The following is a 576,716-nucleotide window of genomic DNA, read 5'->3' on the forward strand; positions in this document are numbered from 1 at the left end:
AGAAGATGAACAAGTTCATGGAATACAGGACACAGAGGTTACTGACGGTACCTCTAGACTTACTAAATACCACCCCTATTATTTAGCAAGCAAAGCATATCGGGGAGCAAACTATTGAAGAGATTTCCAGGGAAGGGGAAACAAGTGGAAATACCAGTGGACCCATTAGCACAGATGTTCATATTTACCCCATCTTGATAAAAAAATGGAAGCAATTTGATCAGCAGATCAAAAGCCAGAGCGACCCCCAAAACATTACCACATCAGCATCGCTCGTGACTCAACGACCCACCATTCCTGATAGTGCAATTGAAGTAACACCCAATAAATACATATCTCATAAAGAGATTGAAATAATTCCTAAAAACCCTTTAGGAGAAATTATATTGAATATTGAGGAAATACCACCATTGGATGTATTTTACAGTCCAAAACATAGGGTTGTAGTCAAAGAACAAAGAAAGAAGAGGAAAATAGACCAGACATCCTCCAAAATTCCTCAATCTGAATTTATGAATGTTTTATGGAAGGATTCAGAAGTCAATCTTTTGAGGATTTGACTAAGCTATCTCAATTTGCAGGGGCATACACAGTTGCCACAATTGATAAGGCAACTGAGTTAACCAATTATTCAAGGAAAAGGATCAAAGGATTAATCAGCTTGAGGAACAGGCAACAATACAACAACATAAAATTAATTGGCTTGAAGAACAGTTGGCAGAAGAAAAACAAAAGAACAAGCAGCTTGAGGAACAATTAAACCTGGAGAAACAGAAGATCGACCAGCATGCCATCCAAAAACAACAACAGTTGTCTCAAAAGCTCAAACAACTTCAATTGACACATCAACAAGAAATCAAGACTAAAGAGGAGCAAATCACACAGTTACAACTCTGTATAGAACAGTTCAGAGATTATCCAAAGGTTGAGGAATTTAAGAAGGAAGCCCTAGAAGCAAATAAAGCCTTATCTCAACAGCTCAATCTACTTTTCCATAAAATATCTCTTATCGACCCATTATGCATCATAACTACATCACTGATCGATCAAGCAGTTAATACCAGATTAGAATTTGAGGATGTAGATGAGAAGGTCACAAATTACGTCTCCTGGCAAAGCACAGTAGAAGGAATAACTGCTAATCTACCAAAAATTCAAGAGAGGCATAAAGAAATATTGTTTTTGGAGTGGGAAACACAGTTGATAAAGGCAGAAAGGGGTACCTCCAAGGCTACGTCTACAATGAATAATGTGATTGAAATGATAAATGATGGTTTATATGGAGCCAATTTAATTTATGATTGTTCCCCAGGTAAGCTTCCAAAAGCGAAAGTGTTAGAAAATCAATGGAAGCAAAATTTTGCTACCAAAGATGAACAACTCAACAGAATACAAAGCCTTAATTGGTATGCATATTGGTCCTTTTTGGTCAAGCCGCACAGCCAACAGATGACCATCAAATGCCTTGCCGATGTTGTTGATTGCATGATCCCTGAGCTTTCAGACGCCACATACACAGGACAACTACACTCCAGGATGAGTCACCCTCTGGAAATTTAAAACATTCTTTCGATTTTTCAGTTGCGAATACAGGACAAGGAATATATACAAAGAATCTTTTCAAATGCAATCGCATTACTATTTTTGCAATTCAAATCCGAGATTTTAATGAGTGGCAGTTCCAACAACTCTCAGGGATTTTTGTAGATAGTTTGTTTTAATTCCATTATATAAACTCTTTCATGCTATTGGAGAAAGGGTCCTCAATTTGTACAAAAACTAGACTTGAGAAGTTGTATTTCTACACTTCTTAACTTATTTTTTTATAAGCAGTGGATCAAGGTTTCAGATTTTTGTGAAAGAACTTTTTCAAGACCTGCATTTTTGTATCTCCTGGAAGTTTCTGGAATAAAAAGGTGGAATCAGAATGTTACTTACATATCAAGCCTCAAATGCATGTGGTATTTCTATCATTTTTCTTTTTGTTTTGTTCTTTATGTAATTAGCATTTCATTTAATTTTCTATTGTTGACGTATTAACATGCTTCAAGAAATTCTGTATTGAGTCACTTCTGAATGATTTAGAATTGTTATATTTTTTAGAGATATATGTCAGCAATAAATACCAGTAGGTCATGCGATATGTTTTCATAATTACTTTGTTTAATTTCTTAAACAAAGTAATCATTATTTAAATGCATCTTCCAATGGATAAGTAAACCATCTAGATGATTATTTGTCTGCTAGGAATTATCAAAAATTGCAGTGTTATAATATTACTCGGGTTATATAGATATATGTGTATATTTTTAGAGTTATAGATAAAATCACCTATCATCTTGGTTATACATTTAAAACACTCATTCATCAAACCATACATTATTGGGAAACTAGTCCCATAACATCCAGTTGGAGCCACCACTTCAAACGGAAAAGGAGCTATACTAAGGTCCGGACCGAGTGGTTATCCCTAATGTTGGTGCTACGATTTTAGAGGCATCAACATTTTTGGTGCTAGAAGGAGGGCCTAACTATGAATGGCGAGTAAATCTAAATCCACAGGCCATTCTAAGAGTAAAACTCCCTCACCATCTCCTCCAACTTCTCCTTCACATTCTAAATCTCCTATTCCTAAGCGAGAAGTTGAAAAGAATAATACAACACCCACTACTGAAATCCTAAACACACTAGATAATTCTTCTCCTGAACCCCTTGAAGTACAGTCTTTGATTCATAAACTCCAAGGGTTTTCAATATCCCAAGAAGAATCTGAGTTATCCCAAGGCAATGTGACTTCGCAATATATCCCATTGCAACCGCTTACTAGAGCAAAGAGTGAAAAACTTGGTATTCCACCAGTTGAATTCCCTCTACCAAGTCGAAAAAGGGCTAGGAAGACACCATCAGAATCTAACAGTGAGACTTTGTCCTCATCATCATCTATTCCATCCATACCATTGCAAGGTCATCCATCTGTTTCCCAACTTCAGATCATAGTCCAAACAGGAACAGAAACTTCAACATCCTCTACCCAATCGCTTTCAACTGCTTCTTCACCCTCTTCTACTGTTAGCTCAACGATGGCACATAATCAACCTCAACCAAGGCCATGGACCAACCCAGGAGCTGTCAGAATGCCTGCACCTTTGAGCCAATTACCAGCACATCCTGAGAAATGGTTACCAAAATTTAATCCTGACATTGGCCTGTTAGCAGAAGAACATATAAACAATTTCATGTTATCAATCAACTTGAATGGAGTAACGGAAGAAGATGTTGTAGTTAGGCTATTTCCATACCCTCTACAAGGAGTAGCAGGATCGTGGTACTTTTCATTGCCACCAGGGTCTATCAATAGCTAGGATTCTTTCCAGGAGCAATTTCTAACTAATTTTGGAGACGATAGGTCTACAGCAACTCTGATCAATGATCTCTCCAATCTTAAATCCGAATCAAGGGAACCCATCAGAGACTTCAACTCATGCTTCAATAAGCTGTTGAATAAAATTCCTGTGACATCCAAGCCTAGTGAAGAAGTCTGGAATGAATGGTATATTTCTGCCTTGCCTTCAAACATAGCCATTTTCGTTGATAGGGCTGCTAAACCAACATTAGCAGAAAATATGAAGGAAGCAATCGCTATTGAAAAACATATCCTAGCTTTGGAAAAGAAAAACACTATAGAAGAAAGGAAATCCAAAAAAGTTACCTTTAGAGATGATTCAAAGAAGAAAGCAGTCAAGGATCCATATGACATGGAAGGTTTACAAAAATTTCTTAAAATTATGTCTAATGAAATGGTTGAAATAAAAAAGCAGGTAGCTGAGACTTCTACAAAAAAACCTTTTAGGAACTTTAAAAGAAATCAGCCAACTGATCCTAAACCACCTAATGCTATATCTAATGCAGAATCTGATCTGGATGATGATGAAGATGAAGATAATGTTTTATCAGCTGAAGAAATGGATGAAGATGAAACAATTGAATGTCATGGAATGTGGGACTTTATCTTACCCAACTCTGATAATGAAAGTGAACAGGAAGCTCTCCCAGTAAATACCAGAAGCAAAAGTATAGCAGAGCCTAATCAAGCAAATTCTAAGAAGAAAAACTCAACTCCTGTTACTAAAGACAAAGCTCCTACAAAGAAAACTCCAGTTGTGTCTCCCCACAATCAACCATCATCCTCCAATCCTCCCCCATCTTCTAAAACGCTAGTAGTTTCAGATTCCATGGATTATAACATTGTGGAAGACATGAAGAAGACTCGAGAAAATATTTCTTTACATGAACTTAGCAAGCTCAAACATCAACAAAAGTTGCTGCTTAAAGAATTAAATGTAGTACCTTCTTCTCCTCTTCCAACTGGTGTATTATCCAAGGCTGCTAGAGGATCAGGTAAGCCACCATTTGATAAGGTAGATGCTACTGATGCTGTTTTAATTGGGGATAGGTAAAATTCTCATACTCCTCCTTTTCTCTTGACTTATGAGATCTACAATAGAAATTTTCACAACTATTTGATAGATTCAGGGGCTTCATCAAATATAATGCCAGCCTCGGTTTGCTCTAAGTTAAATATTGAGCCCCATAAGTCTGCAGTTCATATTGTTCAATTAGATCGAACTAAAGTACAAGTCTTAGGAGAAATAAATTCAGTTACTATTAGATTATCAGCTGATCCCAGGGTTGTCCAAAGAATTGATATATTAATTGCTGACATCCCTGAGTTTTATGGTTTGATCCTTAGCAGAGACTGGTCCGAAAAACTTCACGGTTATATTTCGACTGATTGGTCTCACATGTGGCTCCCCTATAATGGGAAACCAAATCAAATCAGAATAGATCGCGAAAAACATTTGACTCATACAGTAACCGAGTTTGAGGAAGAAAATCAACCTGTAGCCTTCAATAATAACATTCTTGGAAACTATTCAGTTGAATCATTTTTTGGGAATTTTAATGCTCAGCAATCCCCTTTTCCTGTTAATAGTGTCATGTCACAGATCGGAAATTTCTCCCATATTGATACCTCAAAGTGTGTCAATGTTGCAAATGAACTTGTAAATAAGCCTTTATTTTGGTCTTTGTATTTGATGGATCAAAATCTAATGATGGTGTAGGAGCAGGATGTATTTTAGTTAGTCTAGAAGGAGAAAAAATGATGTTATCATGTATGCTAGAATTTGAGTGTACCAATAACACAGTAGAATATGAGGCATTGATTCAAGCTCTCTATAAAATAGCATGCCTGAATATCCAATATTTGAAAGTATTTGGTGATTCCGAGATTGTCATAAAACAAGTGAGAAATACTATCCATTGTCTCCTGGGACATCTCAAACATTATCAATCACTTGTTCAAGATCTCATAACTCATTTTCTGGCATTCGACATTTCTCCTATTCCTAGATCACAAAATGCAACAGCCGATCTTTTGGCTAATGTTACTTCTAAGCTCCTTCCATTCGAGGATTATAGTCCAGATAGATTTTCTATTGAATTAATTTTTCGGCCATCTGTCCCAGATAGTTTCACCAATTGGCGAGTATTTAATCATGATGATGATATCTTAAATTTCTTGACTTCTAAAGGGTCTTATGACGAATAAACTATCTATGAAAGCGATCATGATCTTCAATTAAAACAAATACTCAATGAAAATCCTATTCCTAAATCTGTGGTCAAGCTAGAAGATATTTATGATATTAAAGATAGATTCAGAAAGGTCACTAATAGAAAACCTCAAAATTCTACTTTAAGGTTCGAATTAGTAAATCTTAGCACTGAGGCCAAACCACAAAATGTCAATCTAGGACTTGGACTTTCATCAGATGAAAGATTTGCTTTCATCAAATTATTAAAGAAATACAAAAATCTTTTTGCTTGGAACTATGAAGATCTGAAAACTTGTGATACTTATATCATTCAACACACAATTCCAATGAATTCTGATGAGAAACCTGTACAACAGAAGCTAAGGAAAATTCACCCAAATCTTGAAAAGTGGAGTTGAATAAACTCCTTAAAGCCAAAATAATCTTTCCTGTCAAACATTCTAAATGGGTCTCAAACTTAGTACCAGTAAGAAAGAAGAATGATGATATTAGGATTTGCAAAGATTTTAGAAATCTCAACAAAGCATGTCAGAAGGATAATTTCCCATTACCAACAATGGAGCAGATACTTCAATCAATAGCTAGCTTAGAGTTAATGTTTTTTCTTGATGTTTTTTCAGGATACAATAAGATACTGGTAAATCCAGATGATAGATTAAAGACTACATTTAGAACTAAATGGGGAACCTATGCTTATCAGAAAATGCCTTTTGGTTTGATAAATGCTAGAGCTACTTTCCAACGAGCCATGGATATAGCCTTCAAAGGTTTGATCAATAGGACATTCATTGTTTACTTAGATGACATAACTGTCTATTCTAAGAAAAGGAGAAATCATCTGCATGATTTAAAACAGATCTTTGAACGTTGCAAAAGATATGGGAATTCTTTAAATCCCAAGAAATCATTCTTTGCTCTTAATGAAGGTAAAATTTTAGGGTTCATTGTATCCAAAGATGGCATATACATTGATCCAGATAGGATAAAAGAGTTTTCTGATATCCCTTTGCCACATAATAAGAAATCTATGCAATCATTTTTAGACAGATAAATTTTGTAAAAAGATTTGTTCCTGATTTTTCTCATATAGTTTTGCCCTTGCAATCCATGATTAAGAAAAATTCAGTGTTCAAATGGGGACATAACAAAAAAGAGGCTTTTGACTCGTTAAAACAAGCAATCATTAATGCTCCTGCATTGAGCACTCAGAATTTTTCTAGTCATTTTTTTGTATACTTTGGCCATTGAAACATCTTACGCTGCTATTTTAACATAGATCAATGACCAACAAGTAGAAGCACCCATATATTTCTTTAATTCTAATTTGCAAGGTGCTAATCTCAATTATTCTAAAGTTGAAAAACAAGCTTTTGATGTATTTAAGTCTATCAAACACTTTAGACCATTCCTCCTAAAAACACACACTAAAGTAATAGTCCCATTCTCTGTAGTGAGACAATTGTTAGTTCAAAGGGAAGTAGGAGAGGAGAGCTAACTGGGTAACAACTTTACAAGAGTATGATATTGATATTAAACTAGCGAAAATTGTTAGAGGGCGGGGTTTTTGCAGGTTATTGGCAGGAGCTTCCAATATTCCAAACCCTGAAGATTCAGATAATACTACACAAGTAAATGAGATAAGTATCACTAATTCAGAATCTCAATATGCTGATCTGATCTTTTACTTAAAAAATGGATATGCTCCCCCTGAATTCAGTTACAAAAACAAATGTGCCTTAAGATTAAAAGCCAAACACTTTGAAATCATTGATAATGTGTTATTTAGGAGAAATTATGATTCAATTTTATTAAGATGCCTTGAAAAAACTGAAGCACAAACTGTTTTGCAGGAATTACATGATGGCCCAATAGGTGGAAATTTTGGAGGAGACACTACAGCTCACAAAATACTACATGTTGGATATTATTGGCCAACTTTGTTTAAAGATGCCCATGACTACGTAAGGAAATGCAAGATATGCCAAACTGCTAGCGGAAGACAAAGGAGACTAGCCTTTCCTTTACAACCAGTAAACATTGAGCAACCATTTGAACAATGGGGACTTGATATTATAGGAGAGATTGTTCCACATTCTTCCAATAAACACAGATACATCCTCACGGCAACAGACTACTTCACAAAGTGGGTAGAAGCAATTCCTCTAAAGGTAGCCAATTTTGATGCAATTATTGAATTTATTGATCAGTTCATCATTACAAGGTTTGGTTTACCTAACACACTTATTTTTGACAATGCATCTTATTTTTCTGGAAATAGTATAGTTGAATTTGCTCTTAAGAGAGGTTTTAAGTTAAAATACTCTGCAAATTACTATCCTCAAGGAAATGGCTTAGCAGAGTCAACTAACAAGAATCTCATCAAGATTATTAAATGAATTGTTGATCAAAACCAAAAGAATTGGCATATTTCTTTGATATGTGCACTATGGGCAGATCGCATAACTCAGAAGGCCTCAATAGGCACTTCTCCTTTTAACTTGTTGTATGGGAAAGAAGCTGTAATACCACCAAATTTAGCACTCCCATCTCTAGCCCTAGTACAATTCATTGAAGAAATTCCCTCTTCCTCTATTCAATTGAGGTTTGATCAAATCCTTAAATTGGATGAGAAAAGAGAAAAGGCCAAAATTACTCATGCTAAACATCAGCAAGTCATTAAATCTTCTTTTGATGCAAGTTCTGCCGGCTCAAAAACATTACAAATTAGAGATCTCATTTTGAAATGGGACAAAGCACATGAAGGCAAAGGTAAGCATACAAAATTTCAGAAGATGTGGCTTGGACCACTTTAGATTGTTGAAAAGAAAGGCTCATCAACATTTCTACTACAAGATTTATCAGGAAAGAGAGATTCTCTTCCTGTGAATGGGCTTATCTTAAAGAAATTATTTTCCTAAGGAGGTAACCCCTTCTTACCTGTACATATTTTTTATGCAAGCTAGTTTATTTTAGGAAATAATGTTGTAAATATTCTACCATTGGCTTTTCACTATTGAAAAGCTCTTTGAAAGAATATTGAGAATATTTGCTTTCAAAGAATAGAAACTTTCAAGGAAATGATTACAGTTTTGGAAATTAGATAAAGCGTGAAACTCTGAGATTCTCTTTAATTTGTGAAATCTTCCAAACCTTGAAAATATAGTAAATCATTTTGAGTTTTGCCGGTTGAGAAAGGTTATTTATAAAAAGGTAAAGACTTTTTTTAGCTAAGCATCCACAGCGCTAGAATTGCCATCCATAAACTCTTAAGGAGTAAGTCATTCACCCCATCCACTAGGTTTATGATTTTTCAGAGTGTAATTCTAAAATATATCTGATTTAAAAGATAAGAGGTCTCATGACGAGCCTACTTACCATGATCATAGGGAACTAATTAAATTGACTTCACCGATACTGCATACCAAAACAGGGTAATGGCTTATAATCATAAGACAAGGAGTCTCATTACGAGCCAGCTTGTTTAGTGCAATTACAACCGGTGAATGACATTGTCATCATCTGGCTCCCAAACCAGGACAATGGCTTTTTATCCAAAAAAATAAAAAGACAAACAAAAAAATAAAATAAAATAAAAAACATGTAGATATATCTTTCAAAAGTTATACTCTTAAATGGATGGGACAATGAATGATTGATGGTTAAAAGGTAACCCTGTCGAGACTATAGATGTTTGCTAGAAGTAGATGCACTAGCTGTGACAAAAGTGTAAATTTAAAAGCTAAGTTGGAAGAGCCCCCTACTTTACCTTTAACAACCAATCAAAGCTTGAAGAAACCAAAATATTTTTTATTTTATCATAAGGGTTTGTAAGAGAAATTGAAAAATTGATATTTTGTTTATTCAGAGTAAATTTTTTATCTAATTAATTCTTAGACAATTATTTTTTTTCCTCAATTGATTCTACTTAAGAAAGTTTTAGAAATTTCATTATTTTTCAGAGATAACAGGTTCTCCCAGTGAATCGCCAATTGTTGTGCCATACAACAACCCCCCCATTTTAATTTTTAAATCTTAGCCTTATAATGCCAAATAAGAAATGGGTCCCCTTTAGAATATGAATAAAAGAAATAAAACTTTTGAGTAAAATAAAATAAAAGTCATATAAAAAATTGCTTTATGAGTATTTAGGACCGCTCATCGCAAATCGCAATTCTTTAGAACCCGTGAACATCCATTTAGAAAAGTGCGATGCGATTAGAGTCATAATAAAACCCTCATCGCGAAGTTTTATCAAAGTAAGCCATTTATAAATATGACATGATAAAACCATCGTGTCACGCAAATCATATATCCCAAGGGATGACTTATAACGTTTCATTGAAATCTTGTGATGCGATAAGGCTATCACAATCGCATATCGCTGATTCATAGGGAAGCATCCGAAAAACTCCATTGAAATCTTCCGATGCGATTTAATTATCGCATATCGCGCTCTCGATAAAAGCGAGTTATAAAATACTATGAATACATGTGGTATAGGGATAAGTCGATTATAAAGAAATAATGTGATTTGCCAAGTTTGAAACCTGCTGTCTTCACATGCCAACTCAGCACTCATCGCAATCGCAACTATGAAAACATACCTTTTGAGCGTGGCGCTTGTAACTCCCGATTTGTGATATGCGATTATTACACAAATATTAAAATAATACAATCGCTAATTGCAAATCGCAGAGTCACGACACCTATTCTAAAAAGGACTATTACAAAACTTGCAATGCGACATATGGCTTCAGCATTAAATTTTCACGTTGGAAGTTACGGTAAAACATTAAGGAGCAGTTATGGTTAAGTCCTTTAAGGATTTCATCTATGACTGCTATGTACAATATAAGATCTTTGGCATATAATGCACGTGATTGCTTTCACCCAGTAATTTGTGTATTATCTCCTCTCAATTTTTCCGACTGTTACGCTCTTCTTCCTCATTTTACAGAGCTGATCTAGGATCACATAGTTGGGCAAGATGTCTACGAAATATTGAAAGGAAAAGGCCCCCATTACAGTGGAAGAAGGACCATCAAAATTGGTGTTAATTGCAGATACTACCTATCTAGGCCTTGGTAAAATCTTGTGGGAAGGCATATATGCTTTACTTGAAGCAGAAAATCCAACAGAGATAGAAGAAGAAGCAACAACTGATGGAGCTGATCGAAGAGAAAGCACGCTTAATGATTTGGCTAGCTCTTTTCTCCATAAAATAGCAGCCCGAGCCAAAGTTTTACCATATAATGATCTAGTGAGATGGGTAATTGAAAGTATTAATATCACAGACAAAGCTTTCTTCACAGTTGATGGGAGGATGTTCGGGACATTCAAACCTGAAGATGTCAAGAGAATGTATCACTTGTCATATCCCCAGTGGCACTACAACAAATCATTCCTGGAAGCTTTCGCTAAGGAGAATGACATAGATTCAGACCCTATCAAACAATGGAGACATTTTCCAAACAAGCATAAACATGAATCCTCTGGTATGTACTTTGTGGACTCCTTAGCATTTCCGTATTGTTATGCTACTGCTATGGTATGTAGGCTCTTTGGAAGCCTCGATTATGCTAGATTTTCTATATAAATGATTCCATTAATAGAAGCAACAATCAACTCCTTTATTATCGATTGGGCAACCATTCTATCAGATAAAATGGCTATTCAAATACTAGATTATAGAAGGAACAGATTTGTCTCCACTAGAATTGTGCCCCCATTCTATATGAGCGCTTACATAATGGACACAATCTGTTTCAATTCCGACTTTCCCATCCTAGGTTGGAAATGGACTGTTCACGATCCAATCCCCATTCATATTTATCATAAATATTTATGGAAATATGACTACAAGAATCATTTATACAATATTTTCCATGGTTTCATTTTACATGTCCATCAAGCCATCTTCAATAAACTTGCTCCTCGGTTGTCTGACAAAGCCAACATTGACTTAACTTCAATCGGCAGTTGGTTTGGGGAGGAGAATTTCACTTATATTAAGATTTTTGGCAGTATTACTGACCCTCATGTCCTTCCACTCTACATCCTTGATAAGCTATTAGCTAGGGAAATAGCTTACTAGATAGTGGAAAAAGGGATGTCTTGAGACCTTAAAGATTCTAAGAAACAAGTATGGCCTCCATTTCCCCTTCACTGTGGCACTTACTCATTGCATAATTTCAAACATGTTGAGAAAGAAGCAAAGAAAAAAAAGGATCCGGGTCTAGCAGTAATTCCTAAAAGACAATATGATCTAAACAAGGTCTCTTTCAATTTCACCAGTCAGGTGAAAATTAGTAAATTTATACATGAGAAGGATGAGTTTGATGACTTATTCGCTTCGGCGGAATTATTCTCATAAGTAAGTCATCTGGCAAGATTCAAATTGGGAGCTGAGAAGATGGACAAGTTCATGGAATATAGGACATAGAGGTTACTGACGGTACCTCTAGACTTACTAAATACTACCCCTATTGTTCAGCAAGCAGAGCACAACAGGGAGCAGACTATTGAAGAGATTTAAGGGGAAGGGGAAACGGGTGGAAAGGCCAGTGAACCCCTTAGCACAAATGTTCATATTGACCCCATCTTGATAAAAGAATGGAAGCAATTTGATCAGTAGATCAAAAACCAGAGCGACCCCCAAAACATTACCACATCAGCATCGCCCACAACTCAACGGCCCACCTTTCCTGATAGTGCGATTGAAGTAACACCCAATAAAGACATAACTCAGAAATAGATTGAAATAATTCCTGAAAACCCTTCACGAGAAATTATATTGAATATTGAGGAAATAACACCATTGGATGTATTTTACAATCCAAAACACAGGGTTGTAGTCAAAAGACAAAGAAAGAAGAGGAAAATAGACTAGACATCCTCCACAATTCCTCAATTTTAATTTATGAATGTTTTATGGAAGGATTCAGAAGTCAATCCTTCTAAGGATTTGACTAAGCTATCTCAATTTGCAGGGGCATACATAGCCGCCACAATTGATAAGGCAACTGAGGTTAACCAATTATTCAAGGAAAAGGATCAAAGGTGTAGGTTTTAACCCCGTATAGAAATTACCTGCATACGAATTCTAAAACACAGAAAATAAACAATGCGAGAGCATAACACATAAAACACATATACACAAAGATTTTCCCCTGGATCCCAAAACCGGGACTACCAGCTTGATTTTTCATTATGTTCCTTTCAATGTTACTATACATATTTATACATGCCGAAGCATCCAATACCATGGACCGAAAACCATCGTGTCCAATACCATGGACCGAAAACCATCGCATCCAATACCATGGACTGAAAACCATCGCGTCCAAAAAACATGTGTGAAAATCATGCACAAAACCATAGGTGGGTCCGCACAACCTAACATAGGGTCCAAAACCAAAATTTTTCAGGGCGCTGCCCCGGACCCCATAAAGTGGGGTTACGGGTGCCCTTCAAACCCCTTATTAACTACGTGGAAAGAATATAACACAATCCAACATTCTCCCACTTGTTGTTTTCTTTCCGCAGGGGGCCACAAGAGAGCTTATTCATTTTCCCAGCCTTGAAATGCCCATTGTCTCTCTACACCAAGAGAACTTCTCAGATCTCACAAATTTTGTCAATGCATTTGCAGTATTCTTCAAAGTGTCCACCTTTACTAGCAACACCTTTTTGTCTTCTATCATATCCCTCACAAAGTGATACTGAACATCAATGTGCTTTGTCTTTGAATGATATGCAGGGTTCTTTGCCAAGAAAATTGCACTTTGGCTGTCACAGTCTATCCTTATAGCTTCCTGTACTAACCCCATACTTGAACACAATCTCTGCAACCAAACTGCTTCCTCGCTTGTATGAGTGGCTGCCATGTATTCTGCCTCTGTAGTTGATAGTGCCACTACAGATTGTTTCTTACTCATCTAACTGACTGCTCCTCCAAATAGGTTAAACACATATCCACTTGTAGATCTTCTCTAATCCAGATCTCCAGCCTAGTCTGCATCAACAAAGCCACGAATATCTAACACTCTATCCAGTCCTGGCCTTCCTTGGTAGCGCAAACCATAATCACTAGTGCCACGCAGATACCTGAAAACCCGCTTCACTGTTGTCCAATGCTCCTTTCTTGGTTTTGGCACAAACCTGCTCAATACTCCCATTGCATGTGTAATGTCTGGTCTAGTACAGACCATTTCATACATCAGGCTACCGACTGCATTTGCATAAGGAACACGGGACATGTCCTCTTCCTCTTCTTGTGTCTTGGGACACTGTTTAGCAGATAACCTCACACCTACAGGAATAAGAACCTTCACCGGTTTACTATCCTGCATATTAAACCTCTGCAGTATTGTCTTGACATACTTCCTCTGGTTTAACCAAAGCTTCCTCTTTGCCTGAACTCTTTTAATTTCCATTCCCAAAATATAGTTTGCAGCACCAAGATCTTTCATGTCGAATTTGGAGGACAATTGGGTCTTCAAATCCTGGATAATTTCTTTGTCATTTCCAATCAGCAACATATCATCCACATACAAGACCAGATAAATAACACGGTCACCAATTAATTTAAAATACACACATTGATATGCTTTGCTTCTGGTGAAGCCAAATCCCCATATAAATGTATCAAATTTTTGATACCACATCCTTGGTGATTGTTTTAACCCATACAGAGACTTCTTTAACTTGCAGACCAGTTCTTTCTTACCCTTCACCGCAAAGCCTTCAGGTTGCTTCATGTAGATTTCCTCTTCCAGATCCCCGTGAAGAAATGTTGTCTTCACATCCATCTGTTCTACCTCAAAATCAAAAGCAGCAACAAGAGATAAAATTAATCTAATAGAAGTTACCTTGGAAACAGGAGAAAAAATATCACCAAAATCAATTCCCGACACCTGGGAATAACCTTTTGCTACCAACCGAGCTTTGTATTTCTCCACTTTTCCTTTTGCATTTGTATTCTTTTTGAACACCCATTTGCTGCCAATGGGTTTCCTTCCAGCCAGCAGCTCCACCAGATCCCAAGCCTCAATTTTGCGCAAAGATGCCATTTCATCAACCATGGCCTCTTTCTAGAGTTTTCCATCCTCTGAATCCACTGCTTCCTTCATAGTTCTGGGATCATCATCAGTAATAGACAAAGCAAAATTTGAACAAAAAGCAGATGGAATATACCTTTCTGGCTACCTTCTTTCTCAAACTGATCTTCTCACACCGGGAGTTTGTGGCTCTTCATCTTCTGATTCCTCCGCTGTTGTAGAGTCTGATTCTTCCTCCTTTAGCTCAAACTATATCTTCTCAGGTTCCTTTGGTTGGACTTCATGTTTAATAACATCTTTCACCTCTCTAAACACCACATCTCGATTGTACACAATCTTCCTTGTTACTGGGTTCCAAAGCTTATAACCCTTTAAACCATCCTTATACCCAATAAAGATGCACTTTTCAGATTTAGTATCCAACTTGGTTCATTTCTCCTTTGGAACATGTACATATGCATCACATCCAAATACCCTCAGATGTGAAAGAGAAGGTTTCTTACCAGTCCATACCTCTTGAGGAGTCTTATCCTCCAACGCTGATGAGGGTGACCTGTTGACCAAGTAACATGCAATATCCACCGCCTCTGCCCGGAATTTCTGTCCTAACCCGACACCACTAAGCATGCTTCTTGCCCTTTCCATCAACATCTTATTCATTCTTTCTGCAACTCCATTTTTCTGAGGTGTATATGGAGTAGTCTTCTGCCGTGCTATACCACACTTCTTACAGAATTCTTCAAATTCTTTACTGCAAAACTCTCCATCATTATCTATCCTCAACACCTTTATCTTCTTCTCTGTCTGGTTTTCCATCAGAGCCTTAAATTCTTTAAACCTGTCAAAGACTTCAGATTTCTTCTTAAAGAAATATATCCATGTATTCCTTGAGAAGTCATCTATAAATGATACATACTACACAGACTTACCCAGTGATGGAACCTTCACAAGTCCAAACACATCACTGTGCACAAGTTCTAATATTTGTTTCGCCCTCTTACTACCAGAGGGGAAACACACCCGATTCCGCTTCCCATATACACAATTTTCACAGAAATCAAAATCCAGAGAGCTATTACTCATACCTTCTACCATACCTTTACCATGAAGTATCCGAAGGCCCTTTTCTCCAATATGTCCAAGCCTCTGATGCCATAGAATGGTCTTCTCTCCAGAGACCACTAGATTTTTTGCTCCACTTTCAGGAACCACAAAACTATTGCACCCATCAATAACAGTGCTACCTTGAAGCTTGTACAGAGTTCCAATCCGAACTCCCCACATCAATACTAGTGCCCCTCGAACCATCTTGTAGGTATCCTTCTCGAACACTGTTTTTACACTTGCATCATCCAGCTTGCTAACAGAAATCATATTTCTGGCTAATGCAGTAATATGTAGAACACCTGGAAGCGTTCTAACCCTTCCACCTTGCAACTTCAACTTTACTTTTCTACGACCAGCGATTCTAGCCTTCTTGTCATCCCCCAAGAAGACATCACCACCATCATATTTCTCAGACTCGCAGAACCACTCTTTATGGGGAGTGAAGTGAAAGGATGCACCTGAGTCAATCAACCATGCCTCATGATCTACATGTGTACTTGAAGAAGCCAAGTACACATCCCCACCTTTATCTAAGGTGGTTTTCACCTCTGCAGAAGGAGCCTCATCAGATCCCTTTCCTTTTTCAGAAGCTTTAGATTTACAGTCCCTTTTGTAGTGCCCTTCCTTTCCACATTTCCAGCACACCACCTTTACAGGTTTTCCTGGAGATTTATATCTCCCTTTAGATTTAGATCTCCCACTCGATGACTTATTTTTGTTTCTGTTCTGGGTCCGCCCTCGTACAGACAAGGCATCACCATTTTGGCTCTCCATATTTTTCTGTCTCATCTCCTCCGTTAGCAAGGATGAGACTATTTCATCAAAATGCAAGGCAGTTGCATTGCTACCTATTGAAATAACCAGAATATCCCATGAATTTGGTAGAGAACACAACAAACTGATGCACTTATCTTTATCTGAAACTTTAATATCAACAGATGCTAACTGACTTACCACAGTATTAAATGCATTCAGATGCTCTGTCACCGAGTCTCCATCTTTCATCTTCATGTTATACAACTTTTTCCGCAGGAACAGTTTATTCACCAGAGACTTAAATTAGTACAAAGTCCCTAACTTGTCCCACAAAGCCTTCACTGTAGCTTCCCCTGATACATTAAAAAATACTGACTTTGAGACACACAATCGTATTGTGCTCTTTGCCTTCCGATCCAACTTCTTCTATTCTTCATCAGACATTCCCGTTGGTTTAGTACCCGGATCTACCGTGATCTACTGGTCTTTATCCACCAACAAATCCTCCATCTTGAGTTTCCACAACTCAAAACTCTGACCATTAAATTTCTCGATCTCTATCTTTCCACTGCTCGCCATATTCTTTCACCACCAGAATCGATCTTGCATATCTCCCACTGAACAGGGTCTACCACATGCCTGAGAGAAACCCCTCAGCAGCAAAGGCATCCCCTTGAAGCCAAAACTGCTCTGATACCAAATGTATGTTTTAACCCTATACAGAAATTACCTACATACAAATTCTAAAACACAGAAAATAAACAATGCGAGAGCATAACACATAAAACACATATACACAGAGATTTTCCCCTGGATCCCAAAACCGGGACTACCAACTTGATTTTTCATTATGTTCCTTTCAATGTTACAATACATATTTATACATGCCAAAGCATTCAATACCATGGACCGAAAACCCTTGTGTCCAATACCATGGACTGAAAACCATTGCATCCAATATCATGGACCGAAAACCATCACATCCAAAAAACATGTGCAAAAATCATGCACAAAACCATAGGTGGGTCCGCCCAACCTAACATAGGGTCCAAAACCAAAATTTTTTGGGGTGCTACCATGGACCCCATAAAGAGGGGTTACAGATGCCCTTCAAACCCCTATTAACTACGTGGAAAGAATATAACAGAATCCAACAAAAGGATTAATCAGTTTGAGGAACAGGCAACAATACAACAACAAAAAATTGATCGACTTGAAGAACAGTTGGCAGAAGAAAAACAAAAGAACGAGCAGCTTGAGGAACAATTAAACCTGGAGAAATAGAAGATCGACCAGCATGCCATCCAAAAACAACAATAGTTGTCTCAAAAGTTCGAACAGCTTTAATTGACACATCAACAAGAAATCAAGACTAAAGAGGAGCAAATCACACAGTTACAACTTTGTATAGAAAATTTCAGAGATTATCCCAAGGTTTAGGAATTTAATAAGGAAGCCCTAGAAGCAAATAAAGCCTTATCTCAACAACTCAATCTACTTTTCCATAAAATATCTCTTATCGACCCATTATGCATCATAACTACATCATTGATTGATCCAGAAGTTAATACCAGATTATAATTTGAGGGTGCAAATGAGAAGGTCACAATTACCTCTCCTGGCAAAGCACGGTAGAAGGAATAGCTGCTAACCTACCAAAAATTCAAGAGTCGCATAAAGAAATATTGTTTTTGGAGTGGGAAACACAGCTGATAAAGGCAGAAAGGGCTACCTCCAGGGATAGATCTACAATGAATAATGTGATTGAAATGATAAACGATGGTTTATATGGAGCCAATTTAATTTCTGATTGTTCCCCAGGTAATATTCCAAAAGTGAAAGTGTTAGAAAATCAATGGAAGTAGGATTTGGCTACCAAAGATGAACAACTCAACAAAATACAAAGCCTAATTGGGATGCGTACTGTTCCTTTTTGGTCAAGCCGCACAGCCAACAGATGACCATCAAATGCCTTGCTGATGTTGTTGATCACATGATCCCTGAGCTTGTAGACGCCACGTACACAAGACAACTACACTTCAAGATGAGTCACCCTCCAGAAATTCAAAACATGCTTTCAATTTCTCAGTTGCGAATATAGGAGAAGAAATATATACAAAGAATCTTTTCAGATGTAATCACATTACTATTTTTGCAATGTTCCAACAAATCTCAACGATTTTTATAGACAGTTTGTTTTAATTCCATTATATAAACTCTTTCATGTTATTGGAGAAAGGGTCCTCAATTTGTACAAAAACTTGACTTGAGAGGTTGTATTTCTACACTTCTTAACTTATTTTTTTATAAGCAGTGGATCGAGGTTTCAAATTTTTGTGAAAGAACTTTTTCAAGACCTGCATTTTTGTATCTCCTGGAAGTTTCTAGAATAAATAGGTGGAATCAGAATGTTACTTACATATCAAGACTCAAATGCATGTGGTATTTCTATCATTGTTCTTTTTGTTTTGTTCTTTATGTAATTAGCATTTCATTTAATTTGCTATTGTTGATGTATTAACATGCTTCAAGCAATTCTATATTGAGTCACTTCTGAACGATTTAGAATTGTTATATCAGAGATTTATGTCAGCAATAAATACCAGTAGGTCATGCGATATGTTTTCATAATTACTTTGTTTAATTTCTTAAACAAAGTAACCATTATTTAGAAGCATCTTCCTATGGATACGTAAACCATCTATATGATTATTTGTCTGCTAGGAATGATAAAAAATCACAGTGTTATAAGATTACCCGGGTTATATAGATATATGTGTATATTTTCAGAGTTATAGATAAAATCACATATCATCTTGATTATACATTTAAAACACTTATTCATCAAACCATACATTATTGGGAAATTGGTCCCATAACATCCAGTCAGAGCCACCACTTTAAACGGAAAAGGAGTTGTACTAAGGTCCGGACTGGGTGGAAATCCCCAATGTTGGTGCTACGATTTTAGAGGCATCAACACTACCAAAGGAAGTCTAGATGACCAAAAGAAAGATATTAGGTATGTATGCTTGTACTTGATAAAATAGAGTCATCTCATATGGTTGCAGATATCATGAATGCATGATATACCTCAAGAGCATGATCCAAAGAAAGGATCTACTCCTATGAAAGGATGCATGAAGGCATGGTTCACACATTAACTAGATGAAATCAACATAACATGTACTCATATGAAATATGAGGTGGTTGACAAAGTTGAAGGAACTATGATTGGAAGTTCCTGGGAGGAAATGTGTGAATAAAGAAAGGAAGAGATCATGAAAAATGAAATTAGGGAGAATGAAATCAACATCCAAGGACTAGAAGATTTGACTATGATATTTCCATGGAAGAGATATGAAGATCCTAATAAAGTCTGAAAAAGAAAGAGACCCTTGACGTTGTGTATATTTTTCGAGACGTGTCAATATATATGTAGGATGTTGATGCAAACAAGGAGATGTCATGATGAAAGACCATCACAAAGTTATTTTTTATTTAATGTTAATTTTCTATTTTTGAACAATATCCGCTAATGAAGGGATGCCAAAGGAAGAGTTGTAGATGTCATATACAACTAACACTCTTGTGGTAGGATGAAATATCTTGAAGGAAACATGATGCAAAGAAGGTAGCTAGCTATGAACGAAAGGCCATATATGGACTAATGGATCACTTTCAAATGAAAGAAAGGATGACATGAGTGACATGATTCATGAATGAAAGTGATGGATGGTCGATTCCCTACAAAGAAATCCCGAAAGTATGAAGACTCCTGAATAAAGAAAAAGAAGTTCATGAAATCGAAAGGAGGAGCTCTTCAAGCAGTTGGTTGTCCCATCATATCCACCTAAAGAGTTGATGGAATAAAGTCCCTAGTCAAGAGGGAGCTTTGTCAAGTCCCTGATTAAGAGGGAGCTTGGGTACATTCCTTTTATAGGAATGGGTACATTCCTTCACTAGAATGGGAATATCCTCCCTAATTGAGATAGATAGATAGACACATCATTTTTGTCTTCACCTGGGAAGATAAAATGGAGGATTGGGTAAGCATCTAGCATCCGATACTCTTTTAGGATGTGTTAGGGAATCCAAGATAAGAGTATCCATAAAGGCCCGATATTCTGTGAGGATTGGGAACCAAGATAGGAATAGTCCTGCTGGAACATACGTTTTATAAATCATTGGTCTCACTAGCATTGTGATATGATCTTGTGGAGAGATAGAATTGTTAGTCAAGGCCTTACTATGTGACAATGTCGGATGATATGATGCTATACATATGGGTTACCAATCTGACCCTTCTTATGAGAATTCTTCATATTGAGAATGTCCAAGTACCTTGTATGAATTATGAATATCTCCCTAGTTAAGAGGGAGTGTTGAAATATGTAACTAGGTTCGGTCTTCATAATGGCATATGTAATCGTGATTTTATGTATTTAATGAAAAGAGAAAAATAATTTTATTATTTATGTTATTGAGGCATGGGTTTCATGCTCAAAGAAAATCTATTTTTAGGTCAAGCACCCATTGAGTGCTTCTAGGTTTGTCATAAAGTCGATTGAGTCATTGTCATATATTGAAGACCCATTTGGACATGTTACATATTATATAGAAAAATTTATTGTGTCAAAATAGAGTCAAAAGACCCTCCAAGGCCTCATCATTGCATAAAGATAAAGTCGTCCTACATGAAGGGACAAGTTGGCCTCAAGATAACAATTTGTACCCCTATCAAGCCTATAAATAAGAAGGAATTCAACCTCATTTTCAAACTCACTCAAGAAAGTTCTATATTATCAAGATAGAAGCTGGAAAAGGAAGAAGAAGAAGAAGAATATAAAGATTGAACCTTTTGGGCCTCTCTCTCTCATTTGTTAGGGTTTATAAAATTTCTGGACTAGATGAAATTTTGAAGCGGCAAGGTTGAAGCTATGAAGTTGCAAGATAGAAGTTGTGAAGTCACATCTAGATCAAAGCTGTGAAGCTCCTAGGTCGAAGTCGTTGAAGCTACATCAAGGTTGAAGCTATGAAGTTACTAAGTCGAAGTTGCTAAAGATGCTAGGTCAAATTTGTAGAAATTGTTGTTGGGGTCAAAGTTCTTGGAAGGTCAAAGTTTGTTGCTAGAAGTTGTGTAAGGAGAGATCATCAAGAAGAAAGAATGACTTGGTCTTTGAGGGTATTGGTTAAGGATCATAGGTCTTGGAATTTGTCAATTTAAGTTATATAAGAAGAGAAGTATTCTGGTGGGTTTTCCTCTTAGTTGGAGAGGTTTTGAACCTGGATGATCGCCTATATCTTGCGTCCTATTATCTCATTGTTCTTTATGATTTGGTAGTTGTTTGATGATAGAGAAAACTAATAATAATAAATGAAAGAAGAAGTTAATCAAGTAAAGTAAAAATACATCAGAAGCAGATATCAAAGTAAGGGAAATCACCTACACTTGTTGCCCCCTAGATTTCTCAAGAAGCGGGTGTCTAAGATCCAAGAGTGTGACTTAGAAATAAACGAAATAAATTTGTTAAGGGTCAAGGTCTTCCTACATTTCTTATTGAGAGAAATGAAAATGCATTATTTGTTAACATGATAATTGATGTTTTGGATAACATATAAAAACTTGAGTGGCACATGGACAGCATTTGTTACTTGTAAAATTAACATATTAAAACCACCTTATTGACCAAAAGATAAGGAACTTGAGTCTAAGACATTATAAGTATTATAACATTCAATGAGGCCTTGGTTGGAGGAATCTTGATGGCCTTGTTGTAAGATGTATTAATAATGAAGACACCAAGAAGTTATGGAATATTTTCACAAGGGATTATGTGGTGGAAACCACGTTTCCTAAAACAAAATGAATAAGATATTGAGGGAAAAATACTATTGGCTTACTATTTCCCATGATATTCATAAATTTGTGACATTGTGCCAACAATGCCGATTATTCACTCGAAAACAATCTTGAGGATACCTTCCCTTACAAGAAATTGTAATAGAGGCACCATTTTAGTAGTGGGGCCTTAAGTTTTTAGGGAATTTGAAGAAAACCATAGTAATGGGTTTGAGTGTGTCCTCACAACCACTAACTACTTCACAAAATGGGTTGAATCTAGTCCAACGAATTGAGCAATGTGGTGTAGTGAAATAGTTTTTGGAAGGAATAATCATCACTAGATTTGATGTCTCAACCAATATCACTATTAACCATGCCAGGGCTTTAGTTCAACTAACTTGTATTCCTTCTCTTTCAATTATGGAATTATTTTTCCTAGGCATCAAACTATTACCCATAGGGGAATGTCCCCATTGAGTCAAGTAACAAAAAATTCATGGCCATCATTAAAAGATTATGGAAGGAAACAAGAAAAGATGAGATAGTAAAATTATATATGATCTTTGGATATATACAATCACAAAGAATTATTCATTAGGATTAAGCCTGTTGGACAGTCGACATTGTTTGGATGGCTAGTAGCTGCAAGTGTGTTAGAATTGACGTCAATAATCATGTTGGGAGATGTGATGGGAAATTTGCATTGTCTGAATGTTCGCAAGAGTGTTGGCATTGATGTAAACTAGACTAGCATGGATGTTTGTGGTAGCAGATGTTGGCTTTGATTTCCCCTAGCCTAGCTATGATGGTCATTGGGCCAGTTTGACATGCTTGATGTGTCAAGATCGGGAGGAATCCCATGGTTGTTGCAATCTCTAGTAGAGAATCACCATAGTAGCATGCTTACTGGAGAAGCCATAAATTGATGATTATGGTGATTAGGAGTCTCGGACTTTGGAGGAGGTTTTACCTCAAGAGATCAACTCAGATACTCTTGGAGATGGCACAATTGGTTAGTTCTCTGAAAGACCTCTCCAATGGTTTGGAACCTTGCAAAATTCCTCTAACGAGCAGGTTCTAGGCAGAGGAAGAAGAGCCAAGGTGAAAATAATGGCAGAGAGTTTGCAGCCATTTTTTAGGTAGAAAATGGGCTCAAAGCCTACATTGGACCTTCTCTAATAGAAAGTGCTTTGAAAGAGCTTTCCAATGGTATGTGGAAGTATACAAATGGAATTCGTGATTAAAAGTTATTGATTTCCGAAGTTAGGATCTTGAAGTCCTAAGCAGGCTGAAATATCAGAGCAAGCTGGCATTTCGGGACCTCGAGAGGAAAATATTTCGGAGGGTTGGAGTTTCGGGAGCTGATTCTTGGAACCTCATATCGGAAGGCTTAGAGCATCGAGACTCGATATTGAAAGGACTGGGAAACATATTGGGACCTCAAAGCCTAGAGATTTCGGAACCTCAGAACCTTGTAAGTTCTTAATTATTGAGTTCTTTTAAAAGCGTCGAGGTTCCAATGAGAATGGAATTACAAAGGAAATTTGTTGCAAACCAAAGAACCAGGAACCCCTTTCTCTCTCTTCCAATAGGGCACATGGAAGCAGATGATTGGCCTTGAGAAGCTGATGAGGCAGATGATGTTAGCATGACGTTGCATTATAGAGGACACGTGGAAGTTAGATTCAGAATTTTGGGTGGCCTAATAGAGAAAATTCGTGTGACACATGTCACCACTAAGGAGATACCACGTGGTGATGTTGACATCATCATGATGTCATCTTAGAAGTCGTATATCAGAGGTAGGAGACGTCATAACTTTGTTCTAATTCCTTTTTGAAAAATTTGCGATACAAGGAGCTTCTGATGTTGAGTGGCACTTGGTTGTGGGGACCCAAAAGAACCAAGGACACAGAGAAGGCTTAGCACCTATGTGCTATGAAGAATTTCGAGGGTTGGAGTTTTTGTAACTCCTTTGTAATTACTTTTTGTGAAAGACTCGATGCTTGGGATCTCTAATGTTGTTTTTCACTTGATCGTGGAGATGTAAGAAAACCAAGGGCGCAAAGAAATACACAGGGAGATAGGCCCCTGGAAGAAGCTTGAAGGCCTTAGCACCTAAGTTTTATGCTCCCAGTCACAACACCCATTCATATGGGAAAATCAAGAAGGGGCTAAGAAAAAGGGGGTCAAAACCTTTTGATCTCAGAACATCTTCTAATAAAAGTTACGATATGTGGGAGCTTCTGATGTTGTTGGAATTTGGACGAGAAGCTAAAGGAACTAAGGGCATAGATAAATAACATGAAGAAAGGCCCGTGGAAGGACTCTAAAAGCCTTAGCACCTAAGTGTTATATTGGCGGTCATAGGTAGCATTTTTATGGTGTGAAAAGGGATAAGGGCTAAGCATAAGAGGGGCTAAAGGCACTTCGGAGATTCAAATGTCTCTTAACTATAATTATCAATAGGCATTTTTTAAATGCTTCCCTTTAAAATACTACTACAAAAAATTATGATTGAGCATAAAAAGACGACGACTTACCATCCACCGTGCCATTAGCCTGTGGATGGTAAGTCGTCATCTTTTTATGCTCAATCATAATTTTTTGTAGTAGTATTTTAAAGGGAAGCATTAAAAAAATGCCTATTGATAATTATAGTTAAGAGACATTTGAATCTCCGAAGTGCCTTTAGCCCCTCTTATGCTTAGCCCTTATCCCTTTTCACACCATAAAAATGCTACCTATGATCGCCAATATAACACTTAGGTGCTAAAACTTTTAGAGTCCTTCCATGGGCCTTTCTTCATGTTATTTCTCTATGCCCTTAGTTCCTTTAGCTTCTCGTCCAAATTCCAACAACATCAGAAGCTCCCACATATCGTAACTTTTATTAGAAGATGTTACGAGATCAAAAGGTTTTGACCCCCTTTTTCTTATCCCCTTCTTGATTTTCCCATATGAATGGGTGTTGTGACCGGGGGCATAACACTTAGGTGCTAAGGCCTTCAAGCTTCTTCCAGGGGCCTATCTCCCTATGTATTTCTTTGCGCCATTGGTTTTCTTACATCTCCACGATCAAGTGAAAAACAAAATTAGAGATCCCAAGCATCGAGTCTTTCACAAAACGTAATTATGATAGGAAAGGCTTTGATACTGTAGCACAGTAAAGGATGAATGGGTCAACAACTGAGTAAATGCGTGCAGGAGGTTAGTGTCACATGAGTAATAACGACTGTAGAGATCGTTGGTTCAAGACAACAAGGACCACGATGTGCAGAGAAGCCATCCTAAAGTATAGTCCAACTCTGTGAGCGATGAATAAGAATGGAGAGACTCGTTGGAGTGTGTAGGTGGACAAAGAATTAATTCTCAGTATGGAGATCACTCAGATGCCCATTCTTAGTGGTTAATGAGGCAACAATGGCCAAGTCAGACGCAACAACAATATGGAGAGCCATGTAGGAGTACACACTCAAGCAACGTGAATGGGAGAGTGATGGGAAACAGAGGAAATGTCGACTGGTGTGCAACAAAGGAACAAAACAAAGGAGCACCGTTGAGAAATGTGGGGGAAAGAAGAATTTTCGTGAGAAAGATGTGTAGAGAGCTCAATGGGTGTAAGTGCGCTACTGTGTGAGGCCAAGTGAGCCTTTTTTGTAGGGAAAGGCTGAGGGTGCCTAAGCAGAAGAAAGAGACCTCATGAGAGGTTGAATTGTTGCTTGAGAAGATGTTGAAAGTGCCTGTGTAGAGGAAGAAGTTTGAGTGAGCCTGTGCTGCTATGTGAGAGGCTAAGAGAGCCTATGGAATAGAAGGGGCCGAGAGCTGAAGTGTATGTTGTTGCGTGGATTGTGATGAGTACACTAGGATGTTATAGAGTTAGTAGAGAACAATAGTGTTTAATGCATGTTGTTGAGAACAGAGGACAAAGAATATTGTGTGGGCCAAGAGCTAAAGAGAATAGAGTTGATATCAGGGAGAGTGGCTTCCATGGATAGTGAACATTAGTTCCTTTTTGAGTGTGGGTTGAAGTCTATAGACAGGAAGTTGGTGCTTCAATCTCTAGTGGGTTTATGAAGAAATATCAGGGGTTGGTTCCTCCTTCAAGTTAGTGCTTGCATAAATCCAAGGAGTTGCAAGTTGGTGCTTGCAACAAATCTATGAAGTTGGTGCTTCACATGGTGCTTCTGGTAAGTTGATCAAGTGTCTACAAAAGGAGGGAGTTGGTGCTTCCTGCTAGTGGGTGCTAGCAAACAATCAAAGGGAGTTGGTGCTTCCTGTGAGTGGTGGCTCACAAATAGATTGATGTAATAGAGTAGGTGCTCTTATTTTACATCAATAACAACAACAAGCATTGGTGGTTTTTTCCCGAAAGGGTTTCCACGTAAAACCTTGTTGTCTCATGTGTTTTTTTCTCATGATGTGTATGCTTGTATGGGTTGATATGGTTACTGTTATGGTTTGTTAATGGTTTCTCACATATAATGGATGCCAAGTTTGAATGAAGAAATATAAATTGGCATAAAAGTTAACATTAGCCCCCTCTCAGTATTAACATTGTTTCCAAAAATTGGTATGAGAGCCAATTTCCTTCAAGACTAGATTAATTGCTAGAAGTTAGATAAAAAGGAAACAATGGCTAATCGAGTTTGGCTAACAACAAAAGGAGTTCCTTTTTTAAATGGATTAGACTATGAGCTCTGGAGGATTAGAATGGAAACCTATTTAATGGTAATCAATGAAGACATTTGGTTGTCTGTGATGTATGGAGAAAGGAATGAGTTCAATACAAAATCCAAGGAGATTATCATGAAAGGGTTGTCTAAGACAAATGTTGAGAAAGTAAGGTACCGTGAGACAACAAAGGAAATGCTAAACAAATTGCAATGTTTGTGTGGAAAAATTGCAATGTGGCTCAAGAGGAGGTCAAAGAACCTTGTTGCTCAAGTAGTGAACCTGAATCTATGAAGGCTTCTAATAATGAGAAGAAGAGAAGGAAGAAGAAAAATAAGCCATCTAAAAGGAAAGATGCTCAAAATATTGAAGATATTTATTCCTGTGTAAAAACTGTTGATCTTCACTCCAAGGATGGTGAAGAAGAAGACCTGGATGAGAGGCCATACGACTCTAAAGGTAAGCTATTTATTTGTAATAATTGTAAAGAGATAGGTCATTTAGCCACTAGATGTACATATTCTTTGTTTGAAGATAAATATAGTCATATATCTAGTTATTGTGAAGAGAGACCTACATTTGTAGCAGTAGAAAATGAGAGTACCTCAGAGGAAGAAGAGAGATCCTTGTTGTGCTCATTCGTAGGAGAAAATAAGAGTCCTCCTAGTAGTGATAAAGAAGGGATATCCCTTAGACCCGTGGAAGACTCCATGGACACAGAGATGGTTTTAGATCTTTGTGGTGGCTCATCCAAAACCTCTAATAGAGAAGAAAAGGATTTGGATGAAAGGATCTATTTGAGGAAGAAGTTAATCTCTTTTATAAAATAGATCAAGAAGCTATTAGAAGCAAATCTCAAGCAAAAGGAGAAGTTGCACGAGTATGAGCTTGAGATTGAGGAGTTGAGAAAAACAATTGTTGATCTAAATGCTCAACAAGAAGAGGCTAAAATATTCAATGGAAGGCTAACCATTCAGCTGGATTAAAGAGAAGCTTATTGTGAGAGACTACAAACTGAAGTAGTCTCATTGAGACATGAATTAGAAAATTCTGGTAAAGAGTTGTCTCAATAGCTGAAGCTTGAGGAGAGCACAAAGGCCTTGGATGAGATGCTTGCTAAGAAAAGATCCCCTCTCATCAAGGTTAGTTTGGGTTTCAAAGAAGAAACAAGCTCTAAGAAGGCAAAGGTTGAAGGGTCAGCTATCCAAGTAAGGCTAGTTGAAGGTTCCAACAACAATAAGGGAAAAGAGGTTGTTGGATAGTAGCATCAACAACAAGAGAAGAAAAGACACGAAAAAAATTATAAGCAACAAAAGAGAGCTAAGCAGTTGAAAGAAAGAGTGCAAGGAAGAAATGAAAACTGTCATGGAAGGCACATGAAGAACTAGCAGAGGTCCTTTCCTCCTCAAGTAAAAATTCCTCAAAGAAAAGGTATCTTTAGCCCTCGGAAGCCTTTTCATGGTTATTGTTTTTCTTGCAACAATTTTGGAAATAGAGCCATAGAATGTAGATGGCATGCAATAAAACGAGATGTGTTGGGTAGTAGCAACCCAAGGATGCGTAAAGAGGCTAGGAGAAGGCATGTTCGCAGTGATAGGAGTCTTGAAAATATTGTTATCAGTGATAGTAATTACTTTGCCCCATTCTTAAGCCATATTGAATGCTACACTTGTGGAAAATTTCGACACAAGGAAACAAATTGCAGGCATGAGAAGTCAAAGTATGCATCCCAAATGATGCGACAAAAGGAAGTCAAGTATGTCTTCAGTGCTCTAAGTAAAGAGAGCATGCTGAACAATGGAAGGAGAAATCATCAAGGTGTTGACTTGTCTCTGAAGAAAAATCAGAGAAAAATTAAGAGGGATGATTCTCATATTCTTGTGAGAAAACCCTTTCTAAGTGCCAATTGTAGTGAGCGTAAGCTTCAGGTAAGGAAAGGGGGCAGAAATAATCCAATTACCATTCCATTTCAAACAAAGACAAATGGAATCAATTTGGTTTCGGTGAAGAAATAGGGCTTGAAAGAGAAGTGCCCTCCAACCATGCACAACCAAGATAAATTCCAAACATGGGCAAAGAAGAAGTTAGATGGTAATGATTCTGTCAGGGCTCGACCAAAGAAGGTTTGGGTGAAGAAGGAGGATGATCTACTCATGGGGAGTAGATCCTCTGTTTCTCTTCAATAAAATAAGAGAATGGCCTCAAAGGAGGCCAAATATATCATATGAGGACTGAACAATCAAGGTATATCTAAGCCCCTTGCTGATTACAATAATGTATTTTCTTATTTCAAGTATATTCGCATTAAAGAGAAAGGAGGAGTGCAACCAACATGAGTTCAGGGGGAGTACACAACAATATCTTATGTTGTGGGAAGAAGAAGATGGGTTGCAGCAGAAGTGTGGAATGGCTGAAATCCCACATTCAAATTAGGTCCACAGGATCAGACCCCACACAGAAGCGAGGAAGAAGATGGGTTGCAGCAGAAGTGTGGAATGACTGAAAACCCACATTCAATTCAGGTCCACAATATCGGACCCCATGCAGAAGCGAGGAAGAATATGGAAGAGATCAAAGAGCATTGGCTTAGGGGAATCTTCTTTGGTAGTTGTGGCAGACAACAATTGTTAGCCTCATAAAGGAAGATTATTGAGCAAATGAAAGGTTTACATCTTGGGTGAAGTACCCTTATTTCATTTAAGTTGTGAGTTTGATTATGCCCTACAGCCTTGAGTTCATGAAACACAATTGGTATAAGCTTTCAATGTCCTTTATTCTTTAGTTTGTGTCTCTATGTCAACTAATGGTCTAGGTTCATATGGAGTAGAATTTTTGTGTAAGTGGAAATTTCTTTTTGAGAAAGAGCTATAAATATTTTTCATGTTACATTATCCAATTTATATCTATTTCTTAGTGGAATTGGTATTATTTAAGAAGTAGTCCATATTTTGAGCTACTTGATCTCAGGGGAGAAGAAGTGATGTACATGATCAAGAGAAGTGAGCATAGAGAATGAAGCAATAGCAGTAGTGGAGAGCAAGCTCAATTCATCACTAATGGGTGGTAATTGCAACAACAACAATACCATTAGCAATTTTAATTGGTTTCAATTCCTTTTAATTGATACAAAAGATGAATTAGTGGAGAAAGTACTTACCAACAACCTAAGGCATTCAAAACTAGAGAAATTCAAAGAAGAGGTAGTATATGTTAAGGAGGATCATATCACATATGTCCAGTTTATAGAGCAACAAAAATGATCAACCCTTGAAGAGAAGTCTGCAGAGCAGAATGCACATGAGAAGTTGGATCCTTGATCAATGACAATTGATGATTTCATGGGGGAGAAGAAGAAGATTGTAAGCCATTTTCCATTGATGTCAAAGGGGGAGAGAACTATTGGATAAGTTGTGATGGACTATGCAGAGGAGAGAAATCCATTGGTGGTTCATGCTATGAGAAAGTGTGGAAGAAACATGAGGATTGGCCATCACAATGGTGATAAGGTTGAGGTGCTGCCATCAATGCCAAAGGAGGAGATTTTTGGATAGTTGGCATTATCTGGATGGCTAGTGGTGGAAAGTGTGTTGGCATTGATGTTAACAATCATGCTGGGAGATGTGTTGGGCAGTTGGCATTATTTGACTGTTGGCAAAAGTGTTGGCAATGATGTCAACCAGACTAGCATGGATGTTTATGGCAAAAAATGTTGGATTGGATGTCCCCTAACCTAGTTGTGATGGTCATTGGGATAGTTTGATGTTCTTGATGTGTCAAGATCAGGGGGAATCCCATGGTTGTTGCAGTCTTTGGTAAAGAATCACCATATTAGCAAGCTTATTGGAGAAGCCATAAAATGATGACTATGGTAGTTGGGAGTCCCAGACTTTGGAGGAGGTTTTTCCTCAAGAGATCATCTCAGATACTCTTGGATATGGCACAATTGGTTAGTGCTCTAAAATATCTCTCTAATGGTATGTGGAACCTTGTAAAATGCCTCTGAAGAGAAGGTTCTAGGCAGAAGAAGTAGAGCCAAGGTGGAAAGAATGATAGAGAGTTTGCAACCATTTTTTAGGTAGAAAATGGGCTCAATGCCTACATCATACCTTCTCCACTAGAAAGTGTTGTGAAAGAGATTTCCAACGGTAGGTGGAAGTCTGCAAATGGCCTTCTGGATCAAAAGTTATTGATTTCCAAAGTTAGGATCTTGAAGTCCTAAGTAGGCCGAAATATCAGAGCAAGCTAACATTTCAAGACCTCATGAGGAGAAAATTTCGGAGGGTTGGAGTTTAGGGAGATGATTCACGGAACCCGATATCAGAAGGCTCAGAGCATTGAGACCCAATACCAGAAGGAATGGGCGACATATCGGGACCTCAAAGCCTAGAGATTTCAAAACCTTGTAAGTTCTTAATTATTGAGTTCTTTTAAAAGTGTCAAGGTTGCATGGAGAAGGGAATTACAAAGGAAATTCGTTGTAAAACCAAAGAAATAGGAACCCATTTCTCTCTCTTCGAATAGGACACATGGAAACAAGTGTTTGGCTGTGAGAAGCTGATGAGGCAGATGTCATCAGCATGATGTGGCAATACGGAGGATAAATGGAAGTCAAATTCGACATTTTTGGTGGCCTAATAGGGAAAATTCATGTGACACGTGTCACCACTAAGGAGACACCATGTGGCGATGATGAAATCAACATGACATCATCTCATAGGTCATATATTGGAGGTAAGAGACATCATAACTCTGTTCTAATTCCTTTTTGAAAAAGTTACAATATAGGGAGCTTTTGATGTTGAATGGCACTTGGTCGTGGGGACCCAAAAGAACCAAAGGCACATAGCAGGCTTAGCACTTAAGTGCTATGAAGAATTTCTGGGGTTCGAGTTTTCCTAACTCCTTTGTAATTACTTTTTGTGAAAGAACCGATGCCTGGGAGCTCCAATGTTGTTTGGCACTTGGTTGTGGAGATCCAAGAAAACCAAAGGCGCAAAGCAATACATAGGGAGATAGGTCCCCGGCAAGAGCTTGAAGGCCTTAGTGCCTAAGTGTTTGCCCCTGGTTAAAACACCCAGTCATATGGGAAAATCAAGAAGGGTCTAAGAAAAATGGGCTCAGAACCTTTCGATCTTGTAACATCTTCTTAATAAAAGATACGATATGTGGGAGATTTCGATGTTGTTGGCGTTTGGAAGAGAAGGTAAAGGAACCAAGGGCACAAAGCAATAACACAAAGATAAGCCTCGGTAGGACTCTAAAAGGTTTAACACCTAAGTGTTATACTCACGGTCATAGGTAGTAGTTCTATGGTGTGAAAAGTGATAAGGGCTAAGCATTAGAGGGGCTAAAGGCACTTCATAATATTGTGATTTCGTAACATCTCTTTAATAAAAGTTATTATAGGAAATGCTCTGATATTGCAACACAAAGGTAATAAAGGATGAATGGGTCGACAACTGTGTAAATTGGTGCAAAATTTTGGTGTCGCGGAAGTAATGGCGACTGTAGAGATCATTGGGTCAAGGCAGCGAGGATGACGATGTGAAAAGAAGCCATCCTAAAGTACAATCCATCTCTATGAGCCATGAATAAGCATGGAGAGCCTCGTTGGAGTGTGCAAGTGGACCAAGAATTAATTCTCAGTATGGAGATCACTCATATGCCCATTCTCAGTGGTTAATGAGGCAACATTGGCTAAGTCAGATGCAACAACAGGATGGAGAGCCATGCAGGAGTACACACTCGGGCAATGTGAATGGCAGAGTGATGGGCAGTAGAGGCAACATCGACCAACGTGCAATAGAGGAACAAAACAAATGAGCATGGTTGAGCAATGTGGGGGAAAGCAACATTGTCGTAAGAAAGCTATGTAGAGAGCTCAGTGGGTGTAAATTCATTGTTGTGTGATGCCAAGTGATCTTGTTCTATAGGGAAAGGTTGAGAGTGCCTAGGTAGAAGAAAGAGACCTCGTGAGAGGTTGTGTTGATGTATGAGAAGATGTCGAAAGTGCCTGTGAAAAGGAAGAAGGTCGAGTGAGCCTATGCTGCAGTGTGAGAGGCCGAGAGAGCCTATGGAATAGAAGGGGCTGAGAGTTGAAGTGTATGCTGATGCTTGGGTTGTGATGAATATAATGGGTTGCTATAGAGTGAGTAGAGAACAATAGAGTGTTGAATTCATCTAGTTAAGAGCATAGGACAGATAATGTTACATGGCCCAAGAGTTGAAGAGAACAAAGTTGATATTAGGCAAAGTGGCTACCATGGACAGTGAACATTAGTTCCTTTTTTAGTGTGGGTTGGATCCTGCATATAAGAAGTTTTTGCTTCCATCTCTAGTGGGTGTCTGAAGAAAGCTCGGGGGTTAGTGCCTCCTGCAAGTTTGTTCTTGCATAAATCCAAGGAGCTACAAGTTGGTGCTTGCAACAAATCCATGAAGTTGGTGCTTCACATGGTGATCTTGGTAAAAAGATCAAGCGGTGTCTACAAAAGAAGGGATTTGGTGCTTCTTGTTAGTGGGTGCTAGCAAACAATCAAAGGGAGTTGGTGCTTCCTATTAGTGGTGGCTCACAAACAAATTTATGTAATAGAGTAGGTGATCTTATTTTACATCAATAACAACAATAAGCATTGATAGTTTTTTCCCAAAAGGGTTTCCACGTAAAACCTCATTGTCTCATGTGTTTGTTTCTCATGATGTGTATGCTTGTATGGGTTAATATGGATGCTTTTATGGTTTGTTAATGGTTTCTCACATATAATGGATGCCAAGTTTTAATGAAGAAATATAAATTGGCATAAAATTTAAAATTAGCCTTAATACTGATTCACCCCACCCCCCCACTCTCCTGGTAGCAACAATGTTTCCAACAAATCCCATCTAATTTGGTGTATGGGATGGAGATTACTTTTCCAATTCTCTTGAATATCCCTACATACCAATTACTTGAACACTTCACTCTTTGGAGAGAATCATTTCAAGTGAGGATACATAATTTCATAGAGCTATATGAGAATAAAAGGAGAACATTTGATCATATTGTGGAAAATGAAAGAAAAGTTAAGAAAGTGTTTTATAAGAAGGCCTATCAAAGAGAATTTTAGTCATGAGGTTGAGTATCAATGTGTGATATGCATAGAGAGAAAACCATAGGAAGCACAAGAATTTTAATTCATTGTGAAGTCGTCATTTTCAAGTAGAGAGTCAACTAGAAATAATTATTTTTGTCTTAGACACCTTGGTTGAGAAAGGTTGTCATAACCTATGAATGGGTAGATCTTAAAGCTCTATTGTCCAAATATCATATATTTCCAAGTTATCCTATAGGATTAGGAAAAAATGAACTCCTTTGAGTGGTAGTCTAGGATACTTGTGTGTTTCCTTTCCATGCTTCGATTTCCATAGACTAGTTCTTTGCCATTTTTTCATGCATTTACCTCATATTAATTGTGTTCTTAGAATTTAATAATTTTTATTCCTAAAAATCATGTTTTTGTTGTATATCATGGTTAGCCAACGTGGTGGAATCACCTTGCTTTTTTGTGCTGTTGATATTTGTGGCCAAGTATTAGACATGTGTTTAGATCACAAATTTGAATAAGTTTTTTTTTTTCAAATGCACCCTTATTCTAAGAGTATATGTCCTTGAATTGGACCCAAATGTTTCCCTCTCACATGATGTGATGAGACTACATGAGAAACTAGTGCCTAGGCCACCTTTCTAATTGTCTAGTGTTCCAATTCATATGAGCACTCTTGCTCATCTCATACAGACTCTAACTTATTCCTTAGACTAGTTATTTTCTCTTTTTTTTCATGAATTTACCTCATATTAATTGTGTGCATAAAGTAGAATAATTTTGATTCTTGCAAAGTCATGTTTTGTTTTATATCATGGTTAGAAAAGGTGGTGGAATCACCTTGCATTTTGTGTTTTTGATATTTGTGGCCAAGTATTAGACATGCATGTAGATCACAAATTTGAATAAGATTTTTGAGTCCAAATACAATCTTATTCTAAGAGAATATGTCCTTGAGTTGGACCCATATGTTTCCCTCTCACATAATGTGAGCAGACTACATGGGAAACTAGTACCTAGGCCACCCTTATAATGGTCTAGTGTTCCAATTCATATGAGCATTGTTGCATATCTCATATAGACTCTGACTTATTATTTTCTAGTTCTCCTTCAGCTATATGATGATCTCACCTCATAGTGGGTTTTACTTAGTTGACTTCAAATTCCTCATCCATGGTATATAAATTCTTATCTCATACACCACAAATGATATATACATTTTTGGATGGTACATTATACTTTCACACACATGATGATAATTTGTTGCTTTGGTTTATTCATTTCAATTTCTCTACTATGATTTCATGTATGTCTTTTCTTACTTAGGGAAGGTGTTAGTGTTTCTTATGCCAAACATAATGTGGTGGGCATCAGTGTACTCTAATAATGCATCATAACACTCTAAATTATTATATCTTTATTAGGGAATATCGTGGTGGCTCATGATTTTCCTCTAGATAAGTTTCATCACCTCTTGATCAAGTCATACTACTAGAGAACTAGGTGGATTGTACCATATTTCATATCCCAAACTATAGTTAAAACTCTCCATATTTACCATTCATTTCTACACCATTCATCATATTTCCCTACTTATGGTTAACTTGTCATAATTTATTCATCAAGGTCCTAATCAAAGCAATGAAGACCCATGTGTAAGAGCCTCAAAGTCAAAAGAACAAAAATGTTCAAAGTAGTTGTATACACAAAAAAGTTGAAATCCAAAAGATAATAATGTTTAAGCTATTCCACCTCCTATGATGCCAATTCCGATATTATTATGCTTAGCATTGAATATCCAAAAAACAGATAAGAAATAATAAAGAAAAAAAGGAAAATATAAATAAAAAGACAAAAAAAAGGGGTAATAAGGAAAAGTGTCAATGTGCTAACTCAAAGCCTAGTGCATCCTCGTGAGGGCCACCATGGAATAAATGAAGACATGTAGCTCTTGAAAGCTAGCAGAAGAATACTTACACATCATATATGACTATGAAGGTTGAATCATGAAGTTTCCCCTTTCCCTTTTGACATATTATCCATCATAATACCTACTTCTAACTTAGTAGTCTAGGACATACTCTTTGGTCTTAGGAGTTTCCACATGTAATAGATGTTAATATTGTCACCACCATGGTTGAACTTAGCTACAGTGTGAAAATGAAATGAGTTATTGAAATTTATGCCATGTCACTTGTATATTTATCCCTTAATGATACATATATAGAGGCATGAATCATCACTATAGGTAGGTTCCTTGCATTGGAATCCATGTACTCGCATCAAAATTTGTACCTAAGCCTTAGGATCCATGGAATTGACCCAAATTGGAAAAATATATCCCTTGAAAGTGATTAAGCAAATCATCAATACTTGGAAATGTTAGTTTACCTGGTTGCTCTGAGTTGTTTCTCCATTCACCTTCAAAAAGTTGGGTTTTGGATTGCTTTATTGAAGGTAGGGTGAACTTGCATTGGAAGAGATTTTAAAGTATGCCTCGAGATTTATGTACTTGCCTTGGGATCCATGATATTGCATTGGGATTTTTGATATTTCTTTGAGATCTATGTACCATCATATTGGCATGTATATTTTCATTATGATCTAATGACATTTTCTTGGGTTCTTTGAAATTAGATTGAAATATGTGTATATGCATTGGGATATATTTGCATTCAATGGGATCTCTGATAATGGATTGGATATTGTGGAAAAGACTCCACATCATCACATGTGCCACCTAGATCATCTATGGGGGTGCATTAGTTTTCTTTGAGAGATATTATTTCATGTGTGGCTTGTTGAGTTACTTACACCCCTTCAACCGCATGGTTGAGGTGGTTGGAGTTGGTTGGAGTCATTTACATTTGCATGGTTTAAATTTTGAGGTTGTTATGAGTTTTTATGAGTGCATGTAATGGAAGGATATTCTTCTTGTTCCACAAACACTAGGTTGCTAGAATTTCTTGTGGGGTGCACACCTCTTTGAGTAATCTTCTAGCATTAAAGTTGGCTGAGGTAGTTATGACATGATACATTATTTTATTTTCTACATTTTAGCTTGATGGGACATAATTTGGACGTTGCACTATTCTCATAAGGACATGTTTGCCCACATGTATGACTACTTGAGGTGGTTAGACTACTTTTTGAAGGGCACACTAGCTTTTGGACCATCTATACTTGTTTATGTTTTTTATCTTGGTTTTGGAGGGAACCCACTTGCTTGAGGAATTGTTTATGCTATCCCTTATTAATATATTGTAATTTGAATATATAATTTCTAGTTTCTTAGAGAGTTTATACTTTAGAGATAGGATATTAGAGATCTGTAATTTTTTATTCATGAGGTTGTTAGGTTGTATTCCTATCAAAAGAGCCTCTCACTTATTTTTAAATTTGTTGAAAAATAATTGGAAAGAAATATCGTTTCACTTTTTCTCAAGTTGTCTCACTATTTAGTATCTTTTCTTGAGGAAAACTGTATAGGGAAAAGTGGAGAGTTTGTTTATTGCATATTTTATGAGGACTGAGTTGATACAAGGCCAAAGGGGGATCACCATGCTACATTGGAGGATCATATTGAGGTATTGTTAACTCATATCTTATATTATTTATATATTTAACCTTTAGATGTATTACATTGAGCTTTCAACATCAATTGATTTCAACTTTTTTGTTTAGAATAGAGATAGGAGTTACTTTGTGTCATCCTATAAGTGGATTCATTTTAGGACCATTCTCACCAAGTGCTTGAAATATTGAAGTTTTTGGCTTGGAGGATTGCAACGCACACCTTGTGGTTGTTTGTGAACCCCAAAGTTGATATGAAGACATCACAAGCAAGACTAAGGGAGACCCCATAACTCAAGTGGAGGAAAGCATTGTTTCTTGCCCATTTTTCCAACCATTAAAATTCTATAACTTTTTTTTTTTATTTTGTTTTGTTTGATACAATCGAGGGTTTAAATGGCATAAATTTGTTTTGATTTAGATTGCATCTAAAAATTATAAGCCTAATTTTTAGATTTTGTCAAGTAAACTTGAGTATTTGTGCAAGTTGTTTTTTTTAGTGCTTAATCCTAAACAATTTGCAAAATTCCTCTTCATTTGGCTAGTATAACATCTTAAAAGAGGATTAACTTGGACCTAACACACTCAATTTACATATATTTAGTGGATCTAATTTTTAAACATTATTAAGGTCTAAATCAATGGTTAAAATGACTTAATGTATTGTAGATTGAAGCTCTTTCTTTAACCTCTTGTTCACTAATACAAAATATTGCATAAGGGGGTTTCATAACAAATATATAATATATTCTTAAATTTTCATATAATCATATTTGATTGTGCTAAAGAGAAATCCATGGCTCATTTCTTTAGTTTCAGTTGTTGTTGTTAAAATGCTTTTATTTTCTTGGTGGATTTTGATGCTACAATGGTTTAACTTTGTGCATTATTTAGGATGGTATCTAAATATACAAGCAATATCTCTTTAAGAAGAATTTATATTTTAAGCATCTAATCACACTTATTGTTATGTTCAATATTTCAATGATGGTTTATGGTTATTGACAAATTAGTAATATAAATAAAAAAACCCCAATCCTAAGGAATACATTGTACTCGTAATATTTTACATCTTTGAGAATTAAATTTGTCAGATTTACTGAACACATTTATATGGCATGAATGATATTCTTGTGCAATTATCTTGGAAAGTTACATTTCAATATTTTGAGAAAGAATTAGCTTGCTTAATTACATTCAAATTTGGTTCTTTTATTTCTCATATGGGTGCCTAAATTGGAATTTTCACAATTCCTCATGGTTCATCTTGCTAATACGATTACTAGTTTATGAGAATTTCATATTGATTTTTTGGGGTACATCATAAGCTAAATTTTGCACTCAAGAATTTATTTTATAGTGTTTTGAATGATTATCTCATTGCATTTCTAAATGGTCAACAACACTTGCTCACACTCTTGAATTGTAATCTAAAAACTATGGTGTTGAATCCTATCCAACAGATTGAATAAGATTGAACAAAGTGTTCATCCAATTTTCAGATCAATGATACCACATTTCACTTTACCTTTCCATTATACATAATGTTTTGATTAGATGTATTTGGAACAAATTCACTCTTCTTGTTATATCGTAAATACATACTTTCCTTCCTTATTTGTTCTACTAGTAACAATTCTTAATCTTGTTACTCTTTGTGATAATTTGTTATATCTAGTTTATATTCATACTTTGGGATTGATCTAATAATTAATTTGCACACAACATCAAATTCCACTCATACAACTTAGGGGAATTGATTGAATTAATCGCATAATAATCAACTAATCTAATTTCACCCTCTCAGGCTAATGTTTGGCAAAATTCATCATTTAAGCGAAATGCTAGGCAAGAACCTCATTTCCTTACTATAAAGTTAGAGGCAAGGCCATTGAGTTGATCATGGATGGATTTCCTAGTAGTTTCCTATAGGATTTTATGTTTATGGTTGTCAATTTTCCACTTATTGAGATTTGAGGAGTATTGGGGACGAGCATTGTCTGGAACGTTAAATGAGAACTCAAGAATCTCCATTGTACCTCCTAAAATTTCCATAAAGGGTGAAAACAATCATCATGATGGGTCCGAATTCACATCTCGTCCCCACTACAATTATCCAATATGTTCTTGTTCAAGCTACAAAAATATGGATTTGCAAATAAGGTATAAGCCAGAATGCCAAGGGAACATAGCAAAATGAAAATTATTGTTTGCAACATTGAGTTTATTATTCATATCCTACTCTAGCATGGGAAAAAGTGCATGTTAAGTGATATCATATAGTCAATGTAACCATTAAATCATCTCATCAAAACCATGATATTTTCTCTAATGTTTGGCTATGAATCAAAACGAGGTTACATAAGAAAATCAAGTTATCATCGGCCAAAATCTTCTCCACTGCTTGGCTGAAAATGATATTAGTGAAATTTTGAGGTCAAAAATGGACCTCAAAACAAAAATGTACAACCAAAATCAAGTTTAAAAGAACCAATAGGATTCAAGATGATACTGCCAACCATGGGGGATGATTCACCAATTTTGGAGTAAAAAGGTGAAAAGATAAAAAAAAAATTCCTTATTTTATAATATTCCTTACGAGGCCCATTTTAGACCTCAAAATTTCTCTAATGCTGAGCTCCATAAAATGGAAAAAAACTCCAAGATCATGCCAAGGTTGTCATGTACCACTATGAACTTTCTTTATCATAGGTTGGATGGGGATCATGTACATGTCATCAAGCAATGAAATATTATCAATCAACCCTCAAGAAACAATGTTTTAGGTGGTTCAAACACAAATAAGCAATAATCTTCTTCATTTCCATCAATTAAACTTGTATATGAAGGATATGGAAAAATATCATATCTTAAAAAAAATGCAAGCTCAAAAATTAGGGTTTGTTTCCCTATTCTAAGAGTTGAAAATTTCTATAAAAAGGCCAAACTTTTAGCATGTTTTTGCCCAAATATATTGCAACCCCAAAAATACTCCCTGTCTTGATTTTTCATAAATAAGTAGGGAAATAATTAGGAACATCGATAGTTGAAAAAAATGTGTTTTTATTTCCATGAAAATCCTCTTTGTATTACACTAAATCATGCCTAGTGATGAATACATATCTTGATTCATCAACCATGGAAAAAAAATTGCATACCTCAATCATGTTTGGCTATTCATGATACACAAAATATGAATATTTAGCCCTTGAGCTATCATTATTGGTATCATAGCTAGGATCTCCATCAAAATATAAGCAATTCATATATTATATACACTTTTCAATATGGGAGACAATTTCAATGTTTTCATACTCATTTTTATCATGATCTTCAACATGAGGAAATGATAACACTTGAAAATTGTGCATCCTCCAATGATTTCTCTACCACATCATATCCTCTTCTTATCATTTAGAGTTTCATCATTAAGTTCAAAAAATTAAAAAGTTAAATTATTTACCAAGTCCTCATGTTCATGCAAGTGTACCTTATCATTATAATGTGCTTCTTTTTGGACAAGATGACATACATAGTCTTCATCTCTTATCCATGAGGTGCTTTGACAATGTCTTCAATTACTTCATTGCACCTTGACTTCATCTGGCTCTAAAACATCTTCCCATTTATAATCAAGATCCTAATGCTTACAAAATGTTTGAATCGAGCCTACAAATAACTTCTCCTAGGCTACAAGAACTAAACCGCTCATATGCCTCATCTTCAAATGTACATGGAAACATTCCCATGCTAGCATCCTCATGAACCACATCACAATTTGCAATTATTCTCATGAAACATGAAATATGTAGTGTAGTTTAATCAGTGTACCCATGAATGGTGCAATAGGATGAACCTAATTTTAATCAAGAAATACATACATACCCAAGAATTTAATGAAGAATATCACTTGAATAACCATGCAAACAATGTCATGGTTCATAGCTTTTGAATATTCAAAATGCCAAACTAATATGAATTTTGAAAAATATACAACCATCGTGCCTCATATTTATGGAGTTGCCAAGTGTCTTAAAACTATGTTGGATGTGTACACCCCTACAAGTGGAAAGTTACTTCAAAATTTTGGAACAAGGCTTTGCTTTTCTTCATGGATTTTCCAAATGAGAATAATATATTCAAAGAAAAACCTCACTTCATCACTATAGGAAATCCACCAAGTAATAGGATCTAGACATCACCCTTGACAATGGTACCAAAATGTCACTGCAAAAAGTTGCACTTAACTTATAAAGCCCTAACAATAAGTGCAACTCTAGGGGAACCTAGGAGGGTTTTCCAATGTTACCACAACAACACCTCCTACCACTTTAGGCCTGCTCTCTTCCAATGCAAGGGTTGGTATCCTTAAGGCATGGATTACGATTTACTTTTGATCAAATGTATGGTGGACCAAGACTAATGCTTTGTTGAAGGTCAAAGTAGTAAAAACGTAAATTTTATAGGGTTTGAAATTATGAATACAACATGATAAAATCTATGTATGTGAATTTTGTTTCAAACTACAAAAAATTAATTAAATATCCCTTTCAAGAAGCTTTTTCCAAATAGGAAATTATTACAACAAAGATGTGTTTTACCAAGAGCATAATTTAACAACCACCTTTCAATTATATGACAATAGAAAATTGACTTAGTTTAATACTAAGATAGCAAAGGACAATGATATGTAAAACCTCAACATTTGACCTTTTTTAATGGACAAAATTGTCCCTCATATAAAGCTCCTTACAATAGATTTTGAAGTGTAATTTCCAACAATAGAAATCAAACATATGTAAATAAGGCAATGAACCTCAGATTAGAAAAGATGTCCTTAACTTCATATTTCTAGAGATCTTCAATTAGGTTTAAGAATTTTGTCATTAATAAAGCCACATTAAACAACAAATAGTTTCTCCTATATTGAGATATAACTCAATATCTCCTATGATAAAATATAATAAAGTGAGTTCTAGATCCACAAATAATAAAGTGAATGCAACAAGTCTCTTCTAGGATAGTTCTTCTCAACAAATAATAAAAACATCCATGGAACACGCTTGGAATTATTCTTGATGCTACTTGTTATCACTTTGTGCAAAACATCCCTTGAAATGCGCTCATTTGAACAAGTATTGAGGTTTTTGGGCCATGTATGCCTCTCCTCCTTGGAAAATTCTTCAAGATAATAAAATATATACCAACTACCTTTAAAATAACATTAAAGACTAGATTCAACGAAGCACTCCTCAAAATAATTTATTCATCCTAGGAATGACCAAAAAGAGATACCACACGTCAACTTATCAGGCAAAGCATTTTCTTTAATAATGCTTCTTTAACCAGATACTATGGCTTGTTATGCTTCATATCTTTATCCTCCGTGGAGTGCTCCTTAAGATGTTCACACAGTAACGACCTTAGTCACCTAAAGAAGGGAGCACTCCTCAAATGGGGCATTTTCATTTTTTGACCAAGCTTCCTCCTTGTACCATAAGCATTGAGGCATCCTAAGTGGTGTGCTCCTCATGGAAAGGCCTTATCTTTACTTGAAGCAACGAAATTATGTGAAGGATTCTCAAAGCTAGTGCACTCAATGAATCAAGACAATGTCCTAAGAAAAGTGGATCTCGTAAGTGAATGTGCAATGACAATTCATTGGTTATTAAAACAACCTCCTCATGGACGGGAAGCACTCAAAACACAAGTATTGACCTTGTCCCGTGTGCATTATAACCAACTTATCCTCCTAAAAACCCTTGACAATAGTGCTCACTTGGAATGTCTGTAAAGGTGGGAGCACCTTCATTATGAATCCAAAAAACCCTCCATTTTCATCCCTTTAACCATGCCTTCTTTGCTTTACAGCATACACTGGATGCTCAAAAAATGGAGTGTTCCTATTCCTAGGAAAGTGCCAAGTGACAAGTCATAAAGTCTCCTATGAAACCCTTAGTTGTATGCCCCTTCCAATAAAATATATGAGCTAAGAGTGAGTGTACTAAAGTATCCAATGTAATGTAACACACCCCCTTAGCATCCTAACTTAAAGGAGATAGTTAATGTGTTGACCTGACTTCCATTGTTTTATTGTGGAAATGGGGTCTAAAAATTCAATCCTTTTAAAACTCCTCCAAGCCCAAAACATATGACACCATCATGTTTGTCTCATTGAGATGATTCCAGTGATATAAAATTTTGCTTCAATTGAGTTCAGAAATCAAAATTTATGACTCCTTAAAGTTTTCAATCAGTGAACCCCAGAACCTCACCTTAACATGCCATGTGGCACCCACATTCTGCCACGTGGCATGCTGACCATAACCAGATTATCATAGTGGTACTTGATTATATATGACCTAGCCCCTCCATGTCCCTCCTCATCCACTGTGCTCATAGGTAATAGGAAAACAGGGCTTGCTATTGTTCGTGATGTTTATACAAAGTTCAATGGTCAACCCGATCCATCCAATGGTGATGGGCACACACAACACATTGATGGTCGGGATGAAAATGCCCCTACACCCCGACCAATATAATGGTGGTAATGGGCATGGTAGTTCAACGACCGACATGAAGTGTGGACACCCCCCCCCCCCCCACCCCACCTCCTCTGCCATGTCACAGGGGGTTTTTCATTCTTAGTTCTCGAGTGTGGTTTTACCCCATGCATCTAATGGACCTCGTTCCTTGAGACAATCCAATAATGACTATAAAATGCAGACTCTCCCCCCTAAGGAGGTTTGGTACACATTCTACCACAATTATTTGCTCAATAGGCCATCATAGTCATTGATCATTGCCCTGCCCAAGGTTCCAACCCATGGTCCGACGTCTAGCCATATGGTTTTAAAAAATCTAGGGGCAGAAGATTAGATTATTTATCTTACTTTTATAACTACTTGTGATGTATTTTTACTTAACTTGATTAGCTTCTTCTTTCACTTGATTATAATTAGTGTTATTATCATAAAAAAACTACCAAAACAATAAAGAACAATGAGACAAAAGGAAATAATATATAGGCGATCAACCAAGGCAAAAAACCTCTCTTGTTGAGAGGAAAACCCACAAGAACTCTTCTCTTCTTATATAACTTCAATTGATGGATTCCAATACCTATGACCGTTGACCAAGACACCTCCAAGACCAAGTCAAAATTTTTCCTTGAAGTACTTTCATAACGCAAGTCAAACTTTCCTTCCAGCAGCTTCCACTTCACCTTTGACCAAAATTTTGAACCTGCAATTTCGAACTGTAGTTTTCAGCCCCTGCTACAAAAACCCTAGGTGGCATGTGTGAGAGAATTATGGATATTTTCTTCTCTTCTCTCCTTCACTTGGATAGTAGCTTCTTCTCCACCAAGTCAGCTTGCAAAATAGTTCCGTTTTTACTTGTTCTTAGCCTTCTATTGTGTCTGCAATAACTCGATCTCTACTGCAACATGTAGCACCAAGACTTCTTCGCACACGTGAAGAATTTCAACCCAAAGTAGTCTTCACAAATTTAGATTCTTCCTTTCAAAGTCCTCTCTTCCTTCACTAACCTTTTAGGTCACTTCTCCTTGCTTTAATTGAGCTTCTTGATGCTTTTATGGTGCCCTTTGAATGAGGTCAAATGCTCTTATATATAGGCTTCCTTAAGTCCCCTAATAATTTGACTTGTCCTTCTAGGAAAGACAACTTGCTCCTTTTGAAGGCCAACTTGTTTGTAGCACTATGACAAGGTCTTGGAGGGTCTTTCACTCCATTTTGACTCACATACAATATTATTTACAATATGTAACATGCCCAAAAGTTTCTTTCATACATGATAATGACTCAATTTACTTTATGACAAACCTAGAAGCACTCAATGGGTTCTTGACCTATTAAGACAAATTTTCCTTGAGCATGAAACCCATGCCTCAAGATTGACAACAATAAATTTATTTTTTCTCTTTACATAAAATGCATAAATCATGATTGCATATGTCATTATGAAGACTGAACTTGGTTATATATTTAAAAGTATGGTCCCTCCATTTCTCATGGAGCATTTGAATTCTCAGCCTCACCCGAACACACACACACACACATAAATATTTCTAACACTGCCTATGATCTCATGGCGACACCACCCCTCTACGGGTCCACCTCGATGCAATGTCATTGTGGCTTATGCCACGTCACCGAATCCAAGGGCCTAAAACTGACAAAGATAGTTGGGGTCGACCTTCTTAGGTGAAACATAAGTGTGATTAACATCGGTGCCCCTGACTCTGACCTAACCAAATAGATCGACCTTCTGACCTATAGGTCTTGCACGACCATACCACTGGGATCGACTTGCCTCCAGTCTTGACAAGCTTGACCCCTTACCTTTAATTTGGCCTAGGCCTGAATTATAGTTCACCCATGGGTAATCGACCTTCGGGCCAACTCCAATTTCCAATTTTCCTTCTTTCGATCGACTTGCTGACCCCCAACCTAGTGGGTCCTACTATGAATTTTGGCCTACTAGCAAGCTTTTTCAAACTTAGAAATATTTCAAATTATTTTTTTTAGCACTCTGTGATTTCCCTGGGCTAAAAAAGGAATTCTAGAGGTAACCACAAACCTCTTTAGGCCATAATCTAGCCCTTCTAGCCTGGTGAGGGATCTCTTACTTAGGTTACTCAACAAATATGATATTAGGCTAGGTAATCAACTCAACAAAGTTTTTTTTTAGAGGTTTGTGATGAGAAAAGAGACGGATCCATTGGGCATGGAGTAATGTCAAATCAATTTTGTCCAGTGATATGATGGAAAAGAGAGTGTTTCTCCATAGGGGAAATGTAGGCATCTTTAATGGTGAAATTTAGGTCAAATTGTTGTAGGGGACGAATGTAGAAAAGGTGAAATACAACACATTAGAGCATCAAACCATGGATCAATTCTAAAATGCTGCTTTAAGCTGAAAACATTGATAACTTGGAAAACTAAAACAGAGCATCATTAAAGATGAATTATGAATCAAACATTTGGTTTTCCAAGAAAGAAGATACACATTAAAGGGATGCAAACACAAAGATAACTTACAAGATCAAAGGAGCAAAAACCACCAAAATTATGACACAAGAATCCTTGCAAATCACCTTCTGTTTCATTAATTCACTAGCAAAGATTTTAAAAATACAATGCACAAAAGTATTTTTATCTAATTTCAACCAGCAAAACCATTTAAAAATGTTTTTTATCTCTTTATACATCATGAAGGATTCGATCTCCTACCCTAGGTGGTCGAAATCATTGACCAAAACCAACTTTTAACTAGATACATCCAAAAACTAGTGCATATACTGAAAAATAGGAGCAGTTTTCCTTACAACCAATCCAAGCCTAAAACATCACTAACTTGGAATATTGACCAATAAACATTAAACACATCTCCTAAGATAATTTTCCACCTATTTACATGATCTAAACCACTTCTAGAAGTCAAAAATTCGAAATTTGGAATGGAAAGGGTCGATTGTACAGACTCACATTGCATTAGGCAGTTTCGCAGAAAAATGAAGTAGCTTCCATGCTTTGTACGGTTGCGGCCCCTATCTGTCAAAATGAAGCAAATGGGTATGCTTCAATACCCCTATGATGGTGCTGAACTTCTCAAGTAAGATTGAAAATGGCTACATACCTTCCTTTGACTTGTTCCCCACTTCCGCAGCAACACTGTCTGCTTTCGCAGTGCCTCCAAAAACTGAACATATAGTGACTCTTATCTTGATAAAAAGTGCTAGAAACATCAAAGTGGATGCTGGAACCTTCATATAAATCCCTCATGACAACAAAACTTCCAACTTCACTATCCCACCAAAATAAAAATTTATATAAAATGTGCAGCAAACCCCTTGCTGCGTTTTTGCAAATTTCATCAAAATTTACCTTTTCTGATCTCTTGAGCCAAAAACAAAGTTTCAGAGCTGAGTTGAACTTTCCTACTAGAGATTCACCTTTGTACTAGCCTCTACAAGTATGTCCAACTTACCTCTCTTCCTCTTCCTTCCAGCTTCCTTGACTTCAGTGAGCTTCTTCTTCACCAACTTGAGTCTTCTTTTTAGGACCAAGTTTTGTACATATAAATTTTTCACTTGCCTATGCAGAGGCAAGGTCCACTTCAATTTGTATTTAGCCTTGTCAAGGATAGGCTCAAAAACTTGCAATTGCTTAAACATATACAATTTATCCCTATGATCCTTCTCTACGCGTTGGTCCACCTGTTGTTGAACTCCTTCAAGTTGTTCCAATAGCTTCTCAAATTCCTTTTGCTCATCAAAAACCATCTTATGTTCAAGCTGGACAATCTCCTTTACTTGCATTTTCACCTTGGCAACAGAACTAGTTCTAGGTCTCCTTTAATGCTCAAATGGCGAGTCATCTCTTCAACATCAATGACCATTTTACCTTTTCCTTTGGAAACATGTGCTAATGTTTCCTTTTATGACTCTCCTTCACTAGGTTGAATAGTTTCTTGTGACAATTTATGCCTAAGTTCCCTATTTTCCTGTTGCAAGTATGATATTGTCACATGGGCCTTGTCCAACTGATCTTGTAACTCTCCAATGTTTTCGTCCCTTTCATCAATTTCCACTTCCTTCTATGTGCTCTCTGATTCCATAACTTGAATAGGTGAAGATGGAGGAACCACAGGTAATCTCTTGGCTGCCACTCTTATTCTTGGCACCCTTACCACCTTTTCTACCTCAGGTGAGAAATGTAGCTTCTTAGCATTTTTCTTATTAACCAATTTGTTTTTAGTCAAAGGCTTCTTGATTAAGCTTGCTATTGAAAGTGAATTTTATTTAATTTCAAATGAAGGAGTGTCTTTCTTAGTCTTTTTACTATTTAAAGATTGTGCTTCACATCCTAAAGAAACCAAAAACTCCTGCAATGTTTGATCTATCTTCTCAATCTCCTTCAATACAAACTTGACTTCCTTTTGTTTTAACACGGTCAACCATCTTACATAGACTCCTAAATAGAAAATAGGGAAGATTCAAAGATTTCTTTCCAGTAAAATGCAATAATATCCTAATGTGATAGTGATACACCTTACTGAACCTCCATTCATATGTGAAGTACCTTTGAATGACCTCCAATAATTTGCTATGATGATCTTGTAAACAACTCCTTGGAACAGTTGAACCATACTCTTTCCGGTGTTTTGGCTTGAGAAAGTCCTTGAAATCAACCAAATAAAAATCCATTCCTTTGAACGATTCCTCTCCACTAAAAGGGATCTCAGTGGCCTCAGCTATTGATTGAGCTGAGACTGGAAAAGTCAGACTTCCCACCTTTGCTTGCACACCATCAAAACCCCTAGCAAATTCCTTTGTCAACTGCAAATGATACCCCTGAATTTTCTCACAGAATCTCATACACCCTACTTGTTCAAAAGCCATTCTAATGGTTGGATCTGCATTGATGGTTGTGATATCTCGTGGTTCAAAATGTATAATGGCTCCCCCTTTGTGTTTTTTGTCTTCTGGAGTTGACATAGTTTCTCTTTTGTAGCAATGAATAGTTTAAGGTTATGAACAACTTGTTTTGGAAACAATGGAGGCGTTATGGTATTTAAATCTTGTGACAATGTCTTAAGATATAACCCAACAATTACACAAAGACTTGAAACTGCATAATTTCTCAGGAAAACCCTATAGAACTCAAAATTTCATAATTGTTGGCAAGAATCTAAACTAGGGACAGTTATAGCACACAAGTTAGAAACGCAACGCTAAATAAATTTGACTTTTAAATAACCTTTGGGCATAAATTTTAAGGGAAACAACTTTGTTACAGTCTTAAGACCGAGGCACCAATTGCATGCAAGGGATCACATAACGAAAAGGTGAATTGGCAGTGAGAAAGGAGGGATATGACGCACTGTGTGGAATCACAGTTGGTTGGGATAAAAATGCAGCGCAGGGGAAGAAAAAAATGCAATGAATTCCAAAAGAGCAGCGATGACAATTTTATCCTTTTTGCAGGGTTTAAATGGTTTATGTTGGATTTTAAATGCAATTTAGAATTATTTCAAGATTGAAGGATAAAGATATAGATAAATTTGCATATGTGAGGGAATTTTGATCATTGGCATGCGAGAATTTGAACACTGTGTGAACTTGCAGCGCCCCTACCTCCCTTTTGTAGTGAATGAAATGATCAACGCAAGATTTCTGCTAAAGATGATGAAGAGATGAGCGATAAGGGATACAAAGGCAGGTTCAAATGATCACCTGGAATGGCCTGGAGCGGGCTTAAAAGTGTTGATCATGATTTAGAAAGAACATCATGAATGCGCAACACTTTTCTGAAAACACAACGCATTGGGAAAAGAAAGGGTTGTCCTTCTGACTGTTATCCCTTGCTGAGATCATGAGTTGTCCTTTTGAAATGACATTGAAATAGATATCAAAGAGCCTCCAAATCTATGTCAAGATCATTTCATGATTTATTTTGATGTAGACATTATCTCTAGACTTAGGTGACCTACTAACTATGAATCAGAATGGGACCAATCAACTCACAATAACCAAGGGTTTGTAAAACATGAATTTTGTACCCTTTTCCAAGTGACCAAAGACTTTCCATGATTTCCCTTTGTAAGGAAAAACATGAATTTTGACATTGGACTCTTAACAAAATAAAAAGCTTTACATGATACCCAATCTAGACCTAGACCTCTTTGAACAATAATAGTCAAGTGATCATGACTAATATTTACAACTTTGACCTTAGATACATAGCAAGACTAACATGATCAAGATCCATAGACATAGGACACTAACATGTTTAACTTCTGCCTAGGTATGATCCTTGAACATTTTTTTTTCCGCATGCTAATGCTTGAGCCTTACGACTTCCTAAACTCTTCCTCGCTTCCATGGCCATGGAAGCCATGGTACGAAACACCCACGCAGTCAACGAAAGTTGTTGAAGCGCATAAGTAACCCCCAGAGTTTGTTGGGACGATATTAAACCTTGGTCAAGTAACGCATCTAGAAAAAACAAAAGCATACATCTAAGCTCACTTCACAAAACCATAGGGAACTTAACTGGTTCCCAAATCACATAATTTTAGATGTAATCCTTTTAATTTATTGCAGCTCATGTACCCAAAGCACATTCAAAAAATAACAATAATGCATGCCAACATCCATATTTAGTAAATTTCATAAACAAACACAAAGATTCATGTTATAGCAAGGATTCTTCCTATCCTTCATGCTCAAGTAAATAGATTAATTCTTGGCCCACAATAACACAGAGTTCATATAACCACTATATTTAAGATACAACCAACTTCAGGCACAAAAATAATCACAAGAATAAACCATTTCTTAAATTTAACACACCCAAGGTCAATCAGAATATCAAACCATAATAAACCTTCAATGGTAACAATGGAGTATTGAACAAGTTATCTAATAGTATTTAGGGGATTCAAGCCCAAAGTACAGACTCGAGAAGGAAATAAATCAACCCATTCCTGATACATTATGTCGAAACCCAACATTCTGTACTTTACAAGAAATAAACATCCCAGACATGTATAATAACATTTACACAATGCAACAAGGATCCATTTAGAAATATTTGGATCACATGGCATAGGACCCACTTATGATGGCACATAGATAGTTCAGTAAGTAGATATAAAATATATTCATGCATACAAAGTTATAGGAGTACTTATCTTGGTAATATAAAATCTCGGCAACTGATATTGAGACTCTAACTCTCCACCCAAGCTTACACAATCTGCATCCAATCTTAATTGTAGTTGTCACCCCCGACCAAGATTCCAAAGCTTGAGGAGGAGTGCTTAGGGGTAAAATCAATACCATAGCTGAAACAGGATCTCCAAAGGCTGAACAACCTTTACCCACCAGTTAATCAGAAATCAATACAATGAACATAAATTCACTTCCTGCAGCGTTTCTCAACAACTCCCAACTCCTACATAATAGAGATTGTTATCTGAGTTGGCCTCGATTTTGAGGTTATTTTTGGCATAGAGCCTTATTTCTCAATCTCAAGAGTGTATTTCCTTTAAAATATGGGAAGGTTCTTTAGAACTTGGGAAAAACACACACAGTGGTTTCATAAGCCCCAAGTCAAGCCATTGCTCTATAAATTCTTTTATCTCATTCAAAAAGCCACACATAGTGGTTTCATCAACTGCATTGTTATACAAAAGACTCACTCTATCCAAATGAATTTCCCCTCCAGTCCAGACAAGAAGCTAACCCCCCTTTTTTCCATCACCCATACCTTAAATAGTTATATTCTCATGCCTCCAATTTTGTATGCTCGCGCTTTCTAGGTGCATAGAAATGCTTGCCTCTTTGATAGTGCACACAGGCCATTATTTCTCTTAATCAATTCCTCCCACTAGATGTTATACCCACCATTTTTGGTTGCATGGGTGCTCTCTCTCTATTTCTGATGCAGGAGCATGTGACTTGGAGGGAAAAATCTTCAAACTTATTCCAAAAATCCAAAAAAATCTACAGGCAAAGGAGTGGGGTCCTTTAGCTATCAGTTTCCATGCTTTTCTATTTTAGAATAGGGATAATATCATTTTGTAATAATCGTTGTATGGATAAGCTGTAGTGGAGGTTCTCGAGGGGGATGTCTCGCAGAACTGTTAGTCATAATAACTAAGTTTCTGTTTTAGGAATTGGTTGCTAAAATGAACCAGTAGATATGTAATTGGCATGCTTTTGTAAAGGGATAAGGACCGAGTGGGCTTTATCTATTATTTTCTGAAGGAAAGAATGGGACTTCTCTGTATTGGTTGATCCCGGAGACATTGTGATCTTTGAAACTCTCTCTGTGCATCTGAACTTACGGTTCTCTGTTAACTGGTATTTGTATGTGTATTTGGTTGCGGTTCTTTTCTTCTGAACCTTGTTAATGGTGATTCGGCCTTGTTTTTCCTATTAATACTTGCTTTAAGCTTGTTGGTGTGGTTTTCCCTTATATCGGCACGCCCTGTTTCCCTTATAAACATTGTTGAGTTCCGCAAGCGGAAACTCTGTTTTGCACAGGAAAACTGTGAAAATACTTAGCCTGAATGAAGTTCTGGACCTGAAATCTTATTAAATCTGACTCATACCCATATCAGGTCTGAACCATTATTGCATCGCAGAACCACAGTGGAGTGGAAGGACCTTTGGAATCGCCGAAGTCTGAAACTCTGATAGCTTGGACCCGAAATACTATAGAGCAAGGTGGATAAGTTGTCGGGTCCGCGAGGCTTATCGCATCGCAAGACCAAAGCGGGAGGAGCCTAGCGTTTGGAATATTGGAATTGCTGATTTTGATTTCCGATAACACTATGTGTTATCACATCGGGGAAAGGAACATTGGAAGGCCAATAGTTAAAGTGCCGATGGTGTTAATGTGTATAGCACATTTCTTTGAAAACCTACGCCGATAGTGTATGTCTGGGTATTAATATTTCCCTTTGTAAACCCGCTGATAGTGTAATTCTTGGGAATTAGCACTATGACCATTTATAAATGCCAATAGTGTATTTTGTAATTCCTATGGAATTACGGTTCCGATAGTGGAAAAGAAGATTTGTTGTGAAATTTGTTCCCGCTAACAAGGGTTGGGGTGATTTAGAAGGAAAACGTGATGATTTTATGTACAAAAGGGAAACTTATGAAGCAATCAGTCTAACAATAGATCACTGATACACCAATTGAAGCAGAAGGAGAAATTCAGCTAGAGTTAGAAGAAATTATATCAGGTTTTGGTCATTTGTCTGTATTGCCTGCACCCAGGCCACCATTAGTAGTATTAGAAAAACTTGTTGACACTGAATTGAATCTCAGAAGTAAGAGAAGGAAAGTTAATATGGCTTTCAGAGTTGGAAGAGGACGAGGACGTGGTGGAAAAGGACAACCTGTTGCAAATGCTGAAGTGATGGAAGTTGTGCAACAGATACAAGCTAGATTGGATGCATTAACAACAGGGAGAAATATAGATGATGGAGATGTTGGTGAGCTTGAGGTTGAAGTTGAAGAGGAGGAAGCTGTAGCAGTTACTCTTGAGATGAGATTCTTCCAGTCAGTGTTGAGATCCACAACTAGGCCAAAGATTGAGGTTTCAATATATGACGGAGGACTGAATCCAGAAGAATTGATACACTGGAATAATGGCATGGAGAAATTCTTTGACTATGAAAAAACAGAAGATGAAAAGAAAGTAAAGTTTGTTGTCACCAAGCTAAAAGGCCATGCAGTGCTTTGGTGGGATGGTGTGCAGGCAGAAAGAAAGAGCCTTGGTAAGCAACCTATCCAGAATTGGAGCAGGATGGTAGCAAAGCTAAGAGGTAAATTTCTACCAAGTAATTATCAGCAAACCTTGTTCAGATAGATGCAAAATCTTAGATAGAGGTCTATGACAGTGAAAGAATACATAGAGGAATTCTATAAGGTAAGCATAAGAGCTGGAGAAACTCAGGATACAGAAGAGAAGGTGGTTAGATATGTGAATGGTCTTAGGATGGACATTCAAGATGAGATAAGCATACTGTCTCCTAAAACAATAGAAGAAGCTTATCAGATGGCACTGAGAGCTGAAGAAAAACTCATGAGGAAGCAGTCTACCAGAGGGAGAGGTACTTTTCGAGGAAGGGGAAGTCAAGGTGGTAGAGGAAGATCTACAACACCTAAAGATGGAGCTAGCAGCAGCTCAACCTAGCATGCACCCACAGGAGGTGATGCAAAAGGTACAGGAAGTTTTCTAGAGGAAGAGGAGGCAGAGGAAGAGGAAGAGAAGTAAGATGTTACAGATGTAACAAACTGGGACACAGAGCTTTTGAGTGCCCAGAGAAAGAAGAAACAAGTCAGAGGAATGCCATTGTTTCTCAAGTTGAGGGAGAAGCAACAACAACAATAATGACAAAAGAAAAAAATATACCAGAGAGAGGAGAATAATTGGTAGTTAATAAAGTTTTGCTCAAGCCAACAAAGGAGATAGTTGAACCATCACAAAGAAAGACTTTGTTCAGAACAATGTGTAAGGTTCAAGGGAAACGCTGTCAGATGATCATTGATAGTGGCAGCATTGATAATTTGGTCTCTACAGAAGTGGTGGAGAAATTGAAGCTAAAGATAATGAAACATCCAACACCTTACAAGGTGTCATGGTTACAAAAGGGACATCAACTGTTAGTAAATGAACAGTGTTAAGTGGAGTTTCAGTTGGGCAAGTATAAAGATAAAATTGTATGTGATGTGATGCAAATGGATGTGTGTCACATATTGCTTGGAAATATGATAGAGGAGCTATGCATGATGGGAAAAGAAACACCTACAAGTTTGAAAAGGATGGTGTCAATCATACGTTGTTGCCTCTGTAAGAAGAAGATGCATCAGGAAAGAAAACTGACCCAAAAACTCTGTTACTAGGAGGAAAGGAATACTTGAAGCAGATTGAAGAGAATGAGGTAAATTTTGCTGTAATTTGCAAGCCCAAGGTAATAATGACTTCTACTAAAGTTTCTGATTTACCCATTGAAATTCAAGAAATGTTGGAGAACTATTGTGATATTATTGTTGATGATTTGCCTAATGAGTTACCACCCATTAGAAGAATTAGACATCATATAGATTTGATTCCTAGAGTAAGTCTACCTAACAAAGCAGCTTACAAAATGACTCCTATAGAAAATGAGGAAGTTAGGAAGCAGGTGCAAGAATTGCTTGACAAAGGGTTGATCAAAGAAATCTTGAGTCCTTGTGCAGTACCAACAGTGTTGAGTCCAAAGAAAGATGGAGGCTAGAGAATGTGTACAGATTCAAGAGCCATCAATAAAATCACAATCAGGTACATATTTCCTTTACCTAGAATTGAAGATTTAATGGATTGCTTGAGTGGAGCAAAGTATTTTTCAAAACTAGATCTTAAAAGTGGGTATCATCAGATAAGGATAAGAGAAGGGGATGAGTGGAAAACTGCCTTTAAGACAAATGAGGGATTGTATGAGTGGAGAGTAATGCCTTTTGGGTTGTCAAATGCACCAAGTACGTTTATGAGACTCATGAATGAAGTTCTTAAAGATTTTATTGGTAAATTTGTAATAGTATATCTGGACGATATATTAGTTTACAACAGGTCTAAGGAGGAGCACATGAGACATCTGAATTATGTCTTACAAAGGCTATAGCAGGAGAAATTATTGCTGAATTTGAATAAGTGTTCATTCATGAAAGAAGAGTTAGTGTACTTGGGTTTTTTTATTTCTGCTGAAGGACTGAAGATGGATCTAGAGAAGATCAAGGAAATCATGGAGTGGCCTTCACCTAAAAGTGTTTTTGAGGTAAGAAGTTTTCATGGTCTTGCTAGTTTTTATAGGAAATTCATAAAGAATTTTAGTAAGATCAATGCTCCTATTATTGAGACCATAAAGAAAGATAAACAACCATTTAGATGGACTGTTGAAGCGGAAAAGAATTTCCAGCTATTGAAGAAGAAGATCATTGAAAAGCCTATTTTGGTTCTACCTGATTTTAGTGAGGCTTTCCAAGTGAAGTGTGATGCCAACGGAGAAGCTATTGGAGGTGTATTAAGTCAAGAAGACAAACCTATAGCTTATTTTAGTGAAAAGCTGAATGATTCAAAGAAGAAGTATTCTTCTTATGATAAGGAGTTATATGCAGTTGTGCAGTCATTGAAGAAATGGAGGCATTATTTAATGTCAAAGGAGGTCATACTTTATTCAGATAACCATGCACTACAGTATATTATGCAACATCCAAAGCTTAGCCAGAAACATGCTAAATGGGTAGATTATCTTCAAGGTTTTCATTTTTTTTTGAAACATATAAATGGCTAATCAAATAAAGTTGCAGATGCCTTAAGTAGGAGAAATATATTACTTCAAGAAAGTCAAATTCAAGTGTTGGGTTTTTATTTTCTTAAATAATTGTATGAGACAGATTCAGATTTTAAAGAGGCATTTGAAACTTGTAAAATTCTTGTTTTGGTGGATAGGAGTAAATGGTTGGATTATGTCTTACAAGATGGACTGTTGTTTAAGAGAAATCAGTTGTGCATACCAAATTGTTCTATGAGGGAGAACTTAATCAAAGAGAAATATAGTGGAGGACTTGCAAGACATTTTGGTGTAGAGAAGACTTATGAGTAGTTGAACAGATTTTATTTCTGGTCGAAAATTAAATCTAAAGTGGAGAAGTATGTGAAAACATGCAAAGTCTATCAATATGCAAAGGGAAGGAGCCAAAACACAGGTTTGTATGTTCCATTAGCAATTCCAGATAGGCCTTGGGATATGGTAAGTATGGATTTTGTTTTGGGCTTACCAAAGAATCAAAGGGATAATGATTCAATTTTTGTTGTAGTGGATAGATTTTAAAAAATGGAACACTTTATTCCATGTTATAAAACTAGTGATGCTTCTCACATTGCTAATTTGTTTTTTAAGGAGGTTGTAAGATTGCATGGGTTACCTAAGAGTATTGTCTCAGACAGGGATTCCAAATTTGTTGGACATTTTTGGAGGACATTATGGAAGAAGTTGGGAACTAAACTAAGTTTCAGCTCTGCCTATCATCCACAAACTGATGGACAGACTGAAGTTGTGAACAGGAGTTTGGGCAATCTTTTAAGGAGTCTTACTACAGAACATCCAAAGCAATGGGATCAAGTGTTGGCACAAGCTAAATATGCATATAATGACTCACCTAATAGGAGTACAGGACATAGTCCATTCCATATTGTTTATGGAATGCATCCAAGAGGAGTATCTGAGTTAAGAAACTTGGGAAAAGATGAGATGAGAAGTGCAGAGGGAGAAGATTTTGCTTCAGAAATGCAAGCAATACATGAACAAGTGAAACAACAACTTCAGGATAGTAACATCAAGTACAAAACCAGAGACATGAGAAGAAGAGAGGTGAATTTTGAAGTTGGAGATTTGGTTTTAGCACACCTCAAAAAAGAGAGGTTTCCAAAGAGGGAGTATAACAAATTGAATTTCAAGAAAATTGGACCGTGTAGAGTATTGAGGAAATTTTCTGCAAATGCCTATGAGATTGAGTTACCCCCTGATGTTGGAATATCACCAATTTTCAATGTTTCTGACCTATACAAGTATGAAGGTGAAACTGCAAATGATACAGAAAAGGATCAAGAGACCCAAGAGATTGACTGGGTAAAACAGTTACCCACAACAAAGGAATTGCAGCCAGAAATAATTCTGGACAAGAAAGTGTTTAAGAAAACAAGGGGACGAGAGTACTTCCAGTATTTGGTAAAATGGAAGGATCAACCAACCGCTGAAGCTACTTGGGTTACAGAAAACATGCTACAGAAACTAGGCAGTTCTGTAGATGAGCTCATGGACAGGAGCCCATGAAGAATTTTGTCCTCAGGAGTCTGATGCAGGAGCATGTGACTTGGAGGGAAAAATATTCAAACTTATTATCCAAAAAAATCTACAGAAAAAGGAGTGGGGTCCTTTAGCTATCAGTTTCCATGTTTTTTTGGTTTAGCATAGGGATAAGATCATGTTGTAATAATCATTGTATGGATAAGTTGTAGTAGAGGTTCTCGAGGGGGATGTCTCGCAGAACTTTTAATCATAATAACTGAGTTTCTGTTTTAGGAATTGACTGCTAAAATGAACCAGTAGATATGTAATTGGCATGCTTTTGTAAAGGGATAAGGACCAAGTGGGCTTTATCTATTATTTTCTGAAGGAAAGAATGGGACTTCTCTGTATTGGTTGATCCTAGAGACATTGTGATCTTTGAAACTCTCTCTGTGCATCTGAACTTATGGTTCTCTGTTAACTGGTATTTGTATGTGTATTTGGTTGCGGTTCTTTTCTTCTGAACCTTGTTAATGGTGATTTGGCCTTGTTTTTCCTATTAATACTTGCTTTAAGCTTGTTAGTGTGGTTTTCCCTTATATGGGCACACCCTGTTTCCCTTATAAACATTGTTGAGTTCTACAAGCGAAAACTCTGTTTTGCACAGGAAAACCGTGAAAATACTTAGGCTGAATGAAGTTCTAGAACTGAAATCTTATTAAATCTGGCTCATACCCGTATCAGGTCTGAACCATTATCGCATCGCAAAACCACAGTGGAGCGGAAGGACCTTTGGAATCGCCGAAGTCCGAAACTCCGATAGCTCAGACTCGAAATACTATAGAGCAGGGTGGATAAGTTGTCAGGTCCGCGAGGCTTATCGCATCGCAAGACCGGAGTGGGAGGAGCCTAGCGTTTGGAATATTGGAATTGTCGATTGCGATTTCCGATAACACTACGTGTTATCGCATCGGGGAAAGGAGCATTGGAAGGCCGATAGTTAAAGTGTCGATAGTGTTAATGCGTATAGCGCATTTCTTTGAAAACCTGCGCCGATAGTGTATGTCTGGGTATTAATATTTCCCTTTGTAAACTCGTCGATAGTGTAATTCTTGGGAATTAGCACTACGACCGTTTATAACTGTCGATAGTGTATTTTGTAATTCCTATGGAATTACGGTTCCGATAGTGGAAAAGAAGATTTGTTGTGAAATTTGTTCCCACTAACAAGGGTTGGGGTGATTTAGAAGGAAAACGTGATGATTTTATTTACAAAAGGGAAACTTATGAGGAAATCAGTCTAACAATAGATGACTGATACATCGATTGAAGCGGAAGGAGAAATTCAGCCATAGTTAGAAGAAATTTTATCAGGTTTCGACCATTTATCTATATCGCCTGCACCCAGGCCACCAATTTCCCCCGTTAGTCTAACACTACATCCATACTTCCATTTAATTATGATTCTCTCTCTTGCAAATTTTTCCATAGAGTTAGTATGGTTCCAAATCATTCCCCTTTTCGTCAAATTTATTATGCAGCTAGTTCATTAAATCACACAATATAACATTAATATCAACTAGGTCTCATCAAGCTCCTCAAACTCTAGAATTTGTCCCCCAATTTCTAAGTCATTTTAATTTATGGCTACATACTTACAAGGAATTATTTTTCAATGCTTACAAGGGGAATTAACCCATAGGGAATGTCACATGTAACCACCACATGTATGCCACCCTCCAACACCTAACATCTCTATAGCTGATGTGGCATCCCTCCATAGATGTTATTGTGCCTCGAGATATGTGAAATGCACACCCAATAACAAATACGCATAATGGGGTAGTAGGTGCAAGAGGGATTCTCGCTAACCAAAGAGAAACTATAGTTCATATGTATGCTTGGAGCCTAGGAATAGGTTATAATATTCAGGTCAAAATTTATGCCCTTCTACAATGACTAAATCTAACGACCATTCTTGTAATTCAAAAACTAACTATTGTGGGGAATTGTAACACCCTCAATATACTTTCCCTAATTTTTGAAATGTAATTGTACTTGATTATAAACTATTTTAAATTTATTTGAATGGATTGAAGAGTTGGACCACATACCCATGATTTGAGGATGAAAAGGAAGAAGAACCTGAGTGGTGTTAGTTGGCACCATTGTTAATCAAATGTGAAGATAGCAAGAAAGATCTTGAAAAATTAACATGAAGAGGCACACAAGAAAAAGAATAAAAGGGTATTCGAACAACAAGAGGGGTTGGATTTTTTTCAATGAAATAATTTTGAGGACATAAATGGATTTTTCAGCAAAGAGCCAAAATTGTGAGCATGATTTCCAGCTGAGTTTCCTTGAAAACCCCCCTTGGATCGTGGATTTGGCTTGGAGGTGACCGCTACAAGAAGTACATGCTACAACTAGTCTTTGGTTGGGTGGAAAATTGAAGCTCCACCTTCAGTTTCAGCCATTATTAGATCTAAGACAGTGTTATTAATTGTGAGTTGTGAATGTGATGACTAGTTCTTTATTGAATTGATGTATATGTTGAAAATTGGGGCAACTATCGAACACATTTCCCCATAAGAACCCAACTACCCCAAGAGAATCCTACCTTGCACCAAAGGTGAAGCCTACCTTGCCCTAAAGATGAATTCAAATTGGATAAAAAGGAAAATATTATTAATTGACGTGACAAAATCTAGTTGGGCAAATAATTATTAAAGAAACATCAAAGAATTTGGTAAATATATATTACGAGAATTTTTACTCATGTTGTGAGCAAAATGAGGTTTCTCATCAAGTCGGTTTTACAAATTAAAGGGTCATATTAACTCTTATGGCACCCATTCCTCCTCCATTGAATTGTATAATAAGAAATCATTGGAACTCATTAAAAGACAATTGATCATCATATTCTCCTATGATCTCTGAGTGGCTCACATTATTTTTATGAGGCTCGCATTGTATTCTACAATAGCTCGCTATATCTACTATGTGGCTCGCTCTCTATACAATGGCTCACTTTATCTACTTCGTGGCTCACTCTATACAATGGCTCACTATATCTACTATGTGGTTCATTCTCTATACAATGGCTCACTCTAATACTCCGTGGCTCATCACTTTATAGTGGTTCATTATATGGCTCTCATATAGTGGCTCGCTAATTCTCTGTGGCACACTAGTTAAGGCTATGACTCACATATGATTTCTATGTCTCGTTCTGTGGCTCACACTTTGTCCCTAGGACTTGCATATGATATCTGTAGCTCAATTATTTGTGGCTCACTTCTCTTGACAACGGATAACATTCTACCTAACTGTGCATCGCATATATTTCTATGACTTGATCATTATAACTCGTATTTATTGCTCGCATTGTATATTTATGGATCACACTAAATTTCTATGGCTCACATTCTCTTCTATGGATCACATATCTTATTGTGGCTTGTAATAATTTCTCTGTGTGACTCGCATTGTTATATCTGTGTGGCTCGCTATTTCATGAGGCTCACATTAGCACATCAGTAGCTCGCATATGTTCCTACGTATTTCATCTATCCTCTATGACTCGAAGATTTTATTTGTCTTTACATGGAAGCTCACACTTATATCAAGATGGCATATACTCTTTGTTGATCATATTACTTCTCTGTGCCACGTAAGTGACTCACATATGTGATTCACACTTATCCTTTGATATACAAACTCAAATCAGTAGCTTCTAGACAAATATACCCTTTGGATATGACAATTAGATATGCTAGATGTAATACATACATTTATGGAAAGGTCGACAGTACGATTATATGACATAAGCACTTGTTTCTTGATATATGATAGTGGACTTTAATATGGCAATAACCTTGTATGATTGTGCATGGTAGTAACCTTATGTATGCCAAAGTAACTTTGATATAGCATTGAATGGATGGCAATAATCTTGAAATGACAATAACCTTAATATATGCCAGTGGCCTTAAATCATGGCATCAATTTTTATATGAGTGTTCTTGACATGGAAGTAACCTCGAACGACAGAGTGATATGTCAATGACAATGACAGTGACGTTGATATGGAAGTGACACTCTGATGCATGGAGGTGTATTTGTTGTGTATGGCTTGTCTCTATGATAGTGATTTGACATAGAAATATGTTACTTGGAGATCCACCTCCCTTGTCTGCTTCCAAGTTTGGCCTAGGAGGCCTAATGTATTGGATGTTGGAAAGATATGTCTCATACTTAAGGTACTTTGTGTCACAATTGAACATTTGATAAATATCTAAAATTAAGAATAATTTGGTTGGGTTTTCCCCCATGTGGGGTTTATCCCTGGTCTCTCACCTAAATCTCGGTATCTCTATTTGCATGTTTTTCTTCTAGTGTTCCTTTTTGTTCTGTTGCATTGTTGATGTTATTGTTCTCTCAACATAATTGTTAATGATGATCTAATGTTATGGGGTGAATATAATATGAAAATGTTAAAAAAGTTTAAAATTTCAATTATCTACAACAGAGAACAATCTAGCCCTAAAAATTAATAGTATAGCTATGTAGTAATATTGCATGCCAGTAGGAAATTGTTGCATGAAATCAATAGGAAACAATGTCTTGATTATTTTGTGGATTATATTTAAATTCTACCTTGAGGCTACAAGAAATATGTCTTGATTTTTATGTGCAACTTAATATGTTGCATATGGACATGCAGGGCTTCGTTATTACAATTGTTCACTTTTTTGCTATAACTTTTATTCTGGGAGGTTCTAGAAGTTGAAACATGGACCATGGTGAGGGGAAAACCTGTTGATCCTCTGGTCCAGTTTCCAAATCTTGGGTCATGAAATTTTAGGAAATATGATTAGAGGAAGTTGGATTCCCTAAATGCATATTTAAACATGTCATGTTGTCTTGCTATACATTTTTTTCAGGCAGGTTCTAGAAGTTGAAACTTGGACCATAGTGAGGGGAAATCCTGTTAATCATCCGGTTCAATTTTCAAATCTTGGGTCACAAAATCTTAGGACATATGATTAGAGGAATTCAAGCTTCCTGAATGCTCCTAAAATCGGGCATCAAACATGTCATGTTGGAATTTCCACTAAAACTTTTATTTTAGGAGGTTCCAAAAGATAAAACTTGAACCATAGTGAGGGAAAATCCCTCTGATCAATTGGTCCAACTTTCATATCTTGGGTCATGATATTTTAGGAGATATGATCAAAGGAAATCAAGCTTCCTTAATTCTCCTAAAATCGTGCATCAAGCAGGTAATGTTGGCATTTATGTGATAAATTTTCTTCTATGAGGTTCCAAAAGCTAAAACTTGGAACATAGTGAGAGAACCATGTTTATCATCTATACCAAATTTCAAATCTTGGGTCATGACATTTTCGGACATATGATCACAGGAATTCAAGCTTCCTGAATGCTCCTAAAATCATGTATCAAACAGGTCATCTTAGAATTTTAGGAGATATTGTATGTCATGCATCAAACATGTCACGATATTTTTGGAGATATGGTAAGAGGAAGTCATCTTCCTGAATGCTCCTAAAATCATGCATCAAATAGGTCATGTTAGCAATTTTTCTATAACTTTTCATCTGGGAGGTTCTAGAGGTTGAAATATGAATCATAGTCAAGGGAACTCCCATTGATCATTTGGTTAAATTGTTAGAACTTGGACTACTATGATTTAGAATATATGCCCTGAAGAATTTCCTATATTAGTTTGCATGCAAAGTGTTTGAAAAATTGCCTGAATAGTATAATGATTCATTACATACAAATTATTTGATGAAATGCCCCACTGAAAATGTTGTTTGTGGATGGGGATAGTATTGTTGTATGATATTATCGATGTAGTTAACATAAGTCTATTTGCATGCAAAGAATTTGAATAAATGTGTTAAAGCTTATCTATTTCAATTTCCATACAAACTATTTGATAAAATACCTCAAAGACAAAAATCAAAAGTTGAATGATTGAAAGCTATATTTCAGTTGGTGTGTTACAAATGGAATTAGAGCAACGTTTTTGATTTTATTTCATACAAAATGTTTGAAAAAATATATGCAAGAAAAATACTATTTAATTGGTCGTATAAAAAGTATTTGAAGAAAGGTTTACATGTAAAGTGTTTGACAAAATTTATGCGAGATGAAAATCAGGTGTTTGTAAGTGTGGCTAGGATAAATTTAGTAGGGATATGTGACAAAGTGGTACCAAAGCTTAGTTTCAAGCTAGTAAAAGGAAAATGAAAATTTTGGATACCCTGTAACCTCTGTGAGTCATTAAGGGAACTAAGTATGTTACAAAGTGGTATAAGAGCTTCAGGTTCAACACTTATACTGGATGTGATCTATGACAAATGAAATGAAGAGCAAAGGTTCTACACTAGACCTTTGGAGACGAAAAATTTGGAACTCTATGTTATTTAAAGAATGATTATTTGTTGGGTGAAAGTGTTTGCTGTTTGTTGAATTTTGTTGGTGATTATTTTCTGCATGCATATGTGGTTATGTGAGATTATTTTGGAGTATATAAGAATGCACTGATGTTACTTAAAGATTGGTTGGAGTTGATGCAACAATATAAACATGTAGAATGTTGACTAGATTCCCTCAAGCAGCCCGATAGGATTGCAAAAGTTCATGATTGAATGATGCAATCAAAATTATGAGGGGGGATATCTTAATGTATCTCTTATTGGCTTATAATTTTATTTATGTTTTGAGAAATTTCCATAAGTTGATGAATAATTGTATAGCTTATACTTTTCTTTGATTTTTTGATAAGTTTTCATACGCTGATGAATAATAGTATAGGCATAACAAAATGCAAGGGATGGAATACCTAGAGAGGCATGTCCATCGAATAGATATTGGTAATGATATGCCAAGATGCATGAAGGTATGCTAGGTGCATACAGTAATGGATGTGCAGGCATAAAGACTTTGAGTAGTTTGTTGTCATAACTTGATTAATAGTGGTTAATGATAAACATGTAACAAAGAGCATATTGACAGCATAATTGGGAAGCCAACAAAAGTGTTGCATGTAGTTTTAGGGAACCAAGGCTATGGAAAATAAGGTGTTGATGAGAGCCTGGCAAAGGTGACAACTATGCATGTTGATATGCATGTTGTGACAATGGGGTGAGTACATTAATAAAAGAGTTGCTACCAATTAGTGGTCTTCTCCATATAAGTTTTCTATAAATTATTGATTATGATTCTTGAACCTTATGCACACTTAAATTCTTGTTGGAATGCTTGATTAAGTGCATGATATGAGTATGTGCTTATGATATTGCATGAAGAAATGATCATGTTTTAAGACAATGGCACTAATACAATGTGTGTTGAGACAACTAATATGCATAGGAGTGCAAGTGGGTGTTAGTTGTAGCACTATGGATAATGACTATGAGCTAATTGCAAACTATCTCATCATTGCTAGCCTTGGTAAAAGATAATTTTAAAATTTGATGATATAGTCTCGATAAAAGGTTGAATTCCAATATTGTGATAACAAAGTTATAAACATGTTGATATGTATTCCTGATTCTTGGAACATGTGACTGACATGAATTCTATATGTGTGAAAGGTTGCAAATCAACATGCTTGGTATTACCATGACAAGGTAACCACTAATTTGTTTATGTTGATATAAATAACAGTTGGGCATGTGCGAGAGCACATAAGAAGACTCATTTCAACAAGAAGTAAAAGCATGGACAGTGGTATGGTGCAACATAGCATGGACCAATTCCATCATGAACAAGAAGGGAAGTTCCCCTAAAAGAGCAAATCCCTCCAAGAGTTATTTCAAGCGATGTTAAAATTCTATAGTTGCCATAAAACCTTGGAAAAGACTCGGACACACACACACACACACACATGTTGAAGAAAATATAACAAGGTTCGGTCTTCATAAATGTACTTTTTATATTTGCATTTATTCAAGAAAAGAAATATTATTTTTGTTATATTTATCAATGAGTTTCTTGCTCATTGAAATAGGTCTAGCACATGTTAAAGTGCTATAGGTAAGTCAAAGAGTCAAAAGAAAGTTTGAAGACCCTTAAGGGCATGTTACACCATGTACATATTTGTATAAGAGTCAAAGAATATCCCTCCAAGCAAAGACAAGTCCTCTCCATGCAACAACATCATCAAAGGAGCAAAAATGATGAAGGAAACTCAAGTCGGCCTACAATCATCATGTCAGCCTCAAGTCAGCCTAAAGGAGGGAAAATCCTCTATATATAGAGGTTGTTGACTCCCTCAAACGACAAGCAATTCAGCTCTGAAATCAGTGAGCAAATAAGACCGAGAAAAGGGTGAAAAAGGACGAGTATAAGGAGCCTCTAGTGCAGTGAAGAAGGAGAAGTCATCACCGAAGGTCAAAAAAACAACAACAATGTAACAGTCTCATACTTCTCATTGTGTGGGCTTGAAACTTAGGCCTATAAGGCCTCCCACTAGAGCGAAGAAGAGACTCTCTCAATTGAAGAAGAAAGGAACCAAATAATAAACGAAACCTCCCACAAGTGCGAGAATTTAGGGCTGCATGACAGTCATATCAAGTCTGCAACTACACCTTGAATAAGGAGCTCAATTGGTCAAGAGGAAGGAAGGGATCATCACAAGTAAAGGGTCTCACTAAATATCAAGGATAAGTGTCTGTTCTAGAGCAAGTGCAACAAGGACTATCAACAGTTGTGAGAAGAACAAAGTGTCGAAAGAAGAAGGACGAAGTGTTGGGAAACGAAGTGCTTGAAGGAGGAAGGACTTGACTTGTGCTTGGAGGATATTCTTGTCAAGAGTATAGGGTTTGGCATTGATCAATAAGAAGCTTCAATAAGAGAATTTTACGAAAGCGTTTTCCTCTCTCATAAAGAGAAGTTTTTCCCTGGCAAAGAGCCAACATCTTGTGTTCTTGTTCTTATGTTTTTGGTAGCAGTTTGATGAAGTAAACACACATGCATTAATAAGAAGAGAAGAAAACTAAGCTAACAAGATAAATTGTAAAAGAGATTCACAAATTGTTATCAAGTCTAGAAGAATCCTACTATACATAATTTCCTTTGATTCTTCAACCACACACACACACACACACATGTGGTGGTAAACAACCTATTGAACATTGAATTGAACATCGAAACTCATGGAATTGGGTTGTCCTGGGTTAATGAAGGTTTTATATGTTTGTATTTTATTGATTGGCTTCATATTTTATTTTTTGTTTTGATTGTTGAGCTTGAGCATGCCCATGTTATTTGTGTTGTTATTATGCATTGTTGTTGTGAGTTTTTTTATTTATCTTTACTTATTCTTTATTTTTATCTTTGTTTTTTGGTCTTGGTGGCTATTGAGTGTGGGGAAAGGAAAGAAGAGGAGCTCTAGAGAAGAGTTGAAGTAGAACCCAACCATAAGTGCAAGATCTTTGTTAAACCATGTGCATAAGATAAATGTCAATCAATGGGAAAACGTAGATGATAGAACAACTAAGATGGGTCTGGTTGAGTCCACTTGAAATAAAATGGGCAACAATGTAACAACCATGGAAATGGAAAAAAAAAAAGAATTTTTCCTAAACTTTAATATAACATGGTTGAGATACGTAAGTCATAATGACATTGTGTGGCTTGATAGGTCATTAGTTGAAAACCATCATAATAGCATGATAAGTGATCAATATCTAAACATATGTTCACTATGTGAATGACATGGAAGCAAAGTTTGCATTTGCCACGATTGCTTAATGCAACAAGGTTATTTAATGGGTTCCAGGTTTCCTAGAACACCATTGGGCAAGTGGGAAGGAATAGCCCCTTTCCTAGAACACCATTGGTTAAGTGGGAAGGAATGGCCCATTGTTGATATTTATGTCATATTTATGCTCCTGACAATTGTGGTGGGCATGAATGAAAAAGGACAAAGGTTGAAGATTGATAGCTTATGAAAAACATGAGGACATGATGAGTTAAATAAACCGTTGAGTATTGCACCAACAAAAATATCAGTTGATAGTGTTGATGATGGAAATAATGTACAAAGTAAATGGAAAGGAATTGGGTGAGAATTCCTTTGGATGAGTTTGGAAACTATTGTTTGCAAATTAATGCATGTTCTACATGGATACCAGGGGGTTTTCAAACCTTATCACTATTCATGTGCTATATTTCATGAACATGTTAATGATGAAATGAATGTATGTAATTCCATTTCATTTGAAAAGTTATTGTCGAGAATCATTCTTGTGGAAGGATGATTGGTTAATGCTCATAAAAATCTGATGAATATATGAATGACATGTTTGGGATAACATAATGAGGTTATCCAATGAGATACCTTGTCATGTAAGGGATCCATTGAGCAAGTGGGAATTCTTATTGTTAATTGTTATTATGACCATGTTATTATGACATTAATATGACTATGTTTATATTATGTTCTGATTAGGAAATGTTTAAGGTTATATTAGCATGTATACTAAATATTGATTGGATTCCTTGGTCAAATCACGAGGCAGATATCCCACTGAGTGCTTTCTTCGACTGATAAACCACTTAGTGCATATGGTTTTTCTATTATCACCATAAAAGTGATATCTAGCCACTTATACACTTGTCAAACAAGAACACATTTCTTGTTGAAGGTGTGATGATCTTGGGACAAGCAGACTAGCTAGAATTGGGGTTGCCTAGGCCTGGGAGTTATGATGGGAGTTGTGACAATGTGGGAGTTGTGATGGGATTTGTTGTGGAAAATAATATTTATGTTGACAGAAGACTACCACCACACTAATTGGGAAAAGAGTGAGGGGAGGAGGGCCGGGGGGGCTTATTTGGACCTGTATGCAAATACTGCGTAAAGAAGTATAACCGCCACTGAGTGCTTACTTCGACTGAAAACCACTTAGTGAGTTGGAGTTGAAGACAAAGCTGACTAAAGACTGTAACACTCGGTGCTTACTTTGGTTGATAAACCATTCAATGTAAAAGCAAAGAGGAATCCACAAATATAAGTATTAATTATCAGTTTAAAGAAATTTATGTTAAAAATATGATTTAAATTTGTTTAAAGTTTTGATTTGTAATGATTTGAGTTATGTTTATGCTTTAATGATTATGTTATGTTCTAAATTGACTTAAAATTATATGATCATCTCTTATGACATGTATGTTTGTGGTATAGGTGAAATATCAAGTTGTCCAACATGAGCATATGAGGTTGATTGCAAGGAAAATAACAATAGATTGATGATATTAAAGTGCGCAGTAACACACTAGAATTGAAGACCTCAGGAACATGGCCATTATGGTGACAGTGGAAACCAGTGATACACAATGACTGCCATGAGATATGACATGATCGATATGCTATGTTATTGAAGACAAGCAGAGGGATACCTTGGCTGTGAAGACTCTTCCTTTGTGAGGAACCCTTGCCAAGGTATGGATCACCTTAGGGATTGGGAAGCACAAAACGGTATGCCTGAACTTGGAATGTGTGTGACTGCGCAGAAGAATAACTAGATAGCCTGAGGGACTGATAAAGTATAGATGGGGATGCCAAAATTGGAAAGTGAATTGGTTTCATAGAATCATGTACATATTGATTGGGATCAGGAACGCATTGGGGGTGTCCTAGAAAATAATGAGTTGAAATTGTTCCTGAAGGGGCATTTTGCATAGTGGATGTCATGGTTGGACATTGGAGGAAGATTTCGCTCTATAGTCAAGTGACCAAATAGGTCAAGGTACAATGGAAGCATGCTAGACCAAATGAAGCCAGATGGGAGATGGTTGATCAAATGAGGATGTCATACCCATTTTTATGTGTTGAGTATGCAGCCGTAAATATAATTCAATATATAAGAGTTGTTTATAAATCTTAGTTTTATTTTAGTGATTTTATGCTAAGAACACCAAGGACGGTGTTCCCCTTAAGGGGGTGGGGTTAGTAACACCCTTGGTATATTCCCCTTGATTTTTGTAATGTAATTGTACTTTGATTATAAATGATTATAAATTTATTGGAATGGATTGAAGAGTAGGACCAAAGATCCATTATCTGAGGTGGGGGGGAGAATAAGAACTTGTGTGGTGTTATCTAGCACCATTGATTAATCAAATGTGTAGCTAGAAAGAAATATATTGAAGAATTTTCCAAGAGGGACATGAAGAGACACACAAGAAAAAGGAGAAAAATGTATTCAAATCAAAAGAGGGGTTGGAATTTTGTTAAATGAAAAAATTTCCAAGGCGGAATTGGATTTTTGGGCAAGGAATCAAACTTGTGAGCATGATTTCTAGCTTATTTTGCTTGAAAAATCCCCTTGGATCGTGGATCTGGCTCCAAAATGACTATTGGAAGAAGTACAATTTGTAGCTAGTTTATGGTTGGGTGGAAAATCGAAGTCCCACATTCAATTTCAATCATTGTTGGATCTAAGATAGTGTTATTAATTGTGAGATGTGAATATGATTATTATTTCTTTAGTGAATTGATGTATAGCTCTGTGTTAATATTGCATGGCAGTGGGAAACCGTTACATGAAATCAATAGCCAAAAATGCCTTGGTTGTTCTATGCATTATATATAAATTCTCCCTTGAGGTTGTAAGAAAGATGTCTTGATTTTTATTTGCAAATTAATATGTTGCATGTGAATATGCATGGTTCTGTGATTACATTTGCTCACTTTTTTGTTATAACTTTTCTTTTGAGAGGTTTCAAAAGTTGAACCTTGGACCATGGTGAGGGGAAATCTCATTGATCCTCACGTCCAATTTGTTGAGAAATCAAGGGCAGCTAGATTAGGGTGATTTTTCTTCCTTTGATAACTTCTTGTGATGTTCTTTTACTTATTAACTTGATGTCCTTGTAGTTAGCTTCTTTACTTTATTATTGTAATGTTATTTTATCATCAAACAACTACCAAACTATGAAGATCAATTAGATAAGAGGACACAAAATAAGGTTTCTATCCAAGGCCAAAACCTCTCCTCTTGAGAGGAAAACCCACAAGAATTCTTCTCTTCTTATAGAATTTTCAAATGACGAATTCCAAGACCTAAGACCCTTTTCAAAGACACCAACAAGACCAAGTCAACTTCTCCTTTTGACGAGCTTTTCCTTCCCAAAGTCACCCCAAGTCAACCTGCTCCAAACCTTCAAATTTCGGCCTCTGCTTCATATTTCCATTCACTGCTTCAGGTCTGTGATTTTCAGCCTTCTGAAATTACTGCAATTTCGCACATGTGAGTTGTTTAGGGAAAAATGATGATCATTTTCTCCTTCGCTTGGCTTGATCCTCTTCCCTTGGTAACTTGGATTGCAAACTAACCTTCTTGATAACTTATTTCGTCTCCTTTGAAGACTGTAATTTTCTGCAATTGATGCCCTATACCTTTCGCACATGTGAGTATATGTAGCCCAAAACAATCCTGTAAACTTCACTTTCTCTTTCTTTATCTCTCCTTGTTAATTTTAGTTAACAGTGGTATGTTCTATGCTTAGCAAAATTACTTCAATGTCCTTTTAGCACCCCAATGACATTTTCCAATTTAGTTTCCCATAAGAAATCACATTAACCATAAATCACATTGACAGTAACTGTAGATAGAACATGAATAACAAAATGCAGAAGACAAGCCAATACAAGAGAACACTAGATTTGGCGAATGCCAATGTAAAACCCCAAGATGGGGAAAACCCTTTGATCAATTATTATTATTATTATATCAAATGTTTAGCAGAAAGAGAGTACAATAAAGTCAAAATTGACTTTCCAAATGATGATTAAAGCAACCCTGTCAAATATGAAATTTTCTGCAGCAGTTAACAACCCTAACCAAAAAGTCAACATTGGTCAAAGTAGCAACAAATTGTCCTCAAAGTAGGTCGGTCATACCCAGTGAAACTCGACCTTCTAAGTTGTTCAAAGTCATCCCAAAATAGTCATGATAACAACGACCAAATTTGGTCAAATTTTATGGTCATCCTGTGGTCAAATTTGCGGTCAGCCCTAGTCAATGTGCCCAGAATACCTCAGTTTCTATGCCAATAGGTGCAGCCTCTAAAGATAGAAATTATAGCAGAAAATCACAGTAAAATGTGGTCAAAACACCCTTGGTCAACAGTGGTCAAACCTACAATAGACTCTGAAATTTTGGCCCTGCAATTTGTCCTCCTTTCCACGTGTGAGAGAATTTGGCTTCCCAATAGTTGTACGAACTAATCAGATGAGGTGAGAGAAGAATGTGTGAGATGAGATGATGCCAAATGAGATTTGAGGTCTCTCATATTTATACAAGTCGTTGAGGGTGAAGTGACATGTCTCTTGGGCTTCGTGCACCTACATGATGATGTGGCCGACCTTGAAAATTTGCACATGTGTGGGGATAATTCAAAAACACATTTCTTCTTATCCAAATTTAATAATCTTTAGGTCAATTTTGTTCCTCTCGAAAATAGGAATTCAATGCAATAATCATATCCTTCAAATGAGTTTTCCAAAGTGGAATTTGACCCTAGTTGCCAATTTTAACACGCCCTCTCAATTAGGGAGAATTCTACTTGCCAATCCATCCATCATCATGCCATCTTATCATCACGTGTCGTCTTTGCATCTCATCTCAACTTTTTTTAACACTGATGTAATAACGAAGAAGAACCAGTCACAAAACCTTGTCGCTCCTCCATTAACCAAAGTTAGTCTAGGGGTAGAACCCCAATCAGATTTGATCCCAGATCAAGTTGTTGAACACTATGCATCTTAGACATAGGGAGTATGACCGTACACGATGCATCCATCTGTAGTGTTATGGTCCCTATCCACTTTTCCAAACTCATTGGCCAGATGAGAGGTACTTACCATGAGTCTCAGACTAAACGGGTAGGATGTATGTTGGGGTATCCACAGGAGAAGGTGAAACACTCATCCTGCTCATATTCCATAGGAGAAGGTGAACCACTCATCCAATGCATATATCATTAATTGTAGGGGAAGGTGAACCACTCACCCTACACACATGTCAACCATCATGGGGTATCACAGGGGAAGGTGAACCACTCACCCTATGGTCGCTCATATATCCAAGAAGTACCCCAAGCCCCTAGGAGCTCCTAAAGCTCAGTGTCCAACTCAAGTGGGACCCTCATGAGAGGGTCCTTCCACCACTCCAAGTCTCTCTCAGGATGATAAGAAGTTGACCTTCCCCAAGGGCTTCGTGAGAATGTCAACAAGATGCTCATCAGTCCTGATGTGTTGGAGCCTTATTGCTCCCTATTGTACCATATCTTGGATAAAGTGGTACCTGATGTCAATATCCTTGGAGTAGTCGTTGAACACAGGATTATTTGAAAGGTGAATCCCACTTAGGTTGTTGCAATAGATCACGGTGGTACCCAACATGTGCTCAAATAGCTCACTGAAGAGCTTCCTTAACCAGACAAATTCACAATAGGTCATACTAGCATGATATATTCAGCTTCAGTGATGCTTAAAGCAACCGATTTATGCTTCCTTCTCATCCATGAAATTGAAGAAGACACCAATGAGAAGCAACACCATGACATGCTCTTTCTATCTACCACATTTCCAGCCCAGTCAGCATCAAAATATCCATGTAGCCTCAAATTCTTGACAATGTATCTCAGCCCATAGTTGATTGTGCCACGGAGATATCTCAAGCGATTCTTAGCAGCAATCCAATGTATGTGATGAGGCTCAACCATAAATTGACTCTAAGTATTTACACCGAAGCATGTGTATGGTTGGGAGTTTACCAAGAACATCGGGACCCCCACAAGTTGTCGATACTCAGAAGGGTTTGCCAATTCGGGCCCAACAACAGTTCCACATAGCTTCTTGAAATTGAGTTCTATTAAAGTAGACACATACTTGCAATCCACTATCCCACATTTATCTAGCAGCTTCACAATGTATTTTCCTTGAGAAAGGAAAATCTCACCCAGCTTTTGCCAGACCTCTAGACCTAGGAAGTAGTGCATCAGTCCTAGGTCCTTCATCTTGAACTCAGAAGTGAACTCCCTCTTGCATTGGTAAACGAGAGGGTCTGCACTAGTCAAAAATAGATCATCAACATAAAGGACCAAAATGAGAGGCATGTCATTTTCAACCTTGAAGTATATGTTAAGATCAACATGGCTCCTTGTAAATCCCAGCTTCATGAGATAATTGCAAATCCTCTCATACCAAGCCCTAGGGGCTTGCTTCAACCCATAGAGAGCTTTCTTCAACCTGCATACATGTGTCCTTCAATCTTGAACCTTAAACCCTTGAGTTTTCTCCAAGTAGACTTCCTCCTTAAGCGAGCCATGCAAAAAGGAAATTTTGATGTCCATTTGATGTTTTCTCCATCCTTGGTTGGTGTTCGCACCCTGTAATTGACCTCTAAGCTGAAAAAAGAAGATCACGGGGGTAACCACAAAACTCTTGTAGGTTAAGGTACAACCCCCCTAGCCTTGGAGAGGGATCTCTCACTGTCTTGTGCTACCAATCACCTAGGGGAATGATAGGATCTGGGTTTTAGGCTGGCTATGATGATCAGAAAATGATTTTTGGTTTGATTTTTGAAGGTGGGTGCAGAGGGCAAGAACTACTTTGGATCAGAGTTACAGATCCAAATGAATAAGGGATATAATGCAATTTGCAACAAGGGCAAGATAGGCAGACTTATTGGCGATTAATCAAAGTTCATTGTAGTGGAAGGATGAGTGGGGTAGGAGAAAAAGTGACAAACTGAGCATCAAGCCACAAATGAATTCAAATTTTCCATAGAAGAAAAGTAACACATATGATCAGTTGAAATTAAACAGAGCAAATACATGAATTCTGAAATAAAACTTCTTTCAAGCTGAGCATGAAGAACTTATACAGTATGAAACTATATTTTAGAAATAGATCTGAAAAGAAAATACATATGATTCACAAAGGGAAAACAAACCAATAAGCATGACACAAGTATCCATGTCCAAATAACATTCACCTTCTTCTATTCATTTGGAAAAACAATACATGCATACAAAATAGCCTTAGCCTCTCACACTTTAGACCCAACATAAACATTTTTTCATGTCTTTTCCTCCTTAAATACAATAAGGAATTCGAAATTACCACTAGGTGGTCAAATTCACTGCATGGAAACTAAAAAGACTAGATACAATGTATTTGTAGAAAATTAGAAACCTACCATACAGAAGCTATCATAATTTGGAAACATCATTGTTTTAAAGCTTATAAAATTTAAGAACATCATGTTCAAGCTTATCAATTAAACTAACTTATCTATGCTTATCCACCCACAAAAGACACTTCTAGAATGTCCCAAAATAGAAGTTTGTAAAAATAGCCCTAACTAATAAACTTGTGCAAAAGTGTGAAATATGCCTTCAAGATTGACATGGTTGCAGATCATTCTAGACAAAACTGAGCTAATTGGTGCACTTGAAATGGTGTTGTGTTGGTGTATAACCCCTAGGATATTCCCTTTAGCCTTTGTAGACCTCTCAATTGACCGCTCACCACTTGTGAAACACTTGCGCAACAGATGTGAAATTTTGAACTTGTATTGACAGTTGTTGCTCCAAACTTATTGTAGTGATTAGCCAATCATCTGATCCAACCTTATAGCACCTAAAAAAATTCCAATCAACCAAAATATCCACATTTTCATCAAAATATGACATTATGTTACTACATAACAAGCCCTAAGTCATACAAATTTAGCCTTCAACAAAAAGAAAGAGAGCATATAACTTCAAAATTTACAAAAATGGCAACATGAACAGAACCTCCTTATGCCACCTCAGTTTTGGGCAGCCTCATCCAATATAGCAAGGCTACCTTCTTCTCTTCTTGTTGGATGATGGTTTGGATTCCTTGGATTGCTTTGTAACTGTGGCCTGCTTGCTAGATGACTGCTTGACTTGCTTGGATGACTGCTTGATTTTCTAGAGTTGTTTTCTAGTCATGGCTAGCTTTTGTCTCATCAGTCTTAACCTTCCTCTCATGATCATATTCCTTGTATAGTATCTCTTCACCTGTCTGTGTATAGGCAGAGTCCACTTCAAAACCACCTTGGCTTTGTCAAGTGCATCAAGAACTTCCAAGACTTTAGCATAAAGTTCCTCTTGGTACATTTCATTCCTTTCTAGCGCCTCATCAACCTGATGTTCGTAGTCCTCAATTTGCTCAAAGAGTTTCTGATACTCTTTCCATTCATCAAACTCTGGTTTTTCTATCATTGGAAGGGTCTCTTTCATCTTCTCTTTCCATTTGGTTGTTGACCTTGTCATAGGCTTCCTTAGTCGCACATTGGGTTCTCTTATCTCCTCTACATCAATCACCTGTTTTCCTTTATCTTGGATTGTAGGTCTAGGAGGCCTCCTGGACAGCTCACTTTCCTTATGTTGGGTTGCTTCTTCTACTGTGTGCCTAAGCTCTCGGTTCTCCTTCTATAAATAGGCAACCATAAGATGAGATTTATCAAGGTTGTCCTGCAACTCTGCAATTTTAAGGTCTTTGTCTTCCATTTGAACATCTTGCTCACCCCCTGCACCCTGTTCTGGCATATCCTCTGGTAGATCAATGGTATTTTGAGAAGTTGGCTCCTTAATCAACTTTTTGGTAGAAAATATGGTTCTCGGTCTATGGAGAAACTATGCTTCTTCATAGGCTACTTGTATCTTACCTTTCCCTTTACTTGCTTCTCTCCTATCCCTCATTGATTTCTTAACTGTCTCTTCAGCTTTAGGCATGCTAACTGCCTCTTCAACTTCAAGTACCTCTTCATCTGCTTCCATAGGAGAAGTGTTTGCATGAGCCAGCAAACTTGAGGTTGAAAAGAAACCATCCCAAGAACTTTTCTTCTTCTCTAACTCATTCAAAACTAATAGTTTGATTAGTGAAAAGTGGAACAAGTTGGGCAAGTGTTTCTCTCCCTTGGACTGAACTCTTTCTGCCATCTTGCCCAAGCTTTTGAACAGGTAATAAGGTAATTTTAGGCTCCTTTTTTCAGTGAAGTGCATGGGCAGCCTAATGTGATACTAGTACACTTTGTTGAAGCGGCTTTCACAGGTAAAATACCTTTGTATCACTTTAAACAGCTGGCTGTAGTGGTTCAACAGGTAGTTTCTTGGGAATGTAGGGCCATATTTTCCTTTGTACTGAGGTTTTACAAAGTATTTATAATGTGAGGCATCTAGCTCCATGCCTTTGAACCAACTTTCACCATGTAAGGGGATCTCTATGGCCTGGGAAATGGTTTCTTTAGAAACTATAAATTCTAAATCTCCAACCTTGACCTTGTCACCTTTAAAACTGAGGGCAAACAAACTAGAAAGCTGAAAGTGGTGGCCATGTGTTTGAATTTTCTCACAAAAGGCTATGCATCATGTCTATTTGAATGCTACTTGGATTGCAGGGTCAACATTTACCATCTCTAAACTTCTAGGCTCAAAACGAACTACCTCTCCTCCCTTTTCTTTCCTTTTTCTCCCTGGGCTTTCCATCTGATTATATAGACTGCAACACACCCTTTCAACTTTGATCTCGTGCACACACCAAGTTTGTGGAAAAGGGGTTAAATGAAAACGCAATGAAATGAATGACAACACAATGAATTGGGGTGACGATGCGATGAACAGAACCAACTGATAGTGTTTTCACAAAGTTTCAATGACTTTGGGTTTTGGGAAATATCTCATGCTTTGACAACCCTTTTACATGCCAAATCAGAAATGCTGGCGTATACAAAGGAAATTAGGCCAAATTAACAAAAAATTTGATTGATAGGATATGCTAGACACATATCAACGCATACAAACCTACATGCAAACCCTCGGCATTTCGAAATATCTCAAACATAGATCAACAACATGCATGCTTTTGCACAACAATTACGCACCAAACACACAATCATTTACTAATCAATGTTTGATCGATTTTCTAAGAAAAGTTATCGATGGAGAGAATATTTCCTACCTCAGACAATATGAAAGATTGAGTGAAACAAGTGGAAGGCTGACATCGATCTCTGTAGAGATTTTGAATCAGTTACGCAACATTTGCACAACGACTATGTGGCTTGGAGTTTGTGTAGCAGTTGCGCAACGACCTTCCACCTGAACAACACTTCCCTTTGACCTTCCTGCAACCTTACTTCAACCCTCTACTATGCTTTCGACCTTTTTCTCTGTAACCTATCGAAACCTCTCAGATTGCGGGCTGCAAATGGAGAGAGAATGAGGGCAGCTTAAAAAAAATTGAAATTTTGTGCCTCCCTATGTCTTGTTTTGTCATGAAGGTGAACTTTGAGTAAAGGGGGTTATGGTAACATGAATTATGAATTATGAATGAATTTAGGGGGTGTAATAGAATGATGATGAGATGTGAATTGAGGGGTGACATGATGATAAAATGTGAATGAAGGGAGTATATGATGGTAAATGGTGCATGGAAGGAGTACATAAAGGTGAATTATGAATTGTGAATGGTGACATGGGGATATGATGGACACCACTAACAGACCCATAGAACTTTAACTAATGGAACTTGATTGTCATGGTTTTGACTTGTGATAAATGAGACCCCATGAAATGACCCATTGAACCCTCAATGACTTATTTTCTCTACATGAATACAGATTTGGAAATATGACCTTATGACCCTCTCATGGAATTTAGACTCTCTCAAATTTAATTTTGTATTTAAAGACCCCTTTATGACATGAAAAACTTGCAATGACCTTAGACTATGACATCAATGATTCATAGGTTATTGACATAAAAACCCCCAAAATGAATAAAAATAGGAAAAGACACTTTGATCCCTAGACCCTAGGACCCTAACAATTGGCAACAAGAGAAATGATAGATCAGATAGTGGTATATCGGGCAACTGGTGCAAATATCTCATCATAGTCCACTCCTTCCTTTTCAAAGAAGCCTCGATCAATGAACCTAGCCTTATATTTTTCAGTACTCCCATCATCTCCTTGTTTAATTTTGTAAAGCCATTTAGAAGTGACCACAAAATTGTCCTTGGGTCTAGGCATCACATCCCAGACATCATTCTTCATGATTGAATCGCTCCTCATTCATCACATCTTTCCAAAACTTGGAGTTTTACGGCTTCCTCGAGCAATATGTCTTTCAGCATCTTCGAGAGTATCTTTGAGCCATAGTGGACATTTCCTTGAGGTAGAGGTATCACCAGGAGGTGGATCAATAGGATCCATCGGGCCTTCAACAGTGGGCATAAGCTCATTTGTCAAAAGTTCATCCTGTTTGTTGGCAGCATCATCATCTTCTTTCATTGGGATAGGGAGATCTATGGTTTTCCCAAGGGCAATGTTTTAATCAAAGGTGACATCACAACTTACTTCATCATCCCTTTGACCAGGCACATAGATTCTATATGCCTTTGAATTTTCACTGTAGCCAACAGATATTCCTTTCTTCCTAGAAGCTTCCAACTTATTTCTTTTCTCTTTAGGCATGTGAAAATACACGGGACACCCAAATATTCTAAAATGAGAAATATCAAGTTTCTTACTAGTGAAGACTTCCTCGGGTGTCTTGAGATCCAAGGCTTGATGTGGGCTCCTATTTTGAACATATACGACAATGTTGGTAGCTTCTCCCCATAATAACTTTGGTAGGCCTTGATCATGGAGCATGGCACGGATGGCTTCTATGATTGTTCGATTCTTCCTTTCAGCAATGCCATTCTGCTCAGAAGTGCATGTGACAGTTGTCTCCCTCTTAATGCCAACCTCTCTACAAAAGTCATTTAATTCATATTCAGTTCCATTGTCGGTCCTCAATATCTTGATCTTCTTCCATGTTTGATTCCACCAATGCTTTGAAAGAATGGAAACATTTGAACACTTCATCCTTCCTTTTCAAGAAATAGATCCATGATTTGCAGAGTAGTCACCCACAAAGATTGCATAATATGAGTATCCTCCTAATGATGTTACAGGTAACATACCAAACATGTCGGAATGGACCAATTGAAGAATATCAGTTGTGTTGCTCTCACTAGAAGGGAATGGTCCCTTTGTATGTTTCACAGCTGCACAACCCTGACAAACACATTCACGGTTCATGTTAAACTCAGGCATACCTCTGACCATATTCCTTACCTTGGTAAGGCTTTGTAATGTAAGTGGGCAAATCTCTGATGTCATAGCTCAGATTGAAGAGAAGTATTGCTTGTCAAAGCTCCAAAGGACTTCCTCCAATTTGATAGAGACCATCAACCCTAAATCTAAGGGTAAATTCATCTTTAGGGTTTCTTTGTCAAATATGTACCTTTCCATCAAAGAATGCTACCTTGAATCCTTTATCTTCATCGTTGAAATAGACACCAGGTTCTTTTTCAAATCAAGCACATAAAATACTTCTTGAAGATGAATTGTTTGACCTTGATTCAAGTGAAGAGTGACAATACCTATCCCTTTCACAGGGTAGGTGGCATTATCTCGAAGTATGATCTTTAAATTAGTCTTCTTTTCAACCAGATTTGGGAGGGCCTCCTTATACCCAGTGAAGTGCCTTGAGGCTCCACTATCAATCTACCAATGATCCAATGTATCCAAAGGAGAAGCAATAAATAGATCAGGAATAAGATAAAATTCATATTGTTTTTCTATAACATTATTTTCATCATACGTAGCATTTCTTGTCCTCTCGAGAGATGAACCATTTCCGGTTCAAGCAGTGGGAACATTCCTATTTTCTTTTTTGTTGAACATGGTGTTCCTTTGATTGTCATTGCTTTTGAAATTGTTGTGGTTGTTTTTATCATCATCCCTTAGAGAATTTTTCTTGTGAGGACACTCTCTAGCATAGTGGTAGAACCTGTTGCAGTTGTAGCACCCTTCATTTTCTTCCTTCTTTGAATCCCTTCTTAGATCCTTGACCCTATCTCCTTGGACCAACATTATTCTTCCTCTTTGCATGAGTGGAGAAAGCAGTAGGTTCATTCCCATTTGAGGGCTTATCTCTCTCCATCAACACAGTCTCCTCTTGAGTGCATCTAGCCAATAATTCATCGAAACCAAGTATCCTATCATTGTTGAGAATAGTGGTGACAAATACATTCCAAGGTCTTGAAAGACCTCCAAGTGCAATGAGAGTGAGTTGTTTGTCAACAATAACTTCTCCAATAAACAGTAGGTCATTCTTGATTTGAGTTATTCTCTTGGAGTAGGATTGGATAGACTCCCCTTTATCCATCTTGATATCCTTCAACTTGTTTTTGGGAAAGAGGATTTGACTTGCATTGTTCACTTTGAACATCCCAACCAACTTATCATACATCTCCGTAGATGTTCCCAAATAAAAAATATAGACAACCAAAAGCTTTTGAATGGAGAATGATAATTTTATTAGCTTTGACCTCACCTTTCTTATACTTTGTCATACCAACAGTCAGTGCATTTGAAGGAGGCTCCGCCACTTTCCCCTGCACATAGTCCATTGCATCATGCTCCTCCAAAGTCAAGTCCAAAGTCATCTACCATGAATGATAGTCAGATTTTTCATTAAGCTTATCCTCAGTCTTGAAGTAAGATGTAGAAGCCATTGAGGCTTGTTCTTGACCAACAAATATCTCTTGGTGATTTCTTTTCTCTCTCTTGCTTGGGCTTTGTCTTCACCTAGGCTTTGATTCCATGTTAATTTTAGTTAACAATGGTATGATCCATGCTTAGCACAATTACTTCAATGTCCTTTTAGCATCCCAATGGAAATTTCCAATTTAGTTTTCCATAAGCAATCACATTAACCATAAATCACATTGACAGTGATTGTAGATAGAACATGAATAACAAAATGCAGAAGAAAAGCTAAAATGAGAACACCAGAATTGGTGAATGCCAGGGAAAACCCCAACATGGGGAAAACCCTTTGATCAAATCTTCTTATTATTATATTAAATTTTCAGTAGAGAAAGACAGTACAATAAAGTCAAAATTGACTTTCCAAATGATGATTAAAGCAGCCCTATCAAATCTGAAATTTTCTACAACAATCAACAACCCTAACTAGAAAGCAACACTGGTCAAAGCAAAAGCAAATTTTCCTCAAAGTAGCTCAGTCATATCCATTGAAACTCGGCCTTCTAAGGTGGTCAAAGTCAAACCAAAACAGTCATGAGAACAACAGTCAAACTTGGTCAAATTCTGCGGTCAAAATTGGTCAAATTTTGTGGTTAGCCTTGTGGTCAACTCTATGGTCAACCCCGGGAAATGTGCCCAAAATAACTCGATTTCTGTGCCAATAGGTGTGGCCTCCAAAGATCGAAATTCTGGCAGAAAATCACAATCAAATGTGGTTAAAACACCCCTGATCAACGTTGGTCAAACTGCAATAGACTCTGAAATTTCGGCCCTACAATTTGTCATCCTTACCACACATGTGAGAGAATCTGGATGCCAAATAACTGTACTAACCAATCTGATGAGGACAGAGAAGAATGTGTGAGATGACCTGATGCCAAATGAGGTTTGAGTTCTCTCATATGTATACAAGTCGTTGAAGGTGAAGTGACATGTCCCTTGGGCTTCATGAGCATACATGATTATGGGGCTGACCTTAACAAATTGCAGATGTGTGGGCATAAATTCAAAAACACATTTATGCTTATCCAATAATGATATTTAGGTCAATTTTAGTCCTCTCGAAAAGAGGAATTCAATGCAATAATCATCTCCATCAAATGAGTTGTCCAAAGTACAGTTTGGCCCCAGTTGCCAATTTAACACCCCTGTTCTTCGTTCTCTTTTTAGGTTTCCTTCTTACCTTTGATCGAACTTTTTCTTGATTGACATGTCACAAATGAGGTTGAGTGCATCTTATATATAGGCTTCTTATGGGGGTCCAATAACCCTTCATGAGACCAACTTGTCTTTGCTAGGTCGACTAGTCTTCTTGTAGGTCGACTTGATCTTAGAGGAGGACTATGACACTATTTGACTTAGAATAAATTATTTTGACTTGATACAAAATGCCCAATAGGGTCTTTTACATATAAAAAATGACTCTGACTTTTTTGACTCGATGACAAAGCCCTAAAAGCACACAATGGGTGCTTGACCTAAAACAAATGACCTTGAGCATGAAACCCATGCTATAAAAACAATAATAATACATTTTCTCTTCTCTTTTATATCAAATACAAAAATCAAATTTACATACGACATTATGAAGATTGAACCTAGTTACATTTTCCAACACAATTTTCAAATCTTGGGTCTCAAAATTTTAGGAAATATAATCAGAGGAAGTTGGACTCCCTAAATGCATCTTTAAACAGATCATGTTGGCATTTCTACTATAACTTTTCTTCTAAGAGGTTCCAAAAGCCGAAACTTGGACCATAATGAAGAGGAATCATGTAGATGATTTGTTCCAACTTTGAGATCTTGGGTCACAATATTTTAGGAGATATGATCAAAGGAAGTTGAGCTTGTTGAATGCTCCTAAAAGCATGCATCAAATCATCCATGTTGGCATTTTTCTATAACATTTATTCTTGAAGGTTCCAAAAGTTGAAACTTGGACCATAGTGAGGGGGAATCTCGCTAATCATCTAGTCCAACTTTCACATCTTGGGTCACAATATTTTAGGAGATATGATCAAACGAAGTCCAACTTCCTGAATTCTCTTAAACTTGTGCATTAAACAGGCCATGTTGGCATTTCTGCTACGACTTTTTTCTAAGAGGTTCTATAACGTGAAACTTGGACCATAGTGAATGGAAATCTTGATCATCTAGTCCAACTTTTAGATCTCGAGTCAAGATATTTTAGGATATAAGATCATAGGAAGTCAAGTTTCTTAAATGCTCTTAAAATCATGCATCAAATAGGTAATGTTAGCATTTATGCTATAACATTTCATCTGGGGGGTTCCATAGGTAGAAATTAGAACCATAGTGAGGGGAAATCCCATTGATCATTTGGTTCAATTTTTAGAACTTAAATTGTTATAATTTAGGAGATATGCCCTGAATAATTTTCTATATTAGTTTGCACGCAAAATATTTGAAGAACTCACTGAATGTTTTAATGATTCATTGCATACAAATTGTTTGATGAAACACCCCAATGAAAATGTTGCTTTGTGGATGGGGAAAGTATTGTTGTAGCTGACATATGTCTATTTGCATATAAAGAATTTGAAGAAATGTGTTAACGGTTATTTATTACAATTTGTATACAAACTATTTGATAAAATACCTCAAAGACAAAAATCAAAAGTTGCATGATTGAGTGGTATATTTCAATTAGTATGTTACAAGTGGAATTAGAACAGTGTTTCTAATTTGATTTCATACAAAATGTTTGAAAAAATGTATACAAGGAAAATACTACTTAATTGGTTGTATACAAAGTATTTGAAGAAAGGTTTACATGTAAAGTGTTTGACAAAATGTATGAGAGATGAAAATCAAGTGTTTACAAGTGTGATTAGGATAAATTTACTAGGGTTATGTGATAAAGTGGTATAGGAGCTCATTGTTAAGTTAGTAAAGGGAAAAAAAAAGAGTATAAACTCTCCAAGTCATTAAGGGAACACCAGGCACATTTCTTGATTCAAAACTAGGCTCAATCCTTAACAAAAACAAATACATCTTGTGTTCCTTTCTCAATATTGAATTCTACATGTGCTAAGGGGGAACAATGTTAAGGAAAATTCTTGCAAATAGGCCAACTCAAGAAAAAGAGGGTGTCATCAACATTAACACCAAGGTGTATCAACAAGTTATATATCTGTCATTTACCAAACTCATGGAGCATTTACTCTCAGGGCATTTGGTCAGTGTTCATGATAGAAGGTCCAACAAAATGACACAACACCTCATGTGTCATATACTCATGGCACACTTCATCTCTTAGTATACAAAGTTCACTTGAATTTCACATGGAACAAGTGGGGTTAATTCCCACGCAATGCACTTCTCCATGTAGGGAATTTATCAATTTCCAAGATGGATTTGGATTAGGTGATTGTGATGCAATGGGATCCTAGTAAGCCATTTCCAATTGTGATTTACTTTAGGAAGGTAGTCTTCTCTATCAATTGGCTAGAGTCCATGAAAGTTGTTAGTCCTCCCTCTATTCAATGATTCAATCTTTCCATTGGTTCAACACCTCCTCTCCTATCACCGACATGATCTCTCTTAGCCTCTTTGCATCAATTCCTCTCAACTACTAGTTTTTTTCTCCATATCTTCCTAATGGAAAGTTGGGAACTTCAATAGCTACGCAAAATCCTCCAAAGGCACAAAGCATTGATTGAAGCCAATTCCAATGAAATTCAAGCTCTAATTCAATAATTCAAGTCAAAGACTCTAATTTCTCACTTTAATCAGAAATAGTTGTGGGGATTCTCATACAGTGGCAACAAATTCTAATGGTGGTATAACGCGAGTGTGCAATGCTGTGCAACAAAATTCATGGTTATTTAATGGGCATCCGCTAGAGCTCTAGAATTCCACATTATTTACAGTTTCTATCATTGGGCAAACTAATAATTTAGTACTTTAGCTTCCAAACATAAATTTGAAGGCACCTAAGATAGAATATGCAACAATCGATGCACTCGACGCCCAAATTAATCCTAGTTAATTATGATGTTTTTCAAAATTTATAGAATTCTAGGCATATATTATAGATTTTATTGTTTCTCTATATGTTTGTATTAGATACCTATAAGTCAATCCTTTATGTTTTAAGATCCTGCCAACATATTGCAGCTCTTCTTTATTGTATTTTTGTTGTGTACGTTTGTCGTGTGTGTGTGTGTGCGTGTGTGTGTGTGTGTGTGTGTATACAAGTGCTCCAAAAGGTGGAAATTTTCCACATGTGGCACCATGCCTCGAGAAGTAATCATGAAAGAAGGAATAGACATCAAAATATGCGATCACAACCTCCAAGCCAAAAAACACTCTAAACACAACCTACAAAGCAAGGTCTTCAATCCTAGAACAAGTCTTTATGCATCACCAATGGTTACACAACCATATTAATTAGCAACTCCTCCAAATTCACACAAGAGTAAAAGCCATGGATAGTATCTCTAGAATTAGCTAATCTAGGAGATCAAGCAACAATATTTAAATTAACTCTAGCCGATGAATATATGAGAGTAAAGCCTTGTTTCGTCAATTTAGTGTGTTCTAAATTGCTATTTAAAATGTCAATCCGAGGTTCGTAAACTGACGAAGTGAAGTGTACTATATGTACTAGATAACCATTTCCTTAGTCTTTTGTCGTTTTTGAGTTCTTTTTGGTTGTTTATGGATTTATCTTTCCCTAATGTGTGATGGCGAAAATGAAAGTTAAGTATGAAATATGGATGGATGGTGATGGTGATTTCTACAGTGATTTTTCAAAACTTAAAAAGTGCTCAAAAAGAAAGCTTTAAAACAACTGTAATGAAATCAATTCTTAAGAAAAACAGTGAACTAATGACAATGGCCCAGTATCCTTGCTGCTGAATGAAAAGAAAGTAAAAACTGAACTTAAAGCAACTCAAAGCAAAGAAACTAATTCACACTACTTTAACTCTTCTGATCCTTTACCCTTCAGCTCAATCTACCTTGTGGGAAGCAATCATGAACAAGTCAAGCAATATGATATCTAAATGGCAAGAAATTAAATTGCATAAAAGAAACTAGTCACACTACTTCAACTCTTCTGATCCTTTACCCTTCAGCTCAATCTACCTTGTGGAAAGCAATCATGAATAAGTTTAAGCCATATGATAACTAAATTGCAAGAAATTAGATTGCAGAAAGGAAACAAATCACATTACTTTAACTCTTCTGATCCTTTACCCTTCAGCTCAATCTACCTTGTGGGAAGCAATCATGAATAAGTTTAAGCAATATGATAACTAAATCACACTACAATAAGTAATATTCTGATTTCTTACTAATAGAGTCACTTGACTATGGAAAGAAACCATAAACTGATGAGTAATATGATGTCTAAATAACAGAAAAATAAATAAGCAAATCACAACTTGAAAAAGGACAGTGCTGGAATTAAACTTCAGAAAATGAAAATTAGCAGGAAGGACAAGATGATCTCATATGCCAATAGTTATAAAAAAGATGAAAATTTGCCCGAGCTGCCTAAGAAAACCTGCAGAAAAACATTGGTCAGTTGACAGCTACAAGAAAGCAGAAGTGAAAATATAAATAGCAGTGAATTAAGAAGCATCAAAACAACGTGTTATGTACAGGCTAATGATTATGAAAACATAAACGTAAGGAAATCAAATAACAACTATACAGGGCTTTAGTGCGCAGGGGCCCTCTGCCACCTCAGCCAGTCAATGAACAGTCACAAGAACGAGCTCAGCAAAGTAGTCTTCTCATGTATTAAAGCAGCAACATATATAAAGCAAAGTACAGTGGGGTGATAACAACAACAGTTCAGAAATTACATATCAAAAAGCTTCTACACAACGTTCATCAACGCGTTATTTATAATGAAAAAGTGCTGAAACTAACTAACTGAATCCTACGCTATTAACTGTGTTGCCAAAGACACGTAGATCTCCTCAGCCGAGATCTAGCGTAACTGTCATCATGTCTATTAAATCTTCGGAGTGGTAGCTGTTGGATTCAGGTTACGGGGATGATCTCCAGGTGTGCCGGTGTCTTCGTGGGCTAAGGACTGTGCCACGTAAACGTTCACGTGCTCAGAACAGAGACGTGCCACCGCTGAATTCCTTGGTTGGATTTGCCTTTGACCCTTGTTGACCGTGACCTTCCATGAATGATTTGGCTGATTTGAAGGGACACGTTCCATGTACCCGTCACCTGTAGCTTGCCCATGTGGCTCATTTCTTCATAGGACACCTGTAGCACAGCTTTTAACAAAATAGCTGCGGAAACCTGTGCTGGCTGCGGAAACCTGTGCTGGCCGCGGAAACTGACAAGTTTCCGCAGCTGCATGAACAAAAACTAAACCAAACAACAGTCATAAGCATAGTCAGAAAACCATGTTAAAAGCTCTTTTTAGACTATAATGCAATGATTTAACAGCTGGGTGGATGAAGTAAGTGGAAAAAGAAGGCTGAGAGGGTGTATAGGAAGGTGAAGGTTTGAGGCTCAACATACCCCCACTGTGAAGGTGGTGCATGTCCTCATGCAACCAAAATTTAGTTATTTCCCTCTAATCCACATGTTCTGAGGCTTCTGCAAGGACATCTAGCCCTCTTTTCTTCTTCTTTGATGCTAACATCATCATCCTTGGTTTCCTGACTAGACATTTGAACTTGAGGTTAATCAATGCTCTGCTTAACTTTTTGCACTTCTTCTTCAGTTTTCTGTTTTTCTTTTGCCACAGTCCTAAATGAAGCATAACGTTATCATGGACAATCTTGTCTACCTTACTATGCTCTTTGAGTGCTTCATTTTCCTGTTTGATATGCCTATTTAGGACTTCTAACTCAAATACCTCATGTTTCAAAGACTGAACTTGTGCATCAAGTGGCAGAGTGGTACTCGGTCCTGCAGCTGATTGTTCTAAGGATTCCAGGTAGTTATATGCCTTTTGCTGATTAGGATCTACCTCAGGTGTCTTTTTCGGACTAGGCTCAAAATCTGGTGGAGGAGGAAGACTGCTCTCTCTTTCCGGCCGAAAAGGGCTTTCTTCACGTGGAGGACTTGATTCAATGCTTGGCTGAGCTGGAGATTTCTCAAATGTCTCTTCACCTAAATCAATAAAGTGAGATTGTTTTTCTTTGGTTTTATTCTCCTTCCCTTTTAGCCTAGTGCTCCTTCTTAAGTATGAACTAGTACTCTTCTCTTGTGCACTCTGTTTTCCTTTTTGCTTTTTCTTGGCTATAGCAGCAGCCTGAAGATCTATTAATCTTTCTGACAGAGGCTGATAATCCTCTTCTATGGATTGCTCAGGGGATGGATAAACTTCTTGGATGGTTCTTTTGCATTTTTCTTTCCTCTGTTTCTTACTTTTAACTCTATCTTCTTCTTCTTTTTGGACAGTTTCTTGAATTTCTATTGTAGGGGAGTCTTGGACTGTAATTTTCTTTTGTTTCCTCCTACTTTTCCTTGGAATCTTTGGTGGACTGCTTCCAGAGGCCTCAGACGGCTCTTGGAAGTAGTTTCTTGTCAAGAATTGCTCCCAAGTATCCTTAGTTTTCTTTAACTGGTCCTCAATAAGAATTTTTATGAGCCCATGATGGTAGAGATGAGGTTCAATATTGCCTACGTGTTTTTGAACTGTAAAACTCATCTTTTTCAAACTTAATAGCAGAAAATGAGGCAAATTAAGAGTGTGACCGTCTATGAAATTCATCATCAGTCTAACATGATACATATACATAGAGCCAAAACGACCTTCACACGTGATAAATTTCTGGATGACTAACAGTAGACTAGACCATTCTTCTTTTAGTGCATGAACAGGGATGCCTCTTGTAAATACGGTGGTATCCATACCTTGGTTTTGTAGCATGATTCTCCATATTTAATCATCCACACTTCTATTTTTAAACCACCTTTCACTTTCTTGAGGTAGGCCCGTGGCAGCTGCTATAGTGGTCTCGGTCACTGTGAATTTCAAGTCTCCAATCTCCACTGTTTGTCCATTAAAAGATCTCGCAAAAGCTTTGGTCACTTCCTTGTTATGGCCTTTAAACTTCTGGATGAATCGTAGCCATCTGACTTTCTTAAGCAATTCCTTAGTTTGAGGATAACCCTCCAAGTATTTCGGTCCTTCCGGCTCAGCTCTCAGTAATTTTCCCATCCTCTGTTTTAAATTCCAACTGAGAGTTCTTCTGTGTGTGAGGGTTAAGGGAAAAAAAATAGCTCTGTTACAGGGTTTAGGATAGACTGTAGTGACTGCAAGCGGGGTTTAGGATGACTGTAGTGACTGTAGTCAGGGTTTAGGATAACTGTAGTGACTGCAGTCAGGGTTTAGAACGAACTGTAGTGGCTGCAGTTAGAAATGGAGAACGGGGAATGGAAGTATCCAAATTACCGGAGGAACAGAGGGTGAGCAGCAGTGAACAAGTTTAAAATAAAATGTGGATGCATGCGAGGAGTATGGTATAAGTGGAGTGATAAACGAGTGGAGTAACGGCGGGATTCTTCGAATCGGATGACTGTGTATGAAATTTTACACGTCTCAACAGACGGCTGCGGAAATTACGGCTAAGAAGAGTCGTAACACAATAAGTCACGTCTCAAGAGTACGGGTAATAAATGGAAGTGCAGTCAATCTTGAGTTTAAACTCGGAATGATCATGAGACCATTAGAGAAATGAATGCCAGGTGTGTGGAGTGATATCGCGGAATAGGAGTGGTAGTGGGGCTATCGTATAAAATCATTGCACACAGTAGAACTTGTTATGGTTTAATAACTATGCGTAATTATGACTTGAATTGTTATTTGATAAAGATTTTTGATCATACCTTTGTCATTTCTTGCTCAAGGCTTCTAACCAATTGTTCTTCTTTGTTGTCTTGGAGATGCCCCATGTCTTTAGCTCAATTACACTTGCATTTCATGATTATGGCACTAACAGTTGACTGTAAATTTTGAAAACAGAGTGATGCTGGCTGCAGAAATCGTTTCTTGCTGCGGAAACTGTTTTTGGCTGCGGAAACGGTCTCCAGCTGCGGAAACTGAGACAGCACTCCCTTAACTGCACAAAGATAGTTAGAGGAAAACCAACTGAATGAAAATAGTTCTGAAGGGGACTTTTATTGATGGAGTGAAATGGAATGAGTGGAGTGAAATGAAAGTGAAGTGGAGTGAAGTGAAATGGAAATGAGAATGAGATGGAGGTGAAGTGAAATGGTAAGTGAGATGAAGTGAAGATGGAAAGAGAAGGAGAGGAGATAATTTTTTTTTTGGAAAATATAGAGTGTCAGGTGTCCCTGATTTTCACTCTATATTTTCTGTATAAGACCGCCAATATATGATTGGTTTTCAGGCTTATACACATCTTTTTTTTTTTTTTCAACAAAAATTGAAAGAAACAAAGATTAGGCTGGTGGGGGAGAAGGATTCTTCTCCACCAGCCTGATTGCAGAATTCTCTTGGAACATTTTGACAAACTCCTCTTTTGAAAGTGGCTTATGATAAATTTTCAATCGTTGGCTATTCACAATAAGAGGAGTCTGAAATTCATCAATGGTCTTGATTCTTATCGCTCCATTGTTAAAGACTTTGTCAATCTCATATGGCCCAAGCCAATGAGTCTGAAATTTTCATTTGAAGTCTTTAAACTTGGAATCAAACAGTAAAGCCCAATCTCCCTCTTGAAACTTTCTCTCTTTGATATATCTATCATGCCACTTAGCTCTTTGATGTTGAACTAGATCAGTCCTTAAAATTGCATCTTGTCTGATCTCATCTAGCTCATTCAACTACTTCATTCTATGCTTTTGGGCTTCTGATAGATTCATCCCCAACTGAACTGTCATCTTGAAAGTCTTGACTTGAAACTCAATGGGGAGCAGGACTTCTTTCCCATAAACAAGTTCATCGGGAGAATGTCATGTTGTGTTCCTCCATGTAGTTCTGTAGGCCCATAAGGCTTCAGGGAGCCTTTCTGCCCAATCTCTTCTGTGTAGATGAACAGTTTTGGTGATGATGTTCTCAAGAACTTTGTTTGTAGATTCCACTTGGCCATTTGCTTGCGGATGGTAAGGAGTAGATTTTCTGTGCTTGATTTTGTATTCTTCCATCAGTTTCTCCATCAAGTTAGATGTAAATTGACTTCCCTGATCTGTCACAATTTCTCTTGGGACACCAAAACGAGTAAAAATATCCTCAAAAAGAAATTGAATAACTGAATTTTCAGTGGCAGAAGGCAATGCTTTAGCTTCTACCCATTTAGTGACATAATCAGTGCATACCAATATATACTTCTTTTGTCTAGATGGTGGATTAATGGGTCCAATGAAATCTAAAGCCCATTTTTCAAAAGGTTCGATGAGTACCTGTGGTTGTAATGGCATTTCATTTGAAAGGGTCGGTCTCCCAACTCTTTGGCAACTGTCACACCTTCTGAAATATTGTTTTGCATCTTTGAAAATGGAAGGCCAATAATATTCTAAAGAAAGGATTTTATAGGCCGTCCTTTTGTCAGCAAAGTGTCCACCGCATGGTTCATCATGACATGCCTTGAGGATGTCAGGCATTTCATCTTCCCGAACACATCTTCTGATTACACAATCTAGCCTTGTTTTAAACAATTCATTAGAAATCCATGAATAACTTGAACTCTCCTGAATAATTTTTCTCTTTTCATTAGGAAATAAATGTGGAGGTAGCTTCCCTGTAACCAAATAGTTAGCAATATCTGCATACCAAGGAGTCTTAGTAGTTACTGCAAACAAATATTCATCTGGAAACTTATTCTCTACAGGAGAATCTTCGTTAATATTTTGGATTCTAGACAAGAAATCAGCTACTGTATTTTGTTTCCCTGGCCTGTTCAACACAGTAATATTGAATTCTTGTAAAAGTAAAAGCCATCTTGTAACTCTGCCATTAGTAACAGGTTTGTTCATGAGATATCTAATCGCAGAATGATCAGTATGGGCAAAAGTTTCATAGCCTGTTATATAATGTCTAAACTTGTTGATTGCATGAACAATAGCTAAGAACCCTTTCTCAGTCACAGTATAGTTTAACTCAGTGGGAGTCAAATTTTTACTGGCGTAGTAAATGGCATAAGGAACTAAATCCTTTTGACCCAACACAGCTCCTAGAGCTGTATCTGAAGCATCTGTAGAAATATGGAAAGGAAGTTTCCAATTTGGCCCTCTTAAAATGGGTGCTTCAGATATTCTTGTTTTCAAAGTTTCAAATGCAGATTGACAATCAGGATCCCATTTGAATTCACAGTCTTTTGTAAGTAATTTGAAGAGTGGAGATGCTATTTTGGTGAAGTTTTCAATAAATCTTCTATGGTATCCAGTAAATCCAAGAAAACTTCTAACATCTTTTTGACAATTTGGAATAGGCAACTTGGAGATGACCTCAACTTTTGATCTATCAACTTTAATCCCATCTCCCGAAATATGATGTCCTAAAACAATCCCTTCAGTAAACATCATAAAGCATTTTTCATGACTTAATGATAGGTTTGTTTCTTTACATCTTATAAGGACTTTTTCCAAATTCTCTAATGCTTCTTCAAACGAATTACCATAAACTGTAAAATCATCCATATAAACCTCTAAACAATCATGGATTAGATCGGAAAAGATTCCTAGTACTGCCCTTTGAAATGTTGCGGGTGCATTACATAACCCAAAAGGAAGTACTCGGTAAGCAAAAATTCCCCAAGGACAAGTAAATGTGGTCTTGTCCTGATCTTCAGGTGCTACCTGAATCTGATTGTAACCACTAAAACCATCCAAAAATGAAAAATACTTTTTGCCTGCTAAAGTATCTAATACATGATCGATAAAGGGTAAAGGAAAGTGATCCTTCAAAGTTGCTTTGTTCAATTCCCTGTAATCAATGCAAACTCTCCATTTACCATTCTTTTTAGGTACTATAACCAAAGGAGAAACCCATCGGCTATCTAAAATTGGATAAATGAAGTTTACATTAAGTAACTTTTGTAGCTCTTCTTTCACTATCTCCCTAAGGTTTGGATTCATCCTTCTCTGAGGTTGTCTAATTGGTCTACTGTTTTCCTCAATGTAGATGTGGTGAATGCAAGTCTTAGGGTCAATACCTTTCATATCGGTATACTCCCATGCAAATGCAGTAGAATGTTTTTGCAAGATTTTGGTTAGCTCTTCCTGTTGTGATCTTTCCAAGTTTTTGTTGATATTCAATGTTTTACCTGGAAAGATCTCAATGGCGGAACTACCAAACTCTTCCATAGAGAAAAGTGACATTTGTCTAGATGATAGATACTCAATGTCAGAATCTAATTGAAATTGTGTGTGGTCATATTCTGAAGATGTTTCAAAATTTTCTAATGTGTTCAGAATTTGACTATCTTCACTAACTTCAGAAATGGTAAAGACAGGTTGTATAGTATCTTCATCATCAATCCACTCATTATCTCCTATTTCTGTAATTGCTTTTGCGGGAGGATACAGATTGAATTTCTTTGTCGAATTACCATTAGAAATATACATATCCCCAGACCTACAACTGATAAAAGCATCAGCTGTGGCTAGCCAAGGTCTTCCTAAGATGAGAGGATGTCCTCCTAAATTACTCTTGGGAGTTAAAATCATGAAATCCACTGGATATTCCCAAGAGTCTAAGGAGACTGAAATGTCTTCTAATACACCATCTGGTTTAATAATTGATCGATCTGCAAGTTGCAGTAAAGTAGGTGTAAAGAGAAGGTTAGGAAGTTTCAGCTGTTCCATAGTCTGTCTACTCATAATGTTGATAGCAGCCCCTAAATCAATCAAAGTATTTGGAATTTCTACCCCATTGATATGTGTTTTGACAATTGGACTACCGGGATCTACATACTTCTGCATAGTATTTTTTCCCATCATGATATCTGCAATTTTCCCTACCAGGTGGATTCTTCTTGTGTCTCTAGGTTTCCTTCCTGGTCTTTGAAAACTCAACTCCTTTATTGTTTTTGCTAGAATAGGAATCTCTTTAATGGCTTGTAACAAGGGAATCTTGATACAAACATTCTTCAATTCATCTAGAAAATCATAATCAGACAACAAGATTTGTTTTTCCACCCCTTTGTCAATTTGTAATCTTTCAGGAAAAGGAGGTGTAGATGAAGATGCAGGTTGCTCAACTATAGAAGTTGTGGGGGTTAGCTCTTTTTCTTTTTCTTTCTGAGTGTTTGGGTTTTGAAGAGATGCTTCAGAACCCTTATTGGCTTCAAGAGATTCTTCCTCAGAAATGCTTTGATTTTGGGCATCTATAGAAGGTTTATCTAGAACTCTACCAGATCTGAGTTGTACATCATTGAGAGGAACAATCATATAGGCAGGAAATTGTTGACCTTCTATCATGTAAGCATTTTGAGGGTTTTTATTATTGGGGTTTGGCAATGGCTGAGAAGGAAGTTGATTTGACTTCTGTTGGAATGGGAGCAAGAGTTGAGAATTTGGATTCTGTTGAGAAGGTTGTTGTTGTTGTGGAAATGGCAATGATAATTGTGGATTTTGATTTGGAAGTTGTGGAGCTTGTTGATTTTGAAAATATGGAGGATATTGATAAAATTGAGCAAATCTCCCATAAGGATTTTGCATACCTTGTACCCATGATTGAAAAGGATTTTGAGGTTGGGACCAAGGTTGTTGCCAAGGATTCCAACTTGGTGGGGGTTGAAAATTCATAGAGTTGTTAAACCCTTGATTTTGCTGCCCTTGCCAAGGTCTCCTTGCAACAAAACAGAGAGACTCAATTGTATTTGGATCTTCTTGAAAGACAGTTTTGAGCCCAGGAATTGAAGGACAATCCTTGATCTCATGATTCTCTGAACAAATTACACATGTTTCTACAACTTTTGCATCCAAGGGACATTCCCTTAGAGCATGTTTCTTTCTACACTTTGGGCAAAAGATGGCCAAAGCCTCAGCTTCTGCTTTCTGCTTGTTGTGTATCTTAAGAGTGTCTAGTTGCTCACTAAGACTCCCTAAGATATCAGTTTTGAATTCATTAAGCATGTTGCCAATCTCAGCCCTACTTACTGATCCAGTTGCAAATTTGTTTGCTCTGATGAGAGAAGGATCTCTAGGCCCTTTTTGAGTTTTGGATTTCCCCATTGAGAGATGGACACACAGTTCTGCTATATCATGAAGTGGAAGTTGAGATATGTCTCCTTTTCCCATCATGTTCAAAATATCTATCCATTCATCTCTAATGGCTTTTAATAAAAGGGCTTTCAAGGTTTCCTCATCTAAGTTACTCATTTTTGCTCTTTTCAGATTGTATTGAAATCTTTCAAGTAAATCCTCCAAGTTTTCATCTTCTTTTTGTACCATTTTGAATACCTCATCCTTGTGATTAGTGGGCATACAATAGTCCAGATACCTATCCAAAAATGTTTGTTTCATATCATTCCAAGTCCTAATGGATTGAGTGAGTAATCCCATGAACCATTTCAAAGCTGCTCCTTTCAATGTTGAAGGAAACAGTTTGAGTTTTTGAGAGTCTTCCAGATAATCATAGGTTCGACATACGACCTCAAATTCAAATAGAAATGTTTCAAGATCTTCATTTCTTAACCCATGAAAGTTTGGGAGGACAGATGGTGAAATATTTTTCATTGTTGCTCAAGAATCCTCATCGACTATAGGAAATCCAAATGAGTTATCTCCATCCCTATTTCCCCCATTGTTACCTCTACCTCCTCCATTATTTCTTCCTCCTCCTCTACCTCTACCTCTACCAAATCCGTTTACTCCCTCTTCTGTCATGGTAGTTTCCCTAGAGACTTCAGAGTCCTCTGGTTCCTCTACTAAGGGCGAACGAGGAGGAATTTCTCCCTCTTCTTCCTCAGGTGATTCTACTTCTTTAATTACAATTTGTCTCCGTGTAGAAGGAAAGAAAGGATCTATTCCTAATTCAGATTCGATGGATGGTGTGGGAGAGTCAACTACTGCCTCTTGAATTCCAGGAATCCTAGGGCTAGGAGTGTAGGTTGGAGATGATAGAGGTGTCTCTTGCCTATTCCTTGAAGTAGATGGAGTTGTAAAAATCGAACTCTTGGCTCTAGCTAAAAACCTTCCCCTAGAATCTCTTGCTCTATGCATGTCATTTTTTTTTTTCTTCAAGTTGGGCTAATAATTCTCTTTCTGATCTTCCAGGTCACTCTAGGTGCAAGAAGAGAGCATACTCAAGAAACTATTAAACCAATAACTTTCTCTTTTCTGATTGCAAGAAGAGAGCATACTTTGAGAGGTTATCAATTTCCCTTCCTTGAAATTTTCCGGTTTCTTTTTAGAAATTGTCTACCTAATTTCACTTCCTCGGCAACGGCGCCAAAATGTTTGGTCAATTTAGTGTGTTCTAAATTGCTATTTAAAATGTTAATTCGGGGTTCGTAAACTGACGAAGTGAAGTGTACTATATGTACTAGATAACCATTTCCTTAGTCTTTTGTCGTTTTTGAGTTCTTTTTGGTTGTTTATGGATTTATCTTTCCCTAATGTGTGATGGCAAAAATAAAAGTTAAGTATGAAATACGGATGGATGGTGATGGTGATTTCTACAGTGATTTTTCAAAACTTAAAAAGTGCTCAAAAAGAAAGCTTTAAAACAACTGTAATGAAATCAATTCTTAAGAAAAACAGTGAACTAATGACAATGGCCCAGTGTCCTTGCTGCTGAATGAAAAGAAAGTAAAAACTGAACTTAAAGCAACTCAAAGCAAAGCAACTAATTCACACTACTTTAACTCTTCTGATCCTTTACCCTTCAGCTCAATCTACCTTGTGGGAAGCAATCATGAACAAGTCAAGCAATATGATATCTAAATGGCAAGAAATTAAATTGCATAAAAGAAACTAGTCACACTACTTCAACTCTTCTGATCCTTTACCCTTCAGCTCAATCTACCTTGTGGGAAGCAATCATGAATAAGTTTAAGCAATATGATAACTAAATTTCAAGAAATTAAATTGCAGAAAGGAAACTAATCACACTACTTTAACTCTTCTGATCCTTTACCCTTCAACTCAATCTACCTTGTGGGAAACAATCATGAATAAGTTTAAGCAATATGATAACTAAATCACACTACAATAAGTAATATTCTGATTTCTTACTAACAGAGTCACTTGACTATAGAAAGAAACCATAAACTGATGAGTAGTATGATGTCTAAATAACAAAAAAATAAATAAGCAAATCACAACTTGAAAAAGGACAGTGCTGGAATTAAACTTCAGAAAATGAAAGTTAGCAGGAAGGACAAGATGATCTCATATGCCAATAGTTATCAAAAATATGAAAATTTGCCCGGGCTGCCTAAGAAAACCTACATAAAAACATTGATCAGCTAACAGCTACAAGAAAGCAGAAGTGAAAATATAAATAGCAGTGAATTAAGAAGCATCAAAACAATGTGTTATGTACAGGCTAATGATTATGAAAACAGAAACGTAAGGAAATCAAATAACAACTATACAGGGCTTTAGTGCGCAGGGGCCCTCTGCCACCTCAGCCAGTCAATGAACAGTCACAAGAACGAGCTCAACAAAGTAGTCTTTTCATGTATTAAAGCAACAACATATATAAAGCAAAGTACAGTGGGGTGATAACAACAACAGTTCAGAAATTACATATCAAAAAGCTTCTACACAGCGTTCATCAACGCGTTATTTATAATGAAAAAGTGATGAAACTAACTAACTGAATCCTACGCTATTAACTGTGTTGCCAAAGACACGTAGATCTCCTCAGCTGAGATCTAGTGTAACTGTCATCATGTCTATTAAATCTTCGGAGTGGTAGCTGTTGGATTCAGGTTACGGGGATGATCGCCAGGTGTGCCGGTGTCTTTGTGGGCTGAGGACTGTGCCACGTAAACGTTCACGTGCTCAGAACAGAGACGTGCCAACGCTGAATTCCTTGGTTGGCTTTGCCTTTGACCCTTGTTGACCGTGACCTTCCATGAATGATTTGGCTGATTTGAAGGGACACGTTCCATGTACCCGTCACCTGTAGCTTGCCCATGTGGCTCATTTCTTCATAGGACACCTGTAGCACAGCTTTTAACAAAATAGCTGCGGAATCCTGTGCTGGCTGCAGAAACCTGTGCTGGCTGCGGAAACTGACAAGTTTCCACGGCTGCATGAACAAAAACTAAACCAAACAACAGTCATAAGCATAGTCAGAAAACCATGTAAAAAGCTCTTTTTAGACTATAATGCAATGATTTAACAGCTGGGTGGATGAAGTAAGTGGAAAAAGAAGGCTGAGAGGGTGTATAGGAAGTTGCAGGTTTGAGGCTCAACAAGCCCATGGCACTTGGCAATAGTGTGAAAGTTTGGCGGTCTGGATTATGCAATGTGGTATATTTATGAGTGAAGGTGAAGTTTGAAGGAAATTTAACTTGTCTATACTCCTAAATCCTCGAGGGTACAATTTTCTCCATGGATCAATGCCTTCTTTACCACCATTAACATGATTGAGTTTCACTTAGAGTGTTGTCTTCTAGATTATAGAAGAAACTCGTCCATTTGTTATTTTGTACGAGTATTGATCCATCAATGCATCTATTGGCTATGTAATTGGAAGCTTGGAAGTTACAAAGTGTTGAGGGTTTGAGGGTTGGTGTATAATTGAAGTGTGCATATGGTAGGAAAATACATGTTGATATGTTATGCAACCACATGTTCTTGCATTTGTTGATAATTCTATCCCTATGATGAATTGATTTCAATTTTTGATACATGCTAATGAGGTTGAGTAGAGCACTTTTATATTCATGGTTATGAAGCTAGTGTTGAAAAGTGTAGAGAGGTATTCCACAAGCCCAAATGGGGTTTGTAAGAATTTTGGTCACAATAAGGGGTTTGTTAGCAAACGATCCAAGTGAAGGGATTTTAGACCCAGATGGGGTTTAAAATCTAAAAGTGAAATTAAAAGAGAAAAATTAAAAGCCCAAGTCTAAATGGATAATTCCTCTAAGATCTAGAGGGTTCCATAGAAAGGCTAAGGAAAGTTATTTAAGAGAAGCCTAAGCATACGGCTAGATATCAAGTGAAGAGGAGCCTGCTTGATCTAAACAAGTGTCGAAGATGTAGCCCTAAGGCAAGCCTTAGTTAAGGGCCAAGAGGGTTACTAAGAAGGTTGAGATCACCATGTGGAAGCAGCATAAGGATACCGCAGGCATTTAGGACAACCAAATCAGCTAGTAGAGGGAGACACCTTGTGGGTCTTATCTTAAGTGTTGGATCGCTGAGGTAGAGGTTTGCTCGTGGAGGAATTTTGGGTTTAAGATCTGAGCATAATCTCAATACTCTAGCCACACCAATTCAGATCAGGAAAGGTGGGTGTATATGCAATTGTGAGGCCTATATGAGAGAGTCTAGAAGCTCAACATATAGCCTAAGCAAAGCCACATTCCCTAAGGGTATTGTTCAAAGGTTATGAGGTAGTAAAATAGGAGACAACATGCTCAAGAGACTGATATAGGAGGCCGCAGTGACCTGTGTCAAGTCTAAGCCCAAATCCAGTGATTCTTGGAGTCGTGATGAAGGATCCAAGAACGCAGAGTTGCATTGCTTCAAGTTGGTGACAAATGGAGTTGTTTTGAAGCATTTACAACAAATATTTACAAGCCCTAGTTTTGGATAGACATGTCATAGAAAGAGACATCTAAGGAGATCTAACCGCAGCCCTTTGGTGCCAATATGAAGCAAGAGAAGGCATCTCTTGTGACTTGATTAGGCCAATATTGGGCAGAGTGTTGGACGTGTAAAGAAGGCAGTTTTATGTGTACATTTGAAGTGTCTAATCTCCATGAATAGGTCACACAAGGTTCTCTATTGTTGCAAGGGAGGTTGGGTGATATTTGGAGCCGATTTCAAGTTGGAGCAACAAAACAAGAGGTTGCTCTGTCCCAGAGTAATAGTGCATAACAATGGGCTATTAGAGGAGGCCAAGCACAGATATGAAAGAGTGTTTTGGGCATGGAAGGAGAAATTTTGTAGATGCAACAAGATGCCCTAACTAGAGTGCCTAACCCACAATACCGGGTACACAATCCGAGAGCTGGAAGAAGTATTCTTTTAGGGTATGGATGTATCTCTAAGTTGGTGGATGTGATGAAGAAGTCTGTCCAGATTTCAGTGGGAAGGACAACAACTTTCAGAGACCTAGGTGAGGGCAGACCTAGAGACCTATATCTGGGCATATCTAGGTATGTATGCAGTACAAAGAAGCCCTAGAAGAAGGAAGATTCAAGGATTCGAGCAACATTATAGTGGAGGCCCAGATCTGTGCAATAACTCCTCTATTGCAGAACAGAGGGTAGTTTACTCAAAGCCCTAAATCAGTGCAAATGGGATTATAAGTGGGTAGATCTGAGGGGTTCAAGTGGACAGATGCATTGGGTGCCTTAAGGTTATTGGAGGGTAATGAGTAGGTGACTCAAAGTAGCCCTAGATCATCTTGTCAAGGACTTTGACCGCTGCAAGATGGGTGAAGATTGGAGCCCTAATGCAATACATTGAAGGACTAATGCACTGCTAGCAGTGGCAGAATTGGTGAGCTCGGGATTAGTTATTGAAGGACAAAGAAAGGAGGTCAAGGAAGCATATCACATTATCCTGTGTTCATTGTGAGAGATGGGCATCTTGCAGTGATATGTGGCAGCCCTCAGTGCCCTATATTAGTCTTCATTGGAGCAACACATGAAGACTATAGTGGGTTGAAGTCCCTGAGTAGTTGGGGAGCAACAATGGGCAGTGGTGAGTTGTTCACAAACGGAGTCATGAACAACTCAACAAGAGTCTCATGTGTTGATGGACAAACGATCAATGAGAGTGCAGATTGTTGGGCCAAGATTCGGTGGCCAAATGGATTTGGAGCATCGATAGAGGTAGTTGTTGCAAATTGGGAGCTGAAGGACCGAGCAGGTACATGGTACGACCAAGAGGAGCTGTGATTGCATGCTATATCAACCAGATCGTCAGAGTATCTTGTTGAGGGTAGATTGGTTGTCGATGCACTCACACCAAGCCCTAGTTTTGTATCTGTGTATCAATGGACGTATGAGGGCCATTATCCCTGGTACGGGAGCCCTAGACTATTATATTATAGATTGTTAATATAACAAATATGGGTTGAAAATTTTAATAACTTTCACGTGTGTGAGTTGATTCACTAATGTGTCTTTTTCCGTTGTGCAAAGTAGGATAAGTTGAGACATTTGAGTTGGCTATGTCAAATATTTCAAGACACTAACCAAGAATCTCATATGCCATGGAATTTCAACAGCTAGGAGTGTGAAATTGAATGATATCACAACTTACAACTTCTTTAAGCTACATTGTCTTTCGTTGAAGTTTATAAGTTATGTATAATATCTACTTTCAATGAAATTCATTAATAATATGCTCACTGCAGTTATAAGGGATTCACCTTTTTAGATAATATCACACTTCCAAACATAGAAGAATCCCCAACAAATATTTGTTGACATTTCTCTTGTATATATTATGTTTTCATAAATTTTAAATACAAATCTTCTAAAAAAAACAATGTTTTCATAAATTTTAAATACAAATCTTCAAAAAAAACAAAATAAAGAGGAGAAAGAGAATCATACATGCAAATAAAAAGCTCATGTATATATTAAGTTCGCATGCATATATTAAATTTTCATAAATTATTAAATTATTCAAATAACAAATCAACCTTACATATTAAGCTAAAAAGCGAACTACAGAAGTTAAGAAGCTATGATGCAAAATCCATACAGAACGCTGCCCACTGAAGCTAATGAAGCCCACAAAAGTCTTCTGGCTGAAAATTGCTCTCAAAATTGTTCCCAGCTGTTACTGTAAGAAGGCTATGGTTGTGGAAGAAAGTGTGTAGTGAAAGACGGTTTTTTTAGGAGGGATTGGGAACGGGGGAGGGATGTAAGAAGGCTATGGTTGTGGAAGAAAGTGTGTAGAAAGACGGTTTCTTTTAGGAGGGATTGGGAACGGAGGATGGCTGATAGGGATTCTCTTAAATTACAATATTTTTTAATGCTGATAATGAATTTTTAATGGTGTTGTTTACCAAGGCCATAATTTTTCTGGACAGAGATAATGAATTTTTAATGGTGTTGTTTACCAAGGCCATAATTTTTCTGGACAGCGAATTTCTTGTCAGAATCTGGAAATAAAATTTTCAAAAATTCTCAGCGCTAGAGTGTTTGAATCACTTTTTTGAAGGTGGAAATGGATTCGGTGCCATCAAAACACCTAGGACACCCAAAATCCTGAAGCTTGACAGCGGTAACCCAGATTTCAAAAAATTTATGCAAGATTTTTGTCAAAATCTTGCCAGCATTTCCAATATTTTCTGGGCAAAATTAGAGCCTCGCTAGACTACTCTATTTTTAATCATTTAACTGAATTTATAATTATAGGGATCAGTTGGGACCCACATGACCGGAATTATGGTTTCTTCATCACAGAAACAAGCCCGTACAGGTTGAAATCGTGACAGAAAAATGAGGCAATTCTGGGGTCTACATCTCTGTTTTGAGAGACACAGACTCAAACGTTTCCCCAAGTTGCAGTGCATTCAGAATGTGCTTCGGTTTCCAAAACGTTTTTGTGCTTCAAAATATTGGAGGTCATTGTGGAAGGTCAAATCCTAGGGAAGCAATATGATAAATATATATTTCATTATCAATAGGTTTTATATATCAATTTAGTGTCTGAGTTGATGGTCACTTTAAAATTAAATTATTATTTTACACCTTGATTGCCCCTAATGATTAAGAGTATTTGTTCACATCCACAGTAAGGTAGAGTATGTCCACCTCCTTAAATTCTAACAGTCAAATCACTACATGGAAGTGGGTACCTTGTGATCTCATACACTGATTTGATATCTGACTTAGCAATGACCACCTCCTCCTCATTATTATTATATTCAATATTTATTATTTGATTTATTATTTTAATGCCATGTTTTGCCGCACTACAATTATAAAACCGTGGTAATTACAGTAAAACCACAAAAGTTTATCCCTGAGCATTTAACAAGGAAGACTATAAGTTCAAATCAGTGTACTTGAATGTTGCATATTTATTTGATGATAATACTTTATGTTCTAGTCTATTTTATTGCATCTATTGATATTCAAGCGAGCGCTAGTTAGCATAATATTCAATGGAAGGTAAAGAGTTCCCATTCAGGTAGCATATTGCACACTGAGGCAACATGATATAGTACATTTGGCAGATTTACATTCCCACACGCATGACTGTCATAACCAATTAGACAACATAATAGCCTACTAAATGGAGATTTAAACTACAATGCCTTAGATGGCATCACAATATGACCTGTGTCATTTTACAAATGCAAAATACATCTGAATTACCTAGGAATAATATACAAAATGGTTAGTCCAGCTGCTAGAGTTACAAAATAGTCCAGGCTCAGTCAAAATTACATAAATCATATTATCCAAGCATTATCATATGATGTTCACGAGGCAGATCTAGGCTCACTGAGGTGCAGTAGAGTTACAAAAGAGTCCAGGCTCAGTCAAAATTACATAAATCATATTATCCAAGCATTATCATATGATGTTCACGAGGCAGATCTAGGCTCACTGAGGTGCAGTAGCATAGCTGATGACTTTCTTCTCCAGCTCAGGTTTATTAGCTCCCACCAACTTATCAATTTGTTTCCCATCTTTTACGAAAAAAAATGTTGGCATTGCTTGAACATCCCATGTTGCACTCAATTCCTGGACAAAATATTAAGCCAAAATCATGCACAATACAAGAAAAAGTATGAATATCCATTTCCATTTTAAATGTTATCTTCTTTTAACAGATTTTCCGTTTGTTATTCTGCAGTTCCTTGAAGTTCTTCAAGGGGAATCCATCACGAGTGATATAATGGCAATGAGATGCAGCATAGAATTCTAGTTGGATCTATCTCCGTCACAGGACTTACTCAGAGAATGAAACCTCAGGTAAATCTCATGGGATCCTACCGGCAGATTTAGATATTGATTGGGTGTCGGTGTGGAATTGTTAGATTGGGATTGATCACAAGTCACACACAAGTGATGCGATATATCACAGAATACATTTTGGTTGTCTCCTCATAGGACTCTTTAAGGATGTCATAGAAGGTAGCAAAGGTCATGGTAACTAACAAAATTCTAGTTGTTATCATGCTCGGTTGGTGTTTTTGTTATCATGCTCGGTTCGGTCTTCATAAATGTAATTTTGATCTTTGTATTTATAAAAGAAAATAAATATTATTTTTGTTATTTATATCAATGAGTTTCTTGTTCATTTGATAGGTCTAACACATGTCTAAGTGCTATAGGAAAGTCAATGAGTCAAAAGAAATGTTGAAGACCCTTAAGGGCATGTTAAACCATGTATATATATGTATTAGAGTCAAAGATATTCCTCCAAGCAAAGTCACAAGTCTCCTCCATGCAACAGCATCATTAAAGGAAGCAATTCGAAGTTTAAATGTCAAGTCAGCCTCAAGTCTACTAGTTGGCCTAAAGGAGGGACAGACCTCTATATATAGAGGCTGTCCACTCCTCCAACGAAAAGTGAAATCATCTTTGAAATCAGCGAGGAAAGTCACAGAGTCAAAAGAAATGTTGAAGACCCTTAAGGGCATGTTACACCATGTTACACCATGTATATATATGTATTAGAGTCAAAGATATTCCTCCAAGCAAAGTCACAAGTCTCCTCCATGCAACGGCATCATTAAAGGAAGCAATTCGAAGTTTAAATGTCAAGTCAACCTCAAGTCTACTAGTCGGCCTAAAGGAGGGACAGACCTCTATATATAGAGGTTGTCCACTCCTCCAATGAAAAGTGAAATCATCTCTGAAATCAGCGAGGAAAGTCAAAGAGTCAAAAGAAATGTTGAAGACCCTTAAGGGCATGTTACACCATGTATATATATGTATTAGAGTCAAAGATATTCCTCCAAGCAAAGTCACAAGTCTCCTCCATGCAACGGCATCATTAAAGGAAGCAATTCGAAGTTTAAATGTCCAGTCAGCCTCGAGTCTACTAGTCGGCCTAAAGGAGGGACATACCTCTATATATAGAGGCTGTCCACTCCAACGAAAAGTGAAATCATCTCTGAAATCAGCGAGATAAGAAGATGAGTTAAGGGTGGAAAAGAAACATCGAAGGAGCCTCTAGTGCAGCAAAGGAAGAAGGAAATATACCGAGCCTTAGAGGACTGTCCTAAGGCCTACTACAGCCACACGTGCAAAGATATAGAGGGTCTCTCTGCTGTCATAGCAGCCCTCTACTGCAGTCATCCATATCTCGTTGTTTGGGCTAGATAATTAGGCCTATAAGGCCTCTCACTCAAGCGAAGAAGGAAGAGGACAATTACATAAGGAATCCTCTCACACATGCGAAGAAATAGGGCTGCACTGCTGTCATATCAAGTCTGCAACTATATCTCAAGAAAGAGCTTGGTTGGGCAAGAGATAAGGTCCTCCTCATATGTGAAAGAGTCCACTAAGGACCAAGGAGAAGTATCTCTTCTAGAGCTAGCATAACAAGGACTATCATCAGTTGTCGGAAGAAGAACGAAGTGCCGGAAGAAGGAGAACAAAAGGGCTTGACTTGTGCTTGGAGGATATTCTTGTCAAGGGTCTAGGGTTTGGCATTTTTCAATAGAAGCTTCAATAAAATAAATTTGAGAAAGGGATTTCCTCTCTAAGAGAGAGGTTTTGCCCTGGCAGAGAGCCAACATCTTGTGTTCTTGCCTTTTGTATTTTGGTAGCAGTTTGATGAAGTAAAAGAACATACACTAATAACAAGAAGAAGGTCAAGCTAACAAGAAAAATAAAAGTGCTTCACAAATTGTTATCATTCATAGAAGAATCCTATCATAACTACTTTGCCCTAGATTCTTCAACATGGTATCAGAGCTAAGGTGACACATCAAGGAAGGGCATCTCAAGAACACTCATAAGACATCAAGGAAAGACATCTCAAGAATACTCACAAGGTTGAAGCATCAAGCCAAAAGTCTCAAATACATCAAGGACAACGAGGTCTACTGTCTACTATCCACCAAGGAAGACTACAAAGAAAGAAGAGAAACCTTCAATATAAAGGCACCTACTAGAAGATCCAAAAAGGACCTACATCTTCAAAAGAAGAACATTCCAAGTCAAGCCTCATTCTTAAAGAAGTCTTCATCATCAAGCAAGTCTCTTTGAAGTAGGCAATTTGAAGATCATCAAGACCCAAGAAAGCAAGTCATCAAATCTTCAAGAAGCAAGCAAGACTACTGCATCACAAACACTATCAAGTAAGTATTTGTATGTCCCCTTCTAAACATATCTCAATGTCTTTTTGCAAGGAAAACAACGAATTGGTTGGGACTGTTGAGGAAAAGGGTAACTAGGTTCGATATTTGTCAATGTAATTCTGATCTTTGTACTAGTCAAGAAAAAAAATTATTATTTTTATAATTAATATGAATGATTTTCTTGCTCATTCTATAAGTCTATGAAAGTCAAAGAGTCAAGATTATATTGAAGAGCTCTACTTGAGCATGTATGTAATAAAAATTGGTCAACCTAGTGTCTAGCAGCCCTCCAAATGACAAGCACCATCCTCTCTATCATGTCGGCTTGGAAATCAAATTAAAACTCTGTCAAGTTGGCTCATAAAAGATGACACACCGGTTCAATGGTCATGTCAGCTTATTTATGGAACCTAACTACTATATATAGGCGTGGAAAGAATCCACATTACAGGTAGAAAACATTGCGGATGTCTCTGAAGTTTCGGTGGTGATTACAGTAGGTAATCACAGTCTCAAAGATCTCGCATACCTCTCAGATATCTCGGTCAAGTTCAGTATTACAAGAATCTCGAATGAAGGAATATTACAGTGTCTCGGTTGGAGTAAGATACCATGACTTTCGGATGGGTATGACAGGGGATACACTCTCTCACAGTCTCGGCATAACTGTGATCTCGGTGCAAGAAGAATATAGTTACAATCTCGGTGAAGACATTAGTAAGAGAGACTCAGTCATGTTCTTGACATAACCAGTATGATAAGAACTTCGGTGATCCTACAGTAATGTTCTCTGTCTTGGCATACATTCTAAGTAACAACTATACTCTCATGGAAGTAATCATGTAAACATTGTCATGATCTCGATGAAGACAAGGCCAGTATAAAGATCTAGTTGACATGGTGATGATCTTAGTACAAGTGCAACAATCATCTAGATGAAGGTGCAGCAATGGTACTACTGTAATGATGACCTCAGTGAAGTAGCAATGATGAAGATGATTTCAACAGTGACAAAGAAGAGGATTGGTGTCTTGGCCTTGGAGTGGCATAGATAGTCAAGGGTCATGGTCCCGGTGTTCATCAATTGGAATCTCTATAAGAAGAATTACGTGCGAGTTTTCCTCTGCAAGAGGGAGAGGTTTTGGCCTTGGCAGAATTCCAACTTCTTGTGTTCTTGTCTCTTTTCTTTTGGTAGCTATTTGATGAAATATGAAACACACACTCTAATAATGTAAAGAAGAAGATTGTGCTAACAAGAAAATGAAAATGTCTCAAAAATAGTTATCAAGACAAGAAGAATCACATTAATCCCACTTGCCCTAGATTCTTCAACATGGTATCAGAGCTAAGGTGTTGAAGTCAAATGAAGGGAAGCAAAAGAGACATACAAGGATCTGTCTTCAAGAATATCAAAGCAAGTTGAAAGGATTAAAGAAACTAGTATACAACAAGCAGGTCGACAACAGTCATGGAGTATCAACTTCAGTTATTACAATCATGCACTCAACTCATGCTCAATTTGATGGAGTATATCAGTGATCCTCACTTCTTGATCACTGAACTTTCTCCATGCCATTAAAGACAGTCTCAGGTATATATATATATAGATATATATATATATATATTGCAGAAGTAATCCAAGGAATACCTCTCACAATCCATGATTACATCACTGTCTCAATATAGTCATTACATCAAAGCAGTTTCGGTGATGAGACAGTCCATCTATACAGTGCCACCCACAGTTTAGTTATGTTATTCATTGACAAGTTCGGGCTCTAAATGCATTGCCTCTCTACACAACGCACATAGACATCACTGTGCAGTGCCATATCAATATACTTGTCATAGTCTCGAATTCTATCTATGATTATGATCTCAATAGCATGGTGCTCAAATCAGAACATAGTATCACTAACATGTCAACAATATGTTGAAGTCAAAAGTACCTTAAAATGAATTGGGAAGGTCGTGAAGCAGTCTTGGTGATGTCAAGACCACTGATGTCATGGTGCTAGAACGCCTCCAAGGAAGTGGTGATGAAAGGATACTAATGATGGGTAGCTCAAGCAAAAGAAGCATCAAGATGAAGATCTCCTCTTCACACACCAAGTATGTATCTTTCAATTTTATAATCAAATTTGGTTAAATGATTTCATGATTGCAAGGGGATTTATAAATCGGTTAGATAATCGAAAGTCCTTGCATAGAATAAAGAGGATTGTCATAATCCTCATAGAAAAGAGAAATCATTAATATATATGAAAAGGTCTATGAAGGTCAAGCATTGCTTGAATCCATCAAGAGATTCATAGGATTCATATGATATCACTCAAAAGTCCTCTCATAGCTAAATAGTAGAAGAGGAGACATAAAGAGAGATGTATGAAATGCTAGATATACGCTTGTAAATTAAAGTAAAGAAGGTCACCTAGACCTATGCAATAGTAAAGGTATCAAAGAATGAAAGAATAACGTCATGAAGATCTAGGAAATATGATAAGAAGGTAGTCATCATTGATGAGCAAGGTAACAAATATCAATGAACAAAGAAGGTTACCTCACCCGGCAATTTGTGGTCTCTATGCTAGATAGAGAAAGACAAGTTGCAGTCTATAGTATTAAAGGATAAAAGAATTCAACCTTGTGCAGAAAGGAAAGGCAAGGTTGGTCCTCAAGCAAGGACAAAAATAAGTATAGTTAAGATTCAATGCTATAGAGAGATTTTGGAAGCTCATATCACTGAAAGATGGAGGAAGCTGAAGAAAAGGGCCAAGAAAAAAGGGAGTAACAAATTTCTCCTGAGTAAGATAGTATCCCTCACAAAAGGGTCCTATAATAAGCTCCTAAATCTTGTGTTATAAGATATGACAATGATAATAAGATGCATCATGGCATCATGGAAGCCTTAGAAACAAGAGCTTGTAACATCTCCATAAGGATCATGAAGGACAAAAATCCATGGAAGACAACATGTAGGATATATAGCTCTTGGGAACCTCAGTGGACATTGAAGGAAAGAAAGGAGTCATCTAAGGCTCATCATACATCAAGTCAAAAAGGAAACATTTGCCATTTGGGGATATACAAGATCTTCAAAATTCTCTGATGGAATCCTCATCATAGGGTTCACTAATCTAGAGAGGAAGCAAATGTTTCAACAAGAACTCCAAAATATGGAATCCATGAGAGTATGATATGACATGAAGTAGATAAAAGGATTGAAGATCCTTTCAATCAAGGAAGCTGCTAGAAGAAGCCTCGATGACCTAAAGGAAAAATAAGGTATGTATGTTTGTGTTTAATACTATAATGTCATGTCGTATGGTTGCAGGTAATACAGATCTTTGCTTCTATCTTAAGAAGCACAGTCAAGAGAAAAAGGATCTCTTCCTCTCAAAAGATGCAGGAAGGCATAAGTCACACTAGATGAAATCAACATAATATGTCCTCATATGAAGTATGAGGTGATTGACTACAATAACAAAACTCTGATTGAAAGCTATGGAATGTGTGAGGAAGGAAGAGATCGTGAGATTTGCAACCATGATGAAGGCAATCAACATCCAAAAGACCAAGAAGATTTGACTACGAAATCTCCTAGAAAGATATGAAGGCTCTGATGAAAGTCTGAAAAGAATGAAGGCCCTTGATAATGGATATCTTTGGGAGATGTGACAATATGTGTGCAGGACGCTGATACCTACAAGATGTCATGATGAAAAGCTTGTTGATTTGTGGTAGCATCAGATGTGCTCTAGCCATGAAAATTGGTGGAGAGGCTAAAGCACATGAGATCTCCAAGACCCAGAAATGGTTTGGGGAAATTCCACCCAGTTAGAGAGATATTAAAATAATTAATATTTTTAATGGAGTTCCTAAGTCTATGTTGGAAATAATATTGAGAGGGGGGTGAATCAGTTTTATTAGATCAATAATTTTTCATTTCCCAAACAGATTTATATACGCTACTTTTGTGAAGTGAACTAGCGTGTACACGCTACTGTGATTAGTGAAACCAGTGTATACCTAGTGAACTTGTGATTTAGTTAATTTATCATGTGTTGATCTATAACCAGTGCATCAGTAACTTATTAAACAGTGTAGTAAAAATAGAATAAACCATCACACATAAGCAACACTCATGAACACCAAGATTTAAGGTGGAAATCCAATGTGGGTGAAAACCACTTGATGTTGTCGTCTTTGTCTTCTTTTAATAATAAGAAAATCTGTTTACAATCGTGTACTCGTGCAGACTCATACTAGTACATAGGCACCCACCTGCAGAAGGCTACAACCTTCTCTCGTTTTCCAGCTTCTACTGGAAGGGAGCTACAACCCCCTAACTCTTGTACTAGCCAATGTGTTTACTAGTACATAGGCATTGACCTACAGAAGGCTACGACCTTCTCTCTTCCCCTAGAGACCACGTTTCATAAATTTTCAGACTGGATGCTCCTGGTACACAACAATACACATGAAGGCCTCGTTTCATCAAATTTTCATATTGGACCCATCAAAAACTTTGAAGCTCAAACTGCATCAACCAACAATCAGTTAATCTGAACAATCAAATCACTGTCACCAAGACACTATGCTGAACCTAGGAACCTACATCATCATTCAGAACCAGCTGCAACCTCAAAAATCATGCATCAGAATGTATACACTACTTTACTAAACCCAACCTGTGTGTATACACTACTTTAATCAAACCTGCGTATACCTTCAAAACTGCTGAAACATAAAACTTCTAAATCAAGTCTTTACCAACCAGCAATATACTGAACATCTACTGTCAATTTACAGAGCCTTACACAGGCAGTAGTAGAGATCACCCTTCTCATTTATACAATCAATCAATCAATCAGATATCAAACTCCTTATGCATTTAGTTTTACATTCATATCTAAGAAGACTTCATTGACAGATAGCAGTAAAACAACAATACTGATCAAATAGATCAGACATCTTTGAACAACATACTTTTCTTTTGCATACACTACTTGGAAGAGCTGAACCAACATGTATACGCAACTTCACCAAAGCGAACCAGCGTACAGATCTACAAATATTAACTCATAACTTCGCTGCTATTCAGAACTTCAGACAAACCTAGATCATGACATTCAAAGAATAAAATAGGCGTACACAATTAGATCTGGCCCAACCAATATCAGATCATTCAATGATAAGTCATTTCAAGTCTCATGATCCTGATCCAACATTGAATTCAAGGTGCACAAAATATTTCAGATCAAATCACCAACATAGCCCCTACAACATAAAATATATTTCAGATAGAAGTATTCCTTAGAAACCCTTTTCACTTGCACACATGGCAGTATGATCTTCTCCTCCTTATATAGTTTTAGGCTTTTTCTCAATACCTCGGACCAAAACCACTTATGACCCGTGGTATTCTTGGGTTCCAACCTATACGTGCTTTTCCTCTTACGGGAGTGCATGAATATGTATACACGCTTTTTGTTCTGTGGACCTGCGTGTATACGTTGTTTTGACTAAGTGGACCTGCGTATACATCTTAAACTACTTTTCACCATCCTTTACCTTCAACTTCTTCATTCTGATTAGTAGACTTTAGTTCCATCTTCATGTTCTTCTGTACCAATGCCCTGTTACATCTAAATAGATCTATTACACTGTGGGTTGCCTTTCATCAAAACTGAATTGACCTGTGAGTGAGTTGCCATCAAGGACAACACTTGTATCATAATACCAACAATCTCCCCCGTTGGACTTGATGGCAACTATGCTAGTGTTGATTACTGCAAGCTGTAGAAACTGTTAGAGATAACAAGCAACACAAAAATACTCTCCCCCTTTGACATCAAGGGCAAAGGGCGGACCAAGTTATTCTCCCCCTTTGATATACATTATGTTGTCCATGCTCCCCCTGAGTACATACTGAGTCTGTAGAGATATGTTTCAAAAGAATAACATGACTCTATAACTCAACTAAGTGAGTATGACCTCCATATGACCAATGACTCATACATACATCAATCACTGAACCAAGTGGGGATACACCAATTGTTTATACATGACAGAAATACAACAATTATTACATCATCCATCCCATGCAAAGTGGGGATACAAATTACATCATATGTCCAATAGGACTTATTGAAATATAGACCATGACAGAAGAAGTCATATCACACCCTAGATCTTTACATGACTTATGCAACAAATGATATAAGTATCTGAAGCCCTAGCTGAACTCAGCAACCATGATGCCAACAATGCTGAATGTGTGCGAAGGCTAATGCTCCCCCTAAGCCTGTGCTATTTGTGCATTATCAACAAGTCATTCATCAAGTCATCTTTGTCAGCCAGATAAAAATCAATGAACAAAGCATATCGTCAGACTGTAATCATCAATATCAGACAGAGCACCCATATCAGAGTCTAACCCACTGTTTTTCTATTAGAAAAACATATATGCTTTTCAGCCACAGAAACCCGCGTGTATATGTGACTATACTTCATGAAACCTGCGTATAATAACCTTCGTCTGAAAACTGGATTTAACAGCAGGATGATGCAGTAACTACTCTTTGGGAAGTGGTTTAGTGAATATATCAGCACCCTGTTCTTTAGAGGGAACATACTCCAATTTAACCTTTTGTTCAAGCACTTGTTCTCGTAGAAAATGGTACTTAATGGGTATGTGCTTGGTCTTGGAGTGCATGATAGGATTTTTTGAAACACTGATGGCACTTGTACTATCACATAGAATGGAGATGGGTGGAGTACATGTGATCTGAATGTATTGCAATGTTTGCATCATCCAAAGTAGTTGTGTGCAGCAAGATGCAACAGCCACATATTTTGTTTCAGTTGTAAATAAGACAATCGAAATTTGTTTCCTGATGAACCATGACACTAACCGAGAACCCATATGGAATGCACCTCCACTAGTGTTCTTTCGATCATCAACATTTCCTGCCCAATCTGCATCTGTATATGCATGAAGAGTAAGGTTTGTATCTTTAGGATATCATAGTCCAAAGTCCTAAGTTCCTTGAAGATATTTGAAAATTCTTTTGACTGCTCCTAGAGATGTGATTCCTTTGGATTTGCTTGGAACCTTCCAACAATTCCTACTACATGCATGATATCAAGTCTGGTATCTGTTAGATAAAGCAAGCTTCCAATCATAGATCTGTAAGTTGGCTGGTTTACTGTTGGTGATTCATCGTTAGAACTGAGACTGCATCCTGTTACCATTGGAGTACATACTGGTTTAGAATTTTCCATTTCGTACTTCTTCAAAATCTGCTTGAGATATTTGGTTTGTGAAAGAAAGATACCATCTTTTGATGTACTTGTAGACCAAGAAAATAAGTTCGTTCACCAAGTAAGGACATTTCAAATTCTTGTTGCATTACTGAAGCAAAAGATTGACTCATGGATTCTTCATTGCTACCAAAGATGATATCATCAACATAAACAACAATAATTAGCAGTTTATCATTTTCAACCTTGTGTATAAATTGCTATTTGCAAAACCTTTTGTGAAACCTTCTTGTTGTAGGTATTTGTCAAGACGGTAATACCAAGCCCTTGGAGCCTGTTTCAGACCATAGAGGGCCTTTTTAATTTTGCATACGAGTTTTGCATCATTTCCAAGAATGAATCATTCTGGTTGTTCAATATAAACTTCTTCTTCTAAATCTCCATTAAGGAACGCTGATTTTACATCCATTTGATATACTTTGAATCTAGATAACCGGATTCGTCCTATAGGCCCCACGAATCCCGAATCCAGCGTGTCCGACATGATTCTGCCCTGATTCGTGTCCAAAAACCATGACACGTCGTGTCCTTCCTGACTCGTCGAATCCGAGGTCGTGTCACAATTTTCGCAACGTGTCCTGTTTTCCAGGATTCGTTAGGCGGCAAAAGTGACCTGCACGGGTATGAAAAGGCCGCATTTGGTCATTACATCCACGCATATTTTCATTTGGCAAGCATTTTGGTAGCTTAATGATCAAGTCTAGGCCCTAGTATTGATATGCTATTCATGGTAATGTTAAATTCTTAAAGTAAAAGTGACATTCTCCTTAATCTTCATTTTCATCCTTTTACTTAAATTTTTAACATTACCATGAAATGACTCAGGATGTTTGAGAGTGGTTCCGGCCTCATTGGATTTCATATGGAAAAAGTAGAATTTAGATTTCATTCAAAATCCAGCAGACTTATCAGTTTTTCAGGATTTTAGGATTGGGGGATTGCAATGTTTCCATTGAACTTTGTCATGTATTAGGGTATGGAAATCGTATTTAATCAAGAGCACCAATCCCTCTATGTACCTTGATGTTAGTGACATTGGTTGTTGAACTCTTGTATCATGACCCTCCTAAAAATGCACGCATCACTCAAACAAAATCTTGACTTGACATGTTATGCTTGTTCGATATTATGTTAATGCTTAAAGGGTGATATTAATGACAAAGATCCCTATACAGATACAGAGGTAATGACAAAGATACCTCTGGATATTAATGCTTAGAGGGTGATATTAATGAAAAAGATCCTGATTTTCCAACAAGACTAAAAAATTAGACATTTCTCGTGGTGGCAAGAGGGCCAAGCATAAGAAATAGATAATAGATTGACATGTATTTGAATTTTGTATGTACTATGCATGCTAATAGCTATAGATGAATATCTATATTTGAAATCAATAAATTTGTATCATTAATTAAAATTTGTGTAAGAAATATCTAATTTTTAAAATATATATATATATATATATATATATATATATATATTTTAATAAAATAAGATATAATGAATCCTACATGTCCTGTTTCGAGGGGTCAATGTGTCCGAATCCGACACCACGAATCTCGAATCCTACGTGTCCTGAATCCTCGTGTCAGGTGACTTAGCTTTGAATTTTCAAAACCTAAAAAGAGCAAGAAACATCCTTATGGCTTCAAGTCTGGCAACAGGTGCAAAAGTTTCTTCAAAATCTATACCTTCTTGTTGAGCATACCCTTTACAAACAAGTCTGGCCTTGTTTCTAATAACTTCTCCATTTTCATTCAGCTTGTTCTTAAATATCCATTTTGTTCCTATAACATTTTTATCATGAAGTCTAGGAACTAATTCCCAAGTATTATTCTTTTAAATTTGGTCAAGTTCTTCATCCATGGCCTTGACCCAACATTCATCTTTGCAGGCTTCATTTATATTCTGAGGTTCGGTGGAGGATAGTAATGCTAGATAGCTTGAGGTCCCTGTAAGAGTTCTTCTTGTCTGTACACCAGCCCCCTTTTCTCCTAGAATTTGAGATTCTGGATGATTCTTCTGAACATACCTGGATGGAGTCTTTTCCCTGTCTGTTGTATCTTCTTCTAGTGCTTCATTGGTTTCTTCTTCTATATCATTTTGATTTGATGCGGGAAAGCATTCCCCAACTTCCTCACTATCATATTCCTCTGTTGATTTCATTTGTTCCGGATTTCTGCATGCTTCATCAATTACAACATCAATGCTTTCAACAATTTTCCGAAGTCTTTTATTATAACATTTGTATCCTTTACTTCTGGATGAATAACTAAGAAGAATTCCTTCGTCTTCTCTGGGTTCGAACTTACCAAGTTTTTCATCAGTCCTTTTGATGAAACATTTGCTTCCAAACACTCTAAAGTGTTTTACAGTAGGAGGCTTACCATACCAAAGTTCATATGGAGTTTGATTGCTATTTATCCGAACATTTGCTTTGTTGAGAATAGTCACGGTAGCAAATGCAGCTTCACCCCAAAAGGTTGCAGGAGTTCCAGATTCATCAAGCATTGCTCGAGCCATTTGTTGAACTATTATGTTCATTCTTTCCACCACGCCATTTTGCTGAGGAGTTCTTGTGATGGAGAATTGCCTCTTTATTCCATGTTGTTCACAAAAGTCAAAGAATTTGTCTGATATGAATTCTCCCCCTCGATCAGATCTGAGACATTTTATTTTTCAATCTGATTCATTTTCAACTAAAGCTTTGAAGGCTTTAAACTTTTCAAATGCTTCATCTTTATGCTTTAGTAGACCTATCCAACACATCCTGGAAAAATCATCAATAAATAAAATAAAGTATTCTTCTCCACGAGGTGACTTTTTCCTTGTTGGTCCACATAAATCAGTATGGATGAGTTCAAGAGGCTTACTTGCTGATCCTTCTTTTTCATTGAAGTGAACTCTAGTTTTCTTACCGACTTGACATGGTTTGCATATGGTATTTTCTGGGATGCTGATATCTGGAAGATCATGAATTGCCTTGAGTCTGCATGCTTTTCTTATTTGATAAAAGCTTAGATGTCCTAATCTTCTATGACATAGCCAGTTTTCATCGGTTTTGCTTAGATAGCATTGTTGTTGTCCTCCTTTGAGTATGTATAAGTTGTTTGGAGTTCTTGTTCCTTTGATCATGGTCTTTCCTGTATCAAGCTCACGAACCACACATCTGTTTGATTGAAACACAACTTCATTTCCTTGATCACACATTTGATTGACACTCAACAGGTTATGCTTTAAACCATCTACATACATGACATTTCCAGCTTTAACCTTTTATTTCAAGAACATTGAACCTTTTCCTTTAATGACTGCAAGAATGTCATTTCCAAATGAGACATTTTTTTCCTTTTCTAAAGCATCATATGAATGAAGTTTATCTTTATCACCTGTCATGTGTTTGGAGCATCCGTTGTCGATGTACCACTGATTTTCTTGTTCTTCTACATACAGAGCTATGCCACATCTTTCTGATTGAGATTCCTTCTTTCTCCATATCTTGGGATTTAATGATGTTTTGAAGTGATGGCCAAAATTTGCTCCTGCATTCAAATTCTTCATGACCAAATTTGTTACAAATCGAACATTCTACTTCATTTTCAAGAGGAGAAAAGTTATTATAAGATTTTTCTTGATTCCTGTTACACTCCTTTGATTTCGTGCTTCTCTAGTCATGATGGTTTTGTAATCAACACATTGAGCAGCCTTATACCCAAAGTTATGACATGAAAAACATTGCCCATTAAAGAAGTTTCTGCGATCATAGAATCTTTTGGCATTGTTTACCTGTTGGTTGAAGCTTCTACTAATATTCATCCTTGGAGTAAATTGGGTATGATTTACCTGATGAGTAATTTTAGGCCTTTGCTGACGATTGACATACTATTCACTGGTCTTTGCTGCATCAAGATAGCTTCTGGTGGAGGCTAATGGCTTCTGTGATTGAGATGATTCTTCAGTATATCTAAGACCTGTCTTTATCAGAGGAGAACGCTGAACTTTGATGATTTCATTTAAAGTTTCAAATCCTTTAGCAAATCTAAGATTAAGAGATTTTGTCTTCTCAAGTTCTTTTCTTAGACCCACAATTTCACATTCTAGATTTTCATTGTGTTTTTCTCTTTCAGTGAGTTGGTGTGTCAACGTATCGATGATCATATTCTTTTCTTCTAAACAAATTTTGAGTTTAGTAATTTCTTCAAGAAAGTCTTCCTCTTCTAAGGCATCCAAAAAATCATCATTGTCATAAGCCATGAGTAGTCTATAATCTTGGTCAGTTTCATCTTCATCACTATTGGATAAGCCATCACTATCTTCATGCGTATAATAACTCCTCCTATTCACAACCTGTTTTCTATTTCCTTTTGCATATTCCTTTCCTTTTTCATATTAATCTTTAGGAGGACATTTGGCAACATAATGGCCGACTCTACCACAAGCAAAGCATTTGAAAGGTAGCTTACCTCTGAATCTTCTGAAACCCCGTTGAAGCTTCTTGACAAAATTTACCTCATCTTCTTCTTATGAAATGTGTTTTGATTCATTGTGCTCTTCCTTTTCTTTTCCCTTTGCTTACGTTTTAAAAGTGACTTCTCTCGTATCTGATGGACCTCCTTTTCTCATTTCAAAGGCAGTTAGGATTCCATGGAGTTGAGTCACAGTAATAGTTTGGAGACCTAGTTTTTCTTCTATGGCAGACACTTTTGACTCAAATTTAGAGGACAAAGATCTCAAAATTTTCTCAACTAAACTAGCTTCCTTTATCTCTTCACCTAGATTCTTCATACAATTAACAGTCTCATCTATATGTAAAAAGCAACTAGCAACACTCTCATCACTATGCATCTTAAGAGTTTCATACTGAATTCTGAGAGTTTGAAACTTAACACATTTTACCTGAGAGTCTCCTTCATAGCTTTGAATGATTTTGTCCCATATCGCTTTGGCTATCTTGAGCTGCATGACTTCGACAAATTCTGATTCTAACAGACTTCCCAATAACGTATTGACAACTTTGGCATTAGTTTCGTATAACTTCTTACCTGTAGATTCTGTAGGAATTGCAGTTGGAAATTGATATCCTCCTTCCACAATTTCCCAAACATCGGCTCCAAGCGATTGTAGATAGGCTCTTGTTCTTATTTTCCAAAATACTAAGTTACTCACATTGAAGATTGGTGGTCTGATGGATCCCATACCTTCGTGATTATTCATCTTGAAAGATCTTCCTTCAAGCGATCAAGCTTCTTCTGAAGGACCTACTCTGATACCAATTGTTGGAAATAATACTGAGAGGGGGGTGAATCAGTATTATCAGATCAATAATTTTTCATTTCCAAAACAGATTTATATACGCTACTTCTGTGAAGTGAACTAGTGTGTACCAGTGTTTTACAAACCGGCCGTTTCGAAACCGAAACGGCCGAGTCGAACCGAGTCGATCGCTGGAGGAGTGACCCGGCCAAGTAACCGGTCCGGTTGACCAAGTCACACATGACTCGGCCGAGTCATTCAATGACTCGGCCGAGTCATGTGTGACTCGGTCACCCGGCCAAGTAACCGGTCCGGTTGACCGAGTCACACATGACTCGGCCGAGTCATTCAATGACTCGGCCGAGTCATGTGTGACTCGGTCAACCCGGCCGGATCCAATTTGACTCGGCCGAGTCACAAGGGGACGGCTGGGCAGGTCAGCGAAGTCCATTCTCAAGCTAATAAGGACTGTTCTTGCAGACTTGCACAACTGTATGAGGCTTAAAACTCTGAATCATTTAGCTCTGTGATTGGCTTAGTCAATGAGATCCGTTTCGCATTTATTACCTACTTATTGCACTGAAGTATTGATCCTTTATATACATCATCATCTACAAAGTTCAAAACTTCAAACTTCAAACGTGGTCTTCTATTCACAATTGAATTTCCAAGGTGACTTGACAAGCAGATTGAGTAGGACTACATCATCAATCATTACTTCAACAGTGCCTCCAATAGTAGCAGTTAGAAATTAATGGTAGGCACCTTCTGACAGTGTAAGGTTCAGTGGCTTATATTGTAGCAGTGAGAGGTTCATGTTTCATTGGTTTGCAGTAAGGGTATTCACATTGCAGTTGTGAGTCTTGATGATTCTAAGTGAAAAGACAGAGGCACTGTATGTAGTAGCATTCCTCTTATTGACTGAAGTTGAAGATTTGTAGAAGAATATGTCTTTGTCTATAGTAAGGTTATCATCATCGGAATTGGTCTCATGAATCATGATCAGGAGTTCATTTACATATTCTGGCTTACTTCATCAACAGTCCTTCATTCTAAGATAGGGGGCAGTAAAGGTTTATGTTTCATCATTGTTGTAGCACTCTGGAAGGTGCTTCATTGCTATATTTGAGCAGCTATAAGACGCATGCCAGTAAGCCTCCTTGGGCAGAGGTTGAGATATTTTCAAGGTCATAGAGCTGACCTAAGACATCTAGCTCTGAGCCTCACTGCTCGCAACATATTTCGGCACCAGTGCAGCAGTGTAAGATTGAAAGCAGCTTGGCATAGTTGATTTAGCAACTGCGCCATGAGCTCCCTATTGCATATTCATTCGTGAGCATTGCAGTGTTTGTGTCGAGGGCAACAGTGGTTGTTGTATGGCGACAATGTCAAGATTGACAGTCAAGGTTTAATGTACAAATTGAATAGAAGCAAAGAGCCTACTTTGATCATATGTTGTCTTCCATCTATATTATAATGCTGTGTGTTTGGAAACATGAATGAAAATCTTTAAAATTATGTTTAAAATATTTAAAATTATGTTTTTTAATAAAAAAAATAAATATTTAATGTATTTTTTACAACGACCGAGTCATTGAAATCGAGTCGGCCGAGTCATTACCGTTTCGGAGTCGGAGTCGGAGTCGATCCTCGGCCGAGTCGAAGTCGGAGTCGGAGTCTTAAAACATTGGATATGATCATGCCGAGATTGTCATAATACATATCCCTTAAGACTGTGACAGTATCCTAGCTACTCACCCTTACGTTGATGCTGAGATAGAGATGAGTACGATATTATTATTATGCTCAGAACTGCAATTTCGATTTCTGAGATTGTACCCAAGAGCAATGTTCATCACTGCGGATGGTAGACGAGATAACAAGATCACAGATCTATAGATCCATCATCACTGTGCCTCTGTCCAAGATCCATAATCACTGTGCCTACGTCCGAGATCCATTACTGTGCCTTCGTCCGAGATTCATCATCACTGTGTTTTCGTTGAGATTCATTATCACTATGCTTTTGTTCAAGGTTCATCACAGGCATGTCGAGATCACTGTGGCTTACTATCTTATCTGAATCCTTGTCTGCGGTTATGTCACGTCCAAGGTTGCACCTGCCTGCACCCAAATGAGATCCTCGACCTGCAATCCATTCGAGACCCAAATCATGCGTGCCTGCACTCTATACCCATTGACATTTCAGAAGATCATGCGAGTTCTCTCTCTACCATTTGTGGATGATTCAATGGGGTATTTATAGTGGTTTGCATCATCTATTTGAGCCGACATGAACCATGAATCGTTATGTCTCTTACCCAAGCTGACATGACTTTCATTAGTGTAATTAATTCATAATTTGAGCCGACATGTAGACTTCTTCATTGCTTTTTCTTGCAGACTTCTAGTGAAGGATTATGCTTGGTCTTTGGAGGGTTTCTTCACATCTTTGTGGACTTGATTACATTTACATAAACTCATGAAGAGTTTCTATACCCATGACATGACTTTTTGACACATAAATAAATCCTAAAGACATCAAGAAGAAGTCTTTCAACTAGAGACACTTCTTGCTTATGAAACCCATGTAGCAAGATTACAAGAATAATTTATTACATCATTTACAAAGATCATGTCACTATGAAGACTGAACCTAGTTATACTTTCTTCAACAGTTTCAGGGGTCTTTCGAGGTGCAATTGCACGGAGAATTTTTGTAAAGGAGCTGCAGTGGGATACTGGCCTTTGGGATGAGTTTGGGAGTAGGAGATGGTTGCTTGAGAGTAGTACGAATTGCAGCATCTAGGACCAGCGCAAAAGCCTCTCACTAGGCACACGTGGGAGTTTGTGGGTCAAGTTGTGGGGCAAGAGTTTGCTGGGAGAAATAAGGAGAACCTTGGGGGAGTGTATCTCAACATTTTTGGAGTGATTTGGGAGGGCTTTTACTGGAGTTGCAGGCAAGCCATATTTTCTAGCAGCTGGAGGAGGACGTGGTACTTGGGGGCTGAATTTCCAGGGTCAAAACCAGGCCAAACCCTTTCTGGGTTTTGGTGGGTTTTGTTTGAGGAGCTTGGGGTTAATTTTGTGGAATTTTTTGAGCACCGGAGGTGGGGTTTCTAGTAGCATCTTTCCAGCAGATAGTGTAGTTTTATTGGGGCAATGCAGGGCATCATTGTAGCAGTTGATTCTACCATCTGGGCTTGTCATTTTATCACCTGGGCTTTGTCACGCTTGCCATTGAGGCAAGCCCAGGTGCACTTCTTCCACACTATTGTACTATTGCTCCCATTTCTTAATAAAATGGCTCAGCTGGTTATCATTTCTGGTCTTTACATGGGTGTGCACTGAATGTTTAAATTTTCTGGTGTTGTATTTATTGTTTGCTTTGCATGTCACTGTTTTTCCTAGTTTGGAACATTACAGTGGTATCGTAGCTCAGATCTTGGCTCAGTTGTGGGAGACTTTTCATATGAACGAGGAGGACAGGTTGAACATTACTTACCGAAGGAAGAGGTATAGGAGTAGGGAAAGAGATTTGGAGATTATACCTGATCCAGAGGTACGTGGGAAGATAGTAGTTGTAGCTGAGATGGGGGAGCCAAGGAGTAAGGAAAAAGCAACATTCGATAGCCTCTTGAAGGCCTTGAATGATTTGGCTAAGGGACAGAAAGAGATGTTGGAGGAAATCAAACAACAAAATAGGGACAAGAGCCTTCATCGTGAGTTCCTATTTGGAGAGACTTCAGGGGCCTCACAACAGTATGACCACCCTTCACCAACCACTCACCCACCAGCTTTTAGTGGGCCATCCAAAACTACGCTGCCTACTTTCCTACCATCAACACCCAATGAGCATGGAGGACCGGATGATCAGATGCCCATGGGGGATTTCTTCAGGGAATGGCAATCCATGGGGGAAGATTTCAAAGCAGCCTTGTCATTCAGAGACTATTGCCAGCTCAAATAGAATGAGAAGGGTAGGTATAGTGGGGGACCAAGTACACAGAACTCAGAGTTGCAGCGTACCATTGGGAGGATGTATTTCCCCACATATGATGGCTCTGCCAAGTGCACAACCTGAGCTTGGGTTGAGAAGTTGGATACTTATTTCTAGCTTAATCAAATGACAGAGGTGGAAGCCATCAAAATGACTACCTTGCATTTGGAGGGAGAAGCGCATGAGTGGTGGTTTCATGGCTTGTCCACACTAGGGCATGCCAGCGTGACCTCTTGTTAGGACTTCACATGGAGAGTGGTGGAAAGCTTTGATAGGAGGGACCCGGAGGCTCACTTCAAGGAGTTGACCCAACTTAGACAAACTGGCCACCCCGAGCATTACATATCAGAGTTTTTGAGAGTTTCTGTTATGGTGCCAGACTTATCCACTGCTAGGAGGGTGTACACGCTCATAGAGGGGTTACTTGAGCCATTGTGTGTCCTAGTGAAGTCACGCAGACCCTCTACCTTGTAGGAGGTGGTGACTTGTGCTAGAGATTTGTAGAGGGCAATCCCCAAGATTAGAGCACCCATTCCATCAGGGACTCCCTACCTACTGAAGAGAGGTGACACTAGACCCCCACCACAGCGAGCAACCCAGGGGCGTGAGCAGTTGGATGAGGAGACCAAGAGAGACCTTCGAAGGAGGAAACTATGTTTTACTTGTCAGGAGCCATGGGCACTAGGCCATTGGTGCGTAGCTGGCAAGGCCCACTATTTTGAGGTCTTCTCTGATAGTGACTAGGAGGATGATGTGGAGTTGGAGTTTGGTGGGGGAGATAGCGAGGGTCAGGCAGAGAGGGGACCACCACCACTCGAGGGAGCACCTTTCACACCAATTGGGGGAGTCCTTGCTTCTTTGCATGGTGTTCCCAAATTTTTGACTTTGAGGATCCGAGGCACAGTGCAGGGACAATGTGTCTCAGTTTTAGTAGACAGTGGGGCCACCCACAATTTCATTGATGCCCATATGGTCCAGAGGTGGGGCATCACTATAGAGGAGTTTGAGGGATACTCAGTTCTGGTGCCAAGGGACAAGACTCTGTAGTGCACCCGATACGTACCCGCATTGACAGTGACCATGGGGAACTATTTGGTGATGGATCATTTCTTTGTTGTGGATGTGTCAGACACCAATGTGGTGTTGGGTGTCCAGTGGCTCTACTCCCTTGGTTGGGTCACCACTTATAGGAGGAAACTGGAGATGGAGTTCACAAGGTCGAATGGCAAGCTAGTAGTTCTTCGGGGCATGCGTTCGTACTCTCCACAGACAATTTGAATGCACAAAATAGAGGCTGACTTGAGGCATGGGGACATAACATGGGCAGTGGAGTTGATGATTTCAGAGGTTGGGGGACAACCCAAGCCACCTCACCCAGAGATACAGACCATCTTGGATAGATACCCGGTAGTGTTTGGGGACATACTGCCATGGCAGCCACCTAACAAGGTTTTTGAGCACACCATTGAGTTGGAGCTTGGGGTGCAGGCAGTTATCGCCACTCCTTATAGGCATCCTAAGGCCTACAAGGATGAGATAGAGTGTGCCATCAAGGAGTTGTTGGCATTGGGACACATTAGGTCGAGTTCTAGCCCCTTCGCTTCATCAGTAGTTTTGGTGAAAAAGAAGGATGGGACTTTATGCATGTGCATTGATTACAGCTAAGTCAACAAGAAGACCTTGAAGAACAAATACCCCATCCCGCGCATTGATGAGTTGATGGATGAGCTTAGAAGAGCCAAGTACTTCTCTAAGATAGATTTGCATTTGGGGTACCACCAGATTGGGGTGAGGGATCAAGACATCCCCAAGATGACTTTCAAGTGCCACTATGGGCACTTTGAGTTCCTTGTCATGCCCTTTGGGCTAACCAACACACCTGCTACTTTTTAGTCATGTATGAACCATGTATTCCGTGGGAAGTTGTGCAAGTTTGTATTGGTGTTCTTCGATGATATCTTGATTTACAGTCGGACATGGGAGGAGCATTTGCAACACTTGGAGATGGTGTTGTGTATTTTAGAGGAGCAACAATTTTACGCCAAGTTGTCCAAGTGTGAGTTTGGGTTGACAGAGATGCTCTACTTGGGACATATCATTGTCGCCGATGGAGTGAGAGTGCACGAGGAGAAGATCGGGGCCATCCGGGATTGGCCTGAGCCCTAGAATGTGACCGAGCTGAGGGGATTCATAGGTATATGCACCTATTATAGGAATTTAGTAAAGGGCTTCTCACAACTAGCATCTCCCCTCACAAATTTGACAAAGAAGGGGGCTTTCACTTGGACAGACATGGCGTAGTCAGCATTTGATCACCTCAAGGAGGTGATGAGTAGCTGCCCAGTTTTGGCACTTCTGGATTTCACACAACCATTCACATTGGAGTGCGATGCATCAGGAGAGGGGGTTGGCGCAGTATTATCTCAGGATGGACACCCCATTGCTTTTGAGAGTCAGAAACTCCTTCCACATGAGAGGTCATATTCTATCTATGACAAGGAGATGTTGGCCATCATGCATGCATTGGCCAAATTCCGGCAGTACCTAGTGGGAAACATATTTCGGGGTAAGATTAACCACAATAGTCTTCGCCATTTTATGGGGCAACAGGGCCTAAGTGACAGGTAGTAGAGGTGGGTCGGCAAGGTGCAGGCCTACGATTTCGACATTGAGTATGTCAAGGGAAAGCACGACATAGTAGCAGATGCATTATCCAGGAGGCCTGCGACACTTTGAATGATAACAATTTGAGAAGCATTTTTGCTTTTCCTATTAGCTTGATCTTCTTCTTGTTATTACTGTATGTTCTTTTACTTCATCAAACTGCTACCAAAATACAAAAGGCAAGAACACAAGATGTTGGCTCTCTACCAAGGCAAAACCTCTCTCTCTTAGAGAGGAAAACCATTTCTCAAATTTCTCTTATTGAAGCTTCTATTGAACAATGCCAAACCCTAGACCCTTGACAAGAATATCCTCCAAGCACAAGTCAAACCATTTTGTTCTCCTTCTTCCGACACTTCATTCTTCTTCCGACAATTGATGATAGTCCTTGTTATGCTAGATCTAGAAGAGATACTTCTCCTTGGTCCTTAGTGGACTCTTTCACATATGAGGAGGACCTTATCTCTTGCCCAACCGAGCTCTTTCTTGAGATATAGTTGCAAACTTGATATGACAACAGTGCAACCCTATTTCTTCACATGTGTGAGAGGATTCCTTATGTGATTGTCCTCTTCCTTCTTCGCTTTAGTGAGCTCCTTCTTCGCTTGAGTGAGAGGCCTTATAGGCCTAGTTATCTAGCCCAAACAATGAGATATGGATGACTGCAGTAGAGGGCTGCTATGATAGTACAGAGACCCTCTATATCTTCGCACGTGTGGCTGTAGTAGGCCTTAGGACAGTCCTCTAAGGCTCGGTATATTTCCTTCTTCCTTTGTTGCACTAGAGGCTCCTTTCAATGCTTCTTTTCCACCCTTAACTCCTCTTCTTATCTCGTTGATTTCGGAGATGATTTCACTTTTCGTTGGAGGAGTGGACAACCTCTATATATAGAGGTTTGTCCCTCCTTTACGCCGACTTGACATTTAGACTTAGAATTTCTTCCTTTAATGATGTCATTGCATGGAGGAGACTTGTGACTTTGCTTGGAGGAATATCTTTGACTCTAATACATATATATACATGGTGTAACATGCCCTTAAGGGTCTTCAACATTTCTTTTGACTCTTTGACTTTCCTATAGCACTTAGACATGTGCTGGACCTATCCAATGAGCAAGAAACTCATTGATATAAATAACAAAAATAATATTTTTTTTCTTTTATAAATACAAAGCTCAAAATTACATTTATGAAGACCGAACCTAGTTACACTTTCTTCAACACTCCCTCTTAACTAGGGAGGTATTTGTAAGTCATTACAAGGTGTTTAGCATTTTCAATCTTGAAGAATTCACATAAGAGAAATCGGATTGGCAATCCATCTGTACTAGCATCATAGTAACCAACATTGTTTCCATAGCAAGGCTTTGACTAACAACTCTATCTCTTATTAGATTAGAGCACAATGTTGGCGAGACCAATGATTATAGACACTTTCATCATTGTCTCTCAAGGTACATACCCACTCGGGTGTTCACTAAGTAAGACCTTCTAGGACTATACTTATCTTAGGTTCCCAGCCCTCAAAGAATGTCGGTCCTCTTGCCTACTCTTATCTTGGATGCCCTACACATCCTCAAAGAGCATCAGATGCCAGATGATTACCCAATCCTCCATTCTTTCTTCCAAATAGAAGACAAGAATGTTGTGTCTATCTCTCCCTCTCAAATGGGGAAGATATGCCCAAGCTCCCTTTGACTAGGAAGTTGGAACTTGCCCAAGAACCTTTCTAATTAGGAACTTATTAGAACTCCCTCTTAGCTAGGGACTTGTTCATACATCAACAAATTCTTCTTCGTGGGTCATTCAACTGCTATATCTCCTTCTTTCCTTGATGTCATGAAGTTTTTGTTGAGCTTCTTCTTTGTAGGGCATCAACCGTCGATCACTTTCCTTCTTAGTTTGTCATGGCATTTATTCCTTTGTGGAAAGTGCCTTTCTTGATACATGTCTGGATCTTTTGTCATTTGGCTACTCCTTTGCCATCTTGTTTCATTTTCGGAATATTCACCATGTGAATGCTTTGTTGTGCTTTTCAATACTTCGTTCTAGTAGCCCTTCATGACTTCATCCCGATGTTACTTCAAACTTATAGTAATTTGCTAGATGGCTTTCCATCATGACATCTTGTCGACTTGAATCAGAAACCTGTATCTTCATATCTCGAAGGCCTTTATAAGAGTTAAGAGTCCTTTGATCTTAGTTAGAATTCTCGTGCCTTCTTCTGGGAGATGCCTTCAACAAATCTGTCGGATGCGAATCCTAGTATCCATGGTGTCATTTTTATCCTCGATCCCTTTATCCATATGCTTCTGTATAGGTTGCTTGGTCAACCACCTCATACTTCTTATGGGGACATTTCTCATGTTGACCTTTATCAATGAGTGAATCATGTCTTCGAGCATATTCTTAATGAAAGAGATCTTCCTTATTCTTGACCATGCTTTTAGAGCCATTCCCAAGATCATTAACACATATGATGACATGTCTTTTAAACTGAGAACATAGATACATGCATACCTCATCTTAGTTCTTTCCTTGATCATCTCAGCTTCCTTTGACAGCTTTCTAGATTGAGATTACCTCAACTCCCTTAGCTCAACTACATCCTTCCTTTCATGCATATCATCTTTTCTTGAATCCCCATAAGTGGAATTCCTATCGAGACACCTGCTTTTCCTGAAAGTCATGAACCTTCTATTGAATATTTTATCGGAGGATCCTAGTAGTCCTCATCCTGCAAATGCTCCTTTCTGCTGATGATAGTGGCCTTTCAAGATGATTCTTCTAGGTCATGATCATTCCTTTATGGCTTGATGAGGTCATCTAATGGCTTCATCCTTTCTACATGAATATCTTTATTTGAGCTATTTCTACATAATGCTCCTATATTCTTGAAGATGTCATTTTCATAAACCATGCATTCTATCCTATCGCTACATGTTCCTATGATACTCAAAACTATGAAAGAAGACTTTATGTAAAGAAGTTGACTTAGTCATAGTAGAGGTCTGGAGGGTCCTCCTTTTTCTGCTTCTTGTCTTCTTCTTTCACTTCTTGAGTCATGTGATCTTTTCTTTTTCTCTTATTGTTTTCCTTCTTAAGCTTGGGACAATCCCTTTTGTAGTGTCCATATTCTTGACAGCCAAAGTATTGGACTTTGGAAATATCTTTGTTGCTTGTTCTTCATGGACCAAATTTGCCAAAACTTCCCTCTCTTGGCCATAGTAGTGAATGCTTGCTCCTTTGATCCACATCATCTTTGGCTTTGAGTTTAGTCTCTTCAATTTTGCATTGAGACCAAAGTTCACTTAGTGGGGTAGCTTCTTTCTTGGCATATATGCCTGATGTGAATTTGCCCCAATCCTCAGGTAGAGCATTGAGTACCACAGTTATCATTTCTTTGTCAGACATGACTTCTCCTAGTTTTTGAAGTTGATCTCTCATCTCAGATATCTTCATGAAGTAGGGAGTTATTCCTTCCTTTGATATCTTCATCTTGTACAATTCATTGCATAGTCATATCACTTCTCCAACTATGCTAACCGAGAATAGCTCTATCAATTTATCATAGATTTCTTTTGACGTTTCAAATTTGGAAACATAAGGAATGAGAGAGTCCTTGATGGATTCCATTAGAATCCTTTGAGCTCTTGTTTCATCCTTATTGTACTTTGTTGAGGCTTGAGTTTGTTCCTTAGCAGGGATAGCGATATCCCCTTTGATGTGGTCTAGAGGTTCATCCTCCTTGAGAAGTAAATCAGTCCTCTTCTTCCATGCAAGGAAATTAGTAGTCCCTGTTGAAGAATCTAGGGCAAGTGGGATTAATGTGATTCTTCTTGTCTTGATAACTATTTGTGAGACATTTTCATTTTCGTGTTAGCACAATCTTCTTCTTTACATTATTAGAGTGTGTGTTTCATATTTCATCAAATAGCTACCAAAAGAAAAGAGACAAGAACACAAGAAGTTGGTACTCTGCTAGGGCCAAAACCTCTCCCACTTGGAGAGGAAAAGCCACGCGTAATTCTTCTTATAGAGATTCCAATTGACGAACACCAGGACCATGACCCTTGACTATCTATGCCACTCCAAGACCAAGACACCAATCCTCTTCTTTGTCACTGTTGAAATCATCTTCATCACTGCTACTTCACTGAGGTCATCATTACAGTAGTACCATTGTTGCACCTTCATCTAGATGATTGATGCACTTTTACTGAGATCATGACAATTTTTACATGATTACTTCCATGAGAGTATAGTTGTTACTTAGAATGTATGCCGAGACAAAGAACATTACTGTAGGATCACCGAAGTTCTTATCATACTGGTTATGTCAAGAACGTGACTAAGTCTCTCTTATTGATGTCTTCACCAAGATTGTAACTATATTCTTCTTGCAACAAGATCACATTTATGCCAAGACTGTGAGAGAGTGTATCCCCTGTCATACCCATCTGAAAGTCATGGTATCTTACTTCAACCGAGACACTGTAATATTCCTTTATTTGAGATTCTTGCAATACTGAACTTGACCGAGATATCTGAGAGGTATGCGAGATCTTTGAGACTGTGATTACATACTGTAATCACCACCGAAACTTCAGAGACATCCGCAATGTTTTCTACTTGTAATGTGGATTCTTTCCACACCTATATATAGTAGTTAGGTTCCATAAATAAGTCAACATGTCCACTGATCCGGTGTGTCATCTTTTATGAGCCGACTTGACAGTCTTTTAATTTGATTTCCAAGCCGACATGACAAAGAGGATGGTGCTTGCCATTTGGAGGGCTGCTAGACACTAGGTTCCATAAATAAGCCGACATGACCATTGAACCGGTGTGTCATCTTTTATGAGCCGACTTGACAGTCTTTTAATTTGATTTCCAAGCCGACGTGACAGAGAGGATGGTGCTTGTCATTTGGAGGGCTGCTAGACACTAGGTTGACCCATTTTTATTACATAGATGCTCAAGTAGAGCTCTTCAATATAATCTTGACTCTTTGACTTTCCTAGACCTATGGAATGAGCAAGAAACTCATTCATATTAATTATAAAAATAATAATTCTTTTTCTTGACAAGTACAAAGATCAAAATTACATTGACAAATACTGAACCTAGTTACCATTTTCTTCAACACTCCCTCTTAACTAGGGAGGTATTTACAATGGTACTTGGTTATTCTCAATCTGAAGAATTTTTCATAAGAAGAATCATATTGGTAATCCCATCTGTATAGCATCATATCAATCAACATTGTCATAGTGCAAGGCCTTGACTAACAACTCCATCTCTCCACGAGACCATGAGCTACAATGCTGGCGAGACCAATGATTTATAGACACCTTCATCATTGTCTCTCAAGGTACATACCCACCCGGGTGTTCACTGAGTATGACCTTCTAGGACTATTCTTATCTTGGGTTCCCAGCCCTCAAAGAATATCGATCCTCTTGCCTACTCTTATCTTGGATGCCCTACACATCCTCAAAGAGTATCGGATGCCAGATGATTACCCAATCCTCCCATTCTTTCTTCCCAAGTGAAGACAAGAATGTTGTGTCTCTCATGTGTCTACACTTCCATTCATGACCTTCATCTAGACTTACGGTTGTTAGTCCTGGTCTCATGCATGACACATGACATGGAAAAACACAATTGTCACTCCTTTGTAATCAGGGGTGATCATAATTCAAACTCCCTCTTGATCAGGTACTTGTCAAAGCTTCCTCTTAGCTAGGGACTCTTCTATATATCAACAAATTTTTCTTTGTGGATCCTTCAGCTGCTTGATCCTTGATGTCATGAAGTTTATTTAAGCTTCTTCCGTGTAGCGCAACAACCATTGATCACTCTCCTTATTTTGTCATGTCATTCCTTTCTTCATGGAAGGTGGCCTTCTTGGTACATGTCTGGAAACTTCTTCATATGACTACTTCTTTTTTCTCCATGCTTCTTTCAGGAGTTTCCATCCATCGCATGAATGTTGGTTGCACTTGTACTTACAAGTCTTGTTCTAGTAGCCCTGCATGAACTCATCCAGATATTGTTCAAGAAATTAAAACATTGTATTAAATTAAATCATACCTTACGAGATAGCTCTGTTGAAATTTCTAAGTCTGACACGTCAGAAATTCCCACTGCATTATCTGATTTATTTCACCTATTTGTTTATTCCTTAACAAGTTATTTATTCATATAATTACTGAAAATAAACACAAATGTAGCCTTAACTCATATACAGATCATCAACTGAAATAATAGACAAACGCATAAGGGACACCGTTATTTTTGGACAATCGTCCCCGGAAAAACCCAATGCGGGAAAATCGATCCAGCAATTCCTAGGGTTTTATTATTATGTAGATTTCTTGAGTACAACTAGGGTGCCAAACTGGCTCACCCAACATAGATTTTTACATGGCAGTAATACCTCTTCTCGGAAGCAGATATTCATCTTCTCAACACTAGTATACCCCACGAAAATCCTTCTGGCGCTTTTCCAAGGCTTTGTGTCAGCCCTGCTAGCCTCCGCGTAGCTCTGGAACCCTTTGCGTCAACATTCTACCTCTCTGCGTCAGCTCTTTGGCCTTCTGCATCACCCACGCAAGCCCCTCAGCCTCTGCACAGTCTCTGGCTGCCTCTGCGTGGCTCCTGCTGCCTTTGCGTAGCTCTGGCTGCCTCTGCATAGCTTCTCTGTCACTGTGATGACCCTCAGGCACTATCTTTGCCTCTCTGCTATGCACTCACTGCCCCTCGTTGTAACTTAGATCACTTGTTCGAATTTTCTCAGCAAACCCTTCTCTAGAAAATTGAACTGACTGATCAATCTTGGTGTATCTCCAACTAACCCTCAAGCCTCCTCTTATACTTTTCCTGTTGAGTCTTCAATGGCCGAGATTAAGTCTCTAATCAACGGTAAGATTAGATTTGGCTTGATCCATGTCATTTAGAACATTATCACCCAATTTTTGGACAATCGTCCCCAAAAAACACAATGCGGGAAAATCGGTGCAACAGTTCTGAGGGTTTTATTACTATGCAGATTTCTTGAGTACAACTAGGGTGCCAAACTGGGTCACCCAAAAAATATTTTTACATGGCAGTGATACCTCTTCTCGGAAGTAGATATTCAGCTTCTTAGCACTAGTCTACCCCACAAAAATCCTTCTGGCTTGCTAGCCTCCGCGTAGCTCTGTAACCCTTTGTGTCAGCCTTCTGCCTCTCTGTGTCATCTCTCTAGTCTTTTGCATCACCCACACAAGCCCCTCAACCTTTTCGCAGTCTCTCGCTACCTCTGCGTGGCTCCTGTTGCCTCTGCATAGCTTTGGTTGCCTCTGCATAGCCTCTCTGTCACTATGCTGACCCTCAAGCACTATCTCTGCCTCTCTGCTATGTACTCACTGCCCCTCGCTGCAATTCAGATCACTTGTTCGAATTTTCTCAGTAAACCCCGCTCCAAAAAATCGAACTGACTGATCAATTTTGGTGTATCTCCAACTGACCCTCAAGCCTCCTCTTATACTTTTCCTGTTGAGTCTTCAATGGCTGAGATTAAGTCTCTAATCAACGGCTAAGATTGGATTTGGTTTGATCCATGTCATTTAGAACATTCTAACCCAGTGTTATATTAATACCCATTAATATTTTAATTTTCCTAAGTTTAGACTTAGGAACTCCATTCAAAATATTAATTATTTTAATATCTCTCTAACCGGGTGGAATTTCCCCAAACCATATCTGGGCCTTGGAGATCTAATGTGATTTAGCCTCTCCACCAATTTTCCTGACTAGAGCACATCTGATGCTACCACAAATCAACACTCCCTCTTAGCGAGGAATGTGCTCTAGTAATGTTCCACCACTGAACATCACACTGATCCTTCCGCACCGGTACCTGAGCTGATGCTTGGCCTGTTGCCCAACATCCACTACACTGTTGCTTCCTGTACCGCTGCCCATGACCCTACCACTGCCACTACTACATCTGTACTGTAGCTCCCTCTCAACACGCTGCATCATGCTACCCATAGCACTACCACTGCTAACTGCTGCATTGCAATGCAGTTACTGAGAAGTAAGTAACTGATCTACCCAAATACTGACATCCTTGTCAGTCCAGAAGCCTCTTGATGCTGAAGCTACCTCTGCTATTATCTGGTGCTTCCTCTTCTGCCTCTGTGCTGCTACAAACACCTCTGTGCCTCTCGCACTGCTGCAACCTCCACTATGCTTCTCGCACTGCTGCAAACACCTTTGTGCCTCTCGCACTGCTGCAACTCCCACTGTGTTGCTACAAACCTCTACACTTAAAACTGCCTTGTTTCTCCATCGCATCTTGCTTCTACCGACATTCGTCATCCTGCTATTGCCATTCAGGGTTCCGTAGCCGGATATGATCCAAGAGTTTGGGTACCTCAAGGATCCTGCCCCTCATCTTTTGTAGTCCTCTTGACTACAGCTCGATGTCTCCCCACCTCTTCTCTACAGGTGCATGAGCATTCATGGTACAGTCGTCATCAGTCTTGACTCCTTTCTCCGCCTTAGCCGGAGCTGCCTTGGAGTTAGAAGCCTCTCCCCTATTCTTCTTCCTGGGAAACTAGGTTGCATAATGACCCAGCTCCCCATAATGGAAGCACTTCACCTTGGAGATGTCCTTCTTCTTTCTCTTCCCCTACTATCTCGCAGATGCCAGAGCTGCATCCTCCTCCTCCTCTTTCTTGATTCGACCCCCTTTGTTGCTACTTCCCGCCTTAGTCAACCATCTGATCTCTTCTTGGTGAAGAGCTACCCACATCTCTTCCCATCCTGGAAGATTAGCTCTGCCCAAAATGCTTTGGACAAATGTCTCCCAATCCTCAGAGATTGCATTTAGGGTGGTCCTTACCAGGAACTCCTGATCCGGCGTGGCCGCTATGGAAATAAGTTGGTCTCGAATCTCCTGCAATCTGAGGAGGTATTGATCTATCTACTCCCCCTTCTGCATTTGATACGACCGCAACTGATTCTCTAAAAGCATCTTCCACTGCATGGAAGTGCCCTGATATAATGTCGTCAAAGTATCCCACATCTCCTTTGCCGTGTTCTTCTCGGCAATATGTGGTACGACATAATCCTTGACCCCTTAAAGGATTATGCACTTTGCCTTCGCCATTGCATCCTCATACTTCTCATTATCAGCTAGGTTGACTGGGATAGCCATGGTTCTCAAGGCGAAGCCCTTAATGCGATGTCTATCCAGCACTGACAAGATCTTGGCCTTCGAGATGGCAAAGTTGGAAGTGCCATCCAACCTGTTTTGATCCCTTAGTGCGTTCACTGCCATCTTCGCTCCTTCTTCTGGACTCCCTTTGATATTCGACTTCCCTCCTGGAAATCTCCCTTTAAGTCCTCATTTCGCTGCTGGAAATCTTCCCACCAACTATCGATCCACTCCTCTCCGATCCTCTTTGCAACTGCAACTCGGATCTGGATTTCTTGGCTAGAAATCTAGCAAGGCAGCAACTCCCTTTACCTTGGTTCTGTCTTGTTAGGTATTGTTCTACTTCGACAACAACAACACCCCACCAACTTCCTAATCCACAATCTACCCACACCTCCCTATGCCTCAGCAACTGAAGAAACTAAGCTTCCAGCTCTGCGCAATCCCGTCAAAGGTTGAATCACTCCTCTGGCCAACTGCGTCAAGCCTACCTGACTGAGTAGGATGACGTGGCTCTTCGTGAGCTTCTTTTGCCTCTCTCTGCCTTTGCGATGGCCCTCTCTCTGGCTCGAAATGATGACACAGACCCTTTGCATCACTCCTTCTCTGCTGCTTTTTGCTTAGGAATAGCGCTATCTCTCGGGACAACTGCCACTGCTGCAAATACTTCTAATTATTCTGGTGCCTTCAATGCTTTTGTGATTTGCAATGCTTTGATACCATGTTGAAATTTCTAAGTCTGACACGTCAGAAATTCCTACTGCATTATCTGGTTTATTTCACCTACTTATTTATTCTTTAACAAGTTATTTATTCATATAAATACTGAAAATAAACACAAATGCAGCCTCAACTGATATGCAGATCATCAACTGAAATAATAGACAAACACACAAGGGACACCATTATTTTTGGATAATCGTCCCCAGAAAAACCCAATGAGGGAAAACTGGTGCAGTAATTCTGAGGGTTTTATTATTATGCATATTTCTTGAGTATGACTAGGGTGCCAAACTGGCTCACCCAACAAAGATTTTTATGCGGCAGTAATACCTCTTCTCGGAAGTAGATATTCAGTTTCTCAACATTAGTTTGCCCCATGAAAATCCTTCTGGCACTTCTCCAAGGCTCTACGTCAGCCCTGCTAGCCTCTGCGTAGCTCTGGAACCCTCTGTGTCAGCCTTCTACCTCTCTGCGTCAACTCTCTGGCCTTCTGCGTCACCCACATAGGCCCCTCAGCGTCTACGCAGTCTCGGGTTGCCTCTGCGTGGCTCCTGCTGCCTCTGTGTAGCCTCTTTGTCATTGCGCTGACCCTCAGACACTATCTCTGCCTCTATGCTATGTACTTGTTGCCCCTCGCTGCAACTTAGATCACTTGTTCGAATTTTCTCAACAAACCCCGCTCCAGAAAATCAAACTAACTGATCAATCTTGGTGTATCTCTAATTGACCCTCAAGCTTCCTCTTATACTTTTCTTGTTTAGTTTGCAATGACTGAGATTAAATCTCTAATCAACGACTAAGATTAGATTTGGCTTGATCCATGTCATTTAGAACATTCTCACCCAGCTTTATATTAATACCCATTAATATTTTAATTTTCCTAGGTTTAGACTGTTAGCATTATGATACAAGTGTTGTCCTTGATGGCAACTCACTCACATGTCAATTCAATTTTGATGAAAGGCAACCCACAGTATAACAGATCCATTCAGATGTAACAGGGCATTGGTACAGAAGAACAAGAAGATGGAACTAAAGTCTACTAATCAGAATGAACGCAGGTCCACTTAGTCAAAGCAGCGTATACACATAGGTCCACATAATATACGTATACAGTATATCCCGCAATACAGTTTGGAAAATCAAGGAATTTCAAGAGTAGAGAATACCAGGGGTGTACTTGTTGCCCCTCGCTGCAACTTAGATCACTTGTTCGAATTTTCTCAACAAACCCCGCTCCAGAAAATCAAACTAACTGATCAATCTTGGTGTATCTCTAATTGACCCTCAAGCTTCCTCTTATACTTTTCTTGTTTAGTTTGCAATGACTGAGATTAAATCTCTAATCAACGACTAAGATTAGATTTGGCTTGATCCATGTCATTTAGAACATTCTCACCCAGCTTTATATTAATACCCATTAATATTTTAATTTTCCTAGGTTTAGACTGTTAGCATTATGATACAAGTGTTGTCCTTGATGGCAACTCACTCACATGTCAATTCAATTTTGATGAAAGGCAACCCACAGTATAACAGATCCATTCAGATGTAACAGGGCATTGGTACAGAAGAACAAGAAGATGGAACTAAAGTCTACTAATCAGAATGAAGAAGTTGAAGGTAAAGGATGGTGAAAAGAAGTTTAAGATGTATACGCAGGTCCACTTAGTCAAAGCAGCGTATACACATAGGTCCACATAACAAAAAGCACGTATACGTATACAGTATACACGCACTCCCGCAAGAGGAAAAGCGCGTACAGTTTGGAAAATCAAGGAATTTCAAGAGTAGAGAATACCAGGGGTCAATACCATGGTATTAGCCCACAATATTGAGCGGAGTAACAACTATTTGATCCCACCCAAGAATACCACGGGTCCTAAGTGGTTTTGGTCTGAGGTATTGGGAAAAGCCTAAAACTATATAAGGAGGAGAATATCATAAGGCCATGTGTGCAAGTGAAAAGGGTTTCTAAGGAATACTTCTATTTGAAGTATATTTTATGTTGCAGGGGCTATGTTGGTGATCTGATTTGAAATATTTTGTGCACCTTGAATTCAATGTTGGATCAGGATCATGAGACCTAAAATGACTCATCATTGAATGATCTGATATTGGTTGGCCCAGATCTAATTGTGTACACCTATTTTATTCTTTGAATGTCATGATCTGGGTTTGTCTGAAGTTCAGAATAGCAGCGAAGTTATGAGTTAATATTTGCAGATCTTACATTGGTTCGCTTTGGTGAAGTTGTGTATACACGTTGGTTCGGCTTTTCCAAATAGCGTATGCAAAAGAAAAGTATGTTGTTCAGTGATGTCTGATCTATTTGATTAGTACTATTGTTTTACTGCTGTCTGTTAATGAAATCTTCTTAGATTTGAATGTAAAACTGAATGCATAAGGAGTTTGATATCTGATTGATTGATTGTATAAGTGAGAAGGGTGATCTCTGCTATTGCCTATGTAAGGCTCTATAAATTGACAGTAGATGTTCATTATATTGTTGGTTGGTACAGACTTGATTCAGAGGTTTTATGTTTCAGTAGTTTTGGAGGTATACGTAGGTTTGATTAAAGGAAGTAGCGTATACACGCGGGTTGGGTTCAATAAAGTAGCGTATAAGTTCTAATGCATGATTTTTGAGGTTGCAGCTGGTTCTGAATGATGATGCAGGTTTTTAGGTTCAACACAGTGTTTTGGCGACAGTGATCTGATTTTTCAGATTAACTGATTGTTGGTTGATGCAGTTTGAGTTTCAAAGTTTCTGATGGGTCTAGTATGAAAATTTGATGAAACGAGGCCTTCATGTGTATTGTTGTGTACCAGGAGCATCCAGCCTCAAAATTTATGAAACGTGGTCCCTGGAGGAAGAGAGAAGGTCATAGCCTTCTATAAGTCGATGCCTACATACTAGTAAACACATTGGCAAGTACAAGAGCTAGGGGGTTCTAGCTCCCTTTCAGTAGAAGCTGGAAAACGAGAGAAGGTTGTAGCCTTCTGTAAGTGGGTGCCTACGTATTGGTATGAGTCTGCACCAATACAAGATTGTAAATAGATTTTCTTATTATTAAAAGAAGATAGAGACGACAGCAGCAGGTGGTTTTCACCCACATTGGGTTTCCACCTTAAATCTTGGTGTTCATGAGTGTTGCTTATGTGTGATGGTTTATTCTGTTTTTACTACACTCTTTAATAAGTCATTGATGCACTGGTTATAGATCAACAAATGATAAAATTAACTAAATCACAAGTTCACTGGGTATACGCTGGTTTCACTAATCACAGTAGCGTGTACATTATATCCTTCTAGTAATCATTGTCCTTTTACATAGTAGGCAAGCTTAGTTCCATCGAGCAAGCCATGTGGCTTAAAAATTACTTTATGCAAAGTCATATCTCTTTGTCCCATCCTAGATTGCACATTGCGCCTTCCTTGTGCTTTTCTATCCAACACACTAGGAGAAAGCTTTGTCAACATCTTAACTCAACCACTTGGCTTCACTTGCACGTTATGATCCAGCATTTTAGGTCTTGCATCCATGTCGACTTTCTTATATAGCTTCAGCTGATTTTGTCCAGGTTTGTCTTCAACTTTGTCACAGCACCCCATAGACTCCAGAACACTTTCCTTATGTTGATTTGCGGTAGCATCGGATGTGTTCTAGACATGAAGATTGGTGGAGAGGCTAAAGCACATGAGATCTCTAGGACCCATAAATAGTTTGGATAGATTGTACCCGGTTTGGGAGATATTAAAATAATTAATATTTTTAATGGAGTTTCTAAGTCTAAACTTAGGACAAATAAAATATTAATGGGTATTAATATAAAACTGGGTTAGAAGGTTCCAAAAGTCATGGATGAAGCCAAATCTAATCTTAGTCGTTGATTAGAGATTTAATCTCGACCGTTGAAGGACCAACGAGAAAAGTATAAGAGGAGGCTTGAGGGTCAGTTGGAGAACACACCAAAGTGATCAGTTACTCGATTTGCTAGAGCGGAGTTGTTAAGCAAAGTCGAATCAATGATCAGTAGCGAGGGGCAATGACTACTGGACAAAGAGGCAGAGATAGTGCCAAGTGACCAGCACAGAGACAAAGAGCGAGAAGCAGCAGCCAAAGTAGGCCACGTAGAGACAGAGAGCGAGAAGCAGCAGCTAGAGCAGGCCACGCAGAGACAGCGCAGAGGCCAGAGGACCTACGTCATCCACGCAGAGGGTTGTAGGAGTGACACAGAGCGTCCCAAAGGCTACGCAGTGCCTCAAAGGGGCTGACACAGAGGGTTCTGAGGCTGACATAGAGGGTTTTGAGGCTGAGGGAGAGCAACAGGAGGCTGACGCAGTGCTTCAGAGTTGCTGGAGAGGGTTTCGTGGGACAGGTTTTTTGAATACCTGTTTCCGAATAGAGAGGTATTACTGCCGGTTGTTTTTCTCTGTTGGGTGAGCCAGTTTGGCACCCAGTTGTACTCAAGGAAATACTGCATAATAATAAACCCTCAAAATAGTTGCACCAGTTTTCCCGCATTGGGTTTTTCCGGGGACATTTGTCCAAAAATAACGGTGTCACTTGTGTGTTTGTTTTCTTTCAGCTGATGATCTATAGATGTTGAGACTGTATTGTGTTTATTTCGTTATTTATATGTTTTAAATAACTTGTTCAGAATTAACAAGTGGAAGAACTAAACCAGAAGAATACAGATTAAATTTCTAACGGTTAGACTTTGAAATTCACAGGAAAGCTGAAGGCATCAGCTAAGCAGAGCATTTGCAGCAGAATCAGCTGTCTCGAGTAACAGAAGTTGATCCTTGCAGAAGCGAGAGAAGAAGGGTTGACGCAGAGGCACTGCGCCATCAGTCCGGGCCAGAGAGAGGCTAAGGAGGGCAGAAAGAGGCTCACATAGAGCCACGCAGAGACCAGGAGGATTGATGCAGTGGTTGAGGGAGTTGTTTTTGCTAGTGTCAGGATTGCGCAAAGCCTAGAGGCTCAGTCCTTCAGTTGCTGGGGCATAGGAATCTGTGGGAAGTTTGCGGGAGTGAAGCTGGTGGGGTATTGTGGTCAAAACAGTACCTAATAGCGCAAAACCAATGTAGAGGGAGTTGCTCTGTGGATTTCTCGCCAAGGAATCCAAATCAGTGTTGCGGGTGCACAGACGATCGGAGAGGGGCGACTTGACAATTGGCAGAAGGAATTCCAGGAGGGAAATCGGGACTCAGAGGGTGTCCAGTAGAGAAATTCCAGGCGGGAAATAGAGAGACTCAACAAGAGTTGAAAGGAGAACTTCCAGAGGGAAGTAGAGAGACTTGGTGAAGTCGACAGAAGAGCAAAGAGATGGCCATGAATGGACTGAAGATCAGGACAGACTGGACCGGGCGTCCAACTTTGTGGCCTGGAAGGCCAGGATCTTGTCCATTCTAGACAGATATCGCATTAAGGGCTTCGCCTTGAGAACAATGGCTATCCCAGTTGACCCGGTAGCTAATGAGAAGTACGAGGAGGCAATGGCCAAGGCAAAATGCGTCATCCTTGATGGGGTCAAGGATCATGTGGTCCAACATATTGCCGAGAAGGAAACGGCAAAGGAGATGTGGGACACCTTGAAGACGTTGTACCAGCATACTTCCGTGCAGAGGAAGATGTTACTTGAGAATCAGCTAAGGTCATACCAGATGCAGAAGGGGGAGCAAATAGATCTATTCCTCGGTCGATTGAAGGAGATCCGGGACCAACTGACTTCCATAGGAGCCACACCGGATGAAGAGATGATGGTAAGGACCGCACTTAACGCAGTCTCCAAGGAGTGGGAGACATTTGTCCAGAGCATATTGGGCAGGGTGGATCTTCCAGATTGGGAAGAATTGTGGGCGGCTCTTCGTCAAGAGGAGATCAAGCAGTTGAGCAAGGCGGGAAGTAGCAGCAAAGGAGTCTGGATCAAGAAGGAAGAGGAAGAGGATGTAGCTCTAGCATCTGCGAGAAAGCAAGAGAAGAGGAAGAAGAAGGACCTCTCCAAGGTCAAGTGCCTCCACTATGGGGAGTTGGGTCATTATGCGAACTAGTGTCCGAGGAAGAAGAACAACGGAGAGGCGCCTGAGTCCTAACTCTAAGGCAGCGCCAATGAAGTCGGAGAAAGAAGTCAAGGAGGATGACGATTGTGCCATGAGTGCTCATGTACCTCTAGAGAAGAGGTGGGGAGACATCGAGTTGTAGTCAGCAGACTACATGCAATGAGGTGCAGGATCCTTGAGGTACCCAACCTCTTGGATTATACCTTGCTACGGGAGCCCGGAAAAGAGAGTAGCAGGATTGGCGGATGTCGGTAGAGACGGATGCGGATGATGCAGTAGAGAATGCTACAGTCCAGGAGTCCCCGGGCAGCACGAGGCTAGCAGGCTGCAATAGTGCAAGAGGCACGGGAGTGTTGCAACGATGCAGGATGGCATAGAGAAGTGTGCAACGATGCGAGATGCAGGGAGTTGTTGCAACAACGCAGAGGTCAGTAGAGGGAGCACTTGTTAGCGGCAGTGTTTTACAAACCGGCCGTTTCGGTTTAGCGGCAGTGTTTTACAAACCGGCCGTTTCGAAACCGAAACGGCCGAGTCGAACCGAGTCGATTGCTGGAGGAGTGACCCGGCCAAGTAACCGGTCCAGTTGACCGAGTCACACATGACTCGGTCAACCCGGCCGGATCCAATTTGACTCAGCCGAGTCACAAGGGGACGGCTGGGCAGGTCAGCGAAGTCCATTCTCAAGCTAATAAGGACTGTTCTTGCAGACTTGCACAACTGTATGAGGCTTAAAACTCTGAATCATTTAGCTCTGTGATTGGCTTAGTCAATGAGATCCGTTTCGCATTTATTACCTACTTATTGCACTGAAGTATTGATCCTTTATATACATCATCATCTACAAAGTTCAAAACTTCAAACTTCAAACGTGGTCTTCTATTCACAATTGAATTTCCAAGGTGACTTGACAAGCAGATTGAGTAGGACTACATCATCAATCATTACTTCAGCAGTGCCTCCAATAGTAGCAATTAGAAATTAATGGTAGGCACCTTCTGACAGTGTAAGGTTCAGTGGCTTATATTGCAGCAGTGAGAGGTTCATGTTTCATTGGTTTGCAGTAAGGGTATTCACATTGCAGTTGTGAGTCTTGATGATTCTAAGTGAAAAGACAGAGGCACTATATGTAGTAGCATTCCTCTTATTGACTGAAGTTGAAGATTTGTAGAAGAATATGTCTTTGTCTATAGTAAGGTTATCATCATCGGAATTGGTCTCATGAATCATGATCAGGAGTTCATTTACATATTCTGGCTTACTTCATCAACAGTCCTTCATTCTAAGATAGGGGGCAGTAAAGGTTTATGTTTCATCATTGTTGTAGCACTCTGGAAGGTGCTTCATTGCTATATCTGAGCAGCTATAAGACGCATGCCAGTAAGCCTCCTTGGGCAAAGGTTGAGATATTTTCAAGGTCATAGAGCTGACCTAAGACATCTAGCTCTGAGCCTCACTGCTCGCAGCATATTTGTTGATACATCCTTTCGGCACCAGTGCAGCAGTGTAAGATTGAAAGCAGCTTGGCATAGTTGATTTAGCAACTGCGCCATGAGCTCCCTATTGCATATTCATTCGTGAGCATTGCAGTGTTTGTGTCAAGGGCAACAGTGGTTGTTGTATAGTGACAATGTCAAGATTGACAGTCAAGGTTTAATGTACAAATTGAACAGAAGCAAAGAGCCTACTTTGATCATATGTTGTCTTCCATCTATATTATAATGTTGTGTGTTTGGAAACATGAATGAAAATCTTTAAAATTATGTTTAAAATATTTAAAATTATGTTTTTTAATAAAAAAAATAAATATTTAATGTATTTTTTACAACGACCGAGTCATTGAAATCGAGCCGGCCGAGTCATTACCGTTTCAGAGTCGGAGTCGGAGTCGATCCTCAGTCGAGTCGGAGTCGGAGTCGGAGTCTTAAAACATTGGTTAGCGGTAGAGGGAGCTTCAACATCGGGAGTGTTTGTAGCCTGACAGGGATATCAAAAATTGAGTGGATCAGTTAGTTACTTTTCAGTAACTGAGTTGCAGTGCAATAGCAGTAAGCAGTAGCACAATGCAGCATGATGAGAGGGGGTTGCAGTGCAGCTGCAATGTTGGGAGGATGGACCAACAGCAGCATAGATGCAGAGGAAGCTATCGTACGGATGCAGCAGTGGCAATGGCAAAGCCATGGGCAGTAGTATAGGATGCAGCAGTGCAAAGGAATTTGGCCCGGGAGGCCTAGCATCAGCGCAAGTACCGGTGCCGGATAATCAGAGTGATTCTCAGTGTAGAGTATTACCAGAGCACAATCCTTGCTAAGAGGGAGATTTGATTTGGGGTAGCATCGAATGTGCTCTAGCCATGAAAATTGGTGGAGAGGCTAAAGCACATGAGATCTCCAAGACCCAGAAATGGTTTGGACAGATTGTACCCAGTTTGTGAGATATTAAAATAATTATTATTTTTAATGGAATTCCTAAGTCTAAACTTAGGAAAAATAAAATATTAATGGGTATTAATATAAAATTAGGTTAGAAGGTTCCAAAAGTCATGGATCAAGCCAAATCTAATCTTAGCTATTGATTAGAGATATAATCTCGACCTTTGAAGGACCAACGAGAAAAGTATAAGAGGAGGCTTAAGGGTCAGTTGGGGAACACAGCAGAGTGATCAGTGATTCAATTTGCTAGGGCGGGGTTGCTAAGCAAAGTCTAATCAATGATCAGCAACAAGGGGCAGTGAGTACTGGACACAGAGGCAAAGATAGTGCCGAGAGACCAGCGCAGAGGCAGAGAGCGAGAAGCAACAGCCAGAGCAGGCCATGCAGAGCCCAACAGAGACAGTGCAGAGCCCAACAGAGACAGTGCAGAGGCCAAAGGGCCTGCGTCATCCACGCAGAGGGCTGCAGGAGTGACGCAGAGGGTCTCAAAGGCTGCACAGTGCCTCAGAGGGCTGACGTAGAGAGTTCTAAGGCTGACGCAGTGCTTCAGAGTTGCTGGAGAGGGTTTCGTGGGATAGGTTTTCTGAATACCTATTTCTGAATAGAGAGGTATTACTGCCGGTTGTTTTTCTCTGTCGGGTGAGCCAGTTTGGCACCCAGTTGAACTCAAGGAAATACTGCATAATAATAAACCCTCAGAATAGCTGCACTGATTTTCCAGCATTAGGTTTTTCCAAGGACATTTGTCCAAAAATAATGGTGTCACTTGTGTGTTTGTTTTCTTTCAGCTGATGATTTGTAGATGTTGAGACTATATTGTGTTTATTTCATTATTTATATGTTTTAAATAACTTGTTCAGAATTAACCAGTGGAAGAAATAAACCCGAAGAATATAGAAATTTCAACACCTTAGTGTTGTCTCCTTCTGATGTTGTATTGTCTCTATTTTCAGCACGACAATTTTCACTTACAATAAAATTTTCATAGGAAAATGTCTGAACCTCCCCAGTAGATGATGATAAACCAAAGGCTAAAGACTATCTACTTGCACTAAGATTCTTCACAGTCCATTTGATCACCACGATCTGACAATTCTATGGGTTTCTCTTTCTTGACCATTTTGGGGAGATCCCTAAAACTTTGGCTTCTCTAGACTAGCTTCTCACTGATACTCTGAAGAATTTGGTGAGTAGCTATCCAGTTTTCTGCAGTGATCCATTTCATTTTCCTTCTTCCATTCCTCTAATCTTGTAAGAGAAACTATGATCCAATATTGCAAATTCTTTATAGTTTCCTCTCATTGTTTTTCTAGCTTCCTCCAAGATTTAGCATACTCCTTACCAAAAATCACTTCCAGTTGGTCCATCTTCACACATTGTTCAAGCTAGCAAGATTCCATCTCTGATACCACTGTAATAGCATAAGGTGATTTTTCCCTAGGAATTCTAAGAGACTAGGGTTTCAAAACAGAATTTCTTTTCCAAACAATCAAAGCAATTATTGAATAGTACCAGCTTCTCAAATAATACAACAGATTGACCTGATCAAGCAAGTAGTATAAATTCAAACTCCAGTTAATAAATTCAATCGATTCAACAATTTCGATGCATTGTTCAATAAAACCATACAACAATTCTATCACAGTATTACAAATTCATACGTACTACAACTCATATTCAATGGTGGCAAAAAGAACCAAACTAGACAATTGAGAGTAATACCCTAACCAAGCTGCAACCAATTTCTAAACCCTACATGAAATCTCGTCTACTCAAGATATCTGAGCCTCTGCCTCAGATTTGCATTTTATTCCCACCTTAGTTCACTACAACAACTTGAACCTGCTCCATCATACTCTGTCGCAGGATTCGCGTCGCTTCAAGGTCACGGGCTACCTTTATCGATTCAACAAACTTGGGTCTGTTGCATTTCAGAACCCTAGCACCTCCTAAGAGACTTTGAATTCAATTGCATGACTCGAACTCCAATCGAGTGCTTCGTAAAACCTCCGTTTGATATTACAAGAGTCGTTGTTGGCGCTTATAATATATATCAACATAGAGTGTTCGCTTTGCTATAGTAAAACACGAACTGATCAGAGGAAGACTTGCTCGATCACAGTGAGACTCGTTCCAAACCAAGAAGATGGTCATATCGTCTCTAGGAGCTCAGATCACCAATGAGTTACTACAAGAATATCAGATGTATCGCACAACTTGTCACAACTTTGGATTGTCTGAATTTCTCCTGGTTTGATATCTCGTTCTACCTCAGGAGTTATTACAGAACTCGTCGAGCGCTTTAGTATTTGCCTGCCCAGACTTCATTTAATCTTCAAACAACTCGCACGACTCATGTTTGCTCTGTTATAGGAAAACACGAACTGATCATAGGGAGACTCGCTCGATCACAATAAGACTCGATCTAGACCGAGAGAGGCTCATGTCGTCTATAGGAGCTCAAATCACCAATGAGTTACTACAAGAATATCAGATGTATCGCACAACTTGTCACAACTTCGGATTGTCTAAATTTCTCCTTGTTTGATATCTCGTTCTACCTCAGGAGTTATTATAGAACTCGTCGGGCGCTTTAGTATTTGTCTACCCAGACTTCATTTAATCTTGAAACAACTCGCACGACCATAACTCTATGCGGTTGCTTCTTGCTTGATCTCAGTATCTCGTTCTATTTAAGCAGTTCGTCTACTTCCTATTTTTCCCAGGACTTTGATTCCTCTTCAAGTCAACTCACATGACTAGAAATGGACTTAGATTGCTTGCCACTGATAGGTTTGCCTTAGGATGAAATTTGCATGACTTGATGAATCCCTTCAAACCAGAACTTCCCACAACAATTCTTGTGCCAGAACAGGGTCAAGAGATAAAAAAAAATTAAAAAATTGATAAAAAGGGGTTTATCAACTAGGGTGGAATATTTCACGACTGAAATTGATAGGGGAAAAAAGGACTTAAAACCCTCAGAACCTTAGGCTCAAGAGAAACAGAGATAAAATGATCCAATCCAATGATGACCAAATGAATTCAATCCTCTTGTACTTATAGATTTCCTTGAGGGGATTCTATTCTTAATTAATTGACTAAAATTCACTCCAAACCCCAACTTGGGTTTCTTTTCCCAGATACCCCAAAACTTGCCCAAACATTGTGTATTTTGGGGTTTTCCCCTTTATCAATGACTATAGCCTATGGGGATCAATAGGTTATATTGTCTATAGGACAATTAATCTCTAGGGAACATTACAGAACAACAAAATCCACAATGGTTTCCATGTATCTTGTCTCAAAAAGGTACTTGGATAGTAAGTTGAGACAACGACAGAGCTACTACCATTGGACGAGGAAGGACAACTAGTTCTCATTCCTGAAGAGGTTTTGGGCAAAAGGGAGAAGAAGTTAGAAGCAGGGTCATCATAGAATACTTGATTCGTTGGAAAGGCTTTCCAATAGAAGATGCTATATGTGAAGGAGAGCAGGTCTTATAGTTGCTTGAGGACAAGAAAATTCGGGAAGGGAGCACTATGATGTCTCTTTCTAATCCTTAGAGGCAAAAGGGGGTTGAGTCATAGCCTATCTAAATCCCATGGGCTATTAATAGGAAAAAAACAAAGGGGTCACCATAATAAAATAAATAATAAATAAATAAAAGGGGTAAAAGTCACTTTTCGAAAATAAAGTGACCCATGGTTTTCAGTGAAGGAAAATATTATAAAGAAGGAGGAGATTGAGGAGGCATGCAAAGAATTATTAGAGAAATTGTTAAGGAGCTCTAGTAGCTTGTTGTGAGAGGTGAAACTCTAGGTTGATTCCCAGTTTTCGATGTTGAAATACACACCTTAGTTGATGGCATTTGTTTTAATGGTTGCAAGACCACCCTAGCCAATTATTATTTTGCAGGATTGATCTCGTGGCCAAGAAGACTTATTCAGGAGGATGATTTACACATTCCATTGTGCAAACCGAGTTCATTGAATTTTAAGGGCCGAGTTCATTGAATTTTAAGGACCGAGCTCATTTTCAAGGTATGAGATCATGGTTAGCAAGGGTTGAGCTTGTGGTTTTTGTTGGGCCAAATTCCATTGAATTGTTGGGCCGAATTACCATCTCACTTGAGATCGAATTGTTGACAAGGGACGAGTTAATCATCTTGTTTGGGTCAATTTTATTGTGAAGTATTTATTATACTTGCTAGAAGGGGCCAAATTTGTGAATGCCAAGTTCATGGGGTTGCACGAGTTGAAATCATCCTTTTTGCCGACGTCGAATTTCCTTGTTTATAAGTATTAAGGGTCGAATTCTTTAATTTGCTGAAGCTGACTTCGATGAAGAACCAAGTGTCGAGTTCTTGTGTATTAGGGGTCGTGTTTGTTGAATTTTGTTAAGACCGAATGCAATCAATTTGTTGGGCCAAATTGCCATTCCTGTGGCAAATCAATCAAGGCAAAAAGGGGTTGAGACAGAGTGTGAATTTGCTATTCAGGGATGTAATATTCCTAATGGAAATATTAAGTGAATAACAGAAACATGCACTATAACAACAGCTAGGAAATTCAACACATACACAAGAAATCAAAACACAAGAGGAAATGCACCAAAACTCTGAGCCATTTTATTTATTTTGAGAAGAATGGAGTACAATGAGTATGGAAATAGGAACCTAGGCTTGCTACAACAAGCTAGGCGAAACCCAGGTTGGAATTGTGATGCCCAAGTACTAGAATGACTCCACCAAAAACCTCTGCGCTGACCCAGAAAATTACTACCACTGCTATTATAGGTGAACTGAGATTTCGGCCCTCAAATCTACTCCAAAAATTCTGCAAAATTAAATGTAGTCTCTCCACACCAACTCCAACAAAACCCAGAAATATCTCACGGACCCAAGTGGTGGAAATGGTCCCAAGATAAACTGCGCCCTACTCCAGCAATTTATGTCACTGACCACTGAATGGAACTAGAAATTATGCCCACAGAAGTGCTCAGAAAATTTTGTAAAATTAATCCTAACCTCCTCTCACCAAACCCACAAAAACTCAGAAAGGGTTTGGGCTGAATCCACCAACCCTCGATGACCCCCAACAAGTGTGAATTACCCAATTTGGCCAGAAAACGCCCCACAAAATGGAACTGTTGTAGGATGCCCAAAATATGACACTGAAAGCCTCCCAAAGTCCCGCAAAGATCCCCTCTAGAAAATGCCTGATTTCTCCAACCCAAATTTCCTCAAAAAGAAGCCACCTCCTGCTCTTGCGCAGACTTGAGCCAGTGAGCTTTGCGCACTATCAAAATGAGGGGAAATTCGTCCCAAATTCTGACCTCACTCACTGCCCTGCAAAATGCTCCAAATCTCCAGCCTTAACTATGAAGAATGTCTCAGCAAAATCCTGGAGTCTCCAAGCAATTGCAGTTGCTCCAACCAATGCATAGCTGGGAAAACTCTTGCAATGAAGCTCAAGGAAAGCCCTGAATTGGACTCCCAAATTACCTCACTAGGGAGACACTCGAAGTTCTCCAAAATGAGGGTGGAATTCCGGTTGAAATTCCAGTGCTAAACAACACTTTTCTTCTTGTGTTAAAGAGCCCCAAGAGTAGATGAAAGGTGAAATCTAATAGTCAAAAGATGATTAGCAAATGAGTCCATCCTCCTTTTATAATTTCTCCCCATGCTTCCAGAGTCCTTTTTTAATTATTATTTTATTGGTGGGTGCTATTTTCCACTAAGTGACTTTTGCCTCCATTTTAATAAAATAATAATTGCTGCCAATCTCCAATAAAATAATACTTGCCACCTTTCTCCAAAATGCCCCTTCACTTAATATCACCAAAATTGGGCAAAATTCTCATTCTCACGAAATTGGAGATATTACACAGCAGCAGAATAAGTGAGATCAGATTTGCCAGAAGAAGTTAATTCGTGGGGATCGATTTGCCATAATTCAGAGGGACGAAATGCCTTGAAGAACAGACTGAATTATGTCTCAGTGAGTAACTCGAGTAGGAGGCCAAGTTCCATCTTCAGGGAGGTCAAGTTGGGGTTTTTACTTCTGGGCCACATTACCGGTTGTCAAAAGACCGAATTCTGCATTTTTGAGAGGCTGAATTAGCACTGCTTCAGGGGGAGATATTTGCATCCAAATTTATGTAAAATTTTCTCCAAGAATTCCATCAATAAAATATTATCAGAGTTGCAGTAGTGTAACTGATTTCTGGGCTTGCAATTTTATCTAGCTACTGGTAATTCCTACTGTATGAGCTTGCACAAATTTTATGGTAATATTTGGATGTAACTTTCATACCATAATTTTTTCAAGAAAAACCCTAATAATTAGTAAAATAATATAGAGGGAATATTACAATTGGCCAGTGATAAAAAATGGCATATAGCAATATTATCGTGATTTTCGCAACACTCCTTTAAAGTTTTAGGCCTGTTTACCCATGCATGTTGCTGAGGACATAAAACCAACATCAGCAGAACGACAAGGGCATGTGAATCAAAGGGAGATGTGTTGAGACTCTTTTACATCTTCGAGTAACTTCTTTATTTAACAATCAGTTTCTGCACCTTCTACTGGTGTTCCTGAAAGTTAGAAAATTGCACAACGGAAGAACTTGGGTCCAAATCAATTGAATGTTAAATGGCCCTGAACAGTGGAAACCCATTGGGTTCTTCAAATACATTATTTTAAGAATCCATGCGTGCTTAAATATCTGATGCAGGAAACTGATGCTTGTTATCTTCCTCATGTTTTATTTTACCACATGTAGTACAGTACTCTAATGGTCCTGCGGATGAGGAAGAGGAGCTTACGGATTCCAGAACATACAAAGAATTTTTTTGAGTGCGGGAAGAGGATGTTTGGGATGTATATTTTTATCATGATCATACACAAATTTAGGCACAGTTGGGGAAGCAGACACCAGTTATTTCTTTTTTTAATCAGCAAATGGCAGCAGTAAAAAGAGGTATGGTCAAGACTGAAAATTTGCTTACTTTGCCTGTCAAGGAGCCAGTTGCACCACTGCCCAAAACATATGTTAATTGGAAAAACCAGCATGTTCCAAAGAAAAATTAGCAAGCTGATAATTTACAGGAAAGGGTTCAAAGTTCAAACGAGGCAGCAGGTTGTTGATCCAGTTCAACAAACCACTCCTTCAGGATGAAGAACCAGGGTTGACTTGATTCAAGAATTGTTAAAGGTTTGCAGATTTGAAGAAAATTCCTGAAGAGAGGAGAGAAATTATATAGTTGCTTGATTTGCCAATTGATATGCCTGCAGAGTTGAATGTTAGTGAGAGTGATTTGGTGGAGGATCAGCCTTGTATTTATTTAGGTCAGAATTATACGGATCTACCTTTCTATGTTTCATTGTTGGTTAATATTTCTTCCTTGTGCAATTATATGTTGGATTCTGGAGGATCCAAGAACATTATGCCATATGAAGTTATGCAAGAGACGGGACTGCATGTGACTAGACCCTATCAAAGTGTGTATGCTATGGATAGCAGGAAAGAAGATGTTTGGGGATTGACCAAGGATTTGCAGGTATGGTTACAAACGTATCCAGAGAGGCTTATTTGCATGTAAACAGTAAACACCAGAAAACATTGGATTAACTACAAAAGTGCAGACCTTCAAGGTTGGGGAGCTTAAAGAAACATACAAAATTGTTTTAATATTTGTTACATTGAAACCTAGAGCAAACACCCATGTTCATTCATAATTTGTCTAAAGTGAGAAGTTGGAACAAACAAGCGGCAAACTGCTAAAAGCCATTATTAAAAGGAATCTTAAAAATGTATATTCTCTTACCGGCATTTCTTCAACATCCACTTTGAGGAAGACAAGCTGTGGATATTTCTCAGAAAGCTCACTATAGAAAGGAGTGATAATTTTGCAGGGACCACACCATGATGCAGTGAAATCTACAACCACCTGGAAATGATGATAATTTGTGTAAGAATAATTGAACTAACCAATACTGTATAAATAAAAAGCAAGCCCTATGGAAAGAGTCCACTTAAAGTTGCGCTTGCTATCACTAAAATTTTAACTCAATCATCTTCTTTTGAGGCTTACTTGATTGGAATAAAAAAATGAAAATAAAAACATCTAAGATGAGTAGGCATCAATTCAAGCAGATAGCCAGAAATAGTAAGATTGGACATCTTCGAGGCAATTTCAAAGATTTTTTTTAAAGAAAAACTGCATCCAACGAGAGAATTGCCAGAAAGAACCATCCACTCATTAGGCCATTCAAGCAAGAATTTGCATCAATATTTGGTAGCTTTTCCTTCTGCGCTAAATCTTTAATGTAGTAGATTAACTGCTTAATTCAGGCCCAGATAATGTGTAAATTGTAAATAATTCAGCCTAATAAATAGCTTCAAAAGAAAAGTAGATAATATAACTTGGAATTCAATTTGATTTTGGCCAGAATGGAACAAGATTAGAAATCGAAATAGAGTTTCTAAATACCAAGGAGAAAGATGCAAGGAACTTGCTCATGAAAACATGAGAAGGTATTTTAATTAACACTTGAAAAGAAAATTTCCACTTGCTTGTAAACATGGAATGCCTTTTTTAGGTGGAGGCCTTTATTAGATAAATGAAACGTTACATAGCCAACAAGAGCCTCTATGGGATTTAAAATTTACATGTGTGCCACCTGTTACCCACCATTTTGTGGGTAATATTTCTAGGAGAAATCTTTCTCCAAGGTGGTCCTCAGCTGGCAGCCAGCAGCCCTTTGCAGCCACCAGCTAGCTCAATGTGTCATTTCTCTGCCACCTAAGCCAGCCATGTAGTCCTTCGCCCATCTTCCATGATCGTATGTTTGAAGGTGGGCCTCCCGAACCTAAAGGTATACCTTGTCATTTGGAAATTGAATATTGTAGTTTTCTTCTCATGGACACTTCTGGGCATGGATTAATGAGGGGATTTAGGGGAAGGAATGGGCTAAGTCTGTGCTATTGTCCCCTAGATTCCTTTTGGGTATTAACCTTGGATTCTAGTCCCATGAGATCTCTTTTACTGACCATTTGGCTCTAGGGATGGTATTTAATGGGAAACCTTGATTTTGGTTGTGTGGTCCCGCTCCCTCATCCGCTTATATTACCCTCTTTCCGCTCATTATTACCCCATTCATCATTTCTCCCACGTGGGTCCACATTCCTCCATTGGTTCCACATAGGGTTAGTGTTATACAACAAAATGACCTCCTCATCAACTCAAAGGTGAAAGATAGCATGACTGAAACAAAGACCACAATTGTAGGCCTTGACTCCACACTAACGCTGGTTGCACACTATAAACCTGCTTTATAAAGCTTGCTACCAAGCCTAAGGGTGTGTTAATGACCCTGCTAACTCAAGTTGTTAGACCAGGGGCAGCGTTAGTGAAACTAAGGGAAGTTCAATGGGTCAAACCATGAATTGACTCACAAATATCTAGATATTTATCCCTAAATTTGCTCAAGAAAAGCAAGGAAACATCCAAAATCAAGATATTTGGAGGATTTCTAATCTAAGAAAAGAAGGCAAATGGGAAAGAGCTGAAAAGCAGAGCAAGTTCATTGCTTTTGCCCTAGTGAACTCTATGAGGAACTTGGCAACCCTAACTCAATTGCTATATAAGCAAGGTGAGGGTCATTGTGAAAGGGGTCAGAACATTTGAAAGGATAGCCTACTAAGTTGTTGTGAACTGTCACATACTTGAAGAAGTGAGCTAGAAGAGAGAGAGAGAGAGAAGCAGAAGGGGCAAAGGAAGACTGATACAACGGATGGTTGTAATCACTCTTTCGTTATTAATACAGAACTACAGTTGTGTTCCCTACTCCATGGTGTCAGTAACCTTTGTTCATTAAGTTGTTCATTCGATACTTGTTTAGATGAGTGGTTTAGTTGTATGCAAATAGATGTTCATTGTGCATTCTTATATTAGTTTTCAATATTGTATGTTGTGATTGTGTTTGCCTTTCCTTTGTGCAGGAATTGATTTGGAGTTGGCTTTGAGGGAGTTCTTCTTGGCTGCATTGCGATCTCCAAACAAATCTAGAAGGAGACTTGAGGTAATCCTCTTTCCATACTTTGTTAACTAATATTTGATAGATGAACATGTGTATAACTTGGTAGCTTCTGCAGATAATCTTACAGTCTGTCAAAGGTCCCGGGAAGGCCTTTGAGGGTAGTTTTCATTCTCCATACACCGTGCATTTTACCTCATAGCAATTAGCTTGCCCGTCCCCCTTGTCCACACCCTGGGTCATGGCCTGGAATGAAGCCCGGAGGTTGATGCAGCTGAAAAGAAAAATAAAAGCATATGCAGCCACATTCAACAGGAAAATGTACCACAAAATGCAAAAGATGGTAGACACATACACAATTAGCAAGTGGGCAAAAGCCAATACATGAGTTCTACCCCATCATCATGGCCATCACCCTGGTTCCTACACGGTCTATGAACCTCCTTCATCATATAGGAACCCATAATTGTCCCAAGTGCCAACCCCTAGTGGCCAATGAACTACCCTACCTTTAAAGGGGGTATTCACTGCTATATCTTATACATCATGCTCTTACCCCTTTGAACCCCGATGTAATGTTCCAAACTTAAATAAACAATGATATGCAAAACAAAATCGATTTGAGACATAGGAAATTAAAACAATCAGCAAATGCTCATTAAAACTCCAGAAATGAGAACCAGGTGAACCATTTTATTAATGAAATGGAGCAAGTACAATAATATGGAGAAATGCTCCTAGGGTTGCCTCATGGGCAATCTTGACAGGACCCAACTTCCAAGTGATAAAACAATAATCTCGAAGCTGGAAATGACTGCTCCTCTAATGCTTTGCGCTGCCCAGAAAACTGCACTGCTGGTTGGAAAGGGACTGCAAGAAACTCTACCTCCAATGCTCAGAAAATGCTACAAATTTAACCTCAAGCTCCTTGACCAAAACCCACAAAGACCTAGAAAGGGTTTGGCCTATCTCCAAGCCAAAGTTGAACCCCAAAATGGTGCAAATTCCCCAGCTAACTAGCAATTTGTCCTGTTATAAGAATTAGGATTTCAAGCCCGAATATCGTCTAGAAAATTCTGGAAAATCTGAAAATTTAACCACGCAATCCTCTCTGAAAACCCAAAAAAACCCAGAAATGGTTTGGCCAAATTTTGACTTTCCAAAATCGACCCCCAAGAGGCCATCCACCCTCCAAAACTGCTGAAGCACACAACCTGCAAATATACCAACAAAATCCTCCTCCAATGCTCCGGAAAAGCAACAATCACCTCCACTAGTGTTTCCCTTGTCTCTCTCGACAAGGATCAGCCTCAATAGTTGAGACTCCACCTCCCACGTGTGCACAATATTCTCCCTCTACGCTGGCCCATGAAGTGTGAAAACCCCACTAAATAGAAGCTCTCTCTCTCTCAGCTCAAAAAGCATCCAAAATGCAGCAAAACACCCAAGCCTCCCTTCCGAAATTTCTCCTGGCCAAAGCTCCTTTGAGAGATGTCGAAATCACAACTCGGCCTCTCCTCACTACGTCCTCCAAGAATATGCACCACCTGGAGACACTGGATACAACTGCTGGAAATCACAATGAAAACCTCCTCTGAAAGAATGTAGATGAACCTCTCTAGGGTGGCACTCGAAGTTCCCCAAAGAAAGGGTGATCTCTCCACTTGAAGAACTCTTGCTAAATAGAAAGTGACTAGGCTAAGCAGCTCGAGCAACCAAACAGAAATTCGATATGCCCAAGATGAATGAAATGAGAAGAGTTGCCTTCCTTATATAGATTTCTTGGAGCACTCTTCCCTCCAATTTTACCTCCATCGTGGGCCCTCACATTACTACCTCCATGCAAAACTTAACCACCTCCATGCAAACCGAACTAGGGAGTGTGTATTTCCCTAGTGTGGGTGGCCCCCTTCTGTAATTTAACCACAACAAAATATCTTCTCCTAAGTCTAATCTCCTAATAAAAATTGAATGGGCCCTACTATCTCCAAAATTGGCTCCAAAATGCAATAATTAGTCTTGTTCCAAATTAATTTAGGAAGGGACATGACAGCCCTCCCCTCCCAAATGTTGCTTGTCCCCAAGAAGCTTCAGTGCTGGATGCTCAAGACTCAAGTATGTGCTCGCCCTCCCAAGTAGCATCCTCATCAAGCAAGCTCCTCCAATGCACCAAAAATTGCTTGTCCTCAAGCAATGCCTGAACAAGTGCCCTCTCTAATGGTGGATCCCCACTATCGCTGCAAACTTCACCAGGGTCCCAAATATGCCATTGGATCGTCCCTGATCGTTTTACTATCCTATAGTGAAGGAGTCCCTTGATACCCGGATCCCAAGCCAACCTGATCAACGTGGAGCTCCCCTTGCTCCACTCACTATCCTGCCAGATAGGGGTGTTAGAACCTCTCTATGTACTGCCAATAAGTAGAGCATCCTGACGATGTAAAACTTCGTCCAAATCCTCATGAAGTTGCCCTACTGAATAGTCCACCCCATGCACTCTGATTGTGGGCCCCTGAAGATACAACTCAATCCCCATGTGAATGAAGCGTCTCCTGCATGAGCTCCTAAAATCCTCTTGCTAGCCATCCTGCCATGTTGATGAAGTCTCCCACGCCATCAGCGAATCACGGAAACCCAATGGGAAATCTAGATGATCGTCTCCTGTAGAGACCAGCTCACCCCTATGGGTAGTTGAACTACTAAGTACTGTGATGCTAGGTCCCCCTGCCCAGCGTAGCAAGAAACTATCATGTTGACCTCGTGACACTCTAGTCATCACTAATTGTCTAGCACGCTCATACCATAACCTCCTCTCGCATAACTCTCGGCCACAATCTATGCGATGATTGAGGTTAGGCCCAACCTGCCAAACCGCCTCCATAGGGCCAACTCCTATCGCCCCATGGTTGGCCCCAATCCTGAGCAACAATCTGCCTCGCCCTATCGTGAGGGCTTTGGTGACTCCCGAGTCCCCATGTGTATGCCTGTGAATGAATTAATGCGCCTGTTATTCTGACCTGGCTCACTAAGGAGTGGAGTATCCCACCAATCCACTAGATCCCTGGATCCCATAACCATACTAGAGGTCCACAACCCCAAATCCTCTATGTCTGTTGTTGTGTTATGCTGCTAGTTGTTAGGACCCCTTTGTGCCCCATCTCTGTCTCCTGTATGTATCCAATAGGTAGACACCAAGCATCAAGACCCTGTGCCGTGAATATCCAGCTGCTTTGTGCCTGCCAAATCACACAACGAGATCTGCTATCCTAGCTCTTGATGATGTGCTCGGGTATTGTCGAAAGCCTAGGCATCATCCTGCCAAGAAAGATTATCGTCCTCCACACCTCATGCTCACCTAATGCCTCGAGCTATCCAACTGAAAAAGGACCATGTAACTCCCTCTCGGTCACCTCCCCAAGTGTGAGCCTAGGAGTGGAACATATGCTACCTCAACAATCAATCATGCCATCCCTAAGCATGTAACCATCAACTTGTGCACCTACCAAGTGTCTCAACTGGAGAGTCTCCTCCTGGTTCATGACACGAGGTGTCTCATCCAACTACCTAGGGTGAGCCTCCCAAGCCCTGTTGCCTAAATGGAGAGTGTCAAGGGGCAACAAACAAACACTCTACAACTGTAAACAACACTGGAGGAGGATGGGTATGATCAAGAGTCTGTCGGAATGCTCAAGAGTAATCCTATGGACGACCCCCTCTCTGTGTCGGATCTGCTAATAACCCCCTCAAAGCCTTGTTTCCACTAAACATGGTGTCCCCAGATGCTCAACAGTGTCCTCATCGATCCTAGGTGGGCTGCATCCAATGGTACATGTAGTGCCCCTATCCATAAGTCTCTTGGGAGGCAATGCTCCAAGCAATCATTGCGTCGCATCATCTGCCACTACATACCACTCAGTATGGCTACACTCCTCGACATGCCACTGTACGCCGCAACCTGTCCCGATACACCAATGGATACTCCCAGCTACAACTATACAATCCTGTACCATCATGTGTCTCACCTGTGTCACTACACCTGTCACTACCTGCATGTACTCAATGCGAGGTAAGGCACTCTCACTCTACAATGCAGTCCAACATACTATGACACACCCCATACATCTCCATGCCCATCTACAAACCATTGCTCCACGTTAAATGCTCCTATCCATCCATGGGTGTGATGGCCTAAAGTTGTGTCCATGTGTCGGCATGCACCCGACCTGCATCATCACCTCCACCATCACATCATTATACCCTCCAATGAGGGGATCTCCCCTCCAAATCCTCTTTGAGGGACCCAAGAAGTGAATCTCCCTACGTACGAGTAATAATGCCACCACTGCTATGCTCCTCCATGTCCTCCATGCCCCACATAAATGTGAAGAATCCCTAACTCCATACAAGGCACTGGCAGGTGGCTTATTAATGCCACCTCCTCCAACATTCCCGCCAAAGTATGATGATCGTCATGTGATCCCATGCACAACTGTCATACCAAGACAACCCAAGGAGTCTGCCCACAAACTGGTTGGCCACTAGTACTGGCCAAAACTCCCCTAGCGAATGTGTGTGCTCAACCGCTAGGCCAACTACACCACCACGGTCGCAGTCAACCGGTATATCCGAGGAATGATAGGTAGTCCCACCTGGATCCCAATGTTTGAGCTTCCGGTATCCCCAATGCATTAAAGTTCCTGCTGATATTTGTGTCGGTCCACTACCATCTCCATAGCCTATTGCACCGGGTACCAACTTAGAATCTCTCGCCATCCAAACCCAAGAGAGGGATTGAATATGGGAACTCTCACACGTAGGACAAGCCCTCCATCCAGCGAATGTTGCACCCTGCACTACTCATGTCGCCTCATCTCATCGACCTGGTCAACAGATAAAATATGTCGAAGTGTCTTTGCCTCTCTCCCTTCAAGGTGCAAAGGAAAACTACTGACGCTACAAGCCCCATCTATGTATGTTTGAAGAGGGTTGCTTTGATGCTCTAAAGTGCACTCAAGTGGTACCATTAGAGAACCCAATTGTTCCCCAACACGAGTCAGTTTGGTCGTTGACTCGGCACAAACCACTCTCATGCCCTCCAACTCCTCATTTGTTGTAGATGGCCTCTCATACAGTGGTGACCTTCTCTCTCAATGCTAGAACGCCGGCCTGGAACTGATGAAATTTCCATGGGTATCTATCACCTGCAGACTCAGTCACAACTTTGGATACCTCAACAACTATATCTCATCCATGGGTGGCTCCTCCTCATGTGTGTAGGTTCTATCCTCTCCACCAAGGTGTCAACTGGGGCTAACAAAGAGGTCTTGAATAACGGTGACCCTTGTGCCACACCGAGTAGATCGATGTGCTCTTCACCATCTTGTGGGCTCTCAGCATCATGCTCAACCTCCTCCTCAGGCTCTTGATATCTAAAGCCAGGTCTCCACCAGCAAAAGCACCCCCTAGTCTCACCCTCTAACTGTCCCTGTCCTGCCTGCTCCTTTTCAGGAGATCTGGTGCCTAGATTTTGTCGGCTTTCCCCACATGGTGTAGATGGTTGTACTCCCACGACTTGTGCACCTCTAGTGTCTCTGTTGTAAGGACAAGGATGGATCTAGTCTGACACCTTCCTCAACTGAGCCAACCTCTCATCATTCCAGTGGATTCCACCCCAGAATTCCTGCATACTGAATCTCCCTTGAGCCATGGGTGGTGTATGGTGTAACCCGTCACTGTGCATACATGCCCAAATCTCCCATGATCTTACTGGTTACCCATAGCTGGGCCAAGATCATGCTTTGATACCACTATAATGTTCCAAACTTAAATAAACAGTGATGCAAAACAAAATCGATTTGTGACACAGGAAATTAAAACAATCAGCAAACGCTCATTAAAACTCTAGAAGCTATGTTGCACGAAACTTCTAGGAACCCGACATTTCGGGATGTACCCATACCGAAACTCCGAAACTCTATTGAAACTTGACCAAAACTCGACCATTATGTAATCATCTATCAGAGTTAATATGGATTCGGTTTTCCTTCTAAACTGTCATATATGGGTCTTATTCCCTTTTCTCTTGGCAAGATAATGTGTTATTCACTTATTTATAAATTTATATATATATATGACGTTTTGGACGACGTTTCAGCCAACGTTTCCATTTTTGGGAGGTGACGTTTCTAAATGTACTCGTTTCAAAAACTCCGAAACGTTTCGGCGCTTCATGCAACCTAGTCCAGAAGTGAGAACCAACTTTGCCATTTTATTAATGAAATGGAGCAAGTACAATAATATGGAGAAATGCACATGGGCTTGCCTCATAGGCTATTTTGACAAGACCCAAGTGATAAAACAATAATCTCGAAGTTGGAAATGACTGCTCCACTAATGCTCTGCCTGCCCAGAAAACTGCAGTGCTGGCTGGAAAGGGACTGCAAGAAACTCCACCTCCAATACTCAAAAAATGCTGCAAATTTAACCTCAAGCTCCTTGACCAAAACCCACAAAAACTCAGAAAGGGTTTGGCCTATCTCCAAGCCAAAGTCGAACCCACAAAATGGTGCAAATTCCCTAGCTAACTAGCAATTCGCCCTGTTATAAGAATTAGGATTTCAAGCTCGAATATCATCTAGAAAATTCTAAAATTTTAACCACAGACTCCTCTCAGAAACCCCAGAAAAAAACCCAAAAATGGTTTGGCCAGATTTTGACCTTCCAAAATCGACCCCCAAGAGGCCCTACGCCCTCCAAAACTGCTGAAGCACACAACCTGCAAATATACCAACAAAATCCTCCTCCAATGCTCCGGAAAAGCAGCAATCACCTCCACTAGTGTTTCCCTTGATCAACCTCAATAGCTAAGACTCCACCTCCAACGTGTGCACAATATTCTCCGCTACGCTGGCCCAAGAAGTGTGAAAACCCCATTGAATAGAAGCTCTATCTCTGAGCTTAAAAACTCATCCAAAATGCAGCGAAACACCCAAGCCCCCTTCCGCAATTTCTTCCGGCCAAAGCTCCTCTAAGAGCTATCGAAATCACAACTCAGCCTCTCCTCACTACGTCCTCCAGGAATACGCACCACGTGGAGACACTGGATACAACTGCTGGAAATCACAATGAAAACCTCCTCCGAAAAAATGTAGATGAACCTCTCTAGGGTGGCACTCGAAGTCCCCCGAAGAAAGGGTGAGCTTTCCTCTTAAAGAAATCTTGCTAAACAACAAGTGACTCAGCTAAGCAGCTCGAGCAACCAAAGAGAAATTTGATATGCCCAAGACAAATGAAATGAGAAGAGTTGCCTTCCTTATATAGATTTCGTGCAGCACTTTTCCCTCAAATTTTACCTCCATTGTGGGCCCTCACTTAACCACCTCCATGCAAACCGTACTAGGGAGTGTGTATTTCCCTAGTGTGGGTGGCCCCCCTGTGTAATTTAACCACAACAAAATATCTTCTCCTAAGTCTAATCTCCTAATAAAAATCAAATAGGCCCCACTATCTCCAAAATGGGCCCCAAAATGCAATAATTAGTCTTGTTCCAAATTAATTTAGGAAGGGACATGACACCCGAGCAGTTAATCAAAGCAAATCATAAAAAGTAAAGGCATATAAAGAAGGGTGAAAAAATCAAGGTCGGGGCACCTCATGTACCATGATTGCTCCCTCTTATACATTATAAACCCAAGTGTGGGCTTCCCTCTTATTAGCTACCCTTGTACCCTAGCAAGTGACCCAGGGCTACCCCTTCTCATCCCCTACTTCATTCACCTATATTTCACATGCCACGGTGAAGAATGTACCTTTACTATATTATCCCCTTTAGAAGTAGAAACCACCTAATAGGATTATTGGTTAACCCCATTTGGAGTTTAGGAGACATTGGCACATCCCGAAGCCCATTATTGAAAGGCGGGCCATTATGAAGTCCCCACCTGTGGTCCATGACTGGTAAGCGTATTTACTCTATTTCTAAAATGACCTTTTGTACTAAAAGGCTAAGGGACGCGTTGGATCTTATGCAGGATTACAGATGGTTTCCATCTTGGGATTTGGTTATAGGGGTCCTAATCCTCTAGAGTGCTACATTGGCACATGTAGGGTGTGCATTGAGAGTCATGGGCCTCCACAGCAGCAGATTGCACTCCATGGATCCCCACAGTCATTTAGAGATTGCTCGTGGTTCATTTATTGGACGAGGAAGATGCACCTGATCCATCATGCCCATCTAGCTGCAGATTTGCACCATACACTTGGCAGATGATCTAAGACTTGTATGATGTTGTGGCACCACCTACACCATCATCCTAGCCCTTGCAGGCGATCTACAAGAATCTTTGATTTGTTTGGAGACCCATGAGGACACTTGTGTGCCCCCATTGCTCATTTGGAGCACCACAAGTTATTACAAGGGGCCAAACCCTTGTCCACTGCTTTTGAGGGTCCTACTCTTCATTGTGGCACCTATGGACCTCATTAGGCCTCTTAGAGGGCCCTACAACATGCATGGATTATTATTTGACCTCTTGAGAGGCTGATTCTTTCATCTATGAGCTAGTTTGGTGGGTTTGTCACCAAAAGTTGAATTATTAGAACATTATTTTATTTTTGGGGCTTATGTAGGCCGAGGAGGCTAATTCGAACTCCTAATTTGTGTATAAATACAAGTGAGATGAGCTCATTTGCTCATCATCACTTTGGTTTGGATCTTTTTTCTCTCTTGAGAATTTCGCACTTTTTCTAGGGGATGAATTTGAGCTTTATGGATGAATTTTGATGTGTGGATATTGGTCTATCTTATCTTGGAGCTTCTCTTTTGTCAATTGTGGATGGTTGGATATACTTGGTTACATGTAAGTACATGTTTTTAATGTTATTCCTATTTTACTTTGTCATATACATTGGACTCAGATTTTCGCTATTTCTGGGGCTTATTGTTGCATGCATTTACTGCTTAAAGTTGTGGAATTTTGTCTCTATTATAACATCTCTCAATGTATGGGCCATGTAATATGAACAAAATCTCCTAGGGGTAATTCTATCAAAGAATTTAACCTTGATAAGCCATCTCCTTTGCACATCAAAGTATAAAAGTTGCAAGACTGCTTCTCCTTGACCTAGAAGGCTAGTGAAGTAGTCTTGAGGCCTCCTTAACTAGGAATCAAGAATCCTCACTCATATTCATCATAGACTCCATTCTTCCAAGACTAAGGCACTAATCTACCAAGAGGTGGTCACCAAAAATCATATCCTTTCACCTTCTCCCAGGTCTAGCCAAGTTGGGGCACCTAGGGCATCAATTTCCAGACAAGCTAGTCCTCCAAAAAGTTCGATCTCCTAGGGTCTCCTGTGTTGTTGTTTCCTCGAGGTCTCCTCCAATTTTAAGTCCATTCTGATGGTGGAGTTGTGAGAAAAGCCAAGCCCTAAATCCGAGATTGCTCTAGCATCCCCAAGGCTAGTACCTCATAGGATCAAATCAACACCTTCAAGTGAAAATTATTTCTTTGATCCTTTCCCCCACCTTGTCTAAGGTAAGAGCATCATTGGTTGCCATACTCTTTCCTCATAGCCTAGACTAGGTACACTTGGTCCCATATGGTCCCATTTCTTTGAAAAGACAATTCTCCAATAACCATCCGGGATATCAATTTCAATAAGAATTTTAGGATTGGGAAACACCTTCACAAGTCCTATCCCATAAGCCTAACCCTCAAATCCTCCCTTCCTTTCCCTAGAATACATTGTACCTTGCTTACAAAGCAAGCAAGCTCCATCCTTTAAGACCTTCTGGGATAGGGACTATTTGGGTCACTCATATCCATTCATTGATTTATCCTTCATCGGTGACTCCACAATATACCGGGTCTCCTCCCATCGGTGAAAGTCCATAAGTAGAAGGGAGCCTTAGCTGAGGTGACAGTGGGCTAAGTCTCCATTTGTTGCGCTTGGTCTAGCATTTGTCCTTTATGGATCCCCTTTAGGTCCCCTGCTAGTTTGAGCGGTAACAACACCTAGATGCAGAAGTTACCAAATCAAATTCTCCGGAAACAAAACTTACTAAGGACAAACTCACCACATTCCAAAATATAAAAAATGATATATAAGGTTCAAAATAAAATTCATGAGCACCGAAGGTACTCATCATGACAGGATTTAATTACTATTATAAAGAGTGAACCTCGTCTATCTGTTTAAAATTTTAATTACAATGCAATGAAGGCAGCATTGAATGGGGATCAGAAACTACAGTGGCGTTTAGATAATTTTTTCAATAGTTTTTTGCATGCCTGAAAAGAAGCAAATGATCCAAAGAAAAGGAAAAGGAAACCCAATTCCCACAGATTCATAGATTTGAAGGAAATTACAATTTTTCCATTGCTGTTTGCCTCAAATATTTCTGCTTCCCACTCTTGATTAGAAGTGATAATGTGTACACGTCCATTAGAGCCCGCCATCTGCTGATTACCGGGACGTTGAGTCCATGTATTCTAAACACAGCATTAAAAGCTATTGTGAGCAAATGCAAAAAGAAAAAGCAGTTACAAAATAATAAAAAAACAGAATTTGCATCCTTAAGAAACACTGCTGATAATGTCTCTAAATTTTAAATTTTACATGAGTCGGGGTACTCTTAGGAACAAGTATATTTTTAACAACCTCCCCACCTCCAAGCCAGGGAAATAAAAGAACATAAACTAAGAAAAAATGCTAATGCATTAAAAGTAATTCAAACATATCTAGAGGTAAGTATTAGCAAGAATGGAAAAAATTCCTCATTATGCCTGATGAAGCTCACATCTGAAAACTTATGGGCTTCTGTATAGGGATAGCAAAGCATTGGTTTTAGGGGAGCTGGTTCTGGAAGGTTTTGGGAAGTAATGGAGACGTGGCCGAGCAATATTGACGGGGTTGTCAGATATTTGGTCAAATACTAAGAAGATTTGCTATCACAGCAGGAAATTTTTTATGCCTATCCTCAACCGACTATAGGGGATCTGCAGAGTAGGTTGGATGTTGAAGACACAATAGTGGTTCTTCAGGGGTATATGTTCTGACAAGTTACAAAACCCTGGGCCAATATACTCCACCTGACTTGAGGGAAATATAAACGATAGCATCTGTCAGTAGTCAGAGCAGAGTAGTAAATGCAGACAAGATCGCCAAGGGAATGGGTGGTCATTAGTGTGATATGAGAGATAGCACAGGTCAGTCAGGTGATAATGCAAATGACACCTGGTTATCCACCAACCAGGTGGCAGAGCATCTCAGCTTTGAATTCAATACCACTGGGATATGGACAGACTGTAGGGTTTGATGGTGCAGCAATAGGACTCTCAAATTTTCAAGGAAGGTTTTAAAGCCTAGGGAAGTTAGACCTGCCCAAGAAAAAATGCAAATTTGTTAAAGGGAGAAGAGATGCAGTTGAGTTAGCTGTTGGGAAGGATTTAACCTTGGACACAACCATGCAGCTGGATCAGAAAACACTAGTTGGAAAATTTGTGAGCATGAAAGTAGGTTTTGCTGGTGTGGGTAAGTAGATTACGGTTAACTGGTTGTCAGTCCTCACATACTCTCCTACTTATCAACTGCTATGCCAAAGTTGGATAGGATTTTGCTTCCACAATAAGGATGATGTAGCAAAGATGCAACAGAAAAAGTGGTTTTGGGATCCTACATTATTGTTATTGCATCATTGGACACCATTATTCAATCCTGCAAAGACCAAATTGACAAAAAACCTTGTTTGGGTAAGAATTTTGGGCCTTTTGCTTGAACAGTGGACCAATGAAGGACTCAAAGTGATTGGGGAAAGACTGGGAGGCACAATTGCAATTGACGAGAGCTACAAATCTAACTGTCATCAAACAGTGGCCTAGATTCTTGTTAATTTAAATGTGAAGGATGGCTTGCACAAAATATCGTTTTGGTGAGAGGCAACAAGAGACACCCTCCCTTTGGACTATGTTAATCTTCGATGTCAGTGCACGCAGATAAGATGGGTCATTTAGTCAAATCATGTGCATTGAAACATTCACCCATAAGTGGGTGCCAAAAACATTGTCTCGGGCTCTTCACCTTAGGCTCAGGCATTGGAAGACCATAATAGAGCACCAGAACAATCCTCTCCGATCGAGAACTTGAATAATGTAGCTAGCGGGAATGAAGAAAAGGTAGGTTTGTCTACTCAAATATTGAGTGATGACCCATCGATGGCTTTCCTTCTGAATTGGTGCAATAGTCAAGATGACTTGATCCAAGCAATTGAGGGTTCAAATGTTAATGGAATTCGAAAATTGAATGTTGCACGGAGGGGTCACCCAAAGGACAACCATTGGAACTTAGGGTTGAACATAGAACACTCAGTTTTTGCTATAGAAGTCACAGAAAATGAGATAGTTTCACCTGCAATGAAGTATGTACTTGATGTTGTGGAAAGACCAGATTTGGGTACTCGGGTCGAGGATAAGCTAAAGGATGTTAGTAGTTCTATGAATATGAATCTCTCTATTGAAACGGTCCCACAATTTCTATCCCTTGATTGGTTACCACAGAGTTTTGACTCCCCTATCCACAGTGAAAGATATCCCCAATTAAGTCCTTTTTGTAGGCAGACTACCTATTGGAGTAGATGATCCATCCATGGTTGGATAACAACTACAATCTCCTGTGGTAATGTCAGAATCTATAACTGCCTCCGATTTCAATGAAAAAGAACACTCCTTATGAATTTAGACCCAAGAAGGGTCAAGTCGCTCTTGATTCAGTTAGATTTGAAAGTCTTGACTTGGATTTGGACCAAAATTATCCTCCACTTCCTATTGGCAAGCCCTCAGCCCTAAGGCAGGCACAAGACAAGGCAATGAGAGAAATTAAACAAGGGAAGCAATCATTGATTCAAGGGGTACTTAGAGTGAAGCCCTTGCCCACCAAAATTTCCCAAAGAAGATCCTAACTATGAACATTCTTAGCCTAAGGGGACAGGCGACAAGATTGTCCTTAGAACGATTTGTGTTGAAGTTTGTACCAGATATGATTCTCTTACAAGAAATGATGGGTCTGTTGACCACTACGTGTCAACTTCCCATAGCAGTACACCCCCTTTTCTTCGCAAAAGGGATAGCGCTTGACTGACGTGTTCGTGCCATTCGACAGTCATCGTCGACTTGATCAATTTATGTTGTAAACCCAGTGTGCATGTGTGAATTGTAAATAATCTTAGTAGAGTTGAGTCATGTATGTAAATTGCCTAGGTGGACCTATGTTTCTAGTGATAATCTACGTTCCGGAAGGTCTTTTGTCTCACCGATCCATGATCGGCAGAGTTTTCCTTCAGCCTAACCCCAAAGCCGGAATGGATTTTGTCATTATAATCTTAGAGGAATCCTAGTGTGTTAATCTGCTAGATTATATTTGGTCGCAGAACTGGGTGGTCCATGAAGGTCTATGTCAAATGGGTTTTCCCCCTTGAGATGTAAAATTGTAAAAGTCATGATGTAATGTGTCTTGAGGGTTAGAAAATGTTTTAATCCCCTCATAAGTCCTAAGTCCTAGGTCCTAGGTGATTTTTCCAAAGGCTAAGTTCGAGGATCCATTTAAGAATAAATTAAAAAATTAAAAAATTAAAAAATAATAATAATAAAATAATAAAATAAAAAGTAAAAACCTAAAAATAATAAAATAATAATATTTTTGAGTAAATAAATGCAGAATTTCAATTTTTTAATGCATTAAAAATTCGACGAATGAGATTAAGAGATATCTTGATCCTTATCGACGATCGAGATCGTTTTGACATGGATCACTCGAACTAGCCGTTGGGAATTTTTCCTTTAAATAGGGTGCTAGGGGTCATTTGAGATGAGATTAAATCTGAGAGTCTAGTGCTAAAGAAAACTCTCTTGTAGTCATTTTTTGTGCAATAAAGAAAGACTTTGGGGTTAAAAATCTTGTTGGTGTTACTCTTCTGGAAATGCTGTAAGATTGTTTTATTTTTTTTTCTGCATAATTTTATTTTCAGCCATTGAGGATAGCTTATGAAGATTGATCTAGGCACAGGTATCTTGTCTGGTCTTTGGGGTTTTAATGATGGTTTAGATTCTGAAATATAGTGGCAGGTATCTCCATTTGATCTGGGTTTCACTATTGTTTTCTCCCTCTATGCTAATGGTTGATTTTAAGCTATGCAGAAATCCTTTTTTTTTCAGCTTACTGGGCATTAGGGGAAGTTCTCGGCTGAACCAACCAACTCCCGGATTGTGTTTTCTGAAAGGGCCCAGCCAGTTCTTGATCCCGAGCTTATCATTTGAATTTTTGTTATGAATGCATGCAGGGTTTTCTAAAGTGTTTCACGTTAAAATTAATTTCTGATAATACTACTGTGGATTATTGACAAATCTGGCTATTTTAGAGCCTTTAAGCTATAATTACTGTAAATTCGTAGCTGGTTTGTAGGGTTTTATTTTTAATCCTTGCATATACTTTTTGGGTTTTTGTTTTCCATTTGCAGGTTGCAGGTCTGAGAAGAATTTTTTTTTTTTTTTTTGGGAAGCCAGATCTGGCCCCAGAAAATAGCCTTTGCAGGTGCATCGTTTTTACAATCCAGGGTTTTAAATTTTTATCTGGAGAAAAGTCTGCAAAAATTTCATAAATAAATCTGAGACAATTAATTTGGAATTTTTTGGGGTTTCATTGAGCTGCGATTTTCTTTATTGCCCATAATTATTTTCAGGCTTATTTTGCCTTGGGTTTTGTCCCTCATGCAGCGGTCTCATTTCTTCAACGCTGCTGCAATCACATTCTCCCTTTGGCCGCCATTCTGTCTAAACCTGAGTGTTCATTCCCCAATGTTGCCATTGTTTTCCAGCCCGCAGCTCCTTCCACCTGCACAAAAATTCAAATTCTCCTTGCTGCCTGTACGCAAGCTTTCCCAACGGCTGGCCATCCACCAGCAGCATCCCCAAACGCTGTCTGCTTTAGAAACCCTCGATCTCCCATCCGTTTCTCCAAACGCAGCAACTCTCCCACTGAACCACGCAATTGTCTACTTGTGCGTTCCACTTCAAATACGTTGCATCCTTCCTCAACTTGCACGCTGCAAATCCAGCTCCCTCTCAATCTGCGTCTTACCCTCAATCTGCTGCTATTCGTGCTCCTCATCATACCGTAAATCATACAAACCCTGCCATCGAAACTTCTCTAGCCTGCGTCCCAATCCGTGGCTCTGTTATCCTCTGCGTCTTCATCATATCTCCAACTCGCAGCCACGTTCTTCTCACCTGCAAACACATCAAGCAGCAAAAAAAAAAAATCGATGAGTTAAAGTTAGTGTTAAGCATATTTCGATTTTGGTCCATTGTGTAGTTTTAACGTAGGTACGTATGTTGTTCTAGTTTTGCCTAGGGTAAAATTCTTATTTTCTGATTTAGATTTAAATTACTTTAATATTTGATTTTTTTAGTTAGATTTTCATAATTAAAAATTTTGATTTTTTTCTTTTTAAACTCTGATTTTAAAAACAACATAAAAAAAAGTCATAAAAAATATAAAATATAAAAAATCACAAATAGTTATAAAAAAAAAAGGTGCCTTTTCATTTTTTTTTAGTTTAGAATGGATTTAATTTTGTTAGATTTTAATGATAAAAAATTCATAAAATATATAAAATATATAAAAAAAAAAGAAAGAAACAGTTTTGGATTTGGTTTATTTTATTTCGATTTCTTTGATTGTTGTTTAGTTTTAAATTTTAGTTAGGTTTAGAATTAGAATTAAGCCTTGTTTTTTTTTAGTTTGTCTTTTAGTTTAGTTTTATTTTAAAAAATATCAAAAAAATCAAATAAAAATAAAATAAAAAATCATAAAAGATAAAAGTTCTTTTTTTTATTTTTTATTAGACTTTAGGATTTTAGTCTTGTTTTATATTTAGATTTAAAAATAAAAAATAAAAAATAAAAAAGTTAGTTCTTATTTAGGATTTTGTTCTATAGTTTAGATTTTAGTTTAGTTTTAAATTTAGAATTTTAAGATCATAAAAAATCATAAAAATATAAAATCATAAAAAATATAAAATATAAAAAAACATAAAAAGTTTCTTTTTTTTAGTTTAGAGTTTGGATTTTAGATTTAGTTAGTTGTTTGATTTAAATAAATAATAAATAATAAATAAAAATGTTTCTTTTAGTTTAGTTTTATTTAGATTTTTTTGATTCAAAGTTTCATTTAGTCTTTAATTTTCTTTGAAAAATATAAAAAATATTTTTTGAAAATTTTTTGCCAGTTTGAGTCTTGGCTCAGGAATTTGTTATGTTTTATCTTTTCTGCTAAGGCTAAAATTTTGACGTGGGAATTAATGTTTATCATTTTTAACATGCTTAAATGTTCATTCGAAGATTAACTATATGAATGTAATCTCTGGCTAGCATCTTACGTGATTGTTTAAAGCACTTTATCTTTCGAAATTTTAATTGCTAGAGTATCTTTAAGCCATTAAGCATTTAATGATTATCTCGCATGTGGTAAAAGTTAATCTTTGTTGTTTGAGGGTAAAACGATTGTTAATGAGTTCATATCTTTGCAGCATTTGATAAATGATCGTTTAATCAGGCACTGGTCCATTATCTTCTAAATCAATTAAGTGCTTGTTCCCCCTCGTGTCTCCCAACCCAACTGGTCCCCAGTTGGTCATTCATTATCCCATAGGGTCTACCCCCCTTAGCCGTAGGAGACAGGCTTAAATAGAGAGATCGGGGATCAGGGTGACAGCCCCCGGTCTGAGCGTTGTCGTGACAATCTGTGCAACAACAGGGTCTATGTCTCCTTATTTGTGATTCTCTATCTACATTATTGACAATTGCCCAAATGGTCATTTGTTGGTCTTGACTCTGAAGGTAATTCGAAAAGCATTATATCGGCTAGGAATCGAAGTTTGGCCCTAGTTAATTCATTTGCAACGAGAATCACTCTCTTGGTTGAAATTTTTTCAAAGTCATTAAATAGAGCATTTTAAAGTATTGAACATTTATGGGCCATACAAGGATAAAATCCCCTTTTGGGATGCCCTTTTCCCTAATCAGCACTTTGTTTCAGACAATGTGATCATAGGAAGAGATTTAAATCTTACTTTGAATGGAGAGGAAATGTGGGGGAATTTGGCTTGATTTGACCCCATGAGCGAACAACTCCTGGCATTTATTGAAGATCTAGGATTGGTAGACATCTTGTTGAATGAAATCAAACCCACCAGTGTTAATAATAAGGCAAGATCAAATGCAATCTCCAAAAGGTTAGATGGGTTTATTTTGCCTAGTCATCCCATTTGGGACATGTGTCGAGCCTGTACTAGCGTAGAGGATACACGATGTTCGAACTTAGCATCACTTTCCAATTTTCCTTGCGATCAAGGAGGATGTTGATAAGCCTAGGGCACCATTTAAATTTAATTCAGCCTAGATTCTAAATCAAGAATTTGACAAGATAGTCAAGGAGAACTTGCATCCCTTAACCACCACTCAAGTATCTATGCTTGTAACAATTTTATGACTCATTAAAAAAATTAAAAACATTAGTTTCCAAATGTGCCATTGAAAAATGAAAGTAATGAGGTTATCTAATCAAAGAAACTTAAGAACAACTTGAAGATTTAATTGTTGCACATAAGGAGTTTCAATTTTCTGAGTTAGTAGTGAATGATATTAAGGATCTAGAACCTCGCAAAACTAAATTACTCCTTGAGGAAGAAATGGCATGGTGAATGAAGAGTTGTGCAACCTAGATAAATGAGGGTGACAAAAACACAGTTTTTCCACAACTTTGCACCACATCACAAGTAAAAGAACACAATATGGGCCAGCAAGACGAGAATGGAATAAGAATATATAAATTTATTGATTTAACCGCTTTGATTGTATGCCACTTCAAAGGCATTTTCAAGGAACCACGCAAAGCCAATCTTATGGGAATTATGAAGACAATAAGAACCTTCCCTCACCTCATTAATGAATAGCTGAATTAAGATATAATAGGTGAAATCTCAAATGAAGAGCTTCTTGAAACATTTAAAATCTTTTAGGAAGGAACATAGCCTAGGATCTAACGACTAAACGACGGAGTTTTTTGTGGCCTCCTTGGACTTGGTTAGTGATGATCTAGTATGAATGGTTGAGGAGATAAGAAGGAATAGATAGGTCCCAAAGAACATGAACTCAACATTCGTAGCATTGATACCAAAGATTGACCACCCAGAGGGTTTTAGGGACTTTCAAACCATTTTCATTATGCAATATGACCTACAAAGTGAACGCGAAAGTTGTTGCTCTACATAGCAAACCTCTCCTATCCACTGTGATCTTAGATGAATAGTTTGGGTTCCTACAAAATAAACATATACACGAGGACATCCATAACACCAAGACACAAAACCAACCTGCGTTTGTGCTAAAGGTGGACTTCTCAAAAGCATATGATAGAGTCTTGTGGACATTCTTGTAGTTGGTACCATAACATGTGGGTTCTTCATACCAAGAGTGAAATTTTTATAGTTGCAGTTAATTGGTTATTATTCTCCTATCTCAATTACATTATTTGTCTTTTGTAAATTATATGCGGAAAATACTAAATAAAACACTATTGCAACTTCACAGAAAATTAAATCACAAGAACTGAGAAAAATATTGCCCACGCACAAAATAATGGACATCGATATTTTTGGACAAATGTCCCTGGAAAAACCACGGTGTGGGGAAAACCAGTGCTGCAAATGAGTATTTTTATTATGTTGTAGCAATTTTGTAATCGTAAATTAGCAAACCTCTGGAAAATTGTTTTATTCACGTATGCTAAATAATATGACCTCCCGGAAGCAACTCGAGCCCTCTGATCCAATTTGGCCCTCCTCAGGAACCCTGAACTGATCCACAAGTGCGACCCTGGCTAACTCGGCCACCACTGGCAACTCACATTGGCTGGGAAATTAACTTGGCCTCCTTTGGAAATTCGACCCCCACTAGCAAACTCAGCTTCTCCTATGCAAATTGATCACTCTGGCAAATTTTCTCTTGCTTCGGCTTCACGGCCTCACTGATTCAACTCGCACTGTTGGGGAAAATCAACCTCTACAAATGAATTTGATCTCTACTATCACAGAGAAATTGGACATTGTTGTGAAGAAATTTTTTCGGCAACTCGATCTTCAATCACTACTGATCTCAACTATTGGTGTCTTCCACGCTATCACTGCGCCCTTGTTATCACTGCAAACCTGTCACAAGAATGTGTTCTCTAAAAGCCCATCAATCTCCTCTTATAATCTCTCGTTGACGAATCAACAACCACAATATATATTATAATCTCAATCGATGGATAAGATCATCTTGACCCCATCAAATGAATTTTCTGGAAGTCACTAGAGGAAAATCGATTTATCTTAATTAATCTTGATTAATTAACCATTTTCCTAAGTTAGACTTAGGAAAATAATTAAACTAGCCAATTAATTCTAATTAAGACAATTTTCCTTACGAAATTTTTCTAGATATTAGAGAAAATTAACCCAACCGTGTTTGTAGTCTCATTGACACCATCTCAGACTAGAACACTTGTCTAAGCTACACAAACTCACACTCCCTCTTAGCAAGGAAGGTGTTCTACATAACACCCAACTTATCTATAAAGAAGATGAATCTTGCCTTCCCCAAGGCCTTTGATAGTATCTCTGTTGCCTACTCATCTGTAGGTATATACTGTAGTTGAACAATCCTGCGCTATACACAATCCCTGATAAAGTGATACGTGATGTCTATATGCTTGGACCTATCGTGAAACACCGGATTCTCAAATCACCTGACACAACTCTGATTGTTGCAGTGTATCACTATCATCTCAACTCTCTAACCAGACAAGGCTACTAGCAATTTTGGAAGACATATGGCCTCACACGTCACCATGGTAGCTACTATATATTCTACCTCTACACAACTTTTTGCCACAGACTTCTGCTTCCTACTATACCAAGAGACAACTCCTAATCCCATGTTGAAGCAGCACCCTGAAGTGCTTTTCCTATCCATGGTGTTACTTGCTCAATCTGCGTCAGTATAGCCCACCAAACTAATACCATAACCTCGAGCATACTTGATCCCATACTCAATTGTACCACCCAAATACCATAGCACATGCTTTGCCAGTGTCCAATGCACTCTCTGCGGTTCTACCATGAAATGACTGAGAGAGTTTACTGCATAGGATATATTTGGCCTGGCCCTGATGATGAAATGTTGTGAGTGATCCCTGTCAAACCCCATAAAACTCCTCCACAACCCTCCAAGCCCACTGATAATGAAATCTTGCTCCCATAACCAAGTTGTCACCAACCCTGGAAATCCATCTTAGTCACATCATAAGGGAAACTAGAAATGGGAGCATAACAAATCCTCCTGCCCCAAGATTGCTTACCCTCAAGCAATTTGAATCTGTCCACTGTAGAGGCATCTGTATACTAATACCAAGATCCCATACAAACCACTTGGTCACTTCATGCTTCCATGTTAACCAAACATGAATGGATCCCTCAATACTTGGATCCCAAACCCATCTCTGACTCAACCTGCCACCAATAGATCCACCTAGATCCCAATGCTACAATTGTCAATCATCCTCTATGCCTAAGGACTCTTGTTGTGCTATACCCCCAACCAAAAATGTCATCCAAAAAAATTTCCTATCAATAGACTACCAACTAATAATTTCTCACCAATCCACCTTGTGGGAAGGATCAAATGATTGAACACCTCCACATAGGACAAGTTTATTATGCCAATGTTTCTCTATAATCAACTCATGATGCTCCGCCCGATCAACCAATAAAATCCATCTAGAAGATTTTGCCCTTCTCTCTCAAACGGATAGAGGTCAGCTAATAGGGCTACAAGCCTTCTCTATGTACTCCTAAAGAGGGTTGTTCTATATCTCCAAAGTGTACTCCTCTTGCTACCTCGCTAGGAACCTCAGTCATCCCTCAACGCTAGACAACTTGGTCGCTGACTCGACACACACCACTCTAAGTTCCTCAATTTTATTGTTTTGTTACAAGATGTTGCCTCGTACTATCTAGATCTTTTGCTTCAATGCCATAAGATCGGTCCCGAAATGCTCATTCTTCTCCTGTCAGCTACTATCTGAAAGTACTGCAACCTTGTTCGTTGTATCTGCATCAATTTGCATGTAATGTTCCTAAATAGGAATACAAGTGATATAAAGCATATAATTTGTGCAGCAAAATATAAAAACGAAATACACATTAAACACCCATGGAAATGCTGCAAATAAGGAACTGTTGAGCCATTTTATTACTTCTTTGAGGGAAAAATACAATGGATAATAGAATGGTGCACTTGGGCTTGTCTCAATGGACAAGCATGACCAAACCCAGGTGAGAAATGGCTGAACCGATGACTGCTCCAACTGCTGCACCAATCTGCACTGTGCTTCCCTGGAAAATTGCATTTTTCTGCTAAGTTCGAATGGCTAGAAAGTCCACTTCCTGTGCTCAAAAAATTATAAGATTTTAACCCTGGACTCCTTGGCCTAAACCCAGAAAAACCCACGAAGGAATTTAGCTGGTTTAGATTTCTAAAATTCGGCCCCAAAGGAGCCCAACTTCAACTGCAACTACAAAACTCAGCCTACTGGAATCTGCCTGTAAATAATCCCGGAAATAGCCCCAACGTGTTGGGCTAACCCCTGTTATAAATCCCCTAACTTCCCGGATGGGTTTCCGACCTGTAGCACCTGCTCCTAAGCTCCACGAAAATGTTGGACGCCAGTAATTCAAACTGTTGGGATGTTGACCTTGCTGGCTCCAAAACTCACAAGGAATGCTGGTCTATTATTTTTCTCCCAATCCTCTAACTCTCCCAGCAAATGTCTGATCAATGACGGCTCCAACTCCTCCTTCGTATTATGCAGTTAGCCAGAAATATGCACACCCTGTTTGTGGCTGAATGGTAGTGTTGTAGCTCCCTCCTGGATCTCTTGAAATGCTTATGGAACTGCCTCCCTAGGGCGAGCACGGAGGGTTCCCTAAAGGAAAGGTTGAATCTCCCGCTTCAAAGATTCGTGGCTAAACTCGGTTGACTCAGCTAAACAACAAAGCGAACAGTCAAGTAATTTCGATTTGCAAAGTGTAAAAATGAATCCAAATGAGAGCTTCCTCCTCTTTTTAACTCCTTGGGCCTTCCTTGCCTCATGTGGGCCCCTCCATCTAGCTATTCAACTTCCCTCCAAGCCATTTGAATGGCCTAGTTTGAACTCACATGTGGGTGGCCCCCACATTCCACTAGCAGCCAAAAAAGTCGAATTTCCTCCTAAGTCCCCAAGTCAAAAATGTTGGGTTCTTTTTCTTAGCCAAAATTGTGTAGCAACACCCTGTTACAAATGTATTTGAGAAGGGACATGACATTGCACCTCATCGATGGGCGGGCCCAAAGATTGATGCCCAACCACCTCCACCAAGTCTCCAATTTGAGCCTTCGACTGGCTCTACAAAGATTGTTCATCATGCACACTGTGCATATCATACTCCTCATATGACTCACACTCCTCTATGTGCTCTCCATGCTTGATCATCATTAGAGGCTTATCCTTCAAATCCTTAATGCCTTCTTCAAACATGGAAAAAACTTGTTGGCCACTAGGAGTTTCATTCATCTCCTCTTCCTTATGTTGTACATTTTCAGCTATCAAAAGTAGATGCATAGGTGAATTGTTGTCAACATCTTCACATCATTGGTCACATCCTCCAAGGGTGTCTTCCTAGAAAGCAATAGAAGAACCCATCTCATCCCTCACTATCGCCTGAGCCTTCAATGGGCTCTTCAAAAGAGTAGTCTCATGCAATTCAGGCATTTCTCAGTCATGCCTTTGATAATTTCTGATAATTTTAGGGTTAGATTGTTCTCTGCTATAGATAATTGCAACTTTTTAACCCTTTCAACATTTTCATATTATATTCACCCTATAACATCATATCATCATTAGCAATTATGTAGAGAGAACAATAACCTCAACAATGTAGCGAAACAGCAAGGAACAAATAGAAGAAAAAAACATACACAATAGGGACACCAGGATTTAGGTCAAAGATTAGGGAAAAACCCCACAAAGGGGAAAACCCAACCAAATTCTTCTTCTTAGATATTCATCAAATGCTCAGCTGAGATACAGAGTACAAATATCACGACACATAAGTCTTTCATCATCAATCACATTTGACCACCTAGGGCCAATCTTGGATCATACAAGATCCTCATAAGATAGCAGCAGACATACCTCTCAAGGAGGTATTCACTAACCCTGTCAACGTTGTCATAAGCATCACTATCATATCATGGTCATAGACATCACCATCATACACTGTCACATCTGTCATAGGGGCGTTGTCACAACTGCCATAAATCATTGTCGTATAGAGACACAACCATACATCAAAGATACAATGCCATACATCAGAGTGTCACTACCATACAACAAGGTCACCGCCATATCAAGGTCACTATCATTGCCATACAACAAGGTCATTGTCATGTAGCTCAAGTCATATACAACACATACATCACTGACAAACCATGTCATAAGGTTCTGCATACATTACTGTTATCACTGTCATCAAGAGCATTATTGTACATCCTAGTTATAGATACACTGCCATACTATCATGCAAATTACAGCCATACATCATTGACATCCATATATTATTGTTATAAGAATATTGCGTCATATAATTGTCATAAGGATGCTCCCATTCACCATTGTCCTAGGGAAATTGACATACATCAAAGTTCTTCATAATGAACTGTATTAAGGGCTCTTCTAACCAACCCTCCAAACTAAACACTAAATGCTACAAAAATCTATTCAACATGACCTCCATCACCTTACACATTCATCAACATGTAAAGCAATCATCACATCTCTGATCTAGATGACTTTTCTTGCCCTCCTATACTCGGCCTTGTGCATACTGAAGACTGAGGATTTTGACCCTGGTTAGGGCTTCTTGACGGCCCAAAGGTTTTTCCACAAAACTCCTCATAAAACCACATGTTGACCTTCTTTCTATCTATGGTATTCTACAAGGTATTTAAGTCCCTTTTCTTGGATCACTGATTACACAGAACAAGGGCTCAGCCCTCCCTACAATTACACAGAAATGCCATCACAGAGAAGGCCGCATTTTATGCAGCTTGCCATAGGAAGAAGGTCGCATTTACTCTGAGGTTAGACCACACTTGAACGACATCGATAGGTTGCAAATGGGTGCCATAATAGGCCACAAATGGCACAGAAAACAAGTTGTAGTTGCCACAGAAATAGGTCAAATTGTCCACATAGAAGCTTCCATTATTTCATAGGAAGGTGACTCAAAACTCAGTCATGTATGCCTTAGGAAACCATGCCACAAGCCCAAATTTTCTGCCTCAAAGGACCACCGAATAGATGTGTAAATGATGGAGGATCATTGCCAATATATAGGTGTTTCCACATGTGAAAGGTCACGACCTTTAGGCAGGTTGACATGAAGTCTTAAGAGGCCGACTTGAAAGTGGAGGGAAAATTCTTAAATTCAAATGTGCTCAAAATAATATTTAATACATTTATCTTTAATGATTGCTTTCCCAAATTTTGTGCCAAAACAATAATAATGAGAGGAGAGCCAATTAATAATTTCCTTTACGCAAATTAAATTCTCCTTGGGGCAAGATGGGTTTCTCGTGGGAAATTCATCCAATAGCTGCCCAAATTTCAACACTCTCTCTCAGAATTTCCCATAGCTGCCCAAATTTCAACACTCTCTCTCAACTAGGGAGGAATTTTCGGCTGCACCATGTGTCTCATCTCGGATGAAAAAGTCTCAACATAAGAGAAGTTCATCTCATATCATCTCGGATGAAAAAGTCTCAACATAAGAGAAGTTCATCTCATATCATCTCGTCTCATAAAAGAAGAATAATCCACAAACAAGAGTAGGGGAGATCGATTTACCACAAGGGTAAAGATGTTGATGACTGGTTGTCATTGATGTCAACCCAAGCAGCACCATGGGCTACCCCGATCTTGCATGGGCATTTCGACTTGACAACTTACTCTATTCTAAGTCAAGGATCTTTTAGATCAATTCTACTCGTTGAGATGTTTCTGTTGATATATGGCATGCCAATCAATTCTTCATGGTTTGGGAGATATTCATGTTTGAAGTTAGTAACCCCAATTAGTGGGCTAAAACCCTATGGGGTTGTGGCATGGCACTCATAATTGTTTGTGGTCATTGAATAGTCAATAATTAATAATAAAAAATTGCTCCTAAAATCCTTCCAATGTCACTTGTTGAGGACCCATTCAACTCAAGACATTCATATAAATAATGACCCTCATATCCTCCTCTAATAGGGATTTTGTGGCTTCAAACAAGCCATCATGGCATTTTCGCAATAACTTTTTTCCTGCGAAGCTTCAGAAGCTGAAATTAAAACCCATTTGAGCAGAAATCTTTATGAACCTCGTGACCGAATTTCAAATCTTGGTTCGCTATATTTTTGGAAATATGATCTGAGGAAGTTAGGGTTTTTGCAGGCTCCCGAATTCCATGTCAAAAAGATGACATTGGGATAATCATCATAACTTTCTCTCGAGCATTGGATTCAAATTTCGTAAATAGTCATCGAAAGAGGACAGGTTGTAGTTTGTTGAGTAGCGATTTCAGGGCCGAAGGTTGCAACAGTGACACGTGGCACTTCGTACAAGTTTGCTCTACTAAACCAGTCTATAATCAAGTCATCGTGGGAGCTTGGGCAGAACTCTTTCTTAAAGAATCCAATCTTGATCAGACCCGTGGGGTTGGAAAGAGGACTCAGAGGGCTACCATAGGACGAAATTTCAGACCCTAGAGATCTGAAATTACATAGATAAAACATATTCAATATCGATCTCCTAGAAGGAAAGAAAAAGCAGGAATTCAAGGATCACTGCAATAAGGACCACACATCAACAGTCAAGGGTAAGTCTCCTACATCAAGGTCTGTATGATTAGTGTTTACACTTGAATTTTGAGTATCATCTTTGGCATATGTTTTTGCAGGACAACATAAGTATATACAGTGTCTCAGTTATATCTCTATGTCTCTATATATCACAATTAGTTTTTCAGATGTCCTATTCTCGATACTAAACATTTTATGCTACATATTCTTTATGCTACACCAATCTTGCTAAATCTATATGATGTTGTAAGTCCATGTTACTTGTCTTGTCATAGCTGATAGAATGGTCTGTGTTGTTGTCCTTAGAACTTGGTCCATCATAAGTCTAAGGTCTGTCATCAGTTTTTATTGTATATATCTTCAGGTCAGTTTTGGATATAGTCTTGCACAGAGTCTAGGCCTATATCAAGAGTGGGAGTCTTTGTCTATTGCGACAACAAGTCAACAACAAAAGTGACAAGCACACTTCACGTACGCAATGTAATTTTAATTTGTATTTATTCATTATTATGCACTTACATGTGTTTTGCAGGCAGAGGTAAGTTGAAGGGTATTTTGTTTTGTTTTAGGATTGCTTTCTTTGGGCAAATTTTGCATGTTGTTAGAAGAAAATTCAAGTACAACTTCAAGCAAGAAGTCAAGAGCAAAAGTATCAAATCAAAGGAAGCATTGCAGCGAGACATCCTTTGAAGACATGACAACCATCCGTATATTGTGAAGAAGTGTCAAGGCCAAGAGTCATCATTGTAAAGTTGTAAAAGAGTCATTTGTAAAAGTCTCATCATTGGAAGAGTCATTATTGTAAAAGAATCAATCTGCCTAGAGTCAAAAAGGCATTATTGGGAGTTATAGGAGTCTTTGTTGGGATGATGTCATGGTTGGTTTGCAGGTCATAGAGTGATTTGGTATTTGGTCAAGTACACGAAAATCATTGTACATCTTATTGTATCGTGGATTGTTGTCCCTGGTTTGGGAATCCACAATCTTGTCTTATTTCAGTCATTATAGGGTGGCAAGGAGGTGTTAGGTAGGTGTATGAAGTCACCTATAGGTTGGGGCCTGTGAACACTTCAGGGTGGTAGGGTGGTGCTAGGGCGAGTTGTGGCTCGCTAGGGTGTTGGGGCATCCATTTAGTTGATTACTGAAGAAACCAGGGCATTGGGGCGTCCTTCTAGTGGGAGCTGGAGAAGAATGTTTTTCTAGAATTCTAGGAAGTTGTTGCTTTCATTTCAGTTGGGGCTGAAGATTAAAGAATTTATTAGAAAAGCGTTCGGTGGTTTTTGACCTGGAGGGGGTTTTCCCCCTAAAATTCTTGCGTCTATTGTGTTCTTTTATTTATTGTTATTACTGCATAAACATTAATAGTAATTGAAGATTAACGAATGCTCTGAAAAGATTTAAAAGTCCTAATTGCTAAGGAATACTGATTCACCCCCCCCCCCCTCAGTATTTCCAACAAAATATCCTCCAAACCCTACTGGTCTCCAAGTCAAGCTCCACAACCTCATCTCAATTGAACAATGATGTCTCAATCCATAAAGAAGAATCATCGTAGGGGAGCTCACTTTACTACTAGGGTAAAGATTTTCCAACCCTCTATCAAAAACAAGAGGGGAGATTGATTTGCCATAAGTGACAAAGATCTTCCAAACCCCATGTCCAGTTAACTAGCTGATCGAAAATCCATCCAGATAATAGGGGAGATCAATTTACCACTAGGGTAAATATCTTCCAACCCTATATCTTCGATAATAGGGGAGATTTGATTTGCCACAAATGACAATGATCTTCCAACCCTATGTCATCCAACTTGATCCTTAGTGATCAAGTGGTTGAACACCATGCATCCCAGACTTAGGGAGATGAATTTACCAGATGCATATGCCATAGGTAAAGATCTTCCAACCTAAGTCTCCTCACTCATTATCCAGATGAGTGGCAATCCCAACAAGCTCGACTTGTGGGTATGTTGGGGTATGTACTCCATCAAGTCTCAGACTTGACTAGGGGAGACCAACCTATCAAAAAGATAAGGATCCTCCAACCTTATAACTCCAAGGAGTACCCCACCCCTAGGAGCTCCCAAAGCTTAGTGTTCGTGATCATCTAGGATCCCTTCCCAGAAGGGATACTTTCTCCACCACTCCAAGCTGCTCTTTGAAGACTAAGAACTTCTCTTTTGGCAAAGGCTTGGTGAGAATGTCAGCTATTTGCTCATTCGTTGAAGCCTCACTGCTTCAATTCTGCAACAAATCACTATCGGAGCCTCACTAATCCCTCTGTGCTAGAGCCTCATTGCTCCCTCTGTGTTGAACCCTCAATGCTCCATCATACTGCACGCAATATGATATGCCATTGCTAGACAGAGTGCATTGAAAGTCTGCTACCTACTCATCCAGGAAATCAAAGCAAGACCCATACCAAAGTAACACCCATACTGAAGAAACACCTCAATGTGTTCTTCCTATTCATAGAACTCTAAGTTCACTTGACATCAGTATATCTCACCAATCATAGCACTGTCTCATCCTATTTTTTACTACATCACTAGCTTTGCAGCATCCCAATGTACATGTCCAGGCTCAATCAAGCTCAGGGTACACGCAGCAAAGCAAGGATTCATCTTGCTTCCTGCTCATCATGGGATCCATCAAATCTGTATCTAAAGAGGAGTCTCTCAATTGCTTCAGTATAATTCATGCCAAGTCTCTGACAACATACTTCCCATAATAAAGAAGTCCTCATTATCTCTTTGCTACACTTCTGATGTAATGTTCCAAAAAGAAAATAGCAGTGATAAACAAAGAAAAATACACATACAACATAAAAATATTTAGACAACGCCAAAACTGCGCCAAACTGGGCCATTTTATTATCAAAAGGAGAGTACAATGCATAGAATGTGTGCAACTAGGCTTGCCAACGCAAGCTAGACAATCCCAGGTGAGAAAAATGTTGCCTGAATGCAAAGGAAAGACTTCTCTTCAATGTAATGCATTTGCCCTAGAATTTCTACAACAACTGGTTGGAAGAAACCCCTGTTTGAGCCTCCAAAAGTGCTCAGAAAATTCTGCCAAATTAAACTTGGGCTCTCCACCACAAACCCAGAAAAACCCAGAAAGGGTTTTGGCAAATTCTACCGACCACTCGAAACCCAAAATTTCAACTCACTTTTCCCCACTGGCTGCCAAATAATTCTGTTGTTTGGGGCACCAAAACTCCCCCAAAAATTTTGCAAAATTAGGATCCAACTCCTTGACCCCTGACTGACAAAACCCAAAAATGTTTTGGGCTAATTCCGACCTCTTGAAATTACCCAAAATTGGTGCTACGCCCTCCTTGGCAGAAACTGAGTCCCCGTAGCTCTATCTACTATAAACTCTCGTTATTTTTCCTCAATCTACAATAGGAACAATATAGGAAATTTTCCTGGATGTAGAGAAGAGGTTTCACACTAAGTTGCAGGAAACGTGGCCCTAGGGGGCATTTCGCCAGGGGAAACGAAACGAAACGCGTTTCCCCGTACCGTACGGCCTGGAAACGCGTTTCCGGCCGTACGGCCACGTTTCCCGAAACGGAAACGTGGCCGTACGGCCAGAAACACGTTTCCAGGCCGTACGGGCCACGTTTCCCCCAAAAAAACATTTGTTTTTTAATTTTTTTTTCTAATGTAGATCTCTTACATTTGTTTGCCCTAGTGTTGATATGCAGTTCATGGTAATGTTAAATTCTTAAAGTAAAAGTGATATTCTCCTTTATTTTTCATTTTCATCCTTTTACTTAAATTTTTAACATCACCATGAAATGACTCAGGATGTTTGAGAGTGGTTTCGCCGTCATTGGATTTCATATGGAGAAAGTAGAATTTTAGATCTTACTCAAAATCCAGCAGACTTATCTGTTTTTCAGGATTTCAGGATTGGGGGGATTTCAATGTTTCCATTGGATTTTATCATGTACTAGGGTATGGAACTTGTATTTAATCGAGAGAACAAAGCCCTCTATGCAGGGGAGACTCCCAATAATCAAGAGAATGTAGGGTACTAGGGTATGAAACTTGTATTTAATCAAGAGCACTAAGGTCATTCGACTATGTAGGAGGAGACTCCCAATCAACCACGAGACAAAAAATTAGAAATTTCTCGTGGCTGATTTTGGATATTTCTATTTTCATTATGTGATTATTCATGAGTAAATGTGATGTAAATTTAGATACTTATAGTCTATGCATTGACAATTGACAATTTTATCATAATGTAATAAATTAGAATGTATCATATATGCTTTATGATTGCACATATTTCTTAAATTCCTAATATATATATATATATATATATATATATATATATATATATATATATATATATCGCGTTTCCCCGTTTCCAAAATTTGGGGAGGTCGCGTTTCGTATCGCTTCCCGTTTCGGAAACTCGTACCCGTTTCCCCGTTTCGTGCAACCTTGGTTTCACATCAAATTCCAGCACAAGATAGTTGAACTCAGCTCCACAAAAACGTTGTCAAGTGACCCCCTGCACAGGCCCTAGGAAGATAAATTTGTTCCCCTCAATAGCAGTCACCTCTAGCTCCAAAACTTTCCGCAAAGGTTGAGCTCTCCCTCAAGCAACTCCACTGATTTTCTCCCAGCAAAATACCCTCGGAAGCTAGCTAAAATGAGTGGTACAATTTCTCTACTACGTCCCCCCTGGAGTATGAATTAACTGAAGAAATCTGCTGAAATATGTTGCAATACTCCACAACCCTCTCACCAAAATAGCAATAGCTTGCCTTCCTAGGGTGGCACTCGAAGTCCACCGAAAGAAGGGTGAATTCTCCCCTTGGAGAACTTTGTGCTAAGTAGCACTAGTGACCCAGCTAAACAATTTGAGCAACAAAGAAAATAGATGAGTGAACAAAAGACGCCAATAGCTTCTATGCTCCTTCTATTTATAATTTTTTCTTGCCTCCTCATGTGGGTTCCTCCATCCAATATTTCGATTGACCACATCCTTACTCTTCGTGCGGTGATCGAGGAAGCTAGGCATCGATCCTCTAAAGTGTACTGCTACTTTGTAGACATCCGGAAGGCCTTTGACTCAGTCCCGAGGGAAGATCTTTTCCAGAGGCTAAGAGAGGTTGGCATTTCCTCGACTCTCCTAGCAGCTATCATATGCCTTTATGAGGCCGTCCTTGGCCATCTTCGCACAGTCGAAGGAATGTCGGATTTCATCCGAAGAACCATTGGAGTCAAGCAAGGATGCCCCCTTTCTCCTACTTCATTCGGGATCTATATCGATGAGCTTGAGTCCTTCCTCTGGGAGCATATCTAGGATACAGACCAGTGTCTTCTTCACCAGGTCCTAATTCCCATCCTCCTCTTTGCAGACAATATTGCCCTTATTGCCTCCTCCCAAGAAGGCCTTCAGAGACAGCTGGATGCTCTCGCAGCTTTTTGTGACCAGAGGTACCTAACTGTGAACTTGGGTAAAACCAAAGTGATTGTCTTCAATGGAGTCAAGAAAACCTCGGACTTCCACTTCCTATTTAAAGGAGAAGAGATCGAGATTGTCAGCACCTATACATACTTGGGAGTTCAGTTCTCAGGGCCTCACTTCAGCCTGCGGCCAGCCCTTCAACCTCAGATCAACAAAGGGTATGGCTCCCTAGCCCTTCTAGAGAGGCAGTGTTTCCGGCACCATTTCTAGGACATCTCGTCCAAAATGAGCATCATGGACAATTTGATTCGCCCCGCAGTGCTTTATGGCTCAGAGATTTGGGGTCCCTCTCTCCTAGAGTCGGATTGGGCCTCAGCGAAGCGGGTCCAGACCCTCCTTTTGCGTCGTTTCATTTGGTGCAAGCAGGCAGTTCCTCAGCACATCATTCTAGTAGAGTTCGAGGCTCAACCTTTCGGCGTAGAGGTGATATTCAGGTTAGTGTCGCTCTTGCACAGGCTCCGAGGCCTGGCAGACATGAGGAAGGGTCGTGACAGATACCCATATTTAGCATATTGCTCCTCAGAGAACATCGCCTGTATGCAGACAGACTAATCCAAATGTTGGTACACCGGTGTGACAGAGCTTCTAGAGGCTTCAGGAATCCAGATTGGCCATCTCACTCCTTTTCAGTACTCTCTGAATGCTCTAGGCCACCTCCTCCCCAATCAACAAGAGCTGAATAAAATCATTAAGGAGGATATTTACAGACGATACATTCAGATTACATGGACCAATCCTCCCAATGGGTTGCGTCCAAAAATGGCCTTCTACGCGGAGCATTGCCTGGAAATCAGGGATGGGCTCATCATCAGACCCCAGTACACGTTCCAGCATTGGATGCATGCCCTCAAAATCCCCCTCGACAGTTCAGAGTTGGGTCTCATAGACTCTGGGTGGAGACAGATCATCACATCGATAGGGCATATAGGATTTGCCAACTCTGTCACTTACAAGAGATAGAAACAGAGACACACTTCATCTTCGGATGCCCTGCTTACTACGAGATTCGAGGTCGTTTCCATTGTCTCTTCAGGTCTTCTCAGACTTTGACCAACTTCCTCAGATATGTTGATCTGAGATGCCTTGCACTTTATCTCCAAGAGGCCTTCAAATTTCGGGCTTGTTTTCTTTAGCCCTCCACCAGATCGAACACCACACAGAAGATCACAGACTTCTTTAGGGTGCTACCTTCAGCGCGGGGCACCAAAAGAACCATTGACCTACCCACAGACATTGAGACCAGATCAGTGCAGTCCGGGGGGGCCAACCCACCAGACTGCACCAGCGCTACAGGATTGGATCCACCCCTGGGAGGTGCCCTAGAACCTCTAGGCGACAGCAACGACAGCCCAATATGCCCACAAGACAGCAGACTTTGACATGCTTCTCTCCGTTTTATTCTCTCGACCTCAGATGTTAGGAGTAGGATCTGGATAGGAGACCCCTGCCTTTTCTTCTCCTTCTTCTTCTTCTCCTTCTCTGCTCCATCACAGTGCTTTGTTTCGAGGCCGAGAGCTTCTAGCTTCTACATTTACATTTACTTAGATTGTAGATGTATTTTCTACTTTTTAAAAAGAAATGTTAAAGGGGACCGTTTGGTCCACCGGCTTGGCATGATGTAATCATTGTAACCAACAGTCCCGTTGACCTCTTATGGTCATTTGTTGGACATTAATAAAATTATATTATCTTATCTTATCTTATCTCCAAGTGGTGTGTGTTGGTTGTGGGTGTGACCCCCACATTCCACTAGCAAAATAATTTTCTATTTCTCCTAAGCCCCATATGCCAAAAATGTCTCCAATGCTCAAGTTACAAAATTGTGCTATGCTTAGCACCTCCCCAATAAACTCCATTAACTCCCTTAGATGAAAAATCAAAATTGGGGACATTACATCTGATCTCAAGAAGTGGATCACCCGGTCTCAGAGGTCAACTTCCTCTGGCACTGAACGCTGAGATGATTTGATCTTTTCATAAATAAATTATTAGTATATAAAACCAAATACCAAAGACATACCTTCAATCTTGAAGAGAGCTTGGCGTCTACAATAGATGTCCATCAATCCAAGTATTCCAAGCCCAAAGAACTTGCTTCAATCCACAATCATGTGTCTCCTACTCATGTGCCTCAAAGCCTTGAAGTAGCTCCAAGTATGCTTCCATCTTAAATACATCATGGAGGAAGCCAATTTTACATACATCTGATAATAGTGCATTCGGCAAAAGGAGCTAGGATCCTCATAATAGACCTCTCCCTTTGAGAGCATATCATTGTTCAATATACTGACTACAACATCTTTGTCATCTACAATGGTCCTTGCATGAAGGACATATTGCTCCCACCATGTCATCTCACTACTATATTTAATTTGACAATCTACTCCCTCTTAATAGGAAGCCTCTTCAATCATAGCTATCAACCTGGGAGAATGGGATCCTTCCTACAAGGTTTGAGCTATCGTCCATCTTTCAAGAACCACTTTTAATCATGGGATGGCTCTGCATGCTCCTCAAACTTGATATTGAGGACTAAGTCCTTACATCTATCTGATGTACCTGTTAACCCCAGAACAAGAGCTAGAGAAATAATAGAAAAGTAAATAAACATAATGAAAGTGTACCTAATGATAAGGAAGGACTATCTTTCTTCTCTAGATGTGAGAGTGGCTCCTTCATTTTCCTGCACCAGCTTCCTCTTGGAGCTAACTCTTCCTCCATTACTCTGCATTCTAATGATCCTCACGATGGATCTACTTTTTTCATCATATCCTCATCTAAGAAGTTAGAAGCATTCAAATACTTATGTAGGAAGAACAAACGATAGTCTAAAACGATAAATCTAAACAAGAACAGTGTCATAAAGAAATAACATGAACCTTGAAAGTACTTATCTTTAACGAGGATTGTAGGAAGTTATTAGCTTCCTGTTGATCCTACCTCCTTCTCAGCCATGAGGCACCATTATTCATCAACCATATGTCAATGCCATTTTTAGAATAAATGCATTGTCTTGAGCTGCGAGCACCACCTGTATCCTTGATTTCTTTCATCGGCAGCCAAGTCCAACCATCAATGTACAGAATGACCACTAGATCTGCATCATACCATCTCCTATTGGGAGACTAGCCCATCTAGGGTTACACTAAATTTGTCACGAGTACTTCGATAACTTAATGGCTTCAACCGATCATAATCACACTAGGGTTCCAAAACTATAAAACCCAAGCCTTTACCATATCTAAGGCAACTCCTAGGGTTTCTCCCAAACCCTAACCTCTATTGTGAGAACAAGGGCATCCTAGGGCTTCCTTCAAACCCTAGTATTCTTTTAGGTCAACAACATCTTCATCCCTTTCACTTTGCTTGATGAAATCCATCTTAGGTGTCTTCACAAGGGTGATCTCAATGAATTTTCTTCAGCCCAGTTCTAATACCATGTTAATTTTAGGGCTACATTGTTCTCTGCTATAGATAATTGCAATTTTTAAACTTTTCAACATTTTCATATGTAATGTTCCAAACTAGGAAAAATAGTGCTATGCAAAGCGAACAATAAAAACAACCCATAAAATTAAATCAGACCATTAAACCACAAAATTGGCAACCAAATTGCGTTGTCCACTCATTTTATTAAATGGAAAGAGGTGTACAACAAGGTGTTGGAATGTGTGCACCTGGGCTTGCTCCAAGCAAGCTAGCAAAAGCCCAAAAATGAACAATGGAACACCCTCCTCAAATCTGCTAGTAATCTAACCCAAGAACTACGTTGTTACTTCCTATTCCTAGAAAGGTGTTGCTGCCTGAAATGATATGTTGTTAGAGCCTTCCCTGTTTCTCAGAAAATTCTAGGAAGGTAATCCCAGCCTCTACGCAAGAAAACCAGAATAACTCACGAAGAAATTGGCCAAATGTTGACCTCGGAATTTTGGCCCAAATTCCCCCTAGCTCCTCTAGTTGTTGGCTGAGTTGGGACCCCTTTTGATCCCTCAAATCTACCTAGAAAATTCTATAAAATTAGGAGCATACTCCTTGCCAAAACCCAGAAAAATCTAGAAAGGGTTTCCCTTGGTTCCAACCTTCAAAAATTGACCCTTCACAGCTTGGCCCTCCTCCAATTTCGAATTTTGTTGTTGTGACTAATCCTGTCAATCTCTGCTCTCCCAACTCCAGCAATCCTCCTCAAATGGCCCTCCAAATGATCTCTCAGCCTCCCAGCTCCAAACTCCCCCGGATGGTGTTGCCCCAAAGAGTCTCACTCAAATGACTGCGTAGTCATGGAGGAGATGACGCAGTCCTGCGTGTGATGAAATGAGAGTTGCGTGTAGGATGGCCCTCTTGTCTGTAGATACCCTCTATAATCCTGAAAATGACGAAGGATGTTGTTGTCTCCCCAACTTCCTGGAGTGCCTCAGGCTGTGACTGCGCAAGCCCTACGTTTTTGTTACTCCCCCTACTGTTGGCACTCGACTTACAGCTGTTGTAACTCGTCTCCCTGCTGCTGCTACGAACTGAGATGAAGAAGAGCTCCCTCCTAGGGCTAGCACTCGAAGTCCACCGAAGCAAGGGGTGAGATCTCCACTCGGAGAAACTAGTGTGCTAAACAGCACATTAGCCTGGCTAAGCAACTCGAGCAACTAAGATTGAGTTCAACATGTCAGAAGATAAGATGCTAAAATGAGGAGAGTTGCCTTTCTTATATAGATTTCGTGGAGCATTTTTCCCTCCATCGTGGGTAACTCACTCAACCATTGATTTCCCCTCCATGCAAATCGAACTAGGGAATGTGTATTCTCCTAGTGTGGGTGGCCCCCACATATAACTTAAACACATTGAAATAACTTCTACTAAGTCTAGATGCCTAATAAAATCGAATGGGCCCCGTCACCTCCAAAATTGGCCCCAAAATGTAGAAATCCTGTTCCAAAATAGTTTAGGAAGGGACATCACAGTCCTCCCCTCCCAAATGTTGCTTGTCCCCAAGCAACTTCAGTGTTGGATCCTCAAGTATGTACTCACCCTCCCAAGTAGCATACTCATCCGGAAACCTCCTCCAATGCACCAAAAATCGCTTGTCCTCAAGTAATGTCTGAATAAGGATCCTCTCTAACTGCTGCTCCCCACTATCACAGCAAAATGTGCCAGGGTCCAGATGTGCCACTGAATCGTCCCTGACTTCTACATTGTCCTGATATGAAAGAATCCCTTAATACCAAGATCCCTATCCATCTTGTCCGACCTGAAGCTCCTATCGCTCCACTCACTATCATGTCATAAATACCAAAAGTCCCCCACGTCATCGGTGACTCGCTAAAACCCAAAGGAAGACCTGAGTGAACTCCCCCTGTTGCAGTCCGCTCACCCCCAATGATAGCGGAGCTATCTAGTATTGTGATGTATGGGTCCCAAGTTAGCCATAAAAGGGTACCACCATGTTGTCGCTGCAACATGTTGGCTCTTGCTAACTGCCAATCGTGCATACAATGTATCCTCCTCTCCTAGAACCTGCTAGTTAAATACTGATAGAGGCGAGATACATCTTGCCTAGACATCTCCATGACACCAAGGCCTACCCATTCAAATCTAACTCCAAACTTGTGCAACAAGAGAGAATGTTTGCCTCCCCATATGATGAAACCCTCTGAGAACTCCCATGTGTCATCCCAAGAGCGAACTTATCACTCTCTGCCACAACTCCGCCCATCACAAGTGATCTATCAATCAAATGAATCCATGCATCCCATAGCCAGACCTACCGCAACATAGCCCTAACTACTGATGGAACCCCTCTAGCCCTCATCTCTAGTTTGTGCATGCCACCCATATATAAGATCCATACATCATGAACTAATCTGAGGCACGCTAAATTGTCATGTGCCTGCCACTGTGTAGTATTGATGACCACTGGAAACCATGTGTACCAAATAGCTACCACCTGAATTCAACCAATAGATGGGTATCTGATACATGCAATCAACTCAGTGTATGTGGATCCATCCCGCCCCTGCCAACCATCGCCATTGGTTCGGCTACCCGCCCTCTGGAGAGTGTGTCGATACAATGTCGAGAATCCAGAGACATACTAGACAACTATCTCAATCGTACGCGGTATCCTATGCTCATGCATGGCCCAGACATGCCCTGTGGAAAGAGTGACACATGTCTCCCCTGTGACCATCTCCCCAAGTATAGGATCAGTGATGAACGATATGCCATTCCTGATGGTGATCACCTCATCCCTTGACCTATAGTTGTCATCTCGCGCACCGACCCGATGTCCCTGCTGAGAAGCCTCTCCTCTATCACACCAAGTGTCATCCAAATATCTTGAGTGAACTTCCCTTCCCCTGCTACTCGTGCCCAAAGTGTCAAAGTACAACAACTAGATCACTCGTTCCAGTAAGTGATGTAGAAGAGGATCAGGCATGTGAGTCCTCGCAGATACCATCAAGTATTGCTCATCTGTGTCCCCATCGATCCTGGGTGAACTACACCCAAAGGTTTTCCCGGTGTCTCCGTCCATGGGTGTCCCTGGAGGCAACACTCCAAGACCTCGTTGTGCAGCACCATACGCCCCTACATACCACCAATCATCCCAGTACTCCTAGACATGCCATTATACATCGCGGCCTACCCCTATACACTATTGGATACCCTTGGCTATAGTTATGCCATCATGTACTGTCTTGCTTCCCACCTATGTCACTGCACCTATCACTCCCCACACGTACTCAATGCGATGTGGAGCACTCCCACTCCACAACGCAGTCCAACATACTACATCACAGCACCATGCCCACCTATAGACCACAACTCAACACTAGATGCTCCCACACATCTCTAGATGTGATGGCCTAGAGCTATGTCTACGTGTCAAACCACACTTGATCAGTACCATCACCTCAACCATCGCATCACTATCCCCGCCGATGAATGGATCTTCTCTCCAAATTCTAGCAAAGGGATCCGAGAAGTGACTTTCACTATGTGTTAGCAATGATGCCACCACTGCTCTGCTCCTCTGCGTCCTTTGTGCCCCATACAAAAGTGAAGAGTCCCCAACTCCATACAAGGCACCATATAGTGGCCTGCCAATGCCACCTCCATCGACAAACTCCTACCATAGTATGTTGATCACCCAGTGATCCCGTGTACAAATGTCGTACCAAGAAAACCAAAAGAGTTTGTCCATCAACTGGTGCTCACCGAGACTCCCCTAGCGAATGTACACGCTCAACTGCTAGGTCAATCACACCATTCCGGTTGTAGTCAACTGGCATACCTGGGAAATGATAGGTAGTCCCACCTAGAACCCCATGCCAGTCTGCACTGTCAGTATCCCCAGTGCCTGGAAGCTCCTGCTAAGCTCCACCTGGGTCCACTGCCATCTCCATAGCCCACTCCACCGAGTACCAACTCAGAATCGCTCACCATCAAACCCCAAGAGAGGGACCAAATGCATGAACTCCAGCACATAGAACAACCCCGACATGCGAGTGCTGCACCCTGTGCAACTCAGGTCGTCTCATCTCGCTGTCCTTGTCAATACATGAAATCTGACTAGGTAGCTTTGTCTCTCTCTGTCCAATGGACTAAGGTAACCTAACAGTGTTGCCAACCACGTCTATGTATACTCGAAGAGGGCTGCTCTCATGCCCCAACATGCACTCTAACTGCACCAATAGGGAATCCAACCACTCCCCATCGTGAGTCAATTTGGTCATGGACTCGACACCAATGTTGCACGAAGCGGGGACGTTTTTTGGAAGTGGGGACACGGAAGCGTCATTTTCCAAAAATCTAAGAAGCGAAGCGTCTGCTATCTATATATATATATATATATATATATATATTATTGCATTTATACTCAAAACAAACATCCCAAATACCAAATTAGTTGTAGAAGACATGAAAACATGCATATTTTTGCATAAATCAAGATAGATATAGCATCCATTGTACATTAATGATTAATTATTCGAGCATCAACCATTTAGATGCATCAACCATCTAGAATCTAGATTCTTCTCCTCTTGTCTAGCCTTTGCCTCTACCTCGATTGTCTAGGGATATTAGTCAACATTGCCCAATTTTGATCAAACTACCTAATTCAAGACTTAAAATATGGTAGAAAAAGTTTAACATGCTTGATCGATGATTTTGACTTGATTGAAAGGTAATTTTTTGCTAAGGGCGTGACAAAGGAGTTCAACAATTAACACCACCAACACTAGGGTACATATAGGGCTTGGTGCTCTTGATTAAATGCTAATCGCATACCTTCATACTTGATATAATCTAATGAAATGCCACAATCCCATTGATCCTGAATTCCTGAAAACTGTTAAGTCTGCTGAATTTTGAATAGGATATGAAATTCTATTTTCTCCATATGAAGTCCAATGAGGCTGGAACCACTCTCAAACATCCTGAGTCATTTCATGGTAATGTTAAAAATTTAAGTAAAAGGATGAAAATGAAAAATAAAGGAGAATGTCACTTTTACTTTAAGAATTTAACATTACCATGAGAGAGAGTCTGCTATATTTATATTTTTTTTATATTTTTTTTGCCTTCATTCCTCACCCTAACCCAAGGTGGACCCACCCCCAACAAGCAAACTCACCAAAAAATAGAAAATAAAATCGATTTTTTTAGGTCGTGCGGCGCTTTTTCCGGAAGCGTACGCTTCGCCCTCTGAAGCGTCGTACAAAGCGCGCTTCCGAGCCATGCTTCGGAAAATTCTAGGAAGCGGCAAAATCAGGCGGAAGCGCGCTTCCGCCGAAGCTTCCTAGACGCTTCCGCATGGGACGCGCTTCCGGGCTTGGAACGGGGGGGGGGGGGGGGGGCTTCGTGCAACATTGCTCAACACAAACCACTCTCATGCCCTCCAACTCCTTGTTCTATTGGAAAATAGCCTTACGCACTAACGCGACCTTCCTTTGTAATGATAGGAGGTCGGCCTGAAACTAGTGGAACTGTCGTGGGCATCTATCACCTGTAAACTTGGTCACAACTCCAGATACCTCAGCAACTGTTGGCATCTCGTCCATGGGTGGCTCCTCCTCAATATATGGTTCTATGTGTGTATGCTCTATCTTCTCCGCCAAGGTATCAATTGGAGCTATCAAACAGGTCTCTACTAAAGGTGACTCATGTGCCACACCGGGTATATCGATGTGCTCCTCACCATCCTGTGGGTTCTCGGCATCATGCTCAACCTCCTCCTCGGGCTCCTGATATCTAAAGCCAAGTCTCTACCAGCAAAAGCACCCCCTGGTCTCACAATCTAACTATCTCTGTCTTGCCTACTCCTTTTCAGGAGATCTAGTGCCTTGATCTGGTCGACTTTCCCCACATGACGTAGATGGCTGCACCCCCATAGCCTACTCACCTCTAACGTCTTTGTTGTAAGGGTGACGATGGGTTTGTTCTATCACCCTCCTCAACTGGGCCAACCGCTCATCATCCCAATGAATTCTACCCCAAAATTTCTGCATAATGGATTTCCCTTGAGCCATGTGTTTGTCTCCAGTTTCACCCATCACTATGCACTCATACCCAAGGCTTCCATGATCTTCTGGCTAGTTTCCCATAGTTGGGCCAAGATCATGCTTTGATACCACTGTAATGTTCCAAACTAGGAAAAATAGTGCTTTGCAAAGCGAACAATAAAAACAACACCATAATATTAAATCAGACCATTAGACCACAAAATTGGTGACCAAACTGCGTTGTCTACTCATTTTATTAAATGGGAAGAGGTGTACAACAAGGTGTTGGAATGTGTGCACCTGGGCTTTCTCTAGGCAAACTAGCAAAAGCCCAAAATGAACAATGGAACACCCTCCTCAAATCTGTTGGTAATCAGGCCCAAGAACTGCGTTGTTATAGCCCAGAAAGGTGCTGCTACCTGAAATGATATGTTGTTAGAGCCTTTCCTGTTGCTCAGGAAATTCTGCGAAATTAATCTCAGTCTCTACACAAGAAACCTAGAATCACCCACGAAGGAATTGGCCAAATGTTGACCTCGAAATTTTGGCCCAAATTCCCCCTAGCTCCTCTAGCTGCTAGCTGAGTTGGAACCCCTGTTTGACCCCTCAGATCTGCCCAGAAAATTCTATAAAATTAATAGCATACTCCTTGCCAAAAACCCAGAAAAATCCAGAAAGGGTTTCCCTTGGTTCTAACCTTCAAAAATTGACCCTTCACAGCTTGGCCCTCCTCCAATTTCCAATTATGTTGTTGTGACTGATCTTGTCAATCTCTACTCTCCCAACTCCATCAATCCTCCTCAAATGGCCCTCCAAATGATCTCCCAGCCTCCCAATTGCAAACTCCCTCGGATGGTGTTGCCCCAAAAAGTCTCACCCCAATGACTGCGCAGTCATGGAGGAGATGACACAGTCCTACGTGTGATGAAATGACAGTTGCGTGTAGGATGGCCCTCTTGTCTGTAGTTGCCCTCTATACTCCTGAAAATGATGAAGGATGCTCCTGTCTCCCCAACTTCACAGAGTGCCTCACGCTATGACTCGAAATCCCTATGTTGTTGTTACTCCCCCTGTTGTTGATACTCAACTTATAACTGTTGTAACTTGTCTCCCTGTTGTTGATACTTAACTTATAACTATTGTAACTTGTCTCCCTGTTGCTGCTACGAACTGAGATGAAAAAGAGCTCCCTCCTAGGGCTGGCACTCGAAGTCCACCAAAGCAAGGGTTGAGATATCCACTCAGAGACACCTGTGTGCTAAACAGCACAGTAACCCGACTAAGCAGCTTGAACAACTAAGATTGAGTTCAATATGTCAAAAAATAAGATGCGGAAATGAGGAGAGCTTCCTTCCTTATATAGATTTTGTAGAGCACTTTTCCCTCCATTTTCCCTCCATCTTCGGTCCCTCACTCAACCATCGATTTCCCCTCCATGCAAATCGAACTAGGGAATGCGTATTCTCCTAGTGTGGGTGACCCCCATGTATAACTTAACCACATCGAAATAACTTATACTAAGTCTAGCCTCCTAATAAAATCGAATGGGCCCCATCACCTCCAAAATGGGCCCCAAAATGTAGAAATTAATCCTGTTCCAAAATAATTTAGGAAGGGACATTACATCATATTTCAAATCATCATTAGCAATTATCTAAGTTGCCAGAGCTCCCTCCTAGGGCTAGCACTCTAAGTCCACCGAAGCAAGGGTTGAGATCTCCGCTCAGAGACACTCGTGTGCTAAACAGCACAGTAACCCAGCTAAGCAACTCGAACAACTAAGATTGAGTTCAATATGTCAAAAAATAAGATGCGGAAATGAGGAGAGCTTGCTTCCTTACATAGATTTCGTGGAGCACTTTTCCCTCCATTTTCCCTCCATCGTGGGTCCCTCACTCAACCATCGATTTCCCCTCCATGCAAATCGAACTAGGGAATGTGTATTCTCCTAGTGTGGGTGGCCCCCATGTATAACTTAACCACATTGAAACAACTTCTACTAAGTCTAGCCTCCTAATAAAATCAAATGGGCCCCATCACCTCCAAAATGGAACCCAAAATGTAGAAATTAATCCTGTTCCAAAATAATTTAGGAAGGGACATTACATCATATTACATTCAGCCCATAACATCATATCATCATTAGCAATTATCTAAGTTGCCAAGAAATGCAGGTTCAGGTACACATACGTCACTTTTTTAAACAGGGTGCATAGGCTCGTCAAAGGTATATATATATATATATATATATATATATATATATGGGTATGTGTTATATTCTTTCCATGACTAGTCGCATGTGCGGGGGGGTCACAGGGGGGCGATAAAGTCTCTTGTCCGTTGCGTCGGGCGTAGCAAGGGGGTCACAGGTGGGGCACAACCCCCCCTATCAAGGGGTTTCAGGGGGGCAGTAGCCCCCCTATACAGGTTTCAGGGCAGCGCCCTGGGAAAAAGAAATTTGGACCCTATTTTAGGTGGGTGGACCTAACTATGGTTTTGTGCATGGGTTTTGCACACGATTTTGGGCATGATGGTTTTTTGCCCATGGTATTTTGTAGATCCAATCAAGGGAACTACGGTTATGTTCTAATCCAAGGTTAATGGATTGGGGTTTTGAATGCTTCGGCATGTATATATATGTATTGTAACTAATGTGGAAAAAGTCGAAGTCAGGATTAAATCGACAAGGGTACAGAAATTGAAAAAGTCATTAAAGTTGGGAGGTTTTTGGAGAAATCGGCAAAATTAAAAAATAAAAATAAAAAATATTCATTTAAAAAAAAAATAAGAAGTCGTTAAAAAAACTACCTCACTCACAATTTTTTGGAAAAACTCCCAATTTTATCCCTACTTTTTCAATAAAATCCTGGATTTTTCAAAAATAAAATAAAAAGTCGTTAAAGAAACTACCTCATGATTTTTTTGGAAAAAATCTTGATTTAATCCTGACTTTTTCAACTGGGAAAAAATCACCAAATATTCAACCGATTAAATTGGCTAGTCCAAAAAATCGGACTTTGTCAATTTAATCGCGACTTTTTCCACACTTTTCATATAACATTAAAAGGAACATATTGAAAAATCAATCTGGTAGTCCCTATTTTGGGATTCAGGAGAAATATCTATGTATTTGTTTTATATTCTCATCATTTTTTATTTCTATTTTTTCTTGCAGGTAATTTATGTACAGGGTTAAAACCTACATATATGAAATTCAAATTACGAATTTTCAATTTTGAAATCTTCCAATTTACAACAAGAAAAATAAAACATTGCAATTTCAAATTAAATATCAATCAGAGAGATGAATAATGATAATAGATATATATTATATGTCGATGACTCCATTGTCTATTTCCACACATGAAATAGAAAATTCCAAAAAAAAGTGAAACTGAACAATGAAAAAATCTCAAGATAACTGATTTGTCTTCCTCAAGCCATGTCATCACTCATTAGCGTCCATGTCATCATGATCAACATCACTAAGCTCATAAGTCAATAGGCTCTCTAGGGAGGGCTCACTCTCATCCGGAGGCTCCTGCTCAACCATGGCAACTAGAGGTAGCTCAATAAGACCATCTAGTTGTTTCTCCTCATCCACACATGCAACATCATCTGTGTATTGGTCCCATCTCTTGAAAGGACCCTCCTTGTAACCTGGGTTTTCAGGGAACCACACACCCTTTTACGGGGTACCAAGTACCCGTCACAAAGAAAGAACCATTTTTCAATTTTCAAAGTGATGGGTCCGGAAGGAAGCATTTGAGAAGAACCCGAGCCGGTTTCTGGTGCTTAGGTGTGAGATTCAGGTATGGGTATGAGAACCACACCCCTGGGTTTGGGTACCCTTTCTTCATAGACAATTATGTAGAGAGAACAATAACATCAACAATGCAGCATAACAATAGAAGAAAAAGCATACACAATAGGGACACCAAGATTTAGGTCAAAAACTAGGGAAAAACCCAACCGAATTCTTCTTCTTAGATATTCATCACATGTTCAACTGAGATACGGAGTACAAATATCATGAGACATAAGCCTTTCATCATCAATCACATTTGGCCACCTAGGGCCAATCTTGGATCATACTAGATCCTCATAAGATAGCTGCAGACATACCTCTCAAGGACATGTTCACTAGCCTTGTCAACACTATCATATCATGGTCATAGACATCACTATCATACATTGTGACATAGCATAGAGGCACTATCACAAATGTTATAGATCGCTGTCATATAGAGACGCAGCCAAATATTAAAGATACACTGCCATACACCAATGCCACTACCATACAACAAGGTCACTGCCATATCAAGGTCACTATCACTGCCATACAACAAGGTTGCTGCCATATCAAGGTCACTGTCATGTCTAGGTCATTGTCATGTAGATCAAGTCATATACAACACATACATCACTGACAAGCCATGTCATAAGGTTCTGCATACATTACTGTTATCACTGTCATCAAGAGCATTGTTGTACATCCCAGTTATAGAGACACTACCATATTGTCATACAAATTACAGCCATACAGCATTTCCATCCATACATTATTGTTATAAGAATACTGCCTCACATAGTTGTCATAAGGATCCTCCCATTCATCATTGCCTTAGGGAAACTGCCATACATCAAAATTCTTCATAATGAACTGTATTGAGGGCTCTTCTAACCAAACCTCCAAACTGAACACTAACTGCTACACAAATTCTATCAACAGAACCTACATCACCTTACCCATTCATCACTTTGTAAAGCAATCAACATGCCTTTGATCTGGATGACTTTTCTTGCCCTCCTATACTCAGCCCTGTGCATACTGAAGCCTGATGATTTCAGGCCTAGTTAGGGCTTCCTGAAGGCCCAAAAATTTTGCCACAAAACTCCTCATAAAACCCTGTTCTGGCCTTCTTTCTCTTTGCGCTATTCTACAAGGTATTAAAGTCCCTACTTCTTGGATCACTGATTACACAGAACAAGGGCTCGACCCTCCCTACAATTACACAGAAATTCCATCACAGATAAGGTCGCATTTGATGCCACCTTGTCATAGGAAGAAGGTCGCATTTACTCTGAGTTTAGGCTGCATTTGAATGCCATAGACAGGCCGCAGATGGGTGCCATAATAGGCCGTAGATGGGACAGAAAAGAGGTCACAGTTGCCACAAAAATAGGTCGAATTGTCCACAAAGAAGCTCGCATTATTTCAGAGGAAGGTAACTCAGAAACTCATTCATGTATGCCTCAGGAAACCATGTCACAGACCCAAATTGTTCAGCCTCAGAGAACCACTGAATAGATGTGTAAATGATGGAGGATCATTGCCGATATAGTTGTTTCCACATGTGAAAGGTCACGACCTTTGGGCAAGCTGACATGAAGTATTAAGAGGTCGACTTGAAAGTGGAGGAAAAAATCTTAAACTCAAATTTGCTCAAAATAGTATTTAAATATATTTTTCTTTAATGATTGCTTGCCCAAATTTTGTGCCACATTAATATTAATGAGGAGAGCCAATTAATAATTTCCTTCACGCGAATTAATTTATCTTTGGGGCAAGATGGGTTTCTCATGGGAAATTCATCTCATAGCTGCCCAAATTTCAACAACCTCTCCTCGTGATGATGCAAGTTGGAGCGTCCCTCATGTGACTCATGTCCAACCATGGACCCTTCAACCCTTTCCTCAATCAGTGAACTTGAGTTCTTTGCCACTTCTTGCTCGTCTTCAATTTTTGCACTCTCGTCTACTTCTCTACCCTTTTTAACTTTACATTTGTGATCTAGTCCACAATCCCTGACATGTGAAACAGATCTGCTCTCTTCGCATTTGATTTCTGCTCTTTCTTGGAAGTTCAGGAGATTACTTTTGCTTTGGTCCATCATCTTTTCCAGATCAGAACCCTCCAAAAATTCTCCTCATAAGATTTCTTCTAAGATGAGGGTTGGCACCTATGGTTGCAAGTTGTCTTAATGACTCATCCAACAGTCAACCTATGTTGGCCCTTGGCCAATTCATTCCAAATCCTTAATGGATCATCCATGAGCAATTTTTTATTCCACCTTTCAGAGGTTTTTACAAACACTTTACAGGATACACCACTCAGCCATATAAACAATACATTGTACTAGCAACATATACAAGGCTATGGGAGCACTCAACAACAAGTCTTCTCATCAGCCCCTAGCTCAGACCTTTAGTGCCAGCATACATGCACTCATTCTCTAAACCCTTACTCAAGGCACTGATCCATAAACATTTCACATTCACTCAGCGATTTACAAGGCTTATGTAGTAATACAAATTTTGACACAATCACTCTCCCCCTCAAATCCACCCTATATATTTGCAACAGCCTCTCTCTCAGCTCACCATACTATGACAATACATGGCTCTCACATTTACTTTGACTGTCAGCATAACATAACTCTGACTGACCAACGCCCCCTCACAGTACAATGGACAACCAACCCCTTTGTTTCAATACTCAGCAGCATACACGTATAGCAATTACATAGGGGTTTACATATATGAGCATTTCATGTAGCCTCAACCTATTAAAACTTTTACAATTTCTTTTGCAGGCTTTAGTACAAAGCTCTTACTGGCAATTCACACTACTAGAACTTTACACTCATTAATACATGGCATCTTATGGCAATATACATGACAACCTCTCACTCAAACAATAACATCAATAGCTTTAACATAGAGGCCTCAGACATAACTGATACATATGTCAGCTTCAACCACAAAATATAGCTACAAACTTGACTTCCAAGCCACCATGTAGTTTACCAATGTTGTAATTTACCCATCAAAGTTTTAAGTTTTTCAGCTACTTGGTGAGGAAACATTCCATCAAACACCTTGCAAACAGAGAGAAATAAACCTAAAGATAAGAACCTAGTACCGCTCCAGCAGTTAAAAACTTCAGGAAGACAGTGACCTTAACAAGTTTCTCCAGACAATTCGATCCACACAAAACTCAGCCAAGAGAGAATAAGGGAACTTGTCTTCTTCCAGCAGGGATCTGGGCGCCTCTGCGGCACCTTGATCAGATGGCAAACTCTGCTCCAGAAATGATGAATTCGGGCTGCCAGTCAACTAAGGAAATTGGCCTCCTTAAGATGATGTATAACCCAGAAAGGTGGTCACCAAGCAATGATTCAAACTTAGCTCTAGAATCGATGATCTGGTTTGCCAAACACTGAGAAACTCAACTTCTATAGTTTGAGTCTGATATATCTAAGATAACCCTGGCCTCAACTAGTAAGGATATATTCAGCCTCCAAACAGATTGACTTTGCCTGTAGATGCAACCTGAATGACCAAGATACCCCCTTGGAATATCTTGGATTCCCCACTAAACTTCTGAGTATGTCTTTGAGGTATTTCGTCAAACAGTTTGTTGGTATTTAGTTGTACGTGTGTTTTCTGATATTTTATTTAAACAATTTGCACACAATACTAGATAGACACCATAGAAATGCTTCAGAACAGCAACATATAATCCATATTAAATTCAGAAATTTACATTCCCATTAATGGATGCTTGCAAATAAAAAGATGAAATATATGGGTGACTGTCAAGTTGTCAACATACTTCATTGAACATATGGCTATAGATAACTGGTGTGTTTGTCACTTAATACATTTCAGCTCCGGGTAAGATTCACTAAGAGACTTGTATGGCCAACCAGCTGAGTAAGTCAACCCCTTAATACTGAATCTCAGCCTTACAAATCCTATGCACAACTCTGAACTCTTTGTCACCAATCAGCAACTCTAACTCAGCATCCAGGAAGGGTTTCAGTATTGAATAACGCAGCCTTTGAGTTGACAGTTCTCAACCCCTGTCACAGCCTGAAGATGACGGCCTTAATCTCTTTATGGAAAGGTCCTTGGCCATAAAAGTGTGGCTGAACTCAACCCAGGAAGGTACAGCAAACTCGACCCACTGTAGAAGGTGACTCAACCCACAAGGGATAACAGAAATTGTCCCCTTTTCTTTTAGTCTCAGCCTCTGTATCAGCTCAGTCCTCTTAAATAGCCCCACTTGACCTCCCATAGCAGAGACAAATCGACCCCTTCTTTCAACTGAGAAACCCTAAGACAATTCAGCCTCCTGAACAAGGAAATTTGGCCATTTTGTAGCAAAAGATATGGTCAGATATGTCACTAATAATTTTGGTCTCCTTAGATCAGAATTTACCACTATAGACTTGGCCTTCCCCAAGACGGTCATCAGTCTGCAAATAGAAATGGTTCAGCCTCAGATATTGAACAACTCGACCTCCAAACAATGGATAACTCGGCCACCAGATGAACAAGAGTTTCGACCTCCAATTAATCAGATCGACCCCAAGTGATTCGACCCCTCAGAAAATAATCAATTCAGCCCTCCGACCTAGGAATAAATGCAGACTTATCAGCTAAACTTGTCCCCATGAAATAAATCTCGGCCCTCCAAATTCTGGGTGATGACTTTCTCAAACTCTTGACAGACGGTCTTTTCTTCAAATAGTTTGCAGACCAAGAGTAACACTTTAGCGACAACAATAAATTTTGGAGGTAGAAGATAATTCTATAAGTTGTAGAGGCAAGTTACAATGCACATTGAGCCAAAGGAACCTGGTATTGCTTCCAACAACACCATCTTCAGATTAATAATAACTTCAGCGAGATGAATTTCAGAGATACAACCTTCAGCATAGTTCCTCAGCAATACATGTTAGTTTTTGTAGCATCGGATGTGTTCTAGCCACAAAATTTGGTGGAGAGGCTAGAGTACATGAGATCTCCAAAACCCAGAAATCATTTATGGAAATTCCACCTACAAATGACTTAATTAGAAAACTGGATAATTAATCAGAATTAATTAAGTCAAGGAAAGAATTCTCTAAAAACTCACACAAATCAATCCAAAAATGAACTAAGCCATCGATTAAGATTTAATCTTGGTCGTTGGAGTCCCAACAGCAAGATATAAGAAGGGGTCGATGTGGTGATGGAGAACACACTTCAGGAGTTTGATTTCCTTGGCAGATCGATTTCCAGAGAGCAGCAATAGTTGCCGGAGAGCTAGAGATCGAAGTAGAGACAATGAGCAGCAGAGACAGTAATCAGAGGGAAGATTTTCAGATCTGGAGAGGCAGCAGCAAGGACGCCAAGTTATTCCCAGTGAGGCAACAAAGACGTCTACACAGTTGCTTTAGAAGAGCAACTCGATTTAGCTGGAGGAAAAATCATTTTCAGTTCTAGAGGCCGGACAGACGTTCCAGCGTGCCAAAGAAGCTATTTTCTCAGCAGAGACAAGCAGAACGACTTCATCAAAGGAAGTTCAAAGGCTAGACGTCATAGGGCATGCGCAAGCACTGCGCAAAGAGTCCAATTGGACGAGTTTTCAGAAGGAAAGTTTTGTCGGGGTTGCTTGTGGAGGAAGGGAAATTCCTTTAGGTAATTTTGGCCAAATTTACTTCTTGTTTGGATTTCCAGTTGGGCATCCATAGATTGTACTCAAATTTCACTGCTACATAATAATAAAACCCTCATTTGTTACACCGGTTTTCCCAAGTTGGGTTTTTCTAAGGGCATTCGTCCAAAAAAATAGTGCCAGTTTTATTTGTGTGTGTGTGCTAGAATTTTCTCAGTTTCCAGCGCTATTTTCTTCTGCAATTTATTTGTGAAAAATGTAGTAGAGAATTATTCGTTGTTTGTATGGGCAAATAAATTGTTACATTAAATTAACAATTAGAAGAATAATTTCCAGTTGCTACAATATATAAACTTTTCACATGGTATCAGAGCGTGAGTGATCAGTCGGGAAGCTCAGAAGCGAAGGAAAGAATTTTGTTGCTCAAATGGAGCAGCAGGCTGAAATTCTTAGAGGCAGCGCAGTGCTTAGACAGGCAGGCTGAATTGCTGAGGCAAGAAATCGATTTTCAGTTGTAGGGTTGCAAAAAATTCGAGTAGTCCAGTTAGTGATTCTAGTAGTCAAAGGGAGCATCAGCATCCCAGATTTTCGTTGAGCAGATTCCTTGGTTGGATGCAAAGGGTTTTGCAACAGCAAAACCAGCATCGGGTGGAAGAGAAAAGCACACAGCAGATGGAAAAATCCTCGCAGGGAACATCAAGTCTCAGAAGTTCGATTTTTTCCAGGTAGATTGGCAATAGCAGTTAGCAAATCTGCGCATTCCAAAAGGGAATGCGAGTAGTAGAGCAGCAGTCAAGTAGAGGGAAAGAGGGAGTTTTCGACTTGATCAGAGATGGCCACAACAGGGCTTAGAGATCAGGATAGGTTGGATGGAGCTTCCAACTATGTCATCTAGAAGGCTAGAATGTCCTTCCTTCTAGATGAATATGGCCTGAAAGCCTACATAGATAATGTGGTGGCAATTCCCCAGGATGTAGATCAGCTCAAAGAATACAGGAAGGAGATGGCAAGGGCGAAGCAGTTAATCTTGGATGGAGTCTGAGATCATATAGTCTCACATCTGGCAGATAAAGGTATAGCCAGAGAGATGTGGGTAGCTCTCTCCACGTTATATCAAGGTACTTCCGAGCAACGGAAGATGTTCCTGGAAGAAAAGTTGAGATGCATAAGGATGCAGAAGGGAGAACACATAGATCCCTTCCTCACAGAATTCAGGAGGTTCAAGATCAGCTTGCAATTGTTGGAGCAGCACCTCAACCATCAAAGCTAGTGTGATTCGCACTTAACAGTGTCTCGGAGGATTGGCAAGTGTTTGTCCAAAGTATATTAGGCAAATTCACTTTCCCAAGATGGGATAAGATGTGGGTCAATTTGCAGCAGGAGGAGTTGAGGCGAGCTCTGCTAAAGAGCTCCATTAGCAACAACAGCAGTAGCGGGAGTGTGAAGGAGCAGGAGAATGTGGCCCTTGCATCGAAGGGTCCTAGTCAAGGTCAAGGGGAGCAGAAGAAGAAAAGGACCTATCTAAGGTCAAGTGCTTCAGGTGTGGCGAGTTTGGCCACTACAGTACCTAGTGTCCTCTCAGGAAGAAGGACAAGCAGGAGAAGCAGGACCAGGCGCCAGCACATGCTGAGATAAATAGGCTATCCTCCAGATTCGAGGAATATTTTGCGATGTTTGCAGATATACCTCTAGGAGTGAGGTGGAGAGACTTGGTGTTGTAGCCCTAGAGAGCTACAAAGAGTGGGCATGGTCCTTGAGGACCACACCTCATGGATCATTACCTGGTTACGGGGGGCCTGTAGTATTCAGTAGCAAGATGGATCAGTGGTAGTTGATGCAGTCAGTACCAAAGTGACAGTTACAAACTAGTAGCAGTCAGATGCTGAGGAGCGCAGTGCAATGTTAACAGCAGAGCAAGTGGCTCAGTGCAGAGTTAGCAGCGACACAGAGTCTTCAATGATAGTGCAGATGCTAGTAGCAGTGAGACACTCGAGAGACATATGCATCATATTGAACACAGATGATTCAACAGCAACAGCAATAGATGAGAGCTAGTTGCAGTGGAGATGCACAGATGCCAGCAGTATGGAAGTGTCAACAGTAGCACAGAAGCAGCAGAGATTCAACTACAGAGTTGTGGCAAATGAATCAAAGTTGTGCTTTAGTTGGTGGGCAACAACAGTGTGACAGGAGGTGATACGGAGACAAGGTGTTGTGGCAGGATGTTCAGCACTAGAGAGAACACAATCCTCGCTAAGCGATAGTGTTAGTTTTCGTAGCATTAGATGTGTTCTTGCCGCGAAATTTGGTGGAGAGGCTAGAATACATGAGATCTCCAAAACCCAGAATTGTTTCTGGAAATTCCACCTAGAGATGACTTAATTAGATTACTAACCTATTTTTTAATGTTTCCTAAATCTAAACTTAGGAAAATTGGTTAATTAATCAGAATTAATTAAGTCAAATTAAAAACTCACACGAATCGATCCAGAAATCATCTGAGCCATTGATTAAGATTTAATCTTGGCTGTTGGAGTCCCAACAGGAAGATATAAGAAGCGATATATGTGGTGATGGAGAACACACTTGAGCAGTTCGATTTCTCTAGCAGATCAATTTCCAGAGAGCAACAGCAGTTGCCAGAGAGCCAGAGATCGAAGCAGAGAGAGTGATTTGGAGGAAGTTTTCTAGATCCAGAGAGGTAGCAGCAAGGAGGTTGAGTTCTTCCCAGTGAGGCAGCGCAAAGGACTGCGCGCTTCAGAAGAGCAACTCGATTTAGTTAGAGGAAAAATCATTTTTAGTTCCAAAGGCCAGACAGAGGTTCCAGAGTGCCAGAGAAGTGATTTTCTCAGCAGAGATAGGCAGAACAACTTCATCAAGGGCAATTCAAAGGCTAGACGTCATAGGGCCTACGCAAGCACTGCTCAATGGGTCAAGTTGGACTAGTTTTTAGAAGGAAAGTTGTGTTGGGGTTGCTTGTGGAGGAAGGGAAATTCCCTTAGGTAATTTTGGCCAGATTTACTTGCTTGGATTGTTAGTTGGGCATCCATAAATTGTACTCAAATTTCACTCCTGCATAATAATAAAACCCTCATCTATTGCACCGGTTTTCCCAAGATGGGTTTTTCCGAGGACATTTGTCCAAAAATAACGGTGTCATTTTTATGTGTGTGCTAGAATTTCCTTAGTTTCCAGCGCCATTTTATTCCACAATTTATTTGTGAAAATTGCAGTAGAGAATTATTCGTTGTTTGCATTGGCAAATAAATTGTTAAATTGAATTAACAATTAGAAGAATAATTTCCAGTTGCTGCAACAGATGAAATTTTCACAATACAATTACCTTCCCAAACACAATCTAGCACTTGAATTTACTGATCAGGAATTTGACTTGTTGATCTGATAGTTAAGGATCATTCCCAACCTGTAGGAGAGGTTGATCTTGACCCAATTATGGCACCGAAATCTTCAACAGATTTAATGGAATTCAATCTTCTGAAGGAATAGGCAGATCTGAATAAATTCAATTTGATATAATCCACCTGCAATTCAATAATAAGCCAACTAGGGTGGCTATAGGAAACCACCAAAATTGTTGAGATTCTAGCTAGGGTGATTGTGGAGAATCACTGAAACTAATTTCTCTTTGCCACTTCTAGAATAATCCCACGAACTTGGCTCCTTTATTCTTCAGGAACAATATGGCTATATGGCAATTTTGATTTTAACCCACAGCTGGCCAAAATCATGCTTTGATACCACTGTAATATCTCATTTGGGTATCTTCGTTAAATTATGAGGAATTCCTTTATAAAATTTATGCCATTAATTTTTAATCAAAACCCACGAAGATTACACCAATATGCACCAGCAAATAAAACCCAGTACACATCAATGATAAAATATTCAGAAAAATAAAAAAATGAAACATATGCAGCAAATCCCAACTTTTATTTTTATTAATGTAAATCTGATATTACTTGGCCATACGAATAACTAGAGAATAGATAAGATAAACCATCAACTGTTGCACACTGGATCCAGCCTCAAGTATATCTGCTACCACACTAGATCTGGCCTCGCAAACTGGAACTGCATTGATGCCCAAATTGAGAATCTAAATGATCCTCACTCCAATCTTCAGATCTACTACAAATTTGATCTCCAATAACACTGTTGAAGCTCCATGAGATTTCTAGGTGAAATCTCCTCAATGGTGGGTTGGGTTTTCGTCCAACTCACAATAGGAAACCCAATGGTTTTCGTTCTAGGGCTTACTAAAGTTCAAAACCACGTTCCCAAAACTCTCCAACAAGAAAATATCTCAACTCCAAGATGTCCCAAATGATTTTCTTCCCCTCCTTTTATAGATTTGATGGATCCCTCTCCAATCTTCATTATATTTTATTATTTTATTCCCCGCTCTATAAGCTTCTCCTCTTATCCTTATCTTAAGTGACTTTATTTTATTTCATTTTAGTCACTTGGCCTTTTTCCTCAATTAAGCATTTTCCCTTTTTATTTAATTAAGTGACTAATTAAAGTCACTTTTAATCTAGGAAAATGGTAAATCTGCCTCTACGATCTCTTAGGCCACTGAAAGTCACTTTTCACCATCCCATCCTGTAGATCTCTTCGTTCTGGTTCCAACGAGCTATTACACTAAGGTGTTTCATCAAATATTCTTCCCAAAATGACACCTTGAGCGTATTTAATTAAGAGATGCTAAATAATATCCTGTTTTATGAGAATTGTCAAAATGGAGCGAAACTAAGAAAAAATTGTGCAGAATTGGTCCTGATGATGAAATGTTGTTAGTGATCCCTAACAGACCACGTAAAATTCCTCCAAAACCCTCTGAGCCCACTGATAATGAAATCTCACTCCCATAACCAAGTTGTCACCAACCCTGGAAATCCATCTTAGCCACATAAGGGAAACTCTAAATGGGGACATTACATCGTCATCATCTAGTTTATCTCCAATTGCAGTTAACGCATCCTTTACCAATCAGATTCTGGTGAGGTAGCTAACAACGTCTTCACCCTTCTTCATCTTGGTATTTCTCGGCTTTTCTCTAAGAATCAGTTTCCTATTAGTAGTAACATCCTAGAATAGCTTCAAAATAGTATTCCACATTTTCTTCGATGTATCTAACTCAGTGATACACGGAACTATATGGTCCTTGACCCCATCGAGGATCATTTTCCTCAATTTGGCATCTTCCTTCTTGTATGTTGTGAGTTGTGCTAGAACTGTCAATACAGAAATCACACTGGTCGCATACTCCTTGAGACCATTTTCTTCTAACAACAAAGTAATTTTGGCTTTACAGACACCAAAATTTGAGGCTCCATCCAATTTGTCCTGATCTCTCAATCCTGTTGAGGCCATTTTATAAACCCTCCGAAATATAGCAAAACCCAAATAAACTAAAAAACACGAACTAGGTTTTGTAAACCCTCTCTTTTCTCTTCCTGTCTCTGCGCAAAACCTCTTCTCTTCTGCCCTCAGATCTACTATGATACCATGTGAAATTTTCAATACGATTGCAATTAACAGGTTATTATTCTCCTATCTAAATTAGATTATTTGCCTTCTGCAAATTATATGCAACCAATACTGAATAAAACACTACTACAACTTCACGGAAATTAAATCACGAGAACTGAGAAAAAATTGCACACACACAAAATAATAGACACATATTTTTGGACAAATTTCCCCAGAAAAATCCCAGTGTGGGGAAACCAATTTTGTAGATGAGTATTTTTATTATGCTTCAGCAATACTGTAATTGAAAATTATTACAATTGTTTGTCATAAATTAGCAACCTCCAAAAAAATATTTTTTTCACTTCTGCTAGATGATCTGACCTCCTGGAAGTAACTTAGCCCGTCTGATTCAGTACGGCCCTCCTCTGGAGCCCTGAACTGATCCACATGTGTGGCCATGGCTAACTCGGCCTCCATTGGCAACTCCCACTCGCTGGGAAATTAACTCAGCCTCCTCTAGAAATTCTACCTCCACTGGAAAACTCGGCTTCTCCTACGCAAATCGATCACTCTAGCAAATTTTATCTTGCTCTAACAACACGGTCTCACTAATTCAACTCACACTGATGGGGAAAATCAACCTTTGCAAATAAATTTGATCTCCCTCTGTCACTAAGAAACTGGAAATCATTGTGAAAAAATTTCTTTGGCAACTTGATTTTTAATAACTATTGATCTAAACTGCTGGTGTCCACTTTATCATTGTGCCTTTGCTATCACTGCAAATTTGTCACATGAATGTGTTCTCCAAATGCCCATCAATCTCCTCTTATAATCTCTCGTTGATGAATCAACGACCACGATCTAATCTCAATGGATGGCTAAGATCATCTTGACCCCATCAAATGATTTTTCTAGAAGTCACTAGAGGAAAATCAAATTGCCTCAATTAATCTTGATTAATTGACCACTTTTCCTAAATTAGACTTAAGAAAATAATTAACCTAGCTAATCAATTATAATTAAAACAACTCTGCTTAGAAACTTTTTCTGGGTATTGGAGAAAATTAATCTAGTTATATCTCTAGTCTCGTAGACACCATCTGAGACTAGAACACCTATCCGAGTTACAAAAACTAACACCAAACAATGAAGTGGATCATGGCTTGTGTCACAATGGTGGCAAATATTCTTTTGCTAATAAATAGATTGACATCCAAATTCTTCTATCCAAGAAGAGGTTTAAGACAAGATTGTCCCCTGTCTCCATATTTGTTTCTCTTGGTCACAAAGGGATTAAGTCGCTTAATAAATTTGCTTATGAATCTACGAAACTGAAAGGAATTCTCCTTAAACACTTTTAATGTCACACTTGTTATTTGCAAATGATGTGCTCATTTTCTGTTTTAAGGAAGGAGACCTACGAAAAACCTTTGAAATCCTTGATACTTTTTGAGAGAGTACTGGTATAGAAATTAATCATCAAAATCGACCTTATGAACATCATGTGGACAGGCATTTAGTGGCACAACTGCACACTTTTTTCCCCTTACACAGAAAGGAGTTGGATCTGTGTTTCAAATACCTAGGGTTCTAGTTCAAGACTAATAACTACATGAAGGCCAACTGTAGTGGGTCATTACCAGGGTAGAGACACACATCAAGTTCTAGTGCAACCATTGGTTGTCGAGGGGAGATCAATTAGTGTCAATTAAATCTATAATTGAACCCATTACCATCTATTGGAGGCTCTTATCTCATATTCCAAAAGGAATTTCAGAAAGAATTCTAAGATTATGTAGCAGTTATTTATGGAGGGGATCTGATACTTATAAAGGCATGCATTTGGTCAGTTGGACAAAAATAACACCCCTGAAATCATTAGGAGGATGGGGCCTCAAGGATGGGATACTTTTTGGGAAGGCACTCACTAGCAAGTCACTATGGAACTGTACTAATATGGACAATCTTTGGAGCCAACTACATATTGACAAGTACATTGCTCCAAATACAATATTGGATTGGATAGGGGCTGGAATAAATCAGATTTAAAGGCCTCAAATCATTGGAAAGCTTTAACTCACTTGTTTCCCCTCATTAGAAGATTTATGGCCTGTAAAGTATGCAATGGTTCCCAAATTAAAATGTTCTAGATGAAATAATGGGTTGCAGAAGTTTGGTATAACGTTTAGAGGAACTGGTTATATTTCTCCACCAATCTAGGTTAACTAAACAAGATTGGGGATGAGGTTTGCACCACGATTTGGCAACAAGAATGGCTTATCTATAAAGCATTTGGGTACTCCAAGGGCCCTCGAAGCATAGTGGAATACATTCACTTCAGAATTAATCCATAGACATGTCCGCTTAGTGGATAAATGTGCTGAGTTGATATGGAATTTTAATGATTTAGGGGGTGACTACTCAACCAAGCTCAGCCATCTCTCAACCATGGAGGGGGGAGCAGCAGAGAGGATAATTTGGTGGAAGATGTTTTGGAAAACAAACACTCCCTTAAAAAGTATATTTCCCTTATGGTTGATTCTTCATAATAAGATTCTGACATGGCATTGATTTCTGAAAATAAACTTTTAGGGGCCTAGCATATGCTACCTTTGTTGCTCTAGTGACGAAAATGCACAGCATCTCTTTCTTAACTGCCCATACACCCATGAGGTATGGGGTCATTTTTAGAGGAAAATTTAATTTTGAGATCTCTAGACCAAGATTACTATAAAAGACTTGTTACCCACCAAAAGTGGGTAACTCAGAAGAAATTGTTTCTCTTAATTTGATAGCCAGCCAGGTAGCAACCCTATGATGGTTAGCACATAGCATTATGCTAGAGTTCTCCAGCCATTTCTTTGGTCAAATCTCTCTCTTATCCGGCATTCCTCTTGAAGGAAGGTAGGTCATCTCTCAATAAGTACTCTAACCATTCTAGCAATCATGTCCTTTCATCTAATGTTATGGGCAAAATAATATGGATAACAAGGAAAACTAGATGATTGACCAATCTCGATTGTATCATTGTTCCCACTTCACTTGGGAGGTTAGTCTTTGACTCTAGTCTAGTGAGACCTCCTTTGAGGCCTTAGGGTTCAAGAAGGACACTATTGGGGAGGAACTAATTGATATAACGTGTCCAAGGTAATCCATACTTACCACTTTTCATCACTCCCAATTATCCATCCCCATTATCTAGGTTGGTTATCATTTGACTCTAGTCTAGTGAGACCTCCTTTGAGGCCTTAGGGTTCACAAAGGACACTACTGGGGAGGCACTAATTGATATAACGTGTCCAAGGTAATCCATACTTACCACTTTTCATCACTCCCAATTATCCATCCCCATTATCTAGGTTGGTTATCATTGGTAACTAGGATTGGCACCCTATATCGCTATCCTTGAGTCAAGGCTCAAAAACTTGCCCCCAAAGGTTGATGCAGCAAAAAGAAAGTTAAAAGCATATAAAGCCACAATGAAAGAAGATGTAAACTGCAAAAGATGGATGGAACAATATTTAGCAAGTGGGAAAAAGCCTAGCATGAGCTCTAACCCCTTATTATCCATCACCGAATTGCTCAAAGCATTTAATGCTTCATCTAAATAAAGGAACTCTTGGATGTCTCAACTCGATGAGTGATAAGATACTACATCTTAAAAGGGTATTGGAAAAGCATAAAGATAGGTTGGACTCCTAAGTTATGCACCAAATAAAGACAAATCATTAAAATAAAATTTGCACCAGAGGGGTGGAAAAAGTAGGTCAAGGAAAGGGGTAACTCATGCCACCATCACTGCTCCCTCCTTACATCATTACACTCAAGATGTTGGACCCACATTAACTGGTCTCATGGCTCTAGCACTTTCCTTGAATTTTCTGCCACTCCATGACCACCATATCACACACACCTATGTCAATACCCTTAGGGTTTAGAAATACCTAATAGGGTTCTTGGCTTAATCATCCTTAACACATGTGAGGTAACATGCTTATAGATCCTGATCTAGTTAGACATTTGAAGGTGAGTTTTGTGTGAAGTATTCTTATGCCCCTAACATTAGATATGGTCCACTATGATGCTTTAATGATTTCATGTCCCTAATGAAGATGATCTCACTTAACCTTGAAGGGTTTTGTTCAAGTGGTATCACATATGTAGTACAACTCCCTCGAGGAATGGTTTGATTCTTCTTCAACACCTTCCAGTGGTTACTTTGCCCCATTCTAAGAGCAAACCTAACTTTGTGGCCCTAATATTGGCCCTCCAGAGATGATTTTTAGGCCTTGAGTAGGTTACACATGGCACTACACCTCTTAATGAGCCTCCAAAAGTTAAAGCACTAAGCTTGAAAACTCGAGCATTAGACTACTTGATGATGTCTCTAGATGGATGCAAGATGCCCCTAGGCTGGCCTTGAGCCTATTTGATGGACAGTGCCTTGTTCCAGAGCCCAGATGAGGATGATTATCACTTAGATGACTTGGTACTCAGGAGGGTTAGCACATCTCTCTTTGATGCCAATGCTTTCCCTTAGAGGTGCCACATCACTCCAACAAGCATGAAAAGGTTGACATAGGGCCTTTTTCAGATGATGAAATAGTGGAGGAGGTGCCTTTTGAAGACATACAAATGGACTTTGCGACTTTCTTGTAGTGAGGATCACTCTAAGACCCTTGCCTTGGTACCTTGATGCATTATTGTTTAATTTGGAGGTCGATGTCACAATGGAGACCATTTTTATACCACGTGTGGGCTATTTTTGGCATTTTGTTATGGTTTAGAGCTATTTCAAGGTCGACTTGTGACATTTGACCAAGTTGAATGCTCAAGTAAAACTTTTTAGGGATTTTGCTTGTAAAATTAGTGAAATAAGACTTGGTTATCATCATGTAAATAGAGGGGAGTCTTTTTCACTCGCTCATCATCATTCATCATCACACTTCTCTCTCTTCGGAAGTGCGCACTAGCTCTTGTCTTCTTTTCTGCTTGGCCACAATGTGATACTATGGTGCAAATTACTCTTAGAGAAGGATTTTTGCTTCAAAATGGTTTATTGGGATTGATTGAAGAGATTCTTGTGGAAATTTTGTACTTATATTGCATATCATCTATATTTGGCTGCATGCCATCTTATGTGAATTGGAGTTTCTTTATGTGCCATTTATGAAATTGCTATATTTATCTTGAAATCTTTATTCCTCATGCCATGCAAAATTGTTTTCCTTGAATCCTTCAAGAGAACTTTGAATTGTGCATCTCTTGAATTAAAAGTATCCCTCTTAAAGAAGTCACTAGGGTTTGTAAGAAGAGGCTTTAGCCTTCTTACCCTCTTCATCAAAGTCGTCCCCATTGAATTTGCCCTATTTCCCATTTAGATCAAGGCACTAGTCTAGGTGGTGATAATCAATCTCTCTAACTTAACTATTTTCCCTCTCCTCTCTAAAATTCTAGATATCTAGGATTATGGTTCTTGAAATATTGCTAAAAATTAATTCTCTTTGATGTGTTGTTGCCCTTTTAATTGGGATAGCATTAAATAATTGATAAAAAGCAAAATATAGGATTTATTGCATTGTAAAACCTTAATTATAAGGCTAACATCCTTATTATATTGTTGTTTTATGCATGCTTCAGCCATAAAAACTCCATTGCATATCCTAAACCTTGCATATCTAATCAATAGTCTTACTCCTTGTTGATTTATCACTATAAGGCTATTTCTTCCAGCTGTTATATGACATTCCATGCCATATCATTCAACATTTGCCAAACCCCAACTTACAATATCCCTTTAATTTGCTTAAGTGATCGAGAATAGAGTGTTTGTACTTTGGAAAAGAATATAATATCCCTCCAAGATCTATCGGTACCCTATCCCAATCATTAGACCTATCCATCATCTTGAAACATTCTTAGTGAATAGCCTTTAAGTGATATATATATATATATATATAGAGAGAGAGAGAGAAGCCTCCCTTGTGGTTCATTTACCACTAAATAGTCAAAGAAAGTTTGTTGAGGTGACAATGGTGGCCAATCTCTTGTTGCCACGAGATTTGGATCCCCATAGTCAGGTTTTGTACTAAGGCTACTAGATTTTGCAACAACAAGACTCTCTGGAAGACATTATGACTCAGAGAGAATTGAAATATGGAGTGGTGTTCCATCTTTGGTTTGTTGGGGCATCTAGCTTGCAAGAAATTTAGCGCTCTTTGATTCCCAACTCAAACCCCCTCTCATCACTGCAACCGTAGTGGAAGCAAAAGTTAATGCATATAAGTAATATGTATCTTCCATCAGACAAAGGAATGTGGAGGCCCTCACTTTCAACAAAGACTCCCCATAGTCATTTTTCAATGGGCATGTTGTTGCAAAATCTAGCAAGTCTTGTAGAGGGGTGCTCTACAAGGCAAGCGATAGACTAAGTGACAACAATGAGGTGTGGCCCACTGTCACCACAACCACTACCCCTCGTTGTTTATGGGCTTTCACCACTGGGAGACTTACCGATAGATAGATCACCAACGAGAGATGTTCTAAGCTTGAAGGTTTAAGGTGACACTAGAGGCTACTAGAGGATGGCTCTTCTTAAGTACAAGGCTCAACCAAGGCAAAGGACAATTTTCATCCTCTAGAAATGCCTAATTAGGGCACACTAGACCTAGGGCTTGAGAAATAGCATGCAAAATGGAATACACTAAGCTCAATGCGCCAAGAAAAGGTTTCCAAACAATGAATCTTAGCAAGTCGATGGCATATGAAACCTTCAAAAAGTCCTCAACTTGAAGCTTAGCAAAACTAGGGTTTCTCCTAAAGAAAACTAGTTAGGGAAAGAGAATTAAGACTTAATATGGAAATATTAGCCACCAAAGAAGGTTGATTCTAAGGAAATTAGGACTTCTCTTGATGTTGAATCCTTCCAACACAATAAATTCTCCTTCTAAACCAATTTGCTCTAAACCCTAGTTTAGGCCACTTATCCTTAAGAGGGTCGAATTTAGGCGAGAGAAATAGAGTGAAATTCAACTTTATGGATAAGATAATGTTTAAACACCAAATTGACAGGGCCAGTGACGAGTCCTTGGATTGGTGGAGTCTATGGGTATGATAGATTAGCCAAATCTTGTAAAGGAGTAAGGATGTTTAGATCTCCTAGCACAAATCCCTAACTATTACCTTTGCGAGGGACCAATATTCACTTGGGAAATCTAACACAAAGTTCACAAAGAGGATTGCCATTCACATTTTGTCATGTCCCTTCCCACAAAGATTAGTCACAAGGTGCAGCTACACATTTTTGGCACAATTTTGACTTAGGATGAGGACCCCACCTTAGACTTAGGAACTTTGGGGCAAATTCGACTTTATTTAGAAGCTAGTGGGATGTGGGGGCCACCCATATGGAGAATTCGAACTTGGCCATTTGATATGCTTGGAGGGAAATCGAATGGGTGGATGGAGGGGCCCACATGAGGCTGAGGAGGCCCAAGGGAATATAAGGAGGGATCAGCTTTCATTTTGGACTATCTTCCAAATTTGCAAACAAACACTCACTTGTACGCTTTGTTGCTTAGCAAGTCTACCGGTTGTTTAGCCACGAATCTCTCACGCGGGAGATTCAACCTCTACTTCGGGGGACCATCCGTGCCCGCCCTAGGGAGGTTGTTCTACAGGAGTTTCAGGGAGTCAGGGACAGTAACACACTTCAGTCATCAGCGCAGAGAGGGAACTGCGTATTCCTGGGCAGCCAGAAAACACGCAGGAGGAGTTGGAGGTTAGCAAGGGGATTCATTGCTTGTTGGGAGATCCAGGAATTGAGGAGGTAGCATAGGGAAGGCATTTTCGCTGGAGTTTGCAGCTAGCTGGACCAGCACATCAGTCAGTCGTATTTCTGAGCAGAGGGACAGCGTAGAGGCCATCCAACAGCAATTCGTGGGGACTTGGGGAGCAGCTGATCTTGGCCAAGAGCCATCCGGGGAGCTAGGAGTTGGATAGCATAGGTAAATCCAGCATTTTGGAGGAGTTTGCAGAGGGATTTGCAGGCAGATTCCTGCAGGTCGAAATTGGCAGCCATAGCTGGGGAGAGGCTCCAAGGGGGTCGAAAATCTGAAGTCAAAACCAGCTAAATTCCCTTCTGGATTTTTATGGGTTTTGTCCAAGGAATCTCGGGTTAAAAGCACACAATTTTCTGCGCAGTTTTTGAGCAATTTCCAGCTAGTCAAAGTTCAGCAGTGCCGTAGTTCACTGGAGCAGCGTAGTGCAGAGTGGTGCAGCAGCTGGGCAGCCTTCAGCTCAACCATTTTCCCACCTGGGGTTGGTCTTGCTTGTTCATTGGGACAAGCCCAGGTGCACCATTCTAATATATATTGTATCTAGCCTGCAGATTTTTAATAATATGGCTCAACAGTCCCTTACTTGTAGCATTTCCATGGATGTTTAATGTGTGTTTCATTTTTTATATTCTGCTGCACAGTTTATTTGCTTAATATCACTTGCATTCCTACTTAGGAACATTACAGTGGTATCAAAGCCTAGTTCTTGGCTCAACTGTGTGGATTATCTCCTATGAGAGAAGGGGACCAGCAGAACATCACCTGCGTAGGCAGAGGTACAGGAGCAGAGAAAGGGAGTTAGAGATTACTCCAGACACAAAGGACACAGGGAAAGCAGCGGCCGGAGAGGAGGAAATGACAAAGCCCAATAGTAGGGAGGTGATGGCTTTCGACAGCCTCCTAAGGGCCTTGAGTGACTTGGCCAAGGGGCAGAAAGAAATGTTGGAGGAGATCAAGTCACAAAATAGAGAAAGGACCATGCCCAAATGGTTTCTATGTGGGGAAACTTCTGGGGCCTCTCAGCCATTCGATCACCCCTCACCAGCAGCGTAGCGCCCTTCGGTTAGTGTGCCAACCTGGGCTACACTACATTCTTTCGTGCCAGTGGCACAAATCAAGCTTGCAAAGGGACGAAGACCCTCCTCATATGGGGGATTACTTCAGAGAGTGGCAATCTATGGATGAAGACTTCAAAGAAGCCCTCTCCTTCAAAGATTACTGCAAGCTCAAGCAGAGTGAGAAGAACAAGGGGTACAGAGGACAAGGGACCCAGAACTATGAGCTGCAGAGAACCATAGGGAGGATGTATTTCCCTACTTTTGATGGCACTGCCAAGTGCACGACCAGGGCTTGGGTTGAAAAGATGGACACATACTTTCAACTCAACCAGATGACAAAGCAGGAAGCCATTAAGATGGCCACGCTGCACATGGAGGGGGAAGCCCATGATTGGTGGTTTCATGGCGTGAACACCTTAGGCCATGCCCAAATAGTTTCTTATGAGGACTTCACCCGAAGAGTGGTGGAGCGATTTGATCAGAGGGATCCGGAGGCTTATTTTAGAGAGCTGACACAACTGTGCCAAATAGGCAACCCAGAGCAGTACTTTTCAGATTTTCTGTGTGTGCCAATGATGGTCCTGGATCTATCCGAGGCAAGGAGGGTGTATACCTTCATTGAGGGCTTGCTTGAGTCCTTGCATGGACCGGTGAAGTCACGTAGACCCTCCACTGCAAGAAGCAGTCTTGTGTGCCAGAGATCTACAGGGGGCCGTCCCCAAGACTAGAGCCCCATTTCCTGCACGAACCCCTTTCCCACAGAAAGGGCATGAGACTAGATCCCCATCGTCAATGACCACACAGGGGAGGGGGTAGTTAGATGAGGAGACGCGGAAGGACCTCCAGAGGAGGAAGCTATGCTTCACATGCAAAGACCCCTGGCCACCTGGCCATAGGTGCACTGCAGGTAGAGCACACTAAATTGAGGTATTTTCTGATAGTGATCAGGAAGATGAGGTGGAGCAGGATTGTGGTGGGACAGATGGAGAGAGTCCGGCAAAAAGAGGGCCACCACCAACACCTCCATAGGGAGGGGCATCTCTTGCCCCAGCAGGAGGAGTCCTTGCTTCTTTATGCGAGATTCCTAATTTTTTGACACTGAGGATCAGAGGCACTGTACAAGGACAGAGGCTGTCAGTGTTGGTGGATAGTGAGGCTACCCACAATTTCATAGACGCCCAACTGGTCCAGAGGAGGGGCCTCACCACAACAGAGTTTGAGGGTTTCTCAGTCCTAGTGCCAAGTGACCGTACCATCCAGTGCACTAGATATGTGCCCTCCTTGATAGTAGTTATGGGGAACTACTCGATGACGGACCACTTCTTTGTGGTCGATGTGCCAGACACCAACGTGGTGATGGGTGTCCAGTGGCTGTATTCCCTTGGGTGAGTCACGACGGATTGGAGGAAACCAGAGATGGAGTTCATTGGGCCAGATGGCAAACTGGTAGTCTTGAGAGGCATGCAGTCTTACCCACCTCAGACAGTTTCAGCCCACAAGATGGAGGCAAATCTATGACATGGGGACATTGCATGGGCAGTTGAGCTGAGGATCTCAGAGGTTGGGGGACAGGCACAGCCACCACCAGCAGACATACAGGCTTTGCTAGACAGGTATGCGGTAGTGTTTGGGGACATTCCACCAGGGCAGCCACCAGATAGAGGATTTGAGCACACCATTGAGCTGGAGCCGGGTGTACAAGTAGTGATCACTACTCCTTATAGGCATCCCAAAGCCTATAAGGACGAGATAGAGAAGGCCATCCAGGAGTTGCTTGCATTGGGCCATATCAAGCCAAGTTCCAGTCCTTTCGCTTCTTTAGTGGTGCTGGTGAAGAAGAAGGATGGAACCCTTCGAATGTGCATTGACTACCAGGCCCTCAATCGGAAGACTCTAAAGAACCGATACCCTATTCCCCACATTGATGAGCTGATGGATGAGCTTAGAGGAGCCAAGTACTTCTCTAAGATTGATCTGCATTCAGGGTACCACCAAATCAGGGTGAGGGATCAAGATATCCCTAAGACATCTTTTCGGTGCCACTATGGGCACTTTGAGTTTTTGGTCATGCCATTTGGGTTGACCAACGCTTCGGCCACATTCCAGTCATGCATGAACCATGTCTTCCAGGGACAATTGAGGAGGTTCGTGCAAGTGCTCTTTGATGACATTCTGATCTACAGTCGGACATGGGAGGAGCACCTCCAACCAATGTTGCACGAAGCAGGGACGCAGAAGCGTCATTTTCCAAAAATCTAGGAAGCAAGGCGTCTCGGAAGCGTCTACTATATATATATGTGTGTGTGTGTGTGTGTGTGTGCATTTATAATAAAAAAAACATCCAAAATACCAAATTAGTTGTAGAAGACATGAAAACATGAATATTTTTACATAAATCAAGATAGATATGGCATCCAATGTACACCAATGATTAACCATTCCAGCATCAACCATCTACAATCTAGATTCCTCTTCTCTTGTCTAGCCTTTGCCTCTACTTCAATTCTATAGGGATTTTAGTCAACATTGCCTAATTTTGATCAAACAGCTTAATCCAAGCCTTATAATATGGTAGAGAAAGCTTAACATGCCTAATCAATGATTTTGACTTGAGTGAAGGGTACATAATTGCTAAGGCCATGACAAAGGAGTTCAACAATCAATAACACCAACACTAGGGGGGGTACATATAGGGCTTGTTGCTCTTGATTAAATGCCAATCACATGCCCTCATACATGATATAATCCAATGAAACGCCACAATCCCATTGATCCTGAAAACTGTTAAGTCTGCTGAATTTTGAATGGGATATGAAATTCTATTTTCTCCATATGAAGTCCGATGAGGTTGGAACCACTCTCAAACATCCTGAGTCATTTCATGGTAATGTTAAAAATTTAAGTAAAAGGATGGAAATGAAAGATAAAGGAGAATGTCACTTTTACTTTAAGAATTTAACATTACCATTAGGGAGCGCCTTGGGAGTATTCAGAAAGTGTAGTTCCTCATAGAACAGTTCGAAATTTCCAAAAACAAAAGAATCCCCGCAAAATTGTCCACCTTCACTCGGATCCGCTCGCAATCCGCGGTGGATACACGCCCAAACCTCCACAGATCTGCACTCGATCCTTTCTGGATCCATGGATCAAGAAATAGGAACTGCGGATCAGGCAATAGCAGCCGCGAATCAAGGCCCCACGAATCCATTTTTGCAGGAATTGCAAAAAAAAGACGATCTGCGGATCCGATTTTCCGATCCGCAGTTCCACTGAAGGATCGGTGGGGGATCCGTACGGGACGCGAATTTGCCTTTGGATCCTTTTGGGAGGGGACGATTCCTGCAACACTGCCTCCAACACTTGGAGGAGGTATTGCACATTCTGGAGGAGCAGCAGTTTTATGCCAAGCTCTCCAAGTGCGAGTACGGGTTGACAGAGATGCTCTAACTAGGGCATATCATTGAAGCAGATGGGATGAAAGTTCACGAGGAGAAGATTCGGGCCATCCGGGATTTGCCAATACCCCGAGATGTGACTACGTTGAGGGGCTTCATGGGCATTTGCAGCTATTACAGGAAGTTTGTCAAAGGGTTCTCACAGTTGGCAACGCCTTTGACCGACTTGACCAAGAAGGGGACCTTCACATGGACTGATGGAGCACAGGTCGACTTTGATCGCCTCAAGGAGGTGATGAGCAGTTTCCGTGTTTTGGCACTTCCGAACTTTTCCCAGCCATTCACGGTGGAGTGCGATGCATCCGAGGTAGGAGTTGGAGCAGTATTTTCACAAGGGGGCACCCCATAACATTCAAGAGTCGAAAGATCCTACCGCATGAGCTGTCATATTCCATATATGACAAGGAGATGCTCGCCATTATGCATGCATTGGCCAAGTTCCTCCAGTACTTGTTGGGCAACCGTTCCGAGTGAAGACTAGACACAACAGTCTTCGACATTTCATGGGGCAACAGGGCCTCAATGACAGGCAACAGAGATGGGTCAGCGAGGTGCAAGCCTATGATTTCGACATGGAGTACGTGCAGAGGAAGCACAATGTGGTGGCCAATGCTCTATCTCGAAGACCAACTGGGTTATCTCTCATGAGCATCTGCGAGGATTGGAAGGCTCAGTTGTTGGTGGATTATTCCAAGGATAGGAGGGCATGCGAGATATTGGAGGGGACACATGCAGATGAGCATTACCGTGTGATGGATGAGGTCATCTATTACAAGGGGCTCATTTACTTAGTACCCAACTCGCAGTTGAAGGAGAGGATACTCCAAGCAGCTCATGATTCACCACTGTCCGGGCACCAGCGGTTCTAGAAGACTTATATCACTGTTCAGGAGAGATTCACGTGGAAGGGCCTCAAGGAGGACGTGTTGCAGCACGTACGTGAGTGTGAGGCCTGTCAGCGAAACAAGGGGGAGCTGACCCACCCTGCGGGATTACTACAACCACTACCCATCCCGGAGGGGAAATGGGAAAGTATTTTGATGGATTTCATCACTGGGCTCCCCACAGTACAGGGGAAGGATTGCATATACGTAGTGGTCGACAGGTTGACCAAATTTGCCCACTTCTTCGCCATCCCCACTAGGTACACAACTACACAGGTTGCCGAGTTGTTCTTCCGGGAGGTTTTCAGACTGCATGGGCTCCCCAAGAACATAGTGAGCGACAGAGACAGCAGATTCATGGGTGGCTTTTGGCAGGAGCTCTTTAGGTTGGTTGGGACAGAGCTCACTCCTAGCACCAATTATCACCCTCAGACAGATGGCCAGACAAAGAGAGTTAATCAGTGGTTGGAGGGGTACCTGAGGAACTATGTGACAGGTCAACAGAGGACATGGATTCGATGGTTGCATTTGGGCGAGTACTGCTACAACACCACGCACCACATGTCCATCGGTATGACTCCTTTCTGTGCCCTTTATGGATATGATGCACTGACTTTTGTTGATATTGTTTTTGGAGACAGCTGGGCCCCAAAGGCCAAAGACTGGGTCCAAGAGAGCCAAGATATCCTCAAGGCTCTCAAGGATAATTTGGTGACAACCCAAAATCAGCAAAAACTTTATGCAGACCGGCACAGGACAGAGAGACACTTTGAGGAGGGGGACTTGGTATACCTTATAGGCAGTCTACGCTGAAACAGAAGGGGGCCGAGAAGCTACATCCACACTTCTATGGGCCCTACCAGGTGACTAGGCGAGTTGGGGAGGTGGCTTATGAGCTGGAGCTGCCTCCAGGGAGTAGGATTCACAATGTCTTTCGTGTCTCATGCCTGAAGAAGGTGTTGGGACAATAGGTGATGGTAGCAGCTGATCTACCCCCACTGGATGATGAGGGCCACTTGGTGTTGGAACCAGAGGCCATTTTGGAGAGCAAGGAAAGGAGACTGAGGAGCAGGACCATCAGGGAGTTCTTGGTACGCTGGAAGAACTTGCCGGATGAGGATGTCGCCTAGGAGAGTGACCACATATTGGAGCACCTAGCTTTGAGGTTGCTTGAGGGCAAGCAACATTTGGGAGGGGAGGACTGTCATGTCCCTTCTCACAAAGATTAGTCACAGGGTGAAGCTACACATTTTTGGCACAATTTTGACTTAGGATGAGGACCCCACACTTAGACTTAGGAACTCTGGGGCAAATTCGACTTTATTTAGTAGCTAGTGGGATGTGGGGGCCACCCACATGGAGAATTCGAACTTGGCCATTCGATATGCTTGGAGGGAAATCGAATTGGTGGATGGAGGGGCCCACATGAGGCTGAGGAGGCCCAAGGGAATATAAGGAGGGATGAGCTCTCACTTTGGACTATCTTCTACATTTGCAAACAAACACTCACTTGTACGATTTGTTGCTTAGCAAGTCTATCAGCTGTTTAGCCACGAATCTCTCACGCGAGAGATTCAACCTCTACTTCGAGGGACCATCCGTGCCTGCCCTAGGGAGGATATTCTACAAGAGTTTCAGGGAGTTGGGGACAGCAACACACTTCAGTCATCAGCGCAGAGACGGAACTGCGTATTCCTGGGCAGCCAGAAAACACGCAGGAGGAGTTGGAGGCCAGCAAGGGGATTCATTGCTTGTTGGTAGATCCGAGAATTGAAGAGGCAACATAGGGAAGGTATTTTCGTTGGAGTTTGCAGCTAGCTAGACGAACACATCAGTCAATGGTATTTCTGAGCAAGGGATAGTGCAGAGGTGTTAATTTTAGGTATGTTCTATGCTAAGAGCAAATTTACTTCAATTTTACATATTAGCTCAATATCAATTCCAGATTAGCAATCACATTTAGCATGATAGTAAAATGCAGATAGAACATAAACATAAATCGCAGAAAACAAGCCAAGATAAGAGGACACAAGATGTGGCGCCAGCCAGGGACAAACCCCAATGTGGGGAAACCCTTGATCAATTCTTCTTATATGTTCTTCAATAGTTTAGCAAAGAGAGAGATAGTACATATACATCAAAAGTCAACATTTTGACTTATCTAAATAAGAGCAGAGATCTTCTCTAAGAAGATGGCACATGAGGTAGCTGATCTGAACTCAGGTGAAGGCATACTGCTTCAACTGATCCTCCAAGGTGACTCCATCACCATGCAGCACCCATCACTGTGTTGCACCTCATCATCATGCTGCACCCGTCACTGTGCTGCACCCAATCACTGAGCTGCTCTTCATCAGTATATGCTGCTCTCATCACTGAGTTGCACCCAATCATCATGTTGTACTTTATCAACATTCTGCTGCATCCTTCATGCTGCACTTTGTCGTACCCTTTATGCACTCAATGCATACTGCAGTATATCACAATTTTGCTGCTGCAATACATCATATTGTTACACCTCATGTTGCACTTCATTGCAGCATTCATCATCATTGTGCTGCACTTTGTTACATTTGTGTTGCACTCATCATGCTATGATGCACTTCATCACTATGCCCATCATCGTGCTGTAGCATTCATCATCATGCTGCACCTTATTACAATGTTGTCACATCATATCGTATCATGCTGCATTGTTGGACTCAAACAGCAATTTGGACAGCCTTCACAATGTGGTCATGCACTGGTTAGGGCATTAATGAAGTCCTACCAGCCTTCACACATCAACTACAATATCCCTCCTAAGGCTACAGTCACCCTTCTTCAGCACTCCTAAATGAGCCACGCTGTCACCTATAGCAAAGTGGCACAAGGACATATCCTCCAGAATGTGATATGATAGCTGACTTACCTTACAGCGTCTCCCTCATCATTTGGCTGATAGGGTCCTCTCCAACTGCAGCCACGATGACCTCCTTGAGGGCCGAGACTAGCCCTCCTTTGACTGTGGTTAGAAGCACAAATGGACAGCTGCTATAGTCCTCTATTTTGGTGACTTTAACCTTCTCATTTTACTACAGTAGGGTAGACTTGAGACTACAGATTAGGAATCATTCAGGTAGCGTATTGTAGTTCTAGAGATCCCCTAGGACTACGGCCAAATCTTGTCATTTACTACGGCTAGGATAAGACTATGGTCCTCCTAATAGGACTGCGGCCAAATCTTGTCATTTACTGCGGCTAGGGTAAGACTAAGGTCCTCCTAATAGAACTGTGGCTAGGGTAAGAGTCAAGACTAAGGTCCTCCTAATAGGACTAGGCTAGGGCTTGCACTCACAGCAGTTAGGGCATATGAAAACCCTCCTCAACTTGTGGCCTAGAACAGCGTATTAGGGATTTCTTTTAGGGCCTAGATAAGGCAGCGTGTAGATCTTTTATGGATAGGATTAAGGTCTTCACCATGACTGCGTTTAGGGCAGCTTCAGCTCAGCGTTGAGGGCTATTGCAACCAGCATATTCTAGCCACCTGCTTGATTGCATCCTGGTCCCTTTGACTGCGTCCTAGTTCCTTCCAATTTAGGGCATGGCAGACCTCTTATGGACAATGTATCCTCTTAGGGACTTTCCCTTCCACTAAAACCCAAAATAGTGGAGAGAGGGAATCACAAGAGGTAAGTCTCAAATGACTTTCAAGGCACCTCTATTTATACTAAAACGTGGAGGATAAGTGGGGGCAATTTGGTTGCTCGCCGACCTTGACGAATTGTCCCATAACACAATTAAATTCATATCTCCATGAATACTTATCAGAATCGGATGATCTTTAGATCAATCCTACACCTCTCGACGAGAGGAATCGAAGAAAAATATCAACTACCATAAATAAGATGACCCACATGGAGTTTGGCCCTAGTTGCCCATTTTAACACTCCCTCTCAACTAGCGAGAACTCCATCTGCTAGACTGTACTATCTCTTTCATCAGTGCCCTGCACTGCTCTACTCTGCTGAACTAAGAAGAAGAAGAAGTGATTGAGAATGTATCATACCATCCTCTACTGACCCAAAGTCAGTCCCATATAAAAGAGAGTGTCTCATACCACTCTTACTGATCCGAAATCAGTTCCAAATAAAGAGAGTGTGTCATACCACTCTTACTGATCCCAAATCAGTTCGAAAAGAGAGTGAGTTATATCACTCTTACTGACCCGAAGTCAATTCCAATTGATCCCAGATCAATATCATCCTAGCATAGGGAGTACAGTTGTAACACGATGCATCCATCGGTACTACTATGGTCCCTATCCTCATTACCCTACTCATTGGCCAGATGAGAGGTACTTCCCATGAGTCCCAGACTGCATGGGTAGGATGTCTTAGCAGGAGAAGGATGAACCACTCATCCTCCCTACATGTTGCCAAGGGTATCCTAGGGGAAGGTTGAACCACTCGCCCTGCACACAACAAATCACTATGTGAAGGCTGAACCACTCACCCTGCACACAACAAATCACTAGGGGAAGGCTAAACCACTCACCCTATGACTGTGTCTCAGCAGGAGAAGGATGAACCACTCATCCTACCTACATAGTAGACCACTAGGGTAAGGCTAAACCACTCACCCTATGGTTGCTCATCGCTCCAAGCAGTACCCCCAAGCCCCCGGAGCTCCCAGAGCTCAATGTCTATATCATACAGGACCCTTAGGAGAGAGTCTCTCCACGACTCCTATTCGTTCTCGAAAAGTGACAAATTTGACCCTTCCCAGGGGCTTCGATAGAATGTCGACGACCTGCACATCAGTCCTAATGCGATGGAGCCTTCTTGCTCCTCGATGTAACATATCCCAGATAAAGTGGTACCTGATGTCTATATGCTTTGAGCAATCATAGAACACGTGATTCCTCAACAATCGAATCCCCCTTTGGTTGTCACAGAAGATCATGATGGTATCCAACACGTGTCCAAACAGCTCACTGAAGAGCTTCCTCAACCAGTCAGCTTCACACGAGGTCATACTCGTAGCTATGTATTTGGTCTCAGCAGTGCTCAAAGCAACCGACTTTTGCTTCCTACTCATCCAGGATATCAAGGTAGAACCCAAGGAGAACCAGCACTCAAAAGTTCTCTTGTGATCCTCCACACTACCTGCCTAATCAGTGTTAGAATAATCATGCAGGTTCAAATTTTTGGCAGTGTATCTCAATCCATGAGAGATTGCGCCCAGAAGATATCTCAGAAGATTCTTGGCACCAATCCAGTGAGGCTCAACCATATATGAGCCCAACATGCTAACTACAAAACATATATCCGGACAAAAGTTCACCAAGAACATCAATGCAAATGAGTTTATGAAACTCAGAGGCATTTCCCAAATTAAATCCCGCATCACTACCACATGACTTCTGAAAGTTAAGCTCCATCGAGGTAGTCACGGGCTTGCAGTTCAACATTCCAAATCCGGATTCTAACTACTTCTACTTTTGCAAATGAGAGGGTCTGCACCTGTCAGAAGGAGGTCGTCCTCATAAGGTTCCAGTATGAGAGGTATATCATCCACCACATTCAAGCAATGGTTTGGATCGGCCTCACTCCTAGTGAATCTCAGCTTCATCAGGCAGTTATCAATCCTCTCATATCAAGCCCGAGGTGTTTTCTCTAAAACATAGAGAGCTTTCTTCCACCTGCATCCTTGAGATTCCCAATCATGAATCTCAAACCCCTCAGATTGTTCCACATTTGAGGTCTTGCTACATGAGGGGAATGGTCCCCTTGTAAGTTTTCCTTCGGTATATCTCGGACATGTACTTTCATGCTCTTCTTGAATTCAAGCATCCCTGTCATCATCTGACTCACATCGGGTAGGGTCTTACAATTGAAGATGACTAGCCCTCCGGTGCCATTAAAGAGATGTGTCACACAACATGGTCCTTAATGGACTTCCTGCAACTTGATACAAATTGCCAATCCCTGAACCCATGAGTAAAAGCATCTTGAAAATTCTATTTTCAAACACGTACCTTTCCATTGATGAATGCCACCTTCAAGCCTTTGACTTCCATTGCCGAAATGGACACCAGGTTCTTCTTGAGATCAGGTACATAATGAACTTCGTTTAAATGAATCATTTTACCCTCATTCAATTGAGGGGTAACATTCCCTACACCCTTTCCGGGATGGGTGGCATCATCTCCAAGAATAATCTACACGATTGTCTCCTTCTCTATCAAATTAGAGAGAGTTTCCTTCTATCCGATGAAGTGCCTTGAAGCACTACTATCTATAAGCCAGATTCCCAAAGAGTCAGGAGGAGAAGTAGTGGAGAGGGCCAAACTAAAATAATACTTCTTTAGCTTATCAGAAACAACATTTGATTTTTCATACCTGGAGTTCCTTGCTTTCTTTGAATAGTCAACCATTTCCTTGATGACCTGCATTACCTGTCATTCCTCCGGCCATTGAAGATGTCCCTAGAATGATTGTTATCATCATCAAGTGATGTGTCCCTACCATTCGGACACTTCTTCTCATAATGGTCGAACTTACTGCAAGCAAGGCATCTGCCTTTCCTTCCACCCTTAGATCTGGACTTCCCATTGAAGTGATCTTTAGGTAGGCCATCATATGCTTCCGTTGCGCCACTCAAATAATATTCTTTGCTTCGACTTCACCCTTGGTGAATTTGAAATGGATGAGGAACCCATTGAGCCTTTTGTCCTTTCCAACTGTCTTCGATGATTGCTCTTTCACTCTTGCTTGGCCTTTGTCTTCGCCGCAACTCTAATACCATGTTAATTTTAGGTATGTTCTATGTTGAGAGCAAATTTACTTCAATTTTCCATATTAGCTCAATATCAATTCCAGATTAGCAATCGCATTTAGCATGATAGTAAAATGCAAATAGAACATAAACATAAATCGCAGAAAACAAGCCAAGACAAGAGGACACAAGATGTGGCACCAGTCAGGGACAAACCCCAATGTGGGGAAACCTTGATCAATTCTTCTTATATGTTCTTCAATAGTTCATCAGATAGAGAGATAGTACATATGCATCAGAAGTCAACATTTTGACTTATCTAAATAAGAGCAGAGATCTTCTCTAAGAAGATGGCACATGAGGTATCTGATTTGAACTCAGGTGAAGGCATACTGCTTCAACTGATCCTCCATGGTGACTCCATCACCATGTAGCACCCATCACTGTGTTGCACCTCATCATCATGTTGCACCCGTCATTGTGTTGCACCCAATCACTGAGCTGCTCTTCATCACTATGTTGCTCTCATCACTGAGTTGCACCCAATCATCATGTTGTGCCCATCATGTTGTACTTCATCAACATTCTGTTGCATCCTTCATGTTGCACTATGTTGTACCCTTTATGCACTCAATGCATACTGCAGTATATCACAATTTTGTTGTTGCAATACATCATACTGTTGCACCTCATCATGCAACTCATTGAAGCATTCATCATCACTATGCTGCACTTCGTTACATTTGTGTTGCACTCATCATGCTATGATACACGTCATCACTATGCCCATCATCATGTTGCAGCATTCATCATCATGCTACACCTTATTACAGTGTGTCACATCATATCGTATCATGTTGTTGTTTGCTACATTGTTGGACTCAAACAGCAATTCAGGCAGCCTTCACAATGTGGTCATGGACTGGTTAGGGCATTAATGAAGTCCTACCAGCGTTCACACATCAGCTGAAATATCCCTCCCAAGGCTACGGTCACCCTTCTTTAGCACTCCTAAATGAGCCACGCTGTCACCTACAGCAAAGTGGCATAAGGACATATCCTCAAGAATGTGATATGATAGTTGACTTACCTTACAACGTCTCCTGCATCATTTGGCTGATAGGGTCCTCTCCAACTACAGCGATGATGACCTCCTTGAGGGTTGAGACTAGCCCTCCTTTGACTGTGGTTAGAAGCACAAATGGACAACTGCTATAGTCCTCTATTTTGGTGACTGTAACCTTCTCTTTTTAATGCAGTTAGGGCAGACTTAAGACTATAGATTAGGAATCATTTAGGCAGCATACTATAGCTCTATAGATCCCCTAGGACTGCGACCAAATCTTGTCATTTACTGCGGCTAGGGTAAGACTATGGTCCTCCTAATAGGATTGTGGCTAGGGCTTGCACTCACAACAATTAGGGCATATGAAAACCCTCCTCAACCTGTGGCCTAGAACAGCATATTAGGGATTTATTTTAGGGCCTAGATAAGGCAACGTGTTGATCTTTTATGGACAGCGTTAAGGTTTTCACCATGACTGCGTTTAGGGCAGCTTCATCTCAGCGTTGAGGGCTATTGCAACTAGCATATTCTAGCCACCTACTTGACTGCGTCCTGGTCCCTTTGACTGCATCCTAGTTCCTTCCAATTTAGGGCATGGCAGACCTCTTCTGGACAGCGTATCCTCTTGGAGGCTTTCCCTTCCACTAAAACGCAAAACAATGGAGAGAGGGAACGCAAGAGGTGAGTCTCAAATGACTTTCAAGGCACCTCTATTTATACTAAAACGTGGAGGATAAGTGGGGGCAATTTGGTTGCTCGTCGACCTTGACGAATTGTCCCATAACACAAATAAATTCATATCTCCATGAATACTTATTGGAATCAAATGATCTTTAGATCAATCCTACACCTCTCGATGAGAGGAATCCAAGAAAAATATCAGCTGGCATAAATAAGATGACCCACATGGAGTTTGGCCCTGGTTGCCAATTTTAACAAGAGGCCATCCAGCAGCAATTCATGGGCACTTGGGGAGCCACTGATCTTGGCCAAGAGCCATCTGGGGAGCTAGGAGTTGGATAGCATAGGTAAATCCAACATTTTGGAGGAGTTTGCAGAGGGATTTGCAGTCAAATTCCTGCAAGTCTAAATTGGCAACCATAGCTAGGGAGAGGCTCCAAGGGGGTCGAAAATCTGAAGTCAAAACCAGCTAAATTTCGTTATGGGTTTTTCTAGGTTTTGTCCAAGCCTCCAAGGAGTCTAGGGTTAAAAGCACGCAATTTTCTGGGCGGTTTTTGAGCACTTTCCAACTAGTCGAAGTTCAACAGTGCAACAGTTTACTAGGGCAGCGTAGTGCAGAGTGGTGCAGCGTTGGGCAGCCTTCAGCTCAGCCATTTTCCCACCTGGGGTTGGTCTTGCTTGTTCATTGGGACAAGCCCAAGTGCACCATTCTAATATATATTGTATCTAGCCTGCAAATTTTTAATAATATGGCTCAACAGTCCCTTACTTGCAGCATTTCCATGGATGTTTATTGTGAGTTTCATTTTTTATAATCTACTACCCAGTTTATTTGCTTAATATCACTTGCATTCATACTTAGGAACATTACACATTTCATTCATAAGTAATGCATACAATGATGATACCTAGATTCTATACAATTGATCTTCAATAATAAATATTGCAATAGAAAAATTGCCAACACATTCCATACATTAGACAATAAGATCAAAAATTCATCAATAACGGAGTACACTTACAGGATGAAATGCATGCATAATCCAATATTGAACCAAGATAACTTCTCCAATGCCAAGAGAATAGCTCCAATAGAAAAAAATACTAAATAGATCACATCTTCTCCAAGATACATGTTGTACCCATTTTGTCACAAGTCTGAGGAAGCAGTGTACAAATTTTTCAAGGATCATAATCATTAGCTAGCCAATTGTTATGTCATTGTAAACCCAAATTCTTCAAATTGTAATGTAAATGATGCTAGTATGACCATTTAATTTTGTAACAACATCTAGGTAAGCCTTTGATTTTGGCAACAAATTTCATCCTATGAGGTTTTTTAACCACACTGAATTATGTGTGTTTCTAAACACAAATAATCGACAAAGTTTTTCCTCCGGCTTAAACCCCAAAGTTTGGGTGGAATTCATTGACAAGGTCTTATGTGAGTCCTAGTGTTATATTGAGTCATTGTAAAAGTGGTTTGGAATAATTTAAGCTATTTGGCTAAATTATTTTATTACAGATCACTTGGTCTATACTAGATCATATTGTGTCACAGAATTGGGTAATTATTTTGAGGGTCTATAATGAATGTGTATTCCCCCTTTGAGGGTTGAATTATTTGTAATATCTGAGGTAAAAAAATATTTTTGTGTGTAGTTCCTCATATTTAGACACCATGGCTAAAGTATTTGAGGGTGGAAAAAATATTAATCCCCTCTTGTGTCAATTAATTAATTTTTCTGGCTAAATTAAAATTAAATCGTAAGCCAGAAAATTAATTAATTTAGAGTCAAAAATAATTATAACGAAATTAAAATTTCTCCAAATGGAAAATAATCAAAAAATTCATGGGTCAAAGAAAAGGCAAATTTTGGAGGTCCCCCGCCAAGGAAAAATGGATATTTTAGGAAAACTTAAGCCCTTGGACCTTGGTGGTTAAGTCAAAGTCAATTTTTTGAGAAAATTAATCCAAAATAATAATTTTTGGATCAATAAAAAATGGGTTTTAAGTGATATTCGAAATTTTCTTCAAAATAAATGCTTTCAACGACAGAGATTAAAAGATGATCAAATTATTATCAACGATAAAGATTACTTTGATGGGGAACAAACCAACTAATCGCTATTTTCCACTTGGAGGATTTTTCTATAAATAGAAGCCATTTTTGCTTCTCATGATATTTTGATTTTGGGCTATCTCTGGATGATGTAAATTTGTAACACTGGTATTGAGCCATTGCTCTGTTGGGAACGTTTTAATATCATAATAAAAAGACTTTGGGGTTCAGTTCATGGTGTTCTTGTTCCATTGATCTGTGGTACATGCTAGTTATGTGCTAATCCTATATTGTGCTTCATTGTTATATAAATTGTTATTTCATTTGTCGATGATAGGACATTCTATTGGTAAAAGATAATTTTTATCTTAGGTGATCTGATTCATCATATGATCTAATGATTTGGTTTGAGAAAAATTATAGAGATTTGCAGGTACACTAGCCCTTGGGCTCCAAGTTCACAGACTGTGGGAAGGAGCCGACCTTGTTTGGGCTCTAGGAATTTTTATATGGTATTCTAACTTTGCAGAAGAGTGTGGCCAATATTCTAACTTTCAAAAAATACATTTATGTATTACCATTATTCAGAATTTATCTCTCAAAAAAATATTTTACAAGCATTGTATATTTGTAAATATTTTGTAAATAATTTTTTGTAAAATAATTTTGTAAATTATTTCTAACCCTTGTTTGCAGCAGTTGGGATTTTGGGTTTATTTTGAATTTTGTATATATATTGGGGTTTTGGGAAATTTTATTTCATTTGTGCATGTGAATCCACAAGCTATCAAGGACAATTCAAATTTTGTGCTAGTGTTTGAAGGGTTTATCTCACGAAAGTGAGACATCTAGTCCTTTCGGAAGAAACCATTGGGGTTTTGAGGTAGATCTAGGCCTAGGAAGGCAAGATCCAGCATCTAGCTTCCTTCCAAGCTCAACGCTCAAGCAAAAAGAGGAAGTTGCTAGCCCTTTTGGGAGATTTCGTGGTATTTTTTGGCGATTTTGAATATCTAAAGAAAAATTTGATTTTTTGCAAGGGTTCCAAAAAAAAATTTCCTAGACCTAGCGGAGCACTCATTTGCCCTAGCTGTAGCCTCCTCTTCTTCCCTTGGTGAGCTGTTGGCCTATTTTTGCCTCCAAACCAGTGTTGAAAACATCGGTATCGGCAAAATATCGGCGAGGGTCCTGAAAACATCTTATCAGCAATATCAGCAAAATATCGACAAACATAAAAAATCATTTTTTTCATATTTTTAAACATAGTCGATATTTTCAAAATATGGAGATATTTAGCTGATATTTTCAACATATTGCGATATTTTGCCGATATCTTGAAAATATCGCAATATTTTCAAAATGGAAAATATCACAATATTTACTCAGTGATATATTGTTTTGCCGAAAGTATCGCAATATTTTCAAATATCGACGATATTATCAACACTGCTCTGAACCTTTGTCGTGGTCCCTTTACCCCTGCAATAAGCCCTAGAGGGTGAGGCACAACCCTGGTTAGGCCTCTAAGGCCTTGCCATGGGCCCCTTTACCCCTGTCATCATCCTTGAAGGTGAGAAATAGCCATGGTTAGGCCTCTAAGGCCTTATCGTGGGCCTCTAGCCCCTCCGCTTGCCTTCATTCAACCTTTGCTCCCCTCCAAACACTTGTTGCAGTGCTTTGGTCCTCTCTTTTCTGTTAAATTTTGCAGATTTAAAATTTAATTTCTGAGATCATAAACCATAGAAGACAGTCAATGAACAGCAAGACACAAGATTTGGTCCAAGACCAGGGAAAATTCCACTATGGGGGAAAACCCTTTTCAAAATGTTCTTCTATTAGATTGTCTTCAAATGTTCAGCAACTATACATAATTAGAGTACAATTTACAAACAACAGTAGTAACAACCCTCCAAAGGCTTCCAAACCAAGAGCAGTAGACACAAGTACGTGAACAAAGTACACAAGTACAAGAGCTAAACACTGATAGAAATATTCTCCAAATGCAAGATCAGAATGCTACTGAAGTGAGGGCAATATACTAGCAATCAAACTCTGGTATTAAAGCAATATCAAGAATAGAATATCTCTAGAGCGAAATCAATACAAGAGCTAAATACTTCTGGTGTGAGAGCAATACCAACTGCAATAATAATTCTCTAGAGGGAGAGCATTAACAACAACAAATAACAAGAGCAGAAACCACGGGTGCGAGAGTTGAATGAGAGTTTTGAGATCTATCATAAGATCGACCAAATAATAGATCTACCAAACAACATATTTGCCAAATAATATATCTTCCAAACAATAGATCTGCCAAACAATAGATCTGTCAATGATGATAAGAGATTTGCAAATCTGCAATAGATCTGCTATTGATAATAAGAGATCTACTAATGATAATAAGAGATCTGCCAATGATGATAAGAGATCTGCTAATGCGAGAGCTAGATCACCAAAGCGAGAGAGAGAACTCGATGTTGCAACTGAAGGTTTCTCTTCAATATATAGAAATCTTTGAGGCAAAATCCCTTCCTCGAATTAAGTGTTTTGGAAGCTTCTAGAGTGATCCATTCGAATTAGATAACTTAAGTGATTTATTTTGCGCATGTCTAATTGAATCGCTTTTAGCGATTTTATTTTGCACATGTCTAATTGCTTTATAAAATATTTTTGAAATAACTTTTGCTCTAATGAAAAATAAATTGCTCTTGAGAAATAAATCGCTTCAAGGGTGAAAGGGGTTAACCACATAAAGTGATTTCGAGGGAAATTTCTCCCTAGTTGCTAAAAAATTTAACATTTTCCCTCTCAGCAAGGCTACATGGCCTCCTCCCTAACATTAGCCTTTCTAGGCCTAGCGTTGCCCTCTCCTAACCTCTTCACCTCATCTCAATCATTGCTTGGGTTACAAATTTTATTTTTGTCAACGACTCTTGGTGGTTGCAGGGATATACAAGAGGATTTCGAGCTAATACTTGTGATTGCAGGTGGTCTACTCATTGGAAGAGTTTTGGGCAAGCAAACTTGTCATTTTCAAGGCCTAAAGGCCTAGTGGTTTGCCTCCTCAAACCCTCATTCCTATCTCTGTTTTACTAGCAGCCTACAATCATCTTGTTTGCAGTCGTAAAAAATACATAAAAGTGGCATAAAACTAATTGATAAGTCACCTAATACATTGATAAGTCACTTGCTTCAATTGGGCAGTGTTGAAAATATCAGTATTGGCTAAAATATTGGCAAGGGTCCTGAAAACATCTTATCGGCAATATTGGCAAAATATCGGAAAATATCGGGAAACATAAAAAATCAATTTTTCATATTGCCGATATTTTCAAAATATGGTGATATTTAGCCGATATTTTCAAAATATCGCGATATTTTATCGATATTTTAACAATATTGCGATATTTTGAAAACAAAAAATATCGCAATATTTACTCGGCAATATATAGTTTTGTCGAAAATATTGCGATATTCTCAAATATCGCTGATATTATCAACACTGCAATTGGGTGATCATTGTTTGGCATAAATTCACAAGTTTTGATGACTGTCATACTGTTTAGAGAAGCATAATAAGGTATGATCATACATAACAGTGGCATCAAAAAAGGTTCTAAACTCATTAAGCATTTGTCTCTTGCTTCCTTTGCATAATTGTATACAATTTTGTTTTGGCAAAGTAGTTTAAGAAGGCTGCCTTCTAGCTCTTCCTTGGCTGCCTCATTTTGCATTTTTGCATGTTTTTGCACTCATAATTTCTCACTGTTTGCATCTTAAGTGCTCTCATCTTATCAAGGTAAAGATATAAGTGTTCGGTCGATTTGACATAGTTAGCATAAGATTAGCTACTATTGTCGTAAAAATTTATTCTTGCTCCTTTGATGTTACTTGAACATAAGTCACCTAAAGGTTCTTGATATTGGCTAATGCTCTATTATGGAAAAGATTGATAGCATTGGTAACATTGAAGTTTTGAAGTGTTTAGACAATTGGTTAAGTGGTTGAATATGTTAATTTTAGGTATGTTCTATGCTAGAACAATTTATTTTAATTTTCCAATATCTTTTCCAGATTAGCAATCACATCAGCATTAAAGTAAATTGCAGATAGAACATAAATATAAATCGCAGAAGACAAGCCAAGACAAGAGGATACAAGATGTGGCGCCAGCCAGGGACAAACCCCAATGTGGGGAAACCCTTGATCAATTCTTCTTTTATGTTCTTCAAAGTTCAGTAAAGAGAGAGACAGTACATTTACAACAGAAGTCAACACTTTGACTTATCTAGATCTGAGCATAGATCATCTCCTATAACGATGATACATGAGATCAGTTGAAGACATTCTACTTCAACTGATTCTCTAAGGTGACGGCTTCACCTATCCATTTCATCCATTTACTACACCTTACCATGTAGCACCATCTCATCTACTTTCATCATCATGTTGCCCATTATTCTGCATCTTCCATCATTATGCAGCCCTATTCATCATCATGCTGCTCATGCCCATTATGCTACATCATACATCATCATGTTGCCCATTATTCTGCATCTTCCATCATTATGCAGCCCTATTCATCATCATGTTGCTCATGCCCATTATGCTACATCATACATCATCATGTTGTCTCATCCATCAACATGTAGTCTCATTGTCTAATCATGCTGCCCTTTACATCATTATGATCATGCTGGCTTTTACATCATTATGCAGTCCCATTATTGATCATGCTCATATACATATATATGATACTTGTCACTGTTCTTTGAAACATGTTGAGACTGTCGTATGCTACGGATCTCTTCATTGAACCCTTATCTCATCATCGAGTCATAGCTGGGCTGTAATTTATCTAGAGGAGATAACATTTGTCATAACAATCATTGATCCGAGAGAATAGGTCATTCTCTGTTATCCGATGACTAGTCTGCTATAGAACTGCCACCGAGATCAAGACTGCTACTTGTTATACCATGATTGCTTATGCCGAGAATGGATAATCTTTAGTTCAACGGTTCCTTAACCTATTCGAGGATGCAGCCAAACCCTAGATCTATCCCACATAAAATGCGGATTCATTTTCTTTATGAAACAAACTTGACTGCGGTTCCATTACCTTGACTGCAGCTTCATTATCCTTACTGCGGCTCCATTATTATGACTGCGGCTTCGTTGTCCTGTGCTCTGCGTATAAGTGTCTTAATGACCAGCGTATTAGGCCTGTGTGGATGTCTTCATTGCCTGCTTAGCGTATAGGGTTTCCATAACTGTGCGTATATTGTCTTCATGATAGCATAAATGGATGTCATCATTTATTAACTACGTAATATCTCCATCTATTAACTGCGTAAGGTCTCCCTCCTGTGCATAAATATATTGTTGGGCGTTTCAGCGTATATATATCCTGTGCATACATATATTGTTGGGCATTTCAGCGTATATATATATATATTATATATATATATATATATCTTCATTACCAGCGTATATATATATTTCCACTGCCTGCGTATAAGGTCTTTTATGTCTGGGTATAGATTAGGGCATCATCTTGCAGCTAGGGCTCCTTCTAGGCCAGCGTATTCTTTAGTTCTCTCCTTCTCCAAAAACCCAAGACGTGGAGAGGAGATCACCTCAAGAATACATGTCTAAAATGACTTCAAGTCCTCACCAATTTATACTAAAACGTGGATGATGAATAGACATGTCTATTGGGCTTTTGAGCCTACTCAAGTTGCTGGCCGACTTGACAATTTGATTTATAAGATAAATAACTTCATAACTTCATAAATACTTATCAGAATCGGATGATCTTTAGATCAATCCTACACCTCTCGATGAGAGGGATCCACTAAAAATATCAGCTGCCATAAATAAGAAGACCCACATGGAGTTTGGCGCTAGTTGCCAATTTTAACACTCCCTCTCAACTAGGGAGAACTCCATATGCTGATCCATATGTCCGACTGTACTATTTCTGCCATCAGTGTCCTGCACTGCTCGGCTCTGTTGGCTCTGCTCAGCTCTCCTTAGCTATGCTGGCTCTACTCAGCTCTGCTGGCTCTGCTTAGCTCTACTAGCTCTGCTTAGCTCTGCTTAGCTCTGCTGAGCTCTGCTTAGCTCTGCTGGCTCTGCTCTGCTCTGCTCTGTTTAGCTCTGCTAAACTATGAAGAAGAAGAACTGATCAAGAATGTATCATACCATACTCCACTGACCCGAAGTCAGTCTTAGAGTGTGTACCACTGGTCCCAAGCCAGTCCTCAACCGACCCGAAGTCAGTGTCATAGTAAGTACAACTCCTACCACTGGTCCCAGACCAGTACTCTACTGACTCGAAGTCAGTCTCAGAGTATGTACCATTGGTCCCAGACTAGTCTCAACCGACCCGAAGTCAGCGTCATAGTGGGTACAACTCCTACAACTGGTCCTAGACTAGTACTCTATTGACCCAAAGTCAGTCTCAGAGTATGTACCACTAGTCCCAGACCAGTCTCAACCGACCCGAAGTCAACGTCATAGTGGGTACAACTCCTACAACTGGTCCCAGACCAGTATCATTGATCCCAGATCAGTGAAGGTCATCCGAGTATAGGGAGTACGGTAGATACAACGATGCATCCATCGGTACTACAATGGTCCCTATCCTCATTTCCCTGCTCATTGATCAGATGAGAGGTACTTCCCATGAGTCCCAAACTGCATGGGTAGGATGCCTCGACAGGAGAACTAATCAATCCTGTCACAATCGTCATGGAGAACACATCATCCAAACCCCACAGGAGAACTAATCATCCTGCTACACAGGACAGCGAATCATCCTGTCCCACAAGAGAGCAAATCATCTTGTTCACAGGAGAGCGAATCATCCTGTCCACAGGAGAGCAAATCATCCTGTCCCACAAGAGAGTGAATCATCTTGTCCCAGTGCGCACCACCAAGGGAGGGTGAGTCACCCTATGGTCGTATGTTGCTGCAATAAGAACCGTAAGCTCCCAGAGCTCAATGTCTGCAACATGCAAGACCCTTTTACAAGGGTCTCTCGACGACTCCAAGTCGTTCGAGAAAATCACAAATTTGATCTTTCCCCGGGACTCTTGACAAAGTGTAGCGACCTGTACATCATCTCAGTGCGATGGAGCTTCCTTGCTCATCGACTTACCATATCCCAGATAAGTCAGTATCTGATGTCTATCTGCTGGAGCAATCATTGAATACGGGATTCCTCAATAATCAAATCCCACCTCTGGTTGTCACAAAGAATCACAGTGGTATTCATCATGTGTACTCACTTAAGAGTTTCCACAACCAGGCAACTTCATACGAGGTCATACTCGTAGTTATGTATCCCGTCTCGGCGGTAATTATAACAACCAACTTCTGCTTCCTGCTTATCCATGATATCAAAGCAAAATCCAAAGGGAACCAGCACTAAAAAGTGCTCTAGTGATCCTCCACACTGCCTGCCCAGTCAGCATTCGAATAATCATGCAGTGTTCGTATTTCCAGCAGTGTATCTCAACCCATGAGATATTGTGCCCCGAAGATATCTCAGAAGATTCTTAGCACCAATCCAGTGAGGCTCAACTAGATATGAGCTCACGATGCTAACTACAAAACATATGTCCGGAATCCAACTCCCTCTTACTTCTGCAAATGAGACGGTCTGCACCTATCAAAAACAGTTCGTCCGCATAAGGTGCCGGTATGAGAGGTCTATCATCCACAACCTTCGGGTAATGGTCTGGATTGGTTTCACTCCTAGTGAATCTCAGCTTCATCAAACAGCTATCAATCCTCTCATACTACCCCCGGGGTGTTTTGCTTCAAGCCATAAAGGGCTTTCTTCCACTTGTATAAATGAGATTCCCGTTCATGAATCTCAAACTCCACGGGTTGTTCCAAACCTGTGGACCTGCTTCATGAGGGGAATGGTCTCCTTGTAAGATTTTCCTTCTGTACATCTCAGACATGTACCTTCATGCTCTTTTTGAATTCAGGCATCCCGGTCACCATCTGACTCACAGACCTCCGATGCTGAGTCAATGGACATGGTCCCCAGTGGACTTGATACAACCCTAAACTCAAAAACATCTTTGAAAAATCTATTTTCAAACACGTACCTTTCCATCGATGAGTGCCACCCTGAAGCCTTTGACTTCCATTTCTGAGATGGACACCAAGTTCTTCTTGTGATCAGGTACATAAAAGAGATTCTGGGGTTCCTTGCTTTCTTTGAAGAGTCGACCATTTCCTTGATGACCTACATTACCAGTGATTCCTTTGATCATTGAAAATGTCCCTCGAATGATTGTTATCTTCATCAAGAGATGTGTCCCTATCCTTCGGACACTCCTTCGCATGATGGCTGAATTTATTGCAACCAAGGCATCTGCCTTTCCTTCCACCCTTAGATCCGAGCTTCCCAATGAAGTGATCTTTAAGTAGGCCATCAGAAACTTCCACTTCGCCATTCTGATAATATGCTCTGCTTCGACTTCACCCTTTGTGAATTTAGAAGAGAGATGTGGAACCCATTGATCCTTTCGTCCTATCCCTATTGTCTTCGGTGATTGCTCTTCATATGTGCTTGGGCATTGTCTTCACCTTAGCTCCGATAACATGTTAATTTTAGGTATGTTCTATGCTAGAGCAATTTATTTTAATTTTCCAATATCTTTTCCAGATTAGCAATCACACCAACATTAAAGTAAACTGCAGATAGAACATAAATATAAATCGCAGAAGACAAGCCAAGACAAGAGGACACAAGATGTGGCGCCAGCCAGGGACAAACCCCAATGTGGGGAAACCCTTCATCAATTCTTCTTTTATGTTCTTCAAAGTTCAACAGAGAGAGAGACAGTACATTTACAACAGAAGTCAACACTTTGACTTATCTAGATCTGAGCATAGATCATCTCCTATAACGATGATACATGAGATCAGTTGAAGACATTCTGCTTCAACTGATTCTCCAAGGTGACGGCTTCACCTATCCATTTCGTCCATTTACTACACCTTACCGTGTAGCACCATCTCATCTGCTTTCATCATCATGCTGCCCATTATTTTGCATCTTCCATCATTATGCAGCCCTATTCATCATCATGCTGCTCATGCCCATTATGCTGCATCATACATCATCATGCTGCCCATTATTCTACATCTTCCATCATTATGTAGCCCTATTCATCATCATGTTGCTCATGCCCATTATGTTGCATCATACATCATCATGTTGCCCATTATTCTACATCTTCCATCATTATGCAGCCCTATTCATCATCATGTTGCTCATGCCCATTATGCTGCATCATATATCATCATGCTGCCCATTATTCTGCATCTTCCATCACTATGCAGCCCTATTCATCATCATGTTGCTCATGCCCATTATGCTGCATCATACATCATCATGCTATCTCATCCATCAACATGCAGTCTCATTGTCTAATCATGCTGCCCTTTAGATCATCGTGATCATGCTGCCCTTTACATCATTATGCAGTCCATTACTGATCATGCTCATATACATATATATGATACTTGTCATTGTTCTTTGAAACATGTTGAGACTTCCGTATGCTATGGATCTCTTCATTGAACCCTTATCTCATCATCGAGTCATAGCTGGGCTGTAATTTATCTAGAGGAGATAACAGTTGTCATAACAATCATTGATCCGAGAGAATAGGTCATTTTCTGTTATCTAATAACTAGTCTGCTACAAAACTACCACCGAGATCAACACTGCTACTTGTTATACCATGATTGCTTATGCTGAGAATGGATAATCTTTAGTTCAGCGGTTCCTTAACCTATCCGAGGATGCAGCCAAACCCTAGATCTATCCCACATAAAATGCGGATTCATTTTCTTTATGAAACAAACTTGACTACGGTTCCATTACCTTGACTGCAGCTTCATTATCCTTACTGTGGCTCCATTATTATGACTGCGGCTTCGTTGTCCTGAGCTCTGCGTATAAGTGTCTTAATGCCCAGCGTATTAGGCTTCCATAACTGTGCGTATATATATCTGCGTATATGACTGCGTGGATGTCTTCATTGCCTGCTCAGCGTATGGGGTTTCCATAACTATGCATATATTGTCTTCATGACAGCATATAAACTGCGTGGATGTCTTCATTTATTAACTGCGTAATATCTCCATCTATTAACTGCGTAAGGTCTCCCTCCTGTGCATACATATATTGCTGGGCATTTCAGCGTATATATATATCTTCATTACCAGCGTATATATATATATTTCCACTGCCTGCATATAAGGTCTTTTATGTCTGCGTATAGATTAGGGCATCATCTTGTAGCTAGGGCTCCTTCTAGGCCAGCATATTCTTTAGTTCTCTCCTTCTCCAAAAACCCAAGACGTGGAGAGGAGATCACCTCAAGAATACATGTCTAAAATGACTTCAAGTCCTCACCAATTTATACTAAAATGTGGATGATGAATAGACACGTCTATTGGGCTTCTGAGCCTACTCAAGTTGTTGGCCGACTTGACAATTTGATTTATAACATAAATAAATTCATAACTTCATAAATAGTTATCGGAATCGGATGATCTTTAGGTCAATCCTACACCTCTCGACAAGAGGGATCCAATAAAAATATCAACTGCCATAAATAAGATGACCCACATGGAGTTTGGCCCTAGTTTCCAATTTTAACATAATACTAACATATCGCTTTCTTATGAGTCCCATAATCTAAAAGATCATAACTTTGCACTAAGTAGTTCATTCATAAAAGCACTTGACTAATCAATCTCAAGAATTGAATATCTTTTGAATGATTGATATTGCTTAAGTTGGTAAATCAAAGGATATTGGACTTGGGCATCTTAATGTTTAGTCACTTGTTCCTTTTAGAGATCTATTTGTTCTAATCATCATTGTGGCAATCTCTTAAAGAATTGTTTTCATTCTTGTATCGTCTCTAAAGAACCTTGGCTACTTGTTCCTAAGTAATATCAGGGATAAGTGCCCTCATCTTTCTTATAGCCGTTATTGTCACTTATTGTTCATGGTTAAAATGAATATCTATTGTGGATGATAATTTTGTCTTTGACAGATTGGTAAATCATTATAAGAGCATTAGTCTTGTCTTTCATTTAATACTTGAGCAATTATCTCTTGCTTACATTAAATACATCGTTTTGGGCACTATTGAAATTGAGCACTTTATCTTCTGGTTAAGATTGTCCTTCATTCGTTAATTAAGTACTCTTTTGTCTCAACTAAGGATTAATTGTAAGTTGTAACTAAGTACTTAAAATCATAAGCAAATCTTAACTCAAGAGCACTCAATCAACTTGCATTACCATTCTAGGCCTAGTCTTCCATTAATTAATAAACCTCCAAGCCTAAGCTTGGTTGATAGACATATAGGGCCACCCTTCATCTTGTAGCTTGCAAAGGATAGACCCTCTCTAGTGGTTAACGCAGTGACCTTGCAGTCGTTAGAGCCACAGTCTCTGCAGCACCGGATGCATCGGGTGGTTAGATTTCAAGGGGAGGTATCATTAACCAAGTCTTTGCTTGCTTCACCTTGACTTCTCTCTACAACTTACTTTAGAGACTAGCCTCAAAACAGTTGAGGATTAAGGGATTCACCTAGTTAGGCATTTAACTAAAATAAACCAAGACTTTGCATCTCACCTAGATTGTAGGACTTGCATTTCATTTAGGATAGCTAAGCATCTCTTAAGCAGCGATTGTTCATTTGGTCATTTGGTACTTAATCAATATAAAGCAAGTAGTTGACTCCATAAGGCAATGGTCTCACTAAAATAATCCAATCTAATCTATTAACTTCCTAAAATCAACCAAGTGGCTAGGCCACTCAACCATGTCTCCCAAATTTGTTAGTTGCTAACAAATCTCGCATTTTCACATTTCATAGGGACTACCCCCCATAGCCTGTTGTTGGGAGATAGCTAGAACAAAGAGGTCGGGGATCAGAGTGACAACCCTCGCCTTGAGTCAGTGTCACACCGTGCCTGTGCAATTTGAGCGACAACAATTAAAAAAATGTCGAAATCTGTGATATTCCAAATGGAAAAATATCGTAGATAATAGAAGCAATGAACTAGCTACAACTATTAAATTCATAAATGCACAACCATACACATTTGAACACGAAAATATGGGCAAAACCTCTGAGTCATTATATTAATTTTGATAGATAGGAGTACAATAAATGAGATCAGAGGAACTTGGGCTAGTTATTGCAAGCTAGTCAAGTCCCAAGGGAAAACGGAGTTGCCCAAGTGCTGGAAACTACTCTCCCCAAGTCTTTGTGTTGAACCATAAAATTATTGCCACTGTTGCTAAAGGTGCACTGAGATTTCGATCGTCAAATCTACTCCAAAAATTCTGCAAAATTAAATGTAGGCTCTCCGCACCAGCTCCAGCAAAACCCAGAAATATCTCACGGACCCAAGTGATGGAATTGGGCCTGGGGTAAACTGCGCCTTCCTCCAACAATTTTCGTTGTTGGATGCTAAATGGAACTAGAAATTCCACCATTCAAAGTGCTCAGAAAATTCTGTAAAGTAAATTCTAGCCTCCTCTCACCAAACCCACAAAAATCCAAAAAGAGTTTGGGTTGAATCCACTGAACCCTGGTGACCCCCAACAAACGCAAATTGCCCAAGGGCCAAATTTGGCCAGAAAATGCCCCACAAAACTAGTACTGTTGAATTAAGCCCAAATACACCACTGGAAATCTCTCCCAACTTCAGCTAAATTATCCCCTAAGGAATACCTCCAATCTCCAGCCCTTATCTCTCCTCAACCTCTATTCCTCCAACCCCTATGCAAGCCTACCTGGAGACCCCTACACACTTCCAAAAATGTTGAATTTTGGCCCAAAGGTATCTCTCAAACTCAACCCTGCTAATCACCACAAAATCTCTCGCTAAATTAGGGGAAAACCCCTGCAAATCCTCTAGTGTTCTAGTCCTCTGTAACTAATCTCCCCACAAGCAATTCAAACCATCGTTGCGTCCTAGAAGAAAAACATACCAGCGGAAATAACCTGCAAATACGCCCAATGGAAACTCTAAATTGAGCTCTCTAAATTATGTCACTAGGGAGACACTCGAAGTTCTCTGTAAAGAGGGTGGAATTCCCACTCAGAAATTCCTTGTGCTGAACAGCATGGTTGTCTTGGCTAAGCAGCTCAAGAGAACTAATGTTAAATTGTCAAATGATCAAAGATACCAAATGGAGGCCTCCAAGCTCTATTTATAATTGTTGGCCCTCTCTCCCTTGGTGATCCCCACCTTCCACTAATTCGCACCCCTTTCTTTCTCTCTCTCTTCTCACTAGTGCAAATTGCTACTTGGGTCAAATTTTCTCTCCTTGTGGTCCCCACCCTCCACTAAAGCTGCAATTTCCCCTTTTTCCTCCTAAGACCTAATGCTGGAATTGCCTCCTCTTCCAAAAATCGTCTCTAATGCGGAAAATCAAAATTGGGGATATTACAAAATCTCCTAAGAGGGTCAAAATAGTCATAAGTGATGATGATTAGAATAAATGATCCTCTCCTCTATTTTTATGAGTAGGAGCTAATATTAGCCTAATGACACCCCTAAAACAAGTTTAATCACAAAATATGCTTGGGTCACAAGCAAACCCACTAGCTTCAATCCTGCATGCTCTAATAATCCCACAAGGGTAAGCCGCTAGGCTTGTAGGGTTGACGCCATGCGTGAAATAGGCTACAGAGTCCAAATGCCATGTCCAAGTGTTATGATGTGTCCAAGGTGATGTAGAAGCGTGTAAAAATCAAGATTTGATGGTTGGCCCTCAAATTCAACTCAGTGGCTCCCTGTGGTCCCAAGATCCAGTTAGGACACCACAAAGTGGCCTCCATGGGCCTCCAACTGCTCAAAGTGTCCTCTGCTCCAACATTAAGGACTTCTTAGGTGCAACTAGCCCTCCCTAGTATCTAAAGGTGAGACCATGTTCATTTGGGTCCTGAATCAGCTACCATCCATCAATTGGTGCTAAAGTCAGCCTGGGGTCAAGCTGGTCTAGGTGTGTCATCCTTAAGAATCATCAAATCCATTGCAAAGTGGTACAACGTCATAGGTGCAGAGCATGCCCTAGTACATATGTCAAATATTGTTGTTGTTAGAAGGCCCAAGAGTCTCAACGCTTCACTTGTTTATGCATATGCTTCTCTAACAGCCTAAGTACCTATGGAAAGGTTCCCAAGACATGGGCTATTTAACCACCTGACAATCACAACACTAATTCTAGTGAAATAAACCAGTGATTAGGGACAAAGATCTTTATTCTATTGTATCTAAGTAAACCAAGCTTGGGTATCATGGGCCTTTGGACATGGCACTTGGACTCTGTAGCTATAATTCCCCTTCAAAATCAGGGCCTTGAACTCGTACTGGTGTTTTCTCCCTAGGTAAGAATGGCTAAAGGACAACCCTATTAGGTGTTTCCAATCCCTAAGGGGAAGTAGCATTTCCTCAGTCCACCTTTCAATTGATAGGTGTTAGCGAATCATGATGATCATAATGGAGGGGATAAGGCTTCATGGCCAAGTGTCGTGGTCAAAGGGAACAATTGATGGGGGATCCACATCCTGAGTTTATAGATGTGAAGAGGGAGCAATCGTGGATGCATGAGATACCAACTCGGCCTTTGTTTTTCCACCTCTCTTATGTGTCTTTTACTTTTTCTTGATTTTTCTTTGTATTATTGCTCATAGTTCAAGGGTCAAGGCTTGCTTTGAATGATGTGGGAATGGTATTACCCCTTAATGATGAATCAGTTCATTGCTCATCAAGGTTGAGACAAGCAAAGGGTTCCTTCTTTTGATGTAATGGAGCAACATGTGCTCAAGTGAGGTAGAGCTCATGCTAGGTTTCTGCCCACATGCTAATCTTTATGTCCGTAGCCATCTTTTGCATTTTGATATTCTTTCTTTTCATATTGTTTTGTTGTGGCCATGATATGCTCTTTTTGTTTCTTTTAGCTACATCAACCTCCTAGGACAAAGTTTTCGAGCCCTACCCAGGTGTGGGGGCATATGGGTGCCAAATCCCAAAGAACCAATGGTCAGTTGAACCCAAATAATGGAGGTGAGACAGGTTCTTGTAATGTATGATGGAAAGCGTTAAGCATGACGTAGAGATTGATGGAACTATGCTATCTCAATCAGGGTTTCCCAACTAATGTCCCTACTATACCCATTCGGCCATTAGGGGAGATCCCAATGGACTAGGATCGAAGATTAACTCCCCCATTTTAAGCGAGAGAACAAGATCACGGTCAAAGCCCATCCTTTTTCCAGATCAGCCCATAATCCATATCAAATGCCCCAAAAACAAACAAAAGCAAGCACCCGATTGCAAAATGATTAAAGTGCATTTTGAGTGGAAGCCCACTTTCGTCCATGTGCTCATGCCAGATGGGTGAGAAGCATATGGCTGATGCAAGTGGCAGAGATATATGACATATCATCAACTAGTGGTGGCTGTCAGGGGCAGCTGGCTATGTGGCTGATTGGCTGGCTGTCAAGAATAAGAGAAAAAAATTCTCCTATAGGGTTTACCCATTTTGGTGGGTAACAGGATCTCTATAAGAAAGCTCCACAAAATGTAGGGTGGGCTTCATGCTTTATTTATCTGACATTGTATATTGGTCATTTGAAGCTAATCTTCTTGCAGCTATAAATAATCGAGAAGAGCTTATGGCCTTGTACTATCCTTTGAAGTGAGCAAATGCAAAGGGATTCTTCTCTGGTCATTCATTACATCAAAAGCTGGGCACAGATTAATAATGTAGAATTAGTAAACATTGCCAGTCAATTAAAGGATATCCTACAATCTCTCCCTCATATTGAGGCTCAAGACATCTTTAGGGATCATAATACTGAAGCTGATACTTAGTCTAAACAGGGTCTTCTTCTGCAGGAAGGACACTATCAACTAATTTGCAGAACCAAGGACACAGACAGAACATCAGTGGACTACTGTGTGACTCCTAAATGGAGGCATGAAAGTTCTTTTAATGTTGTATTTTCTGGAAGACTTTTGCTTTATCTGGGATTGGTTGCAATCCAAGGCTATAATGGATACTTTTGTGGAATGAATATTTGACAGAACTCATGTGGCGAAGCTACAATTGGTAATATTATACTAAGTTTAGGGAAGAGGCTTTGTACTTTCTTTAACCTATGTTGAGGAAACGTGGGTTCGGGGACAGGGACGGGTGCGGGGATGGGGACGGGTACGTCATTTTTCGAAACAAGGTGCGTGGGTTCGTCGGGGGTATATTATAATTTTTATATATATATTATATTTTATAAATTATAATATATATGAATTTGTATGTTTTTCAACTTTAAACAAGAAAATTAAAATATTTTTGATTTAAACTTTAAATATTTAAACATGCACATCATTGAACATTCAACATTCGCAATGAAATTTCAAAATTTCTAGTTAGATATCAAGTGAAAATTGGAGTTTACATATTAATAAGATTCATGATATATGTCCATCCTCATACTACATTCAAAATTTGTCTCAAGGCATCTCCAAACAAGAACTGGGAAATTTTAAAGTACTAAAATAAAAATATCTAATAGTGAACAATGGCTTCCTCAAGTGATGTCATCAACATCACTCAGATCTTCAGTTAGCATGCTCTCTAGGTAGGGATCACTCTCATCTTGAGGCTCTTGCTCATCCATAGCAATTGGAGGTAGCTCAATAAGGCCATCTGGTTGTATCTCCTCATCCACACACATAGCATCGTTTGTGTATTGGTCCCATCTCTTGAAAGGAGCCTCGTATCCAGGGTCTTTTTGAGATATGAGACGAAGTGTGCTATGAACATACACTAAGTTCTCTACCTTCTTTGAGAGCCCAACATATTTCTCTTTACTAAATGGATAAAGGCATAAGTACTCCAATTCCTCTCGCAAGATAAAGAACTAGCTACCTAGAATATTAGGGGAAGCCCATTAAATTAATTAAAAAATAAAATATAAAAACTAAAATGAACCCCAAAGAACCCAAAAGAGCCTGATTTTGGGGTTCCCAGTACCCATCATCAGGGTTCTCCGTACTCGTCAAGGCAAAAGAACCCAATTTTTTTTAATGAAGAACCCGGTTCTTCATAGAAGAACCCGGTTCTTATGGGTTCTTCTCAAAAGCACCCGAACCCGAATCCGGTACTTGGGGACGAGAACCCGGGACGGGTTCGAGAACCCCACCCCCGGGTTCGGGAACCCATGCAACATAGTCTTTAACTAATGCTATCAACATCTACAGAATGTACTATATTTCTCCTTGAAATAAAAGTATGTTTTTTTCCCTGGAAAGAAAAAATTATTACCAAGAACCAAAGTTTTAACACACCACAGGGGGAATTTCTCTTGACAGTTACTGAACCCAACCAAATTATGTTTCATAGAATTTCTAAAAACATACCTCAAGTACACATCAAAACCTGATACACAAAAACTTAGAGCTGATTATGATTCTTGTCAAGACTGTTGGTTTCTGTAAAATCTGTAAGTGAATTGACTATCAATGGCACTCGCATTGCATACTTCAATTGCTTCACCATATCCATCCCACCCATTGGAAAGAAAATATTGAACATGACAGGACTGAAAGGTACTCTTGAAACAACAATCCTGAATGTTTCAAAGGGCATATAAGGAATATATCTCAGATTGATACCTTTCCGCTGAGACAGTTGCCCATTTGTATTTCAGAATGCTGAATCCTTTGGAAGAAAAGAAAATGCTAGCGTGTCCAAAACAAGTCTATCAAAAAAAAAAATCACAGCCAATAAGCATCATATAATTGCAGGAAATTTTAGATCCAATTTTTGCTGAAAGGATAAATCAAGAAACAGACCATTTAACAAAAGTATATTCAGGCTAATACAGCAAGCTTAATTGAAGTTCTATATCAGTTACTTGAAGCAAAAATGACAACATAAAAGCGCATCATGGAATGACAAAGTACACCATAGAAAATGGACATCGATTTTGTTGCAATGCTTTTCTATAAATGATTTTAGTGTGTACATAGTCAAACCACTTCAAAATCATGAGGCATATGATGCATCTGCCTATCAAGAAAGAGCAAAAGGGATTTTGTGCTCCATTCATATAGATTTTATTTGAATTGATATGGGTTTTGGAAAAAAATATTGAAGGAGCTATATATATATATATATATATAGGGTTATGTCAAGTGGTTAAACCACTGCAACAGATTTGTACTATTAAGGCTGTATTCAAGAGATCACGTGTAATAGAGTGGTATATATGTATGCATGGCTCGTCTGCCTCAGGCTCCCTGTGATATTCAATGCAGCATTCATATAGGCATATATTTTCTCTCCATCTCGTGTTTATTATGAAGCATGAGTATGCTCTTATAGAAACCTATATGGTATCAGAGCATGGGGTATTTCTCAATGATGGAAGGTTATCTAGGGCATTTCAGCAGCATTTTTCTTTCAGTTCAACATCAGAGTGATGACAACCAAATAGGGCAACACCAATGGTGAGTTCCAAATGTTATGAATGGAAAGCAGCAAATAGCATTTCTTTTTATGAACAATAAATATCGAAGACACATGTATCCAGGATGCTTTCCTAGAGAACTGGCAACTGGTTAACCAGATTTCTCAGTGGGTGTAAACAGTAAGTATAGTTATACACATGCATAGTCTTCATATCAATTGTAAAAAGGTTGTACCCTATGAAAAATTTGCGCATGAGACAGCAAACAGTGAGATTCTGACTTTTGTATACATGATCACACATGAGAAAACAGACACCCAGTGTTTAACGGAGAATGTCCCCACAGAAGTCAGGACAGAAGAAGCTTGACATCTTTTAGGACGTCCATTGTGTTTTTCTGTTTTGAGGATTTAAAACTCAAACAAAAATAAAATGCAACTTTATTTAATAAAGAAGATTGTAAGGAGTCTAATTAATGAAGTTGGAGTCACAATTGGTACAAGGATGCAATGGTTGCATTATTAAAAAAACTGCCGCCAGAACATGAAAAGTTGAAAACATAATATTTACAGTCTGTTTAAAGGAAATGATACTACGAAATAAAAGATTGAGAGGAGTAATGTAGCCATTCACAATGTTGATGGTGAAGAGGGAAGTATCGTTAATACAGAAAACTAATGATGACTACCTATTTTGACCTTCAATTACCAGCTGCTTAGGTGGGTCTCCAGTCAAAAGTAACATTAGAGAAGATACTACATGTTGGATGATTGTCTAGGGGAATTCACAAAATTCTACCTTGCCACAACATGAGAATAATGACAACTGGTTGGAAGCACCAATGATGAGTTCTAGATACAAAGGAGGATGATGCCAAGGTTCTGCCAAATTATTCTTCCAATGCTTAATTTTCCATGATGTAATATTGAATTAACAATCATAACTAACCACACTAGAAATTATTGAGTTTTTTCTATGCATGCATCCTGACTGCAACAATATTATCACTCACACAATTTTTACAGAGTAATGAAAGAGCAGCAAATGGTTGCTTGGAATATGCATCAATTCAAAGAGTAAGAACACTGTCTGTACATTCATTTGCAATACTCCACCAAAAACAAAATAATATCATATCTTGAAAAATATATTACAACAAGATAGTTTTTTCCTTCCATGAATCAAGAGAGGATTCATAATGGAATGAATTAGCTTTCTCCTCCTCTTACACTCATACTTCCATCAGTTTTTTCCTTCCATGAATCAAGAGAGGATTCATAATGGAATGAATTAGCTTTCTCCTCCTCTTACACTCATACTTCCAATCCTTCTCTAGTTCTCCACATACTTACTAATTTATAAAAATCATTCTAAATCTAAAATAGGATCAAGATCCATAATAAGTGGATAAGACCATTATTTTAGTAACTAATTTGGAAAAATCAAAACTAAGACTACTTTTCTTTTATTTTTTTCCTTTTTTTCTCTAGCCTAATCCATAATATTCGATGATAATGTTTCTAGAGTCCAACTAATTATTACAAAATTAAAATCATTACATGAGGAATCCAACTTCCTCAAAAAAAAAAAATATCTAATAAAATTTATAAAAGTTTGTTGATGTTCCTGCATCAGACTCCCGAGGAACTCCTGGACTCCTGTCCAAGAGATATTTAACCCTTTGTTGTAACTTGTCTTTGGCTGAAATTTTTCATGATGACTTAAATTTCCTCCGGCATCCCAAGATTCTCCATTAAACAAATGAAGTCTATTTTGGTATGCTCTTGGAAACTTAGCTCTCTCAATTCTTTTGGCTAATTCCTTTAGGAACTTCTTTGGAAGGACCCGAACCTGTACAATTGAAACCATCTTTCCTGCGCATGAAACAAACATGTCAGAATTAATTTGAAAATTTTTCTTTATGGTTCCCAAGGTACTTGCTTTGTTGATCGCTTCCATTTCTTGTCCAAAAGATTCTGCATTATGGTTGTCTTCATCTGGAATTTGGAGATTTTCACACATTAACTTCTCACTGGTTTCCAAAGCAACCTTCTCCTTGACATTCTTTTATTGTTCATTTATTAAAATCTCCTCATTCATAACCATTTCTGCCATGGATATTCTTAGTTGATCTCTATTTTCTACCATAAACATTTCATTGATTATCATATTCTCATATTCATTGAACATATCTTGCTTTTCTAAAAACAAGTGATTTACCTCAATTATTGGTTCACATTCCTTGCATTCTGCTTCATCCTTCAAAAATTCTTTGTTATCCAACATTAACACCTGATTACTACTTGCATCCTTTAATGGTAGAAGTGTATGTAATTTCCCATCTTTCTCAAAACTGTAAGTGTTTTGGTTTCCATTATGTGTTATGTCCCTGTCATATTGCCAAGGCCTTCCTAGCAGAATATGGCAGACATCCATTGGCAAGACATCACACACAATTTCATCTTTATAACTTCCAATTTGAAATTCTACCTTACATTGCTCAGTAACCAGACTAGATAATATGTGCTACCGCGATCAATCACAAGTTTGCAGCACTTACCTTTGGACTTACACATAGTTCTGAACAAACTCCTCCTTTGAGTTGGTTCTTTGGTCTCTTTTTCTGCTTGGATCAACACTCTTTTTAATAACAAAGATTCACCTTCCTCGGAAGCATTCAAAACTGCAACTAGATCTTTATCCTCCTCCTTTGCCTCTGTCACATGAGAACCCCATTGGCTTCCTGATCTATGTTCAGCGAATTCCCAAGACATGTGCCTGAATTGCCCACAATTGAAACATCTAGGTTGATAATCTCTTCCTCGACCTTTGCCTCCGGAAAATGATCTCCTCCCTCTAAAATCACATTCTCTTGGTGTTTAACTACTGGAACTTCCTTCTTCTTCCTTTGGAGACTGAACTCCTTGTCTGTTGGTTTGTCCTATATCCTTTACAGGGCTTCTTCCACTACTCAGTTTTTGTTTCCGGACAATCTTCTCTTGAGCTTTTAAAGCTGCCTGATATGCATCTTCCATAGTTTTCAAAGACAACAAGCTAATTTCATCTTGAATCTTAATGTTTAATTTGTAAAACTCCTCAGTATATTCTTTAGCAGTCATGTTACTTTGTTTAAGGTTCTGTAATTGCTTAAAAATATTAATACGATAATCCTCAGGTAAAAATTTACCTTTAAGTTTCGCCACCATCCTGTCACACTCTTTAATTTTAGCGTTTCCTTTCCTCCTTCGTTCAGCTTGTAACTCGTCCCACCATAGGGTTTCATGTCCTCTAAGTCTATTCATTGCATACTTGACTTGCTTATCCTTGTCAACATCCTCATAATCAATGTATTTATCTAATGCATGTGTCAAATCCATTAACTCATCAGCATTCAAGTTACCTTCATATAATGGTACTTCCATTTTTGGCCTGGCAGACATCTTGGCATCATCTTCAACATTTTCTCCTCTATTATCTCCTCTGCTTCTTCCTCACTAGAAGGCCTATTCTTCAACATCACTGACATCTCCCATGTCAGATCCTCTTTTCTGCAATGTTTTACAACTCCGACTCAGCCGAGGGTCGACTTCGACTCTGACTCCGACTTGGTATCGACTCAGCCGACTTGATTTCAATGACTCGGTCATTGTAAAAAATACATTAAATATTTATTTTTTATAAAAACACATAATTTTAAAGATTTTCATTCATGTTTCCAAACACACAGCATTAGAATATAGATAGAAGACAACATATGATCAAAGTAGGCTCATGAATATATCCATTATATTAAAATCGCACCTAGTGCATTGTCCAATACATACATGATGATGATATAGAGATCAAAACAAAAACACATAACCAAGGAGGCTAGAAATGGCCTCTACGACAAAAGCCTGTGACCAGTACTACTGGCTACTGCTAGAGTTGCCAACATCATCTAGCTCAGTGTTACTTGGGACTGGGAGCAAAAGCGGGGAGTGGGAGTGAAAATGGGAGCGGGAGCGACATTTTCAGAAGCTCCCGATTTGGGAGCGAATCCCGAAAGAGTTCGACAACCAATGTCACTAACATCAACGTACATAGAGGGATTGGTGCTCTTGATTAAATATGAGTTCCATACCTTAATACATGACAAAATTCAATGGAAAACATTGCAATCCCCCAACCCTAAAATCCTGAAAAACCGATAAGTCTGCTGGATTTTGAATGAAATCTAAAATTCTACTTTCTCCATATGAAATCCAATGAGGCGGAACCACTCTCAAACATCCTGAGTCATTTCATGGTAATGTTAAAAATTTAAGTAAAAGTGACATTCTCCTTAATCTTCATTTTCATCCTTTTACTTTAAGAATTTAACATTACCATGAATAGCATAGCCTTAGTAGGGAAATATGATCAAATACTAGGGTTTGGGAGAGGGGAATGGACCCCAAAGACCAGCAAACTAATTCATAAACCCCTTTGGAGTCCCCCACACTTAGAAAAATTTTAAAAAAATCAAAAAAAGGCGTGTTTTTATGGTTGACTGGCCATTGTTAGCTACCCGGCCGAGTTATGACTGACTCGGCCGAGTTATGACTGAGTCGGGTCAGTCATAACTCGGCCGACCAAACCGAATTTTCTACCGGCTTGAAATTTTTTTTTCTGGTTCGGACCAACTCGGCCGAGTCAGTTCTGAGCCGACCGGATCTTAAAACAATGCTTTTCTGTGCAGCTTCCATGGCTGCCATCCTCTCATGAAGTCTCTACAATTCTACCTGCAAAGCCACATTTGCTACAGGTCTGCCCACTTGTGCTCCCCGAGTTACTCCTCTTGTTGCTCCTCTTCAATCTGCCATAACTATTGTTGTTGCTCTAATACCAATTGATGCCAAGGTTCTGCCAAATTATTCTTCCAATGTTTAATTTTCCATGATGTAATATTGAATTAACAATCATGACTAACCACACTAGAAACTATTGAGTTTTTTCTATTCATGCATCCTTACTGCAACAATATTATCACTCACGCACAATGTCTACAGAGTAATGAAAAAGTAGCAAATGGTTGCTTGGAATATGCATCAATTAAAAGAGTAAGTACATTGTGTGTACATTCATTTGCAATACAACACCAAAACCAAAATAATATCATATCTTGAAAAATATATTACAACAAGATAGCTTTTTGCTTCCATGAATCAAGAGAGGTAATGGAATGTGTTGTCACACAAATTGTCTGGGCAACGCGACAACGCTCAGACTGGGGGCTGTCACCTGATCCCTGATCCCTCCGTTTTAGCCGTCTCCCGAGGCTAAGGGGGGTAGACCCTATGGGATAAAAGAAGACCAACCATGGACCAGTTGGGTTGGGAGACACAGCAAGGCAATTTAGCACTTGATTGATTTAGAAATTAATGTCCCAGTGCCTTATGGAGTTAATGATTAAATAATTGTTTATCAAAAGCTGCAGAAATATGAACTTTATAATTCCATGATTAACAATCATTTATAAGCAAAATGAAAGATATTCAACAAACGCACAACGCTTTAACAATAATCCAGCAATTAAATTTATAAAGATTGAATACATTAAACCACGAAATTTAAATGCTAACCAGCTCACGAAAAAATTCACCACTTTTCAATAGCTAATCATTTAAGCACATTTAACTATAAAGAAGTGAAACATAGATACCACAAAAATGAATTTTCAATTTTTTGCTAAGCTTTTCAATTTTTTTTTTTAAACTTAAAATAAAAATAAAACAAAACTCGAAATCCTAACAAAGTTAAAATCTATTCTAAACTAAGCCTCTAAAAAAATTAAAAGGAAATTTTTAACTTTTTATGAATGAATATTTTTTTTTTTTTTTTTTTTTAAATTTTAAATTCAAAATGAGACAAAACTAAAAAAAATAAAATCTAATCTAAAACTAAACTAACACCTAATCTATAGAAACTAAAAAGGGAATTTTTTATGCTTTATATATATATATATATATATATATATATATTATGAAGTTCCAAATTTAAAAATAAATCTAAAACAAAAAACGGATCTTTAACAAAATTTATAAAGTTCTAAACTATAAAAATAAATTGAATTCTAATAAGGAAAATTTATCTCTATAGCTAAAAACATTAACCCTACGCTAGACTAAACCAGCATACGCACATATCACAAAAAAAAAAAAACTAAACTACAAACCTACGTTGTTTATAAAATACAAGTGAAATGTAAAAAAATTCGAACGCACTGTTAGCTGTTGTGTCGTATATGTCCAAGTGACGGCGGAGAGGAAATGTGCAAGTGCGATAGGAGCTGCGTAGGCGTTTTGCAGGTCTGGATGTGACATAGATGAGTTGCGTGGGAATTGGCTGCAGATAGTTTGACAGAGGTCCAAGGTGTGGGCAGAATCATGCAACAGACAAAGGGTTAACACGTAGGAGCGTATGCGATGTGAGGGAGATGAACACGCAGGTGGAAGAGGGAAAGCATGAGAGTTCAAGGAGGAAACGACAAGCAGAGAGGGTTTGACGATGAAAGAACTGCGTTTGATATCGAAAAATGGCAATGTGCTGGAGGACAACGCAGGCACGGTGTGGCGATGGCTACGTGAAGGATGGCAGTGTAACCCGGTAATGGATTAAAAAAAATTGCATAAAATGGACGGCAGAACACTGCGTGAAATATCAGTTGGGAAGGCCACAAAAATTTACAGCCACTGGCAACGTATGAAGCATGGATGGGGAAGAAAAATTCAGATTTCAAATGTAGGTTGAAGACTGCACGGGATAATGAGGAGATGGACGCAGCAACAGGGGAAGTATGGTTGCGGTTTGAAGCAATTGAAAAAAAAAAAATTGTTGCAAGGAAGTATGGCAGCAAGAAGGATGCCAATCTGGAGGTTTGGACAGCATACACCTTAAAAAAAAATTGAAATTTTTCAGTGAAAATGAAAACCCCGAAAAATTTTCAAGATTTGTACCTGCAACCTGCAAAAACCGAAAACCCAAAAGTAAAATGTGCCAGAAACAAAACTGAAAACCCTAAAACCAGCTAAAAATTTACAATATTTACAGATTTTCGACTCTTAAATAGCCAGATTTATCAACAATCCACAGTAATATTTTCAGAATTTAAATTTAATGAGAGATACTTCAGAAAACCCTTCATGCATTCATAAAAAAATTTCAAATGATAAGCCTGGGATTAAAACTGGCTGGGCTCTTTCAGAAAATGCAATCCGGGAGTTGGTTGGTTCAGCCGGGAACTTCCCCTAACACCCGGTAAACTCAAAACTAAGATTTCCTGCACAGCTTAAAATCAACCATTAACATAGAGGGAGAAAACAACAAAGAAATTCAGATCAAATGGAGATACCTGCCATTATATTTCAAAAATTAAACTATCATTCAAACCCCAGAGATCAAACAAGATACTTGTGCCTAAATCAATCTTCATCAAGCTATTATCAATCGCTGAAAATAAAATTATGCAGAAAAATAAAACATTTTACAGCATTTCCAAAAGAGTAACACCAGCAAGATTTTCAACCCCAAAGTCTTTCTTTATTGCACAAAAAATGACTACAAGAGAGCCTTCTTTAGCACCAGACTCTCAGATCCAATCTGATCTCAAAGGACCCCTGACGCCCTATTTAAAGGAAAATTTCCCAATGGCTAGTTCGAATGATCCATGTCAAAATGATCTCAACCGTCGATAAGGATCAAAATCCCTTTTAATCTCATCCGTCGAATTTTTAAATACATTTTAATATAGTAAAAAATTGAAATTCTGCATTTATTTACTCAAAACTTTGACTTATTATTATTATTATTTTTTTTCTAAAAAAAAATATTTATTTTTTTAAATATTTTTTAATTATTTTTTTAATTTTTTATTATTATTTATTTATTATTTATATCTTTTATCATTTTTATATTTTTATATTTTTTAATTTTTTAATTTTTATTATTTTTATTATTTTTTATTTTTGGATCCTCAAACTTAGCCTTTGGAAAAATGACCTAGGACTTAGGACTTAGGACTTATGAGATGATTAAAACATTTTCTAACCCTCAAGATACTTTTCATCATGACTTTTACAATTTTACATCTCAAGGGGGGAAGCCCATTTGACATAGACACTCATAGACCACCCAGTTCTGCAACACAACTATAATCTAGCAGATCAAGCAATTTGTAATAACCCAACCAAATAGTTAGAATTATTTCCAAATTACTTTTACATAGACTCGAAGCACACTAGGATCCCCCTAAGATTCTAATGACAAAATCCATTCTGGCTTTGGGGTTAGGCTGAAGGAAAACTCTGTCGATCATAGATCGGTGAGACAAAAAACCTTCTAGAACGTAGATTATCACTAGAAAATTAAGTCCACCTAGGCAATTTACATACATGACTCAGATCTACTAAGCTTATTTACAGTTTACACATGCAACCTAGGTTTACAACATAACATGATCGGGTTGAAGATGATAGGCATGGACACGTCGATCAAGCATTGTCCCTTTTTTGCGAAAAAGGGGGTGTACTGCTATGGGTAGTTGACATATAGTGGTCAACAAAATGAATTAGCTTTCTCCTCCACTTACACTCGTACTTCCAATCCTTCTGTAGTTCTCCACATACTTACTAATTTATAAAAAAATCATTCTAAATCTAAAATAGGATTAAGGTCCATAATAAGTGGATGGGACCATTATTTTAGTAACTAATTTGGTAAAATCAAAACTATGTCTAATTTTCTTTTCTTTTTCTTCTTTTCTTTTTTTTCTTTTTTTCTCTAGCCTAATACATAATAATGATTCTAGAGTCCAACTAATTATAACAAAATTAAAATCATTACATGAGGAATCCAACTTCCTCAAAAAAAAATATCAAATAAAGTTTATTAAAATTTGTTGATGCTCTTGCATCAGAGGAGAAAAAAAAGTAGCCTTTAGGTAACAGGGATCAACAATGATATCCTAGTTCAATAGGAAACAAACTTCCATGGCACTTAGCTCAATAGAAGTAGAATACATGGGAACCAAAGCTACTAGTTGGTTAGGAGTTGGAACTTACATCCCTTTACTATGACAATCAAAGTTGTGTCAAACTCTATGACAATGATGAATCTAGTGCTTCATGACAAAGACGAGCATATACAGATCATATATACTTCATACGAGACAAATTTCAGAATGGAGCAGTGAAGCTCCAATATATTCTCATAGATCAGCAGGTAGTTGATATTCTAACCAAGGGCTTGGGAAATAGGAAGTTTGAGGCATTCAAAGACAGACTTGGATGGGTGTAGAAATCCTTCATGTTAAGAGGGAATGTTCAGGAATATAGCTTGGATAACAGCTTCCACAAAAGTTCAATGTGGACATGTTGTAAGTCGTTTCAGTTATTTTCAAAAGGTATTCATTTTTGTAATTCACTTTAGCGAAAAAATGAAAAGTCTTATACTTAGCAGTTAAGTCAAATAAAGTGTATTTCATGCATGCTTGACCTATACTAGAATTAATCTCAAAAATAGACTAGGGTTTTGGCAGATTAGGATTTCAACTAAAAGGATAAAGACGAGTCAAAATAGATGGTTTAGATCTAGTTGAACAGTTAATAAGGTTGAGTGACTAGGAGGGACAAGAGAGAGATAGCAGGTCAGCTTAGGAAGGAGGATTAGGTGTTCAGGGTAGTGATTTCATCTTGAAACTCAAACCTTAAACCAGTAATGTACTTGCAACTTTTTCATCATTCTCTTCTACATGTCCAACCCTAATGTTTAATTTGTAAAATTCCTCAGTATATTCTTTAACAATCATGTTCCTTGCTTAAAAATATTAATACAATAATCCTCAGGTAAAAATTTACCTTTAAGTTTTGCCACCATCCTGTCCCACTCTTTAATTTTGGCTTTTACTTTCCTCATTCGTTCAGCTTGTACCTCGTCCCACCATAGGGTTGCATGTCCTTTAAGTCTAGTCATTGCATACTTGACTTGCTTATCCTTGTCAACATCCTCATAATCAAAGTATTTATCTAATGCATGTATCCAATCCATTAACTCATCAACATTCAAGTTACCTTCATATAATGGTACTTCCATTTTTGGCCTGGCAGACATCTTGGCAACATCTTCAACATTTTATCCTCTGTTGTCTCCTCTGCTTCTTCCTCACTAGAAGCCTCTTCTTCAACATCACTGACATCTCCCATGTCAGTTCCTCTTTTTTGTGCAACTTCCATGGCTGCCATCCTCTCATGAAGTCTCCGCAATTCTACCTGCAAAGCCACATTTGCTACAAGCCTGCCCACTCGTGCTCCCCAAGTTGCTCCTCTTGCTTCTCTTCGATCTGCCATAACTATTATTGTTGCTCTAATAACAATTAATGCCAAGGTTCTGCCAAATTATTCTTCCAATGTTTAATTTTCCATGATGTAATATTGAATTAACAATCATGACTAACCACACTAGAAATTATTGAGCTTTTTCTATTTATGCATCCTTACTACAACAATATTATCATTCACGCACAATGTTTACAGAGTAATGAAAAAGCAGCAAATGGTTGCTTGGAATATGCATCAATTAAAAGAGTAAGTACATTTCCTGTACATTCATTTGCAATACAACGCCAAAACCAAAATAATATCATATCTTGAAAAATATATTACAAGAAGATAGCTTTTTCCTTCCATGAATCAAGAGACGTAATGGAATGAATTAGCTTTCTCCTCCTCTTACACTCGTACTTCCAATCGTTCTCTAGTTCTCCACATACTTACTAATTTATAAAAATTTATTCTAAATCTATGTAATGATCCTAAATAGGAAATACAGGTGATAACAACAAATATTCTACACAGCAAAATACAAAAACAAAATGTTCAGCAGACACACATATAAAAACTGTAAATGGAGAACTTCTAAGCCATTTTATTAATTTTCTGCAAGCCAAATACAATGGATGATGGAATGGTGCACTTGGGCTTGTCTCAATGGACAAGCAGGACCAAACCCAGGTAGGAAAAGGGTTGAGGTGAAGGCTGCCCAACTATTGCACCACTCTTCATTGTGCTACCCAAAAAACTGTTGCTCTGTTGAAGTTCGAATGGCTGGAACGGGTACTAAAACCACCCATAAACTTATATCCTTTTAACCCTAGACTCCTTGTCCAAAACGCAAAAAAACCCAGAAGGGATTTTAGCTAGTTTGACTTTGGTTTTTCCACCCCCTTGGAGCCTCACCCCAGCTATGGCTGCCAAATTCGACCTATTGGAAACTAGCTGCAAATCCACTTACAAACTCCTCCAAAATGTTGGGTTTACCCTTGCTATCCAACTCCTAACTCCCCAAATGAACTCTTGGCCCAACCCAGCTGCTCTCCAAGCACCACAAAACTCTGTTGTGTGGCCTCTACGTTGTCTCTAAGCCCAAAAATGCGAATTGCTGGAATGTTGGCTCAGCTAGCTGAAAGCTCCGGCGAAAATGTTTGTCCAACGTTGCTACCTCATCTCCCTCACCTCTCGGCAAGCTATGTGATCCCTGCTGGTCTCAAACTCCCTCTGTGTGATTCTTGGTTGCCCAAAAATACGCACTCCCTTCCTCTATGTTGTTGTTGATGCGTGTCACTGCCCCGAAACTCTTGAAAACTCTTGTAGAACAACGTCACTAGAGCGGGCATGGATGGTCCCCTAAAGTAGAGGTTGAATCTCCCGCGTGAGAGACTTGTGGCTAAATAGTCGGTAGATTCGCTAAACAACAGAGTAAACAAATGTGTGTTTGTTTGCAAATGTCAACGATGAAAAACAAAATGAGAGTTGATCTCTCTTTATAACTCCTTGGGCCCGCTTAGCCTCATGTGGGTCCTTCCATCCACCCATTCGATTTTCCCTCCAAGCATATCGAATGGCTAATTCGAAATCCTATGTGGGTGGCTCCCACATTCCACTAGCAACTAAATAAAGTTGATTTGGCCCCTAAGTCCCTAAGTCGAAAGTGTGGGTCAAGAATGTGCAAAATTGTGCAGCAACACCCTGTTACTAATGTGTTTGAGAAGGGACATGACAGTTCTCCGCTCCAAAATGTTGCTTGCCCTCAAGCAACCTCAAAGCTGGGTGTTCCAAAATATGCTCACCCTCCCAGGTGGCATCCTCATCTGGCAAGTTCTTCCAATGCACTAAACATCACTTGTCCTTAAGCAATGCCTAAACAAACAGCTCCTCTGAGTGTGGACCCCCACTATGACTGCAAACTTCATCAGGGTCCCAAATGTGCCATTGGATCGTCCCTAATCGTTGTACTATCCTATAGTGAAGGAGTCCCTCGATACCAGGATCCCAAGCCAACCTGATCAACGTGAAGCCCCCCATGCTCCACTCACTATCCTACCAGATATGGGCATTAGAACCCTTGTGTCTATCACCAATAAGTAGAGCATCCTGACGATCTAAAACTATGTCCAAATCCTCATGACGCTGCTCAACCGAATAGTCCACCCCATCCGCTCTGATTGTCGGCCCTTGAAGATACAACTCAATCCCTATGCGAATGAAGCCTCTCCTGCATGAGCTCCTCCTGAAATCCTCTTGATGGCCATCCTGCCATGTTGACGAAGTCTCCCATGCCCTTAGCAAATCACTGAAACCCGATGGAGAATCTTGACGACCCTCCCCTATAGAAGCTAGCTCACCCCTATGGGTATCTGAACTGCTAAGTAATATGACGCTAGGGTCCCATGCCCAACGCAGCAAGAAACTGTCATGCTGACCCTACGACACACTAGTCATCACTAACTATCTAACATGCTCATACAAGAGACTCCTCTCGCATAGGTCTCGGCCACAATCTATGTGATCATCGAGGTTAGGCCCAACCTGCCAAAGAAACCCAATAGTGTCAGTGCCTATCCCTCCATGGCTGGCCCCAATCTTGAGCAACAATCTACCTCGCCCTATGGTGAGGGATTCGATGATTCCCCATGTGTTTGCCTGTGAATGAATCAATTCACATGTTATCCTGCCCATGCTCACTAAGGAGTGGAGTATCCCACCAATCCATTGGATCCCTAGATCCCATAACCATACTAGAGGTCCACAACCCCCAATCCTCTCTGCCTATCATTGTGATACGCTGTTAGCTGTTCGGACTCCTTCGTGCCCCATCTTTAACTCGTGTAAGTATCCAATAGGTAGGCACGAAGCATCAAGAGCCCGTGTTGTGAATAACCAACTGCTCTGCGCTTGCCAAATCACACAGCAAGATCTATTATCCCAACTCTTGATGATGTGCCCTGGTCCTGTTGGAAGCCTAGGCATCATCCTGCCAACAAGGGCTACCATCCCTTGCACCTCATGCTCACCTAATGTCTCAAGTTGTCGAGCTGCAAAAGCACCATACAACTCCATCTCGGACACCTCCCCAAGTGTGAGCCTAGGGGTGGAACATATGCTACCTCGACAATTAACCATGCTATCCCTAAGCCTATATCTGTCAACTCATGCACATACCAAGTGTCTCAACTGGAGAGTCTCCTCCCAGCCCATGACACGCGGTGTCTCATCCAACTGCCTAGGGTGAGTGTCCCATGCCCTACTGCCTGAATGGAGAGAGTCAAGGGGCAACAACCAAACACTATGTGACTATAAGCAACACCGGAGGAGGATGGGTGGGTATGTCCCGAAGGGTATGATCAAGAATCTTCCAGAATGCTCAAGAGTAATCCTACGGACGTCCTTGTCTCTGCCTTGGATCTGCTGACAACCCCCTCAAGGCCCGATCTCCGCTAAACATGTGGTCACCATATGCTCAACCATGTCCTCATCGATCCTAGGTGAGATGCATCCAATGGTACACCTACTGCCCCTGTCCATAAGTCTCCTTGGAGGTAACGCTCCAAGCGCCCACTGCACTACATCATTCGCCACTGCATACCACCAGTATCACCGCACTCATCAACATGCCATTGTATACCGCAACCTGTCTCTATACACAATGGAATACCCCTGGCTACACCCATATCATCCTGTATCGTCCTGTGTCCTGCCTATGTCACTGCACCTATCACTCCCTGCACATCCTCAATGCGATGCGAGTCACTCCTACCCCACAGTGTCAACCAGCACGCTGTGGTATACCACCATGTATCTCCATGCTCCTTTGCAGGCAATTGCTCCTCGTTGCACACCACTAGGTGCTATTGCCTAGAAGTGGGTCTGTATGCATCAGGGCACATCCCTCTATATAACATTAGACGCTACGACTTGACTCTGTGCAGTCTTGCGTACCACTGCCTACTATCATACCACCCTGTAACATATGGTATCCCGCATGTGCCAAAGTGTCTGCCATTCTAATAGTAACCCTAACATGACACGCGTCATGTCCCCTCGTCCATCCTGGTAGCCATGAGCACCCTAACTCCACTCTTGCTAGGGGGGGTATCTCTATTGTGCCGATCCTCTATGACCCCTAAGACCTAAACCTCAATGGGAGAACATCGTCTCCATACAATATCCGTTCTGGTGGCATACACCTCCTCCAACCAGCTCCTGCCAGAGAATGTTAATCATCTTATGCCCCCATGCGCAACCAACATGCCAAAACAACCAATGGATTCTACTCACAAACCACCTGGCTACTAGCATCGACTAGAACTCCCCTAAGGAATGCATGCGCTCAGGCACGGGGTTGACTACCTCATTAATGCCATAGCCATCCCGCATATTTGATATCGGATAGGAAGCCCCGCCTGGATCCCAATGCCAACCTGAGCCTCCAACACCCTCAATGTCTAAGAGCTCCTATTGAGCTTTACTCCAGACTACAACCATCTCTATGAGTCTAGCCCACTCCACTAGGTACCAACTCAGAATCTCTTGCCATCCAACCCCAAGAGATGGATCAAATGCGCAAACTCTAGCACATAGAACAAGCCCTCCATCCTGCGAGTGTTGCACCCTGCGCAACTCATGTCGCCTCAACTCACCATCCTGGTCAACACATAAAATTTGTCGGGGAACCTCTGCATCTCTCTCTCCGTGGTGCAAAGGAATTCTAGCAATGTTGCAAGCCACATCTATATAAGCCCAGAGAGAGCTATTATCTGGGAGTACTACAACTTTGTTGACAGTCTGTGCATCTAACAACTCTAGGTCAGTTGTGGGCCCCAAAGAACATTGTTCGTCCTCCTCCATCATGGGCACAACATCAGTCACACACTGCCCCTACATGACTAACTCACGCCCCTCTATGTGCTCTCCATGTTGTTGTAGGTGGTTGTCATCCTACAACTCTATCGTAGATCTAGGTGCCTTTATACCTATCAATTCCTCATCAAGGGTGGTGATGTCTCTCGGCACCTCATCATCCTGTTGTGCACTGCTATCACTTGAAAACTCTGTCACGACCCTAGATATCTCAACAACGGACGTCACCTTCTCAGCGGTGGACATGTCTGTGTCTCCTGACACCTCATTAATGGATGGTCCTATGGGTGTATGCTCTACTTTCTCCCCCAAGGTGTCAACTAGTGCTATCAAAGAGGCCTCCAACAATGGTGACTCTTGTGCCACACTTGGTGTACCAATGTGAACCTCACACTCCCGCGTGTCCTCTGCCTCATGTTCAATCTCCTCCTCATGCCCCTGATGTCTATGATCAGGTCTCCACCAGCAACATTGTCTCCTTGACTCTAAGTTGCAGGAAACGTTGGAGAAGGGTCCGTTTCCTGCCAGAAACGAAACGGAAATGAGGAAACTCGTACCATACGGCCTGGAAACTCGTTTCCAACCATACTGGCCCGTTTCTCGAGGAGGAAACGTGGCTAGTACAGCCGGAAACGCGTTTCCAAGCCATACGATGGAGTTTCCTCTTCTAACTTGAGTTTTTCTTGTATTTTTTTTTTATTTTGTCACTTCTAATTTTTTATTAAGCAACTAAAATATCTTTTGGATGCTTCTAGATGCCTCTCAAGTTATAGAAAAAATGATTTTTTGAGTGGGGCAACCTAATGTTCAAGCCTATGGCCCTAATGTTGATATGCAGTTCATGGTAATGTTAAATTCTTAAAATAAAAGTGGCATTCTCCTTTATTTTTCATTTTCATCATTTTACTTAAATTTTTAACATTACCATGAAATGACTCAGGATGTTTGAGAATGGTTTTTGCCCTAATTGGATTTCATATTGAGCAAGTAGAATTTTAGATCTCACTCAAAATCCAGCAGACTTATCTGTTTTTCAGGATTTCAAGATTGGGGGGATTGCAATGTTTCCATTCGATTTTGTCATGTACTAGGGTATGGAACTTGTATTTAATCAAGAGAACCAAGCCCTCTATGCAGGGGAAACTCCCATAATCAAGAGCACGTAGGGTACTAGGGTATGGAACTTGTATTTAATCGAGAGCACTAAGGTTGTTGGACTATGTAGGAGGAGACTCCCAACAAGCATGAGACAAGAAATTAGAAATTTCTCACGGCTGATTTTGGATATTGCTATTTTCATTATGTGATCATTCATGAGTAAATGTGCTGTAAATTTAGAGACTTATAGTTTATGCATAAACAATTGACAATTTAATCATAATGTAATAAATTAGAATGTATCATATATGCTTTATGATTGCACATATTTCTTAAATGTCCTAATATATATATTGTGTTTCCCCGTTTCCAAAATTTGGGGGGGTCACGTTTTGTACCTGTGCCTGTTTCGAAAACTCGTACCCGTTTCCCCGTTTCGTGCAACTTAGCCTTGACTCATCCTCTAACTGTCTCTGGCCTGCCTACTCCTTTTCAGGAGATCTGGTGCCCTGATTCTGTCGACTTTCCCCACATAGTGTAGATGGTTGTAATCCTATGGCTTGTGCACCTCTAGTGTCTATGTTGTAAGGACAAGGATGGATCTGGTCTGACACCTTCCTCAACTGAGCCAACCTCTCATCGCTCCAATGGATTCTACCCCAGAATTCCTGCATACAGAATCTCCCTTGAGCCATGTGTAGTGTACGGTGTAACTCGTCACTGTGCATACATGCCCAAATCTCCCATGATCTTACTAGTTACCCACAGTTGGGCCAAGATCATGCTCTAATACCACTATAATGATCCTAGGATTGTCTCAATGGACAAGCTTGACAAAACCCAGGTGAGAAAATGCTGAACTGAAGGCTACTACAACTGCTGCACCAAACTGAACTGCGGTGCTCAAAAAACTGCTCTGTCTGCTGACTTCGAAGGGCCGGAATCACAACTTTCTGTGCTCAAAACATTATAAGATTTCAGATCCTTTCTCCTTGGCCTAAACCCAGAAAAACCCACGAAATAATTGGCCAAATGTTGACCTCGAAATTTTGGCCCAAATTCCCCTTAGCTCCTCTAGTTGCTAGCTGAGTTGAGACATTTGTTCGACCCCTTAGATCTACCCAGAAAATTCTATAAAATCTGGAGTGTGATCCTTGCCCAAAACCCAGAAAACCCAGAAAAGGTTTCCCTTGGTTCCAACCTTCAAAAATTGACTTTTCACAGCTTAGCCCTCCTCTAATTTCGAACTTTGTTGTTGTGACTGATCCTATCAATCTCTACTCTCCCAACTCCAGCAATCCTCCTCAAATGGACCTCCAAGTGATATCCTACTTCTCCATACCACTGTAATGATCCTAAATAGGAAATACAAGTGATAACAACAAATATTCTACGCAACAAAATACAAAAACGAAATGTTCAGCAGACACCCATATAAAAACTGTAAATGGAGAACTTTTGAGCCATTTTATTAATTTTCTGCAAGCCAAATACAATAGATGATGGAATGGTGCACCTGGGCTTGTCTCAATGGACAAGCAAGACCAAACCCAGGTAGGAAAAGGGTTGAGCTGAAGGCTGCCCAGCTGCTGCACCACTTTGCACTGTGCTGCCCAAAACACTGTTGCTCTACTAAAATTCGAAAGGCTATAATGGGTATTAAAACCGCCCACAAAATTATATTCTTTTAACCCTGGACTCCTTGGCTAAAACCCAGAAGGGATTTTAGTTGGTTTTGACTTTGGTTTTTTTACCCCCTTGGAGCCTCACCCCAGTTATGGTTACCAAATTCGACCTGCTGGAAATTGGCTGCAAATCCACCTGCAAACTCCTCCAAAATGTTGGGTTTACCCTTGCTATCCAACTCCTAACTCCCCGAATGAACTCTTGGCCCGACCCAGCTGCTCTCCAAGCACCACGAAATTCTGTTGTGTGGCCTCTATGTTGTCTCTCAGCCTAGAAATGTGAATTGCTAGAATGTTGGCTCAGCTGGCTGAAAGCTCCAGCGAAAATGCATGTCCAACACTGCTACCTTAGCTCCCTCACCTCTCGGCAAGTTGTGTGATCCCTGCTGGTCTCAAACTCCCTCTACGTGATTCTTGGCTACCCAGAAATACGCACTCCCTTCCTCTGTGTTGTTGTTGATGTGTGTCACTACCCCGAAACTCCTGTAGAACAACCTCCCTAGGGCGGGCATGAATGGTCCCCTAAAGTAGAGGTTGAATCTCCCGCGTGAGAGACTCGTGGCTAAACAGCTGATGGACTCGCTAAACAACAGAGTGAACAAATGTGTTTGTTAGCAAATGTCAAAGATGAAAAACAAAATGAGAGTTGATCTCTCTTTATAACTCCTTGGGCCCCCTTAACATGATGTGGGCCCTTCCATCCACCCATTCGATTTTTCATTCACGCATATCGAATGGCTAATTCGAACTCCTATGTGGGTGGCCCCCACATTCCACTAGTAGCTAAATAAAGTCAATTTGGCCCCTAAGTCCCTAAGTCGAAAGTGTGAGGCCCTCTTCCTTTGTCAAGAATGTGCAAAATTGTGCAGCAACACCTTGTTACTAATGTGTTTGAGAAGGGACATGACAATCTAAAATAGGATTAAGGTCCATAATAAGTGGATGAGACCATTATTTTAGTAACTAATTTGAAAAAATCAAAACTAAGACTAATTTTCTTTTCTTTCTCTTTTTTTCTTTTTTTTTTCTCTAGCCTAGTCTATAAAATTCGATGATAATGTTTCTAGAGCCCAACTAATTATTATAAAATTAAAATCATTACATGAGGAATCCAACATCCTCAAAAAATATATATATATCTAATTAAAGTTTATAAAAGTTTGTTGATGCTCCTGCATCAGAGGAGAAAAACAAGTAGCCTTTAGGTAACAGGGATCAAGAATGATATCCTAGTTCAACAGCAAACAAACTTCCATGGCACTTAGCTCAATCGAAGTAGACTACATGGCAACCAAAGGTACTAGTTGGTTAGGAGTTGGAACCTACATCCCTTTACTATGACAATCAAAGTTGTGTCAAACTTTATGACAATGATGAATCTAGTGTTTCATGACAAGGACGAGCATATACAGATCGTGTATACTTCATACGAGACAAGTTTTAGAATGGAGCAGTGAAGTTCCAATATATTCTCATACATCAGCAGGTAGTTGATATTCTGACCAAGGGCTTGGAACAAAGGAAGTTTGAGGCATTCAAAGACATACTTGGATGGGTGTAGAATTCCTTCCTAGTTAAGAGGGAGTGTTTAGGAATATAGCTTGGATAACAACTTCCACACAAGTTCAATGTGGACATATTGGAAGTCGTTTCAGTTATTTTCAAAAGGTTATTTTTTTGTAATTCACTTTAGCGAAAAAATGAAAAGTCTTATACTTAGCAGTTAAGTCAAATAAAGTGTATTTCATGCATGCTTGACATATACTAGAATTAACCTCAAAAATATACTAGGGTTTTGGTAGATTAAGGTTTCAACTAAAAGGATAAAGACAATTCAAAATAGATGGTTTAGATCCAATTGAACAATTAATAAGGTTGAGTGACTGGGAGGGGCGAGAGAGAGATAGCAGGTCAGCTTAGGAAAGAGGATTAGATGTTCAAGGCAGATATGTACAAATCCATACAATGGTACAGATCCATATAGCCATACAAAAAAGTCATATAGTTGTATAGCTCAGTTCAATGTGATTTGTTGACCATGCAATTCCCAGTTTTAGCAAACTATGGAGGTTTACTTGTAAGTTTTTCAAAAGAATGAAAAGGTGAATTTCAAGGAGAAATTACTTAAATATGAGTGAAACTGTTTTTATGCTTCTGCTATTTAATTTCTAGCTATTGTGATTTTGGTGCTATGGTCTAAATTTAATTTTTGCATTAGTTAAATTCAGTAATTTACTTGTTTAATTGAGATCATAAGGATGGTCGTGATCTAGGCTTGGAATTTTTTCGCATGTTTAATATCAAAAACTTATAATAGGATTTATGTCATCCTTCTCCATCCATGCAATACATGGGCTCTTGGTTTGCTTGTAACATGTAATCAACCATAGAATCAGTGGAATTAATATGCATCCCTCTTGCTTATAACGAATTGATAACAAAGGTTATTAGAGACGAGACACTTTAATTCATATGTTTAGAGGAGTAACATCCAAAGTTCCAAACTTTACAGTTTCACTTATAAAGTGCTTACTTGAGATAATTTGATGGTGTCTCAAGTTAAAGATGCTGAAATATTCTCAGGAACTTTCCCAAAGCCCAACGTTTTTGCTATCTAATTATGATCATCTCTTTTTGTGGTGCGTTACCACAAAATTTGATATGCCTTGGAAAGGGAAACCCTACAAGACAAAGCTAGACAAAGTGCTAACAATGGGGTAGAGACCCAATGTCACCTAAACCAAAACCTCCTGCTCTTTATGGATTTTCACCGAGGGGAGGACTCCCGATAAGGATGAGATCACTTGAAATAAATATGTTATGGATAAGGTGCACGATGATCTCACTAGGACTCATTCAAAGAGAGACACAATCAAAGTTCAAAGCTTCACAAGATGCAATTCGCTCTTTATAAAAAGACTTAGAAAGGAGGGTTCAAGACCTAGGGTTTGATGGTTTTAGGTAATGATTGCAGTTCCAAAGGTCAAGACCAATGGGAAAAGGTTTCCTATAATGGATACAAGCTAAGCCAATGTCATGTCCCCAATTTTTATTTTCTGCATTAGAGGCAATTTTGGAAAGAGGGTGTGATATTCCGACTTAGCAATATTGCTAAGGGAAATATCAATCTTGCCCAATTTTGTCTTATTTCATGTTTGCACTTAGGAGATGTGGATTCAGAGGTCCCACATGAATTTTGGGATTAAGTAGGCGCCCAAAAATTAGGAAGGAAGGGAAATATTGCGGCTCTAGTGGAGCGTGGGAGCCACCCCATGGCGAATTACGACCCACATGTGGAAGACACTCTCACTGAAGTGAAGTTGGTGGGGAAAGTCGAGTTGGGCCCACATGGGCATCTTGGAGGCTCTTTGATAAATAGAGAAAGCGGCACTCATTTTGGGCATTCAATCATCTATTCAAAAATTGCGTCTTTGACATAGCACACTTGAGTTGAAGCCAAGTCTGCAGTGTTGCTTAGCACACGAGTGTCTCCGAGCATAGATCTCAACCCTTACTTCGGTGGATTTCGAATGCCAGCGCAAGGAGGGAGTCCTACCTATACCAATTCGTACCAGCCACAGGTAGTGCGAGTTTGTGGAGATGATTGGCAGCAACATCAAAGGGACTGCACAGTGCTTGGAGGAGGCACGCTTGGAGGTTGAGTCGAAGGAGTTATGGGTTGAAACTTGAGGTGGAGTCGTGGAAGTGTTGTGGAGCCTTTTCCAGATTTTGGTGAAGCAGCATTTGCTAAAGGTTACATCTTCTACCTGTGGAGGAGGGCCAAGCATTTGGGGGTCAATTTTGGAGCGTTAAAACTAGGAAAAACCCTTTTCTGGGTTTTTTTGGGTTTATTAAAGAGAGGCCAAGATTAATTTGGCAGAATTTTCTGGGCAGATTTGAGGGGTCAAACAGGGATCCCAACTCAGCCAACAGCTAGAGGAGCTAGACGAAAATTGGGCCGAAATTCCAAGGTCAATATCTGGCCAATTCCTTCGTGGGTTTTTTTGGGTTATTGGTGGAGAGCTCGGGGTTAATTTCCCGGAATTTTCTGAGCACCTGAGGAGGCCCTAGCAGTAGTGCTTTACAGCCAACAACATATTTTCTAGGCAGTTTCAGTGCAGACCCAGGATAGAGCAGCAGCAAATTTGAGAGGGTTTTCTTATTGCTCATTTGGGCTTAGCTAGCTTGCCTTGAGCAAGCTCGGGTGCACTCTTTCCAACAGCTCATTGTACCCTCTCCTTACTATAATAAAATGGCTCAGCAGCGCAGATTTTGGTGAGATTTCATGGTTTGACTCATGTGTTTGATTTTCGTGGTTTTATATATATATGTTTGCTTTGTTATTTACTATAAACATAACCTAGGAATATTACAAAGGGGACAATTTTGGTTTTGGCGCTTGGGAGAAAAAGGGAAAATTACAGCACTAGTGGAATGTGGAGGCCACAAGGAAGTGAAATTTGACCCAAGGAGGGAACTCGCACTCTTGGAGGAGAGAGAAAAGAAAAGGAAGTGTGAATTAGGGGAGAGAGAGAGAGAGAGTGGGAACCACAAGGGGAGAAGAGACCATCAAATTATAAATAAAGCTTGAGGGCCTCACTTTTGGCATCTTTGGTCATTTTACAATTTCAACATTAGTTCTCTTGAGTTTCTTAGCCATGACAACCATGTTGTTTAGCAAAAGGAATTTCCGAACAGGAATTCCACCTATACCTTCAGTGAAATTCAAGTGTCACCCTAAAGGAGTAAGAAGGAGTCCATCTTAGGGCTTCTCTAGGAGCTACATCACAAACTATTTCCAGCTGGAGAATGCTTCTCTTAGCCTTTAGGGCGCAGAAGGAAATTCGAAGGGGCTAAGAGAAGTTAGCAAATTTTGGAGTTTTGGCGAGAGAATTTGCAGAGATTTATCCATAGGGAGGACGTCGTTTTCCTTGGTGATTTGCACTGCCGAGTGTTGCATTTTGGAGGGCCAAATTTTTCTATTTCAGGGCCTACACAAGGGTTTCCGAATAGCTACTGCATAAAAATTTTGACAAGGAGATTGGGGAGTTTGGGCTAAGGAGAAATAAGGAGGTTTGGAGGAGTGATTTGCAGGGGTTGGAGGATATTTTCCAGGAAATGATTTGGCCTCCTATAGTAGTATTCTTTATACAAGGCGTTTTTCCAGCCAGTTGGAGCCACACGCTCTTCTTGGGGGTCACCGGGGCATGTTGGATTCTGTCCAAACCCTTTTTGGGTTCCTGTGGGTTTGGTGAGAGGAGGCTAGGATTAATTTTACAGAATTTTCTAAGCACTTTTGAGAGTAGAATTCCTAATTCCATTCAGTAGCTAGCAACAGAAATTGTTGAAGGAGGGTGCAGTTTACCCCTAGACCATTTCCACCACTTGGGTCTGTGACAGTTGGTGTGGAGAGCCTACATTTAATTTTGCAGAATTTTTGGAGTATATTTGAGGGTCGAAATCGCAATTCACCTATAGGAACAGTGGCAATAATTTACTCGATCCGCGCAAAGGTTTTTGGTGGAATCATTCCAGCGCTTGGGAAATACAATTCCAACTTGGGTTTTGCTTAGCTTTTTGGAGCAAGCGTAGGTTCCTCTAATCTCATTTATTGTAATCATATTCATCACAATCAATACAATGACTCAAAGTTTTTTCCCATATTTTCGTGTTCAAATGTGTATGTTTATGCATTTCTAAATTTAGTAGTTGTAGTTAGTTCATTTCTTGTGTTATCTAAGGTATTTTTTCCATTTGGAATATTACAATGTCATCAGAACCATGATCTTGGCCAATTGTGGGGTAGCCAACTAGATCATGGATGATTTGGGCATGTATGCATAGTGACGAGTTAAACCATAGACAACCCATGGCTCAAGGAAGATTTAATATGTAGGAATTCTGGGGTGGAATCCGCTGGAACAATGAGAGATTGGCCCAATTGAAGAAAGCGTCGAACCAAATCCATCCTCATCCTTACAGCAAAGACACTAGAGGTGCGCAGGTCGTGGGGGTGTAGCCATCCACACTATGTGGGGAAAGTCGACAGAATCAAGGCGCCAAATCTCCTCAAAAGGAGCAGACAGGACAGGGACAATTAGAAGGTGAGACCAGGGGGCGCTTTTGCTGGTGGAGACCTGGCATGAGTTTGTGGGCACACAGAAGTGTGAGGAGCGTGTCGATGTGTCTTGTGTGACACAGGAGTCACCCTTGTTGGAGATCCCTTTAGTAGCTCCGATTGACACCCTAGAGGAGAGAGTAGAGCATGCACTCAGAGGGCCATCTATTGATGAGGTGTCCAGGGCCATGTCCAAGTTTTCAAGTGGTAGTAGCCCACATCAAATTTTTGAGGCTCCTGGAGACATGTCCAGCAACGAAGTACCGGTAGGAGCAAAGTTATCCAGAGCCAAGGCGAAGTTTCCAGAGCAGAATTCCTAGTTCCAATCAGTAGCCAGCGATAGAAATTGTTGGAGGAGGGCATAGTTTACCGCTGGACCATTTCCACGACTTAGGTCTGTGAGATATTTCTCGATTTTGTTGGAGCTGGTGTGGAGAGCCTACATTTCATTTTGCTCAATTTTTGGAGTAGATTTGTAACGTCCTCACTACAACTTAAATGAATTTTATGCCCTAACCACAACTTAAATCTGACAACTGTAATTTTAAATAGGAACTCATCAATTTGATACATAGAGACATACCTAGCTTCCGAGTTTGAAGTCGATCTCGCATTGTTGTAGCTCCAATTTGCTCTCATTACCAAATGACCAAAACCTCCCTACCAAACTAGGCACAATCTTTGTACCCAACTCCAAAATACTTCCAATTTGAAGTAATTTGGCCCCCGTGCCCAAAAGCTTCAAGAACAACTGCTCAATTTTCCTTACTGTCTATGACATTCTTCCTATTCCCTTCTCTGTCTCCCGTTAAGAACCCCCTTCTGTCCTCCTCCATTCTCTTATAACATCTCCCTTTCACTGCCTTTCCACATAAGGGCTTTGAGTCAGTCACAGGTGGAGCGTACTCCTGTGTCCAGGGTGCTCCTCCTTTTATGTTAGAGGCGGTCATATGTTAGTGGTAGATAGGATTATTCATTTAATACCTCCTTCACCGTTTGAGTGATTTTCCCTTTTTAATATTTAATTTAAAATTTATACGGTTAATTTCTTTGTAGTTCTTTTTATAATTAGTTCCTTTAAGTTAATAATCTAATTTTAGAACATTAAAGATTTATATAATTATTTCATTTTATTCTTATTGCTTTATCTTTATACTTTTTCTTATTTATTCTTTATTCTCTTCTAACCTATTTTACTTATATATATAGAAAATGTAATATATATATAAGTAGAAAATGTAATAGTAAGTAGAAAATGTAATATATATATATATATATATATATATATATATATTACATTTTCTACTTACTATTCTCCTTATAATTCATCTTCCTTATTATCATTTATCTTATTTTCTTAACATTTTATTTGATGTATAATAACAATATATATGCTCTTCTTTTAGTCACTAAAATCCCTTGTAATTATATATATTTTGAATAATATACTAGCAAAATTAAAATGGTGGTATAATCAAGTATTTCATAAATACATTGGTATCTACTTACCACTTAGATAATTAATTCATTACCTTGTACTTGGGTATTTCTCATAATTAGTTAGCACGTATACTAATATCGTGCATGTGATACATGCATATGTAGCTATCATATGCATGTCTCGTATGCATGTTAATATTGCTATGTTCTTGATAATTTGAAGTGGGCCATTACATACACCCCTACTTCACAAAACTTCATCCCGAAGTTATGGTTTATGTAGGGTATCAGTGGTTATTTAGTGATTAATATAATTATGCATGATTTGTACTTTGAACATTTATTGCTTTACAATCTTAATAGTTATACCCTGCCCCTGTCTGGTTCCCGAGCTATTCTAGAATCATCCTGTCCTTCCTAATCTCTTTTGCTCCCATCCTATCCATCATCTACTGGAGTATGCCATAATGTCAGTTATACTAATCTAACCATTCATAGACTCTAACGATGACAGCGTCGACTATATATCTTGATTTCCCAGTAGGCATCTGGAAGTCATCATCACGTCTAGGGGAGTGTGACTCACACAATCCTCCCATGACTCCAGGGTTTGGATAATAAACAGTGGGTAATACCTCCACCCCTCCTAGTGGGACCAAGGTCAACACCCTATCACAGAGCTTTATTGAGCCTTAATTGTTCTTGGAGCTTTTGTCATCATGTGGTCATTTGGTAATGATGTTATCTGCAATGTAAATACTTTTCCATACATTATAACATATGCATCAATATATTCAAAACAATTCATATCTAAATAACCGTTTACGTGTAATTCATATATGTTGTTGTCTATGATATAACTTACTTGGCCATGTCCAGTCCACATATCATTAAGCTAGCTTTCATATTAAAATGTAGTCATCATTTTATTTCTATCTCATCAATTGTGTCAATATGCAGAAATGAAACCAAATTATAGATGTCTTCATCCATAACATAATTTATGATTTAGATTTCATAGAAACATTAATCAAATACTAAACTTCATTTTGGTATCCATATTCTAGCAATAGCAATGTTAATTAAATAACATTTCATATTGGTATCCACGTACTAGCAGAGTTAAGCAAATAACATATACCATGTACCAACAGAGTTAAGTAAATAATGTATTTCTTATAGGTATCTATGTATCAGCAAAATAAAATAAAATCCATTTTTATATGTGATAATCCAAAATAATAGTTTGAAGTATCAAACTTAAAAATAAAGTAAATATATACAAAATAAGGTTTTAAATTCCTCAAAGTCAACACAAGTTGGAGTATTTTTAACATATGATCTCTGTATCTTCCCAGGTAGCTGATCCAGGGCTCTACTTGTCCCACTCAAGGTTACTTGGGAGCGAGAGCGAAAACGGGGAGCGGGAGCGACATTTTTAGAAGCTCCCAATTTGGGAGCGATTCCTGGAGCGTTCTTTATATAATATATATATATATATTTTTTATTTTTTATATTTTGATGCATATATGTCAACAAAAGCATGTAGAATGATGAATTAAATATGAAAAACATAGACTAAACCATAAAACAACAATCATCTAAAAGTTATAATCTTCATCAACCACGTCCACAAGTTAGTAACATACAACATATTGAGTCTCATGATTCATCAATCTTAAAGTTTCAAGCTTTCAAAATTCAATATATAACATTTATCATCATTGATCACCAAAGTTGTACTTGTAAACTAAGTGTAACCATTACAACAAATAATTTAATAATATCTAACATGAAATGAAATGTTATAAAATGAAATGAAATGAAACAACTTTCAACTTTCACGAAGCATCATATTCATAATTCATTACTAATGAGTTATAATTGCCAACTTCAAACTTAAATTGTCATATATTGTTTACACAAAATATCATAATAAATATGAAAGAGTCGATAGTTATAAAAACTACTACAAACTAGAAAAGACAAGTAAATCTATTATCTATTGCTAATGCTTGGGCCTCTTGCCGCCACAAGAAATGTCTAATTTTTTAGTCTTGTTGGAAAATCAGGATCTTTGTCATTAATATCACCCTCTAAGCATTAATATCCAGAGGCATCTTTGTCATTACCTCTAGATCTGTATAGGGATCTTTGTCATTAATATCACCCTCTAAGCATTAACATAAGATAGAAAAAGCATAGCATGTCAAGTCAAGATTTTGTTTGAGTGATGTGTACATTTTTAGGAGGGTCATGATAGAGGAGTTCGACAACCAATGTCACTAACATCAAGGTACATAGAGGGATTGGTGCTCTTGATTAAATACAAGTTCCATACCCTAATACATGACAACATCCAATGGAAACATTGTAATCCCCCCAATCCTGAAATCCTGAAAAACTGATAAGTTTGCTGGATTTTGAATGAAATCTAAAATTCTACTTTCTCCATATGAAATCCACTGAGGTCGGAACCACTCTCAAACATCCTGAGTCATTTCATGGTAATGTTAAAAATTTAAGTAAAATGATGAAAATGAAGATTAAAGAGAATGTCACTTTTACTTTGTGCTGCTATGCTGATCCTGATCCCTCAAAACTCCACAACAGTTGCACTCTCCCTCCAACAAGAGTTGCCACTGAATCAATTGAAAGACGATGAAGCACCAACTGAGGACTTGAATGATCCTCACTCCAATATCCTTGAAGCTCTATGAAACTCTTGGATGAAGTGTCCTCAAAGATAGTTGGATTTTCGTCCAACACTCAACAGCATACCTAATGGTTTCCATCCTAGGGCTAGAGAAGTTGGGAACTAGGTTCTCCAAACCTCACCAATAGAAAATATCAACAATCCAAGATGTCTTCTAATGGCCTCCTGCTCCTCTTTTTATAGATTTGATGCACGCTTCTAGAAGCTCCTATTTTATTATTATTTTAATCATTGAGCACATTTCACGAGATTAAAATATCTTTTTAATGTCAGAAAATGGTAAATTGGCCACCATACTCTCTCCGACCACTGGAGGTCACTTCTTAGGATCCCATCTTGTAGAATTTCTCTTTCGAGTTCCAACAAGCTATTACGCTGAGGTGTTCCATCAATTAATCTTCCCGGAATGCCACCTCGAGCATAACTAATTAAGTTAGGCCCCATAATAATGCTATTTTTTAAAAGTCGTCGAAATGCAACGGAACGAAGGCAAATTGTGTGGATGATGGAATATGCCAAGCGAATGCCATTGAATCCCAAAGAAACTCCTCAAAACCCCATAAAGCCCCTCAAGAAGCTCCTGGGCCCGCTGAGGGAGTAAACCTGCTCCTGTGACCTAATTGCTTCCAACCATGGAAGTCCATCCCAACCACGCCATAAGGGAAACCAAAAAAAGGAGCATGACAACAGGCCTCTTGAGGGCATACGTTGGGCTCCTACAATGCCAAACTAAGTGTTGAGGGCTCCAAATCAAGGTCTAGGGTTTGGCCCCTAGACTTCCATGCAAATCATCCTATGGACCCTAGTTTTGGGTTTGGTGGTGGAAAAGCCTAGTTTTGCTCCAACATTAAGGCCTCTGAGGATGGTGCTCGCCCTTCCATGTCTCAAAGGGTGAGACAAACCTCATCTGGGCCTCGGATTAGCTACCAAACCATGTGATCATTGTTACGCCGGTTGGGGCATGTTGGTCCATGTGCATCATCTCGTGAATAATATGAGGCAAAGTGCAAGCCTGTTGAGGTGCTAAGGGTGCCCATGGATATGAATGATGCTCTACAAGTGACAGGGGTCCCATGGCTTTCAACAATTCACTTGTAGGGTGTGGGCTTGGGCCCCCGTTAAATTGCCTAAACCATGATGAAAACCACCTACCAATCACACACAATATCTAGTGTTGTATCTTCACCATCAGGTACAATAATCATTAGTACATCTAAGTGGATCAAGCTTGTCAATCAAGCGCAGAATGACACTTCATTCAAGGCTTCCCTTCCAAATTTGAGGCTTTGATCACATTGTAGTGTTACCTCCCTAAGCAAGAGTTGCTAATGGACAACCCTATTAAGTATTCCTAGCCCCTAAGGGGAAAGATAGGTCCCTTGTACATCCTTCGATCAATAGGTGTCATGTGAATAATGATGGAACAGAGAGGAAAAGGGGTCTTAGGGTCAAATGTTATGGTCAAAGGGGTAGCCATGATGAGGAATTCCACATTCTAGGCATACAGGCGTGAGGAGGAAGCAATCATGGATGCATGAGCTACCCCGACCTTTATTTTTCCACCACTCTTATTGTCTTTTACTTTTTCTTGATTTTTCTTTGTATTACTGCTCAAAGCTCTGGAAAAAGACAACATGCTTTGAATGATGTGTAGCAATGGTTACCCCCTTAGTGGTGGGGAATTTCATCACCCACTTGGGGTTGGGACACGCAAAGGTTCCTTTCCATGATGTGGTAGGGCAACATTGGCCCCAAGAACTGGGCGATGGCCATAATGATAAGTGGTAGAGCTCATGCTTGGATTTTTCCCACATGCTAATGTTAATGTCCCAGCCATCTTTTGCATTTTATAATTTTCTTTCTTTGTTTCTTGCTTGTGGCCATGATATGCTCTTTCCTTTTTCTTTTAGCTACATCAACCTCTTGGGACAAAATTTCCAAGCCGACCTAGATATGCGAAAAAGGGAGAAGGGGTGTGCTAAATCCTAGTGGACTCGGAGATAAGAGGTGGAGTATAGCTCATAATGTACAGAGGAAAGTGATAAGTATGGAATAGGGAAAACGGGACCACATTATCTCAATCAGGGTTTCCCAAGTAGTGTCCTTCCTAAAGCAATGGACAATTAGGGGAGGTCCCATTGGACTACGATTGAAGATTAACCCCCCATTTAAGGTGAGGGAACAAGACCACAATCAAAACCCTTCCATATTCCAAGTCACCTCATAATCCATGCCAAATGCCCAAACGAAAAACAAGCATAAGCACTCGATTGCATAATGAATAAAGTACCTTTTAGGTCAGATTGCCCACCTTCCAACATTTACTCTTGACAAATGGGCGAGGAAACATACAACTGATGCAAGTGGCAGAGATAAGAATGGCAGGCATCACATTAGCTACTCGGTGGTTGTCAAGGGCTACTGGCTACCAACTAGAAAAGATGACTAAGAGAAAAAATATCTTATGGGATCACCCACTTTTGGTGGGTGACATGGTGTAAGCAATTGCTTTACCACCTTACAACCAACATATTGTGGCAAGTTGTTCAACCTAGTTTATTTACATGTCTAATGCTTGGAATGATAAAGAAGGCATTGGATCCTCTCCTCCTACTTAGGTATGTATTTAAAATAAAATGCATAGTTCCTTTTCTAGAATAAATCAGCCAAAGGTGAGAAAATGGATCTAATCATATTAAATACAGAATTCTGAATCTTATAGTTCTATTGAAATGATGTAATCTGCTCTAGTGTCATTAGAGTTTGACTTGCTTGTGCCTTTTCAATTGCTAATTTGTTGTCCCAAAACTTTTGAGACAACAAGTAGAACAAGTTATTGGCAAGAGCTAATGCACTCACTAAAAGGGCTAGTTGTTAAGCCTATGTTTCTATTGTTTATGCTAGATTTCAATGGAACTCTATGATAATCATGGCTTTGTATGTTGATGATACACTTTTAATTATTAATAATCATACACTGTTGAATCAAGTAAATATTATGTAGTCCATTGAATTAGATATGGTATAGTATAGGAAAATCTATTATTGTCTTAGCAAGAAGATATGCAATGACATGGCAATATTAATGACTCATTTAAGCCAAAAGAAGCTCCTTGAAATAATATCCTAAATAAGTTTGAGAAGAAGAGGTGCAAGCGATCAATACCCCAATATAGGAAACTCCTAACTAGCAAAAGAGATGCACCCTCAAATACATCAAGGGACTAAAAATATGAACTAGGTACCTTCGAAGAGTGCTTTAGAGTGTTGTGTTAGAGTTAGGATTAGACTACCAACACAAGGGTTTCCAGGCAAGGGAGCCTCAATTGGTTTGGAGTTTAATACTCGGATTTTGGGAGAAAACCAAAAAAACTTGGAGAAGGGGAAGTAAACAAGGAAAAGAGATAAGGGTGGCCCACTGAGTCGATTAGAAACTTAAATGTTTACTAACATACAATGGGTAATTTAGGGTCAATATGTGAGTTACATTAGACAAATAATTAATTACAACAACAAATAAATAACTAGAAAATTAGCAAAGGAAATAAGATAATTCAAGGTATATTAGCCTCTCTCCTTAAGTTTTCTAATGAAACTGGTTGCAAAAAAAGTAGAGATTGAAATGAAAACAAATGCAAACTAACTACCCCTCTTGTGAAATAAATGAAATTTACAAAGAGCAATCAACAAGTTCATTACTCAATTGACTTCGATGTGTGTTAAGTTGTTAGCCCCCCGATTTGCATGTGCAATTGGAGGGTTAAGAGCCAACTAGCTTTCATCAAGCCCGTATTCAATGATAGGGAAATTAAGTTTCATAAATATCAAAGTCCATTTCAAAGGTAGATACATAATCACCAGTTTGGGAAAATTGCTATTTTTGGCAATTTTCCTACTTCCTAAGAGCCTGAGTTTGAACGACCACATGTCAAAGGTGATCACATATTTGGGATCCTTGCGAGCCCACAATGTTGATGTGTACTTTTCCTGGTACCGTGTGAGACACTACTATTTTTAGTACTTATGGTTTCAAAGATCATATGACAATGTTGAGCATATAATTGGATTCCTTGTAGCAAACTGAATCTGGTGAGCCCAATTTCATTAATACGTGCAATTTTAATATTTTTCGCAGTGCTTATTTTTAGGCATGCCATATTTGGTAGTGATCTTCCAGCAACTCCCTTCACTTTCCGTCTTTCATACTTCTGTTGGAATTTCAAGCACCATGTCACTATGTCCTTATAATCTCAATCAAACAAGTAGATTGCTTAATTTAATTAATTCTGAAATTAAATTTCAAATCGTAGCATTAATTACACAATAGCTAGAAATTAATTTAGTAAAAGCATAAACATTAATTTCAAACATACACAAGTAATTACTCTTTCAAATCAGTGTTTCATTCCTTCAAAAAAAACGAACGAGGAAACCTCCACACGCTACTCAAAAAATAGCACTACACAAATACTAAAAACACCCAAAACTGAGCTTGTATAGTCTGCTAAGAAAAACTAGAAACAATTTTTAAAAATTTGTATGAACTTGGGGATAGCTTGTATGGACCTGTCCATATGATTGTACGAATCTATCTGTGCGACTATATAGACCAGTGTTCACAATATCGCCGATATTCGCGAACATCGCAATATTTTCGGGCAGACAAGATATCGCCGAGGAAATATCACGATATTTTGTCTCCCCTAAATATCGCGATATTTCCGAAATATCGACGATATTTCAGGAAAATATCGCTCTACGATGCAAAATATCGCCCAGTCACAGCAAAAAATTGCTGTCGCGGCTAGAAAATGCCGATTTTGTTTTTTTTTTCATTCATTTTCATTTCTAATTGCTAGAGAAGGAAGGGGAGAGCTATGTGCTTGCTGCCAAGGAGGATTTGAGTGTTGAATAGCCATTATTGCCACCAACAATGAAGATTTTGTTGATCTAAGATTGAAGAACAGTGAGACAATTTTATTTCTTCCATTAACAGGTATGTTCAAATAAACCCCTATGTCAATGATTTTTTGATAGTTTTAGGATTATTCTTGCCTGCCTATTTGCCTACAAACATTTTGCTTGTTTTTTTTTTCCATTTGCTATGATTTTCATGCCCATGAGCAAATGCAAGGGTTTTCTCCATATTTGGACAGCGAACTCCATTTTTTTTTAACTTTCAAATGCACCCTCTTATTGTCATTTATGGTTTTTCATTGAATTCACATTGCAAATAATGTAGCAAAAAAATTATTTTGTAAAATGAGGTGGTTATTAAAAAATTGGTGCCCTAGGTTTGAGTTAGCTCACTACAAAATTCAAATATGCCAAAAGCCTTGGACCCAATTTGAGAGTATGGGGAGCCTTATGGTGGGACAAATCGGGCATATCTTGCATGCAAATCGTGTGGGACCAGGAAGACAGGAGGGGTTACACGATTGAAATACCATCTGGCTAGACTCACTGGACATGATGTTGGGATTTGTATAGTTTCTAGTCTGGAGCTTATACAAAAAGCTCTCGAGGCAATTGATGAAAAAGACAGAAAGAAACAAGGCTGAACGTGCAGGTAGATCTTTCGGGATATCTTCTCCTGATTTTGATGCTGAGGGTAGTGGGAGGGGCTCCACAGCATCACCTGCTATTGCTAGTGCGAGGTCATCATTTTTTGTTCCACAAACAGGACATGGATCACAACCTGGCATAAAATCACTTGTTAAAAAAAAGGAGAAGCAAGAAGCAGATAGAGTCATGGGGAGGTGTCTTTTCTGGAGCGACTTACCTCTCAGCATCACCAAAACCAATCCATTTTGGCAGCCAATGTGTGATGCTATTGCTGTTGTGGGCCCAGGGTACAAAAGTGCTACATATGAGGAGTTGCGGGGGCCAATTCTTCAAGCAGAAAAGTAGGACATCAACTCTAGATTGGCGGAGTTGAAAAAAACATGGGAAGTTACTGGATGCACAGTGATGTCTGATGGTTGGACAGATAGGAAGGGTAGGACCCTTCTAAATTTCTTGGTACATTGTCCTAAAGGTACCATGTTTATTAAATCAGTGGATGCATCAGAACATATCAAAGATGCAGCAACGATATGTGAGTTGTTAGATGGGTTCATTCGGGAGATTGGTGTGCAGAATGTGGTGCAAGTCATAACAAACAATGCAGCTAATTATGTGTCTGTTGGCAAGATGCTTATGGAGAGGCGTCGCACATTGTTTTGGTCTCCGTGTGCAGCACATTGTCTCGATTTGTTGCTTGAGGATATGGGGAAACTCTCCTTCATCAAGGAGGCAGTTGATATGGCTAGGAGCGTCCCCAAGTTTATTTATAACCATGCTTTTGTTCTTAGCCTCATGAGGAAATTCACTAGAAACAAGGAGTTGCGGCATCCTGCGATCACACGTTTTGCCACAAACTTTATTACTCTTCAGTGTTTACTTCGATGTTAGTTTGAGTTGAGGCAAATGTTTGTGTTTGATGACTGGCGTAATTGTAGATACAGCAGGAGACAGGGCGGGAAAAACATTGCAAAAATGGTGTACTCTGAGACATTTTGGCGTGGAGTAGAAGAAGCATGCTCAGTTAGTGAACCTATTGTAAAGGTTGTCAAATTGGTAGATGGGAGAAGCCTGCAATGGCTTATTTGTATGAGGCCATGGATACGGCCAAGGAGGACATTCGTTCTTATTATGCAAACAAGGGTTCTGTTGGCCTTGATAGGCATATGATGTTGTGGGATGTGATTGATAGTCGATGGACAGGGATGCTTCATTGACCCATTCATACAACAACGCTCTTCCTCAACCCCGCATTTTCATACAAATGCGGATTTGATTTTGATGGCGAGGTGATGGAAGGGCTCCATTCCTATATTCATAGGATGGTACTTGATCCTAAGCTTCGTAGAAAAATCAATTGCGAGATACAGTTTTATCGAGATTGTGTTGGCCTATTTGGCTTTGATGATGCTATTAGGGAAGGGACCCTCCTCATGCCACGTAAGTGACAAGTCATCACTCATTAGAAATTAAAATTTACAATTTAGAATTTCCTTACTTATAATTCTATTTTTTTTAAATTCAATTATGTAACTTTTATTTGAAAGTTTAATTATGTTTTAAGTTTTTGAATTTTTTATTTCTTTATTTTGTTGTAGATATTTGGTGGCGAAGCTATGGTGCAAGGGCACCAAATTTGCAGAAATTGGCCATAAGAATCTTGAGTCAAACATGTAGCTCTTCAGGGTGTGAGCGCAATTGGAGTGTATTTGAGAAAATACATGCAAAAAAGCACAATAAATATAACTTTGAGCTCCAGCCTTTAGTTGAGCAATTACACTTATTGTAATTTTTAATTTTTAATTTATGACCTTCAAGTGTCAAGAGTCAAGAGTCAAGACTCATTAGTTTTTTTGACACTCTTACAGGTTGGAGTTCGCACGCCTCAATGATTTAGTGTATGTGCATTACAACATCCGACTTCGAGCGAGGCAAATAGAAGCACCAATGGATCCAGATGTGATCCAAAATGGATCCAAGAAACCCTCTATGTCTTCAAAAATCAAAACTATCGCCAAAGGATGAACCTTTAAAAATGGCAGATTACACTATCAAGAGCGAAAAAAACAAGGAAACAGTGAAAAACAGGTCTATCGGAGGCTTAGATAGTGATGCACAGGCGCTGTCGATCTAGCCGATAAACGGTCTAGATCCGATCAGCGTATCGCAATCGGCGGAGGCTATCGGAGGCTACCACACAAATATTGTGACAACAATCAGCACGGTCAACGAGGACCGTCAATCAAGCACGCAGATCAACGACCCAGGTTAACTCGCGCTGATCGCGTCGAAGAAACACAAAGGGGAAGGCTTATGGAAGACCGAAGACCGTGCGACTTACGATTGCGATATCGCAATATCGCATCAGAGCAACACCACGGAACAAGGCCGATACATACACGACTTGCGATATATATATCCGGACCCGATAGAACTTATAGATTTGAGTATATAACATTTCAGGTCCCATCGGAGCAACACCACGGAATAGGGCCGATACATACACGACTTGCAATATATATATCCGAACCCGATGGAACTTATAGATTCGAGTATATAACATTTCAGGTCCGATATGAGCCATTTCGTGGGATTTTCGGTGTTTTAATGTATTTTTATAAATACAAAGGGAAACGCGGCACAAGGGCATTGCGACTTGCGATAGCGATTACAAGCGGACCCGATAGGAGTATAGGGTGGATTTAGGGATATTTGAAGTCCGATAAACAACTGTTTGGCGAGTTTTCCCATGTTTTTAGTGTATTTCTCTGTGTAAACAGAGAACACTATTTTTGAGGATTTCAAAGGCCCGATGGTCCCTTCCATTGCAGAACAGGTGGCCACCTCCCCTGAAGACGTTATGCCATGATTGCTAATGCTCACAAGGGGATTTGAGCGAACAGAGGCCAGGGGCCAGAGAGCCCGAGAAGGCGAAACGAACAGACAATGCCAATTGGCTTTAAAGCCACAGACTAACAGAGACAGAGGGGAGGCAGTGTTGAGACAGAGAGAAGACGGAGACAGCGAGTGATAGAAAGAGTCTGTGTACTCAGAAAGGCTTGAGGCATTCAAGCAAAACTCCTGTTGTTTTGTATCTGTTGTGTTAAGACTCGATTTGAGCTCACACTGTGTAAAACCCTGCTCTTGAAGACATAATAGAGAGGTCACCACTGAAGGCTGGACCAGGAGATGTAGCCCAGGAGTTTTGGGTGAACTCCATATTAAATTTGTTGTGTTATGTGTGTTTGTCTATTATGTTCTTGAACTGCTTCCTTGTCTATGTTATTCGCAATCTTATCGATCCATTGCACTAAGTAATATAGGCAAATCCATGCACATGAGTCTGTAATACCTTAAAAGTAATCTACGATCTTCATTTTCAAATCAAGATGCCATTTCCTTAGACAATATTGATGCATTGTCTCAATGGAGGGTGGAGTCTGAGGAGCCCATCTTGGAGGAGTCACCTTCATGGTTAGAGCCAAATGATCCATTAGAACAGGGGCAGAAAGAGGACTCGGAGGAGGAGCAGCGCTCGGAGGAGGAGCAGCGCTCGGAGGAGGAGCAGGACGAGGAGGAGGAGGAGGACACTGTGGGAGCATCAGCATCAACACCATCTGCTATAGATATAGGAGAGCACAGCTCCATACCTAGCACTCATTATTTGACATTAGGTGCAGAGGTAGGGCCAGGGCCTTCTACTACTAGGGGCAGGCTTGGCAAACAGCCCATCATGTTTTCTCGTAAAAGGGGGAGAGGGTAGTGATTTCAGATAGATAGCTGCTATTTTTATTTGTTTTGCTACATATAACTCATGATGATGAGATACTTTTATATATGTGATGTTATTTTGTATTGGTTCTCCACATTTGAAACCTTGAATGGACAATTATCAATTTATCAAGGATCAACAGGATTTGGTATCGCCTTTGATGTATCATTTCTATTTGACATCATATATATCAGTGCTTTCTTCATATTTATGTTCCAATGTGTTTATTTCATGTTGGTATTGCGTTATATGTTTAAAAATCAGAAAAAATGAATATATTATGCATTTTTATGCTTGTCGATATTTGCCAATATTTTGCCGATATTTTCGCCGATATTGCCGATAAGATGTTTTCTGGATCCTTGCCGATATTTTTCCAATACCGATATTTTCAACATTGGTATAGACCATTGTCTCAAATTGCATGCTACCTGTTGTCACACAGATTGTCACGACAACGCTCAGACCGGGGGTTGTCACCCTGATCCCCGATCTCTCCGTTTAAGCCTGTCTCCCGCGGCTAAGGGGGGTAGACCCTATGGGAAAATGGATGACCAACTGAGGACCAGTTGGGTTGGGAGACACGAGGGGGAACAAGCACTTAATTGATTTTACTAAGTTAATAGACCAGTGCCTTATAGAGTTAATGACTGAATGATTATTTACCAAATGCTTGCAGAAATATGAGCTCATTAACAATCAAATAACTCAAACAAAAGTTAACCTTTTGCCAAATGCGAGATAATCGATAAATGCTCAATGGCTCAACAATACTCTAGCAAATAAAATTCGAAAAATTAAGTGCTTTAAATAACCACGTAATTTTAAATGCTAACCAGAGATCACATTCATATAGCTAATCTTTAAATGATCATTCAAGCATGTTTAACCACATGAAAATGATAAACATTAATCCCACATCAAAATTTTAGCAGAAAAAGATATATCGCAAAAATGACAACCCCTTGAGCCAACGCTGAATCCAAATTTTTTTATATTTCTTTTTTATTATTATTATTTTTTATAAGAATTCAGAAATTTAAAACAAAACAAAACTTTAAATCCTAACAAAGTTAAAATCTAATCTTCAAAAAAAAAGAAAAGATTTAAATGATTTTTCTTTTTTTGGAAATGTTTATTGAAATTTTTATTTTTTATTTTTATATATTGTTATTTTTTATAAAGTCTTACATTCAAATTAAAACAAAACAAACTAAAATGAAATAATGCTAAGCTAAAAATTATTCTAAACTAAAACTCAATAAAACGAATCTAACTCTAATCTTAAAAAAAAAAAAAAAAACTAGTCTATATGCACAATATATTAAATCTACAAAAAGAACTTTAAGTCGAAAACCTGAACGCAGAAAACCCTTTTTTTTTAATTTTGTTATTTTTTTTAAATTATTTTGGTTTTATTTCTAAAAAAAAAATCAAAATAGAACAAAAACTGGAAGCTAAACTCTAAAATTTTATTTTTATTTTTTGATTTTTTTTTTATAAAACTAAAATCAAAACTAAAACTTAAAAAAAAAAAGAAAAAAAAAAGAAATGAGACGGAACTTTTAAATTTCTAAACTATAAAGAAAAGAATCAATTCTAAAAAACTTTAGCCTAACTTAAACCAACGAATATGCATCCCATAAATAAAATAACTTACCTACGTTAATCCTATGAAATCAAAACATACCAGAATCGAAACGCTTGTTTATTTGCACAAGTTTGACGTGAGCAGCACGCCGTGGATTTGGATGTTTGCTGTACGAAGCTCGATGGCCAGTGAATGGATAGCGTGAAGATGGTTGAGCAGAGCAAATGAAATACGTGGAGTAATGGTTTGATGCACAGCGCAGATTGTTAGAGGGGCAGCGTGAAGCTATCATGGAGATGGCTGAGGATGGATGCCGGTATCCAAAGGCTGCAACAGCAGCGAATGGAAGGCTAAATCTGTGTGGAAGATAAAGGGATGCGTGGTCCTGACCGAGAAGACTGGGCTAGCAGCTGCAGATTTAATTTGCAGCTTAGATCGTGAAAAGGAGAAGTCGATAATGGCTGAGAGATCCGCTGGACGTGTGGAGAAAAGGCAGCGATTTGAGGATTTGTTGAATGATGAGAGGACGCAGAGACTGTTTGTAGATATGGCAGCGTACAGGATGCGTTGGAAATTGATGGCAACCTGTTGCAAGCCCAGAGCAACACATAAGAAAAATTTCGAACAAAATTTCTGTAGATAATGAAAACCCCAGTGGGCAGATAGCTGACCCTCTTCAAATAGATTGAATACCTGCACCTGTAACCTGAAATCAATAAAAAAAAAGCAACCAAAAACTAAAAACGTAAATAAAAATACATGAACCAGCTAAATTTTTTCTTTTTTTTTACAGCGTTGTGACTCTACAAAAGCCAGATCTATTAATAATCAACAGTGATATTATCAAAAACTCCAGATTTACTATGAAATACTTCAGAAATCTCTCATGCAATTCAGAAAACAAACTTAAATGATAAACCCACGATCGAAACTAGTTGGGCTCTACAAGAGAATGCTTGCGGGAGTTGGCTAGTTCAGCCGAGAACTTCCCCAAACGCCCACTGATCTTCTCAATAAGGGTTTCCTGCACAGCTCACTTCAACCATCAATAAAGAGGGAAAAAACAATACTAGATTCCAGATACAATGGAGATACCTGCCATTATTTCAGAAATCTTATTACCATTCAAACCCTAGTAAGTGAACAAGATACCTGTGTTCAGCAATACTCTACACCAAGCTATCACTAATGGCTGAGAAATAAAAAAACATGCAGAAAATAAACAGCTCACAGCACTTCAGGAGAGTAACACCAGCAAGATTTCAACCCCAAAGTCTTTCTTTATTAGCACCAGAAAAAAGTTACAAGAGAGCTCTCTTCAGCACAAGACTCACAGATCGAATGATCTCAAATGACCCCTAGCACCCTATTTAAAGGAAAAATTCCCAACGGCTAGTTCGAGTGATCCATGTCAAAATGATCTCAACCGTCGATGAGGATCAAGATATCTCTTAATCTCATCCGTCGAATTTTTAATGCATTAAAAAATTGAAATTCTGCATTTATTTACTTAAAAATATTATTATTTTATATATTTTTTTTTTTATTTTTTTTTATATCTTTTATATATATATTCTTTTTTATTGTTTTTTATCTTTTCAATTTTTTAATTTTTAATTTTTAATTTATTTTTAAATGGATCCTCGAACTTAGCCTTTGGAAAAATCACCTAGGACCTAGGACTTAGGACTTATGAGGGGATTAAAACATTTTCTAACCCTCAAGACACTTTACATCATGACTTTTACAATTTTACATCTCAAGGGGGAAAACCCATTTGACACAGACCCTCATAAACCACCCAGTTCTGCAACACAACTATAATCTAGTAGATTAACACACTAGGATTCTTATATTCGAATGACAAAATTCATTCCGGCTTTGGGGTTAGGTTGAAGGAAAACTATGCCGATCATAGATCGGTGAGACAAAAAACCTTCCGTAACATAGATTATCACTAGAAAATTAGGTCCACCTCGGAAATTTACATACATGACTCATATCTGCTAAGATTATTTACAATTTACACATGCAGACTGGGTTTACAACATAATATGATCAAGTCGACGTTGACTGTCGAATGGCACGGACATGTCAATCAAGCGCTATCCCTTTTGCGAAGAAAAGGGGGTGTACTTGCTATGGAAAGTTGACACGTAGTGGTCAACATCTGGCTCTACTTGGGGACACGTTGCTACACTGCAGGAATGTGAGAATCCAGAATCTGCATCCACGCAACACACAACGGAAATAAGTGGCGTCCATTCAAAAATCATCATATAACATTTAAGCACATGAAAGATAGAAGCTCCTCATTTATTAACAAGGAAAGTAAATCTAATCCTAAATCAGAAATAAATGGCTGAAATAACAAGGATTAGGGTTAGAAATACAATACAAAGGATGCCCTATGGCATCAGATATCATCTTTGAAGAACAGCTTGAGCATTTGGCCAGTTGCAGGTAGATCAAGTGGTTCGCCATCCAATCTGCTCAAGTGGAATGAGTTTGGCCCAGCTACGTCTCGAATGATGTACGGTCCCAGCCACAAACTGTCAAACTTCTTATGTTTTCCTGGTTTTTCATTCTTGCGGTCCCAAAGAAGTACCATATCTCCCACCTGCAAAGATCTAGATCGAGAGAATTTATCAAAGCTTTTCTTAATGTTAGATTGATTTTTACATATAGCATCAAAAGTTGTCCTACGAGCTTCATCTAACTCCACAATCTGATCTATTCTATTCTGAACAACATCCTTAATAGTAGAAAAATTCTGAAGGAGCTGATACGCTGGCAATTTCAGGTGCACAGGTAAGGTTACATCCAAGCCATAAACTAATTCAAAGGGAGATTTACCAGTAGCTTTCTTCTTAGTGATTCTATCTACCCATAAAGCATACTTGATTTTGCTATCCCATGATCTCTTATTATCTCCTACTATCTTCTTGATAATGGTTATGAGATTCTTGTTACTTGATTCAGCCAGAGCATTACCCTGAGGATAGTAATTTGACGAACGAGATAAAACAATGCCATACTTGAAACAAAAAGATGAAAACTCTGAGGAACTAAAAGCTTTGGCATTGTCAGTAGTGATCTTAGCAGGGACACCAAATCTAGTAATGATATTATTTTCAATGAAATCCATAATAACCTTTTCAGTGGCATTCTTAGCAGGAATGGCTTCAACCCATTTAGTGAAATAATCCGTAGCAGTCAAAATCCATGAGTAGCCATTGCTAGAATTTTCATGGAACTTCCCTATGAAGTCCAGACCCCAATGCTGAAAAGGTGCCTCTACAGTGACAAGTTGTAGGGGCAGGGCAGCAAGCTTCTGTTTCCCAGTGAATAGTTGACAAGCTTGACAAGCTCTAACAAACTTGTGCACATCAGAAAAAACTGAAGGCCAATAATAACCAGCTCTCAGGATCTTGCGGGCAGTAGTTCTAGCAGCATAATGACCACCACAAAATCCTGAATGAAACTCAGAGATTAATTTCTTGGACTCAATGTCATCAACACACCTAAGCACTATGCCCTCAGGATTTCTCCACCCAAGGCCATCCTTCATAAGGCAATACTTAGTGGCTTTTAGTCTAAGAACCCTTCTCTTATGAGCAACTAAATGGTTAGGACATGCAAGATTCATCAAGTAACAAACTATGTCCTTGTACCACTCATGCTCTCCTAATCTTTGCAACTCCGGTGAAGATAGATCGCTAAGGCAAAACAAACCAAGAGTCTTTTCGTTACCTTCAGTCAACATCTGAGCCAAACCTTGGCCTTTGACTAGCTTGGTGGGTCTGATCTCTAAATCATATTCTTGTATTTTAGTAACCCACCTAGCGCGAGTCCCTAAGCAATCGGTTTGAGTTAATATATCTTTAACAGCGGAATGTGGGACGAAAGCAATGATTTTAGAATAACCCACATAAGTTTTGAAGTGCTTAAGAGACTTGACCAAGGCATAAGCCTGCTTTTCCATGGTATTGTACTTCAATTCGGAATTTTGAAGTGCTCTACTCATGAAAGCAATAGGCTTCTCGTGACCATCTTTATTCTTTTGTAGCAGGGCACCAGCAATGGTATCTTCGGAAGCGAAAGAAAAAATCGTGAAATCCTTGGAATAATCGGGACTAACTAAGACAGGAGCTCTTGCAATAGCACATTTGATTTCTTGAAAAGCCTTTTTGCCGTCTTCTTGCCAAACAAATTTTGCATATTTCTTTAGAAGACTTTGAATAGGCTTAGCTATTTCTGCGTAATTTGGAATAAACCTTCTAATAAAATTTGTCTTTCCAAGGAAAGACTGAAGGGATTTAAGATTATGAGGAAGAGGAATCTTTTGGATTGCTTCAATTATTTCGGGATCAATCTTGATTCCATCCTTAGAAATGATATGGCCAAGTAATTTCCCTTCTGTTACTCCAAAAACAGACTTAGCTGGATTCAAAGAAATCTCGTATTCTCTACATCTATCGAAAACCTGCCTAAGATGATTTACATGACTGATACTACCTTTAGAAAAAACAGTAAGATCATCTTGGTAAATCTCAATAAATTTCCTGATTAACCCCTTGAAGGCATAATCCATAGCCCTTTGGAATGTAACCCCAGCGTTTGTTAATCCAAACGGCATTCTTATGTATTCAAAGGTACCCCCTGGTGTGGTGAATGTGGTTTTATGATGATCTTCCCTTTTAACCCATACTTGATTGTATCCAGAAAAACCATCTAGCAGCGACATCAGTCCAGAACTGGTTACTCTTTGCAACAAAGTCTCAATGTTTGGCAAAGGGTAATTATCTTTCTTGCATGCTAGATCAAGGTTTCGAAAATCGACACAAAGCCTTATCGTACCGTTCTTTTTCCTAACAATCACCAGATTTGAACACGATGTCGAATGCCTAGTTTGAGCGATAATTCCTGCTGCAAGCATTTTCGCAAGCTCTTTCTAAACCAAAGGGGCTAATTTAGGATTAATTTGCCTAAGTTTCTGGCGAAAGGGTTTAGCATTTTCGTCTTTTAAGGGGATAGTATGTTCCATGCCATCTTCCCTATAGCCCTATAATTCATCATAAGAAAAATCTAGAACATCTCGATATTCGCGAAGTAAATTAGTTAACTTGTTTCTTTCCTCCACACTAGTACCTCTACCAATTTTAACGATCTTTGGGTTTTCAGAAGTACCAATGTTTATCTCGAGATATTCGCCTGGGTCCATATTATTTTCTTCTCTCAACTTCGTGGCATCATGCCGATCAAAATGTTGCTCTAAGGCAACCACATTCCTAGGAGTAGGATTTATGATATGCTCATAATTTAAAGATCCATCCTCCTGAGAATCTATCCGGAAATCTTCAAACTCATCCAGACTATTAAGAAAACGAATGACCTGTTTTTCATCATTAAAGACCTGCCAATGCTCTGAGTTATCTGGAACAGATGGTCTAAATATTACTTCCATTTTGATCTTATCATTAATTAGCTCATCAGATAATTGGAAAGTAGTAGCAACTATGGCAAGTTCAACTGCCAAACTATTTTGTTCTCTTGGGATAGCTTTGAGGTCAAGGGCATCAAAGTGCTCCATAGTATCCCACACAGCATTTCTATAATTCCTTAGTCTTTGATTTTTGCATGTGAATTTATTTTTAAGCTGCATCATAATTAAATCAGAATCCCCCTTAATGCTAAGCAACTTAATCTTCAAAGATTTTTCCAATTCAAGACCCAACAATATAGCCTCATATTCAGCGACATTGTTGGTTGCTTCAAATTCTAATCGATAGGCAAACTTGAAAATGTGATCAAGGGGAGATTTAAGCACTATTCTAGCACCTTTACCATGCCTAGACGATGCACCATCGAAGTACATGTACCAAACTTTATCATTGAGATCCTTAATCTTGTCATTGGGAGGAACTATGAAATTAGACATGATGGCATAGTTCCCAATGTCAGATTGCTCTTTGATTATCTCGTTGTGAGGTCTCTTAGAATCTTCGACATGAAATTTTCTTTCAGGCTCTCTATTTAGTCTTACAAAACCATCACCCCTAGGAGAAGGAATCATAGCATATGACCAATTCATTTGAATACTTCCTCCTAGATCAAAGGCCCACTTTTTAGATAAAAGCATACCCCAGGCATCAGGCACATCAACAACAACAATATCCATGACAATCATGATGTCTGGGTAAACTGATAAATGAACTTGCAAGCCTTTGATCAAACCATGCACTTCGATTTTCTTAGAATCCATGGCACATATATTATAATAAGGTCTAGAAACCCTTAAGCTGTTCCATGACCCTTTTAGTCATTACACAAGCTGATGCACCAGAATCCAACATGCAATTATTCAATTTATATCCATTAACTAACAAGGTGATAAAGAAAGGTTGGTGATCTTTGTTATCTGCATCTAAGCTTTGCAAATATATGGGAGCATCGTGATAGTCAACTTCCCGAATCTTCTTTTGAGAAGTATTTATTTGAGGACCTTCGATAACTTTTAGTAACTTATCTCTTTGGGAAGGGATTTTAACAATCTCAGAGATAGGAACCCAGATTTTTGCATTGTTAAACCAACTTCCCAAATCGACATCTAATCCAGAGTTTAAACCAGGGTTAAAAGTTCGAGGGGGAATTTGATTCCCGCTTTGATCTTTATCCCTTCTCTGGTAGGTCAAACCTTTATCTCTAGCAATTTCCAAGATTTGCTCGGGAGAGGGTTTTTCACCATATAACCTAGCCAAAATGTCATCTTCATTTTCAAGGTTATTTATACTAAAAGCTGATGAAGGATTCATAACATCACGACTATTTTCCTTGACCTCTATCCAATCATCCATAGACAAAGGAAACTTGCTACCTACCACATTTATTTGATCACTTGTCCCAAACATTCCATTATCCAATATTCTTCTAACGATAAGGCAAGTGGCCTCTTCATGAAGAGCATCACAAACCCGACAATAAGGAGGAGCGTTATCAACCAAATTAGTTATCGGATTAGGAGGTCTCTGCTCACTAGATTGACCCTTCTTTTGCCAATTGTTATTTCTGTTATTATTATTTCGAGGTTGGAAGTTTTGCGTTTGTGTTCTTTCCATTTGAATCAACCTATTCTGCAAAGTGGCTATCTCCTTGTTATGATTAATTTCCATGGTTTCAATCTTTTGGAGCAATTTGAGAACAAGTTCGCTTTCAGGCTCTTGAACTGCTTTTCCTTTAGGTTCTTTTAGTTTCGTAGTAGCCCTATCAAAACTTGGGATCTCAGACTTCCCAGACGTCGCCTTGTCCTTTTCAAGCTTGATAGCTAAAACCTAACACTCCCTATAATCATTAAGTCTAGCACGCCTCAATTCATAAGATGGCTCAGGACTAAAGGCACCAATGTAAAAATCTCGAAGAGACTTGTCAGTAGGTTTATAGTCTTGAGGTAATTCTTTAATAATATCATTAAACCTTTTATTAAATTCTTCAACAGTTTCATTTTCTCTCTTTTTGATTATGCTGATAGCTTTTACCAGGTGTCTTCCTTCTCTCTTATCTCCATACTTTTCCTTAAAGGCATTAACAATCGATTGTAAGGAATCAAATGAATTTTGAGGCTTTTCAGAAAACCAATCTAAAGCATCACCCTCCAAGGTCAGAACAAAAAGGGTCATTTTAACATCTTCATGATTAAAATCAACGGCCCTTGCATACTTCCCCAGCCATGAACTAAAAGCTTTCAGATGTGAATTAGCATTGATTGCGTTATCTCCCTGAAAAATAAGCAATTTATCCATTCCATGCTTTGGAGTATCATTAGGATAACCCTAAATATTAGCAAAGTTACACGGGGCGAATATGTCCATGATGTCGTGCTCAACTGGACTAGTAAAAAGTAAATGGATATTAGAGAGGGCTTCTTGTCCGAGGTTAACAAGAAGTGTACGAGAAGAAAGTTTGTGTAATCGTACCCTCAGAGCCCTTTCAGGATCAGGAGCAGGATTGCACAGACTGCTTGGATGTCTTCTAGTATACACTCTTGTAGATAATATATGAAGTGGAGTCGCCACCCGGACAGGAAGTGAAACACAGAAAAGCTCGAAAGGAAAGGACCAAAGACAGAAAAACTCTGTCCGCGGCAACGGCGCCAAAAAATGTTGTCGCACAGATTGTCACGACAACGCTCAGACCGAGGGCTGTCACCCTGATCCCTGATCTCTCCGTTTAAGCCTGTCTCCCGCGGCTAAAGGGGGTAGACCCTATGGGAAAATGGATGACCAACTGAGGACCAGTTGGGTTGGGAGACATGAGGGGGAACAAGGACTTGATTGATTTTACTAAGTTAATAGACCAGTGCCTTATAGAGTTAATGACTGAATGATTATTTACCAAATGCTTGCAGAAATATGAGCTCATTAACAATCAAATAACTCAAACAAAAGTTCTTTTGCCAAATGCGAGATAATCGATAAATTCTCAATGGCTCAACAATACTCTAGCAAATGAAATTCGAAAAAATTAAGTGCTTTAAATAACCACGTAATTTCAAATGCTAACCAGAGATCACATTCATATAGCTAATCTTTAAATGATCATTCAAGCATGTTTAACTACATGAAAAATGATAAACATTAATCCCACATCAAAATTTTAGCAGAAAAAGATATATCGCAAAAATAACAACACCTTGACCCAAAGCTGAATCCAAAATTTATTATTTTTTTTTATTATTTTTTTATTTTTATAAGAATTCAGAAATTAAAAACAAAACAAAAATTTAACTCCTAACAAAGTTAAAATCTAATCTTCAAAAAAAAAAAAGATTTAAATGATTTTTTTTTTTTTGGAAATGTTTATTGAAATTTTTATTTTTTATTTTTATATATTGTTATTTTTTATAAAGTCTTACATTCAAATTAAAACAAAACAAACTAAAATGAAATAAAGCTAAGCTAAAAATTATTCTAAACTAAAACTCAATAAAACGGATCTAACTCTAATCTAAAAAAAAAAAAAAAAAACTAGTCTATATGCACAATATATTAAATCTACAAAAAGAACTTTAAGTCTAAAACCTGAAAGCAGAAAACCCTTTTTTTTGTTTTGTTATTTTTTTTAAATTATTTTGGTTTTATTTCTAAAAAAATCAAAATAGAACAAAAACTGGAAGCTAAACTCTAAAATTTTGTTTTTATTTTTTGATTTTTTTTTATAAAACTAAAATCAAAACTTAAACTTAAAAAAAAGAAATGAGACGGAACTTTTAAATTTCTAAACTATAAAGAAAAGAATCAATTCTAAAAAAAACTTTAGCCTAACTTAAACCAATGCATATGCATCCCATAAATAAAATAACTTACCTACGTTAACCCTATGAAATCAAAACATACCAGAATCGAAACGCTTGTTTATTTGCACAGGTTTGACGTGAGCAGCACGCCGTGGATTTGGATGTTTGTTGTACGGAGCTCGACGGCCAGTCAATGGACAGCGTGAAGATGGTTGAGCGGAGCAAATGAAATACGTGGAGTAATGGTTTGATGCACAGCGCAGATTGTTAGAGGGGCGACGTGAAGCTATTGTGGAGATGGCTGAGGATGGACGCCGGTATCCAAAGGCTGCAACAGCAGCAAATGGAACGCTAAATCTGCGTGGAAGATAAAGGGATGCGTGGTCCTGACTGAGAAGACTGGGCTAGCAGCTGCAGATTTAATTTGCAGCTTAGAACGTGAAAAGGAGAGGTCGATAATGGCTGAGAGATCCGCTGGACGTGTGGAGAAAAGGCAGCAATTTGAGGATTTGCTGAATGATGAGAGAACGCAGAGACTGTTTGTAGATATGGCAGCGTACAGGATGCGTTGGAAATTGATGGGAGCCTGTTGCAGGCCCAAAGCAACACATAAGAAAAATTTCAAACAAAATTTCTGCAGATAATGAAAACCCCAGTGGGCAGATAGCTGACCCTCTTCAAATAAATTGAAAACCTGCACCTGCAACCTGAAATCAATAAAAAACAAGCAACCAGAAACTAAAAATGTAAATAAAAATACATGAACTAGCTAAATTTTTATTTTTTTTTACAGCTTTGTGACTCTACAAAAGCCAGATTTATTAATAGTCAACAGTGATATTATCAAAAAATCCAAATTTACTATGAAATACTTCATAAATCTCTCATGCAATTCAGAAAACAAACTTAATGATAAACCCACGATCGAAATTCGCTGGGCTCTGCAAGAGAATGCTTGCAGGAGTTGGCTGGTTCAGCCGAGAACTTCCCCAAACGCCCACTAATCTTCTCAATAAGGGTTTCCTGCACAGCTCACTTCAACCATCAATAAAGAGGGAAAAAACAATACTAGGTTCTAGATACAATGGAGATACCTGCCATTATTTCAGAAATCTTATTACCATTCAAACCCTAGTAAGTGAACAAGATACCTGTGTTCAGCAATACTCTACACCAAGCTATCACTAATGGCTGAGAAATAAAAAACATGCAGAAAATAAAACAGCTCACAGCACTTCAGGAGAGTAACACCAGCAAGATTTCAACCCCAAAGTCTTTCTTTATTAGCACCAGAAAAAGGTTACAAGAGAGCTTTCTTCAGCACAAGACTCACAGATCGAATGATCTCAAATGACCCCTAGCACCCTATTTAAAGGAAAAATTCCCAACGACTAGTTCGAGTGATCCATGTCAAAATGATCTCGACCATCGATGAGGATCAAGATATCTCTTAATCTCATCCGTCGAATTTTTAATGCATTAAAAAATTGAAATTCTACATTTATTTACTCAAAAATATTATTATTTTATTATTTTTAAGTTTTTATTTTATCTTATTAATTTTTATTTATTTATTTATTTATTTATTTATATATTTTAATTTTTTTTATATCTTTTATATATATATATTCTTTTTTATTGTTTTTTATCTTTTCAATTTTTTAATTTTTAATTTTTAATTTATTTTTAAATGGATCCTCGAACTTAGCCTTTGGAAAAATCACCTAGGACCTAGGACTTAGGACTTATGAGGGGATTAAAACATTTTCTAACCCTCAAGACACTTTACATCATGAATTTTACAATTTTACATCTCAAGGGGGAAAACCCATTTGACACGGACCCTCATAAACCACCCAGTTCTGCAACACAACTATAATCTAGTAGATTAACACACTAGGATTCCTCTAAGATTCTAATGACAAAATTCATTCCGACTTTGGGGTTAGGCTAAAGGAAAACTCTGCCGATCATGGATCGGTGAGACAAAAAACCTTCTGGAACGTAGATTATCACTAGAAAATTAGGTCCACCTAGACAATTTACATACATGAATCATATCTGCTAAGATTATTTACAATTTACACATGCAGACTGGGTTTACAACATAATATGATCAAGTCGACGATGACTGTCAAATGGCACGGACATGTCAATCAAGCGCTATCCCTTTTGCGAAGAAAAGGGGGTGTACTTGCTATGGGAAGTTGACACATAGTGGTCAACACTACCCAAGAATTCCTCTTCCCTAGCCCCCTACACTCTCTCTCCTCTCTGTTTTGTTCAACTACTCAAGTGTGTGTTTAAAAGCCTCTACCTTGCCCTGACTTTATTGTTTTAGCAAAGAATCTACTTTAAGATTTCTCTTAGTCTAAGTCTTGCATGAGATACAATTTTAGGCTCATAAGTCATATACATGAGATACAATTTTAGACTCAATTGTTAAATATAAGACTCACTTTTTTACTAAATACACTTACTTTTCTTAAAATAGAATTACCTTTTGAAAATATCTCGAACTACTTCTCGCATGTTGACACTAAACATGTGCAAAAGTTGTTGTCCAAGCTATAATTGTCAACACTCCCTCTTAAAGAGGAAAGAATTCTACACCAATACAATTTTGTCTCTAAATGCCTCAAACTTCCCTTTCACCAAGAGGTTGGTCAGAGATCAACTACTTGTTGATCCATGGGAATATGTTGGAGCTTCACCACTCCCTTCTGAACCCTAACTTGTATGAAGCAATGTTTTAAGACTCCGACTCCGACTCCGACTCCGACTCCGAAACGGTAATGACTCGGCCGACTCGATTTCAATGACTCGGTCGTTGTAAAAAATACATTAAATATTTATTTTTTTTATAAAAAAACATAATTTTAAATATTTTAAACATAATTTTAAAGATTTTCATTCATGTTTCCAAACACACAGCATTATAATATAGATGGAAGACAACATATGATCAAAGTAGGCTCATGAACCAATCCATTATATCAAAATGGTACCCAATGGCAATACATAGTCAACTGTCATACATGATCAAAGACTCAAAACAAAATACAAATAACCAAGGAGGCTAGAAATGGCCTCTACAACAAAAGTAAACTGTGATGGTGACCAGACTCCAATACTAGTACTACTGGCTAGTAGCTACTGCCAGAGGAGCCAAGATCATCTCGACCAATCTCTGGATCATCATCATCAGAGTCAGACAAGGGGCCCCATGGCTCCTCCTCATCATCATCGTCTCCAACTGCAACTGTAGAAGTGGTGCCAGTACCACTAGCAGGCTGTGCAGCAGATGCAAGCTGAGATAGAGTAGATATGCGGCTGCGCTTCTGTCGTGGCTGAGCAGAGGAAGCACCTACAACTGGAGTCCTACTCCTTGCTGGCTGTGAGACTGAGGCTGGTGGATTGGGATCTGCATTCAACTGAACAGGCTGAAGTGGATGTTCAACTTCAAGTTCATCAAGATCCTCATCAGGATCAAACTCTGGTGGACGACTCTCCACTACCCAATCTGATGTTGGATCAATGTCTTCCAACACAATGGGATCTGAATCAGGTCTTTTGTTCAGCAATTGGTTTCGTTTGAGCCGAAGGTTGTATTGGACAAAAACTAGATCATTCAACCGTTTTTTATCCAAACGGTTTCTCTTCTTTGTGTGAATCCTCTCAAAGACAGACCAATTGCGCTCACACCCAGATGCACTGCAAGTTTGACTCAAAATACGAATTGCAAACCTTTGCAATTGAGGGCACTGGCCACCAAAGGCCTCCCACCATTGTGCTGCAAAAAACATAGGAGTGTAATGAATTATGAGTTAGATGAAGGTTGAAGCTCAACAAAATTACAAATTATATCTAACTTTCAAATTATAAATGATTTAACAAACTTTAATCAAAAAAGTAAAACTGTAAAACCATTAAGAAATTGAAAATTGAAATTTTTGTTTACCTGGCTCATCTGCTTCTCTTGCAATCTTTGCTAGGTTCTTCCCAAAGGTACCTGTTGCATTGCTGAAGGATGTGACCTGTTGATGTATCTCCAGCTGATCAGACTCCGATGGGATCATGCGTTCAATGCAATCAACCAGTCCATCTCTGACCTCCCCCCTCAAAGCTCCTGACTCCTTAGCTTTATAATGATACCGTGGGTTCAAAAAATACCCAGCTGCATGTATAGGGCGATGGAGTTGATTGTTCCATCTTTCATCAATGGTTGCCCAAATGGGCCCATACTTTGCCACTCTATCCTTGTATGTTGTCTTTATTTGCTCCTTTGCTTGATCCATAGCCTCATAAATGAAGCCCATAGCCAACCTTTCCCCATCCACCAACCGCAACACCTTAACTAGTGGCTCAGCAAGCTTCACAATCTCTGCTGCCTTTCTCCAAAAAGTTTCTTCATGGACTTTCCTTTTCAATTCTTTGCCTTCTGGTTTGTTAGACCAATTGCTTTGATTCCATTCATCACTGGAAAACATCTTTTGCAAGTTTCTATGTTGGGAAAGCATAGATTGCAATGTCAAAAAATGTGTAGCAAATCTAGTGATGGCAGGCCTAATAATATCCTTGCCTCCAGTGTGTTTCCTCATGAGACTCAAAACCAGTGTATGATTGTAGATAAATTTTGTTATGCTTTTGGCATTATCTACAGTGTTTCTGACCCAATCTAATTTTCCAATATCCTCAAGCATGAGGTCTATGCAATGTGCAGCGCATGGGGTCCAAAAGATGGTCTTGTGTTTTTCCTCTAACAGTTTACTAGTAAGAACATAGTTAGAGGCATTGTCTGTGATGATTTGAACAACATTAGCCACCCCCACCTCCTCAATAACCTCATCCAATAGCTGAAACAACAAGTGGCCATCTTTTACCTTATCAGATGCATCAACTGATTTTAAAAACATGGTTCCCTGTGGGCAGAAGACAAGAAAGTTTATGATGGTACGGTTTCTTTGATCAGTCCATCCATCTGACGTGATGGTACACCCTGTTCTTGCCCATGAGTCCCTGAACTCTTGCAAATACTCATTAATGGATTGAATTTTTTTCTGCAAACGAAACCCCCTTAGCTCTTGCATAGTAGGGCCTTTGAAGCCTTTTCCAGCAGCATGTATGGCATCAAACATAGGCTCATAATATGGTGAACGAGCAGCATTAAAGGGGATATCAGCATCATACCACCATCTAGCTATGTAGTCACAAGCAATCTCCCTCACTTCTTTCTTCCAATGGTCACCTAAAGTGGGCTGAATTTGACCTTTACTAACTTCAGGACCAGGTGCATCTGATGGAGAGGAGGGAGTGAAATAACTTTTGATAGTCACATCACCCTTTGTCAAATTCATTCTACCCTTTCCCTTATCTTGAACAGAACCAAAAGAGGGAGGAACATAACGGAAAGGGTTGGATGCCTCAGTTTGAGGGATAGAGGAAGAACCCTCAAAATCATAGTGGGGGTTGGTAGCCATCATTTTTTGTATCTCCCTCTTCCTCCCAATTTCAGCCTGTATCTCTTTTTGCCTAGCCTTATCTGCTTTAAATTTCTCAAAGCTGGCCAACAAATTCTTTCTAATCTCCCCAATTTCATCAGAGGTACATGCGGTAATTTGGCCTCTAATCCCTGCCAAGTGTTGTTTCAGCCTATTAATGCCCCCAGGACCTTCCTTAATTTTCCTATGGCAAAATTTGCAATGCATCTGACTATCAACCATTTCAACATATGCCCAAGCAGGATCTTTTGCTCTAGGTGCCATTTTTTGACTAAGAAAACAATCTGAAAATGAAAAAAAAAAAAAAAAAATTGATTCAATGTTCATTTATTTGACAAAAAACACTCTCTAAGCTTTCTTGATATGCACCTAAAATTTACTAAGCAAAAACAGATTTATAGAGGTGGAAAAAAATACCTCCAGGCACAAACTGCCTCCTCAAGCTTGCTCCAAGAATCAGCTCCTCAATGCTGCTCCAAATGGCTGCCCAAGAAGCTCCTCACTCCAGCTACAATGCTCCTCCAAGACTCCTCACTGCTGCTCCAAAACAAGCTCAAGAACTGCTCACTAATTCTCAAAGAAGACTCTCACTCAAATGCATAAGACTGCTGTGAGTGAATGAGAGCATTTGGCTGTCTTAAATAGGGTTTGGGAGGGGGAAATGGACCCCAAAAGCATTTAACAAATTACTATTACCCTTTACAATCCATAAACTACATTTAACTTTGTCAAAAATTACAAAAAAAGTGAAATTTTTTTAACTGTTACGCTGCCCAGCCGTCCCTACATTGACTCGGCCGAGTCATAACGGACCCGGCCGGGTTGACCGAGTCACATATGACTCGGCCGAGTCATTGGATGACTCGGCCGAGTCATATGTGACTCGGTCAACCGAACCGGGTAGCTCACCGTTTCATTGCCCAGGCCATCGACTCGGCCGAGTCGGAGTCGATTCGGCCGTTTTGTAAAACAATGGTATGAAGTGATATCTAATCTCAACATTCTTGGACTTGTCATGAAACACTGAATTCTCAGAGTTTGATATGTTGAAGAAAATGTAACTAGGTTCGGTTTTCATTATGACTTGTAATTATAATTTTATGTAGAAAAGAAACAAATAAATTTATTATTCCTTGCATCATGGGTTTCATGAGCAAGAAGTGTTTATAGGTCAAAGACTTCTTCTTGATGTCTTTAGGATTTGTTGTCTTGACATAAATATTATAAAGAAGCCATAAAAGTCAAGGTCTACTCTCCTAAGCGATTGTCACTATCCCTCTGGCAGCTCGACTACAAAGAAGACAATGATCTCCTTACTGGGAATGTCAGCCTATTTCCAAGCACTCATGTCGGCTCACAGTGCAAGCAATAGTCACTATAAATAAGGAATAATCTCACCTCTAAACAACCATCATCTTCGAACATCTCTGATGAATACAATGAAGAAGTGAAACGAAGAAGTATCACCGCACGTAGAGGATTGGGTACAGGATATACTCTCAGCAAAGATATACTGTCATAAGAGAGTATATAAGTGACTCCAATTGTTGAACAAAATCTATAGTAAGTCGAGGTTGTGACAGTGACTAGAAAAGAAGGAAGTCGAGACTTAAACAGTACTGAGAACTGTGGAGAAGACCGAGACTTGTCCCTGGACAGTAAAGCAAGAAGACCGAGAATCTCCTTAGACAGTGACAGTCCAAAGAGGGAGACTTGTGACAATATAGTGAGAAGTTAGAACTCTGTCATTTGAAAAAAGAACACTGCATTGGGAGAGTGACAAGTGTGTTGAAGGTAATTTTGTATCTAGTGTGTTCAAGGGTCTTGGTATTCGTCAACAAATATCTATAAAAAGAGATTGAAGGGTTTTTCCTCTCAAGATGAGAGGTTTTTTCCCTGGCTTGGAGCCAACATCTTGTGTACTTGCATTTTGTTGATCTTCTAGTTTTGATAACCGTTTGATGATTAACAAACACACTAACATAAAAGAAGTTAACTAAAGGGAAGACATCACAAGCAGTTATCATAAAGTGAAGAATCATTAAGATATTGTTTTGCCCTAGATTCTTCAACATGATACAACTCTAATTATCACAGTAAATGATTTTATACTCCACTCTTGATCAAGGAACCTTGCAAGTAACTTGCAAAGCCATATGCCCTCACAACTAGCAGTACTAGCTGCCATGTATTCTACCTTTGCTAAGATAAGTATCGCAGAACTCTGCTTCCTATCGAACCAGGATACCATTGTTGCTCCCAAGCCAAAGAAACACACCAAAGTGCTCTTCTTGTCTACTACACTACCTAACCAATTTGACTCTAAATATCACTACAACTTCACTTCCCCATCTCCAAGATATCTCAAACCATATTTCATTTTTCCTCTCAATTACCTAAGCATATGTTTTGTTCTTACCCAAATTTCCTACCTTGGCTCCACCAAGAACAAACTCAAGGTGTTCACTGTAAAATATATATATCTAGTCTTGTGTTGACCAAATACATAAGGAACCTATCAGCTACCTACACATCGTAGGATCCACCAACTCTAAATATGAAGCTAACACCTTCTTCATATTAGTGATCAGGGTGTGGCCATAGTTTGCAATGCTCCATCTAAAACCTCTTGAGAATCTAAACTGCATATTTACCCCACCCAAGGAAAATCTCCCCTAGTGTTTGCCAAACATCCAACCCCAAGAAGTAATGCATCAAGCAGATATCCTTCATCTCAAACTAAGTTGCCATGTCTACTTTGCACCCTACTATGAGCTTCTATACACCTATAAAAAATAAGTCACCTACATACTGTTGCAAAAAAATCTAGTCGGCCTTCAAGAGGCAACCCTACAAGGCCAAAAGCTAGACCAAGTGCTAACAATGGGGTGGTGGCCCACTATCACCATAGCCAAAACCCCCTGCTCTTTACAGACTTTCACCTATGGGAGGAGTCTCGGTAGAGGAGATTTAATGCCCTAGCTATCAAATTTTCAACATTTACCCATTCAATGGAAAAATGGAGTTTCATGGGTGAGCTACAAGGAGTTCACCACTATGAACATTCATTACATCAAAAGAGGAGTTATGCATACAATATTTATCTAGATATTCTTCAATGAATTGATTTGCAATAAATTAGGGCACACCAATGTTACTTGGGAGCGGGAGCGGGAGCGGGGAGCGGGAGCGGAAGCGGGAGCGGAAGCGGGAGCGGGAGCGACCATTTTCAGAAGCTCCCGGTTTGGGAGCGAATCCGGGAGCGATTTTTTAAAAATATATATATATTTTATATTTTTTAATTTTTGATACATATATGTCAACAAAAACATGTAGAATGATGAAATAGACATAAAAAACATAAAAAAACATAAATTGATCATTGAACCATATCACATCAATCATCTAGAAATTATAATCGTCATCAACCATGTCCACAAGTTAGTAAAATACATATTACAACTGCAACATATTGAGTCTTATAAATCATGATTCATCAAATTCAATATTAAAGTTTCAACTTCAAGCTTTCAGAATTGAAAATTCAATAACATTTATCATCATTGATCACCAAAGTTGTACTTGTAAGCCAAGTTTAACCATTACAAGAAGTAATATCGAAGATATTTCTAAGTCCTAACTTCTAACTGTTAACATGATATGAAATGTTAAAAATTTATAAAATGAAACATGAATAATGAGATGAAATGAAACAACTTTAGTCTTTCACAAAGCATCATATTCATAATTCACAATCATTACCAATGAGTTATAATTGCCAAGGCCCAACTTCAAACTTCAAATTTTCATTGTCACAGTGATATAATGTTTACAAAAAATATCATAATGTCATAATGATATGAAAGAGTCAAGAGTCAAGAGTCAAGGACTCAAAACTCAACAGTTATGAAAACCAAAGTCTAATAGAAACTAAAAAAGACAAATAAACTGTAAATCTACAAGTGGCCCTTGCCACGAGAGTCTCCAGGAGTATAAGTAGGTCGTGGTGGTCTTCTAAGAGTCTCCCGCACAGACCGACGACCAGAACTAGAGCCTCCACGCGAGAGTGTCGATGGAGGTGGCGACAGCAATGGAACAAGACTCGGGCCCCGAGCACTGCTACTAGTACTGGATGGTGGAGGTGGAGGTGGCATGGCTGCTGCAGCTGCTTCATTTTCATCCCTTACAAGCTCCTCTTCTAGTTCTTCAATATGTACAATGCCATCCTCCAAATTGTCGTCCTCAGGGTGATTGTCCCAAAATTTATATGTGGGATCTTCATTAGCCCGATCACAGTAATGGCTCAACAACCTCAAGTTGTAGTGCACATAAACCAAGCTTTCTGCTCGGTTTTCGTTGAGTCTGTTTCTTTTCACATTATGTATATAACTGTAGGTGCTCCAACACCTCTCTGCAGAAAAAGAATTTGCAACCTGTGAAAGAACTTTTTTTGCCAATTTTGGCAAAAGTCCGTGGCCGCCATATGTTTCCCACCATGTGAGAGTATCAAATTTATCTCTGTCGTCCATTGCATGGAAGTTACCATACAAACCACTGCCACTGAGGTATTTGCCTATTTCAAGGCGCACAGCTGCACATTCCTCCCTGTCAGGTATCAATTTTTCTAATGCTTCCAAATATCCTCTAGTTACCAAGATGAAGAGTAGTATTTTGGCGTAAGGATATACGCCAAGCAATGTAGTGGAACATTAAGCTTATTCCACCGTTCACACACACAATCATGAATTAGTTTGTACAAGTTGGGATCTCTATTATGAACAATATCTTTTATTTGCCCCAACATGGTATCCATTTGCTCATACACCTCGCCAATCACTGGTTTGTCTGTATCTGCAAACCGAATCATGTGATAAATTGGCTTGGTGAAATCCAATACCTGCCTCACACTTGTCCAAAACTGCCCATCAAGAGCGGCCTCCTCCACCATTTCAAAACCTCCCATGTCAGTTGCATTTGTAGCCCTTTCCTTTAATACCTGCCAATGTGGACTTGATACCATGCTAGCTAATGCCTCTCTTACCTTCACAAGGCGCCTGAAGGTGAGGTAATAGCTACCAAATCTTGTCTTCGCAATCTTCAGCAACTGCAATCTCGAGTGATTGCGGAAAAGGCCATGGGTATTGCTATGATTTGTAATAAATTTTATCATTTGTTTGCCTTTCTTGTACAAATCACCAATCCATTTGTATTGTGCATTTTTGTTTTTGACAATATCATGCAACAAAAGGTTCAATGTGTGAACCAAACATCCAGACCAAAATATGTTCGGGTATTTATCCTCAATAATTGCTCCCGCTGCCTTACAATTAGGAGCATTATCAGTGATGACTTGGATGACATTGTATGGGCCAATACGCTCAATTGTTTCAAGTAATGCTTCTGCAATGTTGATAGCGGTCTTGAACTTGTCTGAGTAATCATGTGCAGCTAGAAAGATGGGACCACTAACAGACACAGCAAGAACACTTATCAATGGCTTGCCTTTTACATTTGTCCATCCATCAGATACAATGGACACCCCATAGTCAGTCCAAGAACTTGTCATTTTATTCAAAGAATGTGATATTTTTGCTTTTTCATGATCGAGGCCAACGGTTCTTGCCTTGTCATACCCAGGGCTCTTGTATCCTTTAGGGGCATCATTTATGGCAGAAACCATTTCGTGCCAATAAGGTGAGCGTAGAACATTGAATGGTATCCCACATGCATAGAGAAACCTGTAAACTTTTGAATCCACATCATTCCTACACCCCTCATCAAGGAAATCTGATATGGTTCTACGGCGTAAAGATGATGACCCTGTGCCTCCATGTCCATATCCACTGCCTTGGGAGGATGCTGAAGGAGTTCTTTGTGAGCTTGGTTCAAAGAAACCCCTTGATCTTTTTGTTCTGTATTGGGCTTCCTCCTCTTCCTTTATGTATTTGGCTCTATCTGCTGTTGACACCGCTGCACAAGTTTTGATTCCTATTTGTTTCTCTCCATCCCATGGCCTTTTCCCGCAGAGGTGTCTTCTAGCACGGGTGTATGAACCTGTGTAATCAGTGTTGCAATGGGGGCAATGAAATTTAGTGGTTCCACCCCCTCTCCCTGTTTCAACCCTTTGAACATATTTCCACAGTGGAGTTTGGTCTTGTTTAGTTTTTTGAGGGTCATGTTCACCCTCCTCCACCTCCTCCTCACTGGGGTTTTCACCCATTTGACTTCCTCCGGCTTCTTCATCCACCTCTTCAGTTTCAGGCCCCCTCCGTTTCCTACTCTCCACCACCATAATAACCATAAAAGGGACCAGGAAGAGGAAAATGCCAATAAATATCCCTAGGTCCATGGTGTTTTTCATTTGATGTTTGTAGGGTTTGAGTCTTGAATCTGAAAATTAATTTAGTTTATTGGGATTAATTCATTTAATTTATTAATTTAATTTAAATACATGATCTTTAAACTCAAACAGCTAAATTAAACTAACCAAATTAACTACCTAACCAGTTGAACTAACTAAATGATTAAGTTACTTACCTCTGCAGGCTTGCTCCTCGCTCCTTGGCACTTGCTCCTCGCTCCTCAGCTCTGGCTCCTTGCTCCTCAGCTCTTGCTCCTTGCTCCTTTGCTCTTGCTCCAGCTCTCAATCTCTTGCTCAATGAATTTGAAATGAAATTTTTTTGGCCCATTGGGCTTATAAAATAAAATAAAAAATTTCTAAATTTTTTTGAAATTTCGGGCCCGGCGGATTTTTTTTCCGCCGACCCGCTCCCGACCCGGTTGAAATCGCTCCCTGAGCGATTTTTAATGCCCGGGAGCGATCAGGGAGCGATCGCTCCCCGATCGCTCTCGGGCATTAAAAATCGCTTCGGGAGCTCGGGAGAAATCGCTCCCTAAGTCGCTCCCTGACAGACCAGGGAGCGCAAATTTTTTTAAGCGAGCGCGCTCCCGAGCCGCTCCCGCCCGGAGCACGGTTCGGGAGCGGGTTCGAGGGGGGGGGGGCGCTCCCCCGCAACATAGGGGCACACAATTTAACCTAGAATCAATAATTATATGCATAAGGCATTCAACAAATAGATACTCAATAATAAGCTTTACTTACAAGATAACATGCAATATATTCTTCCATTAGACCAAGAATAGCTCCAAAGAACGTACAAAAATCGGCTTCCAAATATCAAAATGCATCTCATGATCTCCAATTTACCCACAAGAAACAAGTGCGAGTTCTCTAAAAAGGTATGAATTCACAAGTTTGATGATGAGAAGATCAAATCAAATGATCTTCAATATATGTGAGTCTTATGAAATTGAATTATGCCTAAAGATCCCCCACAATTGTAAAATAATGTACAATAAAACCTCTAGGTCAAAGGCCGAACTAGTAACCGATGTGCAAATAACATAAATCTCCATTAATAGGGTTTAAATGTTGATGTCATCTAGTCATAAGCCTTTCTAAGGCTTGCACGAGGCCTTCTTGTGCCATAATGCGTTAAGAGAGCCTCTAAAATCAAGGCCTGGGGTTTGGCCCCTAACCTTATGTGCAAGTCATCATGTAGCCCCCAAAAATGGTCATGGGTCACAATGTTGGGTCTCATGGGTCTCCATGCAGTAAGATCTTTGTCTCTACTCCAAGATTGAGTACAATGAAGATGGTGTTATCCCTCCTATGTCTCAAGGCATGAGACAAACCTCATTTGGGCCCTATATCAACTGCTACACCATATATATATGCTATGTCAGTTAGGGGCAAACTGGTCCAAGTGCATCATCCCATGAATAATATAAGGTAGAGTGTAAAAGTTGTGAGTGTTGAAGGTGCCCATGGCTATGAACTATGCTCTACAGTGCTATGGAGTCCCATGGCTCTCAATACATCATCTATGGGTGTCAATATGTCCCTCTAGAGGACCTGCACCCAAGTTAAGTTGCCTAACCCTATAGATGGAACCACCTGCCAATTACACAATATCTAGTCTTGCAACTTTCATCGTTAGGTACAAAAATCATTATTGCATCTAAGTGAACCAAACTTGGAAGAAATGGGAGTAATAACACTTCATGTGTAACTTCTTTTCGAAAATTAGGGGCTTAGTCAGGTAATGGTGTTACCTCCCTAAGTAGGAGTGGTTAATAGATGAACCTATTAGGTTTTACCAACCCCTAAAGGGTAGTAACATGCCCTCAATCCACCCTTCAATCAATAGGTGCCATATGAATAATCATGGAATGGATGGGGAAAGAACTTCAAGGCCAAATGCCATTGTCAAGGGACCAACTATGATGTGATACGTCATCCTGTGTGTATATATGTGAGGAGGGAGCAATCTTGGATGCATGAGTTACCTCGACCTTTCTTTTTCCACCCCTCTACATTGCCTTTTATTTTTTCTTGAATTTTCTTTGTATTATTGCTCGTAACTTGAAGAATAAGAACTTGCTTTGTATGATGTATAGTAGTGATCACCCCTTTGGGATGGAGCAGTTCATTGCCCATCAGGGGTTAAAGCATGGAAAGGTTCCTTGTCTTCTATCAAATAGGGCAACATTGGCCCAAGAACTAGGTGATGGCCATATGATAGAGGTAGAGCTCATGTTTGGCCTTTGCCCACATGCTAATTTGTAAGTCCCGACCATCTTTTACACTCTGATTTTTCTTTTGTTTTTCTTGTGGCCATCATATGCTATTTCTTTTTCTTTTAGCTACATCAACCTCCCAGGATACATTTCTAGGTCCTACGCAAGGTATGAGGATGTGTGGATACCAAATCCCATTGAACCAATGGTCAGTTGACTTGAAGAAGGGAGGTGGAATAAATGTTCATAATATGAAATAGAAAGTGGTAAGTATGAAAGGGATAGATGGGACACACTATCTCAATCATGGCTTCCCAAATAGTGTCGCTTCCTAAAGCCATAATGGGCCATTAGGGGTTGTCCCACTATACTAGGATTGAAAATTAACCCCCCATTTAAGTTGAGGGAACAAGACTACTGCTAAGACCCTTCTTTCTTCCAAGTCACCCCCAAATCCATGTCAAAATGCCCAAATACAAACAAGCATAAGCACCAATTGCATAAAATACCTTTTGATCAAAGGCCCACCTTCCTACATGTGCTCTTGACAAATGGGCAAGGAAACATATGATTGCTACAAATAGTGGAGATATGAATGGCACGTCACATTAGCTACAAAGTGGCTCACAAGGGCTACTAGTTGCTGGTTGTAAGAGACGAATAAGAGAATCTTCTCCTAGGGGTCACCCATTTTTGGTGGGTAACACATACAACACCAAAATAAGTAGATTAGTGAGAATAAATGTAATAAAAATTTGAATCTACCATACTTTTGGTGAAGCCCATACTCTACAAATTTCCATTAATCCTAGAATATTGTGATCTTTGTGCCTACTTGAGTCCATAGAAGACATTTTTAATCCTACACACATGGGACTTCTTCCCATTTACCTCAAAGCCCTGAGGTTGCTCTATGTACACTTCTTCCTCAATAAACCAATTAAGGAAAGTTGTCTTCACATCCATTTTATATATTCACCATCAGATAAATAAAACCAAGCACATGATAGAAGTGTACGTGGCAAATGTCTCATCATAGTCCACTCCCTCTCTGTGGGATAACCCTGTCGCCACAAATCTCTTTTTGAACTTCTCAATGTTACCATCTATAGCATGTTTGATCTTGTAGAGCCACCTAGAACTCACAACTGACTTCCTCTCTGATCTTGACACTGTCACCATGGCATGTCACTATACTTGCTAGTTTGCAACCTCTTGAAATCTACAAGGCTTGAAATCTAAAACGTTGCTCATCAACGCCATATAGTCTAGAAACTTCTTTGGACATCTACTCTTTCTGAAAGCGCTCCAAGGAGTCTCAACATGCTCCTAAGCATCACTCAATTTCTAATTGAACCATTGAGGTCTCATGACAAAAGTAGAATGGGAGCTTGTCTTCACCTCTCATCTTGAAGATTGTTGTATTGCATTGGAAATCACTAGTGACCTAGGATCAACCTTAAAAGCTTCCTGCTCCTAAACCTTTGTCACTGGAATAGGTTCATGGGACTTTTTGGTTGCAAAGTCTTCCTCAAACATTACATCTTGATTCACTATTGCCTTCTTCTATTTTGAAATATAGGCCCTATTACCTATATGATTAGCAAAGTTGCTAAGGTCCTCGCAAGTTGTTGCGAATGGCACACATAGGGAAGAGACCTAGTGCCCACTATCACCTCGGCCCAATCCCCTGCTATTTAGACCCAACTACCTCCTAAAAGGTCAAAGGAGAATCCCAATTGAAGCCCCAATCAATTATAGATAAGATCAATGCCTTAGATGGGGTCAAAGTAAAGTGAAAGAGTTAATTTTCAAGGTTCTCCAACTATTTATGTGTATGACTGTGCTGCAAGAAACAAAACAGCAAATTAAATGACACCAAATGATTTAAAATATAATGTGTCACTAGTCGAATTTGATGTATAGGAAAAGGTATACCCAAATATGGTGTGTGTTCTCTATTTGGGTTGTTGGTTAAGGAATTACGGATCAAAACAACTTGTTGTCCTATTATATCATACTTTAAAGTCTACATAGAATGACAAGGATACCAACCTGCTTGGCCCAATTTAGCCACACAATTAGTGCCAAAGGACTCCTAGATCACAAATCTAGGAATGGGGAGGTTGGAGGATGTTTAACGAGTCTTTAAAACCCACTTGCCAGCCTATAACAGCAGAAAAATGTTGGATTCACAATTGTACTGTGAGGGGGGTGAATTAGAATAATGACAATATTTACTTATTTAAACATCATAAAACATCAATCTCATAATTTGAAAAAATAACACTAGATATACATGGAAACCCTTACAGGAGAAAACTGCAAAACTTGTTTATAAGAAGATCTTGTAGGCACCAAACTACAAGGGACACAAACCCCCTCTGCAGCTTTGTAGGCAACAAACTACAGGGGACATTAATCCCCTCAGTTGCTTTGTAGACATCAACCTACAAGAGACACCAATCCCCTTTGTTGCAAGATTTGTAGGCACAAAACTTCGGGAGACATCAATCTCTATTTCTGTAAATATTTGTGAACACCAAATTACTTCATTGAGTCTACTTGCTTCTTCACAATCTTTGTTAGATGATTTTTCTTTCACCAAGTCTACTTATAGATTCTACCTTCACCAAGTATGCTTGTTTCTTATGTTTTCACCGGGTCTACTTGTTGCTTCTTTCTTCATCAAGTTAGCTTCTCCCAAAACTTGTTTCTTTTGGCTTCTTCCCAAGAATGAACTTGCACAACATGCCATGTATCCAATTTTGCAAATCTGGTTTTGGAATTTTTATCACAAACACCTAGAGATTTCTTCTCTATCTCCTCCATATTTCATAGTCTGAGACATCTCAAAAAGAAAGTTATAGCAAATAAGCCAAGCTGACCTATTTGAAGCATGTTTAAAGAAAATTCAAAAACATTATTTTCCTCGGATCATATCTACGAAATTACAACAAAACAAGGTCAAAATTTTCTAGCACAGGTACCTTTAGATCTCTTCTCTATTGTTTTCCAAACTGCACAATCTAAAACATCACAGAAATAAAGTTATAGAGAAGGTACCAAGCTGACCTATTTGAAGAAATTTGTAGGAGGATTTAGGAACATTAACTTCCTCAGATCGTATCTTTGAAATTATATCAAACCAAGGTCTGAAATTTCTACGATCACTACCTTGAGATCTCTTCTCTGTCTCCTCTAGATTTCATAGTCTAAAACGTCACAAAAATAAAGTTATAGCAAAAATACCAAGTTGACCTATTTGAAGCAAATTTCAGGCGCCTTCAAGAAGCCTAAATTCCATAGAGCATATCTCCAAAATTATAGCGAAACTATTGAGAAATCTAGGGCAGCTAGAGTAGGTGATTTCTCTTTCTTTGATAACTGCATGTGATGTATTTTTACTTTACTTGATTAACTTCTTTCACTTGATTATTATTAGTGTTCTCGATCATCAAATAGCTACCAAATAATAAAGAACAATGAGACAATAGAACACAAGATGTAGGCGATCAGCCAGGGCCAAAACCTCTCCACTTGAGAGGAAAACTCGCAAGAATTCTTCTCTTCTTATAAAACTTCAATTAACGAATTCCAAGACCTATGACCCTTGACCAAGACCTTCCAAGACCAAGTCAAATTTTTCCTCTTTGATGTGCTTTCAGCAACTTCTGTAATTTCGACTTTAGCAACTTCTTCTACAATTTTGACCTCCAAGCAGATTTTTCTGCAACTTCGACCTCCCAGCAGATTTTCTGCAACTTCGACCTCCAGTCGTTTCTTTTGCAGAAACCCTAGTTCACACATGTGGCTAGAAGATGGATGAATTTGTTTCCTCTCTCCTTCGCTTGACTTGACTTTTCTTCCTTGATACTTCGGCTTGCAAAGGAAACCTTTCTTGACCCAAAACTCGGCCCTTGATGATGACTGCAATTCAGTGCTCGTTTTTGCAGAAAGATGCCCTAATCCACTTTGCACGTGTGAGAAAGTTAGCCCAAAAAAAAGTCCCAAGAACTCGATTTTCTTTTCTCCTTCTTGCCTTCTTCTTTGCACTCTTTTCTCTTTCTTGATTGAACTTGAGTGAGGTGAGTGTCTCAAGTGAGGTCGAAGTCTCCCTTATATACAAGTCCTCCACTAGGTCAAACTGCCCCTTTTAGGCTGACTTGTTCATATGAGTAGGCAGACTTGATCTTTGCATCATGATGATGTCTTAGAAGGTCTTTTGAGTCAAGTTTGACTCAAATAAATTTTCTTTACAATATGTAACATGCCCCAATGGGTCTTCAATACATGGCAATGACTCAATTGACTTGTAGACTAAATAACAAGCCCTAGAAGCACTCGACGGGTGCTTGACCCAAAAAAAAATATTCCCTTGAGCATGAAACTCATGCCTCAAGGACAACAATAGTAAATTTATTTTTCTCTTTACATTAAATACATAAAATCATGATTATATATGTCATTATGAAGACCTAACCTAGCTACATATTTCAACACTCCCACTTAACTGGGGAGGTATTCATAATCCATACAAGGTACGTGGACATTCTCAATCTGAAGAATTCTCATAAGAAGAGTCGGATTGATAAGCCATCTCTTTGCATCATACCAACCAGCATTGTCACATAGCAAGGCCTTGACTAACAACTCTATCTCTCCACAAAATTAGAGCACAATTCTAGCGAGATCAATGACTGATAGACACCATCATCATTGTCTCTCAAGGCACATACCCCACCCAGGTGTTCACAGGGTTTGTCATTCCAGGATTATTCTCATCTTGGATTCCCAATCCTCAAAGAATATCAATCCTCTTTGACTACTCTTATCTTGGATGCTACTAGACGCTTACTCAACACTCCATTCTTTCTTCACAATATGAAGACAAGAATGATGTGTCTATCTCTCCCTCTCAACTAGGGAAGATATACCCATTCCTATAAAAGGAATGTACCCAGGCTCCCTCTTATCTTGGGACTTGTCCAAGCTCCCTCTCAACTAGGGACTTGTCTCCAGCAACGTTCTGCTATTTGGTGGAGATCATGGTACCTTTAGTTGCTTGTAGAGCTCCTTCTTTCGATGTCATGGATTTCATCTTCATCATTATGGAGCCTTCATATTCTAGATTTTTCTTTGTAGGGCATCGACAAGCCATCACTTCCCTTCATGAGCCATCTCAGTCATGTCATCCTTCTCATCATCGAAAATTGATCTTCTAGTCTACATCTGCCTTTTCTTCATACAATTACCTCTTCATGTTTCATTCAGGATCTTCTATCCAACCACGAGTACTAGTTGTAGGTGACATCTACAACTTTCTTTCGATAGCCCTGTATCGACCCATCCAGATGTTGTTCAAAATTTTAAAAAAATGAACATCAAATCAAAGTTACCTTTTGTGATGGCCTTTCATCATGCGCTTGAGCCAGAGGAGATCTGGGATGGGTGACCTCCTGGGAAGTCCTGGTTACCGGGTGCAAGCCCCGGAAGTGATGATTGATGCTATGTGATTCATTTCACTAGTTTCAATCCCACTTCTTCACCCCTGTGAGCATCACCCGATGCAATGAGTGCTAAGTGAACTATTCAAAATCATGAGAAATTAGTCAGTTACGACTACCTCTCATGGAAATGGTCATACATGAATGACTTACTTAACACAGTTGAATCCCAAAAATGATATCTAACATAATGCACTGCGTAAACCCCCATACTTAAATTCAAAAAGAGTGAAGGGATCTCTTCTTGAATGGTTCATGAGGCACAATACTTGCTAAGGTTTTGCAAATGGGGTAGCAAGCTAAGTGGGCTTGATTGTGGGGAAAACTCCACAGTTAAGCGCGCTTGAGCCAGAGGAGATCTGGGATGGGTGACCTCCTGGGAAGTCCTGGTTACCGGGTGCAAGCCCCGGAAGTGATGATTGATGCTATGTGATTCATTTCACTAGTTTCAATCCCACTTCTTCACCCCTGTGAGCATCACCCGATGCAATGAGTGCTAAGTGAACTATTCAAAATCATGAGAAATTAGTCAGTTACGACTACCTCTCATGGAAATGGTCATACATGAATGACTTACTTAACGCAGTTGAATCCCAAAAATGATATCTAACATAATGCACTGCGTAAACCCCCATACTTAAATTCAAAAAGAGTGAAGGGATCTCTTCTTGAATGGTTCATGAGGCACAATACTTGCTAAGGTTTTGCAAATGGGGTAGCAAGCTAAGTGGGCTTGATTGTGGGGAAAACTCCACAGTTAAGCGCGCTTGAGCCAGAGGAGATCTGGGATGGGTGACCTCCTGGGAAGTCCTGGTTACCGGGTGCAAGCCCCGGAAGTGATGATTGATGCTATGTGATTCATTTCACTAGTTTCAATCCCACTTCTTCACCCCTGTGAGCATCACCCGATGCAATGAGTGCTAAGTGAACTATTCAAAAATCATGAGAAATTAGTCAGTTACGACTACCTCTCATGGAAATGGTCATACATGAATGACTTACTTAACGCAGTTGAATCCCAAAAATGATATCTAACATAATGCACTGCGTAAACCCCCATACTTAAATTCAAAAAGAGTGAAGGGATCTCTTCTTGAATGGTTCATGAGGCACAATACTTGCTAAGGTTTTGCAAATGGGGTAGCAAGCTAAGTGGGCTTCATTGTGGAGAAAACTCCACAGTTAAGCGCGCTTGAGCCAGAGGAGATCTAGGATGGGTGACCTCCTGGGAAGTCTTGGTTACCGGGTGCAAGCCCCGAAAGTGATGATTGATGCTATGTGATTCATTTCACTAGTTTCAATCCCACTTCTTCACCCCTGTGAGCATCACCCGATGCAATGAGTGCTAAGTGAACTATTCAAAAATCATGAGAAATTAGTCAGTTACGACTACCTCTCATGGAAATGGTCATACATGAATGACTTACTTAACGCAGTTGAATCCCAAAAATGATATCTAACATCAACATTCTGAACATTCATAAACACATCTCCAAGACTTTCAATGTGAAGGGTCTCTTTCCTTTGCAGAACTTATCAAGGTCTTCATACCTTCTCCATAGAGATGTCATAGCCAATTCTTCTACTCATCGGATGTTGATTTCTTTTTCCTTACATAGAATGTCCCTTCCGAAATTAAATTGTTACAGGTTTATTTATTCTACAATTTTGACAATTTTGGAGGCCACAGTACCCATGTGATTTTTGGAAAAGACTTAGGAAGGAAAAAGGGGTCAAAATGTTTTGTTGGCATAGCGTGGGGACCACCCACATGATGAAATACGCACCACCTTAGAGGGAAGTTCGAATGACTGAGGGAAAGTCGAATTGCTAGCTGAAGGGGGCCCACATGGGAAAAAAGGCCCACAAATTATAAATAGAGGAGGCTCAGCCTCATTTGGTATCTTTTGACATATTGAACTCAACCTTAGTTGCTTGAGTTGCTTAGCCCGAGTTATTGTGTTGTTTAGCACACGAGTGTCTCCGAGCAGAGATCTCAACCTTTTATTCAATGGAATTCGAGTGCCACCCTAGGAAGGCAATTCGTACTACCTTGGAGGAGAGCCAATGGAGTTTCACAGTCATATCATTCAGCATTTGTCTCAGCCAATGCGTGTTCCTGGAGGACACAGAAGGGGAACATGAAAGTGTTGTTAGTGGGTTCATCCGGGCACCAACTGTCAGGGGAGTTTGGGCATTGAAGCTCTAGTGGAGAATCAACCTTCCAGGAGAGTTTTGGAGCAAGAGGTTTTTGCATTGGAGAAATTCGATTTACAGTCACCTGAGCCTGCGCAAAGAGCCATCACTGAACTCACGTGGGAGTCGGAGGAAGGAATTGTAGAGCTAGAGCTAGCCAAGAGAAGTAGGAGATCACTTGGAGGACCATTTGAGGAGGATTGATGGAGCTGGGAGAGCAGAGATTGACAAGATCAAGCACAGCAATAAAATTCAAAATTGGAGGAAGGCCAAGCTGTGAAGGGTCAATTTTTTAAGGTTGGAACCAAGGGAAACCCTTTCTGGGTTTTTCTGGGTTTTGGGCAAGGATCACACTCCTAATTTTATAGAATTTTTTGGGTAGATCTAAGGGGTCAAACAAGGGTCCCAACTCAACCAGCAACTAGAGGAGCTAAGGGGAATTTGGGCCAAAATTCCGAGGTCAACATTTGGCCAATTCCTTCGTGGGTTATTCTGGGTATTTGGTGGAGAGGTCGGGGTTAATTTTCCATAATTTTCTGAGCACCGGAGGTGGGGTTTCCAGCAACATCCTTGCAGTAGACAATATAGTTTCATAAGGGCAGTGCAAGGCATCATTGCAGCAGTTATTGTGCCATCTGGGCTTGACATATTACCACCTGGGTTTGATCACGCTTGCCATTTAGGCAAGCCCAAGTGCACCACTTCCACATTATTGTACTTTTCTCCCAAATTATAATAAAATGGCTCAGCGGTTGGATATTCCTGGACTTTTTATGGGTGTGCACTGAATGTTTCAATTTTATGGTGTTGTTTTTATTATTTGCTTTGCATAACACTATTTTCCTTAGTTTGGAACATTACATTGGTATCAGAGCATGATCCTGGCCCAGCTGTGGGAAAATAGCTAGAAGATCATGGAAACTTTGGGTATCAGTGCACAGTGACGAGGGAAATCGGAGACAAACCCATGGCTCAAGGGAAACCCAGTATGCAAAAATCCTGGGGTAGAATCCATTAGGACGATGAGAGGTTGGCCCAGTTGAGGAGGGTGACAAACCAAACCCATCATCACCCTTACAACAAAGACGTGAGAGGTGTGCAGGTCGTGGGGGTGTAGCCATCTAAATCATGTGGGGAAGGTCGACCAGATCAGGGCACCAAATCTCCTGAAAGGGAGCAAGCAAGACAGAGACAGTTAAAGGGTGAGACTAGGGGGCGCTTTTGTTGGTGGAGACCTGGCTTCAGATATCAGGAGTCGGAGGAGGAGGTTGAGCATGATGCTGAGAGCCCATGGGATGGTGAGGAGCACATTGATATACTCGGTGTGTGTTAAATTGGCAACTAGGGCCAAACTCCATGTGGGTCGGCTTATTTATGGCAGCTGATATTTTTATTGGATCCCTCTCGTCGAGAGGTGTAGTATTGATCCAAAGATCATCCGATTCCGATAAGTATTTATGGAGATATGAATTTATTTTGTTTATGTAATTATTATCAAGCCGACCAGCTCTTATGTAGGCTCTAGAAGCCCAATAGACGTGTCTATTCATCATCCACGTTTTAGTATAAATAGAAGAATATTTTAAGTCATTCGACACACTCACTCTCTCGTGATCTCTCTTCATCCTGTTTTGGGTTTGATGGAGAAGAGATCTAAAAGGAGTGCCCTAATATCTACGCTGCTCTAATGAAGATGAAATGCTGGACATCTAGACGCAGGCCCTATAGATGCAGTCACAAAAGATCCTTATATGCTGAATAAAGATGACCGTAATATGCCCTAACCTCAGCCGCAGTCAACGGTGGAAGATGAGCCACAGTACGCTGCAACAATACGCAGTCATGGAAAAATGCTCTACACGCAGTTCAACGATGATACGCTGGTCATGGGAAAATACATTAGACGCTGTTCATAAAAGACTATACGTTGATACACTGGAAACCCTCCACACTTCACGCAGTTCATAAAAGATCCTACGCAGCTATCAAGAGCCAAAGTCATATATGGAACGATGTCTATACACGCATAGCTGGAGCACTCAGCCGCTGTCCACATGGTAGCCGCATTGATATATTAACACGTTGTAACTGCAGTCATATATGGAACGCAATACACGCACAGCTGGATCAAGAGCCGCAGTCGAAAGCTACAGCCAGATATAAACGCAGTTCATGTCATGTCTTGACACGCTGTTCAGAAGCTACAGCGAGATAAGAGGGTATCCGGAATGAAGTGACACGGTCTCGGCATAATGGTTAGTGACCTTATCCACGCAACCATACGTTGAGATGCACGCTGAAATGAAATATAGATACGCTGCTCGTTGGAAGACCTTGCCACAGTAAATACATATACGCTGCTCGTTGTATGTATATGCAGTAAATATATGTACGCTGATCATTGATATAACCTACGCAGCAAGGTATATGAAACAGTAATACGTTGTATATATAGTTCACTGTTAATATAACGCAGTCATGACTTATATACGCTGGCAAATGAATACGCTGGGCATAGAGATTAATACGCAGGCATGGAGACTCAATCATGGGACAGTCATACGCAATCTATGGTGACACTCAACCCTAGCCGCAGGTCATAATAACAGATCAGACACGCTGTACTTAATGATCTTAGACACAGGTCATGGCATATCATCATATGCGCTAACAACGTGGGTTAGTCTGACTACATATTATAAGGGTTAGGCATACGCATGATAAGAGGATGCAGTCTCGGCATATCTGGGAATGAAGTGACACGGTCTCGGCATAATGGTTATCCTAGTGAAAATATCTAGACCTGACTTCTAGCAGCCTCATTATATATTAGCAAGGTCAAGATCTCAATGAAGCAGTGATGGATGAATGAAAAAGGTATGTGTATTAACATATATATCAGTATATATATATGTGTGTTGATCTGTGCTCCTACTAGCTGATCCTAGTGTTTATATGATGAAACCATGATTATATGAAAGAAGAAAAGAGCACAATGAAGATCTCAATGGATCTCATCATTGGAAGATGCAGCAGTGACAAAGGTAGAAGTGCAGCAATGATGCAACTGTGATGACAACATGATGTATGTGATCATGAGCAGCATGATGATGCATTGTTGCAACATGATGAAGCAACAAGAAGGCAGAGGCAGCAGCATGGTGGGCAGCACTATGAGATCATGTGCCTGGGCAGTGTAATGATACATTAGCAGGGGCTGCAGCATGATGATGATGCACATTAGTTTGAGCAGCATTATGATGGATAAGATCATGGACATGGGCAGCATGATGATAATCATGATTAGAGCAGCATGGTGCAGTATGCAGTGGTGCAACTAGAGGACCAGATGCAGCACGATGATAGGTATCAGTTGAAGTAGAATGTCTTCAACTGATCTCATCGTTATAGGAGATGATCTATGCTTAGATCTAGACAAGTCAAAGTGTTGACTTCTGTTGTAATTGTACTATCTCTCTCTCTCTCTCTTTCTCTGCTGAACTTTGAAGATAAAAGAAGATTTGATCAAAGGGTTTCCCCACACATTGTGGGGTTTGTCCCTGGCTCGCGCCACATCTTGTGTCCTCTTGTCTTGGCTTGTCTTCTGCGATTTATAATTGTGTTCTATCTGCAGTTTATTTTAATGCTGATGTGATTGCTAACTGTGAAAATTTAAATAAATTGCTCTAGCATAGAACATACCTAAATTTAACAGTGTGGCACATGAGTCACCTTTATTAGAGACCTCTTTGATAGCCCCAATTGACACCTTGGTGGAGAAGATAGAGCCTACACACATAGAGCCATCTGTTGAGGAGGAGCCATCCATGGACAATGCCAACAGTTGCTGGGGTATCTGGAGCCTAAGTCACCAGGTTCGAGTTCGAGTTCGAGGACCTTGAAATTCGAATAAAGTTCAGCAACTCAAATTTTGTCGATAAAATTCGACATAAAATTCGACATATAGAAATTGTATGCCTCTTACTTCAATATTAAATGTTTTTATATTCCAAATTAAAAAATGTCAAATTTACTATTAGTTTATATCTTATACTAATCTTTTACAATACTTTATATTCAAAATTACTACTTCTACTTAGAATTTACTCCTCAATAAATAACAAATAATATATTGAGCATTACAATACATTTAGATTCATACAGGTTTAAAATGAATAATAATAATTTTGAATTAAATGATATATAATTCAAATAAATATTCTAGGAATTCATTATGTTATCTTAAATGTTACAGGGAAAATTATTAAAAATATATTAAATCATAAATGGAGAGAAAAAATCATAAATCGTGGTTTCAAGTTAGGTAAAATGGATTTGATTGTCATATACTTATTATAATGATAAAACTATTAAAATATACATAACGTATTTAGTAAAATTAAATATATAATTTTAGAAAATAATAACGTGATGAATATAATTATTTAATTATATAATCATCATTATATATTATTGAGAATATGAGGAAAACGAAAGTGGGTTATATTAAAAAATATATTATATGTTTTTGTTAAGCCTTCAAGGTGTAGAGTCTATGGCGTCTGCGGCGGCAATGAAAACGTAAACAACCGTCAACGAAACCCGAGCCCGTCGTAGTCTCTGTCTCAGTGTCTTGTAGACTGTAGTCTCTGTCGTGCGTCTGCGGCGGCAATGAAAACAACAACGAAACCAATGAAACGGAAACCTAAGCTAAAACAGCAGCACCCATACCCGCGGCGCGAAAAAAACGAATTTTAACGCATCTAAACGAATTTCAACGATTTTAATGGCGAATTTAATCGACAGAAATTCGAATACGCCATGAAATTCGAATACGGCATGAAATACGGCGAACTGGAACGAACAAATTCGAATGAGCTTGAAATACGGCGAACTTCGAATTTTATGGATTAAATACGCCGTATTCGGTGACTAAGTCTGGAGCTGTGATCAAGTTTACAAGTGATAGATGCCCACGGAAGTTCCACCAGTTTCAGGCTGACCTTTTATCATTAAAAAGGAAGGTCACATTAGTGCGTGAGGCTATTCTGCAGTAGAACGATGAGTTGGAGGGCATGAGAGCGATTTGTGCAGAGTCCACAACCAAATTGACTCACATTGGGGAGCAATTGGATTCCCTACTAGTGCAGCTAGAGTGCACATTGAAGCGTGAGAGTAGCCCTCTTTGGGCATACATAGATGGGGTTGGCAACACTATTAGGTTACCTTGGCCCATTGGACAGGGGGAGACAGAGCTACCTAGTCAGATTGTATGTATTGACCACGATAACGAGATGAGACGACCTGAGTTGCACAGCGAGGTCTTGGAGTGTTGCCTCCAGGGAGACCCTTGGACAGAAACACTAGGCATACCTTTGGATGTAGTTCACGCAGGATCGACGAGGACACAGATGAGCGATACTTGATGGTATCCGCAGGGACTCACATGCCTGACCCTCTTCTACATCCCTCCTGGGCGCAGTCGATTTTGCTATCGATTTTATGCACTCTAGGCATGAGCAACAGGGGACAAGGAGCTCACCTGAGATATTTGGGTGACACTCAGTGCACTAGGGGGGAGACTTTTCAGCAGTGGCATTGGATTGGTGCGTCAGTTGACAGCCACAAGTTGGGGGATGAGGTGATCATCTACAAGGGTGGCATATCATTCATCACCGAGCCTACGTCTAGGGAGCTAGTCACGAGGGAGACATGTGTCACTCTTTTCTCAGGGCATGTTGGGACCAAGCATGAGCAGAGGATATCGGGTACGACTGAGGTAGTTTCCCAGTATGTGTCTAGGCTCCAGACCTTATATTGGCACATTATCGAGAGGGCGGATGGCAGACCCAAGGGAGATGGTTGGCAGGGACAGGAGGGATCCACATACCTTGAGTCGATTACGAGTATCAGATATCCATCTTTTGGTTGCATTCAGGGGCTAGTTATTTGGCACACATGGCTTCCAGCAATCGATACTACACAATGGCAGGCACAGGGCAGATTAGCATGCATCAAATTAGCCCACAATACATGGAGCCTATATATTGATCACATGCAGGGACTAGAGATGAGGCATGGATGGATTCTTGTAGTTGTCAGAGCTATGTTGCAGCAAGTCCAACTAGGGGATGCAGGGATTCAGTTGATTGATAGATCACTCTATCTCGTGATGGTCGGAGTCATGGCAGAGAGTGGTCTAGTTCACTCTGGGATTGGCACATGGGGGTACACAGTGGCCTTCATTGGATGGCGAGGCAGGCTTTCTTTGTGGTTGCACTAGTTCGGAGTTAGATTTAGATGGGTAGACTTTGGCGTCATGGAGATGTCGGGGCAGGATGTGTCTCGCCTCTATCAGTATTCCACCATCGAGTTCCAGGAGAGGAGGATACAGTGTACGCATGATGGGCAGTCAGCTAGAGCCAGAGTGGTGCAGCGACAACATGGTGGCACCCTTCTATGGCTAGCATGGGACCTAGACATCACAGTACTAGACAGCTCAGCGACCATTAGGGGTCAGTCGGCTGCAACAGGGGGAGGTCACTCAGGTCTTCCTTTGGGCTTTAGCGAGTCACCGATGGCGTGGGGGACTTCTGGTATTTATACCGGACAGGATAGTGAGTGGAGCGAGGGGAGCTTCAGGTGGGACAGGATGGATTGGGATCCTGGTATTGAGGGATTCTTTCATGTCAGGACAATGCAGGGACCTAGGATGACTCAACGGCATGTTTGGGACCCCGATATTACTGATGGTGATAGGGGTGATCAGTAGACATAGGAGGCGCTTGTTCATGCATTGTCGAATGACAAGTGATTTTTGGTGCACTGGAGGAACTTGTCGGATGAGGATGCCACCTGGGAGGGTGAACAGATACATGAGCATCCGGTGCTGAAGTTGCTTGGGGACAAGCAACATTTGGGAGGGAAGGGCTGTAATGTCCCTTCTGAAATTAAATTGTTAAAGGTTTATTTATTCTACAATTTTGACAATTATGGAGGCCATGGGACCAATGTGATTTTTGGAAAACATTTAAGAAGGAAAAAGGGGGCGAAATATTTTGTTGGCATAGCATGGGGGCAACCCACATGAGGAAATACGCACCACCTTAGAGGGAAGTTCGAATGACAAAGTAGGGAAAGTCGAATTGCTAGTTGGAGGGGGCCCACATGGGAAAAGAGGCCCACAAATTATAAATAGAGGAGGCCCAGCCTCAATTGGTATCTTTTGACATATTGAACTCAACTTTAGTTGCTTGAGCTGCTTAGCCAGGTTACTGTATTATTTAGCACACAAGTGTCTCCGAGCGGAGATCTCAACCTTTGCTTTGGTGGAATTTGAGTGCCACCCTAGGAAAGCAATTTGTACTGCCTAGGAGGAAATCCGGTGGAGTTTCACAATCATCATTTAACATTTGTCTCAACCAATGCGTGTTTCTGGAGGACGCAGAAGGGGAACACGCAGGTGTTGCTTGTGGGTTCATCCGAGCAGCAACTGCCAAGGGAGTTTGGGCATTGAAGCGACAGTGGAGGATCAACCTTCCGGGAGAGTTTTGGAGAAAGAGGTTGTTGCATTGGAGCAATTCGATTTATAGTCACCTGGGCCTGCGCAGAGAGCCATCACTAGGCTCACATGGGAGTTGGAGGAAGGAATTATAGAGTTGGAGCTGGCCGAGAGAAGTAGGAGATCACTTGGAGGGCCATTTAAGGAGGATTGCTAGAGCTAGGAGAGCAGAGATTGACAAGATCAAGCACAGCAACAAAATTCGAAATTGGAGGAGGACCAAGTTGTGAAGGGTCAATTTTTGAAGGTTGGAACCAAGGGAAACCCTTTTTGGGTTTTTCTGGGTTTTGGCCAAGGATCACACTCCTAATTTTATAGAATTTTTTGGGTAGATCTAAGGGGTCAAACAGGAGTCCCAACTCAGCAAGCAATTAGAGGAGCTAAGGGAAATTTGGGCCAAAATTCCGAGGTCAACATTTGACCAATTCCTTCATGGGTTATTCTAGGTATTTGGTGGAGAGGCCAGGGTTAATTTTCGTAATTTTTTGAGCACCGAAGGTGGGGTTTCCAGCAACATCCTTGCAGTAGACAACATAGTTCCACAGGGGCAACGCAGAGCATCATTGCAGCAGTTATTGTGCCATCTGGACTTGACATATTACCACCTGGGTTTGATCACGCTTGCCATTGAGGCAAGCCCAGGTGCACCACTTCCACATTATTGTACTTTTCTCCCAGATTATAATAAAATGGCTCAGCTGTTGGATATTCCTGGACTTTTTATGGGTGTGCACTGAATGTTTCAATTTTATGGTGTTGTTTTTATTATTTGTTTTGCATAGCACTATTTTCCTTAGTTTGGAACATTACATTACATGGCCATAGTTGCATCTTTCACCATCTCTTTTTTCTTTCTTCACATATTGCTCCCCAGAAACTTTCATCCATGGTTCCTTCATCTTTGTCATGTACCTCATATTCTATATGAGGACATATTATGTTGGTTTCATCTTGTCAATATGTGAACCATGCTTTCATACATCTTTCCAAAGGAAGAAATTCCATTTCTTCGATTATGCTCATGAGGTAGAGCATTTACCCATGCTATCAGAACTATATGATGACATGATTTAATCTATCAAATATATGCATACCTCTTTTCTTCTTTTGGTCATCTAAGCTTCCTTTGGCAGCTTCCTTTACTTAATTAAAAGCACTTCAAGCATCTTGACATGTTGCACTCCATCATCTTTTTAAACAATGGATTCCACACAAGGTGAAATGATCAGTGAGACACTTGCTTCTTCCAAGAGAGGTGAAACTTCTAATGAAGATTCCAGTGAAGGATCTTGATTATCTTCATCATGCAAATGCTCCTTCCTAATGATGATGATGCATGATGAACTCTATGCTAGATGACTTTCTTCTACCCATAAGTATTGCTTATGCTTTGAATGAGCTTACCAAGAGCTACAACCATGTAGACTTCTACTTCAGCTATCCTCTTCAAGCTTCCATAATGATGTCACTATCTCTTGTATGCCATCTTCTAATATGATGCATCCTATCATTCTTATAATGCCTTCTACCATGATAGCTATCTTTCATGAAAACTGAAAAAAGAACACACTGAAGGAGATTATCTCAATCATTATAGAGATCTTTCACTTCCTCTGATTTCTTTTCATCTTCTTCTACTTCTTTGGTGACATAGGCTTCATCCCTTCCTCTTTTGTTGTTCTCCTTCTTGAGTTTAGGACAATTTCTCTTGTAATGCCCATATTCATTACAGCCATAGCATTGGAGCTTTGACATATTGATCTTCTTCTTTTTCCCATATTTTCCTTTTGTCTTAGCCACGGCAGCAAACGCTTGAACTTGTTTGCTTGGTCCCACATGATTCTTTGTTTTTACCCTGGTTTCTTCAATCTTACACAATGACCAAAGTTCACTGAATGGGGCAGCTTCCTTCTTTCCATAGATGCTTGATACGAAGTTGCCTCATTCATCAGGTAGTGCATTGAGCACCACGGTGGTCATTTCTTTATCGGACATTATTTCTCCCAACTCTTGCAGTTGGTCTCTTAATTCCGACACCCTCATTAGATATGAGGCTATTCCTTCTTCCTTTGATACCTTCATCTTGTACAACTTGGTTCTCAAAGATATGACTTCTCTAGCAGTGCATATGGAGAACAATTCTACTAACTTCTCGTAGATTTTCCCTTGATGTCTCCAACTTTGATACATAAGGTATGAGGGGATCCTTAATGGATTCTATAAGGATCCTTTGAGCCCTTACTTCCCCTTTCATGCAATTAGCTAGAGCTTGAGTTTCTTCCTTTAGAGGCTTAGTGATTGAACCCTTAACATCTCCAATGACTTCATTTTCTATGAGGATCAAATTTGTCTTCTTCCATGCAAGAAAGTTTGATGACCCAATCAATCTGTTGCTCTCCTTGCAAAATGAAGTCATTTTGACAGATTCAAACATATATATAAAGATACTTACTTATTAAGTGAAGATACTCCTTGACGATGAAATCTTCAACTTGATGTCTTTCTTGATGATGTTGATAAGAGAAGATGTCTTCCTTTAAGTATGCCTTGATAGCAATCCTTAACTCATGAAGAGGGAGATCACCTTGATTTCTTGATGATGATGTCAGTGCTTCTTCCTATTTCCCTTGGATGTAGAGACTTCAAGATGCTTCAATGTGTAGTCCTTCTTTGAGGGAAGGTAGGGTCCTTGATATCTTCTTTGAGTGAGTTTCTCAAGAATTCTCCAAGTGTAGAACCTTTCTTCGAATGAGCTAGGGTTTTAAGATCTTCTTCTCTTTGAGATGTGATGATCCTTGACATGTGATGAATGGTCCTTCTTGTTTAGATTGCTTGTCTCTTATGAATCCCTTTGATGGTTTGATGTCTTCTTTGATGTCTCGACCTTCAATATTCATTTTTATGGTCGTTCCACAAGTTGCCTTTCCTTGTCTTGTCACCTTAGCTCTGATACCACGTTGAGAAATCTAGGGTAGCTAGAGTAGGCGATTTCTCTTTCTTTGATAATTGCATGTGATGTATTTTCACTTTACTTAATTCACTTCTTCTTTCACTTGATTATTATTAGTGCTCTCTATCATCAAACAACTACCAAATCATAAAGAACAATGAGACAATAGAACACAAGATGTAGACGATCGGCCAGGGCCAAAAGCTCTCCACTTGAGAGGAAAACCCGCAAGAATTCTTCTCTTCTTATAGAACTTCAATTGACGAATTCCAAGACCTATGACCCTTGAACAAGACCCTCCAAGACCAAGTCAAATCTTTTCTCTTTAATGTGCTTTAAGCAACTTCTACAATTTCGACTTTAGCAACTTCTTCTACAATTTTGACCTCCCAGCAGATTCTTCTGCAACTTCGACCTTCCAGCGGATTCTTCTACAACTTCGACCTTCAATAGTTTCTTCTGCAGAAACCCTAGTTCACACGTACGGCTAGAAGATGGATGAAATTGTTTCCTCTCTCCTTCGCTTGACTTGACTTCTCTTCCTTGAAACTTCGACCTGCAAAGGAGACCTTTCTTGACCCAAAACTCGGCCCTTGATGATGATTGCAATTCAGTACTTGCTGCTGTAGAAAGATGCCCTAATCGACTTCGCACATGTGAGAAAGATAGCCCAAAAAAACAGTCCCAAGAACTTGATTTTCTTTTCTCCTTCTTGCCTTCTTCTTCGCGCTCTTTTCTCTTTCTTGATCGAACTTGAGTGAAGTGAGTGAGTGTCTCAAGTGAGGTCGAAGTCTCCCTTATATATAGGTCTTCCACTAGCCCGAATTGCCCATTTTAGTCCAACTTGTCCATATGAATAGGCCGACCTGATCTTTGCATCATGACGAGGTCTTGGAGGGTCTTCTAACTCAACTATGACTCAAATAAATTTTCTTTACAATATGTAACATGCCCCAATGGGTCTTCAATACATGACAATGACTCAATTGAGTTGTAGACTAAATAACAAGCCCTAGAAGCACTCAATGGGTGCTTGACCTAAAAATAAATTTCCCTTGAGCCTGAAACCCATGCCTCAAGGACAACAATAATAAATTTATTTTTCTCCTTACATTAAATACATAAAATCATGATTACATATGTCATTATGAAGACCAAACCTAGCTACATATTTCAACAGAAACAAGGTTTGAAATGTAAACCACGAGTATAGGAATATCTTCTATGTGTTTCCTCAAAGTTTCACAGTCTAAAACATCCTAAAAGAAAAGTTATAGCGAAAATTCCAAGTTGACCTATTTGAAGCAGATTTAAGGAGCATTTAGGAAGCCTAACTTCCTTAGAGCATATCTCCCAAATTATAGTGAACCAAGGTCTGAAATTTGAATCACATGTACATGATGATCTTTTATCTATACGCTCCAAGTTTCATGGTTTGAAACATCCCAAAAGAAAAGATATAGAGAAAATACTAAGCTGACCTCTTTGAAGCAAATTTCAGGAGCATTCGAGAGGTTTAACTTCCTCAGAGCATATCTCAAAAATTCTAGCAAACCAAGGTTGGAAAAATTAACCAATGGTACATGAAGATCTTCTCTCTAGCTCCTCCAAGTTTCATGGTCTAAAACATCCCAAAAGAAAAATAGTGAAAATGTGAAGATGACTCGTTCACCCCATAAATCACAATGTTGGTACCACCTTTAAACTCCAAGAATCACCCCAAAAATAATTCTTTGCTCCTCTTGTGCACCGTCAATCTCTTGCTTTTATACACCTCAAATGAACTCATCTATCCTTTATTTATAGTGTTTCTATGTTCACTTATGGGGCCAACTTGTAAAATTGGTTAGTTTGACCTACTTGTACTTTTTAGTTAGGCCATCCTGACAAAATCTTTCGTATCTCCTCATTCCTATGGAATTAGAGGGAGTGCCATATCCTGCTGGAAAGTTCTCGGAATAAGCTTTCCAACCATCTATTCTATGCTCTCATTTGAGCTTAAGTAATTGGAATAGAAATGCCTTCAAAGATAGGGTATCCAAACCAGGGATCAAAAGCCCAAAAACAATATTTCCAACATTCTTCATTTTCCAATCTTTATCTTGGACATATGTCGTGTCCCCTATCTTTGACATCAATGACAACAATATTTCTAACAATCTCTCCCTTTGTCATTGATGGCAACCCTTAGTCAAGTCTGCAATAATGCTAAAGAACTCCCCCTATTTGTGATTCTTCTTGTGCCCACAACTTCTCCCCCTTTGACATCAATGGCAAAGGTATGCTCCCCTTGAGCTTGTGCTTCTCCTTATATGTAACTCTCCTCCTATCTATAATTTTTCTTAGTGTCTACAACTCTTCCTTTGTTTACAACTTCTCTTAGTGTCTGCAACTACTCTCATTGTCTACTATTTCTCATCATGTCTGCATATTCTCCCCCTTTGGCATCAATGGAAAAGGGTCGTTCTTATTTTTGGACGCAATTTCTTCCCTTAATATGTTAACAACGAAACAATTACTTCCCCTCATTACTTCTACTTTGTCTGCAACTAGGCTCCCCCTGTCAAGGTTGTGTCTATCTATCCCTGCATGCAATATTTCCTCTTCAATAGCTCTGCTCTTGAGATTGCTCCTCTGATACTTGAACTTCCTCTTACTTCTTCTTTTTGGGATTGCTCCCCCTAATCGTATGCTTCCTTTTGTTCGCAACTTAACTCCTTTGACTACAACAAAAACTCTCGTGATAGTAACTTCTCCATTTCTATAACTTTCCCTTTTGTCATCAAAGAGATGTGATGTTCCCCCTAAACATATGCTTCTTCTCATGTGCAATTTTCATTGTCTACAACTATTCCTCTTGTATGGAACTGCTCCCCCTTTTCGATATCAAGGTCAAAGTCCTACACCCCCTGAACTTACGCACGGATGTTAATTGAAATACATCTTTCATTTCACTTTCTTCACGCATCATCTATTGTCCACATCATGTGTACTTTCCATGTCATCATTCCTCTCCTACAACTTACATTTTTATGCTTCCATATTTTTTATGAGAACTACCACCTCTTCCTTCACTTGAAGCTATACTCTCTTTTATTGATGCGCTATTAGGGATATTACTCCCATAGAGCAATTTTTCTCTCTTATCTCATTGAGAAGACATATATTATTTGGAGCCCTGATTGCATTTGCTACCAATCTTCTCGAATATGCATTTCTTATTTCACATCCTTTAGAATTGAATGAGAGATCATACCCCTGATCAACCACTTGATTTACACTCAATAGATTGTGTTTTAGACCTACAGAACATTTTGAGTTTTTGTGATATCCCCACAGCGAATATTGCTAAGTGAAAAACAATTTTGCTCAATTTTGACATTTTTGGCTCTAAAGTTGGGAAAAGTGGGTTAGGAGGACCCCACTTTGATTTTTGGAGGAAATGGCTTTCCAACATTAGGAAAGGGGAAAATTTAGAGAGAAGTGAGAGGTGGGGAACACTCCCAAAAAGGGGGAATTCGTACCCCCTCGAGTAATTTGACTTGGTGAAGAGGGAGAAGAGGGAATTCGACTTGGGGGACCCACTTGGATGAGAGATGGGGCAGCAAGTTAAATTGGGAGAAGGAGCTTCATTTTGGGTCTTTTGCTAATTTGAGAATCGAACCCCCTTGTACGCTTGAGTTGTTGAGCCAAGTCTACATTGTGTTGTTCAGCACAAGAGATTTCCAAGCGGGAATCTCAACTCCATCTTCAGTGGACTTCGAGTGCCACTCTAGGTGAGACACCTTCACACTTCAAAGTTGTTCTAGGACCAATTTGTAGGCACAATTAGTCACTACTTGGAGCAGACTGGGCGCAGAACAGGAGTGCATATTTCTTGGGAGAGCCATCTTGGTGTAGGGTTGATTCCGAGACATTAAGGGTTGGTTTCTTTGTGCATTTGTTGGAGGTTCCAGGTGGATTGCAGAACTGATTTGGGGGCTATTTACTGGGCCGAGTTTTCCTACCCTGGGCCTACGCAGGAGTTTTGGGCCTGTGCAGTTCATAAAGAAGGTTGCACATGGGAGAGGCCTTGACAAGCAATTTGGAGCTAGGCTTTGCTAGGAGATATAAGAAGGATAATTGAAGGATTTGCCTAGAATTTTGGAGGGGTTTTGGTAGTTAATTCCCTGTAGTGCTTGTTACCCAGCTGGAGGAGGAGATCACTATAATTGGCGTAAATTTGGAAGTTTGGAACTAGGCCCAACCCTTTTTGGGTCTTTTTGGGTTATTTGAGGGGAATCCAAGATTAATTTGGCCGAATTTTCTGAGCACTCTAGAGGCGTCAAACAAGGGTCTCTTTCGAGCCAGCATTTGCAAATTTCCAGGGCCAGTACAGAAGCTTGAGGAGGAGGCACTTCACAGCATCAGAGTAGCACATTTTCTCACCTGGGATTTATCCATCTTGTTTTGGCAAGCCCAAGTGCACATATTCCATACATTTGTACTCTCCTCTTTGATAATAAAATGGCTCAGCTTGGCGCAGTTTTTGGCTTAATTGTTGGTGTCTAATTGCTTGTTAAATTTTGTGTGTTGCATGGTGGAATTTGCTTTATTTATCACTGTTATTTCCTATTAGGAATATTACAGTTTTTGTCCTTCAATCATTAAGATTGATTGTGCCTTTTCCAATTATCCTTCTTAAATCATTATTTCCAAGGGTAATACAACCTCCTCTGACTTCTTTTAGGGGGAAGAATTCGCTTCTATCTCCTATCATAAGATTTGAACATCCATTGTCTATATACCCTTGGATTTCTTTGTTTTGAACACATAGAGCTAGACCACATTCTACCTGCTCTTGCTTCTTTCTCCATACCTTTTTTTTTAGTTTCCATTTCTAACAAATATCTTCTTCTCTGCTTTGATTTAGATGTTTCAATGTACCACTTCTACAATCATGAGCTTTATACCCAAAATTATTGCACCTGAACACCATTCAACATGATCTAATAAGGAGGCAAATGAATTATAATTCTTAACAACATTCTTATTAAAACTTCTAAGATTGTTGCTCACATGATCATTCCTTGAGATCCTATATAATCCCTTGCTCCTGTTCCTCGTATAGTTATTTCTTAAATAGGTTCTACAATCTACTGCCTTATGACCAAAATCATTACATTAAAAGCAATAGCCATAAAAGGAATTTTAATACCATCTTGGTGGAGCATCTTTTGTATCCATCTTCAATTTCTTGCCTCAGGTTACTTGTATTACTAATGGGATCCTGTCTTTGCTAATCCTTGGTTTTATTCTAACTCTGCCTACATTGTTGTTGGATCCTTTGAAGACATTAGCATAGCTTCCATATTCTTCTTTGCATTTTTTTCTATATGTTATTGAGTTTGATTCTCCCTTGGTAGTTTCATGATAACCAAAACCAGATTTAATAAGAGATCTCTAGCAACCTAAAATGTCGTCTAAGATGTCGAGACACTATCCAAACTTCAAATATTGCTTCAGTTGATCATTGGCCTTTTCTAAATCCTTTCTCAAGGAAACATTATTAGCTTCTAGTTTCTCACAATGTCCTTCTTTTTCCTCAAGTTGGGTTAGCAATATTTCTTCTCTTTTCTTTTCCTCTTCTAGTTGTAAATTTATAAGAGAGGTTGTTGATTCATTAAGATTGTGATTCTTTTCTTTTTCATGTTTTCACAACATCTCCTTCAGTTTTTATTGAGTCTTTCTAATTCTTCTTTTGCACATATAAGTTCTCCCTTAAGATCATCAACATCTTCTTCCTCTGAATTTGATTTCTCTTGATCAAATTACTAAACCTCCATGGTCATGAGTTGGAATTTTGTTTTTCCATTAGTAAATGCATATCCATTACTTTCTTCTAATAAGCCACATCTTTCCTTTTCATACTCATAAGATTTTCTCTTATCTTCATGTTTTTCTTTATCATTACTATTTTCCAAAATTACATGTGGATATATAGAAGCAAGATAACCTCTTTTTCTACAATTATAACCAGCCTATATCCATCTTAACTCTAGATCTACCAAGTGTCGAGAGGGATCAAATCTCTTTTCACTTTAAAATAGGATTAATTTTATATTTATTTATATGTAATTTGATCTAATCAAAATGTGTTATTGATAATTATAATTATTTTATTTTATTTGATTTTGAGAATTTTTAAATACATCGCTAAAAATTATCACAGGCTTTGAAAATTTTCACTTCTTCCTCTAAATATGATATCTCCTGATCAATGTATTGAGTCTTCATGGCCATGAATACAAATTCTTCTTGGTCTTCATCAAATGCATATTCATCATTATCTTCTTCCTTGGAATAAAGTATTTTCTTCTTGAAAGATCTTCCCTTCCTATTTTCATGAAATATGTTTTTGTTATTATATTTATGAAATTTGCTTCTATATTTATATTCTTCCAATTTTGCATGTGAACATTTAGAAGCATAATGACCTATTCTACCACATTTAAAACATTTGAATGGTAGCTTATGTTTATGTTTGCCATATTCTCATTTTAGCTTCCTCACAGATTGAGCTTCTTCTTCATTTAATTCGGAGTTGAAGTCATCATGGTCCTTGTGTACTTTTTCTTTGGATGCTTTGAAGGTTGCTTCCTTTAATCCTGACTTCTCCTTCCCTGTTCTCACCTCATATGTGGGGAGGATTCTAATTCACCCATCTTCATATCTTTTAGATCTTTCATTTCTTCAATGGCAAATACCTTTGCATTAAATCTCAATGGAAGAGATCTCAACACTTTCTGAACAATTATTGCTTCATCAATCGTTTCACCAAGTCATCTAATAATATTCACAACCTCATGTACACGAAGGAAAAAGGCCATAATGCCTCCATTCATCTTTAAACTTTCAAATTGTATTATGATTTTGAAGCTTAGCCCCCTTTACCTTTTCATCTCCTTCATAGCTATGTTGAAGCTCGTTCCAAAATTCTTTAGCAAAGTCACACCGCATTACCTTGAAAAATTCTGAATTAGCAAGACCAATTAGAATGGAATTCGTTACCTTGGCATTATTTACAAAATCATTTTTCTCATATGCATCTGTTGAAGGAATTGTTAGAACTTTATAGCAATCTACCACAAAAAACAATACATCAACACTAAAAGATATTAGATATGCCCTCATCCTTATCTTCCAGAAAGCGTAATTTATTCCATAAAAAAGTGGGGCTCTGTTTAAAAAAGAGCTATCCTTACTAGCCATTTGTCCCTTTAAGATTTACCTTCTAGTGGTTAGACTGCTTCTGAAGGAAGTTATTCTGATACCAATTGTTGGATTCATAATTATACTAAGAGGGGGAGTGAATTAGTATAATGACAATTTTTACTTATTTAAACATTCAAACATCATAAAAACATCAATCTCATATACTGAACGAGTAACACAATATGCATGTGGAAACCCTTACAGTAGAAAACCACAAAACTTCTTTATATAAAAGATCTTGTATGCACCAACCCACTATTACATTAATTTCTCAACACCAACCTAGAGGAGACACTAATCCCCTCTAGTGTTTTGCAAACACCAACCTACAGGAGACACCAATCCCCTTTGTTGCTTTGTACGCACCAACCTACAAGAGACACCAATCCCCTCTATTGCAAGATTTGTAGGCACCAACCTACAAGGGACACCAATCCCCGCTACTACAAATATTCATAGGCACCAACCTACTTCACTGAGTCTTCTTGCTTCTTCACAATGTCTATTAGGTACTTCTACTTTTACCAAGTCTACCTGCCACTTTTGCCTTCACCGGGTCTGCTTGTTGCTTTTGTGTTCACCAGTCTACTTGTTGCTTCTTCCTTCACCAAGTTTGCTTCACCCAAGACCTGTTGTTTTTAGCTTCCCAAGAATGAAATTGCACAACACGCCACATATCCAATTTTGCAAATGTGGTTCTATAATTCTACCATAGGTACCTACGGATCTCTTCTCTGTCTCCTCCAAATTTCACAATCTGAAACATCTCAGAAAGAATGTTATAGCAAAAATGCCAAGCTGACCTATTTGAAGCATGTTTCAAGGGCGTTCAAGAACACTAAATTCCCCATATCATATCTCTAAAATTATAGTGAAACAAGGTCTGAAATTTCTACCACATGTACCTCTAGATCTCTTCTCCATTGCTTCTAAGTTCTAAAACTCAATCTAAAACATCACAAAAAAAAGTTATAGAGAAAATACCAAGCTGACCTATTTGAAGCATGTTTCAAGAGCATTTAGGAACACTAACTGTAGGAATTTACAGGGTAAGTTCCTCAGACAGAACACCAAAGGACATCGCTCACACACAGATCACAGATCAATACACCAGTATTTTGACGTGGTTAAAACCCTCAAAAAGGGAAACAGTCCACGGCCTGAGCCAACGCGGCCACTTCAGGCAATTTATTAATAAAAGAATGAAAATTTACATAAGCTTCTCTCATGGACGGTACCCTACAAATGACCCTCCATGCTCTTTAAATAGAGATCATGGACCAATCAGGTGTTAAGCCATGGATCAAGTGTCAGTAATACCGAGGAGAGAATGAACCGTCGGATCACTACAGATCGTGACCGTCAAATTGTAAGTTATAAAATGTACATAGTAAAGAAACACACTTCACCTAACTCTATACTAGACCAAGTTATACTTAACTATTTCCTATGTGTCAGAATATCCTAACATCCCCCCTTAAGAACAACTTGGGATAGGATTGAAGGATTTACAAATATGACACAATAGGAGAAGGAAGGAGGCACTAGAGCCTATCCCCCCTTAGTGACAACTTCCTGAACTCCAACCATAAATCGAAGTTTAGTGAACTTCGCCTTTGTGAGAGCCTTTGTAAAGATGTCTGCAACTTGATCATCTGTTGAACAATATTGCACTTCAAGAACATGGTCGTGAATGAGCTTTCTGATGAAGTGCATGTGCAGTTCAATGTGTTTGCTGCGCTGATGTTGGACTGGATCTTTGCATAGTTGAATGGCACTTTGATTATCACACCAAAGTGTAGTCGGATGTTGTTGCTGAAAGCCAAACTCTGACAGGATCTGACGAAGCCACAAGGCTTCCTTACTAGCTTCTACGGCACCACGATACTCTGCTTTTGCTGAAGAAAGAGAAATGGCACCTTGTTTCTTGCAAGCCCATGTAATAGGTTCTGAACCAAGAGTGAACACATAACCTGCAGTAGACTTCCGATCATCAGGGTCACCAACCCAATCGGAATCAGTGAAACCAACCAATAGAGGAGATGCTTCGGCACTGTAATGAATCCTAAACTGAACTGTACCTCGAACATAACGAAGTATTCTTTTAGCTGCTTTCCAATGACTTTCACGTGGGTTTTGCATAAACCGAGCAACAAGGCCAACAGCAAAGGAAAGGTCAGGACGAGTATGGGTTAGATACAAAAGTTTTCCTACAAGTTGACAGTATAAGGTAGCATCAACTTCAGGAGAAGTACAAGTGACTGAAAGTTTGACTCCAGACTGAAAGGGAGAAGGGGCTGGCTTACAGTCTTCCATGTGAAATGGCGTAGAATATCACAGGCATACTTGGACTGGGAAAGGGAAATACCTTCCTTGGATTGCAAGACTTGAAGACCAAGAAAATAATGTAAGTGTCCTAAGTCTGTCATTTCAAACTTCCTTTTAAGGCTAGACTTCACATGGTTTATAAGGTTGGGATCACTACCAGTCAGGATAAGATCATCAACATAAAGAACAAAAATGATAAGAGACTTGCCCACTTTCTTGGTGTAGACAGTATTGTCAGAATGACACCTAGAAAAGCCATTTTCTAAAAGAAAGTTATCCATTTTGGCATACCAAGCTCGAGGAGCTTGCTTGAGACCATAAAGGGATTTCTTAAGCCGACATACAAGGCTGGAGTCTGTTTGTATAAAGCCAATAGGTTGTTCCATATAGATTTCTTCATGCAAGTCCCCATGCAAGAAGGCGGATTTAACATCCATCTGATGGACTTCCCATTTGAAAGAGGCAGCAAGGGAAAGAACAAGGCGGATAGAGTTCATTTTGGCAATAGGGGAGAAGGTTTCAGTATAGTCAATGCCTTCAACTTGTGAAAAACCCTTAGCAACAAGACGAGCTTTATGTTTATCAACTTTCCCATCTGGTCCATACTTGGTTCTGTAAACCCATTTGCATCTAACAAGTTTTCGTCCCTTTGGTAGAGGAACAAGATCCCATGTATCATTTGCCAATAATGAATGATATTCTTCATTCATAGCTGCTTCCCAATCTGGATGGCCTGAAGCTTCTGCAAAGGTGTCAGGATCATAATTCACTGAAGCTTGAGCCAGTAAAGAAGAGGCTCTATCAAACTGAGAACATGTACGTTGTTGATCTGTAGGATCACTGGCAAGATCACCCGCTGCATCCCCAGTAGCACGGACCCATTTTGGAAGCTGAGGAGCTGAAGGAGGATCCTAAGAAGGTGGGGGAGGATTGTCATCCTCGCTTTCATCATCTGAAGAAGAAATATTTTCAGAAGTAGAAGAGATAGGGAGAGGTGGCACACCCGCCGAACTAGGCTCGTAGGCCGATATATTTTCAGCAAACTTTACATCTCTTCTAATGATAACATTTTTGGACTTAAGTGGAATAAGTCTATATCCTTTGACATCTTCAGAATATCCAACAAAAATACATTTTTCACTCTTAGGTTCTAAAGCTTTATGTTTCTCATCTGGAATATGGGCCCATGCTTCACTTCCAAAAACACGAAAGTGACTTACATCTGGTTTAATTGAGCTCCATGCTTCTTCTGGAGTGATATTCTTTAAAACCTTAGTAGGAGTGCAATTTATTATGTAATTTTCACAGTTAATTGCTTCTGCCCAATAATTAAGACTAAGTCCTTTAGATTGAAGCATACAATTAGCCATTTCCTTTAAGGTGCGATTCTTCCTTTCAGCTACACCATTTTGTTGTGGAGTATATGGAACAGTATGTTGCATTTGAATTCCATTCTCAGTGCAAAAGTTGATGAATTTGTTGTTAACATATTCTCCGCCATTATCAGATCTTAGCTTAAGAATTTGATGTCCAGATTGTTTTTCAACAAAGGCCTTAAAGGCCAAGAACATGTTAAATACTTCACTCTTGAGTTTTAAGAAGTATACCCAAGTGCGTATGGAGAAATCATCAATGAAAGTTAAGAAATACTTGTAGCCAGAGAATGAAACAACTGGAAGTGGACCACATAAATCACTATACACAAGCTGTAAAGGGGCCGAGGCGTGCCAAGAGGCACGTTTTTCAAAACTGTCCGATGATGTTTTCCGAGTACACATCCGGAACAAACACCATCTCTGCAAGATACCATTGGAAGACCTGTCACCATATTTTCTTTACATAGATTCTGAAGGGAGCGATAGTTTAAGTGACCAAATCGCTCATGCCAAAGTTTGCTCACTTCATCATTATGAGCAACAAATACCGCGGGAAGATTTGATGACCCAAAGTTGTGAAACTTATACAACCTTGTAGAATCATCAGCAATGTCAGTAGCTAAAATCTGTCTAGGATCTCTTAGGTCTTTAATTACAACATCGTGAGGTGAAAATTCAACGATTTTACCTTCACCTGAATGAGTTATCTGATATACAGATAGAAGGTTGCAGGATAAGGTTGGAACACATAATACATCATTAAATTGACCATTGTCTATATGAACAGTTCCAGTCCCTACAACACTAAGAGATCTATCATCACCAACATATATATTTTTGGTGTTACAATCATTTAAGGAAGAAAACATGGCTTTGTTTTTGGCCATGTGATAAGAAGCTCCAGAATCAATAAGCCACTCATGAGAATGGGAAGAAGAAGATACATTTAGTGCATAGCTAGACCGAGATGCTTGACAACCACATGCAGAAAGTGCCATTCCTGAAGATGAAATTGAAGTTGAAGAGTGCTCCAAATGGATGTTATGCTTCTTCATTGCTGCTTCCAAGGCTTCCATCTTCTTAAAGCATTTGGATTCTAAGTGGCCATCTCGATTACAAAAATTGCAATGTCTATCAGTCTTCTTCCCTTTGTTTTTATTTGTCTTATCATTTTGTTGAAATGATTTTTCATTTTGAGGCTGAAATTGCTTAGGACCCTTGTTTGGTTTAGGACCATTCTTTTTAGGATACAACTTCTTAGGATTCTTTGGATTTGGTTGCTGTTGGGCGGCTAACGCTTTCTTGGAAGAGTTTCCAAGATTAAGAAGACCAAGGTGTAAGAGTTTTTCTTGTTCTCTTATTAAAGAACCACAAAAAGAATCAAAGGAAGGGGACTTGTAGTCTTGTCCTTGAGAAATGAAGGCTTCTCTTGTAGAATGGAAGGTGGAAACAAACACAGAGTAGGCTGGTCCCAACTTAGTAAGAATGAAATAGATAAGGTTACTATCTTCTTTCTTAACCTTAACACCTTCCAAGAGAAGTCTAGGGGTCTTGAACTTGGACAAAAAATCTTCAATGCAAGAAAAATTATTGGGGTCCAATGTAAGCAACTCATTTTCAAGTTGATGGGCTCTAAGTTCATTTTTTATTCCAAAAACTTTAGTAATCTGTTTCAATGCTTCATCAGGGGTATCAAGTTCTGCAATATGGAATCTAAGATCTGGAGAAATAGACATCCCTATCAGCCCACGTGCTTGATCTTGCCTATTTTCCCATTTAGCTGCCTTATCTTCATCTTTCGGTTTGGTTTCTTGGCCTGAGGCTATTCTGTAGAAACCTTTACTTCTAAGTAAATCCACAATGTAGGACCACCATTGGAAGTAGTTGGTGCTGTCAAGAATAACTTGGCATGGACTTTCCATTTTAACAAAAATTGAAGCTATAGATGCTGAAACTAAGTGTTCCAATGGAAAGATCTCGAAAAATTAGGCTGTTTCAAAAAAAAGGGTTCTGAAAACGGCTTCCGGATGAAAAAGTTATGGCTTTTTGAAGAAAATTTGATGAAGATGCCGACGAAGTGCGGGAATGTGCGGGAATGAAAAATCCGCCCCCACAAAAAGGAGACTTGAACTCAAGACCTTTACTCTCATAAATTAGCTTTGGACCAAGTGAGCTATACAAAAAGTTTGAGAGAGAGAGAGGGGGGGAGTTGAAGCTTTGGGTTGCGTGCTTGCTTTGAGAAAGCTCTTTTTCCCTACAAAGCAAAAAACACAAAACCCAACACAGACATACAAAAAAAACGAACCTTGCGGCTCGAAGTTAGCTTTAGCCGGAAACTAAATATTTTCCTCAATGTTTCTGATTTTCCGAGATCACACTAAAGCGCAGCGGAAAAGAGCATACGCATGAGAAAAATCCTTCCTTTCTGTTTCTGATTTGCCTAGATCGCACAGAGTCGCGGGGCAAAGAGCATACGCAGAAATGAAAGGTATAGATCTGGTAATAAAAAAGGCTAAACAAACTGAAACCGAAATAAACAGAGAGAAAATAACTGTAAACTACAAATAAACATTGTATACCTCCAGATCTTAAAAATGACGTAGCTAGGGCTACCGGAAACCTTTTCGCATGAAACGGAAGGGGTTCCTCACTGGAACAGATGCTCCCAACACAATAGAGCAGTCCTCTCGGCCCGAAAGTAGTCAGAAACAGTAGATCTAGGAAACAACAGTCAGATGCGGTTCTACCGGCTTCAGATTTGGATCACCAACGGACGCGGCCCTCAAATAGCTTTGATACCATGTAGGAATTTACAGGGTAAGTTCCTCAGACAGAACACCAAAGGACACCGCTCACACACAGATCACAGATCAATACACCAGTATTTTGACGTGGTTAAAACCTTCAAAGAGGGAAACAGTCCACGGCCTGAGCCAACGCGGCCACTTCAGGCAATTTATTAATAAAAGAATGAAAATTTACATAAGCTTCTCTCATGGACGGTTACCCTACAAATGACCCTCCATGCTCTTTAAATAGAGATCATGGACCAATCGGGTGTTAAGCCATGGATCAAGTGTCGGTAATACCGAGGAGAGAATGAAACATCGGATCACTACATATCGTGACCGTCGGATTGTAAGTTACAAAATGTACATAGTAAAGAAACACACTTTACCTAACTCTATACTAGACCAAGTTATACTTAACTATTTCCTATGTGTCGGAATATCCTAACACTAACTTCCTCGGATCATATCCACGAAATCATAGTGAAACAAGGTCTGAAATTTCTACCATTGGTATTTTGAGATCCCTTCTTTGTCTCATCTGTATTTCACAGCCTAAAACATCTCAGAAAAAACGTTATAGCAAATATACCAAGTTGAGATGTTTGAAGCAAATGTTAGGTGTTGGAAATACTAAGGGGGGGGGTGAATCAGTGTTTCACTTTTTCTTACAATTTAGTATCAAAACCATTAACCAACAACATCACAACAAAGGAACACAAGATATATACAAACAATATATTTATATTACAAGGGAAGCTACAACTTCTGGTTTACCAGCTACAGCTGAAAGGGCTACAACCCCTGGTTTACCAAGATCCTCTAGAAGGAGGTGACAACCTCCTAAAGGAAGCTACAACTTCCTTCCCTAGCACCACCCTGCCACCCTCAACAATAAAAGAAAGAACAAAACTCTTGGGCTCTTGTACCAGGGATAATGACCCAAATACAACAATATACAATCATTGTTATCTCTGCCTAAACATATTCAACTTCAGATCTGCTCCAATAAGTATGCCATTGTAACTCTAACCTCCAATGCAACAAAATAGATTCTAATTCATACCTTCAATCAATTGCTTCAAATATGCCTTAGAACAAACCTCAGATTGTGCTTTTAGTAGCTCAGATCTCCCTTAGAAACTCTACCTCAAAAAAGACCATTGTTTGCTTCAAAAGGTAACTTTGATCTGTTTAAAGACTTCCACAAGGATGACATCAAGCTCTGCTCTAAACTTCTACAAGAATGACTTCAAGATCTACTCCAAACTTACTCCAAACTTCAACAAAAATAAAATTCAATATCTGCTCCAAAACTTCTACAAGAATGATGCCAAAAAGAACTTCAAAAATTGTGCCAAAATCCTTTAAAAATGTGCCAAAATTCCTTCCATAGATAGCCTCCCCAACCCGGCATCTCCTCACTTCCAGTTCATGAGATATGAACGTTGATAACACTTCTCTTCGCTTGTTTCAATAGAACCGAAGTTTGTTTGAGATAATTTCTAAAATGCCTCCTCCTCACGCCTATATATAGTGCATTCGGGGTCTAGACTGGGCCGACTTGTCCACTAGTTGGACTGGCTAGAGCAACTAGCAGAATGTATAGTGAACATTCAAAAAATCATTTCTCATCAATGGTGAGGAGTTAGAGGAGTTCCATATACCATTGAAAAGGTCTCGGAATAAGATTTCCAACCATGTATAGTATACTTCCATTTGAGCTAGGTAAATAGCGAAAAATGCATTCAAAGACAAAGTATCCAAATGGAACATCAAAAATCCAAAAATCATTTCTCTTCAACCGTGAGGAGTTAGAGGGAGTGCCATATACCATTGGAAAGGCCTTGATGAGGGCTACGTGATGATATAGTCCTTCCTTCAATTTGTTTTGGCTTTGACCACCTTTTCCTTGATTTTCTTTTGAATGTCAGTTTTGCATTTGAGGGATTAAACCCTTTTGCTCTTTAGGGATTTTTGAACTATTATCACATTATTTAATCATCCCAAAGCTAGTGCATCATCCCTAAGATTAGGGTTTTGATATCAATGACACCACTACTCTACAATGACCCCTTCACCCTTTGACATCAATGACAACTTTCATCCAACATCAGGAGCATGCAGGAAGTCTGAATTCCTTAGAGAATATCTCCAAAACTACAGCAAAACAAGGTCTGCAATTTAAAATGCAAGTATAGGAAGATCTATTTGTATCCTCCAAGTTTCATGATTTGAAACATCCCAGAAGACAAGTTATAGCGAAAATTCCAAGTTGACCTATTTGAAGCAGATTCTGGGAGAATTCAAGGAGCCTAACTTTCTCAAAGCATATCTCTGAAATTATAGTGAACCAAGGTCTAAAATTTAAGCCATGGGTATATGACAAACTTTTATCTATATCCTCCAAGTTTCATGATTTGAAATGACCCAAAAGAAAAGTTATAGCAAAAATACCAAGTTGGCCTATTTGAAACAGATTTCATAAGCATTCACCAGGGCTAACTTCCTCAAAGCATATCACCAAAATTATAGTGAACCAAGGCTAGAAATTTTAACCACAAGTATATGAAGATCCCTCTAGCTCCTCCAAGTTTCATAGTCTAAAACATCCCAAAATAAAATTTATAGCAAAACAACCAAGATGAATCATTCACCCCATAAATCACATTTTTGCTTCCACTTTCAAAATCCAAGAATTAACCCCAAAATATTCCTTAGCTCCTCTTGTACACCTTAGATCTCTTCTTGCTTTTATACACCTCAAATGAACTCATCTATCCTTTATTTATAGTGTTTTTATGTTCACGTATGGGACCAACTTGTAAAATTGGTTGGATTAGCCTGCTTGTACTTTCTGGTTGGGCCATCCTAACAAAATATTCCATATCTCCTCATTGCCATGGAGTTAGAAGGAGTGCCATATACCCTTGGAAAGGTCTCGGACTAAGCGTTCCAACCATATATCCTATGCTCCCATTTGAGCTAGATAATTGAAGTAAAAATTCCTTCAAAGATAGGGTATCCAAATTGGGCATCAAAAACCCAAAAACAATATTTCCAACAACCTTCTTTTTCCAATCTTTATTTTGGACATATGTAGTCTCCCCTTGTCTTTGACATCAATGACAACAATTTTTCCAACAAAAATGTCAATTTTCAGCGAGCTGGAATTGCCTTTCTTGAGAATTGGGAGCATATCCCTTTAGGCAAAGTGCCTAAAAAAATCCTAGATTTAATATATGTTTTATTTATGGTTGGAAACTTAAAGATTTGACTCTAAAATTGTAAAAATCAGCAAGCATAAAATGATAATCACTAAATAAGGCTTAAAAAAAGTATTTGCCCATATGGAAACTTGAAGTTTTGGGCTTTTGTTGCATATTCCAAATGGTATAGCCAGCAAATAGATCAAATATGCAATAAAATGACTAGATACAAGGTTAAGATATACCCAATAAAACAATGTATATGTTCTTGCTTTACATCTAGCAATCACTTTCGATTTTTCCAAGGTAAGACCAGCAAGTATTTAATCCCAATATAAATGATGAAAAGTGAAAAAATTTAAATTTTTGAGATACAATTGATTATTTGAAATAACACCTTGTACCAACCAACATTTTACCTCAACTTTGCAGGGATGTGAAACATGTGCCTTCTTAGATCAATATTTTAATTGATCATGGAGGATTTGGTCTCTGAGAAAAGTTGCTCCTCCTTGTGACTTAAGAAGATCTCCAAATTTCAAATTCAACTAGGAGCAACCACTTGAAGTGGTTTTTTGTAGCCTTCAAATTTAATAAGAGATGGTATACAAACTCTCTCCAGAATGAAGCTCCCTTTGTGGAATGGTCCAAAAGTTTGAAGCAACCAACCTGCAAAACAAAAATATCAAAGTGGGGTTTCCCCCTAATTTATATTATCCACATGACTCATAGCCCCTCAATGGCTTAACCTATTAGCTCATGTGCAATCTTGATTATTAGAAAAATTATTAAATTATAACATGAATATAACAATTAATCAAGAAAAAGAAACTAGTTAGAACCATCCCACACAATGAACAAATATTTGAAGAAGGGTTTGCAAAAATGAGTTCTTTATTATTGATGGCACTTATCTCATAAGACAATAACAACTATTGCAAGATGGGAGGCTAGCCATTTATAAAACATTTATAATGGCTAGTTGGACTCCCCTAATAATATTTTTTACTAGTCATCCATAAGTTGAAGGCTAAATATTTTTCCATAAAATATTATGTTGCAAAGAATAATTTTCCCATTAGGGGGTCAATTTTAGTCACAATACACAACTAGGTCGGAGATTCCCTTTGCTAATGCCCGAGAAGGCTTAAATATAGAAAATAGTACGGTTTAGTTGCTCAACATCTCATGCCTTGGTCCTCAAAGAAGCTCGACTTGGTCATTGGGGAATTGAACTTGACTAAAAGAGCCCGACTTGACTAAGAGTGCTCGAATTAGCCATTTGGAATATTATTTTGCTTTGTAATGGCTACTTTCTTGGTCCATGATGTTCGCAATGGCTAGTTAGACCACCCAATGGATAGTTGACTTTATAACAGCTAGTTTTCTTTCACTTTTCCATGTAGTAAACTTGACTTAGCCCCTTGCTCTTGGATTTTCAACACCTTAGATTTATTGGAAAATCTGACACTTGGGTATGGTAAAATTAACCTTGATCCAAACTAGGTATCCTTCCAAATCTTCATCTCTTGCCTAGCGTTGCCACATCATCACTGTCACTGCCACGTCATCTGTCCACTATGTTGGTTCTCTAACACTGTGAGGAATTTGGAAAATTTGACACTTGGGTTTTGTTCCTCTCGCTCTATAGACCACTTCTGACATAATGCATGTATCATATTGCCCAAGATTGACCCTGTTTTGCCACTTAGAAACCTGTTTGACCAATTTTGACCAAGTTGTAACTAGCCAATGCCTTCTCTGATTTGCAAAATTCTACATAGCAAGGACTTCTCTCATCCAGCTGAAAAAGTTGAGACCGAGTTGACTTTTTGACCTTGAGGACCACTTTGCATAGGAAACTACTCGGGAATTATGAAAGTTGTCAATATGAAACTACCATGCATGAGAGTTATTTGAGAGATACTACACCAAAGCCAAGTTCACCTACAAACTCTATAGACTCTAACCATGTAGTAAGACATAGGTGCACCTTGACATGGGTTGCCCATACACCAATGATCACCCCTACAAATGCAAAATCCTATGAAACCACGAGTCCTCGGTAGGCTCACCTAAGGCCCTCCAATCCTATAGAGGACAAAAGGAACCTGACATGAACTACAAGAGACCATCCATGGTCCAACCTAAAGAACAAGATACACACAACGAGAACAAGACACAAGACTGGGATGCCTAATACAAGGCCTCACATGGTTGTTACAATGCTTTTGAATTGTGACCTAGGGCTTACAACGGTGGTGATACATACTAGAAAAAAAATTCTATGTACCTCTACTAACATGAGGAGTAATAGGCCTTCTTATCCTTTCAAGTCTCACTATCAACAACAAATAAGCCCTTCATGCTAGAGGGCTCCAACTTGATCCTCTTCTCTATTGCTACACGGATATAAATTGGACAACCAAAATTTGCAAAAATGACTCACCTTTGGCTTCACTCCAATGAATGCCTCCTCTGGTGTCTTATCCTCCAAGATCCTATGTGTTGAAGTTTCTAATTTTCCTTAGAAACCCTTCATGCACATTTTTTTATTTATTCCTACCTACTTGTTATTTTTCTTTAACAAGCTATTTACAAAGTAAATACTGAAAATAAACACCAGTGCATGCTCAACATATTAATAATCAGCAACTAAAAGAAACAAGAACAAACACACCACATGACACCATTATTTTTGGACCAATGTCCCAGGAGAAACCCAATACGGGAAACCCAGTGCAGCTATCTGAGGGTTTTCTTATTAAGCAATATCATAGTACAATCTGGGTGTTGAAATTGGCCTACCCAACAGAGAATTTCCTTAGCAGCTATACCTCACAGTTTGAGAGAAATCTCCTGGCTGAAACCCCGGAAAATCCTTTTGGCAGCTCCTCAGCACAAAACTGCTCTGCAACCCTAATGTTGCATCAGCCCCTCTCTGTCTCACGCTAACCCTGCGTCAACCCCAGGAGGCCCTACGTCAGCTTTCTAGGCCTCTACGTCAGACATGCTAGCCTCTCTAGTGCTCTGCACAGCACTTGGCTGCCTCTGCGCGGCCCTGCGTGAGCCCTTGTTGGCCCTGTGTCCCTCTCCTTGGTTGTTGCGCTGCTCTCCTGGCACAATCTTTGCCTTCTCTATTTCTCTGTACTCAATGCCCCTCAGCTGCTCTCCCAATCACTGATTATATCTCTCTTAGCAAACCTCGCTCTAGAGAATAAAATGATTGATCACTCTAGTGTGTCCTCCAAGTGACCCTCAAGCCTCCTCTTATACTTTTCCTGTTGACATCTCAATGGTCGAGATTAAGTCCCTAATCAACAACTAAGATTAGATCGGGCTTGATCCATGTCTTTTGGACCACTCTAACACAGATTCATGTTAATACACATTAATATTTTATTTTCTCTAAGTTTAGACTTAGGGACTCCATTAAAAATATTAATTATTTTAATATCTCCTGATCTGTTTAGAATCTGCCCAAACCCTTTCTGGGTATTGGAGATCTCATGTGCGGGGAAAAATCTCCACCAAATTTCGTGGCTAGAGCACATCCGATGCTACCCCAAATCAACAAGATGTAATGTTAGTATACCTTGTAGTGGGTGTAAAGGTTTCTTCATAATCTATGCCTTCCTTTTGAGAGAAACCCCTTGCAACAAATCTAGCCTTGTATTTATCTATGCTTCCATCAACAACGTGTTTGATCTTGTAGATCCATTTTGAGGTGACAACCGATTTGTCACTAGGTCTAGGAACGATTTCCCAAACCCCATTCTTCATGATGGATTGATATTCTTCCTGCATAGCTTTCTTCCATACTTCTTGATGAGCAGCTTCTTCAAATGTAGATGGTTCTGCTTCAATTAGTCTTGTCATATATGCAACATATCCAAAATATCTCTTCGGCCTTTTGCTTTCCCTGAAGGTTCCTTTCGCAGCTCCATGCCCTTCAACATCTTCAAGAGTGGCTTTTAACCAATTTGGCCTCTTCCTTGTGCTTGGTATGACCACAGCTTGAATAGGCTCACTTGGTCCTTCTTCTTCCTCTTGAATTGTAGAAGGGTTGTCAGGTTGTACTTCTTCTTCTTCAAATATGGGTAGATCTTCATCATCGGAATCAATAGGAATATCCTTCGATCTTTTGTAGGCTTGATTCTCATCAAATATAATGTCCTTGCTTACTTCAATGTGTCTCCCTTCCTTGATGTAGATTCTATATGCCTTTGAGGAGAGACTATAGCCAACGAAGATCCCTTTGATGCTTGTAGAATCCAACTTCTTTCGTTTGTCCTTTGGAACATGGATATATGCAAGACTCCCAAAGATTCGGAGATGGTCCACACTTGGCTTCTTTCCTGTGAATGCTTCCTCGGGTGTCATATTATCAAGAATTCTATGAGGACTTCTATTTTGAATATATACGGTTGTCATTGCTTCTTCTCCCCATATAAATTTGTACACCTTCTTCAATTGTCATATTCTTTCTTTTGGCCACTCCATTTTGTTCGAGATAGTAGGGAACAATAAGCTCCCTCTTAATTCTTGCTTCTTTAAAATATGCAATTAATTCTTTAGAAGTGTATTCCCCACCATTGTCAGATCTCAAAGTTTTTATCTTTCTTTCAGTTAGGGTTTCCACTTCGCATCTAAACTCTTTGAATTTCTCAAATACTTCATCATTTTTCTTGAGAAGATGGAGCCATGTCTTTCTAGAGTGATCATCAATAAATGTTACATAGTAAAGATGACCTCCAAGTGAGTTGTCAGACATGGGCCCAAACACATCAAAATGCATGAGGTCTAATATTTCTTTAGACCTTGTTTCACTATTTGAAAATGGTTTTCTTGTATGTTTTCCCAAAGAGCATCCCTTGCAAACTCCTTCACGATCTTCTTTGATATCGGGGATGCCATGAACTAGATGTTTAAGAGTGGGAATGACCTTGTAGTGAAGATGACCATATCTTCTATGCCATAGCTCAATAGGTGCAATGTTCCAAAAAAGAAATAATAGTGCTAAACAAGCAAAATACACATATGACACAGAAAAATTCAGACAACAATTAAACACCCATAAAATTGCACCAGAACTGCGCCAAACTGAGCCATTTTATTATCAAAGGAGAGTACAATGCATGGAATGTGTGCACCTAGCTTGCCAAAGCAAGCTAGACAATCCCAGGTGAGAAAAATGTTGCCTGGATGCAAAGGAAAGACTTCTCCTTAATGTTTTGTGTTGGCCCTATAAATTCTGCAACTGCTGGCTAGAAGAAACCTCTGTTTGAGCCTCCAAAAGTGCTCAGAAAATTCCGCCAAATTAATCTTGAGCTCTCCACCAAAAACCCAAAAAGGGTTTGGCCTATCTCCAAGCCAAAGTCGAACCCACAAAATGGTGCAAATTCCCCAGCTAACTAGCAATTTGCCCTGTTATAAAAATTAGGATTTCAAGCCCGAATATCGTCTAGAAATTCGGAAATTTTAACCACAAACTCCTCTTAGAAAACCCAGAAATGGTTTGGCCAGATTTTGACCTTCCAAAATCGACCCCCAAAAAGCCCTACACCCTTCAGAACTACTGAAACACATTGACTGTCAATACTCCAGCAAAATCCTCCCCAAACGCTCCAGAAAGGTAGTAATTGCCTCCACCAATTCTTCCCTTATTTCTCCCGACAAGGAACGGCTCCAATGGTTGAGTCTCCACCACCCATGTGTGCCCAATCTTTGCGCTCTACGCTAGCCTCAAGAACTACAAAATCCTCACTGAAGAAAGCTATCATCTTCAGCCCAAAAACTCACCCAAGTGAGCAGCAAATCACCAAAGCTTCTCTCCTGGAATTCCTCCCAACAATAGCACCTCTAAAGAATGCAAAGGACCTCAACTCGATTTCCCCACTACGTCCTCCAAAAATACGCACCACCGGAAAAACTCTGAATGCAAATGTTGGAAATCACATTGAAAATCACCTCCGGAAGATTATGGAAGAACCTCTCTAGGGTGGCACTCGAAGTCCCCTGAAGAAAGGGTGAGTTCTCTGCTCGAAAAACTCATGATAAACAACAAGTGCCCAGCTAAGCAACTCGAGCAACTAAGAAGAAATTCGATATGCCAAACATGTCAAATAAAGAGTGCTACCTCCTTTTCATAGATTTCATGGAGCCTTTTTCCCACCTTTTTCCCTCCTTCGTGGGTCCCTCACTAAGCCTTCGATTTTCCCTCTCGTGCATTTCAAATCATTGGCTTAGGAAGTGTGTATTTCCTTATGTGGGTGGCCCACATGCTACTAACAAAATCTCAAAGTAACTTACTTCTAACTCGTAAGTCTTCTAATAAAAATGAAATGGGCCCCGTCGCCTCCAAAATGTAGAAAATTAGAAATTAATCATGTTCCAAAATAATTTAGGAAGGGACATTACAATAGGAGAGATTTCCATATGAACTAGGGCTTGAGGAGGTGGTGTAATCACTCTATACAAATTTCCTTCACAAACTCCAATAACCCTAGCTTTATCAATACTTGAATCTTTTCCCAAAACCAAGACCTTTCCATCAACAAAAGCAACTCTATCCCCTTTATCTTCTAAGAAAGAAATTGAAAGCAAAATATTTTTCAAACTTGGAACATACAGTATGTTGTTGAGAAGTAGTTTTGCTCCATTCTCCAACTTCAAATATGTTGATCCCAAGCCTCTAACAACATAGCTTTTGTTGTCTCCCAATTCCGTTACATGGGAAGCTGGTTCCTTTGATAGAGTTTGTAGTTGCTTGTTTTTGCATGTCATATGCCTTGATGCTCTACTGTCAATGATCCATGCATTATCATCATTGAGGGATCCTGTAAGTGCAGCTAAGAACCCTTGACTTTTGACCTTGTTGAATAAGTAGTAGACAATCTTCTTGATCCATCTTCCTGTAGAAGTGAATCCCATTCTTATCATAAAGGGAGTAATCATTTCCTTTAAGCCAACAAAGTGATCTTCAATCTTCTTTGACCTTAGCTCTGATACCATGTTGAGAAATCAATGCTAGTAGGATTAGGGTTAGATTTCTCTTTCTTGATAATTACTTGTGAATTATGTTGGCTTCTTTTACTTATTTGTTATATTATCTTTCATCAAGCAATTACCAAATTATGTGTGCATGAAGATCACAAAAACACAAGACACAAGATGTAGGCACTCTGCCAGGGCAAAACCCCTATCTAGGGGAAAACCCAGTCAAAATCTCTTCCTTCAATAGTTTTCCTTGAGACTCTTCAACCTAGACAAAGACCTCCTCCACACCAAGCCAGCCTCTCCTTCTTCGATCCAACCTTCAACCTAGCAACAACAGCACTTCGACCCTAACAACTTCGACTTGGTAGCTTTCAACATTAGCAGCAGCTTCGACCTTGATTAGGAGACTTCGATCTCCTAAACCAGCCCACACGAGAGAGAGAGAGAGATAGACACCAAAATTTCGATTTTCTTCTTCCCTTCCTCCTTGACCAAACTCTCACTCCTTTTAGACCCTTACTTCAACTTCGCACTTCTTTCCAGCTTCCAGCTTCCAAATATCGAACTATGTTTGAGAGAGGGAGATGCTCAAATGAAGTCGAACTGTCTTGTATATATAGCCTTCCAAAGAGGTCGAATTGCCTTCCTTGAGGCCGACTTGGCATGGAGGTTACATAATTCATTTTTGACTCAAAAATAATTCTTTTTGCATTGTTTGAAAACCCAAGAAGGGTCTCATAAAATATATAATGACTCTAAAGACTCGTTATTAATCCTAGGAGTCCACAATGGGGACTTTGACTAATAAAATGGTGCCCCAAGCATGAAACCCATGCTTTAATAAGTCATTGTAACAATAATAAAAATTTATTTTGACAAATCCATTTTATTAAAACCGAACCTAGTTACATTTTTCAACATTAGCAACCACTATGATAGATTGATTCTTCCTCTCAACAACCCCATTTTGTTGTGGGTTGTGCAAAACTATCAACTCCCTCTTGATTCCCACTGTAATATTCCAAATTGAAATTTACAACAAATAACGGATACATGAACTAAGCTACAGTAATAAAATCACCAATACGCATGCACCATCAAAACAACAAGAAACTAGGCAAATAAGCTAAGCCATTTTATTAATTCATATGGATAAATCAAGTACAATAGGATGAGGGCCATAGAACCTGGTCTTGCCACTGTAAGCATGCCAAACCCAAGTGGAAGGATGTACTCTCAATGCTGGACATGGCCCTAACTGATAGCTCGCACAAGCCAGTAAACTGTTACTGCTGTTGGAGTGGAACTAGTGTTCTGGGCCTCTAAACTACTCAGAAAATTCCAAAAATTAATTGGAGCCTCCTCACAAGGGACCCTAAATAACCCAAAAAAATCTCACGAACCCAAGTGGTGGAAATGGTCCCAGAGTGAACTGCGCCATCCTCCAACAATTTTTGTTGTTGGCTGCTGGATGGAATTAGGATATTTTCCCTCAAAAGTGCTAAGAAAATTCGGCAAAATTAATCCTAGCCTCCTCTCACCAAACCCATAAAAACCCAGAAAGGGTTTAAGTTGAATCCACAAACCATCGGTGAACCTCAATAAGTGTGAATTGCCCAATATAACCAGAAAATGCCCCGCAGTATTGATACTATTGAATTAAGTCCAAATCCACCATTGGAAAGTTCCCCCAACTCTAGCTAAATTCTCCTCTGGAACTTCCCTCTTTCTCCTAGCCCAGACTCCCCACTTTTCCTCTTGCTTCTACCCCTGCGCAGCCTCTCTCCAGAAACTCCTACGCATGGTCTATTCGGGAGAAATTCTGTTAAAATTGGCAACTAAGGCCAAACTCCATGTGGGTCATCTTATTTATGGCAGCTGATATTTTTCTTGGATTCCTCTCGTCGAGAGGTGTAGGATTGATCTAAAGATCATCTGATTCTGACATGTATTCATGGAGATATGAATTTATTTGTGTTATGTGACAATTCGTCAAGGTCGGCCAGCAACCAAATTACCCCCTCTTGACCTCAACGTTGCACCATAAATAGAGGTGGCCTTCAAGTCATTTGGTCACTCATCTCTTGTGATCTCTCTCCACTTGTCTTTGGGTTTTGGTGGTAGGAGAGATCTAAAGAGGATACGCTGCCCTAGACCTTAACGTTGTCATGGTGGAGAGGCTTTAACGCAGTGAAGGAGGCTTCCATAACGCAGCAAGGAGAGATCTAATCGCAGGTCTAGAAAAGACCATATCCATTGTCCCTAGCTGCAATAAGGAAGAGTCTTAACCACAGAGATCTGGTCGTTGTCCTAGCCCTAGACGCAGTCCCCTAATCCGCAGTCTCAAGAGGCCTATATGCTGCCCTAGTTGCAGTCCTCGAGAGTGATCTAATCCGCAGTCAAGGGTGACCCTTACATGCTATCTAAGGAGACTCATAGCAGCTAAAGGAGGCTCCTAACCGCAGCACTTAAGGGTACCCTAGGACACAGTCAATGAGTGTTTTATATGCTGCAAAAGGAGGCACGTATACGCAGTCAAGGGGAGGCTTTAATCCACAATAAAAGGGAGCATCTAGCCACTCTCCTAACCGCAGTGAAGGAGACTTAAGAAGAGGCTCCTATCCGCTGTCCTAAACGTGCCCTAAACGCAGGCCTAGAAGAAACCATTATTCGCTGAAAGGAGAAGCCTTAGCAGCTGTGAGGAGGTCTGGCCGCAAGCTAATGGATGACCTATGAACTGTCAAGAGTCCACAGCTAGAAGGTTGCTAAGTCACAACCAAAGGAAGCTTCAGCACGTCAAGAATGAGCATAGTCAAATAGTTGTAGGTGACATCTCATTGGCTGTAGATGTTAGCACTATGATAAAGGTTGTTCCAGGTATGGAAATGCTTGCAAGTGGAAGTCACATTCATAAGATAAACCTGTGTGGTGAAGGAGTCTGCACTCAGGCTTATCTCAGACCTTGTAGAGCTGGCTTCAAATGCAGATTGGATGCTAATATTCTAAAGCATTGATGATGATTATATATCTGTTATAAGTACATTTACTTCTATGTTGCTCTGTGCTAGGCCATAGGCCATAGCATCATAGCAAGGGTTTCTTAGAGCCGCTCTATTGGACAGTTGGGAGATTATGAAGGAAGATTAGTACAACAACAGGTGCCCTCATCAGATCAGCAGCTTTTCACCATCAAGGGACATGCTACGGTACTATCATTGGTTGAAGACTGTCATGGAAATTTAGTATTGCATCTCAGACCTGTCATCATTAGTGGAATGATGATCTTACTACTGCTGTCATAAAATCTCATATTTATGTATTTGTACTATCTCTCTCTTTGCTGAACTATTGAAGAATATAAGAAGAATTGATCAAGAGTTTCCCCACATTGGGGTTTGTCCCTCGCTGGCGCCACATCCTGTGTCCTCTTGTCTTGGCTTGTTTTCTAATGTTTATGTTTATGTTCTATCTGCACTTTATTATCATGCTGATGGAATTGCTAATCTGGAATTGATATTGAGCTAATATGTAAAAATTGAAGTAAATTTCTCTAAGCATAGAACATACCTAAAATTAACAAATTCGTCCCCCAAAACTCCCTTCACTTCAGCTCCCAATAATGCTCAAAAACCACCCTCCAAAGCAAAGGAATCTCTTGACAAAATCTTGGTCCAAAGCACCCACTAAATTGGTTCCAATAAGCTACATGAATTTTGCTTCAACACCCTTGGTAGCACGCATCGAGCTCCTGGAAAGGCCCTAAATGGACCCCTCTCTCCTCTCCTAGGGTGACACTCGAAGTTCACCGAAGGTAGAGTTGAATTCCCGCTCGGGAAATCCATGTGCTAAATAGCACAGGTTGTCTTGGCTTAGCAGCTCAAGAGAACTAGTGATTAAAAATAAAATGATCCAAGATGTCCCCAAATGAGAGCCTCCTTGCTCTATTTATAATTGTTGGCCTCTCTCTCCCTTGGTGGCCCCCACTCTACACTAGTTCACACCCTTTCTTTTTCTCTCTCTTGTTCCCCAAGTGTGCATTCTCTTTTTCTCTCTCTTATGGCCCCCACCGGCCAATGAGTTGCAATCTTGCCTTTTCACCTAAGCTCCTCAAGCAAGGTTGCTTGGGACGTGGGACGGAAGCAGAGAGCGAAATCGGGAAGCAGGGAGCGAAAGCGGGAGTGGGAAGCGACATTTTCAAAAGCTCCTAGTTCAGGAGCAAATTTTTATATAATATATATTTTTATATGTTTTGATGCATATATGTCAACAAAATCATGTAGAATGATGAATTAGATATAAAAAACATGGATTGAACCATATACCATCAATCATCTAGAAGTTATAATCTTCATTAACCACATCCACAAGTTAGTAACATACAACATATCGAGTCTCATGATTCATCAATCTTAAAGTTTCAAGCTTTCAAAATTTGGTATATAGCATTTATCATCATCGATCACTAAAGTTGTAACTTGTGCTTGTAACCATTACCATTACCAAGTAACCAAACGATAACAAAGAATATCTAACATGAAATAAAATGTTTCAACTTTCACGGAGCATCATATTCATAATTCATTACCAATGAGTTATAATTGCCAACTTCAAACTTCAAACTTGAAATTTTCATATATTGTTTACGAAAAATATCATAATAAATATGAAAGAGTCAACAGTTATAAAAACTACTAGAAACTAGAAAAGATAAGCAAATCTATTATCTATTGCTAATGCTTGGGTCTCTTGCCACCACGAGAAATATCTAATTTTTGAGAAAGCGTGTAGAATGATGAATTATTTATAAAAAGCATAAAAACACGGATTAAACCATATAACATCAATCATCTAGTAGTTACAATCTTCATCAACCACAGATCCACAAGTTACAAGTTTTGATTTATATAGCATGTAAGGGTGCACATAACCAAAATAGCATCGAGTGCAATCTATCTCTGAACCAAAAATAAATCAAAAAACAGGGTCTAGATGGCTTCTAGCATCCAAATACCTACATATCATCAAAACCATTGCCTATCTTGGGATCTTTGTCATTAATATCACCCTCTAAGCACTAACATAAGATAGATAAAATGTAGCATGTCAAGTCAAGATTTTGTTTGTGTGATGGGTACATTTTTAGTAGGGTCGTGAGAGAGGAGTTCAACAACTAATGTAACTAACATCAAGGTACAAAGAGGGATTGGTGCTCTTGATTAAATACAAGTTCCATACCCTATTACATGACAAAATCCAATGGACACATTACAATCCCCCCACTCCTGAAAAATTAATAAGTCTGTTGGATTTGAGTGAGATCTAAAATTCTACTTTTTCCATATGAAATTCAATGAGATCGGAACCACTCTCAAACATCCTGAATCATTTCATGGTAATGTTAAAAATTTAAGTAAAATGATGCAAATGAAAAATAAAGGAGAACGTCACTTTTACTTTAAGAATTTAACATTACCATGAATTACATATCAATACTAGGGCCATAGGCTTAATCATTAGGTTGCCCCACTCAAAGATTCTTGTTTCTTTGAAAAAAAATACGTTTGGAACATGTTTGCAAAAAAATCTAGGGAGCAAAAAAAAATTTAGGGAGAGAAATTCAATAAACTTTGTTAATCTCCTCAAATGAAAAATCAAAATTGGGGATATTAAACCTACCTCCTTACAAAAACCATCGAACTCCTTCGAAGTAGGCTCTCCTCCATTTTTTGATCTCAAGACTTTGATCTTCTTCTTATCTGGCTTTCAAAAAGAGCTTTGAACTCCTAAAGCCTACTAAAGACCTCATCCTTGGTATTTAATTATTTAATTGATGTCTTGCATGAGAAACCATCAATAAAGAAAACATAATACATGCTTCATGTTATTGGTGCTACTGACATCAATCCACAAACATTTAAATGCACTAGGTCTAGAGTCCCCTTAGACTTACGCTTGCTAATTGGGAAAGTAGCCTTGGCATGCTTGCCAAGGGTGCAGCATGTTTCTCAATACAAAACAATGGAAGACCTGTGATGGTCTTCCTTAGAATAACAACCTGTGATGCAGGTGCCCCATCCTCTTATGCCACAACTCACACAAGTTGTCATTGTATGCACCAGAGCTCGAACAGATTCACCCTACAACATATACAAACTGTAAACCACCCTCTCTAACACCTTTTATATGATTTATATCTAAGCTAGAATCCTTTCACCTAATGAAGACTTGCTAGCTCGTGAACTCCACTACAAAGCCCTTATCCTCCATACCCAAAATTGAAAGCAAATTCTTCCAAAGACCTAGAACAAACAAGACTCTATCAAAATCTAAAGAATTACCTGAACTGAATAGAATGGAATAGTACCAACTCCTCCAACTCCTGCTACTTGGTACTTGGCATCATCACCAAGCATAACCTGTACTCTTGAGTCTTGCTTCTTCAGACTAGAAAACAATTGTTGGGTTCATGTCATACGTGGAGATGTTCCACTATCCACATAACACACATCCCTAGAAATCACACTGAAAGAAAGGCCAAATATCATCAAGAATTTTTTCTCGAACTTGGCAACAAATTCATTCATATGAGTTTCTACAGAGACTACTACTTCCCTTCACCCTTCTTCTTCTCCAGACATTGTGATGCATAACGACCATCCTTATGACAACCAAAGCAATTGATTTTACTCAAGTCCTTCTTTCTTGGCTATGAGGTTAACCCCTCTCTTTCCCTTACCCTTGTTGGGTCCTTTACCTCTACCCTTATTTGATTGACCAGATAGAGTTAGTGTTAATTTTAGATAACAATGGTATGTTCTATGCTTAAGAGCAATTTACATCAATTTTTCTTATTAGCCCAATATCAATTTCCAGATTAGCAATCAAATTAACATGACAATAAATGCAAATAGAACATAAACGAAAAGCAGAAGACAAGCCAAGACAAGAGGACATAATATTTGGCGGATGTCAGGGAAAACCTCCAATGTGGGGAAACCCTTTGATCAAGTCTTCTTATTATTCTTCAAAAGTTCAACAGAGAGAGTACAATATACAAAGTTCACTTGCCCAATCACAGTCAAATCTGTCCAGTCAAACTGCAGTCAACAGGATGCCCTAACCAGAAATTCAAAGATGGTCAACTTAGCACAAATCTTCCTCCAAATCAGCTCTGTCAAACCCAGTCAATTTGGCCTCCAAGGATAGTCTGAATAGCCCAAAACAGTCTCGAAAATATAATTCAAACTTGGTCAACGCAGAGTCAAACCTGCAATCAACGTTGGTCAAACAGCTCATAATGCCTTGATTTCTGTGCCCAGAAATGTGGCCTACCCAAACAAAATTTCTCCAAGAAAAATTGCAGTCAAACAAGGTCAATTGTTGCCTGGTCAACGTTGGTCAACCCTTCTGCAATTCAGTCAACGCATAAAACAGAAAATCACAGATTGTCCTTCGCACGTGTGGAGGAGAGAGGCTGCCTAAAAATCCGTACACCCAATCAGATGAGGAGAGAGAGAGATATGTGAGTGATGAGTGATGTCCAAATGAGGTAGATGATCCTATTTACATGCAACGTTGAGAGTGAAGAGACATGTCTTTTGGGCTTCTGAGCCTATATTAGTTTGTTGGCCGACCTTGACAATTTGTCCATAGAAGAAATAAATTCATAATTCCATTTGTACATGTCAGAATGAGATCATCTTTAGATCAATCCTACTGTCATGTCCCTTCTCAAACACATTGTAACAAGTTGTTGCTACACAATTTTGCACATTTTTTACTAAGGAAGAGGACCCCACACTTTCGACTTAGGGACTTAGGGGCCAAATCGACTTTATTTAGCTGTTAGTGGAATGTGGGGGCCACCCACATAGGAGTTCGAATTAGTCATTCAATATGCTTGGAGGGAAAATCGAATGGGTGGATGGCGGGGCCCACATGAAGCTAAGGGGGCCCAAGGACTTATAAAGAGAGATCAGCTCTCATTTTGTTTTCATCTTGAACATTTGCAAACAAACACACTTAGTACGCTCAGCTGCTTAGCGAGTCTACCGGCTGTTTAGCCACGAATCTCTCAAACGGGAGATTCAACCTCTTCTTCGGCAGACCATCCGTGCCCGCCCTAGGGAGCTTGATCCACAGGGATTTCAGAGAGTTCAGCACTGTCACACACTTCAGCCAGCAACACAAAGAAGGGAACTGCGTATTTCTTGGGAAACCAGAAACACGGAGGAGAAGTAAGAGCTAGCAGGGAGGTCCAATGATTACTGGGAGTTCCAAGCGCTGAGGAGGTTGTTTGTTGAGGGCATTTTCGCTAGGATTTGCAACCAACTAGACCGGTGTATCAGCTGTACGAATTTCTAGGCAGAGGGATTGCACAAAGGCCTCTGGCAGCGATTTTGTGGGGCTTGGGAGAGCAGTCATCTTGGCCAAGAGCCATTCGGGGAGCGATTTAGTTAGCACAGGTGAATCCAGCATTCCAGTGGTGTTTTCAGAGGGATTTGCAAGTTGTTTCCTGCAAGTCGAATTTGGGGGCAGCAGTTAGGCAGAGGCTCTAAGGAGGCCGAAAATCCAAAGCCAAAACCAAAAAATTCCCTTCTGGGTTTTTCTGGGTTTTGTCCAAGGAGTCCGCGGCTGAAAGGATATAATTTTTTGGGCAGTTTTTGGGCACATTCCAGCAGGTCGAAGTTCAATAGGGTAGTAGTTCACTGGGACAGCGCAGTGCAAAGTGATGCAGCAACTGGGCAGCCTTCAGCTCAACTATTTCTCACCTGGGTTTTGTTAAGCTTGTCCTTGAGACAAGCCCAAGTGCACCATTCCATTTTATATTGTATCTAGCTCTCTGATTCTATAATATATGGCTCAGCGGTTCTAGATTTGCAACGTTTTCATGGGTGTCTAATGCATGTTTTTATTTTATTTGTTGTTGCACTATTTATTTGCTTAAATATCACTCATATTCCTACTTAGGAACATTACAGTGGTATCAGAGCATGATCTTGGCCCAGCTGTGGGTAACTAGTAAGATCAAGGGAGATTTGGGCATGTATGCACAGTGACGAGTTACATCGTACACTACCCAAGGCTCAAGGGAGATTCAGTATGCAGGAATTCTGGAGTGGAATCCACTAGAGCAATGAGAGGTTGGCTCAGTTGAGGAAGGTGTCAGACCAAATCCATCCTTGTCCTTACAACATAGACACTAGAGGTGCACAAGCCGTGGGAGTACAAACATCTACACTATGTAGGGAAAGCCGACAGAATCAGGGCACCAGATCTCCTTAAAAGGAGCAGGCAAGCCAGAGACAGTTGGAGGATGAGCCAAGGACACAATTTTGCTGGTGGAGACTTGGTCTTAGACATCAGAAGCCTGAGGAGGAGATTGAACATGAGGCAAAGGACACACAAGTGACAAGAGTGTGAGGATCACATTGGTATACCTAGTGTGGCACAAGAGTCGCCATTGTTGGAGGCCTCTTTGATAGCACTAGTTGACACCTTGGGGGAGAAAGTAGAGCATACACCCATAGGACCATCCATTGATGAGGTGTTAGGAGACACAGACATGTCCACCGTTGAGAAGGTGACATCCGTTGTTGAGATATCTGGGGTCGTGACTGAGTTTTTAGGTGATAGCAGCACACGACAGGATGATGAGGTGCCGAGAGACATCACCACCCTTGATGAGGAGCCGATAGGTACAGAGGCACCCAGATCTATGATAGAGTTGTGGGATGACAACCACCTACAACAACATGGAGAGCACATAGAGGAGCATGAGCTATTCATGGAGGGGCAATTCATGACTCATGTTGAGCCCATGGTGGAGGAGGACGAGCAGTCTTCTTTGGGGCCCACCACTAACCTAGAGCTATTAGATGCACAGACCATCAACAAAGTTGCAATACTTCCAGATAATAGCTCTCTCTGGGCTTATATAGATGGGGCTTGCAACATTACTAGACTACCTTTGCACCACGGAGAGAGAGATGCAGAGACTCCTCGACAAATTTTATGTGTTGACCAAGATGGTGAGTTGAGGCGACATGAGTTGCGCAGGGTGCAACACTCGCAGGATGGAGGGCTTGTTCTATGTGCTAGAGTTTGTGCATTCGATCCCTCTCTTGGGGTTGGATGGCGAGAGATTCTGAGTTGGTACCCAGTGGAGTGGGCTAGACTCATGGAGATGGTCATAGTCTGGAGTAAAGCTCAATGGGAGCTCTCAGACATTGAGGGTGTTGGAGGCTCAGACTGGCATTGGGATCCAAGCGGGGCTTCCTATTTGATATCAAACATGCGGAATGGCTATGATATTGATGAGGTAGTCAACCCCGTGCCTGAGCGCATGCATTCCTTAAGGGAGTTCCAGTTGATGCTAGTGGCCAGGTGGTTTGTGAGCAGACTCCATTGGTTGTTTTGGCATGTTGGTTGCGCATGGGGGCGCAAGATGATTAGCATTCTCTGGCAGGAGCTGGTTGGAGGAGGTGGCATGGGTATGCCACCAGACCAGATATTGTATGGAGACGATGTTCTCCCATTGAGGTTTAGGACTCAAGGGTCACAGAGGATCGGCACAACAGAGATATCCCCCCTAGCAGGAGTGGAGTTAGGGTGCTCAGGTCTACCAGCATGGTCGAGGGGACATAACGTGTGTCATGGTGGGGTCACTATCAGAGTGGCAAACACTTTGGCACATGCGGGATACCATATGTTACAGGTTGGTATGATAGTAGGCAGTGATACACAAGACTGCACAGAGTCAAGTCTTAGTGTCTAGTTTTATATAGAGGGATGTGGCCTGATGCATACAGGCCCAATTCTAGGCCATAGCACCCAGTGGTGTGCAGGGCTATGCAGCGAGGAGCACTGGCCTGCAGAGGAGCACGGAGATACATGGTGGTATACCATAGCATGCCGGTTGACACTGTGGGGTAGGAAGAGTGACTCGCATCGCATTGAGGATGTGCGGGGAGAGATAGGTACAGTGACACAGACAGGACACAAGACGATACAAGATGGTATGGCAGTAGCCCAAGGTATTCCATGGTGTGCAGAGACAGGTTGCGGTATACAGTGGCATGTCGATGAGTGCAGTGATACTGGGTGGTATGCAGTGGCAGATGATGCAATGCAGTGGGCGCTTGGAGCGTTACCTCCAAGGAGACTTACAGACAAGGGCAGTAGGTGTACCATTGGATGCATCTCACCTATGATCGATAAGGACATGGTTGAGCATATGGTGACACCATGTTTAGCGGAGATAGGGCCTCGAGGGGGTTGTCAACAGATCCAAGGCAGAGACGGGGATGTCCGTAGGATTACTCTTGAGCATTCTGGCAAACTCTTGACCATACCCTTCGGGACATACCCACCCATCCTCCTCTGGTGTTGCTTACAGTCACATAGTGTTTGGTTGTTGCCCCTTGACACTCTCCATTCAGGCAATAAGGCATGGGAGGCTCACCCTAGGCAGTTGGATGAGATAGTGGGTGTCATGGGCTGGGAGGAGACTCTCCAGTTGAGAGTCCTAGTGATGACAATATCGCCGATATTCGCAAATATCACGATATTTTCGAGGAGACGAGATATCGCTAAGGAAATATCGCGATATTTTGTCTCCCCAAAAGTATCGCGATATTTGCGAAATATCAGCGATATCTCGGGAAAATATTGCGCTACGATGCAAAATATCGCCAAGCTCAGAAAAAAATTTCGCCGTCGTGGCTAGAAAAGGCCGATTTTGTTTTTTTTCATTCATTTTGATTTCTGATTGCTAGAGAAGGAAGGGGAGAGCATTGTGCTTGCTGCCAAGGAGGATTCGAGGGTTGAATAGCCATTATCGCCACCAACAACGAATATTTGTTGATCAAACTTCAAAGATTGAAGAACAGTGAGACAATCTTCATTTCTTCCATTAACAAGTATGTTCAAATAAACCCCTATGTTAATGATTTTTTTTTTAGTTTTAGGGTTAATCTTGCTTGCCTATTTGCCTACAAACATTTTGCTTGTTTTTTTTTCCATTTGCTATGATTTTCATGCCCATGAGCAAATGCAAGGGTTTTCTCCATATTTGGACAGCAAACTCCATTTTTTTTTTAACTTTCAAATGCACCCTCTTATTGTCATTTATGATTTTTCATTGAATTCACATTGCAAATAATGTAGCAAAAAAAATATTTTGTAAAATGAGGTGGTTATTACTTATTAATTCCAAAAAAAAACTGGTGCCCTAGGTTTGAGTTAGCTCACTATAAAATTCAAATATGCCAAAAGCCTTGGACCCAATTTGGGAGTATGGGGAACCTGATGGTGGATCAAATCGGGCATATCTATCATGCAAATTGTGTGGAACCAGGATGACAAGAGGGGTTACGCAATTGAAATACCATCTGACTAGACTCATTGGACATGATGTTGGGATTTGTGCAGTTTCTAGTCCGAAGCTTATACAAAAAGCTCTTGAGGCAATTGATGAAAAAGACAGAAAGAAGGAAGAGACAAAAAGAAACAAGGTTGAACGTGCAGGTAGATCTTTCGGGATATCTTCTTCTGATTTTGATGTTGAGGGTAGTGGGAAGGGCTCCACAGCATCACCTGCTACTGCTAGTGCGAGGTCATCATTTTTGGTTCCACGAACAAGACATGGAGCACAACCTGGCATAAAATCAATTGTTAAAAAAAAGGAGAAGCAAAAAGCAAATAGAGTCATGGGGAGGTGTCTTTTCTGGTTGAAGCAAATGTTTGTGTTTGAGGATTGGCGTAATTGTAGATACAGTAGGAGACAGGACGAGAGAGCTATTGCAAAAATGGTGTACTCTAAGACATTTTGGCGTGGAGTAGAAGAAGCATGCTTAGTTAGTGAACCTATAGTAAAGGTTTTCAGATTGGTAGATAGGGAGAAGCCTGCAATGGCTTATTTGTATGATGCCATGGATAGGGCCAAGGAGGCCATTCGTTCTTATTATGCAAGCAAGGGTTCTGTTGGCCTTGATAGGCATATGATGTTATGGGATGTAATTGATAGTCGGTGGGCAGGGATGCTTCATCGACCCATTCATGCAACAGCACTCTTCCTCAACCCCGCATTTTCATACAAATGCGGCTTTGATTTTGATGGCGAGGTGATAGAAGGGCTCCATTCCTGTATTCATAGGATGGTACCTGATCCTCAGCTTCGTAGCAAAATCAATCGCGAGATACAATTTTATCGAGATTGTGTTGGCCTATTTGGCTTTGATGATGCTATTAGGGAAAGGACTCTCTTCATGCCACGTAAGTGGAAGTCATCACTCATTAGAAATTAGAATTTTCAATTTAGAATTTCCTTACTTATAATTCTATTTTTTTTAAATTCAATTATGTAACTTTTATTTGAAACTTTAATTATGAATTAAGTTTTTGAATTTTTTATTTCTTTATTTTGTTGTAGATATTTGGTGGCAAAGCTGTGATGCAAGGGCACCAAATTTGCAGAAATTGGCCATAAGAATCTTGAGTTAAACATGTAGCTCTTCAGGGTGTGAGTGCAATTGGAGTGTATTTGAGAAAATACACGCAAAAAAGCGCAACGGGTATAACTTTGAGCTCCAGCCTTCAGTTGAGCAATTACACTTATTGTAATTTTTATTTTTAATTTATGACCTTCAAGTGTCAAGAGTCAAGAGTCAAGACTCATTAGTTTTTTTTACACTCTTACAGGTTGGAGTTCGCACGCCTCAATGATTTAGTGTATGTGCATTACAATATCCGACTTCGAGTGAGGCAAATAGAAGCACCAATGGATCCAAATGCCATTTCCTTAGACAATATTGATATATTGTCTCAGTGGAGGGTGGAGTCTGAGGAGCCCATCTTGGAGGAGTCACCTTCATGGTTAGAGCCAGATGATCCATTAGAACAGGGGCAGCAAGAGGAGGAATCGGAGGAGGAGGAGCACTCGGAGGAGGATGAGGACACTGTGGGAGCATCAGCATCAACACCATCTGCTATAGATATAGGAGAGCACAGCTCCATACCTAGCACTCATTATTTGACATTAGGTGCAGAGGCAGTGCCAGGGCCTTCTACTACTAGGGGCAAACCTGGCAAACAGCGCATCAAATTTTCCCGTAAAAGGGGAAGGAGGGGCAGTGATTTCAGATAGATAGCTGCTAGTTTTATTTGTTTTGCTACATATAACTCATGATGATGAGATACTTTTATATATGTGATGTTATTTTGTATTGGCTCTCCACATTTGAGTCCTTGATTGGACAATTATCAGGGATCAGCAGGATTTGGTATCGCCTTTGATGTATCATTTCTATTTGACATCATATATACCAGTGCTTTCTTCATATTTATGTGTCAATGTGTTTATTTCATGTTGTTATTACTTTATATGTTTAAAAATCTGAAGAAAAAAATGAATATATTATGCATTTTTTATGCTTGCTGATATTTGTCGATATTTTGCCGATATTTTCGCCGATATTGTCGATAAGATGTTTTCTAGATCCTCGCCGATATTTTGCCGATACCAATATTTTCAACACTGGTTGAGACACTTGGTAGGTGCACGAGTTGACAGATACAGGCTTAGGGATAGCATGATTGATTGTCGAGGTAGCATATGTTCCACCCTTAGGCTCACACTTGGGGAGGTGACTGAGAGGGAGTTGTATGGTGCTTTTCCAGCTCGACAACTTGAGACATTAGGTGAGCATGAGATGCGAGAGATGGTAGCCCTTGTTGGCAGGATGATGCCTAGGCTTCCAGCATGACCAGGGCACATCATCAGGAGTTGGGATAGTAGATCTTGTTGTGTGATTTGGCAGGCACGGAGCAGTTGGTTATTCGCAACACAGGTTCTTGATGCTCGGTGCCTACCTATTGGATACCTACAGGATTCAAAGACGGGACACAGAGGAATCCCAACAGCTAGAACCATATCACAACAACAAGCAGAGAGGATTGGGGGTTGTGGACCTCTAGTATGGTTATGGGATCCAAGGATCCAATGGATTGGTGGGATACTCCACTCCTCAGTGAGCATGGGCAGGACAACATGCGAATTGATTCATTCACAGGCAGACACATGGGGAATCACCAAAGCCCTCACCATAGGGCGAGGAAGATTGTTGCTCAAAATTAGGGCCAGCCATGGAAGGATAGGCGCTGACACTATTGGGTCGCTTTGGCAGGTTGGGCCTAACCTTGATCACTGCATAGATTGTAGCCGAGATCTATGCGAGAGGAGGATCTGGTACCAGCATGTTATACAGTTAGTGATGACCAGCGTGTCGCAGGGTCAGTAGGACAGTTTCTTACTGCGTTGGGCATGGGACCCTAGCGTCATAGTACTTAGCAGTTCAGAATCCAGATACCCATATGCGTGAACTGGTTTCTATAGGGGAGGGTCATCAAGATTCTCCATCGGGTTTCAGTGATTCTCTAAGGGCGTGGGAGACTACATCAACATGTCAGGATGTCCAGCAAGAGGATTTCAGGAGGAGCTCATGCAGGAGAGGCTTCATTCGCATAGGGATTGAGTTGTATCTTCAAGGGCCCACAATCAGAGTGCATGGGGGGGGACTATTCAGTAGAGCAACTTCATGAGGATTTGTGCAGAGCTTTACATCGTCAAGATACTCTACTTATTGGTGATAGACACAGGGGTTCTAATGCCCATATTTAGCAGGATGGTGGGTGGAGCAAGGGGGGCTTCACATTGATCAGGTTGGCTTGGGATCCTGGTATCGAGGGACTCCTTCACTATAGGATAGTACAACGATCAAGGACGATCCAATGGCACATTTGGGACCCTGGTGAAGTTTGCAGTGATAGTGGGGGTCCACAGTCAGAGAGGGTGTTTGTTCAGGCATTGCTTGAGGACAAGCGATGTTTGGTGCATTGGAAGAACTTGCCAGATGAGGATGCCACCTAGGAGGGTGAGCATATTTTGGAGCACCCAGCTTTGAGGTTGCTTGAGGGCAAGCAACATTTGGGAGGGGAGGACTGTCATGTCCCTTCTCAAACACATTAGTAACAGGGTGTTGCTACACAATTTTGCACATTTTTTACTAAGGAAGAGGGCCCCACACTTTCGACTTAGGGACTTAGGGGCCAAATCGACTTTATTTAAATGCTAGTGGAATGTGGGGGCCACTCACATAGGAGTTTGAATTAGCCATTCGATATGCTTGGAGGGAAAATCGAATGGGTGGATGGAGGGGCCCACATGAGGCTAAGGGGGCCCAAGGAGTTATAAAGAAAGATCAGCTCTCATTTTGTTTTCATCTTGAACATTTGCAAACAAACACACTTAGTACGCTCAACTGCTTAGCGAGTCTACCAGTTGTTTAGCCACGAATCTCTCAAGCGGGAGATTCAACCTCTTTTTCAGGGGAGCATCTGTGCCCGCCCTAGGGAGGTTGTTCCACAGGGATTTCAGAGAGTTCAGCACTGTCACACTCTTCAACCAGCAGCGCAGAGAAGGGGACTGTGTATTTCCTAGGCAACTAGAAACACGCAGAAGAAGTTAGAGCCAGCAGGGAAGTCCACTGATTGTTGAGAGTTCCGGATGCTGAGGAGGTTGTTTGTTGAGGGCATTTTCGCTGGGAATTGCAGCCATCTAGACCGATGTATCAGCTGTACGAATTTCTAGGCAAAGGGATTGCCTAGAGGCCTCTGGCAGCAATTTCGTGGGGCTTGGGAGAGCAGTTGTCTTGGCCAAGAGCCATCTAGGAAGCAAGGAGTTAGTTAGCACAGGTGAATCCAGCTTTACAGTGGTGTTTTCAGAGGGATTTGCAGGTTGTTTCCTGCAAGTCGAATTTAGCAGCAACAGCTGGGGAGAGGCTCCAAGGAGGCTGAAAATCCAAATTCAAAACTAGAGAAATTCCCTTCTGGGTTTTTCTGGGTTTTGTCCAAGGAGTCTGGGGCTGAAAGGATATAATTTTATGGGCAGTTTTTGGACACATTCTAGCAAGTCGAAGTTCAGTAGGGCAGTAGTTTACTGGGACAACGCAGTGCAGAGTGGTGCAGTAGCTGGGCAGCCTTTAGCTCAGTTATTTCTCACCTGGGTTTTGTTGAGCTTGTCCTTGAGACAAGCCCAGGTGCACCATTCCATTTTATATTGTATCTAGCTCTCTGATTTTATAATATATGGCTCAGCAATTCCATATTTGTAGCATTTTCATGGGTGTCTAATGCATGTTTTTATTTTATTTGTTGCTGCACTATTTAGTTGCTTAAATATCACTCATATTCCTACTTAGGAACATTACACCTACGCCTCTTAAAAAGAGGAATCCAATAAAAATATCAACGGCATCATATGAGCTATCCAAGGTGGAGTTTGGCCCTAGTTGACAAATTTAACACTCCCTCTCAACTAGGGAGAACTCCACAAACCATCTAACAATCTATACCATCTCTGGCATCCCTGTTATACTTTGTTTTGCTCTGTTGAACCATGAAGAAATGATGAAGAAGAAATGATCGAGAATGTGTCATACCATTCTCCATTGACCCAAAGTCAGTCTCCATTGATCCCAAATCAATATCAAACATCCTATCATATGGAGTACGGTAGTACATGACGCGTCCATCGGTAGTACTATGGTCTCTATCCTCATTTTTATACTCATTGGCCAGATGAGAGGTACTTCCCATGAGTCCCGGACTGCATGGGTAGGATGTATCGGCAGGAGAAGTTGAACCACTCATCCTACTCATATGCCATAGGAGAGGTGAACCACTCATCCTATGCATATCTCAACCATCATGGGGAATCACCGGGGAAGGTGAACCACTCACCCTATGATCACTCATCGCTCTAAGAAGTGCCCCAAGGCCCTTGGAGCTCCCAGAGCTCAATATCCAAATCAAACGGGACCCTCATAAGAAGGTCTCTCCACGACTCCAAGTCATTCACGAAAGGTTAATAATTTGACATTCACTAGGGGCTTCGAAAGAATATTTGCGACCTGATCATCAGTCCCAATATGACGGAGCATTATTGCTCCCCTTTGTACCATATCCCGAATAAAGTGGTACCTGATATCAATATGCTTGGAGCAGTCATGAAACACGGGATTCTCGGAAAGACGAATCCCACTTTGGTTGTCGCAGAAGATCACGGTGGTATCTAGCACATGTCCAAACAGGTCACTAAAAAGCTTCCTCAAACAAACAGCTTCACAGGAAGCCATACTAGCAACAATATATTCAGCCTCAGCGATGCTCAAAGCAACTGACTTTTGCTTCCTGATCATCCAAGATATTGAGGCAAGCCGCAAAACCTAGAGAGAAGCTACATCCTAATGTGCTTTTACAATCCACCACACTGCCAACCCAGTCAGCGTCAGAATAACCATGGAGCCTCACATTCCCGGCAGTGTATCTCAATCCATAGGTGATTGTGCCCCGGAGATATCTCAAGAGATTCTTGGCAGCAATAGAATGTATGTGATGAGGATCGACCATAAACTGACTCAATGTATTCACTACAAAACATATGTCCAAACGGGAGTTCACTAAGAACATCAGGGCCCCCACGAGTTGACGATACTCAGAAGGATTTCCCAAATCGGGCCCAACAGCACTTCCGTATAACTTCTTGAAGTTAAGTTCCATCGAAGTAGTCACGAACTTGCAGCCCACAATCCCAAATCTTTCAAGTAGCTTCACAATGTATTTTCCTTGAGAAAAGAAAATCTCACCTGGCTTTTGCCAAACCTCCAAGCCTCAGAAATAATGCATCAATCCTAGGTCCTTCATCTCGAACTCAAAGGCCAACTCCCTCTTACATTGATAAATAAGAGGGTTTGCACCTGTCAGAAAGAGATCGTCTACATAAAATACCAAGATGAGAGGTATATCATTCTCAACCTTAAAGTAAAGGTTCGGATCAGCTTTACTTCTTGTAAAACCCAACTTCATCATATAGTTGTCGACCCTCTCATACCAAGCTCGGGGAGCTTGCTTCAACCCATAGAGGGCTTTCTTCAACCTACATACGTGTCTGACAATCTTGAACTTCGAACCCCTCGAGTTTTTCTACATAGACTTCCTCTTTAATTGAACCGTGCAAGAAGGCAGTTTTGACATCCATCTGATGTAGATTCCATCCTTGCGAGGCAGCAAGGGCTATAATCGAACGAATAGTGGTATATCGAGCAACTGATGCAAATATCTCATCATAGTCCACACCTTCCTTTTGAGAGAAGCCTCGAGCAACAAACCTGGCCTTTAACTTTTCAGCACTTCCATAAGCGCCATGCTTGATCTTGTAGAGCCATTTTGAGGTGACAACAGATTTGTCCTTGGGTCTAGGGACCACATCTCAAACATCATTTTTCATAATCGACTCATACTCTTCGTTCATAGCATCCTTCCAAACTTGGTGCTTCACAGCTTCTTCGAATGTGCAAGGCTCAATTTGAAAAATGGTGCTCATGGCAGTTAAGTACCCTTGGTACCTATTCGGCTTCTTACTTTCCTGAAATGTCCCCCTAGGTGCAATATGTCTGTCGGCATCTTCGAGAGTTTCCCTATGAGGGTCTCCTTTTTTAAGAGGAGGGCTCATGAGGAGGTGGATCAATGGGATCCATTAGTCCTTCAACATCTAGCATCGAGCATCGGCTCATCCTGCAGTGCTCCCTAATTTCTTGTATCTACTTCTTTGTCTTTCCTTGGAATAGGGAGGTTACTAATCTTCCCAAGGGCAACATCTTCATCGAAGGTGACATCATGACTTATCTCCACTTCTCTTTCACTAGGCACATAAATTCTATATGCCTTAGAAGTTTCATTGTAGCCCACAAATGTTCCTTTCTTCCCAGATGCATCCAATTTGCTTTTCTTTTCTTTCGGCACATGAAAATATATGGGGCTACCAAAAATTCTAAAGTGAGAAACATCAGGTTTCTTACCGGTGAAAACTTCTTCGGGAGTTTTGGAGTCCAACGTTTGATAAGGGCCTCTATTTTTAACGTATACAGCAGTGTCGGTAGCTTCCGCCCATAAGAACTTTGGAAGGCTTTGATCATGAAGCATGGCACGAGTGGCTTCTATAATAAAATAGTTCTTCCTTTCAGCAACACCATTTTGCTCAAGAGTATATGTGATAGTAGTCTCCATCTTAATGCCAGCTTCTCTACAATAGTCATTGAACTCATTTTATTAATATTCAGTTCCATTATCGGTCCTCAATATTTTGATCTTCTTCCCTGTTTGATTTTCGACCAAAGCTTTGAAAGAACGGAACCATGAGAATACTTCATCCTTCTTCTTCAAGAAATATATCCACGTTTTGCGAGAGAAATCATCCACAAAGATAGCATAATATAAATAATAAATATCCTCCCAAAGATGTCACAAGCAACATACGAGATAGGTCAGAATGAACCAATTGCAAAATGTCGATAGTCTTGCTATCACTTGAGGGGAATGGTCCCCTTGTATGTTTTCCTTTGGCACAACCTTGACAAACACCTTCATGTTCTACTTTAAATTCGTGCATACCTGTCACCATTTTCCTTGCATCGGGTAGAGCCTTATAATGTAAATGAGAAAACCTCCAGTGCCATAATTCGGATTGAAGAGATGTGTCGCAAGACATAGCTCCCAATGGACTTCCTCCAACTTGATATAAGTCAACCCTAAATCCAAGAGTAAATGCTTCTTTGAAAAAAAAATTCCAAACACATACATTTCCATCAATGAATGCCACCTTGAATCCTTTGTCTTCCATTGCTAAGATAGATAGCAGGTTCTTCTTTAGATCAGGTACATATAGTATTTCTTGTAGATGAATGGTGTTACCTTGATTCAATTGAGACAAGCCCAGGTGCACCATTCCATTTCATATTGTATCTAGCCTGCAGATTTTTAATAATATGGCTCAACGGTTCCTTATTGGCAGTGTTTTCATGGATGTTTGATGTGTGTTTTATTTTTATGTTGCTGCACAGTTTATTTGCTTAATATCACTTACATTCCTACTTAGAAACATTACAGTTTATATGAAAAATTGCTAAAAAATAAAACTTCTTTGATGTGTCATTGGTAAGAACTGCATTAAATAATTATCCAAAAGAAAAATCTAGCATTTATTGCATGTTAAACCCTATTGCCAAGGCTGACATCATCATCTATTTATTGTTTTATGCATAAAAACTCCATTAAAAACCCTAGATCCTTCATATCTAATTTAAAGTCTTAGTCTTTTGTCGATTTATCATTGTAAAACTTTTTCCTCTATTTGTTATATGACATCGCATACCCTATCATTGTAAATCTGCAGAACTCTAACTTATAACAGCCTTGTAAATCACTTTAGTGGTCTAATCATAGAGTGCTTGAACTCTAGTGAAGATTATCTAAGGCATCCAGGCTTTGTCGGTTCTATATCCCAATCATTAGACCTCCTCCATCACCTTAAGCCTTTATTATTGAATATCATTCAGGTAAGCCTTTAATGGAAGCCTCCCTTGTGGTTAAATACTAATAAACAGCTAGAGAAAGGTTGTTGATGTGACAGTGGCAGCCGATCTCTTGTTTCCCTAAGGTCTGCATCTGCCTAGTGAGGCTTTACACTAGGCTTGCTAGATTTTGCAGCAATAGGCCCATTAGCCTCATTAGTGGGTTCCTTCAGGCCTCACAGATGTTTTCCTTATTAGCATCTAACTAGGTGGCTTTCTCCCATATGTCAACTTCAAATCATCGTCCAATAGGAAGGGCATACATGATAGGTGAGTTGCAAGTAGCAATTGTATATGGGCATGTGTGTTTGGATCCTCCTTTCAACAAAATCAACCGAGGCACCATGCAATTGAATCCATTGCTAGTGGATAGGCACAGTGATCTACAGATTGGATTTTTCAGAGATCAATTATTTATAGGTGCAAAATGTAGAGATTCTGAGATTCTTGACATCCCACAAGGGGATCCCATCCCCTTGAGTTGCCATTGTTAACATCCAAATTTGCATGTGCAATTGGAGGATTCAGAGCCAGCCAGCTATCATTAAGCCAGTATTAGTGATAAGTACATCAAGTTTTACAAAGACTAAAGTCCATTTTAGAGGCAAAGGTATTTCATAGGCACATTCATCAATTTGGGGAAATTTGTTGCTTTTAGCAATTTTCCTACTTGCTAGGAGCCCAATTTCATAGGTCCTTCGGTTAGAGGTGACCACATATTAGGGATCCTTGCAAGCTCAAGACGCTAATGAGTTTTTTCTGAGTGACATGCGAGACATTGTCGTTTTTAGCAAATAGGGTTTCAAGGCTCATATGACAATGCTTAGAATATATTTGGATTCTTTCGAGAAAATTGAATTCAATGAGCCTAATTTCATTGACATGCAAGGCACTGCTATTATTAGCAATGCTTATTTTTAGGCATGCTATGTTTGACAGTTATCTCCTGGCAGCACCCTTCACGTTTCATCTTCCCTATTTTTGCAAAGTCTTACTACTATTTTTAGCATGTCTATATTTAGTAGTACTATTATTCAGCACCCTTCATGTTTCATCTTTCCTATTTTTGCAAAGTCTTACTACTATTTTTAGCATGTCTATATTTAGTAGTACTATTATTAGCAAGTAGGGGCGCCAGTGTTTCTAGTGTGCAAGTGAGAACTAGTGTGAGTAGAGCAAATGGAAGTTTTCCAGTGTGACATGTGGTGGCTATTTCAACATTATTTCCTCAAGGAAACCCTAGGCGCCCTTTTTGGTAAATTATTCAGTTATCTAAAATTGGTTTTCCTGCTTCAGTTCTATTTTCAGTGAATTACTTGGCATTATTTTTGAAAAAGGAGGGTGCCTTCCTTAAATTAATCCTTTCTGCCAATTCCAGAAAACTAGGACATGGCTATTTTTGGCTAGGGTGACTTCCTTGATTAGTTTGCATGAGAGAGGAGAATTTAGTATTGGAACAGGCAACTGATTTTAGAAATACTTTATTTGGCAAGCCACAGCTCACTTGTCTTGAATTAAGTCAACATCATGAATTATTAATGGAATTTACACTGTGCACATGAGTGAATTTATTTTCGGGAGAAATCAACCCCTTCTTTGTAGTGAGAGTTGGAACAAGTTTATGGTTGATTACAGCAGTTTTCTTTATTCAAAAAGCCACTTAATAGTAGTCACATGTTGCATGAGCAGGCCATCCCCTTTTTGGAAGCTTAGAGAGTTATAAGAATAGGGAAAATGGCATAGTTTGGGTCATAGTTTTTCAGTGAGGAGCCAGCCTTTTCTCTTCCATCTTGTCCCTTTGTTGCTGCCTACTGTCTTTGCAGAGGATACTATTGCAGCGAGTCTTGTATTTTGCCTCTATGATTGTAATGTTCCAAATTTTGTGTGTGCAAAATCATTAAGGTGTGTTGCCAATTTTTGGCAATATTGAATAAAAAGGGGAAATTATAATTTTTTGTGGGAGAAAGACAGAAATTATTATTTTAATGAAGAATGGAGGCAAATTAATATTTTATTGGAGGATGGAGGAAAATTATTATTTTATTAGAGAATGACGGCAAAATAATATTTTATTGAGAAATGAGGCAAATAATTATTTTATTCAAAATGGCGGCAAAAAGTTTTCCAGTGGAAAATGGGTCCCACCAATAAAATAATGGGGAAAAAGGAGAATCTAGAAGCTGCAAGGAGGCTCCATGGAGAATTATAAATAGAAGAGAGACTCAATTGAAAATCATTCTATTCCTATCTATCTTATTGACAATTGAAAGAGACACATGCGAGTTTCAAGCAAAACTCAAAGGCTAATTTCAGTGGACTTCGAGTACCACCCTAGTTAGCTCTTGGGGAAGATCATTTCAGATCTTCTAATTGTGCTTATTGCAGGTGTTGAAGGGAGTTTGCTGAAAGAGGGACTCCTAGATCTGAAGGGAGAATTATTGGGCATTGTGATTCAGAGTTTGCACTGTGCAGGGCTATTCTCCATCACAAGGGCCAATAATTTGAAGAAAAATCTGAGTTTGCAGAATTTTGAAGGCCAAGGTTTTCCCTGTGAAGGGGCTGCATGTATCTGCTCTCAGAAGTACCAGTGTTTGCTTCAGTTTGGTCAAGTTTTCCGTTGTGGTTGGCTGAGTTCAAATGGGTACTAGGAGCTGCATTTCCAGTGCTAGAAAGGCTGAGTTCCATTGTGAGAAAATGGACGAGCTCCATTGAATTAAGAAGAGCTGAGTTTGTGGCATTTGCGGGCCACGTTTCCCTGATAAAAGGACGAAGTATCATTGCTAAAGAAGGACAAAACACCTCCCTACTTTGCTGGACGAATTTTATTGACAGAGGGGACGAGTTTGTGGGAATTTGGAGGTCAAATCAGCCATATATACTTGGCTGGGCGTGTAACTTATGATGGCCAAGTTCTGTGTCTAGAATGATCAAATTCCTTGGCATAATACAGTTTGTGCTTCCTCTCTGCCTACTGGACGAGTTGCCTTGGTGCTGGGCTGAATTTCATTGGGTCTGTTCGGTGCATTCTTCAAGTTTGGACACTTTCCCTTTGCTGGTGTGAAAGAGACTGGGGTCAAAAACACTACCCTTGCTGATCATATCAATTTTCTGGGCAGAATTCTCTTGTAAATTTGGAGAATATAAGTGGCTGTACCTTTCATTGTTCATGGGCCTGATTTTAGTGTAACTGGCAGCGCCTTTTTCTGTCAAAAATGTACTCCTATAGCAGAGTTAAAACTTCAGTAATGAAGGTCTGAGTTCCTGTGATCACTGCTGCTGATATATTGCAAGGGACGGAACATCAAGCTGAAAGTCCAATGCCATAGAAGACACCAGGTTTCTCTGTTTGTGTTTTCCAATGTATTTCCCTTTTTGAGCTTATTTGATGAATGAAAATAAGTTCCAGCTTGGCCATAATGCAATGTCTTTCAATAAATCTTGTTATATGTGAGCGTTACATGGTAATCCAGTCGTGGGATTAGAGTTTGGTTGCAAATTTGTATCACTGTGTATAAGTTCAATACAAACAAGTGAAATTTACACCTAAAGCAGTTTGCCAACAAAGTGCTTGACGAAAACTCATTTTTGTCATTTTGGGATATTTCCTACTAGGAACATTACAATGATGCACAATCTTTTTGACTAATACAATGATCCTGCAGAATTCAAAGGTTCAATAATCTTGTTTTGTGCAGTGGTGTGGGTGGCCTAAGTGCCTTTACTTTTATTGTATCAATTGTTTAAAGCACACATTCATCTTCTTTCTGTCTTTCAAATTTAGCAGTGTGAATTGGAATTCTCTGATATTCTTTAATTATAAACATTCTTATGTTCTTGGTTGTTTGCATGCATACCAAGGACAGTCATTTTATGTCTTGATCTGTCATACTAACCACAGATTTCTCTAGGTGATTGACAGTGCACAAACACTACAGATGCTCCCTGTGACTGGAAAAGCACCAGTTAAAGCAGAGGAGTAATAAGCGCTGACCTTGGGCTAATTACTCACAGTTGCCTCTTGGTTTTGCACGAACCAGATCTTAGCAATGTGGAAGAAAACAAGAAGGGATCCTAGGATTTATCCCTACCTAGGTGAGTGGAGACTCTTAGCTAGGTGTGAGACTAAACATACATAACCAAAATATACAACCGCTACTTTAGCTTGGAGAAAAGATAAATAGTAGACAGCAAGGAGAAGGGTTGGAAACCTAACTTACATGCCTAAAATGCCATGATCTCCACCCTATAGGAACACCCAATGATAATCAATTTCCGACATCAAAGCAAGAGAATACACAAGACGCATACACAAATAAAGATAAATCAACTAAGTGCAAGTATGAGTGACCCAATTACCCTCAATGAAGAATGTTACCTCCTCACTCACAAGCTTCTGTTGAAGTTTTCTTTAGGCTGGGGAAGAAGGTTGACTGAAGTGTGACTAGGGACAGAGCCAAAAACACCACAAGATGCAACCAACTAATCCAGTAAAGGGAGACGCCAACCATAGCAACCTTCAATGGGTGGAGATGGACAATCCAGATTCCAAACAAGCCCAAGAGAGTGGAAGATGGAAAGAAACCACAAGATTGCTAAAGAGAGTTCAATTTGATAGTGTTTCAAAGCATGAAAAGAAGATCCTTAACTCACCATATGGCATGGAAAAGATATTTTCTTCGTAATAATCAAATTGCAGGTTTTGTCTTTCTGAACCTCAATAGTTTGGGCCAACCATAGGTGCAATAGATGAAAATAAATCTTTGGTCCGCAAGTATCAGCAAATCATAAGCCACAAGCATGGTAAAGTCATGGAAACTCAAAACCAAAAGCACGAGATGAAACCACCTAAGGGGGAATTAGACCCAATAAAGTCCTCAATGAGCATGCCCTGATGGATTAGAGATGTTTTGGCCCTCGGGGAGCCAAATGAATCTCTCTAACCAATAGGAAGTTTGTCCAATGCATGAAACCCAAAATCAATCCAAGCGAGCCATGGAGTGGCCCAAATAGGGTAACCAAAGAGTCTCCTAGAGCCAAATATGCGACCAAGGGATAAAAGGACCAAAGTCTAGGCAATGAAAGGACCAAAGTCTAAGCTAAGTAATAAGGATGCTACCACAGTTCTAAACATATAATGGGAGGCCAAAATCACATGTCTAGACTCTAGACCACAAAGGGGAACTAAAAGGAAAAGTGGGGACCTCAAACACATGTGAGTTGTCTATCCCAAGGATGACTTGGAGGACCTTGATGTCATCATAAGGCAAGCCTATCATGGCTAGTACAAAATACGAACTTCATATAACAATATCCAGGGGGAGATGTGTATGGTTAGTATAAAGTGCAAAATCTATACACCACATATAGAGCCTTATGTACACCACAACATACATTAGACTAGATATTGCAATGGTAATAAACCAACCAGTATATCATAAGGTCTAGGTCCCGATTCCCAAACATTGGCAAGGAGTGAAGCAGATGTAAAAGGTACATTTGACTTTGGCATTATCTTCAACAGGAGTACTTGTAGAAGAAAACCTTTATAGCTATCTAATCTCTATGACATTGAGTAGATAAGAAATATTGGAAGCAAGAAGTCTACCAAGCCATTGCTATAAATTTTGGTAGTGGAGTAACGTGATGGTGTGCCGAAGTATCTATCAATTGCATTGACGACATAGGAACTAGTATTGTTGAAAAGATTAAGTATTGCGAGGTGTTTCCCTAAACATAAGTAACATGCATCCACTACCTATCAAGAGATGGGACTTTGTGTCACACTATATGGCTAATGCCACACCTAACCTGACTAAATGGTCATGATGACCCCATTATTTCACAAGACAAAACATACCACACTCTTCGGGAAAAATGAACCTTGGTGAGGAAATATCACCACTCTCTCTTGGTGGGGCAAATATCACCAGCGATCTATTTGGAGTTTCCTTCTTTCAACCTCAAATATTAGGAGTACGCAGTCCAGCTCCCCGATGGTTCAAGAAGACTCCGACAACAAGCCAATGCCCAATTCGCCCCCCTCATCCTCAACAATCAGACTCATGAGACCTTGAAATCATTAGCCTCATCATCCAATCTCCCTCTCGCACTCTTGGCAGGTTCTTGTGTTGGATTCTCCAACTTTCCAGTCTTGGACAAATTCACTTAGTGTTTTATATCATCATACTTTCGTCATGGTTTTATACATATATGTAGCTTTCTTTCTTTCTTTCTTTGTATCACTTTTGGCATTTTCCAGGAAGTGCATTAGCACTCTACATTGTATTCATACTGGTTGTACTCTTCAGTTGTATTGACCTACTTTTGTGGTTATTTGTTAGACATTAATAAAATTAACTTATCTTGGCCAACTAGTCAAGCCCTCAATGGTTTGAAGAGATTACTTTCATATGTCAAACAAAACTCAAGTGATCATGCAGTCATGTTGTGATCCAAAAGTGACTTTCATAGATGACTTTCATAGAAGAACCAAACACATATATTTTACTACATTTTGTAAGAGAGAAAACAATTGAAACGGAGTTGAAGTTCCAAGTTTGCACTTCTCATATATGGTAACAAACATTTTCACTACAGCTCTTCCTAAGTTCCAGTTACATCAGAGGCAATCGAATGTTAAAAGATGTGTATGTATAACTACAGACTACGTAGGATTGCTGTAGCAAATAGCCCAATGTCATGTCATCATTCGTACAGTCCATCTTATAACAACTTTTAAAAGTTCATGGTTACCCATCCCTCGGCAACTGCTCATGCAATGAGAATATCAGGTATGCAATAATCATTGGCGAGTGAATTTTTTGTATGCACTTTGTATGAGTTGAAACATTATGATCTTCTACATGTGTTCAGTTGAATCAGTTCAATTACTACAGTCCCAAGGACCAAATAGGTAAAAACCCTTGAAATGCTATAGAGCAGCCATGAAAAAATAAAAATAATTTGTCATAGGAGCTTTGACTGGGTGGCACAAAAAGGGATTTCGTTGAATATCCATCATTCGCTTCTATGCTCACGGGCACTGCATTATCTATCTATGTACAAATTTTCTATCATCACAGTCTACTTCTTTGAGATGTGACTTAGAGTGGTCTAAGTGACCCTGAGGCACTCTCCAAATCACTCTCTTTGTTGAGAGTCAGTGAAGCAATTCAAAGAGGAAAGTGAATGCCAGGAGTCCGAGAAAGCTGGCCTTGAGAATACATATGGGTATGGACTAGATACAAATAAAGCAATCAACTGTATTAATACTATAATAGAGTCATCAAAAACAGAGTAATTCTGAAGTAGAGTTAAAGCTGAAATTAACTTCTCAGATAGTCCACGGGGTAGCTCAATGGGCGATGGCCCAATCACCGTGGGTCAAACCAAAAAAAACAACAACAACTTTTATGACGGTTACAGAAAATCCAAGTCAAACGGAACTTACACAAATGAAACAGCTCCGCTTCTTTCGGGAATCGTGGATGCGGGTGCAAGATCGTGCTAAAGTTAAACAGAATACAAGAAAAGACCATGAATATTGAGATTTCCAGCAATTCAATTCAATGTACATTAAGAAGCGTTATCCAATACACACCTGCCTTTACTGGAATAATTGCCGTGGCGCCTACTGTCTCTCAAGACTGAAACTGAAATCAAATCAGATATACTAGAGTGAACCAAAGCGCTCGATATAAGCACGGATTCGGCGCTCGCATTCAATAGCCATCCAGTTTGACCGCATTTTGCCAGACAGTTCATCCAATCATTTTGGATTTGGTATTTTATTTAATTCTTTCTATCAGGTTAATTTCTTTTGTTCACATTCTTTAAGAAAATTGGCATACAAATACGATGAGCTCAACCTGACAAAACATAGTTCAACCTGGACTAAATTGTATTATAATCTCATGCTAGAGTCCAACACGAACGACAACCCAAACCAATATTGGTGAACCCTTAAACTTCCGAGAAGGCTACCCACGCAAGTTTCCAGCAGATGACAGCCCAACTCGCCATCGGTGAGCCATTATACTTTCCGAAAAGCTTGCCCACTTACTAGTATGCAGCAATTACCCTTCTATGTTGCCCTTTCAAGAAAAATTATCCTAACTCACCAATCTAAAATACAAAATTATTCGTTCTTCCATTTTTTCATTTTAAAAAAGAGAATGAGAGATTGACATTCTAATTGAAGGTCGATTTTAGTGTCAACAAAGGAATGTATGCATCTAGAAATATAAGTTCATAAAATGTGGACTGCATTTATGTTAATAGAAATCTAGAGAAATTTTAAGTATTTTTTATTTTTTATTTTTTATTTTTTATTTTTTATTTTTTATTTTTATATTTGGATTTGGATTTTCAACATTTTATTTTTATTTTAGATTTAGAGATTAAAATTTTTAATATATTATTTTTATTATTAATTTTTTTATATTAAATTATACAAAAAAAATTAGTGTGATTTTTTGGAAGTTTGTCTAGTGGGTTTTGTCTATCTAATTTCTCTAAAATCTAGCAGGAATTTATTGAAATCACAAGCTTGATAGATAACCCGTGCACAATCGAAGTGCAGAGTGCTGAATTATAGTAAAAAAAAAAACTAGTTTAAATAACACAAATGAAGATTTAACCTCAAATTTATAGGTCGGATTGAAGCACGGAACAACTCCTAAAAAAATTATACATTATAAAATTTAATTATAAATGTTGTAAATGTATATATAAGTATTGGAATAATTTAATTAATAAAGTAAATGACCATTTCTTTGGTCAAAAAAGTCATTTGGTATATTAATTTCACTGCGCTCATAATTAGTTATTCTTATTTAAGTCATTTCACTGAGCTTATGATTAGTTACTCTTATTTAATTTATTTATTTCAGTTTTTAATATAAATTTTAAGATTACAGAATTTACATATAAACTCGCATAATTGCATAATATTTATATGAAATTACCATAATCAACCTAGATCTATTTTAATTATATATCTACCAAGGTAGAAAGGGATCAAATATTTTTCTTGAGGTGCAAACCTCTTTTAATGAAAAGAGATTTCATCCCTCTAGGTACTTGGTAGATATAGAGTTAAGATGGATTTATGTCGGTTTAACTATTAGTCTTTAAATAAGCCACATTAGAGAAGAATATCATAGAGCCATGCAATTACTTTAAAGGTATGCCTAGTTTGAAATGGGGCTTCAAGAACTTTTAGCTTTCCAATAAAATTAGATTAAAGAAAGTAAGCTAGCATAGCCATATAAATGAAAATCTAATCTGAAGTCAAGTCCCGGTAGTTAAAGCATTTCTTCTATTGAGAGGTCGAAGTGATACTCTTCTTACAAATATTTCATGAAATAGATCTTCCTAGTACAAATATTCCATGGACATAGATACCATTGGTACAAATATTCCTATGGAGTATATCACCTTGATCCAAATATTCCATGAAAGTAGCGTTCACCGAAAGGACGGTGAACCACCATGGACATAGATATCGTTGGTACAAATATTCTTATGGAGTATATCACCTTGATACAAATATTCCATGAAAGTAGCGTTCACCGAAAGGACGGTGAACCACAAAGGAAAAAAAAATTATAAAAAGAATAAATATATGTTTTAAACGTGTATACATTTAAAAATTAAAAAACATTCAACAAAATTCTTAACCATGTAGATTCACTCCATTTTACTATTTGTAGATTATTAAGGAGTTGTCTTTAGTGCGACTTTTTGGACTTTCTAATCTCGCGGGCGGAAAAATTTGAGCTGAAATCTTGATTTGTGTTATTTAAACTGGTTTTTGAGTGTATATATAGATTCACCACCGTGAAAAACCCCTAGGGCACTTCAATTGTGGAGAGTTACATATCAAGCTTGTGATTTCAATAAATTCTTACCGGATTTTATAGAAATTAGATCGGAAAAAGTTTTTGAGTGTATATATAGATTCACCACCGTGAAAAACCCCTAGGGCACTTCAATTGTGGAGAGTTACATATCAAGCTTGTGATTTCAATAAATTCTTACCGGATTTTATAGAAATTAGATCGGAAAAACCCACCGGAAAAGCTTCCAAAAAGTTGCACTAAAGACAACTCCCATTTTTAATCTATAAATACGATTTGTTTCAATGCCATGGACCAATACCATAATTGATCAATACTACAACCCAAAAAAACCATAACTCACTTCATAATATATATATTATTTTTATAACATTTTTTAATTAAATTTAAAAAAAAATGGCATAACTATCTTTGAGATAAATCTCCCCCTATCACTATTAAGAATATTCTATGGACACTTTGTAAAAATTAAATCTCTACCATTCACTTACTAATTATTGATAATTAAATTAATATTCTGGAAATCCTATTCCAAAATAGAAGTAAAATTAAAGTCGAAAGGAACCATTACTATTATTGATAATTAAATTCCCTATTTCAACATATTTAAAAAGTAAAATTAAAATAGGAAGGAACCATTACTATTATTGGTAATTAAATTAAATTTCTAAAAGTCCTATTCCAAAATACACACCTAGAGGCATACTAAAAAAGTGAGATTAAGGCGGGAATCATCTATAACTATTAAAAAAAGTAAGATAAAAGAAAGTTTACTTTTGTAATAGGATACAATTTAACTTCAGTAATACTTGACATATCCATGTTAATCAGACATTTAACTTATATGACCACCTTACTATTAGTATAGATTGGTTTATAGATAAAGTTAATATTAATATAGTAATATATATTGTATACGTAAAATATTTTCAATGTATAAATTATGTATAAGTATATATAAATAAATTTAAATTCATGCATCAAATATCATGGTTATTTAATATCTTGGGCATGTAAACCTTAAACCATCAATGTTAAATCTCTTACTATATGAAGATTATTTTAGTTACTCTATCACTATTTGAAAATTAAACCATTCTCCATTTAAATTTGACTTGTGATAAATACTTATTGCTCTCACATAGTTTTTTTACCCAAAAAAAATATTTCAAATGATATATTAGTTTAATTTATAACCAAAATTTGAAAGCATATATGAGAAAGTGAATGTAAGATTAGAAAATGACTTTTTCTCAAAGTAAGTATATATATTAGTTTAATTTATAACCAAAATTTGAAAGCATATATATGAGAAAGTGAATGTATGATTCGAAAATGACTTTTTCTCAAAGTAAGTATATGTGTGTGTTGGGCATTTGTTAAGACACTTATTGATATGAAGTCATTGGTTCAATTCCCTTACTTGGATATATTGGACATGATGAAAACATAGTTCCTCCAAACTTTAAATAAAAATATAATTAGAATAAGAAATGTATTACTTAAATAAAAAATAAAAAATAAAAATAAATAAAATAAAATTATATATATATACAAATTTTTATAAAAAAGATTCTAACATATTATAATTTTGAACTTTTTATATTTCAAATGGAAAAAATCAAAAATAAATAAAATACAAATAATAATATGGTTTATCAATAACCACAATAAAATTAAATTTTGATTTATTACACTTTAATATTTAAAAAAAACGTACATGCATCGAAAATTTATTATGATCACAATTATCAAATCATTATTATTAAATGTTTTTATCTAAATAATTTTTGAAATATAATTTAAGTGTATTTTATTTTTTATTTTATAATAATAATTTGAATAAATATAATAAAAAATATGAATAAGAAAATAAATATTTGTAATAATTGAATAAACATATTTATATTTTGAATCATTTTAAAATTTGATCTTAGTAATATAACGACTAAAATAAAATTTAAAATTTTCATATATTAAATTAATATTCAAGCCCTCATTTCCTGCCATTGAAATTCCCAAAAATGTCAAGAATGATTCGCGTACAAGTCAGGAAACACTCCTATTTAATTATTTTAATCAACTTCAATTAGGTGAAAATTTCAATTTTAATTAGGTGAAATTTTTTTTGTTAATTGTGATTAATATTTATTTAGATTTATATGGTTTATCAAATTTTAAGAAGGAAAGTAAGAGATATTCAGAATTTTTTAGCATTTTATTGTTGAAGGTTTTTTATTTCAATTTAAATTGGATGAGGATTTGTTGATTTTTTTTTTGTTTTTTAATTCACTGCCTAGATTGATTCTCAAGGGAATATGCTCAGCATATACTTAGTCTTAATGCTTATCAAGTTATAGTGTGTTACAGAGTTGTTAGGTTGCATTGACTTTTAATAAATTTAAAAAATTAGGTTGGTGTCATGTGGCTCCCTCTCCACCAATTTCCTATGGATTTGAAATTATTCCAATTCTAATAAGTTTGTATTTTAATTAGATGGGAAATTAATATATAAGCAAATTTTATTTAGCAAAATGGTCAATTTTACTATTAGTATAGATTGGTTTATAGATAAAGTTAATATTAATATAGCAATATATATAAAATATTTTCAATGTATAAATTGTATAGGTATAAGGTACTATATAAGTAAATTTAAATTCATGCATCAAATACCATGGTTATTCAATATCTTGGGAATATAAACCTTAAACCATCAATGTTAAATCTCTTACTATATGAAAATTATTTTAGTTACTTTATCATTATTTGAAAATTAAACCATTTTCCCTTTAAATTTGAGTTGTGATAAATACCTATTCCTCTCACACATATTTTTACCAACAAAAAATATTTCAAATGATATATTAGTTTAATTTATAACCAAAATTTGAAAGCATATAAATGAGAAAGTGAATGTAAGATTAGAAAATGACTTTTTCTCAAAGTATTATTTATATTTATTTATATATATATATATATATATTAGGTCCTTTGTTAAGGCACTCTTTTAGGTGAAGTTATTGGTTCAATTCCCTTACCCGAAGTGATATATCGGACATGACGAAGATATAGTCCCACCAAACTTACAAAAAAAAAGATAAATAAAATTATAATAAGATTAGAAGTGTCTTACGAATAAAAAAAAAAAATTTATATAATTTTTTTTAACATATTGAACCATTTTTTATATTTTAAATAGAAAAATAAATAAATAAATAAGAATACAAAGTAATAATATGATTTATTAATAATAACAATAAAATAAAATTTTGTTTTGAAAAAGATCGGTTGCGCGCCCTAACCCTGCTACACGCTCTCTCGACCTTCCTCAGCTCTCATGGCCCCTCCGGATTGCTCACCGGAGGGGGGCGATCCCCAGCATGCGTTCTCTGCTCTCGTAAAATCTCTCCCACCACAACGGCCTCGCCCAGCAATATCAAAGTTTGTCAAAAAGTTGGACATTCTCCAAGAACTTAATCTACCTCCAACCATTCCTCGCATGGTAGCCCTCTCTCTTGCAGAAAAAGGTCTCATCGGCCAGTTCATGGGCCTCTGGCCATCTCCAAGAAGTGTGCAACGATGGGTTGAAAGAAATTGGTCCGACAAAATACAAGGAAAAATCTCCATCAGATTCTGTGGAAATGGGTTTTTTACCTTCCACTTCGAATCTAAAGAAGATAAGGATTTAATCTTCAGGAATGGGCCTTACTTCATGGACACCAAAGGCCTATACTTAAACAAATGGACCCCGGATTTTGATCCGGAACTAATATCCCCAACGCTGTCCCTGTCTGGGTTAGACTCCCTCATCTCCCTCTTCACTGCTGGGGAGATGATTCGGTTCGTGCAATTGGAAACGCTGTTGGCAAGTACATAGATCGCAGCGAGCCAAAGGATAATATGCAAGCATGCGCGCGCATTTGTGTGGAAGTGGATCTCGACAAAGGCCTACCGGAAGCCATCAAGCTCAAAGTGGACGATTAGAGCCATATTCAACAAGTTGATTACAAGCAAATACCGTTCAAATGTAAGGTATGTCACAAATACGGCCACTTTGCCAATCGTTGTCCCTCTCTTGTTAATGTTGAAAATGACCCACAAGAAGAACAGTGGGAAACAGTAAAAAAAAAGAAGTCGGCTCCCTCATCTAAAGCACCTCCAGAATTTGAACCCCCTGCCTCAAAGATTGCCCGCCCCTCCTCATCCTCCCCTCCCTCATCCTCCCTCCCTTCTCTCTCCCCTCCCTTGCCCCCTTCTACCTCCAATCCCTTCTTGGTATTATCATATGCTCCTCCCTTGGAACCCTCGCATCTTCCCCTGATTCCTTCAGCTGCCTCTGATCCTTCCCCTCCTCTGGTTATCCCTTCCTAGACTTCCCTCGAACCCCCCCTCTCCAGACTCACCAGGGGCTCATCCAAAGATCATGGAGCCTCTAGCGACTCTCTCAAGAAACCTGGCCCAGGCAAAAAATCTGCAAAACAACATCGAGATGAGAATGCCCAAAAGGACATAGCAATGGGCACTTAAAGCCCTATTGAATCTTACATATTAGGACAACATGATAAAGAGAAAATCCACAAGAATCAAGGGGGGCGAGTACCTCTCCACACACCACTCTCCCAATGATGAAAATCTTATCTTGGAATTGCAGGGGTATAGGGCACCCCTCCAAAGTTGCAGCCCCGAAAGATCTTATTTTTTGTGAAAAACCAGGGATCTTTTTGTTACAGGAAACAAAGCAAAGTCTACAGGACATGACCAAAATCATTGAACAGAACAAGCAGTACAATGGAAGCATCAATGAATCTAGGGGAGCTTCCGGAGGAATCGCTATAATCTGGAATCAAAACATTTGGAATTATAAGTCAGAAATTATCAACCAGCATTGGATCCAAACAGTGTTAGAAAACAAAGAAGATGAGAAGATTCTAGTAATATACAACATTTATGCGCCTAACCACTTCAGGGATAAGAAGCGTTGTTGGGAGGAAATCAAAGTTAGCATGAACGCAGAGGAGAATACCAATATCATATTAAGAGGAGATCTAAATCTTGTTCTCCATGCTAATGAGAAAAGAGGAGGTACTTTCTCCCCGGATCCATTCAGAACTCAACTAGAAGACATTATGCATGACCACGATTTAGTCGATATCATTCCAAAAAACAGGAGATACACTTGGAGCAACCGCAGGCTAGGTACAGGCAACATAATGGAGAGATTAGACAGAATTCTAATTAACGTCATGCTTCTTTCTTCCTTCACTGCTGGGTACGCTAATATTATTCCCTGTTCAGCATCCGACCATTATCCAATTTCTCTTAATCTGGAAAAGCATTGCCCTCTCGGACCCATCCCGTTTAAGTACAGCCCACTTTGGAATGGTATTACAACAGTTAAAGATATTGTGGAGAAATCGTGGAGGCGGCATGTTGAAGGATCTCCCAGATTCATTTGGGAATCCAAGCTTAGAAACACCAAACAGGCGATAAAAGAATGGGCGAAAATCAATTATAAGGAGCCTGAAAGGATAAAAAAGGAGATTAAAAATACACTAAACAGCGTCCAAAAGGAAATAGAAGAGCAGGGCCTCACCCAAGAGAATAAAGCGCTAGAAAGCAACTTATATTCTCAGCTTTGTCGTGTAAACATAGAGGAGGAATCTAAATGGAGGATTAAATCGAGGCAACTCTGGTTGCAAGGAGGGGACCAGAATACAGCTTTTTTTCACAAACAGACTACTGTGCGGAGAATAAGTAATACTGTCAGCTCAATCTTGGACGCTGAAGGTAACCTTCAAACCACCCAAGAAGCCATCAGACAAGCTGCTACCAATCACTACCAAGACCTTCTAACTGAAACAACAGATGAAGAGGATTACGATGACCTGCTATAATTCCTTCCCAAAAGCATCAGCAAGGAAATGAATGATATCTTGAACAAGGAAATTGATGAGGAGGTTAGAAGAACCATTTGGGCTCTCCAGTCGGACAAAGCACCAAGACCTGATGGCTTCCCCATTTGCTTTTATCGCGCCTTTTGGGGATTTATAAAAAGAGATCTCATCAAAATTTTCAAATGGGTCCAGCGGAAAGCCAAAATCGGAGGTTATACAAATGCCACACATTTAGCCCTCATTCCCAAAGAAAATCGACCTTCTTCTTTTAGTCGATTCCATCCCATCTCCCTTTGCAACTCGTCCTACAAGATTCTAACAAAAATTCTTGCTTCTCGCCTCAAATCCTTTATCCCTTCACTCATTTCTGAAAACCAAGGGGGTTTTTTGGCCAATAGACAAATTACAGATTCTATCCTCCTTGTCCAAGAAGTTGTTCATTCAAGCCAAACTAGGAATGAGAAAGGGTTTGTCCTTAAACTTGACTTAGCCAATGCCTTTTATAGAGTAAGGCACACCTACCTTCTATATGTATTAAAAAAAATGGGATTGATGCAGCCTTTTTAAATCTCATCAAAGCTTGCATCTCCGGGCCCTGGATCTCTCCTCTTGTTAATGGACGACCTGGACCTGCTTTTCAATCTTCGCAGGGTCTTAGGCAAGGTTGCCCTCTTTCACCTTACCTCTTCCTATTGATTGCTTAATCCTTCAGCAAAGCGTTGGACTTCAAGTGGAGAGTTGGTCTCATCACTCGAATAAAATTTGGGAATGGTGTAAAGAACATTAACCACTCTCAATTCGTTGATGACACCCTTTTAATTAGAGGAGCCTCCATGATAATAGCCCGGCGATTTAAGTTTCTGCTGGACAAATACATGAGGTATTCGGGTGGTCAAGTCAATCAGCGGAAAAGTTGTATTTATGGATGGAACACTTCAGCACAGGTTCTGCACAGCATAGCCACTATCCTTGGGGTCTCTTGTAAATATGAATGGTCACATTTCACTTACTTGGGCCTGCCAATAAGTGTAGGCCCCTTGAAGGCTGAAGTTTGGGACACAATTATTGACAAGATGAAGAGAAAGGTGTAGCGTTGGGGTTCCATCTGGCTCAACCCAGCTGGCTGCCTCATACTTCTCAGATCAGGTATTTCCTCCCTACCTCTATATCAATTTTCTCTTCTTCAAGCTCCAGCCTCTTTCCATTACAAAATGGAAGTCATCCTCCGCCAATTCCTCTGGCAAGGAGGGAAAAATGACAAAAAGAAATTCAATCTGGTTAGCTGGAAGCAGGTAATCCAATCTCAAGATAGAGGTGGTCTTGGGATTAGATCCCCCAAATTTCTTAATCTTGCCTTTGGAGGCAAGATTGTCTGGAGGCTTATCACTGGTCTCTCTGCTTGGTGGAAATGAGTGTTGGAGGTCAAATACCTAAATTTCCCAAGGCAGCGACTCCTTGATCAAGATATCCCTATCAGAGACTCTTCCAAAATTTGGCATCTATGTAAAAAAGCAATTCCTCTCATGATCCAGAATATCTCCAAAGTCCCCAAAGGAGGTGTTGATATCAATATTGGATCAGATAAAATAATGGGCAGGCAGCCATTAAACAGCCATGCTGGAGTCATTCCCATTCTCACCTATTTTAATAGTATAGGAATTCACCACCTAGACCAGATCTCTCTATGGGACAACCACTCCAATTTATGGATAGGATGGACATTCCTAGCCATTCCTGTTGATCTCATGGCCAGTCTTCAAGCCCTTCAATCCCACTTGCACGGTATAGCTCCAATTAAAAAGAATGAACCTGATGGCTTTCGCTGGGACCTGTCAGGCTCAAATTATACTGTCCAATTTGCTCACCAGTACATTTGCAACAGCCATCACCCCATGTCCACTTGGAACTGTTGGAAAATGGTTTGGAAATCTAAAGCTTTGCCCAAAATTAAATTCTTTCTGTGGACCCTTCTGAAAGGGAAAATACTTACTGTTGAAAACCTTCAGAAGCGGGGTATTATTGGTCCTTCATGTTGTCCTAACTGTCAAGCAGCTGAAGAATCTATACAGCACCTTTTTATCGTCTGTCCATTTGCTAAAGCCTGCTGGAGAAGCACATCCTATAACAATCTCATTCCTTGGAGTGATCAAGACTTCGTAGGAGAGGCTATTCATCAATGGAGGAAAAATTATCCTTGGAAACAAAGAAAACACAACACAGTAAAAAGGGTCTGGGACACCCTACCTCTCACTATTTTATGGTCCATATGGCTTGCCAGAAACCGTAAAGTGTTTAAGGACAAGGACTCAATCACTAGGAATCTATGCAACAAAGCAAGGAGTCTTGCTTTGGAAACTATTTCAGTCAAAAATTGCAGAAGCATAGACATCACCGATCTTAATGTGGAAGAGCGAATTTTCATTGGCTATATTCTGGACAGAAATAATAGTAATCAAATTGAGACCACCAGCAGCAACATGCAAAGTAAAATGTATTACAGTTGGAAAATCCTTAAGGAGGAAGAATTTGCTACATGGCTTAAAAACTGCAACACTTATTATCTTTTTTTCGATGGTGCCTCGAAATCGAATCTTGGGATTGCTGGAGCAGGGAGAGTGATTTGCAATGCCAATGGAGATTGTATGGTCTCATATGAATGGGGGCTCGGGCACCTTTCCAACAACAGGGCTGAGGCTTTAGCCTTGTATCAAGGCCTCATTCAGCTCATCAAACTTGGTATAGACACAGCTCACATCTTTGGAGATTCAGCAGTTGTTATTGGCCTTATGGCCCAAAACAAAGATTCACCTAACGTCCTTCTTCAATAGTCCATCAACAGGTGCAAAATTTTGAGCCAATCCTTCATCGCTCTGACCTTCCGCCACATCCTTCGTACATTCAACAAGGATGCCGACATTCTTGCCAACAGGGCATGCAATAGAGCAATGGGCAGCCTACGTTGCAATAATGAGGAATCTTATCAATATCTGCCATGACACCAAGCCACCTCTATCCTTTCCGAGTCCTCAAATCAGAAACCGCTGACACTTGGAACTGGTTCAAGATTCTCATGATCCATGTCCAAGACTTTATCTGCATCGAGATTCACCTTCTTACAAAAAATCCAATCCCCTTCATTGCAATCATGAAACTCGCCGGCTTATCTCATTTCATGACTCCTGTTCCGCATTTGTTGTCTCCCTCTCGTGACTTCTCCTCCTTGCTAAATCCTTTGCGCCTCCCATCCTATTTATTCGCTCTCCTCTCTTCCCTTTCTCAGTCTTCCCGAGCCTTCCTCCCGCTAGTTTATCCTTCTGCCGATCTTCGACTCGGCCTCCCTTTTCTCTATCCACTCACAGGCGCAGCGCATCTGCCTTGGTTCCTGGATCATCTCTCAATAGCTTTATCTCACCTTATGGCGCGCAACAAGGATTGTCTTCACTGTTCAGATCTCCAAGCAGAGCTGGAGCAAGTCCGAGCCCATCTAAAGGCTTTGGAAGATAAAACCGACAGTCAACATTGTATTGTTAATGAGAAATACATAGCCGACATCAACTTGCTCTACCATAGAATCTCTTCTCTGCATGAACAATTCAACCAACTCTCCAACAGGTGTAGTCATGCGGAAGAATCTATTGACATTTTGAAATACATGATGGAAAAGAAAAACACAGCTCCAACAAGTTCGTCAAGCTTGAAGCAAGTCGGCGCCGACGACAAACCTGAAGAGTCCACTGCTCGGCACATCAGCCACATTAATATAGATTGATATGCTTTGTAAATGTTGTTATCTATTACTGCAGTTTGTTAGGATTTACCTTTGGTCTTTGGTTTTTAAGAGCCCAAAAGGCAGGATCAAGGAGGAATTTTGTTTAAACTGTAACTCCTTCCCTAGCTCTTCTTGGCACCTTAGTATGTATTTCAGGAGCTCAGTCTCCCTCTCTTTTACAGATTTATAATATAGCAACCGATTTTGTAAAAAAAATAAAAAAATTGATTTATTAAACTTTAATATTTAAAAGCAAATGTACTTCTAAGTTCAAAGAAAAAATGTGGTGTGAGAAAGATTTAGCAGCTAAAAGAAAATTAAGTTATTATAAGAACGTCATCAACCCCACCCTAGAAGATCAAAAGTATCTCTCTATTTTAATTAGCTCAAAGAAGAAAATTAATATAGCTAAGATTAGAACGAACTCTCATGAGTTCCATAGTGAAACAGGTCATTGGGTAGTTCCTAAAACACCATGGATGGAAAGGATTTGCCATCTTTGTGAGAATAGGAACATCGAGGATGAAAACCACTTCCTCTTAGAGTGCCTCACGTACAACCACATTAGATCTCAGTTTCATAATCTTTGTCGCAATACTGACCTTCCTAGGCTTTTATGATGTCAAAATTATAGTGAGCTCGGGAGGCTTCTCTCCAAGCTTTTTGAGTATAGGAATAAAATCTTAAATCAAACTAAATAATTTGTTTCCTTAGGTCAGACAGACCAAAGTTTGGTCTCAGTGGACATTAACCATCATCATCATCATCACGTGCATCCAAAATTTATTATGATCACAATTATCAAATTATTATTATTGAATTTTTTTATCTAAATAATTTTTGAAATATAATTTAAGTTTGAATAAATATAATAAAAATTATGTGTAAGAAAATAAATATATGTAATAATTGAATAAACATATTTATATTTTGAATAATTTTAAAATTTGGTGTTATTAATATAAAGACAGATAAAATTTAAAATTTTTCATATATTAAATTAATATTTAAGCACTTATTTCGTGACATTGAAATTCCCAAAAATTCTTAAATTGAGAACATTTTTAGGAATGTCGAGAGTGATTCTCGTACAAGTAAGGAAACACTCGTATCTCATTATTTTAACCTAATTTCAATGAGGTGAAATTTTTTTGTTAATTGTAATTAATATTTATTTAGATTTATATGATCTATCAAAGTTTAAGAAGGTAAGTTTAATGAATGTGAGTATAAGAAGTATAATCTAAAAAAAATTGTTTTTCATTTTTAATTATTTTAGTGTCATAAAGGTGGTAAACTAGTGTTTTGGGAATTGATCAACTCTTAGTTTTACTATAAAGTGAAGATTTGTTCTTATTTTGGTAATGCTTATTTTCTTCTTAACATCAGTGAAGTCAAAAGAGCATCTTTTACTTTCAAGATTGAGTTGATCACCTCCTTATAATATCTAAGAGTTTCACTATGAAATTCGTGAAAATTTGTTCTTATTTTCTTAATGTTTATTTTATTCTTAACATCAATCAAGACAAAAGAACATTTTTTATATGAAGTTCGTGAAAATTTGTTCTTATTTTCTTAATGTTTATTTTCTTCTTAACATCAATCAAGACAAAAGAACATTTTTTATTTTCAAGAATGGGTTGATCACTTTCTTATAATATCTTAGTTTTCCTTTTCTCTACAATTCTTTATCACTCTGCAATTTCTCCTTAAATTTTAATATAATAATATTTTTATTACCCTTATTCTACAAAATTATTATAGAATAATTAGACATATAATGAATCATATTAAATGCAAACCAAAGCAATCTATGCAATCTTATTTATAAATAAATATGGCATACACAATTAGAATTACCATATTATAATATGTGGTAGCATTTATGGGAGCTTCTATGGTTTTTGGTGGCGATCCCAAGAAGGGACACGTGGCTGTGACCGTTTAATTCTTTCGGTTCCGAATTAAGTTTGGTGACAAGGTTTTGGTGTATGACTTTAATGTGGTTTATTGTTTGTTGTCTACCCTCTATACTGACCTCGGGCTTGCAACTATGGGTTATCACTTCCGTCGAGGTGTTTGGAAGTCTTTTCTCCTTTGCGATGGTTTGGCTCTGCGGGCGCTCTATGCTTTCACCTGGTATTTGCGATGGTTGGTAGGTTTCGTGCCTTGCTTGTCTTGTATGGTGGTTTACTGTGCTTTGTTGGTTCTCTATGGTCTGTTGGTATTATGCCTCTGCTCATTCTCTGTAGCGATTCACTGCTCTGGTTTTTGGAGGGTTTCAAGTCTTCTTCCTCCTGCAAGTCTATTTGTCTCTGTTATTTGCTTCAAGCTCGTCCCTGTTCTGTTTGTGGTGATTTGTATGTTGATGTTTGGTCTGGTGACGATTCGGCTCTGCAAATTCAGGTTCATGTCTAGCTGTTGCACGGGATGGCTTGACGAACTCGCTCTCAAGTAAGCTTCTCCTTCCAATTTCAATTTCACCCCTTGTTTTTGAGGTGCTAATGCTCTAGCTCCTTGGTGAGTAGGCAGAACGCATCCATGGCTCTTTTGCTAGTGGAAACCCTCTGTTGTGGGTCTCAGCTCTCGTCCTCTGTCATGAAATCGATCCTCCTCCAGGTAAAAACCCTCTTTCCTCTTCCAATTGGTTATTCACTATTGTTTTGGTTTCGTGGCTCAAACTGACCGCTGCCCGGCCGTGTGGTGGTGTGCAGGCCCTTCCAGGGCAGCTCCACAACTTCGACCTGGGGACTATTTGCGGGCTTAGGGAAACTCGAGTAGGGTCTTTCCGTGGTTGTAGCGGTTTCTTGGTTGCTTTGTTTCTTGTTTGGTCTGCAATTGCTCTGTCACTTGCTCTTGTCTGTAGTCAGCTATACCCTTGGGGTTTTGGTTCATTTGTGTCTGTATGTGATCTATGAGGTGTTCATGCCCTCGCTGTTTGATTTAGGCCTAGCCTGTGGACTGTAATGTGTTTGGTTTTCATGGGTTTGGAACCCTCCACGATTTCCAAATTATAGAGTTTATACAATGAATTTTTGTTGAATGAAAAAAATGAAAATGCGATGTACAGGAAATGCTTTTAAATTCATAATATAATAGTACCTGGGTTTATTTTGTTGAGAAAAGAAATCTATATGCTGGTGTACCTCTATTTGGTTCTTGGTATTGAAATGCCTCCTGTTACAAATGCTTATTGATGCTTATTCGGATCTTTTGAATAAATGGTTTCACTGTCTTGCTTTCATTTTGATGCCTGAAACATCTATGCACAGGGAATATAATAAAAATTAATCTACTTCCTTAATGATAGATTTTGAATTGTTTGCTATTATAGAAATTCAAATAATTGTGAATTACAACTTCTGGGCTCTCTCTCCTCTCTGGATGGCAGCCCTTCCATCCTCTCTGATTTTCCCTTTTCAATGCATTATTAGCAGTTTCTTTACAGTTGAGGAACTGTTCCTCAGTTACTTTTTAGTTGTTCAACAGTTTCTTCAAACAAGTCCCTAACTAATCCTATCTTGATTTGCTTGCCTAATTTTAAAAACTAACAATGGTTGAGTCAGCCTTAATTTTAAATGAAACAAAATGAAACAGAAACTCAAAGTGTTTCCCTATCTGTCCAGCAAAATAAAATAAAATAAAAACATTTCCTAGTTGTCGCCTCTTCACTCAGATGCTCCTGCATCAGGCTCCCGAGGTAAATTAAAATCATGGCTCCTGTCCATGAGCTCTTCAATAGAGTACCCGACGCTTTTGGTGAGCTCCAGTATTGTAGCAATAATGCTACAACTCCTGGGGCTTCCTGTCTCTTAATTTTATCAACCCAGTAGTTCGTACAAACTTGGAAGCGACGGTGCTGTATGCACAAGTACTAGCCCTTGTCGCAGCTGTCACTTGGTCAGCTGGCACAAGTCCGCAAGGGCTTAAGCCAACTTCTATAGGCTCACAGAAGAAGCTTTATCAATGATGGACGAAAGCTAACTCAAAGGAAGGCTACGCTGCTTGACAAACTGAATCAAAAGCATGTAAATCCATGAAACCCTAATTTAACTAGTCTATCTTCTATAATGCAAAGAATGTGGATGCAACTCCTATGAATGCTGTCATTACCTCTAACAAGTGTAAATGCATGGGTCTAAGCTACTTGCATCATGAGAAATGTGTTTTTGTGTTTTTCCTTTAGGTGTGTGGAATGAGTGTGAACTTGGCCTAATTAGGGTTTGATTGTGCAGGTGGGATGGAGAAGGAAGGAAAGTGTGGGACAGGTTGGGGAGGCTAGGAGAGGTTCCTAAGGATCCTTAGCACCCATCCACAGAGGTCCCTCACGTTCAGAAGCTTGGCAACGAAGTGAATGGCCTCCTACAGGAAGGTTGCAGGGGATCCTACAGGATACTCTGTTTTCTACAGGATGGCTGTGCACGTCTAAAGGATGGTTGGCCGTGGAGGTTTTTAGGAGTTGATGGAGTGTTGGAGTGGTGTGGGAGGCTAAGGGGGATGGAGATGGACTTAATGATGTCTTAGGAAATGGCAAGTCAGACGAAGGAAGGGTGCATGCAATGGGTTGATGTTTTGGAAGGGTGGAATCAACGAGAGTGAAGGAGATGGAGCTGTACGTGAAATGAGAGAGTTGGAGGGCACGTGAGTGAGATAGAGAGTGAATAGAACTTGCAGGTGGATGAAGAAAACGACGAAGGAAATCGCTTGAGCAAAAGCAGTGTAAATAAAACAAATGACCTGTGCATGAAAACAAGGAATTCATTAACCAATTATGCCATGAAACCTATAAATCCAAAATGGAAACCAAGCAATAAAACTAATGCGTGAGAGTGCAGTATGGATCAATGTCGAGAATGTATGAATAAATCCTTAATGAAAAACGTTCATGTGGCAACTTGCATGGAGATGAAACGACTGCTGTTCTTTTTGGTGGCTGATCATGGTCTACACCCCAATCCCAAACAGTGAGATGGCAGTGAGCCTTTACAACCTGTTTTTGTTGGAGCTCCAAGAGATTTATTCTACCAACCTATCAAACTTGAATACTGAAAGCAAAGCATCATACCAGTCCTATCTATGCTAATGAAAACAATTAAACTAACAAGCTGGAAATCCGAATTGCATAGGAAACTAAACAAACTCAAGTGCTGGACCTAATTGTAAATGCATTACAACACTCAGGAGGTCTATGGCTCTCAGGTTGGGCCCTAACCTGAGAGCTATAGCTCCTTGAGAAAACTCAGAACTAACTCAAAAGTGGCCTCCTTTATTCATAATCTGATAACATGCCAAATTGGCTTACAAAAGAGAACGAAACTTGAGTTGTGCTCCAAAATTACAATAGTAATACGAGAGTTTCAACAACCCAACCAAGGCTAAGGCCTCTATACTTATACAAAACGATGATCCAACAAGTATCCATGATTCTAGGAGCTCGGCTGTTTAATCTAGAGTTTAACTGCTGATCCTGTAGGATGGTCATAAATGCTGTTTCCTGTAGAGCAGTCTTGAACTGCTGTTCCTGTAGAACAGTTGGCCGTGTATTAAGCTCGGAGGGAGGATGGAGTGGGGCTCGGAGTTCTTGGTGAGGATCACGAGGAATGTCCCCCAAGACCGTGGACAACCTCTCCTTACGTCAGCAATGCCAACTCGTTGTCTCCTTGCCACCTTTTCGTTGTCTTTTGCTCCCTTTTAATGCCAAAACCTGGAATCACAATGCATTAGCTACGTAGATAAAGTGCCTATCCTTTCTCCTACAAACAACATGAATAAACTAAGAAGTGTATGCATAAACAATAAAAATGAATGGTTTGAGCAAGAAGAATAGGCCAAAATGAGCCCAAATTGTACCAAAATTGGGGCTCATCATCACCCCCCAGCTGAACCATTTGCTCATCCTTGAGCAACCTTGCTCCTGCTTCTCGTCCTTGGCTGAGGACTCGGGACCGGAACAGGCTCTTTCTTTTCTGATTTTGATGGCCCTGCCTTCTCTGCCCCTGGTGGTGATGAAGGTGACGCTTCCTTCCCCTTTTCCATTTCCTTGAGTCGGGCTTCGGAAGTTGACTGGCCTATCTTTCGAGTCCAGGAGGTTATTTTTGGGCTCCCCTTTTCTGGGGTGGCTGATGTTTTAAAGGGGGTCCTTGGACTGGGTGAAGTAGGTACATCCCCTGAAGTGGTTTGGCTGCTGGGTGGAGGCTGTGGCTTGCCCGTGGTCATCCTTTTGCTCCTCCTGACTTCAGGTGGTAGAGGGGTCTCCCTCTCCCTTTTCTCTTTCGGTTTTGGAGGTGTGCTGAGGGCAGCCAGTGCCACTGCTGCCTCCTTCTCAAGAATGCCAGCCTTCTCTTTCTTGCGATTTGCTCTCTCGGAGCTCCTTGTAGAAGGCCTCTCCTTTTTAGATTTCGGGCTTCTTGTGGAAGACCCTGCTTTGCCTGCTTCCGGGCTTCCTGTAGAAGACTCTTTCTTTGTCTTCGGACTCTCTATAGGAGGTTGTTTCTCAATGACCTTCGGGCCTCTTGTAGAAGCCCCTCTTTCCAATCTTGGGCTTCTTGTAGAAGCCCCTGTCTCTGTCTTCGGGCTTCCTGTAGAAACCCGGGGTTGCACTTTCGGGCTTCCTGTAGAAGCCTGTCCTCCAATGATTTTCGGGTTCCTGTAGAAGCCTTGGTTGTTGCTCTTGGGCTTCCCGTAGAAGCCTGCTCCTTACTGATCTTCGGGCTTCCTGTAGAAGCCTTTGTCTTTGTTTTCGGGCTTCCTGTAGAAGCCTGTTTTTGTGTTTTCGGGCTTCCTGTAGAAGCCTGCGCTTGCGTTCCTGTAGATGCAACTTCCGCCACCTTTTCTTTCTTGGCTGCATGGATTTTGCTTTTGGTTTTGCCTGCAGGAGCTGACGAGGTGCTTGGGCTGGCAGGGACCACCTCAGTTTTGACTGCCCTGCTTTTCAACCTCTGTTCCCTTGCTGACAGGATGGGGGTGTCTTCTTTTGCTTCGTCATCCTCTCCCTCCTCCTTCTCTTTTCGTTCTTTCTTCTATGATGGAGTCGGGGCCTTTTTGCTTTTGGGCTTCCTGTAGAAGCCTTGGTCTTTGCTTTTGGGCTTCCTGTAGAAGCCTGCTTTTCCTTTCCTGTAGCGGTAGGTGTCTTCCCTTTTTCTCTTTTTTCTACGGGGGTTTGATCCTTATGTTTGCTTGCGAGTGCTGGAGAGGTAATAGGGCTGACGTGGCTTTCCCCGACTCTGTCTCTTCTGCTTTTTGACCTTATTTCTCTTGCTGACAGGATGGGGGAGTCAGCTTTTTCTTTAGCCTCTTCTTCCTCAGCCACCTCTTCCTTGTCTTCAGTGCTGGAGGAGCCACTCTCTTCGATCAGCATTTTAATGTCTCCATCTCGTGTCAGATTCCTAAATGACTCCCAGGAGAGGGGAACTTTATATGAGTGCAAGGCATCTTCCACAAGCAATTTTATTAACCCATGATGGGCTATCTGATCAGGGATGCCCTGTCTTAGTTTGGTAGCACACTCCATGAGGGACTGTAGAAGATAATAAGGGATGCTTAGTTTTTGGTCTACAGGATCGTCAATTCCGTGCCTTAACTCAGTGAGGAGCCGGAAATGATATGCATATACTATACTGAACCGGCCTTCACACGTAATATACTTCATTATTTGCAAACTGACTTCATTCCACGGTGGTGTTAGGCTTGTCCTTCTTACCCCATTTTTATCCTCTGAGAATTCTTCCTCAGGTGGGAAGAAATCCTTCTTTGCTTGCTGGCTCATCTTCCGCTCTTCTTTGTCCCACGGCCGACCCATGGGCAGCTCTGTAATCCGACTGATATGCTCTGGGGTGAGTTTGAGGCTGAGACCTCTGAAGGTTACCGTGGCCAATGTCTGTGATTTAGGCTACAGAGCCCGCAAAAATTCCTCGGCTACTTCATCATCGTAGCCCTGTAGTTTATCACAGAAAGGCATCCATTGTGCTCTAGTGAAGAGCTCAACCACTGCCGGGTTTCTCCTTAATGCATTTGAATTAGTGGGCTCTCGCCTGATAAACCCACCAGGCATGATGAACACAGTGGTTTATACCAGAGGTGGTGGATACACAGGAAATTCAGTCTTAAAGACAGAACATGCAATGAATTTTCAGACCACAGTTTGATTATACAGCTATCCTGTAGGAGCGATAGTATAGGCACGGCAATCCAATTCTTTATGACCACACTGTGACTAATGGCCTTGCCACCTTTAAAAACCAATTGCGGAAGGAGTTGCAGGGTTACCTCTTTTCTGCCACCTTTTTTTTTACGTGAAGACTTCACCTTCCTGTAGAGCCACGTTCCTGTAGAAACTGTTCCTGTAGGAGCAGTGCGCAGGCTTCGGGAAGAGCTTTAGTTGGCTGGCGGTCGAGAGGTGCTTTACCAGCGTTCATGTAGCCGAGAGCTCGGCGTATCAACATGCAGAGGTAAGCAGAGGATCTACTCGAGTTTTGAAGTGAGGTTGATGGAGATACACGCTTAATCGAGCCGATTAGATTTTGAATCAGCGCAGCTCGTGGCGCGGGGGTGAGCTGTCCCCGCCGGATCGTTGGGTGACGTCACCCATCATCCGCCTGCACATTCGTTTGTTGCCGCATTCATTCCCACAGATCTGCCGCCGCCCTTTTCGGTTAAACTTCACTTCTCGGTTGACGGGACTGATCTTCACGTGCTTGCTGCGTGTTTCTTTCGTCGTGGCTGCCACCTCGTCCTCTGACTAACCCTTTACTAACCGACGTGGCCAATCACTGGCCTTTAGGCCGCTCAACCATTCACCTTTATGCCATGCAAAATAAATCGAAGTAATAATCATGCAGTTTGATGGAGAGAAGGATTAGAACACTTACCTGCGCGCGGCTGCACATGATTTCTAGTTTTTTGAGCGATGGATCTACCTGCCGCCTGTGGTTGCACATTCCTGTAGGCTCGTGGTTACAGGATGCTGGCGATGGAGTGAATGGTTTTGCGTTCATGCACCCGTGTTTGATCTCAGATGGCGGTGCTGTGAACGGTCTTCACTTGAGCAGGTTGAACTGTTACAGGATCCCCGCGAGGGGTCTTGTCACCGTTCTTTCTCCTCCGGTGTATGCTGCATGCTGGCGGTTCTGGCTTCTCGATCACGATCCCAGCGCTTCTGATGTATCAGCGTGGATGTGGTATGGTTCTCGGTGCTTAGTTTTTCTTTGACAAATGCTTTCTCATGAGAACTGATTACTTTGTTGTGCTGCTGCAAGGATCTTGGTTGCATGGCGACGAGGATGGTGGAGGACGATAATGGCAATGTTCAGGGGTGCCATCATTGGCATGCATGCATTCAATCCACTCCTCAGTCGCTAGATCTTCATTTGAAACACATTTCGGCCATCGTAACCTTCTACAGGAAGTTTCCTGTAGAACACAGAGTTTCCTGTAGAAATTTGGCATTTTCCTGTAGAAGATCCGCGTCTTCTTGTAGGAGGACTGTCTGTTCTTGTAGAAAAACTGTATCCTCCTGTAGAAGATCCAAAGCATGATAATAATTGCACATACCTTAAAAAACATTGTTGTTCTTGGAGGAGGTGCTGATGACATCCTTTGCTAGCATGATGAAGGCCCCTGGCTTGGAGTGGAGACGCTTCTTCTCCTCCATAGAACATCTGCATGCAAACCTTTTATTGTGCTGATTGCTTTTTCCTGTTTTCTTTCTTTTTTCTTTTTTTTTTCTTTTTTTTTTTTTTAGAAAGACAATAGGAGCGCCTCAATGAGGTTTTCACCCCTACTGCCTGCCTTGGGCGCCTCAGAGAGGTTTTCACCCAAGGATCTTTATTTTTCTCTCTTTTCTTTTTCGAAAGACAATAGGAGCGCCTCAATGAGGTTTTCACCCCTACTGCCTGCCTTGGGCGCCTCAGAGAGGTTTTCACCCAAGGATCTTTATTTTTCTCTTCTTTTTTTTTTTTTTTTTTTTTTTGTGTTTTAGATCCTTCAGGGTATGCCCAAAGCGGAGGCAGAACCCTTCTCTATGACCAAAAAAGATTTCTCCATAGTGCTGATAAACTCTTGTCTTGAGAGAGGTCTTCTATAGATCTTCAATCGGTGCCCATTGACAAGCATGGGAATGGATTCCTCATCAATGGTTCGAATGAGGACAGATCCATTGTCATGGCACTGTTCCACCACATATGGTCCTAGCCATCTGGTTCTCAACTTCCCCTTGAAATCTTTGAATCTGGAATCATACAACAAAGCCCAATCTCCCGGCTGAAATTGCTTGTCATGGAGATGTTGGTCATGCCACACCTTCCTCTGAAGTTGAACCACTTCTGAGTGAAGGAGGGCCTGCATGCGGTGTTCATCCAGTCCATTCAGCTGCAATAACCTTTCTTGCTGTGCATGGCTGAGATCTAGGTCCAGCTGAGCTGCCAACCTCAAAGTGTTATACTCAAACTCAATGGACAGTAAAGCTTTCTTCCCATAGACCAGCTCATACGGTGTGAAACCGGTGGTGGTCTTCCAAGTGGTGTTGTAAGCCCATGTGGCTTCAACTAGGCGATCTGCCCAGTCTTTTCTGCTGCTGTTCACCACTTTGGTCAAGATCCCTTCTAGAGCTCTATTGGTGACTTCCACCTGCCCATTTGCTTGAGGATGATAGGGGGTGGAAGTCCTATGCTTGATCTTGTGATGAGCTAATAGATCTTCAACCAAGGTTGAGGTGAACTGGCTCCCTTGATCGGTCACCAGCTCTCTTGGGTAGCCAAACTTGTAGAAGATGTTCTCTCTTAAGAACTCGACCACCTTTTCTTCTGTTGCTGCTTTGATTGCTTTAGTCTCTGCCCACTTTGTCAAGTAGTCAGTACACACAATGATGTAGGATCTCTGCCTCGAAGAGGGATTGATTGGGCCCACAAAGTCCATGCCCCACTTCTCAAATGGCTCGAGAGTCACTTGAGGTTGGAGAGGCATCTCATCCCTTTGGGTCGGTTTCCCCATTCTTTGGCATTGGTCACACTGGCTAACATATCTTCTGACATCTTGATGAAGTGTGGGCCAATAGTAGCCTGCCTGCAGGATCTTGAAGGCAGTTCTCTTTGATGCAAAATGTCCTCCACAAGGCCCATCATGACAGGTGAGGAGAATGTCAAAGACTTCCTCCTCCCTTACACAACGCCTTAAGATCTGATCGGGGCCAAGCTTGAACAAGTTGCCCCCAATCCATGTAAATGAGGCACTCTTTCTGATGATTTTGCTCTTCTCTTTTGAAGAGAGGTGCGGAGGGAACTGAGCTGAAACAAGGTAGTTTGCTATATCAGCAAACCATGGAGAGAGTACTGAGATAGCAAACAGATGCTCATCAGGCATCTGGTCATCCACCGTCCCATCTTCATCTGCAGACAAATCCAATCTAGACAAGAAGTCAGCAACAACATTTTCTTTTCCTGGTTTATCAACAATGGTTAGATCAAACTGTTGCAATAAAAGTAACCATCTAATAATACGAGCATTCACATCTGGTTTATTCATCAAGTATCTAATAGCAGCATGGTCAGTATGTACAAAAGTCTGGTAACCAGTAATGTAATGTCGGAACTTGTTCAGTGCATGAACCACAGCTAAGAATTCCTTCTCGGTTACAGTGTAATTCAGCTCTGCTTTGGACAAGTTTTTGCTAACGAAGTAAATGGCATATGGAAGTTTTTGCTCAACTTGTCCTAAGGTTGCACCTATGGCTTTGTTCGAGGCATCAGTGTGGATGTGGAAAGGTAGGGCCCAGTTTGGACCCCTTAGGATTGGAGCTGACACCAACTTGTCTTTTAATTCATTCAAACTCTTCTGACAATCGTCAGTCCAATTAAACTCCACATCTTTTGCCAACAAACCAAACAATGGTGAGGCTAACTTGCTGAAGTCTTTAATGAACCTCTGGTAGTATCCTGCTAATCCCAAGAAACTCCGGACATCCCTTACTTTTTGAGGAGGTGGAACCCTCTTGATGAGAGCAATTTTGTTAGGATCCACCTGCAATCCTTGAGAAGAAATGGTATGGCCTAGCACTGTCCCTTCAGTCATTAGGAATTCACATTTCTCAGGGCTAAGGGACAAGTTCATCTCGATGCACTTGGTTAGGACCTTTCCCAAGTTGGACAATGCTTCCTGGAAGTTGGCCCCATAAGGGGTAAAGTCATCCATGTAGATTTCCACTGCATCATGGACCAACTCTGAGAAGATGCTCAAGACAGCTCTCTGAAAAGTAGCAGGAGCATTGCATAGCCCAAAGGGAAGGACTCGGTAGGCAAAGGTACCCTAAGGACAAGTGAAGGTGGTCTTATCTTGGTCTTCCGGGCTGATTTGGATTTGATTGTACCCGCTGAACCCATCCAGGAAAGAGAAGAACTTCTTTCCTGCCAGTCCATCCAACACTTGATCTATGAAAGGTAGAGGGAAATGGTCCTTCTTGGTAGCTTTGTTCAGCTCCCGGTAATCTACACAGATCCTCCACTTCCCATTCTTCTTGGGAACCAACACTAGAGGGGACACCCATTCACTATCTGAGATGGGGTAAATGAATCCGGCATCCAACAGTTTTTGCAATTCTTCCTTGACAATGTCCTTAAGGGCTGGATTCATTCTCCTCTGGGATTGCCTAACTGGTTTACAATCCTCTTTGATGTATATATGATGGGTACAGACCGAGGGGCGGACTCCTTTCATCTCCTTATAGCTCCAAGCAAAAGCATCTAAGTGGCTGGCCAATAGGCTACACAACTCCTTCTCCTGGGAAGGAGATAGAGAGGAGCTGATCTTTAACGCTCTCTCAGGGCCGAACTCCACACTTTTGACTCTGGGAGTGACAGGGCTGGTTGTACAAAGGTCCACTAAGGTGCTAGCTTGGGCATCCTCCACCAACTTCTCTAAAGATAGTGCACTGGAAGGTGGATTCTGGATCAGGGTCTCAATTAAATCATCCTCGGTAGGAGAACTTCTTCTAGCGGTATCTAGGGTGCACAGAGGTGCAGAGTACACCTCGTCTTCCTCTCCGTCCTCCAACCAGAGTGGTAAATCATGCTCTAAAGAGGGTTGGGCAGGAGGGTATAGGACTAGCTGCTTGGACATGGGACCATTCTTGATGGTCATGTTTCCTGCCCGACAACTTATGTAAGCATCTGCAGTAGCTAACCAAGGCCTTCCCAAGATGAGAGGATATCCAGTAAGCTTGGCCTTTGCAGGACCAGGAATTCCGCAGGGTATTCCCAAGAATCAATTGAGACCAAGACATCCTCCACAATCCCTTCGGGAGTCACGGTGGAGCGATCTGCTAACTGCAGTACTGTCGAGGTCTTTCTCAAGGAACCCTGAAGATTGAGTTTAAGCATGGTATCCTTGGTCATCACATTGATGGCTGCCCCCAGATCGATCAAGGTGTGGGGGATAATGGTGCCATTGATGTGTACATCTACTACAGGACTTCCAGGATCTAGGTACTTTGGGCAGATGACTTGTCCTAGCATAAGGTCAGACAGTTGTCCTATGACATTGATAGTTGAGGCATCTTTCTTCCGTCTGCCTGGGTGTTTGAAACACTTCTCCTTAATCAGCTTGTTATATATTGGCACATCCTTGATGGCTTGGAGAAGTGGGATTTTTACACACAACTGTTTGAGCTCACCCAAAAGCTCATCTTCTTCTGGGTTCGGTTGTGTGGTGGCTGTTAGTCTCTCAGGAAAGGGTGGAGTAGGCTTTGGTTCACTCTCCTGATGGGTTTCCTCATCCTCTGGGGGAGGAGGTTGGCGATCTGGAAGAGTCTTTCCATATCTAAGATTGATCTCCTGGATCTCCACAGCATAGGTAGGGCATGAGGTCTCCCCAGTATATACCTGCTGAGCCTGTCTATTGTTGGGGTTCGGGTTCGGTTGAGCAGGCATCTGAGGTTGCCTTGGAGGAGCAGGAGGTAAAGGCTGAGGTTGAACTGGTGGTGGAGGCAAAATGGCAGGAGGAGTGTTGTATTGGGGCCTCCACCCCGACTGAGGAGCACTCCATTGAGGCTGCGACTGGGTATGTGAGTGATATGGGTGAGAAGTAGGTTGAGTAGGGTACTGAGGTGGATAAGACCATGGAGGAGGCATGGACCAGGAAGGATGAGCAGGGGGACCCTAGGAAGGCATGGGAGTCAAGTGGTTGGGGTTGTAATAAGCTTGAGATGCCCCTTGCATCCCCTGCTGATAAGGTCTAGATCCTTGAGGCCTCCTTTGGTTGATGAAGTAGAGAGGTTCAGTGGGGGCTTCAGTTCCTTGGTACATGGCTTTAAACCCAGGCAAGGTTGGACACTGATTTGTTGGGTGGTCCTTCTCACAAACGAAACACACTTCGACCGAATGCAATGGACATTCGTTCTTAGGGTGTCTTCTGGTGCACCTAGGACAGAAGACAGCCAAGGCTCTCTCAGCTTCCTCTTTCTTTTGCTGGATCCTGAATGTGTCCAGCTGCATGGCAATGGTATGTCTCACCTCACTCTTAAGATCTTCTAATTGGTTTGTAAGCTCATGTTTGGAGAAAGGGAAACCGGTGGAGAGGAGGTTTCCTCTACCTCGTTTTCTAGCTGCCCTGGAATGATTTCGAAACACAGTCTTGATGTCCTCATAAGGCAGTTGGTAAATGTCCCCCCCAGCTAACATGTGAAGGGTGTCTAGGAGATCTTCAGGGACTCCTCGGAGTAGAACCAACTTGAGGGATTCAGGGTCAAGTGTGCATCTGGCCCGTTTATAGCTAAGTTGGAACCTCTCCTCATAGTCCTCTAAAGACTCATCATTCCCCATGGTCATTCGAAAGATCTCTCCCTTGGTTTCCTTGGACCTACAATAATCCCTATACTTGGTATTGAAGGCTTGCTGCATCTGAGCCCAAGTGGTGATGCTATTCCCAGGTAATCCCATGAACCAGCGTAGTGCTGCATCCTTAAGAGTGGAAGGGAAAAGCTTCAACTTTTGCTCATCCTCAGTATAGTCATAGGTTCGACAAAGGACAGCAAACTCAAACAAGAAGGTATCAGGATCCTCAGTGGTCAGTCCATGGAAGTGAGGCAAGGCAGAGGGGCTAATGTTTTTCATTTTCATATCCCCATTGGTCTCTCGGATGGGGAAAGCTCCTTCTATTCTCTCATCTTCTCTCCTGTTATCAGCCATGGCTTCAGATGGAGTGGTTTCTAACTCTTCTTCTTCTATAGGGTCTTGGTATATCTCAGGATGTTCACCTATAGGTTCCTCTGGGTCACTGTCACCAAAGAAGAGCGAAGGGTGACTTAGTGATGTGGTGGGGGTGTTTGGTAGGAATTTGCCTGATCTATCTCGGTTCCTACGAGGCATGAAAGGGAAAGGACTCTTCTCTGTTTTTAGTGCTTTTGTTTTTTCCTTGTACCTGCAAAACTGAAACAAAGTGATCTACAACTAACTAGATTACTCAAATGAAATTTGCGGAATTGGAAATATTAATCTAGGAAAGCAGGAAATATTAATCTAGGAAAGCAGGAAATATTAATCTAGGAAAGCAGGAAATACTAATCTAAGAAAGCAGGAAAGATTAGTCTAGGAAAGCAGGAAATACTAATCTAAGAAAGCAGGAAAGATTAGTCTAGGAAAGCAGGAAAGTCTATACTACTTTTGCAGAATGGAAATGAAGCAAACTACTTAGCAGAAGGTAAGAGTAGGAAAGTAGAGGAAAAGCAACAGGTGCTAATACTCTGACGCTTCCCCGGCAACGGCGCCAAAAAGATGGTGAGCTCCAGTATTGTAGCAATAATGCTACAACTCCTGGGGCTTCCTGTCTCTTAATTTTATCAACCCGGTAGTTCGTGCAAACTTGGAAGCGACGGTGCTGTATGCACAAGTACTAGCCCTTGTCGCAGCTGTCACTTGGTCAGCTGGCACAAGTCCGCGAGGGCTTAAGCCAACTTCTATAGGCTCACAGAAGAAGCTTTATCAATGATGGACGAAAGCTAACTCAAAGGAAGGCTACGCTGCTTGACAAACTGAATCAAAAGCATGTAAATCCATGAAACCCTAATTTAACTAGTCTATCTTCTATAATGCAAAGAATGTGGATGCAACTCCTATGAATGCTGTCATTACCTCTAACAAGTGTAAATGCATGGGTCTAAGCTACTTGCATCATGAGAAATGTGTTTTTGTGTTTTTCCTTTAGGTGTGTGGAATGAGTGTGAACTTGGCCTAATTAGGGTTTGATTGTGCAGGTGAGATGGAGAAGGAAGGAAAGTGTGGGACAGGTTGGGGAGGCTAGGAGAGGTTCCTAAGGATCCTTAGCACCCATCCACAGAGGTCCCTCACGTTCAGAAGCTCGGCAACGAAGTGAATGGCCTCCTACAGGAAGGCTGCAGGGGATCCTACAGGATACTCTGTTTTCTACAGGATGGCTGTGCACGTCTACAGGATGGTTGGCCGTGGAGGTTTTTAGGAGTTGATGGAGTGTTGGAGTGGTGTGGGAGGCTAAGGGGGATGGAGATGGACCTAATGATGTCTTAGGAAATGGCAAGTCAGACGAAGGAAGGGTGCATGCAATGGGTTGATGTTTTGGAAGGGTGGAATCAACGAGAGTGAAGGAGATGGAGCTGTACGTGAAATGAGAGAGTTGGAGGGCACGTGAGTGAGATAGAGGGTGAATAGAACTTGCAGGTGGATGAAGAAAACGACGAAGGAAATCGCTTGAGCAAAAGCAGTGTAAATAAAACAAATGACCTGTGCATGAAAACAAGGAATTCATTAACCAATTATGCCATGAAACCTATAAATCCAAAATGGAAACCAAGCAATAAAACTAATGCGTGAGAGTGCAGTATGGATCAATGTCGAGAATGTATGAATAAATCCTTAATGAAAAACGTTCATGTGGCAACTTGCGTGGAGATGAAACGACTGCTGTTCTTTTTGGTGGCTGATCATGGTCTACACCCCAATCCCAAACAGTGAGATGGCAGTGAGCCTTTACAACCTGTTTTTGTTGGAGCTCCAAGAGATTTATTCTACCAACCTATCAAACTTGAATACTGAAAGCAAAGCATCATACCAGTCCTATCTATGCTAATGAAAACAATTAAACTAACAAGCTGGAAATCCGAATTGCATAGGAAACTAAACAAACTCAAGTGCTGGACCTAATTGTAAATGCATTACAACACTCAGGAGGTCTATGGCTCTCAGGTTGGGCCCTAACCTGAGAGCTATAGCTCCTTGAGAAAACTCAGAACTAACTCAAAAGTGGCCTCCTTTATTCATAATCTGATAACATGCCAAATTGGCTTACAAAAGAGAACGAAACTTGAGCTGTGCTCCAAAATTACAATAGTAATACGAGAGTTTCAACAACCTAACCAAGGCTAAGGCCTCTATACTTATACAAAACGATGATCCAACAAGTATCCATGATTCTAGGAGCTCGGTTGTTTAATCTAGAGTTTAACTGCTGATCCTGTAGGATGGTCATAAATGCTGTTTCCTGTAGAGCAGTCTTGAACTGCTGTTCCTGTAGAACAGCTGGCCGTGTATTAAGCTCGGAGGGAGGATGGAGTGGGGCTCGGAGTTCTTGGTGAGGATCACGAGGAATGTCCCCCAAGACCGTGGACAACCTCTCCTTACGTCAGCAATGCCAACTCGTTGTCTCCTTGCCACCTTTTCGTTGTCTTTTGCTCCCTTTTAATGCCAAAACCTGGAATCACAATGCATTAGCTACGTAGATAAAGTGCCTATCCTTTCTCCTACAAACAACATGAATAAACTAAGAAGTGTATGCATAAACAATAAAAATGAATGGTTTGAGCAAGAAGAATAGGCCAAAATGAGCCCAAATTGTACCAAAATTGGGGCTCATCAACTTTGAATCTGGCCAACATCTAACCAAGAACTATCTTCAATAGGATGACCCTTCCACTTGACTAGGTACTACAAATATTCTTTCCTTTGAGTCCGTCTGGCCACCCGGGTATCTAGGATTTGTTCGATCTCTAGAGGCTTCGTTGGGGGCATTTTTTTAATCCACGAATCGTTCTCATTTTGGGTGTCCCGTGTTCGTCTTTCTGAACTGTCTTCCTCATCTGCCGCAATGTAGGGGTACAGATCCGCCACATCGAAAACAGGTGAAATTCCAATACCTGGGGGTAACTACAATTCATAAGCATTCGCAGAAAACTTCTGAAGTATCCTGCAAGGCCCAATTTTTTTCCATTTCAACTTGTTGTATTCACCTTTAGGAAACCTCTCCTTGCGTAGGTGTGCTAATACCAGGTCTCCTACGTTGAATTGTACCTCCCGCCTTTTCAAATCTGCCTTCTGCTTGTATCTTTGGTTGTTGTCTTGTAATTTTAATTTCACTTGTTCATGAAGATCGTTGATTGCCTTTGCGAAATCTTCACCATCAACACTCCTGCGCTCCAACTGTCCCAAATCCCGTAACTCATGTACTCCACGTGGGTGCATTCTGTATAGGATCTGGAAAGGACTATTGCCCGTGCTTCGGTTAGGCGAATCGTTATAAGCAAATACCGCTTGTGCAAGAACACGATCCCACTGTTGAGAATTTTATCCAACCAAACTCCTCAATAAATTTCCCAGACTTCGATTCACAACTTCGGTTTGACCATCGGTCCGCGGATGATAAGCTGAGCTGAAGTTTAGTTTGGTGTCTAATTTTTCCATAAGGTTCGCCAAAAATGTCCTGTAAACTTAATGTCTCGTTCCGAAACAATAGACTTTGACAAGCCATGTAATCTGAATATCTCGGTAAAGAACAAATGTGCTACAAGTGTGGCGTCACTGGTTTTCCTGCATGGAATGGAATTTGCCATTTTGGTGAAACGATCCACCACTACCATGACGGAATCGAATCCCCGTTGTGTCTTCAGCAGACCTAAGACAAAGTCTAAACTGACTGAGTCCCATGGTCTGTTCGGAATAGGTAAGGGCGTATATAACCCTGTGTTCTGGTTGTGTCCCTTTGCAAGCTGACACACTTTGCATCTAGTCATAAACCTCTGTACATCTCTCCGCATCTTCAGCCAATAGTAAAAGTGGCTCAACCAATCCAAGGTCTTGTCTATGCAAAAATGCCCAGCTAAACGTCCATTATGCTTTTCCTGGATTAAGTTCTCTCTCATAGAACATTCCGGAATACACAACTGCCCACCTTTGGACAACAACCCTTCCTGCATATTATAGTCCAGCCATGAACTGTTATCTCTCAGCAATGGATTTTGTCAAGCTTTATAAGCATCCTTAAAATTTGCATTTGCCTCATACAAGTCCTTAAGATGTTTGAATCCTAATACTTGTATCGTACTTTCCTGTAGGATCAAATTCCTCCTGCTTAACACATCTGCCACTTTCTTGGCTTGACCGCTGATGTGTTTCAACACAAACGTAAAACTTTGTAGGTACTCCACCCACTTCACATGTTTATGGTTCAGCTTATGCTGTTGCATAATATACTGCAACACAGAGTTGTCTGAAAATAAGACAAATTCATTGGCCAACAGATAATGTCTCCAATGCTTTAGCGCCTGAACCACTGCATAAAATTCCTTGTCATAAGACGTGTACTTCTGCCTACTTTAATTTAGTTTCTCACTGAAATAGGCTACTGGCATGTCCTCTTGGCTGAGTACTACACCAATGGCCATCCCACTGGCATCACAACGAACTTGAAAAAGTTTGTTAAAGTCTGGTAATCTTAATATCAGTTTTTCAATAATTTTTCTTTTGAGCAGCTGAAAACTCTTCTCTGCCATTTTTGTCCAATGGAAAGGTTGACTTGCCTTCTTAATGGTGTCCACCATGGGTGCACAAATCCCACTGAAAATTTTAATAAATTTCCAATAAAAACTCGCCAATCCATGAAAACTCTGTACCTCAAACAAACTTTTGGAAGGCGGCCAACTAACTATGGCTACAACCTTTTCCGGATCCATTTTTAGTTCATTCTCGGAAATCACAAATCCCAAATAAATTAACTATTTCGTAAAAAAAGAACATTTCTTCAAATTGATCAATAATTTATTATGCTGCAATTTTTCCAATACATACCTCACGTGTCGAAAATGCTCTTCCTTCGTCTTGCTGAATATAAGTATATCATCCAGATATACAATCACAAATTTACCAATGAATTCCTTTAGCATCTCATTCATCAAACGCATGAACGTGCTAGGGGCATTGCTCAATCCAAATGGCATAACCAACCATTCGTACAAGCCTTCATTAGTCTTGAAAGTTGTCTTCCACTCGTCACCTTCTCGAATTCTGATTTGGTGGTAGCCGCTTTTCAGGTCTATCTTTGAAAAGTACGCTGCTCCACTCAAACAATCCATCATATCATCCATCTGAGGTAAAGGGAACCTGTACCTGATAGTAATCTTGTTAATGGCCTGGGAATCCGTGCACATTCGCCACTCACCTCCTTTCTTGGGAGCTAAAATGATCAGAACTGCACAAGGGCTTAAACTCTCCTGAATCAGTCCTTTCTCCAACAACTCCTGCACCTGCTTCCGGATTTCTTCATTATTCTTCTGACTCATCCGGTAGGCAGCCTTGTTCGGCAAACTAGTTTCTAGAATAAAATCAATATGGTGACTAATGCTCTGCTTCGGTGGTAATTTGTCTGGTAGATCGTCTACCACAATATCACTAAACTCTTGTAGCATGTCTTGTATCTCCTTAGGTAAGTCAGTGACTTCAGTATGGATCAATACTGGTTTTGGCCTTCGCGCAACTACATAGTTCACCTCATCATCCTCCATCTGTCACAGAAACTCTTTTCCGCCTAATAGTAGTGCTTTTGTCCCACTGGTTTCTACAACATCCTCTTCCTTCATGGGCACTAGGGTATGCTTTATCCCATCTTTAACAAACTTGTAACAATTTGTTGCCCTGCCATGGATGACCTTCCTATCATACTGCCATGGTCTACCCAACAGAACATGGCACACGTCCATAGGCATGATATCGCAAGTCACCTTGTCCTTTTACTTGCCAATATGAAACTCTACTTCACACTGCTCGTTGACCAGCAATTGGTGACCTTTCTGCAACCAAGACACCCTATATGGAGTTGGGTGCTTCAACTTCTTCAAACCCAATTTTCCCACCATTTCAGTAGTTACCAGATTATCAATACTTCCATTGTCTATAATTAATTTGCAGCGTTTCCCATGCGACTTGCACACAGTCCGGAACAATGCTTTCCTCTGTGTTTGATCAACTACTTCCTTAGCTGGTTTTAATAATACCTTGTTGAACACCAAGGCTTCCCCAGTTTCTGGCATGTTTTCCACCTCCTATGGTGGTGCCTCCGCTTCATTGGGCTGAGTGACATATGCTCCCCTCTGCCCAGTTTATTCATTTTCAGAACATTCAAAGGACCTGTGTCCCCACTTATGACACTTGTAACACTGATAGGCATTTCCTCTGCCTTTGCCATTACCTCTTCCTCGCTGGTATGACCTTCCTCGTCTAGTGTTACCTTCCCTTTTACTTTGTCCTGAAGTCTTCAAACTGCTGCCCTCTTCATTGTTGTTGGCAGTCCTACCTCTGCCAAAGGTCTGTCCCCGACCTCTACCAGAACCACGTCCTCTTCTGGCATTTTGTTTCCTAGCAATCTTTTCCTCCGCCTTCAAAGCACTCTGATAAGCTTCATCTATGATCTTAGGGGAAAGGATACTAATTTCGTCTAGGATCTCCATCCATAGACCATTTACAAACCTCATTGTTTTCTCAGGGGTATCTTCAACATAACCAGTTCTCAGGTTAACTTTATAAAATTCTTCAGTATATTCCTTCACGGTCATCATTCTATGCCTCAGGTTTTGTACTTGTCTATAAAGGGAAATTTGATAATCTTTAGGCAGAAACTTGCTCTTCATTCTAGCAACCATCCTGTCCCATTTTTTAATCAATGGTTTGTTTAATCTCCTCCTTTCTGCCTGTACACTGTCCCACCATAGAGCTGCATGTCCCTTCAATTTGGTGACAGCAAACTTGATCCTCTTGTCTTTGCTGATTTCTTCATACTCAAAATATTTATCTAGTTCACTTATCCAATCTAACAATGCTTTGTGGACAAACTGTCATCATAATTAGAGATCTCTAGTCTTGGCTTGCTGCTAGCCAACAAAACTGACCTTAATAGCTTAATTTCTGGTCCTTCGTCATCTGACCCATCTGTCATGGCTATGTTTTCCTCCTCACTGTCATCCCCACCTTCCGAATCTCTACGCCTTCCTGCCTCCACTGCTTCCAAATGTGCAGTTAAATTCCTAATTTCTTCTTGTAGCCCTTCATTTGCTACACTTTTGATGGCTCTTCCTCGACCCCTTCTTTCTACCTCCATCTTTACTGAGAGAAAGGAACAATAAGCTATGATACCAAAAATTGGTGGCAATCCCGAGGAGGGACACGTGGCTGTGACCGTTTAATTCTTTCGGTTCCGAATTAAGTTTGGTGGCAAGGTTTTGGTGTATGACTTTAATGTGGTTTATTGTTTGTTGTCCGCCCTCTGTACTGACCTAGGGCTTGCAACTATGGATTATCACTTTCATCGAGGGTGTTTAGAAGTCTTTTCTCCTTTGCAATGATTTGGCTCTGTGGGCGCTCTGTGCTTTCACCTGGTATTTGCGATGGTTGGTAGCTTTCGTGCCTTGCTTGTCCAGTATGTTGGTTTACTGTGCTTTGCTAGTTCTCTGTGGTCTGTTGGTACTGTGCCTCTGCTCGTTCTCTGTAATCTGTTGATGTTGTGCCTCTGCTTGTTCTCTGTGGCGATTCAATGCTCTGGTTTTTTGAGGGTTTCAGGTCTTCTTCCTCCTGCAAGTCTATTTGTCTTTGTTATTTGCTTCAAGCTCGTCTCTGCTATGTTTGTGGTGATTTTTATGTTGATGTTGGGTTTGGTGACGGTTCGGCTCTGCAAATTCAGGTTTCTGTCTAGCTGCTGCACGGGATGGCTCGGCGAACTCGCTCTTAGGTAAGCTTCTCCTTCCAATTTCAATTTCACCCCTTGTTTTTGAGGTGCTAACGCTCTAGCTCCTTGGTGAGCAGGCATAACGCGTCCATAGCTTTTCTGCTGGTGGAAACCCTCTGTTGCAGGTCTCGGCTCTCGTCCTCTGTCACCAAATCGATCCTCCTCCAGGTAAAAACCCTCGTTCCTCTTCCAGTTGGCTATTCACTGTTGTTTTGGTTTCGTGGCTCAAACTGACCGCTGCCCTGCCCTGTGGTGGTGTGCATGCCCTTCCAGGGGAGTGCTGCTCCACAGCTTCGACCTGGGACTGTTCGCGGGCTTAGGGAAACCTAAGTAGGGTCTTTCCATGGCTGTAGCGGTTTCTTGGGTACTTTGTTTCTTGTTTAGTCTGCAATTGGTTTGTCACTTGCTCGTTTGTAGTCGGCTATACCCTTGGGGTTTTTGTTCCTTTGTGTCTGCATGTGATCTCCGAGGTGTTCATGCCCTCGCTGTTCGATTTATGCCTACCCTATGGACTATAATGTGTTTGGTTTTCATGGGTTTGGAACCCTCCACGATTTCCAGATTATAAAGTTTATACAGTGAATTTTTGTTGAATGAAAAAAATGAAAATGCGATGTACAAGAAATGCTTTTAAATGCATAATATAATAGTACCTGGGTTTTGTTTTGTTGAGAAAAGAAATCTATATGCTGGTGTAGCTCTGTTTGGTTCTTGGTTTTGAAATGCTTCCTATTACAAATGCTTATCAATGCTTATTCAGATCTTTTGAATAAATGGTTTCACCATCTTGCTTTCATTTTCATGGCTGAAACATCTATGCACAGGGAATATAATAAAAAATAATCTACTTCCTTAATGATAGATTTTGAATTGTTTCCTATTATAGAAATTCAAATAATTGTGAATTACAACTTCTGGGCTCTCTCTCTTCTTTGGATGGTTGCCCTTCCATCCTCTCTGATTTTCCCTTTTCAATGCATTATTAGCAGTTGAGGAACTGTTCCTTAGTTACTTTTTAGTTGTTCAACAATTTTTTCAAACGAGTCCCTAACTAATCCTATCTTGATCTACTCGCCTAATTTTAAAAACTAACAATGGCTGAGTCAGCTTTAATTTTAAATGAAACAAAATGAAAAAGAAACTCAAAGTGTTTCCCTCTCTGTCGAGCAAAATAAAATGAAATAAAAACATTTCCCAGTTGTCGCCTCTTCACTCTGATGCTCTTGCATCAGTTTTTGAATTTTTTTTATATGGGGTTTTGGATGTTTTTTATACCTGGTTAGGCAGGGTATATTGTAATCATTTACAGTCAAAATGCTTTGACTTTCAATAAATAAAAAATAATTATTCCACTAAATATTTTGAAAATTAAAAAAAAAAATTGAAATTTTTGAAATTTGAAATTATATTTTCTTATTGGTGTCATTTCAAAAATAAAAATGATTTAAGCAAAGTCTTTTAGTAGAAATCACATAAGAGAAACTTTTGGCCGACACTTTTCGAACCAACAAGTGTGATTCATCATCAAGACCAAGTATCATAATAGTACACACATCAAAGCTCAATATTTATGAAAAAGAGTACACACATCAAAGCTCAATATTTATGAAAAAGAGTACACACATCAAATCTCAATATTAATGTCAATTTCATTATTTATTAAAAATCAAAATCAAAAAAATTATATTTTCCACCAAGTGGCATAATAGTACATACATCAAATCTCAATATTTATTAAAATTTCATTATTTATGAAAATTTCATTTCGAGTAAGTGTGTCAAACTCATATTTGACTTTTAATTAATGTGCAACTTTTGAATACAATTTACAAAGTTTGATTAAATCTTTGAAAAATTTTACAATCACATTTTTATTTTATAATATTCTTTTTTGGTATATATATAATATATATATACTTTTGATGTTTTAAATGTGAAATGAATTTATATATAGATCCACTTTTATATATAATATTAACATATATAATCTACTTAATATAAAAAAACATCTAAAATTATTATGTCACTACTTAAATAAAATATTCCTAATTTATAATGGGAATTTTTAAAAAAAATCTATTTTAAGTCTTACACCTCTCCATTGTAAATCTTTATAGCTCTTTGGCATGTCCCTAAGTCAACATGTCTTTTCAAAATTAATTATGTGTTCCTTTAATATTATATAATATTTTTGTTTCAAACATTTTTACCTACTTTTAATAGCTAGCTTGATTTTATGATATTAAATGTTTTTCTTTCAAATAATTTTACCTACCTTTGAGAAAACCTCCACGAGACCTGAAGAACCCATGAAGGCGAAATCGTCCACATGCAAGCCCATTGTAGCAGATCGCCCCAAGATCGACCTACCAAGCCATCAAATCAACGCCCAAATACAGTTTATGAAGGATCATGCGCTTATAGGCAAATTCATTGGTTTCTGGCCAACCGAGAAAGCCTTGCAGGGATGGATTTCTTCAAAATGGAAACCAAAAGGACATCTTACCTTGCAGCTAGGGCCAAAAGGATTTTTCACTGCTATATTCAACTGCATCGAAGACAGGAATAGAATCCTAGACGGTGGCCCTTATTTCTTCAATGCAGTGGGTCTGTATTTAAGGGATTGGATTGAGAGATTCAATCCAAATAAAGAGGATTTCAGCTGGGCACCAGTTTGGATTCGAATGTACTCTTTGCCTCTAGAATATTGGGATGAATAATCACTCAAAGCCATTGGTAATGGACTAGGATAATTCATAAAGATAACAGAGGAAACAAAGCTCCGAAGGTACACCTCGTATGCTCGCATCTGCGTATACATGCGACTCGGCAAAGCCCTCACAGATTCGGTAAGCCTTCTTCATGATGATTTTGAATGGATACAACCCATTGATTATGAACATGTACCCTTTAGATTTAGAAAATGCCACGCTCATGGCCATCTATTCCACGACTGTCCCTTAAATGTTTCCCCCAAAACCAGTGATCACTTGGAAAATTCTGACTCTAAAGGGTTCACCAAGGTCGCCAATCAAAAGAAGCATACCAAAAAGCCCCCACCTGCCCCCAAAAACCCCTTGCCCACTTCCTTTGCACCCTCCACCAGTAACAACTTTGACATTCTATCACAACACGCCATGCTAGAAGCAGATCTGTCCAAAATGGTTGAACCAACCACCATGCCATCCACCTCACCACAACTCAACGAGTCTAGTTTGCCTTTGCATGCTAAAAAAATTGATCAAAAGAAAGCAGCCTCTCAATCCATCCCCTTCCAAGAGAAAGATATAGTCCTATGGCAAGCAAAAGGAATGGATATCGACAGTTTTTTATTAGATCCAACCAAGACAACTAACTCAATCCCTGAGAGCAGCCAACAAAGCCACATGGAAGAAGAACCAGAGAGCTTTGACCTAGGAGAACTAGACATCTTTTTTTTTTTTTTTTTTTAACTGAAACGGTTATGTTTTATTGATAGATAACAGGTTGGGCAGAGCCTAATCAACCATTACAATATTTAGAATTTACATTGACTTTCTTTCTGCTTAAGGGATGATATCCATGGTCGTTGTTTCTGCATTTATGCTGATCATTCCTTCCTGTAAAGTGCATCCAATATTTGCCAATCTGTCTGCTTCCTTGTTTAATCCTCTGAGAATGTGGAAGAATTGGACTGATTGAAATTCTTTCAGAATTCTGGTCACTCTTGAAAGTTGTTTGTTTAGCACTGGGTCCTTGAGTCTTTTCTTATCTACCATCGTTTTGATCAGCAGTTCAGAGTCACCAAAGATTAGAATTTCTTCTGGATTTCCTTTTCTGGCCATTTGGCAGGCTTTCAAAAGGCTGAGAATTTCAGCTTGATTGTTGGTTTTCGTTCCAAGGCCCCAACTGAAGTCGTCTTTTTTCCCATCTTGGAAGAAGATCGCTCCTCCTGCTCCAGACCTCCCTGGATTGCCTTTTGAGGCTCCATCGAAAAAAATGGTGCACTTGGCCTGTGATTTCCACCATTGCTGGAAGCTGTCCTCTGATTCTCGAATCTGCCATTTTCCTTTGTGCAATGTGTGGTTGGGTGCTGGTAGATTAGCCTTTCCTATATAAGCATCCAACCACTCCCTCTCTTCGGTTCGCAAGGAGTTGTCGTCTTTGACAGAGGAGTGGTTCAATGTTTCTAAGAGGAGGTTCTTTGCCTGTTCCGCCACTTTTGCTGCGGGCAATTCTGTGTTGTTAAATATTGTTTCATTCCGAGCTAACCAAAGTTTCCAGCAAACATACTTTGGTACAACTATCCACACCTTTTGCCAAAGTGATTTGCTGACTATGCTGTAGGGATAACTGTCATTCCAGGAGGAGAACATGGTGTCAATCGTGTTTTGAGTTGGAGGAGGCACACTCAGCCTGGTGAGAAAGAAGGACCAGACCGCCTTTGCAAATTCGCAGGCTAAAAACAGATGATTTGTTGTTTCCGAGTCTCTTTTGCAGAGGACACATCTATGTGGTCCAGCTATGTTCCTTTTACACAAATTATCTCCTGTCAAAATTTTGTTGTGGAACAATGTCCAGAAAAAGAAGTTGATTTTGGGGATGCCGAAGCTGTCCCAAATCTGCTTCCACACGGATTCCGGGTGTAGTGAATCCTTTTTGCTCTGCAACTGATAATATCCTTGGCTAGCTGTGTATTCCCCAGTCTTACCCCAGCCCCAAACATCTTCGTCTTCTTTGTGAACTGGGGCAAAATCAGAGATTGCGGCTTGAAGAGCGTCTAGCTGAGTGTTTAAATGTTCTGGAATTCTGGGGAAAGTCCAACATCGCCAGTTCCCTTTTCTGTCCCAACTGGAGATATCCTCTATTTTCCTTATACCTTTAGACTGTAGCCAGACTCTTACTTCTGCGATCTCGTGGTTTTCTGCTAGAGGGCGATGTCCCATAACACTGTCTCTCCAAAGCTTTGTGTTTTTACCATTACCGGGGATTCGATACAAGTGGGATCTGAAAAAATCGATGCTTCTGTTACACAGCTTCCAGACCTGCGTTCCTTTTGGGGATTTCTCAATATTGTATGTTTTTAATGACTGATTATTCAGGTATTTCAGTTTGAAGATCTGACTCACTGGATGAGACGGCTCTGCGTGGAGCTGCCATAACAGCTTACATCCCAAAGCTAAATTTGTGTGGACTGGGTCGCGGATTTGAAGTCCACCTTCTGCCAGTGGGCGTTTCACCATATCCCAGCTTACTAAATGAAATCTATTTGCGTTTCCTCTCCCACCGTTCCATAAGAAATTACGCATGAGTCTGGAAATTTGATCTGAAATTAGTTTTGGAGCCAGCATGAGAGACGCTTGGAACGTGGGCAGAGCAGAGAGGACTGATTTGATGAGCGTCAATTTGCCCCCTGTGGTTAGCCAAAAGCCTCCCCACGCAGTGATCTTCCTTTTGAATTTCGAGATAACTTCCTCCCACAGTTGATTTCTGTTGGATCCCAGTGTTATTGGAAGGCCCAAATATTTAATTTTTTCCCAATCTGCATGTCCTGTGTACCCCAACTCATTTGCAATTGTCTCAATCTTGTGTTGCTCTGTGTTCCACCCATACATGGCACTTTTCCTCTCACTTACCAGTGCTCCCGATATGCTGCAATATTTCTGAAGTATGATTTTGAAGGATTTAGCTATTCTTGGAGAGGCCCCTCCAAGCAATAGTGAATCGTCGGCGAAAAGGGCATGATTCACTGGGTCTATGCCTTTCACAATTTTGATCCCTGGTAGGCACCCCTTTTGTTTTTCTAGGGTCAGTTTTCTGCTCAGGGAATCTGCCATCAGAATGTAGAGAAATGGTGAGAGGGGGCAGCCCTGTCTCAAACCCCTGGTGGCCATAAAGAAGTTAGCAGGTCTACCGTTTATCATGGGCGCGATCCAAATCTTCTCCAGGCATGCCTTGATAAGATTGATGAAGTCCTGACTGAAGCCAAATGATGAAAGTACCCTGTACAAATAGGAACGATTCACTCTGTCAAATGCATTACACATATCAAGTTTTATGAGCATACCTTGTTCTTTGCGTGAGTGGCTGGAGTGTAGAGCTTCCTGGACTTGAATGACATTGTCCAGAATGTGCCTTCCTTTCACAAACCCCCCTTGGGCAGGAGAAATTAATTTTTGCAGAAGAGGTTTGATTCTATTTGCCAACAATTTGGCCACAATCTTATAGGACGAATTACACAGGGAGATTGGCATGTATCTGTCAAAAGAGCTTGGGCTTGCTTCCTTTGGAATTAGGGCAAGGAAGGTAGAATTTATGCCTCCTCCAATCTTTGCCTTCCTCATGAAACCGTGCACCATTCTGATGAGATCAGTTTTAATTAGATCCCAACATTTTCTGTAGAAGTGGATTGAAAAACCATCTGGCCCGGGTGCTTTGTCTGGCTCCATGGACCAGACAATGTTTGCAATCTCCTCCTCTGTGACGGGGCTCAAAAGAATGTTATTGTCCTCTGCGCTGACAAGCTGTGGAATATTTGTGAGGAATTCTTCAACATCCTCCTCACTCCCATCCTTATCTGCGCTGAGTAGGTTTTGGAAGTGATTCACAGCGGCCTCCTTGATTTGATCAAATCCTCTGCATACCTGACCCCTAGTTGTGATGATTTCTGCAATGTGATTTCTCGACAGACGAGCCCTGTGTTGTCTAGGAAAATTAGTATTTCTGTCCCCAACTCTGAGCCACAAGCTGCGTGACTTGATGCGCCAATATTCTTCCTCAATTCTAAAAGAGTTGTATGTTTTCCTTTGTGCAATTTTTTCATTATCTAGATCCGTAGATGAGATATCTTTCTCTTCCATTTCCACTTGGAGATCTTCCAACTGATTGACAACATCTTTTCTCTGGCTAGTGGGAGTGACTGTGACTTTCTTTATCCATTCTTTTAATGCCTTCTTTGTGTTTTTCATTTTTTGTTCCTAGACGAAACTTGGGGAGCCTGATACTTCTATTCTCCATGCAGTTTGGACCGTTTTGAGGAACCCTTCCCTTTCTGCCCAAAGAGAACTGAAATGAAATGGAAGAGGGCCGAGATCTTCTTCTTCCTTATTTTTTTACAGGAACGGTTAGACTAATATATTACTTCTTGGATGAAATGCCTCAATTCAGATTACAAAATGGAAGGAAGGGCTCAGATTTCGCCTCATCCAGGAACCATATAACTATCCTCCTAAAGATCTTGCAGATTTTACATTCTGTACTTCTTGTAGAATTCTCTATCTGTCCTAATTTAAAGATGCAAACAAACTACTTTAGAAGTATACAGTAAAACATTCTTATCGGGCAGTTAGGGGATGGGATCCCAGCCTTCTTCTCCGTCTCTTATATAATTTCCGAGAGGGAGGAGAACTGCTTTATTGGCTTCGGCATCTGCTTCTTTGTTATTATCCCTCTTTATGTGAAGAAATTCCAACTTCTGGAAGGATAATGTAAGGGAGTTGATTCTGCTCAGCAATCTAGATAGTCTTAAATCTGAGGGAGAGGAGTTGTCCACCATGGCATTTATAATAGTCTGAGAATCCCCAAACACTACCGCCTCTCTGATTCCCAAATTCTTAAGCACCTTGAGTCCCTGGAGGAGAGCTAGAGCTTTAGCTTGAATGCTGGTGTTGATGCCCACTCCCCAAGCATATCTAGCTTCCGTTATACCCTCTGCACTTTTAATAACACCACCAGCTCCAGAGTTTCCAGGATTGCCTTTAGCTGCACTGTAAAAAAAGAGAGCTTTCCTCGCCTTTTTGTTGCAGAATTCAGCAAATTCTGTGTCATTAAGGTGGATTTGCCAAGGCTTTAAGGGCGGAGAGGGGGTCTTTACATTATCTGAGAATTGAAGATCCAGGGAGGCACCCCAGACTATTTCTTGTTCACTGAGATCCTTCATGTTTATTTGGTCTCCCATGCAATATTTGAGGTGACTTTTAATTTTTACCCAGATTATCTTAGAAGTGCTCTTCTTGTCCTTAAAAATCCTTTGGTTTCTTTCCAACCAGATATGCCAGCAGATTAACTTGGGCAGGGCGAGCCATGCATCTTTGATTTGGGAGTTCTGAGCAGTGCCACCAGGGTACATTCGCTTCCAATTAGAGAACAGTTCTGAGCAGTGGTTGAAAGGGCCAAAATTCATGCTCCATGGGTCTGAAGCCTCCTTCCACAAATCTGCAGCGAATTTACAGGTCAGCATCATGTGGGGGGCATTTTCCTCTTGTTCCTCGCACAATGAGCAACGAGATGGCCCTAAGTATCCTCTTTTCCTGAGCCTATCTTCTGTCAAAATTCTGTGGTGACATAGTAGCCAGCAGAAGGTGTCAACTTTGGGCAGCGTTGTTGAAGACCAGATCCCCGGCCAAGGCCTCGGATCGGGCGGTGCATTAGGAAATCGGGAGAGCTGGAAATATCCCTGCGAAACAGTATATGGTCAGACCCCAACCTCGACTATCTACTTTCCTTCTGTTCATTGCGGCTTTGCTTTTCAGATGGGTAAGAAAGACAACATATTCATTAGCAAGATTCGGTGGCACCTCTAGATGCTTCCATCGCCACCAATCGTCATTATCCCAGAGGGATTGATCCCACAGAGTTTTAATACCTTCAGCGTTCATCCAATCTTTCATAGCAGCTAAGGATCGGTCTTCAGCAATTGGTTCACTGCCCATGATGCTATCGTCCCAAATGTGGATGCGCTGACCATTCCCTGGGATCCAATGTGCGTGATGTTTGATAAGAGTTGCGGATTTTTCACATAATTTATGGATCATTGAACCTGTAATTTCCTTTGAATTATTCAGACAGCGTGTTCTCTGCCCTCCGTAATATTTCTTCCACAGTGCATGCTGTGCCCAACCCGGTTTTGGAGCGATGATCCTCCAAACCAATTTAGCACCCATGGCTGTATTTTGATTGTTGAGGTTTTTAAAGTTTAAACCGCCTTCGATTCTGGGCAGATCGTATTCCAGCTTAATAGGGGGATTTTCTTCTCGTTGCCTTTGCCACCTTTCCAGAATTTTTTTTTTTATGTAAGCCTCCATCTTCCTCATTATGCCCATGGGAGCCATCATCACTGTTGCCTGAAAAATGGGTAGACTGTTCAAAACTGATTTTATCAGTACTGTCTTACCTGCTAGATTGAGCCAATTATATCCCCAGGACTGAATTTTGGCTTTGAATTTTTCCAACAGCGGCATCCATTCTCTGCTAAGAGCCCTTTTTTGAAAGACAGGGAGCCCCAGGTACTTGAATGAATTCCAAGTAGAGGTGGCTGCGAAACCAAAGCAATTAGAAATGGCTTGGATCGATCTGACGGAAGTATTCCAACAGAAGACATGGCATTTGCCTTTGTTGAGCTTGCTTCCTGAGTCTGCACAGTAGTCGTCCACTACCTCTTTGAAACGGTTAACCAAGACCAATGAGGCGGCACCCAGCAACAGAGAGTCATCTGCGAACAACGCATGATTAATGCTTTTTACTCCTCTTGCAATGTTTATTCCCATTATTTCTTGCTCTGACTGTTTTCTATTCAAGAGGAAGCTTAAAACTGAGGCTTGGAGGACAAAGAGAAAGGGGGAGAGAGGGCACCCTTGCCTCAGCCCTCTTGAGGCTTTGAAAAAGTCCGTGGCTCTCCCGTTCACCAGTGGGGCAATCCATGGCTCACTAATGCAAGCCTTGATCCATTTGATAAACTTATGCCCAAACCCGAATTTGTGAAGGACCTCCAGCAAGAATCTATGCCTCACCCTGTCAAAGGCACTTTCAAGATTGAGTTTGACAACCATTCCTTTCTCTTTCCGGGCCAAGAACGAGTGAATAGCCTCTTGAACCAGTATATAGTTGTCCACAATCTGTCTTCCCTGAATGAAGCCCCCCCGGTTCTCTGGGATAATGTCCGGAAGAATTGTTTTCAATCTGTTCGCAATCACTTTTGTTACCAGCTTATAGCCTATATTGCAAAGGGAAATAGGGCGAAATCTGGAGAAGGAGTTTGCACCTCTTTCCTTGGGGATAAGAGCCAAGAAAGCCGAGTTAGTGCTTCCCCCTATTTTCTGATAGGTTTGAGATTTCCAGACCATTCTGCACAAATCTTTTTCGACTATTTGCCAATAGTTCTGTAAGAATCTGGCAGTAAAGCCATCAGGGCCCGGGGCCTTGTCCGGCTCCATAGAGAAGAGGGCGGATTTTATTTCGTTATTTGTGACTTCTGTTTCCAAGAACTGATTCTTTCTGTTAGATATCAGCGTGGGAACCTCATTTACAGTCAATGGAATTTGACCCTGTCCCTCTATTTCGCTATATAGATTTTTGAAATGGTGGAAGGCCACATTTTTTATGCTTTGAGTGTCTCTATGAATGATGTTCTCTTCCCTGATTTTGGTGATGGAGTTGAAGTTTTTCCGAGCTTGGGCTTGCTTATGGAAGAAGGATGAGTTCCTATCGCCTGCCTTAAGCCAAAGCCTGCAAGATTTGATCCTCCAGTACTCTTCCTCATCCAGGCTTTCTTTAAGCAGCTTTTGCTGGAGGTCCGCCTCTTTTTCGAGAATTTCTTTTGTGATCTCTTCATTTTCCTAGTTAAGATGATGGGTCTCTAGCTGTTCTTGTAGCTTCTTTCTTTCCACTACAGTATTTGGGAGAAATTTTGCCCAAACTTTTAAAGTAGCCTTCACTCTCCTGAGTTTTTCCTCCCATACAAAGAACGCAGAGCCATTAACTGGTTGCTTACAAGTATCTTTTACTAACTGCAAGAAGGATTGCTCCTTGATCCAGAGGGGATTGAATTTAAAAGGAATGGGGCCTTTATCCCAATGAGCCAAAAGTTCAAGCTTGATGGGCCTGTGATCAGAGACACTACCGGGGAGAATATGCATTCTAGAATCTAGAACAAGAAGAAGAAAAGAGCTTTGAACAAGAAATCTGTCTAACCTTTCAGCAATGTGGCCTGGACCGAGCCTTTTGTTGGACCAGGTGTATTTGCCTGACGATGGTTTGATGTCAATCATGTCCCAATCCTGGAGTAGATCCTCAACCCATTCTCGCGCTGGATCCCTTACTATGCTCCCTCCACGTTTTTCAGCCATAGTTAAAGTGAGACTTAGATCTCCAACGATGATGATATTTGCTAAATCTTCAGAGTTTGCCAGCTCTCTAATAGAATCCCAACAATTCTTTTTTTCTCCTACACTGACTGGGACATACACATTAAAGAGACAAAGAGTCTCATCTGATTCAATGTGCTTCAGTTTTGAGAACAACCAATGGGTGTTGGCGATCTCTTTCACCCTTGTGAACTTGCTTGCATTCCAAAGGGTACCCAGGCCTCCTGAGGCACCCTTGGCTGAGACAACTTGCCCTTCACTTCTTTTCCACAGATTTTTGTCGATAAGGAGGAAGGCCTTGTCCTCCATTTTAGTCTCCTGGATGAGGAATATGTCAGGATATTCAGATCTTATCAAACTTTTGACAGCATCTTCTTTGATTTTGCTCCCCATACCCCTACAGTTCCAGGAGACGATCCTCATCACTTATTTTTGGAATGGAGAGCTCCTTTAGAGCTCTGGGGCGGGTTTCTATTCATCTTCGGAGTTTTAGCTAGGGGTTTCTCGAGGGTGGGTTGGCTTCCTTGCAGTTTGTCTTTGTATGTCTCCTGCTCTCTTTTCTCACAGGCTGATTTTCGGCCCCTTAAAGATCTTCTGGCCGAGGTTTGTGATTCACCTATCTCACCTTCTTCTTCTGAGTCCTCTGAGCCTTGTACTTCCTCAGCCTCTTATGAGGGTGTATCTTCCATTCTGTCTACTTTACTGTCTGTTTGCTTTGGTTCCTGGGGGGCTCTTTTTGGGCCGATTCTTTCTTTTGTGTTTCCAGATCATGGACTTCCTCTGTTGCTGAACTTAGCTGTATAAATTTGTTTCCTTGCTCTTCCATATGTGGGTTTTGAAGCCCTGAACCTGTTTGCAGAGTTTTCCCATTGACATTTCCTGTTCTTGAGGATTTGCTTTTTGTCCTTGTAACCTGCGTCCACTCGTCCTCTTTGCCTTTCTCTGCTTCAGTATTTTTTGGGCATCCTCTAGCGAAATGGCCATAGACCTGGCACTTCCTGCTCTTGAACGGTAGTTGTTCATAATCTAGCTTTTGAACGTGTGTCCAACTTCCAACTTTGATCTTTATTGCCTCAAGTAGACCAACCTTGAGATCAACTTCAACACAAATTCTCGCACAGTCATATTGATATTTGTTGTTTTCTCTATCAATGAATTTACCTAGGGTATTCTCTATGTGCTTGAGGGATTCCCAGTTCCAACAATGCATTGGCAGATTAGGTAATCTAACCCACACCGGGACGGCAGTGGGCACATCGACTGCTGGATCAAAGTCTGGCGTCCACTTATTGAGATACAGTCCTTGGGGGCCCATGAAATAGGGCCCATTTCGAAAGATCAAATCCTTATCTTCCTTTTCAGAAAATTCGAACAGGAAGAAACCCTTCCCCAAAAAGTATGAAGTGACCTTGCCCGATATCAGCGGTGCCCAGTTCCTTGCGACCCAGCTTTCAGTGGATCTGGGGGAGGGCCAGAGACCAGTGAACTGTCCCACCAAGGCACGCTCAGACAAAGAAAGGGCAACCTGGATCGATTTCTCAGGAGGGAGCGAGATCTCTGGGATATCATCCAGGCGTTTCACAAATTTCGAAACCTCTGATGTTTTCTTTTTTGGCAAAGAATTTCGCAGCTTAGCAAAGGCCTCAGCTTCGGCGGGGGAGGGCGAAGAAGACTCCATGAGGGAAGTCTTAGCTCGGCCGGATCGAGCTCCCCCAGATCGCGGCGGGCATAGTCGTTCTAGCCTATCAAAGGAGTGTTTGCAGGGGTTCCTTGCTGGCGATGCACCTCTCGGAGAACCTCAGGCGGCCGCAGGGCCGAGAATCTCAGGCTCAATTGCGGGCGGCGATCGGCTCAGCGCAACGCGTTATTGTAGATTGCTCTGTAGATCTTCTTCTTCCTTTAGACATAGTAAGATTGGTTTATGATCTGAGGTTAATTTCGGAAGAATCTTAGAGAAAACAATTCTTTTGTTCAGCATAATAGAACTGCTGGTGAGAAATCTATCCATCCTTGCTGAGATGTGGTGTTCCCCTGTTCTATTATTAGTCCAGGTGTATTCTCCTTTTACTGGTTTGAAATCTACTAGGTCCCATTGTTGGATGAGATTTTCCACTGTGGTGAGGAAGGGGTCTCTCAGATTGGTCCCTCCTCTCTTTTCTTTGGGGTCTAAGATTATATTCAGATCTCCTCCTATGACTATATTCAAAGGATTATGCAATTCCAAATAGTCCAAGAGAGTTTTCCAACAATCTTTCTTCTCATCATAATGCACAGGTACATACATATTAAACAGGGCTAGCTTAAAATTACTTGCTATGTGGCGCAGTTCTGTATATATCCAATGCTGGGTCACATGGGAGCTTTCTAAAGAGAAGAAATTTTTGGACCAGAATGTGCCTATTCCTCCCGCCGAACCTCTTGCGCTGACTACCTTTCCTGAATCAAATTTCCATCTTGTATTGCTTGTGTTAAGAAGGGTTTCCCCTTCTATTTTTGTCTCTTGGAGCATGAGTATGTCTGTGGTTTCCATCTTCAGTAAATCTCTAATAGCCTCTGCCTTAGTGGGATTCCCCAGACCCCTGCAGTTCCAAGAGACCAGCTGCATCATTTATGACTTGTTGGGGTAGGTCCACCTCCCTTAGGGACCCTTGGTCTGGTGTTCCTTCCGAGAGTCATTTCTATGGTGGCTTGGCTTCCCAGGGTTTTTTGTCTTTCTGATTCTTCCTCCCTAGTTTCTCTGTTTGATTTCCTTCCAGCTCGCTTTGATGTCCTTTCTAGGGTCTCTTCATCCGATGAGCCCTCGTTTTCGACATTCTTCTTCTTTTGTTTGATTATATCAGCATATGAGGGGGATGAAATATTGCATGGGTTCAGATTTGAGGTATTACCTGGATCTGATGGTTCGGTGTTGTTCTGTTGGGGAGGTTCTTCCCTTTCTGCCTCTGGAGGATCTGAGGATGGAATGAGAGATTCAAAAGGATTTTTGTCCTCCTCTATGCTGATGGTTTCCTTGCTTCCAGCGTTTTGAGTGCTTCCATTTTCTTGCCCTGCTTTGTTTCCTGTCTCCTTGCCTTTGTTTTTGTTGTTCTGCCTGTTGTTTGCTGGTTTCTTTACCTGTTTCCATTGCTCTCCTTTTTCTTTCTCTGCAGTTTCCTCGTTTTTTTTTCTTGCAATATCTTGCAAAGTGCCCATATTCATGGCAGTGTCGACACTTAAAAGGCAACTGCTCATAATCAAGCTCTTGGATATGGGTCCAGTCCGCTACTGAGAGTTTGATGGCTTCGGGTAAACCAACTTCAAGATCGACCTCAACGCAGATGCGGGCACAGGAGTATTGATCCTTCCTCGGCGCCTGATCTATGTATCTGCCAAGAGCATTACCTATGGATTGCAGTGAGTTCTGACTCCAGCAGTGGAGGGGGAGATGTGGAAGGCGTACCCAAACGGGTACCGCCGTGGGCACATCCTGAGCTGGATCAAAGTCAGGAGACCATTTGTTCAGATAGAGCCCTTGAGGACCCATGAAGTATGGTCCGTTTCTAAATATCAGGCTTCCATCCTCCGCATTTTCGAACACAAACACAAAGAAACCTTTGCCAACGAAATGACTTTTTATACCTTCTCTGACCAAGGGTGCCCAGTTTCGCCTTACCCATTCCTCAACAGCTTTCGGGGATGGCCATAACCCTGTTACCTGACTGATGAGGTCTCTTTCGGCGAGATTCAGTGCTGTTCTACATGTTTCTTCCGCCGGCAGTGTCACCATGGGAATACTTCCTAGTTTTTTGACAAACTTGGACTAAGAGCTAGTCGTCCGTTTCCCAGATGCTGCAACTAGGGATCTGAACGCTTCTAGTTCTGGAGGTAATGGGGGGTAGCCAGAGAGACCCCACCAGGATCCATGTCTAAAGCGCACGAAGTGAGAAGGGCTAGCTTGGCGTTGCTAGGTCAGTAGCAGCGCCTCCATGCGGGGGCGCGGTTCCAACCAAATAAAATTTTGACCTGACCCAAATACTATTCTTTATGCCGTTGTCTTCCTGGGAGAGATTGACAGCAGCCTCGGTCTGAGGATTCAACGCCTTCTTAGGAGACCTAGACATCTTCAGTCTTGAACAAGCTTGCAAAAAGAAAGAGTTCGACAAAATTCCAGATAGGCAGCTCGAAAATTTGGAAGTAGTCCTTTCAAGAGTGCATCAGCAGAGAACCTTAGGCATACAACCAGGTAGCAGCTGGGATGGGAAAAATATGCACAAAGATGGTAAGAAAAGGGGCAGAAAGATAGATCTACAAAGAACCATCCTCATTGGGGAAATGCTGGTGGAGTAAGGCAGATGTTCCAAGTTAACCAAGTACTACAAACCGTTACCCACTGGTCAACCATGAAGCTCATCTCATGGAATTTAAGAGGGCTCAATAGTCCTGGGAAATACAGAATGATAAAAAACATGATACAAAAGGAAAAACCACAAATCTTCTTCATGTAAGAAATAAAATGCAACAGTAAAAAATTGAGCGCTATTATATCCAAAGCGTGGCCAAGATGTCAAACAACTACGGTGGATGTGTCTGGTGCCTCGTGAGGTCTCACCATCGCTTGGAATAAGCAAACTATCTTACTCACAGACTTTCATGCCTCCCATCATCTTATACAGGCCACCTTTCACATCATAGGAACTAATATACATGGTCATCTGTCAAATGTATATTTTCCTCAGGACTTAATGGAAAAGACTGTGCTGTTAAACACATTGAAAGCTCTCAATTCCACGAGAACCCACCCACTATGGATTACAGGTGGGGATTTCAACATGATTACTAAACTGGAAGAAAAAAAAGGCGGAAGAATCAAATTGGACAATGAAAGTAGCTGCTTCAACAATTATATACAAAACAACTGGTTGATAGACTTGCCATTCAAGAATGGAATCTATACTTGGAATAACAAAAGGTCAGGATCCCAACAAATTGCATCTCGGCTGGATAGATTTCTCATTTCAGACAATTCCATTCATCTGGGAGGTGACATCACAACCTCAATCCTGCCTCTGTCAGGCTTAGATCATTGGCCCATTTCACTTCAGTGGCAAAGACCAGGAGAATCTACCAGAAAGCCTTTCCGCTTTGAAGCTTTCTGGCTCTCTCATCCAAATTTCAAAAATATAGTCAACACAGCCTGGGGAAACTTCACTCCTCCTGAAGGGTCAATCATGTATCAATTCCAACAACGGCTAAAGAATCTCAAAAAGCAAATCAAGCAATGGAATCACTCCACCTTTGGCAACATTTTTCAAGCTCAAAAAATGCTTGAGCAAAGCATGATTGAGCTCCAACAAAGAATTATTGAGGAAGGGAGAACCGAAGCACTAGAAAATCAAGAACAAGATCTTCTTACTCAGCTAGAAGACAAAAGGAAGCAAGAGGAGGTACTTTGGAAACAAAAATCGAGAATTAGATGGTTAAAGGAGGGGGAAAGGAATACCAAATTCTTTCATCTCACCACCATCCAGAGACAAATGCATAATAACATTGTACAACTTTAAAATCAGCAGGGAGAAAGATTGGAGGAACATGACGACATTGAGAAAGAACTCCTCACCCATTTTAAATCTGTACATCAAGAGCCTCAAGTAGATAGGCAACCAGCAATAAACAAAATTCTTCAGCATGTGCCAAAAATCATAACAGAAGAGCACAATCAGCTATTACTTTGACCGGTCACTCTTATGGAAGTCGAATCAGCAATAGCTCAACTGAAAGATGGGAAAGCCCCTGGACCTGACGGCTTCACCTCCAACTTTTTCCATCACTTCTGGGATCTCATCAAACTGGAGGTTTGGAAGGTGGTGGATGAATCTCAGACTATGCACTGGCTTCTTCCATCTCTAAATGCAACCTTCATAGCTCTCATCCCCAAAGAAGAACAGCCAAACACTCCGGAGAAGTTCAGGCCCATAGCACTCTGCAATGTTATATACAAAATCATTTCGAAGGTCATCACCAACAGACTCAAGCTGCTGCTCCCCTTACTCATCTTGCAGGAACAGTCAGGATACATGGAGGGACGTCAAATCCTAGATGGCATAATTTTGACGCATGAGATCATTCACTCCCTAAAGCACAACAAACAGGCAGGTATGCTTCTTAAAATTGATTTATCTAAAGCATTTGATAAATTAAGCTGGACATATATAAAACAAATGCTTACAGCCTTTGGTTTTAGCCCAACATGGATCAGATGGGTGATGAACCTTATATCCTCCACTTTTTTCTCCATCTTAGTAAATGGCGTCCCCTCTCGCCCCTTCTCCCGCTCTAGAGGTATTCGTCAAGGCGATCCCCTCTCTCCCTTTCTTTTTGTCCTCATGGCAGAAGGCTTAGGTCGCCTTATAAAACATGCTCTTCAATCTCAAAACCTTAGAGGCATCTCTATCCACGGAACCTCTGCCATCACTAATCAACAATTCGTGGATGATAATATGTTGTTTGGGTACCCTTCAGTCCACAAATCTCATACACTCAAATCCATGTTAGATACCTTCTCTATGGCTTCAAGAACCACAATAAACATTGTTAAGTCTCAAATCTTCTTCTTTCACACTCCACGAGCGACTCAAAGAAATATTGCCAGAATCCTAGATTTCTTTGTTGCCAATCTACCCTCCAAATACCTGGGTGCACCATTGATCGAATCTACTATAAAGCACGCATCCTGGCAGCTACTCCTAGAGAAACTTGAAGGCCGCCTATCTCTATGGACCTATATAGCCCTCAATATGGCAAGCAAGCTTGTTCTGGTCAAAGTTGTATTACAAACCATGCCTCTATACCTTTTCTCAGTTCTAGCAGCACCAAAGTGGGTGCTCAAAAAGATCAAGGACATTCAACGGAACTTTCTCTGGGGATCCTCAGGGCACAATCGCAAATGGGCCTTAGTGAAATGGTCGACAGTTTACACACCAATAAAGCAGGGAGGCCTTGGATTGCAGGATCCTTAGCACAATAATGCAATGATGGGGGCAAGACTATGGTGGCAATGGTTATCAGCCCCACACACACTATGGGCCAAAATTTTGACTGCAAAATATGCAAATGATCAACTGCTGGAAGAGCTTATCAGACTCACAAATAATGATGTAGGCTCTCTAATTTTGAATGCAGCAAAACAACACAGGGCAATGATACAACAACACAGTTTTTGGGAGATAAGAGATGGTAGCACTGCCCGATTTTGGGTTGAATCATGGCAACAATGACCCAAACTATTAGAATCCATCCCTCCTCAAAATCTTGAGGAACATGCTATTAACCAGAATGAAAAAGTCTCTCAACACTGGACTCAACATATCAATCGGGGATACAAGAAATGGAAAAAGGCTGAACAGATAGTTCATCAAGAAACGGAAGGCTTCTACACAGAACTACACATAGATCTCAACAATAGGAAAATTAGATATTTAGACAAGAAAGACATTTTAAGATGGGGATACACCCCACGGGGGATATTTTCAACAAAAGAGGCATATGGGTTGATGATTCAAGCACAGGCACCAGTGGACCCAGTCTGGGAACGAATATGGACCCCTGGAATATGGCCCAAAGTATCTACTTTCATATGGCTGCTTTATCATAAAAGAATACTTACGTGGGACAATCTCATTAAAAGAGGGTTCCATGGACCCTCATATTGCCCCAATTGCAAGCAGAAAAGCAAAACCATTCAGCACCTCATGGATTCATGCAACTTGGCCAACAAATTATGGGAAAAACTCAGCTTTAGATGTCAAAGAGCTTGCAAAATCTCAGGGGACATTACAAGTACCATTCGTAATTGGGCCTCCGCTCCCTATAACAACAAGCTTCTAAATTCTCTATGGAAAATCCTTCCGGGTCTACTTCTTTGGACAATCTGGAAGGAAAGAAATAAGCGCATCTTTAAGAACCAATGCACTCCCCTGGACACTATTTGGAGCAATTTCTGCCAGAACATTCAAGAAACCTTGGCTCTCGAGAAATGGCAGGCAGAGGATCTTCTCACACAGTCATAGGAACAAAATATTTGGGAGAATTGGAATATACAGATTCCGCAGGTTCAGGATGATCACAACATCTCTACTACCACTTCTAGGCCTTCCACTCAATGGAATCCCCCTCCAAAAGATGTGATCAAACTAAACTTCGATGGGGCCTCAAAAGGAAACTCGGGAAAAGCAGGATATGGAGGCATATTCAGGAATCATGAAGGCACCCCTCTTTTACTGTATTTTGGATCAATTGGCTGGGACACGAATAACTCAGCAGAACTAGAAGGACTATGGCAAGGACTATGTTTGGCTCAACAACATAATTTTCACCCTGTTATAATAGAAGGGGATTCCCAAATCCTCATCAACATGGCTACCCAATTACAACTGGGGACCTCGGCCTCGAAAGTAGCTACTAGTTGGAGACTAGCGACTCGTTTAGAATTCATTGAGCAATGGCTAAAAAACAGAAAAGCTATCACCTCCAATCATGTCAAGAGAGAAGGCAACAAGGTTGTTGATCTTCTGGCAAATACAAGGGTAGACCATGATTAGGTACTCCAATCAGGATCCATCACCATCATTAATGATAGCACTCAATTACAGGAATGTACTGACCTGAAGAAGCAAATCTCCCGGATGCGGGTGTACACAAAGAGTGATCTGATGGCAGTGGCACGGGACAGAAAATGGCATAGCCACATGGCCACCCATAAGATTGCACATAGAGCAATAAACTCACAGCAGTAGTAAATGCCATTCAATGCGGCACTCGAACCAATTCACCAGCGCCATCCCGCCTCGGCTCTGCATCATGGAGCCCTCAGGCAACATTTGACCCACTTCCTCTGTTTTTACTCCTCCGCCTCTGAGTTGCAAGTGCCCCCTGGCTGCAGTGGAGCTGAGCACACGCACTGCAATGGGAAGGAGATGCAATATTCTCTATTGCATAGACTTTGGAAAGGGCAACCATTACTCTCAGAGTTTGATCTGCAACTTGACTTTCGATTCTAAGCCTTCTGAGCCTTCTACCTCAGAGCTTCGCTCAGTGCCAACCTCTCACAGGCAGTCTCTTCATCCCCAAGCCATCATGCCTCGACTACGCCAGCGAATGTGTAGCAGGAGGGGTAGCAGCAGAGGGAGACTGCCCTGTTCTCCGCCCTCAACAGTCTTGGACTCCTCTTCCCCCTCGTCAAATTATCCTGATACTCGCAGTGAGAGAGGCTGCACTCGCAGCTTGTGCAAACCTCCATACCAGTTACTGATATCCCTTGCAGCTCTCAACAATCCCACCATTCTGCCCAATTCATTTACCATTGCTCTCTGAATCGACCACTCATAAAGGCTACCATCACAGTTACCTTTCAAGAGGAGCCTTCCAGCGACGAAGGATGCCCCACACACGCAATGGAGAAGAGTGATAATGCTCAGGGCAAGCCTTCTGCAGCAGAGAAAAATCGAGAACCTCTGGTGAAGGATGACACGAGCGTGCTGCCGAAAGACGAGGATGACCCCGACGCCTACAGGTGCCTAATTATCGAAGAACACCCGTCAGCACCAAATGACAACTAATTCACCACGCGTCTTTAGGTTTTAGGTTGTCGGAAACCAAGTCTATGGGTTTACTTTTGAATTTTTGAGCAAAATAGTTAGTATGAATTCAATAGAATATTGCTCCATGTTCGTATGCTGGTTTGCCCTGCGCGGGCAACAAATTTATTTTGGATTGGATTGTTTTCCCACTTCTAGGCAGTCTTAATTTTGTTTTTGCTGCATTATGCCATGAACCTTGACTCAGAACTGCAGAGGCTAGAGCCTCCTTGTATCATTTTGTTATAGTAATATATCTTAGACTTATTTAGAAAAAAAAATAAAATTACCTACCTTTACTAGCTAGCTTGATTTTATAGGTAACTTGTGTAAGAGTCATATATGGCCTTGAAATGTCAAGTTGTTAAATAATGCAAGGTAAAGGCTTATAAGCATTTGCAGACGCATTAGTTATTTAAGAATATAGACTACAAACAAAAGCCAATGTTGTTGGAAATTTTTGTTATAAATGATTTTGGTGCAAAATATGAATTTCATTGTTTTAACTAAACATTTATTGAATCTTAACTTTGTGAATTCAATTATAAAAATCTCCCTACTTAAAAACTTTATCAAATTTTTTTTTTTTATCATTTTAAAATTTTGTTATAATATTCTGAAGTAAAAACCTAAATTCAAAAGTTGAAGAAGATCTCAATTATTATAATGTCACCTCAAATGGAACCTTGCAAATAACAAGTTTAATAATTAAAAATAAATAAAATCTTTATGCATAGGCATGAGGATAATTTTTATCTTAGATATAATAACTTTTGCTATCAATTACTTTTTGCATATCACACTTGTTTATATCATATTTTTCCAGGAGAAACCATCATAATTAAACTATATCAAATTATTCAATCAGTAAATTTCATAATTTGTCTCTTATTTTATCCTTATAGATGAGTTGTCTTTTTAGGTTCTGCCTTTAGGAGAATTGAAGTTTAAACTAAAATATGTTTAATGTACAATAAAGGGTTGTTACAACAATACATAAATTAAATTAGTGGTTGATTCTCGTGTAAAATTATATTAATATATTTTAGATATTTTTTTACAGTTTAAATTTTAATACTTCACTTTTTAATATTTATTATTAATTTTAATTTATTTATGAAATACTAGGTTGAAAAGGTCCGCATGGGGTAGCTCAAGTGGCAATGGCCGTGGAAATGAAGTCTCACCGAACCGGAGATCTTGGGTTCGATTCTTGTGCTACCCTCCCTGGAAATGGGGTGAATAACGGACATGTAAAAACTCGGAAATGAGAAGGTCCCACCTAAGCTTACAAAAAAAAAGAAATACTAGGTTGAAAAGAAAAAGAAGTTAAAATATTGGAAAGCAAAGGAAGTGTGAACTTGAAGTAAAGATAAAATTTTCAACCTTTGGGTCATTTCTTTGGCCTTCAACAACCTCTATGTGAGAACCTAATGTCCATTTCTTCCCCATTTTCTACATTTTCATCAATATTATTAATTGTTATATACTACAATAATTAGTTGTGTTTTTGGGGCATAGATCCCACTATCTACTCACCTTTAACATGGTTATTTGTTGAATTTGTTGTTATTGATCTTAAAAAATAGCACTATGAAATTATATGAACCTAAATTTGACCCTCTATATATGTGTGTGAATGTAAATTGATGGCAGACAATGAAGATGGAGGGTTTGGGTCATTTTAAATCATGGACAAACTAAACTAGATCAAAGGGGAGGATGGAGCTAGGAGAGGACAAATAACTTATGGATTACAACAAGGACCCTTGTGAAGAACACAACATTTTTTACATTTTTGTTTCCTATGTTGCTAGACAACAACATCTGGCCCCAAGGAATGAAGATTTTTTCTCCAAAAGAAGTTGAGTTTTAAGGTAAAGGGACATTAAAACCAATACCCAATGTTTGTCATTAGGATTAGGCGTCAGATCCTATGGGAATTGACCATGGAGTTGAAAAAAGTGATAAAAAGGTATGCACATTATAATATGAAGCTAACATCATTCAATATGGTGATAGGATGGACAAGGGTGGTTTTGATAGCAAATAAATCATCAAGAAGCAAATCTTGAGTTTTAAGACTACCAAGTTTAACCCTTATGGCTCCATGCCACATGATCTAGCTTAGAATGATAAAAAATCATTACACAATCATGATTTGAGCCTTCATTTAAGCAAAGAGAGGATTTCAAATGCATCAAAAAGCCAACATTCGTGTCTCCCTAATGTCGATCAAGAGTTTGGATAAAGGTTAGATTAATGAGATTTAAGTGAGCTTATGATCCCTAAGCAAATACTCGGTAGATACCAAAGAAGCTAAGGGTTAAAAGATCCAAAAAAGTTACAAAATAAAGAAATTAGAGAGTGGACATGGTGCTTCATGATGATATTGAGATTGAATAAGTCCTAGAGTTCACGAGTAAAGCTCTTAATAATATGATTTTTGGGAGATTTGTGGAAAAGGAATATCTTCATGACTAGATCCAAAAGGCATGGTTTCAAGTATCAAGGTATGGACTTATGTTTCATATTTCAGCTAGTTGGATTATTCTAGTTTCCTTGGAAAGAGGACTTATAAATCATCCTTAAGGGTAGATGGTACTGGAGCTCTTCTTTTCTATCATTAAGGGTTTGGACCTTGTGTTTCGACCGAAGGATGATGGTTCCAAAGACTAATCAGTATAGGTTAAGCTACCAAGGCTATTGTTGCAATTTGTTCGGAGAAGGTTTTAAGAGAGATTGGTAATCACTTGGGCCATAATTTAGATATTGATTTTTCTTTGAAGTACTTTATAAAATGGTCGGTAGCAAAGGTTTTGGTTGAATTAGATTTAATTAAAGCGCTACCAAATGGCCTCGATATAGTTTAGAGGAGATGGTTCACACACGAATTTTGAATGACGTTACAGTCCCTTTCAAGTGCTCGCAATGTCATCTTTATGGTCATTTAGCAAATTAATGTAGCCACGTTTTCGCCAAAAGGGTTTGAAGAAGGAAGCAAGTTGATCATAATGACAATTTTGGAAATCTTGTTTTTAGTCATTATTCTTGAAGAGAGTATCCTTAAAAGGGGCCTAGAAAAATCATAAAAGATAGGAAGCTCAATAGTTAACTATACAAGTCTAGAGATGTTAAACCTAGATTAATAAAGTATTGAAGATGTATAAAAATCCTCAAAAGTTTCAAGCTCTAGTGCTAGGCAAAAAGGGCAAGTCAATTTCTCTAATCCCAAAACAATGTTTAACTTGGCAAAATGAAAAATTATATCTACAAATAGTGAATCAAAATATGTGGCCCTTTCCTACCAAGATCCAAAACAAGGTAGGAAAAAAACACAAATTCAAAGAGAGTTCAAGTGGGAAGGGTACAAAGAACTCCCATAATGTAGACAAAAAGGAAAGCTCAAGCCCAAGAAACCTTCTAATTATGTTCCTAAAATGGTTACAATGAGGGAGTTTCAAGCCTTGGTATTATTCCAAAAGTAACTAAAGGCAACAAATATTGCCTAAGATTGAACAAAGGAGTTATGAAGGGTAAAAAAAGGTGGAAACATGGGAGGATTAGGGATGGACCTAACAGATATATAAGCCTAATCTCGGTAGATAGGAAATCCTTGCTCCACCAAGCTCGAGAAAGAGTTATCATTGAGATTCGGCATGGAAAGCAAAAACACTTAAGGGGGTCCTTAGAGTAGGCCAAAGCCTTCTTAGACCCTTAAGATTATTATGTTATCTTTCAACTTTAAAGGTTTGAACTATTCCTAAAAAAGATTGTCATTCACTACATTAGTGGAGGTTTATAACACAAATGTTACCCTCATATAGGAAACTATGGGCGAGGGAACTAAAGTGGAAAGCTTTAACAAAATTATTAAAGGTTGAAACTTCCCCATAGATGCCATGGGGACTTTAGGAGATTTCCTAGCATGCTAGAGGGAATCAATTCTCTTATGTCAATATGTTACAATTTCTATGTTGGGTAAATGGAGAAATATTTTCTTTATCTATGTGCAAAAAAGAGAGTTTATGTGGTTAATTATTATGGTCCCTACAAAGGGAGGTGGGAATGTCATAACATTTTCTTTAATAGAGTTTTTTCTAATGAAGAAAGGGTTATTTTGAGTGGAGATATGAACTTAAAACTTGCAAAGTATAAAGTATGGGGGTCATCAGTGAGGGTAGATGACTATAAGCCTACCAAAAAAAAACAAATGAGAGGATGTAGTCTCCAAGATACTTGACATATTCTTGACATCAAAAATATTTATAAGCGAGAAAAAGAATCAACACATAGGTAGCCTTGAGCGGGATCTTCAATCATCTTTAATTTATCTTGCAACTTAAGAGACAGAGTAGGAAACTTGTTAGTCCATTTAAGTTCAATCCTCAATGGCTTGGAGAAGAGGATGTCCAAGAATGAGTAAATAAAGAATGGGTTCAATTTGATGAAGAGGATGTTAATAAAAAATTTGCAACAATTTTGAGGAAAGAAAAATCAATGATAGCACCATGAGCTACAAAAAAGAAAGAGGAGAAAGATAGGGAGCTTCATTAAGTGGAAGAAGAAATAAAGGTTCTGTTTGAGGGAAATGAGACGTGCATTTTTTTTCAGGAAGGAAAATTTGAGGTTGTGAAATCTTCTTGCTTTATAACTAAAAATGAGAAGCCATGGACCTTTGGAAAATATGAACTCATTTCCTTATGCAATACTATATACAAAGATTATAGCAAAAATCATTGTTCTCATAATAAGGAGGATATTCCCGCAATTATCTCTCAAGAGTAGTTCAATTTGTTGGGTGGAAAGCAAAATTTTGACACTATCAAAGCTACCCAATAGGGGCTTCACACTATTAAAACCAAGAAGTAGCCAACCATGGTACTTAAATTGGATATGTCAAAGGCTTATGGCACATTGAGTTAGTTGTATATCATATTGATGCTCTAATAGGTAGGCATTAGTTATGACATCCTATCTGATGTAATTCCTCTTGTAAAACATTTTCCTTGTAATTATGTAACTATAAAATAAAAAATGGCTGAGAGAGGGACATAGATTCTATTACTTGAGGAGTGAGATTGCTTGAGGAAGTGGGTTGTTTTAAATATCATTCATGGGTTGACTGAGTAGTTATTCAATGGGTTGACTGTGTATTAATTCAGTTGGACAAATGAAGGACAAGCCCATGTGCCTTAGGGCAAGAACTACAAGCAAAGTAAAGGACAAATTAAATGAGCAGTGTGGGTTGCATTGTCGAGGTTTGTTGGCCTGCATAGAGAATTTGGGGAGAGGGAAGCTCAGATGATAGTCCAACTGAGGAACCTAAAAGGTTTGTAGGCTTATAATCACTAAGCACTGGTTGTGCCTTACATGGTAGATAAATTCATTGGAGACTGTGTTGTTTGATAACTTCTAAGAGGCGGAGGCACCCAGGGCTAATCGTTGATAACACATGATGTTAGTTCCATGGGGTTGGGTTGAGAACATAGGTGGAAGTTCCACTGAGAAGTTGTTGGAGAGTGCACTCTTGTTCTCTCAGATGTAACACATCTAATAAAACCTCCTTAACATTAACTATATATCTCTCTCTGTAGAAAATAACGAAGGAATGGATTCCTTGATTTGTACCTTAATTCAAGGAATAAAATTTGTGATCTTTTTAATCATGCACGAGTTCCAGTGATGAGGACGAGTTCAAGAAGCAATTTGACTAGTGTGAGTTTGTGGAAGACTAAGTCGATTGTATTCTAATGTGAGTTAAATTGGGAACTGAGTGAACAAGTGGAGTTAGCCTCCTAGATTTTAGGAAGATCCAGTTAACTAAGTGTGTTGACTTTTGTTAACTAGAAAAGTTCCACTTCAACTCCTAATTTAGAAAACTCACTAACAATAGTCTAATCGAAAATCTTATAAGGATATCGAAGGCACACAATTGATCAATTAATTCTTGAGCACGATTTTTTGAGCAAGAGAGTTTATGAGAGGATCAAGTAAGAGGATTTATCTTTTAGAATTGTTGGAGGAGAATTTCCCTTGGGAAGCAAATCAATATTCTTGCAGAGTTGTTTCAAGCCTAGTTCAAGATTGAGAGATCAAATTGCATTCTCTATTGAAACACTTGGATTTTATAAGAGATTTGTAACCTATTTTTCTTCAATAAAATTCTCAAGCAAGTGAGGGTTTTCCTTGTTGGGTTCCCTATAAAAATTGTGTTGGTTTTGTGTGAATTTTGTGAAATTATTTTTGTTTTTTTCTGTTGCTATTTGGTAGAGAAATTATGTGTCTGTATGAAAAGAAAAAATATTTTCAGATTGTTCATAACAATATATCATAATTTCATGGAAATTCTACATGGTACCAGAGCTATGAATAGAGATCAATCAACACATAGTCTTCAAAGATGACAAATCACATAGGATTGGGATTATGAGAGCATGATAGATTGGATGGATCTTCAACTTTTGGTGTATGGAAGGTATGCATATTGTTTTTGTTGGATGAGTTTGGGTTGAAAGAATTGTTGAGAAAGGTGTTGCAAAACCTTTAGATCTAGACTAGTTGAGGCTCTTCCAAAAGTAGATGGCCAAGGCCAAGAGAATGATCTAGGATGGAATTCAGGATCATATAGTTCCTCATGTTGCAGGTAAATATACAACTAAGGAAATGCGGGATTCCTTAGTCAAGCTCTACCAAAACTCTTCGGAGAACTAGAAGATGGTCCTCCAAGAAAAGTTGAGGACAATTAAGATGTGCAAAGGTGAGAGCGTCACTTCCTATCTCACTAGAATTCAAGAAGTTTGTGATGAGCTAGCAACTGTTGGAGAGAAGCCTATAGACACAGAGCTAGTGTGTGTGGATCTGAATGGGTTTACCAAAGATTGGCATACTTTTGTTCAGGGTATTACTAGACGAGATAAGTTTTTGGATTCAGAATGCCTATGAAGTGACTTCATCCAAGAGGAGCTAAGGCTCAGGATAGTTGAGACTTCTAGCAACAGAGACAAGGGTTCCAAGGTTGAGAGGGAGGAGGAGAATATTATTCTTGCAGGCAAAGGAAAGAAAGGAAAACGGGAGAACGAAAACAGTTAAAAGGGTGACAAGAAGAAGACAAATATGAGTAAGATCAAATGATTCCATTGCCATACTTTTGGACACTATGCTTCTAAGTGTCCTAACCGGAAGAAGAAGGGGTTGAATAAGGAGCATGTAGTTGCATCAACTGAGGTAGATGAGTTTGCCTCTTAGTTTGAGAAGGACTTCTCATTGGTAGTTTGCATGGAAACATCAATAGGGAGTAGTACGTGGTACATTGATTCATGAGCCAATTTCCATATGAATGGAAATTGAGAGTACTTTAGCCAGCTGGATGAGAAGGACATGTAGGTGAATATCGAGCTTGGAGATAATGGAAATTATGATACCAAGGGAATTGATATTTTCATCTTTGAGAGGGAGTCAAGTAACACTCTTCATCTCAAAGATGTTCTCTATGTTATAGGGTTGAATAAGAACATGGTTTCAGTAGCTATCCTTGAGGACAAAGGATATAATGTCATCTTCAACAAAGGTAAGGCTTACCTCCAGCACTTGGCTTCTGGATGTAAGAAGCAGATAGGTGTGAGGTTGAAATATTTCTACAAGTTGCATGTAGAGACTGGTGCGGCCTTGAGCAGCAAGGCAGGATGTGCGGATGTATGTGAAATTTGGCACAACCACATGGTACACTTAAATCATGGGGTGTTGAAGATTATTTAGCAGATTGCCACAATATTACCAGCAGGAGGCCTTGACAAGAGTGGAGTGTGCAAGGGATGCATGCTTAGAAAGTATACCAAGTCTTCCTTCCAACGTCAGGATAGCAGAGCCAAAGGTATTTTGGAGTTGGTGCATTCATATGTCTGCGAACCCTTCTCTTCTCCATCATTGATGAGGCATAAGTGTTATGCCACTTTCATTGATGATTTTTCTCGGAAAACTTGGATTTGTTTTATGAAAAAGAAAGGCGAGGTCTTAAATAAGTTCATGGAGTTTAAGGCCCTGGTAGAGAAGCAAACCAGGAAGAAAATCAAGGCAATGAGAAGTGACAATGGTGGAGAATATATCTCCTATTCCTTCAAGGAGTTTTGTGCAAAAGGAGGTACCAGGAGAGAATTAGTACCTCATAACCTTCAACAGAATGGCGTGGCTGAAAGGAAGAACAAGAGTATTGTTGGAGCAACTAGAGCTATGTTGCATGATCAGGATCTACCCAGATTCTTGTGGGTAGAAGCATGAAACACTGCGGTATATATGTAGAAAATGAGTCCAAACTGGGTGCTTGGACGAGTCACACTAGATGAGGCTTTCACAGACAAGAAGTATGATGTTTCTCACTTATGGATATTTTTCACGAAGGTCTAATGTCATGTGTCCAAAGTTAACAAGAAAAAGTTGGATTCCACAATAGAGAAGTGTATCTTTGTGGGGTATAGTGAAACATCTCAAGCATACAGGGTGTATCTTCCAGGACTCAAGAAGACAATTCTTAGGCGAGATGTGAGATTCCAGTAGGTTCAGGATCTGAGAGTTTCCTTAGAGAGTGAGCAGATTGCAGTACCTAAGGAGGAGATGCTCCTAAACAAGAGGCACAACCAGAACCTCAAAGTCAGCCACAACCACAGTCGAGTGGCAAGATGGTAGTGCAACATGATTTGCAGTTGGATGAGGAGGACAATCCAGGTTGAGAGTAGACATATCAGCCATAACCACTCACCATAGGGAGGAAGAGGGCCAAGTGGTCCAAGAGGTTGATCCAGGAGGCTCAGGAGAAGGTCGAGGCTCCTAACACCATGTTTAGGTAAAGTAAACAACCACAAAGGTACATAGATTATATGGCACTGATGAAAAAGTTGGCGGAAATTGAGCCTTCTTCTTATGAGGAGGTAACTTCTCAACAGGTTTGGCAGGATCCCATGGTGGAGGAGTATTCCTCTGTCATGGAGAATGATTTTTGGGAGGTTGTTCCGCGACTTGAAGAGAAATCAATAATCAGATCCAGATGGGTGTACAAGTTGAAGCATGGACCAAATGAGAGCGTGGATAAGTTCAAGACCAGGTTTGTGGCCAAGGGGCTTCTCACAGATTGAGGGCATAGACTATGAGGAGACTTTTGCCCCAATATCACGATATTCATCCATCAGGACTATTCTAGCAATTGCAACACAGATGGGGTGGAAGATCCACTAGATGGATGTGATGAAAACCTTTCTCAGTGGGATTGTTGAGGAGGAGATCTATATAGAGCAGCTAGAGGGGTTCAAGTAGTTCAGCAGACACACACATGTGTGCAGGTTGAAGAGAGATCTTTACGGGCTCAAGCAGGCTCTGGGAGCATGGTACACTTGGATTGACAACTACCTTCAAGGATTGGGCTTCACTAAGAGTGAGGCGGGTCCCGACATGTACTACATTAGGGTTGGAGGGATTCCACTAATTCTAGTTCTCCATGTCGATAACCTTATATTGAATGGAGATGAGAGCTTGATCCAAGATTGCAAGGAGACCTTGCAAGGGAGTTTGAGATGAAGGATATGAGGCTAATGAACTATTTCCTTGGCTTGGAGATTCTACAGGGTGATGGTGAGATCTTTGTGGGGTAGGGAAAGTATACAACAAAGATTCCCTGAATACTTCATATGTAGGATTATAGGCCCATGGCCACACCTGTAGTCACAAACTGGAGGAAGGTGGATGCTGATAAAGGAGCTCGAGTGGATCCTATAGTATGCAGGAAGCTCACTGGATCTTTGATGTACTTGGTCAACACACAACCTGATATTTGTTTTTAGTCAACCAACTGAGACAGTTCATGGTTGAACCGACCAGAGCGCATTGGGTTGCTGCAAAGCATGTGTTGAGATATCTCAGAGGCACATTAGACTGTGGATTGTGGTACGAACAGGTTGATGGAGTGAAGCTTGAGGGCTACACTGATGCAGATTGGGAAGGGAGCTCCATAGACAAGAAGAGTACTTTAGGTGGCATCTTCATCATTGGGTCAACTGCAGTTTCTTGGTACAACAACAAGCAGAGATCAGTTACACTCAGTCCAACAGAGTCTAAGTACATGGTTTCTAGTCAAGCAACTTGTGAGGCTATTTGGATGAGGAAGTTACTTATGGGACTTTTCAGACAGAGGATGGAGCCCTACCATGATACATTGTCATAATCATAGTTGCATTAAACTCTTTGAGAATCCAGTGTTTCATGATCGCTCAAACATATCAAGATCCGGTATCACCATCTTAGAGATTGCGTGCAAAAGGGGATAGTCAAGCTACCGTACATTCCAACAAGGGAGCAGACAAAAGACATCTTGACCAAGGCATTGGTAATAAGCATTTTTTTCATCACAGAGATAATCTGGGAGTTGTACAGAATCCCTTCCTCACTAAGAGGGAGTGTTGAAAATAGTGAATGAATGGATTCCTTGATTTGAGCCTTAATTCAAGGAATCAAATTTATGATCTTCTTAATCGTGAATGAGTTATAGTGATAAGGACGAGTTCAAGAAGAAACTTGAATAATGCAAGTTTGTGGAAGACTAAGTTAATTGTCTTCTAGTGTGAGTTAAATTGGGAACTGAGTGAACAAGTGGAGTTAGGCTCCTAAATTTTAGGGGGATCCAGTTAACTAAGGTTGTAAACTTTTGTTAACTAGAAAAGCTCTAGTTTAACTCCTAATTTAGAAAACTCAATAAAAATAGCCTAATCAAAAAGCTTATAAGGAGATTGAAGGCACATAATTGCTCAATCAATTCTTGAGCACGAGTTTATTAGCAAGAGAGATTGTGAGAGGAATAAGAAAGAGGATTTATCTTGTGCGAATTATTGGAGGAAAATTTCCCTTGGGAAGGAAATCAACATTCTTGCAAAGTTGTTTTAAGCCTAGTTCAAGGCAGAGAGATCAGATTGCATTCTCTATTGAAAAAATGGATTTTGTAAGAGATATGTAGCCTATTTTTCTTCAATAAAATTCTCAAGCAAGTGAGGGTTTTCCATGTTAGTTTCCCTAGAAAAATTGTGTTGTTTTTGTATGAATTTTGTGAAATTATGTTTGTTCTATTTCACTATTATTTGGTAGAGAAATTTTGTCTCTGTGTGAAAAGAAAAATTATTTTCAGATTGTTCATAACAACAGATCATAATTGCATGGAAATTCTACACTCTCTCCACATCTGAATTGAGACTCTCCGTGTCTAAATTCTTAGAGATGTTGGGATGTTGTAAGTCCCTTTGTATAAAAGAAAGTGTTCCCTGTCTAATGTTAAATTGTTGAATAGTTGGTGGGTGAAGGCGGGGTATCCTTGAGACACCTTGTTTCAGCTGATGATATTGATTTAGTCTCCTGAGTAGAAGATGGTTGTATGCTAGTGAAGTGGTTCACTATGTTTATTTGATTTTGATAGTTGGTGGGTGGAGGTGAGACAACCTTGAGACACCCTATTTCAGCTGATAATAATTGAATAAAACTTCTCTGGAAGCACTCCACCTCAAGCTCTGGAATATAGCTTGGGGATGACAATTGTAGGAAAGACTTGGTTACAACTTGTTTACGCTTGAGTTGAGAGTTGAATTCCCAATATCAGTGGTTAAGCACATTATAATAAGATACGTATACTCAAGCCTTTTTGCATTGATTGCTAATCACATGTTTATTTTATGTGTTGGGTTTAATGCATGTGATGATATTGGAACACTGTGTTGGTATCATGCTTGCGATATAATGAGGAATGTGAACCCCTGTACAATGCTAAAGTTCTGTGCCACAGATGAGGAATGGTTCATTCCTGAAGGATTGACGTATCTTTGTTCACTTATGTTTCATGTGTCGATTATTATATGTTGGCACAAAGTTGTCAATTGGCTAGATTAATGGCTATAGGCTTATTCTTGTGATGATTTTAGGCTCGAAAGTTGGCTTAAAAGTTTGTGTGTGGAGAGATGGGAATATATCTAGTAATTAAAAGAAGGTTTTGGTTGTAAATGAATTAACTATTCAGTCTTGGTTCTAGAACATGTAAGGCCAGAAGAGATAGCTCATCTATATGTATATAAATATGACTATGTCTAGGTCAGGTTTGTGTTTCATATATATATATATATATATATATATAGCCTTAAAAAATTGCTTTGAGCTGAGGTTAGGCTAAGCTCAAGAGAGATAGCTCTAAGAGTTGTGCAAACCATTGTAAGTGTGTTCATATATACATATATGTGTGGGGCTAGAACCTTAGTACCTTGTAAGGAAATGGCACAAACCCTTAGAAACCATGTGAACCAAGGTTGTGACCAAATGCACAAGCAAGGGTAATCTAAATTGTTAATCATAAGTCGCTTATCCACTATCAGATGGACCTCGGAGGTTTGTTGCCCCAAAGATTTCGATGGGGGGTTGGGAAAATCTCGTCAGGATTCACTTGCCAAGACAATTTGGCAGCTGGGCCATGAACCCATATCTTGTGTATTGGAGTGGAAAACCCGAATTCCCATATAACGTGAAAATGTGCATTACACGGGGTTGGAATTGATGGTGGGAAATAGGATGACAAATCCCATGACATGGAAAGGAGGGTGGCATGGTGCCCATATGGCGTGCCACGTGGCACCTTGTTTCCACCTTTATATAAGTCCAAGAGGGCTTAAATCACATGGCACACAACGCTCTCAAAGGAGGTCACATGGATGATACATCGTCACCCCGGTGCTTTATTTTAATGATGTCACCCTGAAGTCTGAGACCCCAAAGTTTTCAAACAAAGGCATTGTAAAGTTCCAGCCAATATTTTAGTCTTGGGGTAAGTTGGCGCAAAGGGGTCCGCTTGAAGGTGTGAAGTTACGAAGGAGAGGTTCCACGATCGTTGAGACCTCATATGATTGGTTCGACGTGGCGCCATGACGAGGCAACTTTGACGTAACCACATAAGCTCTTCCCCAACAGTTTCGACAGGGGACTACAAAGGAACCCATCAAGATTGTATTCCCAGGGTGATGTGGCATCGGAGGGCCTTGCACGCCTCTTATATGCACATGCTAACCCTTGGTGCATATTCAACCATCGTTAAAGGGAGTTGCTTACATATGTGTATGTTCATGAACAGGTCGGTAACTAGGGTCATCCTGCCATGTGGCGGTGAGGTGGTCATGACTTGGGTTAGCCACGTGGCAAGTTAGATGATGTGGTGAGGTCTAATAGGCCAATCTTTAATCAACCATATTTTTTGATCTGAGAGTCGAATTGAGGCAAATTTTACATCATTAGAAAGGTCTCTATGAGACGAATGCAGCGATGTCATCCATTCTAAGTTTTCAAGAAAAAAAAATTAGACCCCATTTCCATAACGTGGCATTGGAGGCTAAGTCATCATAGTAACTGCCTCCTTCTACCCTTAGAGGGGGCTAGGGATAGTAGGGGTTATGTTACATTAGATATCCATCCATCTCATGGATCGTGGGCCATATTTCTTTAGTTTCATAAGTAATATTAATAAATGGTTCAATTTCTAACAACTTTTGAAGTCAAGCAAGGATGTCCATCACCCACCCCCTTCTTATTGCTTATGGAATGCTTGAGTAGGGCAATTGTGGAAACCAAAAAGAGAGTGCTCACTTAGGTATTAAAATAGGAAAGTCAATCAACCTTTCCCATTTATTAGTCGTGGACGCGATGTGTTGTTGTTTACTAATGGGAATGTTAAGGAGGAACACTAAATACTGAAAACTCTACAATTAGGGAAAATTTTAGGGGTGAAATTTTGCAAATGGGTTGTTTTTTTGGACATTTTCTAAAAAACATATTCGCAAGTTTGGTTAAAAATTCACTTATCTTTTACATATATGTGATTAAATGGATGATATTCGCTAAAAAATTACCAATTTGGTTAAAAAATCACCTATTTTTTTACATATATACGATTAAATGGATGATATTCGCCAAAAATTTACCAATTTTAGTAGTGAATTACATGTTTTTTTATTGAATTATATTCACCTACATTCTATACATATGAGTTTTCAAAAGAGAATAATCGCCTACAATACTATATATAGGAAAAATATTATATCCTTAAAAAATACCTTGTATACAATGTATTTTTATCGTCTTGAGGAGTAAGATGAAGCTTATTTGATTAGGACGCTTCCCATCTGGTAATTAGAATTTACAGGTAGTTTTAAACATTTGAATTTTATCCTAAAGATAAATGGCTATTTAAAAATGGATTGGGATTCAGTGATAGTAAACTTGGAGGCAGTGTTGAATCTCTATTGCAGTAGATGGCTCTACATTGACGAGCGACACACTTGGGTGATACCAGTTTTGGAGACTTCTGCCATGTTTTGGCAATCCATGGATTATATCCTAAATGTGTTTTCAAGAATATTAGGAAAATTTATTTCGATTTTTTTATGGTTTGAAAGGTAAGCAATTTATAAAATTCCATTAGTAAATTGGAAATTGATAGCCCATCCAAAAAATCTAGGGGTTTGGGGTTTGAAAAATATAAAAAATGAGAGAAGAGAGTTATTGCAAAAAAATGTTTTAATTGTCCTTTATTCACCAATGTAATTGTATGCTTATATATACATGAAGACTATGTCTAAAGTTAGATGCATTACCTTATACAAATAATAATTAGTTGAGAAAATATCTCAACCACCCCCTAAATTAAAAATTAATCGAGTCTCATCCAACAACCTCCTAAAACCACTCAACATGGCTATTCATGTAGAGATATTCTCTACTTGACAATAATCTCTACAATAACAAACTTATGTGACTAAAATATCAACACACAAGACAAGTATGAGTTAATTATTCTAATATTGCCCCTTAATGAGTATTTTCCTTATCCATTAAGATATTGATATTCATTATTCTTTAGTCTACTATAACAAATGCTTCTTTCGATCGTAAAGATGACGCCACATTACAAAGACTTCATTTGGTCTAACTTGGTATTTGTATTGTATACCTTGAGCATAGAGTTACCTTCAAACTCTGAAATTCCATGTAAAGGAACAACCATCCACCATAATACATGGGTATACAACCATGTAACCATTAATATAATAGGAAGTCCTTCACCTATGTGGTTCATTCAACTCCTTAATAAACTCTCCTTAAATGAGGAAACAACCCCGCGATTTTCAAGAACTAACTAGTGTAACTAATGCACCTTGCTCTCTACTAGCATTTGTTCTTCAAATCTTACTCAATTCAATTTCAAAGCACTTCATCCAACATCGTCGTAGAATCTATAGCCAATGAAAGGCTCACCCAACACACAGGTGTTAAGTACTCATTATATTGGTGACAACCTCCCCTCCAAGCAAACTCAATAATGAACATCAAACCTCTAGCGATGAGTCAAATATAATTATTGTTGAGTACTAAACCATATCTAAACCAAGGGTATGCATGCCTATATAGGGTTTATAGCCATATGCGTAATTAGATTATGCAAATTTTGAACCTTACACCATTTACAATAGAACTATAATGCTTTCTTTCGTTGAATTATTTTTCCTTGTGCTCCTTTGAATTCATGCACATAATTGTTGTCTCCATCTTTGTCACCCATTATCTATACCCGCGAAACAAATTTGTCCAATTTTGGAGTGCCTAATGTTAATATAGATGGATCCTTCCAATATTAAGTTAGGCTACTTAATGCTACTTCTAATCTTAGACCACTTCATGAGAGATACATAGTTTTGACCCTTTCTATGCAACCAAGAGTTATTACTTGTTTAAGGTACTCCCTCTTACACTCCTTTCATTTACAACTTGGTTGAAACACATAAGAAGACATTATTCAATGCACTTTCCTAGATGTATTTCAGTGATTACAACATTTGCTATCCCACAAAAAACACCAATAAACCATTATACTACATGACGACCAAGTATTCCCCACGTAACGAATCACATTATAAAAGACACTTTCATTGGTAATGGCATCATGACCTCGATCTTGATGACCTCCTTTTACCATAAATTTTGCAATCTTGGACCTTCACTTTAAACTTATGATGTTGGGTAATTTCAATAAGGTCTTGCACCCCCATACAACTTGAGTGGACCTAATAGTTAAGAGCATATGCTTCCTCATAAAAAAATCATAAGTTCAAAACAAAAAAGATAGAATTTATATTTTTCTTCTGATAATTATTACCATTTTATCTTTTTCTATCTAATTTTTGTCAATAATCACTGTCACATTGTAAAATAATTAAAAAAATCAACCAAATTAATATGTGGTTTAATAGGTCAAATAACCAACGCAGTGAACATGGATACCTTGTGTTTTCTTGATTGAGCTCCTCTATCTTTTGGGGCTGCTTCATAGGCAAGCGCTAACGAGCATACTATAGGGCATTAAATGCCCGCTTAGTTGCATGCTCTATAATGCAATAACACACGCGCGCAGTGAGTAGATAAATAAAAAGTAATGGCGGTGTGTTATCGGGTTATGGAGCTTGCAGCTAAGCAGTCATTTAATGCCCTATAGTATGCTCATTAGCTCTTGCCCTGCGTCATACACCTTTTCCTTTTCCTTGGTATAATAAATGTTTCTCTTTTCATTCGAAGTCCTTTGTCACGTTTCTAGTTCATTTTCATTAACTTTTCAGCTTTCTCTTCCTCCATTTTACTTGGGAGATTACTTAGTTTCTCATTGTGTCTCAAATCTGTGTACAATATTGCAGTATTTTTTTTATTATTTTTTGCAATTTTTTTTTTTTTTTAAGTTTTTATATTTTAATGGGAAAAAAATGAAATTATTTTAATATTTATAAAGTTAAAAATAGTTTATGGGACAGATTGCTTCTCTATATAGTTTTTGTATTCAGTCTTTTTCTTTGTGAAGTGTCACATTAAATACCCCTAGCTTCTCTACAAACCTCTGGCTGAATAGATTATCCCAAGAGCTAACTGCCAAAATATCTACATAATTTTCCCCATGCCTTGCTTTTGATGAAGACATCACATTCTAAAATGAAATTCTTTGCTTTTGAAGACCTCACATTCTTTCTGTTTCCACTTTTAAGGAAAAGCAAAAACTACACTCTTTTCTGACAGGCTTCCTGCTTCTCCATTAGCACTATTTCCACTGAGCAAAAAATACACTCTTTCCTACCCATATTTTTTTAGCCTTTTCCAGCGCCAGAATTGATAAAAATTAAGGACAACCTGTGAGTCCTGCATCACTGTGATTAAGACTCTTCCCAGAGCTCCTACTCTGTATCTGAGAGTTCAATTTTTTCTAGTCTTCGCCCCTTTCAGCCAAAACCTCCTCCCGTGGCCGAGCATGTCCACACAAATTCGGCTTCAGCTTCGACTTTGGTGCATCGACCTGTGCAGCGTCTGATAAAGGGGATGCCGGCAGTGGATCATTCTTGGGTCGACTAATCGGATCCATTACAAACCGAGGCCTTCCCGGTCCCTGTCCGTGTCTGAAAATCCCAAATGTCTCCCCACTTTTATCACCCAGTCGCTCAGTGTTCATAGGCCCAAAAGATCCAGATTCGTGATCGATTCTCCTCCCCCCACAACTTTGCCTGCACCACAACAGTCCGCTCTTTATGAGAATTTGCAAATCGAACCGATCAAAATTGAGTTGGTTGATGAACACGTACAGGTCGCTCTGCCCCCATAAATTTCTAGCTGTATTAAAACACTCTGAGACACTTGTCGAGTTCTATGGTATTTTACAGAATTGATACAACGTTGGATAGAAGCTTGTTCCGTAACAAAAATGCTCGGCCCAATAACAGCAGGAAGGATCCATGATAATGCTCGTGATGGTCGAGTTCAGAAGTTCCAGCTCAGATGCTAAGGCCTTTCCGATCATTACTGTCATCACTCTCTCCCTCCATTTTCGATCTTTGAACACGGATGAGGAATATCATCTAGTGATTGTTACTCTACACATAACAAACCTCATATTTCCAACTCTCCTGAAACTACTTTTTTTATGACTACAACACTCAAACTTTAACTGCTTCTCGTTTAATTTATTGATTCTGTTCTTGATAAAATCTCTCTCACAGAAGTCTTCTACCTTATATGCCCTATAAACTTTGATATCACATTACGAAAAAGAAAATACCGAAATTTTCTTCTTATTATATATTTAAACTTGACATTATCTTATTATAATACTAATTAGTTAAGCGAATATATCAATTATATTAAATTAAGAAAATATGTTATATAGAGATATTTTTCACTTGTTAATAATCTTTACCATAACAAATTTATTCACACACAAATATATGTGAATCGATTATTTCAATAAAAAATGTTCATGCATTTGGTGTTTAACCATATGAATTAATTATTTTAATAAAAATATTTATTTATGAGAATGATTATCATGGTTGATGGTGAGATATTAATTATTTTAATAAAAATATTTATTTATGAGATGATTATCATGGTTGATTGTGAGATAATATGAGATGTAATGCTTGACAACGGAGGTATGTTCTCATTTAAATGGCATGGATTATTTAGTTGGATTTTGATAATTTTTTTGTGGTTTAATGTGATATTGACTCATCCTGAGATCATCATTTGGTAACTAATGCATTTGTTTGGATTGTTTTGATAGCAATGATAGAAGCTCCAACATGAAGATGGTTGACCTAAAATTTTGCATCTATAACAAAACTTTATAGTATAACCGATTTCATAGTAAGGATGGTTTTTTTAAAATAAATAGGAAAAATGAGAAATAATAAAAAAGAAATAAATTGTTAATCTCCATCTTCTTACTAGATAGCTTTATGTCTCACGTGTCCAACATTTTACATAATAAAAAATAGGCATAATAAAAAATAGAGGTCATATGCCAAAGATATCACTATTTTTCCTTGCACATATTAGTCCCAAACTTAGACATTTTCTAAGCAACATAAACATTTACTATATCTCATACTTAACCATTTTCAAATATGTGGTTTCATACCATTTTATCCTCATTTCCCATTTAATATTCCTCATATCTTTTTATCCTAAGTTATTTTGGCATATCTCATTATGACACATGGCAACTAAGATATGTGACACTTGGAAGATATTAATTGGACACATAGGACTAGGCAATGAATCAACACAATCATTGGGCAATGAAGTGAACCAAAAGCTACATTATGTGTAAGCTATGCAAAGATTAAAATCTCTTTCTACTTCATAAACAAATAACATGTAAAGAGTTCATTTATTTGTAAAGTATTATAAATACTCTCGCATAACGCCCGTGGAATGAGAAAATCGAATTTATAATTCAAAACTCCAACATTTATGTGAAATAAATCAACGGTAGTTGAGTCATTTCAATGAGATATACGGTAGCTGAGTCATGAACTTGAGTCATTTCAATGAGATATACGGTAGCTGAGTCATGAACTTCCAACGACCATAACTTGAGTTTCCGATATCTATTTTTAGCAAACAAGAGCTTGTTGGAAAGGTAAAAGAGTGAAGAACATGATGGAAGTGATATCTAAGAATAAAAGTATGGATACAAACTTTTAAAATTGAAATAACAACCACAATCTATTTTGAAAAATAATTTATGAAAAAAGGAAATCTGGAATATTTGAAGTGGGATCTAGCTTGGAGAATGAACTCATAACTACATATTTCTAAAAATGGATCTTTATTCGGTTATAACAAAGAAAAAAAACTAACTGTCAAGTGGTTGCAAAGATAGGGACAACATTATAAAGGGAAAATCATAATCAAAGGAGGGAGAGACTTCATTCCACTTGTTATCGTTTTGCAAATTTGTGAGTGTTTTATTTTTCTTTGAAGAAATTCCCTTATTTCTTCTCAATATCTGATCATCCGACTTTATTAAAATTGTTTTACATTATTCCTAAAGCCAATCCCTGACAGTAGTTTCTTCTTTTTCTTTCAGGTATCTTATTTTTACCATTATTGGTCCATTGGAGCCTAATCTTAGTCCGTTAGGGATGAATGCATCTTCCTCTTACAATTTTAAATAACATGGTTTTGTAACTATGTTTTAAGATCTTAACTCTATTACAAATTTACAAATTTAATTCTGTAAATCTATTTTTTCTCTCGCATAGAGCTCCTTTTTAGGAGAGCAGTTCAATTGTGGTTTTGACACTTAATTCTTAGAATAAGAAATATGAATCTCGTGATTGTTTCTCTATGACCTTTATGAATTAAATGGATAAAATCATTCTATAGTTTTTGAATATATGGACCATTGTTTTCCATTTATATCCATGTGAATCTACTTCAAGTATATCCCCTTATGATATGCTAATAAATGACAATGTGCAATGAACTTTATGAGCTTATTTTATTTTATTACCATTTTTACTTATTTGTAAACATCTTGTTCATTCACAAGTGCATATGTTAATGTTTTAGTCTTACTGCAAGTTATTTGAGTGTGTTTATAACGAGGAGTACCATCTCTCTAAAAGCGTAGAGGGACCTGCATTTATCTGTAAGTTGTCGTGGATATTCCATTGGACAACTCGTCACAACAGATATGATAATATTATAGTAGAAATTTGAAATTCTACACTATTAATGTTCTATTAAATTACTAGATCTATAGATTTTTACTTTAATCAGTGCATGCATGCGAATAGAAATTACGCAGAAAATAGAGAACGACATAATAAGCTCACACACACATAAGACACAAAATATACTTTGGGATACCCTTTCGGGAGAAAACCCCGCTGGAAGGTGAGGTTGGTTCGCTTTCTTTCTCTGTCTGGAAATATGGTTGCAGGTACAAAGAAGTAAGACCTATGGCCCGTGAATTGGTACGGTGCACAAATCCTCCCTGTATGCTCTACCTCCTATCCCTCCTGGCTATCTTTGCTCAACTATGGAACAAAATTCTCTTGAAAGAATGGAATACCTCTTCCTCCTAGTGGCTTGGTTATAACACAACCTTATAGCCTACTAGTGGTTAAGTTTGACTAGGTCAACTATTAACTAGAGTTACAATATAACCCTTCTAGATTCGTTTACATCAAAAACATGTTGCTAGCCCCTTTTCGATGAATAATGGAGGCTGGCGCAACATCCTCTTGAACTATAGGTGTGAAAACTTGAAGGTCGACTTCTAAGTGGCATAACTTTTTCATACAGACTCTGATTGACGCACTTCTAGCACTGTTGGAAATATCTCCATGTGTAAAGTAGAAATGGGAGGTGCCGCGTTGAAGCGCTAAAATTTTACACCTAAAAAACATCATTTGATGCCTCAAAATGCTCCCGGGAGGTTTCATACCTCGTTTCACTAAATTATGTCTCGCCGTTAAAAATGGTCTTATGAGCCGATTCCTCCACTTTTTCCAATTTGAATGCATCGAGATGGATGAAAAAAAATATAATGATCCAATCCAGATCACACCTCCCCATTTTGGGAGGATTTTGGTCCCCAAAAGCTTTTACTGAATGAGGTGAGGAAATTTTTTCTCCACCTTCTCTCTAGTGTACCATTTAGCTTTTCCTGGAAGTTGTCCCTTCAACCCAATCTGCCAAAGGTCATGTTGCCCATGTCTTGTAGTTCTGGACCTCTTCTGCAAAATTGTATCTTTTATCAACTCTTCCTTAACATCTGGTGCCAAATCCTCCACATAAAGTAAGATTTGTTCCTCTTCATGATCTAGCATGGAAGGCTCATAGAGTTTCAAATTCTCTACATTCACAACTGAGTAAATGCACATATATGGTGGTAAAATGAGTCGATAGGCATTATCACCCACCTTTTCCAATATCTCAAAGGGACTATACCTCAGAGCCTTGATTTTCTTACCAGGCCCTTGCAACCTCTCCTTGTTCTACGGTAGACATACTATGTCTCCCACCTTGAATGATTTCTCTATTATATGCTGATCATGCTTGGCCGTATACTTCTCCCACGACTTCTACAATGTTTCTTGTACCTACAGATGGATCTGCCTGATCATCACTTGTAACACCCTCCCCCACATCTACTCAAGTAATCGGCCAACTAGGGTAAACATGTGATGATAAGTTACTATGATATGTTTCGACTCCCTATGTGTCAGTTAAAGAAGTGGAACCAGCGGAAAACATCAAACAGACCTTCCACATCAGCAGCAAAACTACCAAGAGCCATCCCAACCACTCAGGTAACTAACCCTGAGACCAGCTGAAGTTTTAGTGCATCAAACCACTGGACGCTCCCTTGATATGGACGAGGGTGCATTTGGGAGGCTTTGGAGGCTCCCACAACATGGGTATGCATATGTCTGGGGATTTTTTTCCTCAGACTTGTGCCTGCGACTACGGGATTTGTGCCACTTTTTCAGGCCTGGAGACCAAGTCACTGCCCAAAACTCCATGACACTTTCATAAATGAAACTTCACAGCGGAACAAAGATACATTTGCAAAAACATCAACAAGGACTTGAATGGACCCCTACTAGCCATGACATGCATTTCGTCAAACATATCACAAATATGAAATCTACAGGTCTTAACAACAAAACTAAGCATAGGGGTCTCATAATTATCTAAGAATCGCTAAGAATCATTGTTCCCTGATATCATTAGATGCATTATCATCTATTAGGTCATAGATACATTGTTCATTCATTCACAAATCAAAACATGAGAAGATCCATACATCATCATTGTCATAATACATATTCATAACCAGCATAATAACAACAAAAATACCAAGTATACATAAGCCATTGAATCCACATATAAACTAGTAAATTTACACATAAGATACCAAGGAAAGAACCTCTTATTAATGAGTGCAAAAGCCAACCCGTTATGGGACTACCACATTCCACCCGACCATAGATTGGCTGAGTCAAATCTCTCTTCAGCCAATCACCCCCGGGCCATATTCCAAGCATGAATGTGGGACTCAAACCAAAAGAACCAACCGGGGCATCCTGAGGCTAAACCAGCTCACCCTCATTAATAGAAATCAAGATTTACTGCAATCCACACCAGATCACTAGGCCAAAACAATAAAGATGTAATAACATGCTTTACCATGATCTCCACCAAATCACTAGGCCAAAAAGAGCATGGATGCCACCAGATTTCTCCACCTACATTGTGAGGAATTTTCATGTCTCCTAGTCTCTCAGGCTTTCCCGCAATCTACAGTTCGATTCAAGGATCACTAGGCCCTAAACCGAGACTCCACCTTCTATGGTCGGGTGGAATGTGGAAGTCCCATCCCGGGTTTGGATTTTGCATCATCAATATGAGGTTATTTCTTCTTGTATTTCTGTGAGTATTATACTGGATTATATGTGCTTGATTTGGCTATGATTTCATTGGTATTTCTGTTGCTATTATGTTGGTTATATATGTGTTTTATGACAAAATCTATGTATGGATCTCATCATGTTTTTACTTGCAAATGAATGATCAATGTATCTATGACCTAATGGATGAAATGGCAGTTGATGTGTTAAGGCATCAATGCTTCTTAGCAATTCTCAGCTAAGTATGAGACCCCTATGCTCAAATCTATTATTTTCACTTGTAAATTACATATTCTTGATATGTTTGACGAAATACCTGTCATGGCTAGTAGGGGTCCAGTCAAGGTCTCATTCAAGTTATTGCATTTATACTATTATTTCCATGTTATTTTATTGTTATAAAGATGTGATTCAATAATGGGCAATGACCTGGGCTATGGGCCTGAAAAGATGGCTCAAATCCCATGGACGCTAGCACAACACTGACAAAAAGAGTCCCTAGATGCTGGCTTGCAGCCCTGTGAGAGAGTCCATAGGTCCCTGGACGCTGGCATGCCCATAGCATGAGAGCATCCAGAGGTCATGTAGTCCAAAATGTCAGTGGGACTTAGGGGCTGGTTGGCAGAAAGATTGGGTTGGTTCTTGAGGGTCTTAATGTTGATGTTGGATGTCTGTATAGTGTGTTTTTGTTGGTTCCACTTCCTTAACGTGACTTAGGAGGTTGAATCATATCATAGTGGCCTCTCATAGCATGTTTACCCTAGCTGGCCGGTTTCTTGGGTAGATGTGGGAGGAGGGTGTTACAAAGTGGTATCAGAGCATGGTTCACCCCTCAAACTGGATGGGATGTGTGTTGGTCATGCATGCATGTCAGTTGCATGTGTGTCTCTTACACTTGCATTCCATGTGATTGTTGCATTTGCATAATGTTGATCATGGTTGTAGTGATGTCGTCATGAGGAACTTGATGTTGTTATTGTGGAGTGCATCGTCATGAGTGTATGATTGGTTACATGTTGTTATATGTTGCTTACATGTATCATTATTGTATGCTTGGTTACATTCTTGTATGTTAGGTCTCATCCTTATATGTTTGGTTACATGTATCATTCTTGTAGGTTTGGTTTCAAGTATTGTTCGTTTATGCTTGATTACATGTGTTTATGCATGTGTGTGGTTAGGTACACATTTCTTATGCACGTTCATGTTTGCATGTGGTCAAGTGTATAGTGATGTAGTGGTTGTTGTCATGCATGAGGTTGTGATGTGTGTTGTTGTTAAGGTCATGCATTGATGACTGGACCCTAGCTAGAATGATGGTTGCATGGTCATATGCTTATGTGTTATGTTTCTATATGCTGTCATGATTATGTTATACATGTATCACGCTAATTTGTTGATCTTGCAGATAAGGTATCCTCCTTGATCTATACTAAGGTACATTGGTTTATTGTGATTTGGTTTAGCTGACATGATATACCTTGTAGGAAGAAATATCAAATGGCTAGAAAGATGGTAGACTACAAAAACTCTCCCTATGAATCAAATGAGCAGTATGGTGTTGGGAACTCTTCCGATTTGGCAGATACACTAAGAAGCTTAAAGGAAGAAATAAGGAGTTGTAAGGAAGACAATGACAGAATCATGTAGGCACATGAGAAACAATCAGAGGTAAATGCAGTGATATTTCAGAGTTTGTTAGATTTGTAGCGGTAAGGACCACGTTAGATCAGCTATGAGCAGGAGGACATAACTAATGGGGCACATGGTAGTAGGTTGCATGGTGTTCACAGGTCGGGTAGAGATGAAAAAGTGAGAGATGGCAGATTATTGGACACTTCGAAGAGGAGAAGGGATAGACACATGTATTATTATAGTTCTGATTCAGATAGGCACTATGATTATCATCATTATCATCCTTATAGGAGGAGTGAAAGGGGATACTTGCCAAGTAAGTTTAAGAAAGAAAAGCCACCTACTTTTGATGGAGAGATGAAGAAACCACATGATGCAAAGGAATGGTTGATTGGCATGAGGACGTTCTTCAAGTTGCATGATTATTCGGAGACCATGAAAGCTAGAGTAGCTACATTCAGTATCTATCAGATGTATTCATGAGGAAGACTTGAAGTGAGTAGCTACATTCAGTATCTATCAGATGTATTCATGAGGAAGAAGTGAAGGAACCCAGATGTATTCATGAGGAAGACTTGACTTGGAGTGAGTTTGAGTGGTTATTCAAGAAGAAGTATCTATCAGAGAGATACTTTGATGACAGGGCTAAATAATTCTAAGAGGTAAAGATAAGCTCCATGACAGATGAGTTCTTGGAGCTACTGAGGTATTTGCCTTATCTCACAGAGGAGGCCAAGACTCAGAGGTTCATTAGTGGATTACCAGTTGCATTCAATGATAGGATTGAGTTTAATGAGCTTAGATCATTGGAGGAGCTCATTTGAAAGTGAAGGCATTGCTATGAACAATCAAAGCACAAGTTTGAGACTAAACTAGAATGGAAAGGTAATGCCAAAAATAAAGGAAAATGGGATAGAAAGTGAGCAAGACATTAGGGTACATATAATAAAGAGAATGTTGCACCATCTAAGAATTTCAATGCATCAGATAGACGACAAGGGAATTGATCTAAGGAGTGGAATAAGGGTGCAGGCTGGAAGCCTATAAAGTGTTGGAATTGTGGAAAAGATCATCGCAAGAGAGATTATCCACAGAATCATGGTGGTAGGACTTAGATATAGAGTGCATGGGATGCACTAACTGTTGGGGATGTTGGTCATAGTATTCCTCATATCTATGCAACATTGGATAACAAACAAGCAGATCATCAGGCATCTATCATTGAGATGGATGGTAAGCTTTGTTTTCAAGTTATTTCTATTTTGATTGACCCTGGATCTAATTATAGCTATGTTAGTCCTGAATTGGTGGATAAGTATGGTTTGACTAAGGAATTACATGAAGAATCTTGGTTAGTGTAGTTGGATACAGGTACGAAGAAGCGAGTTCAACATTGGGTAAGAGCTTGTGCATTTGATTTGAATGGTATGCCTATCGCAACACATTTGAACGTATTACCGTTGGGATCATACAATATGTTGTTCGGCATGGATTGGTTGTATGAAAACATTTGAACGTATTATCGTTGGGATCATCCAGTATGTTGTTGGGCATGGATTGGTTGTATTTTCATAGAACCAAGGTGGGTTGTTATGAAAAATCCATTGAGTGTGTGGATGACAATGGGGAACCAAGAGTCTTATAGGGAAATAAGAAAGCCACATCAATTAGGATGGTGACAACTATGCAGGCAAAGTGTAATCGCAGGAAAGGGCGTATGTTATTTGCAGTGCACATGTCTAGTGACAAGGGTAAGGAAGTTGAGGATACATATGTGTTGAGAAAGTACCCAGTCTTACAACAGTTCAAGGATGTATTTCTTGAAGACATTACAAAGTTGCCACCTCACAAGGAAATAGACTTTTCTATTGAGTTAGTGCCAGGGGAAACTCCAACATCAAAAGCACCTTATAGGATGAGCACACCTGAGTTGGTAGCGTTGAAGCTATAATTGAAGGAAATTTTGGACAAGGGATACATTAGGCCAAGTGTATCACCATGGGGCACACTGGTATTGTTTGTAAAGAAGAAAAATGGTACTATCAGATTTTGCATTCACTATAGGTATTTGAACAAAGTGACCATCAAGAACATGTATTTGTTACCAAGGATTGATGAATTGTTCGATCAGTTGAAGGGAGAAGTAGTGTTCTTGAAGATTGATATGAGATTCAGATATCATCAAGTATGCATCAAAGAGGAGGACATTTACTAGATAACTTTCCGGGCCAGGTATGGGAATTATGAGTTTGATGTAGTTCCATTCGGTTTGATTAATGCTCCAACTACATTTATGTCGTTGATGAATAGTGTGTTTCATCTGTATTTGGATAAATTTGTTATTGTGTTCATTGATGACATATTGGTATATTATAAAAATGAGGAAGAGCATGACGAGCATTTAGCAGCAGTGTTGAGTTTGTTGAGAGAGCATCAGTTGTATGCTAAGCTCCGTAATTGTAGTTTCTTTTAGACTGAGGTACACTACTTGGGGCATGTTGTATCTTAGTAGATCCAGAAAAGATAAGGGCCATCATGGAGTGGGTAGCCCATAAGAATGTGGATGAGGTGAGATCTTTTATGGGGTTGGCAGGATATTATAGGAGGTTCATCAAGAACTTCTCACGGATTGATTATCTTATCACATCATTGCAGAGGAAAGGTAAGAAGTTCGAATGGACAAAGGAGTGTGAGGCTAGTTTTCAATAGCTTAAGCAGTTGTTTCCACATGCTCTAGTGTTAAAGATTGCAAATATGGAAAAAGAGTTTGTGGTATGCACAAATTCTTGCAAGAAGGGACTTGGTGGAGTCCTTATGCAAGATTGACAACTGGTATGCTATGAGTCACGGAAATTGAATGAGCACAAGCAGAACTACCCCACACATGATCTTGAGTTGGCAGCGATTATACATGCATTGAAGATGTGGAGACACTGTCTTCTGGATAGGAGGTTTACATGATGGGTGATCACAGTGGTTTGCGGTATCTATTTGACCAACCGAATCTGAATGGTAGGCATGCTCGGTGGTTGGCTACGACTAGTGAGTTTGATTTTGAGATCAGGTACTTCAAAGGTAAAGAGACCAAAGTGGTAGATGCTCTTATTAGGCGGATACAAGTAAATCACTTAGCAGTTATGAGCTCCTATGGGGCAGAATTACAGGATAGGATCTTGCAGGCATGCCAGTAGGATGTCATATATATGGAGATTATGCACAGGTTGCAGTAGAGTACAGGCACAAATATAGGTGATAGTACATGTACAGGTATAGATAGGTACAGGTAGTGGTACAGGTGTAGGAGCACAAGATGTGGATTATTTCCTTATAGCAGATGGATTGGTTAGATTCAGAGATAGGATATATGTGTTAGAAATTAGTGAACTCAAGAAGGTGATCTTGAGAGAGTTTCATGTGAAACCATATTCAGGCCACCCAGGTTATCAGAAGACACTCACAACAGTGAATAGATTTTATTATTGGCCAAACTTGAAGAGGGATGTAGCAGAGTTTGTGGCTAGGTGTTTTGATTGTCAGCGTGTGAAGGAATAATGTAAGCATCCAAGTGGACTGCTACAATTGATTGCGATCCCATAATGGAAATGGGAGGTCATTTCCATGGAATTCATCACAGGTTTGTCAAGGATAGTGAAACATCATGATTCCATCATTGTTGTTGTGGACAGGTTGACAAAGGTTGCACATTTCATTCCGGTGAAGTCTACATTCTCAACTAGTGATGTAGCGCAGGTATTCATCAAAGATGTGGTAAGATTGCATCGTGTTCTAAAGAAGATTGTGTCATACAGGGATGAAAATTTCACTTCCAAGTTTTGGAAGGAGTTATTTCTAGGTTTGGGCACAAAGTTGGCCTTCACTACAACTTATCATCCGCAGATAGATTGACAAACATAGAGGGTCAATAGGATATTGGAGGACATGTCGAGGATGTATGTGATGCATCAATAATGAAAGTGGGAAGAGTGCCTTCCACTGGTAGAGTTTGCTTACAACAATGGTTATCAGGAGTCACTGAGGATGAGTCCTTTCGAGGCATTATATGGACGTAGTTGTAATACTCCTATCAGCTAGAGTGATCTAGTGAACAAGGTACTTATTGGACCAGATATGTTGGCGTATATGGAATAGGAAATGTAGGTAATTAAGAAGAATCTAAAGGCATCACAAGACAGGTAGAAGAGCTAAGCAGATCAGAATAGATTGTTCAAGGACTTCTAGGTTGGGGAACAGGTGTACTTGTGCATGAAGCAAAAGAAAAGCCCCTTACAAATTGGATCATGTGCCAAGATGGCACCATAATTTTGTGGACCCTTCAGTATAATTGAGAGGATTGGGCAAGTATCCTATCAACTTGCACTACCTCCGACAATGAAATTGCATTATTTTTTTCCATGTGTCATTGCTTAAGAAGTATGTTAAATATGTTGATCATGTGATTGAGTGGTCTAGATTGTAGGTGGAACCACATGGAGAATTCCAGTCGAGGCCTCTATGTATATTGCAGAAAAAAGTTCTCATGCTCTGTAACCGAGCAATTGAGCAAGTTAAATTGCAAAGGAATCAATTTGGTCCCCTTAAAGCTACATGGGAGATGGTGGATCAGATGCAGGCTATGTATCCTTCCTTGTTTGCCAGTTGAGGCAAAGCAGTTTTGGCATGGTGTTTTGGTATATCTCTTGGTATATGTTTCGGTATATGTTTGGTATATTTATATATGTATATGGATGTAAATATCGCTATGAGCAGTGTTATAAAGCTCCAATAAGTGGTATAGGTGTCATGTCCTTATGATGTTATGTTTGTTATGTTTTCATGTTGGTTTGCCTCTTAGCAGGTTGATCATTGCAAATATTGCATCGAGCTAAGTTATAAAGCTCCATCGACAATATATTTTGCTTACAACAGTTTTGTGGTTATATGTGTTGGTGAACACCAAGGACGGTGTTCCCCCAAGGGGGGGGGGGGTTCTGTAACACCCCTAGTGAAAATTTCATGTAATAAAAGTTAATAAATGGAAAATAATAACCATGGTCGACGGGACACTTATTCGAAGCTGAATGTTGGGCAAGACACCGTAGTGTGGGTGTTCATTTGGTTATTAATGGCTAAGGAAATTGGCAAAGGCAATGGCTAAGGCTTTGGAAAGGCAAAATGGCATTTTGGCACATTTATTTATGAAGATAATGGAAATTAGGAGAAAAGGGAGGTGAAAGGTCATAGGTTGCATGTGAGGAGGAAAATGAAGGAAAACAATGGAAAATGGAGAAAATAGAGGCCTCATTCATAAAAAGGCTTGTAAGGATCTAGTTAAGGTCCCATTCAAGTGATTGCATTTATATTGTCATTTCCATGTTATTTTACTGTTATGAAGATGTGATTCAATTCTCGACAGTGACCTAGGCTTTGGGCCTAAAAGGTGGCTCAAATCTTGGGGACGTTGGTAAAACACTAGGAAAAAGAGTCCCTAGATGTTGGATTGCATGCCTATGAGAGCATCTAGAGGTCCCTGGACGCTGGCATTCCCATAGCATGAGAGAATCTAGAGGTCAAGTAGTCTAAAATGTCAGTGGGACCCAGGGGATGGTTGGAAGAAAGGTTGGGTTGGTTCCTAAGGGTCCAAATGCTGATGTCGGATGTCTATATGGTGTGTTTCTGTTGGTTCCACTTCCTTAATGTAACTTAGGATGTCGAATCATATCATAGTGGCCTCTTGTCGCATGTTTACCCTGGCTAGCTGGTTTCTTGGGTATATGTGGGAGTAGGGTTTTACAAGCTCAATCTCCATCATCTATGTCGACCCTCGAGGTGTTGAAAAATTTCCCCATAGAGAAAAAGGATTTTCTTTCGGCTATCAGATGTGTGGATCCTTTGGATTCCAACCTAGTTGTTTTCAGTCATGAAAACTATACCCCTCGCCTTCCAGCTCAATTGTCCTTTATTAGTCAGGTCATTGTTCGTGGTAAGAACATTCATTGTTCTAATGTGGATGAGGGAGCCTTGCCTTGCATCATTTCTATGACTTGTTGGAAAGCAATTGGTTCGTCGCAATTGAGTTAGTCACCTACCACATTGAAATATTTTGATCTGAGAACATATAAGCCTTGTGGTATTCTGAATTCCTTACAAGTAGAATTAGGGGGCAAAATTGTATCCATAGAAGTGGAAGTTATTGACGGACCTCTTGATTATAATATTCTATTGGGTCGCACGTGGGTTTATGCCATGGTCGCGGTTGTTTCGAATTATTTCCTTATGATCGCCTTAAGATGCATGATATGTCCTTATTTTGACCAACTTACCTTTTTTCGTCTCTAATTCTCATGTTACTGGAAGTGTCCTGATTGTAGGGGAAACTGTACATTCTTATCAACATGTCGGAGTTGGACTGCTAAAGGATTCCTTGCTCATGGGAATCTTTTCGCTTTCTTGTCCTCCTCTTCCTGACAACTCATCTTCGGTCACTTAGATCAATATGATATCATCTTCTACTATCTAGAATGATCCATGGATTGTACTAGATTAAATTAGCATCCATAGTTTTGGCGACCGAATGCCACTTAGCCCCATTGAACTTGATTACGAAACTATCTATTTAGCTCGTGCAGCTCGTACCTTCTCTTTAATCAATTGGTTCGATCGATCGTTGGATTATGGCATGCCTTCTAATCCATTCTCTCAGGTATTCTCTACCGATGAGAGCATCATGGAGATCATGATTCCAAACGATGTATCGTGGGACGATCATCATCATTATTCCTCCTTACCAGATTCCATTGAGGATAATCTCAGTGATGTGTATCTACCCATTATCGTCGAGTCTTTTATGTGTACTATTTCTATCCACGAATTTGATTCCGAGAAGAATCTCTTGAATATCTAAGAGATGATACCACTTGATATCTCTGTTAAACCGGGTATTGTCAAATACCCACACATTGGTGTATCTTGCTCTCCATCTGAGATTGAGACCTATAAAATCCTATTTCAGGGTTTCATGATGTCTTTTCCTAGACCTATGAGGAAATGTCAAGTATCAACCCACATTTAGTGGTGCATGAGATTTAAACGTATCCTGATGCTAAACCAGTTTTACAACACCTCTGTCTGGTCCATCCAAAGAAGGTTGCCGCAATAAAGAGTGAAGTTGAGAACTCCTTCATGCTAGTTTCATCTACCCTGTTCCTCTGACCGAATGGGTGTCAAATATTGTCCCTGTCATGAAGAAATAGGGACAATTTGTGTATGTGTTGATTATCAAGATGTGAATCGTCCTTGTCCAAAAGATAATTATCCAACCCCGTTCATCGACCAGATTGTTGACGACTGCGTCGGTTGTGAAATATATTCGTTCATGGATGGTTTCTCCAGATATAGTCAAATCAACATTCTCCCAGCGAATCAACCTAAGAATGCATTTATCTGTCCCTGGGGTACATTTTCCTACCGGAAACTCCCATTTGGTTTGAAGAATGTTGGGGCCACATTTCAATGGGAAATGTATTACTCTTTTCATGATATTAAACACGTCGTGTAACCTTATTTGGATGATCTCCCTGCTCCTTATAAGTAGTGGGTTGGTCACCCGATGCATCTTAGGGCGATTTTCTTACGGTTTAGACACTATAATATTTGACTGAATTTGCAAAAATGTGTGGTATGTGTTAGTTATGGTTGACTTCTAGGTCAAAACATGGAATTCGTATTGATCCTCTGAAAGTACAAGGAATCATCGACTTGCATGCACATTCTTCACTCGTTGAGATTCAACGAACTCAAGGGAAATATAACTTCTTGCGAAGGTTCGTCCCTAATAATGCTAAGTTGACCAAAGGATTCAGTCACCTGTTTAATAAAAGGGTCCCTTTCATTGGGATAACACAACTCAGAAAATGTTTGATGCCCTGAAAGATGTACTGGTTCGAGCATCTCTCTTATATCCCGCTAATTACCAACGTGACTATCACCTGTATCTCGCAGGCACCATTTCTATTATAGAAATGGTATTGTTCAAGTAAAATGATATAGAGACATAACACCCCATATATTATCTGAGTCAGAATCTCAATGATACCGAGGTCAGCTATACCCATGTAGAAAATTTGTCTTTGGCAGTCGTTCAAGCTGTTCAATGGTTCTTGCCATTACATCTTTCTCTGGAAAAATATGGTTGTTTCAGATTGCAACCCTATGACATACATTTTGTCACATCAATTGCTAGGGAAGAAATAATCTAAATTGATCATCATCCTGCAATAGTTTCACCTAGAATTAATCAAATCTAAGTCAAATAAATCCTTCATTTTCGCTAAGCTTATGTGTGACCTTCCTTCTCCTGATTTTGAATTGACATCTGACGATTCTGTCCCTGTCGAGTCATTGTTTCTGATCTATTCATTTGACTTGTGGTATGGAGACATTCTGATTTATCTACAGACATAGAATTTCTGGTCTGATACCTCTCGCTCCGAGAAATGACGTATTTTATACCAAGCTAAGAATTACATCATCATTGGTGACACTCTTTATCGATGCGATATTCATACGATTTTAGGAAGGTGCCTCATGCATGAGGAGGTTGAGAAATTCCTTAATGAATGCCACTTGGGTGCATGTGGTGTTCATTTATTTGGTTTATGCTACCACGCAGAAGATCTTACGTGTTGGTTAGTTTTGGCCTACCATTTTTCAAGACTGTATTCTTGTTGTCCAGAAGTTTCATGCATGCCAAATTTATGATCATAAGACCCATGCTCCATCTGCTCTATTGCATCCCGTTATCACTATCAGACCTTTTTCAAAATGGGGTATCAACTTCATGACATGTAACCCTCACTCAGCTAAGGGGCATGGTTATATCATTGTTGTAGTATATTATTTTACTAAATGGGTCGAGGCGATGCCTACATTTAACAACATTGGTGAAACAACTGCATACTTCTTTTTCAATCACGTTATCACATGGTTTGGTGTTCTGCATGCCATAATTACTAATCACGGAAAGAATTTCTGGAATCATATGATGGCTGAACTAGGTGCTAAGATGGAACTTTCCCATGAAAGTTCCACTCCCTACTATCCTCAGGCTAATGGACAGGTTGAGGATATCAATAAAGTTCTAAAAACTATGCTTCAACATTTGGTAGGGGTCCATATATAAGACTGGAATTTTCTCCTTCATGTTTCCTTGTGGGCATACTAAACCTTAGTGAGGACTACTACCAGATTTACACCCTTTCATTTGGTTTATGGTTTGGAAGAAATCCTTCCAATCGAATGTGAGATTCCATAACTGAAACTAGTCGTTGAACTTCTTCCTTCCGCTTCTATATAAGAGGAACGTCTTTTACATATGACCTGATTAGATGAGACATGGCCCGATGTATGTCAAGCCTTGTGTATTCTTAGAAGGATACCTTGTTCTTTTATATGACCAAGAATATGATAAGTTAGGATAAGGAAACTTCCAACCTATGTGGTCAGGTCCATATATTGTCAAGCGTGTCCTTGGAAAAGGGTCCTATGAGTTAGTTGATTTTGATGGACTTCCATTAGCGCAACCTAGGAATGGGATGTACCTAAAGAAATACTATGCTTGATCTCATGTGTAGTAACACTGTGTACATATTGTCTATACGTGTGTTGAGTGTGTTTGCAGTGTGTCTCATTAGAGTTTCCTAAAGTTTCTGTTGAATGTTTTTACATTTGGTTTACATATTTTGGCATCCCTTGAACCGTATTTTGTTTATGCTTATGGTATTAGTCGTAGTACTCAGAACCTATCCTCTGCAACATGGACTATCTTTGCTCCAAATGGCGAGTTAGTGATTCCAAAAGGGATTTGTATTGGTCACTCTACCAACAACATCGTTGAGTATAATGCAGTGGTAGAGCTACTGTCTGATGTTATTTCAGATGATATCCACCATTTAGTCATCAGACTTGGCTCACAGCTCGTGGTACTACAACTTGCTAATTTTTATTCGGTTAGAAGTCCTACCATCTTGTGTATGTTTTTAAGGGTTTGCCTTCTAGAAAGATATTTTGATTTCATGCAATATGAACAAATTTCTAGAAATATAAACACATTGATAGATGCACTTGCTAATCATGTTTTACATAGACATTTGCAAAGAATGTAAATAAATTTCAATACACATCAAATCATATATGTATATATATACATATATGTATATATATACATATATGTATATATACATATATGTATATATATACATATATGTATATATATATATATATATATATATATATGTATATATATATATATATATATATATATATATATATATAAAGTTTGGTTTTACAAAATCTGTGCCTGAGACACATATGGTCACATGGCTCATATAAAAACTATATATGTATATATATATGTAGATATATATATATGTATATATATATGTATCATATATGTAGATATATATACATATATATATATATATATATATATATATATATATATATATAGTTTGGTTTTACAAAATCTGTGCCTGAGACACATATGGTCACATGGCTCATATAAAAACTACTTGCAAATATCTAAGTAGACTATTAAAGTGCTCATGATAACAAGGAACACAAAAACACTGAAGATATATATATATATATATATATATAAAGTTTCGTTTTACAAAATTTGTGCCTAAGACACATATGGTCACATGGCCCATATAAAAACTACTTGCAAATATCTAAGTAGACTAATTAAAGTGCTCATGATAACAAGCCACTTCACGAGCAATCTTGCGTAGTAACCGACCAATATAGCTAGGCACTCCGATAGTGTGTTGCTGAAGTCGCATCGGAATATAGTCGATCGCAGTCTCATCTGTCCCATGTGTCAACCCCTCCATGTGGCACTCCACCTATGTTAGGATCTTGTTTACATTAAGATCTCGTAGTGCATCCCATCCTACTACAACAACCTATGTTTTCTCTAATGCCACCTGTGGTTGTTCTCTTGCACAACGATGATATGAAGCACCTATCAGTCAAACAGGTCCAATATTTGCATGAACAAATCAATAGTTTAAGTCTCAGAAACATCAAAAACACAAAATAATTATAAAACTTTCAAAAATTAAAATGGTTGAAATATATTACCTATAACGTCCCATTGCTCACCTTCAGGAAGCACGAGCTTAGGGTCATCGTGGAAATCCATTCCTACATACAGATAATCATTTATCATTATGAGCTGCCTGTGTAACAATCCAAAGAAGGTTGGTGAGAAATTGATTGTCGACGGACCTGCATGTTGGGACATATGATATATCCACCTCCTCATCCGTGGTACCCTTAGATCAATGGGCTCGAGTGTAATATGTTGAGGTTATAGTAATGGAATCCGTTCTAGGGAAAAAGAGACCAAGATGGAACAATATCCAAAGTTTTTCAACTTTCCCTCTCTTGCTTTAGACAAATTTTCTTTCATATTGACCAACACTCCCTCACTCCAGTTGAAGATTATTGGCTCCAAACACTCCACACCATACTACATGTATGATCTACTAGCTACATGAAGTGTTGAGCTACCCGCCAATCTGGAAATGATGAACAAGATCATTCTTAAGGGAAAATGGGTTACATATTTTATGTTGATCTTTCCATCTCTAGTTGGCTTGGATCGAGGTCTACAGTAAGTAGTGATATAATCTTTCATTATTTCTCCACCCCTTCTCCCACCTAGGAGAGAGATGGGGGCACCTCTCCTGGATAAATCAGTCAGAAAATATATGTCCTCTATTGTAATCTCAAGCAGATGTTCCCCAAATCTGAATGCATATGCTTGCATATCCCATGCATGAACAAGATATGCTAGTAATTCCATCTTCTACCTCATACCAGGAAGCCAAAAGAATTTCAACAATCCACAGTATTTTATAGCCTGTATTGTAGCAGGATCATTAGTTGCATTTCAATCGTGTTCTCCATGTTCTCTTTCTCTCCAAATAAAAGCCATTTTGTGCTAATGAAAATCTGAAACATCAAGAAGAGATTGATCCTTTTGATGCAACAAAACTCAAAAATTTTGAATGGAAATTGGCAAACAAATTTTGGATTTGTGTCCAACGCACCCCCAAGAGGAGAGACAGTGCATTGCACCCCTCCCTATAGTGTACCCTCACTTAGGTGCAATGCACCTTTCGACTATTTGGGCCTGCGTTGGTCCTAGGGCGAGTTTTTTGAACCCCAAGAGCCTAAAAAATGCCTAAAACTTGCATAAAATCACAAAATGGGACCATGAATTGAAAGAGAAAAGTCTTAGCTCTTATATGGAAGTGACGGTGCTTGAAATTATCCGTTGGATTGAGCTCAAGCAACTGCAGAAGATCGAGGGAAAAAACTACTCATAACTCTCATTGTTGAAGGTAAATGTGAAATGGTAAATATAAATAGTAATTTTGAATATTTATGGTTGTTTTATTCCATTATTTTATTCACATTTAAAGTTTTGACCTAGTAAAAACCCATTTTTACCATTAAATAGGTATTTTTAGTCCTTTATTTTGATGTTATGAGCAGGTCAACAACTATTTGACGGATTTTGTCATGTTTTGAACAAATTGTTTTAACTGAGGAGCATACTTTTATGACTTTTTCGGGCTTCGTAGACCTATGGAAAAGGAACCCTTTGGAGTCCTCTTTCAGCTCTTTTTAGACTCCCAAAATATGAAAATATTATCGAGCACTTATCTTTTTAAACTCGTTAAAGTAAATGAAAATACGTCTACTCAGAATAAGTTTAACTGTTTTCTGGACTAATATAGACTAACTATGAGAAAGTAATACCTTAGTCGAACATGGCTAAGAGGTTCTCTTGTGTATTATTTTATGCCTTTTTGGATGTAAGGGACTATCTATGAAAAGGAACATCTGTAGTTTTCTTTTTCACCTCGTTTTAAAAATCTCTAAACATGAAAAAGATGTCTAATATACCTTCATTGGACTCATTAAAACATCAAACAACAATGGACTTGTCGTTCATGACAGGACTGGACCACTCCTTCTCTGGGTTCGTTAGATATTCTCAGAGGGTTTCATCCAAAGGATGAACTTACAGATCAAGCATATGTTATCCTCCTCAATCTTGTTAAAAAATAAAGAGGTACTGACCCGTATGGTTGGGGAGATTGTGAAAACAGGGTACTCCATTTGTTAATGGCAGTGAGTCTCTCTCAAACACAACATTCTTCCACTTCACTTTTGTGGCTGTTGGGTTAGGAAATTTGCTTGTCTTTTGGTTTATCATACTGTTACAAAGCCTCCATTTCAATTTTGGGTCAATGCTGCCAACTCCATTTAAGTGTCATTGCTGTGTTCAAGAGAAGTCATTCAGTTAATATATGCTACAATTCTCTTAAGCTTTTATTCCATGTTTACCTTTCCTGATCCAGTTCTGTATTAGCATCATTCTAATCTTTCTATCTCAAATCATACCCGTTTCGTGTTGTTGATGGGAGATACATCAAGGCCCTCCTGCGACGGGTCACTTCTTGTCGACATCAGCTCATTATTTAGGAAGTTGACTCAGAAACATCCCTTGGTACCAAGGTGCTTGCATACATCAATGGTAAATTTCCTCGCTCTCGGCGACAGGTTTACATCATTGGCCTTTGATCTAAATATTCTATGTGATGTTTGAAATCAACTCATTTATTCACACAGACGAATTGTACTATAGTACCTTGAGCGAAATTAACGTCATCGGTGGTTTCTCTCGCATCTGTTAATAGCTTACATCATTGGTCGGTAATCAGATGGTGTCTACCATGTTTGAATCTTGCTCATTGATTCACATGGTTAGACTTGTAGATTGATTGGTCATGCGAATGAGATAGAAGACCCCAGATCTAGTTTCATCCATCCGGGCTGCGATTCGAAGAGTAGTACAAGAACACAATGTATGGTGGCTATGATCATACAAACATTCATCCATTCAGTGGCCCACCATCAGTGATCCATGGATGTGCCTTGTGGTCATTGTACATGTAATGATTAGCTTAGGTGTTAAGTATGGGTATGCCTCCCTCAGCAAATATGCCATGATGTAAATGTATTATAACAGATGATGATCTTTTCGGTTGTTTTTGACGCTGACTTGTTGCAAGGTAAAGCACTTCAGTCGTCAACCATCATTTCTGACTTTGCGCTTTAGGGGAGAATTTGTTATAGGAAATTTTGTCACATCTGGTCAATAGGCCTTCAATTGGATCAATCAACATCCTTTGACGTCCTTTTCATCATCCTTGCACAATGAACTAAGCATGACTCATTATAAACCCTGAGTTTCTACCTGAAATCACCTTGTTTAAGTCATTTTAAGGGACCAACGCACCCTGGTCTCTTAATGGCCAACGTTGAATACCAGGTTTCCCTACTCTGCACCTACGCTGATCACCAGCAAGTTTCTCATTGTTGGGGGTGTGTTGATTCTATAAATTCATGAAAAAGAGAAAGAATCACAAAGCTTCCTCTTCCAGAAGCTTCCAGGATCTATTGTAACCATTTATCTTAGATAAAAGTCTTGAATCCTATCCTATCCTACCTTGGATTTTTCATCCCTTATCCCTTGATCTCATCCTTCCATAAAGAGTGGATTTATAGCCCAGATTGGTAAAAGGATAAGAATTCATGAACTACCTCCTTCACCTATATATTTATTGCCATCCATAGGCAAGGGGTTGGATTTTGGAGAGTGATTCTACCCTTATGTTGCTGATGTGAGAGATATCTTTCCATGCATTAGGGTGATTAGAGGTGCACTTTGTGACAAGGAAAGGAAAAGTCAACTTGGAGGAGCTCTTTTACAGGATCAACACCTATTTTTGGTTGTAACTCACTCCATTTCTATTAATGCAAAGAGTTCTTTGTTTTCCTATATATGATGTTATGGTTTCATATATTTCAATACCATGTTGATCTATTGAATAAAGTGATTAGATGATGCTACATAGATTTCGTGGATCGTTGGCTTGTGTTATCTGACTGTGCAGGTTCTAATAATAGTGATCGGAGCTAGGATTGGAGCATTCAAGCCAAGGAAGGAGTGAAGCATACAACAGATTCTAGGTAGGCTTCATCTTGTTATCTATTTACTTTAAGGAAAACATTAGTCCCTTTGTCTTTCTGTTGTTCTAGGTTAGTCCACTAGGCCTAGGGAAGATAATTTTGTCCGCAATCGTAGATTTCGCATAACAAATTGGCAACAATACTCGGGATAGAACTAGAATCTATGGTTTCGCAAATAAGGACTATGGTAATTTGAATCCCCCAAATGGTTAGGCTACTAATCAACCTTCCAGTTTGGCATTGCCCCCATCACACAAACCCTACCTTTAACCCTGTCTTTTACTTTATGAAATCCAAGCAATTTGCAGTATTCTTGAACAACAGAAATATATTTGTGAAAAAATAAAAATATTTAATTATATCAATGTTACTTATGAGTAAAAAAACAATCTCCAAGTTGAATAATTCAATTTGGCCTTGAAATGAAGGTTGGTCATGCATTTTTGTGAAGCAGGCCAAAATTGCCTTGCTTCACTAAAATGCACATTGAGGCTTCATTTTTTGGCCAATCTAATTGATTCAAATTGTATATTATTTAATTAGTGATTACTAGTTCTGGTGTGCATTTATTTGAGGCACACAATCCCTACCTTATACCCTATATTATCAATCCAATTTGGAGTATTCATGCCTAGTATAAGTTTAATGAGGATGAGTTACTATCCACCCAAATATAATGATGATGTACTTCATGCTATGTGAGAAGACATGTTCCCCACACATTTCAAAGGTCTCTTAGGTCATGTATAAATAGGAAAAGACTTATAATTTTTAAATCATAACACATTGGTGATGTTCTCATAGTTTTTATACATATTTTTTAATTTGCAACATAGTGTAGAGGCAATATACCATGTTTTCCATATTTAGCCAATGAAAATGTTATACATTCTAATTGTAATTTTGGTTGGAAGATGTTTGGAGCATGATAGGATAAATTGGATCCTCCTAGGGCAATATATGTGTGGAATGTTTCCCACCATAATTATGGAATGTTGCCCTCCATACCTTGCATTTATAACTAGAGTCCTAGAATTCTTTACCCTAATTCCAACTCTTCATTCTTCTTCATTAGGGATTCCATCTAAGTACTAATGTAGACCATGACCTTATGTAGGCCTTCCTATTTACTATCTAGGTGTCTCATCTCCTTCCTCATCGCATGCATCTTGTCACTATAACACCCTCTAGGAGGAGGATAGCTAGCCATGGCATGATTGTATCTAGGAATTTAAAAAATTCAAGACTTGAAGTATTTCCAGAATTAAGACTACCACCACAAAAGAGGAGAAAAAGTAAGTTAGGTGCAACCGCAACTCATATATCAGATCATATACATGAGTGGCGACGTCGACGAAGAATGGTTAAAACGTACGTTCCTGATCAGCTTTTAGCTGAGTGGTTTATAAAGTCGTTACTTCCGGCCATAACGGAAGATGTGGCAAAGGGGGGGGTCGTAACAGAAGAGCAGGTTATCGCTCGTGCACAATATTTGGACTTAGTATATACTCAGTCCGGCACGCTCTATGACAAAATACCAGACGCCCCTAGACCAGAGTTTTCAATCCCTCCTCCTCCTAAATCAAATAGTGACTCTCATGCCGGCGACGGCGTGATTGGCACGGCAAACACGAATCCGAAAAGGACCAATCAAAAGAAGGCCCGTAAGGATTCGAATCAAAATGCGCATGAGGAAATTCTTGCTTCGGAAGTAAATGCCGTATCGACAGATAAGGGCAAAGAAACCAATCAACCAGTAAGCAGGAAGAAACAAAACAAAGGGAAGAAGAATAAACAAGGCGAGTCATCCCCTAAGAAAAATTCTTCGAACCAATTGATTGCATGCTTTTTGTTGGTTTCACTATAGAGCTATTGGGTGATTGCATTTGTTTCTGGAAGTAACGACTTTATAAACCACTCAGCTAAAAGCTGATCAGGAACGTACGTTTTAACCATTCTTCGTCGACGTCGCCACTCATGTATATGATCTGATATAGGAGTTGCGGTTGCACCTAACTTACTTTTTCTCCTCTTTTGTGGTGGTAGTCTTAATTCTGGAAATACTTCAAGTCTTGAATTTTTTAAATTCCTAGATTCAATCATGCCATGGTTAGCTATCCTCCTCCTATACTTGAAGTATTTCCAGAATTAAGACTACCACCAAAAAAAGCAGAGAAAAAAATCACTTTAAAATCAAAATTGAAACAAGAAACTAAAATTACAAACCTATCCATATTTTCAATAGGGAAAATAGGTTCATTACCATCCATAGGTGACCTATAATTTTGCCCCTATCCCCACATAGATGTTTAATTTTATGGACAATATTTGACAACCATATAATTTATTGCATTTTTCAACATTTAGTCAAGCATATCCATCATTAACCATTAACCAGTAGAGTACTAATAGTGTTAATTTTCTTAGGGGTAGAAATATTTGTTGTAGATAATTTCATTTTAAAACATTTTCAAAATTTTTACATTGCATTCACCCCATGTCATCATAAGAAGTTATGTAGAGAGAACACTAGTAATAACAATGTAGTAGAATAGTCATAGGTATGTCATCATATCTCTATCATAGGTCGGTCATGATATCTCTGTCATAGGTCGGTCATGATATCTCTGTCATAGGGCTCAACATATCTCCATATCTCTCTCATAATATTTTCTCATATCATAAATAAGAAGGCCCAAAGAAGTCATTGTCATACCCAAGAAATGAGGCCCATTAGGGCATTTTTACACCACAATACTGAGGACCATTAGGGCATTTTTACACCACAATACTGAGGAACATTAGGGAATTGTCACACCACAAGGTCGAGGCCCATTAGGGCGTTGTTACACCACAAGGTTGAGGTACAATTTATCAGAGCCATAGGATGGAATTATATTTATATCACTTTCATTTAATTATAGGTCCTGTTGTGCATTTATTTGAGGCACATAAACCCTGGCTTTTACCTTAGAAAATCCATGCAATTTGGAGTATTCTTGAACAATAGAAATATATATGTGAAAAATTAAAAATATTAATTGTATTAATGTTACTTATGAGTAAAAAATACTCTCTAAGTTGAATCACTCAATTTGGCGTTGAAATGAAGGTTGGGCGTGCATTTTTCTGAAGCATGCTAAAATTGCCTTGCTTCACTAAAATGCATGCTGAGGCTTCTTTTCTTGGCCAAAATGGTTTATTCAAATTATATCTTATTTAATTAGTAATGATTAGTCCTTGTGTGCATTTATTTGAGGCACACAATATCTGCCTTTTACCCTATAAAATCAATCCAATTTGGAGTATTCATGCACAGTAGAAATTTAATGAGGATGTACTTCATTTTATGTGAGAAGGCATGTTCCTCACACATTTCAAAAGTTTCTTAGGTAATGTATAAATAGGAAGAGACTTCTAATTTGTAAATTGTAACACATTGGTGATATTTACCCTAGAGATAGTTCCTGGCTGAAAGGAAACCAGTGCCTAGAACATCTACATAATTGCTTGAAAACTTTTAAAAGATTGTTAAAAACTTGTTAAAATATGCCCATAGATGATATATTACCTTGTGTAACAGAACTTAATATTGGAGATGAATATTTATGCTAGATTGGCCTCATATTAATAATTAGAGACTTTAATTATTTTGCTCGAAAGAAGAATTGAAAGGAGAACAGGGTTAATAATTTGGGCTTTTAAAATAATCCAAATTCAAAACTCTAAGTTGAGAGTATGAATGATTTAGATTAAGAATGTAAGCACAGATGCAGTGGAGGGCCAATTAAGATATCTTTGAACATAAATTATAGGTATTCTCAATAACTGTTAAATATACATAAAAAAATCTATAAATTGCTCAAATAAATCTGCTACGATCGGGCATATGCTTCATAAAAGAAACATGAATATGGAATACATATAAGAGAAACAACACATACTGCAATATACTAACATATATTGGAATCAACCTGGTGACCTTTGTTATTCTATCCAAGGAAACCAAAAATGATTGCAAAAGTGCTCAAAATGGAAAAACTTTGAACCCTTTCCTTGTGGTTCTCATGTAATTTAGATATTATATAAAAAAAAGTTACGAATTTAACTATAAAAAATTCTATAACTACTTAAAATTTCAAAAAAAAAATTGGGCTCCAATGAGCCCCCAAAACAAAAATGTGGTTCATCCTCAAGCCACTTAGTCTTCCTTCTATCCCCATGGATCCGGTAACCTCTACCCTTACTGAGGTTTTCTTCAAGACTCTGGTACAATAGTTGTGGGGGCTGTCAGGGAGCTTGGTTGCTCTAAATCTATTCAAACAACGTAGAAGGGGAGTACCATGTCCCCCTATCCACAGCAACATGCTTGGAAAAAGAATCATTTCACCATTGTCGCACTAAGGTCGATTTCTATGTCTATCCCTAACCCTTGCCCCCTTCTTGTTGCCACACCTACTCCTTCCTCTAGTGAGCATTGATGGGTTGGTTCATCTTTTTTCATGCAACTGCCATGCACCCTCAAGGAATTTGCAATTCCATCCACTCACAAAAGTATGGATTTTTCCCCTGATATACCCACACCACGCCATCATGCATGGGGACACGCGGTTGTCTAGCTACTACAACCCCCTTAATGGATACTATCCCGACATTTCTATGTTGAAAATACTTGCAAAGCCATCCCAAAATAAGTGTCGAGCTAAACTAACTGGTGAGGCTATAGCATAACATGAAAACCATCCTTGTGAATGGAGGAGGCCCTCCCTTGTTTGGGATTCATGATGTAAACTAACCATCTCCTCTAGACGAAATCTCATTTTCTCATTCTGCCATCCCGGGCTCTTTCAACATAGTCTCATCTTGCATAGTTGTGTCACCTTACCATCGTCAATACTTGGGGTTGCTTCTCTTTCATTTCATTAATATTTTTCGTTCATCCTTCAGCTCCCTCTATGTGCTTCATCATATTCCTCCCTCTTTGTGCCACCCTTGCACTACTCCTCCTGCTTCAAACATGAATGATCCTCGTCTCCTCTAACTCCTTACTACTCTAAAACTTCCTCTCAACAATTCCTTTGTTCCTTATTCAACCCTCGAGTGGTATTTTATAGCACTTCATGCATCCTGCTCCCTTCTTTAATATGATTGTGACATTGGTTCAATCAATTATGGCTCATAGATCTGAATCATTATCTCTATTCAAGCCACGTGAAATACCCTTGTTCGACTTAGCATGATGAGATGGTTTACATGTGCCACATATCTTATCCCAGTTAGTTTCAGATTACTTTATATTTTTACCTCAGTATTATCCATATTTGGTCCCATCTTCCTGATAATCCATGGTTCATCTTGACTACTCACGTGCTCTCTCCTATAACCCAAATCAGATTCGACATCCTGCCCAATCATTTTCTATCATCTCAGTTGCGATTTCCATGAGGGGAATGGTCAATTATGTATAATTCATATCACGTGGTTTTGACCTCCACCAGAGTTTTTGAGCTTCCACATACTAGAGGACATCGCAACTGGTGCATCTGAACTACAATATTGTGACTCTCGACTCCCATATTAATTTTTTCACACGATTTTTCTTCACTAGGGATGCCCCCAACATGATGTGTTATCGATATTTGATAGTACCCTTGCACTGACCTTCCTCTAGCTCTGACTTCTTCCTTCCATCACACCAAAGTGGCTTTTTCTATACCTCAATAACAGGCCGGGTCAATAATCTAGTTGGTCAGTTATATTACCTACTTAATCCTAACCTATTTACATAGGTCTTTGTTTATGTACATAAGGGGTAACACCGCTTTACACTAACCCTTACTTGGGTTTTGTCAAATTCCATTTCTTGAGAAATATATTAGTATTTTAACTATTCTGGTTCTCATTGTTTGTAACTTGTTAATTACATCAGTCGATGCAGTCTTTTCAGGTTCAAAATTATTTGTTTCTTTAGCTCTATGGATGATTGTAAACAAGCTTTTCTCAAAAAGTATTGAAATATTCAGCTTTGTGTTGTTACATTGGCGGTATTTTCAGTCAAAAGTTGTTAAATCGTAAAAACATCAAGAACTTGTACTTTTTTTTATTCTAAGGAATAACAAAAAAGTAATTTTTGCACAAAAAAAAACTCTGACTTTGGTTAGTCGTCTTCTCAGAAGGTGGTGCAACTTCTAATCGTGCCTACCCTCTTATTAAGTATAGCCACTATACTTACCTCCTCAGGTTCATCCCTGGGTTAGGGTAACCATCTTCATTTCCTCAAAAGTGTTGGGGAACAAGCTATTCCATATGGGGGCCTTAAAGTCATTCAAGGCCTATGCATTTGCAACACAAGAAACTAAGAATGACAAGTAAATTGCATAAATTTTTTTTTATGGTCTTTACTAATGTTTATTAGAAATGTTGCATGTTTTACATCATTGGAATGACGTCTTAGTTGTAACTTAATTGAAATTTTATTGTCGTATATATGTTCACTTTGATATGATGAAAAATGTTTATGGTTTTTTGGAGTGACATGATCTGGATTATCCACAGTATTGTGTTCATTCTGTCGACGTTTCAAACCCCAAAGGGGGTCCATCATCAAGACTAAATTTGATAGAATATGAATGATAGTTCTTTGAGAGAAGAGTCTTTCGACTTGAGTATAAATAAACCTAGATCCTTAAATTTTTATAAAGAAGCCAACCCTTATATATATATGAATTCTTTTTTATTTTTATTTCAATTTATTATAATAATTTTATTTTAGTTTAGTTTAATTATTAATTATTTTAATTCAGATTATTTAGCTTTAATTATTCCAATTGTTTTACTTAGTTGATTAATTGTAAGGTTTTTTTTTTTTAATGAAATTTTATTAGTTTTATTTTATTTTATTAAAATTAATTTTATTTTTATTTTTCTTATTTTTATTTAACCTAAGAATCTAAAAATATTTTAATTGATATACTTAATTCATAAATTAGTTTAATTAATTAATTAATTTATAATTCTTTCTATTGTTTTTTTATTTTTATTTTAGTTAATTAATCCTAAGTATCTAATTAATTAATTAATCAATTAATTAATTTAAATTTAATTGATTAATTAATTAATTTAATTTTAATTAATTTAATTCATAATTCCTTTTTATTTATTACTATTATTTTCCGTTTTTCATTGTTAATCTTTTTTTCCCAAAGAAAAAAACAAACTTTTTATAATTATGATAAAAAGTTACATATCATATGCCGAAGCATTCCATTGGATGTATGATGGATCATCATAAGAACTGCAGGAAGACTATTCTACCTTCCTTCATCTAAGAGAGGTGGAGCATACTGAGCATAACAAGAGCCTCCTCTAAAGAGGAAAACAACTCCCTTCCTCAGCACCATCAAAAAAGTATCAACAGTTTTCCATATATTTAGCATCCATGGTAATAAAAACAACAGCAAGCATCTTTCCCCCGGGTCTCCTCTATCGAGGAAAACAACCCAAGGTGAAAAAGGATGTCCAAGTCTAGCATAAAATACTAAATAGATTTTCAAAAAAGAACATCTTAGCTGTATGCAAAAAGAAACTATATAAACTAGTATGCTAAGTCTTCAGAAGCATGCAATCTATACATAAGGAGGCTGGTCTGAGAGATGGATTTCTCCATTGTTTTCCTCCACTATTCTCCAACTACCCAAAGCTTGTTGTAGACCTTATTTAGAAATCCTGTCTGCTGAATCGTTGCGCTTCCTGTCAATGTGATGAATGGAGAAAACATTAAAAGATGATTTTAAATGCTGAATTTCTTCTAATAAAGGATACAAGATATAATTTTGACATCTGCTTTGATCATTTGCCCATTTGATAACATTCAATGAATCCCCATAAATTTGAACCGTGAAGATGTTCCTGTGTATTAGCCAACATAGGAGAAGCTTTAGTCCAGATAATTCTGCAAAATTATTTGAGCCACTACCTAAGCCCATAGAAGCTTTTAGAGACTGTCTTTCATTTATATGGATGATTAATCCTGCTCCAGCTTTGTTATTTTGAGAGGCTCCATCAAAATAAGCCCATGGCACTTCTTCCTTGATTTGTTCTTCTCTAACCTGTCTGGGCATCCTTTCTTCCTCTGAATCAGGTATGTTTGAGAAAATAGATGTACATTGGATGGCGATTTATTCAACGGGGGTTTCCTTGTCTAGAAAGATGTTTCTGTTTCTTGCGATCGAGATACCCCAAGAGATAATAGGAGGCAGATTTTGCAATTTCCCATTTGAATTTAAGCGCCACCATTTGTGCCATGCTTCAGATATATTTTCCCCTTCCCAGGCTGTCAGTAATTGAATAAGCTTCTCAACCTCCACCTATACTTTTTTAACTACAGGACAGCCAGTAAAAAGGTGTGCTATAGTTTCAGAGTCATTTTTGCACATAGAGCATCTTCCCGGCCCCGACTTAAACCTGGATTGGAGGATGTCCCATGTAGGGACTTTTCCTTTTAGAATACACCAGAAGAAAAGCTTGGCTTTAGTAGGGCACTTTAGCTTCCATAATGACTTTTCCCACCATTCCGGCTCTCGCCAACCTTTCTTAGTCATGAGGAACCTGTATCCAAATTTTGGGGAGTAGGATCTAGAATCAGCGTGAGCCCACACCAGCTGATCCGGTTTGTCTTTAAACCTTACATTAGATCTGGAAATTTCTTGAACGTAGACCTTCCAATCGTTCCACCAATGGGGATGAAGGTTCAATTCTTCTCCTGATTTCCATGCTTGTCCCCATATGGAAGATTGACCAATTTTCTCTACCTGATTAAGGAAAAGAAATCCTTTGGACTCTAGATGCCTAATCAGGCCTGGGGGCAGAGCAAAATTCTCGTTACACCCCACCCAGGGGTCCCTTCCAATTCGAATATTTTCACCATTTCCAATCTGCCAGGACAAGCCTTGTTCAATAATCTTGAAGGCATCTATAGTCGCCCTCCAGACTACCGACACATTTCCTCCTTTCTTTTTTGGGTTCCTTATCCAATCTTCAAGAGGGGTGGGGTCAATGTATTTCCGTTTTACCACTTTCGTCCAGAGATTTTCCATATTGATGATTCTCCACCCTGATTTTGCCACCAGGAAGGTTTCAAAAGCAGTGAGGTCTTTTATACCGCACCCTCCCCATTCTTTCAGTCTTGCCACTTTCTCCCAGGCAACCTAGGGAAGCACTGAATCCTCCTTTGATCCAGCCCATAGAAATCTGCTACAGATTCTTCTTATCTTTTCCAAAATACCTTTAGGAACCCAGGTCAGCATAACCCAATAAACTGGAATTGCTAGAAGGACTGATTTAGTTAAAGTTAGCCTTCCTGCCCTGGAAAGCCACTTGAAGCTCCAATGAGAGATTCTGGATTCAATCTTCGCTACCAACCAATTCTAGTCCAGTTTCCTGTAATTATCCGGTTTCAGCCAAAACCCCAGATATTTAAAAGGATCTTCGAGCTTATAAACATCAAAAGGAAGAATTGAGGTAATTTGGCTTGTCTCCTGTCTATTAAAGCCTTCCAGAATGAGTTGAGATTTTCTATGATTCACTTGCATCCTGGTAGCTTTCATAAAAAGCTCAAGAATCTTCTTAATCTCCTTTATTTCTCACTAGTTTCCATTACTGAAGAGTAAAATATCATCGACAAAGAGAAGGTGCGAAATGAATAAGTTGACTGCAACCTCCAAACCTTTTAAAGTTCCTTCCCTTCTGGCTTTTAGAATTAGTTGAATCAGCCCTTCTGCTACCAGAAGGAAGAGCAGTGGGGAAAAAGGGCATCCTTGTATTAACCCTCTTTATCCTTTGAAGAAAGGAGAGGATGCTCCATTAATAAGGATTGCATAATTGACACTGGTGATACATCCCATAATCCAACTGATAAAGTCAACTTTAAAACCTAGATGTGTTAACAACATCCGGAGGTAGGTCCAGCTGATTCTGTCGTAAGCTTTTGACAGATCAATTTTCACCACTGCTCCTTTCCTTTTCATCTGTTTAACACTATGAATTGTCTCTTGAGCTACCCCAATAGCTTCATGAATTTGGCGACCATCCAGAAAACCAAACTGTTTGTTTGAAATGCATCTAGACAGAATTGGATTTAAACGGGCAACAATCACCTTAGCTATAATTTTATAAATGTTGTTGCACAACGATATAGGTATGAAATCTTAAAACGATTCTAGATCTTCTTTCTTAGGAATAAGGGCTATAAAGGTTGAGTTGAATGGTGCATAGACCATACCTTTCCTTCTGGATTCCTTAACCACCTCTGTTAATTCTGAGCCAATTTGATCAAAGAAATGCTGGAAGAGTTCAATAGGCCACCCATCCGGCCCAGGGCTTTTATCTTTGGCCATAGATTTTATAATACTCTCCACTTCTTCTGTTGTGACTTCTTCCTGCAAACCCTCGGCTTCTTCCTCCTCCACATATCGGGGAAAACATTGGGCTGTTTTGATAACGTTTGCTAAAGTTGGCACCCTTGATCAGAGAATAATTTTTGGAAATGGTTCCTCCCCATGAGCGAGAGAGATTCAAAGGTATTGGCCTCTCTACCTTCCTCGTCCTTCAACTTCCAGATGGTATTCCTTATCTTCCTACCTTTTGCATAATTGTGAATTTTTTTTGTATTTTCATCTCCAGCCATCAGCCAGATTGCCCTGATTTTCAACCTCCATTCTTCTTCTCTGTCGAGAAGAATTTGATTTCTCTGCTTTTCTAACAACAAGATCCTATCCTTCGACTCCTAAGATTCATAGCCATTCAATTCAGGATTTTCCAATTCCCCAAGCTCCAAGTTAATATTGATTAAGTCTTCGTTTTGTTTCTGCTTCCTCTTATTTGCCCACTCTATAGTGGACTTCTTCAATCTTTTCAAATTTTCCATGAGAAGAAAGCTCTTGTCCTCCATGGCATTTCTACACGGGTGTTGCCAAGTTTCATTAAAAATCTTTTTGAATGATTCCTCCTGCATCCAGGTTGCGTTGAATTTGAAGGGTGCTGCCGGCTTAAGGGGAGGCTTGGATAACTTGAGAAGGACTAGAAAATGGTCTGAATTTCCCCCCTCACCCACCCACTATCTGAAAACCGGAATTCTGGAGGCTAAATCTTCACTTAAAAGAAAATGGTCTAATCTTTTTGCAATTCTAGCTTCACCTATTCTGCGATTCCTCCATGAAGGTTTTAGTTTTAGCAGGTTTACATCTATTAGATTATGCGTAGCAAGGGCATTCAAGAAGAAATCTGATAGAGGGTCTTCTCTGGAAAAAGGACCCCAAGTCTCGGCATTCCCAATAGAGAAATTTAGATCTCCCCCTATCACCAGATTTTGACTTCTCATCACTGATTTAGACAAGAGATTGTTCCAAAAAGAGAGTCTCTCCTGACATGGCTCGTAGATATTTAAGATCATCAGAGGGAAGTAAAAATCAGGGGACATAGCTTCCATCCCCAGCACATGATCCATCCCCCACAAATTTATTAGTTTCAGTCTTCCTTCTTTGAAGCCTATAGCCAGGCCTCCCGAGTGGCCAATGGAATCCAAAGCTTGAAATTGCCACCCCGGGAGAGTAGAACGAAGAGAAGACAGAACTTTCGAACTAAAGCCTAAGGTCTCCTGCAACATGAGAACGTCTGGGTTATATCGCTGTACCAACTCCTTCAGGGCTAGTTTTTTGGGTTTACTGGCTAAACCCCTGCAGTTCCATGAAAGAAAAATCATTTTGACACATCCACACAGGGTTTCGCTACTCTAAGCACCTCAGGAATCGATAGTTGTTTACCATCCGCCACGTCAAATTTTGCTTTCACCTGAGCCTTAGACAGGTAAGACTTCCGGCCCCTAGATTTCTTCATAGAGGTCAGGGGTATATCCATGCCTAAAACTCCGATTGGATCTCCAGAAGCTGGTCTTTTGTCAAGGGAATGCAGGTTATAATGACATGTCGATTTGGAAGGAGAGATTTTTACTTCACAGATTTCATTTGGAGCCTCTTCACAGTTCAGGTTAATCTTGGGATGGATGAAGTGATGCTTTCAACACGAGAGTGTTCAACAGGTGAATGACTATGAGAATTTGAATTTAGGCAAGCATCTTTTACTTCATAAGGAGGAGGCATAGAAGGAAAAGAAGAGTCCAGATGTGTACCCATCGTGTCTTCAATGAGGCCTGTATTTGCTTCTTTTGTGACTTCCGGGGCAGCATTCCCGGATCCGACAGGAGTTCCTTCTTCAATTTCCGAGCACGGGATCTGTTGAGCCTGCATCAGAGACTTCTCCTTCTTACTCCTATCCACCTCCATGGTGACCTCCTCTTGGGCCGCATCATGCCTGAAGACTATATTCTTTTCTGATGTTACCCCCTCCACTTCTGCCTTCTTTTGTTTCCTTCTGCGATGAAAACCCAATGGACAGTCCCTTGCTAGATGTCCATACACATGGCATCTATGACATCTGAATGGCAGGTGTTCGTAATCCAATGGATGATTGAAAATGAGATCTATATATTGAATTTTTATATTTTCTGCTAGGCCTTCTCTGGGGTTAAGATTGACCAATATCCGAGCCATGGCTTTATTCCTTGTTTCAATGAAGGACATATCCGTTTCCAAATATGTGCCAAGCATATTTCCAATGGACCTAAAAACTAAATCCACCCAAAGAAAAGGAGGCAGACCAGGAACTCGAACCCAAACCAGGAATGATTCGACCTTTTCTCACTGCGCATCAAACTGTGGAGTCCATCGCCTGAAGAGAACGGGATGGTTTCCGAAAGCCCAATTTTTTCCCATAACCCAATCCGCCATTTCCTTCTTTTCGAATTGCATCATGAACCATCCTTTTGCTAGAACTGATACTTTGAAGGATTTATCTGGGGTCACTTGCCATTGCTGATTTGTCCAATTTTGGATAAATTGAGCTGAATATTTTTTTCCTCGTGCACGTCCTACCAAAGTGCATTCGACCACCTCCATAGCTTCCTCTATTTGGACGTCCATCCCCAGCACTAGATTTTCTTTTGTCTCCTTTTTCTTGATAAGCTTCTGTTTCTTCCTTTTCTCCCCAATTTGCCTATTGCCAGAGATCTCTCCCCTACCTTGTGCAACAACAACACCATTTACCACTTCAGTTTGCTGCGAAAGATCCTTCCTTCCTACTGGCTGATTTCCTGAGGGGGTCTCTGAATTAGTAATTTCCACAATATCCCTATTTCCAGCTCCATTATCATCTCCTTTTCCTAAGCCCACCTCTGCTGACTGTTTATCTATTTCACACACCGGGCCCTCCTCTCTTAGGCCTGATTCCTCTCCAGTTCCTGCCGCCGCCGACTCAGGTATCACACTAGGGTTTACCAAAACCCTTGCACTAGAAGATCTGGTTACGGCCGACGTTCTTCCTACTTTAACCAGCCCTAGGTTAGATTTTAGCCCTCCTATCGAGCTATGCCAAGACCAGTTTTTTGGGCCATGGCCAAAAACCACATCTTCTAGACCTCCATTATAAGAATGAGCAGGAAGGAAGGATTTGGAATTACTTACTTGTACAGAGCTGAGTACATTCACCTGAGGGAAACCCTCCTTCTGAGAACTCGTTTCCTGGGGTTCGAATTGGTCAAGAGCCTCCTGATTGCTCTGCGCTACCAGCCCCAAACTTTCTTCCAACAAACCGATCGAGGTCCTGTTCCTCCATGACTCTTGCAGGTCTGGACTCGGCTTCGAAAACCCATGGTGACTGCTTGACCCAAAGAACTACTCAATATTCTGTGCTGTTAGATCCTTCCCCCACACTGACAGTATGTCTCCCGGCTCTGGGTCGAGCTCGACGACCTGATTAGGGTTAACCATGATTAATGCAACAGCTTAAACGCTAAAACCACCAAATGGACCATTCAGATCTTCAGTAACAGGGTAAAACCTCGGGTAAGATGGCAAGAGCGACAACTATGGCGACCGTAAGATAATGTCTCAAGCGTTTTTCTGTTGCCGAGATCGTAAAACCTCCAGATGCGTCCACGTTCCACAACTATTCGTCCACGTACCAAAATGCTCCTTTTGATCCCTGCCAGGTGTCTTCAACTGATGCCCTGATCCACCACTTGTCCTTCGGATCCAACCGCTGACTTTCACTGCTTTCGTCCACCAAAACCTATCCATTACTGATGAGCCCTAGGCCCTCGGCCCTGTTGGCCACGGCCCCGGCTTCAACACCTGCGACCATGACCTATGACCTGCGGCTCGCTCCTTCCTCCAAACCACATTCTTTTCATTGTTAATCTTATTTAGCTCTAATTGTCTAATTAATAAATAAGTAAATTATTTTAAATCCTTTGATTAATCAATCAATCAATTAATTTATAATTTTTATAATTTTCTTTTATCAAATGTTAATTTTTGGTTATTATTAATTATTTTTCAGTTTAATTAATTGACTAATTTTAATTAGAATTGATTAGAATTAATTTAATTAATTAATTAAATTAAATTAAAATTAATTAATTAATTTAATTAAAATTAATTAATTAATTTAATTATAATTAATTAATTAATTTATTAATTTTATTAATATGAAAACCTTTGATACTATGCTTCCAAAGGCTTGGAGGGGTTTATTTGTCTAATCAGGGGAAGCCATTTTCCACTAATCTCACTCCCACTGTCCCTGTTGAGGTTTTGAGGTAATTTCATAATTTCGATAGCCTCACTGATTTTTATTTTTTGATAATTATCCTCTCTTGCAATTATTTTAGCGTCTTCCAAACACACATGATGTTTGGTTTTGGATGAGTGTTCTGCAAGGGCTGATGTATGGGATCTCTCATTCTTTATATCAGCCCCGTGCTCTTTAAGTCTTATTTTCAGAGACCGTCTTGTTTCCCCAATATAACTCTTGCCACAAGAGCAATCAATCTTGTACACACCCTTGAGTTGTTGACGATCAATGTTATCCTTTACTGACCTCATCATTTTCCTTATTGTTCCACATGTTGTAAATTGAGTGTTTATGTTATTCTTTTTTAAAATTTTTGCAATCTTATCCGTAATCCCTTGGATGAATGGAAGGTAAAATTTTCCACAATTTTCTTTCTTGTTTTTAGGAGGACGCTTAGAGAGGACCTTATCCTGAGCTCTTCTTATAGCTTTCTTAATACTCAACTCTTTGTATCCTAGGTTTTTGAAGACAGAGGTTAAGTGTTCAATTTCTTCATTTAGGTGATCAAGGTCAGAAATCCTGAGAGCCCTAACAGCTAGAGTGTTTAAGACGCCAGATTTTTGGGAAGGATGATGGTATGAGTCAGCATGAAGATAACTATCAGTATGAATTTTCTTTCTATAGACCTGGTGTCCCAAAGTACCATCCTCTTTTCTACTGATCAGAACATTTAGAAAGGGGATCTTACCATTCTCTTCAAGCTCCATAGTAAACTTGATTTCGGAAGATATAGAGTTAAGATGATTGAAAAACTTCTCCAGTTCAGCCTTGCCATGAGTCCATTTTAAGTTTGTGTCATCAACAAATATTTTCCACCAAGCTGGCTTCAAAGGGTATGAGTCAAGGGATTTTCTTTCAAAGTACTCCATGTATAAGTTGGCGACAATAGGTGAGAGCGGGGAACCCATGGTGACTCCTGATATTTGTTCATAATAGTGATCTTGAAAGCTGAAAAAAGTGGATCGTAAACAAATTTCTGCAAGTTTTGCTGTTTCAAGATCGGTGGCTATCTTTATAACATGAACAGCTTCATCTAGAGGAATCTTTGTAAACAAAGAAACCACGTCAAAACTTACTTGAATATCATCTTTATCCACCCTTTCATTCTTAATAAGTTTTACAAAATCATTTGAGTCTTTTATAGAAGAGTCTGTGTTACCAACTAGAGGTTTTGTTTCGTATGTGGTAATATTAGAAATATAATAGAAATATCAAATATTGCATGAAATAAATAATAACTTTTCATTTTGAATGTTTTTTTGGCAAAATACGGGCCTTTTAGAAGATCCGGTTCATCCTGAGATCGATCCAAATTATGTTGGGTCTGGATCATACATTCAAGATGGTGATGACGAGGTAGATGGAGAGGACCCTCAGGTAGACGACAACGATGATTACATTGATGATGACCATGATGTTGATAATCATGATAGACATGATGATGATGATGAGAATTTTTCTAGTAGTAGCCAGTGACATTGATCATATAGAATCCGTAATGGATCATAGTTGATAAATCGTTATGATGCATATTTTTATTTTTACTATATGTATCATTTTCACCTACAATAACATATTGAGTTGTATCATTTTGACTTATATAATTTGGACGTGTATTATTTGGCCCTTCACTATGTGTATCTAGTCACAGACCTACAATTTTGTTTTTGAATAATATAAAAATACCAGTTATAATTATTTAAAAAATAAAACTATCTTGTTATTTTATTCCAATGTTGTGGTGTGGTCTGTAACTTTAAGAAACCTAAAAGAGCTCTGCTCTGGAAATCTTTATGATGTGAATATGGGCCTGCATGATGTCTAGTTGGTGATGACCAACAATTTTATATATTAATAAAATAAAAATATTGGTTATAGTTTTTAAAAAAAATGTTGTTAGTTCGTATGGATATCCATTTCCCTAAAAAATCTTTATAAATGGTATGCGATAAAATATTTCAAATGTAATATGACTTACTCTATAATAATATAAGTTATTTAAGAGGCATGATAGACTTAACTAATTTAATTTAATAACAAATATTAAATTAATAAATGGAAGTTATAAAGGAAGAATCATGATTTGTTAAAATGTAAGCAGAATGTGGCTCTAAAATGGAAGTAAAATTCAACATTAAATTGGAAGTCATACTTGGATCCATTACTAACTCTAACTAGGAAGCTAAATTGAGCTAAATTGGTTGCTTAACAGTAAGCAAAATTAGAGGCTAATTAAGAAGCAAATCCCAACACTAAAAGGAAGAAAACCTTGGACCTAAAAAAGAAGCAAACATAGGTGTTAAACAAGAAGAAAATCTTGCAACTAAATGGAAGCAAACCATGAGGCTAACAAGGAAGAAATTCTAGAAAAAAAAGAAGAAGCAACATTTGAAGCCAAACTAGAAGCACACTAGAAGAAATCTGGGAAGCAAAACTTGTCGTTACCTAAGAAGTAAAAAAGGAATCCAAACTAGAAGCACATCGGAAGCAATCTTGGAAGCAAAACTTGGTGTTACCTAAGAATAAAAACGGAAGCAATTTAGGTAGCAAAGAAAGAAGTAATAATGGAAGTAATACTAGCAGCTAAACTTAGCATTACCTAAGAAGCAAAGACAAAAGAAATTTGGGTAGCAAACAAAGAAGTAATAATGGAAGCAATATTGGAAGCCAAACTTGGCATTCACTAAGAAGAAAACAAAGAACTCATTCAGGTAGCAAACCAAGAAGCAATAATGGAAGCAATACTAGAAGCAATATAAGACACTATAATGGAAGCCATATTATAAGCTAAAGAAGATGCCATAATTGACACAAATCTAGATGCAACAAATAATGGCATATTGGAAGCAAAACTTGAAGCAACAAATAATGTTATATGGAAGCATAACTTGGCGTAAATTAGGAAGCCAAAAAATGAGTTATTTTCATTGTCATACTAGAAGAGAAATAGGAAGCATAATTGGGAGCAAAAAGGGACGCAACACAACACATTATAGACATGTCCAAATGATATAAGTCTAAATGATACATGTCCAAATGATATAAGCCAAAATGATACATGTTAAAATGATACACGTCAAAATGATACAACTCAATATGATAATGCAGGAGAAAATAATACATATGATAATAGACATGAAAAGAGGCATCATAATGATTTATCAACAATGATCCATGATGGATTATATATGATCAGTGTCACTGGCTACTACCAGCAAATTTCTTATCATCATTGTCATGTCTATCATGATCATCATCATCACCATTTGCCTTAGTGTCGTCTCCATATACCTCATCATCACCGTCTCGAATGTCTGAACCAGAACTAGTATAATCTAGATCTATTTCAGGATCAACTAGATCTTCTAAAAGACCCATGTTATGCAAAAAAAAACACTCAAAATGAAAATTTATTATTTATTCCATGCAATATTTAATATTTCTAATATTACAACATATGAAACAAAACCATAATCATATTACATCATATCAAGTGCACATATGTATCATAATAAAATTTCAATTTAGTTACAACTAAGATTTCATTCCAATGATGTCAAACATGCTATAATTCTAATAAAAGTTAAAAAAAAAAATTAAAAATTAAAATAAAAAATATAAAAAAATTAAAATAAATAATAAATAAATAAATAATATATATATATATATATATATATATAATTTACTTGTCATTCTTAGTTTCTTGTGTTGCAAATGCATAGGCCTATATCTACAATTTACTTGTCATTCTTAATTTCTTGTGTTGCAAATGCGTAGGCCTTGGTTGACTTTAAAGCCCCCATATGGAATAGCTTGTTTACCAATACGTTTGAGGAAATTAAGATGGTTACCCAAACCATGAATGAACTTGATGAGGTAATTATATTGGCTATACTTAATAAGTGGTGGGGGCACAATCAGAAGTTGCACCACCTTCCGAGAAGACGATTAACACAAGTAAGATTTTTTTTTTTCTTTTTAATTATTTAATTATTTATTTTATTATTATTATTATTATTTTTTAAATTAGTGTGAAAATTAATTTTTTAATAGTATGAATGTTTCCACAGTCAGTAAAATATTGTTGATGAGATATTTTGGAGTCTCGTGTGTTTTAAGTGAAGAGCCCAATGTTTCGGGGAGAACACTTCACCCATCTTCAGGGGCAGGAAGCAAACTGATGATAGAAAGAGTGCATGGCCATAATATATAAAGAATGAGGAAATTAGCAATTAGAGATAAACGTTATATAAATGATTGTTTTATTGATTAAAATTAAAATTAAATTCTATTATAATACAAAGATTAAGATATTTGGAAATAGAAATAAAATAAATAAAAGGAATTAAAGATTTTAAAAAATTAAAATTAAAATATTTTTATTCAAAAAATGGGGATAAGCATGAGAATTATTTTGGTAATTATACCAAAGGCATAGGTGACTAATTATAATATTAAGGTTAAATTATAGAGATAAATAAATTAAAATGGAATGAAATAGGGAAATGATTGGAGATAGTCAAAGGTCAAAGGGTCAACAATCAGATAAAAAAAAATGGAAGGAAAAAAATATAATTTCTAATGGTCGAGAATCCATAAAAGGGGGGCAAGACAAACATAATTATAAAAGTATTATTATTCTATATCAAAGATATTTAATATTAAGATTAGGGTAATAATGTTATTGAGATGAAACATTATAGACATAAATCAACTAGGAATGATAAGGGATTACAACATATAATTGTTAAATTGAGATAGGAGATAGCCAAAAGGATGAAATTTGCAGAAAGAAAATTATTAAATACCCTAGATCTATTAGTTATATCAAAGGTGGAAGGGAATTTTGATAATACAAAAAAATTAATATTATAATGAGGATTATAACTAATTAAGGAGAAATAATAAAATGAAGAGGTGAAAGGGGAAGAAAACTAGAGGGGGTTAGGGTGAGAATTTGAATTAGAGGGAAAGGGTTTAAATGAAAGGAGATGGATGGTGGGCTTCCAAGATTGGCTTAACTGGTAACCATCATCTCGGTTAAAATTATTAAGATGTTTTTCAATTTCAAGGGCCTCCCTAATGACCCGATTGGAATGATAAGGGGTTGAAGCTAAGATTTTGGTCTTGTCAAAACAAATGAGATGCTTGGTAGAATGGGAATTCTCAACAATGGAAGATTTTTCAATGCGGTCGTGGAAGGTGTGAGCCATGTGTTATTTCAGTTGAGCCTTGAAGGATCTTACGGTTTGACCTATGTAAGAAATTCCACAAGAGCAGGGAATCCCATACACTCTAGGACCTAACATAAGGTCATTTTTATCCTTAGTTGATCAAAAGAGCTGGTTGAGGGTTTTCTGGGGCTTGAAGAAGGTTTTGATGTTCTTTTTAGAGGATCTTGGATAAATGATTGGTAACCCCTTGTATGTACAAAAGGGTTACTTTGGCCAGGGGAGGGGGGTTGGGCTGGTTTCTAGGATGGGGATGGAATCCAGAGAGGAAAGTTGTGTTAATCTAGGTAGAGGAGTAACCATTAGATTTAAGAGCTTTCGAGAGATGGGCTCTTTCTTTGGAAAAGGATTAGGTGGAGGATATTTGAATGGCTCGGGTGACAAGGGTCTTGAGGACAACATATTTGTTAGCGGGATTGTTATTGGAATTAGCATGATGGTACCTATCGGTATGAGTCTTCTTTCGAAAGACTTGGTGAGATATGGAACCATCTAGGAGGTGCGAGACCAGGACATCTAGAAAGGGAAGGTAGTAGTTCTCCTCAAGCTCCATAGTGAAATGGATTTTTTGTTATTCCCTAGATTAAAATAACAACTTTTGATTGAATTTTTGCCATTGTAACAACATAAATGGACCTTCCCTCCATTGCCAAGATTATCACATAATCAACTATGGAGGTGAAGGGTAGGTTCAAGAACAAGGATGAGTATGTCAAGGACCCATAGAGTTAGAACTTGTACCTCACTAAGAATTTGGAGAAAGTGTGAAATAAAAAGGAGGTGTTGCACAACTTATGTGAAGTAGGCCACTTGTAATAATAAACGCTAGAAAAAATAAGTGAAATAAGTTATTATAGAAATAGAGGGAGCCAAGAAATATGTTAAAAATGAAACATTGAGAGAAGTGGGATCCATGAAGAAGCCTAGAGGGTGCATTAAGAGTTAAAATGTTGATCTAAGGAGGTATTATATCAGTTGCCTAAAGCTTTCAAGATTTCCCAATAGCTAAGCAACATCATCATCGAGGTGACTACAACCCTACACTGTATTGCAAAAGATATGAATGGGTTGCTAGAGTTAGTGACAAAAGAAGAGAAAAGGTAGGAATAAGAAGAAAAAGTTAGAAGAGGCAAGATTGATATTTGTAGAGTAAAATGAAAGTAAGAAAGGAAAATATTAATCATTGATGCTATGATTATCAAAGCTCAAACATAGATAGAGAAATTATAATGGTTTCACCTCAAGTGTCATAACCCATGGGTAAACTTTTAAGGGCATGGTGACATCCTCATAGACCCCGAGCAAAGGATTCAACTATAGAGTGGCCAACTAAATGAGAAATATGTAAATGTTTGTGCTAAAGCCATAAAGTAAAATATTGATGACAATATGGGAGAAGCATGAAGCCTAGCTTTGGAGGAAGATAATTTAGAATATGAGAAGAAGAAGTTGAGGAATGGTTCAAGGTAGCTAGCATAGACAACGCAGTGCTAGTTTGTAATAACCAATAAAATGAAGCAATGAATGTAAGCTGAACTAGACACACTAATTGTTATGGTCCTACCCTAACCTCCCTACCTCATGTTATGTGGGAGTTGGTGATCTAATTTAGAATATTGGATTGTTGTGCTAAGGTCCTCCCCAGATTATAAACAAAATTCTTTCATTGTGCTTAAGGATTAATGAATTTTTGCAAGTGAAATGAAGATTTTTTTTATGTTAATTTTATGAGCAATTTAACATAAATAACAGACTGAATAGTAGCATAAACATGTACAAAACATCATCAAAAACACATTACAATAAGCACATGATAAAGGAGTTCATCCCTCCTGCGCTACGTCTCCTTGGTCCATCTTCCAATGGCTTGGGCCTCTCTATTATGCTCAAAAGTGTAAAAATATGTGTTTACAATGCTAAAATGCTTCTTCAACCTGCTCTAATCAGTCCAGAATATTCAAAAATGGCTATCTAGCCCCCCTTTGCATCCAATTTGGTGGAAAAATGAAGAATTTATGACTTCCCCTTGTTTTCCCCATATTCTCTCATCAAATTGCACCAATTTCGGCCTGATCCTACAAATTAGCCCCAAAAACGCGCTAAGTGGGTGAAAATTTCGCTACGTAGTGGTCCATAATCTGTCGACTGACTATTTATCACAAATTGCAATTGGTGAGGAAACCAACGGGCTTTATAGTCTGTAAATGCGACGAGTGATGTGCGATTATGATGTGCCGGACCCGACAGAAGTATTAACCACAACTAATAAACATATCGCATCTGGGATCCTTTCACAAATCACAATTCGACAGAGTATTGATGGTCCATATTTGTGGGACTTCTATTTTTCGGTGAAGTGTGATTGCGATCCATCGCATCGCAAATCTGGGGTTGATCCCTTAATGCCTTTCTGCCTATCTTTTATGAAGTGCGATTGCGATCTGTGATCCATCACATCGCAACCCTTCCCTTCTCGGGGTCATTTCATTAATGCCTTCTCGCCTGCCTTATCGCATCGCACCTTGGTTGTTCTGGGGCTGATTTTTAACATTGACCCGCCTGCAACATGCGATTTGTGATATGCGGGGGCCAGTGGTGGCCTGCCACTTGGTGCCTCTCCATTCGTTGAAGGGCATTGCCACATCATCTTTTCCTGCCACCTGTCCAAGTCAAACTTGAACTTTGAATTGCTCTAACTTCTTCATACGAGCTCAGATTTGAGTGTTGTTTGCATCGTTGGAATCATAATGACGAGCTCTTCGATCTGAATCTATGTTTATCAAGATTATGAAACTTTTATTTTTGAGCCTAATTTTGAGCACCTGATCACTCCTTCCCAATGGAAGCCTTTTGGACCCCAAAAGAATCACTTTCAATTATCTAGCATGTGAGGGTATAGTTCCATCACCTTTCCAATCTTGATCCATTTATCACTGAGTTGGAACTTGTGATCTACATGATGCTTATCGTGCCTTGCTGTGTACTTGCCTTTGCCCTTTTCAAGCTGTTCTTGCACTGTTTGATGTACCATTTGGAGTTGTTCAATGAACTCTTTGGCTTTGTCCATGTTACTATCAGTAGCAACATCCTTCTTACCAAGATGATACAATACATTATGATGCAAATGGTAAACAAATTCCTCCACTTGATTCCTTTGACTCAAGCTTGAATGTACATCTTGAAAGTATGTATTCTTCTGAACATAACTTTCATGTAAAACAAAATGATGCTTGAGGAAAGTAGTTATACAAACTATAGGCCTAGAAAGTACATCAAAAAACTTGTCACTTATACCTTTCTTATACCTTTTGACCGAGTGGAATAGTAGAAGAAAACCCATCCAATGGAAGTGCCTTTGTCGCTGCAACTTAAACACTTCACCATTGAAAATTTATGAATGAAAAGAAATGGGCTTACCACATTGCATAAAGACTACGCCCATGGCATAGTCGCATACATCAACCTAAAACTTAAATGACTTTTTCAAGTTTAGAAGAGTAAGTATAAAGGCTGAACTGATCTTTTGTTTTAAAGCATCAAATGCCTCTCGTTGTTTGCCTCCCCATTGGAAGACCTTTTGCACAACTGCCAACGAATGAAAATAAGCTACAATAGAAAAAAAATTAAAAAACTCTCTCCTCCAACATTGGGCTGCTCCCAAAAAACCTCTTATCCAAATGACTATGTTGAGCCTGCCTGTATAAATTGCGAGCAGGGCAAAGGCATTCGCGACTTCACGAGGATGTATAATTATTTCACTTGTGTCAACAAGAATGGAGTCATACCACCATAGATTATTACAGCCAAGTAGACTACTAGAACGAAGCCCAAAGTGATAGATTTGTAGCTTCCACAGATCCCACTCGCTGGAATTATGGTATCACTCTCAAGTACAGCTTCAATGTCGGTTGACCAATCCATAATGGCATCAATCTTGGAGAGGTCTAACTTCAGCTCACCTTCTCCACATCCCACACAGACTTCCAAAAAGCCCTTGGGAACCTGAACATGCTTGGAAGAACCAATTTCATGGCTCAAGTACATCAAAGAAGTTTTATCCAACATATACTTTGACATCTTCAGAAACAAATATTCTTGACATATGACATCAAGTATTTTTTTCTCACACATGACATGTTCATAATGAAATTTTCTGAAAATGAAAATGTCATCCAAGTAGACTATCGTGTCTAGAAATGGATTCAACACACCTTACTTCATATGCGTAAAAGTAGTAGGAGCATGGCAAAGACCAAAAATCATAACAAGCCATTCAAATAAACCTTGCCTGGTTTTGAATGTCGTCTTCCATATATCTCCTTCAAAAACTCTACTTTGATGAAAACTACTTCTTGAATCCCTTTCAAGGAAATGCTTAGCATTCTTCTTGGGCACCAAAACAAGAAGTGCACCATATGATAAAGGAGTAGGCAGAATGATATTTTTATTCAACAATCCTTGGATTTGCATCTTAATTTTTGCGCTTTCCATTATTGACATTCTGTACATGCCAATGTTAGGAAGAAGAGACTTTTGTTGCAACTATATTTCATGTTGGATTCTCCTCTTGGGAGGTGATCCCTTTGGTTCCTGAAACATCTCATCATATTGGTTAACTACGTAAACCAATTCAGATTTCAAATTCAAATCAGAACCTTTAAAAGCTTCATTATCAGCATCATTCCTGGGTTTGATCATGAGAAGCACTAAATTCTTGCTCGAATTCACTAGTCTTTTCCTCTACCCTGCATTAACAAGTGAACGATTTATTTTCTTGCTATGAGCTCTCACAATATATTCTACTACATTTTTGAATAAATGATATTTGTTTTCATGTCTATGGAAGATATTTTTTTTGTCATAAAGGTATGGACTGCCCAAAATTATGCCACAGATATCTAACGGCACAACATCAAGCTCCACTTCATCTATGGAATTTGCAGTAATGGCGAATTTTAGTTTACACTTTCTGGTAACCTGCAATTGTGCATTGTCACACACCCATCCAAGTGGATACGGTTTATGACGTGGAACGGTTTCCAAATGTAAACTTTTGACAATGTTTTCAGAGATAATATTGGCTTGAGAGCTGCTATCAAACAACGTATCAATCTTGTTGTGTTTTGATATCACCCTTATGTGAAAAAGTTTTATTCTCCTCTTTTCATTTGGAGTTTCATTTTGTGAGTTTGAAGAACTAGTGCTAGCAATGCATTCTTTTCCTTGAAACCCCATGTCTGTGATTTTAGTTCCATTACCCGATTCAGATCCCAAATCCTCTTGAGTGACGACAACTGTCTTTTCTTTTCCTTTATTGTTGAATTTCTTTGGTTTCATTTCAAGATGAAGCTTCCAACAATGAGCTTCATCATGAGCCTATCTAGAACAATGTTTACATATTTTTTTTCTCTCCTTCCTTTTTAATGGATGCATTTTTCTTCCCCTTGAAACCATTTTCTTTCTCTTTACCCTTAAATGGCTTTTTACTACCTTCTTCTGGGGTGTTTTTCCCTCTCGCCTCAAGATGAGTGGCTTGCACACGCACATCATCTATATTATTGGGATTAAACATTAAGATACTATGCCTAAGGTAACTATGTAAACCCCCTATGTACTTCAGAAATGTGTCCTGTGATTGCAAATCTACACCTAACATCAAAGAACTTTTTTTGAATTCTTGGGTGTAATCTTGCACATTTTTACCTTTAATTTGTCTAAAGTTATGCCAATTAATGATGGCTTTCTGCATATAAGCTAGAAGGTAGAATTGTCTTTTGATTTCAATAATGAAATCATTCTAAGAGAATGAGATCTTACCGTGTTTTTTAATCTCCTCTTGAGTCTTTGATTCCCACCATACCAGTGTTGCACCCTCCATTCTCAAGGAAGCTAATTGAATCTTTATGTCATCCTCTTGAAGGTTTTGAATCCTGCAATAGACCTCCAATTGACGAATCCAATTATCAAGCTTCTTTGCATTCACTTCACCATTATACATGGGAAACTCGAATTTAACATCAAGTTTTAAAAAAGGTGATTTACCAGTTCCTTTTGAAGTACAATGATGAGTATGAGTAAGGGTTGTATTAGTGGAAAAGGGTGAAGATGCTTGTGAGGAAGAATATGAAGAAGATGGTGGAGAGGGTGGAGGTTTGCGTCCATTTCCATTACCTCCTCCTGAAGAGCCTTATCCTTTGGGAGGTTTGGAACTTTCCCCTTGCAACTTGGTATTCCTCTCTTCATAGAGGACCTTCACCATCTCTGTCATATCAAAGAAATCCTTTCTGAAGGTCTTCTCATCTTCTATCATGTTTGTATGTTCTCCTTCATGAGACATGATCTCTGGAGTCTCAACTGCAACTCGAGGTTGAAATGGTGTTGGATATTGTGAAAACCTTGATCTCCTTCCCCTTTACCCAACTTCAGGGCTTCCAACCAGATTTCTTCACCTCTTTTGAGTTTTAACCTTGTAAGCATGACATAAACTTGCAAACAATTAAATCCTTCTTTCATAAAGCAAACCTAGTTGTTTGATACCATATTGATTTGAATTTAGAATACTATATTGTTGTGCTAAGATCCTCCTAAGATTATAAACAAAAAGCTTTCATTGTTCTTAAGGATTCATGAATTTTTGCAAGTGAAATGAATAGTTTTTATGTTAATTTTATGAGCAATTTAACACAAATAAAAGATTTAACAACAACATAAACATGTACAAAACATCATAAAAAACACATTACAACAAGTACATGATAAAGGAGTTCACCCCTCCTGGGCTACGTCTCCTTGGTCCAGCTTCCAATGGCTTGGGCCTCTTTATTATGCTCAAAAGTGTAAAAAGATGTGTTTAAAATTCTTAAATGCTTCTTCAACCTGCTCTAATCAGTCTAGAATATTCAAAAATGGCTATCTAGCCTCCTTTTGCATCCAATTTGGTGGAAAACTGAAGAATTTATGACTTCCCCTTGTTTTCCCCATATTCGCTCAACCAATTGCACCAATTCTAGCCTGATCCTACAAATTAGCCCCAAAAATGTGCTAACTGGGCGCAAATTTCACCACGCGGTGGGCCATAATCTGTCAATCAACTATTTATCGCAATCAGCGAGGAAACCAACGAGCTTTATAATCTGTGAATGTGATGGGAAATGTGTGATTGCGATGTGGCAAACCCGACAGAAGTATTAACCGCAACCGATAAACATATTGCATCTGGGATCCTTTCAAAAATCATAATTCGGCAGAGTATTGATGGTCCATATATGCGGGACTTTCGTTTTTCTACGAAGTGCAATTACGATTTGCAATCCATCGCATCGCAACTTCGCGGTCGATCCCTTGATGCCTTTTTTCTTGTCTTTTGTGAAGCGCGATTGTGATTTGTGATCCACTGCATCACAACCCTTCCCTGCTCGGGGCTGATTCTTTAATGCCTTCCTACCTGCCTTATCACATCACGCCTTGGCTATTCTAGGGCCAATTCTTTAATTCCTTCCTACTTGCCTTATTGCATCACACCTTGGCTGTTCTGGGGCCGATTTTTAATGCCGACCCGCCTGTGATATGCGATTTACGATATGTGGGGGCCAATGGAGGTTTGACACTCAGCGCCTCCACATTCGCTGAAGGGCCTTGCCACATCATCTTTTCCTGTCACTTGTCCAAGTCAAACCTGAACTTTGACTTGCTCTAACTTCTTCATACGAGCTCAAATTCTAGTGTCGTTCTCACCATTGGAATCAGAATGATGAGCTCTTCGATCTGAAGCTAAGTTTATCTAGATTATGGCACTTTTATTTTTGAGCCTAATTTTGAGCACCTGATTAGTTGGTAGATTAACATATGAAACCATCTTCTTTGAATAACTCCCATTAGATAGTAGTGATTTGTTATTTTGTGTAAATGGGTCCTCTTTATCAAGTAAGGCCCACTAGGTAGTCAGTGCTCTTTAATGATGGGACCACAAGTACCAAGGATTTTTTTATTTAGAATCTATTTGAAGAATTATGAGGCTATGGAATGTTTTGCTGAGTATTATTGTGTTTGGAGCTTTGCTTAGTGAAAGGCTCCCATGCCTTAAGAGGCAAGTGAAAATTGCTCTCTTTCTTATGATTATCATAATACAAGGGTATTTTTCACATATTTCATATCATTTATCTCTTGTATCTAGTTTCCCACATTTATAATCTTTGTATACCTAGTTTTTTTTTTTCAAGTAAAAGAGTTAAGGAATAGTTCAAGTCGTATCAATGCTCTTTCCTAGGTTAGCACACCTCTAAATTTTAGTAAAATTATTAAGGCTGCATATGTGTTTTGGTGTCTATAAATAATGCAAAGAAATATCATTTGCTAGAAAAACTTACAATCGAAGAAGAATACATGTAGACAACACAAGTTGTGTCACCTAGTTGTACACCCTTGTAACCTTGGTTGGTACCCATTTGGTTAGTACCACTTTAGAAAACACTTGCATATAGAATTATCTTCAATGTACCCTGGGGTATATTCAAAGTCCTGTTGCACCTGAAACTAGACTCACATAATATTATGATTGTCATGTTTCTATAGCATATTAAAAACAACACTTCAAGATATCACTTTCACATGCTAGAGAATTTGGTAATATATATAAGGCTACAGACTATCCTCCTTAATTAGAGTCGTTCAAGATTCTATTGATTAATTGCTAGAAACCTTTTGATATTAGATACGTATAACACTTAACACTCATTTTACCTTAGGACCTTGAAAACTTTAGTATCTATAGTCCACTAACAAAACTTCTACATATTTATATCTATAAGGAATTTGGGAATTTAGATAGTACAATAATACTCAACTAGGAGTAATGCTCCTGTTGATATATATATATATATATATATATATATATATATATATATATATATATATATATATCCAGCTCTAATATGGGGGACCTATCTCAAAATATTCCTTATAATTTGTTGATTGTGAAGGTACACCTCTTTAGTAACCTTTTTTTCGTGTGTGGATTTTCCATATTGTTGTTGGTGATACCTCTCAAAAGACTCTCCTCCAACTCTTGGTCATATTGAGATAAGTTAGGGTTAACATATTTATAGGCACTTAAGTGATCCCATGGTTCATTAACATAACATAGAAATCAATTAGGAGTTATATAATAAGTACCAAAAGTTATCAGACTCACTTACATAACTCTAGGAATCAATTAATCGCCAAACTATTGAAATCTCCTCACATGTTGCTTAATTGATGTAAAAAAAAAAATACCAACTAGAGGGAGGATCTAAAAGAATAGGTAGGATTTATATTTCCTTATAGAAATAACAAGGGGATAAAACCCCACATAAATCCATCCATGGGGGGCACTTCAATAGTTGAATAGTTTCACCCTAATACATTTTTTCATGGAAACAACAATCATCACATACCCTTTAATGATCACATTTCATGGCATCACTTTCCAAAAGTGGACATGAATAAGTTTGATGCTTGTGATTAATTATGGGGAGTTCCCCAATTGGAATTATCTCTCTCTCCATGGAATTACTAATGAACTATATAATCTCAAATTCAGGGTATTGTATTTTGATTCAAAGCATCAACAATAGTGGTAATGGTATAATAAATCTTATAGAGGCTACATTGATTCAAATCAGTTTGTGAAGCCCATTTATGTTCATTCAAACGCGAAACTCAATATTTTGGACAACTAATAAAATTAATCCAAAAAACATAATTATTGGAATTATTGAGGCCTTTGAGCAATTGGAAATCCACACCAATGTCCTCTGATGCCTTTTTCAAAAAATGTCCACTAATGGTCTCAAGGAGCTAATCAGAACACAAGTCATGTTGTGATATCCAATTACATGGTTGGATGCATTTTAAAATAGATATAGAATTCAATATGGTGATCAATACTCAAACCAAAAGATCTTCACTCAATACTTGCTTTAGTCCTCCCAAGGAAACCACTTCCATACCCTTCACTTCTCAGTTGTTGAGAGTCAAAAGTTGTCTAAGGAAGAGATGGTAGAACACAAATCCCTAAAAATTGGCCATAATTATTATGAGTGGTATTTCAATTCAAAGAAAAATAATTGTTTCAAATGGATGTATCCTCAAAAGATAGCTCAAAATACATCCTAGTTGAAGACATCCTTGAACTAGAATTGGACAACACAATGCTTCCCATGGGGTATGAAACCACCTTACAAGCTCCTTGCAAGGAACTCCAAATTTCTCTCCATGCTTTATCAAATTTTTAGCACCCCAAAATTTGAAATTGATTGGTTACATCAAGCAACCAAAAAAGGTTATTTTCATTAAGAGTGGTAAACCCACAATATTATGCATATTAGAGTGGAAAAAGTAACTCATTGTTATGTTTGTGGCATGCCTAATTTTCCAATTATGATAATATTCATGAGGAAAAATGTCTCACCATAATATTCTGATATGTGGACTCAATTTCCACCATGTTGATTACACTCTTGGTTGTCAAAAGCAAAGATGTTAGTGTCAAGATAAAGATGTAATGCCTAGAGACACTAACAAAGATGTAATTCCTAGAGAATGGGGACAAAATCAACCCACAATTGACAAACTCGCAAAGCATTGTATAAGCATAAAGCAACAAAATAATAAGAAGAAGTACATCTCAAATAGGAATTGGTTAGAAAAACCATCTGAGACATACAATTAAGAAAGTGTTAGAGGTTATTTGCAAATTAGTTCACAATAAGTTACTAGAAACGTGGAATAAAAGAGAAAAGATTAGAAAGAAAATACACATGCAATAGCTACAATTAGTTCATAAACATATCGCTCGCATGAAGGCACACATACAAATACAATGGAAATACCAAATAGCCAATATAACCACCATGAAGATAAACATGAATCAATGGCAAAGATGAAGGAATTCTCATTAATACTATTCCAAATACAAGTACATATCCTACAATCCCATCAAGATCCAGTAGTGCAATGTAAGTTGCTCATGCCATCTTCAATATAAAATCCTAGCCTCACCATAGTTCATCCTCTTATTCGCCAAGAGTTGAGTGCTTTTAACTCCTTAAGCATAAAACAACTATCTAAATCCTAGCCTAACTGAAGTGCTAAAAGTCCTTTACAAACGAGGCATGAGGGTATATTTATAGAAATAAGATGACATTTCACCTACCCTCATGACTCTTAATATTTATCATGACTCTAATGTTTAATGATTTTTACATGCTCCAACCAATTTTTAGTATGGTTGTTGACATTCTCATTTTCACAATTATGATAATAAATGTTTACAATATGATAAAAGGGAATTTATGATGGAAAATAGAGATGGTTATTGGAAACCTTAGGATACTTATTTTCGATGTTGTTGCAAATCCATTGAGACTTGTGTGAGGTGATGAACAGGGTCATGATGTTAATTTGTTGTATTGAATGTCTATTTGCCTGCTATTGCACCTGCCACTAAGTATATTAATCTTAAGACCAATACCAACACCCCACAACTTGGTTGACGTAGTACCATGGGAAATCATATGGAGTCATCTTGTGACAATTAATCCCAACCATTGCATAATATATATCAGTTGTCTTTGTGTCCCATTTTCATGGAATTTACGTCCAATCAACTTATAAGGTTATACATTTGATTGCTAGGGCCATCGATGGTTTTGAGTCAAAATATTTACAACAAATTATAAGAAGAAACATTGACATGTAGAGTCGAGTAAATTATCCGGACTCGATTTTCAATTTCGTTATTGAAAACAATTGACTGAATCTTGCTAGCACTTACTAGAAGAGTCTATGTTTAGGCTCATCTTGAAATTTGAAAAACCCTATTGACAAGGGTAAGGAAATCTAGATTGTGTTGGTATCTCAAAAGATTCAAAAACATCAATTTAAAAATGCTACATGGTTTAAATATGCTTCCGATGTCGCATAAGCCCATGTTATTTCCAATCCTAGGAGCACTATGTTAACCAACCTTGACATTTTCAGATATGCAAATCAAATGGAACAATAATCAGAATTTGAGAAGCTTGATCCCTACACAAATACTTATTATAATGAAACCATAACCATAACAATGGAAACCATACATGATCAAGTGACGTCGACATTAGGCCATTATGGTTATGTAGTTGTGGAAATCATTGCCTCCTGCAATTCATATTATGTCCTTTTCCATATAGAGTATTCTCTAGGGAAGTCATTTACCTTCCCAAATTCAGCATAGTTGGATTGGAATGCTTACTGAACATTATTCCTAATATGGAGGCTTTCAACTCTCTTAGTAATTATGCCAATTTGATTGGCATAGTCAATTCCTTGTTGAGTTGCCAATTAGGGTTTTAAGTGATGTATTCTTCTTTGTGCATTCCAAAAATAACCTTAAGTTTTCATTGTTCTACCCACAAGTTTTCAGAGTCAAACCGTTCTCATTGGGACATGAGCATCATGATGTTGGTTTTGTTTATAATATGTTTGAACCCAAGATCCTAATCATGTTGTGGAAGTCTCTTAAGGCTAGTAAATATGGAGAGGGATGATATTACTAGTTTCTTCTAAATTCATCCTTGAAAAGGGGAGAAACTTGCTTTTGATAACCCTCAGGCCCATTTGTGGAGATATCATTCATGAAAGGGCTAGAATAACCTTCAATAAACACTTTGGACTAGCATCACCAACTGAAAAAATGGCATAGTGACAAATTGTTGTTAAAATGCATAGCATTGTTTCAAGTAACCACTCTTCATGTGATTGTCATTGGTGGTGGTGAGGAGGATAACCCCACCCTTTTTTACTAGCAAATGATGTGCTTGAACATAAATCTAATTCCATTAGAATGTGTAATAAGAAGAGTACTTTAGATTGATTCCTCTCTAACCATTGTATTGAAAGTTAAAATACATTGTCACCTATCATTAAACCTCTATGACTTGCAAGAACTCCATATTTGGCCATTTCAATAAACCGCTTAGCCTTTGTTGAATCTACAAGCACAGTTCCATATCCATCCATATAAGAGTAACAAAGCTTTTAAATGCACATTTCTTCTAGCTTGCTAATTGGAGTAGTTTTGATAGTTTTTTTCATTAGAGAATATTCATAAGATGACACCTATCTTTAAAAAACATGAATAAGTTCCTCCTTTGTAGCTTCATGCAGGATAGTCACATCATATATAGCAATATCATTATAGAATAGATTTTCTAAAATCCACATGGTAAATAATGAATTAACCCTGGTAACAACAATTCCAATATCCACATTATGGTCATAGATTGTATAACATATTGTCCATATTTAATTCCTTCATCACCTTGTGCCTTCCAATAGAATAAACATAGCCAAATGTGTGTCACAAACAAAGCATATTTGATCTGTAGAAATTTTGAATAATTTAACACATATTCAATGGAGATTATCCTGATCATGTACTAATGCGGAAAACATACACAATACATAAGCTCCTCTACGTTGATCAAGAATATAGCAGCATCAATAACAATAAAACATCAAGAGCATTCACACATTAACACAGTATGTATCACGGGGAAAGCATCTCGCTAAAAACCCCACACTATCTGTATATTAATGATTGAGTCATGTAACATTACACAGCATAATACTTCTCACAAGTATCTCCACCTCTGTTACACACAATACAGCTCAGATCTGATCTCCAAATCTCTTCCACTGCTTGCCTGCCTCCACTGCTCAATACCTGCTCAAGAACTGATGAGAATTGCTTCCCAAACTCGATTTTCACCTGCAAAATAGTCACTCACTCTTTGTGGACGTGAGCAAAGGCTAAAAATGCGGGCCAAATACGTGAGCAAACTCATTGGCATACTCAATCCTTTGATTGTGCAAGATCTGGTGCACAACTATAGTCACAACTGATAGCAATCTGATTCTCTACCACCTGTCCCTGTTGAACTGAACATGCACTGACATGCAACTGAGTTAACTGATGTATTCTTTAGTTGTATTATGAGTTAATAATTAGTTTAACAACTCATCATTAGTCTATCTGCAATTAGACTAACTACAACCAGTTTAACTAAGTTAAACTGAACACAACTCCATCAACTGTACCTCCAGTCCACTAAACTCAACTCACTTGAGTTCTAACTGAAGTCATGCATGCAACAACTCAACTGACTCATAAGAAAAACGAATTTCCTTCTGACAGCTGCATGTGCCACTTTCGTAGCTCAAACTGAAGTGCTCCAAGAGAATAAGATTAAGTTTATAGTCCAAATATTATTGTGAGATAATAATATTTGACTTTTCTATTTTTGACAGCCAGTCTAAAAATAGACTTGATCACTCACACTGTGATCACTCACACTTTCATCAAAAATAGAAGTCCATCTATTTTCCCAACTTGATCAATCATCCATAAACATAGACATGATCCATATGTCTAAAAATAGACATAGTCTAAAAATAGACTTGCGCCAAAAATAGCCTGCGGGCCCACTTAGTGAAGGCGACTCTTTTCACTAAGCTCCATCATCTTGTTGCAATCTCAACACTCCCTCTTGACAAGATATGGATTATCAGCAACCCCTATCCTGCCTCGGTGGTACTCGAATTTGCTCCTGGTAAGAGCCTTCGTCAGAATATCAGCATCCTGATCCTCCGTTGGAATGTACGAAAGTAACATGATCCTCCGCTGCACACAATCTCTGATATGATGGTACCTGATGTCAATATGTTTAGATCTATCATGAAATACAGGATTAGCCGAGAGTTTAATGCAACTCTGGTTATCACAGTAAATCACAGTAGGATCCAAATGAGAACCGAACAAACCAACCAGGATCTTCCTCATCCATATAGCCTCGCATGCAGCCAAACTTGCTGCCATATACTCGGCCTCCGCTGAACTGAGTGCCACAGATCTCTGCTTCCTGCTGTACCAAGAAACTGCTGTCGATCCGATACTGAAGACCCCTCCTGATGTGCTCTTTCTGTCTGTTGGGCTCCCTGCCCAATCTGCATCCGTGAAGCCACATAGCTTCACCTCATCCTCCTGTCTGTACCACAAACCATATCCCGATGTGCCTCTCAAGTAGCGCAATACATGCTTGCCCGCCTTCCAGAAGAGCTTGGTAGGCTTAACCATAGCTTGTGAAAGCTGGTTAACTGCATAGCATATATTAGGTCGTGTATTGACCAAATACATCAGCGACCCCACCAACTGTCGATAAACAGTGGCATCCACTTCTTCTCCCGAAGTGGCATCCTCCTTCCTCCAACCTCCAGGAAGAGGAGTATCAACAGGCTTGCAGCCATGCATGTTGAACTTCTCCAGTATCTCCCGAGCATACTTGCCCTGAGAAACAAACAGTCCACCACTGCGCTGCCATATTTCCAATCCTAGGAAATAGTGAAGGAGGCCCAAATCCTTCATCTCAAACTCTGTAGCAAGATCCTTCTTGCATGACAGTATCAACAGCTCATCACCCGTTAGAATCAAATCATCAACATACAGTACAATGATAAGCAACTTACCCTCCACCACAATCTGGTATAGGTTCGGATCCGCCTCGCTCTTGGAGAATCCAAGTCCTGTGAAATAGCTGTCTATCCGTGTGTACCAAGCACGTGGTGCTTGCTTCAACCCATACAGCGCTCTCTTGAGCCTGCACACATGCGACTCGCTGCTGAAGACTTCAAAGCCTTCGGGTTGCTCAATGTACACCTCCTCCTCAATGACTCCGTTGAGGAACGCAGTCTTCACATCCATTTGATGAATGTGCCATCCCATCTGCGCTGAGAGAGCAAGAATCGTCCGTATGGAAGAATACCTTGCGACAGGTGCAAAGGTCTCCTCATAATCGATCCCCTCAATCTGTGAAAAGCCTCGGGCAACAAATCTTGCCTTGTACTTCTCCACACTCCCGTCAGCTGCCTGCTTAACTTTGTAGATCCATCTCGAACCTACCACTGATTTCCCTTCCGGTCTAGGAACAATCTCCCATGCACTGTTTCTGACAATAGAATCATACTCTTCCACCATGGCGTCTACCCATGCGGGATCCTCCACAGCTTCCTCGAAAGAGGATGGCTCAGTCACAACACACTTGCTCATAAGAGCCATGTATCCAGTGTACCGATCAGGTGACTGTCTCTGCCTGCGTTGGGCTGTAGGTGGTCCTACAACTTTCTCTGCATCTTGAGCCAGTCGCTCAGCTTCTATCAAGCGCTTTCGCCCTCTGATGGTTGGCGCTGCATGAGTGGTCTCTTCCACTCCATGAACCTCGTCCTGTGGCTGATCCACGTCCTGAAGCTCATCCTTAGGAACTAATAGCTCCTCATCTGCATGCAAGTGTAGCTCCCTCTCAAGCGAACACTTCATGGCTTTCTCCTCCTGAAATTTTATATCCCGTCGCACAACAGTCTTACCACTGTCTGGCAAATACACACGATAGTTGTGGGGCGTATCAGTGTACCCCACAAATATCCCAACCTCTGCAGTCGGCTCCAACTTCTTTCTGGCATCCTTCGTCACATGCATGTAAACGTTAGCACCAAAAATCCTCAAATGAGAAAGATCAGGCTTCTTACCAGAATAAGCCTCCTCGGGTGTACTCATGCCAAGTATCCTATGAGGACAACGGTTCTGCACATAAACTGCTGTATTGCATGCTTCCGCCCACAAGTGAAGGGGTAGGCCCTGATCATGCAACATTGCCCGTGCAGCACCCAGAATCGTTCTGTTCTTCCGCTCAACTACCCCGTTCTGCTGTGGGTTATGGGGAGCTATGAGCTCTCTACGAATCCCTTCTGCCTTGCAGAAATCCTTGAACTCGTCCGAGATGTATTCACCACCATTATCGCTCCTAAGAGCCTTCACCTTCTTCCCCGACTCCTTCTCGACCAGTGCTTTGAATTCACAGAACTTTGAATATGTCTCGCTCTTCTTCTGCATGAAGAAGATCCAGCACTTACGAGAGAAATCATCAACAAAAATCACATAATACCTGTGTTTTGCTGTCGAAGCAACTGAGAAAGGTCCACACACGTCTGTGTGAATTCTCTCAAGGATCGTCGTGGCGCGACTATCCTTCTCGTGAAAGGTGGCTTTCACAAACTTCCCCAAAGTACACCCCTTGCATTGATCTGACTGCGCAAGTGTGCCTTTAGGAAGCCCTGTAGTGATCTGCTGCAGTATCTTCAAGGCTCCATGGTGAAGGTGACCCAATCTCCTGTGCCACAACTCGCCATCATCCCGGCTCACCAATCCTTCTGCCTTGCCTGCCATTGCTGCGCATCCATCTACATGCAACTGATAAAGGTTCCTCACTCGAACCCCTATCTTCCGGGTCTCACCAGTTGTCTTGCTGCGCAGGAAGGCCTTTCCCTCGCTGAAAACAACATCATACCCCTTGTCTTCTAACATCGCCACTGAGATGAGATTCTTCTTCAATCCTGGAACATGCATGACTTCCTTCAATACAAAGGGTTTACCAGACTCCCTCTCAAAGGAAATGGTACCGATACCGGTCGCACTGTATCTACCATCATCGCCCATCTCGATGTGCACTCCAAGATCTTTGTCCTCCAGATCAGAGAACAAATCTCTATCTCCCGTCATGTGAAAAGACGCACCACTGTCCAGAAACCACACTGATCCCATCACACTTGAAACCAAGCATGCGATCAATGAAAAATCAAGCTCAAATTGAGAAGCTAAGGCCTCTCCCCCTGCAGATCCAGCAGCTTGCTTGTTCTTCTTCTTCTGCGGACAATTTGTGGCATAGTGTCCATGCTGGTGACAGTGAAAACACTTCACCTTGGACATATCCTGCTTCTTGCCTTTCACACCGGAATGAGAAGCTTTCTCGTTCTTCCCCTTCTTTGCTTTGGCAGCCAAAGCACAATTCTCTTCATCAGATACCTTTGATGAAGATCCATTCTCACCTTTATTGTTACTGAGTTTATCCTTGAGCGCCAGGTCGCTCTTGCTTTGGAATAACATTCGCAATCCGTTGAAATACATTTCAACAACACTGCTGCAAATTCGAATTCCACCAGCTCCAACTCAACTGCTTCCGATCTAAAATTCGTGAGAACACAATATTTCTCGTACAGAGATTGACTGTATGGGCATTCACCAGATATCTCACCTTCCAAAGGAAGGATGAATCCAGAGGCTACCTGGCCCGATTACAGACTCTGCCTGAAGAAATAGAATGTAGACACTTCCTGAATAGTAGATCTGATGATCAACAGCTCCGATACCATGTAGAAACTTTTTCTACAATTATCTAGCTCCGATACCATGTAGAAATTTTGAATAATTTAACACATATTCAATGGAGATTATCCTGATCATGTACTAATGCGGAAAACATACACAATACATAAGCTCCTCTACATTGATCAAGAATATAGCAGCATCAATAACAATAAAACATCAAGAGCATTCACACATTAACACAGTATGTATCACGGGGAAAGCATCTCGCTAAAAACCCCACACTATCTGTATATTAATGATTGAGTCATGTAACATTACACAGCATAATACTTCTCACAAGTATCTCCACCTCTGTTACACACAATACAGCTCAGATCTGATCTCCAAATCTCTTCCACTGCTTGCCTGCCTCCACTGCTCAATACCTGCTCAAGAACTGATGAGAATTGCTTCCCAAACTCGATTTTCACCTGCAAAATAGTCACTCACTCTTTGTGGACGTGAGCAAAGGCTAAAAATGCGGGCCAAATACGTGAGCAAACTCATTGGCATACTCAATCCTTTGATTGTGCAAGATCTGGTGCACAACTATAGTCACAACTGATAGCAATCTGATTCTCTACCACCTGTCCCTGTTGAACTGAACATGCACTGACATGCAACTGAGTTAACTGATGTATTCTTTAGTTGTATTATGAGTTAATAATTAGTTTAACAACTCATCATTAGTCTATCTGCAGTTAGACTAACTACAACCAGTTTAACTAAGTTAAACTGAACACAACTCCATCAACTGTACCTCCAGTCCACTAAACTCAACTCACTTGAGTTCTAACTGAAGTCATGCATGCAACAACTCAACTGACTCATAAGAAAAACGAATTTCCTTCTGACAGCTGCATGTGCCACTTCCGTAGCTCAAACTGAAGTGCTCCAAGAGAATAAGATTAAGTTTATAGTCCAAATATTATTGTGAGATAATAATATTTGACTTTTCTATTTTTGACAGCCAGTCTAAAAATAGACTTGATCACTCACACTGTGATCACTCACACTTTCATCAAAAATAGAAGTCCATCTATTTTCCCAACTTGATCAATCATCCATAAACATAGACATGATCCATATGTCTAAAAATAGACATAGTCTAAAAATAGACTTGCGCCAAAAATAGCCTGCGGGCCCACTTAGTGAAGGCGACTCTTTTCACTAAGCTCCATCATCTTGTTGCAATCTCAACATGATCTAAACATTTTCTAAGCTAGATGTATTATATATCTCCATATTATCCATTTGATAAGAAATCAATTTTCATAACACATCTGCTATTTTCATATCGTGATTTTATTTGATGTAGTACAATAGCAATTTGAGGATGAAGTAGTGAAAATATTTAAATTATGGCATACTTGTGAATTCACATTCTAAGATAGTCATAAATTGAGATTAAATCCATGGTCGCAAAAAACTTTAGTGGGCCACAGATCTAAGTCCTAGCACAGTCATAGATTGGTATTACAATTTTGCTGAGAATTAAAATTGTGATCTACGACTTTAGGGATCAAGGACTCTCATGCTATAGTGAAAGTCACAATTTAAAATTTTGGTGTAAGTCACACTTTAAGTTTCTAGTCTTACTGCTAATTGTAAGTGCGATTTGTGATCTCAACGATAGAGGTCTCCTATGTTGATCACAAATTCAATTCATAATGTCACTAAAGCCCAAGAATGTGATTTGCAATTTGGGAGAAGGGAATCCTTTGTTGTTTACAAATCATAGGCTCAAGGCTCCAATGAGGAAGTATAAGTACTCTGTTAGCAATATAAATTTCTAATTGGTTGATAACTGATAATAAAACATCAGATAAATTATGAATGTAATATGTTTATCTAGGAGTTGACTGACCATGCCTAATCAGAGAGACATGTCCCTTGGGGACAAATGTCTCTTCATTTAATTAATTATTTGCTAATTAATTGATTATAATTAATAATTTATTTATTTAAATAATATTTTAATATTTATTTAATTGTTATGATTTTAAGTTCATAACATTGCCTTCCCCTTAAGATGCTTTGTCCTCAAAGCATAGGTAGGCTTGGGTGTTGATGCACGAAACGTTCTGATTCCCAAGACGAATCTTCCTCTGGTAACCTCTTCCATTTGATGAGGTATTCCTTTATTGTCTTAGATCGTAAAACCTTTTCTCGGGTAGCAAGTATACCTTTAGGTTCAAGGAATATTCTTCCTTCTTCATCGGTCTCTGGTATTTCTGTTTGTGCTATTTGGTTTTGCCCTAATACTCTTTTGAGACTTGATACATGAAAGGTATTATGGATTCAACAGTTGTCCAATAACTTTAACCCATAAGCTACACTACTTATCTTTTTGATTATCTGGTACGGTCCATAATATTTAGGTGACAATTTATTCTTCCCTTGTTGTTTTAGTGATAGTTGCTTATAAGGTTGGAGTCTAACAAAGACCCAATCTCCCTCCTCGAACTCTCTTTCAGAACGGTGTTGGTCGGCTTGTTGTTTCATTCTATTACGAGCCATGGTTAGATTTTCTTTTAGTAAGTTGATGATCCTTTGACTTTCTCCTAAGTGGTCTTTAACTGCTGGTACCCTAGAATCAAGGAGTGCAAAGTCCTTCCACCTGGGTGGCTCGTAACCATATAAGGCTTGGAAGGGTGTCATCTTAGCTGATGTGTGGTACGTGGTATTATACCACCATTCTGCCAGGTGTAGCCACTGTGTCCATTTGTTTTGTTTATCTGTAACGAAACAACGAAGATATGTTTCCAAGCATTTATTAACAATTTCGGTTTTCCCATCTATTTGGGGGTGATAGGCCGAACTCATATTGAGGGATATTCCTGCTTGATGGTAGAATTCCTTCCAAAATTTTCCTTTAAACCTTACATCTCTATCACTGACTATGACCTTAGGAAACCCGTGTAGTTTGTAAATATTTTTACAAAACACATCAGCGATTTGTTTAGTTGTGTCAGTCTTTTTAATAGCCATAAAGTGGGCATATTTAGTGAGCCTGTCAACTACTACAAATATTTTATCCTTTCCGTTAGACGCAGGTAGTCCTTCAATAAAATTCATCGAAATCTCCTCCCACTTCTGATTTAGAATGTGTAGTGGATGTAGCAATCCTGGAGTTGGAACATTTTTGATCTTAATTCTTTGACAAATATCACATTCTGCAACATATTTTTGAATTTCCTTGCTCATACCCTTCCAATAGAATGACTGTCATATGTTGTAGTAAGTCTTGTAGAATCTGACATGTCTGGCTGTTGGCGAATTGTGAGACTCCTTTAGTATTTTCACCTTAAATTTGGGTGCGGGTGTTAGGTAAATTCCACCCTTGTACCATAAGATGTCATTTTTTCACTCGAAATTGGTATATTGACTGATATCGTTAATCATGGAGTCACACTCCTCATCCTTGGCATATTTGGCTCGTATTTCATCCAACCATTCCGAAACAACTATCATGGCTACACATGTTGTGTGATCGTCATCTTTACGTGAGAGTGCATCAGCTACGACATTCTCCTTTCCCTTCTTGTGTAATATTTCTAAGTTGAAAGCTGACAACTTCTCCATCCACTTCCGTTGTTCAGTTGATAATGTCTTTTGCTGAAGTAAGAATTGAAGACTGTTGTGGTCGGCTCATATTGAAAATTTACTTCCAAGCAAATACTGGCGCTATTTCGTCAAAGCGTGTATGATGGCGAGCATCTCCTTTTGGTATGTTTATTTTAAGCCTTCTCGTTTATTAAGTTTCCTGCTCTCAAATGTTATAGGGTGGTTGTCCTGCATCAATACATCTCCAATTCTGAACCCCGAAGCATCACATTCGATTACGAATGGTTTGGAGAAGTTAAGAGTTGTTAGTACTGGTGTGGTTGACATCGCTTCCTTTAATTTATCAAAACACTTGTCTACTTGATCATCCCACTTAAAATAATTTTTATTTAGCAAATTCATCAGGGGTGTTGCCAGATGTGCGTAGTTTTTTATAAATCTTCTGTAATACTCTGTTAAACCTAAAAATCCCCTCAACTTAGATACATTCTTGGGTTTGGGCCATTCTTTGATTGCCTTGATTTTGTTGGGATCCACTTGGACTCCTTCCCTTGATATAATATGACCTAGGTATTCAACTTCCTTCTACCCAAACATACATTTTGATAGCTTGGCATAAAACTGGTTCTTTTCCAAAATAGACAACACTTCTTCTAGATGTTTGAGATGTTCTTTCCACGTCTTACTGTAGACTAGAATATCATCGAAGAAAACTAATACAAACTTCCTAAGATAAGGGTGAAAGAGCTCATTCATGGTTGCTTGGAAGGTGGCTGGTGCATTTGTTAATCCAAATGGCATGACCTTGAACTCGTAATGCCCTTCATGAGTCCTGAATGTTGTCTTTTCGACGTCTTCTAACCTTACTCGTATTTGGTAGTAGCCTGATCTTAGATCTAACTTGGAAAAATATTCTGCACTGTGTATGATCCGGACTTAAACAGGAACGCAACAAATTACAGAGATAACAATAAACACAGATATGCAGCGGAAATAATACTTCATTTCATTAATGTAAAATATTGAAATATTTTTACAAACAGTAATGGAAATAAACCAGCTAGGGCGATGGTAGCTTATCTCTGAGAAGAGATGTGGTGGCTACATGCCTCTAAACTGTGTTACAATGAGGCTCAAAGGCCTATTTATTGTTGAGAAACAATGAAAAACCCTTAACATTCCAAAACCTAACCCTAGAAGATGAAACGCCAAACTGTGGGCCCCGTTTGGGTAAATTGGTACATCAAATTCCCGGGGTCATAACTTTGGCATACAATCTTCGTTTGACACGTACAATAGCTTGTTAGAAAGATCTATCCGAGAACTATCACTTTGGGAAGGGAAACATCGGTCCATGGACCCATTTTGCCCCCGGATTTCCCAAAAAACGTCGTTTAGGGCCTCAAAACAGCTCCGGAAGTTTAGGACCTGAAAAACTGCTAAAAATAGTAAGTTGTGCTACAATTAAGGAACTAAAAATGCTGACAGAAACAGTGGTGGGGGTCCAGGTGGACTTGGCAGGTGGCCACCAATATCCACCTGGATCATTCCTCCCCCCTTGGGAAGCAATGGTCCCCATTGTGTTGAGTTCCTCAATGAGATGAGGAAACTTTTGCTGAACTTGGTCCCTGGTGAGCCACTTGCCCTGGTGAAGGAGTTGGCCTACTTTGACAACTCGATACAGTTGGATATTCTGTTGGCGAGTGTTCTTGATTTGTGTGTCCATGATCCGATCAGTTGCAGATTGTTCCATGCAATCTGGATTTAATTCTGTGGGTGTGAGCTGTTCTGCAATGGCGGATGTGTCTAGCAATGGTGGAAAGTATGGCCGAAGGCGGTCCACATTGAACACTGGGTGTAGGCCAAGGAATGGGGGAATGCTGAGCTCAAATGCATTGTCTCCCACAACCTTAGTAATGGTGTAAGGACCATATCGGAGTGGTCTCAGTTTCCGATAGGTTCCAGAAAGGTGTTCCTTTTGCAAATGCAACCAGACTTTGTCGCCCACCTGAAACTTGTGTGGCACCCGATGTTGATGATGTCGCTGCTTGTACTTGGCATTTGATTTCTCCAGAATGTCATGGATGTGCTAGCGAATATGTTGGATGTGCTCAATGAAGCTGGTTGCCTTGTCTGTTTCGGACTGGACATGAGCCGAATCTGTGTGAGTAGCTGCAAGTGGCACAACCACATCAATGGGGCATAGTGGTTGGAATCCCAAGCCCACCTAAAAAGGGCTGTGGCCAGTCGATCTGTGAAGAGCTCGGTTGTAGCTGTGCTGAACATAGGGGAGGCTCTCGTCCCATGTGCGTGGATGCTTTGAGTTGTACATGCGCAGAATGTGTACAATCATCCTATTGACAACCTCTGTTTGGCCATCAGTTTGAGGATGGAAGGCTGTGGACTTAGTGAATTTTGTGTCCAGCATTGACCAGAGACTGGACCAAAATGTACTGAGGAACCAACTGTCCCGATCTGAGATGATAGACTGTGGGATCCCAAAGTGCACCCACACTCGTTCAAAGAACAGTTTAGCAGTGGCTTCTGTTGTGATATTCTTCTTGCAGGCCGCCATAATGGCCATCTTCGAGAACCTGTCAACGACCACAAAAACACAGGCATTCCCATGCTTAGTGGAAGGAAGGCCTGACATGTAATCCATGGAGATGGATTCCCAAGGTCACCTAGGGGTAGGCAACGGGGTATAGAGGCCTTGCTTCTTGATGGTCGGTTTGGAAATGGCACAAGCAGTACATGATCTGATGCACTTCCCGACATCCTGTCAAAGATTCGGCCAATATAAATACTTTTTCAGTACTGCCACCGTTTTCTCAACCTCGAAATGCCCAGCAGCCCGACTGTAGTGTGCTTCCCAAATCGTCTTGGCACGCTCGCTTGAAGGAACACAAAGGTGACCCAGGTGGCATAACAGGGCATCTTGGAGGTGAAAATCTGGAACATGTCGACCCTCTAAGAGTGTTTGGTATGTGTGGCCGAATTCTGGGTCGCTTTTGTAGAGAAGTGGCCAATCAGAAGTCTCGTGCCCACAAGAGTTGAGCACTGTGGTTAACGCCATGATCGGTGGTCGACTGAGGCAATATGCAACATTATTGGTGCTGCCCTTCTTATACTTGATATTCAAATGGAACTGTTGCAGGTATGTAGACCACTTCTAATTCAGATCATCCTGTAATTTCCCTTGGGTCTGTATGAACTGCAGGGGTTGGTGGTCTGTGTGGATGATCGTTTCCTTCCCCAAAATGTAATGCTTCCATTGTCGGTAGGCCTGCACAATGGAATACATCTCTTTATCATAAGTGGGATACTTCCGGACTGTGTCTGAAAGTGTTTCACTGTGATATGCCATTGGATGCCTGTGTTGAGTAAGGATTGCCCCAATAGCATAGTCAGAGGCATCTGTCTCGACCTCAAATGGTTGTTGTAAATATGGTAACGCGAGCACTGGTGTTGTGCAGAGGCGATCTTTCAACTCTATGAATGCCTTCTGTTGAGATTTAGACCAAAAGAATTTTGCTTTCGCTCCTCCCTTGGTGACTTGACTCAAGGGCCAAGTGATATGAGAAAACCCCAACATGAACCTGCGGTAGAAGTTGGCAAGACCTAGAAAGCTGTGGAGCTCTGTCAGAGTGGTTGGAGATGGCCAATCCCGAATGACTTGGATCTTGGCTGGATCCACATGGACCCCTTTTCATCAATAATGTATCCCAGATACTGAACCTGGGTCATGCCAAAAGTTCATTTCTCCAAATTGGCACATAGCTTGTGTTGCCACAATGTTTGGAGAACCTGTCGAATGTGGTGGAGGTGCTCTTCCCAACTCTGGCTGAATATCAAAATGTCATCCAAGTATACCACTAAAAATGAGTTGGTGAATGGCCGCAAGATGTCATCCATTAGCCTCATGAAGGTTGCAGGAGCATTCGTCAATCCGAAAGGCATAAACAACCATTCGAAAAGGCCCTCCTTGGCTTTGAAGGCAGTCTTCCACACATCAGAGGGTTCGATTGGTACCTGGTGATATATTGGCGTCAGATTGATCTTGTTGAAATATTTTTCCCCCTTTAGTTGGTCTTGGAGGTCATCAATCCGCGGGATCAGGTACCTATTACGGATAGTGATCTTGTTCAACGCTCGATAGTCGATACAGAGTCTCCAAGTCCCATCCTTCTTTTGTACCAACACAATCGGGCTCCCACAAGGTGATGAACTTAGATGGATGTGACCTTTGTGCAGTAGCTCTTGAATTTGCCTCTTGATTTCATCGTTCTCCAGAATAGAGCGCTGATAAATTGGTCCATTGGGTAGCGGCGCACCTGGGGTCAGATCAATGGGGTGCTTGACCTAACAGTGCAGAGGAACCCCTGCGGGGGAGGTGAAGATGTCCTTGTACTCCTCCATGACCTTGTCCATATGTAGTTGTCATGCAGAGAGGTCCTGTTTGGAGGCCGTGGCCACCGTCTTCTTCTTTCCTTGAGGACGTATCATCAAAAAAACAAATTTCCCAGTTTTGGAAATGAGCTTACTGCATTGTTTTGCAGTAATCAAAGAGATGGCGGTAGGCGGTGCTACCTCTAGTATCCTGTACGACTTATTTCCCAATGTAATAATAACAGCACGCGGCCTTGATTCATACACAACATGTTGCTTCCACAAGTATGGTTGTCCTAATAATACATCACAAACTTCAAGGGGAGCAATGTCACAGAATACCTCATCCGTGAAGGGCTTGATGTTGTATGGAAGGCGACACTGCTAGCTCACACGAAGATCCCGTCCTTGGTGAAGCCACCTGATGGTGTACGATTGTGGATGTGCTGTGGTCGGTAGGCCCAACCGCTTCACGACCTCTACTGAAATGAGGTTCTTTTGGCTCCCGCTATCGACAATGAACTGTAGCGGGGAGCCCTTTACCCACATCTGGGAGTGGAAGAGACGCTCCTCCACCTCTGGATCTTTGGGTTCATTTTTCTGGATCTTGGTGGTAGCAACAGTGGCGTTGGGATCCGCATCAATGATCTGCTTCCCTTTGTCATTCCACTTGTCGGGTTTTGACTCAGATTCGGAACATGCATATGATTCTGAAACCTTTAGCTCAGCCACCAGTGACTGCTTGGACTGACACTCACTTGTGTTGTGAGTGGAGCTCTTATGGAATTCACACCATTTTCCCGTGTCCTTTTTCGACTTCGCGGTGTTGTTCTTTGCTTGCAGCTTTGGCGGGCTGTCTTGGGCTGCCCTGCCTTGGATTTGTCCTTTGTTTTGTGGTTTAGGGTCACCTTTCCCTTGCTTTAGATTCGCAGATCCAAAGTCTCGCTTCTTTTGTTTAAACTTCTGCTCAACCTTGACAGCAAATTGGTATGCCGTGCCGAGCGAGGAGATGTTCAGGAATTCTATTTCTTCCTGGATGTACTTGTGCAGGTAGCCACGATATTTGAGTATCAAATGCTGCTTCGTATCCTTGATACCCAACTTTGTGCGAAGGGTATGGAAAAGATTGGTGAACTCCAGCACGTCTTGGTCCCTTCCCTGCCGCAGCGTGGTCCACTTTATGTATTCATCCTCATAGCTTCCGACAGGGTAGTACTGCTCCTTGATGGCATCCCAGAATGAATTCCAGGTGGGTGCGGCTGAAAATAGTGAGCCGGTATTTTCATCCTTCTGCTCGCAGTAGGTTTCCCACCAGTCCTTGACGTGGGGGGCTGCTTTGAGAAGAGCGAAAACAATCTTTTCCCGACTCGAAAATTCATGAACAGAAAAATAACCCTCTAGCAGATTTAACCATTTATCTACGGCATCTGCATCTATCTGACCCTTGAATATGGGGATTTCAAAATTAACTTGTACCTTAAAGGGCGTGGCGTTTCCAGAGTAGCTGCTGGAAGCCGATGCGTCGCTTTTGGGTAGCCGCTGAAGGATCTGGGCAAAGCTGTCCATCATCGCGTTCCGTTGTCGCTCGAGGGCTTCTTCGAGCAAGATTTTGATAGGATCTCCTGCCCCCTCGTCTTTCTTCTCATCCACCATGGGAGGCCGTCGGGATTTGCGAGGTTGGTCTCGCAAAAGTTCGACCAGTTCAAGCCCTAACTCCTTATATCCCGACCTCGTTGGGGACATGCAAAGAAAGATAGAGAAAAAGCAGACCGCTCTGATACCACTGATCCGGACTTAAAGAGGAACAAAACAAATTACAAAGATAACCATAAACACAGATATGCAGCGGAAATAATACTTCATTTCATTAATGTAAAATACTGAAATATGCTTACAAACAATAATGGAAATAAACCAGCTAGGGCAATGGTAGCTTATCTATGAGAAGAGATGTGGTGGCTACATGCCTCTAAACTGTGTTACAATGAGGCTCGAAGGCCTATTTATTGTTGAGAAACAATGAAAAACCCTTAACATTCCAAAACCTAACTCTAGAAGATGAAACGCCAAACTGTGGGCCCCGTTTGGGTAAATTGGTACATCAACTTCCCGGGGTCGTAACTTTGGCATACGATCTTCATTTCACACATACAATAGCCCGTTAGAAAGATATATCCAAGAACTATCACTTTAGGAAGGGAAACATCAGTCCATGGACCCATGTTGCCCCCAGATTTCCCAAAAAACGTTGTTTAGGGCCTCAAAACGGCTCCAGAAGTTCAGGACCCGAAAAACTGCTAAAAAGAGTAAGTTGTGCTACAATTAAGGAACTGAAAATGCTGAGAGAAACAATGGTGGGGGTCCAGGTTCCAGGTGGACTTGGCAGGTGGCCACCAATATCCACTTGGATTAGTGTAATGCATCTAGCATTTCATCAATGAACGGAAACAGAAACTTATGTTTAATATGATTTTGTTTAAGCCTCTGTAATCTATACATAATTGGAAATATCCATCCTTCTTTCTGACTAATACTACAGGTGCAGTGTATGGAATTCTACTCTTCGTAACAATTCCATGCTTTATCAGGTCTTGTATTAAGTGTTCTATTTTTGTCTTGTGGTGATGGGGATAATGATATGGCTTAACATTAACTGGTGTTGAGTCTGGTTTTACTTCGATAATGTGTTCAATTTCCTTTCCGGGGGTAACTTCATTGGTAGATCTTGGAAAAGCTTCTCGTATTTCTGGATCAAGGATGAAAACTCTAATGGTTGATGAGTCCCTTTCGTCGATAATAATTCCAAGTGCTGACATTGTGCAACAAATGCTGGTGCCCCATTGCGAATAAAATTCTTGATCTGTTGAGTGAATATGACTTGTGTTGGTGGTGCCTGAAACTTGAACAACTGATATTTCCATCTATCCCATTTGAATCTAATGAATTGTTTTATGTGATTTGCTGAATATGTGCCTAGTGTTCTTCACCATTGTACACCTAAAACAACATTTACTCCTCCTAGGGGAATCGTATAAAAACTGGACTCCATTGCATAGTCGCTTAATTGCAACTTAACTTTATGGCACTTGCCAACTCCATCTATACGCTTTCCATCTGCTACCATAACTTTTAATTCTGCTACATGGTAAGCAAAGATGTTGAATATTTTTGCAACATTGACATCTACAAAGTTGTGCGTACTTCTCGAGTCCACCATAACAATAACGCTTTGCTTCTTGATGTAACCTTTAAGCTTCAATGTCTGTGGTTGATCTATCCCTATGATGGCTACTATGGAAATTTGTGGCATATCGTCTTTTGATTCTGGACTAGTGTTTGCATTTTCTTCATTGTGCTCTTCATCAGAGCTGTCTTCTGAGGATTCCTCTTCTTGTTTAGCTTCACAGTTGTACAATTTTTGTGTTGCGCATTTGTGTCCTGCATAATACTTGTCTTCGCACTTCCAGCATTTGCCATCCTTTTTTCTTTCGACATTAGATTGTTGTTTTCCTTCACTTCGTAATGGTGGTGGAACGTACTTACTAGTATTTTCTGATGAGGGTTTACCTGCCTTTCCCTTGGAATAACTGTTAGTCCTGTCGTTACTGACATATGGTGGTTTGTGAAGTTTATATTTTCGCTCGATAATTATGGTTGCATGTCTGGCCTCCTCAATAGTTTTGGGTTTATGCAATTTTAATTCTTCGCAAATGTAATCTTTAAGGCCACAACAGTACATTTTTAGCAGCTCCTCATTTGAAAACCCTCTCTGCCTTACTACTAATACTTCCCATTCGTGAGTGTATTCACTCATTGATCCTTTTTCTTCAGGTGAACAAATCTCTTGTAGACATCATCCTCCTCCTCGTCATGAAACCTTTTTAACTGAGCATTTTTAGGGTTTTGCCAATTGAATGAGAAACTGGTGCATTTAGATGACCACCACAAAAACCAATCGTATGCTTTTTCTTCTAAGTAGTTGGATGCAGTCACGACTTTTTCTTGTTCGCTGAGAAGAGGGTTTGCTAAAAAAATTGCATCCATCTTATTTACCCATAGGACAACGCCTTTAAAGTTCTTACCATCGTACTTCAGTAATTCGTTTTTGATTTTAAGATGGTTCCTTCCAGAAGAATGAGTATAATATTAGCTTCCTTCGAAGTGAATTTGGGGTATTTTTGGCTTCTCACACCTCAGGAAGTCTAGCTCTAGAGAAGTCTCCCCTTCTAGAGTCTTAAGACTCTGTGTAGCTGAAGGTGGATTGGTCTCTCCGAAGCGCTGGATCATCAAGTTTTTTAAGAAAGAGATATCGTCGACCATCTGGTCCTGCTTACTAACTGACTTCTTGACGTTATCCAAGTGTTTATTCAGCTTGCTGATGTCCTCTTGAACCTTTTTCATATCGTCATTGTTGTTGGCCGCCATTTTATTTTGTTTTTTTCTTGAAGACCCAATTTTTTATTTATTTATATATATATTTTTAATAATAATATATTTTTAATTAATTAATCAATTAACTTTAGTTTATATTATAAAGTTTTATTTTTAAATGACATACGATCGATTTTTTTTTTATAAAGGAGTGATTGGACGTCACCCTTCGGTCATGCCCATTGACAAGTTCAACCGTACCTTCAATGCATAATACATGGCCGAAATTATTTTTACCACGAATCGTGATCTCGTGGTGTGATCACGTGGGGTTGCCTCCATGGTGGCTGCTGTTAATTTATGGTTGTTCTGTACTTTAAACCACGCAGACGGAAAGCACCACACAGATGGAATGCAGATAGCGGAATTCGTGGTCGGCTGTTCTAGAACTGCGGTCTTCAGATGCTCCTCCACGCTGATCTACGCAGATGGATTTGCAGAAAACGGAAACTGTAGAGCAGGCTGCGGATGGGAGGCCATAGGGCCTGACGGCCAGCAGGATGTAGTGGGTGTCACCAGTCAGAAGTTGGCTCTGATACCACTGTTAACAATATAAATTTCTAATTTGCTGATAACTGATAATAAAACATCAGATAAATTTTGAATGTAATATATATATATATATTGATAAAAATTGAATGATGTTTACAAGGCTGAGGCGGTGCTCCTTAAATAGGAGTTGACTGGCCATGCCTAATCAGAGAGACATGTCCCTTGGGGACAGATGTCTCTTCATTTAATTAATTATTTGCTAATTAATTGATTATAATTAATAATTTATTTATTTAAATAATATTTTAATATTTTATTCAATTGTTATGATTTTAAGTTCATAACATACTCAAATTGCATTGAGACATGAAACAATGATTTAATAACGATACATACTTGCAATCAACAAGACTTATGTGATTTAGCCAATAGACCCAAACGAATTTGACCATAATATCCTATTATTTCATTCAATGAATATGATGTTGATTCATACTATGTATAAGTTAAAAGGAGGGTAATATTGACTCGTGATCAAAATGAGACTAATCCAATGAGATATGGAGTAGTTTAGGGCAGAAATCCTTTGCAAAAGAAATGGTATGCAAGGGTTTTGGAGCGAAGATGTCAAGTCTGAGAATTTAGAAGTGATTGGGAATTTCTACAAGGGCATGGTCAAGGGATAGATCAAAAAAATATATCTCATAGTTGGGAACAAAGAAGAGTGAGGGGAAATGTGTATTAATAGGTATAAGTATTCATGAGCAAGGTAGATGAATCAATTTGGTGCTTAGGAATAATAAGACAAAGAAGTAATGATAGCATGTGAGGGGAAAGAAGTCAAAAAGTGCAACTTCATTAAGTCGCATGCAATGAGGAAAAGCTTGATCACAAGTCGCACTTGTAGAAGGAAGTAAACAAACCACTAGGCACTAGAGGTGTGACTTGTGACATAAGAAGATGATGGCTTAGTCATTGTCATAAATCGCATTTCTAGAGGAAAAAGGTCAAGTTATTAGGCACTAGACTTGTGAATTATGACTTGGGAGATTATTTTTATTGTTTAAGTCTCAAATCACATTTCTAGAGTCGAGGAGGACAAGAAATGCAAGTTCCAATTGCGACAAATACAAAAGAACAAGTCTTTCAAGGCTTAAGGAAAGTCCTGCAAGGATGCAGTGCAACTAGAGTAAGATCAAAGTAGTAATGAAGTTTAGGAATTCATGGGGAAAGGAGCCTGTGGAAATTTTAAGTGGAGGGAACTCCAAACTCATTGTCTCCTGTGAACTTTAGTATGGATGAATCCAGGTTGATCCTTGAGCAATATGTCAACATTGAACCATAGATGGATCATGATGAATCTTATAATCATGTTGACTTAATAGTATTTTCTTCCCATTAAGAGATGCTCCTAGTGGTAGTAAGCCTCTTGGTGTGATTGTAGTCTCGTCTAAACCCTGGACATACAAAAGGCACACATAAGTATAGTCTTGATAAATTATTAGAAACATAATGCACTTCACCTATATAAACCATGAATGGAGGAAGAGGGTTGATAAATATTTTAATTGATTGATTGCAAATTCCATAAACCCTAATAATGAGGATGAAGCAAGACAGGAAATCATAAACAATGTGTCTCATGAAAGTATACACTATCATAGCTTCTGATAATAACTAGGTCATTAGAGGGTTTCCACCATAGTGGTACCGTTAAACCTTGAAAAGCAATGGAGGGACCCAAAATTTAGGTAGACTAAACAAAAAAATTGGGGTTTTTTGTAGCACCTACAAAAATTGGCAAACCACTAAAATAATCCATCATATTTGCCTCAGTCCCTTCAACAAATAAAGTCTCATTTATGATGTAAAGAAGTATTGAACTAGGTACTAGGGTACCACTTTGAGATTAATCCAAGTGGCTCGAGAAAGGCTTAAAATAAAAGTCTTCATATTTCATTAGAATAAGGACCAAAGCATAGAGCTGATCTTCCTGATTCTGACGGTTCAAGCAGCGCCTCAATCTGAGTTCGTATGCGAAACTTATGCTCAGTCAAAGTTTCAGTCAAACTAGGAAAAAGTCAAAGTCAACGTCAGCATTTTTCCATGTGGCAGGCCATATAGATGACACGTGGCATCAACTCAACAAGCCTAGTGAGATCCACAGAGCTAATGTGGCAGCCTAGTCAACAAATTAGGTGGACCCACTAGTAGGTGATGTGGCAGTGCCACAAGTCAACACATGGCAAGTTGGTGGCATATGATGTGGACCGATGAGATCCCGCCACATAGCCCAATCACATGGAGCCACATGGAACCTCAAATTAGGCCCAAGTGGCCTTGGCATGGTGCAACCTCCATTTTTGTATTATTCCCATGGTTTTGGGAGTTGTTACAATATGGACATATGATTTCTATATATTATACTGTTTGAAAAGTATATTAAAACCAAAATTAGGCTTTAAACCAATATTAAAGAAAAATTGGGAGTCCATGGGTTTTGAACCCAAAACCACCCCAAAAACAAGTAAATTAATATGACTATGCCAACCATTGTTCCAACCACACACTTTGTCTTATTCACCCCCACACTTTGTTATAAAATGTCATTCAAACTGTTCAAAAGGAACCATGGAGAAGACATGAGAGATGAGGGTGCAAGCAAGCCAATGAAGTCATAAATATCAAGAATATTCTAGGAATATTGTTAGATCATATGGTAGGGAATATTTGAAATAATATTCTCTATGAGGAATCTTTAAGATTCCTTAGGGGCTAAATTTGGAAGGTGTCAGAACCATGTCGAGTTTATACTCAAATGGACCAGTTTTTTGTTAGGAGCTTAATGGTGTAGTCCATTTCTTCATTTGAGCAGCATAATTTTTTCATGTGCCCTAGAAGAGAATCTCGTGAGGAATCTTTTAGATTCCTGGGGAGCCCATATTTGACCGAATTAGAAAGGGGTCGAGTTTACAGTCATATTTCATGGATTTTTGCAAGGAACGTGATGGAGAAGGAAGTTCCTTCATCCTAGTAGCCAATTTTCAAGCTGCCCCAAACTTGGAGGTAGAAGGTGCATTGTTGCCATGCCCTTATTTGATTTTGTTGAGATGATGTTTTGATTCTAAGATCCACTTTATGTGAGAAACTATTGTTTTGTCATGTTGAAGCATAGCTCATATGAGTGAGAGTTCTTATAGGAGAACGTCTCATGGAGAGACATGTCACTCTAGTTAAGGGAGTTCTTCCTTGTATTGACAAAGAATACATCATGTAATCATCATCATCTTGTAGCGTTTAATGAAGCGGCCTCTCCACTCTTGACATCGAGCCCAAAGACATAAGCCACACTAGTGAACTTCGTTATCAAGTTGTGTGTGTCCTTTGATTTTATGGTTGCCTTTATGTTTCCTCTCCTTTAAAGTATGCACATGTGGTTTCTTCATACTCTCTCACATGAAATTCTACTAACATCATAGAAGTAAAATATCTTGGTTAATTCCTGTAGCTGAGAGAATCTAGATCAAGTTTGGTATTAGAGCGGTCTTCATGTTGATGCAAGTGTGAATAATAACCTGAGATTGAACATGTAACAAGAAGTAAAATGGAGGATCACAAAAATATCTACAAGGCCTTCTACAGGATGGCACATATGGTAGATATAATGTATGTAGATTATGAGGAGAAAATGGAAAAAGAGGAACATGAGAAAGAGAGAGCAGAGGACGATGTTCCATCTCCATCTTTGAGTGAATATACTTCTTCTTCATATTCTTCTCATAATTAAAATGAAGAGATCAATGAGAGTCTTCAAGCAAAGAATGTTGAATTGAGGAGACTTCTACAAGACGCCAAAGAGGAGAAGTAGCCATTGCATCTTCAATTACAATCCAATGAAGAGGCTTTGGAAAAGTTGAAGTGAAAAGAAGGTTTTGTGAAGCCATCATCACCTGCTTCAGAATCGACAGTTGAGGTAAACAGTGTTGGTAGTTCTTTGGTTTCATTTTCACATCATCATGATGATTTGGGTGCTTTTGAAAAGGACACTATAGGCATTGGTTCAATATTAATGAAGAACATGGGATATTAATGCAAGGGACTAGGTGTTAATTCCCAAGGCATTGTGAATCCCATCGAAGTGGTGGAATTAACATGACATGCAGGATTGGGCTATGTCAAAAAGGAAGAGTATGAAGAATCTTTAGGCAACAATTATGAGACAATAAAGGATGCTGAGAGTACATCATGATCCTCCAGTGATCATGATTGAAATTCATTTCCAAATAGAAGTGAGAATTCCAAAGAGAGAGCCAAAGCAAGGTATAAAAAGTCTCTATATTCTAAAGTTCATTTTGATTACAATAAAATTGGTAATAGTGAACGAAACTTGTGGCATAGAAAACCGTGTAGTTTATAACCATCTGGTTATCAAGTGTTGGAAGAGAATGGAAGCAAGGAGAAATGAAAGACATGTTGACCCTTCTCCACATTAAGGTAGGAAGAAGGTCAAACAGGCCTGGAGGAAAAATAATTGTTGCAGCCATTGTAACAAGCATGGACATCAAAGAGCTACATGTTGGGAGCTCCATCTAAAGCAACGTCTCAAGAAGGACAAAGCACCTTTGAAGGAACCAATTGATAAAGTTGTTCAACAAGCGAATCAGCTCCAGAATGATGACCCATACACTTTGATGAGTGACAGATGGTTTTATTAGATATAGTAGCTTATTGTGGCCACATTTTGTAAATCATGTGTTGCGACATGATTGTAAGAGTGATGAAGTGTTTTCCATCACTTATGTAAGCAACATGATGATGTTTTTATCCTTTTTTTATTATAGTTGGGGTATTGGTTTCTATTATTATTTTGATGTAAACATGACCAAAGAGTTTGTTATGAACTCCTAGCAAGTATGGGGTTTACTTGGGTCTTGGAATTGAACATGTGTTTTGCAATATTATACTACAAGTTTATGGAGAGTACAAGTGTCGCTTCATCACTTATGGCTTCGAAGAACAAAGGTGAAGGAGAATGAAGTGTGGCTTGTCCGGGCACTTGATGTGTAAACAAGGTATTACAACAGATTGCGGATAGTGTTCACATTTTTGGAGGATCAAAGCTCTTAAGTGGGGAGGAATGGTCTAGGTGGTCGATAAAGGCTTGAAAATAAAAGTCTTTAGATTTAATCGAAACTAGGACCAGAGCGTAAATCTCATCTTCCTAATTTTGACGGTGCAAACGACACCTCAATCTGAGTTCGTATCTGAACATTATGCTCAGTCAAAGTTTCAGTCAAGTTGGGAAAAAGTCAAAATTAAAGACAACATTCTACCACATGGCAAGACATATAGATGACACGTGGAATCAAAGTGAACATTCCTAGTGGGACCCACAGAGCTAATGTGGCATCCCATTCAACAAACTAGGTGGACCCACAAGTAGGTGATGTGGCAGCACCACAAGTCGACACATGGCAAGTAGGTGGCATATGATGTGGACCAATGAGATCCTGCCACATGGCCCAATCAAATCGTGCCACATGACACCTCAAATTAGTCCCAAGTGGCCTTGGCATGGTGCAACCTTCATTTTTGTCTTATTCTCATGGTTTTGGGGGTCGTTACAATATGGACATACGATATCCATATATTATATGGTTTGAAATCTATATTAAAACCAAAATTGGGCTTTAAAACCATATTAAAGAAAAATTGGGAGTCCATGGGTTTTGACCCCAAAACCACCCCAACAACAAGTAACTTAATATGGCTATGCCAACCACACACTTTGACTTATTCACCTCCACACTTTGTTATAAAATGACATTCAAATGGTTCAAATGGAACCATGGAGAATACATGAGAGATGAGGGTCAAAGCAGGGCAATGATTTCATGAATCTCAAGAAGATTCTAGGAATATTGTTAGAGCATATGTTAGTGAATATTTCAAAGAATATTCTCTATGAGGAATCTTTGAGGAATCTTTAAGATTCCTTGGGGGCAAAATTTTGAAGGTGTCAAAACTATGTTGAGTTTATACTCAAATGAACCAGTTTTTCACTAGGAGTCTAATGGTGTAGTCCATTTCTTCATCTGAGCAACAAAATTTTTTCCTGTGTCCAAGAAGAGAATGTTGTGAGGAATCTTTGAGATTCCTAGGGAGCCTAGATTTGACTGAGTCAGAAAGGGGTCGAGTTTACAATCATATTTCATGGATTTTTGCAAGTAACCTGATGGTGTAGGAAGTTCCTTCAGCTGAGTAACCAATTTTCAAGCCACCCCATACTTGGAGGTATAAGGTGCATTGTTGCCATGTCCTTATTTGATTTTGTTGAGATGATGTTTTGATTCTGAGATCCATGTATGCCACATTGTGAGAGGATCTTTGTATGCCACTTTATGTGAGAAACCATTGTTTTTTCACGCTGAAGGAGAGCTTATCTGAGTGAGAGTTCTTATAAGAGAATGTATCATGGAGAGACATACCACTCTAGTTAAGGGAGTTATTCCTTGTATTTAAAAAGAATACATCATGTACTCATCATCATTTGCAACATTTAATGAAGTGACCTCCCCACACTTGACATTAGGCCCGAAGACATAATCCATACTGGGTGAACTCCGTTATCAAGTTTTGTGTGTTATTTGATTTGATGGTTTCCTTTATGTTTCCTCTTCTTTAAAGTATGCACATGTGGTTTCTTCATACTCTTTCACATGCAATTCTACTAACATCACAAAAGTAAAAGATCTTGGTCAATTTCGGTAGCTAAGAGAATATAGATCAGAGCTACCTGACCATTTATAGATATGCACTTCATATGTCTCCTTAGCTAGGTCCTCTTAGTCATTAAACATTAAAAAAATATCTCACACATGTAAGTCCTTGACTATTATGTAGAGAACATGATAGAAGGTTTATTGTGTTCATAAATTTAGAGTGAGCTTTCGGTGTTGCTTTTCTGCCAGCGAGCATCCATAACCTCGATGGAGTCAGTCAAGAAATCACAAAAATTGCTTCGTTTCCAATGGGTTTCCATATCACCAGCATAGTTTCTTGCATCACCTCTTTGTGAAGGAATCCTTTATCATTCCTTTACGCTTTATTTAAAAAAAAATATTGTGCACTCATAATCATTTATTAGGAAATTAATTGCACTAGGGCAGATGAGGGATATCAACTTATTCTAAGGGAAAGAGAGGTTGTTTATTGCTTAACAGAAACTAAAGGATTTTTGTCTTATGTTTTCCCTCATACCATATTCCTACATCACATCTCCAACTCACAAGTGGACAGTGAAAACACACAAGTCAAAATGTTCAAGACCAGACCGGAAATAGACTTCAAGTTATAGATATAGCTAATAAGAATTAATCAAAGTTACTCACAACTAACAACTTATATTTTCCTTCTTAAGAAAGAAGACTCATGTAAAATATATCAAGGAAGAGGTTTCAATACTAGAGTCTATAAGAGGTTGCCTTTTGGGGTGACCATCACAACCACAAACAATCATGGATTGACATTTCATCACTAGGGCAAGTTGTTCAAATAAGCTCATCAAGGGTTGATTCATGTGCATGCTTGCAAAGAACATGTAGAGAACAAGACTCAAATGAAAGGGTAAATGCTAGTACAATGAAAATGCAAAATGGAAGAGCAAATGCATTGTAATGAAATTATTAAGTAAATGAAATGCAAGTAGAAGGTATTTCTAAATTAAAAATAAATGCATGATGCCATGAAGTGAACAAAACTACCTAAAATAAAATGGGAAATTAATATTGGAATTATAGCAAGAAAATACAACAGAAAACATAATGCAGAGTGAAACTAGCTATGAAAGCAAATGCATGCATAACTATTCTATCAAGCAAACAACTGAACTTAAAAAGGAGATCACAGATTATGTGAAGTCAAAATTCCAGTGAAGCCACATGAGTTTCTATGTTATGTAACCATATCACAAAACAAAACAAAAGATAGATCAATGACTTGTAAATAAGCCTCTTCAAGGGGGCAACCTCCTTTTACATCACATAAATAAATAATTCTTGGATGATTCAAATGACAAGGCCTCCTTGGTATATATAGGAGTCTAAGGGGTCACAATATAATTAGGGTCTTGTTGATGGCCAAAAATGACCTCATCAACATTTGGGAAGGCCACCCAGTTAGTGTCCGAAATCAAACTTTTATTTGTTTAAATGATGGCTCCAACTGGTCCTATTGGGTCCAGTTACCCTCTCCCTCTCCTCGCTGACTTGTGGTATTTCTATTACTTACCAACAAGAAGAGAGATATTGCATCTACTCTCTTGCAGATCTCTTATAGGAATGTGATCCTTAAGTTGAATCAAGGGTTCATGCGAGCCACGGATACAATTGCTCTCGCGTAAGGAGACTTTTACAAATGCGATTAATTTAACACTAAATCTAAATATATATGTAATGCAAAAAAATAAAGGAAACTAACCTAAATCGATATACATGAGATAACTCCCAAATACCAAGTGCAATATTTTAAATAAATTAGGGATTTAAGACGGTTTTAGTGACGAATACCCAGCTGTCGAAGAAATTTTAACAACTAATATTTTAATTGCAAAAATGCTCTATTTGGAGACTAAAACAATAGATGATGAGCCATTAAAATGCAGAAGTAGTTCATACAATCTAATGACAATGAAATCATATTAAAATGACAATTGTTTAAGATACTCATAAATTTGCTTCAATGCAAAATAAAATGAGAAAAACAATAACAAATCCGTAATTCCATTGGACAATATAGCTCATCTAATGAACAATCATTAACATATTCAACAAGAGTGCAAAACATGAAATAATTGGTACAAATTTGTCATTGGATGAATAAAAATTGCATTAACAAATAAAAGTACTTGTAAATACAATAAACAAAACTTGGTCTCTTTTCTTTGTCTCTTGATGAGCCTCCAACAATCTTCTCAAGACTATGAATTCTACCACTAGAGGAAGGAGCTACAATAGTGCAAGCTCTGCCTCAAATACAAAGACTAGATCTTGAAAAGAAAACCCTCAAATAATTCAGATATGAATTGTCCTCTCTACCTACAACTAAAAATCCTTTTACAAAAGTGCTTGGACTATCAAAGTTGCAGCAAAGAGAAACCCTTCCTCATTCTCTAAAACATCATTTATAATTTACAAAGAAAATCCAAAAATGGAGAGTTGTTGGAAGACGTTTAAATCCATCAATTTTGGAGTTGTGATTCCTCTTCTTTTCCTTTTCTAGTGCAATATAATTTCTCAAAGATATCTTAGTTTCATCCTCTCTAAAAGATCTCCTGTAAGAAAAAATTAAAATCAAAATTGAAACCAATAAGAATTTCACATCAAATTAAAAATACCAAATCGGAAAAATGAGTTTCCCAATTAAAATCTAATTAAATAAATATAATAAATGAAAATTGTGCTCCCTGTAGATCTTTGTCAAAACTTTTTTGGCTCAAGAAAGTAGTCTTCAAACCAATTTGCAACAACAAGAACTTTGGAAAATGAAAATGTTTCAAAACGAATTCCCAAATTAAATTCTCTTACAATTTTGTAGCTCCAACTTCCGCTCAATTTTAGGTATATTAAATTTTCATATTTGGTTGATTTAATGCCTCCAGATTGTTCTATGTGATCTTAACTTTCCAACGAGCCATCCTGGCCTCGTTTGGCCAAGTAGAAGTCAAGATAGAGCTCTCCGAAGTCAGCATGACAAAACTGCCTATGTGCTGGAAAATGCATGCCCATGCAAATAATTAAAAAAATTGTTTTCTAATAGAGCTCTAAAAATCGTTTAAAATAAAATAATAAATTATATGCAAATTAGAATAAAGAAACACTATACAAAAATTTAAAAACAATTAAAAACAATTAATGAGCCTGAGAGGAGTTAACAGAGGAAGATTATAACAACCCTAGTCAAATTCCATGTAATAAAGTCAAAATAATAACAGACTATTGGGGATGTTGGGCAAAGTATTCCTCATATCTATGCAGCATTAGATAACAAGCAGGCAGATCGCCAAGCAATTGTTGTCGAGATGGATGGTAAGATACATGATCAAGTTGTTTCCATTTTGATTGACCCTAGATCTAATTTTATCTATGTTAGTCCTGACCTGGTGGATAAGTGTGCTTTGAATAAATAAGTGCATGAAGAATCTTGGTAAGTGCAGTTGGATACAGACACAAAGAAGAGTGTACCACTGGGTAAGAGATTGTGCATTTGAGTTGAATTGTATTCCTATCTCAACACATTTGAATGTATTGTCATTGGGATCATACAATATTATTTTTGGTATTGACTGGTTGTATCTTCATAAGACTAAGGTGGATTGCTATGATAAGGCCATTGAATGCTTGGATGACAATGGAGAAAAGAGGATCTTGCAGTGTAAGAAGAAGGCACCATCAGTTAGAATGGTGACATCTATGCAGGCCAAGCGTAGTCGCAAAATAGGGTGCTTGTTATTTGCAGTGCATATTTCTAGTGACAAAGGTAAGGAAGTTGAGGATGAAGATGTCTTGAGAAGGTACCCGATTTTACAACAATTTCAGGATGTGTTTCCAATGGATATTTCAAAGTTGTCGCCTCACAGAGAAGTGTACTTTTCCATTGAGTTGGTACTAGGGGTAGCATCAACATCGAAGGAACCATACAGGATGAGCACACCAGAGTTAGTAGAGTTGAAGTTACAATTGAAGGAAATGCTTGACAAGGTATACATTATGCAGAGTGTATCACCTTGGGGTGCACCGATATTGTTTGTGAAGAAGAAGGATGGTACTCTTAGGTTATGCATTGATTACATGCAGTTGAACAAGGTGATCATCAAGAACATGTATCCGTTGCCAGGGATCGATCACTTGTTTGATCAGTTGAAGGGAGCAGCAATGTTCTCAAAGATTGATCTGAGATCATGATACCATCAGGTACGCATTAAATAAGAGGACATCTACAAGATTTATTTTTGGAATAGGTATGGGAATTATGAGTTTTTGTATTTCCTTTTGGTATAACTAATGCTCCAACTACTTTTGTGTGCTTGATGAATGGTGTGTTGCATCTATCTGGACAAGCTTGTTATTGTATTCATTGATGACATACTGGTATATTCCAAGAATGAGGAAGAACAAGTCAGACACTTAGTAGCAGTATTGAGATTGCTAAGAGAGCACCAGTTGTATCCCAAGCTTATAAAATGCAGTTTCTTTCAAACAAATGTATATTTCTCAGGGCATGTGGTCTCCAAGGAAGGCATAATAGTGGATCCAAAGAAGATAGGGCTATCATGGAATGGGCAGCTCCTAGAAATGTGGATGAGGTAAGATCATTGATGGGACTAGCAGGTTACTATAGGATGTTCATCAAGAAATTCTCTCAGATTTTTTATTTGATTAGATCGTTGTAAAGGAAACATAAGAAGTTTGAATGGATAGAAGAATGTGAAGCAAGTTTTGATCAATTGAAGTAGTTGTTGACGAATCCTCCAGTTTTAAAGATTACGGATCCCAGACAAATAATTTGTGGTGTGCACAGATACTTTTAAGAGAGGACTTGGTGGAGTCCTTATGTTGGAAGGACAGGTAGTATGCTATGATTCACGGAAATTGAATGAGCATGAGTAGAATTATCCGACACATGATCTTGAGTTGGCAGTGATCATTCATGCATTGAAGATGTAGCGAAACTATCTTGTTGGTGGGAGGTTTATACCGATGAGCAATCAAATTGGATTGAGATACTTATTTGACCAACTGAATCTGAATGTGAGGCAAGCTAGATGGTTGGTCATGATCAGTGAGTTCAACTTTGAGATCATGTACATTAAAGGTAAAGAGTACAAGGTTGCATATGATCTTAACAGGAGGATACAAGTAAAACATATAGCAGCTATGAGCTCCTACAAGACAGATCTACAAGATTGGATGTTGCAGCCAGGACAACAGGATGACAGGTACATGGAGCTTATTCATAGGTTGCAATAGGGTATAGGTGGTCAGGATGTGGACTATCATCTTACAACAGATGGTTTGGTCATATTTAGGGACATGATATATGTGCCAGACAACAATGAGCTCAAGAAGACTATCTTGCGAGAGTTTCATGCAAAACCATATTTAGGTCACCTAGGATACCAGAATACATTGACAATAGTGAAGAAGTTTTATCATTGGTCGAATCTGAAGAAGGACATGGCAGAGTTTGTGGCTAGAGGTTTAGATTGTCATCCGGTGAAAGGAGAATGTAAGCATCCAAGTGGACTACTATAGCCAATTATGATTCCAAAGTGGAAGAGGGAGGTCATTTCCAAGTATTTCATCACACGTTTTCCAAGGACATCTAGACAACATGATCCCATCATGGTTATGTTAGAAAAGTTGACTAAGGTAGTGCACTTCATTACAGTGAAGTATAATTATTCAGCTAGTGATGTGAGACAAGTATTCATTAGAGATGTAGTGAGGTTGCATGGTGTTCCAAGGAATATTTTTTCAGACAGGGAAGTTAATTTCACTTCCAAGTTTTGGAAGGAGTTGTTTGCAAGTTTGGGGACAGAGTTGGGCTTTAGCACAACTTATCATTCGCAGACAGATTGATAAATAGAGAGGGTAAACAACATATTGGAGGACATGTTGAGGATGTATGTGGTGCATCAACATAGGATATGGGAGGAGTACCTTCCATCGGTTGAGTTTGCTTACTACAATGGGTACCAAGATTCACTGAGGATGAGTCTATTCGAGGCACTCTGTGGGTGGAGTTGTAATACTCCCATCAGTTGGAGTGAACCAATGGATAAGGTATTGATAGGATTAGACATATTGGAGGAGATGGAACATGAAATGCAAGTTATCAAGAAGAACCTAAAGGTAGCATGGGATAGGAAGAAAAGTTATGCAAGTCAGAACATGTTGTTTAAGGAATTTTAGGATAGGTAGTAGGTGTATTTGTGCATCAAGTCAAAGAAAAGCTCCTCGAGGATTGGATCGTGTGCCAAGATAGTACCTCAGTTTTGTGAACCTTTCAAGATTATTGAAAGGGTTGGAACAATATCATATCGACTTGCACTACCTACGATAGTGAAATTCCATGATGTTCTCCATGTGTCATTGCTTAAGAAGTATGTTAAATATGTTGATCATGTGATTGAATGGTTTGTATTACAAGTGGAGCCAAATAAAGAATTCAGGCCGGAACCTCAGTGTATATTGCAGAAAAAGATGCTCATTCTCCCGAACCAAGCAATCTAGTAGGTTAAAGTACATTGGAATCAGTTTGGGCCCAATAAAGCTACATGGGAGATGGCAGATCAGATGCGGACTATGTATCCTTCTCTATTCACTGGTTGAGCGAATGTTTTTGGTATATGCTTTGGTGCGATGTTTGGTATATGTACATATGTGTATGGATGTAAATACTACCATGAGTTGTGTTATAAAGCTCCAATAAGCGGTGTGGGTGTCATGTTGTTTTGGTTGTTATGTTGTTATGTGTCATGTTGGTTTGATTCTTAGCAGGTTGATTATTGTAAATACTGCATCGAGCTAAGTTATAAAGCTCCATGAGCAATATGTTTTGCTTCTCAGTAGTCTTGTTGGTTTTAGGTGTCATTGAACGTCGAGGATGGAGTTCCCCCAAGGGGGAGGGTTCTGTAACAGTCCTGGTCAAACTCCATGTAATAAAGTTAATAATGGAAAAATAATAACCAAGGTCATGGGACACGTATTCCAAGTTGAACGTTGGGAAAAACATCCTAATTTAAGTGTTCATTTGGTTTATTATGGTTAAGGGAAATTGGCAGAGTGATATAATTTAGAATATTAGTTTGCAGTGCTAAGATCTTCCTCATATTTTTTTTTTTTTCACTTCTGGTTCATGGATACCCGGGTCAATGGGTAGCTGCTACATCCAGGGTTGTTCAACACTGAGTGGACGCACCCGAAGGCATCAACAACCCTCGGCCTATTTACTGACCTAACCCCAAGAACTTTCAGGATTCGACCCTGTGACCTCCCATTGGCGAGGCACTTGATTTGACCGATTGAGCTAACTCTTGGGGCTTGATCTTCCTCATATTATAAACAAAATCCTTTCATTATGCTTAAGGATTCATGAATTTTTGCAAGTGAAATGAAGAGTTTTTATGTTAATTTTATGAGAAATTTAACATAAATCAGAAACTAAACAGAAGCATAAACATGTACAGAACATCATCAAAAAAAATTTACAACAAGCACATGATAAATGATTTCACCCCTCCTAGGCTACATCTCCTTGGTCTAGCTTCCAATAGCTTGGGCCTCTCTATTATGCTCAAAAGTGTAAAAATATGTGTTTACAATGCTCAAATGCTTCTGAAACCTGCTCCAATTTGTCCAAAATACTAAAAAATGTCTATCTAGCCTCTTTTTGCATCCAATTAGGTGAAAAATTGAAGAAGTTATGACTTCCCCTTGTTTTCCTATTATTCATTCCACAAATTGATCCACATTTGACAAGAACCCACAATTTCGCTCCAAAAATACGCTAACCGAGCGAGAATTTTGTCGCGTGGTGGACCATAATATGTTAGCACTAACTGTCCATATTAGATCGTAATCAGCGGAATCCTACAGCCTTATGGACCGTGAACTAGGGGGGCGATATGCAATTGCAATTCGGCGTACTTGACGAAGCTCTTAATTAGAGCTTATAAATGTATCGCGTCTAGGATCCTTTCAAAACCGGTGGAGTACCGGGGTCTTATATGTGTAGGAATTTGCACCGTGTTGCAATTTTTTATTGTGATACTACATTGCAACCCAAACCTATCAGAGTCTATTCTGTTATGTCGACGTGCTTCCCTATTGCGATGTGTAATATGTGTTTATCGCATCGCAACCCTGATCTTGCTGGGGGCCGATTCTGTAACACCTCCCTTCGCCGATGTGCGATTTGAGAAATGCAGGGACCAATGGCAGCCTACCACTTGGCGCCTCTTGATTCACTGATGGAACCTGCCACGTCATCCAATCCTACCATGTGAGCAAGTCAAACCTGAACTTTGACTTGCTCTAACTTCTGCATATGAGCTCGGATTTGAGTGTCGTTCACACCATTGGAATCAAAATGACGAGATATTCAATATGAAGCTAAGTTTAACAAGATTTTGACACTTTGATTTTTGAGCCTAATTTTGAGCACGTGATCACTCCTCCCCACTGGAAGCCTTTTGGACCCCAAAAGGATCACTTTAAATTGTTCAGTAGGTGAGGGTACAGTTTCCTCACCTTTCCAACCTCTATCCATTTGGCTTTTGAAGGAATTGTACCCTTGAGCCCCACTCAAAGATAATCAATACTTCCCCTTTTTGATGTCCTTGTTCTTCTGTCAAGTATAGTGTCTTACTGAAGCACATCAAGGAATTATGGGGAAAAGTCTTCAATAGATGGAATTTGAATATTCTCTCATTTATCTTCAATCAATGGAGGCTCATACAACCATAAATTATCAACATTAACAACAACGTAAATTTGCATATATGAAGGCAAATCCAACCTGAAGGCATTGTTACCAATTTTTTCCAAAATTATGAATAGACCATATATAATTGGCTTGAGATTTTTACCTTCTCCTTGGAGCCTCTCTTTATTAATGTGAAGCCAAAATTCATCACCAACTTAGAACTTGTGATCTTGATGATGCTTGTCATGCCTTGCTTTGTACTTGCCTTGGATTTTCTCAAGCTGTTCTTGAACCTTTTGGTGTACTAATTGTGTTTGTTCAATGAACTTTCTCGCTTTGTCTATGTCACTATGACCTTCAATAGCAACATCTTTGCCAAAAATAAAATCCAAAGTAGATTTAGGCAAGTATCCCATGCATGCCTCAAATGGCTAAGTTTGAGTGGAAGAGTGCTTGGTTCGGTTGTAAGCATGTTGAATATAGTGCAACTGTTCATCCCACAAATTAGGATGCTTGCTGCAATACCCACGCAGAAGATGTATCATTGTTCTATTCACTACCTCTGGTGGATGAAAGGCTGTACTCTTTTTCAATTTGGTGTCCATGAATCCCCACAAGTTTGACCAAAAATTCCCCACAAAGCAAGAATCTCAATCACTAACAATGGATGTGGGAAATCCAAAATGCACCCAAACATTTTGAAAGAATAACTGAACAATTTTTTCAGTTGTAACTTGCTTTTTACATGGCATCAAAATACACATTTTGCTGAACCTATCCACAACTACATACAAATAATCATGACCTCTTTTTGACAATGGAAGACCTCCTACAAAATCCATATAAACACTCTCCCACAGTCGTGAAGGAATCGGAAGTGGTGTGTACAATCCTAAGTTCCTATTACTAGGCTTATTGATTGCACCTAATGAACATTCCTTAATAAAATGAGACACACTTTCAAGCATACGAGGCCAATAACAATACCTCTGTAGATGTGCCACTTTCGTACTTACACCGAAATGACCAACAATAAGAGAAGTATGTGCCTCTCTTATGATTTTAACTCTTTCTCCTTGCAGAATACAAAGCTTGCCAAGATGGTACAACAAGTTATCATGCAAATGATAATCCAATTCCTCTGCTTGGTTACCTTGACTCAATCTTGCATAAACATCTTAAAAAGTCATTATCTAATGCATATTGCTCGATATAACTTTCATGTAAAACATAATTATGCTTGAGTAAAGTAGTTGCACTAACAATCGGCCTAGAAAGCATATCAACAAATTTATTGTAGATACCTTTCTTATACCTGATTACCAAGTGGAATTGTTGAAGGAAACCCATCCATTAGAAGTGCCTTGATTGTTGCAAATTTGATTGAAATTGCAAAGTATTGCAATGGTTGATGATCAGTGTGAATGAATGTTTCCTTACCCATCAGGTAGTGTTTCCATTTTTTCACACTTTGCACCAATGCATACAATTCCTTGTCATATGTAAGATAACACCATTAAAAGTTTCTAAATGAAAACAAATAGGCTTACCATGTTGCATGAGGACTGCACCCATAGCGTAATCACTAGCATCAGTCTGAATCTCAAATGACTGTCTCAATTTTGGAAGTGCGAGTATGAGATTTGTACTGATCTTTTGCTTCAACTCATCAAAGGCCTTTTGACGTTTGCCTCCCCACTAAAAAAGCTTTTTCACACTTGTTAACACATGCAAAGGAGCGGCTATAAGAGAAAACTTAACAATGAATTTCCTCCAATATTTGGCTACTCCTAGAAAACTTCTTACCTCTGTAATTTCCTTGGGCCTTGGCCAATTTACAATAACATCAACCTTGGAGGGATCTATTTTCAACTCACCTCCTCTAGCAAAATGACCCAAGTAAACTAAAGAAGCACTTTGACATCGTAAGATACAACTGTTATTTTTTCAAGACATCAAGTACTTTTCTTACATGCATGACATGTTCAACATAAGAATTACTGAAAATTAAGATTCCATCTAAGTAGACTATGACAAATTCATAAAGAAATGGCCTCAACATATCATTCATCACACGTATGGATGTAGCAAGAGCATTACATAAACCAAATGACATAACTAGCCATTCAAACAAACGCTGTTTTTTTTAATGGTGTCTTCCAAATGTCTCCTTCAACTATTCTAATTTGATGGTAACCACTTCTTATTCCAGCTTAGTAAAATACTTTGCATCTTTCAATTGATCCAGTAAATCATCTATTCGAGGTAGTGCGTAACGGTTCTTTACCGTAATTTTGTTTGATGCACGAAAGTCACACACATGCGCCATGTTCCATCCTTCTTTGGCACCAAGACAATAGGTGAACCACAAGGCGAGGAAGATGGTCTGATGATCCCTTTATTCAACAAATCTTGGATTTGCGTTTTAGTTTCTACGCTTTCCATCATTGACATCCTATACATGCCAATGCTAGGAAGAGGACAATCTTGCTGCAACTGTATCTCGTGTTGGATTCCTCTCTTGGGAGGTAATCCCTTTGGTTCCTAAAACATCTAATCATATTGGTTAACTACATCAACCAATTCAGATTTCAAATTGGAATCACAACCTTTAAAAGCTTCATTATCAACATCATTTTTGGGTTTGATCATGAGAAGCACAAAATTCTTGCTCGAATTCACCAGTCTTTTCATCTGCCCTACATTAACAAGCGAAAGATTTTTTTTCTTCTTGTAAGATCTCACAATATACTCTACTCCATTTCTGAATAAATGATATTTAATTTCATGTCAATGGAAGATATATTTTCTGTCATAAAGGTATGGGCTGCCCAAAATGATGCCATAGATATCTAATGACACAACGTCAAGCTCCACTTCATCTATGAATTTTACAGTGATAGCGAATTTTAGTTTACACTTTCTCGTAACCTGGAATTGTGCATTGCCACATACCCATCCAAGTGGATACGATTTATGATGTGGAACAATTTCCAGATAAACTCTTGACAATGTTTTTAGAGATAAGATTGGCTTGAGAGCCACTATCGAATAACATATCAATATTGTTATGTTTTGAGATCACCCTTATGTCAAACAATTCTATTCTCCTCTTTTCATTTGGAGTTTCATTTTGAAAGTCTAAAGAACTAGTGTTGGCAATGGATTATTTTCCTTTTAACCCCATGGCTGTGATTTTAGTTTCATCACCTGAATCGGATCCCAAATCCTGTTGAGTGGTTGCAGTTGTCTTCTATTTTCCCTTGTTGTTGTTTCTTTTTGGTCTCATTTCGGAATGAAGCTTCCAACAATGAGCTTCATTGTGACCCTCTTTGGAATAGTGTTTGCATGAAATTTTCTCTCCTTTTTTGATAGACGCATTTTTCTTTGCCTTCCATTTGAAAGACTTTTATTTTCCCTTACTCTTAAATGGATTTTTACTACCTTCTTCTAGGGTGTTTTTCCCTCTTACCTCAAGATGAGTGGCTTGCGCACACACATCATCTAGATTATTGGGATTAAACATTAATATAGTATGCCTAAGTTAACTGTGTAAACCCCCTATGTACTTCAACAAAGTGTCCCATGATTGCAAATCTACACCTAACATCAGATACCTTTTTCTGAATTCTTGGGTGTAATCTTGCATATTTTGACCTTTAAGTTGTCTAAAGTTCTGCCAATTCATGATGGATTTCTGCATATAAGCTAGAGGGTAGAATTTTCTTTTAATTGTAGTAATTAAATCATTCCAAGAAATTGAGATCTTACCATGTTTTTTAATCTCCTCTTGGGTCTTTGATTCCCACCATACTAGTGTTGCACCCTCCATTCTCAAGGAAGCTAACAGAATCTTTATGTCATCCTATAGAAGGTTTTGAATCCTGCAATAGACCTCCAACTGAAAAATCCAATTATCAAGCTTCTCTGCATTCACTTCACCATTATACATGGGAAACTCGAATTTAACACCAAGTTTTAAAAGAGGTGATTTACCAGTTCCTTTTGAAGAATGATGATGAGTATGCGTAAGGGTTGTATTAATGGAAGAGTGTGAAGATGCTTGTGAAGAAGAAGATGAAGAAGATGGTGGAGTGGGTGGAGGTTTGTCTCCATCCCCATTACCTCCATTTCCATTACCTCCTCTTGAAGAGCCTTCTCCTTTGGGAGGTTTGGAACTTTCCCCTTGCAACCTTGTATTCCTCTCTTCATATAGGACCTTCACCATCTCTGTCATATCAAAGAAAGCCTTTCTAAACGTCTTCTCATCTTCTGCCATATTTGTAGGTTCTCCTTCATGAGACATGATCTCTGGAGTCTCAACTACAAATTGAGGCTGAATTGGTGTTGGAGATTGTGGCAACCTTGCTCTCCTTCCCCTTGATCCAACTTCAGGGATTCCAACCAGCTTTCCTTCACCTCTTTTGAGTTTTAACCTTGTAAGCATGACATAAAATTGCAAACAATTAAATCCTTCTTTCACAAAGAAAACCTAGTGCTCTTATACCAAATTGATCTAATTTAGAATATTAGTTTACAGTGCTAAGATCTTCCTAAGATTATAAACAAAATGCTTTCATTGTGCTTAAGGATTCATGATTTTTTGCCAGTGAAATGAAGATTTTTTATGTTAATTTTATGAGTAATTTAACATAAATCAGAAACTGAACAACAGAATAAACATGTACATAACATCATCAAAAACACATTACAACAAGCACATGATAAAGGAGTTCACCCCTCTTGGGCTACGTCTCCTTGGTCCAGTTTCCAATGGATTGGGCCTCCCTATTATGCTCAAATGATTCTGAAACCTGCTCCAATCAGTCCAGAATACTCAAAAATGGATATCTAGCCTATTTTTGCATCCAATTTGGTGGAAAACTAAAAAAATTATGACTTCCCATTGTTTTCCCATTATTCGTTCCATAAATTGCTCCACATCTGACAGGAACCCACAATTTCGCTCCAAAAATCTGCTAGCCAAGTGAGAATTTTTCTGCGCAGTGGGCCATAATCCGTCGACACTTACTGTCCATCACAAATCACAATCGATGGAGTCCTGTGGTCTTATGGACTGTGAACCAGGTGGGCGATATGCGATTGTGATTCGACGGACCTGATGGAACTCTTAACTAGAGCTTATAAAGGTATCCCGTCCGGGATCCTTTCGCAATCGGAGGAGTATCGGGGTCTTGTATATGTGGGACTTTGCACCATGTTGTGATTTGTGATTGCAATATCGCATCACAACCCAAACCTGCCGGGGCCGATTTTGTAATGCCGACCTGCTTCCCTATTGCAGTGTGTGATATGTGATTATCGCATCGCAACCCTGATCTTGCCGGGGGCCAATTCTGTAACACCTCCCTTCGCTGATGTGTGATTTACGAAATGCGGGGACCAATGGAGGCCTGCCACTTGGCACCCCTCGATTTGCTGATGGAACCTACCACGTCATCCAATACTACCATGTGAGAAAGTCAAACCTGAACTTTGACTTGCTCTAACTTTTTCATATGAGCTCAGATTTGAGCGCTGTTCACACCGTTGGAATCAAAATGAAGAGCTCTTCAATTTGAAGATAAGTTTAACAAGATTCCGACACTTTGATTTTTGAGCCTAATTTTGAGCACTTGATCACAGAGGCAATGGTAAAGGCTTTAGGAAGACCTGAGGCATTAATTGGCATTTTATTTATAAAAATAATGGAAATTATGAGAAAAAGAAGGCGAGAGGTCACAGGTTGCATGTGAGGAGGAAAATGAATGAAAATAATGGAAAATTGAATAAAATAGAGGCCTCATTAATAAAATGGCTTTTGAGGATTAGTTGGTACATTTTGTCAGTTCAGTTTTGGAGCTCTCTCTCTATTCTCTCTCTCACACAATCTTGGACACTTAGAGAATTCTTGGAGCCCTTTAGCATTGGATCAATGAAAGCAAAGGAAAGACCAAGAAGGAAAAGATCAAGCAAGGAAGAGCATCATCTAGCAGCTACAATGAGATTATTTGCAGGTATCAATTTGCATGTGTGATTTCTTTACTAGATTTGGCATGCATGTACGTGAATGTGTGTATTTGGTTCTCTTGTTGTCATTGGCATGGGTTTTTCTAGGTGTGAGAGTTTTCTTCAGTCTTTCCTTTCCATTTCCAGATAGCCATGGTGTGATGGGTTCTCTTTTATTTGGTTGAGCTGGATTGTTGGATGGTTTCGAAACTAAGTGAGGTGGTATTTGAAAGAAAGAACACAAGACCTAGGAATCCTTGGACCGGAGAAGGTGGGATTGCGGTAAAGCCAAATTTTGTGTGCCTCTATGGGCCTAGAAATCCTCAACTAGTGAATGGCAGGATATACGAAAAAGAGTAGATGTGTGTGCCCTCGATCAGGCCTAGGAATCCTTTCCCAGTGAATAGCGGGATATACAGTAAATCCTGGAGGGTGGAGCCTTGATTAGGCCTATGAATCCTTGATCGTTGTATGGCAGAATATACGGTAAATCCTAGAGACTAAGAGGCAAGGAAATTCCTCATGGTGTAGGTGGAGAAATCTGGTTGCATCCATGCTTGTTTAGGGCCTATTGATCTAGTTGGGATTGTGGTAAAGCCTGAGGAAACCTGGTTTGGTTTGGTTTGGTTTTGAGTCCCACATTCATGCTTGGAATATGGCACATGGGTGATTGGCTGAAAGAAAGATTTGGTTCAACCAATCTATGGTTGGGTGGTTCGTGGAAGTCCCATACCTAGTTGGATTTTGCATCCATTGATAATAGCTTCTTCTCCTTGGTATTTTATGTGTAAATGTACTTGCTTATATGTGGATTTTATGGATGTTATATCCTTTTTATTGTTGAAAATAACAACAAGAAATGTTAAAAATAGCATAAAGAAAGAAAATCCTAATTTAATTTTTCCTTGAATTAAATTATGAATTAAATTGTAATTCTGCATCTCATGACAACTTGTAATAGTTAACTAAGTTAATTTGACTTAGTTGGCTCAGTTAATTCGAGTTTAGGTTCTAACTTGAGTCATGTAGAATGTCTCCTACATTATAGGAGCCCTAGTTGAGTTTGTTTGAGTTGTAATTAATTAATTCAGTTTAACTAAGTTAAATTCAGTTAAACTAGTTCCAACTGATGGAAGAACTAGTAGGAGGTCAGACAATGGGGTGTTGCTTCATGTGTTCAACCAGTTAATTGATGATTCACTCATAAATAACTGGTGCATGTCAGATATAAGAGTTACCCAGTTGACATTGGAGTTCAGGGACAATGTACTGTTAGTTTTATAATCATCTGAATTGTACAGGTGGTGCATGCAATTAGAGGAAGGCTTATGAGGATTGCACAATTCATAATTGTTGAATTTCCCAATTAAATATGGGATAATTCCCAAGGGAACAATGCAAGGAATAGGGACTTGGGCAAGCAAGAAATTGGCTAAGTATTGGCTTGAGCTTGTCTAGGAAGTAGTGAGATAGATAGAGATAGTGCAGAGGTTTCTCGGGCTTGAGAAAAGCATTGTAATCTTCTCATATTTTCTGATTAATGGAATATACAGATAGCAGGGGTTTTTAGCTGTGTCTTTCCCCATAAAATCATTGTGTTGTGTGATTGAATTCTTTCTCTTATATTCTTCGTGATTTTATCGATCGTTTATTTTTTTCGCTTATGAGTAGAGTAGATTCAAGTCAATTGTTTTAGCATATTACAGCTTGTAGTTTGAATCTACAAAGCATTTCTACAATTATTTATGATGGTTATGAATATTATTTATGACAGACTTGATGTATGTCTCTTATCATGTTTTGATTAGTAATTGAAAGTACAACGAATACATGACCTAATAGATGATAATGAAACTATTGTGATATGGCAACAATGCTTCTTTACGAATCTCAGATAAGTATGAGACCCTTATGCTCATATATGTTGTTATGACCTGTAGAATGCATATTTGTGACATGTTTGATGAAATGCATATCATGGCTAGTAGGGGTCTATTCAATTCATTGAACAAGTGTTTGCATTAGTATGTTTATTCCATTGTTATTCATCATTTCTGATACTTTCATGAAGTTCTGGGCAGTGGCCTGAGTCTTGGCCCTGAAAAAGTGGCATGGAATTCGAGGTTGTTGGCTCAGAACTAGCTGAAAAATTCCATAGTCACTGGTATGCCTTGTTGTGGGAGCGACTAGAAGGCTTTGGTCACATGCACTCCATGTCATGGGAGCGATTGAGGCTCTAAGACAACAAAAGGATAAGTTGTCTAAGGGGTTAAGCACCTGGAAGGGTTGGTTACCTCTTGAAGGGTTTGTAGCTCCCGTGAAAGGTTAGTTTGGTTGAGTTTTGTCAGTTCCACTTCCTTAATTGTACTTAAGGATTTGAATCACATCACAGTACCCTCTCACCACATGTTTACCCCAGTGGACCGTTAGCTTGGGTAAATCTGGGAGGAGGGTGTTATAGAGATGGGAGTTATAAGGGAAAGGAGGAGTAAGTAGGAGGGGTGTGCTCGAGGCCTGGAAGGAATAAGCAGAAGAAGTTGGGTGTGGGGAGGTGATGGAGTTATAAGGGGAAGAGAGGCCCAAAATAAAATGGAGCTCGAGGGAATAATAAAAGGGAGTCGTGTGTGTTAAGGAAAGGAGAGAGAGAGGAGGGGGGAGACCCACGTGGAAGTGGGACCTCCTTGTAATATTTCCAGTTCACCCATTTTCAAAACCTATAACCTATATTAATGAGAGAGGGAGCTTGAAAGCCCAAATACCTGTAAGTTTTTAGAAATTGCAATTTGGATTTTGTTCTCGGCTCCGGGTATATTAGAACTTTTTTAATAATAAATTTGTTTTTTGTTATTTTAATATTTTGTTAATACTTGTTATCTATATCTATATATATATATATATAATCTCAGTTGTGATGGTTTTGTAGGGTAGCTTATTAATAAATTAAATAAAATAATTAAAAAGTATTATTTATAAATCAATTAAACTAATTATACCTATTTTAATTAATATAGGTTGATTAAATAATAATAATTACAAACTAATTAAGTTAATTAATTAAGATTAATTAAATAATTATATTTACATATTGAAATAATTAAATTAACAAGATAAAAGTAAAATGCATTTTGTACAAATTTAAGCCCATGTAGTGAAAATCACTCAAACTTCGAATAAGCTCCATTTTCAAACAACAAGTCAAAACTCAACAAAATTAGAGTTGTTGGGAAGTTGGAGAGAAACCACACACATGGAGTAATCAAAACTCAAAACTGAGAAAACTGAAAATCCCACAAAATTAACCAAACCAAAGCATAAAGGTAGTGATATGACCAAAATTTACATAGAGGGTCCCCATATCTTTTATAAAAATTTATGGTGGGTTGTGGCCACAACAATTAGCAACCCCTATGCAAGAAGCAATTATCTCTGGTTAATAATAATAAGACAAAATTTACCAAAGGATCTAAAAGATAGTTTTCAAAATTTTCGTGCACATAACACTATTATTCAAGGGTCCCACAAAAGAAAAAACTAATGTAAAATAAACTCTTAGAGATGAAAGTACTTGAATGTTCCAATCCAAAGACATTGAATCCAAATATAGGGAATATTTATTAACTTTTAATTTTCACTCTACTATTGGATAGCAAAAAAATTAACCATGAGGTTTTGAGATTAGCATACATCTATCAAGTATAGATTACCTCTCTTTCCTGACATTATTTCGTTGTCCACGGACATCCATAGCTCTAGCAAAGGTGTCTCAGTACCATACAAGAATAGCCTCGTCACCAGCGAGCGTCCATAGCCTCGATGGGTTTACTTGTACTTCCCACACATTTGTGCTTTCAACTCTCTTATGCACCAACCTTTTGATTAAATTTAAATAGAGAGTTTTTTTTTTGCAATTGGGTGAAGAGAGAGGGGTGATACAAAAGATTTTGTGTTTAATGTAATAGATGCAATTCTAGTTGAGTTTGAACCTTGCCAATGTTTTCTTCGTCTACACAAGTAGAGGATTTTAATGTGTGGAGGGGTATGGGATGGGCTAAAAGGCAAAGAATGAGGTTGACTTGTTCTTTTATAAAGATGACCTTATTCCACTTGAATCATAACTCAATGTTACCCATGATCATGGTTAATGCACAAGAAAATCGAAAACTTAATATGGATGACTTTTCGGTAAATAAAATCCTATTATAAAGAGAGAGTAAATATTTCCCCATATATTCTAACCAATGTTGGGTAAGAAAAATTCTCAGTATAAATCTTTGTAATATCACCAAAACAAATCTGAAGCAAAGATGAAATCAACACACAAGGAAAGCATTGCAAAGTGAAAAGAAAATGAAAATTAGAAAGGAAAGATAAAAGCAAATCCATAATGGAAGAAACTCAACAAGACTATTTAAAATGTCTCAACAAAACAAGAAGTATGGAGAATAAATATACACATTTTTCTTAAGTTGAGATTTTGATTTATTAAGTCTTGTAGAGTTATAGACAATTAGTCTTTTAAAACAAGGACTAGATAACAATTATGAGAGAAAGTCAAGTCAAATAAGGTGTCTCTCCCCTTTCAAATCTTCTTGTTTTGAAACTAAACCTGCATGGAAAACATCTTAATGTTTTTATAATAAAAATAAGGCTTATGAAAACAAAATAGAGGTTCAGAGACTCCCCAAGTTAGCTAAGTTGCAATTTGATCAGCATCATAACTATTTTGCGAAATGCAAACAAGAAATATGAGGAAAATGAATTCCAAATCTGAGTAGGGGTGCTAATTTTTTGAAGGAATCATTAAAGCCCTTCAAAGCATAGCTTTAGATCAGCAAAAATAAAAAGAAAAGCTAAACCAAAAAACATAAAGAAGATGATATCAAATGAAAAATGAGCATATGAGACTTACCTTAAAGAATTTAGCTAAGATTTACCTAAAAGATACGGATTTTCTCCAAAAAGAGGTAACTTCTTCTTTTGATTGAGATAAGAAGTATGAAGATGTTGCATTCTATGAGGGTTTCATTTTCCCAAAATCATCACTTATTGTATCTCAACTAGAGTGTGCATTAAGATAGAAGAATAATGACTCATGATTAAGGAACTATAAATAAATAAAAGAAATCAACAAAAATAAAAATGTATTTCACTTTGAAGCAGTAATTATTCTCTTTGCCTTTTCTAATTTTATATAAGCCCAAAAATATCCATAAAATGCCATGGAATCAATCCCAAAGTCCCAACCAATGCAACAATGGTTTATGGGTATATATATGAAGAGGAATTGGACGATTAGGTGATCATTGAAGTGGAGTGATATATCAAAAATAAGAAAACCACAAGAGAATTGGAAATCCAACATAATTGACTATGATCCATTACCTTTTTGTATTCTGTATTTTGTTTACCAGTTAGTTGCATAAACATAGTAGTTGCTATGTGATGATGAATAACGCATTTGATTCAGAAGAGCAGTATGAGTCGGCAAACATCATGTACATTCCATATCAACCTGGATAAATGGAGCCCGAGTGGAACATGAAATTTCCCATAAGAAATTGCCCAAGTGCTTTAAGAGCAAGCAAAATAGTAGTGAGACCCATCTAAGTTATCCCGAATGAAGATATGTTAGTTTTTGTTGCATCGGATGTGTTCTAGTCATGAAACTTGGTGGAGAGGCTAGAATACATGAGATCTCCATAACCCAGAAATTGTTTCTAGAAATTCCACCTAGAGATGGATTAATTAGATTATTAACCTATTTTTTAATGTTTCCTAAGTCTAAACTTAGGAAAAATGGTTAATTAATTTGAATTAATTAAGTCAAGGTGAGAATTCTCTAGAAACTCATGTGGCTCAATCCATAAATGATTTAAGCCATCAATTAAGATTTAATCTTAGTCGTTGTAGTCCCAACAAGAAGATATAAGAAGGGATTGATGTGGTGATGGAGATGAGACACTTGAGCAACAATTCCTTGTGCAAATCGAGCTAACAAAAATAGAGTTCAAGCCAGAGAGGCACACAACCGTGTCAGTGAGGGGTAGGGGCAGTGGTTCGGAGGGACATTTGTAGATTCGGAGAGGCAGCATCAAGAGGCTGAGTTATTCCCAGTGCAGGAACGCGCGAGTGCAGGAACATGAGTAAAAGAATGTGAGTACAAGAATGCACAAGTGTAGGGATGCACAAGTGCAGGGATACGCAAGTGAAAGAATGTGAGTGTAGGAATACATGAGTGCAAGCAACATGAGTGCCGGGGTTGCTTAGGGAATATCTTTGCCAGATTTTCTTGTTGTGGATTGCCATTTTTTGGCATCTAGATTCTACTCATAATTTCACTGTTGCATAATAATAAAATCCCTCACTGTTGCACCATTTTTCCCATATTGGATTTTTCTAGGGAAATTTGTCCAAAAATAACTGTGTAAAATTTATATGTGTGTGTATGTGTGCTAGATTTTCTTAGTTTCCATTGCCATTTTCTTTTGCAGTTTATTTGTGAAAATCACACTGTGAATTATTTCATATTTGTCGTAGCAAACAACAGATAAATTGTTAAATAAATTAACAATTAGAAAAATAATTTCTAGTTGTTGTGATAGATAAAATTTTCACATGGTATCAGAGCGTGAGTGATCCGTCGGGAAGCTCACAAGCGGAGAAGAGAATTTCATTGTTTAGAGGGGGCAGCAGACCAAAATTATCAGAAGGTGTAGGTAGGCCTAATTACTGGGGTTAGGGTTAAATTTTTAGTTGCAGGTTGGTAGAAAAGTTGAGTTGCTTGGGATAGTGATTCCAGCAATTAGAGGGAGCAACAACATCTTATATTTTCGCTGAGCATATTTTTGGTTGGACGTAGAGGTTTTTGCAACAGTTTGCAATTGTAGAATCAACGTTGGGTGGAATATGAAAGCACACACAATAGAGGAAAGATTTTTCTCACAGAACTTCGAGTTTCAGAAGTTCAAATTTTCATTGTAGTTTGGGAGTAGCAGCTTGCACATCTGCGAATTCCAGAAGGGAGTGCAAATAGCATAGCAATAGCCAAGCATAGGGAAAGAGGGAGTTTTCGACAGTTTTAGTGATGGCCACAGCCAGGCTTAGAGATCAGGATAGGTTGGAGGGTTCCTCCAACTATGTCATCTAGAAGACTAGGATGAATATGGTCTAAAAGCCTACATAGACAATGTGGTAGCAGTTCCCCAAGATGTAGATCAACTCAAGGAGTACAGGAAGGAAATGATGAAGGTGAAGTGTTTGATCCTAGATGGAGTCTAGAATCAAATAGTCTTACATATAGTAGCTAGGGGAATGACCAAAGAGATGTGGGATGCTCTCTCCACACTATACTGGGGTACTTTCGAGCAACAGAAGATGTTCTTGGAAGAGAAGTTGTAACAGCCCTGGTCAAAATTCCATGTATTAAATTTAATAAAGGCAAAATAATAACCAAGATAATGGGACACGTATTCTAAGCTAAATGTTGGGAAAAACATCCTAGTGTGGGTGTTCATTTGGTTTATTAGGGTTAAGGAAATTGCAAAAGGAAATGGAAAAGGCTTTGGATAGGCAAAGTGGCATTAATTGGCATTTTATTTATGAAAATAATGGAAATTAGGAGAAAAGGAAGGTGAAAGGTCACAGGTTGCATGTGAGGAGGAAAATGAAGGAAAATAATGGAAATGAAGAAAATGGAGGCCTCATTAATAAAAAGGCTTATGAGGATTAGTTCACAACCTTTTTGTCAGTTTAACCTTTTTTTCAGTTCAGTTTTGGAGCTCTCTCTCTTTTCTCTCTTTCATACTCATGGACACTTAGAGTATCCTTGGAGCATTTTAGCATTAGGGAAAATAAGGCAAAGGGTGGAGAAGAAAGGATGAGGAAGCAAGGATAAAGTAAGGAAGAGCGGGATTTAAGCAACTACAACGGGATTACTTGCAAGTATCGAGTTGCATGTATGATTTTCTTGCTAGTTTTGGCATGCATGTGCATTTTTGGTTCTCTTGTTGTCATTGGCATGGGTTTCAACAGGTGTGACAGTGTCTTTCAGTCTTCCCTTGCCATTTCTGTATAGTCATGGTGTGATGGGGTTCTCTTCCTTTGGTTGAGTTGGATTGACGGATGGATTTGAAGTTGAGTGGGGTGGTCTCAGAATTAGCCTAGGAATCCCTTGGTGAGATATACGGTAAAGCCTGGTTGTGAGTACCCTTGATTGGGGCTAGGAATCCCTTAACTATAATTGCGGGATACACATTAAATCCCAGACCTCATAGGCCTAGTAATCCGTTGGCTGGTAATGGCGGGATACACGGTAAAGCCGAGAAGTGGAGACAAACAAATTCCTCATGGTTTAGGTGGAGAGATCCAGAGGCATCCATGCTTTTTTAGGGCCTAGGGATCCGGTGGGATTGCAGTAAAGCTTGATTGTATTGATGAGGATTTTGGGCCTAGGATTCCCTTGGTGGATATACAATAAAGCTCGAGGAACCCTTGATTGGATTTGTTGTGAGCCCCACATTCATGCTTGGAATATGGCACGAGGGTGATTGGCCGAAAGAAAGATTTAGTTTAGCCTAATCTATGATCGGGTTGTTTGTGGAAGTCCCTAACTTGGTTGGATTATTCATACATTAATAAGAACTCATTTTACTCTGGTATTTATGTGTAAATGTACTTGTTAATATGTGGTTTTTATGGCTATTCTACTATCACTATTTTGTTGGTTATATGTTGGTTATAAGCATGGTTCATGATAGAGTTTGGTTATGGCTCTCATCATGATGTGATTAGTACAAGAAATGTGAATAAATATATGACCTAATAGATGATAATGCAACTATTGTGTTAAGGCATCGTTCGTCTTAACGATTCTCAGATACGTATGAGACCCTATGCTCATATTTATGGTTATGACCTATAGATTACATGTTTATGATGTGTTTGACGAAATGCATGTCATGGTTAGTAGGGGTAAATTCAATTCCTTGCATCAATGTTTGCATTAGTAGCTTTAATTCATTGTTATTTATCATTTCTAGAAGTTTCATGAAGTTATAAGTAGAGGCCTGGGACCTAGCCCTGAAAAAGTGGCACAGACTCTGGGGTCGCTAGCTTAGAACTACCTGAAAAAGGCCACAACCACATGCATGCCTTGCTATGGGAGCGATTAGAGGGTTTCGGTTGCATGCATGGCTTGTCATGGGAGTGACTAGGGGTCTAAGGGTTTGGGCACCTAGAAGGGTTGGTTGTATCCTAAAGGTTTTATAGCTGCTGAGAAAGTTCATATTAGTTTTGTTTTATCGGTTCCATTTCCTTAACTGTACATGGGGGGTTGAATTACATCATAGTAACTCTTTGTCACATGTTTACCCCAGTGGAATGGTTAGCTTGGGTAAATGTGGGAGGAGGGGTTACAAAAGCTGAGATGCATCAACATGCAGAAAGGGGAAGGCATAGATCCCTTCCTCACTAGAATTTAGGAGGTTTGAGACTAGCTTGCAGTTGTTGGGGTAGAACCTCAATCTTCAGAGCTAGTACGGTTTGCAATAAATAGTGTCTCAAAGGATTAGCAAGCTTTTGTCTAAAGCATATTGGGCAGAGATAGGCTACTAGACTGGGACAAAATGTGGACTAACTTACAGCAGGAGGAGTTGAGGAAAGCTCTGTTAAAGAGCTCCATCAGTAGTAGTAGTAGTAGCGGATCGAAGGGTGTGAAGGAGGAGGAGAATGTGTCCCTAGCATCAAAGGGTCCCAGTGAGGGGAAAAGGGAACAAAAGAAGAAGAAGAAAGACTTGTCAAAGGTCAAGTGCTTCACGTGTGGTGAGTTTAGCCACTATAGTACATAGTGTCCTCTCAAAAAGAAGGACAAGCAGGAGAAGCAGGACTAGTAGGCACCATCCGCGAAAATAGATAAGCTTTCCTCTATGATAGAGGAAGAGTTTGTTATGTTTGCATACATACCTACAAGAGTGAGGTGGGGTGATTTGGTGTTGTAGTCCTAGAGATTGCAGAGATCGGGCAAGGTCCATTAAGGTGTCCACCTCATGGATCATCACCTGACTACAGGGGCCCACAATATTCAGTAGTAGGATGGACCAGTATCAACAATTGCAGTTAGATTCCCGAGTGGCTATCGCAGGTACTACTAGTAGTCAGATGTTGAGGAGCATAGTGTTGAATTGATAGTAGAGCAGGAGGCTTAATAGAAGAGTCACAAGCAATGTAGATTCTTTAGTAGATAATGCAGTGGATAGTAGCAGTCAGGACTCAGGAGACAAATGTAGCAGACACAGATGATTCAGTATTTTAGATGCTTCTCAGTTGCAATAGTTGCACTGCAGTAGCAACAGATGAGAGGGAGTTGCAGTGTAGATGCAGGGTTGGAAGCAGTATGGCAGTGTCAACAGCGGCACGAATGCAACACCAAATTTGCGCAATGGTTGGTGGGAATTATGTCCAGACATCAATAGCGTGAGAGGAGATGGTACATAGACAATGTGTTGTGGCATGATGTGTAGCACTAGAACACAGTCCTTGTTAAGAGGGAGTGTTATTTTTTGTATCATTGGATGTGTTCTAGTTATGAAACTTAGTGGAGAGGTTATAATACATGAGATCTCCATAACCCATAAATTGTTTCTGGAAATTCCACCTAGAGATGGCTTAATTAGATTATTAACTTATTTTTTAATGTTTCCTAATTGTAAACTTAGGAAAACTAGTTAATTAATCAGAATTAATTAAGTCGAGGTGAGAATTATCTAAAAACTCACACAAATTGATCCATAAATGTTTTGAGCCATCGATTAAGATTTAATCATAGTCATTGGAGTCCCAACAGGAAGATATAAGAAGGGAACAATGTGGTGATAGAGATGAGACACTTAAGGAGCAGTTCCTTGTTCAGATCGAGCTAACAGCAACAGAGCTCGAGCTAGAGAGGGACGCAGTGTCAGTGAGGGGCAGGGACAGTGATCTAGAGGAATATTTCCAAATTCGGAGAGGTAGAAGCAAGAGGCTAAGTTATTCCCAATGCAGGAACACGAGTGCAGCAACACGCGAGTGCATGAAAGCGAGTGTAGGGACGCATAAGTGCAGGAATGTGAGTTTAGGAATGTGCGAGTGTAGGGCTGCGTGAGTATAGGAACATGAGTGTAGGTAGCGCGAGTGTTGGGGTTGCTTAGGGAAAATCTTTGCCAGATTTTCTTGTTGTGGATTGCCAATTTTCGGCATCCATATTGTACTCATAATTTCACTGCCGCATAATAATAAAAGCCCTTACTGTTGCACCGGTGTTCCCACATTGGGTTTTTCCAGGGACATTTGTCCAAAAATAACTGTGTAAAATTTATGTATGTGTGTGTACTAGATTTTTTCAGTTTATAGTGTTAATTTCTTCTGCAGTTTCTTTGTGAAAATCACAGTGTGAATTATTTGATATTTGTCGTAGCAGATAACAGAGAAATTGTTAAATAAGTTAACAATTAGAAATATAATTTCCAGTTACTGTGATAGATGAAATTTTCTAGCACCAAGAGGATTAGGCATATCACTAGTGCAAGGTGGGACCCATCCTAGCTTATGCGATTGAAGTGCCCAGAAGAAACCTGAAATGCAAATTTATTAATTAGTTGGGCTTCCTGGTTTGTGGGTAGTAGAAGAGTAAGCGTAAGTGTAGTAGCCTGGATAGGAGAGCACATATATAATTAAAATAAAGTTCTGGGTATAAGAGGTGTGGGCTCGTAGAGAAGAAAGAGGAGAACCTAGAGCCCAAATGCCCGAAGGATATTATAAATTGAAATTTGAAAAGGTTACAGGCTTTCGCATACCATGGTAGCATGAAATATGTGTAAGGATGGAGTGAAGGTAAAAAGGGGCCCAACAATACATGTTATCCTAGAAGGAATGCTCCAAAGACATCCCATTTGAGATGGCTTCGGGTTCACATGGAAAACAAAGAATAAATTCCAATAAAGACTCATGTGCACACACCATGTTGAATGGTTAATCTTGGAGAAACTTAGTCATCCCAATATTTATTAAAAGGGCTCAAACCAAAAGAGAAGATACGAGATAAACAATGTGGTGTCAGTTTGACTTTGGTAAATGAAAAGTACAAGAATGCACAAAGTTATGGTTACGGGCAAGAGTATTTTTATGATTGTTGTAATATCCTTATGATTCTCCTTTACTTTTAGGAATTTTCTTTTAATCTTCCATTTAAAATGTGAGAATCTAAAAAATTGCGGCAAATTTAAACAAGAAGGAGCCAAGCATTTCATTTCAACTGCATTGAGAAAAGAAGTAAAATATGATTATGATGTCTCTTGTAGATTTGTAAAGAAAAGGAGTTATAAAGTAAAGCACCTATATAGAGCACAAAGATTAAATATCCCAACGAGAAAATGAATGTTTACTTGAACATGTTTGTGACTAGGAAAAGGCTAACTGCTCACTTTATCCTAAAGCTAATTTAATTTACTCATAAAATCAAGTATCCAAACGAAGTTTGCGAAGACTTGCAAAAAGAAGTACATAAAAATAAGAAATCAAATATGGCTAAATGGGAAACGAGCGTTGAAATGAAAACTAACAGCAGATGAGGATGAACATATATACGCATACCTCGAAGAATTTAATTACAAGTTTACCTTGTAGATCTTAACATTCTCCCATGCATTTTCTTAGAATTTGCATATGTTCAAAATCATCTATTTATTCAATCTATGTTAAATGCTAAGTAACAAGTCATTAATTTGCATCCAACTCAACATTTCATAACAAGAAAGACAAAAGCGATTATTTACAAATGCATTGTAAGCATTGTGAAGTACTTCCTGCTAAGAAATGTAATGAATATCAAGGAAACACTTTGGGCTCACTACCTACTTATTCAAAACTATTAATATTAAAAGAAACAAAATAAATGAAAATTAACTAAGCTAATCCTACTCCTAATCAAATAAGTTAGATTAACATCTAAGTGAAATCATAGTTCCAGTGAAGCCATTCTCTCGGTTTTATTTCTACACATATAAAAATGTCAAAATTAGTAACATAAATAAAATTACAGCAAAACAAAATTTCAAAATTTTAAGCACATTTGTAATAAATTTAGCAAAATAAATTTATCTACAAAATTATTCCCCTGAAATATCTTTTCCACCTGCATTCCAATTGAATCATAGAAATCTAGATGTACCTCTATTACTAATTGGAAGAGATTCAGTGGAGAAGATAGCAGGCTGGGTTTAAATAATATATCTCTATATGTCAAAGCCTGTTGAAAATTGTTAGTAAAAGTGAGAACATCAAAAATATTTTGTGCAACTAATGTTTTTAAAGACTTCTGAAATGGATCAATTAAGTGTGAATGGAAGTTAAATAAAAAAACTCAAAAGATTTTTGAATGAATCAGATTGTTGGGTAGATCTTTGTGCACTTTCAAGTGTTAGAACTTATGAAGGATTCCTTTGAAAAGAAGGCATGAATAGGCTTGAGATGAACATTAAATAAAACTGAAGAACTAGAAATTGTTGATTCTCATACTTACGGCCTTGGATTTGATTTTCATGTTTGCTTTGTAGTACACCTGATGAGTGTTGAGTGTCTAAGTGCTCAAGATGAGAGTGTAATATGTCCAAAAAATTGAAAATAAAATTTAAAAGAAAATTAAACTCAAACCAAGGAAAATGAAGAAAACCCAAATCATAATTTACACTAATGTTACAAATAATAGTACAAGATAACTAGGGATTGTTTACAAAAATTTATTTTACACAAGTGTCAACAGAAATAATGAGATTAAAATTATTATTAGCGTCCACTTGTGAAAATGGAAAAATTTCAGGGTTATGATCATAAAAGAAAACTTCCTTGTTGTAAGAATCATAAATAGGGGTGCATTCTTGAATAATGAAATCATTAAAATGAAGGGATGTTTGAAAATGAGAATTTGTTGAAACATTTTCTAAATTTATGTTCTCCCCGTCTTCAAACATGAATGTGCTTGGAGGATTGAGACTATGAAAATTTGACATAACCATTACCAAAGGATGAAGAAACTCAACAATCTCAACCTTCAAATCATGATTATCATTGACTTCACTAATGTTCTCTTTCTTTTTATAAGATAAATCAGAACTAGGCAAATGATTAAATGTATAATTAAGAGAATTTTCAGGATTCTTGATTTTATGGGTAATTATATCCTCTCTATCATAATTTAACAATAATTCATTACTAATTAAATTTGTGATAGCTCCTCTGTTTTAGAAATTAAATTGGTGTCCAGAGGCACCTTTGACTGATTAACAATTGAATTATTGTTACCAAAATCGAAATAGAGAAAGAAATAAGAGGTTAAAGATATGTACATGAAAAAATATCTACTTGAAGAAAATTGCTCATTTTCCAGAATACATATTTCATATTCTTCCACATTTGCACTATTACAGATTTTGGATTGTTGATCAATATTTTCCTCAACGCAAAAATCAGCGTTGCTATTATTTGGAAAAATCTCAAGAAATACATGTTTTTCAATGACTTGCAAATTGTTGCTAGGTTGTTTTGTAATTTGTGATTGATTATTGATTTCAGCATGAGAAGATTCAAAATTATTTGTAGTAGTTTGTATCTCGCTAGAATTTTTTATTGGAATTTGCTTATTTGTTTGTTATTGATTACTTGTTGAGTTTATTTCCTGTTGGTTGCTGCTAATTGAATTTGCGGCTTGTTGATTTTGTTCTTCAGTGGAAGTAGCATGGTTTTGTTTCAAAGCAGCTTGGGACCAACATTTATAATTGCAACAGTGTTTTCAAGATTTGCGTTATTTGTTTCAGTAACATCTACTTTTTATTGAAATTGTTGATTGACAACATTTGCAATTTTTATTTGTGAAGGATCAACGTTATCATTTTAAACCATTTATTCTTCACCAGTAGCAACTACGCTTACAAATGTCATATCTTTTGGTTCCTTACAATTGTTAGAATTACAGAGAAGAGACATTAAATGCCTAAACCAACCTATTAACTGAAATTTAGGAGGAAAATCTTTGAATTGAAATTGATAACAAACTAATTTAAATCTAATTAGAAAATCATCCAAAGACTCACCTTTGAATCAACAAAGTGATTGAAGTTGATCGCAAACCTTTCATAATCACAATCTTGAAAATCATGTAGGGATTTTTTTGTGAATTCGTCCCAAGTGCGTATGGAGGAAAATGGTAATGATTTACACCAGTTTTTAGCCAATATTATCAAAGTGAGAGTAAACATATTGCACATCACACCTTCCTCAATATCAAAATTATTACAATTTAAAATGAATTGAAGAACATGATCAAAAGCAGAAACATTCTTCTTACCATTGAATTTTGTCTTTGACAAGAGCTTTACTACCTAAATTGGAGTGGAGGCGGGTGGAAGTCCAGTGAAGCAACTCCAAAGAGGTCATTTGAAAGGAGTCATTGTAACAATTTTAAAGCTTAGGCTAAGATTTACAATTCAAAGCTTAAAATGACAATTTGTTGTTGACCCTCCTTCTAGTGCCAAAAATGTTGATGGCCAAAAATGACCTCATCAACATTTGGGAAGGCCACTTGATTAGAGTCCCAAATCAGACTCTTATTTGTTTAAATGATGGCTCCAACTATTTCACATGGGTCTAGTTACCCCCTCTCTCCTCACTCACTTATGGTATTTATATTACTTACCAACAAGAAGAGAGATATTGGATCTACTACCTTATAGAGATCTTGCAGGAAAGTGACACTTAAGCTAAAAGAAGGGCTTAGCCAAGCCACATATGCAATTGCTCCTACGTAAGGAGACTTCTACAAATGCGATGAATTTAAAGCTAAATCTAAAACTATATGTAATGCATAAAAATAAAGGAAACTAACCTAACTCGATATCCAGGAGATAGCTCCGAAACTCCAAGTGCAAGATTTTAAACAAATTGGGGATTTAACACGCTTTTAGTGATGAATACCTAGCCACTGAAGAATTTCTAACAACTGATACTTTAATTGCCAAACATGCTTTGTTTGGATATTAAAACAATATGATGTGTAATTAAAATGCAGTAGTTCATACAATCTAATGACAATTTAATCAAATTAAAATAACAAATTTCTGAGTCAATAGTTCCTCAGAAATTTGCTTCAATGCAAGAGCAAATGAGAAAATTATTAACATATTTGTAATTCCATTGGACAAGATAGCTCATCTAATGAACAATCATTAGCATATTCAACAGGAGTGTAGAGAATGAAATAATTGGTACAAATTTGTCATTGGATGAACAAAAATTGCATTAACAAATAAAAGTACTTTTAAATATAATGAACGAAACATGATCTCTTTGCTCTGTCTATTGATGAGTCTCCAACAATCTTCTCAAGACCATGAACTTTGCCACTAGAGGAAGGAGTTGCAATAGTGCAAGCTCTGCCTCAAATAAAAAGACGAGATCCCTAAAAGAAAACCCCCAAATAATTCTAATTTGAATTTTCCTCTCTACCTACAACTGAAATTCCCTTCACAAAAGTTCTTGGACTATCAAATTTGCAGCAAATAAGAACTCCTTCCTCATTCTCTAAAACATTATTTATAATTTACAAAAGAAATCCCAAAAATAGGGAGTTGTTGGAAGGGATTTGAATCCATAAATTTTAAAATTTTTATTTCTTTTTCTTTCCTTTGTTGGTGCAATGGCATTCCTCCAAGATATCTTAGATTCATCCTCTCCAACATATTATCAAAAATCAGTAAAATCATAATTAAAACCAATAAAAATTGCGTATCAAATTGAAAAACCAAATTGGAAAAATGAGTTTCTCCAATTAAAATCTAATTAAATAAATAAAATAAATTAAAATTGTGCTCCTGTTGATCTTTGTCAAAACTTATTTGGCTCAAGAAAGAGGTCTTCAAACCAATTTGAAAAAACAAAAGCTTTGGCAAATGAAAATGTTCCAAAACAACTTGCCAAATTAATTTATGTTACAATTTTGTAGCTCCAACTTATGATAAATTTTAGGCATATAAAATGTTCTAATTTGGTTGATTTAATTCCTCCATATTGTTCTCCATTATCTTATCTTTCTAACGAGCCATCCTAGGCCTCATTTGGCCAAGTAAAACTCAATATAGTGCTCTCCAAAGTCAAAATGTCAAAATTGTCTATACGCTGGAAAATGCCTACCTAAGCAAATAATTAAAATTTATATTTCCTAATAAAGCTATAAAAAATATTTCAAAAATAATAATAAATTATATACAAATTAGAAAAAACAACACTATACAAAAATTTAAAAACTATTTAAAATAATTAAATTTTAAATAACATTAAAAGGAATGATGGTTCACATTTTCATTAGGGTTTCGTGTTCCTGCTTTGTCGAGCTCAATGCCACCACTTTGAACAAACCCCTGGAAGGTTTCCATAGTGGATCAGAGAGAGGGGGTTCTGAGCTTATCAGTAGGATCAAACAATGGCAAGGTTATGGATTGCATGCAATCAGGCGGAGGCATGTTTGCAATTGTGGTGCTCTGCGTATAAGGTACCTTTTGCAGAAGGAAGATGTGGCTTGATGGTCGTCTTTTTCACTACGGCCTGTCCAAAGAAGGAACAATGCATCAATCTCGTTGCTCAGTGGCCTGTGGTCAATGATGAGAGTCCTCTTTCTCTATTGGTGGGGATGAAAAGGGATGTTAGGGCTAGTTCTGCAAGAGCGAGGGCGACGACAAGGTTTAGCTGTGATGCAAACAAAAAATCGAATGATGAAGTCATAGTCGACAACACCCTCCTCACCATGGTAAAAAGCGATGGAAATTAGAGCGGCATGGCCATACCCCTCGCACTCAGATCAGAATGACCTCCTTACAATGTGAATTTTTGGATAGAAGTTGGATTGGATCAGTGGGGTCTGATTCAAATACGCTCTAGATCTACATCTCAGGATTTTTGTTGGATACCTACATGCATCAAGGATCCTTTTATCTTCTACAACGAAGAGCCCCATCCTCTCTTATAAAAACCTAGATCTATCGATTAGGCCCAGATATAAATGAGAGACAAGTAGAAGGGAGATCACAGGGCGTAGATCTAGATGCGGAGGAGCTATATCAATTTTTTATCAAATCCATTATTAAAAAATCAATCCTGCTACGGGTTAGGGGAACAGATCTGAAGCAGAGTGCCCAAAAGATCACAAGTATTCTGACTCCATCACAAAGTCTCATTTTTTCAGGGAAAGCACTACAAGATGTGGTTCATTTGAAATATTATGGTATTCAAAGGAATTCTACCATCATCTTGAATTTAAGACTGCAAGGTGGTGCCCCAGGGGCAAGCTTCCCACCTGGACCAAATTCGAATAGCAAGGGTCCGGCCTCGTTCAAGGATGCATTGAGAGGGAATGTTGCCACACAGGACAAACAAAACTCAGATCTGACAATCCGAGGTTCGTACATTGTAGAGAAAATGGAGCAAGCCCCAGATCTATCCATAGAATTACCAGAAGTAAGTGGTCTTTTCACTATTTTGCAAGAAAAAGCTACCGTATGTCGATTTAATGTTTTCTGGCCCAAATATGAAGATCTTAATGAGTGGATCTACCTCAATTGGACTAGAGATTATGACATCTATCTGTGTGCAAAAGGATTTTTTGTGGTTCAGATTGATAACCAGAAAGATTTTGATTATGTCATAAATGAAGGACCATGGTTATGGGGAAGGGAGGGTCTCTTTGTAACCCCATGGTTTCCTGGTTTTGATGCCAACTCAGTTGTGGTAAAAAAATGTCGGTTGGGGTAAGGCTACATAAACTTCTGCTCCCCTATTGACACCACCAAGTTCTAGAAGGCATTGGGAACTCTTTGGGAAGGTTACTAAAGATGGATCGAGAAAGAATGGACAAAGGCATCTTTACTTTTGCACGCATATGTGTTGAGATGGATTTAAGCAAAAGCCTTCCTGATCACATCCACCTGACACATCAAGACTTCAAATGGACACAATGGTCAGATTTTGAAAATACCGCAAGTTAGATGTTGAATTTTCCATCAAACGGGGCACTTGCAGAACACATGCAAACAAACAAAGAAAAGACAACAAAAGCAAAGAGGATGGAAATTCTGTGATCCTTCTTCTTTAGATGACGAGGATGAAGAAATGGATGATACCCAACAACATCCAGAGACACAAAATAAACAAGGCTCTCAAAAGGAGGGAGAAGAGAAGCAGAATGATTAGAACAAATAGGCAGAGACTCCTAATAACTCAGCAGTGGTTTCGATCCATGAGAATCAACATGAGGATAAGAGAAAAAATCAAGGTCTAGTTGGAACAAATCGATCACATGTTACTGAGAGCTCAGTTTCAGATAAAGAAGCCACACACTCTTCAAGAAATAATGAACTAGAAATTGTTTCATCTAATCCATCAAGTGGGGTTCGGAAAAAAGTCCAAAAGAACAAAGGCAAAAAAGAAAAGCCCAGTTTATCTGGTCAAATGTAGTTTTATTTTTATTTTCTTACTTTTTGTAGCCTAGCTATTATGCGTGCTTAAAACACATATTATGGTCCCCGATACAATATTTAAATGCACTTGTGCATCTACTCTATGTAACTTTTTATTTTTATTAATAAAAAGTTGTTGATTTTTCCCTGAAACAAAACACAAAAAAATTATATTATAAATTAAAATAACTAAAAAATAAAACAAAATTTAATAAAATATTTTTTTTCATGGGCTCATTAATGAGCCTGAGTGGAGTTAATAGAGGGAGATGGGAGTTATAAGGGAAAGGAGGGAGTGGGTAGGAGGTGTAGGCACGTGGCCCAGAAGGAATAAGGAGAAGAAGTCGGGGAGTGGGGAGGTGAGGGAGTTATAAGGGGAAACTTGGAAGAAAATGGAGGGTGGAGGGTGAGGCCCACATGATAGTGGGACTTCTTCGTAATCTTTGTAGTTCACCCATTTTCAAAACACATAACCTATATTAATGGATCCTAGAAGCCTGAATGTCGTAAGTTTTTAGAATTAGCAATTTAGATTTTGTTTCGGGCTCCGAGTATATTAAAAAGAATTAATTATAATTTTTTTTGGTTGCTTTAATATTTTATTAACGCTAGCTATATATATATATATTTATTCATTCTCGGTTAATATATATATATATATATATATTTTCGGTTATGGTGGTTTTGTAGGGTATTTTATTAATAAATAAAATAAAATAATAATTAATTAAAAATTAGAAATTAATTATTTCTAATCAATTAAACAAATTACGTTTAATTTAATTAATCTAGGTTAACTAAATAATAATAATTACAAATTAATTAAGTTAATTAGTTAAGATTAATTAAATACTTATATTTACATATTCAAATTAATTAAATTAATAAGAAAAAAGTAAAATATGTTTTGTACATTTTTTAGCCTATGTAGTGAAAATCACTCAAATTTTCGAATAAGTGTCATTTTCAAATGGTAAGTTCAAACTCAGCAAAATTAGAGTCATTGGAAAGCTGGCGAGAAACCGCACACAATCGAGAAATCAAAATGCAAAACCAAGAAAAATGAAAATCCCAAAAATTAACTAAACCAAAGCATAAAGGCAGAGATATGACCAAAATTTACATAGAGGGTCCCCATATCTTTTATAAAAAATTATGGGGGGTTATAGCCACAACAAGTCTACATAAAAATAAATAATGTAGGGGCTCAACCATAAAATTAGTGTGTTTTTATGGGGCACAACAACAACAATATGGGGGATACACTAGTGTTATAGGGACCTAACATGGGAACAACACTAACAATATGGGGGCTACACTAGTATTATGGGGACCTAACATGCCCCTCTCCTTCAAAAAATTGTTGTCCTCAACACTTGAGTGGTTATGGATGCTTCCGTATGAAATTCTCATCCTTTAAAGTGGAATCTTTAGTAGGTAAGTTCTTCCACTTTATGAGGTACTCTAAAATTGATCGATTTCATAGGTGTTGGATTCTTGTTTCCATGATTGCTTCAGGCGCCAATGTGATCTTTCCTTCCTCATCAAGTTTTGGCAGTATAGTTTGAACTGGGACCTTGTCACCTATAACCTTATTTAAGCATGAAACATGGAAAAATAGGTGTATTCAAAAAGATGCAGATGGCTCCAATTGGTATGCCACTATACCAATGTTTTGCAACACCTTATAAGGGCCATAGTACTTGGGTGATAATATATTATCCTTCTTAGCTTACTTGAGGGACATTTGTTTGTATGGTTGTAATTGTAAAAATACCCAATCGCCAACATCGAAACTTTGTTCATTGTGATGTTAATTTGCTTATTTTTTCATTTGATTATGTGCCAGAGTTAGGTTGTCCTTTAAG

The 576,716-nt window shown here is 39.2% G+C and overlaps 3 protein-coding genes across 7 annotated transcripts; 1 reads left to right on the forward strand and 2 right to left on the reverse strand.

Annotated features, from left to right (window-relative positions):
* Positions 1-103,989: 103,989 nt before the first annotated feature.
* On the reverse strand, positions 103,990-387,573 carry LOC149167736 (thioredoxin H4-2-like). 5 transcript variants are annotated; one of them, XM_089433115.1, is made up of 7 exons: positions 386,986-387,505; positions 386,836-386,891; positions 351,339-351,588; positions 252,386-252,471; positions 165,238-165,360; positions 152,656-152,778; positions 103,990-104,579 (listed from the first exon to the last, which is right to left on the reverse strand). In XM_089433115.1, the coding sequence occupies exons 4-7, from the start codon at positions 252,407-252,409 to the stop codon at positions 104,439-104,441; spliced, it is 411 nt and encodes a 136-aa protein (XP_089289241.1). In that variant the 5' UTR covers positions 252,410-252,471; positions 351,339-351,588; positions 386,836-386,891; positions 386,986-387,505; the 3' UTR covers positions 103,990-104,438. The 5 variants fall into 5 exon arrangements, with proteins under 5 accessions (XP_089289241.1, XP_089289240.1, XP_089289244.1 ...); XM_089433114.1 differs by lacking the exon at positions 351,339-351,588; XM_089433118.1 differs by lacking the exons at positions 252,386-252,471; positions 351,339-351,588 and having other exon boundaries at positions 386,986-387,510.
* Positions 387,574-394,002: 6,429 nt separating this feature from the next.
* On the forward strand, positions 394,003-395,142 carry LOC149167737 (uncharacterized). Its single transcript, XM_089430580.1, has one exon. The coding sequence runs from the start codon at positions 394,003-394,005 to the stop codon at positions 395,140-395,142; it is 1,140 nt and encodes a 379-aa protein (XP_089286706.1).
* A 37,362-nt stretch (positions 395,143-432,504) lies between these two features.
* Positions 432,505-433,425, reverse strand: LOC149167738 (uncharacterized). The gene is made up of 2 exons (XM_089430581.1): positions 432,860-433,425; positions 432,505-432,769 (listed from the first exon to the last, which is right to left on the reverse strand). Exons 1-2 carry the CDS (start codon positions 433,423-433,425, stop codon positions 432,505-432,507), a joined length of 831 nt encoding a protein of 276 aa, XP_089286707.1.
* Positions 433,426-576,716: the final 143,291 nt, after the last annotated feature.

Source organism: Pinus tabuliformis, chromosome 5_1 (genome assembly GCF_031772625.1).
Source record: "Pinus tabuliformis cultivar Carrire ecotype Pingquan chromosome 5_1, CPIR1, whole genome shotgun sequence".
Lineage (NCBI taxonomy): Eukaryota > Viridiplantae > Streptophyta > Pinopsida > Pinales > Pinaceae > Pinus > Pinus tabuliformis.

Coding starts and splice junctions, on each gene's coding strand:
- LOC149167737 (XM_089430580.1), top strand. CDS start 394,003: ATGACCAAAATCATTGAACAGAACAAGCAGTACAATGGAAGCATCAAT.
- LOC149167738 (XM_089430581.1), bottom strand. CDS start 433,425: ATGGGGAGCAAAATCAAAGAAGATGCTGTCAAAAGTTTGATAAGATCT. Junction 432,770..432,859: donor CCAGGCCACATTGCTGAAAG/GTTAGACAGATT, acceptor CTCTGATCACAG/GCCCATCAAGCTTGAACTTT.
- LOC149167736 (XM_089433114.1), bottom strand. CDS start 252,409: ATGGGCAACTGTCTCAGCGGAAAG. Junction 152,779..165,237: donor CAAACAGCAATGGAAAAATT/GTAATTTCCTTC, acceptor CATCATTTCCAG/GTGGTTGTAGATTTCACTGC. Junction 104,580..152,655: donor TGGATGTTGAAGAAATGCCG/GTAAGAGAATAT, acceptor TATTTTGTCCAG/GAATTGAGTGCAACATGGGA.